We start from the raw sequence: 576716 nt of genomic DNA on the forward strand, positions 1-576716 counted from the left end.
CCTATCTTGAGAGAAAGTGGCTCTTTTGCCCTCTATTACAAGAGCTGACCCAAAGAGACTCAGGGTCAGGGCTTGTCCTATACTCTGGGCCAGGTCACAATAACCAACCCTCACCCCAATACACACACACACACACACACACACACACTTTTTTGGTGTACATACCTTGCCCATGTGCTTCACCAGACATGCCTCCTGCTTCCTCCTCTAGCTCCAGAAAGCCTGTGTGTAAGCTCTGGCATCTGTCTCCTCACAGGAAAGAAAACCACTTGAAAGACATTATAGGAGCCTCATTTTACTTTCTGGGAAATTAATATAAAAGATCCATAGGTTTTAGAGATAGACTCCAATTTGGAGATGGATGCAGTAATAAAAACAACAAAAGATCACACAAATGTCACTTGTCTTCACAGTTAATACTTCCTCCTCTCCCTCTCCTCCCTTCCACTCTCTCTGTCTCTCTCTCCCTCCCTGCCCCCTCCTCTTTTGCTTGCATAGCTCCTTCACTTTATACCCATGCAGATAGAGTTGCCCAAATCAGCAAAGCAACTGTATCTGAAGTATCATGGGATAGATCTACCTCCATGTCAATATGCAGATTGTCTTGTCTTACCCTTCACACTGGAAGAATGATGATGATATTAATATTAGTAATTATAACAATAATATTTCCACTCATTAAACAACTACAACTCACCAGGCAGTCAACATTGCTAGTCCTTATAATCACCTGCAGAGCAGATGCTGCAATTATCTTTTTACAGATGAAGCACTGAGACTCATAGAGATAAAATAAGGTGCCCAAGGTCCAGTAAGGTGATAGTTGCAGAATGAAGATTGAAACGTTGATCAGTCTAACTCCAAATCTTATACTTTTTCCATAAAACACTGATGAAAAGTAAGGTGAGAAGGAAGGAAAGAACAAGAAGTCTGTTCTGTGTCCAGACATATTCAGGACCACATAGCTCCAAAGTTAGAGAAGCAAGTGCTGATGAACAAGACTTCAGAAAAATATCTATGTTCTATTCATATTCCACCAGTATTAAACCTGGCCACTGGAGAAGACAGTGTGGCGATTCCTCAAGGATCTAGAACTAGAAATACCATATGACCCAGCCATCCCATTACTGGATATATACCCAAAGGATTATAAATCATGCTGCTATAAAGACACATGCACGCATATGTTTATTGTGGCACTATTCACAATAGCAAAGACTTGGAACCGACCCAAATGTCCATCAATGATAGACTGGATTAAGAAAATGTGACACATACACACTATGCAGCCATAAAAAAGGATGAGTTCACGTCCTTTGTAGGGACATGGGTGAAGCTGGAAACCATCATTTTTAGCAAACTATCACAAGGACAAAAAAACAAACACCGCACGTTCTCACTCACAGGTGGGAATTGAACCATGAGAACACTTGGACACAGGAAGGGGAACATCACACACTGGGGCCTGTCATGGGGTGGGGGGAGGGGGAGGGATAGCATTAGGAGATATAACTAATGTAAATGACGAGTTAATGGGTGCAGCACACCAACATGGTTCATGTATACATATGTTAACAAACCTGCACGTTGTGCACATGTACCATAGAACTTAAAATACAATAAATAAATTTTAAAAAGAAAAAATAAAAGAAAAAATCTTATCCAGTAAAAAAATAATAATAAAATAAAAATAAAATAAAAAAATAAACCTGGCCACTGGGGGAGTAAAGACTTCACCCATTGTATTAGTCTATTCTCTTGCTGCTATGAAGAAATACCCAAGACTGGGTAATTTATAAAGAAAAGAGGTTTAATTGACTCACAGTTCCACATGGCTGGGGAGGCCTCAGGAAACTTACAATCATGGCAGAAGGCACCTCTTCACAGGGTGGTAGGAGACAGAATGAGTGTCAAATGAAGGGGAAAGCTCCTTATAAAACCATCAGATCTCATGAGAACTCACTCACTATCACAAGAACGGCATGGGGGAAACTGACCCCGTGATTCAATTTTCTCCCCCTGGTCGTGCCTTTGACATGTGGGGATTATCAAAATTCAAGGTGAGATTTGGGTGGGGACACAGAGCCAAACCATATCACCCATCCACCAGTCAACAATTATGATAAGGAAAATAATAGCTCCACCAAGGAGGTGATATTTAATCCAAGTCTCAAAAATAAGTTGGCATTTACCAGAGTAGGGGATTGAACATTATTTCAGATACAGCACTTTCAGTTACTAAAGCATTTCCTAAATATTATGGTGTTTAATACTAAGAAAAAGAGTGTGAGATAGGTGGGACTGTTATCGATATGTTCATTTTAAAGATTAGAAGGTTTAGGATACTGATGATCAGATAGGCTGATCTTATACCACATCACACATCCAGGCAATAGTATACATGGAAACACATTGGAGAGGAAAACTGGTTTTTGTAGGAATTGGGTTTTAAATTTTAAGGCAGAAAAAGAGGTATTTGCAGAGCACTTTTAAGCTTCTGTGCAATTCCCCCTAATTTAACACAGTAATAAGTTTTAGCTCAAAGGCTTTTTGAAGGAATAATAATTTTGAAAATCTTCCCTATTTTCTTCTACCTTTTAAGGATGTAGGGTAAAAATGCTCTCCCAAAATATAAGTGTGCTTGAATGTGATCCATCCTGTCAGCAAAGGCAGGAGTAATCATAATGTAAAGATAGATTTTTGCGTATGGCTTATGCCAATGTTTGTATTTGATGAGGATGTCTGACAGGCAGATCATATGCAAATATTTGAGCTGACCGCCTAGAAATGAGGGAACTGGGAAAGCAAAGATGAAAAGAAGGAGTTTAAAGAAAGTGGAGCAAGTTGTAGCATGTTTGGTGCAATTTGAAGGGAGCGCCAGCACTGCTTTAATTGAGTTCATGCAAATCATTTAACAAACAAACAATACCCAGGACATGGGAGGCAGGATCAGCTTCAGGAAAACTTTTCTGTTGAGTCAGAAAAGATATGAGAGAGAAATGCAGCAGCACACAGAGCAGATAGAACCAGAGTACCAAGTCAAGTTTAGGAATTGTTGAGGCCAAAGGAAGCTGCAGAGTGGACCACCAAGACAGAGCTGATAGGATTACAGGAAGCTAAGACATGTCTTTTTGAATGGAAAAATAATAATAAATATTTTTTTCAAGAGAGCAAAATGGCTTTTATTGGACATTATTGTGTTTCAGACACTGCCTTATATGCTTTATATTACTCATTATGTTTACAACAATCCCTTTAAGTTAGGTGTTACTGTCTTTATTGCATAGATAAGGAAACTAATGATGATAAAGTTGAGTGACTTGCTCAAAGTCACACTACTGGTTGAGAGCCAGCTGAGTTTCAAACACAGTCTTCTGGCTCTGTTGCCCAAGTGCTCAGTCACTCTCCTCTCTTTCTCACTCTTGGAACCTTGACTTGTGCACTAAAATATGTCCAACTTTCTCCAGATCTTCTAGTATGCTGTCTGCTATGGACTGAATTATGTCCCTCCAAATTCATAGGTTGAAGTCCTAAGCCCTATGACTGTGTTTGGGGCTTTAAGGTGGTAATTAAGGTTAAATGAGGTCATAAGAGTGAGGCCCTAATCCAGTAGGACTGGGACCCTTAGAAGAGTGAAAGAGACACTAGAGATGATGGGATGATTGCACATGTGAGGACACAGTGAGATGACAGCCATTTATCAGCTGCGGAGAGAGACCTCACCAGAAACCAACTCTGCTGAAGCCTTGATCTTGAACTTCCAGCCTCTAAACTGTAAGGAAATAAAGTTCTGTTCTTGAAGCATCCAGTCTATGGTATTTTGCTATGGCATCCCTAGCCAACTAATGTACTGTCTAGCAGTAACAAAGGCCAGCCTAGGTTATGGAGAATCAAATCAATACAGATATATTACCTGAAATATGAAATGCACGATGATACTTGGCTCTGCACCTGGGGTATTGTGCTAGACCTGGAGTTATACTATAACTTTGGAAGGTAACTGGTGAGGAAAATGGAATGATAGTTTAGTTATTAAACTTATATCTATTGAGTTCTCTCAATGAGCCAGATGTGAGGAATCTAGTGTATAATTGGACAAGATATACATGTAAACAAATAAATGTGATGCCAAATGAAGTGAACTCTATAAAGGCATAGTGGATAGAAAGTGGAATTGGAACCAGGTTAATTCGTGTTCAGATTCAAGGACTTCTAACATTATGAAATGGGGAAAATTGCCTAGTCTTCCTTTCCAAGCCTGCATTTTCTCATCTATAAAATGAGTTTAGGCTGAGGGCTGAGCACAGTAGCTCATATCTGTAATCCCGGCATTTTGGTAGGTCAAGGTGGGAGAATAGCTTGAGGCCTGGAGTTTGAGACCAGCCTGGGGAACAAAGACCCCCTCTCTACCAAAAAGAAAAAGATTTTTTTTTCAAGCAGCTGCGATATGGTAGTGAGCACCTGTAGTCCCAGCCTCAGGAGGCTAGGGTGAGTTGATTGTTTGAGCCCAGGAGGTTGAGGCTGCAGTGAGGTGAGCTATGATCATGCCACTGCACTCCAGTGGGAGCAACAGAGTGATACCCCATCTCAAAAAAATTAAAAACAAAAATAAAAGAAAGTGAGTTTAACACATACACACCCCATAAAACCACTGCGAGATTAAATGACCTATTGTAAGTAAAGTAAATTTAAAGTACATGGCACGTGGTAGGTGCTCAATAAAGTGTATATAGAGTCATCATTGTAATTATCTATGAGATCTAGTGGGGGCAAGCATAAAAGGATTATCTTCTCTATATAGAAATATCAAAGGAAGACTTCCCAGAGAAAGTAATAATCTGAGTTTTTAAAAATGAGTAGTTTATCCGGCTGATAGAGAAAAATGTATTTGAAAGTGCAGTTCGGGTACAGAAAACAGCATGGGTAAAGATAAAAAGACATAAAACCAAATTGCAAGTTAGAGCACTATATTTAATTCAACATGGTTGACCTAGAAATGGAAGGAATAGTGAATTAGGATATGGTAAACACTGTTTATCACAAAGACCCAAAATAGCAGTGGCTTAAATCTGATAGTTTATTCTTCTTTCACATGAACGTTTGAGCAGCTACGGTTCCTCTTCTCTACAGAATCATCAGAGTCCTTGGTTCCTTTTATCTTTGTCTTCATCCACATAGTCCAAGGTAGCTCACTACCAAGTCCACATTCCAGTCAGCGGGAAGGAAGACAGCAAAGGATGGAATCATCACACTTTTCAAGGACAGAAGCCAGAAGTTGAACATGTGCCTTCTATCCATATCCTCTTAACCAGGAGTTAGTTACATGGACACTGTGACCTGCAAGGGAGCCCAGAAAATGTGGTATATGCCAAGATGTTATTTTCCCATACCAAATTCTTAGTTGCAGATTTTTACATTTTTGTTCCAACACTGCCAAAATTTTACCATAAGAACTCTTTTATCAATAGTATTTCTAAGGAAATTGCTATGTTTAATACACCACAGTGTCTGCCACTAATTACTTATTCACCCAAAACTGGCTTCTCTTAGTATGACTACAGTTGGGCTCGCTGATCTGTGCACTCAGTAATCTGCCCCATGTGCTCTCTTACCTCATGTTCACTGTGAGGAGAGGAGGATCTTTATCTCATTTGAACTGAGGGAGAAGAAAAATTTCCACATCGGGTGTCTGAGCAACAACGGGTTCCCTATTGAACAGAAACCCAATGCCAAGATATTGCCAAAGTAACCCTTTCAAATTCTCCCTAGGTCAGAAGTTTATTGTCTAATTTCATAGCCATTTGATGGAAGTTGCAGTTACCATTTTAAATGTATAATGTACATTAGAATAGATAATTTACCTGTGTCATAATTAATTTATAAACTACCTGGCAGAGCGAGGTGGCTCACGCCTGTAATCCCAGCACTTTGGGAGGCCGAGGCAGGCAGATCACAAGGTCAAGAGATCGAGATCATCCTGGCCAACATAGTGAAACCCTGTCTCTACTAAAAATACAAAACTTAGCTGGGCGTGGTGGCACATACCTGTAATCACAGCTATTTGGGAGGCTGAGGCAGGAGAATCACTTGAACCCGGGAGGCGGAGGTTGCAGTGAGCCGAGATCATGCCACTGCACTCCAGCCTGGTGACAGAGTGAGAGTGCGTCTCAAAAAAACAAAAAACAAAAAACAAAAAAAACAAAAACTACCTGACTAAACTAGAAATTAAAAAGAAAAAAAGTCTAATTTTTCAAAGTAAGAGTGCGTACATATTAAATGCATTTAATGTCACAAGAAAAATTTTATCCATAAAAAGATAAATGACATTTCATCAAATAAAATCAAGAATCTGAAAACTATAAAGCTAAATATGGCAACAACTAAGTTCATTATTTCTTTAAAAATAATAGACACCAAAAGTCTCTTTGAGTTAGGACAAAAAGTCAATTAACAAATGAAATAATTACTATAATTTAATTATAATACAGAATATCTAATGATATTGAAGTAGGTGATTAAGCCTAATAGTAATAAGTAATAAGAACTTGTGCCTTGTACTAGGTTCTAGGAGTAAAAGAAAAAAAAAAGTATATGACTGTATTTTCTTTTTTTTTTTTTTTTAATTATAAGACAATGTATTGTAGACCCAGCTGCCTAACTCAGTGATTCTCAATCTTCTTGCCCACTAGAATAACCTTGATGGTTCCAAAAAATATATACCAATGCCCAGGTCAGACTTCAGCACCATATAAACAGACTGCCTAGAAGTGGAGCCCAGATGCCTAGGTGATTCTTATATGCAGCCCTGGTTGGGAACTACTGCCCTTACTAGGCTATGAGCTCCTTGAGGGAAAAGACTGTGTCTGGTTTATCCCTAAGCTCATCATAGTGCCTGACACATATAGATACTCAAATGTTCAATAAATGAATGGATGAGGGGGTGGATGGGTGGATGGATGGATGGATGCATGGATGGATAGATGGATGGATAGATGGTTGAAAGCTAGCATTTCCTGCTCTCAAGGTACTTATTATCAAGTAAGAAAAATACAACTTAAACACAGATAGTTAAGTAGACACAAGCCAGTAGATGTCGCATGATTACCACTGTATTTCACAACAGAGATTATGATCTGAAGGAAAGCCTAATTAAATGCTTACAAGGGAGAACTTTCATTTATAAGCCAAACAGGAAAGGCTTCAATTACACTGCTGATTAACACTTAATTTTAAAAGAGAAGGAAGGAGTCATCACATAGATCTTAACACTTAAAAGGAATAAAAATAAAAATGCTATTAGCAATGAGGGAATGCAAAGACTAAACCTTGGAAGTGAATTTTTGAGTGCTGTAAGCCCTGTTTTAATACCACCTTCTCTAGGACAGACCATGTGTCTGGTTTTGTTGGACTGGATTTTGTTTGGCTTGGTTTTATGGTAACTTTTCTCCCCTGTTATTATTTCCAGGTCACCAGGCCATTCTACTCTCTTTGAATCTACAATCAGTGCTTTCATCCAGATAGATGATCCAGTATTTGGATATTAATCTTTCCAGGGCACTCAGCCAGAAGCATTCTTACCTAACTCCTCCACACCCTAGTGCCACTTAGCATCTAAATTGAGCCCAGATCCTTTGGTACCAAACACTGCTCACAAGGGACTATGCAAATTAAATGACTCCTTTTGAACAACTGGGTATTTATAATTAATATACCTCCCAATGTAAATTAAATGAATAAATATGTTGTGGAAACAAATTACATTTGGACAAGAATCTTTTTTCAGGTCAGCTTGTATATTTATGTCTGATGAGGAAAGAGAAAATTCTTAGTTTCCTTGGGGAGGAAGTTATTAGAAAAATTTGAAATGTTTTTCAGCATAAAATTACATAACGTATCCACTCAAAAACATCTCTAACAGAGTACGGCTTATCAGAAAACAAAAAATTATATTCAACTAGACACAGTAGGCAAATAAAATTCAGGCACAGAAATTGAAAAAATGATTTAAAGTTAGAGCTAAACCAAGATGCAAAGATTATGCCTCATGTTTTTCAACTTTTGATAAGTAATGTACCAAGGTTCTAGAGGCCTCTCATTCTCAGAAGTAAGACCAATCTGGGGAGTGTTCTAACTCCCCTCTGATTCCTGACTGATAAGAACCAAAAAGGAGGGCCCGAGACCACATATGGTACCACCTTTGGTGCAGCCATCAATGACAACTTCCCAAGCAGCAGAGCTGACACCTGGTTCTTATTCTATCTCTGTCATCACATGTGCCAACATTTGACCCAAGCACTAAAAGAACTTTGATCAACAACACAGCAGTATTCCTCAAGTACTTGATCCTTCCTCCCTTCCAGGAGGGGAAACTTTGCTGGTTCCCCTCCTGGTTTGCTGATTCAACATCTCTGTTGGCCTTTTTCACCTCACTTCTTAAGTATTTGTTTAATATTCTGTCCATTTGCCTTTTTTACGGCCTCCAAAAAATGAGTCTCCAGCATATCTTCTCTCCTTTTTAAGGTTCAGATCAAAGTCTCCAAATGCCTTCTGCTTATCTTCTCTTGGATATTCCAGTATCCAAAACAAAACTTGATATCATCTTATTGTCAAATAATCTGGTCCTCTTTTCCCATCTTAGATTCATGATCTTACCATTCCTTCAGTCTTCCAGGCTACTGGGTTGACAAATGTTCTGGATTCCATCTTAAAACTGTATCTCAGAATTAACCTCTGAGATATGTCCCCACTTTCCGTCTCTTTGCTCAGGCTCTCATTACTTCTCATCCAGGCTAATTCAAGAGTCTGCTAACTGATCCTCCTACTACTTGTCTTTTCCCCACTGTCACAATCATCCTCCTGGGTTTTCTTCTTAAAGAACAGCAAAATGTAATTTTGTCACAGTCCTGCTTGTAAATTTTTGCTGACTGTCCCTTGCATACAAGATTAAGTCCAAACTTGGCCTGGCTCGGTGGCTCACGCCTGTAATCCCAAAACTCTGGGAGGCCTCGGCCTGAGGTCAGGAGTTTTAAGATCATCCTGGCCAACATGGTGAAACCCTGTCTCTACTAAAAATAGAAAAATTAGTTGGGTGTGGTGGCACACACCTGTAATCCTAGCTACTCAGGAAGCTGAGGCAGGAGAATTGCTTGAACCCTGTAGGCGGAAGTTGCAGTGAGCTGAGATTGCACCACTGCACTCCAGCCTGGGAGACAGAGCAAGACTCCATCTCAAAAACCAAAATCAACAACAAAAGAAAATTTAATCAGAAGGGCCATACCAGGCCTTTCTCAATATGACCCACTTTGCTTCACCAGGTGAGCTCTCTGACACGACTCACCACACTCTTAAATGAATTTCTCTCTTTATTCCCCACACCAGCTATGCCTTTCCTATATTTTACATGTGTTGTATCTTCTGTGTAAAATATCTGATCTTCCCCACTCTACCTACACCTCAACCTGGAAAACTTCTATTTTTTTTTTTATTTAAAAAATAGATCAAATGTCACCTGGCTAGAAAGTCTTCTCTAATTTTCTCAAGGTTTAATCCACCCACATTTGATAAGAACAAGCACGTAATTCCAAGATCCTCGGAAGCATCCTGCTATAAAGTATGTTCCTTGCAACAGACATGAACTGCGTCTAACTGGCTCACCACTGTATCTCCAGCAGCTGACATTTTTCCCAGCACATAATCCTTGTTCAGTTTATATGTGTTTAATGAATTTATCTCTTGCTCTTTAGTCATTAGAGCACAGAGACAAGGAACATAGTTGAGACAGGAATTTGGTGGAAGGGGGAATGTTAGGAGAAGAGGAATACAGAATCCTAGTCAGTCAGTAAACTAAAAAGTCTAAGCAGACAGAGAAACTGAATTTGAAGTCTATCAAAGAGACTTCCTAGGAGCCCACATGAAAGAGAAGGCTCTAAGGCTCAGGTGTGAACAGAGAGACAGTGGTTAAAAATGCCAATCCAATATGAACCCCAGGCAGGTAGATTGTCTCTCTTTGAAATCCCATGGGTCTTTTACATGTAGTGTCTTGTATTACAATTTATTTGTTCACATGACTGAAACACCCAACAGACTGTGAGTTCCTTGAAGACAGCCACCTTATTCCTCCTTATATTTTGAGTACCTGTTACTGTGCCCACCACTTACCCAAGGTTTTACTATAAATTTCTTGTTCCATTAAAAACCCTTAGGCATAATAAATGATTGTGCAGGGACTGAGTTTCACTGTTAGAACCACTAATGAAGGCAGACCTGGAGTCAGAGAATCCAAAGTATTAATGCGTTCAGTGAGACCATGAAAGTTCAAATCACATGAGACACCTGAGAACCTTGAGTTTGCTTTTCACAGATTTATTTTTAGGGCAATGACCCTGAACTTTGTGACCCAGACCTACTTCTACTTGGTCCCAGTAAGTTTTCATCTTCAGAAGAGCTGAGAAATAGCTCAAGCTGAATAATTGGCCATAATTTAGTCAAGGTCTTCTTTGACAGTTTGTTGACATTTACAGTCTCTAAGAGTATGATCCTGCCTGATTAGACTCAGAATACAGTCAGCCCCATTTTTAAAAGACCAACTCTTACACAAAATTATTGGCCTATTAGCTTTTCAGTATTACTCTTTGATACAATGCAAATATGAGCTTCTCAGGTAAATATTTCACACGAGGACTCTTATGGAGTGGCCACAAATTCTTTAATCTTCCTCCTTTCAAGAAGTGAAGCCCATGTGCTAGAATCTGGGTGGGCTTGTGGGGTGTAGAGGAGAAAATGCCATCTGATTTCTAAGGTGAGCTCATTAAAAAGCCATGCAGCTTCTGCCTTGTTCACCCTTGGAGCTGCCTGAGCCAGATAGAAGAATTCTGACTATCCTGAGACCACCATGCTGGAGGGTGCACAGGCAGATACTCCACCGACAATCCCCACTGAGCTGGTCCTGCAGCCATCTCAGCCCAGGAGGGACACGTGAGAGAAGAAGCTGTCTTGGAAGTAAAACTCTAGCTCCAGTCATCCAAGTCACCCCAGCCATTTGAGTCACCCCAGCTGAGGTCCCAGAGCCACCTCACCTTTCCAAGTTATTCACTACACCTCATTTCAGACCCAGATTTATTATAACAAGTACTTGGTGTCCATAAGAAAAAAAAAAAAGTCCAAGTCCAGCTCCACTGATAGTGGAGGAGCTGAATTCAAGACCCATAGGATTTGAGCTGAACTTCCTGGGTCTCAGGGGCACTAAGATAGACAAACCCAGCAGAGATGTGGGCCTTGGGAGTCCATCTTTCTGAGCATTCTTATGCACCGATACTATCTCCAGCTTCATTTTATTCTTGATTTTCTTTCCCTCTGTCCCATTTTCTTCACGTTATATAAATGAATTTTCCTAAGCCATTTTCAATCTTTTTGAAAATCAAAGTAAAGTATAAATACACAAAGTTATGTTAAAAAGATGTTGAAGAAAACAGCAGTCCAATCAATTTTTGTTGAATTAACTCATTCATTAAAGGTAAAAGCAATGATAAAGTCCTATCTTTCTCTCTATTCTTAGGATAGGTGCTGTCTTACTTTTTTTTTTTTACTGACAAGATGCTACAGATTGAATATTTGTGTCCCCCAAAGATTCCTATGTTGAAATCCTAACCCCAAAGTGATGGTATTAAGAGTATCTAGTGGTGGGGCCTTTGGTAGGTGATTAGGTCACGGGGGCTCTGCCAATTTATTTATGTGCACAAATTAAAAGGGCACAATAGTATTAGTGCCCTTATAAAAGGGACCCCAGAGAACTCCCTCACTCCTTCCATGATGTAAGGACACATCAACACATCAAGGAGATGCCTGTCTATATGAACCAGGAAGCAGGCCCTCATCAGATACCAAATTTTCTGACACCTTGATCTTGGGCTTCCCAGCCTCCAGAACTGTGAGAAATAAATGTCTATTGTTTATAATCCACCTATTCTATGGTAGTTTGTTATAGCAGCCCAAACATAAGGGATAATATCCCAGAATAAGGGATAATAATAACAAACAACTTGTTTTATTTCTCAGATTGATGAATACAATCTGGAAGTTGGTAAGGGGTGTTCAACTTATCTGTGATACATTGGCAACATGGAATATTAAGGAACTCCATAGGTAACATGTAATTGACCTGAAGGGATGTTTTGAAGGTGTGGAAATACAAAAAGTAAACTATAACCTTGTGCATATGGTGAGATCCGATTTGGAAAAAAAATAATAATAACACCAGCCAAAGCACACACATATGCACATGAACATGTAGAAATACGTGAAAGGATTCCCACCAGATTGTTAGCATTTGTCATTTGGGGACCCAGAGATGGGAAGTGCAGGGGGTAAATGAGGTGAAAAGATTTTAATAGCTCATTTTGCCTTTATTTTCCTTTATACTGTTTCACTTATTGCACTAAGTTCACATTACTCTTGCAATTTTTGAAGAGAAATTAAAGGGGGAAGGTTGTTATTTTTTTTAACGCCTTAGAACATGCATTTTTTCCCCTCTTTCCCTTATCCTCCCATGGTAATGTCTATTGATCTACTCTTAGCATCCTACGTGCTACAGCACATGATTTAGAATTTGAAATTCTTTTCACTTTTAAATAACTTTATTGAGATATATAATTTACATATAATAAAATCTGCCTATTGTAAGTGATTTTTAGTAAATTTATAGAACTGTGCAGTCAAACCCACAATACAATTTTAGGATATTTCCATCACCTGGCAAAATTCCCTTGTGGCTATTTGCAGTAAATTACTCCCACATATGCCCAGAGCTTCTGTCTCTATAAATTTGTCTTTTCTAGGTATTTCATTACAATGGAATTTTACAATATGTAGTCTTTTAATTCTGGCTTCTTTCAGGAATCATAATGTTTTTGAGGTCCTCCATGTTGCAGCATGTATCAGTAATCTGTTCTTTCTTTTCTTTTCTTTTCTTTTTTTTTTTTTCTTGAGACAGAGTCTCGCTCTGCTGCTCTGTCACCCAGGCTGGAGTGCAGTGGCGCGATCTTGGCTCAAGCAACTTCTGCCTCTCGGGTTCAAGCAATTCTCCTGCCTCAGCCTCCCAAGTAGCTGGGATTCAGGCGCCCACCACCACACCTGGCTAATTTTTTTTATTTTTCATAGAGATGGGGTTTCGCCATGTTGGCCTGCCTGGTCTCAAATTTCTGACCCCAGGTGATCTGCCCGCCTCAGCCTCCCAAAGTGCTGGGGTTACAGGCATGAGCTACCGTGCCCAGCAATCTGTTCCTTTTTATTGCTAGTTTTTAATTTTATAGATATATCACCTTGTTTAATCTTTTCACCGCTTGATGACATTTGGGTTGTTTCCACTTTTTTGGCTATTATTAATACTGCTGCTGTGAACATTTGTGTACATACACCTACTATGTACCCACAAAACTGGAATTTGAAATTTCAACAAAGAAGGTGTGAGGTTATTGATAGACAAGAGGGGCCATTTTATAAGTGATCGAGGCACAATTCATTATATACATGTTGAGCCACTGAGAGCTCCTCTAACACACCATGTTTTGGTACATAGCTAGTAAGTGAAAAATTAGGTAGCCCCTGAGTACTTATTTAAATTATCTGCCTCTTTTGGATAAATGCATGGAAAAATTCTAACAGTTACAGTTTGTTAAAACCTGTAAACAAATACCCAATTAGCAGCAATCTCATTGAGACTATCAGAAGCTGAAAGAAACCACACTCAACTTCATAACTCAAGTAGAATTCCCCTTGCGAAAAAAAAAAAAAATCCATGGTAGTACTGGACTCAATACACAATTTTGCTACCAGGTAACCAACAACAAAAAAAACAGTTTGCATAAGGTCAACTATCTCTAAACACAAATTCACAGTTTTGGCAAATATTCTCCAAGGTTTAATTGGTTTATATCAAACAACTCCAAACAGCATGTCAGTCATTTTTATTAGTAAGGGGCACATTTCACAAGTAATTTTCTCTAGAGGGTTCACTGAGAAGCTTTCAAACTCAGACATTTCTCAGATGGATTTCTGAGATTTTTCTCGGGGTAATTCTGCTTTGAAAATCTTCCAGGCTAAAATTGCCAAAGCCACGGTCTACAGTGTAGACCTTTGGAACTTTGTTGATTGATCTGCCCCTATCCTGGAGCAGACCCAGAATTGTATTCTGAGAAAAATCTATTAACTGTCTATAGTGCTCCTAGGCCTTCTCCATGCAGAGGTAGGCCAATGTCTATTCAAGACAAAGTCTAGCTTAGGCACCTTAATTTTCATAAGGGGACATTAACCTTTTTCTCTTTGCTCAATTGATCTCTAAAATACATACTTTTTGAAGTATATTAGCTTTATAATACATGTGCTTCAATCATAACACCAAATAATTGCTCTAAGGCATTTTTCAGATAATAAAATACCTGACAGTCACTACCCAGCTTTTATCAAAAGACGTAAGAAATAATATTCATAGAGAATCCATAATTAATTCATAATTCAAGGAGATAAAGTCTACCCAGCCCAACAAATAGTTTAGATTTTTATCCCTGGATCAATCCAGGCATGCGATGTGGCTGAAGTATAAGTTACGGGAAGGGAGAGGCTGGAGAAGGTTGTAAAGAGACAGCCAGGCTTGGGATTATATTTCAAAGGCCTTATAGCCCATTTATTCAGTCACCATGAAATGCTGTGTCATCAAAGGATTTCAGATAGGTAGGACGCTGTTACATAAGACCAGGTAAAAGGTGATTAGTATCTTAGCAGAAACAGTTATAATTTGAATTTAAATTCAATAGGACTGAAAATTGGTTGAATGTAGGAGACAAAGGAAAACAGTCAAGATGACTCCCGTAGCATGGGCCCTGAATGGAGAATACAGAAGAAACAGGTTGGGGCAAGAAGTTAATAAGCTCAGTGTTAAAAATGCTGAGTTTGATACCCCATAGAGTATCCCCAGAAATGACTTACTGAGTTATTCATGAATCTGAAGCTTGGAGGATATGGGCTGGTGATACAGGTTTGAGAATCATCAGCAAATAAAAGACAATTAAAACTATAACAGCTACCTACCTGCTATGTCTCCTAGGCCAAGTCACCTCTCTATGCCTCCATTTTCTGATTTGTAAAGTGAAGATTATCATACCTAATTGAGGGTTACTTAAGAAAATTACTATACTTTTGCTTAGTATGCTCTTGATATATGTCAGTTGTTTAAAAAACTAAATTAATTGCCAAGATTGCCTTGCAAGACCACATAGAACAATGGTTATTACACTTTTGGAGAGAAATTAATGCTTTTGAGAATAGCTGTAAACTATGGACTTTCTTATTAGAAAATTACACATAATCAAAGACCCAAATTTTTGCACAGAATTTCAGGAGGCCTGTGGATCACTAAAGAACCTGGGTTTAAAATTTTTTGATGTACAAGGGGAAGAGGGAAAATCTGAGAATCAAACAGGAAAAAAAAAATTATGAAATGAGCAGATTAGGAGAAGACCAAGAAGAGATTATCAGAAAGCGGCAAACATCAAACAGTTTCAAGAAGAGGCTGTGACCAATTTTCCCAAATTTGGCAAGTAGGGCCAATAAGATGAGTTAAAATGATCATTGGCAACATTCACGAATTGTATTAGTCTAGTGATGGGAGAGAAAATTAGAGATCAGTCAGTTAAGGAGTGAAAAGGGAGTGGAAAAGCAGTGGCAACTCATGGACAAAAAGGAAGAAAAAAGATGGAATGAAAGACAAAAGAGAATTTGTGGTCAAGAAAGGGCTGACTTTCTGTTTGCTGTGTTTGTTTTGTTTTGTGGTCATGAGAATTTATTTTTTGTTGTTTTGGGGTATTTCGTTTGTTCATTTTTTAAGGATGAGAAAGATTTGGGGTGTATGGACTCAGGATTGGAGCCAACAGAAGGGCTAAGGTGGAAGATAAGAACAGAGTGGGAATGACTGATGAAGCAACATTCCAGGAATGGAGATGGGGAGGAAAGAAATGGAATCAAGGGCTCCAGGAGAGGGCTTGGCTTTGTGCTAGAAGGACACATCATCCTCCAAATATGTGGAAAGGAGTTAAGAAAGTGTCTATATATTAGTAAGTGCTGGGCAGGGTGGACAATTGATGGATGACTGTAACTTTCTCAAGTAAGAAACAAGGTGGTTTTTGGGAGCCTGAGGCAGGAGAATCGCTTGAACCCGGAAGGCGGAGGTTGCAGTTAGCCAAGATCGCGTCACTGCACTGCAGCCTGGCGACACAGCGAGACTCCATCTCAAAAAAAAAAAAAAAAAAGAAAAAAAAGCAGATTAACAAGGTGGTTTACTGAGAACATTGGCAGTTAAATGTTGAGGAAATGATGAAGATTTGGAATAGAAGCCAAAGAGGATGATAAAGAAAGCTAAGCAAAACAAGTAAACTTGTATTACTCTGGATTAAGCTCTTGGAACTCATTTCTCATAAGTTTTTAAAATCTTGATAACCACTGATGAGAGAATACACCAAATAAGTATTTTGGCAATTAGTCTTCCTATTTCACTAGCAATTGTGTTTAGATAAAAATCATTATAATTACATCTTAAGCTTCTTGTAATACATTAGACTTACAAAACTGCAAACACTATACTAGATATTATGTATGTATATATTATATTATATTATATAGATCATATACATTATGTGATACTAAATGCCAAAATTTTACTTGATGTTTTGAAGTGCTTAGTGTTGTTCAATGCTTACTTTAGCCAGCTGTTATGTTTTCAGACAGTGATTTGCTTTAGTCTTCTCTTCCTTGCAGAATCATAAGGAACCTTAGCTTATGAGAGCAGTTTCTTCAAGAATCTGCTTATTAGAGTAAATAGAATGAATTTCATTTCGTACAGTTACTACTACAACATTTGATGATACCAAAAGCAAAGTGAAACCTGAAGCATGCTCACATAATAAATTACAAAATTTTCCATATGAAGCATTCTTTATTTTCTGAACCCAAAGCTCTGTGTCCCTTTGTAATGAATCAGCATCTCAGGCAAATGTTCTTGTGAGGAGGCAAATTTTTCCCACTGGATTTAGCACTTAAAACAGAAGTTGTCCCCACCACCACCACACTTTCTAAATACAAAGAGCCCTGTTATAAGATAGTCTCATCTGAGTTGTTTTTCTTTTTTCTTTTAGATTATGTGGGAAATGTGTTGCATATTTGCATTTAGTATTTGTGCAAATGTTTTAAACCTTTTTCTCCGTGTTGAAGCTGGTTTCGGTTATAGTTATCCGAATAAGGGGGGGAAAGAGGTGAAAGGACAATATAGTTTAAAGTATTTAAAGCCCTAAAACTTCACAAACCAGGAATTAAATATAAAGGTATTCGAGTTTTTTCTGACTTATGAAAATTTAAAGAGCAGTACCGGCCGGGCGCGGTGGCTCACTCCTGTAATCCCAACGCTTTGGGAGGCCGAGGCGGGCGGATCACGAGGTCAGGAGATGGAGACCATCCTGGCTAACACGGTGAAACCCCGTCTCTACTAAAACTACAAAAAAATTAGCCGGGCGTGGTAGCGGGCGCCTGTAGTCCTAGCTACTCCGGACGCTGAGGGAGGCTGAGGCGGGAGAATGGCGTGAACCCGGGAGGCGGAGCTTGCAGTGAGCTGAGATCGCGCCACTGCACTCCAGCCTGGGCGAGAGAGATTCCGCCTCAAAAAAAAAAAAAAAAAAAAAAAAGAGCAGTACCAAAAATATGTAAGGTTTTCTTAGAAAATATAAAGTGCTAACCTAAAAAGGAAAATAATGTATTTGCCACATTTAACAAACACTTATGGACCAAGATAAAACAGATAGCCCATAAATTTGGCGTTGTCCCTTTAATGTACATGTCTATAGTGCCACCATGTGGTACTACCGGTGTTGTAAATATTTCTAAATACAGTAATTCAGATATTCTGAAAGTTAGACACTAGATGGCAGTATATTTCCCTTTAAAATTGTTTATTCATGTTCAAAGGCAGTATCTATTTTTTATGGTATAACTTTGTTGAAAAGTAAAAAAAATTACTACAGTTTTTAAAATAATATGCTTTGTAACATAGACTGATTGCATTAAAAAGTATGCTTTTAATCATCATTTATTTCTCAAATAGAAGCAAAATATTAAAATAACTACTTGCTTCCTTTATTAGCATGCCCAACCTAGGCAAAAGAATCTCACCAATTTTTTCTTCTTCTACTAAAGTCCTGTGATTAGCACAGTAGGATCCAACTGTATTGATTCTATATAATTACTAATTAACAAAATTTTACTAAGTAAAGACTTAGAGGCAGAAAAAACAATGAGAAATTTAGGCAACGAGTCAGCTTAGGTTCATTTATGTACTGTCTTCAATGGCTAAAGAAGAAATATTGGCAGGGGAGGGCTATGACTTTCATTCTATCTCCCTTTTATCCTGCTTCTGAGGCTAAGGGCTCTTCCTAATTTATCCTGGCAATCAGAAAGAAATACTCTATGCCATCCTGAAATACAAATCCAAGATGCATTGTTCAGGAGGTTTTCCTAGTTGGAAACAGCAAGTGCTACATGATATATCAGCATCCAACAGAGCCATGGCTTTTTGTATAGAAATTTGTCTTTTCCTTAATATAAACAAAATCCAGATCTTCCAAAACTGTCAAAGGATCACCAGGCACACAAAAAACGTTAGCAGGAGCATGAAGCCCCAACTCTAGTTAATGTATTAATTTCTCCTTTGGGCTCTTGCTTCTGACATCTGCCTCTACTAGGTAGGTTTGAGACAAGAAGTAAAGGAATGCTCATTTACCTTTAATATCCTAGCCCATTTTTGGACAGAGACCCTGCCTTTAACACCAATAAGCAAAACTACAACAGAGCTAGCATATTTAAATGAGACTTAACTAAATAAAAAGGAATAACTATAGATTGCTTGATAGAAACAGAATTACATTAGTTCCATCAGAACTAGTTTCCTGATAGTTTTTATAATTAATATGTAAAAATATTTAACTATCCCCTTGATTTTTGAGTACTCACTGGGAGAAAATTAAACCATGTCCTTTCCCTGGAATGATTCTAATTCCTCACAAGAAAAAACTTGAGCTTGGAAACCTTGAGTCTTGATAGAATTTGATTACCTTTGAGATAGCATTGGGGGTGGAAGGTGGCAAGGAAATAGCCTTTTTGTGCTTTGGAACTAAAAATATGTAGAAGTGATCTTCACCAATAACCCTCTCCTCACACATATGCAGAAAATCAGGACTTTGGGAAGGTACATGAGGCAAGTGGGCTAAATTGTTTGAAAAGGGGCCTGTCATAATGGGTGGAGGGGTAAATGGCTGAGCTCAAGTACTCGAGTCCTCCAAGAAGAAGAGGGAGGACCAGGCTGCATGTTCCCACCCACTCCCATACAGATGGTGACCAAAACTTCACCCCCAAATTGAACAACACTCCTGAACAACCAAAGGGTCAAAGAAGAAATTTTAAAAAATAACTTGAGACAAACAAAAATGGCAACACAACATACCAAAACTTATCAGATGCAGCAAAAGCAGTTCTAAGAGAGAAGTTTATAGTGACAAATGCCAACATTAAGAAAAAGGAAAGTTCTCAGATAAACAGTCGAACTTTATACCTCAAGGTATAGAAAAGAATACCTTGAGGAACTAGAAAAAAAAAGAATAAACCAAACCCAAAGGTAGTAGAAGAAAGGAAATAATAAAGATTAGAGCAGAAATAAATGAAATAGAGACTAGAATAACAATAGAAAAGATCAACAAACTAAATGTTTTTTGAAAAGTTAAACAAATTTGACAAACCTTTAGCCAGACTAACCAAGAGAAAAAGAGAATACTCAAATAAAATTACAAGTGAAAAAGGAGGCATTACAATTAATACCACAGAAAGGCGAAAGGTGATGAGGCCACTATGAAAAATTATACACCGAATTGGATAACCTAGAAGAAATGGATAAATTCTTTTTAATATAAAACTTACCAAGACAGAATTAGGAAGAAATAGAAACTCTGAACAGACCAATACCAAGTAAGAAAATTGAATTACTGATAAAAAAAAAAAAATGTCCCACCAAAGAAAAGCCCAGTACCTGATGGCTTCACTGGTAAAATCTGCCAAACATTTAAAGAATAATTAATGCCAATTCTTCTCAAACTCTTTTAAAAATTTAAGAGAAGGAAACACTTCCAAAATTATTTTATGAGACCAACATTACCCTGTACTGAAGCCAGACAAAGAAATTATTTTAAAAAATTACAGGCCAATATCCCTGATTAATATAGATGCAAAAATCCTCAACACAAATAATACTAGCAAACTGAATTCAACAGGACATTAAAATGATCACATACCACAATCAAGTGGGATTTATCCCTGGCATGCAAAGATGGTTCAACATATGTAAATCAATCAGTGTAATACACCACATTAACAGAATGAAGGATAAAAATCATATAATCATATAATCATCTCAATAAATGCAGAAAAAGTATTTCACAAAACACGACATCATTTCATCATAAAAGCTATCAACAAATTAGGCAGAGAAAGAAAGTACCTCAACACAATGAAGACCATAAATGTCAAACCTGCAAATAATACACTCAATGATGAAAGCTGAAAGCTTTTCCGCAAAGATTAAGAACAGAGTAAGGGTGCCCACTATCACTACTTATATTTAACATAGTACTGGAAATCAGACCTAGCGCAATGGGTCAAAAAAAAATAAACAAAAAGCATCCAAATTACAAACATAGATGTAAAATTATGTGGTTGCAAATGATATGATCTTATATGGAAAAAGCCCTAAAACTCCACCAAAAAAGTATTAAACTAATAAACAAATGCAGTAAAGTTTCAGAATACAAAGTCAATATACAAAAGTCAGTTGCATTTTTATACCCTAACAATGAACTATCAAAAAAGAAGTTAAAAAAATCCCATTTACAAAATCAACAAGAAGAATAAAAATACTTGGGAAGAAATGTATCCAAAGAGGTGAAAGATCTGCACACTGAAAATTATAAATCACTGATGAAAGAAATTCAAGAAGAAACAAAAAAAAGAAAGATATCCCATGTTAATATCAATATTGTTAAAATGTCCACACTACCAAAAGCAATATACAGATTCAATGCAATCCCTATCAAAATGCCAATGGCATTTTTACATGAATAGAAAAATCAATTCTAAAATTCATCTGAAATCACAAAAAAACCCTGAATAGCCACACAATCTTGAGGAAGAACAAAGCTGGAGGCATCATATTTCCTGATTTCAAAATATATTGTAAAGCTTCAGTAATCAAAACAGTATGGTACTAGCATAAAAGCAGACATATAAACCAATGGAACAAAATAAAGAGTACGGAAATAAATCCATGCATTTATGGTCAACTGCAAAGGTGCCAAACACACCTTTGTGAAAGAATAGTCTCTTTAATAAATGATGTCAGGAAAACTGGATATCTACATGCAGAAAAATAAAATTGTACCCTTATCTCACACTATATACAAAAATCAACTCAAAATGGATTAAAGATTTGAAGCTATAAAACTGCTAGAAGAAAACAGGGGAAAGCTTCTTGACATTGCTCTGGACAATGATTTTGTTTTTACTATACGACCTCAAAAGCATGGTCAACAAAGGCCGGGCATGGTGGCTCATGCCTGTAATCCCAGCACTTTGGGAGGCCCAGGTGGGTGGATCACCTGAGGTCAGGAGTTTGAGACCAGCCTGGCCAACATGGTGAAACCCCATCTCTACTAAAAATATAAAGATTAGCCAGGTGTGGTGGCGGGTGTCTGTAATCCCAGCTACTCAGGAGGCTGAGGCAGGAGAATTGCTTGAACCCAAGAGGCAGAGGTTGCAGTGAGCCAAGACCATGCCATTGCACTCCAGCCTGGGCAACAAGGAGCAAAAACTCCTTCAAAAAAAAAAGCATGGGCAACAAAAGCATAAATAGACAAGTGGGGTTGGATTAAATTAAAAAGCTCTGCACAGCAAAAGAAACAACAGAGTGAAGAGATAATGTATGGAATGGGAGAAAATAAATGAAAATCATACATCTGATAAGGGCTTAATATCCAAAATATGTAAGAAACTCAAACAACTCAACAGTAAAAACAAAAAACCCCAATATGAAAATGGGCAAAGGACTTGAATAAACAGTTCTCAAAGAAGTATAAATGGCCAACAGGTATATGAAAAAAATGCTCAGCATTACTAATCATCAAAGGAATATAAACCAAATGCATAATGAGATAACACCTCACAACTGCTAAAATGGCCATTATAGGCCGGGCGCAGTGGCTCACACCTGTAATACCAGCACTTGGGAGGCCGAGGCAGGTGGATCACAAGTTCAGGAGATCAAGACCATCCTGGCCAACATGGTGAAACCCCATCTCTACTAAAAATACAAAAATTAGCTGGGCATGGTGGTGGGTGCCTGTAATCCCAGCTACTCGGGAGGCTGAGGCAGGAGAATTGCTTGAACCTGGGAGGCAGAGGTTGCAGTGAGCCAAGATCACGCCATTGCACTCCAGCCTGGGTGACAGAGCGAGACTCTGTCTCAAACAAAAACAAAACAAAAAAAAACAAAGAAAAAAAAACAAAAAAAAGGCTATTATTGAAAAGTCTAAAGATAAATTTTGGTGGATTTAGAAAAAATGGAACTTTTGCACACCATTGATAGGAATGTAAAATGGTACAGCTATTACAAAAAACAGTATGGAGTTTCCTCAAAAAACTAAAAATAGGACTACCATATGATCCAGTAATCCCACTTCTGGGTATATATCCACTGGAAATGAAATCAGTATCTCAAGGAGACATCTGCACACATATGATATTGCAACATTATTCACAATAGCTAAGATATAGAATCAACCTAAGTGCCCATAAATGGATAAAGAAAATGTGGTATTATACACAATGGAATACTATTCAGCCATTAAAAATGAGGGAAATTCTGCCTTTTGCAACAACGAGGATGAACCTGGCAAACATTATGCTAAGTGAAATATGCCAGACACATAAAGACAAATGCTACATGATCATACTCATATGTGGAATATAAACAAGTTGATTTCATGGAAGTAGAGAATAGAGAGGTGGTTGCCGGGGACTGGGGGATGGGCGAAAGGGGAAGATGTTGGCCAAAGGGTACAAGGTTTCAGATATGTAGGATGAATAAATTCTGAAAATCTAATGTACAGCATGGTGACTATACTTAATGTACTGTATACTTGAAATTTGCCAAAAGAGGAGATCTTAAGTGTTCTCACCACACACACGCACACGCACACAAACACAAAATGGTCACTATGTGAGGTGATGAATATGCTAATTATCTTGATTGTGGTTAACCATTTCACAATATATAAGTGTATTAAAACATCATATTGTATACCCTAAGTCTATGTGATTTTTATTTGTCAATTATAACTCAACAAAGCTGGAAAGAAAAGACCCAAATATAGGCCCCTAGATATGGCAGAACATCATATATAGAATGCATCATGGGAGCTTTGGCCCTGGTAGTGGGCCTGGGAGCCTCAGCAGAAATCTCTGTGCCTGGCTTTACCACAAGAGAGGAAGTCACAGACAATACCTCCTCTCTTTGCCTGGACTGCAGGACTATCCTGGGCAATAAAAACTGATAGCAACAATACAGACTGCGTGGGAGCTTCCCCCCATTTTTCTGGGTGAGTGAGGCCTAGGTTTCTCATGCAATCCAAAGGGAAGAGGGTGTCCCCTGACAACTTATTATATTAATATTGAATTTCTGCTGGGGGCGGTAGCTCACGCCTGTAATCCCAGCCCTCTGGGAGGCTGAGGCATGTGGATTGCTTGAGCTCAAGAGTTTGAGACCAGCCTGGGAAACATGGTGAAACCTCGTCTCTACAAGAAATACAAGAAAATTAGCCAGGAGCGGTGACACACAACTGTGGTCCCAGCTACTCAGGAAACTGAGGTGGGAGGATCGCTTGAGTCCAGGAGGTCGAGGCTGCAATGAGCAGTGATTGTGCCACTGCATTCCAGCCTGGGTGACAGATCAAGACCGTGTCTTTTAAACATATATATGTTGAACTTCTTGTCCGTGCTAAGGAATGGAGGGATGAACCAGACAAATAGTAGGGAAATGTGACATTTAAAAATACTGAGTGTAAACTGAGCAATGTCATTCTTTACATAGATAATATAGCTCACACATTATGATGTGCACGGCTTGAAGCCTGGCTGAATCAAGGCTCTAGGATCCAAGTAAGTGACAGGCACTATCGTAGAACTCACCAGATATGATTTGGATATTTGTCCTCCCCAAATCTCATGTTGAAATGTAATCACCAAGGTTGGAGGTGGGGCCGGCTGGGAGGTGCTCAGGTCATGGGGGCAGATCCATCATGTCTTGGTGTCGACTTTGTGATAATGAGTAAGTTCTTACGAGATCTGGTTATTTAAAATTGTAGGGCACCTCCCCGCACCTTGCTCCCACTCTCGCCATGTGATGTGCTTGCAAAGCTCCCTGAGGCCCCTGAGAAGCCCAGCCAAGATGCTGGTGCCATGCTTGTACAGCCTGCAGAACCAAGAGCCAATTAAACCTCTTTTCTTTATAAATGACCCAGTCTCGGGTATTTATAGCAACACAAAAATGGCCTAACACACCACCTCTCCTAAGTACAAACACAGTATCTCTGAATTTTTTAGACTAAGAGATTAAGACCCAGAAGAACAGGAAAATTTCTTTTTCCCACCCATGTTAGTCGAGTTCGAAGAGGGGAATTTCTTCTTCCAACCATTGTTAGTCCAGTTCCCAGCTAAGAATCTCCTCTTCTCCGAGTGGCTGACCTCAGGGATTAGCACTCCCTTGACCAGAGATGATGTCTACCCACAGGGGTGTGGCCTCCCAGTCTCTACAAAGTCTCACAATAAAACTGACTAACCACCTTTACTCACACAGAAGACAGACAAAAACAGTATACAAATGTGTATTTTGTTATATCCCCAAATCCCATTGTTACAGTGTGACACAGCATAATAATTATTAAATATTTTCCTTTTCAGAGGAACACTTCTTATTCTAATCTTTAGTTCACCCTGCAGTAATGTTGGGGAACAGCTGTGGAAAGAGGAAATAATCCTTCTGTTCCCCACCCCACCACCTCTATCACTATTAAACACATTTTTGTTTTCAGATTCACGAATTTCTGAACATGTATTCTCCATACAGTTTTACAAAGTGACTCTTTTTTTCAGCTCTTGAAATTAATACCTCTTGAATTTAGTATGCAAACATATGCAAGTATTCTGGAAATGCAACAGACCCCAGATGACTAGCTAAAGCTTAGAGACTGTATGACAAAGCACTTTGAGCTCCCCAGACACATCAGGGCCTTCCCAGAGAGTGGTCTTCCCATGCTTGTAGAGTTGGGTTAACATTTCCTTTGGGTAATTTGAATACTTCAACTTCCTCAGGCTGCAGGTCCTAAAGCCTTTTGTATACAGGAAGAATGGTTTACTACTTCTTTGAGTTCTGGCTTATTAATTATAGCAATTATTTTGTTCACCTATACAGCATGTCAAACTGTTATTTATCTGCTTAATCAGCACATCAGGAAATAAAAAGCCATTGCCTGTGTAAGAAATACTGACCTGATGAAATATCTTGGAGGCATTCCTCAGTACCAATTAAAATAATAGACATTGTCACATGGTGCAATTATTTTCCAGAAAACAGCTGACGTGTACACACTAAGCTTGGCAAAATTCCTGGCTAATTTCGCAAGAATGTTTATTCCAAACTGAGATCATCTTTTTAAAAAAAGAAAAAAGACACAGACAAAGAGGGTAAGGAGGGAGGGGGAGATGAAAGTGGAGAGGCAGAAAAGGAAGGGTAGGAGACAGAAAGGAAGGAAGGGTCGAAGGGAGGGAGGAAGAAAACAAATAAGGAAGGGTTCTTCATAAATCAAGAGAAGATGTTAGATTTTAAAGTCGTCTTTTCTCTATCTGACCAGATATCTACCTAATCCTGCAACGAAATTTTATTAATTACAGAAGAGGTCAAATATTTCATCTTTACCAGAGATTCATTAATTTAAAATGTTCTAACCTCAAATTCACATTACAAAATCATAGCATTAGGTCTTTTTCAGATTTTAATAATTTCCCTAATTAACACAAATGATTTTAAAGGAAATTAATCAAGAAAAACTTTATTTCAGAGAGGTTCATGGAAGAGGAAAATATAGAGTGAACATTTACAAATAAAAACAAACATTATAGAAATGCAGAGTCATGACTGATGCATTCCAACCTTGTGCATGTCTGGAATACATCTGCAAATCATCTGCTCAGCCTTCAGAATAGTCTGTACACACACACAGATACAGCCACACATACACCCAGAGAAACCCAGGCATTGTCAAGCCTGGAGGAAGCCAATGTTGACATGTCAGTCCTTTATCTGGTAAGAAAGAAGCATGAACTGCTCTATCACACTTAGTTTGTTTCTGATTTCTGGATCCTACTAAAAAGCAAGGAGGATGAAATTTTTTTTCTTTTCTATTGATTCAGAATCTGGAATTTTGACTACAAAAAAATTTTTTTGGAAATCTTGCCATTAGTCTAAGGCAGGGGGTTACTTAGGGGTTGAAATCTATTAGCTGCTAATGTTTTTGGCTTAGTGAGAATAACAGGATTTGGGGTTCTGAAGGGAAATAGAGTTTGTAGCTTGCTTAAAACTTACTGTAGACCCCCAAATATTAAGATTTTAACATTTGTATTATTAATGATAATATTATTCTTTTTAAATCTGCGTACTGTTTTTCTAAATGTTGGGTTCTAGAGAAATATATTTGAATAGCACTTGCAACTTCCATGAGTTTCTTACCAATAGTAAAGTTATATGGTAGGAATCCCAGATAATGGCTTCACAACTCAATTTGGAAGATTATGTATAGTTTAAAGATGTTATGCTAAGTTTGCTTTAAGTGCTCCATTCAGCAAACTATGTGCAAAAAATGCAGATAGAATGATGGATAGTTAGATTAAATTATCGACTTTCTGAACTTTCCAGTTCTTACTCTGAAAGGATTTCAATTAAGGGGAAGAAGTAGTGTAGTCTTAATATAAAAGTATGAAGTAGGTTATAAATAAGCTTTTATTTTGTGAGTTTCTAATCAATAAGCTCATAATTCATGGTAACTCTTTTAGGCTAAATAAGATTATCAACATCATGACATTTTCTCCTTGCTAGATCTTCATTTTATATAGAGATTCTTCCCTTAGGAATAAAAAAAATCAGAGAAAAAATTTCATTATATATTAGGTACAGTAAATGAGTGAATTATAACTATACCTTTATTAACATTTTAGTTGTATTACAGTCAACAAGGAAAAAATGGTCTAAGGAGATACATTATGTTTGCAATGTTAACTCTTTCACATAACCAGTCTCTTTTTTTTCCCCTGAGTAAATGCATTTTATCACATTTTCTTGCAAATTTGTATCTTCTTTTCTTCCCTGCACAAGAAAAGTTTAACCCACTTACATTCTTTAAGAAAGCATTGATGAGACTAGAAATGATCAGTATTACAGATGTCAAATTAATGTAACATATTCCTTCAATCCAACATGCATTGAGCATCTACTACATGCCAGGTGCTCTGTTAGATGCTGGGGATACAAGTTAAATAAGATGCATAGGCCCTTAACTCAAGGAGGTGGCAATCTATTGGAGAAGATACTGACAAACAGAATAAAATGTGAGCTTTTTATTGTGGAAGTATAGCAGTTGGAACTCTTTGGTTGCAAATGACAGAAAACATGATTCAAACTGGCTTAAACAACAAAGAAATGAACTGGTTCACATGACAAAATTGGAGAAGGGGGAATGGTACATACAGCGTATCTCAATCCAGAGATTCAAGTGACGTCACCGGGATTGGTTTGTGCACCTATCTTAGGTCTACCTTCATCTGCATTGGATTTGTTCTCAAGCTCCAGTGAAGACTGGCAACTCCCAGCTCATTTCTTACTATGTATTATTTGAGGAGATTACTCTTTTAGTAACTCACATTGACAGAAGGGTCAGATTTGTAGAAGTTAATAATGCATCTTTATTTTGTCTTTCCTTTCCTCTTGGTTCTGCACTTCTGCTTTCCAGAATCATATTTCTAAGTAAACTTCCGGTACATAAGTCTTTGTCTCAGGCTCTGCTTTGGAGAGACCCAACCTATGACTGGGATGTTATTCCAGCACACATTAACCCCTAAATTTGCCCCGATCTATTATTGCAGACTCCCAACAACCATGCGTCTACAATGTAGTCATGGTCCCCTGGTCATACCTGATAAAACTAGGGAAAGAAGCCTAACAGACAAGGTGGGCAACTCAGAAATTTCCCCAGGGGTTGATGGGAAATGGACTGAGGAAAAGTTGTTCTCACTGTGGTGGACGAAGCTTAATGACTCGCTTTGCAACTTTACTGGAGCACATTCAGTGAGCTGATGGTCAGAACTGAGGAACTTCATCCATAAGCAGTTGTCAAACCATTGGGAGTTGGAAATAGACCACGGTGAAAGTACCTACATTAGAAAAATCAGCAACTGTTACAAATCCAGTCTTTTTCCACCCAGACAGCCAATTTGCTAGCACACCACTGCCTTCTTCCCTTTGTAGTATTCTAACACCTGAGAAAGGATGAGTGCCTTTGTTCTGTTTACAGAGCAAAGTACAGATGAAGCAATACGGGTCAGGCAAAATCAAATAATCTCCAAACTAAGAGCTTTGTTAACTCCTGTTGGGGCACACAACTTTGGGCTGAGGTCTCTCCTGAAATGAAGACCTCGCCTGAAACGAATTCTTCTTATGAAATAATTTTCTCTGGGCCCACAGGGCAGGTTCCAATTGATCTAGTAACCTATTATTGGGCTTAGAAACTAAACTGAGCTTGCCAGAGACCATCTTTGGTCTGGTCTAGTTAGTACCAGGAGACAAAGGACAAGTGACAACACAGGTCCACGAATTAACAAAAGACAGGAGAGACATGGGACTGTGCCACCCACAATCTGAAGCCATGACCTCACCACTGCTTAGCAAACCTCAGTGTATTGCTTGATGTCACTAGTAACACAAACCAGTCCTCCTCCTATGAGGAGGAACATGCCACAGGAATAGGAAGAAGGATGGAATTGCTTCCTCTGTTGGGGTTCAGAAACCAAAACATGGCACTTCGATATGCTGAACTGAAGAAGCAGCCTTAAGGTTTATTTGACCTTCCCCCTACCTCCTTTCGCTCAATCCTGTCTCTCTCAAAGCACAAGGTGAAGTTGTTCTCTGAAGATCCCTTGTCTGCCTGAAGTCTAGACCTGGCAATAAAGGAAACAATGACCACTGTTTTCTTCTTTGAATTTTTATTAACCGAACTAATACACAGGAAGAAAAGCTGAAGTCTGTCAACAAACCTGGACAGAATTTTGTCACAAACCATCGTAGGCTCTTCAGGCCCAATAGATTTTGTCCCAGGCCATTATATGTTCTCTAAGCCCATTGAATTCCCCTGAAAATCAGTTACTACCCTCCAAAAATCATCCACACTTTTCCATTTCCCTTCCCCAGTTACCCATTGGGATACTGGGTAATCACTCTGTGGTTTTTCTCCTGTGCACACTAATAAATTTGGATGCCATTTCTCCTATTAATCTGCCTTTCGTCAGTCGATTGTTCAGCAAACCTTCAGAGGGCAAAGGAAGAGTTTTACCTTGGCTCTTACACCTTCAATACTGCTTCCTTCTGGAGAGAAAAGGAGAAGAGTCTACTCCTCAATAAAAATTTGCAGCTGCCATGTTATCTGCCATGAGATCTGAGGAGCAGAGGAAGCCACTGCTGAAGGGAAGAATGAAGCACAACATGAGATGGAGAGCACTGCTGCTTTAGGTTCCTGGTAGCTTTCAGTTCCTTCGGAGGCCCAGCACGTAAAGCACTTAGTACAGTATGGAGAATGGCATTCTATGAAAGTTGATGACTATTAATGCCAGCATACTATTGTCGATGACTATTAATGCCAGCATACTATTTCAGAGATTGTAATTTTTAATTCATTTAGTCAATCTCCTCCTACTAAATATTTAGACTGCACTTTTAGTTCTCTCTCCAATATATGTATATATATCAGAGAAAGAGAATTATATAATCGTGTGTTTGTGTGTGTGTGTAATTATTCTGGCACTCATTAAGCCAGTAAGGAAGACTTTATTCAAGACTATTTATAGCCAAGGAACAGAGTGAGGGGATCAGTGGATGGAAAATTACTAAGAGGAGACATCAAGGTAGGAGGATTCTTACTAAACTGACCTAACAGGATTCTTGCTAAAGGTGGGCCAAGGACTTATAAATCAAAGGTAGGGGATGAACTTGGTCACATATCAAGGGTGACCCAATATGAGTGGGACAGGGGGAGGGCACAGATTTTTACTGAACTGGGCTATGCAAGAACAGGACACGCATACAGGAAGCCAAGGTCAGAGCTAGTTGAGAAGAGGACTCAAAAGCATAACTAAAATTTGGTCAAGGAGGGAGTCTTCGTTGAGAGAGAAAAAAATTTTTTTGATTAAAACAAATGTCTAGTAATACAATTCAGTGAACATGTATGAAGCATTTTCATAATTTTTGTTACACAGTATCAATGGATTTTTGAAAGAATTGAGCCTATTTGCAGTACAAATACGTGACAGTATGAGTTTGTCCAATTTTTCACAGCCTTTTTTGATCAATTCATAATATATGTAAGTATACAGAATTCTTCAGCCATTCAGAAAAGAAAAGGTGTAAGCACAATCATCCAATTTTTTTGTTTTATGAACAAAATTGGATGTTTTCCTCATTAAACTTACAGTGCTTTTGAAGTTATTTTGGAGTTGCAGCTTCTGTAACAGAGGTCAGGCATTCTTGTTCTCTTTGTTGTCTGAAGTACACTCTGGAGTTTATCTTATATGAAATGGTTTCCACTTTCTAACCATTTGTTCCAGTAAAATCTAGACCACTGCTACATGCAAGAGAATCAATTTCCTGATATTAATAGTCTGCATGTTTGTTTTTTTCTAACTGACCCAATCAGGAGCAAGGTAACTCCTCAGTCACAGTTTATTTTTCTGCCCAGCCTTTGAACCATTTACTAGGTATTTATCTAGTCATTTTCTTCATTCAGCTTCCTTCCCATGTGCCTTATATATAATCACTTGAAGCAGCACAGCAGACGCAGGTTTAATAAGATAGCTCTCACTATCTTTGCCAGATGCAACGTTTTCCAGTTTTCTCTTAGAAAATGCAAACAATTGGAAACAGTTATAACAACGCAGTTTACCCCACACAGATAACTCGAACACTATCACTAGAGGATTCCACAGTGAAGTGCCCATGGTATGGAGAACAATATTTCCCTGTTCTTTCACTGAAATACCTCTGCATTATTTTCCTAAAACAGAGAACTACTAACTTGGACAAAGGGCAGGCAGTTCATGCCATCCATCCTGTGCAGTCACAATAGCTAATTATAACAGCCAACCTTTATTGAGCCCTGGCAATATGCTGGTCTCTGTTTTAAGCATTTTCATGTGCTTAAAATGTAATTAAATTTCATTTAAAATTAACTCAATTAATTCTCTCTAAACCTACGAAGTGAGCATCATCAGTATCCCATTGTACAGATGAAGAAACTGAGGAACCAAGAAGTTAAAAACTTTGCTCAAGGTCACATAACAAGTAAGGGGCAGAGCTAAGTTTCAAACTCAGACCCTTTGATTCCAGACACCAAGTTCTTAGATGTCTATCTCAAGGACAAGAAAGAAACAATAGGCCGGGCATAGTGGCTCAGGCTTGTAATTCCAGCTCTTCAGGAGGCCAAGGTGGGAGGATCCCTTGAGCTCAGAAGTTCAAGACCAGCCTGGGCAATATAGTGAGACCCCCATCTCTATAAAAAACATAATAATTTTTGTAAAAAAATTAAGAAACAAACAATAAAGCCAAATTTTCCGCAATGACACATTAGTGATGTTTCCATTTACTTATCTAAAACCTTAAAAACACATTCATAAATTCATTCCAACTGCTCTAGGAACTTCCATTAGCTCACAATCCAACCTCTAAAACTTTGTATTTATCCCAAACTCTAAAAACTTAAATATTTTACGCTTCATTGGTTCTTTGGGGTTACTTTAAAAGCCAGTAATATACTTTGTCATTCTTAGATGTCAGGCAAGTTCAAATTTATTGTCAGTCCTTGTCTTCCTAAGTTGAAGCTCACTCATTTGCTAATATGCCCTTACACAGCAGCTCTGCTGTCCTTTTTCCATGTAATTGTTAGACTTTCCCTAACATCTTTACACATTTTTTTTAAGATGTGTTGACCGGAACTACAAAGAATATTACTGGCTTATATGTAAAAGGTCCTTGCTGAAGTATAGGGAAATTTTATTTTGTTTTTACTATACCTCTCATGATGAGTGTTCTTGACCTTTTTGGCAATGGAGACACACATTGTCTCTCCTTGGAAATCTATGTCTCCAGGATCATAATGAAATGTCTAGAACTGTGATATCATGGAAAGAACTCTAGCCTGTACATGGGTATCCCAGGCCCAGTTCCCTGCTTTGCCAACTTTCAAAAGTGTGATTATGGAGAATTATTTAAACCTTGACTTCCTTACCCACAAAAGGGAACACTGATGAACCACTCTATATGGGTGGTTAAGGACATAGATATTGAAGCCAAACCACCTGGTTCAAAATCTAGCTTACTTGTCTATGGGTGTTAACTTGGGCAACTTACTTCACCTTTTTGTTCCTCAGTTTCCTCATCAGCAAATGAAAATTATAACACTAATACCTACTTTCAAGCATCAAATGGTTGTTAAAACCATCAGATGAGTTAATAAATGTAAAGCACTGAGAATCTAGAACATTGTCTGTAACAGTAAGTGTTAATTATTGTTACATTACAAGGATACCATGAGAATGAATTAACATGTAGTGCCTGAACTATTAGTACACACCTAAACACCAGTTCATTTATGCAGTCATCTACAGTGACCACTTAGTACATGCAAGGCAGTATGCTAGACACAGGCATATAAACCAAAAAGTCACTTGTCCTCACTAGTTATATTTTCATAAGAAAAGAAAATAATAAACCAGTAAATAAATATACCACAAAATAATAACCACAAGATAATAAATATACCAAGGCTCAAAACTCTTACTACTAAAAAAAAAAAAAAAAAAAAAAAAAAAAGAATGGCGTTCTGAGAGTACTCATGATGTCACAGAACCTGAATCTGTCTGAGTCCAAACTCCCAGGCTTTTTCCGTGACTTTTTACAACCTTCTAGCAAACAATTTCTACAAAGAGTGAAAAGTATCAAGATGGAGGCTTGCACCTGTGGTGGCAGTTTATTTTTTCCAAATGCATTTTCTTTCTCTTGCCATTAGCCTCAAGGCCTATATATGGACCTCTCCTCAGGCAAAGAATCATCTGATCCCAGGCATACCTGCAGTTCCCCCGCAGCTGGTACACACGCTGCACAAGCCCAGTGCTTTGGATGCGAGAGTTGACTTTGAAGATACCTACTTTAGGTAAGCATCTCATTACGATGAGTAGAATAATTAACAACCACAGTAAGTGCTTTTCTGTACTAAAAATCTTAATAACTTTCGGCACGTTAAAAATAGCCAAAATGTTCTAATAAAAAATATGCTGTTGAGTTAACAACAATTAAGTGAAAAGCAGATAAAAATAAAATTAACAAGTGATCCAACCCCTTCATAAATTTACACATGGGTGATCTCAGTAAAACGTTTGTTTTTGTTTTGTTTTAAGACCTAACTGAACTGTGATAATTGCTTTCTCTTTCAGGAGCAGTTACAAATATTTTGTGGCAGGAAGTCTTCCCTTAAGTGCTGAGTCTGCACCGCGACAAACACACTTTTAAAGAAGAAAACTGTATAAGCAGCAATGTCTTCATAGCCAACCACTGGTTCAATCATTTAAAAAGTTTTTAATCAAGGACCCCTAGAAGGGAGTTTCCTTTATAAAAAGCCCTCTGATTACAGGCGTGAGCCACCATGCCATTTGTGAGGCCGAAGCGGGTGGATCACCTGAGGTCAGGAGTTCAAGTCCAGCCTGGCCAACATGATGAAACCCCATCTCTACTAAAAACACAAAAAATTAGCCAGGTGTGGTGGCAGGCGCCTGTAATCCCAGCTACTCAGGAGGCTGAGACAGGAGAGTTGTTTGAACCCAGGAGGCGGAGGTTGCAGTGAGCTGAGACCACACCATTGCACTCCACCCTGTGCAACAAGAGCAAAAACTCCGTCTCCAAAAAAAAAAAAGCCCCCTGATTCACAGCTCAGGAGTAGGAATTCACACAGTTTCTAAGCCTGAGCAACCTTAGAAAAGAAAGAAGGAAACAAAGATGTGAAAAATTTATTTTGCATAGACTCAGTCAGAAAGTAGTGAGAAGTCTGGTCACAGAATAATTTTATTTAGGAAAACAGAAATCTATGGGACAATAAATTCTATAGCTACATGGAAAATGGAAATAACAATGGCAGCTTATGTCCTTTAAAGCCATGCTTCCGAGACTCTAACGTGCATATGAATCACCTGGGGATCTTATTAAAATGCAGATTCTGATTCAGTACTTCTGGGGTAGAGCCTGAGATTCAGTAAATCTCACAAGCTCCTTGGTGATGCCAATGCTGCTGACCCCTGAACCACACTTTGACCAGCAAAAACACATTTGCTTATTGTAAAGGTTATATCCACTGTTAAGTTTAAACACCATTTCATAAATTAATGTGAAGAAGAGTTAGGAATTAATTGTTCATTCAATCAACATCATTGAGCTTACTATATGCTAGGCCTTATGGCGGGTACTAAACATTCAACAGTAACTAAAGCAAAAAGTACACTTGGGAGGCTGAGGTAAGCAGATCGCTTGAGCTAAGGAGTTCGAGTCCAGCCTGGACAACATGGTAAAACCCCATATCTACAAAAAAATACAAAAATTAGCCAGGCATGGTGCCATGCTCCCGTGGTCCCAGCTACTCAAGAGGCTGAGGTGGGAGGATCACTGGAGCCCAGAAGGTGGAGGTTGCAGTGAGCTGAGATTGCGCCACTGCACTCCAGCCTGGATGACAGAGTGAGACCCTGTCTTAAAAAAAAAAAAAAAAAAAAAAAAAAAAAACTACCCTTGATCAATCTACTTTCGACTGTTCTTTCAAGCAAGTAATAAGCACAGGGCTTACAAGAACTTTTGTCATTCACAATTCAAAATGTATCAATCATGCTTCTCGTGTTAAGTTTTTCTTGATGTAACATTTTTAAGAATGCCTCAATTCAGATTGTTTACACTTTTTTTTTTTTAGATGAAATCTCACTCTACTGCCCAGGCTGGAGTGTAGTGGTGTAATCTCGGCTCACTGCAACCTCCACCGCCCAGGTTCAAGTAATTCTCCTGCTTCAGCCTCCCAAGTAGCTGGGATTACAGGCACCTGCCACCGCGCCCGGCTAATTTTTGTATTTTTAGTAGAGACAGGGTTTCGCCATCTTGGCCAGGCTGGTCTTGAACTCCTGACCTCGTGATCCACCTGCCTTGGCCTCCCAAAGTGCTGGGATTACAGGCGTGAGCCACCGCGCCTGGCCTGTTTACACTTTAAAAATAATTGGCAATTTAATCCAGTGAATTAGCATTGCTCTATTTTATATGAACTAGTAATAAAATTTTAAAGGTTTTCATATGCATGGCATAGTTTACCAGCAGCTAGCTACCTTATTGCAAATGTTACTGGGTCATTTCAATTAAAATTAAAGCAAATAGGAAAGTGGCAAGAAATGTTTCATTTAATTTTGGCTTAGTGTGGCCAAGTTCTCCAGGTGAATGTCATGGCTTCTGCCTCAAATTTGTATGTATAGTACAGATAGTAGAAAAACTTATACTCATCAAAGAGTTCATCTTTTTTTTTCCTCATGAGCATGAACTACCGCCCTGCTGCATATTAAATGGCAAAACAGAATCACCAGAAAGTTTCAAAATCCTAACAGGTTAGACATACTAAGAGAACAGATGACCTACTCAAGATTATTTTGCTTCCCCAAAAATGGATAACTCTCAGCAAGAAGGGAGAATAAGTACATGAAGGGCCATGTATATTCACAAAGAGCATCTGAACCAAGTCTTTGCTTACCAGATTTTACCTTTTTAAAAGATGCCAGGAGGTGGCAGCATTTGTTGCAGCTGTGTGAGTTTACTCATTAAAGCACAGGTTCTCAGAAAGTCTGGTGTATCAGATTTGGAGGAGAAGGGTTGGTGACAAGCATAAGGTGGCAGGAGTCTGTTCGGATTAAAAAGGCATTGGGACAATATTATAACACAATATTATACTTGAAAGCAAAATAAATCTGGTGTCATTGGTGTTCTATTAAATCTTAAAATCTTGGGTAGCCATATACAAAAATTAACTCAAGGTGGATTTAAAGACTTAAAAAACCTAAAACTACAAAAACCCTGGAAGATAACCTAGGAAATACTATTCCGGATATAGGATCCGGCAAAGATTTCATGATGAAGACGCCAAAGCAATTGCAACAAAAACAAAAATTGACAAATGGGACCTAATTAAAATAAAGTGCTTCTGAACAGCAAAAGAAACTATCAACAGAATAAACAGACAACCTACGGAATGGGATAAAATATTTGCAAACTATGCATCTGAAAAAGGTCTAATATCCAGAATCTATAAGGAATTTAAGCAAAAAAACCAAACAACTCCATTTTAAAACGTGGGTAAAGGACATGAACAGACACTTCGAAAGACATACTTGTGATCAACAAGGATATGAAAAAATGCTCAACATCACTTATCATTACAGAAATGCAAATCAAAACCACAATGAGATACCATCACACACCAGTCAGAATGGCTATTGATAAAAAGTCAAAAAATAACAGATGCTAGTGAGGTTGCAGGGAAAAGGGAATGTTTATACACTCTTGGTGGGAATGTAAATTAGTTTGGACATTGTGGAAAGCAGTTTGACGATTTCTCAAATAACTTAAAACAGAATTGCCATTCGACCCAGCAATCCCATTATTGAGTATATACCCAAAGGAATATGTTAAATAAATTGTTCTACCATGAAGACACATGCACGCATATGTTCTTCATAGCACTATTCACAAGGGCAAAAACATGGAATCAACCTAAGTGCCCATCAACGGTGGATTGCATAAAGAAAATGTACTACATATACACTATGGAGTACTATAGAGCCATAAAAAAGAACGTGACCATGTCCTTTGCAGCAACTTAGATGGAGCTGGAAGCCAGTATCCTAAGCAAACTAACACAGGAACAGAAAACCAAATACCACATGTTCTCACTTATAAGTGGGAATTAAGTGTTGATTAAATATAGACACAAAGAAAGGAACAATAGACACTGGGGCCTACTTGAGGGTGGAGGATGGGAGGAGGGTAAGGATCAGGTACTATGTTTATTACCTGGGTGATGAAATAATCTGTACACCAAACTCCTGTGACACATAATTTATCTATAAAAGAAACTTGCACATGTACCCCTGAACCTAAAATAAAAGTTTTTAAAAAAAATCTTCAGTAGTGGGAATATACAGAACTTATCTGCATCTTCAAAGAACAGAGTGAGAAAGACAAAGGAGAGCCTGGATTTTAACTGAGAGGCATATGACTAAAGTGTAGTTCCAGAACTGTCTCTATAAACAATTTCCTTCACACATCATTATATTTGCTAAGGGTTTGGTATGGTGCCAACTACAGAGTATGAAAACTCAGTAAATATTTCTTTCTTTCTTTTTTTTTTTTTTTTTCTGAGACAGAGTCTCGCTCTGTCACCCAGGCTGGAGTGCAGCCGCACAATCTCTGCTCACTGCAGGCTCCGCCTCCCGGGTTCACGCCATTCTCCTGCCTCAGCCTCCCGAGTAGCTGGGACTACAGGCGCCCACCACTACGCCCGGCTAATTTTTTGTATTTTTAATAGAGACGGGGTTTCACCGTTTTAGCCGGGATGGTCTTGATCTCCTGACCTCGTGATCCGCCCACCTCGGCCTCCCAAAGTGCTGGGATTACAGGCGTGAGCCACCACGCCCGTCCTATTTCCATTTTTTAACCCATTCCCACTGCTGAGAAAGATTTGCTCAGGGGCAGCTGTTATTTCACTAACCAATAGCAGTGCAATTTTTGCTTCTCATACTTTTGTCATAGGAAAATCATTACAAATATAACAGCCATAAATGTCTCGGAAATCATAGCAGATGAACCTGGCAGCCAGATAATCAGGAATGAAGTGCCCTTTCTAAGAGTTCAGTCTAAGAATAAGAATCACAATGAATGTGATTATTCTAGTTGCCACAGCCCCGCTCAGTGTTCAGTTTTAAAGGCTTCCCGCCTTATCATCAATCAGTCTCTTTACCTATATTCCTACTTAGAAAGATATTCAACATATGCATCACTATTTTTAAATTATGAATTAGGACACATTAGATAAAAGAAACTCTTTTTTAGTTTTTTTTAAAAAGTTGATCTGCATTTATCCTGTTGAGATACACTTTTAAGACTTGAGAATATATACATTAAAAGCCCTACTATCCTTTTCTATAAAATTCTACCTCATGATCAGTGTACTATTTTCATTATTAGAACAGATATCAAAACTTCAGAAACCAAAATTTATTCTGGGATAATGTATTCATTTTTTTAAAATCTTGTGAATTCTTCATCTACAGTAAACTAAAAGATGAACAATGAATCATGTGTGGCTTGGTATGATTCAAAATTCTGAAGAATAGACTTGTTAATTGTCACATATTCTTTCCTAGGAAAGAATATGTGTAATGTTGTGACCCAAACCGCTTTCAAAAAATCCACCAAATTCTACTAATACTAAGGTTTCAAATGGGAAATTTAGAGCTAGAAAAGGTACATAGAGATAATATAATCCAACATTTTTATATGACAGATGGGAAAATTTAAAGAATTCAATCAAAAACATTTGTAATTTTAAGAATGTTATTTGCTACATCCATATAGATGATTACTATGTATACTTTACATAAGAATTTTTAAATATTTGCTTTTGATGTCTTCCTTCTTTTTAGGCAAAAAAAGTCTATATTGCTAAAAATAAGAATAAACTATGAATTGCATATAGCCATATGTTTCATTGTTTGATATGACTGTTTCATGAGATTCTATCTGGCTCAATATGATGCAGGTTTAACTACAGCGGGCTTAAGAAAAGATACCAATATCTATGAATCTGTATAGCTTGGAAAAAGGAGAAAATGCTTAGGGTGGCACAAATATTTGGAAAAGCAAGAGAAAAAAATGGAATAATACAATTTTGTGGCAACATGAAGTGCAAGCAAAACCTGCTTATGTCAGTTATTAGAAATCAAGGGGAGAAAAATACATTTGGTAACAATAGGAAATTAAAGAGAGATTTTTTTTTTAGGGACTTTTTAGGAAGCAGGTTAGATTTGCCTAAGTTGCTTCTCTCCAACTTTCCATTAAAATACCTATGAATGTCATTTTTTTTAAACTGGCAATAGTTCTGTAACTCAGAAGACTTTATGCCAAATTTGGGGTGGAATTTTCACTAAAGATGGTGTCAAGGGAGATGGATAGACTATTTAGCAATTTCTTCCACATCCTGAGCCATACAGGCAGTCCTGAAGAAGATGGAAACATACTTCAACTCATCATCTATTTGGTAAATCGATTAATTTCACTTATCTTCAAAATGTAGGCACTGAACACTTACACATTCCTCAAACACATAAAAATAGGTATCTAATACCCTCCACCACAATTCAGACCACAAGTGAGGGAGGGAGCCCAAAAGTTGGACATAAAAATACATATACTTGGGAGGAAATGTATTCATAGACTTCAATATATAATTTATGTAAGCAGGCAATTGCATTTTTAAATTATCAATGTGTTTTCCTCATTCTTTTTTGAGACACATGACTTTCACTTAGTCTTCCCTAAGTAATTACTTGCCTGGGTTACAAAATAAATGCAAAAAGAACTGGAAAGGTCATGGTGGTGCATGCTTGTAATCCCATCGCTTTAGGAGGCCTAGCTGGGCAGATTGTTTGGCCCCAGGAATTCAAGATCAGCCTGGCCAACATGGCAAAACCCTATCTCTAAGACAAAACAAAAATTAGCCAGGCATGGTGATGCATATGTCTGTAGTCTAAGCTACTTCAGGAAGGGGAGCAGGGAGGGGCTGAGGCAGGAGGATCACTTGCCCCCAGGAGGTTGAGGCTACAGTGAGCCATGATGGGGCCGCTGCACTACAGCCTGAGCAACAAACCGAGACCCTGTCTCAAAATAAAAAAGAAGAAGAAGAAAAAGAAGAACTGGGGTATCACCAACAGTTGCATCCAAATATAAGATTTTGTAGCAAGACAATGAACAGTCATGTAAGTCAGTTTAGACCATAAAGTTTTACGTCAGTAAAAGGAAAGTTCTCCTAGGCCCTGGGAAGAAAAGGAGCTAGAATAGCCAGAAGAGCAAGATTATATTGTAAATATTATAATACAGTTATTAAACTGAATGCAAAAGCCAAAAAAACTTGATATGAAATTGATATATTTCTTTTAAAAATAAATATTATACCAGCTCCATAAGCCCTGTTACATGACAAAGACTGAAATGCTGGGGGTGGGGAATTGGAGTTAAAGTAAAGTTCTGCTTTCCCAAGCTCCTTTGACCACATCCCACAAATGTTAATAGGAAGTAGAGTGAGTTTAAATTTTAGTCACAAACTCGAATGCAGCATATCTTAGTCTCTTTTCTGTTGCTTATAATAGAATAACTGAAACAGAGTAATTTTCAAAGAAAAAATATATATAAATATAGAAAATTATACATTGAAAATTAAGTTTCCAACACATGAAATCTGGGGAACATTCAAGCCCTAGCATTCCACCCCAGCCCCCCAAATTCATTTCTTTTTCACATGCAAAATACACCCACTCCATCCTTATAGCCCCCAAATCCTAACTTGGTGCAGCACCAACTCAAAAGCCCAAAGCCTACAGTCTACACAATGGTAGTATAGGATTAAGGCAAACATTCCCATTCCAAACGGGAGAAATAGGCAAAAAGAAAAGAATAACAGGCCCCAAGCAAATCCAAAACCCAGCAGGACAGACATTGTATCTTAGAGCTGGAGAATAATCTCTTTTGAGTTCACACACTGCCTCCTGGACACGCTGGAGCAGGAGTTGGGCCCTCAAGGCCTCAGGAAGCTGCACTCCTATGGCTTTGCTGGGTGCAGCCGCTGCTCCTTTGGATTGGAGTCCAGTGCCTGAAGCTTTCCTAAGTAGATGTTGCATACTGCTGGTGACTTCACAGTTCTGAGGTCATGGTGGCAGTCTTGGTCCCAGAGCTCCACTAGGCTTTATCCTAGTGAGGACTCTCTGCAGTGACCATGGCTCCACTAGGCATTGCCCTGGTGGGGACTCTCTGCGGTGCCTCAACCCCACATTTCAGCTGCGCGTTGCCTACTGGGGTCTCTCTGTGGTGGTTCCAGCCCCTGTAACAAGTCTCTGCTTAGGTCCCCAGGATTTCCATAACATTCTCTGAAATCTGGGTAGAGGCTGCCAAACATTTATAGCTCTTGCTGTCTGCAAGCCTGCAGAATTAGTACCACGTGGACTCTGCCAAGGTTTATAACTTCTGCAGCTGCAGCTCAGCTGTGCCTGGTGTGGGGCGCAGAGTCAGAGGCAAGGAGCCTACTACAAACCTGCAGGGAGCCCTCCCTGGACCTGTATCCCAGTACTACTCTGCCCTCCCAGGCCTGCAAGCCTGCGATGGGAGGGGCAGCCCCGAAGATCTCTGAAATGCCTTCTGGGTCTTTCTTCCATTCTCTTGATGATTTCTGCTGTCTGTACCAATCTCCTTAGCAGATGGTCTCTCTAGGCCATACTCTTGGATTCCTCTCCTGAAAATGCTATTTCACATGGTCAGGCTGATAAATTTCCAAATTTTTCCACTGTTTCCCTTTTCTCTGGAAGTTTACCACTGGCAGTTAGAAGTAACCACACAGCAGCCTGAACACTTTGCCGCTTAGAAATTTCTTCTATGGGATATTCTATTCTGTCACTTTTAAGTTGACGGCTTTTCACAAAGCCCTAGGGTGTGGCCACGCAGCTGAGTTCTTTGCTATGGTGTAGCAAGGGTGACCTGTGTTCCAGTTCCCAACACCTTATTCCTCATTTCCATCTGAGGTCTCATTAGCATGGCCTTTGCTGTCAACATTGCTATCAACATTCTGGTCATGACCACTTCACCAACCTCTAAGGACTTCCAAACTTTCCCTAGTCTTCTTATCCTCTAAGGCTTCACCAGAATCTAGGCTTTTTTCTAGCCTATTTTTCCAAATTCTTCCAGCCCCTGTCCATTACCCAGTTCCCAAGCAGCTTCCACATTTTCAGGTATTTGTTATCAGCAACACCTCACTTTTCACTACCAATTTTCTGTTTTAGTCCATTTTCTGTTGCTTATAGAATACCTAGAATGAGTAACTTATAAATAAAAGAAAAGCATTTTGTACAGTTATGGAGGCTGAGATGTCTCAGGGTGAGGGACCAAATCTGGTGAGAGCCTTTGCGCCGGTGGGGACTCTGAAGATTCCTGAATTGAGGCCACAGGGCATCACATGGCAAGGAGACTGGTTGTGCTAGCTCAGGTCTCTCTTTTCTTGTATAGCCACCATTAATCCATTAACCCTTTAATCTGTTGTTCCATTAATGGATTGATTCATTACTGAAGGCAGAGCACTCATGATCCCATCACCTCTTAAAGTCCTCACCTTTTAATAGTGCCACATTGGGTATTAACTTTCCAACACATCAAATTTGGAGGATACATTCAATCATAACGCAGCAGAAATACAGCCTAGTTTATTTTTCTACAAATCAATTTAATATCTATTTCAAGTCCCTTTTCCACCAGAAGTGGAATTTGGGGCTCAATTCTTCTCTTCTTTAATTAAGGTTGTTTACCTAGTGCCAAGGAAGGAAGCAGGTCTGCTCTTCAATGTCGGCCATCCACATAGGCATCTGCCAAGACATCCATCATCTAGTCTGGTTTTCAGAGCTTGAGCATCATCAGTCCAAACAAGGTGACACTGAGATGTCACACCACCCAAAGGCACAGGCACTCTGGGGCCATTCAAATGATAAGTCATCATTTGAATCCCTAGATCTAGTCTTTGCTGAAGTTTATGTTTTGGAAATCCTTGTTATATTAATAATTCTTATTGGTACTATCTTTCTTGCTTCTTCTTGTAATTTTGCTTGCCTCTCTCTTCTTTTCTCAGGTAGGCTCTATGTACAACAAGATCAGCTTCTAGGAAATCTAGCCTTGTATGTTCCTTACATATTGTAATCACAGGAATAGAGAAACACTCTTTCTTCCAACACACAAATCAAGACAAGATAAAGGACTCTGATTGCCCCAGTTTTGGTAAATTGCCCACCTCTGGCCAATTCTTGAGTCAGAAAGATAAGCCACTCTGATTGGTCAGCTCAGCCTATGTGCCATTTCAGGTTAAGTTTCACAGACTCACATCTTAAATCAAAGATTCCATTGAGAGTGATTTCTTAAGTATATGCTTCTGAGAGAAAACAGTAAGGGAGTGGGGAAAGCTAGAGAAGGGGAAAAAAGTCTTGCAATTTCCAAAACCTGATATGGGAGCTCTAGAGCATAAATTATACCTCCTAGCATGTCATCCTGGGGCAAAGAAGCCCTGGGTGTGGAGAGATTGGAAGGCCATCAAACTTCCAGGCACTTTCAGCTTTACATGTAGACAAGGCAGACCCAGTGCCCAAGGTCCAGCCTCCAAAGGGCTCAGGTGCAAAGCCTTACTGGCAAAGCACACAAAAGCTGGGAATGGGCTTACAAAACTGGCAAAAAGGAATCCCGAAGAATCGAAGTGGAGCATCCAGTGTCCACTAAATTTGCTCAGTGCTTTGGTGGGGAAGATACAGTCTCTTGATTAACGCCACCAAAACATTCTCAGGGTTAGAAGAAGGGCAGTTCTCAAGGGTAAGAATGTGAAGCCAAAAAAACAAGTGACCACTTGTATCATTCAAAGCCTGAGATAGGGCTGTTAAATTTTCCTGGAGCTACAGTATTTCTGCACATTTCTCCTTTTCTCCTAATAATTTTTTACTGTAGGTGTTGATGTTAGTCAATACATAAAGTTTTATAACTGTTATAACTTCACTGTGCAATGTAGTGTTCATGATAAAAATAACCCTTCTTTTAACCATTTAGCGTTTTGACCGTTGATATCTATGTGTCTGAAATCATTAATTACATCTGTTTTTAAATGTCACCTTATAAATCTTTGTCCACCCTCTTTTTTAAAAAAATTATGTTTGTTTTATGGAAGATATCACAACCAATACCAAAGAAATATGAAAGTATATTCAAGGCTTCTATGAACACCTTTACATGCATAATGTAGAAAACCTAGAAGAGATGGATAAATTTCTGGAAATTTATCCTAGATTAAACCAGGAAGATATAGAAACACTGAACAGACCAATAACAAGAAGCAAGATTGAAATGGTTAAAAAAAATGCCAATAAAAATAGTCCAGGACCAGAAGGATTCACAGCTGAATTCTATCAGGCATTCAAAGAAGAATTGGTACCAATCCTACTGACACTATTCCAAAAGATAGAGAAAGAGGAAATTTTCCCTAAGTCATTCTATGAAGTCAGCATCACCCTTATACCAGAACCAGGAAGGGACACAACAAAAAAAGAAAACTATAGACCAATATCCCTGATGAACATAGATGCAAAAGTCCTCAACAAAATACTAGTGAGCCAAATCCAACAGCATATCAAAAAGATAATCCACCATGATCAACTGGGTTTCAGACCAGGGATGCAGGGATGGTTTAACATAGGCAAGTCAATAACTGTGATACACCACACAAACAGAATTAAAAACAAAAATCACATGATCATCTCAAGAGACACAGAAAAAGCATTTGACGAAATCCAGCATCCTTTTATGATTAAAACCCTCAGCAAAATTGGCACAGAAGAGACATGCCTTAAGGTAATAAAAGCCACCTGCGAGAAACCCACAGCCAACATTATACTGAATGGGGAAAAGTTTAAAACATTCCCCCTGAAAACTGGAACAAGACAAGGATGCCCACTTTCACCACTTCTAGTTAACATAGCACTGGAAGTCCTAGACAGAGCAATCAGACAAGAGAAAGAAATAAAGGGCATCCAAATCAGTAAAGAGGAAGTCAAACTGTCACTGTTTGCTGATGATATGATCGTATACCTAGAAAACCCTAAAGACATATCCAAAAAGCTCCTGGAACTAGTAAATGAATTCAGCAAAGTTTCAGGGTACAAAATTAATGTACACAAATCAGTAGCTCTGCTATACACCAACAGTGACGAAGCTGAGAATCAAATCAAGAACTCAAACCCTTTCATAATAGTTGCAAAAATAAAATAAAATACTTAGGAATATACCTAACCAAGAATGTGAAAGACCTCTACAAGCAAAACTACAAAATACTCCTGAAAGAAACTATAGATGACACAAACAAATGGAAACACATCCCATGCTTATAAATGGGTAGAATCAATATTGTGAAAAATAACCATACTGCCAAAAGCAATCTAGAGATTCAATGCAATTCCCATAAAAATACCACCATTAGCTGGGCACGGTGGCTCATGCCTGTAATCCCAGCACTTTGGGAGTCTGAGGCGGGTGGATCGCCTGAGGTCAGGAGTTCAAGACCAGCCTGGCCAACATAGCAAAACTCCGTCTCTACTAAAAATACAAAAAATTAGCTGGACGTGGTGTTGGGCGCCTGTAATCCCAGCTACTAGGGAGGCTGAGGCAGGAGAATCTCTTAAACCCAGGAGGCAGAGGTTGCAGTGAGCTGAGATTGTGCCATTGCATTCCAGCCTGGACAACAAGAACAAAACTCCATCTCAAAAAAAAAAAAAACCACCATCATTCTTCACAGAGTTAGAAAAAACAATCCTCAAATTCATATGGAACCAAAAAGGAACCCACATAGCCAAAGCAAGACTAAGCAAAAAGAACAAATCTGGAGGCATCACAATTACCTGACTTCAAACTATATTCTAAGGCCATAGTCACCAAAACAGCATGGTACTGATATAAAAATAGGCACATAGACCAATGGAACAGAATAGAGAACCCAGAAATAGAGCCAAATACTTACAGTCAACTGATTTTCAGCAAAGCAAACAAAAACATAAAACGGGGAAAGGACACCCTATTCAACAGATGGTCCTGGGATAATTGGCAAGCCCCATGTAGAAGACTAAATCTGGATCCTCACCTGTCACCCTATACAAAAATCAACTCAAGATGGATCAAAGTCTTAAATCTAAAACCTGAAACCATAAAGATTCTAGAAGATAACACCAGAAAAACCCTTCTACACATTGGCTTAGGCAAAGACTTCATGATCAAGAACCCAAAAGCAAATGCAACAAAAACAAAGATAAATAGATGGGACTTAATTAAAGTAAAAAGCTTCTGCACAGCAAAAGAAATAATCAGCAGGGTTAACATAACCAACAGAGTGGAAGAAAATCCTCATCTATCCATCTGACAAAGAACTAATATCCAGAATCTACAAAGAACTCAAACAAATCAGCAAGAAAAAATGAACAATCCCATCAAAAAGTGGGCTAAGGATGTGAATAGACAATTCTCAAAAGATGATATACAAATGGCCAACAAGCATATGGAAAATGCTCAGCATCACTAATTATCAGAAAAACTCAAGTCAAAACCACAATGTGATACCACCTCACTCCTGCAAGAATGGCCATAATCAAAAAATAATAGATGTTGGCATGGATGTGGTGAAAAGGGAAGACTTTTACACTGTTGATTGGAATATAAACTGGTACAACCACTGTGGAAAACAGTGTGGAGATTCCCTAAAGAACTAAAAGTAGATCTACCACTTGATCCAGCAATCCCACTACTAGGTATTTACCCAGAGGAAAATAAGTCATTATACAAAAAAGATACTTGCACACACATGTTTATAGCAGTGCAATTTGCAATTGCAAAAATGTGGAACCAGCCCAAATGCCCATCAATCAACGAGTGGATAAAGAAAATTTAATATATGAATTCTGGCTAGGAGGCTTCTCGTTCTGCTCAAATTGTTACAAAGTTCAGCTAGAGAAGACCTTCCCGTGAAGTTTTACCCCCTGCTCCTCTGGCCATCCTCCTGATGGATGCCTGTGGTGCCAGGCAGGAATGGGCTACTTGGGGATCCAGCGAGCTCCCCGTGCCTTTCTGCTACTTCCTCTACCTCTGTATTTCACTCAGCTCAGCTGTCTAACTTGACTCAGCTCTTTCTTAGTGCCTGAAACATCTAAAAGGGAAAATCCAGAAGAAGACAGAGAGAAACTGAGCTCTTGACAATGCATTCACTAAAGAAAGTGACCTTTGAAGATGTAGCTATTGACTTCGCCCAGAAGAGTGGAGCTTTCTCTTGATGGACATATCCAAGAGAAAGCTGTACAGAGATGTGATGCTGGAAAACATCAGTCACCTGGTGTCCCTCGGGCATCAGATAAGCAAATCCTATATAATTTTGTAGCTGGAACAAAGAAAAGAGCTATGGAGGGAAGGAAGAGAATTTCTTCAAGGCCAGAGTCCAGACAGGGAAACTGCCCTTAAGAAAAAACACATGATATCCATGCATCCTATCATCAGAAAAGACTCATCCACCAGTTTGACAATGGAGAAATCTCTCATTCCAGAGGATCCCTTTGAACATAATGATTTGGGAGAAGATTGCACTCACAGTTCCACAATGACTCCATGTTTGTTAACTCACAGTGGAAAGAAACCCTACATCAGCAAACAGTGTGGAAAATCCTTTAGTAATCAGTTGTCCCCTAAACAACATAAATTCATACTAAAGGTAAGTCATATCAACGTAATCTATGTGAAAAGGCTTATACTAATCGCTTTCACCTTAGGCAGCACAAGTTGACTCACACTGGAGAGAGACCATATGCATGTCATCTATGTGCAAAAGCCTTCATTCAGTGTTCTCACCTTAGAAGACATGAGAAAACTCACATGGGAGAGAGACCACATAAGTGTCATCAGTGTGGGAAAGCCTATATTCAATCCTTAAACCTTCAAAGACATTAGAGAACTTACCTTGGAAAGAGATGTTATGAATGTGATAAAGGTGGGAAAGCCTTTAGTCAGAGCTCTGGCTTTAGAGAGCATAAAAAAAATCACACTGGAGAGAAACTACATGTATGTCTTCTATGTGGGAAAGCCTTCAGTCTATCTTCTGACCTTAGATGACATGAGAGAACATGCACTGGAGAAAAGCCATTTGAATGCCATTTATGTGTGAAAGACTTCAGTCAATGTACTAATCTTAAATAGCATGAGAAAATTCACCCTAGAGAGAAAATTATAAACATCTTCAGAACATATTCTGACTTTAGATGACATGGTGTTAGGAATGACGAATGTAAGGAATGTGGAAGAGACTTCAGCTATAGTTGTAACATCTAAACATGCCAAAGGACTCAAATCTTGAGGAAATACTGTAATCAACATGGAGTATACTTCGGTTACGTTTATTCTTCAGTCCACATCAATGAATGGAAGAGAAATTGTATGGCATGTATGTAGCAAAGACTTGTTAGTGATCTGATCATAAACGACATGAGAGAGCTGAAACTGTCAACATAATAAACTAAAAGTCTTAAGCAACAGCTTTGACTTAAAACATGTGGGACTTTCAGGTAGAGAATCTCTAGCTCTATATGTATACATGGAATCTCTATATAGAGAGTCTCTAGCTCTATATGTATATATGTAACATATATACATATATGTTACATATATACATATATTGTTGGAAAAAAGAAAATGTGTATATATATGTGTTATATATAACGTATATATATTTCAATATTTGTAAGTATTATTTTATAATTATTTTGTAAGTATTATTTTTGCATTATTTCAATATTTGTAAGTATTGATCTTTTGGAAAAGTTTAATGAAATTTCTTATATAATTCTGCATTCAATTTATTCCCAGGTCAATTTGCTATTATACATTTACATGCCACATTTTTATGAATAGACATTTTCTCAAATTTCTGAATTATTTTGCTAAACTATGTGCTAAGAGTTTTTTCTAGAGGTCCACCTTCTTGACTCACTTTTCTGATGAGAAATCTATCAGGTTTCTCTACAGTGATTTTCAGGTTTGATAGCTCCTCAATGTGAGAAACTTAATGTCAACTAAGAAATGAATTACCACTGAAGAGTTTTCTCATTTCAAGATGCTGACTGTGTTTTGTCCAGTGTGAAATTTGACATGTGCCACAAGTGTTGCTCTATGAAGAAAGGATTTCTCATGATTTTTCATTGCATAATTTCTCCAGTAATAAGTATTTGGTATTTCAAGAGAATTCATTGCTCTCGGTAAGATTTTCCTTTCTTATTTAGCTTATAAAGGCTTTCCTCTCTTATTTTCCATTTTAGCAACATTTTATCACTGTGTTTTCTTGTGAACATCAAAACTGGTGCTTGGCTGAATGTTTAGTCACAGAAAATACAAATAAAGGGTTCATCCAAGTAAAGCTTTCTTATGTTATTTGACAATAAATTGCAAATAAAAAACATTTTCACACTGAATGCAGAGCTAGAGATTCTCTACCTGAAAGTCCCACATGTTTTAAGTCAAAGCTGTTGCTTAAGACTTTTAGTTTATTATGTTGACAGTTTCAGCTCTCTCATGTCAATTATGATCAGATCACTAACAAGTCTTTGCTACATACATGCCTTACAATTTCTCTTCCATTCATTGATGTGGACTGAAGAATAAAGGTAACTGAAGTATATTCCATGTTGACTACAGTATTTCCTCAAGATGTGAGGAGATACATATACATATATATATACATGTATACACATATATATACATGTATACATATATACGTAGTATATAATCACTGATTATATACATACGCGTATACATGTATATACACACATGTATATACATACGCGTATACATGTATATACACACATGTATATACATACGCGTATACATGTATATACACACATGTATATACATACGCGTATACATGTATATACACACATGTATATACATACGCGTATACATGTATATACACACATGTATATACATACGCGTATACATGTATATACACACATGTATATACATACGCGTATACATGTATATACACACATGTATATACATACGCGTATACATGTATATACACACATGTATATACATACGCGTATACATGTATATACACACATGTATATACATACGCGTATACATGTATATACACACATGTATATACATACGCGTATACATGTATATACACACATGTATATACATACGCGTATACATGTATATACACATGTATATACATACGTGTATATATATATATATACACACACACACACACACACACCATGGAATACTACTCAGCCGTGAAAAAGGAACAAAATAATGGCATTTGCTGCAACATGGCTGGAATTGGAGACCATTATTCTAAGTGAAGTAACTCAGAAAGAGAAAACCAAATATCACATGTTCCCACTCATCTGTGGGAGCTAAACTCTTTGGATGCAAAGGCATAAGAATGATACATTGGACTTTGGGGACTTGGGGGAAAGGGTGGGGGGTGACAAGGGATAAAAGACTACACATTGATAAAGTGTACACTGCTCAGGTGATGGGTGCACCAAAATCCCAGAAATCACCACTGAAGAAATTATTCATGTAACCAAACACCACCTGTTCCCCCAAAACCTATTAAAATAAGTAAATAATAAATCAATCAATAAATAAAATAAATAAAATTATGTTTGTTTTAGATGTGCTTTTTGGAAGCAGCAAAGGTTTTTTAAGCAGTTGTTTTTTAACCATATTTGGAGAACTCTGTTTTAACTGGGTAGTATAACTCATTTAAATTTATTATCAGGACTGATATCATTTGTGTTGTTATGCTATCTGCGGGTATTGTTTCTTTTTTCTTTCTTGCTGTTTTCTTTCTATTTTTCAGGTTTCTATGCCACTTCCTCTGTTTTCTGTCATTTGCTCTTTGGGTTGATTTTATCTTCTGCAGCTTTGGAAGATATCAACTCTCTTTTAAGTTCTATTGATATTAGTGTTTAAAAATTATTCTTTTTCATTCTTTACTAACTTTCACATAAGATTTTAAAAAGTAACTATCTTTTTGCTTTCTCCCAGTTCACATTTTTCTCACTTAGTCATAGTCTTTCTTCATGTTATCTGGACATTCAGATCCACATTAATGTGATTTGATTCTATATGTAGTTTTTCCACTGTCTTCTTTTAAGAACAATTTCCAATGTTTGCATTTCATTTTTACAACCAAACTTACAACAATTATTTAAATCTAATGCGATGGTTGATTTTACGTGTCAACTTGACACATATTTTTTAGTCTACTCTTACATTCTGCAAAACCTTCTCAAGTAAGTCCACCACATCACTGATTAAATTTTTTTGTTATAACAAGTCTGCTTTTACTAACTACATTGTTGATTTTAATTCTATTGCATTTTTCATTTTCATGACAATTTCCTCTTCTCTGGCAGCTGATTTTATCTCCAGCACATTTCTGTACATTTCACACTACTATGTCTTTAGGTTAATTTCTACTCTCCTCTTGGCTTTCTGTTCCAGTTTCATAAAGATTATCTTACTGTTTTAATAACTGCCAAGATGTTTACCAAAATATTTTCCTGGTTCTAGTAGTAAATCATTTAAAAAATATGTACTCCCTCTCTGAATCATCGGAGAAAAAAATCAGCTTTTCTTGTCATTTTCTTTTTAAAAGCATACACAGAAGTTTTTTTCCCTCTCCAATTCCATGAAAAAAGAATTTTTTCCATGTAAATACCAACATTCAAAGTCCATGATCCTACCTCACCCCTTAGGCTTTTCTTTTCTTTTTTTTTTTTTTTTTCTTTTTTGAGACAGGTTCTTGCTCTGTTGCCCAGGCTGTAGTGCAGTGGTACAATCTTAGCTCACTGCCGCCTTAACCTCCCAGGCTCAAGCCTCCCACCTCAGCCACCCAAGTAGCTGGGAACACAGGTGCATGCCACTATGCCTGGCTTATTTATTTATTTATTTATTTATTATTTATTTTTGTAGAGACAGGGTCTCAATTTGTTGCTCAAGCTGGTCTTGGACTCCTGGTCTTAAGTGATCCTCCTGCCTTGACCTCCCAAAGTACTGGGATTACAGGTGTGAGTCACTGTGCCCAGCCCAGCCTTTTCTTTGGAGTTAATAGAATTCTCTTTTTATGCCATTTCTTGGAGATAACTTGGCATGTAAATATTCTAATTAAATCTTCATGTCTTACAGGGCTTGAGTTGGGGTCTTCTCAGACCTAGGCTGTCAACTTCAACTTCTTTGAACTTCTCATCCCACAGAATATGTAAAATTAATGGTCCAAAGCTTTCCTAATATCTATGCTAAGTACATCTAGTTTCTTTTAGGACTGCACTTCTCTGTATGTAATGAGTCACTATCATTCACACTACCCTCTGCCTAACATGCTCGCCAAAACTCCATATATCCTGTTGCTATGATCTAAATGTTGATGTCCCCCAGAAAAACCATGTGCTGGAACCTAATGCCTAATGTGGTAGTATTAAGAGGTAGCGCCTTTTGAGGAAGTGATTAAGTCATAAGGATTTCAACCTAATGAATGGGGTCAGTGCTATAACAGAGCTGCCTTGCCCTTTCCACCACATGAGGACACAATAAGAAGGCATCATCTTTGAAGCAGGGAAGGAGCTAACATCAGACACTGAATCTGTTCATGCCTTAATCTTGAACTTCCCAGACCCTCAAAGGTTGAGCACTAAATTTCTGTTCCTAAACCACCCAACCTAAGATTTTTTTTATAGCAGCATAAATGAACTAAGATAGAAATTGGTACTGAGAAGTGGAGTGCTGCTTTAACAAATACCTAAAAATGTGGAAGTGGCTTTGGAACTGGGTAATGAGCAGAGTCTGGAAGGATTTGGAGGAAGAGGCTGAAAAAAAAAGCCTGTTTTGCTGGAATGGACAGTAAAGCGATATTCTGATATTCTGGTGAGGGCTCAGAAGAAAAGGAGAGCTGTTAAGAAACCTCAGTCTTCTTAGACTTTATCTAAGTGGTTGTGACCAGAATATTGACAGAAATATGGATGTTAAAGGCCATTCTGATGAGGTCTCAGATGGAAGGAACACATTGTTAGAAACTGAAGAAAAAACCATTCTTGTATAAAGTGGCAACAACTTGGCTGAATTGTGTTTATCTCCTAGTGCTTTGTGGAAGGTAGAACTTGGAAACGATGAAATATTTGGAAGAAATCTCTAAGCGAAGTGCGAAGAGTGCAGCATGGCTTGGCTTCTGTTGACTGCTTATACTAAAATATGAGAAGAGAAAAACTAACCAAAGATGGAATTTATAACAAACAAGGAAGTAGACCTTAAAGATTTGCAAAATTCTCAGCCTGGCCATGTTGTAAAGAATGAAAAATTGTGTTCAAGGCGAACAGCAAGGGTGTGGCCAAGTCACTATTTGAAAAGGATATTTAGTATGGATGGGCAGAAGCTTGCTTGCTTCTATTCATCAAGGCAATGGGAGAATGGGCCTGAAAACATTTCCGAGATCTTCAGCAGCTGCCCTGTCCATTACAGGCCCAGAATACCAGGGCCTTGAGAACAGAAATATTTCAAACTTCTGCCCCTCTCATTCTGGTGCAGCACTCCTTCAACCCCTCAGCTGTGGCTCAAATGGGCCCAAGAGCAGCTCAGGTTTCTCCTCTGTGCAGATGCACAGGCAGTAAACCTTGGTGGCATCTGCACAGTGCCACCTCACCAGAGTGCTTGAGCTGTGAGGACATGGCTACCTCCACCTAGATTTCAAAGGATTACCCAGAGAGCCTCAGAGCCACTGCAGAGAGTCCTCACTAGAGCAATGTCTAGAGGAGCCATAGAGGCAGAGTCTCTTCTGAGACCCCCCAAAAATAGAGCCACCAGCAAGCAACTCCAAACAATGACAACTACAGCATGGGCTGCACCCGGCAAAGCCATGAGGGCAGGGCTGTTCAGACCTGTGAGGCCCAGCCTCTACCCCTGTGTGTCTGGAAGATGAGATATCAAGTCAAAGAAGATTATTCTGGAGTCTTAAGGTTTAACGTTTGCCCTATTGGGTTTTGGATTTGGTTGGAACCTGCTATCCCCTTTTTAAAAAAAATCCTTCCTTTTGAAATGGAAATGTCTATCCTATGCCTGTCCCATCATTGTATTTTGGAAGTATATAACATGTTTGATTTCACAGCTGGAGAGTAACTTGCCTCAGGATAAATCATACCTTGAGTCTCAGCCATCTCCGATTTAGTTGATATTAAGATGAGACCGAGTTTTAGACTTTTGAGTTGGTACTGGAACAAGTTAAAATTCTGGGGGCTATTGGGATGGAACAAATATATGCTCCATGTGAGGGGGCCATGAATTATAGGGGGCCAGGAACAGAATGTCATAGTCTAAATGTTGACATCCCCCCAAAATTCACGTTGAAACCTATTATCTAATGTGATAGTATTATGAGGTGCAGCCTTTTGGGGGAGTGATTAAATCACAATGGCTGTGGCCTCATGAATGGGATTAGTGCCCTTACAAAAGAGATGGAAGTGCACTGCCTTACTTTCTTCTATGTGAGGACACAGCAACAAGACATCATCTCTAGATCAGAGAGTGAACCCTTTCCAGATACTGAGTCTATTGGCACTTTAGTCTTGCACTCCTCAGCCTCCAGAAGTGTGAGCAATAAATTTCTATTGTTTATCCGTTACTCAGTCTATGATATTTTGTCCAGAAGAACTAAGAAAACTGTCTTGTTTTTTTCTAAATGAATATATAAAGATTACAGTTTTAACATGGATATATAAAGACAGATACCAATGGAACAAGACAGGGTTTGAACAATCCTCTGAATACCTCAAAAATAATGCCTGGGTTGTAAAGAAACAGCCCTCGTCACTTTTTATTCATTGGTAGAGAATCAAAGTTGTATTTGAGAGGGGAGCTGTTAGTAGCTTTCTCTACCTACTTGCAAGATGTAGGTATATTCCATTTCAAGAGGAAAAACAATAAAATACAAACAGATCAAAACCACTCATACTGGCCATGAATTGTGAATGGTGTTATTATTATTTGAATAACCTTAAAAAACTGTCAGGCTTAGTTTTCAATGTTATGAGTTTTTATCCTCTTCTGTGTCTTCATAAATATACATATATTTTGAGACAGGGTCTCACTATGCTGTCCAGGTTGGTCTTAAATTCCTGTGCTCAAGCGATGCTCCTGCCTCAGCCTCTGGAGTAGCTGATATTATAGGCATCCGTAAATATTTTTGCAAGGAATTCAGAGAGTTACTGAAACAATACCTGCTAGCCAGATGCCATTTAAATTTAAGACTCTTGCTCAATATTTAAAATAATACTGAAAAATTAACATTTTATTTTTTCTTCTTATCATTATTGTTGTTGTAGTTCTTGCTGCAGAGTAATAATCATAGCTATGACTTGTTGAGTATTTTTTTTAAATCAGGCAGGCATTGTGAGCACACTGTATGAACTTTTTCTAATTCTTGTAATATCATAATTACTAATCTCACTTTCCATAAAGAAATTGAAGTTCAATGAGTTTAGATAACTTGCCCAAATCATACTGCTATTAAGTTGTAATGCTAAGCTCATAATCAAATGGCTTTGACTCCAATCCCATCCCTGTCTCACATGATGATACCTCACCCAGCAAAGGATTCTATGGCTATAGGAACACAACTGCCGTCATTCCCATTGAATTTTTTCTTGCATGTAAATTTCAGCACAACAAGCGTTTTTTTTAATAGTACAACCTGCACAAGTTGCCAACAAATCTCACTAGTAATATACATGGGAGAAGAGGAGACAGCAATTGATAATACAACTAAATCAGGTAAATCAATACAAGATTTTTGATCTAGCATTAATGTCTGCACAGATGCATGTTTGATGTAAGCCTGTAATGCTGGTTCTGGTAGTAAAACGATAGTATTTTTTCAATTCATCATGTAATTAAATGAGGTATTTCCTGCAACCAACTTCCTTCCTTCAGCAGGATTTAAGCTTTTTGATGAAAGGATGTTAACTGTTTGAGGGAGCAGAGTTTACTATCCACATCCTTTCAGTTAATACCCAGATTTAGAATTATTGAGAACAAATGTTTGAATCATCTCTATAAACTATAAATTAGATAATTCTATAAAATAATTGATTTTAAAGGACCAGATCTTTAACTCTTTACCACATTTCTCTTCCTTGTTTTTTCTTTTTAAATCTAAACTCTAAACAGCATGTAAAGTATTGTAAGAGCTTGCATTTCTACCTCAAATATGCCATAAAGGGCTCTATAAAAAAAGAGGCTGAAAATATATACTCCACTTTAAAATGAGTACACACATAGGTTGTTCTGAATCGCAGTTGGTAGGTCTTTAGAGATAAAAGTTATTTTAATGGGTTAAAGCCTCTCCTTTCACCTATGACAAAACTATAATCTGTGGTGAGGGATGTCAAATATATTGGTAAGGTGCTATTACCACAGACCCTGCAGACAACAAAAGGTAATAAGGGAATACTATCAACAACTCTACACACAAATTTGGCAACTTAGATAAAATGGATCAATTTCTTAAAAGTGCAAACTACCACAACTCACTCAGTATGAAACTTTGAATAGCCAAATAACTACTTACAAAATTAAATTCATAATTTTGAGACTTAAAAAAAGAAAAGAAAGAAATCTCCAACCCCAGAGAGTTTCACTGGAGAATTTGAACAAAGAGCGAAAGAATTAGCCCCAATTTTACACAATTTCTCCAGGAAATAAAAGAAGAATGAATGCTTCTTAATTCATTTTGTGAAGGTAGTGTTACACTGATACCAAAACCAAAGACAGCACACACACACACACAACACACAATGAACTATAGACCAATATCTTTCATGAATATAAACATGAAATATTTGGAAAATAGATTCAGTAATATCTAAAAAAAATTATATGCTATTACAAAGTGTGATTTATCCCTGGGATGCTAGACTGCTTTAATATTTAAAATCAATCAATGTAATATGTCATATAAAAATTACATGATCATATCAACTGATGAAACAAAATCATTTGGCAAAATTCAACACCCATTCATGATTTTAAAAAAACAACACTCAGAAAAATAGAAATACAGGGAAGTTTTCTCAATTTGACAAAGAGCATCTGTAAGAAAACCTACAATTTCCATTATACTTAATAGTGAAAAACTGAATTCTTTCCCCCTAAGACTGGGAGCAAGGCAAAGATCCCACTCTCTCCACTCTTATTCAACATAGTGCTACAAGTTCTAGCCAGCGCATCATGGCTAGAAAATGAAATAAAAGGTATACAGACCAAAAAGAAAGAAAGAAAACTGTTTCTATTTGCAGATAACATGATTGTTTACATAGAAAATCCCAAGGAATCTGTAAAAAGAACTCCTAGAACTAATAAATGAGTTGAGAAAAGTCACAGGGTACAAGATATACATTCAAAAATCAACTGTTGTGGAGCACAGAGGATTGGGGGCAGTGAAAATATTCTGTATGATACTATCTTGGTGGATCTATGCAATTATACATTTGTCCAAACCCATAGAATGTACAACATTAAGAGTGAACCTTAATGTAAACTACGGACTTTGGGTGACGATGTGTCAGTGTAGGTTGATCAGTTGTAACAAATGCACCACTCTAGCCGGGATGTCAGTAACAGAGGAGCCTATTATGCATGTGTAGGAGCAGGGGGTATATGAGAAATCTCTTTACCTTCCTCTCAATTTTGCTGTGAACCTAAATCTGCTGTGAAAAAAAAATTGTCTGTTTAAAAATTAATTTTATTTCCATATATTAGCAATGAACACTGAAATTAAAAATATGATATTTACAATCACTCAAAAAAAAAGAAACAGGTGTAAATCTAACAAAACATGTATAGGATTTACATGCTGAAAACTATAAAATGCTAAAGAAAAAACTCCAGAAGATCTAAATAAATGAGCAGCCAATGAGGATTGGAAGACTCAACATAGTAAATATGTCAGTTCTCCCCAAATTGATATACAGGTTTAATATATTTCCTATCAAAATCCCAGCAAGACTTTTAATAGGTACAGAAAAAATTCTAAAATATAACAAAAATATAGAGGAACTAGATAAAAAAGGACAAATTATTCCAAAAATTATATATGGAAAGGCAAAATAATTAAAATAGCTAAAAAAAACTTTGAAAAAGAATTTTAAAAACGGGAAGAAACAGTCTACCTAATTCCGACATTTTATAGCTATAGTAATCAAGATTGTGAGTTATTGTAAGTAAGACAGATATATAGATAAAGGGAACAAAATAGAGAAACCAGAAATAAATTCATAAATTCACAGAAATATGCCCACTTGACTTTAGACAAACGTGCACAAGCAATTCAATAGAGAAAAGATAGTCTTTTTTTATTTTTGGACACAAAGTCTCACTCTTTCAGCCAGGCTGGAGTACAATGGCAGGATCATGGCTTACTGCAGCCTTAACCCCCCAGGCCCAAGCAATTCTCCCACCTCAGCCTCCTTAGTAGCTAGGAATACAGGCACACACCAACATGCCTGGCTATTTTTTAATTTGTTGAGAGACAGGGTCTCACTATGTTGCCCAGGCTGGTCTCAAACTCCTGGGTTCAAGCTATCCTCCCACCTTGGTATCCGAAAGTGTTGAGATTACAGGCATCAGCCACTGTGCCTGTCCTTAAGATAGCCTTTTCAATAAATTGTTCCAGAACAATTAGATATCCATAGGCCAAAAAAAAAAAAAAAAATGAACCTTGACCAAAGTTAAAAATTAACTCAAAGTGGATCATGCACTTGCATGTAAAATGTAAACTATAAAACTTAAAAAAAACACACACAGGGGAAAATCTTTGGGATCTAGGGTTAGGCAAAAAGTCCCTAGACTTGACACCAAAAATATGATCTATGAATGGAAAAAAATGATACATTGGACTTCATCAAAATATAAATCTTTGGCTCTAGAAAAGACTGAGTTAAGAGGATGAAAAGTCAAGCTACAGGCTGAGAGAATATATTTACAAATCACATGGCCACCAAAGGACTAGTATCTGGAATACAAAAAGAACTCTCAAAACTCAGTGTAAACACTCAATCCAATTAGAAATGAATGAAAGTCATAAATGGAAACTTCACTGAAGAGGATAAATAGATGGTAAGTAAGCACATGAAAATATGTGCAACTTCATCAGCCCTTAAGGCTGTGTGAACTAAAATCACAATGAAATACCACTGCATACCTATGAGAACAGCTAAAATAAAAAATAGTGACAACACCAAATACTAGTGAGGGTGTGAAGAAACTGGATCACTCAGGTGTCACTGCTTGGGATGTAAAATGGTACAGCCACTCTGGAAAGCAGTTTAGTAGTTTAGCAGTTTCTTTAAAAACTAAACATGCAACTACCCTATGATCTACCAATTACACTCCTGGGTATTTATTCCATATAAATGAAACTTTATGTTCACACAAACACCTGTAAAAGAATGTTTATAGAAGATTTATTTGCAATAGCCAAAAAGTAGAAACATCAGACATGGTGGCTCACACCTGTAATCTCAACCACTGGAGAGGCTGAGGCAGGAGGATTGCCTGAGGCTGGGAGAGATTTGTCTTGGCAACATAGCAAGACCGTGTCTCTAAATAGTTTTTTTAATTAGCAGGGTGTGGTGGTGTCTGTAGGACCAGCTACTTGGGAGACTGAGGTGAGAGGATTGCTTGAGCCTAGAAGTTCAAAGCTGTAGTAAACTACAATCATGGCAACCTGTATACTTCAACCTAGGCAACAGAGAGACATCTGGTCTCTAAAAAAACAAAAAAAGTAGAAACAGCTCAGATGTTCTTCAATGTGTAAATGGGTATACAAACTGGAACAGCTGTACCATAAAATACTACCCAGCAATAACAAAGAATGAACTGTTGATACACACAACCACCTGGATGAATCTCCAGGGATTTGTACTAAGTGAAAAAGAAACAATTCTGAAAGATCATACATTGTATAATTATATTCACATATCTGATGTAACAAAATTATAGAAGTGAAGAACAGATTAGTGACTGCTAAGGGTTAAAGAGGGATGGAAGAGGAAGAGAAGTGGGTGTAGCTGTGAAAGAGCATCAGGAGAGAGCCTGTAGTGATGGAAATGTTCTGTATCTTGAATGTATCAGTGTCAACATCCTGGCTATAATATTGTACTATAGTTTTGCAAAATATTACATTGAGGGAAACTAGGTGAAAGCTACACAAGATCTCTGTGTATTCTTCCTCACAGTTGTATGTGAATCTACAGTTGCGTCAAAATGAAACATAATTTTTTTAAAAAAGGGTAAGAAGGAAATATTATGAACACTTTTATGACTACAAATTCAATAACTTAGAGGAATTGGCAAATTTTTTTAAAGACATTAACTACCAATAATCACTCAAGAAAAATAGAGAGTATGAAGAGTGGAATATCTATTAAACTGAAATTATACTTTAAAATCTTTTAACAACAACCAAAAAATCCAGGTAAAGAGAGCTTCACTAGAGAAGTTTACTAAGCATTTGTAGAAAGAAAAAATAATGCAATATCTATACACAAACACACAGACATAAAAAAATGGAAGAGAGAAAAAATGGCAGATAGGAGTCAGAACTAACTTGCAGCTCTTACCCAGATGGACAGAACAGCATGTGGAGACTCATATTGTGAACTTTTACTCCAAGAGCTACTGCAGGAAGATACCAGGAATACTAAAAGAATTCACAGATCCTTTGAAAGAAGAGGCTTGCTGCTACAAACTCTGTGAGACAGCCAAAAAACTGTGAGTATCCAAAGTGTGAGAGAAGGAAAGTCCGCTTCCAAATACACATCCTCACTGGGAAACCTGAAAATCCAGATCATGGGAGTAGGATTTAACCTTACCTAGAGCTGAAACTAGAGAGCCAAGAGAAATAGAAACGTAAACAAAGCAGCAGGGAGAGCCCTGTAGGAACTCCCTGCTTCCAGGGAAGCCCAGGGAAGCCATTTCTGACTTTATCTCACAGGGGTCTTTTGGGAGGGCTCCCAGTGGAATTGGGGAAAGACCACAAGGAGAAGGAAACTTCCAGCTGACCTTCATAATAATTTCAGCCAAGCGTAAATTGTCCTGGGCAGACAGGAAGTGCAGACAGGAGCACAGAAGTCATGGCAGGTGAGGAGGGTTGGAGCCTGAAATCCCTGCTTGCTTTCTCAGCAAGGAGGCTTGTAGCCTGGGGCAAGATCTCAGTCTTACTCACTGGCTGCCTGGATATAAAATCAGTGCTGGTGGGGCATGGCGGGAGTGAGACGGGCCTTGCTGGCTGCATGGGAGCTGGGTGAGACCTGTCACTGCTGGCTTTCCTCTACTTCCCTGGTGACCTGTGTGATGTATGATGCAGGAGAGGCAGCCATAATTCCCTTGGAACATAACTCCATTGGCCTGAGAACCACACCTGCATCTCCTATTATAGCCATAGCAAGCCCTGCCCAAGGAGAGTCTGAGCTCAGACATACCTGACCCTGCCCTCAACAGATGGTCTTTCTCTACCTGCCTTGGTAGCCAAAGACAAAAGACATAATCTCTTAGGAGCTCTATGGACCTGCCCATCACCTGAGAGACCTGAATATTTATCCAGGTGACCATAGCGCAAGCTAGCATCCCACCTATACTACACCCTCCTTAGGGTAGGCTGGTTTGCCCCCATATTATCCCCCCATAGTACTCTTTTGAAAGCACCACCTCCTGACTGGAGGTGAATCAACTCAAGCTATTACAACCCTTATAAAAGAACAACCCTGCTCCAACAAAGAAGACAACAGCTAATTACATGGTCTGTAACATCATGGCTAACCAGAGGTCCTGAGTCTGTCCACATGACAACTTTACCACTAGCACAACCAGCACTTGAGAAAACCAGTTCACTGAACAAAACTACAACCAAGGACCCTTACAGAGTCCACTTCACTCCTCTGTTACTTCCACTGGAGCAGGTGCTGGTAGCCACAGCTGAGATACCTGAAGACTGATCACATCACAGGACTCTTTGCAGACACTCCCCAGTACTAGCCTAGAGCCCAGTAGCTCCAATGGGTGGCTACACCCAGAAGAGCAAAAGCAATCACTGCAGTCTGGCTCTCAGGAAGCCTCATCCCTAGGTGAATGAAGAGAGCACCATATCAAGGGATCACCCTGTGAGACAAAAGAATGTGAACAGCAGCCCTTGAGCCCCAGATATTTCCTCTGACACAGTCTACCCAAATGAGAAGGAAAAAGAAAAACAATTCTGGTAATATGACAAAGCAATGTTCTTTAACACCCCAAAAAAGATCACACTAGCTCACGAGCAATGGGTCCAAACCAAGAAGAAATCTGTGAATTGCCAGAAAAGGAATTCAGAAGATTGACTATTAAGCTATCCAAGGAGGCACCAGAGAAAGATGAAAACCAACTTAAAGAAAATTTAAAAATAATACAGGATATGGATGAAAAAATTTCCAGGGAAATAGCATAAATAAAAACAATCACGACTTCTGGAAATGAAACACACACTTAGAGAAATGCAAAATACACTGGAAAGTGTCAACAATAGAATCAAACAAGTAGAAGAAGGAACTTCAGAGCTCAAAGACAAGGCTTCAGAATTAAACCAATCTGACAAAGACAAAGAAAAAAGAATTTTTAAAAAATGAACAAAGGCTCCAAGAAGTTTGGGATCATGTTAAATGACCAAACCGAAGAATAATTGGTGCCCCTGAGGAAGAAGAAAAATCTAAAAGTTTGGGAAACTTATTTGAGGGAATAATCCAGGAAAACTTTTCTGGTCTTGTTAGAGATCTAGACATCCAAATACAAGAAGCTCAAAGAACACTTAAGAAATTCATCGCAAAAAGATAATCACCGAGGCACAGAGTCATCAGGTTATCTAAAGTCAAGACAAAAGCAAGAATCTTAAGAGCTGTGAGGCAAAAGTATCAGGTAAACTATAAAGGAAAACCTATCAGATTAACAGTAGATTTCTGAGCAGAAACCATACAAGCTAGATGGGATTGGGGTCCTATCTTTAGCCTCCTTGGACAAAACAGTTATTAGCCAACAATTTTGTACTCAGAAAAACTAAGCTTCATAAATGAAGAAAACTCTTTTTTAGAAAAACAAATGCTGAATTTGCCACTACCATGCCAGCAATACAAGAACTACTAAAAGGAGTTCTAAATCTTAAAATAAAACCTTGAAATTCGATAAAATAGAACCTCCTTAAAGCATTAATCTCATAGGGCCTATAAAACAATAACACAATGAAAAAAAACTTAGGCAACAAGTAGCACGATGAATAAAATAGCACCTCACATCTCAATACTAATGTTGACTGTAAATGGCCTAAATGCTTCACTTAAAAGATGCAGAATGCCAGAATGGATAAGAATTCACCAACCAAGTATCTGCTGTCTTCAAGAGAGTCAACTAACCCATAAGGACTAACATAAGCTTAAGGTGAAGGGGTAGAAAAAGAAGTTCCATGCAAATGAACACCAGAAGTGAGCAGGAGTAGCTATCCTTATATCAGACAAAACAGACATTAAAGCAACAACAGTTAAAAAAGACAAAGAGGGGGTCCTGGTACGGGACATGTGAGAGGTATGCTCCAACTTCCAGTTTCTGTGGAAATTCAGTAGAGAGATAAACGTTGTTTTCATCAAGGGTTTGTACCAGCTATTATTTCTTCCTGAAAAACAAACAAGCAAGTTTCTGTGGATCAGGAATTTGGGAGCAGATCAGCTGGAGGACTCTGACTCAGGATGTCTCATAAGGTTGCAATCAAGACATCAGCTAGGACTGTAATCATCTCAAGAAAATAAAGATCCATTCCAAGATGGCCGAATAGGAAGAGCTCTGGTCTGCAGCTCCCAGTGTAATCAACCCAGAAGAAGGGTGATTTCTGCATTTCCAACTAGGTATCTGGTTCATCTCATTGGGACTGGTTGGACAGTGGGTGCAGCCCACAGAGGGTGAACTGACGCAGGGCGTGGTGTCACCTTAGCAGGGAAATGCAAGGGATAGAGGGATTTCCCTTTCCTAGCCAAGGGAAGCCGTGACAGATTATACCTGGAAAAACGGGACACTCCCACCCAAATACTGCGCTTTTCCAAAGTCTTAGCAACTGGCAGACAAGGAGATACTCTCCCACACCTGGCTTGGCAGGTCCCACGCCCAGGGAGCCTTGCTCACTGCTAGCACAGCAGTCTGAGATCAAACTGCGAGGTGGAAGCCTGGCGGGGGGAGGGGCGTCCACCATTGCTGAGGCTTGAGTAGGTAAACAACGTGGCTGGGGAGCTCAAAATGGGTGGAGCCCACCACAGCTCACCAAGGCCTGCTGCCTCTAGACTCCACCTCTGTGGGCAGGGCTTAGCTGAACAAAATGCAGCAGACAACTTTTGCAGACTTAAATGTCCCTGTCTGACAGCTCTGAAGAGAGCAGTGGTTCTCCCAACATGGCGTTTGAGCTCTGAGAACCAACAGACTGCCTCCTCAAGTGGGTCCTTGACCCCCGTTTAGCCTAACTGGGAGACACCTCCCAGTAGGGGAGTGCCCCTCTGGGACAAAGCTTCCAGAGGAAGGATCAGGCAGCAATATTTGCTGTTCTGCATTATTTGCTGTTCTGCAGTTTCCACTGGTGACACCCAGGCAAACAGGGTCTGCAGTGGACCTCCAGCAAACTCCAACAGACCTGCAGCTGAGCAACCTGACTGTTAGAAGGAAAACTAACAACAGAAAGGAATAGCATCAACATCAACAAAAAGGACATCTACACCGAAACCCCATCTGTAGGTCACCAACGTCAAAGACCAAAGGTAGATAAAACAACAAAGATGGGGAGAAAACAGAGCAGAAAAGCTGAAAATTCTAAAAATCAGAGCGCCTCTTCTCCTCCAAAGGATTGCAGCTCCTCGCCAGCAACAGAACAAAGCTGGACTGAGAATGACTTTGACAAGTTGACAGAAGTAGGCTTCAGAAGGTTGGTAATAATAAACTTCTCCGAACTAAAGGAGCATGTTTGAACCCATTGCAAGGAAGCTAAAAACCTTGAAAAAAAGGTTAGATGAACGGCTAACTAGAATAAACAGTGTAGAGAAAACCTTAAATGACCTGATGGAGCTGAAAACCCATGGCATAAGAACTTCATGAGGCATGCACAAGCTTCAATAGCTGATTCAATCAAGTGGAAGAAAGGGTGTCAGTGACTGAAGATCAAATTAATGAAATAAAGCGAGAAGACAAGGTTAGAGAAAAAAGAGTAAAAAGAAATGAACAAAGTGTCCAAGAAATATGGGACTATGTGAAAAGACCAAATCTACATTTGATTGGTGTACCTGAAAGTGATGGGGAGAATGGAACAAAGTTAAAAAACATTCTTCAGGACATGATCCAGGAGAACTTCCCCAACCTAGCAAGGCAGGCCAACATTCAAATTCAGGAAACACAGAGAACACCACAAAGATACTCCTCGAGAAGAGCAACCCCAAGACACATAATTGTAAGATTCACTAAGGTTGAAATGAAGGAAAAAATGTTAAGGGCAGCCAGAGAGAAAGGTCAGGTTACCTACAAAGGGAAGCCCATCAGACTAACAGCAGATATCTTGGCAGAAACCCTACAAGCGAGAAGAGAGTGGGAGCCAATATTCAACATTCTTAAAGAAAAGAATTTTCAACCCAGAATTTCATATCCAGCCAAACTAAGCCTCATAAGTGAAGGAGAAATAAAATGCTTTACAGACAAGCAAATGCTGAGACATTTTGTCACCACCAGGCCTGCCTTATAAGAGCTCCTGAAGGAAGCGCTAAACATAGAAAGAAACAAACAGTACCAGCCACTGCAAAAACATGACAAATTGTAAAGACTACTGATGCTAGGAAGAAACTGTATCAATTAATGGGCAAAATAACCAGCTAGCATCATAATGACAGGATCAAATTCACACATAACAATATTAACCTTAAATGTAAATGGGCTAAATTCTCCAATTAAAAGACACAGACTGGCAAATTGGATAGAGTCAAGACCCATCATTGTGCTGTATTTAGGAAACCCATCTCACGTGCAGAGACACACATAGGCTCAAAATAAAGGGATGGAGGAAGATCTACCAAGCAAATGGAAAGCAAAAAAAAAGCAGGGGTTGCAATCCTAGTCTCTGATAAAAGAGACTTTAAACCAACAAAGATCAAAAGAGACAAAGAAGGCCATTACATAATGGTAAAGGGAGCAATTCAATAAGAGCTAACTATCCTAAATATACATGCACCCAATACAGGAGCACCCACATTCAAAAAGCAAGTCCTTAGAGACCTACAAAGAGATTTAGACTCCGACACAATAATAATGGGAGGCTTTAACACCCCACTGTCAATATTAGACAGATCAGCAAGACAGAAGGTTAACAAGGATATCCAGCACTTGAACTCAGCTCTGCACCAAGCATACCTAATAGCCATCTGCAGAACTCTCCACCCCAAATCAACAGAATATACATACTTCTCAGCACCACATCGCACTTATTCTAAAATTGACCACATAATTGGAAGTAAAGCACTCCTCAGCAAATATAAAAGAACAGAAATCACAACAAACTGTCTCTCAGACCACAGTGCAATCAAATTAGAACTCAGGATTAAGAAACTCACTCAAAACCACACAACTACATGGAAGCTGAACAACTTGCTCCTGAATGACTACTGGGTAAATAATGAAATGAAGGCAGAAATAAAAATGTTCTTTGAAACCAATGACAATGACAACAAAGACACAAAGTACCAGAATCTCTGGGACACATTTAAAGCAGTGTGTAGAAGGAAATATAGAGCACTAAATGCCCACAAGAGAAAGTGTGAAAGATCTAAAACCAATACCCTTACATCATAATTAAAAGAACTAGAGAAGCAAGAGCAAACACATTCAAAAGCTAGCAGAAGGCAAGAAATAACTAAGATCAGAGCAGAACTCAAGGAGATAGAGACACAAAAAGCCCTTCAAAAAATCAATGAATCCAGGATTTGGTTTTTTGAAAAGATCTACAAAATTGATAGACCACTAGCAAGACTAATAAAGAAGAAAAGAGAGAAGAATCAAATAGACGCAATAAAAAATGATAAAGGGATATCAACACCAATCCTGCAGAAATACAAACTAGCATCAGAGAATACTATAAACATTTCTATGCAAATAAACTAGAAAATCTAGAAGAAATGGATAAATTCCTGGACACATACACCCTCCCAAAACTAAACCAGGAAGAATTTGAATCTCTGAATAGTACAATAACAGTTTCTGAAATTGAGGCAATAATTAATAGCTTACCAACCAAAAAACTCCAGGACCAGGTGGATTCACAGCCAAATTCTACCAGAGGTACAAAGAGGAGCTGGTACCATTCCTTCTGAAATTATTCCAATCAATAGAAAAAGAAGGAACCCTCCCTAACTCATTTTGTGAGGACATCGTCATCCTGATATCAAAGCCTGGCAGAGATATAACAAAAAAAGAGAATTTCAGACCAATATCCCTGATGAACATCGATGTGAAAATCCTCAATAAAATACTGGCAAACTGAATCCAGCAGCACATCAAAAAGCTTATCCACCATGATCAGGTTGGCTTCATCCCTGGGATGCAAGGCTGGCTCAACATACACAAATCAATAAACATAATCCAACACATAAACAGAACGAATGACAAAAACCACATGATTATCTCAATAGATGCAGAAAAGGCCTTCAAAAAAATTCAACAACCCTTCATGCTAAAAATTCTCAATAAACTAGGTATTCATGTAACTTATCTCAAAATAATAAGAGCTATTTATGACAAACCCATGCAAATATCATACTGAATGGCCAAAAACTGGAAGCATTCCCTTTGAAAACTGCCACAAGACAAGGATGCCACCTCTCACCACTCCTATTCAACATAGTGTTGGAAGTTCTGGCCAGGGCAATCATGCAAGAGAAAGAAATAAATGGTATTCAATTAGGAAAAGAGGAAGTCAAACTGTCTCTGTCTGCAGATGACATGATTGTATATTTAGAAAAACCCCATCATTTCAGCCCCAAATCTCCTTAAGCTCCAGCAAAGTCTCAGGATACAAAATCAATGTGCAAAAATCACAAGCATTCTTATACACCAATAACAGACTAACAGAGAGCCAAATCATGAGCGAACTCCCATTCATTGCTACAAAGAGAATAAAATACCTAGAAATCCAACTTACAAGGGATGTGAAGAACCTCTTCAAGGAGAACTACAAACCACTGCTCAACAAAATAAAAGAGGACACAAACTAATGGAAGAACAACATTCCATGCTCATGGATAGGAAGAATCAATATCATGAAAATGGCCATACTGCCCAAGGTAATTTATAGATTCAACGCCATCCCCATCAAGCTACCAATGACTTTCTTCACAGAATTGGAAAAAACTACTTTAAAGTTCATATGGAACCAAAAAAGAGCCCACATTGCCAAGAAAATCCTAAGTAAAAAGAACAAAGCTGGAGGCATCATGTTACCTGACTTCAAACTGTACTACAAAGCTACAGTAACCAAAACAGCATGGTCCTGGTGCCAAAACAGATACATAGACCAATGGAACAGAAGAGAGGCCTCAGCAATAATGCCACATATCTACAACCATCTGATCTTTGACAAACCTGACAAAAACAAGAAATGGGGAAAGGATTCCTATTTAATAAATGGTACTGGGAAAACTGACTAGCCATACGTAGAAAGCTGAAACAGATCCCTTCCTTACACCTTATACAAAAATTAATTCAAGATGGATTAAAGACTTAAATGTTAGACCTAAAACCATAAAAACCCTAGAAGAAAACCTAGGCAATACCGAGAGGTGACAGCGTGCTGGCAGTCTTCACAGCTCTCGCTCGCTCTCGGCACCTCCTCTGCCTGGGCTCCTACTTTGGCGGCACTTGAGGAGCCTTTCAGCCTACTGCTGCACTATGGGAGACTTCTTCTGGGCTGGCCAAGGCCAGAGCCGGCTTTTTCAGCTTGCAGGGAGGTGTGGAGGGAGAGGCACGAGCAGGAACCAGGGCACTTGCGGGCCAGCTGGAGTTCCAGGTGAGCATGGGCTTGGCAGGCCCCGCACTCAGAACAGCCGGCCGGCCCTGCCGGCCCTAGGCAATGAAGGACTTAGCACCCGGGCCAGCGCCTGCGGAGGGTGTACTAGGTCCCCCAGCAGTGCCAGCCTACCGGTGCTGCACTCGATTTCTCGCCAGGCCTTAGCTGCCTTCCCACAGGACAGGCCTAAGGACTGCAGTCCCCCATGCCTGAGCCTTCCCCCGCCTCCGTAGGTTCCTGTGCAGCCCGAGCCTCCCCGAGGAGGAGCACCGCCCCCTGCTCCATGGCACCCAGTCCCATCAACCACCCAAGGGCTGAGGAGTGCAAGTGCATGGCGCAGGACTGGCAGGCAGCTCCACCTGCAGCCCCAGTGCAGGATGCACTAGGTGAAGCCAGCTAGGCTCCTGAGTCTGGTGAGGACATGGAGAGTCTTTATGTCTAGCTCAAGGATTGTAAACACACCAATCAGCACCCTGTGTCTAGCTCAAAGTTTGTGAGTGCACCAATCAACACTCTGTATCTAGCTACTCTGGTGGAGCCTTAGAGAATCTTTATGTCTAGCTCAAGGATTGTAAATACACCAATCGGCACTCTGTATCTAGCTCAAGGTTTGTAAACACACCAATCAGCACCCTGTGTCTAGCTCAAGGTTTGTGAGTGCACCAATTGACACTCTGTATCTAGCTGCTCTGGTAGGGCCTTAGAGAACCTTTACGTCTAGCTCAAAGATTGTAAATACACCAATCGGCACTCTGTATCTAGCTCAAGGTTTGTAAACACACCAATCAGCATCCTGTGTCTAGCTTAAAGTTTGTGAATGCACCAATCGACACTCTGTATCTAGCTGCTCTAGTGAGGCCTTGGAGAACCTTTGCGTGGATACTGTGTATCTAACTAATCTAATAAGGACGTGGAGAGCCTTTGTATCTAGCTCAAGGATTGTAAACGCACCAATCAGCGCCCTGTCAAAACAGACCACTCGGCTCCACCAATCAGCAGGATGTGGGTAGGGCCAGATAAGAGAAAAAAAGCAGGCTGCCCGAGCCTAGCAGCAGCAACCGGCTCAGGTCCCCTTCCACACTGTGGAAGCTTTGTTCTTTTGCTCTTTGCAATAAATCTTGCTACTGCTCACTCCTTAGGTCCACGCTGCTTTTATGAGCTGTAACACTCACCGTGAAGGTCTGCAGCTTCACTCCTGAAGCCAGCAAGACCACTAGCCCACCGGGAGGAACAAACAACTTCAGACGTGCTGCCTTAAGAGCTGTAACACTCACCGCGAAGGTCTGCAGCTTCACTCCTAAGCCAGCGAGACCACAAACCCACCAGAAAGAAGAAACTCCAAACATATCTGAACATCAGAAGGAACAAACTCCAGACGCGCCACCTTAAGAGCTGTAACACTCACCGCGAAGGTCCACAGCTTCATTCTTGAAGTCAGTAAGACCAAGAACCCACCAATTCCAGACACAATACCATTCAGGACATAGGCATGGGCAAGGACTTCATGACTAAAACACCAAAGGCAATGGCAACAAAAGCCAAAATTGACAAATGGGATCTAATTAAACTAAAGAGTTTCTGCACAGCAAAAGAAACTACCATCAGAGTGAACAGGCAACCTACAGAATGGGAGAAAATTTTTGCAATCTACCCATCTGACAAAGGGCTAATATCCAGAATCTACAAAGAACTCAAACAAATTTACAACAAAAAAAACAACCACATCAAAAAGTGGGCAAAGGATACGAACAGACACTTCTCAAAAGAAGACATCTATGCAGTCAACAGACACATGAAAAAATGCTCATCATCACTGGCCATCAGAGAAATGCAAATCAAAACCACAATGAGATACCATCTCACACCAGTTAGAATGGCAATCATTAAAAAGTCAGGAAACAACAGATGCTGGAGAGGATGTGGAGAAATAGGAGCGCTTTTACACTGTTGGTGGGAGTATAAATTAGTTCAACCATTGTGGAAGACAGTGTGGCGATCCCTCAAGGATCTAGAACCGGAAATACCATTTGACCCAGCAATCTCATTACTGGGTATATACCCAAAGGATTATAAATCATGCTACTATAAAGACACATGCATAGACATGTTTATTGTGGCACTATTCACAATAGCAAAGACTTAGAACCAACCCAAATATCCATCAATGATAGACTGGATTAAGAAAATGTGGCACATATACACCATGGAATACTATGCAGCCATAAATAAGGATATTTATTATAAAATAAAAGTTCATGTCTTTTGCAGGGACATGAATGAAGCTGGAAACCAACATTCTCAGCAAACTACCACAAGGACAGAAAACCAAACACCACAGGTTCTCACTCATCGGTGGGAATTGAACAATGAGATCACTTGGACACAGGGCAGGGGATATTACACACTGGGGCCTGTCGGGGGATGGGGGTTAGGGGAGGGATAGCATTAGGAGAAATAATTAATGTAAATGACGAGTTGATGGGTGCATCAAACCAACATGGCACATGTATACCTATGTATCAAACCTGCATGTTGTGCACATGTACCCTAGAACTTAAAGTATAATAATTAAAAAAAAAAAAAAGAAAATGGGGGTGGGGAGGACAGAGAGAGGAAAGAAGGAGTCAAAAGGAGGGAAAAAGGAGTGGGGAATAAAATAATTCTCATGTTTAAGAGGGACATTATATAATGATAAAAGAACTAGTCCAAAGGGAAAATATCACAATCCTAAATATATATGCACCTAACACTGAAGCTCCAAATTTAATAAAACAATTACTACTAGACCTGAGAAATGAGATAGACAGCAACACAATAATAGTGGGGACTTTAATACTCCACTGACACCACTGGATAGGTGATCACGACAAAAGTCAACAAAGAAACAAGACTTAAAGTATAACCCAGAACAAATGGACTTAGCAGATATTTACAGAACATTCTACCCAGCAACTGCAGAATATATATTCCATTCATCCACACATGGAACATTCTCCACGACAGATGATATGATAGGTCACAAAACAAGTCTCAATAAAGTTAAGAAAATCAAAATTATATCAAGTACTCCCTCATACCACAGCAAAATAAAATTGGAAATTAACTCCAAAAAGAACCTCAAAACTAAACAAATACATAGAAATTAAATAATCTGCTCCTGAAGGTTCTTTGGGTAAGCAATGAAATCAAGATGGAAAATAAAAAATTATTTGAACAATAATAGTGACACAACCCGTTAAAACCTCTGGGATACAGCAAAAGCAGTGCTAAGAGGAAAGTTCATAGCATTAAATGCCTACATCAAAAATTCTGATGTAGGCATCAGACAATCTAAGCTCACACCTCAAAGAACAATAGAAACAAGAAGAAACCAAACAAACCAAACCCAAACCCAGCAGAAGAAAAAAAAAAATAACTAAGATCCAAGCAGATCTAAATGAAATTGAAACAAAAATGCAAAACATAAGTGAAACAAAAAGCTGTTTACTTGAATAGATAAACAAAATTCGTACACCATTAGTGAGATTAACCAATAAAAGAAGATCCAAATAAGCTCAATTAGAAATGAAATGGGAGATATTACAACAGATACCACAGAAATACAAAAGGTAATTCAGGGTTACTATGAACACTTTTATGTGCACAAACTAGAACACCCAGAAGAGATGGATAAATTCCTGGAAATACATGCTCCTAGATTGAGCCAGGAAGATATATAAACTCTGAACAGATCAATAACAAGCAGCGAGATTGAAATGGAAACAAAAAAAAATTGCCAACAAAAAACAGTCCAGGACCAGACAGATTCGCAACTGAATTCTATCGGAAAGTCAAATAAGAATTGGTACCAATTTTAATGAAACTATTCCAAAAGATAGAAAAAGAGGGAATCTTTCATAAATCATTCTATGAAGCCAGTATTATCCTAACACCAAAACCAGTAAAGGACATAACAAAAAAAAGGAAAGCTACAGACCAACATCCCTGATGAACATAGATGCAAAAATCCTCAACAAAATACTAGTGAACCGAATCCAACAGCATATCAAAAAGACAATTCGCCATAATCAAGTGGGTTTCATAAAAGGGATTCAGGGATGGTTTAACATACACAAGTCAAAAAATGTGATACACCACATGAACAGAATTAAAAACAAAAATTGCATGACCATCTCAATAGATGCAGAAAAAAAAACTGACAAAAGCCAGCATCCCTTTATGATTAAAACCCTCAGCAAAATCGGCATAGAAGGGATATACCTTAAGGTGATAAAAGTCCCCGCAGCCAACATTATACTGAATGGGGAAAAGTTTAAAGCATTCCCCCTGAGAACTGGAACAAGACAAGGATGCCTGCTTTCACCATTTGTATTCAACATAGAAGTGGAAGTCCTAGCCAGAGCAGTCAGACAAGAGAAAGAAAGAATGGGCATCCAAATCAGTAAAGAGGAAGTCAAACTGTTGCTGTTCACCAATGATATAATCACATACCTAGAAAACCCTAAAAATGCATCCAAAAAGCTCCTAGATCTGATAAATAAATTCAGTAAAGTTTCAGGATACAAAATCAATGCATACAAATCAGTAGCACTGCTATACACCAACAGCAACCAAGCTGAGAATCACATCAAGAACTCAATCCCTTTTACAATACCTGTAAAAATAAAATAAAATACTTAGGAATATACCTAACCAAGGATGTGAAAGACCTCTACAAGGAAAACTACAAAACACTGCAGAAAGAAATCATAGATGGCACAAACAAATGGAAAACACATCCCATGCTCATAATTGGGTAGAACCAATATTGTGAGAAATAACCATACTGCCAAAAGCAATCTACAGATTCAATGCAATTCCCATAAAAATAACACCATCATTCTTCACAGAATTAGAAAAAAAAATCCTAAAATTCATATGGAACCCAAAAAAGAGCCTGCATAGCCAAAGCAAGACTAAGAAAAAAGAACAAATCTGGAGGGATCACATTACCTGACTTCAAACTATACTCTATGGCCATAGTCACCAAAACAGCATGGCACTGAAAAATAGGCACATAGACCAATGGAACAGAATACAAAACCCAGAAATAAAGCCAAATACTTACAGTCAACTGATTTTCAGCAAAGGAAACAAAAACATAAAATGGGGAAAGGACACCCTTTTCAACAGATGGTCCTGGGATAACTGGCAAACCGCATGTAGAAGAATGAATCCAGATCCTCATCTGTCACCCTATATAAAAATCAACTCAAGATGGATCAAAGAATTAAATCTAAGACATGAAACCATAAGATGCTAGAAATTAACATCAGAACAACTTTTCTAGACATTAGCTTAGGCAAAGACTTCATGACCAAGAACCCAAAAGGAAATGCAACAAAAACAAAGATAAATAGATGGGAATAAACTAAAAATCTTCTGCACAGAAAAAGGAATAATTAGCAGAGTAAACAGACAATCCACAGGTGGTAGAAAATATTTGCAAACTATGTGTGATGATTAATATTGAGTGTCAACTTGATTGGACTGAAGGATTTAAAGTATTGTTCCTGGGTGTGTCTGTGAGGGTTTGGCCAAAGGAGATTAACATTTGAGTCAGTGAACTGGGAGAGGAAGACTCATCCTCAGTGTGGGTTGGCACCATCTAATCCCACCATATGAAGAAGGATGTGTTTGCTTCCCCTTCTGCCATGATTATAAGTTTCCTGAGGCCTCCTCAGCCCTGCAGAACTGTGAGTTAATTAAACCCCTTTCCTTTAAAAATTACCTAGTTTTGGGTATTTCTTCATAGCCGCGTGAGAATGAACTAATACACTATGCATCCAACAAAGGACTAATACCCAGAAACTATAAAAAACTCCAACAAATCAGCAAGAAATAAAACAAATAATCCCATAAAAAAGTGGGCTAAGGGCATGAATAGACAATTCTCAGAAGAAGATATACAAATGGCCAAGAAACATAGGAACAAATGCTCAACATCACTAATGATCAGGGTAATGCAAATCAAAACCACAATACAAAACCACCTTACTCCTGCAGGAATGGCCACAATTTAAAAAATCAAAAAATAATAGATACAAAACCACCTTACTCCTGCAACAATGGCCACAATTAAAAAATCAGAAAATAATAGATGTTGGCATGGATGTGCTGAAAAGGGAAGACTTTTATACTGCTGGTGGGAATGTAAACTAGTACAACCACTATGGAAAACAGTATGGAGATTCCTTAAAAAACTGAAAGTAGTCCTACCATCTGATCCAGCAATCTCACTGCTGGGTATCTACCCAGAGGAAAAGAAGTTGTTATATGAAAAAGATATTCGCACATGTAGGTTTATAGCAGCACAATTCACAATTGCAAAAATAGGAACCAGCTCAAATACCCATTAATCAACAAGTGGATAAAGAAAATGTGAGATATACATAGATAGATGATGGATAGATTAGATAGACAGATAGATGATTGATAGATAGATAGATAGATAGATAGATAGATAGATAGATAGAAAATGGAATGCTACTCAACCATAAAAAGTAACAAAATAATGGCACTTGCAGCAACCTGGATGGAATTGGAGACCATTATTCTAAGTGAAATAACTCATGAATGGAAAACTAAACATCGTATGTTCTCACTTATAAGTGAGAGCTAAGCTATGAAGACACAAAGGCATAAAAATGATACAATGGACTTTGGGGACTCAGAGGGAAGGGTGGAAGAGGGGGTGAAGGATAAAAGAATACACGTTGGGTACAGTGTACACTGCTTGGGTGATGGGTGCACCAAAATCTCAGAAATCACCACTAAAGAACTTATCCGTGTAACCAAACCCCACCTGTTACCCAAATACCTATTAAAATATTTTTTAATTAGAAGAGGAGAGAACACTTTTCAATTCATTCTAAAATGCTAACATTATCCTAAGGCCAAAACAAGATAAAGACATTACAAGAAAATAAAACTACCGACAAGTATCCTTAATAAACATAGATGCAAAAGTGCTTTACAAAATTTTGGCAAATTGAATTCAACAATATATAAAAAGGATAATATGAATAACAGCTGGGAGATATCCTAGGAATGCAGCATTCATTTGACATTCAAAGATCAATGAATTTCAATATATTAACAAACTAAAAAAGAAAAATAATATGACCGTATCAATTCAGGCAGAAAACACATTTGACAAAAGCCAACACATTAATGATATTTAAAAAAAAAATCTCACCCAAGTTGAAATAGAAGGTAACTTCCTTATCCTGACATAGGACCTCTACAAAAACTTAGATCAAACATCATACTTAATAGGAAAAGATTTAATGCTTTTCCTTTAAAATTGGGAATAAAACAAAGATGTCTGTTTGCACCACATCTATTGAACATTGTACCAGTGATTCTAACTGGCGCAATCAGGCAAAAAAAAAGGAAATAAAGGGCATCTAGGTTAAAAAAGAAGTAAAACTATTTTATTCACAGATGACATGATCATCTAGGTAGAAGATCCAATCAAATTTACAAAAAAAAACCTACTAGAGTAATGAATTTATCAAAGTAGCAAGATGCAGGATCCATAAATAAGAATCAATTGTATTTCTATATATTAGCAATGAAAAACTGAAATTAAACATTAAAATTGTATTTTATTTTTCTGAGACAGAGTCTCACTCTGTCACCCAGGCTGGAGTGTAGTGGCGTAATCTTGGCTCATTGCAACCTCCGCCTCCCAGGTTCAAGTGATTCTCCTGCCTCAGCTTCCCAAGTAGCTGGGACTACAGCTGCACACCATCATGCCCAGCCAATGTTTGATTTTTTTTTTTTAGTAGAGATGGGGTTTCTCCACATTGGCCAGTCTGGTCTCAAACTCCTGACTTCAAGTAATCTGCCCACCTCAGCCTCCTAAAGTGCTGAGATTACAGGCGTGAGCCACTGTGCCCGGCCTTAACATTAAAATTTTAAAACACTATTTAAATAGCACTAAGAATATAAATACTTAAGGATAAATCTGACAAAAGATGTGAAAGTCCTAAATAGAGAAAAACATACAACACAACTATGAGAAATTAAAGAATGTCCAAGTAAATGGAGACACATACCCTGTTCATGAGACAAAAAACTCATTATTATGATAGCAGTTCTTCCCAAGTTGTTCTGGAGATTTAATGCAATCCAAATCAAAACCCTAACAAACTTATTGTAGAAATTGACAAGCTGGTTCTAAAATGAATTCAGAAATGCAAAGGACCTAGAATAGCCAAAACAACCTTGAAAAAGTGAACAAAGTTGGAGGACTAACACTTCCTGATTTCAAGACTTATTGTAAAGCTATAAAGTAATCAAAAAGGTGTGGTATTATCATATAGATAGAGAAAAGATCAATGGAACAAAATAGAGTCCAGACATACAGATACAACTGATTTTTAACAATTTGCAAAGGCAATTTAGTGAAGAAAGGATAGTTTTTTTTTTCAACAAATGCTGCAGAATCAGTTGGAAATCAATAATCTAAAAAGAAAAAACTTCAATCCATATCTTGTACCACTATATGCAAAACTTAACTCAAAATGTATCATAGACCTGAATTTAAGTCCTCAAACTACAAAAGTTCTAGAAGAAAATAGAGGAGAAAATCTTAGTGAGTTTGAGTCAGGCAAAGAGTATGTGGATACAACACTGAAACCACAATGCAGTAAAAAACTGACAAATTATACTTCATCAAATTTAAAATCTTCTCTGCAAAAGAGGATGAAAAGACAAGTCACAGGCTAAAAAATATGTATTTGCAAATCATATATCTGGTAAAATACTTTTATCCAGAATATAAAATGAACTCTCAAAATTCAATAATAAGAAAAAAAATACACCAAAAGTAAACAAAACATTTGAACATGCATTTCACCAAATGGCAAATAAGCACATAAACAGATGCCCATCATCATTAGTCATTAGGGTAAAGCAAAGTAAAGCACAATGAGATACCACTAAACATATCAATTGAGACGATTAAAATAAAAAAGACTGACCATACCAAGGATTGCAAATATATGAAGGAGCTAGAACTCTCATTTCCTGTAGTGGGAATATAAAATAATATACTCTTTGGGAGAACAGTCTGCAGTTTCTTAAAAAGTTACATGTATGCTAACTATACGCTCTAGCCATTTCACTTGTAGGTATTTCCCATGACAAAAGAAAGTATATGTCTATATAAACAGTTAAATAGTTACACACAAATGTTTTAGTGGTTTTATTAATATATCCCAAAACTGGAAACAACCTAAATGTCTATGAACAGGAAAATGGATAAATAAATTGTGACTATCTATACAATGGAATGCTACTCAACAATAAAAAGGAATTAACTACTGATACAACAAGGTGGATGAATTTTAAGATAATCATGCTCAATGAAAGAAGTCAGATAAAAAATAGTACCTACTGTATGATTCCATTTATATGAAACTCTAGAAAATGCAAACTAATCTATGACAGAAAGCAAATCAGTGGTTGCTTAGGAATGTGGAGGAGTGAGGAATGGAAATGAGGAACTGCAGAGGGCCATGAGAAAACTTTTCAGCTGATGCACATGGTCACTGTCTTTATTATGGTGATGGTCTCATGGGTATATATATATATCAAAAACAACTCTCTCTCTCTCTCTCTCTCCAATCCCCCAACCCCATCTCTTACAACAAGAAAGTATGTCCCTAGTATATCTGGAAGCCATCTTTTGACCAAGAGAAAAGCCAGCATGAGGAAACTGTTAACACAGGGACAGAAGAAAAGAAAATGTCTCTGAAGGGAAGAGAGCCAGAATTGTGATTACATTAAACCTAAAGATTTTCAACGATGTGACCTGATGAAATTCCATAATGGTTAAGTCATTTTGAGTCATAATTTTACATCTTTTCACCTTAGGTGAAAAGCATCCTAACCAAGATAAGTATATGCTCAGCATTATATTGATAATTTATAATACGCCATTGGAAAAAAACTCTCTTCCTGGCATTTAATTATATTACTTATTTCAAAGAAAATGCAGTAAAAAACTGATCTGTATATCTACTGATATGTCTATCAGTAAAACAGATAAGTATATCTATGTATACCTACTATGCATAAGCCTTACAGGTGCTACATAGAGGTGATATCTGTTGTTTATACTCTTTGTCTTCCCTTCTTCCTTTTTTTGATAACAGTGCCCCAATTTACGCTTAGCTAACCATAATCTAGCATTACTAATTCATGTCTTCCAGATGAGATAGACCCTCCTTGTCACTAAAAGTAGACATGTGACTCACAGCATTGTAAGAAGATAGTAATGGAACACAGGTCCCCAAATTTACCCTCCCAATCTCTTCTCAATTACTTTCCCCAACAAGAAAAAATGCTACTGCAGGTAAGCAGGGGCATCTAAAGCAGGGTCACTTGAGGTCACAGGCTCCAGGGTCTCTAAAAGGAAAGAGATACTCTCACTCTTCTCTGTTTTAGGTAGTCTGGAGGGCCTTGTTATAGAAAGACTTAAAACAAAGGTCTCAATTTTATGGCTTCCAGTGAAAGTTAGCCTGAGGAAACCTATGAATGCCTTCAGGAAAGCATTACATGGGCTTATTTGTGTGTGTTCTTGGGAAGGTCAGACTAATCTGGGTAGTGACAGGTCATATGGAGGAACGCTGCACTCATGGAAGAGTTGCTTGTAGCCCCTGAGGTTAGGCAAGCATTCTCCCTTGCACCCAGGGAGCTCTGGGAGAAGAAAGACTTTTTTTAAAGCTTCAGCTGGGTGTGGACAGATTGCCAGTTGGTTTACTGCCAGCCCACAAAAGCAGAAACCTTTCCCCTGGCAGGTTTGCCACTGCATAAAAGACCCTAACTACTTGTCCTGTAATTATAGGTCAGTGTATACAGAGCCTGAGGTCTGAACAGGAAATGGAAAATAATAACTTGCCCTAGTAGTACTAGCAAGCCAGAGAGGAAAACTAAGATAAACACTTCAAACAGGTGTTTTGTTGAAATAGAACTGTTAGAAGAGCCAGGTGAAAACTTTTCTAAAAAGTAATAAATTCACTCAAGAAGATATAATTAAAGATTAGGAGTTAAATATATGATAGATGCTAGAATGATAAAATATACATATTTTAAAAATAGGTAATGACTCCATGTGTTTCTGACAGTATACCCTTCCTGGTTGAAATAACTAAAATGAAATAACTAATGGAAATAACTGAAATGCTACATAACATATTTTTAAAAATTAATACTGCTTAGCCGGCATGAAATTCAGGAATCTAAATATTTCCAAAACTGAAAAACTGGAGGGAATAGCTGAGAAATTGACTTAGTCTGTTTTGTGTTGCTATCACAGAAAACCACAGACTGGGTAATTTATAATGAAAAGAAATTTGTATCTCACAGTTCTGGAGGCTGGGAAGTCCAATATCAAGGTGCCAGCATCTTGTGAAAGCTTTCTTGCTACATCATCCCATAGTGAAAGGCAGAAGAGCAAAAGAGCAGACACTCAAGAGAGAAAGTAACCTACTCCTACAATAATGGCATTCATCCATTTATGGGGGTAGAGACCTCATGACCCAATCAGCTCTCAAAGGTCTCACCTCTCAACACTGTTGAATGGGGAGTTAAGTCCCAACACAGGAACTTTGGGGGACATGTTCAAACGATAACACTGCCTATCTAGTCCTTGTCACTGGACAGAAAAAGAAGAAATTCTCACCTGTGAATTCATAACCACTTACACTATATGTGATGATCAAAAGCACACAAGTAAAAAATTTTATTTAAGGTTTTTCCAAGTTAATAGTATACCAGATAACAGGCAAAAAGAAGCACAAATATTCCTTACTCAATTTTAACCTAAGCTTCAAATAATTTCCAGAGATTGTTTCAAGAAACGTAAGCAATTTATTATTTATAATTCAGTTGACATATTAAACAGCATATGAAATATAGCTGAAAAGAGAATTGATAAACTAGAAGGCAAATATAAAGAAATTATCCAGAATGAAATCCAAAGAGATAAGAGATATTAAAAGACACAGAGATTAGATTGAGAAGATCTAACATATACCTAATTTAAATTCCAGAAAACAAGTCTAGGGAAAATGAAAGAGAGGAAATGTTACAAAAGATAATGGACTAGGAATGTAACTGTTGAAACATCAAATCTTGAGACCCAGGGAGCCATATAACATGCTTCCAAAATCCAAGCTTATTATATTAATATACAAAAACATTAATATTAATATTATATATTAATGTTATTGTTAATATAATCATTATATTATTAAACATATAATTTATACATAAACAATATATTATATATAAATGTATATGATATATAATATACAATAGTTATAATATATAATAAATTATATATTGACTTCTATATAATATAGAATTATATAACTTATAAATTATATATAGCTTTATATATAAATCAATAATTATATATTGATGTGTACAATTATTATTTTATATTATTATTAATAATTATATAATTGGTATTATATAAATATTAATTTTATATTGCAATAGTTATAAAGTAAATATCATATAACATTATTAATATAATAAATATAGTATATTAATATTAATAACTTGTATTTATTAACAATATATTAATAAATGACATAATTTCACATTTCTTTCAGATTTCTGTAAAAGCTTATCAGGAGTTATATATATGCAAAACCATATTTATCTTATTAAAGAGGCATGTATAAGTGTCAGACCATCACTTATGAATAGATTTGACAGCCAGATATACAACCTTTCAGAAAACAGAAGCAAACCTCCTCCATAAAAACAAGTAATTGGCAGCTGTCTCAATGATGTCCAGTAACTAGCCTTATTTCACTCAGAACAGTTTTGTCGGCTTCATATAGCATGACCAATCACCCTGGTTTACTAGAGCCTGAGGGTTTCCTGCGCAAGGGACTCTCTGTGCTAAAAGCAAGATAGTCCTGGATCAACCGGGATGAGTTAAGTCTCTATTTCCATGCCTTCATAGAAATCATTAAAAGATATCTCTCTGTTATGGGCTGAATAATGTCACCCACCCTGAAATTCCTATGTTGAAGTCCTAACCCCCAGTACCTCAGAATGTAACTGGATTTTGAGATAGGGTTTTTAAAGAGGTATATAAGTTAAAATGAGGACAGTGGGATGGGCCCTAATCTAATATGACTGATGTCCTTATAAGACGAAATGATTTGGACGTGGACACAGAGGGACAACCACATGAGGACAGGGAGAAGATGGCCATCTGCAAGCCAAGGAGAGAAGCCCTCAAGTAAACCAATGCTGCCAACACATTGCTGTTGAACTTCCAGTCTCTAGAACGATAAAAAATATTTCTGTTGTTTAAGCCACCCAGTCTGAGATATTTTGTTTTGGCAGCCCTAACAAACACATTCTCTAAGGGTTTATTCTCATTTTTGGTTTAGTGTATTTCAGCTGATGATTATAGCCTAATCCTCCCCCTCTTCTTGGGGCCTCTCTTCTCTGTACTCTTCCTCCTCATATCTCACACAGGCAGATTTGTTCCTGCCTCCTCACCTACATTACGAGCTCCGCACAGTCTCCTTTCTTCTGGCTCCGGCTCCCTCATTAATCTTTCTGTTATTAACGCTATTAACTCGTTAAACTATCTCTCCACCTTTCCAAACTTCCATTAACTCTGGCACTCCATAAGTGTTAGTCAAATAAATGAAGAATCACACTAACTCCTCTTTCCTTCCCTCTCACTCCAAACTCTTGGTGAGATTCTTTTGCACTTATGCCCTCGTTTCCCCATTTCCCACTCACTTGTCAGTCTCCTCATTCTTGGTTTTCCTCATTATATTGAAACACATCTGAAAAAGTCATGTAAGACCACAGCCACTGCGTATCAGTGCTATTTGAGAGTTAATAAAGTTCCCTTTTCCTCCAAGACAGCGAGCAGAGTGAACAGAAGAAAGACTGGTTTCTGCCCTTGGCTGCACAGCCATGCCCCGAGGCCGGGCTTAGGATTTTATAATTCACAAAGTCAACTGTCTCTTCCCCTCTCCATCCTTTAGGAACTGTCTGCAGTATCTGACACTGTTGAGAGCTCTCATACCCTTTAAACTCTCTCTTCTCTGGCTTTCTGAGCTTTCCTCCCACTTTTGATGGCACTGCAGGAGTTTTTAAGCATCTCTCTCTCATACCAACCCCAGAAATAAAGTCATTCCTCGAATTCCTGTACTTAGCCCCTTGTCTCCTAACTCTTTGACCACTAATGTTTTAGAAACACTCTCCTGACAACTATCGCATCTTTGCAGTTGTTTCCATTTCCAACGCCATGTCTCTCTGAGCAGCAGCCTTGAGTTTTCAATTGCATATTTATTAGTCATTTCCATATGGACATCTCACTAAATCTGTCATACTAAACATGTCTAAAATATGTATGTTTACATGTTACATGTATGTTTGGTATGTGGGAATGCATTACATTCCCACAGATTTTTTCCCAGTTACAGTGTTACTATTCTAATCACTCAGACTAGAACACTCAGAGCTATCTATGAGTCTTCCTCTCACTCAAACTGCATATATAATCTATAAACAGGTCCTGTTGACCTCATCTTCTAAAAATCTCTTACATGCTCCTTTTTATATCATTGGATAATAGTTTAGTGTGGTGGTTAATATCATGCACACTGGAGCCAAATCTGTTAGGTTCAAATCCTGACTCTCCTTCTATTTACTAATTATGAAACCTTAGGAAAATTATTCAACTTTTCATCTGTAAATATGGGGATTATAATGGTGATCCACTTTATATGACTGACAACCAAATAAGTGAATACGTGTATAGCAGGTATTAACCATATGCTTAGCCGACCTATTTCAACCTCCTAACCAACCAGAAGAACTGTAGTTCCCTGCTCTCTTGCATCTAAGTGGGGCCATGGAATGTGGGCAGAAGTGTTGTGTCACCTTTACTCAGAGGCAATTAAAAAGAAGACATACTTTTCCTATGTTCTCATTGCCAATGAACACACTACACAGATCTCAACCTCAGAATTCTCTCCACACTGGTATTTCCAAAATAGCTTCATGAGAAGGGAAATTTGTGTAGTTTCAATGATTTAGTGATGCTATGGTTTGGGTATTTGTCTCCTCTAAACCTCATGTTGAAATGTGACCCCAATTTTGGAGGTGGGGCCTAATGGGAGATGTTTCGGTCATGGAGGTGGATCCCTCACAAATAGATTGATGCTATTCCCTGCAAGGAGGAGAGGATGAGTGAGTTCTCACTGCATTAGTTCCTATGAGAGCTGGTTGCTAAAAAGTTTGGCATCTCTCCCCTCTCTCTCGCCATACGATCTCTCTGCACACACCACCCGCCTTTGCCTTCCATTGAGTGGAAGCAGCCTGAGGCCCTCACCAGACGCATATGCTGGTGCCATGCTTCTTGTACAGTCTGAAGACTGTGAGCCTAATAAACCTCTTTTCATTATAAGCTACCTAGTCTTGTGTATTCTGCCATAGCAACACAAATGAACTAAGACAAGTGACAAACACAAAATAACTTGTCTTTTAGACAATATTGATGTCTGAAATTCCACATTGAGGCATTTTTTTCCTCTTCGTAGCCTGATAATGGCAAATACCTTCTGACACCTTAGGATGGATGAATTTGTAAGAGATATTCCTGGAAGCAGGTTTGTACAGTGTAGAGAAAATGTTGGGTAACAAAGCAGGAATGGAGGAGGGTTAATCAGCAAGCCAAAAAGCTTTTATAGTTTTGCCTGCTGTGCTGCATGGAATTACATCCCCCCAAAACATATGTTCAAGTCCTAACCACAGGTACCTGTGAACATGAGTTTATTTGGAACTAGGATCTTTGCAAATGTTATCAAGTTAAGATGAGGTAATACTGGATTGGGGTGGGCTCTAAATCCAATGACTGGTGTCTTCATAAAAGAAAGGTGAGGGAGAGTTGAATATAGCGACACAAAGGAAACACGGGGAAGGAGACCATGTGACAATGTAGGCACAGAATGGAGTGTTGCAGCCAAGCCAAGAATGGCAAGGATTGCTGGAGCTACCAGAAGCTAGGAGGAGGCAAAGGATTCTTCCCTAGAGCCTTCAGAGGGATCATGGCCTTAATGGCACCTTGAGTTCAGAATTTTAGGCTCCAGGACTGTGACAGAATAAATTCCCGTTGTAAGCTGTTCAGTCGGTGGTAAATTTTTACAGCAGCCCCAGGAAAATATGCCTGCTCAACACCCTACCCTGAATTTTAAGTTCATTTTATGGAATCATTTTGAGTTTGGAGTTTGATTTAATCCTTTTCAGTAATTAACGCTCTTCATTTTTTACTCCCAAATATGTCACACTGGCTCTACTCTTATAACAATTGTATTTATCTATCTTTTGGTAATGGGGCTGCCACCCCTTGCAGAATGAAAAGTAGAGTGTGTATGCTCACACCTCCCTCCCTCCCTCCCTCTCTCCCTCCCTCTCTCTTTCTTTCTTTCTCAGAGTATCGCTCTGTCTCGCCCAGGCTGGAGTGCAGTGGCGCAATCTTGGCTCACTGCAACCTCTGCCTCCAGGGTTCAAGCGATTCTCCTGCCTCAGCCTCTGGAGTAGCTGGGATTACAGGCGCCCGCCACCACGCCCGGCTAATTTTTTTGTATTGTTAGTAGAGATGGGGTTTCACCATATTGGTCAGGCTGGTCTCAAACTCCTGACCTCAGGGGATCCACCCGCCTTGGCCTCCCAAAGTGCTGGGATTACAGGTGTGAGCCACCGCACCCGGCTCACAGAATTTCTTAAAAAGTCATTGTGTTCAGTCTTTATGGATCCTCTAAATTCCAGCTGCTCAGCCTCCCGGAGCTAAATGAGATCACTTAAAGGTCGACTGTTGGGGCCTCCAAGGTCGCCTCGGAGACTCACCTCATAGGCAATCAAATGGATCGCTGGGTTTTTGTGTGTGTGGGTTTTTTTTGTTTATTTTTTTTTTCCAGAAAAACACTCCACCAAGAAGGTTTTTATAACCTACTGGAGGAGGAGGATGGAGAGTGGGCACGAAAGGACTAGGATGAACATGCCATAAGCAATCTAAATGCCACTGCAATATTGCCTGGTGAGGACCTGATTACTGATGTTTTAAAGCTAAGCTTTCAGTTGTCACTCCACCCAGTAGTGAAACAATGAGCTCTAAAATATATATTTCGGCTCAAGCTTTCTTATGTGGGGAGGTAATCCACCCGAAGGTATCCCCAGCCTGTACCTAATACAGTGCCCAGCACTAAAGCAGCTCAGATGCCAGTGAATGGTGGCCACTGGGAGGCCTGTCAGTGGGTGCCAGTAGCGGTCTCTTCAGAGAAAAAGAAAACTCCCCTCTGCCAGATCAGTATTTTATGAGCTGTGAACCAAAACCATTGCTACCACCATCACTATAATTCTATCCACAGTAATTATCATAAAGGCCTAACAATGCCTTGTAGATGAACATTCTGAGTAACTGCTCTATAACCAGGAGATTTAAGACCGCACCAAAAACCAGTAGAGGGTTATACTTTACTGGGCACAAGTCGTTTATGATAACGAAATTGTAGTTTAATCTGTGAAGAGATGTGAATGTAACTGAGACACGCTTAAATGGAATATACAGATGAGCTTTATTTTTATATCTGGCATGCTTGGATCCATGCCGACCCTCCAGCTGCTCGGGCCTGCCCTTAGGGGCTATGGACCGCATGACTCTATCAGCGGCACTGCCACCGCCGCCGCCTCCGTGCTGCCTGCGTTCCCCGACCATTGATTGGGCCCGGCAGGCGCTTCCTGGGGGCTTCCCTACCGGCTCCAGCCCTTGGGATTCGGGAGCGCCCTGCTAGGAAGCCAGAGCCCCGCAGGGGCCGCGGCGTCCAGGCCGCCTAACGCGCGCCCCTCGCCCGGCGCCCCGAAGCGGCCCCGAGGGGCGGGAGCCGAGGCGAGCGGCAAGGCCGGGCCGGGGGCGCACAGCGCCCCTAGAAGTGCGGGCTTCCCCCACCCCCGGCAGCGACCCTACCTCCCGCCCCCGCTGCGTGCGCGCGTGTGTCCGTCTGTCTGTATGCTCTCTCGACGTCAGTGGGAATTTCCAGCCAGGAAGTGAGAGAGTGAGCGAGACAGAAAGAGAGAGAAGTGCACCAGCGAGCCGGGGCAGGAAGAGGAGGTTTCGCCACCGGAGCGGCCCGGCGACGCGCTGACAGCTTCCCCTGCCCTTCCCGTCGGTCGGGCCGCCAGCCGCCGCAGCCCTCGGCCTGCACGCAGCCACCGGCCCCGCTCCCGGAGCCCAGCGCCGCCGAGGCCGCAGCCGCCCGGCCAGTAAGGCGGCGCCGCCGCCCGGCCACCGCGCGCCCTGCGCTTCCCTCCGCCCGCGCTGCGGCCATGGCGCGGCGCTGACTGGCCTGGCCCGGCCCCGCCGCGCTCCCGCTCGCCCCGACCCGCACTCGGGCCCGCCCGGGCTCCGGCCTGCCGCCGCCTCTTCCTTCTCCAGCCGGCAGGCCCGCGCCGCTTAGGAGGGAGAGCCCACCCGCGCCAGGAGGCCGAACGCGGACTCGCCACCCGGGTAAGCCAAACTCGGGCGAGTGGGGGCCCGGCAGGGGACGCGTGGCCCAAGTCCTGCCGCCCAGCCCTCCGCACCCCCTCCAGCCCCACTCGGACTTCCTCATTCCTGCGCTAACCGCTGGGCTAGACCGTGGGAGGAGGTTGACAGTAGCTGAGAGGCACATGGGATTAGCGACAGCGGGGAAAGACACATCCGGACCTCGCAGGGGCTAGTCGGCCGAAGGGCCGCGGCCGCCCGGCGGTCATTTCTCTTCACGTCCCTCCGCGGGGCGGGAACGCGAACCGGAGGGGAACTCTTACAAACTTTTAAAATCCCCAACCCCAGCCCCACCTGGGGGATGGTGAGAAGGTTGGAGTGCGCTGCGGCGCGGAGGAGAGAGGGAAGGTGGTTGGTGCAGTGCAGAACCAGATTTCACCTAAGGGCGTTCCATGAAATGAAAGCAGAAGTGCTTGTCAGTCCTCTTGGCTGGGAAAGCCCTCCCCAGCTCCCCAGAATTGAATAGGAGAGTCTATTCATCCCTCTCCTACTTCTAAAAGAAACCTGGCTCGCTCTCTGTCTCTCTCTCTCTCCCCCCTCCCCCCCTCCGTGCGCGCGCGCGCGCGCACACACACACACACACACACACACACACACACACACGATATAGTCACCTGCTATAGGACTTGATTCTGATCCTCCGGGGCCTGGCATTTGAGAGAGAAAATAAATTACCTACCTGGATACTTAGAGCACTTTTTAGACTTGATTATGTAAAACTCTTGGACAGTGCCACCATGCATTATGCATGACCGCTGAAACAAAAATAATGTAAAAACAAGGCCTATCCTAAATGCAAGTTTTTCTATGGTCCTTAAAAACAGACACCAGGGAATGTTTGCCCTGACTTGCTGGTTTATCCTGAAACTCAAATGGGACTTAATGATACAGGATTTAATTATCAAGATTGACATGTTCATGGACTTTGTTAAGTAGAGGTTTTCAGCATTACAGTTTATGAAATAACCATATTTAACTCAAAGATTTTTTTATAAAGCTCATAATCTGAAAAAATGCTTATGGTATTACTAAAACATTTAATAGCTCTGGCATCAAAATATTCTACATACTGGTGATCTTTTAGTAAATAGTAAAGGTTAGGGTCAAGATATTCAATAATTTTTTTCTAGCAGAATCCCACAACTGAATATTGTCAAGCAGTTTAAACTGCATTCGTGTTTGTTAAAACTTTAAAAGGGAAACTTAAAACTAAAGTATGTTGTTTTTCTGATTTTAATATTGTGCTTTCTAGAGATGAATCCTTTTACTGTTTGAGGCACTATAGGAATTATGTATTTAAATGTATGTATTTAAATTTGAAGCAATGTACTTTTTTGAGTTTATAAACTTGGGAAGACAGGAAATAAAAAGATTTGTTTCCTGTAGAATTTTACATTCATGATTTAATTGAATTGCTAAAATGGAAAGAACATGTACGATTAATGGAGACTTGGAATCTGAGATTATTCATCCATATTGATACACCTGCAATTCCTAAATGCCCTCCCCTGCTTGTTTAGATAAAATGTCTTCCTGGGCTGCAGCCTACTGGACAAACTTGAACACAAAGGAACACACGTTATATGTACATTTAATACTGGAACCGAAAAGCTGCTTGCAGTGAAAAGCAAACCACTTCTAAACTCTTTGAGACTTTTTAAAGAAGGTAGTATAATCCTTTTAGGGGTTGGTGGTGATGTGAAAATCTATTATCTTTTTGCTGAAATTTCATTCTTATGTTAGGCATTGGCACTCACTTGTGCTGAGTAAATGCCCGTGTTTTTCAAACCCAGATAGTAAATACTGGGGGTATACATACAAAAATAGTCCTTCCCCTTTGTAAGCATTGCTTTGATCTTTGCACTTCCTTTTTACTCTACCTCTTAAACAAGATCTGTGTTGATTGAGTTGATTAAAGCACAATTAATCTGAAATAGGCAGAATTTTAGATTTAGTGATTATATTCCTTACATTTCTGTTGTTACTGTTCCTGGAAACAAATTGAAGTAGTTTGAGAAACTAATATTTATGCAGGTTGTTTTAACTACACTTTTAGACTTGCAGATAATTGATTAAGTAAGTTACTACCTTGACTTTCAGGGATTGCTCATTGTGGTAGATACGAGGTCTAGATAGGGAATTGGCAGCTACATGAATGTTGGACTATCATTCCATCAGCAAGACCTTATTTTTACCTAATTTATGAGAGGTATTTCTCTGTTCAGAAGAGGTGAAAGTTCTGGCTTCTGGGGGGAAGTGGTTACTTCATAACCTTCAATTGGTTTGAACTTGGGAGAAGTAAGAAAAGTAGTCGATATTTTCAAACAGTAAAATAATTGTATCTGAGTTGCTGTATGGATTTTTGATGAAGTACTCAAAATGTCATCTTTTGCATCTTCGGGTCTTAGTAGATGTGCTATTCTGAGTATAGAATTGACTGCAGTAGGAAGTGTATCTGGAAATGCACAGTACTGTTGTATAACCAATAGAGTAAATTCTCAGATTATGCTCTTCTGGTCCACAGATTGATCAGAAATCACATTAACAGGAATGGATGTCTATGCAAAATTTCTCATTAATTTTCTTACTTTTAGTAGGAAGTTTGTTTTATTCGGTTGGTCTGTTGGTTTTCTGTTTACAAGGTGAATTGTCTACAGTAGTGGGATTGTTATATTAGAAGAGAAGGAGAAGGAAAAATAGAAGTTAGTGCTAGAGGATATGTTAAGATGTTCTGCTCCTACATCTACATTTGTGTCTAATCAGCATTAATTGATGACTACGTCTTGGTAAACAGTAGACCATACTGGAGCAATTTACTCTGCTTTTTGGGAATTAGTTCTCATTTGCACTCTTGCACCTCCCATAAATACTGAACTCACTTGTAGTGTTCTTAGAGGTCAGCAATAAACCATCAAGAGCATATGATCTCTCTTTGAATTTTGTCACTACTTTGGAGACAGACAGTTTGGAAGAACTGAAGGTACTCAGCCTCAGGGAGAAAGGTTTGAACGTTTTGGCATAGTCCTGCAAGTCAGTTTGGCTCCTTGACTGTGAATTTTTTTAATCAAAAAAGATTAATATTTGAAACCACATAATTTGGACAGTTAATAGTTCTGGTAACATAACCAAGCCTTTTATCTTTGTAGTATTTCATTAATTAGTATCCAGTGCCTCACTTTTAGAAGAAAAAAAGAGAAAAAAGTAGTAACATTCTTTTAATGATGATGAAATTGCTTCATACCTTTGGTCTCTGCTGTATTAGGGGTTGTTCCTGGGTGCAAATTAATATACTGTCTTTTACATTTCCGGAGGTTGTTGACCTGGCCTTGAAGATCAGCCAACAGTTTAGAAAATAAGTTGTGCAAATTGCATTGCTACACCTCAAATAATTTAAAGCCTGACAGTTCTGTACAGAATAAGAGTCACATAAGATGTGATTTGTTAAAGATTATAGAAATCTCAGAAGATAGATTATGGATGAAAATATTTGTTTAATTTAGAGTACTAATAATAAAAATAGTGCATTTTACATTTTAAAAAGAAAACAATTTTTATTGTGTCATATTTTCTGTAGTAACAAACAGAATTAATTATCAGTAATACAAATTTCATCTGCTTTAATTTATTGCCTGTTTTTGAAATTAGAATAATGATATATTTGGTTTAATTATCCATTACAAATTGCCTTATTATTTTTCATTCATCTTTCACCATTAATCCAGAAACCTTAAAATAGCTTTTATTTTGACCCATGCCTTCAGTAGATATCAACAGACTTGAGTTCATCTATGGATCCTATTAGTTTAAACTGTGACAAATTTTGACTGCTTAAGCTTTAGAAAAGAATTTATTCTTTAAAATAGCCAAAATTATAAAAAATGAAATAAAGAAAAAGCTGTTTGAGAGAATCAAATACTCTAGTTTAACTAAAAATAAATAATATCTAATCAATACTGACGAAAGAAATATCTGATGCTTAGCATTGTACTTGTTGGTACATAGTAAGCAATCATTAACTGTTAAATGAATGAATGATATGAAGTTGTTGCAAAATTTTTTTTTAAATGGACAGCCATCTTCTATAAGGAACAAAAATTACATTATTTTGCTTTGCCTTCTGGAAAGAAAGGAGCACAAAATAGTCCTTGTGTCTTAGATATTATGGAAATCTTATCTAAAGACCACTTGAAGTTTACTAGAACAAATAATTTATTAAAAAGTATCTGGCGCCTTCCAAAAGGGGAACATTTCATTCTGAAAGAGGCATTTATGAACTAGAAAAAAAATGCCTTTTAGTTTCAAAGTTTTAGAGGCACCAGAGCAAGATTATAAAGTAATTGGAATGATAAAAGGTGCTTGTAAAATTGAAAAATGTAATTTTTTGGTGAAGTTAGAATTTCTGTACACTCCATTGAAACTGTAATATCAAATACTAATACCTCCAAAAAAGAAACAATGCTACAAGCACTGCTTGGTAATCTAAGAATTGTTAACACTTATCTAAATTAATCAACCAAAAAGTTAAAACAAAATATGTTATTTTGTTATGTTACCTCTAGAATTAAACACCTATCACCCATAAATCTGTGACTGTTAAAAGTTACTAGATGGCAAACCTCAGGAACAAGCAGGCAGTTAGCAGGGTTTACTGTACTTTCCACTTTCATACTTTAATGATTTTTCCAACACTATAGAAGCTGGGGCCTCATCCTAGCACAGTTTGTTCATTATTTTTCAGTTGTAGCATTTTTTAAAAGTTGGCCTTGAATTTCTGAATTGAACCATTTATTTTTTTGTGGACACAGTTTTTTAAATGAAATATACCATTTAGACTAGAAAAGAGCAAAATGCCAATACTCCCTGTCCTAGTGTCATTGTGCCCCCTGGGAACCCTAATGCAGTCCTGTGGGAAAACAACCATTTTATTGAGCGCTGCTCACTTCAGTTCATTCTGCTTTGCTGCCACTTAGTTCTGGTTCTGACCCTGATCTCCCCTCACATCACTCACAACAAACATTCAAGTTTAAAAATTAAGTTAAAAGTTAGTTACATATATATGTAACTAATGTGTATATTAAATATACTGATATATATTAGTTACATATACAGATATGGCAACAACAAAAAAGGTTATATATATACATATTTGTAACTAATATGTATATTAAATATAATGATATATGTATAAATACATATTTGTAACTAATATAATTATATTTAATATATATTAGTTACAAATATGTATATATAATATTTTTTGTTGTTGCCAGCAAAATGAGAAAGAAATTAAATGTTAACATCTATAACAATTGCACTGTAAAGCCGTCATTGTTGAAAAGTACTCCGAAGATTAATAGCGGCAGTGTTTGTTAAAATAATAAAATAATCCAGGCACTCTGCCTGTGACTTCCCCATGAGATGGCTTCCAGAAAAAGATAAATTTTTGTGTGTTCCCTTACGAGTTCAGTCTGCAGCTTCTGGGCATGAAGAGAAGCATAAACAAAACAAACAAGGCTCTAACTTTGTTATAATCCTTACGCTACTAGTAGAAATGTATGGACAATTCATGCATTTCATATTGGAAAATAAAGCTATTAGATTTTTCTTTGAGATGAACCTTTTTTTTGTAATTTATTTTTTATTTTTTATTTTTTTTCAGTAGAGATGGGATTTTGCTCTGTTGGCCAGGCTGGTCTCAAACTCCTGACCTCAAGTGATCCACCCGCCTCAGCCTCCCAAAGTGCCGGGATTACAGGCGTGAGCCACCTAGCTTGGCCAAGGTGAACCTTTTTGATAAATGAGGCTCACTAATATTTCTAGGATTTACTTTTCACTAACTTGAACTAAAGAAAGTATAAGACCTGCATAAAGTTGAGCATACCTCTATAATGTCCCATTTTAAAAAGCAATTTGTTTTTAATGACTTTTATTTGTTAAAAGCAGTTATTTCAAAAAATTATTTTTATTATTTATCATGTCATTTGGACTGAAAATACTATACCATATTTCAGTGTTAGGGCACACCTATCCCTCTTTATCCCAGACGTCAATTCTACCATATAACAAGTATGTAAAAAAGAAAACATAAAAGTGATGACAGACTCCCTAATCAACCTATTTATTGGTTCTAAGCCCAAGCCTGCAGTTCATTTAAATAGTGAAAATAGATTACTTAATTGTCTTAGAAAATATGTCTTCCATGACAAGAATTTTAGGAATGAGAAAATAACTATTTTTGGATGTTTTAACACAAATTCCCAAATCATGTTTTATTGATATTTGAAGAACCTCTTTGTCTACCAGTTCTTAAGTATAGGCTTATTTTGTAAGGCTTAAACATGTATTGGTGTTTGACTGTTAAGACTTGATCTATAACCTTCAGTGTCTTTTTCTTTTAAATGGGGTATGGACTTGGTAATGAGGCCAGAGGAGAATACCTTACAATTTATAGCATCTGCATATAATACAAGAACCTTCATGATTTATAAAATTAAAATGATGATGATGTGGAATGATGGAAGAAGCATGTGTGGGTGGCTATTTATGTAGAGGAAATTAGAAGTTGAAAGCAATGTTAAGAATTAAAATTAAATTACACTTAATTTTTTGCTCAGTTGGATAGTCAGGAAAGTACTTAAATCAGCAATTGATTTACGTAAAATCAAAACTGAAAACTGAATATACAATCTAGGAAATAGGAAAAAAATTTTTAGTGTGTTCATACTGCTAATTTCAAACCAAGCAAAAAACCTGGGGAACTACTTTTCAGAGGAGATGGCTTAAAATGAACCAAAAATATAGCCATTTCTCTACCCTATTCATTTAATGCATTCATTTATTATACTGCTAATACATGATAAGGTGAATAGGTTAAGCATCGTTTGTATATGTGTATGTGATTTTAAACCTGAGTCTTTTGAAAGATTGGTCAAAGCAAAGGATAATGAAAGCATAAAGATTTAGGGGGAAGAGTCCTCTATAAAACTAAGACTTAAACTTTGTTATCAACTTGAATGTGAAGATAGAATAATCTAGAAAGTGAATGAGAATTATAAATAAAAGGACAAATCATATATCTCATGGTTGAGAAATACAATGAGATAAATTGTATATCTCATCTCATGGAGGGTCATAATGAAAGAAGTAAGAGAGATTGCCCTTGGATAGAACCTTTCGGCAGACATTTCATAATGGATTATCATATTTTTGCTAAACTGGTAAGAATGGACTTTTCACCACATTATGAAAAAACACTTTAGAAGTCAGTTGCGATCAAGCAAATATAAGTACCTGGGAAATTAAAATCAAAAGCACAGCAGTCCAACAATAGTCAAATGCATTTACTCACTCTCATACCATATCATAGCGTTAATTTGAGATAATGTCTTTATGGTGTCTCTTTATATATTTACTCGATTTCCCATTTAAGACATTTAACCAAATTTAAAAAGCAATCCTTAGAAACTTTAAAAATATTTCCTATTTTAAACCATTACATAATCATTTACCCTGCAGTTACAATTCTTTTTTTGTGATGGGTGGGGAAGTATCCCATTTCTCTTAGAAAGTCTTCTGTAATAGCCAAATAGGAGTCAATCCAAGTTGCTTAGAGAGGTAGTTCAATCCTGTGTTGAAATAGATGACTTTTGGAGTAATTGTGCTATATTTACTGAGTATCTGTTGAACTGTAGGAGTCCAGTCATTCAAGGCAAGCTACAGAAATGATTTTATTGCTGAGGCACTTAAGTATCTTCACATCTATATGCCAATATTAAATTTCTCATCATCCTTGATCCCCACCCCTTTGCACAGATTGGTATCCCCAGCACATTAGGGAATGCGGTTGTTAGCCTGTTAGGGTCCATTCAGTAGATTTCTCATGCCAGAAATCTAGAAGCCCTTCTTATACATTCAGCTTTCTTCTTCAGTCAGTCACCAAGTTCTATCAAGGCAGCCTCCTCATCTCCAGAATCCATCCCTTCCTCGTTGAATTTCTAGATTTTATTTTTGCATTGTCTCCTGCTTCTAACCCATCGTTCATTTCGCATAATGGTCAGCTTTCTAAAGTGTAAATCGGATCATGTCTCTGCAGTGAATCCCAGTTGTCTTCACAAGCTGATTCTCGCACACCTCACCCCCTTACTCCCTCCGGTGTTCCCCAACCATCCCCTAATCTCAAATCCTCCACACCGACTTTCAGTTTCCTATCCACAGTTTCTGACTTTGAATGCCTTTGCTTATGCCCTCCCTGTATGAGAAGTGCCTTTTCTTTCCTAGCCATCCTGCTAACTTCTAAACCCTTAGGCCTGGTTTGAGCATCACCATTTCTCTCACTTGCCTTTCTGTTTTCTCCCTCCCCTTTCCATAAAGAGTTATGTGCCCCCATTCTGTGTTCTCCTGAATTCCTGTGGGTCCTAGAAAAGAAACATCTTGAGGGCAAGGAGTTCATCTTATTTACTTTTTATTTGCACAGCACCTGGTGTGTTTGCTGAATAAGTAAATACCGAACAAGATATCAAGAGACAGTGCTGCCAATTAACTGTGTGGCTCTGAGCAAGTTAATTAACTTCTCTGAGTCTTATTTTTGTTCTGTAAAAAAAATGAGGTTTGACAAAATGAGCATCTCTCTCTAAAATTATGTGTTTCTTTGATGTAATTGTATTAATTGGAAGACTTCAGATTTTCTTGCCATATCAAGATAGGTCAACTTAAGAAAAATGCATGTGAGTAAGTACCAAGCCAATTCTTGATTATCAGTATGATAATATGAGGAACTGCCCATTTTGTCGATAATAAGTTATAATTTTTGGTCTCAGTGTAGGTTCTTTCTCAAATCCAGATGTTTCTGGTGTTGCATTTTTTCATTATTATTCAGTCTCTCGCATTCATATTTCTCCAAAGAAATTTATGGAAAACTTGAGACAAAAATTGAATGTAAAGTTTAATATTTAAATGCTAGATTGATTCAAGGTCTCACTAATTATAACTATATTTGGAGGGAGAAGAAGGGGAGGTGGTGGTAGTATGAGCTGAATCCTCCTCTGTTCCTTCCTAGAAGGAACACAACGTCCTACATCAAGAAAAAAGACAGAAGCATATCTTGGAGATATGAAAAGAACCACCAGGTAAACTAAAAAGAAAAAGAGTGTTAAAAAGTCAGCCTTTAAAAAGCAGGATTGGAGATGAGGAGGGGTGGAGTAGGGGAAGCATTGCTTGTTTATAGAAGCTCTTCCATCTTCGTATAGTGTGATTTTTATTTTTTTATTATTTTTTCCTTCCTTTTTTTTGACCTCCAGCTTTAGTATAGTACAGTTGACAGAAATTATATATGTTTATGGTACACAAGATGATGTTTTGATATACATATGCATTGTGAAATGATTAAATCAAGCTGATTAACATAAGTAGGGTTTTATTTCTTTAACAGTGATTTATTTGAATATATGTTGAGTCCTTTCTATGTGCCAGACACAGTTCTAAGGACAAGGCACACAGTGCCAAACAAGACAGAAATCCAGAAATTCATGGAGCTTAAATCATGTAGTCTTTTCAGTTTTTAAAATTTTCTTGCTGGGCGTAGTGGCTCATATCTGTAATCCCAGTACTTCAGGAGGCCGAGAAGGGAGGATTGCTTAAACCCAGGAATTTGAGACCAGCATGGACAAAATAGCGAGACCCCAGTCTCTACAAAAAATTTAAAAATTAGCTGGGCATGGTGGCACATGCCTGTGGTCCCAGCTCTTCAGGAGGCCGAGGTAGGAGGTTCACTTGAGCCTGGGAGGTTGAGGCTTCAGTGAGCAGCGATTGTGCCACTGCAGTCCAGTCTAGGCAACAAAGCAAGACTGTCTCAAAAAAGGAAAAAAAAAATAGAAAGAGAAACTTTATTTTTACATTAGCCTTTTTTAAGTTGAAGAATCCCATAGCTAAAAAAGTACACAAATATTAATGCTGCAACTTTAGTGATTTATCTCAAGGTGAACACGTTTAACCTAGTGGGTGGTCAAGAAATAGAACACTGGCAGCACTGCAAAAGCATCCTATCTGCCCTTTCTTAGTTAGGACCCCTTCCCTCCACTGTCATTTAAAAGATTTCACAAACAACTTTTGGATTATATGTATGTCAATTCTGTGACTCATATATATCCACATAGACAATGGAGCGTTGACTGAATGAATTCATTATTCCAAGGTGCTAATAATGAGCTTCACACCAGCGGGAACTCTGCTGTGTCAGTTGGGCTCTAAGCTCAGTTCATTTCAGATATTCCTCACTAAACAAAATACTGTTTTTCCTCAGTTGTTAGTAAAAAATAGAAAACAGATTACATTCTCATTTACTTATTACTTATGAATGTAAAAGTAAATATTTTGCTTAATACCAAGTAGCCAGGGTCACTGACAGAGACATGGGAGAAAGAAGTATTCACATCTGATGTTATCAGACATAGAAGAGAGAGGTATAGTTCACCTATTTCTCCCCACTCAGTTTATACATTGACATCTGTATGTGTGTTGTTTTGTTTTGTTTTGTTTGTTTGTTTTGAGATGTGGTGTCGCTCTGTCACACAGGCTGGAATGCAGTGGCGCAATCATGGCTCACTGCAGCCTCGACTTCCTGGTCCCAAGCTATCCTCCCACCTCAGCCACCCAAGTAGGTGGGACTACAGGCATGCACCACCACACCTGGCAAAATTTTAATTTTATTTTACTTTTTAAAATTTTTGTAGAGATGGGGTCTCCCTATGTTGCCAAGGCTTGTCCCCAAATACCTGGACCTCCCAAAGTGCTGGGATTATAGGTGTGAGCCACCACACCCAGCCATGTATATGTTAAAGCGTTTATCTGTATGAGTGGTCAGTGTAGAAAGGGCTTCATGGAGCCTGATTTTGATGGCTTGCAAATTATTATATTTGTGTATGTGTAATCGGAAGGCCTTCGCCGTGATTATTTCTTCAAAGGAACCCTTTGTCCCTCCAGGGTGATTGTACCCATGTTCATAGGACCAAACATTGCTGGTTCACATAATGACTCTTTTTCTTTTAAAACATAAAGGACATATTTTTATGGATTTTTGAGGATTAATAGAATAAAAATCTAAAGTCATATTCAGATTCAAGAGAACTGGATCAGTTTCTCTGTATTTGAACAAAAGAATACTAATCTCTAATTCATAATGCATGAGGTCTACTTCTTCCTCAGTCTGAAAATATGAATATTCCAAAATGGTACTCAAGGCAGAGGCTATATATCAAAATTAAAATTCTGTGATACTATGTTTTTAGGGAAGAAGAAAACTGTAGCATTAGAAATGTAGACGCAAAAGGTCAGAACAAAGTCCAGTATGTCAAGTCCCTTTATAATGCCATCTGAATGAAAGACCTCACACCATGAACAGAGGTATTGAAGCAGTTTTTATGTGGAAATGGTAGGCAGCAATATCTCAGGAGTGACTTTAATTATAACATTTAAGGTTTTATCTAACTTATTATAATCCTTAGAGAACTTCTCTAGCTCTACAAGTTATTCTTGGCAGAATTTGTCCTAACATAGTATTAATAAAAATAAATTTTACTTGAGTATGATATAAATTACTCTTAATTACAATATAATTTTAAAATGCCCAAAACATCTTTTGATCTTATGAATTTCAGTCAGCTATGATTAAGAAGACAACCATAGGCAAAAATTTCTTTCTTATGGAACACGTTGGAATGCATTCTAATCACTTCTCTAAGAAAATCCCTGTCCCCCATGATTATAGTGAATATGATACAGCAATAATTTAGATGCTTCTTTCAGGGGGGTGAGGTTATGTATTCTACAGTCTATTGATTCTAAGAGGCACTTTTTTCTCCCCCAATTTAACAGTTTTGTTTAATTATATACATTTCAGGATTTTTTGGGGATATTTTTCTATCACTGGTTTCTGATTTAATTCCACTGTATTTAGATAACATATTCCGCATGCTTTCAATTCTTTGAAATTTATTGAGACTTACTTTATGGCTCGGGACGTGGTCTATCTTCGTGAATATTCCGTGTGTATTTAAAAATAATGTGGACTCTGGGCCGGGCGCGGTGGCTCACGGCTGTAATCCTAGCACTTTGGGAGTCCGAGGCAGGCAAATCATGAGGTCAGGAGATCGAGACCATCCTGGCTCACACGGTGAAACCCCATCTCTACTAAAAAAATACAAAAACTTAGCCAGGCGTTGTGGTGGGCGCCTGTAGTCCCAGCTACTCAGGAGGCTGAGGCAGGAGAACAGCGTGAACCCAGGAGGCAGAGCTTGCAGTGAGCCGAGATGGCGCCACTGCACTCCAGCCTGGGTGACAGAGCGAGACTCCATCTCAAAAAAAAAAAGAAAATAATAATAATAATAATGTGGACTCTAAAATCATTCAGTGGGGTGTTGTAGACACACTAGGTTCTTTTGATTGACAGTTTTGTTCCTAAGCCTTCTATATCTTTCCTACCATGGTTTGAATGTGTCCCCACCAAATTCAGGTGTTGAAACAGGATGACCAATGTGATGGTAGGAAAAGGTAGAGCCTGTAAGAAGTGATGGGATTAGGTGCCCTTTTAAAAGGGCTTGCTGGAGGAAATTTGTCTCCTCTTGCCTTTCCGCCCTCTGCCAGTTGCGGACACAGCATTCCTCCCCTCTAGAGGATGCATCCCTCACCAGATACCAAATGCTGGTGCCTTGATCTTGGGCTTCCCGTTGCCAGAACTGTGAGAAATAAACCTGGGCTCTTTATAAATTACCCAGTCTCAGCTATTCTGTTATAGCAGCATTGACAGACTAAGACATTTCCTGACACTCTGTTGATTTGCTTTGATCAATTACCGAGAGAGGAATGTTAAAAATCTTAACTGTAATTGTGGATTTGTCATTTTTTCCATTAGTTCTGCCACGTTTTTGCTTCATGTATTTTGAAGCTTTGTTAATAGGTGCGTACACAATAAGATCATTGTTTTTCTTTGATGAGTTGGCCCTTTGATTCTTATATGCAATGTTCCTCTTTGTCCCTGGTAATGTTTATTCTCTTGAAGTCTACTTTATCTGATATTTTAGAATGTAGCCTGCTTTTCTTATATTTAGCATTTGCATGATATAACTAGCCCAGTGTACCATCTTCATACATTTAAACTGTGTCTTTAATATTAAAGTACAATTCTTATGAAAAGCGTATACTTTAATCTTGTTTTTTAAAAATCCAGTCTGATCATCTCTGTCTTCTAGATGAGTTCAGTCCAGTTCCATGTAATATTATTATTATTATTATTTTTTTTTTTTTTTTTTTTTGAGACGGAGTCTCGCTCTGTCGCCCAGGCTGGAGTGCAGTGGCGGGATCTCGGCTCACTGCAAGCTCCGCCTCCCGGGTTCACGCCATTCTCCTGCCTCAGCCTCCCAAGTAGCTGGGACTACAGGCGCCCGCCACTACGCCCGGCTAATTTTTTGTATTTTTAGTAGAGACGGGGTTTCACCGTTTTAGCCGGGATGGTCTCGATCTCCTGACCTCGTGATCCGCCCGCCTCGGCCTCCCAAAGTGCTGGGATTACAGGCGTGAGCCACCGCGCCCGGCCCCATGTAATATTATTACTGGTATGTTGGGTTTAAGTCTCTCATCTTGGTAATTAATTATCTATTTGTGCTATCTCTTCTTTATTCTTTTTTTTCTCCTTTCCTGCCATCCTTTGAATAAATCAAGTTTAGTGTTTTAAATTCCATTTTATCTCCTTCATTGGTTACTTTCTAAAGTGGTTACTTTACCACTTTAGAAAAGTATTTGTTTATTACAATATGCATCTTTGAGTCTCTAATTAATGTGAGAACTTGACAATGTTATACTTCTGTTTGTCCTTCTGTGCTGTTATTGTTATACATTTTACTTCTTTATATGTTATAAACTCCAAAATATATTGTCTTGTTTTGCTGTGAACAGTCAATCGTCTGTTTAGGAAATTAAGAAAGAAGAAATAAAAGTCTTCTGCTTACTCACATATTTATCATTATTGATGCTTTTTATTCTTTCATACAGGTCCAAGTGTCTATCATTTCCCTTCAGCATGAAGAACTTCTTTTTAGCATGTCTTTTAGCAGGTCTGCTGGTGATGAATACTCTTAGCTCTTGTTTACTTGAAAATGTCAATTTCACCTTTATTTTTAAAAGATTTATTTGCTGAATATTCTGGACCAATCTTTTTTTTTCTTTTATCACTGTAAAGGTGCCTTTACATTGCCTTCTAGCTTGTACTGTATCTAATGATCATCAGAAACATCATGCTTATCATGCTTATCAATTGTTCCCCCATATATAATATGTCCTTTCTTGTCCTTTGCTATTTTGGGATTTTTTTTTTCTCTAGCATTAGTTTTTAACAGTTTGGCTGTAATATGCCTAACCATGGTTTTATTTGTCTTTATCCAGCAGAGAGATCTTTGAGATTCTTGGATCTGTGGGTTGATTTTTTAAAAATCAAATTTATAAAAATTCTCAACTGTTATTTTTTTGAATATTTTTTCTGTCTTTTTTCTGTTTCTGGGATTCTATGTTACAAATACGTAAGACTGCTTAATATTGTCCTGTAGGTCACTGAAGCTGTGTTCACTTCTTTCTACCTTTTTTTCTCTGTAATTCAGTTTGGGTAGTTTTTATTGACCTTTCTTCTAGTTTATTGGTACTTTCTTCTATAATGTTAAATATGCTAAGTCCATCTAGTGAAATTTCATTTCAGTTCTAAAATTTCCATTCTTTTTTTTAAAAGAAAGGTATGCATTTCTTTGCTGATATTGCCTATCTGTTCTCTCATTATGTTCATCTTTTCCTTTACATTATTGACCATATGCTATTAGCTATTTTTGTCATTTGTGTCATTTTTTTTCTCAGTCTTATTTTCCTATTTCTTTGCAGGCTTCATTATGTTTTATTGTACATTGTGGAGAGTTTGGGTTTTTTGTCTTCCTTTAAAACGTGTTGAGCTTTGTTGTAACAGGCAGTGAATTTACTGGTGGATCACCTAGTTTTATTAAGATAGGTTTAGAGTAGCCCTTATTTTAGGATGTTTCTAACTCCCATCGTGTGGTCTTTCTGAAATCACAACTGAATGCTCACAATGTTCAGTGATGTCTTTCCACCCTGGATTATTACAAATTCAGTGTCTCTCAGCACTATATGATGTCCGGAATTTCCATTTAGCTCTTAGATGCCCAGAAACTGTTTTCTATTAGGTTTTGCAGGGTCTTGTCCTACACTATCACAGCTTGGTATTTGGCCAGTGACCAGAGATGACCCCTATGTAGATTTCTGAGGCTCTTGCTTTTTGTGTAAAGCCTTTCTTTGTGATATTCTGCCCATTGGTGTTCTCTCTTTGGGCTCTCCCTGTGTCATGATTTGGAAAGTGTCCTCAGTCAAAAAGTGAGGGCGAATTTAGAATTTACCTAAATCACCTTATAATATATAGCCCTATGAAGTCCAATGTCTTAAATTACATCTTTAGGTATTTTGTATGGTTTCACAGTTGAGTATAGCAAGGAGGGAGGTTCAGATAACTGTTAATCTGTGATAACTAAAACCAGAATTTGACATTCTGACAAACTTGAAATTGCAGTGCTTCTTAAAATTAATACAGTATTACTTAAAAAACAAAAACAAAAAAACCAGTGTTTTCCAATTTGCCAATACAAAAAAGCAAAACTCCCATCTCTACTTTTTAGGAACTTCTATCCATTTGAGAAGATGATAAATATATAGGTAAAGTTAGATTGCAGTAAAACTATGCTGTCTAGTGTTAAATCACCAGTATATATAAGTTTTATAGATATTATGTGACTACAGAGCTATAGGTTATAGGAAAAATATAGGATTTCTTGGCAGAAATTGGATTTAACTAGAGCCTTGAAGAGTGGATGCTATTGAGGTAGAAAAGATGGCATTTCAGGATGCAGGGCATATTGTGAACAAATGTACAAGATGGAAATGAGCAAGTCATTCTGAATGATTAATCTGTCTATCATAGAGGGTTTTGATTAGGACATAGTAGTAGTTGATGCTTATAATATGATTTAATATAATAATGTAATGTGCTGAGTGGTTGAAGTCTTTGGACTTTATCTTATAAGTAATATGGCAATAATGTGAAAGATTCTTGAAGAGGAAGAAACCCTGCAGTGAGGGAGAACAGTACAGAGCCTATTACTGTCATTCAGAGGTGAAGCAATAAAGGTCTCTCCTAGGATGTTGGAAAGAAGGGGCAGATCCAAGAAACAACATGAAGAAAATAATCAGCAGAAATTGGTTATTGACTAGATATGTGTGAAAATGATATATTGGCAGAAATTGCAAAGTCAAAAATGGGGCTCATTGCAGCAGGAATGATGAAATTGCTTTTAGATAGAGAGGTGAAGGGATTTAAAACATTAACTTGTTTTAAAGGTATCACTGCTTAAAGCTAACAGTGATTTATTAATATTTGCACTCTGAAAGTTTTAACAGTTTTAATTTTATGTATACACCACAGTGTTTTGGCTACTATACTTGCCTCTTTTGTTCAGTTGGGAATTGAGTAAACTAATAGAGTAAAAAAATGAGTACAAAGTGGGCTTTGACTAGAACTCTAACAAAGTGTGATCACTGAATTACCAAGATAATTAACCCATACCCCACATATACTCCATTTCCCATGACACATATTATATTGCATTGTTTTTGCCTATTTGCCTTCCTACTTCCTAAACTGTTGAATTAGTTTGCTTTTGTTGCATTAAAAAAAAGGAGAATCACCACAAAGCAAATTAAAAGATACTGATTACTTCTTCCAATTCTGTGGGCTGCCTAGTTCATCTGGCCTGGCCTGCTTTGGCTAATCTCTGAGGTCTTTTGGCTACTTGACTGGTACTGTTTGTAGCTACTCAGCTGGTGCCCTACTGCTGTTTGTCTGAAGTTGTTTTGGCTACTCAGCTGGTGCTAGGGAGCCTCAGCTAGGACTGCCTGTCTGTGCTCCACATGGTCTTTGATTTTCCAGTGGCTGGTGCAGGCTTGTTTGCATGGTAACAATGTTCCAAGAAAGCAAGAATGATCATTGCAAGGCCTCTTATAAGCTGGGTTTAGAACTTGTACTTCTACCTCTTCCTATTGGTCAGAGTATGTCCGTAGGTCTGCCAAGACTCAAAGCACAGAGAAATAGATGTTTCCTCTTGTTGAGTGGCATATAAAAAAAAGTGTGGCCATTGATTTCAATCTGCCACAACCGTAAGCTCTGTGAGTACAGGAACTGCATCACTCTTTTGCACTTTGGTGTTGTTGGCATAGTAGGCATAAATATTTTTAGGTGAATGACTAAATTAATGAAGGAAGGAAAACATTCAGGTAGTATTTCAATATACTGTAGTTTTAAATTATATATATTATATACATTTGACATAGTTTAATATATAAGTATATACACATATAGTTTTCATATATAAGTATATTATATATTATATAAAATATTTATATGTTATATATAAAGTATATATATAAAATATATAGTTTTAATATGTAAGTATATGTATATAATTATATATAATATTATAAGTATATATACTTTTATCATACCATCAGTGAGTATAGACATGGTTCAGGGAGAATCTCTTTATTCTCCTTCTATCTTTTGAGATAGACCAAAGAAAATTTTTTTTTAAAAAAAGAACTATCACTTGAGTTAACATTGTTTGGTATTTTTATCTTCATAGGTGATTGCCTTGTGAATAACTCATTTTGTGTATTGTCAGAATCCTATTCTGCTTTTCAGGCTGTGCTATGGGTAGACTAGCTCTAACCAGAACACTTGGGAGACCTGAAGCAAAGATACTATATTAAAATAAGTAATGTTATATGCCAAAGAGGAAAACCACTTCTGCCTCCTAAACAACTGAAAGAACCAGAGACTGTGGGGTCAGATTAGCTAGCATTACTATATGAACCTGAGCAAATGACTTACTCTCTTTCAGCTTCAGTGTCTTATCTAGGACATTGGTTCTCAGGATTGGTGTGAGAATTAAGAGAAATATGTGAAGTTCTAGCTACAGTTCTTTACCCATGAGGTAGTCAGTAAAGTTTACTTCTTTCTCCATGTGAACCAAAGCACTGTCATGATGTGATGATGTTCATTAGGGTTTCTCATGCTCAGCGTTATTGATATTTAGGGTTGCATAATGCTTTATTGTGAGGGGCCATTCTGTGCAGTATAGGATGTGTAGCAGCATCTGTAGCCTCTATACACTAGATGCCAGTAGGACCACCTATCCAGCTGTGACAGGCAAAAATGTCTTCAAACGTTGCCAAATGACCCCTGGGGGCAAAATGCAAACAGTTTATCTAGCAGTGACACATAGCCAGCCACCTTAGAAAGGGAATTGTCAGCGTACCCATAAGTGTAGAATGGGAAACAAAATACTTGAGTCTTCTCAGAATGTCTAAACCTTTTGCTGTCTATATTCCTCTTTTTATAATTTACCACAAACATATATTGCTTATTATGCCATCTAATAAAATGGCTAACATTTGCTGTGTATTATACTCGGTGTTAATAAGCTTTGTATGAACTCACTAGCTGAATGTTGTATATGTATCTGCCATACCTGTTGGATTGACATTCCACTGTAAACAGGTACCTTATCTTTACCAGCTCCAAGCACAATGTATTTGGTATATCAGGTAGCTATTCTACATGTTAATTGATCACATTGCACCCAAATGAAACATGGATGTGGAAGTGGAAGGAGGAGCTTTAAAACATGGAAAATTAGTTTATACAAATCTAAATGTTGTAGTGCACCAAATTGATTCCTTTTTAAAAACTTTCAGAAATCAGCTTTTAAAAAAAAAAAGTAACTAAGCCATGATCAACTTTTCTTTCATCACCACTAAGCCAATATCAGAAAGTTGTCAATCAACAGCTCTTTTAAAGTTGAAATTTTTCTATTGTATTTCTTATGAAGATTTCAGTAGTGCTTAGAAGTTTTTGGCTCATTTATCATGTTTTATTCACTGTATGTCATTAATTGTTAAAGATGTCAGAGTCAAACCTTAAATTCAGGAGAGATTTAAATTTTTCCTTTTTCCTATTTAAATATATGTTTCTAATTACATAATTCAGTTAGAAAATTACAATATAGAAACATATAACTTAGTAAAAGTTTCCAGTTACTGTATACAGATTATATTGTATACTGTATTATTTTTAACAGTTGCATATTTAACTTATAAATGTGGATAATTATAATTAAACAATCTGTTATCAAAGGACATACAGATTATTTCCAGTTCCTTGCTGCAGTGAATATCCTTGTACTTATTTTTTTACACACTTGCTCAGATAATTTTTAAGTACAAATTCCTGAGGTAGAATTGCAGAATCAAAAGATACTCTCATTTGAGTGTTTCACATTTTATGCAAAGTATTTTGTTTCCTCCAGAAAATTCCTCTGTGGAAGAGGCTTCCTCACATTCTTTATCAGTTTATTAGCCAGCAGAGAAATGATGAAAAGCCACCCCTTTTCTTGTAGTTTCATCCTCATTGCTATCCAAGATGAGGTATTAAAATCACACCTAAGTGGTGTCTGTTGTGGCTGAATATAATCTTGAAAGTAGAGACACTTCTCTCTGATTCCCAACTGTACTCTCTGGATGGCACCTAAAATTTTATTTTTTCAAACTGAAAATCATTTTAATGAGTTCGAAAAGGTTTTATTTTTTAAAATGAAATCCTATAGAAAGAATACATTTTCTTACAGTGGGTCATGGTCAAAAGTGTGAATATCTCTGATCCTAGAAAGTTTCCCCAGTTACAAGGACAGGCGTGCCCCCAACTCCATCCTTAATGGCTCAATTCTGTGGCTTTCAAGTTAATCCACTCAGTCCTACAGCCTTCACCAAGAAGCTCATGTGCTACACTTTGGTGTTAGTGGGGGCATTGTCACACAGGTTCAGAAAATAACCCATTAGGCATTTTATAGAACTCATCACATGTTCAGAACTAAGCTAGTTGTAACATTATGTTTTTCATGTGAAAAAACACAAGCAATTCACTGGCTATTTTATTTGTTGCTAGCTAGCTATACTTTCTATTTCTTTTTCCATGGTGTGAAAATCTTCCTAGAAACCTCACTACTGGGAAAAGAGATGCAGAGATTAGTCCCATCTTCTCCCCTGGAAATTTACTATCGCCCTTTTGGCTTCAAGGTCCTTCCTCAAAAGCAAAGAATTGAACAAGGGAAAGTGAGGGGAAGGGCTGGGGGAACAGGGAGGTAGAAGGGGTTTTCCCTGGTCTTTTCTAATCCTTTAGTTCCAGACGCTTAGTTGGTATTTCAACATTTTAGAAATAAAACCTGCTTTTATAATTAATGCAAATATTACTTAGTGATTCATCCTTTCCAAATGATTCTTGGTTTCTTTTGACATTTCATTTTTAAATTGTGAATTAACATTGACATCACCATAGCGTTACTGTTACCTCAGCTCTTTACAGTGAACTGTATTGCAAAGGCTATAAAAGTTCAAATTTTAACTATCACCCACGTGAGCCTTGGACTGCTGTTAGGCTTTTGAAACTGTGATCCTTTGGCAAGAATTGGTGTATAAATCATGGGGAGGATATTGAAGGGGAAGATCATGTTTAATTTGGCAGTTGGGTGCCTGCAATTGACAGATTTTCATTAAGGTTTTAGCTATAGTAGTGATCATGCATCAGTTCTAATAAAGTAGGTTTCGTTTGAATTTTAAAAATTAGAGTGAGGACTGCTTTATGTTAACTGTTTACATTCAGAAGTCTGGAAAACCATCCACAGGTTTAAATGTATATAATCAGTATAATTAACACATCAACAGCCTCACCTCTGTTTTTGAGGACCATAGGCTAATATTATTTATGAAGGTTCAGGAGATCAGTCTAGATCGACAGAAAGCTTAAGGGCAAAGATGGTTTTAATATTTTTCTTGGAAGTTTGAGCTTCTGTGGTATTCTAAGGATAGGGATTTTGACATTGATTGTTCTAGCTGGTATTCAGTACTGTATTTAAGTGTAATGTTTTTACTAGTATTCTTCTTATAACTGAAAACTATGCTAATGATTCTTTACTATAGATATATACTCATAAATACGTGTAAAAATCCAAGTTTACCAAAAAATATTAAGACTTAGGGGATATGTTCTTTGAATAGGCATTTATTTGCTAATTAACATATTCTAATCTCAACAAGGTTATATTCTTTTCAAAAATCCATTCCATCAAAATCTGTCATTTTTACAGATGAAGAAACAAAGGCCACAGTGAGTTTAGTTAATATCCAAGATCACACAGCCAGCATGATAGAACTCTTAAATTTCAAGCGACTTACCCTCTTTACTCTATCAGGTCAAATTTCCCTTTTTTAACTGCTTGTCTTAATTGAGATTTGTTTAATTGTGGCTGTCTGTATATCTTCAATCAATACTTTCTTGTTTTAGACAAATGTTTCCCTGCAAATCTGCATGAACTTCATGTTCTGAAGGACTCAGAGCTGCCCTTTCCTTTTTGTTAAAGTTGTACACTGCTCTGCATCCCCCTAGAATGCTCATCAGCTTTCTCACTCTTCCTCACTCACACAGTGCTCCAGCAGGAGAGGATTTCTTTGAAAATCAGATTCTTTTTTGGAGGGCTTTGTGCTTATTGGAGTGTTATGTGATATATTCATTACGGTGAGGGCTAAACTCTTTGAACAAAGAGACCTGACAGTGCATTTGGGTTAAAGAACAAAGTTTATTTCTTTCTCTCATCACCACCAGCATGAGCAGCCTGGATGGTCAGAGCAGATCTGTCTCATGGCATTGTTCAGGGATCCTCATTCCTTCCCTCTCATTTATCTGCCATCCCCTAGGCTATTAATCATCATGTTTTTGGTAGAAGCCAGGTCTTCTCCATGTCTGAGTTTTTATGGAGGAAGCATGTCAAGGGCCTTAAGCCCAGACCTGGAAGTGGTATGCAAGAGTTCTGACATTGCACTGGTGAGCATTTGGTCAGATGGCCATCTCTAACTCCAACGAAGTGTAGGGTATACACTAGGTAAGCAGTCACATTTCCAGCTACAATACTAATTCTATGGAAAAGGAGACAACATATTTTGATGGGTAGCTGACATTCTCATCTGCAGTCCTAAGTACTCATGACTGCTAGATAGACTTTATGAAAAAAAAAAAGAAAAATAACCCCAGGAATTAATATTTACCCTCAGCCTTGTGTTTCTTTAATTTTCTCATTTTTCATGTCACATATCTAAAATTTGATCTAAATAAATTTAAATAAAATTAACCTTTATTTGAATAATAATAAGGACATTTCTCAAGGAAGTAAATCTCAAATGATATGTGATTTTAGATACTATCTTTATCTGACCATGTGGTTCCTTGCTTCTATCAGGGAGGGCCTCTGGGTAATAGAAGATTGCTAGGGCCTGCAGTATATTAATGTTTAGCTGGAGTTGATTAAATCTGAGACCTATAGCCTTGATAATAAGGACTTTTATTTTTGTATTTTTATTGCACTTTTAATATTACAGAGTTTCTGTACCAGCTTGACAACAGCAGAAACATGGCTTGCTTCTGTGGAACACGCTAGAGCAGCAGTCCCCAACCTTTTTGGCATCAGGGACCAGTTTCGTGGAAGACAGCGTTTCCACAGACTGGGGGCTGGGGGTGATTTTGTGATGATTCAAGCACATTACATATATTGTGCACTTTATTTCTATTATTATTAACATTGTAATATGTAATTAAATAATTATACAACTCACCATAATGTAGAATCAGTAGGAGACCTGAGCTGCTTTTCCCACAACTAGACAGTCCCATCTGGGAGTGACGGGAGACAGTGACCCATCTGGAGACAGTGACAGTGATCATCAGGCGTTAGATTCTCATAAGGAGCGGGCAATCTAGATCCCTTGCATGCACAGTTCACAATAGGGTTTATGCTCCTATGAGAATCTAATGCCACTGCTGATCTGACAGGACACGGAGCTCAGGCAGTAATGCAAGCGATGGGGAGCAGCTGTATATACAGATGAAGCTTGGCTGGCTTGCCTACTGCTCACCTCTTTTTGTGCTGCGTTATCCATAGCCCAGGGTTTGGGGACGCCTGCACTAGAGGACAGAGCCTGGTACACTATAGCAGTCCTCCCCTTGTGTTATGCAGAGTACTGATCAGTCCCTTTTGAGCTTCTCAACCTTGTATAAAACTTTGAGACAGTTCTGGGACCATCACAAGGTTTATGAAGGGTTAGAAAACAATACACTTAAGGAACTAAGACTGTAAATCGTTGAAGTTCAGAGGGCGATAAAAAGAAATGGCTTCTAAGAATCCCAGTATGTATGATTTTTTATACAAAGCATAAAGATGATTTGTACCAAACTCAGGACACTGTGGCGAGCTTAACACGAGGGTATTGAATCATACGTAAGTGGTAATTCCTAGATTATGCAATCTCCTTGCTGTTAGATTTAGATACCAAAGAGGAACTACATCATGTCCTCCTCCTATGGTCTTCAAAAAAGGATTATATTTGGTCTTACTGGTATAATACAGTTTATTCCTGCATGAATTCCATGGTGATAGAATTTTTAAAGTTCATTCTAGTGTTACAGTTTTGTTTTGTTTTGTTTTAATACACAGCTTCAGAATGGCAGAAGATGATCCATATTTGGGAAGGCCTGAACAAGTAAGTGTCATAATCTCACTGATAACTTTATTTAAATATATTCATATTTCAAAAATATGCAAAGGCAACATTAGTAAGTTAGCATTAGGAAAATTCTAAAATTAGTAAATTTTTTTTTAATTTCAGTTTCTCTGTCCTTTCATGTGAAGTTGGAGAGGATATGTCATGTGAAATGAGTAACTTACACCCGCTTTCACACATATTGTTGCACAAAAATTGTATATGCTACAGGATAGCTATTGTATTAGCTTTCTAGAGCTACCATAACAGATCACCACAAACCTGATGGCTTAAAACAACAAAATACATTATTTCACAGTTCTGGGGGCTAGAAGTATGAAATCAAGGTGTTGGCAGGGTTGGTTCCTTCTGGAGGCTCTCAGGAAGAATCTGTTCCATGCCTCTCCCCTAGCTTCTGGTTGGTTGCTGGGAATCCTTGGCTTGTAGCTTTATCGCTCCAATCTCTTCCTCCATTGTCACGTGCGCTTCTTCCCGGCGTGTCTCTACTGTGTCTCTAAACCTAAATCTCCTCTTTTTTTCTTCCAAAGGCATCATTGGATTTAGGGTACACCCTTATCCAATATGACTTCATCTTAATTTGTTTATATCTGCGAAGACCCTATTTCCAAATAAAGTCACATTCACAGGTACCGGGGATTAGGAGTTAAAGGTGTCTTTTTGGGAGGGAACACAGTTTAACCCACTACAGCCCCTTGACATATTTATTTAATGTGTACACATGGATGTAGAGAGTGGAATGACAGACCATGGAGATTCAGAAAGGTGAGGGATGGGAGGGCAGTGGGATGGGGGTGGATGATAAGAAGTTACTTAATGGGTACAATGTATGTTATTTGAGTGTTGGATACCCTAAAAACCCTGTTTTGACTACTATACAATCTATGCATGTAACAAAATTGCACTTGTACCCCATCAATTTATACCAAAAAAAAATTTTATTTAAAACTCATCTAGTAAGGAGACAGATTGTTGTAGTGAAAAGATCTTTGAACTCAGAATTTGAAGATCTTTATATAAGTACTGACTACTACAGATCAGCTCCTCAGACTTGAAGAATCACTTAGTCCCCGTAATCCTCACTTTTCTCATTTGTAAAATAGAAATGCTAGCACCACACTAACAGGGATGAGTCAAAAATATTCAATGAATGTGCTTTGTAAGCATAAAACTGTTCCTATCATTATATTAGTAGTTATGAAAGGATAGCAGTGTCCTTTTTTCTTTTTCTCCTATATTTTATTTTGAAAAATGTTGGAAAAAATAAATAGAAATGTTGGAATAATCTAACAAATCTACATTGGTTCTTAAAACCGACATTTTCGCTTTTCTCTTTGCTCTCTTTTTCGTGTGTGTGTGTGTGTGTATATATGTATATATGTATATGTATATACATAATCATTTGGAAGCAATTTTCAGACTCTGGAGCAATTATAATGGCAATATTAAATTATTTATGTAATGATTCCAAGAAGTATTTAAAACATGGAGATTTGTTCATTCATCAGCTATTTATTGAGGTATTACTACGTGCCAGAACATTGGCTTAGTGGGGAAAAAATAAGTGATATATACACTCTAATTTCAGGAACCTACTATTTTAATAGGAAGAACAGAGACATTGTTTTCATATGGTGATATATGCTGTAGTAGTAGTCTGCGCAGAGCGGGATAGAAATGTTAATAAGCAGCATCACTAGGTGCTACCTTGGAGGAAGAGCAGAGTTACGGAGGACTTTCCGAAGGAAGTCTTCGTAAGCTGTGTTTTGAAAGATGTAGTTTGCTAGACTAGAAAAGGTGAAGGAACACTAGGTGCCAGGATAGCCTGGTCACATTTAAATTTTAGTGGAAATCATTTAAAATAGTGGATTTCTGAAATTACACGTGCAAAGAATCAGCCAGAAAAATAAAAACAGAAGTGGAATATGTTTTAAAGGCTCTGGTATCATTTCTATAAATAAAATGGACATATATAGCATTTATCACTTCGGGTGATATTCTGATTGATTTAGAAAGAATGACTGCATTGCTTTTCACATTAAGATGCTCCTTTCTAATTTTATTTTTAAAATGGTGATTTAGGATAAATCTAGGAACATTTTCTTTTATTGCAGCAAAGACATTTGGCTAATTGTATTATCAAAACCGTTTGTTTTACCTTTCGCTTTTATTGTGCTTTCTCTAACAATTAAGGGCGAACTAACCAGCATGAGGATTGTGTCTGCTTGATTTTAAACCATCCTTTCCTGTCTGTACACAGGAAATCTTATCAACAAGAGATGATTCTTTATGCCACAGAAGAGTAAAATCTGCTGAAAACATTCATTTTGAAAGTTTTTCTTATGTGGGCATCTTTGCGATCATCAGTAACAGGGGTGGGGCATATTCTGACATTTCCATTTTTGAGGCAAGCGGTCTTGAAGTTTTTTTCTTTCTTGGCTTGAGCTTGGTGGTTTATATTTCCTAAAGTTTGCATGTCCTCAGTGTTTTAGTGGAGTCTGGAATTTGCTCTCCACCCTGACCTAATAAACAATGCAAGCTGCAGCACAACACAACTTCTCTCTTAGTCTGAAGTGAAGAGTATATCTCTCTCCTAAGGTGAGCCCTTTTGCCCACTCGCCAGTCATTTAGCCACCACAGGAAAGAGTTTTCCTGCTAGGTTATCACGTTTGCTCTGAGACTGTTAAAATCCTGTATGAAATGAGGCCCATTTTTGCAGAACATGGTTTTTCATTCCTGTATTTCCTTTTCAGCAAACAATGAATAGCATCAGTGAGCTTTTAATCTTATAAGCATTGAAGTGAAGCGCATTCTTTGTTCCTCAGTTGAAAATTTGCATCCCTCAAATGGATCTGAAGTACTGTTTATTTAAACGAGATTTTTCTTACTCTTAATTTAACTAGGCATACGAAGATCTTCAGTACCCCAGAACTTTCAATAATTTACTACTAAGGGCAGGAGACAAACTGTAATACTGGCTACTAAAAGAAACGAAAAGCTAGTTCAGCACACTTACTAGTCTCTCATAAAAAGTAAAATATGGCTGGTTTCCATGCTGTCCACAGACATTTCAAACATATAACTTCTTTAGGCTAAAATAAATAGCAAGCTCAGAAATACAGTTTTAAAGTCCTAAATGAGCCAGCGGTTACAATGTTTTTTGATAAGTAATGAATAGTAATTTATTAAGATAAAATGTACTTTCTTCAAAATATTCTGCATGCCCACTCTGTTGCTGCCCTAACACATTACCACATACTTGGGGCTTAAAACAACACAAATTTATACTTCTGAGTCAGGAGCTCAGAAATCTAGAATCAAGGTGTTGGCAGGGCTGCTTTCCTTCTTGCAGCTCTCATCTCTTTGCCTTTTGAGCTTCTAGTGGCTGCCTGCTTTCCCTGTGCACCCTCTCATCACTCCAGCCTCTTGCTTCCTTTGTCATACTTCCTACTATTCAGTGTGATTTCCTGAACCCCTCTCATCAGGCCCACCTGGACAATTCAAGACACTCTCTTCATCTTATTATCATTACCTTAATGACATACGTAAATTTCCTTTTGTCATATAAGGTAGCACTCACAGTTTCTGAGGATTAGGATGCAGACATGTTTAGGGGGTCGTTATTCAGCTTAACACACCCACTAGATTCCAGGTATTTTGTGTTATGCTAGGAAACTGAAGGTAAAAGAAATGAGTGAGCTCAGTGCTTAGTTGTCTACTCCTTGTACTGTCAGTTATATTTTCAGTTATTCTGTAAATAGTCCCAGAGGTGCTCTCTAGCATTCTTTCAGGCCTTGACATTGGATAGCTAGATGAGGGGTATATTTACCACCATAGAGGAAATACTGATTTCTAGGATTATATTATTTTGTTTATACTTCTAAGAGAGTACAAGCTTCAAATCATTCATTCAACAACTATTTAAGTATCTGTTCTGTGATAAGCATGTACTTGGCCCTGAAGATATACCAGTAAGCAAGCTAGACCAGGTCCCTGCCTCTGGGGACTTTATAGCCAAGTTATGCTTCTCAAATCCCTTTGTTACGTAAACGTTGTCCAACCCTATGTAAAGTTTTGTACACATGAGAACTACCTAGGTCTCATGAAGATCTTTTAAAACCCTGATTTAAAATATTTTCAGATTTTTGTTTTTGGCTTTAGTTTCATTCCTATTATTACATTTTAGGTGTCCCAACTTCAAATTTTTCATATAATATAGGAAAAATAATGATTGAAACATTTAAATGTTCTTCTTTACAGATGTTTCATTTGGATCCTTCTTTGACTCATACAATATTTAATCCAGAAGTATTTCAACCACAGATGGCACTGCCAACAGGTAAGAAAACTCATCCCTGTTACCCTGTTGTTCTGCTTTCAGTCTTAGTAAAATGCAGGATTTGTTAATAGTCTGTCCTAGAAACTCAGTTGTGTACCTAGAAAGGAAATGGTGATTTGTTTTAAAAACCAATCTTTTAACATACTTTCTTGAAATATATTTGCACAAAAATATTTCATCTCAATTACCCCTTGTATGGTTTACTGCATTTCATATCTGCTAGGACTACTCAGAAGGAATTTCTTTAGTCAACATAAGGATTTTCTTTATTATCTCTGTATTCCTTTTAAGTCCTTTCTCCCAGATTCACACGAGGCAGTCTCCACTCTTCATTTCTGTTTCAAACATTTAAGAGGGCCTGTTGTGTACTACCAGTGTGCCAGTCACTGGGGAATCAAAGTGTACAGAAATCATAAAAATCATCTCATTAGAAAAATCATCTTTATAAAAGCTTATAACTTTGCACTCTGACAAGTTGGATAAAACTCATAATCCTTCCTTCTACCATGACTGTATTAATTGTGCCGATTGGCAACTGTTTAATTTCGTAAGAGTAATAAAAAAAAAACTCTCTTTCTTAAAAAAAGTGATTTATTTGTATGTAAGCTTGGTGTGATGGCTCTTTTTATGTTCTGTTTCTCTCCTCACTTCACCCGTCACCAGTGGGACTTAACAGATGTTCAAAAGCAGTGTGAGTGAATTATGGAAGTTATGTGTAAAACAGAGTTTGGTAATCGCTGAAGGAGGCATCAGCTCTTTTATTTACCAGGGACTTGCTTGTCTTCATTGGGGGACTTTATCCCATTTGTATTATTCTCATTTAAAATTATCATGGTTACTACAGTACTTACTTTTCTTTTGTTTTAGATCAGAAAACTTTTTCTGCATTTATATCTTTAGTATTTCTAGGAGTTCATGGGAGGGAAAAAAGTAGATCTACTATACTTTCACCTTCACTAGTAAAGGTGTATTTCAGAGGTTTTTCTGTCTTTACCCCTACAAAACATTATTTTTAGGCTGCCATGTCTGAGATCTTGTGAAGTGCTGTCCAATTTGAGCTCTAGGTCAGCTTCCTGTGAACAAGTAAATGTGTTGGTAGTGTGTGTGTTTCTTGGGAACTTTTTAATTCTGGAGTTCAAAGTATTTTTCTTAGTATTAATGTATTACTGAAAATATAAGAACTTGGTTCTGTCCACAGGAAATACACACATTTTCACTTAATGTCTTGTGAATACAAAACAGTATCCTGAGGCAGACGTTTTCTTAATTTTATTCCTTCGGATTTATGGGCATGAAAATAAGATTATCAAGATAACCATCTCAGTAAATATTCTGTGGTCACAGCTTTATGTTGTAGAAATTATTTTGCCATAATATTAGAAAAACTATTCAAATTACACCTAAAAATCTAATTTGTTAGTTGTTGTTACACCATCATTTTTACCTGTATGTTTTTCCCTCTTCATTGCAGTGTCATAGTACAATTTTTATAGTCCAAGATATATAGGATGTTGTATTCAAATTTTTAAAGAGGTAGAGAGGTTGATTATCTAAACCAATATTAACTTGTAACTCTAAAATGGATTATTTTAGTCTTCTAGATTTTTTGAAATCTAAAACCTTTAGTAGATCTAGTACTTGTTGAAGACTATGGGATGCGACATAACTCTTAGGTCTAAAGTTAAATTTCTCTGCACAGTGGAATGTCCTTTTCATGGCACAGAAATGTGGCCAAAAGAATGTTGGCCTTAAAACAACAAATACATGCATATCAAATCTAATTTTCTAGTTGATTTAACTTTAATGTGTTGCCTGAAAGAGGAAAAATGGCTCTATTTTACATGAATTTTCACATATTTAAAGGAAATTAAATCCTACAGGAAAAATAATAGCAAATTTGCAGTTGTTTTTAGCAGAGTTAATAAAAAGTGAGAGACTTGAAGTTTAATGTAAACATGCTTCCAACTCCTCTGTATTTTTCATGACATCCAAATATTGCTCTGTTAGAGGACTGTCTTGATATGTTCTTTCACCATTTTAACAGGGAATGTTTTTATAAGTGTTACATTGTCATACAGGCTGTATCTTAGTGTGAAAATATTTCTATTTCTAATCAATTTTATTTCCATATCCAAAATTAAATTCTAGCCATTTGGTGGGGGAATTTTTAAATTATGATTATGTTTCTAAAAGTAATTTAAAATGTCCAGGGGTGAATTTCATACAGACAAAAGATGGTAATTTAATACATTGACCAGTGACTCCCCCTTTTTTTTCTTGTGTATGCTTCATTTCAGATGCATTCATTTTTCAACTCGCTTCCTTGTAAATTTCTTGAATAATAACAGGAAGTAATTATACCCTTGTTTTCTCCAGTTCTCTAGCCTTATCCTGATTTATCATAATATTGAAAAGATAAAAATAAATTCTCTGGCCGGGTGAGGTGGCTCACGCCTGTAATCCCAGCACTTTGGGAGGCCAAGGCAGGTAGATCACGAGCTCAGGAGTTCAAGACCAGCCTGGCCAAGATGGTGAAACCCCGTCTCTACTAAAAAAATACAAAAATTAGCTGGGCATGGTGGTAGGCGCCTGTAATTCCAGCTCCTCTGGAGGCTGAGGCAGAGAATTGCTTGAACCCAGGAAGCAGAGATTGTGGTGAGCCGAGATTGTGCCATGGCACTCCAGCCTGGGTGACAGAGTGAGACTCTGTCTCAAAAAAAAATAAAAAAAATTTTGAGAAAATTCTCTTTTGTGTTATAGTTTATTTTTAATTTCAACCTGAAGGTTTATCTCCTTACAAATTTATTTAAAATAAGAGGTCTTGAGCTTCTTTCTGAGAGAAAATGAAGATTAAAATGGACATACAAGCATTCTCCTAAAATATTTTTAGCACCAAACATCTTAATTTACATTCAAATAAATGAGAACCACCATATGCCTTTATTTATTGCAAAGCTATGGATTATTGTACTATTGACATAAAAATCAGCTGGGAAGCTTAAGGACTTTTTCATATTGAACAGTTTGTACTTATGTTGTCAGAGATTCTGATTTTCCTTTGAATTTTCAAGTCAGATACCATTAGGGTATGGATTAAGCCTCTAGTTTTCTTTGCGTTTTTACAATAACTAATTTGCATGTACCTATCTTCAATTAAATTATTTTCAGTATTTTATAAAATGCCTGAGATGTTTTAGAACACAGTTTATATGATAGCACAATATTCAAAATTGCTTATAAACATCAAAAGTTATGGATTAATATGAAAATTTTACCATGTCTGATAGACCAGATTACATTGGGAGTGTCGGGGAGGAAAGGGGAAACAAACTAACCAGTTAAGGAATGAAGGCAGTACTTTCCCTTCAAGTAAAGACGGGAACAGAAAACCTAGTGTAAGGAAAAAGAGATAGCCTGAGATCATTATCTGTCTATCAGACGTATACATACAGGTTGCTAGATCAGTATCTTTTAATTTCACATTAAGCACACTCTCTTTGAGGAAGGAAAGTCAGTGTCTAATGATGTGAAGGCCAAAGAAAATGTCATAGTGCCCAGAAGTGGTTGCTGCTTTTAATTGGTATTTGTCATTTTAAAATGCTTTGTTAGGAGACAAGATTATGAAGGCTGTTGACATCAATTCTTGCCGGCCATATGCCTTTTATTGGGTTAGGAAATGTGCCATCACCTTTCAACAAACATTTACTTATTGTGGTTCGCTAAACTCGTAAAACTATTGTTAAAATAAGGGTTAATTTAATATTTCAGACAAGGAAGAGAAATTATATCCTTGTGGAATTTTAACCAAAAATTGATTTGAAATTTCTACATAAAAACATAATTTCAGTTTTTTACTTGCTTTACGTTTTATACCAAATTTGAGAAGCCTCACAGTTTCTTTTGGTTTCTGTTTGTTGTTTTTGTTTTTAGCAGATGGCCCATACCTTCAAATATTAGAGCAACCTAAACAGGTAAGATTAAAGGGGTGGGACTTTAAATGTTAGATTCCAGTGTCTAATATTGAGATCATAAGCACTGAAGAATAGTAAATGAGTTCTATGAAGGAAGTAGTTTATCTGAAAGATCAACAACCTGACAAATTATGTAACAGCTTTATTCATTCACTTTACATTTCTCTTACTCATTGTTCACACTGTCCTGAGCCTCAGTATGTAGTTCTGTAAAACTGCAGTTAATTACAGTATTAGAATTACAGTTAATTACAGTATTCTGCTGTCTCTACCAGCTTAACTTACCAGCCACTCCCAGGAAAGGCAGAGGTGATTTCCATTCATTTTCATTTATAAGGAAATACGTATGCATACAGTTCACATGCACTGAGCGATATCCATCTATTATCCTTGCACATGTAGTACCTCTTAGCCTTCCTCCTTCCTTTGGTAGCCCCAGCCTTTTCTGTGCTGCCTTTGGAACATGTAACCTAACATACTGAAAGTACCAGTGGGAAGTAAAATGTTAGAATGAACTATTGAATTCTCTTCCCTCTGGTGTCAGCCTCTTTGGAGTCAGGAGAGGAACATTTTTTCAGGTGCTTCCCCTTACCACTAGAGTCTGTAGAGAATAGCTCAGAACTGAAATGGCCTCCTCACTGTATCCAACTCTGTGGATATTTATAGGAAATTGGATGGGACCAATGCTGTGAAAGAGAAAGAAAGGCAATCTTTAATGTCTGCCTATAGGAGGTTTCAGTTATTAGGGAATGGAAATAATGGTGTAGTTCCCCACAGAATGAGGACAGTCAGTAAATCTTTGGATGGATAAACTAATCACATTTGTGTGTGACTGAGGATATGGATACCTGTCCTCTTGCAGCTGTATTACCCAATACATTTTCTAAGTATTCTTTTCATTAGCTCAGGTGAGTGAAACACTTTTGCATTTTGTAACATTTAACACATGCTAACTAGGTCACAAGCTTAAATAAAGCATCCACTGCGTTGTGGTTTCCAGAATCGTGACATTATATATGTGTTATATTTGGTCAGCATTTGATATAAATGTCTTAATGATTGCTGAACAGGCTATCCTTATAAGGTTGAAATTAGATGAAAGTTTTTGCTGTGGGGGCAAGAATGCCACATGAAACTTTGGGGCATGGTTCTAGTTCTTGCAGGTGTCACATCCTGACTCCTCAGGTTGCCAGTAACACTCCATTGCTCTACCTCCATGTTCAACTCTTTTAAGCAGTTATTTCTCAGAGAAGGTCATCAATTCCCAGTGAAATTTTATCCCTTAAAGTTCTGTGGGCTCTGGCATCCTGGAAAATTTCCCAGCTTTTAAGATCTAGGTAGTCTATGAAACAGAAATCAACTGAAATTTGTCTGCATATGCCAAAGTATTTTTTCCAATATCATTTTCATAAGCATAGCACTACAATAAGAATTTTTAAATGTAATTCCTTATTATGGATCCAACAGTTATAAGGAAAAATTGGCATTTATGATTTACCTGAAGGGTTAATGTAGTTCCAAAATTCAAAATTTAATTCATATAAAAGCTTATGTGAGTAAAACAATGTGTTTACCAAAGTGATGCTATTTTGATATCTGAATTCAGTGAAAGTAAGAAGGTTGTATTCAAGTCAGACTTTCTGACTGAATGGATGTAGCCTTGCCTTTGAGGTTGATGACTCATTTTAAGCAAATGGAGTTACTGAGATGAGTGAATGTGGATTAAAGGCAAAATTTTGATCTCAGAAATTTAGAATCAGAAATGCATCCAGACAATGCATTTGACGACATCTTCCTGAAAACAGTTGTAAATTTTCATCCTCAGATTAAAAACTTCTGAGGATTTAGATACTCGTATGTAACCATGAAAAATATCTATTAAGTATTGTCTATTTGACACCACTCCCAATAAGATATAAACACATACGTGTCTATATTTTTCCAACTGTCCCAAAGGAATTTTGTGATTAAAGATAATGAATTGTGTGTGTGTGGTTTTGGGGTTTTTTTTGTTTTTTTTTTTTAAGTTAGAAAAAGATTCTTTTTTCTTTGGGACCTCTTAGCCACAGATTTTCCCCAGCTCTGACGGAGATGAGTCATAGCATAGACTACTAATTTTTAGAACATCCAGTTCTGTTGCATATTAATCAGTGTTAATTAACTAATACTGTTCAAAAACTCAAGTTGTGTTTAAATTAGCAGTCAAGTAAATCTCTATTCTTATGGTTAGCTAATTCTGCAGGCTATTATACATGTGTTGTTTTTTTCATGGTTTTAGAAATTTCATTTAATTATTTAAAAAACCAACAGTGTTTGCTTACAAAAGGCATAGGGCTGAAATTGTAAATTATTTTTAAATATGAATTGTGTGAGAATCAAAACAAAGGAATTACCTCTGAAACTTCATCTCCAAAGGCTTCCCTTGTGTTTAGATCTGGAATCTCCCAAGGAATTGTTTTAGGTCTCACTGTGATGAGTTGATCATAAACTTTAGACATTTGTGTGCATTAAGGAAATTTCCCAGACCGGGGAATTTACTTTAGGCCTTACTTATCTGGTAAATGTGTTTGAGGACTGATCTTTGGAAATCAGGAAGTTTTTGGATAATATAGGAACAGTTCCAGATGCTTCCCAGAGATTTAAATCAGTTCAAGGCACCTGGACTGCTCAGAGACTGCAAGACCCTACTTGGCATAATGAAATGTAGTATAGTCTAAGTAGTGCATACGTTTTACATTTGTTCATGAGCTCAAAGCTGTCAAAATCTGCATGTTTGCTGGGGTTCCACAATTTAATGAGTAAGGGAGTGAACCCCCACCAGCAGCTAGTGGGTGTGATGAGCTGATGGGCAGATGATCTAGTGCTGTATATGCAGAGTTGGTCCCACAATAGAAACAAAAGGTGAGAATGTTCCTTAAAAAATCTTAACGTATTTTCTTTTCACCAAAAAGTGAATCTGTAAAAAGAAAATCATCTGCTTAAGCGACTATGTGGTTATAAACTACTAACACTACCACAAATTGATTGACATCATTATAAAGTTGAATCAGGAAATACAGCGAAACCTCCCTTAATATGATGATGAGGTCATAATTATCCTTGTTTTATTCTTTGTATACAAATATGAATAAGTTAACTTTATAAATCATAAAAAGTTAGAACTGGAGTAGACCTTAAAGATGGTCTGGTATAATCTTCCCTTTTGTACAAATGAAAAAATATGACACTTCTTAGGTGTTTATCAGCCCACAGTAGTTTATATAGTGAAGGCTTCCAGCTAACTTCATTAATTAACTATATCTATAAAATTTCTGGGTTAGATAGTATTTAAGGGAACTACCTAGTTTTGGAATCATTCTGGTAGGTTAATATTCAATCTTGAGCTTGACCATATTAATAATCATAAAAACAAAAATCTTATCCTCTGAAATGCTGAGAGAAGCTTAACAGATGCAGGGTCTAGCACAGGGTGTGTTCTACAACGCTGAAACAGTATATCTAAATAAACATGTCTGTAGTCCCTGCTGAACCAGCTGTAATCAGAGTAGATAAAGGAATGTCTTTAAGTAAGAGTCAAGGAAGCATAACTTTTATTAATATGGTACAGTTCAGAGCTTGGCAGCAGCAATTTAAGACAAGGAAGCTCTGACTAGAACAAGCCGTAACATGTTAAGTCTAAAGCCTAAACTCTTCAGCAGATTACTCTCCACACATGCATAGCATGAGAGGTTCCATGGGCTTAGGTACCTGGCTTTTTAGCCATATCTTAGTGTACAAATATCAATTAATACCATTTTTCGTAGTAAGATTACGGGAAAAGTGATTCTTGTTTACGGAGCCCTCTTTCACAGTTTCATGTTTTTCTTCTCTCATTTAGTAGACATAAGATTTAAAAATTTGTATGTACCTTTGTTGCCGTAATTTTTAATAAGTATTTCTCAAACTTAATTGGCTTAACGTTCACCTTTGCAGAGAGGATTTCGTTTCCGTTATGTATGTGAAGGCCCATCCCATGGTGGACTACCTGGTGCCTCTAGTGAAAAGAACAAGAAGTCTTACCCTCAGGTCAAAGTAAGTTTGTGGTAGCTCTCCTTCTATTTGAATTCTGGAAATTTTGATTTCCTACGATTTCCAAGGAATTGCTTTAAATGAGTACGGGTTGCCTTCGCTCCTAAGCTGAAGTGTTCACATGATTATTAAAATTTTTAAATAGAAATTTGTCTCCTAGCAATAGAAGTGACAGATACTAAAACTTTGTTAACATTTCAATTTAGTAGAAATGTCTTCAGCATTAGCTAACAAACTTACTATTTCTTGATCATCTTAAATATTTTTAAAAATTGGATACTTCCTGAAACTTTAGTAAGTCTTTGAAAGAAATGGTTGATTTTGACTCTTTGGAGATTTAGTGAAAAACCAAACAAGTGACTGAGTGTATGGATTATATAGTATATTATTTAAGATTATGAATTTGGATCCAGACTTTGTTATTAGCTGTGTAGCTTTGAATAGGTTTAACCAATACTTCTAAACTTCAGTCTCTTAATGTATAAAATACAAAAATATTAATAGTATATACTTCATAAGGTCCTTTAGAGATTAAATGAGAAAATGTGTACATGTTCCATAGAGAGCCTGAAAGTACCCTAGGGCCTTGGCCTGAGCAGATGTGTGGCCCTCTTGGAATGAACTGCTACGTGACATGCTGGTGGTGTATTTGGTCATACCTTTTACCATGTTCAGGCTGTTTGTTTATTTGAGAATATTTTTCTTTAAGTTAATATGAGACTTTTAATTTCATAATATGCTATGTTTCATAGACTGACTGATGATAAACATAGACTGGTAATCATTTTGCAGATAAACGCAGTCAACAATTGTAATTTAGTTTTTTATAAAAGTTATTATTTAGTCAGTAATTCAAGGCTTGGACAAAATAGTTCTCACTATGTGTGTGTGCCCCTCAGGGTGTAACATACTTTTGGACTCAGTCTTTTTATTGGTTTGTTTTTGTAAGTAGATGAAGCTCAGTAGAGCAGGCCCTCAGCAAAGTTGTGATGTAAAGAAATCTGGCCGGGCTCGTTGACTCATGTCTGTAATCCCAGCACTTTGGGAGGCCGAGGCTAGCAGATCACAAGGTCAGGAGTTCGAGACCAGCCTGGCCAATATGGTGAAACCCCATCTCTACTAAAAATACAAAAATTAGCTGGGTGTGGTGGTGTACACCTGTAGTCCCAGCTAGTCAGGAGGCTGAGGCACAAGAATCGCTTGAACCTGGGAAGCGGAGGTTGCAGTGAGCCGAGACTGTGCCACTGGACTCCATCCTGGACAACAGAGCGAGACTCTGTCTCAAAAAAAAAAAAAAAAAAAAAGAAAGAAATCAGTCTTTGGTTTTGCCAGCCTTGCATTTTGTTTCTTCCTTTTCCTCTTATCCATCTTCTAGGCCCAGGCCTGTTAAATTTCTTATCCTTATTCCCAAACAAAAGACAAAATGTTGTGACGTCGTTCTTTACCTTTCAAGTGAAACTCACCCATTATTTAGTATGGGTACTACTAGTCATAGTTGCATTTTAAGTCTCTTAGCTCCAATTGTGGAATGAAAGATGTTTTTTCTATTAAAGGTAATTAGGCGGGTAAATATGATGGCTTAAGTCCACAGAAGCAGACCACGGTCTTATGGCCTCACATCCTTTAGAACCTTGATGAGGAATGAGGAGCAGCAATAAAGAACTAATTTGCACTTATTAAACACCAAAGACTTGCCAAGTGGTTTGTATAACATTATCTCTTTTAATCTCTTAGAAATCTCAGTAGGTAAAAAGTGCAATGCCTGTGAACCCAAACAGACTCAGAGAATGGAATTATAATAACTGGCCTTTCTCACAAGACTAGTGGCTCTATATCCTGCAGCAGGCTATTGCTCACCGAACCTCTCAGATATAATGTGTGCATTTGGGGTACTGGGGGCAGGGAGATAAGGGACAAATTATGGGCAGACAATGGTGTAAAAAGGCATGGTGAATGATAACTCTTGAAAACAAGGGAGAGAGAGGCTCACTGGTCAATGGGTACTCAGGTATTGGGGAAGCCAGGCCCAGCACTTACCTTTTTAACACATGTGTCTGTGTGTCACATGTATAAATATTGTGCCTTTATGTATGTGTATATTTGTGAGAAGGGGATTGAAAGACACATGTTATCAGCATTGACACTGACTATAATGACTGAAGAATTAACTTTAAGCGAAAAACTGGGAGTTTTTTCTGACTGGCTTGGCACAAAAAATATAAATTATGGTATTTTGTTTACTTCTATTGCTCTAGTATTTTGTGACTAAGTAACAATTCTTGATACTAACAAACACATGGCATTAACTTTCTTATAAATTTATTGGCTAAGAAAAAACTTTATACATCCATTTATTCCCAGTCTTCATACATCTTTCTCATGTAGAGGTTTCATCTACTCAAAAACATATTGCTGCCTCAGTCACAAAATAATTTACAAATGAAACAACTTAGTGGGCATTAGATGTTCTTGTAGAATGAAAGTTTCTATATCAAGGAGTTTAGTACTTACTGGGAAATATAGATATGTAAACGACTAATAATAAAGCAGGTTCAACTACAGTCACATTATTTCACCAAATCATTTATTTTTTATTCACTAATTCAGTATCCATTTATAAGCATTTAATCAACTTGTAAGAGGAGGAGGAACTTAGAGGTTAGAGAATATGACTATACAAGCTGTCATTGTTCCCTTAGCTTGTCATTGTTCACTGAAAATTGAAATGGTTCTGCTGTTCCTAACAGTTATAGGAAGTAATTTTATTTATCCAAGAAATTCTTAATTGGAAGGATGGGTAGGAGAGAAAGAAAGAGACAACGGCCAGGTATTTTTTTTTTCCAGAGCTCTTCTCCAAATATCCCTTTTAATAGTTATTTCTGCTCAGGATGACCTTTAAGTTTACAAAGGAATTTTAAATCCCCTTTCCCTCTAATGTTTAAGCAGAGGAAAAAATTGTTCTCCATGCATCTTTCTAATCAGGAAGACCTTTAAAATTGTGCATGTCTTTTCTGTGGTACTTTACTAAGCACCTGCTCGGCGAGAGACTGTAAGGGAAACAGTGGGATAGATACATCTAAAGTTTCTCAAACTTGGCATTATTGACATTTGGGGCTTGAAAATTCTGTGTTGTGGGAGGCTGTCTGACACGTTATAAAATATTTAGCAGCCTCCCTGACCTTGACTCACTAGATGCTAATAGGATTCCTATAATTGTGACATCCAAAAAGTCTCCACATTGACAAATGTCCCCTGGGGGGCAAAATCACCCCTCTTTGAGAACCACTGATGTGGATGCAACAAAGAATCAACCTTAACCTTACCCATTTGCATACTTTTCTACTATAAAGTTGTCTCGCATAGATTACGTAGAATTGTCCAAGTGTATTATTTTATAAACGTGCCTTTCTTGGTTATTAGTAGATATTTCTTATTTTCAAGATGGTGATCATGGTGTCTGTATAATTTCTGTTAGAATATCAGAGTTAGTGTACCTGGATACTAAGGAGAAAGATAGAAAAGATAAAATATGTATCTTCAACATTTTGTATTCTGTGATGACCCTAAAAGCTAATGTGGGAGTTCTATTGACTGTTATAAACTATTACAGAAGAAAAAGTGAAAGTGGAGAGTTAGGTCCACTGTGTGTGAACAATGGGAGGGTCTATGGAATGATGCTTTCAGGTAGGCAGAGGCCTCGTGGAGGGTGGCCCCACACTCACCCCCAGAATCCAGAAGCCATTCCCACAGGAACTTCAGAGGGAGAGCATTTACATTTACAGGAAAGAAATGATACTTCTGAGCCTACATTTGCCACATATTCATTAAGTGCATTTGTTCAGGCATTACAGTAAAATGCCATGGGCTGTGCTTTTCCTCAGCTACAGCCTCTCTCCTTCCAACCTCACACCCTGTCTTCCTGTCATGCCTTTGTGAGAGCGCCACCACTCTGCGGTGCCTGGAGAGGAACCTGGAAACGCTGATAGTTCAGTGCATACTCGGTCATATGGAGACAGCAGGAAAGAGTCAGGGGCCAACTTGAAAGATTTGGGGCCTGGCTGTGGTTTGCAGGCTGTAGACACCAAACTATACTTTATAGAACATGTGAAAATATAGCCTGTATGGGTTACTCTCTTACTGATTGTCTAGATTTGATGCCTTACATTAAATCATTTTAAAACCAACTCTAGAAGTCTACTCAAATCCTGCATTTTCTACTGGAATAGTGTCCCATGCATAAAACCCTGTTTCGCATAGGTGTAGGCTAGCTTACAGACCCTCTTACCATGTTGAGATTATTTCTAGAACTCAGGCTACTGAACCATCTGGTGCTCTGCCTGTGTCTTTCACATAGCTAAGAAGAAAATTTCCATTTAGCTTTCTGATATCTTGCTGTGCAAGTCTTCATGCTCTTTTTTTAAAAAAAATTTTAATTATAAATTCTTTCAAGCATATAGAAAGTTTAAAAATTGACATAACAGACACTATGTACTACAACACAAATTTAATAGGTATTAGCATCTTACCTTATTTGCTTTTGATAGCTCTCTCTCTCTCTCTCTGTCCTCTCTCTCTCTCAAATAAAATAGTTACAGCTAAAACCCCACTTATCCATCACTTTGTCCTCCTTCCTTCTCTTAGGTAAGCTGCTACTCTGAACTTTCACTCCCCAAGATGTTTTTATATTTTTACTACATAAGAATGCATCTATAAATACTGGCATTTTCAAGAAAGTTAATTTTTACTAACTTCAACCCAAATTTGCCATTGTATAGGATGGCTCCTTTTCAGGGCAAACATAGGTTCAAACTGGACGCCATTGAAGATTAACTGGTACTCACTTTGATCCTATTGATTCCTCTTTGCTGTCTAGATAAAAATGTATTTGTCACAATGTAGTTTGTACTAACTCTTATAGCAAAAAATAATATTCAGAGAAAAATCTAGGGGAAGTAAGTATGCAGACTAACTCTTATATCTTGTCCTTTCATAAGAAAAATTTCCCATCATTAAACATTTAATAATCTATTATACTGCCTATAAAATTTCCCTTTAAAGTTTTTTCCATTCTAATTTCATCACGGAGCTCCTAATAGGAGAGGCTGGCAGAAAAGCACAGGAACCTTCCTCTAGGCCAAGCTTGTCCCTGCCTGCTTTTGACTCAGCAAGGAGTGCCAGGGAAGGCTCACTTCCCTATTTTTCCCGAAAGCCACGCGTGAAGTTTTAAAAATCAAACTGTGTTCCCTTTCACAGAGGTGGGTGACAAGAGAAGCAGCCCCATGGGACTTCAGAAACTCTCACCAATCCTCCTCTAGAGTGACCAGAAAGTACCCCTTCCTATCCTAACTAATGTGACACGTCCTTCTGTGTGGTCCACTCTATGCAAAACCAGAAATTGACAAGAATGACTTTGATTGTAAAGTACAAATAGCTTACCAGTTAGTATTCTTAGTTTCTCTTTAGTTATAAATATCAAATGCAAGGGACTTGAAACCCAGCTGATAGAAGTGTAACTATTTTTAATCAAACATTTTCTGAAAGCTGGTTCTCACATATGTTGTCTTTCCTGAGTGTTTTATGTTGAGTGGAAGACGTGTTGAAATGTTTAGGTCAACAACAGCTTTTTTGTTGTCCCCTTCCACTACTGATTTAAAAAAAAAAAAAAAAGGCTCCACTCTTCGTGCCTTTCCTTAAAAATCCTAAATGTTAAGTTTCTGTCGAGGTCGAATAGAGACTACCCGATCTGCTGTGGCATTTGAGGATATCACATATCCTTGCATAATCTCCCTTTCCTTTGTATAGACTTGTCTGATTCACGTGGTTTGGATCTATTTGGAGTACTAATTTAAAATAATTTAACCTGACTCAATTACTTAAAACAACAGGGGAGAAAATCACCAATAATCAGCTATGTGTGCGTATAGAACCTAGTTCATATCATTTATTAGGATTTCCATTGAACCCCTAAGCTGTTCACTGCGCAAGTATTTAATTAGGGAAAATAACCATACCCCTATGTACATTATACTGTGTGTTTTGTAAACCATGAGAAAAGCTGCTTATTGAACAGAAGGGCTTTGTAACCTGGGGTCTATGGATCCCTGTTGGTGGTTTCAGACGCTTTTTAGATTCCTAAATTTATATGCAGACTTACACATGTATGTATGTGCATTTTTTCTTGGGAGATGAGTATAACTTTTTATCATATTTTCAAAGGGAAAGATTTAACATGGTTAAGAATCATGCTATAGCTTGTATCACTTTAGCTTTTTGATAGCAGCTATCTTTTTAAATGATCTATGTAATATTTTTTAAGATTTTTTCTTTTTTTATTCTTGCATTTTTAATCAATTTTAAATGAAGTGAAATGCTTTATGTTGCTCAACACATAGCCCAGAAAGCCTCCCTTCAGTTTTCCAGTAGGTGGAAAAAAGATGAAACTGAATTGATGGCCAAAAGAGTTGAATGGGCTTCACTGCTTTTTCTTTCTTGCTCTTCCATGCATTTGCAGATTAAGCATGAAGCTCACCATTAGTGATTGAAGCCAAAAGAGAGAAGGCAATTCATTGAACAAATATTGATTGAGCACTGTGTGTCAGGTACTGCTCTAGACAAGCAGACAAAACTCCCTCCCATATGTAACCACAATTGAGACTTATAGGTAATTTTTGTTGCAAGTAGTTCAGAAGTTTTGTATTTTGTCCTAAAACAAAATATTACTTTGTAAAATATTTTTTTAAATAGCCCTCTAAATCCGCTGTATATATTCAAAGTCACTATTATAAAGTGGAGAAAGCTACTCATTAGAGAAAACCTATCACACAGATAATAGCTGGGAAGCTTAACCCTTAGAAATTATTAGGAGAGATATACACTCCTTGAATTTAAGAACTGTCTGAATTTTAAATTTTGTTTTGTCAGTTCTGGCTTGGTGACCTTCCTCTATTGGCCATTCCCATTTTTCTGCCCTCCACTCTTCCTTGACACATGATTATTTCTGGGACCACTGTTCAATCCGAAACAAATCTCTGGTGGCTTCTTTTAAACCCAGTGGTCTCAGTCTGAAGGTATAGTGGGGCAACTCTCGGCATTCCATTCTGGAGTCTTGACCTCATAAAGTCACATATTGGCAATTCGCCTTGATAAGGTCAAGTGAACACACAGAAGCACTAAGATCCCCACATGTGTTCCACTGCCTCCTCCACAGACAAGTTGTTTTTCAACCCATCTGCAGGTCCAGAGGTGAAGCTGGAGGCTACCCTGCAGTCTCAGTCTTTTCTCCCCACCCTCCAGATGGATTCCAAATAAGAAGCCTCCAGACTACCTTCACCTCCCTGGGGTCTCATGGACATGGGCTGGAAAGTGCTTGCAGACTTTCACAGACAATGCTTTTTGCCTTTAGGTCCCCTTCTACCCAACAGAATGATTATAATAATGGCTTGATGTGCTTACTTACATCATCTCATTTAATCATCACAGTAATCCACTGATGCAGGTTCTGTGATCCGCATTTTATAAATGAGGAAATTGAAGCCTAGAGAAATTAAGAAGCTTAACTTGGGTCTCACAGGCTTTTAGAGATGGAGCCCAAGATTTCAGTTCATGCCATATGGTTTAAGGGCCTGCACTCTTAACCATTGTGGAATACCATTCATTATCATAATGTTAAGGATCTGTTTCTACTTTGCAGGAATCTTTTAAATCTATGGTTCACAATCATGGGTGGGCTTCAGAATCGTCCAAAAATGTTTCAACCACAGAGACGCCTGGGAACCACTGCACAATTGCTAAATCACAGTGCATCATCTAGCCAATCTTGGATTCTACAATAATTCTATGACAGTTTCTAAGAATACATGCCATTATATAATGGCAACATATTACAACAGATAATTGAATAGATATTCAATGTATACCGTGGAATAGAATATTATGCCACTGTGTTTTAAAAAGATAATTAAGAGGATACGGCACAACGTGGAAAACTGCTTATAACATAATATTAAGGATAAACCTCAGCTGGGCATAGTGGCTCACGCCTATAATCCCAACACTTTTGGGAGGCCAAGGCAGGAGGATTGCTTGAGCCCAGGATTTTGAGGCCAGCATGGGCAACATAGTGAGACCCTGTCTCTATAAAAAAAATTTTTTAAAGAAAAAAAACAGGATTTCAAATTATTGCTAATATTTGTAGTGATTACAAATATTAGCTTCTTTTTATAAAGCCTGGGTGGAAGCATATAGATGTATCTTTAGCTTTATTTATTCATCCATGACTTAAAGAAGATTGGTTAACACCTGACTCCACCTTGAGTAGCAGAACATTGGACTGAAGGAAAAAAAAAAATGTGAAGCTGTCTTACTTAGCTACAGTTTCCAGCATGTTTTCTCAGGAGCTCTATGGGAGACAGTGCAGTGTGGCTCTCAAACCTTACTACCCATAAAAATCTGCTTCAAAACCTACTTAAAATATCGATTTTATTCCATTTCCAAAGCCTGGTAGAGTAGGTAATTCTCCCACTACAATACACTTAGTAACACTAGAAAAAAAATATAACATTTTCTTTAATGCATAGCTGAGTTTATTAGAAAGTATGAAAACTACTGGGGCGCCGTAAGACAAAAGAAAACTTTGGGAAAACACAATAGGATATGGGTGGACTTTGGGGCCACAGCTGCCCTGGAAATATTTGCTGACCTAGATAATCAAGAAGCTTGGTTTTTAACAGCTTCCTAGAGACAAAAGATAAGGCCTTGGGCCTTTCCAATCTGAGGAATTGAAACTGCAATCACCCACTTAATTCAGGACTCTCTCAGGGCTATAGTTTCTGTTGATGGGTGATCCTCAGGCAGAGAGGTGATGAGGAAGTTGCCTGTCTCAGCCTAGGGGGAATCAGAAGATAAAATGCCTCTCTTGAGAATCAATAACTACAAGCCCAATTCTTACAGATTCAGAGTTAAGTGTATGCTCCCTGAATAGAGTAGGAAACCCCAAGTCTAGAAATGAATATGAAGTTGTTCCACATTGGGGATACCCTCAGAGCCTTGCAGAAAAGCATAAAAATGTATGTGGCTCAAAGAATCATGAGCTCCTGATCAAAAATTAGAAAATATGTATGCAAATAAGCCACTCTGTTTAAGAACTGGCAGAACAATGAAAAGCAGAATTAAATCCTCAGAATCTTCAGATAATTGAATTACCAATTGTTTGATATATAAATACAAAATAAGTTTGGAATAGAAAACAGACCAGGCAGAATGAAAATAAAACCAAGTCGAATTTTTAAAATTAAATGTGCGACACTGAAAATGATTCAACATAGTTAACATGGATAATTTGAAAGAAAGGATGAGCTGGCAGGTACAAAAGAAGGAGTAAGAGGTGTCTAGTTGAAGTCCTAGAAAGAGGTATTACAACTGCAGATTTCTGGCTCTACATTTACAGTTTCTAGGTCTGGGGTGAGGTTTAGGTGGTTGTGGACCACACTTTTAGGTTTTAAAGCATTGGCTCTGAAGTCATTTGGTTCAGGGCTGGGCATGATGTTGGTTCCTAGTTTTGCGACTTGCAGTGTTACTTAACTTGGCTAAGCATCAGCTTCCTTATCTATGAAACTGAAAAAATAATACCTATGTCATAGGATATATGTGTAAATCAAGTTATTCAGTACATGCCACACAGTAAGCACTTAAAAATGACAGTTGCTTCTATTTTTATATAACCAAATACACTACTACAAATATTGAGTGGCAGCTTTGCTGGTTCATTTATGGATTCATGGAGCTACACAAAACCTTCACCAGTCTATTAATTTATTTTTAGTACAGTCTCTCTAATCAGTATTGCTTCCACTGTATATTGACCCCATATCCTTTCTTCTGTCTGGGGTTAAGATAGGAGACTGAGATCAGCTGTGTCAAAAGCTTTCTTTTAGATGTAACACATGATTTCTTATGAAAATCTCATAGGTAGGATACCAGAAAGGAATTTATTAAATTCTTGTTAGGCTCCTTAGTTGTATTAGTTTTGTAGGGCAGTGTTTTAATTTAGGATACTTATGATAGAGAGCACCCCTTCCATAATCAGGAGAAACACAAGATGGAAATAAAGATTTTATTACTTAGTGGTCCTGGGGAGCACACAGCACTCCAGGGAAGGCCACACACCAAGATCAGGGAGCATGTGGAGAAAGAGAGAGAAAGGAACTCACGGGCCATTGCCTTTACTGGGTCCAGGACATTATCCAAACAGGTTTCCCACAGGGAGTTTTAATAGGTGGGTTTCAAGCAAGCAGGTATGAGTTCCAGGAGGTCACAGTGTGATGAAGAAGAAGTCACTGTGGCATATCTGCACAGTCCATGCGAGGTGTGAGCATCAGTGAAGACCAGTCAGGTAGGCTATATGTAGCTGGCCCATGGGGAGGCGATCACCAGGTGGCAATTGTATAATGCAGATATCTAGATTGGCCACATAGAGGAACCGGGAGGAGGTGTAGTACTGGAAACTGCGTCGACGGTCACTGAGCCCTGCTTTAGGTATGAGAAAGTCCAGCTTATATTCAGAATGGATGCAAAGGCAGCATAAAATTAAAAGCATTCACTGCCAGCTGCCATAACAAGTTACCACAAACTAGGTGGTTTAAAGCAACCGAAATTTATTCTTTCACAGTTCTGGATGCTAGAAGTCCAATATCATGGTCTTCGCAGGGCCGTGCCCCCTTTGAAGGCTCTAGGCAATAATCCTTCCTTGCCTGTTTCTAGCTTCTTGTGGTTGCTGACAATTCATGGCAGTTTGTGACTTGCAGCTGCATCATTCCAATTTCTGTCTCCATCTTCACATGAATACTGTCTTCTCTCTGCGTCCCTGTGTCCAAATCTCCCTCTTCTTTCTCTTAGAGACCTGTCATTGTGTTTACGGCATCCATAACCCTATGTGACCTCATCTTAACTAATCATAATTGCAACGACCCCATTTCCAGATAATACAATATTCTGAGGCTCTGGGTAGATGTGAATTCTGGGGGTACACCATTCAGCCCACTACAAACATATTGTGGCATTGAGGTTATAAGCCAGTAGCCCTACGAGTATAGGATGATGCCCATTTCAGCCTGATAATACACTCCGAAAGAGATCACATGGTAACATTGTTGCCTCAGTTAATCATAGAAATACTCAATTAGTATAGAAATAACAAGAAAAATGCTTTGTTATTCTCATGTGTCATTTATCGAGTTCTTACTATGTATCTGTTATTGTTATCCTTATACACTTCTGCACAAAAGATGGTTTTATCCCAAGTTTTAGCTTAGAAACTGAGGCTTAATGAGTAACTTGACCAAGAATGGCTTCTCTTTCTCCATTTCCTTCCTCTCATGGTGTTGTTTTATATACATAAAATAATATATATTATTCTATTAATATAGATTAATATATGTATTTATATATGTACATTTTATATATGTATAAAACTTATGTTGTAAGTTTTATATACATATAATATATATTCTGTTTATATATTGAATTTATATATATATAAAACTTAACACTATTAAGTCTTAACACTATTAAGTTTCATGGTGTTGAGTTATATAGTTCTATTAATTATATATATATGGGGGGAGGGGTGTTTCTCCAGCCTAGACTTCCACTTTGAAATGTAGTCTCCAGGCTCAGCCACTTGTTTGACATTGCCACTTGGATGTCTGGTAGACTTAACATATTCACAACTGAATTTCAAATCTTCCCCACCAATCTGCTCTGCCTCATAGCTTCCCCTTTCCGGAATGTGGTTGCTCCATCCTTCCAGTTGTACAGGCCCCAAATCTTGGAGTTTTCCTTGACTCCTCTCTTCTTCTCAAATCCCACATGTAATCCATCAGGTAGTCTTATTGGCTGTGCCTTCACACTTTTTTCAGAAACTAATTATTCTTCAGCACCTCCAATGCTGCCACCCTGGTATAAGCTACCATCCTCAGCATCTTTCTTCCAGTGGATTTTAGCATCCATGAATGATTATTTCCTAAATCAATTATCAATAATTGTTATAAATTTGTGATTTTTCTATTTCTATCCTTCCTGTCACTTTTCCTGGTTTTTTTAAAAGAGCTTTCTTCATTCTTCTTTAAAAAAAATTAAAATTAGCATCAGTATGAACTCGTGGATTCTTTTGTTATTCATTGTACTATAAGCCATTCCTGTCATTATTCATTTTGATTCTTAAATTGTCCTATTCTTGGCCAGTGGGAGTCTTTCATGCTAGCTCCTATGTCTTTTTGATATGTCCCTATCTTTTTTTTCCTAACACTTTCCTTATTTCTGAAATTGTAAGCTATTCTAGGTTCACCCTATACCTTCACTACCCCAGTCCAGGCATCGTCTGTCTCTCTAAGAAGTCCTAGTTCCTTTTAGCAGGAGAAGTTTTTCTAGACTCTTTCATTAGGCAGAGCTACAAAATTGATTATTTTAAAAATCTCGAGTTCATACACTAATTCATAATTCTAATTCCAATCCAACACTGCAGGCTTCTTCCCTCCCTCCCCTCATCCCATACTTGTATTTGGATTTGAGATATGAAATGTGTATCTCATATCCCATATTTCTTCAGTAACTGAAAACCCTCATCATCAATGATAGCAGCATGCTTACTCATTTTGCTCAGTCCAATAATTCACACACATTTGTAGAAAAATAGAATAGTTTTAGAATGGCTATACCAATATCTGCAAGCTTACTATATTCGGTTCAAAATTTCTTTGTAGTTCTTTTGACCAAATGTATTCAACAGAGAGCATTCAGTCAGAGTAATGTGTACAAAAGTTACTTGGATTAGATTTTTTCCTTCTGTGTATTTATGTTTCCATTGAGCTATAGAGTTAAGCTATTTTTTTATTTCTATTCCATTTTAGGGGTTTTCCCATCCCTGTTGATTTAGTAATTTTATTTTTTGAATATCAACATTTGTCAGTTTCACATCTTTCATTTATATGAGATTAACTAGACCCTTTAGAAATCATTATAAAGTCAGGTTGTTCTATTAATTTTTAAAATAGGTGTATAAAAACCAAAGGGATCAATCAGAGCCTTGATTTAAAGTACGTTCTGAATTATTTCAGACACCCGAATCCATCTAAACCCAGAACATTTCATTTGTAGATTTCAAAGACTTCTTGGCCTTCCTACCTTCCTTACATTTATGTAGCATGTGTTTATCCAAGGCACACCACCTGCCAGGCACAGTGCTGGGCTCTGTGTTGACACACATGAATGTGATCATCTTTCTGTAGCCCCCAGGTTACATGGCACCACAGCCAAGATACAGACATGTGTGAGAGAGTAATCAGGGTATTACTCAGGATTTGCTGGAGGAATCCCTCTTCAAAGGATATTCTAAATTGGTGTGTGTGTGTGTGTGTGTGCGCGCGCGCATGTGTGTGTGTGTGTGTGTTGAGGTGGACTGGGAGAAAATATACCCTCCTTGAGATCACCTCCTGGCTAGATAGTCTCTCCCTTCTCTGTTTGTGATAGAATGCAAGTGGAATTTGACAGGTGTACTTCTCAAACTAGAAACTAGAGAGCTGCTATCTCAGTCACCGTAAGAAGAACGAATCACACCAAACCTACATCATTGTCTTCTATGACAGGATTTCTACAAGGGTGAGATAGTGAGATGCTGGAGATCCCTGTTTTGGTAGTTCAGGGATTCACAGCATCTCCCATGCTGGTGATGTCAACCTGAAGAGATATTTCTAGTGATAGGTTCCAGGGATCTTTCACCAAACACTTTAATATATTTTATCATTGTCCTGAATACAGCCCTATAAGGTTCTTACTAAATTTGCAGGTGACATGAAGTGATAGACAACAAACAATTTGAATTCAAATTAATTTTGAAAGCTGAGACAATGGACCCAATTCTTCAGCAATTATATTTAAAAGATATAAATACATGCAGAAAACAAATTACAAGTACAGAGTGGAAGAGAGATGATTTAGCAGCAACGCATGCAAAGAGATCTAGGAGTTTTAGTTAATAACAGACTCAACATGAACCAGCAATGCAATGTGACTACGAAACAAGTAATTCCTCATTAGGCTGCATTAATGGAAACACGATACATAAGACCAAGGAAGTGGTGGTCTCATTTGCACTCTGTGATGAAAGGCCACACCAGGAATACAGTGTAGTACTGCTGGGCACCACATTTGTAGAGAAATAGAAACCAACTTGAGTGTCTTCAGAGCAGAATGGTGAGAGAACTCAAACTTCATTCAAATGAGGAGTAGTTACTGAGCCTGAGAAATTTATAGCCTGGAGGATTTGGTTGTCTTCAAATATATGAATGGCTGTGATGGGGAAAAAAGGATTAAATGTGTCCTGTTGTCACAAGAGGATGAAATAAGGAGCGGTGAATGGAAGCCCCAGGCGATAGAGGTTTCAGTTGCTGCTGACAGTCAGGGCTGTCTGAGGATGGAATGTATTGCCTCAGGACAAAGTGAGTTCATTGTCACTGAATTGGTTCAAAAATGACCAGGAAGACTACAGGGCAGGGAAGCTAACTTGTATTACAATAAGTAATTTTTTTCTTTTTTATTTGTATGCCCTTAGAAAGATGTTTACTTAACTTGATAAATCTGTAACAAGGGATAATCAAGATTTGGTTATAGGACAATTACAATTTTCTGACAGATCCCCCAAAATAATAGAAATTAATAGCTTACACACTACTTTATCCAAGCTGTAGAATGTATAACTTACTTCATATACTTTGTGTTTAGTCAGTTTATACAGGCTGAACAACATAAAGTTAAGACATAAAAGGGTTTTTTTTGCAGGTTTAAAGTACTACCATTTTTCCAAATTACTGGCTGATCCTAGAACTTTGAGAAACTTTGGTGTTTCCCCCCTTCCTACTTTTGTTTACATCATAGTACGTAGATGGTACAATATTTTGGTTAACCTCAGTCTGACACTTAGATTGTGTTCTCTTTTGCCCTATTAATGTCTAGAGTGTAAAAAGACCAGTAAAGTAGCACCAAGAAATCAAAGAAAATTTCCCAGTTCTACTCACTTGTAATTCTCTTAATTTAGTAGGGGCTTTCCACAGGAAATCACAATAGAATAGTTGAAATGCTCTTTATCTTATGTACTTTCCTTCTGAAGAAAGGGACAGTTAATTGGCTTTGTTCCCAACATGGTCCAAATTTTTATACAGGGCAGCTGTATTTACTGTAGTACAAAGGAGATTCTACACCGAATGATGTCTCTAAGTATTTTCAATAATTAAGAACCTAATTGCTTCTCTAGCCAGTGGGTTTCAGTGAAAGTGATAAAATAGATTTTCTAAGCAAGAAAAATACATAATGAGGGTGGTTGTATACCTTTAAGAAAAAAGAAATCAGTGATATTCAATCCCAAGTAAATTTGGATATCACAGAGTCAGAGATATTCTTAATTATTTTAAATTAAATTTGAGTCAAAAACAATGTGTTTAAAGACTTTAAAATCATTTTAAAAGAATGTTAGAAATTTACATTAATAATTTCTATTTTCAATGAATAAATGAGAAACCTAGAATTTTTGTTTTGGACACACTTTGATCATATCTAATGTGTTCTACTTCCTCTAATTATTTTTATGTTATTAGGATTTTTAAAAAATCTCTTAGATTAAAATTTCTCAGTGTATCTTTGTTTGCGTGTCTTTTTTTCTCTCTCCACTTATGTAATTGAAGCATTTCTGACATATCCTCAGAACACACAGATTCTTATCAGGACTTAACTACCCAGGGCAGGGCCCTCCTTGGATTTACTGAAAATAAACACTTTGGGTACTCAGTCTCAGTTTTAATGACAAAAGTTGAAATCTTTGCCTAACATGAAGGTTTTTCTTTGTCTCTAAATTTTGATTTTCCATGCTATCAGAGGTCCCATTGCAACAGGTAATTTGAGTGTTGATTGTATGTTTTCTCAGTTTGTAATTGTGGTGAAATGTATTTAAAATGTTCACAATTTTAAAGTTAAGTTTACCTATAAGGTTCTTTCCAACTCAGAAATTCTGTGATGGTAAACTTTTTTTTTGTAGTTTGAAAATGTGATCTTTGGATGTTGTCTTCTGTGTCCTATGCATATGACTAGGAATCATAGAATTTTAGAGCTGGAAAATGAGTGAGACATTATCTAGTGATTCTGCAAATGAAGAATTAAAAGGCCCAAAGAGGTTAGGTGACTCACGCAGTATCATAGCAGTACCTGGTGACTAGAACTCTGGCCACCTACTGCAGCACTAAAAATTAACCCAAATGTTTTTATCTGAAAATTTGCAGACTTCAGGCTAGGCCTGTAAATAAATAAATAAGAAGTTAAAACATATTTGAGAAAGGTAAGCTTAATATGCCACATTTGGGAAAAGATGTGCCTGACACAAATGTATTTGGTGTAATAGAGAACATTCTTCCATTATACCGAAATGAAAATTTTGAACATTCTCAAAATTCTTGAATTTTGAGACATTTATGTTAAGCACAGTTTATTCAGACTCTCTATAAACTGTGCTGTCATCCCTGTTGTTTTCTCCAAGCGGAATCATACTTAAATTACAACTTTAGGGAGTTTAATGTTTCCTATTTTTGCACTCCTGGGATATTTTTCAGTGACTCAGAAGCATAAACTGACACTGTGAAGTTAAGGCTGTGTTCCAGTGGGAATGACAGCATGTCTCTAGGACGCTGATGGAGAAAGCCCTCCTCATGCAGCTGTCTTGCGGAGTCTCCCTGCTGGTGGTGAATGTGAGATCACACAGGGCCAGCAGCCAGGGCAGTACATCTCTGAGTCTCGCTTCTGGTTTTACCTAGAGCCAACCCTTGGTGATTGTTTGCCTCCTTGGCCAAGCCCCCACACAATAGGAAAACTGTGTCTCAAGGTCGAATTCTATTAATACCTGAGAGGTGAATTTATAAACATTTAAGATGTTTTAGCATCTCTGCAGCCAGTGTCTCTGTAAATGAAAATTGCTTCTCGAAGTAGAAAAGCATAAGGGAGTACAAGGGCTTCAAAAAATAATCCTTTTAGGAATAAGAATATTGCCAGGGTTAGGTGTTCCTAACTGGTTTCAAGCAGAGGAGTTAGTAAAATTCCAAAAGTTAATCAGCTTCATGTACTCAACTTTTGCTAGGACTTTGCAGAAACTCCTCAGGGATCCCTCAGAGTTAGATTAGGGAGATGAACCCTGCCAAAGGACAGTAACCATTCAACAGCTGGATAGCCTGTTGGGCCCCACTGTCCTCAGCCTTTCCTAATGTTGCCTGGGAACACCACTTTTCTGCTCCCTCCTTTTTCAGTGTAGCCTGGAGACAATTATTTATTTATTCACTAGCTCTTTTAACAAATATTGATTAAGTAGGTACTGGTTCTGTTCTAGGGGTTGGAAAAACAGAGAAAATTAAATAGTGCCTTTGTCCTCAGGAAACAATCCATTTAATAGAGAGACGAAGATATGCCCTTAAATACCTGAATCACCAGCATAACCAGCACCTGCGGCTGCCATGTGGGAATTGTTGAACAAGATAATTTTTGAATGAAAGAGTAAATGACCTAATTGCTCTAATGTAAAGATAAATTTCTAAGAGTCGGCTAGTTGGGATGATTATAGAAGGATTCAAGGGAGAGATGTATGAAAGCATAGATCTAACGAGAGAAAACAGCACAGCAGAAAAAGCAGCAAAGGCTCAAAAGTAGAAATCTCTGAGATCGAATGGAGAATAGTAAATAATTTGCTGGAATGAAGAGCACGTGGAAGGCAAGGGTGGTAAGAAGGCTGGAGATAGTAGATAAGGCCAAATCATGCAAGGATTTAAACTGTATGTTTTTAGAAAATGGGTAAGCTATAGAAATTTTATATAGGAATGAGAAATTATCAGCAGCATTGTGCTTTAGGACTACAAATCTGGTAGCAATCTGCTAACTGATATTGGAAGGGAAAGGCCCAGAGACACTAGTTGGAAGAATTGCAGTGATTCTTCATGAGCTAAACTAAGAGTTCAAGCTAAGATAGATAAACTAAGGAATGAGAATGGAAGAAAGGGACAAACTGAGATTTTTGGGGTGGTACTCAGCTGAAGTTTGGCAACTGGTTAAACATAAAAGACAAGAGACAGAGAGGAATCCAAGATGAAAAGACGATTTTGCTGCACTTTTTTAGAAGGCAGCATTTGTATTTCCATTTCCAGGAGGTGGAGTAGCTTTGAGAAGAAAGGTGATTAGTTCAGTTTTGGGCACATTGAGCTGTAACGGTATTATGGACAGGAAGATACCCTACAAACAGCTGGAAATTTTGCACATGCTTAAAAAGAAGATGAGAACATGAGATTTCAATTTAGCCATCATCTGCATGGAGTAGACAATTCAATCCAGGAGACTTGATAAGAATGTCAAGGGAGTGATCACGATAAAGGTGAGAAATGGACTGAGCATCGATCTCTGCTGAAACATCTCTTTGAGCAGGAAGAAGAGTGCCTTAGCAAAAGCAGCCAGTGAAATGGGGAGTTGGGGGAGACTTTCAAGGAGGGAATGGTAACATATCCCATTCCCAAAGAGGTCAAGTAGGGTTGAGGAATAATAAATGGCTAGTGGGTTTGGAAACATGGAATCTGTCATGACCTTTACACACTTTTTCATTTGATGGATCGGGGGATTACTTACATTTGCAAAGGGCCTCAGATTAAGTGGTAATGGTTCAGCATTAGTAATTAGAGATTTTCTTATGTACTTTGTAGGGAGAAATAGAATGGCATTCAAACAGGTTTAAGTTCCTCTTAAGAACCTTTCTCATTGGATTGTAGAGAAGAGCAAATGAAAGAATCGTTCAGTATTTCTTGGTATCATGCCCAGCCCATAGGTTTCAATTAATGTTAACCTTTACAGTTGTCATCATCATTATCCAGAAGGGGCTTTTTTTTAGAATAAGGAAGAAAAGCAGTGCTCATCTGTAGACAAGGGAAAAAATCCTTTGGAAGAGAGAAAGAGAAGGGTAATTCAAGAAGATCAGGAATAAACATTAAGGGTAAAAACAGAATGGTTAGCCCTGGAAAAGGGAACAAACATGTTTCTCTGAATTAGGAGAGGATATGTGAAGTAACAGGGATGTTTTGAGCCTCAGTGACAGTAAGGAGAAGAGAGAGTGAAGGAACTTGCACGCAGTGACTTCTACCTTCTCATTAAAGTCAAGAGAGAATCTCAACTGCAGATATCTGCTTAAGGTAGGAAGAGAGAAATAAGAATTGCTGTCATTTATTTTGTGGTTTTGATATAGCAAAAACTGTACTAGACACTTTACCTCCTTTAATCCTCAGAAAACTTAGAGATTATATATTTGTATTCACATTCTACAAATGAGAAAGCAAGTAAAAAAGTTAAGTAACTCTCCCAGAGTCCCCCAGATGGTCATGGGAGCCCAGATTCAGAGCCAGCTATGTCTTACTCCAAAGCCTGTGCTCTTTATTGAAACATACTCCACTAGTTTGAGATCTTGGAGGTGTACCCCTGCACTACTATCAGGACTACCCCTGATAAAGTCCTGTGGGGTAGTTGTTCCTATCCATCACCACAGTGAATATCAAAGAAGGGCCCTCTCATTTGAGGAATAACAGACAGTGAAATTGAGATGGACCAGAAATGCAAATCCTGGATCCCTGAGGGAAACAACAAAATGAAGCATAGAGGAAATATCTGAGTCTGGTGCCAAGACTCATCAGTACAAGAGAGAATGCCTAATGGGCAATAGCAGTTAGGGTGGGAAAAGAGAAGTACAAGGGGGTGTCTTGGAATTTGAGGGAAGAACTGCTGCCTTAGTTTTCGAAGGATGATTATTCGAGAGTTGCCCTCCCTTCACTTTCTCACAGCTGGCAGAATTCCTACCTCTTAGTGGTTAGATTCCTTTTTACCAGATACTGTAGGGCCAGTGCAGCAACCAGAGCCCCCAGCCAGAAACCCTGCCTCCAATTTAGACCAGTGTTCTGCTCTGGTGTGTAATAATCATATTCTAATTTAAATAGCCTATTGAGATGCTACATTGATATCTAGCCTTTTTTTTTTTTTTTTTTACTTTTAAGTTTTATGTGCAGGATGTGCAGGTTTGTTACATAGGTAGACGTGTCATGGGGGTTTGTTGTACTAATTATTTCATCACTCAGGTATTAAGCCTAATATCTGTTAGTTCTTTTTCCTGGTCCTGTCTGTCCTCCCACCCTCCACCCTTTGATAGGCCCCAGTGTGTGTTGTTTCCCTCTATGTGGCAATGTGTTCTCATCATTTAGCTCCCACTTATAAGTGAGAATATGCAGTATCTGTAATAATGGGTTTTCTGTTCTCGTGTTAGTTTGCTAAGGATAATGACCTCCAGCTCCATCCATGTCCCTGCAAAGGACATGATCTTGTTCTTTTTCATTTCTGCATAGTATTCAATTGGCCATTTTTTAAAAGACAAAATAACAAAAAAAAGAGTACAGTTATCTCCACTCCTCACCCACTACCTGCCACCTAACCCAACCCTTTATATTTTAGTAATTGCCTTCCATAAATAACATTTTATCCTGTCTTAATTATGCATTCATTAGTGTATTAATTATTGAATGCCCACAATATGACAAGCATTATTTCAAGCACTGAGGATACAGCAGAGAATAAATCAATATCCTCACTGTTTTTATTCCATTTTTTTAAGAGACAGGGTCTCACCCTGTTGCCCAGGCTGGAGTGCAGTGGTGCGATCATAGCCCAATGCCACCTTGAACTTCTGGGCTCAAAGGACACTCCTACCTCAGTCTCCCAAGTAGCCGGAACTACAGGTGCACACTACCACACCCAGCTTCCCCACTCTGAGCCTCCATCCTAATGGAGAAGAGAGGCAGTAATCAAAATACATGAAATGTGTAGTTATTAGATGGTTATTAATGTATAGAGAAAAATTAAGCAGAGAAAGGAGCAAGGGATTAGGGGGTCAAAGTTTTGGTAGGGGTAGAGTGGTCAGTGAAGGCCACCTTGAGAGATGGCAATTATGTAAAGCCTGAAAGCAGGTAAGAAATATACAGGTATACAGATGTCCCTGGAAAGAGTGTTCTAGGCAGAAGAAATAGAAAGTGCCAAAGCTAAGATTGCTCACCTGGCAAGTTCAAGAACAGTGAGAAACTGATGTGGCTGCATAGGAGTAAGAAGAAAAAGGACGGAGAGGACATGAGATGGTCAGATAGCCTAGGGCCTTGTAAGCCATTATAACGATTTTGTCTTTTAATATAGAGAAATATTAAAGGTTTTTGTTTTAACTTTTTAACATAGAAAAATGTAATCATATACAAACACAGAATAGTATAATGAGCCCCCTTGCACTAATCACTCAGCTTTAACAGCTTTCACTTTGGGAGGATTTTGAGTGAAGGAGTGATAAGACATGGCATGGCATGACATGGCTTGAACAGGATCACTCAGGAAAATAAGCCATGGGGAGACAGGACAAGCAGAGGAAACACAGGAGCAAAAGCTTAGGAGACAGATGATGGTGGCTGGAAACCAAGGGAGTAGCAGTGAAGGTGGTGAGAAGTGATCAGATAGAGGATATTTTTTTGAAGATTTGAATTAATATTATATATATTATACTTTAAAGAAGAATTTGAAAATGCATGTAGTGTAGTAAAGATGGTAAGAAATACAGAAAAGAGGCCAGGCACAGTGGCTCATGCCAGTAATCCTAGCACTTTAGGAGGCTTAGGTGGGAAGCTCCCTTGAGGCCATGAGTTCAAGGCCAGCCCGGGCAACATAGTGAGACTCTGTCTATATGGAAAAAAAAATTAACCAGGTGTGGTGGCATGCACCTGTAGTCCTAGCTACCTAGGAGGCTGAGGCAGGAAGATTGCCTGAGCCAGGAGGTTGAGTCTTCAGTGAGCCATGATCATACCACTGTACTCCAGCCTGAATGGCAGAGCAAGACCCTGTCCCTTTAAAAAAAAAAAAAAAGAAAGAAAGAAAAAGAAATATAAGAAATGGCACTAGAATATCAGTATTATATACATTATTTTCTGTTTAAAAATCCACACAACTGGCAAAAAAAAGTGACATACATGAACATTTATAAGACAGTGCATTTATAAATTACAAACTCTCTGCTCCTCCCATATTATTTTGCAGTGATGAATGATTAGGCCATCCAAACGTAAAGATTTATTTGTAATTTGCTAATGATGGAATGACACCTGTTGAGGTACAAGTTCCCAGCAATTCTTGGAATTAGCAATAGTGTGTTACTTCTTTCTCGAAAGAAGCATGATTTGTAAGCAGCTATATCTGATGTAGTAAAACTGAAAGTTAAAATAAAAAAGGAAACCGTGGGTCAAAGTATGAGGGAAAAGATAAAACTTTCAGAGCAAAGTTATACATAGAGATTTTATTCATCGTCTCTGTGTAATTCACGAGAACTTCTTAGCTTATTTATTATGTCAAATGGCAGTTTGCTCTTCTAATCCCAGCCTGATATCATGAGCCATATATGCTGTTGGTCATTCAAAAAGGGCACTAAACAAGGTGAAAGAATGTCAGTGAATCAATGCAACTCCATGAGTACTACCAGGAAAAGAAAAACAAAAAAACATGCCATTAATAGTGGGTCAAAGAGGATTTTTTTCATGCCATCCCCTACCTTACTGAGAATACCACATTTATATTCAGAAGACTCATAATGAATTCCAGAGTCCTCTGTGTCTTGGCTGTATGACTTTGGGTTATGTCACTTTGTTAATCTGTTTGAACTTCTGTTTTCTTATCTACAAAATAGGGGTAATAGAGTCAACTCTGCCTCCCTCACAGGGACTTTCGGAGGCCCAAGGGTCTTTACAAATAATAGAGAAGGAAAGAAACTGGCACTTTAATAGTACCTACCATGTACCAGGGACTGCGTAGTCCCCACGGCAGCCCTCTGAAGTCATGTGATTGGCCCATTGTGTAGATGTAGAGCTTAAGACTCAGAGAGGTTATTTAATCTGTGTAAGGCCACAGAGCTAGGAGGGGGAAAAGCTGGGATTGGATCACTGACTAGATCAACTTGAAATCTCCTGCCTGACAGAGAAAGAAGAGACTAACTTTACTAAGCATCTTTTTATGCCAGAAACTGTGTTGGACATAATTCTGTACTATCTTATTTGGTAAAGGTCATTCTGTCCTTCCTGGTTGCCCTGGTTGCTCAACAAGTAATAAACAATAAAGCCTGACTGTTTTTCATCCCTGAGAGAAGAAATATTATTAAAATAGCGTTATTCTCTTTCTTTCTTTCCTTTTTTTTTTTTTTTTTGTGTGTGTGTGTGTGCCTGATAATCTGACTTGCAACCTCACAGAAAAGAATGAATGCATGGTTTCATGTCTGTGGCATGACTCTGTGAAGGAGCCTTGCAAGGGGACAGATACACCTCTACCACTTCTTATAGCCATTCCTGAGACCTCTCTTCTCACAACACATACCAGCAAAGCCAAACAAACAAGGTGTTTAGGAATAACTGTCATCTATCAACACTCTCTAGGCAAAGTAGAACTATGAAACACTGAGGAGACTGCACACACACAGAAGAAAAAATGATCATGTCACATGGTAGCACAGAGCAATGGGAAATGTGAATAGTTTGTTGAGGTGGACAGACCCAAGCTCAAGGATTGCCTGATCGCTCCATTTATAGGAACCATGGCAACCTACCTTATCTTACTGAGCCTCAGTTCCTCCAGCTGTGAAATGGGGTACAACCTCTGACCCCACAGGGCTGTTGTGGGGATTATCTGAGTTAGCATGTTCCATAAAACACAGTAAGTTAGAAAGTATAGCTGTATAGGCTCTGGGAGTTTAACAAGCAAGAGAAATTTGACAGTAATCATTTAGTTACTGAACCCTGTCTTCATATTGCGCTAGGTTGCATATGGTTTTCCTGCCTGTCCCTTCCAATCACATTTCAGAAAAAGGAGGCAGTAGTGGAGCCTTGTGGGCTAAAGTGGTGAGGAGGGTGTCATGGAAGATTCAGGTTCAGGTCTTCCTCTTGAAGAATGGGTGCTTCTCAATAGGGAAGTGGAGGAACAACCTGGGAGTTGTCAGCTTGAAGAAAATCCTGAGACGTGATAATGGGTAGGTCCAAGGAGGTCCTGAGTAGGACTCTGAGCACAGAGCCTTTCTTTGCATGTGCTGTTTTTCCTGCCAGCAAGACCCTCTAAACCCTTTGGCCTCACCCACCCCCTTGCCTGGTTATACTCCTAGCCTTCTTTCAGATCTCCACCCTCAGTACTCCCTCAGGAAGCTTTCCCTGACCTCCTGACCCAGTCAAGTGCTTCTTATATATCTCCTTTGTAAGCTCTTCTCAGTTACACTTTTACATTTATTTGTGAGATTATTTGATTAGTGTCAGTCCCACTCTTTAATTCTCCACAAGAACAGAGATTGTGTCTGTTCTGCATTCACCATGCATCGCTTCATCCCCTAGTTTACTGCAGTGTGTGGAACATAGGACGGGCTTTAAATACTCGCTGAATAAATAGAGAAATGTTGGTTATTAGTGAGGTATTACCTAGGTGGGAGAGAGGATTTATATTTGGGATTGCTAATCCCATTAAGTGCCAAGCACTGCATTAACTCATTTAATCCTAAAAAAAAGTCCTATGAAATCAAGTGTATTATTCCTTTTAACTTTAAAGACAGAGAAACTGAAATCCAGAGATGTTAACCATCTTTCCCCGTTGACACAGCTAAGTGGTAACAGTCGGTCTTGAGCCGGGCAGCCTGGCTTCAGACTTCCTAGACTTTACCACATTGTTCTGCTGCTTAGTGCAGTAGAGGACAAAGTGAGGTGCACACGTGAAGTCAGGACAGATTTCCGTTTGAAAATTGTGTATTTTCCCCTCCTCTTCTTCATTACCATTGTCATCATCATCATCATCAATCACTTCACAAGCAAAGCTAAGCAGAAAAGAACTACTTCATGTATCACCTCTTACATTCATGTTAACTCTACATTCTGCCAAAGTGATTTGGCTGAATTTACCCAAAGAGCAAAGTGGACATTTCAAATCCTGATTCCTAGAAAATTATAGACTACATCCTGTAACCACCTTTGAAGAACCAGCATGTACTTTACCCCAACGTGACAAAATTGTTTTAAATAAAAAGAGGTAATTTGACTAAGATTGGTATGATCTGAGACCCATGGTTTCTACATCTTATTCAAAAAGCAGATCCAGCATGTGGTCATCAGTAGGTATTGAGTCATAAAGCTCCTGGAAGAAAATCTTAAGTTTCATCAAGAATGCCAAGAAGTCCTGGGTGTCTCCAAGAATGATAGCTGTTACTATAATAACATAATTACTACTGGAAAATTAGCAAAGCCCAATAAAATATGGCATGCAAAAAAATATTTACCCTGGAAATAGAAGTGACCTAAATCAGTCGTTTATTCCAGCCACCTGCTTTTAGATAGTACTTAAAAAAAAAACTTTCAGGATGGTCATATTGTTTAAAGTTCTCTAGGTGGAAGAGTACTTTACAGTAATAAATTAATAAATAAGACAAGTTAATGCTTTTAAACTACTATTATTTGTTGAGCATTGTTGTAAAGGCTTTACATGCATTAATGTATTTAGTCCTCACAACAACCCTTTGAGATACTATTATCATCATCTCCCTTTTACAGATGGGGAAACTGAGCAGTGCCCAAAGTCACACAACCAGGAAATGGGGAACTATCTTCAAGCCCAGCTGGTTTGCGCCTAAAGTCCATGCTCTTACAGTGTCCCTGGGTAGCTGAGTACTCAGTTTTGTCACCTTTGTCTCCTTGACTTTAACTGAAAGCTTAACTCTTTTTTTTTTTTTTTTTTTTAAACGGAGTCTTGCTCTGTCACCCAGGCTGGAGGGGCAGTGTCTTGATCTTGGCTCACTGCAACCTCCACCTCCTGGGTTCAAGTGATTCTCCTGCCGCCTGCCGAATAGCTGGGATTACAGGTGCACACCACCATGCCCGGCTAATATTTTGTATTTTTAGTAAAGACAGGGCTTCACCATGTTGGCCAGGCTGGTCTCAAACTCCTGACCTCAGGTGATCTACCCGTCTCGGCCTCCCAAAGTGCTGGGATTACAGGCATGAGCCACCACGCCCGGCCCGAAAGCTTAACTCTTAATAAGAGCCTGCAATGTTCAGACGCTTTGAAAAAAACCTAACAGACACAGTTGCTCTCTATAAACTTAATTTTCAAAGGAACCACTATTCAAAGAAGTAAAAGGGAGACTGAATAAAAAGAACTAAGTTCTCCGTAGAGCAAATGAATTTCTGAATCGATTGCAAACAGTTCTCCGTCATCATGACATCCTATGAAGTATGGTCTCCCCCATGTTAGAGTGCCAGTGTCTTCATGTACCATATAACTTGCAAATAGTATCACTGTCTTCTCACACTTCAGCTTTCTTCTTTCATCAGTATTTTGGAAAGTCCACAAAACCCAGGGGGCTCCCTGTCTGTTGCCCTGTGGTCTCTGTGAAAACCAGATGATGCGATGCTGACTTGGACTCTTTCAAATGGATCCAACAGCACATGAGTCACTGGCAGCATGTTCAGCTCCTTTACCTCAGGAATTACCCAGTTCCTCATTCTTGCCACCCTTCAGCCATGAAGTAGTAATATGAAAAATACATGAGTACTTTTTGAGGATACCTCGGACCTCTTTCCTTCAGTACCAGAGACTAATTGCCTCATAATGGTAACATTGAAGAGCCCAGTTATCTGACGTGATTGGGCTTTAATTATGGATTCCTTCTGGTGTCCTATTAAATTGGAAAGCCTAGCTGATTTCACCCAAATGAAGCATTACCTCATGCCTTGCTCTCTTGCATTCCTGTGCTGGTGTCACTTAAAAGTGTAATTACATGGTTTATTTCGTGTTCTTTCACTCTTGATTTATTGCTGAAGAAGCCCCTGTGGGATATATCATCATAACAAAGACTGATTTCAGATGTCAACACCAAGAAACACAACTGGCATCAGCAATCTATAGAGAGTATCTAGGGACAGCAGTCAGCTTTGGAGAAAACCCAGAACTTCTCATACCCCATCCCACATTTAAGGGCAAAGACTTTCTCCTTGTTAAAGGGAAAGCACTGAGTTCATAATTAGCTTTATACCCAGAGTTTTTTTTTTTTTAAATGTTATACCTGTTTAAGAAATTTTTTGTGCTTTGAGGTGGTCAAGATCAAATTTAATTAGCAACCCTCTTCGTGATTGGCTTGCTCTGGGGACCCTGCTCTTTGAGAAGGAGGTTAGAAGGTTTAGAAGCAAACCTTTGCAGCAGTTCTAGCCAAGTGCATGCATACAGGCCTTGAGGTGGAGCTGCACAGTTGACTGTAGGGGAGTCTGTCCTTTGTTGACGAGTGAAACTTCTCTCCCTGCAAACCCTCTGGGGAATAATGCCAACTCTGATCAGCTTTTCGACTCTTGGATGAAATATTGGGTTGGGAAAAAGTCCCTACTAAGAAAATTGTACCAAAACCCTGCTTCAATAAAATATGAATCCATTTAATGAAGTTTATAGTAGAAGTAGGCTAGTCGAAAAGGATTCTGTCTCTTTCCAAGTATTATTGGCAGGTTTAGGGTCTTCCTCAAGTTTATATCATTAGGACTTCCATCAAAGAGTTATCTTTAGGTGTGATTCCCATCCTCCCTCCCTCTCTCCCTCCCTCCCTCCGTCCCATCGTTCCTTCCTCCCTTTCCTCCTTCCTTTTCTACCTTTCTTTTTCTCTCTGTCTCTCTTTCTTTCAAGCTGTGGGCTGCTTGTACAGATTTATGCATTTTGAATTACTGCGTAGTTGAGAGATTTGGGGCTTAGGTTATTCAGTTCTTCAAAAAGTACAGTATGAGCTAAGGAGATAGGGTGACCAACTAATCTAGGTTTTGGCTCCAAAAACCCTGTGTCCCAGAAAACCCCTCAGTCCTAGGCAAACCAGGATAGTAGTTCATCTTGTGAGGAGATTATAGTGCATTTCCAAGTATTTAGCTGAATTTATCACAGGGCTCTGACTTGATAGGATTTAAGAGGGTTAAAATAAGGTCTTTTCTGTTATGTTAGTGTGACTTTAGTCTTGGCACTTTCTCAAGGAAGGAATCCAGTCTACTACAGGGGCTAGGTGACTAAGAAGAAGAAAGAGGATATCTAAGTGTTTTTTGCTAAAAATGTCATTATCTCCATGCTATTTCCTTTTTATTGCTATTGTCATCATTTTAAAGACATACCAATAAGAAATAAATTACTTTAAATAGAAAACTCTAATTTTATCAAGCAACAGCAAACAGGGGTGAAATCTAAGGATTTGTACTTAAGGAGTACACTTTTTTGAATTGAAGAAACTTACTATGACCTGAGCATATGTAACTCAATTATCAGAAGTCAGAGAGGGCTACTGAAGGCTCAGGTTTTCTAAGAGATGACTGGAGGCCAAGTCCTCAGGCTTGAGTGTTTATAGCCAAACTTCAGAACCAGGTCCCTGGCAAGATTCTCCTGTCTAATCACATGGCACAGAGTTAGGATGGACTGTTTCTGCTTACCTGCCTTCTTCCTTTGATTTCCATCAACCACCAGTTTCTTTCTCATCAATCATTTACCCAGCTTTTGTGACCAAGAATTTTGATGAGGATGCAGAGGAAGGCATGTTCTTGGTTAATAGGAAAGGAGGCTTCATGACAACACAGCATCCTCTAAGATGTGTTGCTCCAACTTTCACAATACATATTGTGTTTTAAGTGGCCTGCTTCTTGGAGTGTATCTTCCCACTACACAAAACAACCACCATTAACATTTTCATTTACTTCCACCCTGTCATTTGTTCATCACATACTTTTAAAAACAGGGCTGTAATCATGTATATACATATATGAATAACTTTATATTGTACTTTTTATACTTACTGGCTTATCATAAACATGTTTCCATGTTGCTGGAGAGTCAGATATGCTAACTTTTGGAATGTGCTTCTTATATAGATCTGCAACTATGTGGGACCAGCAAAGGTTATTGTTCAGTTGGTCACAAATGGAAAAAATATCCACCTGCATGCCCACAGCCTGGTGGGAAAACACTGTGAGGATGGGATCTGCACTGTAACTGCTGGACCCAAGGACATGGTGGTCGGGTAAGTAGGGGTATATGATGCTGTGGAAGGTAGGAACAGATAGAATATGGGATGCAGGAACTTAGAATGAACAGGCCCCTTTCATTAGGGACCTTTCTGAGACCCTCAGATGACCTCAAAAAACTGTGTAAACTTGTGCTTTCATTTGGACTCCAGGAAGTAAGGTGACCACATGTCTGGATTTGCTTGAGACAGCCCGGTTTGCCCCTGACCTAATTGTTTATAGCACCCTCTTCTACTCTTAAAGGTGGCCCAATTTGGATGATCACTTATATGTGGTCACTTGACCTACAAGGTATTTGTGCCACTATTAATTTTTTTTCTCCTAGAAATAAAAATAAGGACAAATTTAAAGAAACATAACTATAGCAGAAATCATCACTTTATGTATATTTTTACATTCTTGATGATTTCTTCAGTGGATTTATGGTGTGAATATGTAGGGCTTTAAGTGAATGCATAAATATCATTTCAGCTCTCTGCTGCTTAGAAAGTAATGCACAGATAAGAAGCCAAGGAATGCAAATTTATTTTGGCATTCATTAGGCTTGAAATGTAAATAAAAAATGACGTATTCATTTAAGGGTTGATCAAATAAAACAAGCAATTTTTAATGAATGAAGTTTTATAGAAGTAATTTCAATCCAAAAGAATTAAGCTTTTAAATAAGACATATTTATTGTGCTAAAAAACTTGTATTTTCATCTTCCTAATACACTAAAATGGCACACAGAATAATAGTGTAGCACACAATACAAACTGATATGTGCAATCAATAATTCTAAAAATTGTTGTTTTAAGTCTTTCTTTGGAAGTCCTTAAATGCAAAAGAAGAAATTTTTAATTTTGTTTAATTTTTAAAAACATTTTTCAGGGTTTTCTAATCCTGGTTTAAATAGTTTATGCTGAAATCCCAGTTAATCTGGCTTATTCACTCAAAAGAAAGGAATTGTTTAAATCAACTATAATTAAGCTGATGGTTGCATTTCAGGCTTTGAATTCCGATCAAGTTTCAAATTGGTTATTATTTTGGAGGTTGTGCTTTCATGTTCCTAGGTATTTCTTTGTTTGACTGTGAAAATATTTAAGTGTGAAAAACCTAGAGAGAGAGCTTTCTTTTAAGTCACTAAAATCGGATTCTTTTGATGTTAGAAAAAAAAAAGACTCTAGATTGAAGGAAGAAGCTTAAATTGATTTGAAAAATTAAAGTGTGCTTTATATGAACTTGTTTCAACATCCTCTTGAAAGACTGGCGTGTCTCCTGTTGTATGTCACAGTTTGTTCATCATGTGTTGTGGAATACCCTTCCAATTCCTGATTGACCTAGGAGAGCTTTGAAATGCAGGCTAATTATCACAGTTTTAGACTGATTGATCACTTAGTGTTTCTGCAGATTTATTCCAGTAGGGTTCTGTCAGTTTGAAGTGTTTATTTTCTTTGGTCTTGTTTAATCCCTATTATAATCATATCCTTTAGAGGAAATTTTAGATGAAGTTTTCTACTAGTATTTATTATTATAAAACCTCCAGTATGGTGTCTATAATTTGGTGTTTCTGTGGTTTGCTTTAGTAATCTTTCAGGATTTTAGAAAGAACTAATGGTTATTTAAATTTGAGACCTTAAAGCGGGAATAGAAGTAAATTGTTTCTAAGGAAAGTGAGGGATTCTTTCACTCTTGTAGTGCAGTGGGTTGTGGGCTCAGTAGTTGGGAGAACTCATCAGTCATTCACTCATTCAACAAACATTTTGAGCATCTCAGCTCCTGAATTTGATCATTATGATGTCTGGTTGTAGAGCAGTGAGATTTTCTAACCCTATATAATTTCAGTGAGAAATTTAATCAAGATGCCACTTGAGAGTTACAATAGACTCAGTAGTCTTAACGTTTTTAGTGTTTCCTATGAAAAGTCAGTACTCACTTTCTAATTTGATTTTTAGCTGAGAAATTTTTGCTTACAATGTTTCCCAAAATACACTATTTCTTTCATAATTCATTTGTTTCTATCTCTCTCTATATATACATTTTTAAGATTTTCAATGTCAAAACTTATTGCATTTATGTAGAAAGAACATCGTGCTAGCATTCTGGAAACCAGTATTTTATTCCCAGTACTGTTGCTCTCAACAGAGGACTGGGGGCAAGTTACATGACTTCTTGGGGACCTTAATGTCTTCCCTCATAAAATGAGAGAGTTTCACTACAGAATCTTATCTTCAGGCTGTTTACATCTCCAGAATTCTGGACTGAACTAACATTACGTAATATTATGAAATAACATGAGCAAACTTGCCACACACATATTTATGGTATGACATTGATTATTAGTATTTAGTTCTGACTTGTAGATAAGAGTATCACATAGAGAAACTTAGGAAGATAGCCAAAATTATGTCTTAGACTTGTCAATACTAGAAATGAAGCTAAGATAACTTGTTTTCAATAATACAGATTAGGCAAAGAGTATAGATTCACAAGCAAGACACTAATCCAACATACCAAAAAAGATATCCAAAAAATGGCAATGAGAAGACAAATAACTTTTAAATTGTCAAAACCAAAAGAATTACTTTCTTTGGAGTGTTTATCTTCATCTTTCCCTCAGTATGAATTCTTAATAAACTTAGTTTCTACTTTCAAAAGGATTTTATCTATGTTATAAATATTCATGTTTTAAATAGCCAAGTCTTGATTCTGGTTTGATTGCTGTAATGTAGGGGATTTGTCATTTTAATATTTTTTAAGTTAGCTTTAATTTTGTCTTTTTTAAAATTCATTTATATAATTAGCCTTTACTGCCTTTCTTGGTAAAAAATAATAATAATAATCTTAGTTTGGTGTTTTATTTTAAACCCTGAATATCAACAATTTGTTTCAACATATTTTAGTTCGTTGACATTTTTATTCCATGGAAAATATCTGTGTTCCTTGACTTTGCTTTAGGCCAGTTCACTTACCAGTAATCACCACACTCTCTCTGCTTTCTGGCAGTTTAGAGACATGGAATTTTTTTCCAATTAATACATATAGCATATACCAACTGGTAAGCACTAGGAGTAGATATATAAATATCAAAATACAGAGGAGAAACAAGGCCTTCTTCAGTGTCTGTTGTTCCCCTTTTTGTCCATGAGTTCTCATCATTTAGCTCCCACTTACAAGTGAGAACATGCAGTATTTGTTTTTCTGTTCCTGCATTAGTTTGCTAAGGACAGTGGCCTCTAGCTCCATCCATGTTCCTGCAAAACATATGATCTTATTCTTTTTTATGGCTGCATAGTATTCCATGGTATATATGTACCACATTTTCTTTATTTATTTATGTTATTGATAGGGAATTTAGGTTGATTCCATGTCTTTGCTATTGTGGATACTGCCGCAGTGAACATTAACATGCATGTGTCTTTATGGTAGAATGATTTATATTCCTTTGATTGTGTACCCAACAGTGGGATTGCTGGGTCAAATGGTAGTTCTATTTTTAGCTCTTTGAAAAATCACCACACTGCTACAAAATCAATGTGCAAAAATCACAAGCATTCCTATACACCAATAACAGACAAACAGAGAGCAAAATCATGAGTGAACTCCCATTCACAATTGCTTCAAAGAGAATAAAATACCTAGGAATCCAACTTACAGGGGATGTGAAGGACCTCTTCAAGGAGAACTACAAACCCCTGCTTAATGAAATAAAAGAGGACACAAACTAATGGAAGAACATTCCATGCTCATGGATAGGAAGAATCAATATCGTGAAAATGGCCATACTGCCCAAGGTAATTTATAGATTCAATGCCATCCCCATCAAGCTACCAATGACTTTCTTCACAGAATTGGAAAAAACTACTTTCAAGTTCATATGGAACCAAAAAAGAGCCTGCATTGCCAAGACAATCCTAAGCCAAAAGAACAAAGCTGGAGGCGTCACACTACCTGACTTCAAACTATACTACAAGGCTACAGTAACCAAAACAGCATGGTACTGGTACCAAAACAGAGATATAGACCAATGGAACAGAACAGAGCCCTCAGAAATAATACCGTACATCTACAACTATCTGATCTTTGACAAACCTGACAAAAACAAGAAATGGGGAAAGGATTCCTATTTAATAAATGGTGCTGGGAAAACTGGCTAGCCATATGTAGAAAGCTGAAACTGGATCCCTTCCTTACACCTTATACAAAAATTAATTCAAGATGGATTAAAGACTTAAATGTTATATCTAAAACCATAAAAACCCTAGAAGAAGACCTAGGCAATACCATTCAGCACATGGGCATGGGCAAAGACTTCATGACTAAAACACCAAAAGCAATGGCAACCAAAGCCAAAATTGACAAATGGGATCTAATTAAACTAAAGAGCTTCTCCGCAGCAAAAGAAACTACCATCAGAGTGAACAGGCAACCTACAGAATGGGAGAAAATTTTTACAATGTATCCATCTGACAAAGGGCTAATATCCAGAATCTATAAAGAACTTAAATAAATTTACAAGAAAAAATCAAACAACCCCATCAAAAAGTGGGCAAAGGATATGAACAGACACTTCTCAAAAGAAGACATTTATGCAGCCAAAAGACACATGAAAAAATGCTCTCATTATCACTGGCCATCAGAGAAATGCCAATCAAAACCACAATGAGATACCATCTCACACCAGTTAGAATGGCAATCATTAAAAAGTCGAAACAACAGGTGCTGGAGAGGTTGTGGAGAAATAGGAACACTTTTACACTGTTGGTGGGACTGTAAACTAGTTCAGCCATTGTGGAAGACAGTGTGGCGATTCCTCAAGGATCTAGAACTAGAAATGCCATTTGACCCAGCCATCCCATTACTGGGTATATACCCAAAGGTTTATAAATCATGCTGCTATAAAGACACATGCACACTTATGTTTATTGCAGCATTATTCACAATAGCAAAGACTTGGAACCAACCCAAATGTCCATCAGTGATAAACTGGATTAAGAAAATGTGGCATATATACATCATGGAATACTATGCAGCCATAAGAAAGGATGAGCTCATGTCCTTTGTAGGGACGTGGGTGAAGCTGGAAACCATCATTCTGAGCAAACTATCGCAAGGACAGAAAACCAAACACTGCATGTTCTCACTCATAGGTGGAAATTGAACAATGAGAACACTTGGACACAGGGTGGGGAATATCACACCCCTGGGCCTGTGGTGGGGTGGGGGGAGGGATAGCATTAGGAGATATACCTAATGTAAATGCTGAGTTACTGGGTGCAGCACACCAACATGGCACGTGTATACATATGTAACAAACCTGCACATTGTGCACATGTACCCTAGAACTTAAAGTATAATAAAAAATAAGCAAGTTTACAAGGGCAAAAATAAAACAAAAAAGAAAAAGCACCACACTGCTTCCACAGTGGCTGAACTAATTTGCACTCCCACCAGCAGTATATAAGTGTACCCTCTTCTCCACAGCCGTGCCAGCATCTGTTATCTTTTGACTTTTTAATAAAAGCCATTCTGACAGGTGTGAGATCATATCTCATTGTGTTTTAATTTGCGTTTCTCTAGTGAGCTTTTTCCATATGTTTGTTGGTGGCATGTGTGTCTTCTCTTGAAAAGTATCTAAAACAGTCACTTATCTTTTAAAGAAACTTTTTAAATCAGAAAAAAGGTGTTTATATTTAACCACGTATTTATCATTTGCAGTGCTGTTCATTCTGTTTCTTAGGTCAAAATTTCTATCTGGTATCATTTTCTTCTGCCTCAGGCACTTCCTTTTATTATACTGCTGATCTGATGCTGATTAATTCTTTCAGTAGGTGTATGTTTTCATAGCTTTTTATTTTATCTTTGTTTTTCAAAGATATTTTGAAGAGTATAGAATTTTAGGTAGACAGGCCGGGCGCAGTGGCTCACGCCTGAAATCCCAGCACTTTGGAAGGCCGAGGCGGGCAGGTCACCTGAGGTCAGGAGTTCAAGACCAACCTGACCAACATGGAGAAACCCCGTCTCTACTAAAAATACAAAATTAGCCAGGCATGGTGGTGCATGCCTGTAATCCCAGCTACTCGAGAGGCCGAGGCAGGAGAATCACTTGAACCTGGGAGGCAGAGGTTGCGGTGAGCCGAGATCGCACAATTGCACTCCGGCCTGCGCAACAAGAAAGAAACTCCGTCTCAAAAAAAAAGAATTATAGGTTGACAGTATTATTCTTTCACATCCTTAAACTATGTTGTTCCACTGTCTTCTGATTTGCCTTGTTTCCAAGAAGTCACCTGTCAATCTAATCTTTGTTCCTCTGTATATAATTTTTTTTTCTCTCTAGCAGCTTTTCAGATTTTCTCTTCCTCACTCGTTTTAAGCAATTTGATTATATGGATATTAGCATAGTTTCCTTCATGTTGCTTGTGCTTGGGGTTCATCGAGATCCTTAGATCTCTGGGTTTATATATTTAGTACGTTTTAAAACTTTTTGGCCATTATTTTTTCAAATATATTTTCTGTCCACTCCTCTTCATCTTCTTCTGGAACCCCAGTTGCACATATATTTGGCTATGTGAAATTTCCTACAGCTCACTGATGACCTGTTTTTTAAAAAATCTTTTTTTTCTCTTTCATTTTGGAAAGTTTTATTACTGTGTCTGCACGTTCACCAATATTTTTGTCTGTAGTGTCTAATATGTTCTTAATTCCATCTAGTGTATTTTTTCCTCTTAGACATTGTAATTTGCAATTTCTATAGATTTGTTTGGGGTCTTTTTTTTTCATATCTGCCATGTTACTCCTTAACATACCAATGCTTTCTTCTTTTTCTGATCATATGGAATATATAATAGCTATTCAATGTACTTGTGTACAAATTCTGTCTTCTGGATCTATTTTTGTTTAGTTTTTGTCCTAATTATGAATTATATTTTTCTATTTCTTTCCATGCCTGTTAGTTTTTTATTGGATGACAGGTATTTTGAATTTTGTATCGTTAAGTCTTGGATTCCTTTTTTTTTTTTTTTTTTTGATGTGCTTTTAAATACGTTTGAGGATTGGGATGAAGTTAAATTTGGGAACAGTTTGATTTTTTTGATTCTTTCTAAACTTACTTTTAAGCTTTATCAGAGAGACCAGAGAAACCTTTACTCTAGGGTTAATTTGACATCATTGCTAAGGCAGTACCTTTCTGAATTTTCAACCTGATGCTCCATGTATTACAAGATTTCTTGAACTATTCCAGCCCCATATGTGTTACAGTAATTTTTCTGCCTCCACCTCTGTGGTGGTTCTTTTCCCAGCTTTGACATATTTCCTCACACACAGCACTCAGCTGAAGACTCCAGTGATCTCTGAGTGTATCTCTGTTTGCGGTTTCTTCCTTTCCGGTACTCTGCTTGTGAGTTTTAGCCTCCTTGGCTTCCTCCAATATTTAACTGTGTCTCCTCAACCTCAGAGATTGCCAGGCTCTGTTGGGGTTCCTCCTTCCTGTGCTGCAGCCTGGGACTCTTTAGGCATTAAGCCAGAGTAATTACAGGGTTCACCTTATTTATTTCCCTTTTCTTAAAGATTACTGTTCTGTGCTGCCTGTTTTCTAGTGTCTAAAAACCATTTCTTCATGTATTTTAGATATTTAAGGTTCAAACCAGTCTGTTTTACTCTATCGTTACCTGAAGCAGAAGACTGACTTCTGTACTGTTTCATTTGTTAACCAGAGTAAATCCTTCATTATTCACATAATAAATTAATAAGGATGATGTTTTTCTCACAGGGACTAGATTAGGCAATATACATGAAAAGCATATTATTGACAGTAAAGTGTAAGATGCTACACAGATGTTTATCATTGCTATTACAAAGGAGATAACCCCGTTTTCCTGCAGTTAGGGAAGTTCTATATGGGAGTAAGGCTGAAAGGGCCAAAAGATATAGGTATTGTTTCTGAAAAACTGCCTATGCTTCTATGCATATAAGTATGTCATGTTGCATATTTTTCTGTGCTGTATTAATTCATGCATTCCTTTATCAACAGATACTTATTAAACACTCATATGTCAGGCATTGTTCTAGGGACTAGAGATCTCTGCCTTCAAGGAGCTTATTTTCTAGTGGTATATTTTCTGTTCTGTGTCTTAGCTATCCACTTTTTTCATCTGCCTGGACACGTGACTTATTCTGTCTCTGGGCCTCTGGTATGAGTGCTCATTTCATTCTGCCTTATAACTCCTATTTTCTTCCCTACTTTATCTGACCTTCCTACCTTAGCTTGTTCATTCTTTCCTTCAATCCAGTTGTCATGAAATCTCTTTCTTTCCTCTACTAATTTTTTTTTTCTTTCTTTCTTTCTGAGTAAAAGCCAGAGATCTGGCCCCCTGCTTACCTCTCTGAATTCTTCACTTACTTCTGACAACTTGCTCATTTCACTCCAGCTACATTGACCTCCTTGCCTTTGTTGTGTTTTGAAAACACCGGCGTGGTCCTACCGCAGGAATTTTGTACTTACTGTTCCTTTTGCCACATTCATCATTCATATGTTCATGTCTTCCCCATCGCTTCCTTCAAGTTTTTGCTCAGTTGTCATCTTTTTACTGAGTGTCCTTCCTGACCTCTCCCTACTTTAAAATGTTATGCTTTTTTCTACTACCTCTCCTGTTCCTCATTCCTACCTTATTTTTCTGGATAACACTTATTGCCTTCTAAATTGTATCGTATAATTTACTTCTTTGTTTCTTCTCCGTTGTCACACTAGCATATAAATTCAGTGAAGGTAGAGATTCTTTTACTGCTGACAAAAGCATCTAGGACATTTCCTGGCACTGATAAGGATCTGCATAAATATTTGTTGAGTGAATGAATCTCCTTGGTAAAGTCCTTTTTTGTTTGCCTGTTATATTTATTGAATAGACTTCTTTGTTTCATGTACTTTAATTTCAAAAGTGAATGGCTGGAACATTTTATATATTTTCTTATAAATCATTTTCATTGCTTTTTAAGCTTATCACATATTTTGTTTTATAAATATGTAGCCTTCGTGAGATAAAAGATTCTCCATCCCTGTTTACGTGTATACTTAGATGACAACTCTAATGGTCATAAATAATTCCAACCTTATAGATAACTCAGGAGAAGATGAGATTATAAGTAGACTTTAAATCCCATTCAGAAACCCAAGGACAATTCAAAAGGAAAATAATCATTCCAAATATAATATTCTTCTTATTCTTAAGAAGTTGTTAGTATTTTGAATTTTGAATTTTTAATACAGCTCCCATAGAAAATACTTTAAAATGAACCCGGTAAGACTTCCTCATTAAGACATATAGACACATATGCTCCCACTCCCGTAATCAAATTTGGAAGTCAAATAAGCTCTGAAAACCAAAACATTCTTCCAAGTTTATTGCAGACTCATTTGGTAGTAAAAACCAATCTGACCTGATGTGTAGCTGTTTATAGTCTTTATTTTTCCATTTGGTGAGTCCAATTATATATTTCGCTGAGGAAATACTAACGTGTTTGACTACATTGTGTGCCCCAGACCTGCTTAGAGTATTATGTAATATGCAGTATAGGCCATATATTGCCTTTTTAACATCAAAAATACCCTAAATTCTGAAATGCATGTAGCCCCAAGAGATTTGTATAAAGCATTGAGGGCCTGTGTATTTTTTTTTAATTTACAAGTGAAGCCAGATTCCCTAGACATTAAGTGCCTAACTTTTGGTTGTTGTTGCTGCTGCTGTTACTGTTTTTTCTCCAGCTTCGCAAACCTGGGTATACTTCATGTGACAAAGAAAAAAGTATTTGAAACACTGGAAGCACGAATGACAGAGGCGTGTATAAGGGGCTATAATCCTGGACTCTTGGTGCACCCTGACCTTGCCTATTTGCAAGCAGAAGGTGGAGGGGACCGGCAGCTGGGAGGTAAGCATCATTTTCCTGGCCTTGATCCTCCAAGGGGTCCAGGCTTTGGTTTTCATCTGTATGAATTATATGTTCATCTGCATCCCTTCCAGTCTCTACCCCACACTGCTGTCACCTTTTCCTTGCTCAGAAACCTTTGATGGCATCCTGCTACTTCTAGGATAAAAACTATAGCTCCATAGCCTGTCATACAAAGCCCTGCTTCTCTGGCCCCAGCAACTTTCAGCCTCATCTCCAGCCCACCTTGCATCCTCCTCTTGCCATCTCTGCTCTCTGAATAACTGAGGCATATTTATACCTTTGTATGTGTCTTCCTTTACCAAAAACACCCCACCGTTTCCATTTCACCCTCTCGAAAACCAATGCAGAAATCAAGACTTTGTCTAAAGAACACCTCTGTTTTACCTTCCCCAACTCACCTTATTATAAGGCATTTTTCTTTCTTTGGGCTCTGCAGACACATTATAAACTATTATCTTTATCATAAAAATTGTATGATTTTCCATTTTCTTGCCTTTTCTCAAATTTTTTTTTCAACCCCATTCCCTGTCCCACCACATGCCCCATTTCTACTTTTGTATTTTGTCCTTTACTCTGGCCGTCCAGTCGTCATCTGATACTCATGTGATTCAAAACCGATTATCAGTTTTCCACTAAATATACTCCATCTTCTGATACCCAGACTCAAAACCTTCCCATCCTCACTGACTCCCCCTCCTCGCCTGTGCTGCGAGGCTGTGGTCCAGCCATTCCGTGCTCTCTGGCATTCCACACTACATTCCATTTTCATTGTTCCACTTATAGTAGTCTTCTCCCTGGTCTCTGTCCCTCCCCACTTCTAATCAAGTTTACATCTTGTAGCCAGATAGATATTACTGAAGTTCTGTATCTTGTTGCTGCTCCGTGTCTCCGTTTTGCCTACAAAATCCAAATTCTGTAAGTTGGCTTTTTGGATCTCCCAAGAGCTGGCCTCAGGCTGCATTTCCAATCTATTTCCCGTTTTGCCCCTTCAGGTCAAAGTCTACTACTTGGTAGGAGCACCATGATTTCTCACTTTCCTGCCTTGGCACATTCTTTCTATTTTTGCTCTCTCCTCTTCCTGGAATGCCTTTATCCACTCTCTTATATGAATGTGTTCAAATTCTGCCACCTTTTCAATATTCAGAGCAAATACCTCTTCTGCTCCAAAGCCCTCTGAACTCTCTCCTTCTTTGAAATCCCACATCACTTCATTTGTAGCTCTCTTGTAGTACTTGTCTCTTGAATCACTACCTTTTATGATATTATAGCTTAATTATGACTATATCCATCAGCGTGAAAACTCCAGCAGGAGGGAAGGAAACAGATGTCCCTGAGTCATTCAGTTCCTTCAGAAGTTGTTTTTGAGTACCTACTATGTGCCAGGCTGTCTGCTTGGCACTGTGGAATGAGCTCACTCCCTGTGCCCAAGCAGCTCTTGGAATAATTTGCACACTTCTCAATACAGCTGGTGCCTAGTAGGGTTATTCAATTCCATTCCATCACATCCTGTGTGCCTTTAACTCTTACTGTAGAGAGGAAAGGGAAAGGTGGGGGAAGGACAGGAGAGGAGGGAGGCGATCTGATACACGGAAGAGAGTTTTTACTGTAATCCGGAGAAAATGCAGGTCTTCTTTGATGCCTTTCATATTGGATGACATAAATGAGACTGTTTTTAACACTTTATTAGCAATATGAAGAGTTTCAAAAGAGGAAAAATGGGTTTTTATTGTAAGTTTACATTATTTGGGCTTTATAAAAGCATGGTCTTTTAAATGTTCACACTTCCCTGGGCATGAATGGACTGTGCTGTATGGCCCTAGATCGGGAAAAAGAGCTAATCCGCCAAGCAGCTCTGCAGCAGACCAAGGAGATGGACCTCAGCGTGGTGCGGCTCATGTTTACAGCTTTTCTTCCGGATAGCACTGGCAGCTTCACAAGGCGCCTGGAACCCGTGGTATCAGACGCCATCTATGACAGTAGTGAGTACTTCACTTCCAACAGGGGGCACACCAAGAATAGACTTCCAGCCCTGCCCTGCCATTTACTTGCTAGCTGAGTCCTGGGGAAGGTAACTTAATCACTTTAAGCCTCAGCTTTATCATCTGTAAAATGTGAATAGGAAAATCTAGCTTGAAAGGTTGATGTCCAGGTTAAATGAGGTATTTTAAGAGGGGCTCAATACATGTAATTCTTTTTCCTTTGATGTACATTTTTTAGTCTTTTACATGAAATGTCACATCTCATCTTATTTATGAATGTCTTGCTATAAAGATATATGGTTGATACTTTTAGAAGGGAGAATAATCCCAATTTTCTTTGGTGGTGGGGGGACTCTGGAAAGGAGTTTATAAAAGACAACTATTATTCTTACCCATTTTCTTTCCCATATGTTACTAGCTTTATCAAGAGAGAAACTTGAAGTTAAATGAATGAGTAGCATAGACAGCATGTGACTTCAAAATCCTATTTCAAGCCGGGTTTGGCGTCATGCCCTGTAGTCTCACCTACTTGGGAGGCTGAGGTGGGAGGATATGGAGTTTCAGCCCAGCATGAGCAACATAATGAGACCCCATCTCAAAAAAAAAAATATATATATATATATATGTATATATATATTAATTTATAGTTCCTAGGACTTTTTAAGAGTTTTACAGTAATCTTCAGCATTTACCATGCAACTTTCTTGTTTGATTATGCATAGGATTGATTAGACAGGTATTTTCAAAAAGCCTGCAAGCATAGTACTCAGACTCATTGAAAGTTTATAGAATTTGGCCTGTGTGGAAAACTCTGTGCTCCAAGTACAACAACTAACTGAATTCTCTAATTTAAACAACTTTGAAGGGAAGTGAAAGGTTATAAAATGATACAGACTCATACCGCAGAATCACCTTAAAATGCAGCTGTTGGAGAAAAAAAAAAAGGAAGCTTTATGCTATTACCACAAGAAAGTTTTGCCTCTTCACCACACAGAATCCTAATTTAGTTTGGGAAAAAGAAACATAACATCCCCATTTTCCTTACCTGTAAAATAAAAGGTAGTAAGTAGTTTAAGAAAACTGTACTTTTCCTAAAGTTTTTAGGACTCTTGTAAATAGAATAATAGCAGAATCATGGAAACAAATTTGGAATTGAAGTCTTGACCTCATTGAAAGCCCAGAAATCAATTAGCTTGGTACTTCCCAATACATCAGAAAAGCTCTTTCTCTTTTTGTGTCAGTCTCTCTGTGTTAGAGGGAGAAACAAATACCTGTTCCTTTCTACCTCATTTGTTTTGGTGATCATAAATGACCCATGCCCAAGAAGTGTTCCGAGAATTTCAGAAGCCATTCTTGTTTTATTTACTTTGTTAGTGAAAGCATGTATTTAAGCTTTGTTTTGGTCATGTGTGCTAAGGGGAGGGTCCTACCTAAAGGACTGGCTTGTTGAGCTGAGGATTAATCATGTTATTTGTTGTTTTTCCCCTGTGAACAGAAGCCCCCAATGCATCCAACTTGAAAATTGTAAGAATGGACAGGACAGCTGGATGTGTGACTGGAGGGGAGGAAATTTATCTTCTTTGTGACAAAGTTCAGAAAGGTAAATACATTCTGTGATCTCTGATCTCAAGAGGTGTGATCTTGACACACTACAGTTCTGAGTGTGTCTGTGAGTCACATTTCAGCAGTGGACAAGAAACATCCCTCTGCTGCCACAGAAAGTCTTAAAAAGCATTTACGTTTTACCTCTTCCAAATGTAAATTGTCTGTGTTATTTTTTCCTAAGTCAACTAAATCACTTTTAGATTTCCCATGGAAGTAAAAAGAAATAAGAAAACCGTGATAATTATAATCAGTGACTTTCAGTATCTTTATACATTAAAATTAATATCTGTACTTTGTTAAACAAAAATAAATAATAGCCCATTCTTGACACACATACAAACACACACACAGAATAATGTTTTACATAGTATTAAATTGTTTTTATTTCTTTTGCAATGCTTTGATATAACACTGAGAGAACTTCTCTGAACACTTCCACAGATGTGATGTTTAAGAAAAGGAAAGAAAACAGGGAATACAGGGAAATTCTCAGAGCACATTTCTCTCACAATTTTCCCTTTGAGGAAAGGTTCTTGGCGTTTATCTTTCATTAGATATATTACAACATTGATAGATTAGTAAAAGCTGAGGAAAATGTGTTATTTTCTCAAACTGCATTCTTTTTTTAAATAAAATGATAGTTGGAAAGTGTAGTATAATATCTATTTACTACAGGGTGAGCATTTTCAAAGTAAGCAGATACCTAACTGAAAATATAAATAAGTAAAATAAATCAATAAAAGACATGTGGCTTTTAAAAAAATTATCATATGAGATTAAATTCTCTGAGGTATATAGTCAGAAAAAAATGGGATCAGATTTTAAAGTAAACACATATATACTTTATCCAAAAAAATTTACAGGCCAGGCATGGTAACTCATGCCTGTAATCCCAGCACTTTGGGAGGCTGAGGTGGGAGGATTGCTTGAACCCAGGAGTTTGAGGCTGTAGTGAGCTATTATCATGCTGCTGTACTCCAGCCTAGATGACAGAGCGAGACCCTGTCTCAAAAAAAAGAAGTTTACACTTTCTCTGCCTACACTAGTGTCAGCCTTCTTCCAATCCACTCTGTCCAAGTAATACTCATTTCCAGATTCCTGGGTGTACATACTGTGAGTAAACACAATCTGAGTACCTTTATTTGTAAATGAGATCCTTAGTCATTATCATTACATTGGAATGGCTTAGTAAGAAATGTCTTGTACTTGGCTTAAAGAATCTCAATAACTAGGTCCAGTGTAGTCCTACCTGAAGGCAAAGGAGATTGTAAGATGTTTTATCCATTCCTAGTATTTCTAAAATTCTACTTACATAGAGATAAAAACTTTGAACAAAGTCAATAGTGTGGCCCTTTCTATGAAACGGAAAGTGAAGCCAGGAAGATGCCAACCTAAGTTACATTGTCACATTTCTGTAGAAGTGAATAGAGTATTTATAAACATGCTGAACATGGAGTATTTATAAACACACTCCATGACTAGAGTGTGCAATTTAAGCATTGCATTTTAATTAGAAGGGACCTGATTATTATAGTATTTTGACCAATTACTCAATATGAACTAAGAGACTATTATAGTGAGACAGTTTAATAGTGTGTTAAGAGCCTGGACTCTGAAATTATACTGTCTATGTTAAAATCCTGGTTCCTCCAAGTACTAGCTGTTCAGCCTTGGATAAGTACTTAACCTCTTTGGACCCCAGTTTCTCTTTTGCAAAGTGAGGATAATAATAGTACCCATCTACATCACAAGGTTGTGGTGAGGATGAAATCAGTTAATATGTGTATATATGAAGCACTTAGAATAGCATCTGCCATACATTAATAGTAAAACTTATATAAGTTAATTATTTTTATGTACATCTATATATTGAATTGCACTGCCTCGTTGGATTCTAATATTCTTCCACCATCGTTCGTGTTTCTCAGGATTGGCTTAAGGATGGAGAAGCAGTAAGGTCAAAGATTAAAAGAAAATTCAAGTTAACTAGGTAAATCTAGTATTCTGTCATTGTGAATGAAAGTTGGGGCGCATTACTGTGGTAAATAATGAAAAAAGTCAGTGATTTGTGAAGATTTTAAAAGACTGAACCTTTTGATCTTGTTTTTTAAAAGTGTAAATAGATAGTAGGTAGAATATTAAACCAGTTTTATTTTTCAGCATGTTTATAAATACTATTTACACTATGTGAAATTACACACTTCAATGTGATTGTTTGCAGATGACATCCAGATTCGATTTTATGAAGAGGAAGAAAATGGTGGAGTCTGGGAAGGATTTGGAGATTTTTCCCCCACAGATGTTCATAGACAAGTAAGTGATTTATTATTATTATTAATCCTTATTATTTTTAGAGATGGGATCTCACTCTGACACCCAGGCTGCAGTGCAGTGGTACAATCACAGCTCACTGTATCCCCCAACTGTTGGGCTTGAGGGATCCTCCTGTCTCAACCTACCAAATATCTGGGACTACAGGCATGCTACCATGCCCAGCTAGTTTCTTCAGTTTTATTTTTTTTGTAGAGATGATGTCTTGCCATCTTGCTCAGGCTCGTCTTGAACTCCTGGACTTAAGCGATTATCCCACATTGGCCTCCCAAAATGCTGGGATTATAGGCATGATCCATATTACTATCATCATTTTATACTTTCTGCCTTATTGAAATTTAGTACTTAGCTTCCATCTATAAAAAAGAAAAATCATAAATATTTAACTTCCATAAAACAGTACTATTTTTAAGACTCATGCAGGTCATCCAAAAAAGTTACCTACTGTAGAGTTATGGGCAAGGTTCTGTTAGATCGTTTGCTCTGAGATGTTGGCAAGATATTTAATTGCTGCCTAATCCCCTAACCCATAAGACAGTGCCCCACAGGTCCTTTAATGAAAATGTTTTTAAGTGTTCTACCAAAGTAATTATGATGAGACCTATTTTATGATAGCACCTAATTATGATAACACCTTAAAAGGGTGTTCTAGGAGTCATCTTCTAATTGAAGCTGATGTCATCCTGTTAAATGAAGATTTCCCAATGGCAACTGATTAAATGATCAGTTTAATCATTTAATAACATGATAATGCTGAGCCCCCACCTTAATTATTATTCTCCTATTTACAAGTAATTGAAGAGTATTCTCCTATTTACAAGTAATTATCTGGATTGGAAACAATCCAGATATTCATCAGTAAGTGGCCAGTTAAATTATGGTCTGTCCTTTTGATGAAATATCATGTAGTTATTCAAAAGAATGAGTACTCTGCGAACTAATATAGAAAGATCTCAGTTATACAGTGTTAAAATATTTTAAAAGATGGGTGTAGAACAAAGTGTGTGTAGAAATGATTCTATGTTCATGCATAAAGAAATTCTGGAAGGATACCTAAGAAATTAATAACAGTATTTACCACTGGCTGGTACACTGTAGGAACTGCATGGATGGGGAACAAGAATGTCAAAGAGAATACCACTGTATGCTTTTTTATATTTTATAAGATCTTTATCCCTGTGAATATATTACATAGTCAAAAAATCAAACTGAAAAATGCTTAAATCCCTAACATACCACCAAGAACTAATGTGTTATGATGCCAATGTAAGCAATGTTTAGTTTCTTCTCTTCATCACTGGCCTGTAGCCATCTCTCTCTTTCCATACCCAGTCTTTCTGATGTTGCTCTAAATAATCTTGGAGGCTTTTAAGGCTGCTTTGGAAGAGAAGAAAGTATATGCAGTGAATTTTATAAGCATGATATTTACAACTAGAAGACATTTGAAATAGACAAATGAAATAATAAAGCTTCGTAGTACATTAGCATAGCATTGTATTTTGATTTTACAGTAGCAATTTCATAAAAATGTATCGGTATAGAATTCTGAGTTTGGAACTTTCTCCAGGACACGGTGTTTTTTAGTACACTGTGTCTAAACATTGGGTATAAAGAAAAGCATAAGGAATGTGTTTAATGAGTAGCATTACTGCAAAAAAAAAAAAAATGTAGTCCTACACCAACATGTGGTTCTTCGTATCCTGCAGTTTGCCATTGTCTTCAAAACTCCAAAGTATAAAGATATTAATATTACAAAACCAGCCTCTGTGTTTGTCCAGCTTCGGAGGAAATCTGACTTGGAAACTAGTGAACCAAAACCTTTCCTCTACTATCCTGAAATCAAAGGTAAGTCAGTTGTTTAAAATCTTATGCTCATATTTTATTTTATTTTATTTTTGGTTTTTGTTTTGTTTTGTTTTGTTTTGAGACAGAGTCTGACTCTGTTGCCCAGGCTGGAGTGCAATGGTGCAATCATAGCTCACTGCAACTTCGAACTCCTGGCCTCAAACAGTTCTCCTGCCCCAGCATCTCAAATAGCTGGGACTACAGGTGTGCGCCACCATGCCGGGCTAATTTTTTTTTTTTTTTACTTTTAATAGAAATGAGGACTTCCTACATTGTCCAGGCTGGCCTTAAACTCCTGGCCTTAAGCAGTCCTCCGGCCTTGGCCTCCCAAAGTGCTGGGATTACAGGCTTGAGCTGCCATGTCTTGCCATTGTGCTTGTTCTGAGAAGAGGACAAGCTAATTAGAAAAGATCAGTTAGTCACCTCCTTTGAACAGCTTTCTAGTAACAGGTCCCTGGATCCATGGTGCTTATTTTTAGAAGAGACAGTAGTATATTATTTTGAGGTCATGGAATTAGTCTAGCTTTTTAAAATAATGTTATTTCCACCAAGCTTATATGAGATTTAGACATTGAGAATTTGTCTTTGAATTTGAGAATCTAACATTTATTGACTAACTCAGAGTTCAAGCAGCTGAGATGAAAAAATCAGGCTTGCTGTTTAGGAGAATCAGCCAGTTAGTCAACCAGCCTCAGGCGGTGGAACAGAAAACTTGGCCAACATGCACTGTGAAACTATGAAAATGAGTAAGGCATCATTCTTTCTCTCACAAAAGATGCTTTAAGAAAGGGCACTCATAGGTTTCTTAAATAGTTATAATGTAAATTATGATTTTAATAAGTACCGAAAGTGAAGCATCCATAAAAATATAAGAGAATGTTGAAGAGAGAGCCCTTGGTCCCTTTATTCTAAAGCAGCCTCCAAAAAGAAGGCTTCGTCAAGGAGATATCATTTGGCCCTCAGCATTTGGGGTATATTTCAGCAGTTGGGTGTTAAACAGAGAAGGAGAGGGTTCTCTAGGTTTAAGTTACTTGAGGAGCTTAAAGAGAGAGGTAAACACAGCGTTTATGCAGAGGGAAAAAAGTGTTCTGAGCGCTCGGATGGACATGAAGGCCAATGTGGGTAAGGAAGGCCAGGGCCAGGCTAAAGAGGGCTGTGAATGGCAGCTTAAGAATTTTGCATTAATTCTGGAGAGGGATAGCCGGGCCTGCCTAGGTTTGGAATGATGGCTCTGACTTCTTTATGTCACCACTGAGGGTACCATTTAGGAGGCAGATGATGAGTCAGAAGAGTAATGCAAGAATCCAAGTGAGAAACAGTGCAGTTAGTAAAGGTCCTAGTGCCAGGAATGAAAGGAGATGGTGGACTTAAGAGAGAGTGCAGTGATACTGTGATACAGTGATACTGTCAAGAGGGCCTAGAGGTCGGAGGTGTAGGAGAGACGGGGAGTCATAGATGGGTCTAAGACTCCCTGACCAGGAAGCTTGTGATGTGGTTGACTTGATGAAAGGAACAAGGGAGCAAAAGTAGATTTGGGTGGGAAAAGAAGGAGCTCAGAGTAAAACATGTTATATTTTAGGTCCCTGTGGGAAAATCAAGTGTAAGTTCTTAGTAGGCAGATCAAAAGGCAGAACTGGAACTCAAGAGAGGACAGGGTGAGAAATTTAGCATTAGAATCATCTCAAAACGAGATATAACAGGCACCAACTGAGTCATCATTCAAAGGTATTTCTTAACCTAGAGTCCACTGACCCCCAAAGAGTCTGTGGATAGAAATGTACTTTGATATCATCAGCTTCTTTTATAATCCTGTTTTGTATTTTACATACTGAAAACCATGATTCTGAGAAGAGATCCATAGAGTTCACCAGACTGCAGAAGGGGCTGTGGCACAAACAAAATTAGAAACCCCTCAGTTGGAGGGAAGTGAGACTGGGAAGGGAGGTCAGTAAAATGATTGCCACGGGGCACCCAGATCCTTGCTGAGGTTGGAAACCGCAAAGGTGCAGCAGCAACAAGCCACATGGGTGGGTGTTGTCTCCTGTGAGAGCAAGATGTGATAGGTAATCTTTGAAGAGGGCTTTCCTTTCCTAGAATTCGTGCTGCCACAGGAGTGTTTAGAAAACGGTTCTACAAGTTCTTGTTTCTTTTCTGAGGTTGTGGCCTCTCCATTGTTTGGTCAGATTTGTAGTGCACTCTATATCCTGGTGGTTTGAAAACATTGTCAGCACAATAACTTTTCTTTCTTCACATGAGATTTCATACAAAATCCCAGTGTATGGACATGGTAGGCTTTGATTAAAATAGGGGTGAAGGGCCCTGCCAGCTCGGCCTTCCGAGAGGCTGTCCCACCTCTCCTTACTTCCCTATCAGGAGCTGCTGGAGGTCTTTTGAATGCTTCTGCCTACACAAAATGATGTGAAAATCACTGCTTTAATTTAAACACCCTTCTTTAAAAGTAGACACAGAAGAAAAATATGGATAATTTTTTTAGACTTTCTGAGGAAAAAAATAGATTTCTTCTCCAGAAATATGTCTTCAAATAATGCCAGTTTTTGCTAACACAGAGAATCATGAAGAAAGAAAACCCAGGTTACCTGTATGTGTATGAACCTAGAAACATTCAAAGCTCAGCTTGGTATCTAGGCTGCCTGTCTCCCTTTCCCAGTGGTATCTATGCCTCAGAAAAGTATGTTATAGTGGGGGTATATTCAGGTGATTACTTTAATGCCTCGTTATCATAGTAGGAACTATCCAATGCAGGGATTAGAGAATGGGGTCACCTGAAAGTTCAAAATTGCACCTGTATGCTTCATGCACCTACCTTCCAGGCTGTCATTGATGAAAAGCTTCATACAATACAAAGTTTAAGAACTGTCTGGAGAAATACTTACCCATTGAGCTCTGAAGGAAAGAATGGACAACATATATATATATGAGGACAACAAATTACTTGATTCTATAGAAACCTTCTGGATTATAAAAACTCAAGATAATAGGACCAAGGAGAAATAATCTGACCAGGCAATATAACTGGTCAGAAAAGTAGTAGGCCATTTAGCATTAGAGTAAGTAGATAGAAATGGATCCAAACTGTACAACCCAGGGAAACATTGCATACATTTCTCAGAAGTCATTGAACACACTTTTCCTTACCCCCAGTCTCTGTAGTCATTCCCTATCTCATTGCCTAATTTTATGTTCTTCATTATTTTTATCAATATGTAAACCTGTCTTATCTATTTATTTATGGGTCTATTGTCTTCCTACCACCCCGAGTACAAAGAATCTTCTTTAGGTCATAGACTATCTAGAACAGTATAAGTTGCATAGAAAATGCTCATTAAATATCTGTGGACTGACTTATTGATTGACCAGCCAAGCTGCCATCCATCCTCATCTATAAGGCTAGTAATATGTTGGGTATCATCAGGTAAGACATTATACATAAATATAAAGCATCATACAGAACCAGCCCGGAGCTTTGCATCCTCTATGGTCATCAACATTGTACTTCACAAAAAATTATTGGAGATGGTTGGGTCCAGGGGAGACGATCGAAATAATCAAGAGAAGGATGATTGGCAGAGGAGGAAGATAGTTGAGGAACTGCTGTACAAAAGCAAAAAAAAATAAAAAAAAAATAAAAGAGACCATAATGATTTTTCAGTCTGAAAGATGGAGATTAGGGATAAATAATCTTTAAATTATGAAAGGTATGGCCAAGATAAATGCAGTCACCTTTACTGGTAAACTAAAACCTGAAAAGTGAGAATGAGGTACTTTTAAGGCACATGCACAGAAATAGGTAGCAAACACTAGGAGATTATCCATATTTGTGAATTGAACTATTATCTAAAGTCATCAACTGTTATGTAAAGTCATTGATTATTAAAGTCACTGGTTATTATTATACAAAGCTATTTTGGAGTGTTTTCAAAAGAATGACAGCCTAACATAATGAAAACATCACTGCACTTTGAGACTGATCTTGACTCCATTGTGACCTCAGATAAGTCACCTAACCCCTCCTAGCTTCAGTTTCCTCTCCTGCAAAAGGAGAACTTGTAGTAAGTGGCTGCTTTGGTTCCTTCTAAAATAGGTTGATGTTTCATAGTACATCCCATGGTGCCATTGTCAAAAGCAGACCGCAAGGATAAATGATCCCTTGAATATGGAGTGTGAAAGTCTCCATATTCAATTCTGTGGAGATTCAAACAGCAGGTTCTTTTATAAAGCTTATGTGGAATGTTCTGTATCAGTTTCTTGTCATTGGAATCTTACTAGCTGTGTTATAATTAATATTTTGCCCTTAAAATTCCCATTTTACAGTGAAATACAGCCAATAAATATCTCTCTGCTTTAAAAGGTAAAATGAATACATAGAAAATACTAACTAGTCTCTTTGCTGGAATCCATGTCAATAGATAACATTTATTTCTGAAGATAAATAAGTTGCCTGCTTCCCTCTTGTGTTTCATATGTCTGCAGTGAACAGTAATGAGTATAGCTGTAAATTAGTTAAGATAGAACCGATGGGGAAATTATAAATCTGAATCTAAAACATATTTGATAAGTAAGTCAAAGTTTCTCCACTTAAAGGTCATCCCCTTCTAGTGGAAGCATATTTTTCTCAAAATTTGGCAACCTTGGTTTTTTTTTTTTCCTGGGAAGTCTGGAGATGCTCAGCTTTTAAACAACTATTAAAGTGTACTTTGTTACCCTGCTTTCCCCTGCTTCATCTTTCAACTGCAGTTAGATGATCATGAGATAATCAGTAAACAGAGACCTTCTATCTAGCCCTAAGATGACTGAAACAACCACAGAATTAGAAATAATCGAAGTTCTTTCTGAACATAAGCATGACAAAACTGACATTGAAGAATCAGAAATAGAATAATTGTTAAGGGTTCAGCACTAATCAAAAAAAAGAATACCTCATTGACTGTATTTAATTTGAAAAAACGAAATAAAACCTCCTTAACTGCTCCAGCCCAAAAAAAGAGAAGAAAGGTATATGATAGAAAAAGAAGAGAAAGAAAAGGAAACAGAAAGGAGAAACAAGAACACAGTAACACCACATAGGCAGTAACGGAACTCAAAAGGGCATTGGGGCTGGTGAGAAGCACAGATAGCGAGAAACAGAAAGATGAAAACAAAACAAAAAGAAAAGCAATCAGAAGTCTCAGAGGGCATCACTGTATTGTAGTCAAATAGTGGTCTTAGACTTTTAGCCCCAGTATCTCATCAGTCACCAGAGGTTACAGATCCCTTGGTTACTGTTTTTCTGGCATCCACCCCATTTTTATTATCCTGGTGACCACTAAGGAATGGGCCTCCATCACTTATGTCCGCATTGTCTCTGCCTCTCACTTTAACTCTTTAGTATGTCCCACACACACGTAAAAGATGAACTTCCTAAAATACCATCCCCTACACATTATTTCCCTGTTCAAAAACATTCAGCAGCTTTCTTGCCTGTAAGTTCATTCTCCGGGTGCTCCGCAGTGTTGTCCCAAACAGTTCCATTTCTCAGGAATTCCTTATACAGTCATAGCTTGTTTCTTTATATTTTGCAAATACTGTGATTTTTACAAATTGAAGGTTTGTGGCAATAGTGTCAAGAAAGTCTATTGGTGCCATTTTTCCCACAGCATGTACTCACTTTATGTCTCTGTGTCACATTTTGGTAATTCTCTCAATACTCGAAACTTTTCCATGATTATTATATCCATTATGGTGATCTGTGAACAGTGATCTTTGATGTTTTGGGGGTACCACAAGAAGTGTCCATGTAAGATGACAAACTTAATCGATAAATGTTCTGTGTGTTCTGACTGCTCTACTGACTGGCAATTCCTCCATCTCTCTCCCTCTCCTCAGGCTTCCCTATTCCCTATCACACAACCATATGGAAATTAGGCCAATTAATAACCTTACAGTGGCCTCCAAGTGTTCAAGTGAAAGGAAAAGTCACACCTCTCACTTGAAATCAAAAGCCAAAAATGATTAAGCTTAGTGAGGAAGGCATGTCAAAAGCTGAGATAAGCCCAAAGCTAGGCCTCTTGTGCCAGTTAGCCAAGGTTTTAGTGGTCTGAGTAGAAGATTAAACCAGCCACAACATTCCCTTTTACCAAAGCCTAATCCAGAGAAAGGCCTTAACTCTCTTCAATTCTATGATGGCTTAGAGAGGTGAGGAGGCTGCAGAAAAAAAGTTGGAAGCTAGCAGAGGTTGGTTCATGAGGTTTAAAAAAGAAGCCATCTCGATAACGTAAAAGTGCAAGGTGAAGCAACAAATGCTAACAGAGAAGCTGCAGCAAGTTATCCAGGAGATCTAGTTCAGAAAATTGATGAAGGTGGCCACACCAAACAGATTTTCAGTGTACAAGAAACAACCTTCCATTGGAAGAAGATGCCATCTAGGACTTTCATAACTAGAGAGAAGATGTAGAAATGCCTGGCTTCAAAGCTTTTAAAAACAGGCTGACTCTCAGGAGGTTGAGGTGGGAGGATCACTTGAACACAGAAGGTCGAGGCTGCAGTGAGCTATAATTGCACCACTGCACTCCAGCCTGGGCAACAGAGTGAGACCCTGGCTCAAAAAAAAAAAAAAAAAAGGCAGACTTTCTCATTAGGAGTTAATGCAGCTGGTGACTTTAAATTGAAGCCAGTGCTCATTTATCATTCTGAAAATCCTAGAGCTCTTAAGAATTATGCCAAATCTTCTCTGCCTTTGCTCTGTAAATGGAACAAGAAAACCTGGATGACAGCACATCTGTCTACAGCATGGTTTACTGAATATTTTTAAACCCACTGTTGAGACCTACTGCTCTGAGAAAAAAGAAAAAAAAAGGATTCCTTTCAAAATGGTAGTGCTCATTGACAATACACCTAGTCACCCAAGAGCTCTGAAGGAGATCTTTTCATGGCTACTAACAGCCATTCTGCAGCCCATGGATCAAAAAGTAATTTTGACTTTCAGTCTTATTGTTTAAGAAATACATTCTGTAAGGCTGTAGCTGCCGTAGATAGTGATTACTCTGATGAATCTGGGCAAAGTAAATTGAAAACCCTGTGGAAAGGATTTACCATTAACCACATTTGTGATTCATGGAAGGAGGTCAAAATATCTACATTAATAAGAATTTGGAAGAAATTGATTCCAGCCCTCGTGGGTGACATTGAGGGGTTCAAGGCTTCAGTGAAGGAAGTAACAGCAGATGTGGTGGAAATAGCAAGAGAATGAGAGTGAGAAGTAGAGCCTGAAGATGAGACTGAACTGCTGCTCATGATTTAACTTTCATGGTTGAGGAATTGCTTCTTATGGATGAGCAAAGAAAGTAGTTTCTTGAGATAGAATCTACTCCTGGAGAAGATGCTGTGAACATTCTTGAAATGACAATAATTTAGAATATTCCATAAACTTAGTAAAGCAGCAGCAGTGTTTGAGAGAATTGACCCTAGTGTGGAAAGAAGTTAAAACTGTGGATAAAATGTTATCAAAACAGCATTGTATACTATAGAGAAATCTTTTGTGAAAGGAAGAGTGAATTGACAAATTTCATTTTTGTCTTATTTTTAAAAATTGCCACAACCACCCAGCCTTCAGTAGCCACCACCCTTATCAGTCAGCAGCCATCAACATTGAGGCAAGACCTTCCACCAGTACAAAGATTACAACCTGCTGTAGGCTTAGGTGATCATTAGCCTGTTTTAGCAATAAAGTGTTTTTAATTAAGATATGTACATTGCTTTTTAAGACATTCTGTTGCACACTTAATAGCCTATAGTATAGTGTAAACATAATTTTTTTGTGTACTGGGAAACCAAAAACATCATGTGACTTGGTTTGTTGCAGTAATGTGGAATTGAACCTTTCAATATCTCAGAGGCATGCCTGTACTAAACTTTCACTTCAGCCAAACTTATCTACTCCTGTTCTCAAAAGCACCCTGTGTACATCTTCTTTTTCCTCTTCTTATATAAAACTGATTCTGAGAAGCCTTTCCTGAATTTCCCATCCCTCAGTGAACTCCTAAAAGGTTTTCCCCAAACTCCTAGAACACTGATCTGCACCATGAATTTAATGTATGTCCTGTTATAGTGCTGTCTCACTAAGTCTTTCCCCCACTATCTTAAAATTATGTTGGAGGGTTCTTGGCAGCAAAGACATTATGTCATGCTTTTTTTTATTTCCAGCATTTAGCTCATTGTAGATGCATAATAAATGTTAACTTTTTAACATGAGTTATTTTGTGTGACCAAGCAAAAGGGTCAATAATTTTTTAATTCAGCATCTTCAGGATCTTTTTGATGGATAATCAAATATTTCACTAGTTTTAACAACACTGGGGACTTAAGAAACTGTTGTAGAGTGGATTTGGGTGTGTACTGCTCTGTGGTCTCTCTGGAGCTAACTTTCAGCCTTCATACCCATTGGAATAAATATAACGCTTCTTGAAATTTACCATCTCTTCCTCTTTGAGTGCTTTCTATTTCCCTTTAAGATGTTTAAAAATACCATTAGAATCAGTGGTCTTTCTGTGGCTAGTGGTGGGACCAAATCAATCTTTTCTCCTCTGGTTTCTCTTCCTTTAAATACAGATAAAGAAGAAGTGCAGAGGAAACGTCAGAAGCTCATGCCCAATTTTTCGGATAGTTTCGGCGGTGGTAGTGGTGCTGGAGCTGGAGGCGGAGGCATGTTTGGTAGTGGCGGTGGAGGAGGGGGCACTGGAAGTACAGGTCCAGGTACAAAAATACTTATTCTTCCTAAAACTTTTTCATATTGGAGAGGGTAGAATTTTCTTTTCTTTGGTTTCTGAGCATGTCTGTGAGTTGAGTGGCTATGATATTATTGAGTATATTAATTAAAATTTCCTGACAAATGTAAATTTATTTTTCAAAGAAATCCATGTTCATTTTACAATATGTAGGTAATCTCAAAAGTCATTAAGAAGAAAAAAAAGTACCCCAAAGCCAGTTATTTAATGAATACCTTCCTAAAGATTTTGGTATATTTCTCTTTTACATTTTTTGACATAGTTGTCTTGTTTTTGTTTGGAAACATTGAAAAGATTGTATATTATCATACTACAATATAGCTATATATTAAACATCTCTATATACTACATTGTAGAAACTTTGAAAATACATAAAATCTGCCATCAAAGGTTAACTACTACTATTTTTATGTATATGTTATAGTATATATTTGTAAATTTTACCCTGAATACAGCTGTGATCATCATTATGCATTTTATTTTAATCCATTTATTTGCAATACTATTTTACTATCATTTGCACCATGACTGTGTGTATAGAGTCATAGGTGCAACGTTTACCTGAGATGTTAACATAAACATTTCCTCCAGTAATATGAACTTTAAGCATAAATTTTAAGCATCATTTTAATGACTCATTTCCTCAAGTGAACAAACCATAGTATAACTTACTTACATGTAGTTTCCTGTTTTCTATATAAAATGCTATACTGAACCTCTGTCCACCTAACTTTTCACTTATTCCAGATTACTTTTGTAAATTAGAGTCTTTGTAGTAAAATTACTACGTCAGAGGGCATGACATCTAATGCCATCTGTTTTCCCAAAGAGTTGTACCAGTTTATGCTTCCACCAAAAATGCCTAAGAATGAACAGTGGTGGCCATTTTTCCATTGAGGAGTCAGTATGTTTTTCTGTGCTTTGTTTGATTAAGTTTTTTTCCTCAAGGGGTTATTTTAATGTCTTCTACATAGGCAAGTCTGAGTTTGGTTGGTGACCCTCACTATTAGCCTCTCCCCTTCACATAGGAGTGAAGGCTTTCTCCATTACAACCCCTCCCCAAATCTGGGGTGCTGTCAGAGTTGCCAACATGTAAACTTTACCAAAGTGGAATTCTGATAGTCCCATGACCCCCACCATGTGTCTTAGTCCCAACAGAAAAACCATGTGTGGGCACAATACTGTCCTGTCACACCAAAGGCTGTGCTCACCTGAGAGACAGACACTAAGTTGTGCTGAGTCTTTGTAAAATATCTTCATGATGTTTCATTTGTTTTACTTGCCGTTTCAGGGTATAGCTTCCCACACTATGGATTTCCTACTTATGGTGGGATTACTTTCCATCCTGGAACTACTAAATCTAATGCTGGGATGAAGCATGGTAAGTAATGCTTTGTTCTTAATACCAAGAAAGGAAAAAAATAATTAATGCTAAAAAGGGTTTTTAAAATCATTACTTATCACAACAGTATTATCATCTTGACAAATAATTGATGAATGCAAATAAACTAAGAAGATACTTTTCCCAAAAGATATTATTTCCTGTGGCTAGTATAAACTCTATTACTTTTATATATTTTATATATTTACTTTGTAAGTGGCATGAACAGAGGAAAGAAAAGAGCATTGAAAAGAGACAACAGAGACCTGACTATTCAAATATTTTAAACATCATCAAACTTAATGTATTCTGTCTCTTTTTTTCTCAAATAGTACACTTCTGAAATCATTTTGAGTTTTATAGGATCGGTCTTTTCCCATCAAGTCATCCCCTGAGAAGCTGCAGTTAAACCACATGTTGATAGTTTATATTACAGGTCCATTCTAGTGTACCCATGGAAGAAATAATACTATAAAGAAGTCTTCCCATTTATTGAATACCTATTTTTGTGCCAAGTGCTTTTACATGTTTTAACTGTTATCTTCATGACTGCTCTATATGGAAAATAGTAACTCCATTTTGCACACAAAAGGCATCAAAGTTCAGAAATGTTCGTACTCACTGAAGGCACACAGAAGTTAGTGGCAGAACAAGAATTTGAAGCAGGTCTCCTGCAGAAAAGCTAGATGCTCTCATAGTATCTGTCAGATAACATAGTTGAACCTGAAAGAGGGTGATCAGGAATGGTACACTGGATAACTCCCACACTAAAGAATGTGAGTCGACAACACGTCTTTATGATTTGCTTTGTTCATTAGCATTAGGAAAAAACTGCTCTGTTTTCAAGAACTTTAAAAATTCAGCTTTCCTGCAATTCATAGAAGAGCTTTATTTCATTTTTCTCCTTTACAAATAAGCAAAATGAGATTTAAGATTTTAGAAGTATACTAAAAATGATTTTTAGAAATGAGTTTAGAATATCTCCAAAACATGGTATTTATGATATGACCATTTTTAAAAGAATTTTAAATTATTATTTTTCTTTTCCTTTTGCAGCAAACTTGTCTCTTACCTTTATCTGACCTACATTGGAATAGCGAATTATCACTAAATACATTTTACTGAGAAAAATCTGATGTTTTTGCATTTATCTTAGGAACCATGGACACTGAATCTAAAAAGGACCCTGAAGGTTGTGACAAAAGTGATGACAAAAACACTGTAAACCTCTTTGGGAAAGTTATTGAAACCACAGAGCAAGATCAGGAGCCCAGCGAGGCCACCGTTGGGAATGGTGAGGTCACTCTAACGTATGCAACAGGAACAAAAGAAGAGAGTGCTGGAGTTCAGGGTAAGTGAGCACACAAATTACGTTCTGTTGGTTGGCTGGGGAGGGGTCAGTCCTAGGTGCAGAAAGATATCTGCTAATCTAAAGATGATATATCAATATCTAGTTTAGTGTACTCTTCAAAGTTCTGTATGCCTTTGGAAAAGCATATGTCAGATCATTTTATTCACACTGGGATTTCCATTTTTGCTCTGTTATCTTTGAATGTAAAGGACAGAAATTTATATGTACATTCTCCAGTCATAATCATGCAGTTTTAGGGTATTGTGAGAGATAATCAACTTCTTTTCTGGCACAGATAAATAGAGAAGTATTTCCACAAGCTTAATAGTCACCCTGTCTAGATTCTGGCTTAACCGTCATACTGAAATAGAACTTTGCCTTAAAATAGGAACTTTTCTTTTTATCTTGTGCCCTCTTTGAAGAAGTAGGATTAGGAGAAAATGTACTTTTGCGTTTACTGTGAACCAATACTTATTAGCATATGTGTCATGATTCTAGGTCATCCTAGATCGTACTAAGAAGACGTCTATAAAAGCAAAGGTAGTAAATATTTAGAGTTGGTGGCCACATGTGGTGTCTATCACATATGCTTTTTTTTTACACCCCTTTAAAAATGTATAAGCCATGATTAGCTAGGGAGCTATATGAAAAGCAGGCCATAAACAGGTTTTGGCCCAAAGGTCACAAATGCCATTCCCTGACCTTAATGGAACAAACTTTACAAAAACGTGAGTGGCTCATTGAACGTCTCTGTTTATGGCAGAGATGTGTGTTTTTTCACACATTGCCTAACAAGCTAATTGTTAGAGATTCCAATGAAGGATTATTTCACCAAGATATTGGTGATTTAAAATCATGGTAAAATCTAACATTGTTTGGAGATTGTTTTCCTTAAAATAACAGATAATGGTCGTTCCCTTAAAATAATACATTTCTAAACTTTTTTCCTCTAACAAATCATACACAGATTCTTTAAGATCAATCTCTAACTATATTTGTCAGTGACCCAGTGTCCAATTCTGCTTTTTCTAGTCCACACAATCCAAAAGCATTGAAAGAACATTTTCAACTAAAATGATATGTCAAGGTGTCAGAACACTGATGCTGGTCAGTTTGTCCTTAAGCATGCCATACCCATAAAACAAAAGTAGGAACACTCAACTATGATTGTGGTCATTGCCTTACAGATAACCTCTTTCTAGAGAAGGCTATGCAGCTTGCAAAGAGGCATGCCAATGCCCTTTTCGACTACGCGGTGACAGGAGACGTGAAGATGCTGCTGGCCGTCCAGCGCCATCTCACTGCTGTGCAGGATGAGAATGGGGACAGGTAAGTCAGAACTTTTGCATGATAGGTTGTCCTGGGTGGGGAAGAAGAAGAGCATCGTATAATGCATACTGACTAGAGATAAAAATAATTGTTCAAATATATTGAGTCCTCTAACTGGAATGATGAAGAAAAATAATGTGTGAATAAGGTTAAGTAGCACAATTTGCTGCTCCATCCTGCTGCTGTCATCTGTTGGAATCTGTAGTAGCTGGAGGACTCATCTAAGAGTGAATCTCTCTGGGCAAGAAAACTAAGATGTGTGTAGGTAATGGTACTTTTTGAAAAGCCTTGCTTTGTTTATTGAAGTAATATTTGGAGAATTGTTAAGAGTCCTACCAAATCCCTGAAGCATTGTTATCCCAGCTGCATATTTATGACAGTGTACTCAAGAAAAAGCCCAATAAAGGCAGCAACAACAACAGAAAGATTAAGAGGGACTGGTCATTATTTCCCAGTTACTGGTTTCTTCTCTGCTCCCTCTTCTGATGGTCATCAGTCTATGACTGTTTCAGACTTTTGTGACTGCTCCAGCCCATATGTGGGAGTGGAACATTCCAAACACCATGCCTTCCATTCTTGCTATTACTGAGATTGTATTTGCAAAGCCACCTGGCTTCTTTCTAAAACAGTTCTCTTAGTCCTTTCATTGAGACTTCTAAAATGATCTCAAAAGCCTATAAAAATAACAAGAGACAGCAGCCTTCACATTCAAGTCAAGTGCCTTATCTAAAACCTTCCTAAAATAGCATCAACATAGAGAAATCCTTTTCTGTGGAAGAGCTCTTGAGTGCTGTGTTTTAGACTTCAGTTTAAAAATTAAACCAAGCACTTTAGGAAAGTAACAACCTCAGGGTTTCAAGCAGAGACACCTTTGTTCTCATTCCTTGCAACGTAACCAAGGATGTGGTATAACCACTGGCCTTGTTATACAGTATGAGAGGAACCAGTACAACCTTCTTGGTATAAAGCCATGAACAGCAGAATTCTTTTTCAGGGTTAAATAATCCAGTTAGCATTCAGTAGCATACAACCACAAGAAAAAGCAGTTAACCAAGACAGTACAGCAGTGTTTCAAGTGGCATTTCCAGGGACCTGTTAAATTGATAAGTCTAAGAAGATGAGCACATACAGGTTAGAAAGGAAGTGCTGATATCTGAAGGGAGGATTGTTGGAAGGGATACAAGGCGAGGCACATGCAAGTTCCCTCCTAAGACCCAAGCACACTCACACAAGCCGGCTCTCAGAGAGGCCACAGATTTGGGACTTGGAGAGACCAGAGGATCCTCATAAGAGCATAGGTATAGGGCAGCTTTTGGCCATCACAGCCCAAGTCTCTTGTTTTAATTCAGCTCGTCATATTTGGCTAATAGTTTAAATCCTGTGGCCATTAGTCATCATAGAAAATATAATAAAGAAAAATATATAAAACTTCTGCTATTGGGGAAATTCCCATAAGGGTGTGAGGATTTGAGGGGGAGGGGGAATGTACTTCTGCTATGAAATGCTGAGCGGCACATGGAAATTTTCGAGCAGTTTTAGAAGTATGACCTTTTTCTTGGTGTATGTGCATCATGTCTATGTCAGAGTTTAGGCCCTTTTCAGAAGTCTTCTTCCAGTATCACATTTCAAGAAGCAATAGTGAAACCCTGAGATCATCCGTTTTAAAATATTTCTCAAGTAGCAAAATCACAATTTAGTTTTTTAGGCTCTTCTGTGCCGGAGTTAATCCCAAGTACGATATACTTGCTATTGCTAAGGAAGAGGCTTGAGTAAAGTGGCACCTGATAGCTTATTTTAGAGAAGATCCAGCCTGTACCTCGTGTCCCAGATGTAGTGCTGCTGCGAGATGCTTTAGTGTGCTCTGCACCTCAATCTGTCCATGCTCTGGAGTGGTCATCTTCTTAGACATTCATCTGAATGTCTTTAGAACAGTGCACATGTATCCCCTATGCAGGATTGCTTAAGGGATTAAGAGATGGCTTTGGAGTAAGACAGGCCTGGGCTTGAATCCCAGCTTCACCACGTATTGGCCTTGACTGAGTTATATGACGCCTGCAAGTCTCAGTTTCATTAGCTGAAAAGTGAAGATAATATTACCTAACTCATAGGATTATTGTTATAGTAAAAAGACAATATATATCAAATGCTTAGCATAGTCTGGTAAATCAAAGCTCCCAACAAATAGTAGCCACTGGTAAAATGATTGTTATTGTTATTGTTTTGAATTTTAATAGTATGTTTTTTAATAATTAAAAGAATTACGCTCCTGTGAGTGACTTTGACACCACCAGTATGTTCAGCCTCATTAGCGTAAGCTCTTAAGTTCCTTCTATCATTCTTATTTTTGTGCCTCTACTGCATGCTAGGGTTGTAAGGCTGACTCAGACAGAACCTGCCCCAGAGATGACAGGACAGAGAACGAGAAAAATGTGTAGAAAACTGCAGTTGCATAACCAAGCAGTAAATTTGAGAGGGACAACTTGCTCCACCTAGGAGGTTAGGAAAGTATTCTCTGAGGATGTCAGGTTTGAACTGGAATATAAAGGATGGAGTAGGCATTGTTCAGGCAGAAGAAAGGAGCAAAAACATTCCAGGCAGAGGGAATATTTGCTGGAATGTTTGCAGGAGTGGTGGGAAATACAATCACTTTGTTTCTTCACAAGTTTACTGCAAGAATTTTCTTCCAGTAGTTAAAAGCTTCACTCCATTCTCCACTCTTGGGATCTGGAAAGATCTTTAAAAAACCACCACACTGTATTTTGGAGGAGGGCAGCAGGGCTAAGTGAGGTAACTAAGTTTTTCTGAACAATTCCTAGTGCCAGGCATTCATTTTACATAGAATCTGTGTGTCAGGAAAAGTCAGGGGGAAAGGTAGAGAAGAAAACCGCCCAAAGCCATGGTATAGAGGCAGGATTGGGATTTAAGCTTAGGTCTTTCTGGGCTGGAAGCCTCAGTGTGTTTATACATCAAGGGGTCAAGACCTGAATGCTCCCAGAGGCCAGGAAGGTACCACAAATAACGTAGCAGCCTTGGGTAGGCAGTTGGGAGGGACCAGTCCTCTGGAGACAGCATCCCACCTCAGATTCAATGCATTTTATAGATTCAAAACATTTTAGGGCCAAATAAAACTAGGTATGAGAGCAGATTCCATTCTTGAGTCTAATCACATCTTGGGAATCTTTTCTTTTTCATTAACATTTTAGTTAATTATTGCCACTGTGTTTTCATTCCAGTGTCTTACACTTAGCAATCATCCACCTTCATTCTCAACTTGTGAGGGATCTACTAGAAGTCACATCTGGTTTGATTTCTGATGACATTATCAACATGAGAAATGATCTGTACCAGGTAAGCAGAAATCTCAAGAAAACAACTGAAGAAAAATCTGTAGTTTACTTTTTCTTCTGTTATGTTTGGGTGCATGTTATTTTTAGTAATGTTAACAGTAGCAAAAACAAAAACAAACCTTTGTAGGTAATATCTAAAATCCCATTAGTTGAGAATGTTACTTTATGATGTAGGATCCTTTGATCTGTGGGTATAACAGCCATCAAGCCACAATGAAATTCAGCATCCCGCTGGGGGAAGGCAAACTTTAAACTTTAGAAATCAAACAGTTTTTTCATTTAAGAGGGAGAAACTAAAGTAAAAATGTCACATCTGTCAAGAAAAATAAAGTTAAAAAAAGTTTGAAAAGCCAGTAATTTATAATAATTTTGAAGTCTACTGAAACATACCTTGACAACATCCAGATTAAATGTATATCAAATGAAGCATTCTGAAATCACCACACAGAAAGGTTAAAAGTTTGCTTGAGGAGGAAAAGGTGTCTTTCAAAAGCAGAAAGACAGCTCCAAGTGAGGAAAAGTGGGAACACCAGAGTTTTGCCCAAATCAGGTTTTCTTAGGAATTAATTAGGTGGGCTGAAAATACAAGTTGAGGAACTGTTTTTTCCAGAGGTCTTCCAACACTGCAAAGGGAGAGTTAGCTGGAGACACAGCGAGGCCCTTTGATGGGCATATGCAGAATTCAGGGAGAGGCAAGGAGCCTGGGAGCCACTTCGGCAGAAGCAGAGCTTGGACGTTGGTGATGGGAGCCCAGTGACCCCAGCCAGCCTTTCTGGCTGAGCGACTGCACTGGCATGAAACCAAGATGGGGTTCGGCTCCTGAGGTTTCCTCCTTCCTGCCCCTGATTGCTTTTCCCACCTCACTGTCTTTCCCCTACTCCCACCAGTCTGCTGTATGGGGCTCCTGCCCTTGCCCACTTCTTACCTTTCCATTTGTCTCCTTCCCTTCATCGACCCGAAGCATCTTCCTCATCCTCCTTGGAGAGATGGTTTGCTGGTTCACGTGTATCTCTCACTCCAAAACTATGGCCAAAATCCTGTGTAATTATTTACTTAGTAAAGATATTTGTTCCTGCTCTCTCAGTTTTTATAGCAGTGATGTGAATCATTTCTATTTCCTCACTTTAAAGGAAAATGCTTTTATTATTTTAAAGAAAATTAATTAAAACTTCATTTTCTTTAAAGGAAATTAAAATATCTATTTTCTTATTTTTATTTCCATTCTTTAAAATGTGCTTTAGGCTGGGTGCGGTGGCTCACACCTATAATCCCAGCACTTTGGGAGGCCGAGGCAGGCGGATCATGAGATCAGGAGATCGAGATCATCCTGGCTAACATGGTGAAACCCCGTCTCTACTAGAAATACAAAAAAAAAAAAAAAATTAGCCAGGCATGGTGGCAGGCGCCTGTAGTCCCAGCTACTCGGGAGGCTGAGGCAGGAGAATGGTGTGAACCTGGAGGCTGAGCTTGCAATGAGGCGAGATCGCGCCACTGCACTCCAGCCTGGGTGACAGAGTGACGCTCTGTCTCAAAAAAAAAAAAAAAAGTGTGCTTTAAAGTGCATTTAAAGCAAAACTACTAAAACGTTTACATGTGGCTCTTAATAGTTTTTACCTGTGACTAGGTAAAAATTAATAGGTTTCCTGATAGGGGAAAATGACCATTTTTCATTCAATATAAGTCACCATTAGGCTTCTTCACTGGCTCTTGTGCTTCTTGTCAAAGGAAAAGTAAAGTTAGTGACTCTTCACTGCCTGTTAATATAAAATAACTAGTATGAAGTGTGATTGTAGATTTACATTTAAAGGATGTCTTCTTGAAACTTTCATACCGTTTTGGGGTCATTGGTATCCGTAAGGTCATTTTGCCTGTAAAGCTTGATTCTCGCAGACTTTTGGCTGATTGTTCCTTGTAGTCATCACAAATCTATGAATAAAACCAGGAATGGGACATTGTAGCTTGTCAGTCCTCTTTTCAAACCCTGCTTAACAGTCATATTCAAGGAATTACTTATTTTATGTTTATAAATAGGATCTGCAAAGGACACAGCACAACAGGATTAGTAGCTGTGATTTTTTTTTGGAGACAGAGTCTCACTCTGTCACCCAGACTGGAATGCAGTGGCGCGATCTCGGCTCACTGCAACCTCCACCTCCCAGGTTCAAGCGATTCTTCTGCCTCAGCCTCCTGAGTAGCTGGGATTACAGGCGTGCACCACCACACCCAGCTAATTTTTGTATTTTTAGTAGAGATGGGGTTTCACCATGTTGGTCTGGCTGGTCTTGAACTCCTGATCTCGTAATCTGCCAGCCTCGGCCTCCCAAAGTGCTGGGATTACAGGCATGAGCCACTGCGTCTGGCCAGTAGCTATGATTTTTTTTTTATATCCTAAACTCTTTACTGTATCATTTGGTTACATATGTTGAGACTCTCCAGTGTGTTAGAGACAAAAACCCTGAAACCGCCACCATTGATACTTCTATCCCTTCTGATTTGGGGACTCTCAGAAGACTATACGTCCATTTTTCCCCTACCTTACCACCAGTCTGATTAATGGGCAGTGATTCTGGCTTCCCTAGTATGCCTTCTAGGTGTCAAACACACACCCAATGGCAACTTTGATTTGAGAATTAGAAACTGCTAAGATTTGAACTCTTGATTATCTGTTGTAAAGGTTCTCTAGTAACTATTCTTAATGGAAAATGATACAGTTCTCTAAATAATTTGGATTATTTGACAGTTAAGCATTCTTCCCAAATACCTTTCACTAATCTAAGTACATTTCTGTGACCATCTGTCATGATCAAATTCCTCTCCCCACCCACCCTCTAGAAACACACTCAAAATAGTCCAAGTGCACCGAGTTAGGATTTTTTATGAAAATATTCTCTTTAAGCCTTTTTCTCCTTTCATTCTCCTTCCCCCAACATAGACAACCACTCTATCGTGTTTGGTATGGATTGTTTTATTTGTGTATGTTCCCATAAAACATTATTGGAGGGTTTTATGTATTTTTATGTTTTTAATTATTATACATATCATGTATATTCATAGTTTTAAAAATGGTACAGAAGAATCTACATTGGAAAGTCAAAGTTGCCCACCCTGACAATGCCCAGGTCTGCTAGCACAAATGTCACTATTGTGTTTATAGGTAGTTTTTCAAGTACTGGATACAAATGTACGTATACTTGAAATACATAGATATTTTCATATACTCTCACATACAATCCACATTATATTAAATGTACTTCTCTTGCCTTGCATTAACCTTTAAAATTTTTTTAATTTAATTTAATTATAGATTCAAAGGAGGTTACAAAAACGTACTAGGAAGTCCTAGTATTTACTGCAAGGAAACCAGAGGTCTCTTCACCCAGTTTCCCCCAATGGTAACATCCTGCATAACCTCAGAACAGTGTCAAAACCTGGAAATAGACGTTGATACAATCCACAGATCTTAATCAGATTTCACCAGTTTTACACACACTTGTGTGTATCTGTATAGTTCTTTGTGCATATATTTTTTAAATGCCTAAGTGGCATTGTGCTACATGTTACTGTATTTCTGCCTTCACTGCTTATCCACACAGTTCTACATATAGCTAGTTTGTTGTTTCAGCTCCTGAAGAGAATCTAGTATGGGTCTTTCACCTATAACATCCTTGTTTCCTAGTAGTAGACATTTAACCAACTTCTAACTTCCTACCTCAGTAGATAATACTGCAGTGACTGTCCTCACTTATGTCCTCTTGTGGATTTGTGTCAGAATTTCACCCAGATACATCTGCAAGAGTTGGGTTGCTGGGACATTTGTATATTTGGCTTTCCAGAATGTCTGTGTAAGTCCCCATGCCCACAGCCATAGCATGAAGGTATAATTGTTTAAGATATAATCCTTGGATTTAAGAACTAGAAGGTTTATATCATGGAAAACCATTGATTGGACTGTGGAAGAAAATATTAAAAAAAAAAAACCTCTCCGACTCATAAGATATTTTTTAATTAAATTCAAGCTACAGATAATTTATAATTCCTGAATGGTATACTATCTTATAATTTCAGATCCTTTTTTCACAATCTCATTCTCTTTCCTTTTCCCATCTCCCCAAGTAGCATTTCAGAAAACACAGATTAGTAAACACAGTTTCCATTGACTTATTTTTGAGAAGAAGGCTCTTGGCAACAATATCTAAAGTTTTGAGGACATCACTTCATTTCAGGCCAGGTTGATAGTCCTAGAAAATGAAAGAAATAAGGGCAAGTAATAATTTGGCAAAAAAAAAGGGTCTTGTATAGTAAATAATCACTGTAGTTGAGATTTAGACTACCCTCCCATCATTCATCCTGCCAGTTATCATGTGCTGTGGTCACCTACACAGCTAGGAGGTTGGTGGCTCACCTGCTGCTGTAGCCAGTAACTGCTCAATGAAAAGGGAATTTTAGGCAAATTGTCACAAGACTGGCTGGATGTCATAGTTAGGCTCCTGTGAAATAAACTGATTTGTATAAAGATACATTGCTGTTCTCTGTCAGTGAACTCAGTTATTTGAAAGATACGTTTGTGATTGTATTTGTCTTACTCATTTTTGAAAACACACAGTTTGCAAAACATCTTATTTGCATTCACCGAAGTAATACCTTGTGGGCAGGATAGTCAAATGGACTATTTAAGTACCTATTAGGTATCAGCAGCTCACCTTTTTTATTCAGCTGAGCCCCCTTGGTGAGATACTTGTATTATCCTGGTTATGTTATTTAGAATCTTATAATACCTTTTATGAAATGGGTGTAGGAAAGCTATATTGACTGGTCTCAGGAGCCAGTCCATGGGACAGTATTTTTTAATTTAGTAAATTTAGTTTCCATGTCAGCATAGAATCATGGCACTTTTGTTAATTGGTTTCTATTGAGTACTTTATTTAAATTTCTTCAGTGAAAACATAGCCTTAATTTGATTTGTTAATATAAAATTATCAGCTGGAGGTAACTCCTACCAGATATTTAAGAAAACTAAATTTACTACTAGGTGTGCTCAAAATCAACAATCAGTGGGTTGTAGTGAGAAACAAGAAGCTATTAAGACTTGTAAATATGAAAATAACCCACCACAGAAAAAATTGTAAGTATATGAAGTGATGGATTTGTAACTTAGCCTGATTTAATCATTTTATGTTGTAAACTTAGATTAAAACATCACATTGTACCTCATAAATATATACAATTACTATTTGTCAATTAAATTTAAGATAAATAAGAATTTTAAAACATGAATTATTGAATGGCTAAGTGTTAGTACAGTATATGTACTTCATTAGCATATAGTATGGAACAGGATAACTTGGGTGCCAAGGTCAGAAGTTAATCTGGGAATGAGAAATATTCCTGCAGTATGGCCCCACCTATTGCAGTAACAGCTACCAAGCTGTGAGTTGTAAGTAAGTATTCACTGCTGACCAGTGAATCTCCTGCCCTTTCACTTTCCAGACGCCCTTGCACTTGGCAGTGATCACTAAGCAGGAAGATGTGGTGGAGGATTTGCTGAGGGCTGGGGCCGACCTGAGCCTTCTGGACCGCTTGGGTAACTCTGTTTTGCACCTAGCTGCCAAAGAAGGACATGATAAAGTTCTCAGTATCTTACTCAAGCACAAAAAGGCAGCACTACTTCTTGACCACCCCAACGGGGACGGTAAGAGACAATCACACATCATTGGTGTAACTTTCTCCACCTTCTAAATATCTACTAGGTATTTGATAAACGTGTGTTATTTGATTTGCACCCAAAAGTGCTTTCCTTAGTCACCTGGAGTTCATCATCTCTTTTGGGCATTTCTGTTGCTCACCAAAGCTAATTTTTTTAAAGATGATTTGGAATAGTTAGTAGGAGGAGAAAGCAGAGGCCTGAGTAAAGATTCATCTTGAAGTACACAAAGCGTCGTTTATTCAGAGAATGTTTATTTATGTTCATGTCTCCTGAGAACATAATAGGAGACTGTGGGTCTTCAAAGCAGAACAATAGACTTATAGTATCTTTACTGTCCCTCCCCATGATTCAGTTTTTGCCATTTCCTTCAGCTTCACAAGGGCCATCTTGTGAGTTAGCCATCCCATCCTGTGACTGTCCCTTTGCTTGGACTCTAGGTCTGAATGCCATTCATCTAGCCATGATGAGCAATAGCCTGCCATGTTTGCTGCTGCTGGTGGCCGCTGGGGCTGACGTCAATGCTCAGGAGCAGAAGTCCGGGCGCACAGCACTGCACCTGGCTGTGGAGCACGACAACATCTCATTGGCAGGCTGCCTGCTCCTGGAGGTGAAGGGCACACTTATTTGCTTTTGCATTAAATTTCTGAGGGAGATTTAAGGAAATCTTTTCAAAGAAGGAAGTCAGTAGCTGCTGTTCTCCCTTACAATCAGCTCTATTTGTTTAACATTTATGGAGGGCTTCAGAGTACCACCTTTAGACATTCCCCCAACCCCCTTGCTTGGCATCTCTAACTGGGGATTTCTTCAATGACAGAGCCAGCCCAAAGTAGCAATTGGGCTAGTAATAGGACCCAAGGAGCCATGCACACTGGGAGGTGGGGACAAAAGGGCAAAAGAACCTTCCACTAACGCTTTCTTGTGTGGGCTGGATTGTAGGGTGATGCCCATGTGGACAGTACTACCTACGATGGAACCACACCCCTGCATATAGCAGCTGGGAGAGGGTCCACCAGGCTGGCAGCTCTTCTCAAAGCAGCAGGTAAGATGGTGATCTGGCGGTCATTAATGAAAAATGTTACCAGGAATGCAAACCCAACTTCAATAGAGCAGTCATGTTGCCTTCTTTAAGCCACAGACCTACTGCTGAAAAACAAGGGTAAATAAAAATTATATGGCAAATCACATTTTATCTGCCATAAGGCACTGTTTGGACTAGTAATCTTGGGCTTTACCCTGATAGTCATTTTAGTTTTTACTTTCTGATTCATCTGTTTGTTTGGGGTTTGATTGTTTAGATTGACTCCCATGACAAAGGGTCTTTTCAAAGTAGAGTTTGATTCCTTATAGAATTCTGAGTGGTATTAGTCTCAGATCATATCAGAAGGCCCCAGAAGAAAAAGATTATTGGTATAAGAAATCATTTAAAGACTTCATTTTGAAAGAAATATCTCTTAGAAATTGAAGTGTAGGAAAAAGAAAATGGGCCATGTATTAAGACCCATTATGTGGAAGGCACTAAAAATGGCTAGCACTTATTGACCTTTCTGTGTACCAGGCACTGTGATATGCACTTTATGTGCACAGTCTCATTTAATGCCCAATCACCCCTTGTGACAAATACCATTATTCCCCATCTTAGAGTCAAGGAAACAGACTAGAGAGACTACCAGATCCCACTTCAGGGTTCCAGTAAGTGACAGAGCTATGAATCACACTTCGGCAGTGTGAACTTCAAGACTTTATTCTCTGTACTATGTTTCTCTCTCCTATTTTGCTCATAGGTTTGCAGATGTTATTCCATTTAATTCTCTAGTCCTGTGAAGTATAGAAAATTATCCATGCTGATCTTTGAATCTCCAGTGCCTTGCATATTTAGAACCTCAAAATATGTGTAATGAAATTGGCATCTGAAGCCTGCCCTGACATATCTGATATACTTTAGAGGCTTTTTTTTTTTTTAACTTAAAAGGTAAATGCTTCATAAATTCAAGAAAACAAAGCAAAAGACATAGGAACTTTTTCTTTGGGACACCATATTTTTCTTTTCTCTTTTGTTAAATAGAACTTTTTCTTGAACAAGAAACTCTGATTGCAGTGGGTATTAATAGTTTTAGAAGACACTGATTAATTAAATGCCTTCCAACAAGAAGCTATAACCAGCCAGACGTGATGGCTCACACCTGTAAACTCAGCACTTTGAGAGGCTGAGGTGGGAGGGTCACTTGCACTAGGAGTGTGAGACCAACCAGGTTAACATTGTAAGACCTCATCTCCATTAAAAAATTTAAAAAGTAGCCAGGCATGGTGGCATGCGCCTATAGTCGCAGCTAGTTTGGAGGCCGAGGTAGAAGTATCACTTGAGCCTGTGAGTTCAAGGGTGCAGTGAGCTACAGTTTCACCACTGCACTCCAGCCTGAGCTATAGAATAAGAATAAGACCCTGTCTCAAAAAAAAAAAAGAAAAAGAAAGAAACTATAACCCTTTTAAAAATGCTTTATATTGAATTCTCAGAATCCCATGAAAGGAAAAGCAAGTAACAGTTTCTCTGATATATAAATGAAGAAACTCAGATGAAAAACCAAGTCCTAATCTTAATGTCGTGGAAAAGGTCAGTTAAGTCCGAGTGTGGTGGCTCACACCTGTAATCCCAGCACTTTGGGAGGCCAGGGTGGGTGGATCACCTGAGACTGGCAGTTCGAGACTCACCTGGCCAACATGACGAAACCCCATCTCTACTAAAAATACAAAACTTAGCTGGGCGTGGTGGCATGCATCTGTAATCCCAGCTACTCAGAAGGCTAAGGAAGGAGAATAACTTGAGCCCTGGAGGCTGAGGTTGCAGTGAGCTGAGACTGCGCCATTGCACTCCAGCCTGGGCAACAGAGCAAGACTCCATCTCAAAAAAAAAAAAAAAAAAAAAAAGCGTCAGTTAAGAGATAGCTCATCCCTCCACACTTTGGTCCTGTAAATTGTTCATCTTAATTTCTCCATGGATTACATTTATTGCCTCATAGATCAGGCCAGAACTGGGAGAATAAAATCAAGAAACAGCATGAAGATCCTTCTTTGTTTCCCATTAAGTACTCCTCTATTATTGATATTGACCCATCTGATGTTCTCCCAGCAAGATAAAAACAAGTTCCTCCCTCAAAAATGGCATCATTAGACATCAAGCTAAACACTCATAAAAATCATCTAAGCCTCTGAGAAGTAACTCTAGCTCTAGTCTTTGAGTTACTTTGATGTTTTGTTTATTTGTTTGTTGTTTTTGTTTTTGCTGGATGCTAAAGAGCAGACTACATTTCCCAAAATATTTCAATAATTATACATCCTAGTAGGTTTGTTTATTTAAAGATCAGAACCCTGGCATTGCTGTACCCAGCAATGAAACTGGCCATGCTGTCACTAGACATCAAGCATCTTTGCTCTTTTGAGTGTCCAAGAAAAGGGGCTGAGAAATACACATTGTCATGCATAAATTTGAACAGTTAGGACCCTAATCCTGAGGGTGCACCCTAGTGGCTGTAATCATGCTGTCCATCAGCCCTAAGATTAAAGATGCACTATTCAGTTGAGAAATATCCTGTAGAGTTAAATGTGAAAGAGTATTTGAAGTCTTTTTTTCTTCAATAGTATCTTTGGCTATTTCAGGTGTCATAAGACACTTTAACAATCAAAGTAAATTACAATTTTAAAATAATTTCTCTGGATATTCCAGTAGAAATGTTTTATGATTTAAAAATTATCCAGGAGATTGCCTCAAGCTGCTACATTGCTTTGCCTTTGGGAATCTGACCTTTGCAGGCAGTTGGAAGTTGACAAGATCTGGGTTTACCTAATGCTGTGTAATCTAACTTCGCAGGAGCAGATCCCCTGGTGGAGAACTTTGAGCCTCTCTATGACCTGGATGACTCTTGGGAAAATGCAGGAGAGGATGAAGGAGTTGTGCCTGGAACCACGCCTCTAGATATGGCCACCAGCTGGCAGGTGAGTGCCGCTCCATCTGTCTGATGGCTGCCCCTGAGGGAGTCAGAGGTTCAGGAATGTAAGAACAGATGGTCTTCCTGGTGCTTTATTCCCCAAAGAACATGCCTTTTATTTTTAAGAAAGTCTGTTTGTCAGAGACCATTTTTATCTTGAAAAACCCTATCCATGAAAGATCTAGGTCAGCTGAGTTCTGAGTACGAAAGTGTATGCCTAATCAGATCAGAGTTGAGATGTGAGAAAAGGTTAGAAGAAAAACACAAAATTCACATAAAAGTTACCCATTCCAAATTCACACCATAATTGTGACCATCTCAATTTCTGAAGCTAGGATAAATGTTACTGTTTGCTTAGGACTTAGGTAAGTGATTTCAGGATGTAAAAATAAACTAAGAATTCTTCTTAGAATTTCAATAAATATAAACAGAGTAAATAGATTTAAAGCCTTCCTCAAAACTCCACAGGGCTGAGATCTGAAGGTATAAAGCAGTTACTAGGTCATTTGGCCCCAGGAAGAAAAGCCAGAGGGAGGAGGTGGGCAGCATGCAAGATCTCCAACATGACAAGATCAGTTCTTCTAGAGACGAGAGCTGCTCCACTTCTAAAACTGCTCATGTGCCTCCCACAGCCTGTATGTGTCCAGCTCACTGACGTTAGCATGGTTCTCCCTTTATGTTAGCACCTCATTTCCCCAGAAGGCCTTGCCACAGAACACAAAAAGATGATGCACTCAGTGACCCCACGCTCTCCTTACCCAGGTCAGCCAGCAACAGAGTGACTGCAGAGAACACCACAAATGCCTCGGCAGCTACAGAATAATTTTTCTTTTAGCCTAAGACAATTCTGGACCCTCAGTTAAAATGTCAGTATTGCCAGAGGGTTAACACCAAGCCTTGTGAACATCTAGACATCTCAATTTGAGCAAGTTTATACAATTCATTCTCATAAGCTTGTTCCTATGGAAGAAGGGAGACAGCTTCACAGCTCTGAGTAAGCTCTTCACTAGCCTTAGGTCTCTGAGCAGGAGATGATTGACATGGTGGCCTGGACTGCCTGTTCCTTCCAAAAGGCTATAGCTCTGACTCTCTGCAGTTTGGTTGGGTATTCTGACCCAGCTCAGAGTTTGTGCAAAGCACTATTTCCCAGTACCAGAGCCCCTACAGCTGTTCTTCCCCCAAAGGGTACCATATTCTTGGAGGGTGGTCCTGATTCCTCTTGCCATTCCTCCATCATTAGGGTACCAGGCCCTCCTAAGGAGGACATGCTGAGTTGTTTATTATAAAGAAACAGACTGCCCTAGTGGTCCCTTCGATGTATAACGATTTCTGGTGTTTTTCTTTCCAACAGGTATTTGACATATTAAATGGGAAACCATATGAGCCAGAGTTTACATCTGATGATTTACTAGCACAAGGTGGGTTGTGATAAAACCAGATTCTCTTAACCATTATTATCTCCACACTGTCATTTAAAGGGAGGAACCAGCATTATCCAGGGTCTACTGTTAAAAGTTCTTATTTCAGAACCAAAAGATGCTGGAGGTAGATAAGGAGAATATCCAGTTTTAATCTACTGTAAATGTATACTGCCTTCTACTCAGCTGGGCTTTGACCTTCAAGTAGAGTAGCTTGGTTGGTTCCACTGGGAGTTGGACAGCAAGCCAGGCAGCAATGATCAGTCCCTCCAGAGTGTCTATGGCATGTTAGAACAAGTGTGTTCCTTCTTCATTTCCTTCAGGAGACATGAAACAGCTGGCTGAAGATGTGAAGCTGCAGCTGTATAAGTTACTAGAAATTCCTGATCCAGACAAAAACTGGGCTACTCTGGCGCAGAAATTAGGTCTGGGGATACTTAATAATGCCTTCCGGCTGAGTCCTGCTCCTTCCAAAACACTTATGGACAACTATGAGGTAACACCTTACCTTACAGATTTAGCAATTTTCATTTGACTTTACTCTGTTAACATCTCTGGCCAGGGCATAATCTCCTTCCCTTTTCCTTAACTCTGAAGAAGAAAACCAGTCATTGCCCAAGGCCTGGGAGGGTGACCCAGGCCAAGTTGGCAGCCCATCTTCCTGAGAATGCTGTTTTCAGATACCTTCAGATTTTCCCCGTTTTCAAATACCTGGAGACTTCCTGTGAAAATGCTACGTAGAGGGTCAGGATTTTCACAGAACTTTAACGGCCCTGAGCAAACAATCGACTGTAATCAACGTGTAGCTTCCTGTCCCCAAGAACACACCTTACCCCATGGCAGGGCATTGAGTCATGTTCTGTGAGGTGACTCCTAGTGGAGCCATTACCCGGGGATTTTTTTTTTTCATTTCTAAAAATAAAATGTAGAAAAGCATGGGGTGAAGTTTTCTGTTGAAAATTTCATGGTTAGCTTTTGTTTCTGCATGGATTTCAGAGCTTCAGCTTACAGAGGGAGACTGTGTAGACGTCACTGTAGGCAGAGTTTCACTGCCTCAGCGCTTCTCTCGCTGTCTCTCTCTCTGCTTACTACAAACCACTTCTCTGTGATTTCCTGAGTGGTCTTTGAGCCGAAACAGGAAACTTGATTCGAAGACTGTATTTTCTTAGTCGCTCTTCTCTGCCCTTTCCATTTCCTCCTGGCTCCTGAGTGGAGGAGGCAGCATGGAAGAGGGAAGGGTGGGCTGTCAGTGCTTACAGCCTGCACTGGGACTCGAACACAAGAACATGCTCCTCCTTCCTTTCTTTCTCACAGGTCTCTGGGGGTACAGTCAGAGAGCTGGTGGAGGCCCTGAGACAAATGGGCTACACCGAAGCAATTGAAGTGATCCAGGCAGCCTCCAGCCCAGTGAAGACCACCTCTCAGGCCCACTCGCTGCCTCTCTCGCCTGCCTCCACAAGGCAGCAAATAGGTAAAAAAAAAGACAAAAGACAGTGGAGATATTTTCCAGCTCCCCCAGGCTGGTGTCTTCAGCTCTTTTTGGATATGGTGTGGCAGTTTTCTTTCTCGTTTTCTGGATACACTTCCCTGTGTGTCTCTCTACCCCCTGGGCTCACCCTCTGCCTCTCTTGATAGTACCATTCAGATGAGGGGGTCGTACCCTTGGAAAATCACATTGACACATGAACTACTTAGTAAACACTAAATAATACAATAAATACTAAAAACAACATGATGTGGGTGATTAAATTTAACACATGAGAGAAATAATATTTACCTTAAAGAGAGAACCATCTCCTTCTTCCTTTGCCTCCTCTCTCAAGCTTATGACACTGACCTTGTCCCCCACCATATATGGGACTACGTGTCATGCCACCAAAAGTCTCGCAACCATATGAAATGGACTCTCAACCCAGCCCAGTAATCCTATATTTCCTACAATTTTATTCTCCCACTCTGTAAATGATGATTCCATGCTTTCTATTTCTAAACCCCCAACACTCCTTCCCTCCCCTTACTCATGCAACACCCTTGCTTCACACTCTGTTGAAAACAGAAGAAACCAGAACCCTCTCACCTTTGCACCAAGTGCCAGCCCACCTGTGCCTGTGCCCACATTGGCAGCCTTCCATCCGGACTTGGTGGGTTAAATTTCTTTGCCCAGCTGAGGAGCCACCTCTCCCCTGAGTCTAACCCCCTCACCTTTACTAGGTTGTTGTTCCTGTTAATTCTTACCTCTCTCTCCTGTACTAGCCGTTCCTCCTCCCCACTCTCCGACTAGGTCACCTAGCAAGCATTTCATGATTTCCTCATCTTTAAAAACAAAACACACCGAAACAATCACCCTCTTGATCCCACATCCCATTTAGCTACAGTCCAATTGCTCTATTCCCATACATAGCAGAGCTCCTTCAAAGAATTTTTTAGAGTTATTCTTTCCAGCTTGCCACCTTCCACCCTCTGCTTGGCCTCCTGCAGTTGGGATCGCATCCCCACCGCTCCACCAGGCCTGCTGTCCTCACAGTGACCGGTCACCTCCACATTGCCAGATCTGGTCACCTCCTTTTCACCTTGACCACTTGCAGAGTGTGTCATGGTTGACGCCTACCTTCAACTTCAGACCGTCTCCATTCCTGGCTCCTCCACAGCACACTCCCCTGGCTGGCTCTTCTACACTCACCTTTTAAAGTCACAGCCCTCCAGGGTCAGTCCTAAACCCTCCCTGCTTGGTACCTCACCCAAGCCCAATACTGGCTACATCTGTCAGAAGCGCTGCCATCTTCCAGGAGATTAAGACAAAACCCAAGAATTCCTCAGGAGTCCTTTCTGCCACTAATCACTTCGTATGCGACGCATCGAGTGTCATCCTGTCTGCAACCACCGCCCCAGGCCAGCCTGCCGTCATTTCCTGCCCAAATTCTTGCACGGCTCCTACTCAGTCCCCTTGTTTCCTTCCTGTCCACCTCCCTTCAGTCCATTCTCTGCCCAACAGACGGTATGATTCTTCTAAAAAATCAGTGACATTGTATTAATTCTGGGTTATGCCCTTCAGTTCATTCAGTCATTCATTCAGCAAATCCTGATCCAGCATACACTGTGTGCCTAGCAGTGTTCGAGGTTTTAAAGATAAAACTGTGTCCCTGCTTTACTCGTTTGCTTTCTTAAACATTGCTGTGGAAGCTCTTCCTCCACACTGCGCCTCCATTCCCAAGTGTTTTCTCTGCTCCCCTGGCTCACTAGTCTGACCAACCTTTTGACTGTTTCTTCCCATTCCCTGGAAAGCTCTTAATTGGCTGGCTCTTTCTTGCCACTCAGTTTCAGCACCCATCTCACCCTGCCAGGGGGCCTTCCCAGGGGAGCAAGGGCAGACGTCATTGTCCGCACTTGAGAAAGGAATAATGTATCCGCCGGAAAACAACCCAGATCTCCTGAGTCACAGCCCAGTGCTCCTTCTGCACAGATATTAAAAAAGAAAAAAAGCAAATACTTAACATTTTTTTAAAAAGTAAATACCTAAGCATTAAGCCCTTAATTTGTAGTTATTTTTAGGATATCGCATAGTTTGTAACCCATAATAGACACCAAATAAAGATTGGTTGATTAAACAAATCAGTCAATACCAAAATGATAGTCGTGCCACTGGCATTAAAGTCTTAATATTCTAATATTGGAATTTGGTACATAAGAAGATAGCATTTTGATTAGTGTATGTTAGACTTCTGTTTCCTTCCTCACTGTATAGGAAATAATTTGTCTTGGTCATATCCCTAAGGACACTTATAAACAAAGGGAATTCAACCTGATTTTCCAGTATAGACTCATTTTCACCAAAATCATTTTACTTTTATTGCTACCAAAAATGTTTTCAAGGCAATGTATGCTGTAATAGCATATGAGGCCCAGAGAGAGATCTCATTTTTAGTTCTTGCTTCTGTCACCAATTTATTTTGCTGAGGTTCAGCAGTTTCCCCAGCTATGAAATAGATAATACAGTGGTTGGAAAACTACACTTGATTTCTAAGGGAAAAAAAGGTCCACTGTGAGTCAAGAGAATTCAGAAAGGATTCTCATAAACACAAGACTAGATTGCAGGAAGATGTGAAAGCATTTGGCTAATTCTGACATTTGGCTAATAACATCCTCACAGTATGTCCCAAGTATCTTCTGCCCTTCCCACCACGGTGAGCAGTCATGACAGTGAGGGTGGCATAGGTGGGATGTGTGGCTGGCAGAAGCCAGTGGGCAAGAGTTGTCCACAGAATAGTCCATGAGCTTTTTAGAGCCCGGCCATTCCCCCAGTGAATTTGTGCTTTCTCCCCTCAGACGAGCTCCGAGACAGTGACAGTGTCTGCGACAGCGGCGTGGAGACATCCTTCCGCAAACTCAGCTTTACCGAGTCTCTGACCAGTGGTGCCTCACTGCTAACTCTCAACAAAATGCCCCATGATTATGGGCAGGAAGGACCTCTAGAAGGCAAAATTTAGCCTGCTGACAATTTCCCACACCGTGTAAACCAAAGCCCTAAAATTCCACTGCGTTGTCCACAAGACAGAAGCTGAAGTGCATCCAAAGGTGCTCAGAGAGCCGGCCCGCCTGAATCATTCTCGATTTAACTCGAGACCTTTTCAACTTGGCTTCCTTTCTTGGTTCATAAATGAATTTTAGTTTGGTTCACTTACAGATAGTATCTAGCAATCACAACACTGGCTGAGCGGATGCATCTGGGGATGAGGTTGCTTACTAAGCTTTGCCAGCTGCTGCTGGATCACAGCTGCTTTCTGTTGTCATTGCTGTTGTCCCTCTGCTACGTTCCTATTGTCATTAAAGGTATCACGGTCGCCACCTGGCATTCCTTCTGACCACAGCATCATTTTGCATTCAAATTAAGGGTTAAGAAAAGAGATATTTTAAAATGAGAGTCACTTGATGTGCCATTTTAAAAAAAAAGGCATATTGCTTTTTCTAATGTGGTTATTTCTCTGATTTGCAAAAAAAAAAAAAAAAAAAATACTTGTCAATATTTAAACATGGTTACAATCATTGCTGAAAATGGTATTTTCCCCCTTTTCTGCATTTTGCTATTGTAAATATGTTTTTTAGATCAAATACTTTAAAGGAAAAAATGTTGGATTTATAAATGCTATTTTTTATTTTACTTTTATAATAAAAGGAAAAGCAAATTGATGACCTCACCTTGTTTGATCTGTGCAAATACTTTTCTAAGATGCTTCCTTATAATCATGGGATCATTCCGTATAGCCTGGTTATCACATTCACATTGCCTATTAGAGTCAATTTTTTAATCTAGAAATGAACAAATAATTATCAAAAGGAAAGTGTTTTAACCTAAGATGAAAGCTTTGGATTTGCCTAATCCTTACCCAGCTCATCTTATTTAGATTGTGCCACCTCACTTTCCTCCATCTCATGCAATGCTACACCTCTTCAATGTCTTCTCCACACCTCTGTGATAAAGTATTAAGATTTCCATATACCAGAGGGCCCTGGACTAGGAGCCTTCCAGCATGAAGCTTTGCTGAACAACAGGTGCTGGAGAGGATGTGGAGAAACAGGAACACTTTTACACTGTTGGTGGGACTGTAAACTAGTTCAACCATTGTGGAAGTCAGTGTGGCGATTCCTCAGGGATCTAGAACTGGAAATACCATTTGACCCAGCCATCCCATTACTGGGTATATACCCAAAGGACTATAAATCATGCTGCTATAAAGACACATGCACACGTATGTTTATTGCGGCATTATTCACAATAGCAAAGACTTGGAACCAACCCAAATGTCCAACAATGATAGACTGGATTAAGAAAATGTGGCACATATACACCATGGAATGCTATGCAGCCATAAAAAATGATGAGTTCATGTCCTTTGTAGGGACATGGATGAAATTGGAAATCATTCTCAGTAAACTATCGCAAGAACAAAAAACCAAACACCGCATATTCTCACTCATAGGTGGGAATTGAACAATGAGCTCACATGGACACAGGAAGGGGAATATCACACTCTGGGGACTGTTGTGGGGTGGGGGGGGAGGGGGGAGGGATAGCATCGGGAGATATACCTAATGCTAGATGACGAGTTGGTGGGTGCAGCGCACCAGCATAGCACATGTATACGTATGTAACTAACCTGCACAATGTGCACATGTACCCTAAAACTTAAAGTATAATAAAAAAAAAAGTTGGGAATATGGAAGAGGAAAAAAAATCAGTTTTTGAGCGAGGTACTATTGTCGACATTGTGATGCACAACCAGGATTCCCCTTTGACAAAGGACTATTCTGCTGGTGGTGCACTCTAGCTGTCAGCTTTCTCATGGAATGCTGCCGGGAGCTGTGTCTTCCTAGGCCACATCCATTTCCACAATGGCACCCATGCAACATTGATCAATGTGGACATATGAATAAGCCTGTCCAACCAGGGACAACACTGAAGGGCTGTTGAAGCTTCAGGGTTCCCATTAGAGAGGCTGAGGCTGCATTGCACTCAACTTCTCCCTCTGCCCATCCTGCTTACTCTCTCACCCTTCCATAGCTGTTGAGCTTGAAGGCACTCCAGAAAAACATTTAACATAAATTTCCAACTCAGAGTCAGTCTCCCCGAGAACCTTGCCTGCACAAGGTGCTTGGAACCATGCAGAACAATTTTGCGCAACACATTGAGCCATTAATCTTGAAAAACAACCCAACTTATAAAGAAGGAAATTGAGGCTTAAAGTAGACCATAGCTAAGCTGCTTCTGAGTTTACACCCAGCTCTGTCTAGCTCCAGAGCTCATGATGGGATATTATCCTGATGAGAAGGCAGATAAAAATCATTTGAGTCCAGAAGTAGGCTCCAAAATATATAGGAATTTAGTATATGATACAGTAAAATTTCAAATCAATGAGAAAAAGATGATTACTCAATGTATTAGTCTGATAAATGCTGATAAAGACATACCCGAGACTGGGTAATTTATAAAGAAAAAGAGGTTCAATAGACTCACAATTCGACGTGTTTGGGGAGGTCTCACAATCACGGCGGAAGGTGAAAGACACATCTTACATGGCATCAGGCAAAAAGAAAATGAGAGACAAGCGAAAGGGGTTTCCCCTTACAAAACCATCAGATCTCATGAGACTTACTACTACGAGAACAGTATGGAGGAAACTGCCCTCATGATTCAATTATCTCCCACCAGGTCCCTCCCACAACACGTGGGAATTGTGGAAGCTATAATTCAAGATGAGATTTGAGTGGGGACACAGCCAAACCATATCACTCAATCAACAGAGGTCCCAACCGGCTAATCACTTAAAAACAATCCATCTGAACACCTGCCTCCCTCCTTTCATCAAAATAATTTCCAAATATATCAAAAATTAAGCCATAAAAATATTAGAAGTACTAGACGTCATTGATTGATAAATAATCTTGATATAGGGAAGGCTTTTCTAAGCAAAACTTTTCACTGGTATAAAAGCAGTTTAGGTTCTTCATTTTACAGCACCTCCCAAATAAATAGAATCTCAAGGAGAATCCTACTTATGTTTTCTATTACATTGCCATTTCTCCACCCCTACCCAGCCCCTACCCAGCCCCACTGTAAAGTGAAAAAATACAGCTCTGATTTTCCTCAATTCTTAATTTTCCAACAAGCAGCCCATGCCTCCACACCTCTGCGGGTTCCTTTCTGTGGCAGATCATTGTTTTCCAGCTGGCCACTACAAAGCCTCCTGACCTACAACATGAGGCTGACACTCCTCCCACTGAGGGGAGGGGCCTGGGTTCCTTCTCTGAGAATCTAAGCAAAAGTGACAAGGACGGAGGAGATGCTAAGTGACTTCCAAGGTTAAGTCATAAAATGGAATACAACTTCTACCCCCATCGTGCTGTGCCCTCTGTCTTAGAAGCTGGTCATTGTGTTCTGAGGGAGCCAAGTGGCCACATGGAGGAACCAAGTGCAGGTGTTCAGTCCACAGACTTACTGAGGCCCTGGCTGATGCCAGCATCAACCAAGAGATGTGTAAGGGAGTGAAGCTTTCAGAAGATTCCAGCCCTCAGCCATTGAGTCACCCCATCTAGCCCTCAAACTGCCTCAGCTGATGCCACCATCAACCAAGAGATGTGTAAGGGAGTGAAGCTTTCAGAAGATTCCAGCCCTCAGCCATTGAGTCACCCCATCTAGCCCTCAAACTGCCTCAGCTGATGCCACCATCAACCAAGAGATGTGTAAGGGAGTGAAGCTTTCAGAAGATTCCAGCCCTCAGCCATTGAGTCACCCCATCTAGCCCTCAAACTGCCTCAGCTGATGCTGCCCAGAATAGAGACAAGCTGTTCTGCAGAGCCCTGCCCACATTGCAGATTCGTGAGCAAATTAAATAATGGTTGAGGTTTTAAGCCTTAAGTGTGGAGTGGATTGTCACCATGCTCCAGGCTTCCAACTTGACAGCTCACCTACCAGAAGTTCACTTGAAGTGAAGCTGACTTGAGGAGGAGGAACAACTAAGCAACTCATGCCAAGATAGAAAAATCACATTCCCCTTCTTTCATAAGAAGCCCCATTTCTCTTCTGTCCCAAAAACTTACTCTTCCTCCCAGATCTCAGTGCTGGCCTGAACCTCTGTGTGGTGCTGCAACAGCAAGGCCACCAGTGCTGTCTGGGTCTCTGTGAAAGTATCTTTCATATTGTACCAGCAGATGGAGATAAACCAAAAGGAATGCAGGAGATCAGGTGGAAAGCTATAATGGGCCTGAAATAAACCTTCCCAGAAAGCTTGTGTCACAGCAGGAGGCCATTTAAAAATAGCTTCCTCAGAACTTCAGTCATTTTTGAGGTTTCTATACTCTGCAGGCATAACCCAGACTTTTTCAGGATCAGCGGTCTTTCTTTTCAGCAGAACGAAGCCCTGCTGCTGCTCATTTACCTATCTGCGTCTTCTGAAGTAGCTGAATGTGGCACAGACGTTCCTGGTCACCACTATGGAATGCAGCTGCACAAACTGGACTTTGTACATTTTAACAGGAAAAAAGGAGGAGGGGAAAGATCCAGCCAGCATGGAGCATTTATTACATGCCAGCCCTTTTGGATTAATAATTTCTAATGATAATTCTCAAGACACCCCTATTAGGTATATATTTAACCCCAGTTTATAAAAAGGAAATGAATGATCTGAAGTTATTAAATAACTCGCCCCAGATTCAAATGCCGGCCCATCTGATTCCAAAGACTATTCTTTAGTGAGGTTTGCAGTCCTTTGACAAAAACATGCTTTATTTAAAAGAGAAAGAAAAATGCATACAGTCCTGTACAAAGATGATGGAGTCGTCACGTACCCAACCAAAATGCAAAATGAACCCAAAGTATAACTAAGAGGACATATTGCTTGGAGACTTGATTTTCCCCCTAATAAAAGGCAAGGATGCCTTAAATATGAATTATTCATTGACTGGAAGTTATTGCATTTCTTTCAGCCTCCTATTTTGTGCTTTTGGGGGAAATTCTGTTTCTGACTTGTGCTTCCCCAGGGAATGGACATGGGAGGCACAGGAGTCAAAAGAGGATGAAACTAAAATTCTGTTTATTTTCTTGAAGATCACAGAACTTGGGGTTGGTTAAGATCTTAAAGATCACCTTCCTAAACTATCCAAGTTTTTCTGAATGCCTACAAAGTGAGAGTGTCTCTTCTCCATTGGCCTCACTGTGGCTGGCTGCTTCATGTAAATACCAATCCTAGAGACTACAAGTTCCTGTCCATTGGTTTTCCAGGTTTGTCATTTGGTTTTGGAATTGGGGGAGACACTGAGGAGAGGCTTGAAATTAAATGGATCTCCTTCAATTACCATGGATTTCATTATGTCCACAATAGCCTTTTTCTGTTACCCTGGACAAATGAATAGTTCCACAAGTTGTTCAAGCTTCTTAAGATGAAAGGGAGGAAGGGGCTGAGATAGCATCATCTTACTTCTGTCAACTAGCTTTTCCACGTTGATACCTCTTTCCAAAGTGATTATTTCATTGAACTATCACAAGAGTCTTCAAAGAATAAAGATATGTGTTCAATCAAGATTTCTTGGGCATCTGTTGCTTGCCAGGCACTACAATGGGTGGTCATGGGGAAACTGAGACACATGAGAGGCATGACTGCAGGATCACTTGACTCCAGTAACAACACTGCAGCAGGGTCAGGGGTGAGTAGTGTCTCTCTTCCACTTAGCCACACATGGATCCAGGCTGACAGTCATTCTTCCTCCAACGCTTGGCTCCTAAGGTCTTGCTAGGGGCGATAGCCCCAGTCAGCCAGGAGAAAAATGTTGAGAGAAGTATGTGAGGGAGTTTTGAATGTGTCACCTCCTCTCATGTTGTGCTGGAGAAAAACTTCAGTCCCTTGGTCACACTAAGAGCAGTGAAGATAGAAGGGTGGTCTACTTCTGTTCCCAGTATTAAGAGAGCTGTTGATTTTGGAACAGGTCACAGCCTTTGGCACAGGTAATAATCCCTTCACTGAGGGAGGCTGAGCCATAAGGTTCTTTCTAGTTGCAACTTGTATGCAGATATTCACTCTGAAAGTCACCTGCAATCATGGTAAATGGCCATCACTAAAGGCAAGATCATTTCGTAGGATTAAGCATGAAGATTGCATTGTAAGCACAAAGTCACAGTTTTTCTTAAGGAAATCCTCAGAGATGATCAAGGATATGAGGGCAGGTAGGCTGGGGAAGAGGTATAGCAGCTATATCTTGTTGCCCTCGCACTGATTCACAGAGATCTCTGCTCTCCAACCTCTATGCTCCGTAGTTCCTTAAACGCTGCACAAGAAGTCCTGGGCTTGTAGACACCACAGTTAGCGTTCAAGAGGCCCTGGCCCTTTAAGATCCTACCCAAAAGAAAGGGACAAGCAAGTTTATCTTAGTTGTGTTCTGCAGAAAGCTGGAAAGACCTTGGCTCCCATTTTCTCAGATAAATTGGAAAGGAGCAGAAATTGGTTCTTGTGGAAATAATATTCTCTTCAGGCCAGAAGGATAGCAGATGAAACAAATTCTTGAAAACTTTTCTCCCAGGATTCCTTCTTGGGATCCAGGAAGCAGAGCTGGTGATGAAGATAGTGAGATGGAACCCTGAGGACTATGTTGGGGACACATCAGATCAGGGAAGGCTGTAAGTCGATGCCCAGTAGCAGACAACCAGGTTACTAGGTCTGTTCCCTGGCGAAAAGAGATCGATATTTTCTTCATTTCAAAACTGTTTCGCAGTTCCCTTTTTCCTTTTCCTAAAGCAATAATGCACAACTTATTTTTTGGCTTTAAAAAATTGAATGAAAAACTTCATGTCGTGGGTTTTTTTTTTTTTTACATTTCCAGCATCCCTTTTTATCACCTTATTCAAATGCAAATGTTCAAAAGTCTTTTGAAATAATTTTTTTCTGTAATTTTGAAAAAAATTCGCAAAATAAAAAACTTTAAATGTAAATGTTTTCATTTAGAAAATATTTTCAAGTACTGACTGTCATAGCAGCCTGAGAGGTGAACAGGGAGGGGTTTGAATTCCTGCCATTGTCCACAGGACAGAGTTGCTGATGTGCTGGAAGGCCCCTGGTCTAATGTAAAGAGCAAAGGCTGGGCCGGGACTCAGTCTTCAATCCCCATACTGTGCTCCTTGGCTTCACGCTGCAGCAGTGCGTCACGGAACACACAACTGTTTCAAAGGGGTGGGTCATGCCCAGGAAAGGGAAGAAGCTTGCCAACAGGGGGCTCTGAAGTATTATCCAAGGGTGGCCAAACAGCAGGAAGCCAGCATTCCCTCAACAAATGAACTCAGCTCCAGCACACATGATGCTTGGCACCGGTCCCCAAGAACAGGCCCAGGAAGAGGCCTTGAGTCCATGCTGACTTTCTTCCTCCTACCCACTCCTTCCAGCCCCACTCCTTTTGCTTTGGGGCCCTCAGAAGCTTTTTTTCTCCACCACTTGCTTCTTTCTGCCACTTCTTTGTGTCCCTTCACCTTCCCTCAACAATTCAAGCCAGGACCCCCAAAAAGCTATCCATGGGCCACCCACATTAATGCAGAATCCTGCCTCCCAGCTGAAGCAAAGCCTGGCCTAGGGAGGCCAAAGGGATCAGAAATGACATCCCCGTAAAGACCCATCGTAATCCCACAGACAGGTCCTGCTACAGGAGCAGGGCTGCCAAAAAGCAACATTCTTGTTCTCTTCCTTTAGGTCCTGAAGCTCCTGCCCCTCCACCACTGCTGCCAGCGACCACAGTAGCAGGGGGAATTTTACCTCCCCAGTATATGGAGACCATATATGCTCAGGAAGTGCATATATGCTCACAGATGAGCAAACCTCTCAGGCCTGATTGATGCAAGCAGTCCTTAGCATTCTTCTCCATCCCAGTTTTGATCTGGGAAGGTCAAAGCCACCATTTGGCCCCGCCTTCCTTTACTGCCTAGCCAAATGCACATCTTGAATGATGAGCAACATATGCACACAGCGTGTGGGCCAAGGACGATTTTGGTCCCTCCACCAGCAGAATGTAATTCCTTTCCCCAAATCACGCCCATAGCTCACAGTTTTGGCCCTTTCCTGATTGTTTTGTTACTAAGCCTTTAAATAGCTCATCTGACTTCTCCTCTGTCAATCATCTATTCAGGAGGCTTGGTACCAAGTTTTCATAGATCCATAGTAAGTAAATTTGAATTAAAAAGCATTTATATGCCACACTTTTGCCAAGGTAGCAACAGTGGATGGAAATGAAATACACATGCTTCTCCACTTACAATGGGGTTATGTCCTGATAAACCCATTATAAGTCAAAAGTGCACTTAATACCTTGATAAACCCATCATAAAGTCAAAAAGTCATAAAATCGTAAGTCAAACCATTGTTAAGTCTGGGACCTGTCTGTAACCAAAAGACAGGCAGAAAGTAGACAAATTTGCTCTGTGGATCTGAACCTTGTGATCCAGCTATGCTGGTGCTCAGCCTTTATTAGCCCTGGATCCATGGAAGAAACCAGAGCTCAGCAAACAGAGACGCCCTTTGGGTTCCTTCTTTCTCCTTCCACCCTTCCTCCTCACCTCCCTCCTTCCTCTTTCTCCCTTTCTCTCTCCCTGTGTCTATCTCTTCTCTCTCCTTTCCTTTCTCTCCTTTTCTCATTGTCTTCCTTTCTCTCCCTTCTACTTTTCTCTCTCCCCTCCGCTTTCTCTTTCTCTCTTTTCTCTCTCTCTTCCTTTCTCTTTCTCTCTCACCATTTCTTTCCTTTTCTCTCTCATTCTTCTTCTCTCCCTTCCTTTTTCCTTTCTCTTTCTCTCCTAGTCTCTTTCTCTCAACTCTTCTCTTTCTCTTTCTTTTTCTCTTTCTCTTTTTCTCTTTCTCCCACCTCTTTCCCCCTTCATCCCTCCCTTCTTTTCTTTCTCTTTATTTCCTTCTTTAAGGTACTTTCACATTCATGCATTCCTCTGGGGCACTGGCATCCAACTCCCTGAAGCCCAGAAGGTGAGGGGTTTGGGGAGCAGCCCTGCAAGTGTTTCCTTAGGCTCCCCTCGCCTCGCTGAAGGCAGCAAATGCCCTGTACTCTGGGGAAGCCTCCAGGAAGCCAGCACCCTGGCCCAGGGCAGTCCCTTCTGCACACCACTAGCCTCATTTCCTGAGCACAAGAGGCCTCTGCTGGAAGAAGCAGAACTTTGCACAATCATCCAACAGCTGGCTTGCCTATTGCTACTCAATTTTATTTTATTTTATTTTATTTTATTTTATTTTATTTTATTTTATTTTATTTTATTGCTTCTGTAAAATTGGAAAAACCTTACCAAAAAAAAGGAATTAGAAATTTCTTCAGCTTTCTGCCTGGATTTTTCTCCTTCAACTCAGTTCATGAAGCCTGTTGATTATTTTCCCTCAGTACAGAAGGCTTAAGTTGCTCTTTCCTTTTAGCAAGCGGAATCAAAGATTCTTAGGCCTGAACACTTCAGCCACCACCAGCCTTATCCTTTGAGGGATGATATTGATAAACCAACATTTATTGCATTTACTACATTTATATCTTTATTTTATTTAATCCTCACAGGAACACTGTGAGATAGTTATTACCATTAATCTCAACTTCAAGATAAGGAAACTGAGGCTTAGAGGTTAAGTGATTGGTCCAAGGCCAGTACCGGGAGGTTCAGTATCAGAGCATGAGCCCATAGCCCTTGCACCACATGCAGTCTTCACACTTACACACGCACGTGCATGCACACACAATTTGGATCTTTGACAAGGCAAAATTTCATTCATGTTTGTAAGTTGACTAGTTAAAAATCTTTTCATTCCAATACCAAAAATATGGGTAGGGAAGCATGCCAGTCACCCACTTTGGCTTGAGAGCTCATTGTAAAAGAGCAGGGGCCCTTCCTTCACCCACTTTGGCAATTTTTTTTTTTTTTTTGAGATGGAGTCTCGCTCTGTCGCCCAGGCTGGAGTGCAGTGGCGCCATCTCGGCTCATTGCAAGCTCCGCCTCCCGGGTTCACGCCATTCTCCTGCCTCAGCCTCCCGAGTAGCTGGGACTACAGGAGCCCGCCACCACGCACGGCTAATTTTTTGTATTTTTAGTAGAGACGAGGTTTCACCCTGTTAGCCAGGATGGTCTCGATCTCCTGACCTGATGATCCACCCGCCTCGGCCTCCCAAAGTGCAGGGATTACAGGCGTGAGTCACCGCTCCCAGCCCACTTCAGCAAATTATGTCCCCAACAGCCTTCCTCACTAGAGGCACCACTGCCACTGCAGCATCCCAGCACAAGGAAGTAGGTGACGCATCTCCCAACAGGACACCCAGGTGCCCACACTGCCCTCTCCAAGGCCCAGATATGTTTGACCTCAAAGACCCATGTCTTTATCCACGAGGATGCTTTTAATGATAAAATGAGAATGCCTGACTATAAGTGGGCTAAACAAATAAGGGCTTTAAAAAATACCATTACAAGATCAGCGATAGATACATCGATATTTTACATGGAATCTTTCCCTTTTTAAATGTTAGCATGTAATTCAACTTTTTAAAACACAGTCTAGACCATGACCTGCTGGTCAAATATGACCTAAATCTTCAGGATGACAAGGCAGGGTGCGGGGGGATCCAGGTCCTACCTGCTCCTCTCCCAGGCTCACTGCTGCCCCCGACACCTCCAGCTCTCCTGTCTGATGCTGTTCACAGCCACCACCCAATGCCTGCACACGTTCAGTTCTGCCCACCTCCCTAGATTTCTTCTGATGGCTTCACACAGAGGCAATGATGATTGTAATAGCTCACATTTGGTGGATAGTTATCATGTGCTATCAATAATCTGTGCATTATCTCCTTTATACCTCACAATTAACCTATGAAGCAGATACTGTTGTTATTGTTCCCATGTTTAAAGAAACTAAGGCACAGAAAGACTCAGTAGCCTGTATCCAATGAAGAACAGCCTGCTACTGGTGGATCTGGGACTGAAACACAAGTAAGTCCGATTTCAACGCCCACACCTTTAACTGCTGTATCAATTAGGATGCTTTGGGTTGTAAAATCAGAACACCTGACTACAAGATTAAACAATTAAGCCTTTATTTTTTACCACATTATAATAAGACCACAGTTAGATGGTTGCAGGGTTAATTTAGCAGCTAAACATCTCTGACACCCCCTGTCAAATATGTTTCTTTAAGATCACCAAAAAAAGGCTGCAGCAGCTCCAAGTGTCAGGCCCTCAAATAGCTTCTCAATTTTACCCAACAGCAGAGGGTTTTGCCTCAGGTCTATCCCTTATCAGGCAGGGAAACCTTCCCCCAGAAACCCCACATTAGACATCAACTTATGATTCATTCTTGAAATGTGTCATGGGCCTAACCCTACATCAATCACTGGCAATGGAGACTAGGATTAGAATAACAAATTATGATTCAGTCTCTGAGGCTGGACATGGCCACCTCTATTAGCAGAGAGGAGGAAGATCTGGCTGTGAGGTGGCCAGCCAACACTGTCTGCTCCAACTACTGGCAGTGGTCCAATAAATTTTACAAAACCAACAAAAAGTAACAGGAACAGAATCAGAACAAGGGGGTTGTTCCCACCTAAATTATGAGGCAGGGATGAGTGCTAGTTCTCAAACAGAAATTTTCGTGAGCCAGAATGTCTCATTTCCTGAGAGTTGTAGGTAACTTAGGTGTTACTATAATCATGTGTACTTGATCACTGCATAGCATGATGTGGCACACAGGGGAGCTCAATAAATCTTGTTTAAAGACAGAGACCAACCTAAGGGGTTAAGCAAACTTTTCTTTCATGGCAGGATTCAGTAACCCGTGTCTACAGAAATAAGGAGAGATATTTATAAGGAGAGATATTTATAAAACACGAAACAGTGATGCATTGGTCTTATCTTTGCTAAGTTCATTCACTGTTTGGCCCCACACAAGGACTTAAAGATGTCTTGGCAGGTTAGTTCACCCCCAGCTTGTAGATCACAGGCTCAGAGCCCCAACTACATAACCAGCTGATTTTGTGCTTTTCTTTCCTTATGTATTAATTACAATGAAGGTCTTTAAAGACTCATTTCTCAACTGAAATTTTTTCACTTATTTTTTACCATATACTTTCCAAAAAGCTTCCCTGAAGTATTGAACAAGATGGTGCCTTATCTAACATTGCTCCCCTGTCGCCATCACATTAACCTTAAGGACTTATCGCCAGCTGGAATTGCCTCGTTCGCTGGTTTAATGATCCATGAGAACTAGGACTTGTCTGCCTTTTTCATTGCCATACCCCCAGTGACAAGGACAATACCTGCCCAGAGTGGTCTGCAGTACATGCTTGATAAATGAATGAATAAATCCTTAAGTTAAACAGTGTCTAGGGGCAGAATATAAACATGTCTTAAGACAACACCGGTTTTGCCAGTGATTTTAAGGTTTTGTATGCTACTCTGGTTCATGCCTCTGATAAATCAATTAGAAAACAAGAATTCTCCCATTCACTTGAAAATATTACTGTCTTTTCTGCATAACCCTTTTAATTGCATGTGCTTATTGAATTAATAAGATTGCATTCAGTCAAGGCAGACTCTGGGGATGTTTTCAAATGCTTTGAATTTCCCACACAGACAATGCCTACCTGCTTTTCTCCCTAAATCTTACCAAGCTGGGGAATAAGTTTCATATCTGAGAGCCAGAGGTAGCCCAAGAGAATATTCTTTCTATCTCAGGTCTTTGTCACTTTAGGAATGTTAGGGAAACATATCTTTATTTCTCCTGCACTCCAGTTCACCTTCATTCCAACAGAGAACAAAATCTTTCTATTTATTTTCCAAGTGACTTCTCATGGTGTGAAAATGTCTCACAATGAAAAGTGAAGTAAGGAAAAAAAGAGAATAAGAAGAGTTATCGTGAATGTGAATGAGAAAATTATGATTTTTATTGTTCTCTCTGTTCTGAAATGGGAAGATATAATCCTGGGAACTGACCTCTCTTCATCCCACTCTCTCTGGAATGTGCTTTGCAAGAGCATATGACAGTAAGACCTGGTTCTGGTCTTTTTATCCTATTGTTCACACAACTAAGGATATGGTTTAGATATATGTCCCCATCCAAATGTCATGTTGAAACGTAATCTCCAATGTTGAAAGCGGGGCCTGGTGGAAGGTGTCCGGATCATAGGCACGGATCCCCTTGGTGATAAATGAGCTCTTGCTCTGAGTTCACAGGCGATCTGGTGGTTTAAAAGTGTGCGGCACCTCCCACCCACTCTCTCTCGCTTGCTCCTGCTTTCGCCATATGACATGCTTGTCGCTGCTTCGCCTTCTGCCCTGACTGTAAACTTTCTAAGGCTTCATCAGAAGCCAAGCAGATGCCCGGTGCGATGCTTCCTGTACAACCTGCAGAACTGTGAGCCAATTAAACCGCTTTTCCTTATAAATTACCCAGTCTCAGGTACAGCAATGCAAGAATGGACAAATACAACCACTAACAGAAAAACCCTATCAGAAACTCAAAGTCAAGAGTAAGTGCATCAGACTGTATTCCTGCATGGCAAGATAAATCTATGAAAACAGTAAAAATGACTAACTGTGCTGCCACACAAGAACTGCGGAAGAATGTTTTGGCTACTATTATTCCTTAATAGGAATAATATGTATACGGCACATTTCTTTTCTTTTAGAAGTTGTTGTCAGCATATATTTATGTCCTTTAATTTATTCTTCCCTTACAAATTATTCTTTTCTGGTATTATTTTCAGAAAGAATTTGCTGAAGAACTTACTTACCATTTGCCTCTCTTCACTTCATTTTTACTATTGCTTTCTGTACTAACTGGATGATAATGAATGTGATGTTAAAAGTACAATCACCATTTACTTAGCATTTTAATTTGTTCCAGACCCTATTTGTTAAGTCCTCACACCTACCTTTGAAGGTGAGGGATCATTAGCTCCATTTTACAGAGGTGGAAACCACAGTTCAAAAGGTTGAATTGTTGCCCAAGGACACACAGTCAGAAGCTTCAGTACCTGGATTTGAATCTAGAGACTGCGGCTGGAAGCCTCACCCTCTCCAGGACACCGAGCTCAGGCCCAGGATGATGCTTCCATTACAGAGCGTCACTATGTGCCAATCTGGGGCCCAGCCCTTGAGCTAAATTATTTTATTTATTCTTCAAAACAAACTTACAAGGTGGGTGTTACCACTCCCATTTAGCCACAAGAAAACTGAGCACAGGAAGTTAAGTAACTTGATTAAGGTTACAGAACTAGTAAGGGCAAACTACAAAGTAAACTCTGGCTCATCAGCTTGAAAGCCCCTTCTCAGGGCCCCTGGCAGAACATGCACAGGTGTCAAGAAGAGCAGTCCTCCCTGCCTCGCAGCAATGCTTTGCTAAAACAGGATTTACAATAGTCATAAGAACATGACATAATATTTACCAAGTAAGACTCTACGGAGTCCCAGCCCTAAGTCCCCTTATCCCCTTGATAAGGCTTTGTGTGTGTGTGTGTGTGTGTGTGTGTGTGTGTGTGTGTGTGTGTGTACATATAAAATGAGGATACTCTTAGATACTGAAGAAGACTGGATTGTCTGTAGTTACTTTTAGAGTCACTGAACATAATGCTTCTCATTTTTAAAACCAAAACCACTAATAATATCTTAATTTTAAAGCCAAACACTCTTTGCTGGTCCATTCTATAACCAATTACATGACTGTTTCCAGAGAAAACCTTTCACATGTCTTAGTTTAGATTCTTCAAACTCTCCCAGTTTACCAAGCAGAATAATAACGAGAACTAAATGGAAATTAGGGTCCAGCACAGTATTGGGCAAAATTGAATATTTATAGAACGGTTAAATAAGCCACAGATGAAATATCAAGTTGTCAATGTAATTTATATAACTTTTATTTTTATATAATTTCACATGTACAGAAAAATACCCATATACCTTTACCCAAATAGCTACCACCAAGAAATCTCTGTTGTAACATTTCAATCGCCATTCCCTCTGAAATAATAACAAAGCACTTTATTTGAGTATTCCGTATTCCCCAAAGCTAGCTGTGAAAGACCTACATCACCTCAAAACCTTCCATTTGGTTCCATAGATCCTGCCATGTCACATTCTTGTAACCAGCTGCAGGGCCATCTTGTTATAACTGGTTCATGTCCTGCTAAAGCTGAGAGGTGAAGGGCTAAAAACACAGTCCTGGCACAGATTCCAGGACACCCCGGCACAGGCTTGTTTGAGGACATTGCCTGGGTAAACAGCCTCCCCTGAAAGTGTTCAGTGTACAACTCTTCACAGAGCAATCGCTCAAATGCGTGGCAGCACGCAGACATGTCTCTCGGCTTCTCTCCTTGTCTCTGTTGCCTTCCTCTCCAGTCGGTGCTTTAGAAATGCTTTATTCCCATTGTCCACTGAAAATACAACCTAGATTCCTTCAGTAAATATCTGTTAAGGAGGTCACATGAAAAGATTGCTCCAACTCATTCTTGCTGGTGGGCTCCCAAGGGTAAAATAATATAGTTCGTGTCTTCTCAGTCATGAGGAAACCATTGTCACTAAATCTCCCTGGGATGCTTCCTACATCCAACCAAACAAAGGGAGCGACAGCTGAGGTCTCCAGGTCAAAAACAAATATGTCACCTTGCTGAGAGATGATGGCCTGAAAAAGAAAAAAAAAAATGAATGAAGTGAAGGATGAGGGAAGAGTTATATAGTCTGTATACAGTTCCTGTAAACATTTATGTGGGCTTAACAAGGAGTCCACTTCCCACAACTTTGGTTCTACAACTGCTAAAGTGCAGTTTCAAACACAAAACAATACATGGAAAATGACTACAGGCTATGGAACGTTACCAAATTATAATCACAAATCAAGGAAATACATCGTCTCCAATCATTAAGGAGAATATTTCACAAGAAGCTCAAAGCTTTACATCTTTTACAGTTTTTCTCAGAGTATCATCAAGAGAGCAACATTTTTACATACAGCCTGGGTGGTTTTAATGACTTTCTAAGGATATATCTGGACCTAGCTACAGAGCCCAACTGTGGAGCTTACATTCAAGTCTCCTGAAAAGATCCAGCAATCTAGAAAGTCCACTGCCAGAAATTTACAAAAGCTCTACCATTAGAGCTTATCTCTTTTACTGCATAGTTAAGTAAAGTCACATTATTAGCATTTTTTTTACATGTGTGAATTCCACAAAATAGCAGCAAAAAGAGACAGTGCAATTTAAATCGTGTTGGCTCCATTCCTCTTAAGTAGCCGAATAGCATATGCCCAGAGTGAGGATGCGCTGCTCCCCAGAGTGGGAGGGTTTGCAAACCTCTCTTTGTGTGAGCACGGAGCTGAGTGCAACCTGGTTTCTTAATCTGTGCATTTGTCATGCAACATCTCAGTCTTACATTATATGTTATGTGTGACATAAAGAATTTCAAAGGGCCATTTTCACTATATATAATTTAGCCTTACATATTTGTGTAATATGTTATCATTCAGGGTTCTGAGTTATACACAAGGAAACCTATATTGATAGAAGCAGAAAAGAAGCTTAATAAAGCGTATCAGGTTGCTCTTCAGGATCAGAGACTCAGGCTTGAATTTGGATGGCAAATTCCCAGATCGCACCGCCCAGCTGTTCCAGTGAAGGTCCTAAAGCAGCCACAGGAACAAGGTTCATGCGGCTCATGCCAGCCTGCCCAGGAAGCTGCCAGGGTAGCATCAGCTTCTGCTGCTCCAAGACCAAGGCCGAAAGAGATGCTGGTGTCATGCTTATGCTGGTTATCTTCGTTGGATTGGAAATCTCCTCTCTGTATGTCTGACTGCAGAGCCTGGGATTCAAGCTTGCACCCTGGCTTCAGGGAGACAGGGAGAACAAGTTTCTGGCATCTCCCTTGAGAAAAGAAGCCAAATACCTAGTCTATATTAGCCCCGAATTAAACATTAACTAACAGTATTATTACTATCATTTTATCTCTTTAAGAAGGACAAGTCTCACTGAAATCAAAATGAGATAGAACAAAGAAAGAGCCCTGCTTTTCTCCCACCCCAATTACCCACCTCAAGGTAATGAAGGCCTAACTCAGGAAAGAAAAAAATTTGGTTTTCAAAATCATAAGTTTAGAGACTGAAAATTCATCCAGTACATAGTGGTTTTTTTTTTCTTTTTTGGAAAAAAATATATGTAAGACTGTCATTTTCTTCTGTTCTCTATTAGTTGTTACAGATAACTTGGATTTTATTATGTGACTATAGAAAGAAGGTATGTTTTCAGTTGTTAGGCTCTTTCAAATAAAACACAAGAATTAGGTGTTTTTATATGATTATTTCTAAATTAAATGTAGAAAATCCCTTTCTATGAAGTAAAAGTGTAAAACAAATTTAAAATTTTCTAAAAACAGAGAATGTAACTTTCTAGAAAGATATTTCCTGAGTGTCCAGAAGATAAGATAATAAAATTAAAAACATATATGTGTACATATATTTCCAACTGCTATGTGTAGGGGAGAAGGAAGGAAAGGTTTTCAACCTACTAGACAAATTCCAAATTCTCCAGCTGCACAATTTTTATAACAACACATCCTGATCATCCCATTTTTATATCTTGGCAATTATAAAAAGATTTGGTGATTGAGCTACTTTGAAGCAATAAATCAAAGAGACTAGAGTGAATATTAATAGACTCTACTTAAAATTAGACTGCGTCAGCTGGGCTCCAATGCTTCCCAGCTACAGGACCTCGAGCTCATCACTTAACCTCCTAAACTGGCTTCCAAACTTACAAAATGCAGATGATAATGCCTGGAGCTGTGGTGAAAGTCAGAGACTATGAGGTGAAGCACCTAGAACACAGCCTGGAACCTAGTGGGCATGCAGGCAGTGGTGATGACTCGAGCTTCCTCTCCCATCACTGCACCTGCCCACTAAGGAGGGGTGATGGGACAAACGAGTAGTGGTCACCAGCAACTCTGACAAATCCTGGATTCGAAATAGAAATCATTTGGTGTTTGCTTTTAGTGGGAAGAGGCCAATCTTCCCCCAGGCCTCAGGTAAACTCAGCACCAAGGGGGACACATGCAAATCTCAGGATGCAAGGAGCTGGCCCAAGAGCAGGAGAACCCCACAAGGCCACAGTCCCCTGCCCTCCGCCATGACCTGTGCTTACAGTGATCTGCGCCTTGCAGAGCCCCACGGCCTCCTTCGGTGAGGACAAGAAGTGGTAGTTGGTCGGGCTCAGGAGTTCATGGTCAGCTGAAAGGTAAAAGGAAACCACACAGCTTTCCCGTGTGCAATTCCCACATCTCCTCAGCAATTCAGACACTGGCTCCTCATAAAGGCAGACAGCCTCTCCTCCTTTCATCACAAAACGTTCAGTCACACGAGAGCACACGGGCTCCAGGGAGCTCCATGTATGGACTCTCACCTGGGGAGAAATAAAACAGAATAAAAACAGGCATTCTTGGTTGCTATGTTTTTAAGGAACAATAGTAGTAATAATTGCTGAAAGTCAGGTTAGCAGAAATGGTTAAGAGACTATGAAACCTGAGTTTTAATCCCAGTCCTGCAAAATACTAGCTATGTGACTAAGTAACTTCTCAGTCTTCATTTCTTCATATGTAGAATGAAAATAACAGCAGTAATGTCACAGGCTGTTGTGAGAATTTAAAAAATAATCCACGGAAGGCACAGTACCTGGTGCGTTGTAATTTTTCTGTAAATGTGACCTATTTTCAGTGTTATTAGTGTCCTCCAAACTATAGCCACCTAAGACTTTGAGTTTCTAGCCTTTCTTTTTACTTAAATTTGTTTTTTAAAACAAATTTGCTTTCCACATGCGCATTCTGAATAGTTTTACTGATTTTCACTATAACATGCCATTTTTAACCATTTCTTTTTATAAAGTTTGGACTATTTCCAGCCTCTCACAATTATAAATAACCTTGCATTTAAGGGGCACATTATAGCATATGTGATTTGCTTTCATCTAGTTATTTTATTTCCTACTCATAGAAATCCTGTAAGAAGAGAGACTGGTATCATTTTACTGAGAAGAAATTGAATCAACAAGATGTGAAGGGTTTTGCTTATGGTCACATGATTAATGGCAGGGTTGTAGCCTGAATATATGTATTCTAACTCTAAATTAATTTCTCTTTTATTTTCCCAAAAGAATGTAACCAAACAACTAAAGAAATCATCTAAAAGTCTCCTTCGATCTTAGAAAACAATCCAAGTAACTTACACTGAGTGTCATCGAATAATCCGAGTGAAGATCTGACACACCATAGATATAGAACGTGTTTTCATTCTCAAAGCCTACTGGCAACAGTGGAGCAAAGAAATTCTGAGCAAAGTAATGAAGCATTTTCCACTTTCCTCCGTACTCTGAAAATAATCAAGAGTGTCAGGAGACGGCAAGGTCAAGTAGTCAGAGAGGCACTGTCCAATGGCCCAGCTGTTTGTGGCTCATCGGGGTTCTAAGGGAGTGAGCATGTGAGGGAGAGTCAACAGTGGAGGGCACCCATGTTTGTGAAGCGCTCTGAGCACTCTGGACATTATGTCATGTCACCCTCACAACATCTGGGCAGGCACTAACGAACCAGGGCAGGCATTAACGAACCATGCTGTTAGGCAATTTCATCATTGTGTGATCATAGAGTGTACTTAAACAAACCAAGATGGTATAGCCTACTACACACCTAGACTATATGGTATAGCCTGTTGCTCCAGGCTACTAACCTGTACAGCATATTGCTGTGCTGAATACTGTAGGTAATTCTAATCATAGAAATGGGACAGTGAAAATACAGTATTATAATCTCATGGGACCACCATCATATATGAACTGTGTTGTTGACTGAAATGTTATACGGTGCATGACTGTATATAATAACTTATAGATTCTAGGTAGCTATTGATTGCTTTAATATATAACCATTTCGGGTGATAAGAGATAACAAATACCTCCCCTACTGCACGCACTAGAAGCAGTGGATTTATTGAGCCAATCAACATGGGGCTGTGAGGCCCCCAGAGCAGAAGCAGATATAGAAAACTTGTCACAGCTTCTCCCGGATAACCTTTTTGTCTAATAAGTACAAGGAGCTGGTGATCCTCCTCAGGCAGGCAGGATCCTGCCAGGGTTTAGAAAACAGCCAAGCTCTGGTACTTGGGTTTTCCTACTGTAATATTATTATATATACATATATAATTTTTCTTCTACAGTTAGATATGGTTTGGCTGTGCCCCTACCCAAATCTCATCTTGAATTGTAGCTCCCACAATTCCCATGTGTTGTAGGAGGGACCTGGTAGGAGGTAACTGAACCATGGGGGCAGGTCTTTCCTATGCTGTTCTTGTGATAGTGAATAAGTCTCACGAGATCTGATCGTTTTATAAAGAAGGAGTTTCCTGCACAAGTCCTCTCTTACCCACTGCCATGTAAGAAGTCCCTTTGCTCTTCCTTCGTCTTCTGCCATGATTGTGAGGTCTTCCCAGCCATGTGGAACTGTGAGTCCATTAAACCTCTTTTTCTTTACAAATTACCAGTCTCAGGTATGTCTTCATCAGCAGCATGAGAACAGACTAATACAGGTTCCTAGCTCACAACTACCATAGCCCTTGTTACAGACTCTTGTTATAATGTTGAGAAGCTTTAGGACTCAAAAGCAGGCCTCAGAAAACAGAATCTATCTCTCTGATCTCCTTCCCTCCTTTCACCAGCCCAAGGCAGGTCTCTAATCCGATTGTGGGTCATAAGACACTCATTCAGAAGGTGTCCTGCCTCATACCCTGGAGGAGGAAATGCTTCACAGAGAGGCCAAGAAGCTGAATGGACAGGCCTTGCTGTGTTTCCCCACTCAGTCTAATGGTATTAGATCATACCCGCTTTGTCCAATCACATTTCTACATGGTTATCAATCATGGCTGTCCAATGAAGTCTCCCTATAACGCCCAAGAGGACAGAGTTCAAAGAACTTCCACATAGCTGACCATGTGAAGGCTGACAGAAAGAGGAACAAGTATTCATCTACATGCCTGGAGGGTGGCACACCCCAGCCTCACAGGGATAAAGTTCCTGCACTCAGGACCCTTCCAGACTTCACCCCATATATCTCTTCATACGGCTGTTTATTTGTGTCTTTTAAAACATCCTCTGTAATACAGCAGTTAGAATGTTTCCTTGAGTTCTGTGAGCCATTCCAGCAAATTAAACCCAAAGAAGGGGTCATGGGAACCCCAGCTTGAAGCTGGTCAGTCAGAAGTTCTAGAGGCCCAGACTTGCGACTGCTGTCTAAAGAGGGAAGGCAGCTTTGTGGAACTGAGTTCTCAACCTATGGAATCTGATGCAATCTGCAGGTAGATAGTGTCAGACTTAAATTGGAGGGCACTCGCATGGTGTCCACTGCAGAAGTGATTGCTTGCTTGGTGTGTGGGGGAAGTTTCCCATATATTTGGTCACAGAAGTCTTCTGTGTGGATTGTTGTTGTGGAGTGAGGGAATTAACAAAGCACTTTTAGGCCAGGTGCGGTGGCTCATGCCTGTAATCCCAACACTTTGGGAAGCTGAGGAGGGTAGACTGCTTCAGACCAGGTGTTCAAGACCAGCCTGGGCAACATGGCAAAACCCTGTCTCCAGAAAAAAAATACAAAAATGAGCCAGGCATGGTGGTATGCAGCTATAGACCCAGGTACTCAGGAAGTTGAGGTGGGAGGAAGGCTTGAGCCTGTGGGGTGGAGGCTACAGTGAGCCATGATTGCACCACTGCACTCCAGCCTGGGCAAAAGCAGAGTGAGACCATCTCAACAAAAAAACAAAACAAAACAAAAAACCACTTAGAGTTTGAGTGTCTTGTTTCCCACAGACCTACTCTTCCTGAGGAACTCAGGAATAATCTGCATGGGATCACTTAAAGGAATATTTACAAAAATTGGGCTCTCCCATTTCTTGAATCGAACTCAGTTTCAGTCCACAACCTCATCCACAGACAGAAAGCAGGATCAGTATCCAAGAGTCTCTGAACAGTTATCTCTTTGCCTACCTTTCCAGCATCCCAGAAGGATTTTCCCCCCAATTCTACCCCTGATTCTCATTCAATGCTCTCTTATCTGGTTGGTGCTGATAAAGAGTTTGGTCAGAGAAATTTGATTAGAAATCCAATTCTCTGTAAGAGTCATCCATCTGGCACTAATGAAAACATGTTTGGAATGAATTTCTTTTGATCTGCATTCACAGCCAGTTTAAGAGCCTCACCCCTGCACTCTAGCCTGGGTGTCAGAACAAGACTCTGTCTCAAAAAAAACAAAAAGAACCTCACCCAACCTTTCTACTTTGTGGCCTTGCCTCGTTTTTGACCCCAAACTATTCTTTACATTATTAACTGAACTTTGTTTCAAGTCATCTCTAGTGAAGGGCAAAGACTATTATTCCTTAATTTTTTTTAATGTACCAGAATAGATGGGATAATTCGAACTGCAGGTTCCATGCCAGTCATCTCACCTGTTGCTAGTTGAACTGTTTCAACTGGTCACCTTTCCCATTCGGGATTCTGCCTCTACTAGCTTTTCCCCAAGAGCTAAACAGGGCATAATAAAGATGGCCTTAAGAGACATCTTCATTATGTCCTTAAAGGACATCTTTATTTGTCCTTAAAGGTGAATCAGAGAAAGGGAAACTTTAACACATAAGCGGGCCAAACTTCTACCTGATTGAATTCTCCAACACAGAAGAAGGGATGCTTAAGTTCATGCTTCTTTAGCCCTGGAATGCCCTCTTAAATAAATTCAAAATTCTATGCGTAATAACAAGACACATGGCTGAGACTTTTGTATAGGAATCTATCCCATGCTTAGCCTGCTGTTGCAACTTTGCACAGCACAGAACCCATAATTAGGTTGACCCTAAGGCTCATGGAAAGGCTACTAAGGTGAGTTGGGTGGCTGTAGTTCCTAGGCAGGCTTTTTAAAGAATGACTCTTTTGGTCATAGTTCTGCCTGGGCTAATCTGACCCCTCCAGCACTGTGCTTTCTCAGTCCCTCTCCCCACAGTGTTGCTTTCTCTCACTCGCACAAAGAACGCTGAAATGCTTACCAAGAGAAGCCCAGGAAGGAGCTTGCCAGATGTCATTCAACTGCCAATAAAGTGCCCCCATCGTGTGCCCTTGCTGATCCACTATCTCGCTGCGACTACGGCGGTAGAATTCAGTTTCTGTTTTGACACACTGGGCCTGCATCACCTGATTCAGGAAAACATTCATACACAGGTGTTATTGTTTGATGTAGACTGCCTAGATCTGAGAAAAATACAGGGTTTAGTTTTGTTTTGGGTTTTTTCTTTTTGGAGCAATTTGGATAAAATTAGGGAATTTAATTAGTATTAGGAATACATTATACTAGATCTGTAACTAGCCCCTTAGCATGAGAGAAGCTGTTGTCTGTAACAGTGGGTTTGTCTGGTAGACTTGGTGTTTCATTATGGTGACAATGGAAATAGGATGGTGTAAAAGGTTCTCTGCTAATGATAGTGTAGGCCGTAAAGAAAAACAAAGACTACTATTCCAGAGCAAATGCTATATATAGTCCAAAACTAGATTATTTTCACTGAAAAATTTTGCTAATACCTTCATAGCTATTTTTAAGAAAAACTTTTACTAGAAAAAATTCTATAAGAAAAATAACATTGTTATTATGAGTCTGATATTATCCAATCCCTAATTATTTTTTCTAGTCAAACAATTGTTTTGATGTCATGATTTTTGGTAATGTAAGATTTCTCATGAATGCAATTCCTTCGTTGTAGCAGAACAGATGGCAAATTGCAGCAATGAGACAAATGAATTTAGTTCTTGTTTAAGAGACACTAAAGAACTTCACACAGGACCCTTGATTACCGACACCATCATGGAAAAATCAGTCTCTTTTATCGCTGCCGTTACCGACACATATGAATCACATGCTCTTAGCCTGGAGTTGTGCTGAGGAGGGGCTCATGAATGGACCACTGAGGAGAACCCAGAGATGGTCAGAGCAGCGAGGATTTCAGAGAACAAGAAGGCCTTAGAATAGGGCTGGGGTTTTCACAGAGGAATAAAAAGAATGGTGCATATGGCCACCAAAAGACTAAGTCGAGACGCTTTCCCATAAAAGCAAAAAAGCTCAGATAAAGGTAGAACCTTTAAATAGAGGAAGGCTGACCAGTAAGGAAGTCATAGATGAGGTTATGACTTACATGAGTCACAGCCATCAAATTCCAGAACGGAAGCCAGAAGAAATTGTGGTCAGTCAATAAATATTTAATAAGAACCTGCAGGATATGTTACATACTGAGAATGGTGGGCACCCCTGCCAGAAAAAAATGATACAGCCCACCATATGGAGCTTATCAGCTTGTGTAGAAGACAGTCCTTCATCAAAGAATCACAGAAAGATACGTAATCATTAAACAGTACCAATGCTAAGTAGAAGAGGTATGCAATGTTACAAGCTCATATGGTGGGGCAATTGGGCAGAGCTGTAGAGTGAGGATTGGCCTAAAAGAAGAGGAATGGGAAAAAGAGAGAGGGCAGAACCTTCCAGAGAGGACAATACACCATTGGAGGAGGATGCCAGGTCAGCTAAGAACTGAAGGAAGGCCAAGAAGGCCTGAGCACAGGAAGCCGGGAGCAATGGAAGAGAAGCTGGTGAGAATTGCAGGGGCCAGACCCTGGAAGGCCACATGTTGAAGGTGTTGGTGTGCATCCTAAAGGCAAATGGAGGTCACAAAAGGCTTTTGAACTAAAGGGTGATGTGAGCAGATTTACATTTCCAAAAGATGACTGAGACTACTGAAGGAGGAAGGGCTTGCAAGGGGGCTAGAGTGGATTTAGGTAGACCATTTAGGCAAGAGATGGTTTTAGCTATGAGCAGACAAAGCAATGTCTTCTCATTCAGGAACCAGACCACTAGGACCACAGCAACAGTAGCTGGAAAAAATGTTCTAAAGCAAGAATCTCACAAAGCAAGCAGCATTGGTGCCACCTCAAAATGACCATGGCCCCTATAAACATTTGAGTTTTCAGTCTCTAAACTATATCAATTTTCAGCATTATCTGCAAGATATATTTATTTCTATATATCCATTCTAACATTAATCTCCTCACTATAAGTTATTTTTTCCTGGTTTAATAGGTAAAACTTATTAGTTCCTTAGAATTTTCAAAATTTGAAAAAATTTTAAATGCAAGTAGGATTCCTAACCCTCACTAGCAATGAAAAGAAAAGAGCACAAAGTGGCTCTATCTAGTAGCCTCTCTTACAGGAAATTAGCATGAAAGAGCATAACCAAGACTCTTTTGTGCTCCAGGCTCTGGCACAGTGCAGTACACTCCACACACAGATGGTACCATGCTAATAACATGGACCTGAATCTATCCAAACCAGTGGGTACCAGTCAAGGCTAATGAATGACACCTTTGTTCATAAAAATGCAGAAGGCTATTGCCCACTAAACTTCTTAAAGGGGTGTTGTACAATCCTAGTTCCCTGGAAAATCTCTAGAACTTCCCCTTCCCCTTTAAAAACTGTACCTATATTTACACATCCATGCATCCTTTCCTAAAAAGGGCAATCTTTACACATAAGAGGGATAAATGCTTAGTCATTTTCTAGGTTATCCAGTCCACTGTTAGCAGACAAATGAATTTTAGTTTTAAAAATATGCCTATTTGGCTGGGCGCGATAGCTCATGCCTGTAATCCCAGCACTTTGGGAGGCTGGGGTGGGTGAATCACGAGGTCAGGAGATGGAGATCATCCTGGCTAACACGGTGAAACCCCGTCTCTACTAAAAATACAAAAAATTAACCGGACGTGGTGGCACATGCCTGTAGTCCCAGCTACTCGGGAAGCTGAGGCAGGAGAATGGCTTGAACTTGGGAGGCAGAGGTTGCAGTGAGCCGAGATCAAGCCACTGCACTCCAGCCTGGACAACAGAGCGAGACTCTGTCTAAAAAAGAAGAAAAGAAAAAAATGCCTATTCTCAGCAGCTTGCTTGATTACACTTATGAAATGAGTCTCCTATGAGAGACAGATGGTATGGTGAGAAGAAATTGGATCAAGATACGAAGACCTAAGTTCCAGTTCCAGCACTGCCACTGGTGGTTGCTAGCTGTCTTCCAAAACCAATATCCCTTTCCTCCAGAGTGATGGAGTTGTAGCTGGACTACATTTTCCAGAAACACACCCCAACCCCTGGGACTTTGAGTAGCCATGTGACTAAGTTCCCTCAATATCTATATACTTTATTTACTAAAATTATCCCGACACTAAGAATCTTCCAACAAAGCTGTTTTAAAACCAAGATATAATTCACATACCATAAAATTCATCATTTTAGAGGTTATAATTCATTGGTTTTTAGCACAGTCATAAGGTTGCACAACTCTTTCCACTATCTAATTCCAGAATATTTTCATCACCCCAAAAAGAAACACCATACTGGGAAGCAGTCACTCCCCATCCTCCCCTCTCCCCGGCTTCTGGAAACCACTTAATCTACTTCCTCTGTTCTGGGATTTGCCTATTCCGGACATTTCACATAAATGGAATGATAAAATATGTGGCTTCTGTGACTGGCTTCCTTTTTATTTCTGAATAATATTTTATTGTATGGAGATGCTACATTTTGCTTGTCTATTCGTCAGCTGAAAAATTAGGTTATTTCCCCTTTTTGGCTACTATGAACAATGCTGCTATGAATCTGTGAACAGGTTTTTGCATGAACATATGCTTTCAATTTTCTTGAGTATATATACCTAAGAGTAAAATTGCTGGGTCATATGGCAAACTCTATGTCTAACTTTTTAAGGAATTAACAAACTGTTTACCGCAGCAGCTGAACTGTTTTACATTCCCACCAGCAACATATGAGGGTTCCAATTTCTCCACATCCTTGCCAATACTCATTATTTTCCTTTTTTAAAAATTTGTAGATATTGTAGTGGATATAACTGGTATCTCACTGTGGTTTTGATTTGCATTTCTCTAATAACTAATGATGTTGAGCATCTTTCTATGTGTTTACTGGTCATTTTCTTTAAAGAAGTGTTTATTCAAAGCCTTTACCAATTTTTCAATTGGGTTGTCTTTTTCACTATTGAGTTCTAAGAGTTCTTTATATATTCTGGATGCTGGATCCCTATCAGACATATGGTTTGTAAATTTTTTCTTTCATTCTGGGGATTATCTTTTCATTTTCTCGATAGCGTCTTTTGCCATACAAAAGGTATTTTTGTTTTCTGTTTTTGATGACATACAATTTGCCTATTTTTTCTTTGGTTAATTTCTTTGATGGCAAATTTAAGAAACTGTTGCCTAACCAAAAGCCATAAAATTTATACCTATGTTTCCTTCTAAGAGTTTTATAGTTTTAGCTATTACATATAGATCTTTGATCCATTTTGAGTTAATTTTTGTATATGGTATGAGGTAGTGGTCTGAATTTATTCTTTTGCATGTGGATATCCAATTGTTCCAGCACCACTTGTTGAAAACATGATTCTTCCTCCCATTTTATTCTTTTTACCATTTGGAATGTAAATTAGTACAGCCATTATGCAAAACAGTATGGAGGCTTCCCAAACTATTAAAAATAGAACTACTATATGATCCAGCAGTCCCACTACTGTGTATCTATCCAAAGGAAATGAAATCAGTATGTTGAAGAGATATCCACACTCCCATGTTCATTACAGCATTATTTACAATAGCCAAGATATGAAATCAACAGATGAGTACATAAAGAAAATGTGATACATATACACAATAGAATACGATCCAGCCTTAAAAATAAAGGAAATCCTGTCAGTTGTGACAACCTGGAAGAAACTGGAGGACATCATGTTAAGTGAAATAAGTCATGCACAGACAAACAAATACTACATGATCTCACGTATACATGGAATTGAAAAAAGTTAAACTCATAGAAGCACAGAGTAGAATGGTGGGCTGGATGGGGGAAAGAGGAAGTACCAAGGAGATGCTGGTCAATGAATACAAAATTTCAATTAGGAGAAATAAGTTCAAGAGATCTATTGTAAAACATGGTAACTATAATTAATAATGTATTGTATATTTGAAAATTGCTAACAGGGTAGATTTTAAGTGTTCTCACTACAAAAAAGATAAGTACGTGAAGCAATGCATATGTTTAACAGCTTGAATTAGCCATTCCATAATGTACACATATACCAAAACATCATGTTGTACACCACAAATATATATTTTTAATTTATCAATTAAAATAAAGAAATATTAATTTTTTTAAAAAAAGAAAATCAGTTGACCATAAATGTATATTTGTTCCTGGATTCTCAATTTTATTGAATCAATCTATTATATATACCTTGTCTTTTGTCATTACCACACTGTCCTGATTACTACAGCTTTGAAGTAAGTTTTAAAATCTTTTTTTCAACAGTATAAGATTTGTCAAATGCTTTTTCTTCATTTATTGAGATGATCATGTGTATTTTTTCTTTCTTTACTAATATGGTTTATTATACTGATTAACTTTCATATATCGAATCAATCTTGCATTCCTGGGATATTTCCCACATAGTTATGCTATATAATCCTTTGTATATGCTGCTGGATTTGGATTGATACCATTTTATTGAGGATTTTTTTCTGTCTACATTCACAAATGATATGAGTCTGTAGGTTGCTTTTCATGAGATATGTTTGTCTGGTTTTGGTATCACAGTAATGTTGGCTTCACAGAATGAGTTAAGTGTTTCCTCCTCTTATTACTAATTTTTTAGGGAGTTAATGAGGGGTTTCTTTTAATTCTTCTTTAAACATTCTTAGAATTCACTAGTGAAGCCATCTGGTCCTGGATTTTTCTTTTTACGGGAAGGTTTTTTTGTTTGTTTTTGTTTTTTAACTAACTCAATCTCCTTAGTTGTTATAGGGCTATTAAGATTTTCTATTTCTTCTTAATTCAGTTTTCATGGGTTGTTTCTCTAGGAATTCATCCATTTCATCTAAATTAACTGACTTGTTGCCATATAATTGTGTATATATTCTCTTATCACCTTATTTATTTTGGTAAGGTGAGTAGTAATATTTCCTCTTTCATTCCTGACTTAGTAATTCAAGTGTCCTCTCTTTTTTCTGGGCCAGTCTAACTAAAGGTTTGTCAATTTTGTTGATCTATTCAAAGAACTAACTTTTGGCTTCACTGGTTTTCTCCAGTGTTCTAATGAGGTCTTTATTTAATGTGCCAAATTTCTGATGCCCACTTTACTTAATTGCTGAAAATTACTGTTAACAATTTAACCAAACACCATTATTGCAACTGTGAAGGGATAGAATATTACAGTTTAAAAAGCAGAAACCCTACTCCATTCATTGCCCTGAGTCCTTAGGCAAAATATTTAACTTTTCTGAGACTCTGTTTCCTCATGTATGAAATGGAAAGAGTGATATGGGTGTCTGGAGATAATGTGAGAATTAAATGATAAGATTTACAAAGCAGTTCATGACCCAGGACCAGGCAGGCATTTAGTAGATACCCAAAGAATGCTACATATTGGCTTGATTATTAAATTACATGATGCCTATACAAACTCCTAATATATAATACACAATGTTAATGGTCACTCTTTCATTCCCCTCCTTTGCCCACCCTACTCTCATCTTAAAAGCTCAGTATGACCTGGATCTTCCATCGTGTCTCAGTGCTACTTACCAAACAAATAACCATTCCAGGGCAGCAGGTATCATCAAAACCTGGGCCTACAGCATCACCTACCTTTTGTCCTAGTTCTTATGATCAAGTTACTTACAGCACAGGAAGATAAAATGGGCCTCTAAAGAAAATGAGTTTCTCAAGAACATCCCCAAGCCATCATTAGATATTCAATAGACACATGAAGAATAAACAAAAGCACTAGAAAAGGCTGTAAGCTAAGGGCTTGGTAATTAATGTCCTTGGCCTGGCCTGCTCTCTTAGTGGCCAATAAGAGGCCGTGCTGGTAGAGTAAGACACTCAAAAGTTAGTTTAGATATGTTCATTTAGATAGTTGGTCCTCAAACTAGAGAGTGAGATCTGTGTAACATAGCTAAAGAGGGTGTGCTCATGTATATGGGCTATTGGGAATACAATATAACAGGGCAAGAGGGAGAGTAAAAGGTAAGGCAAGATTATCCTGGAATACTAGGAGAATTAAAGAGGCAGGAGCCCATAGGGATATCTTTTTGGCTATAAGACAAAGAGAAGATAGGGAAGGATCCAAACGTGAAGAAATTTACTGGACAGTTTTCTCAGCGAAGACTTTGCTAACAGTTGCAAATATTCCTTAATTAATAAATCTTCTAAAAAGTGGCACATAGGCAAGCACTCTGTTCTTCAGAACAGTATGACAGACTATGAGAAAAAGAACAGGGGTTGGAGTAGGAACATAGAAAGTGGAACAGAGAAGGGTTTTATTTCTAATACACAGATTAAAGAGGACTGTTCTAAAATCAAAGTAACAAGGAAAAACCCTAAAACCCTAACATTTCCTGTCTGTATTTCAGTCAAGAAAATCTGACACTGAAAACAAAATAAAATAATCATAATCCTGATTTCTTTCATCACAGATAGCATCTAGTATGTTGGAAAGTGCCAAGGTAGACACTAACAAGCCACACGAGGACAAGTCCAATTCTGAGCCAAAGCCTGAGAGGACACTAGTGCTAAATTCTCAGACAAAACCATCACCAACAAAAACTGGCAACAAATAACTCCACTTGCATGCCCAGTTCCTAACTATGGACCTTGAATGCTGATAAGTTCAGAAAAGAAAAATTATTTCTATCAGTTCTTGGAATATAATTTTGAGGAAAAGAATAAAGTTAGAGTAATAAACAGCTGGAAGGAGGAAATCCAGCATAAAAAACAATAGCAGAAAAGTCTCTTATACACACACACACACAAATAATAATCAGCCTATTTTATATGTCAGAACACTTTAACAGAGTATTATCTGTGGAAAACTTGAAAGATAAAGTGCAACACTTTTCAAGGGACAGATACCAACATTGCCTTTAACCTTGTGTTCTGGTAAGTTCATGAATTACATATAACCCTGGCAAAACTTTCCTAACCTATAAGATTATGATTGAAACATTAAAATTCTCCTAATCATTTCATCACCTTCTAAAAAAGATTATTCTTTCAGCTTACAGTTTTCTGCTTTAGTTTCTATCATGGGGTTTGTGTTTTCATACAGGAGAAAACTGATGAAGGTGTGAGCATGAGTTTGGATTAAAATTCATACATTTTTAGATACTAAGATAGGAAAATTTAACTGTGATTATGTTTTTAAAAATTTCCTGTCTACTTCAGATCAACTTTATTATTGGGATTAGGCTTTTACCTCCTCTCTAAGAACTTTAAACAAGTATGGCAAAACTAGCAGGTAAATAAACAGCGACTTTAATGGAGTCTTAAGTGTGGTCACAGGTTCATGAACTAAAATAGGCAAATGAAAAAAGTAAAATGAAACCATTATCCAAAATTCAGTTTGGCAGTTTCTTAAAAAAAATACATAAATTTGTTATATAACTCAGAAATTCCATTTCTACCCTTTGAAAAGGAAATCTATGTCCATACGAAGATTTGTATATGAGTATTCCTAACAGCATTATTCATAATAGCCAAAAATTGGAATACGATATAACAAATGTCCAGCAACAGATGAACCTGACGAATGGATAAGCAAAATGTGTATAACCATAAAACTGAATAGTATTTGGCAAGAAAAAGGACATGAACTATACATGCTATAACATGGATGATCTTCAAAAACTTTATGCTAGGTGAAAGAAGCCAGATGCAAAAGATCACATATTGTATAATTCCATTTATATAAAATGTTGAGAAAAGTAAAATCTATAGAGACAGAAAATAGATTTATGTTGTCTTGCAGCTGGAGGTGGGAAAGGGGAGTGACTGTAAATGGGTACAAGGGATCTTTTTAGAATGACAGAAATATTCTAAAATTGGATCATAGTGATGGTTGCACCACTCTATAAATATCACTTAACTGTACCCTTAAGATGTGTGAATTTTATGATATGTCCATCAAAACTTGATAGAACTGTTTTTAAAATCCAGCAAGGTGCATGCCATAACATTCACAAATCTTTTGATACATGCACACATCCATGTGACTACCACTCAGATCAAGATAGAAAACAGAAAGTTCTCTTGTACCCCTTCCTAATCATTGCTCACACCCTCCTCCACAAGTGTAGTTAATACTACTTTGCTCTCTATCATCTTGATTGTTTTTTTTTCTAATATGTACTTTTTTCTATAATATACTTAAATTTCAATATAGAAGAAATCAGTACAGTTATGTATCCTTTTATGTCTGGTTTCTTTTACTCAATGTAATACCTGCAAGACTCATCCAAGCTGATGCTGATTATCAGTAGTTTATTCTTTTTTTATTGCTGTGGAGTATTCCACTGTATGAATATACTACAATTTGTTTATAAATTCTCCTGTTAAAAGACATTTAGGTTGTTTCTACTTTGGGGCTATTGTGAATAATGCTGCTATGAACATTATTTGAGATATCCATTGGTGGACATATGAACTCATTTTTCCTAGTGCATAGCTAGGAGCAGAAATGCTGATTCAAAAGGGAAGCAAACATTTAGCTTAGGTAGAAACTGCCATAAAATTTTCCAAAGTGGTTAAACAAATTTAAACTCCTACTAACAATGTCTAAAATTTCCAGCTGTCTCGCTTCCTCACCAGCAGTTGTTATTATCAATCTTTTTAATTTTAGCCATTCTGCTGGGTGTGTAGGGGTATACTGGTATGGCTTTAATTTGCATGTTCTTGATTTACAACAAGATTGGGCACATTTTCAGATATTTATTGACGCTTTGGATATCTTCTTTAGTGAAGCTCCAGTTCAAGATTTTTGTCCATTTTTAAATAGATTGTCTGACTTTTTCTTATTGCTTTATTCTGGATACAAATCTTTTTATCAAATATATGAATTAAAACTATTGGTCCCCAATTTGTGGCTTGCCTTTTCTCTCTCTTAATGGTGTTTTTTATACTTAATGGTGTCCATAATTTCAATGGAGTATAATTTATCAATACTTTCTTTTCTAGTTAGTGCTTTTTATGTTCTATATAAAAACTCTCACCTATCCCAAAATCATGAAGCTATTCCATGTTTTCTCGAAGCTTTATTGTAGTACCTTTCACATTTGAGTCTTCAGTCATTGGTCAAATGAAGTTTCTAAAATTTATTATTATTTTTTAGAGATAGGGTTCTTGACATTTTGCCCAGGCTGGTCTCAAACTCCTAGGCTCAATCAATCCTCCCACCTCAGCCTCCCAAGTAGTTGGGACTACAGGTGTGTGCCACCATGCTCAACAATCAAATTAACTTGTATATGGAGTCAAGTTCATTTCTTTTCCCATAAAGGTATCCACGTGATTCACCACTGTTTATTGATAAAATGATTGTTCTCATACTCAATTGTGGTGGCATCACAGCCATAAATCAGGTGTCCATATTATACAGTGATCTGTTTCTGGACTCTATTGTGTTCCATTGTTCTATTTTATCCTTGGGAAATGGCACTGTCTTAATTACTAAACCTTTAGAGCAATCTTGAAGTAGAGAATATTTTCATACACAATTTATTTCAGAATTTTGTGAGCTGTTTTTGTAAGAGAGGCAAATGCCAAAAATGAACTATTTCATGTCCTATGTGTCATCATATATGTTCTTTGAAGAAAATAAATTCCTTAACCAGTGGAATGAAAACCTGAATATTTTTCACCATATATGGCCTACAAAATCTACATAATCTCTTACATTAATTGCAGGAACCTGTTCAATTCTAGAATGAAAACAACTTACCTGAGTAAGGTAGATGGTATCTTTAAATGTGCGTAATGGATCTGTGCTTTGGGGGAGTTTGAAATGAAGTCCAGCCTGATAAAGCATTTGTTTGTTACCACCTTCGTGATGTTGTCGATGAAGTGAAAACTTGCTATTGAAAGACCAGTCCTCTGTAGACGAGACCTTTCAAATAAAGAATAAGAATTAGAAATCTGAAAGTTGGCAGTAAAACTACTTTTCTATAAGTTCCTGACAAACCTGGAAAGTATCCTAAACACTAGAGAAGACCTTGAGGTTTGTTCTGTGGCTCCAGTTTCATAAATGTTTTACCATCCTACTTGTTGCCAGTGAAGGACTAGCCTTGTGGAAACTGGAATCACAAAACCAGGGTTTGGTACATATATCCTCCCTTCCTCCAACTAAGAAAGTTATATTTTGATGTTTCTCTTAAGACTCTTGTTTTATCAAAACATATTCCTGGTTTTTGAAACATCCACTATATGTATTTTTAAATATCATTTTATCTACTTAGGTAAACATTTTATCTAGTATTCGTTTGTCAAAACTTAATAGAATGCAATCAACACTGTTAAAACTGTCACAATTCTTAAATAGGAATAAAACACCTATTACACTATAATAGGGATACTATGAGAGTAGATGCTTTAGCACTTACACTGTTCACTTGTTTCTCAGTGATTACTAAATGAAACTGATATACATATGTTTAATTTTTATATAGTTGAAGACACAAACCAAATAATGTTACTTCTCTCCCCTAAAAAATCAATTTTTTATGGTTTAAGCCAGGCCCAAATTATAGGATCTTTATTTTATCCCCTAACTTACAGGATCTTTCTTTTGTCGTCAGCTCAAATTAAAAAACAAAGTAAAAAAAACTCACATATGTTGGAGTATACCTTCTACAAAAAAAGAGAAAAAAGCAATAATTCTGGCTTCTAGGCCTATAATTTAATGCACTGTTAGCATTTAAGAAAGAAGACAATTGCTGGCTACATCTGAAAATATCCAGAGTTTTAATTCAAGTTACACAGACTTTGAAAAAACATACTCTGCCCCTCCACCCAAAAACCTGAAAATTAAAAAAGCTTAATCCCTGTTCATAAAGTATGACTTTTCATTCCCAGTAATCAAGCAACACATGGGCCCATTACCTTAAAAGGAAAAGGTTATCCTTCAGGAACTGATTCATACCCAAATATAAGAAATGTACACTAGCCATATTAAATTTGGAAGTTTTTCCTAATTACAGATGTTTTTCCAAAATGCCACCACCAGAATTAAATAATGCTAACTACTCCTATTATGTATTTAAAGGAGAGATTCACATTGACAATCATCTCGCACACTTTTTAGACACACATCCTTTATCAATAGTCTTCCTACGCTTCCTCCTCTTAATTTATTTTATTTATGTTTATTATTTTTAATTGACACAATAAGTGTACACATTTATGGGGTACCATGTTATAATTTGATACATGTATACAATGTATAAGGATCAAATCAGGCTAATAAGCAAATTCATCACCTCAAACATTTATCATTTCTTTGTGTCGGGAACACTCAAAATTATCTCTTCTAGCTATTTGAAAATATACAATAAATTATTATTAACTATAGTTACCCCAAAGTGCTATAGAACACCAGAACTTATTCTTCCCATCTAGCTATACTTTTGTATCAATTAACCAACTCTATTGTCCCTCCCTGGCAACCCTTCCACCCTCTAGTAATCATTATTCCACTCTACTTCTTTGAGCTGAACTTTTTTAGCTTTCACATTGGAGTGTCCTTCCTCCTTTTCAAAGTCTGAAATATACCTTTGGGCCATGCAGCCTTCTTATTTGTAATAATTTGAATCTATCCCATAATCAGTAAACCTGATCTTTAGTTACGTGGGAGGCTTTCTACCTTCTCATAACTATGGTGTGAAAATCTTTCAAATTTCAGCTATAATAATATTACCAGAAAGAACTGGAAATGGCCAGGCAAAGTTCTAATTACTTTAAGAATATTAACTTTTTTTAAAAAAAGAATATTAACTTATTTGGTACTCATAAAAACCCGGCCGGATGCAGTGTTTCACACCTGTAATCCCAGCACTTTGGGAGGCTGAGGTGGGAGGATTGCTTGAGCCCAGGAGTTCAAGACCAGCCTGGACAACGTAGTGAGACCCCATCTCTACAAAAAGAAAAATAAAAAATCAGCCTGGTGTGGTGGCACATGCCTGTAGTCCCAGCTACTTGGGAGGCTAAAGTGGGATGATTGCTTGAGCCCACGAGTTTGAGGCTGCAGTGAGTTGTGATCACGCCACTGCACTCCAGCCTGGGTGACACAGCTAGACCCTCTCTCAAAACAAAAAACAAAACAAGCTCTATGAGTAGGTACTATTATCACCCCATTTTACAGATGTGAAAACCAGGCACAGAAAGGTTAGATAACTTCTTCAGTATCCAAATCTAATGCAGTCTAGCTCCAGTCCCTAGTTCATTAAACCCAGAAGGATCTGAAGAAAATCGAACTGTCATACAAATCATATGGTTAAAATGGTCTATACTAAAGGTAAATAGTTTACATTTCATGGGCTCTCACTGTGTCAGGTAGAGTGCTGAGTGCTTCAATGTATTAGTTAACTTAATCTTTACTCATAAACACACGCGCATATGCAGATCTACATGCACACACACACACACACACACACACACACACACACACACACACACAAGGTATTTACTACCATTAACCCCAATTTACAGATGAGGAAACTGAAATTCAGAAAGATTAAATAATCTGTCCAAGATGATACAGATAATGAATGGCAGCTGTCATATTCAATCCAGTTCTGTTTATTCCAAAGCCCAAACTTTTAATCACCGTGCAATATTGATAATCACATGTTAAAATTATATTTTATGAAAAATCAATGTATCCCAAATTAAAGAGATATGTTTTAATCAAGTTGTTGAATACATGAAAGAGCTTCTAAATAAAAGAGCCAAAGTTTTATTTAGTTTTTCTTTTGGTTTATTTTATTTTCCCAATCACCTATTCAAATTCTCAACTAAGCAGTGTAGCTTAAAAAAAGATGAGTAAATCAAGAGATAACAAATGATTCATAATGAGCAGCACTTATCCTCAACTTTTTCTATTTTAAAATATAGTGTTTATTATCTCTGAACATCATCAGGCATTTCACAAAAATATGGGATAAAAATAATTCCATTATTTGAAGGAGGCCAGTAGAAATTATTATAGATTTAAGGAAAAGGTTTAGCAATTTCTAACACTAATCTTTCTAAAGCGTGGTGAAAAGAAAATCTATCAGCTCTGGAGACAGAGAGTAAGTCTGAACCCAGCTACTTATTGTCGAGAATGGGAAGGAAGGAATGAAGGAAGCAAGAATATTTACTGAATTATTGCTTGTGTGCCAGGTCCTCACTCTTTTATTAGACAATACTCTACCCACTCCACTTTGCCTGAGGCCCAAAAGGAAATCAAAGCACTGCAGGGTGGGAGATCTATCTGTGACCTCTTGCAGTACTTTGATTTCCCCCTGGGTCTCAAAGTGGAGTGGGTAGATTATTGTCGAATTAAAGAATGAGTACGTGGTACACAGCAATTATTCAGTAAATATTCTTGCTTCCTTCATTCCTTCCTTCCCATTCTCAACACTTGTTCCTACCTGCGTCAGGATACTGAACTTCATCCTCCTTCACTCTGAAACAACAGTATTCCCAAAAGATTAGCCCCACAATTTGGGAGCAATTAAAAAACGGGGTATGGAATTTCACAATGTATATATGTTTCAAAACATCACGTAGTACACGATAAGTATATACAATTTTTCGTTAATTAATTTTTTAATTTTAAAAAACCAAAGGTAGAGCTAAGGTTATGACATCATTAAAGTTAAAAGTACAATATAACTTCAATGTGTATAAGCAAATTATAGTTGTGTTCAGGTAGCGAAATTGAAAAAGATTTTGAAATTGTCTTAAAAGACTTTTTTTGGTTACTTTATACAACTGATGCAGGGGGAGCAAAATCACATAATCATTTCAATAGATGAAGAAAAAGCACTTGAAAAATGCAACATTCTTTCATGATATAAGCACTCAGCTAACTAGAAATAAAAGGGACCTTCCTTGACCTTATAAAGGACATCTACTAAAAACCTATTGTCAATATAACACTAAATGGTAAATCATTGAAATGTACTCCCTAAGAAAAAGAACAACTCAAGGATATCTCGTCTTCCCACTCATTTTCTACATTGTATGAAAAGTTCTAGCCAGGGAAATTAAGAAAATGAAATAAAAGGCTTCCAGATTGGAAAGGAAGAAGCAATATTATTAATATCTCTATTTATAGATGACATGATCTTATATATAGAAAATGCTAAAGAATATCCTCCAAAATATTATTAGAGCTAATAAATGAGATCAGCCACTTTGTAGGATTCAAGCGCAATATACAAAAATCATCTGTATTTTTATACGTTAGCAATGAACAACCTAAAAATGAAATTAAGAAAATAATTTATTTACAATAGCGTCAGGAAGAATAAAACACTTAGGAAAAAGTAAACCAAAGAAGCGTAAGACTGGTACACTGAAAACTACAGTGTTGAAAGAAATTAAAGAAGACATCCCATGTTCATGCATCAGAAGATTTAATATTACTAGATGGCAATACTCACAAACTGATCAACAGATTCAACATAATCTCTATCAAAATCCCAGCTAGCTTTTCTGCAGAAATTGGCAAATAGATCCCAAGACTCATTTGGAAATGCAAGCCACCCAGGATAGTAAAAAGAAATCTTGAAAAAAAGAACAAAATTGGTGGACTCACACTTCCTAATGTCAAAACTTACTACAAAGCTATAGTAATCAAGACAGTGCATAGTGACATGAAATATGCCACTGGAACAGAATTGAGAATTCAGAAATAAACCCTAACTTTTATGGTCAATTGATTTTCAGGGCCAAAAGAATTTAATGGGGGAAAGAATAGTGTTTTTAATACATGCTATTGGAACAACTGGCTATACACATGCAGAAGAATGAACCTGAACTCCTACCTTCTACCATACATAAAAAATAACCCAAAATGATCATAGACTTGAATGCAAGAGCTAAAACTATAAAATTCTTAGAAGACAACACAGAAATAAACCTTTGCCATTTGGGGTGAGGCAATGATTTCTCAGATGCAACACCAAAAAGAACAGATTGGTAAGTAAAACTTCATCAAAATTTAAATTTTTTGTGCTGTAAGTGATACCATCAAAGTGAATAAGGTGACAACCCACAGACTGGGAGAAAATATTTGCAAATCATATACCTGATAAAATCTTATAGCCAGAATATATTTTTTTAATTTTCATAATTCAATAAAATAAAGACAAATAATTTTAAAATGATCAGGCCATGCATAGTGGCTCACACCTGTAAGCCCAGCACTTTGGGAGCCCGAGGTAGGAAGATCACTTGAGCTCAGGAGTTCCAGACCAGCCTGGATGATTTGGTGAAACTCCGTCTCTATAAAAAATACAAAAATTAGCTGGGTGTGGTGGCACACACTTGTAGTCCCAGCTTCTTGGGGATGCTGAGGCAGGAGGATTGCTTCAGCCTGAGAGGTCAAATCTGCAGTGAGCCGTGACCACTCCACTGCACACCAGCCTGGGCAACAAAGCAAGACCCTGTCTCTATTTAAAAAACAAAATGGCTAAAGGATTTGAACAGACATTTCTCAAAGGAAGATATACAAATGGCCAGTAAGCACGTGAAAAAAAAATGCTCAACATGATTAGCCATCAAGGATATGCAAATTTCCTGTAAATGTAAATTCCCAGGGAAATGTGAAGAAAAAAAGAAAATAACAAGTGTTGGCAAGGATGTAGAAAAATTGGAACCCTAATCCCTTGCTGGTAGAAATGCAAAATGGTGCAATCACTACAGAAAACAATTTGACATTTCCTTAGAATGTTAAAGATAGAGCTACCATATGACCCAGCAATTCCACTCCTAGATATATATATTCAGTAGAATTGAAAACATGTATTCACACAAAACATGTACACAAATGTTCCCAGCAGCATTATTCATAATAGCCAAACAGAGGAAACAACACAAATGTCCATCAACTGATAAATAGATAAACAAAACGTAGTGTATATCCATGCAACAGAATGTTATTCAGCAATAAAAAAAAGGAACATACTAATACATGGTCAACATGGATGAACCCTGAAAACACAGTCAAAGAATCAGTCTCAAAAGACCACACATTATATTATTCCAATTATATGAAATATGAAGAATAAGGAAACTATAGACACAGAAAGTAGATTCGTAGTGCCTAAAACTGGGGAGGAGGGATAGGGAAAAATAGGGAGTGGTTGCTAATGGGTTCAGGGTTTCTTTTGAGTGATAAAAATGTTCTAAAATTAAATTGTGGTGCTGGCTGCACATCTCTGTGAATATATTGAAGACTATTAAATTGTACACATTAAATGGGTGCATTGTATGGCAAGTGAATTATATCTCAATAAAGCTATTTTAAGAAGAACACACACAATGCTGAAACGGAATCTTTAGGAACAGAGAGAGTGAAAATCCATACAGAAAATAAAACACACCAACATGATGAAAAAGAGGGAGAGAGAGGAGTGGGGTGGGGGGGGGGTGGGCGGTGGTAATGGAATAGGAGGAGAAAGAGGAGAGAAAAGGTAAGATGACAACATTAGACTAAGGTTTATTTATCACATTTACCCTCTTCCTGTAGTGAAATATCCAGCTCTGAATATCTGTAAACGGTAAAACAGTTGCAGGATATGATTTACAAGCAAGAGTTATTGTAGCAAGTAAGAGTTATTTCCGTGTGTGATAATAAGTCAGGCTTAAGCAACCACTGGGTCCCATTCAGTGCTTTCGGTGCTCCTGAAGGAACACAGTAAAAGCAATATAGAAAAGTAATCCCCAAAGGTTTAAAAAAATTATTTTCCTCCATCTTCTTCTCAAACTTTCATTTAAATAAGACGTAGGTTTCATATGATTTTCTGAACCAGTGATCAGAATAAACACATGCCCACAGTCTATCATTCTGAAACATTAGAAAATCAAACGATGACTTACCTTTTCTAATGTACTGAAGGACGGCCAGGACTGATATCCATATTCAGATGCAAATCGAGCTTTTGGGAAAACTTTCCAGTTCCAGCAATCACTGATATAGTCATAAAAATGTACATCACCAAAATAATTGCTATTAGGGTTTTGAGAGACCCAGGCTTCTGCAACAGTTTCAGCCCCATTTGTAGGACTGGACGTAATAAAAGGACGACTCTTGTCTCCCTGAGTTCAGAAATAAAATGAATTCAAGGATAATATATTCATCCTGTAAAGTATGTATCATTTACTTCTTTAAAAATACTAACAAGTCCCTGAAATGCCAAGTAGCTGATAGAAAATTAGTAGGACCACTTACCTTCTTCCCTATTCAACAACCACCAGCACCTCTCTGCTCTTCGCCAATCCTTTATATCTTTTCATAAGTAACACTTAGCTCATCCCTCACAGCAGCTGTTCTTAATCTTTTCAATCATGTTTTGCCTCCACTCTCATCCATCATGGGTGGTGTACAGTCTAGTCCAGAGTTTCTTAACTTTGACACTATTGACATTTTGAGCTGGATACGTTTTTGTTGGGGTTGGCTGGGGTTGGGGGTGTCTTATGCATTGTAGGATATTTAGTAGCATCCCTGGCCTCTACCAAACAGATGTCAGTACCCCTCCCCCAACCTTGAAAAATGTCTGCAGGCACTGCCAAATGTTCCATGGGGGCAAAATCACCATCACTTGAGAACCACAGGTCTAACAGGTAAGAACAGAAGCTACTGAGTCAGATGGACCCAAACGTGACTTTAAATCTCAAATCTGAACCTTATTATTTGTGGACAGGTCTAAGCCTTGGTAGATTTATCTGTAAGATGAGGATAATAATAGTACCTCCTTTAGAGGTATTATAAATAGTAAATAACTCTCATGTGAAAGTAATGGCTAGGTGTCCACCAATTCATGTTCTCGTTTCTGTAATATAGAGCCATCCCTAGGAAGTGGCTTCCTAGCCCATATGGGGCCATGTGCCTCATTCTCATCCTCTGCCCCCATTTGCAGCTGAGGGTGCAAGAGATGGTGCAGCTGGAATAAGGTGTCTATATCTCTGAAAGAGGAGCTGCCAGCAGCCCTTTCATAGTGTCAGTGAGGAAGAAATACACTTTTATTATGTAAACCACTGAAATACTGTGGCTTACCTGTTACAACATCTAGCATGTAAGCACTTAACAGGGTGCCTAGCACACTGTGAGAACTCAAAATATAGTTACTATCATCTCAGTAGATGAGACTACTTCCTATTTCACTGAGAAGATTCATTCATTTAGCAAGTATTCGTCAAGTCTATTGTGTCTGGCATTTTTCCACACTGCAGAGGGAGGGAGAGAGACAGAGAAAGAGAGAGAGAGAGAAAGAGAGAGAATCTATGACTCTGTCAAGTACTTATACAACAAATCTCTTTTGAGTATTTCCTATTGGCCAGGCATGCAGTTCTTTCTATGTGCTGGAGGTTCAGCAGACAGCCATGGTGACCGTCTTGGAAGAGTAGATGGCAATTTAGTGCTGAAACCAGATACTGAACAAGTAATTATAAGTATGATGAATATTTTGAAGGAAAAGCGCAAGGCTCTTTGGGAATGTAAAACATATTACAGAAGGCCAGTAAGCCTTCCCTGAGAGATAGACTTCCAGAAAATAATTTTCTCAACTTTTCACCATTAGGTTTCACTTTTTCGTGGTATATCCATTCATATTTCATTTCTTGTTTCTATTCTGCTATTAAGAAAAAAAAATCCTTAACCCTTTCCTTTGCCAGACTCTGTGTTCTGGTCATCTTTCTAGTTTGCTTTGGTACTATAGCCAACAAACTATCTTCCACTCCATTTTTTTCTTAATCTCCCTCTACTGCCCTTTTCCCTTAGCTTCCTTAGGACTCCCTTTATCCTAATAAAAAGTCCCTTTGATCCCTTGTAGTCCATCAGATTTCTTTACCATCCTCTCATTCCTAAACCCCTGACATTCATTTCCTGATCATTTCACTCCACTGAAATGTTTTTCAAAAATTACCCATGAACTTCTACTTACTAAATAAAGCAGTTCTTTCTGTCCCCACTTATTCCCTCTCAGGTGTGCAATAAATGACCCTATTTACCACCTATTATTTCTGAAGCTCTCTCCACTCCTGGCTGTTTGTTCACAATTCTTCCACATTCCAGTTTCCCCCAACCTTCCTGATTCTTCCTTCTCCAGCTACCCTCTCCATCCCCAGATGGACACTCTACCTCTCTCTCAGGCTTCTCCTTGTTCTACACCCTGTCCCATGGCTTCCCGTCACATGGATGTTCTGATTACTCCTAGCCACACCTGCACACTTGACCTCATGTTCACCACCACACATTGCTGATAACCAGCTCCACATTTCCACCTGTGTTGTCTTGCCAACATCGCAAATCCAACCTTTTAAAGCAGAATTCTTTATTTACTAATTCCAAACTTATCTGACTATGCTCCCTTTCTTGCTGAACGGTACCCAGATTGGAGTCATCTTCAATTTCTCCCTCTCTTACCTCCCACATTCAGTCACTCTGAGTAGTAGCAACTCTACATTCAGATATTTTTTTCCATCACCGAATTTCCAATCCCACACCACTGGACTCCACTACCTATGACCTCCATGACCTTGGGGACTTAATGACTCTAAAATAAATATATCACCTACACTCCAGGTAACTTCTAAAAATTAAGTAAATAAATTATACAAAGCACTTACATAATTAACTTTTTAAAAATTTGTTTTTTAAAATTTAAAAAAAATTGTTAAAAGACAGAATGTTGCCCAGGCTGGAGTGCAGTGGCATGATCATAGCTCACTGCAGCCTCGACCTTCTGGGCTCAAAATAAGCCTCCCGCCTCAGCTTCCCAAGTAGCTAGGACTACAGGCACATGTCACTATGCCCAAAGAATTTTTTAAATTTTTTTGGAGACAGGATCTGGCTACATCACCCAGGCTGGTCTCAAACTCCTGGCCTCAAATGTTCCCCCTGCCTCAGCTCCCAAGTCACTGGGGTTACAGGTGTAAGTCACCACATCCAGCTTTAATTTAATATATTAATATATAATAATATTAATATAATAATTATAATTAATATATTGATGCCTGGCATCTCAGTAACTTGGAGTTCTTAGTTGTTATAACTGGTTTCCTTGTTTAGAACCTCTCACCTCCCTAATCTTTGCTAGTAATCTTCCATAAACATGGACCAGATAAAGTTCCTCCTCTCCCCCAAAATGTCCACTAGCTTCCCACCATCTACCGAATAAGCTCAACTCCATAATATGATTTAAAGTCCCTCTATGACCTGCTTCCAGTCTTCACTACCTTCCATTCTCCCACAGTAATCCAGGAGTCCCTTGCTCTTAGGCACCAGGCACTGCTTGCTGCTCATTATACATACCACCTACTTTCACATCTTTTTACCTTTATTTACATTGTTTTCATGACCTAAAGTACTACTAGACAATGCTTTGCCTCAAAATTCTCCACCTGTAAGGTTTCCCTTGAATGTAACCTTTTACTCGAAAGCCTTTTTAGATTCTTTCAGTTAAAATTAATGGTTCTGCCACATAGTTCCCAGCATTTTGAAGCTACATTTTTTATAGCACTTTTTTTAACTGCCCAAGGTCTGATAATTTTTCCCATGTTTCCCTTTGACAGCAGAGTGTAAGCTCCACAAAGATAAGAGTGTCCCCCACAGCATCGGGAATGAGGCTTTGCTCTTGGCAATAAGTACTCAGTAGATGTTGGGTGAATTTAAAAATATTAAAAAGTATGATGAAACTATAGGTGATACTAAATGTTTAAAAATATTTTTGCTACAATGGCTTTGAAGAACATTGAAGAAGAAGGCCAGTCAATTGGCCTTGATTGATCAAGCTTGACAGATTTCCCTTCATTCCTTGAGATTCTTGAGAAATTTGGCACGCTGAGCCATGCAGTAAAATTACAAACAAGTCTCTACCTAAAAATATCTGGCTTTGACGATGCATTATAATTTCCTTCCACTTATAAATCCTTTATTCTTGAGGTGTGGTTATTTGTTGCAAATCTCACAGATGACATCTTTCTAAGCCATGACCTTAAACCCTTAGTTGGACCAGGAAATACCATAAGGTGATCCAAGAGAATGGCCATAAAAAGAAAGCATGTGCAGCAGGAAACCAATCATTACAGCCAATTTGTAGATGAATCAATTTATGGTACTTTCCCTTTTTATGATGCCTAATACTTTGATGGAAACTAAAAGCAGTAGTGGTTATGTAGCTTTTAATACTATTCATCTTTGAAAAAATTTACAAACATCAGTTATTGCCCATGGCTCGTTTTAAGATAAATAAGTCCCTAAAAAGAAAGGCATATCTCCATTTCAGAGGTAAAAAAGAAATGGCACAAAGAAGCTAATTTTTTAAAGCTTAAGAATGTAGTGTTAAAATTAATGATCAAAATGTGTAAGTATCTGAAGATCTACCTTGTTGAACAAAAGCAATAAGGATGATGATGATGATGATGACGATGGCTAGTTTTAATTAAAAGGTTACTGTGGGCCAGGCGTGGTGGCTCACACCTGTAATCCCAGCACTTTCGGAGGCCGAGGTGGGTGGAGCAGGAGGTCAGGAGATTGAGACCATTCTGGCCAACATGCTGAAACCCTGTCTCTATGAAAAATACAAAAATTAGCTGGGTGTGGTGGTGCATGCCCGTAATCCCAGCTACTCGGGAGGCTGAGGCTACTCGGGAGAATTGCTTGAACCCAGGAGGCAGAGCTTGCAGTGAGCCAAGACCGCACTACTGCACTCCAGCCTGGTGACAGATGAGACAGATGAGACTCCATCTCAAAAAAAAAAAAAAAAAAAAAGTTACTGTGAACCACCATCTTTCAGTAATTCACTACAACGATGACACGCAAAGGGAAAGAGGAAAGGCACCTGATATTCTCTAGGCCTTTTAGAAAATATGGAGTTGTTCCTTTGGCCATATACATGTGAATCTACAAGAAAGGTGATGTAGACATCAGGGAAATGCATCTGGTTCAAAAAGGAATGCCCCACAAACGTTAATGTGGGAAAACCAGAGGAGTCTACTGTGCTACCCAGCATGCTGTTGGCACTGTTGTAAACAAACAAGTGCAAGATTGTTGCCAAGATAATTAATGTGTTGAGCATATTAAGCACTCTAGGAGCCAAGATAGCTCCCCAAAACTCAAGAAGGAAACAAAGGAAAAGAAAAAGAAGGAAGCCAAAGAGAAAGGAGCCTGAGTTCAATGGAAGCACAGCTGGCTCCACCCAGAGAAGTGCACTGTGAGAACCAATGGAACAGAGCCTGAGTTTCTAGAACCTGTTCCCTATGAATGCATGGCATAACAGGTGTTTAAAAAATAAAAGAGCTCTGGACTGTAAAAATATTTCTTTTCATTAAGCAGAAATGTGTTGTCCCCTGCCCCAAAGAAATATTTTAACTTTAAAAAAAAAAAAGTTACTATGCGTCAGACTGAGTCATGTGCCTTCCATCCATTATCTCACTTAGTCCACATAACAGCTCTTAAAAGTTAGCTCCTATTTTTAACCTAATTTTATAGATGGGAAAAGGAGGATTAAGTAACTCACCCAAGGTTACATAGACAGGAAGTGGCCCAGCCAGGATTTCAAAGCCTGCATACTTAACCACTATGCTATAAAATGAAAACCCTCAGAAACTATAAATCCATCAAACATGAAAAACATAATATCAATATTGTGAATAAAAAGATTATAAAATAAGTGTTCTGTAAATATTTTTTAAAATTTGTATCATCACATTTTGTGAATAGAAAAATTCTTCATGACACATGTCTTAGTATATCAGGTAAACTATAAATTTGAACCCATGTTTTTCATGAATTCTCAATGAAGTTTCTTCTATAAATGGAATAGTGCCATAAACTGGGCATGTTTAGGTGCTAATATCACATACTATTTTAAAAAATAGATGCCTTTTCAAATTGCTTCTGGATATACCCAGATATTTAAAACATCTATTTACAGACACAAAAGTGTAAAGACAACCAGATTATTAAATCACATGTTAAACAAAGTTTTTCAAAAGTTAAAACTTTTGAAGGCATTACTGAAAAAAATGCTGCTTTTTCTCACAAAAAGGCCAATTTATATTAACATATGTCTGTATAATATGCCAATTAGACAAACAGTGGTGCAAAGAGAACCACTATAGAGCAAGGGCCATACAGCGGGGTTGGAGACCAGCTCTCTCATCTCTCTTTGTCCCTTAAATCACATACCAGGACATTCATATGTGATATATACCAAAGTCTACTACTTTAACACATACGATTACAGAATTTTAGAAGTGGCATATCAATAATCATCGAATCTAGAGATTCTAAACTTTTTGGGATCCACGGATGGACTCCAAGGAGCATGTGACAACCTAGCATTGTAAGCACTGCATTGGTGTATGTGTGGAGAGCTGCACAGAGAAGTTAATCCTCCAAAAAGTCCACAGCCCATGAATCCTTTCATCTGCTGCTGCACTACAATGGGATACCCTGTATTCAAACGATACTGTTGAAGACAGCCCTAAAAAGGGGCATAAAACATACTATACCAGTATTCAAACTTATCCACTTTAAACATACATTCTTTTTTTTTTTTTTGAGACGGAGTCTCGCCCTGTCGCCCAGGCTGGAGTGCAGTGGCGCGATCTCGGCTCACTGCAAGCTCTACCTTCCGGGTTCACGCCATGCTCCTGCCTCAGCCTCCCGAGTAGCTGGGACTACAGGCGCCCGCCACCGCGCCCAGCTAATTTTTTTTGTATTTTTAGTAGAGACGGGGTTTCACCGTGGTCTCGATCTCCTGACCTTGTGATCCGCCCGCCTCAGCCTCCCAAAGTGCTGGGATTACAGGCGTGAGCCACCACGCCCAGCCCTAAAGATACATTCTTAAATTCTACTGCATTAAAAATCATTACTTACTGCCAGTACGAGCTCTCTGATGTTTTTCACATAGAGTGTCACATAGTCCTTGATGTAGATTGGCCGGTCAGTGAAACTGATATGATACCAATTCATCATCAGCGCCTCCTCATTTTCATTATTGCCACTCCATATGATGATAGAAGGATGAGATTTCAGTCTCTTGATCTGAAAATTAAGAAAACATAAAATGATTTTCAAAGAGTTAACATAAAAAATTCAGAGCTATAATTACTCATAAAATTAAAGCCCTTGCATTTCTGCACATAAATTCTTATGTGCCAAAAACCTAATTTGAAAATGGCTAGTCATGTTAGCTGCAGGAATACATTTTAAGAAATCTCTGAGATTCTTTTTAACTAGATTTTATAAACACTGATACATAGGGTTTCTCTTCTCTGCTATATAAAAACTGAAGATAATATAATCCCTTTTTTAGAAAGAGAAAGAAAAGGGGAATGAATAAACTCTTCACTCTGTGGATTGCCACAAAGAAAACTTTCAGGAAATACAAAAGGCAGGAGACATTATATTTTGGGGATTGGTTCTTAAGAGCAAATTGGACAAATTGGAGTTCTGTGTGAAGAAATAAATGAAGCAAAGCAAACACTACCACTGAAAGAAGGACGGAGGTTCCTATGCAGTCCTCACTGAGATCAGAAAACCAGAAGGGGAACTAGAGAAGGTTTTACAAAGCAAGTGAGTACTAGAGGTATGCTGGCAGTTAAAGACAAATATGGAATACTCTAAAGGAAAACAGATTAGGGCAATCAGGGTTGATGTCTCCTGAAATAACTATCAATGTCGTGTCCTGAGAAATCAACTAACATTAAGTTACTGAATGTACCTAAATATAAAAGGGAAAATTAGAGAATCTACCTGAAAACCGTGCCACACGAGGCCTGCATAAACTGAGCTCATCTGGGCTGGCCCTACATAAAGACAAAAGGATCCACTTGTGTTATGTTTGCACTGGACAGATTCAGACATGTCCCTTCTTCTAATACACTAGGACATGTGCCCCAGTAGAGAGCAATTAAATTCCTCTGAGAATGGCAGAGTGAGTCAATGGTCAAGAAAAATTCTTTTGGAACATGTTTTGGCAATGTTACCTCATTGATATTTATAGGTTCACCTTCGCTGTGATGCATGATTACACTGATTGCCCCCCACTGATGCTCTCAATGTGTTCTCCATTCAAGAAGCTCAGAAACTCACATAGATGAAATAGAGATGCACTGAAGGTATATTAAAGAGATATATTTCATTTTTAAAAAAATTAAGTCTTGTGTTTTTCTCAGCCAGCCATATAAACACTATTTCCTTTTTTTGTCTTTGTACATGCCCAAGAAAGGGACAGCTGCTACCAACTGTGACTGACATATTTATGCCACTGATGAAAATACAAATATAAATCCTGAAGTGGCAAAAAGCTTCAGTAGCACCGTGTTACACACAACCCTCAAGCTGACTTAGAGTTTTATGGTAAGCTTTACTTTAAAATTTTAACAAACTTTGCATGCAATGGCTCTCCTTATCTTTAATAATGCATCAAAGAACTGAAGATACATAAATGTTAGATTTTAATTATTTATACGAAAGAAAACTAAAAATAAAACTGAAATGCTTGCAACCTGTGTAACTACAATTAATATGTTTACAGTTATTCATTCATCCATTCATCTATCCACTTTGTGAATAATCCACAGAGTGGGGACGCAGAGGGGAATGAGTCCTAGGCCTCAGGGAGATGACAATCTTGCAGAGGTGACAAATCCTTGAACAAGTAATTCAAAGTGTGATGTGTGTCTCAAAAGGCAAAAGATTTTTCCCATGCTTAAGGTAAGAGGGGCCAAAGGAGAACAAAGGAGGTGGCTCACAAGGGCAGTGGATGGGGAAGATGTTCCAGGACATAGACAGCAAGATGGAGATGGTGCCTGAACAGGTGCAGACACCAGCTGGCCGGAGTCCCGCATTAAGAGGATCTTACACCTTACCCAGAGGTCAAGAAGCCACCTCAGGGGAAGTGTTGGCTAGGGAAGGAGTTCGATTGTACTTTTTAAACCTTTTATTTTAAAATGAAACACAGTTACAGAAAACAAATTATGACACGGTCAATTATCATAAGGCAATCACCCTTGTAGCCACCACCCAGTGCAGCCAGGCCGGAAGCCATCCACGTGCCTCTTCCTAATCACAGCCCCTTCCTCCTTCCAAAAGTAACCACTATCTAGAGTATCATAGTGTAATAGAAATCGCTTCCTTGCATTTCTGTATGGTTTTTCACAAAATATACATCTGCAGACACTATAATATGAACTCTAGATTTTAACACACTTGATGGATTCAATTCATTGACATCCTTATCTTTATTGAATCTCAAATTGTCCCCCTTTTGGTTGTTCAGAGTCTCTCAAAATCCTTTTGACATAACTTTGATAGCTTCCTTGTTATCTGCATGTTGAGATATTCCAGGATCAGGGTTCTGAGCAGGAATGTGGTATGACTTAAAATGTGTCAGTGGAAGATGACTTTGGCAGCTCTGTTGAGTATGCACATATTGAAAGAGACCAATGCTAGGGAGTCCAATCAGAAAACAAATGCAATGATTGAGGAGAGGGAAAAATAGGATTTGAATTAGAGTAGTAAGCACGGGGGTGAGAAAGTAAATACAAATACTAGTAACATTGATATCAAAAAATTGTCTCAACTTAAAACCAGATGGATGTGGGAGGTGAGAAAGAAGAAAGTATCAATGACTTTCATATTTCCTGCTAAAAAGAAAAATCTTGAAAGAGTGCACTGGGGAAAAGATAATAGATGTACTTTGAAGACACGCTGAGTTAGTGTGACAGCTGCTATTATTTGTTATTTCTTTTGAACTGCATGACTTACACGTATTATCCTATTTAATTTTTGAAACAGTTTCATGAGGAGTGACATCATACTAGAGTTATAGATACAGAAATTGAGGCTCAAGAGGTAAAGTGACCTCCCTAAGGTTGCAGACTCACCATTCAAGAAGAAATATCAAAATATTTGTTCTTTGTATATCAACATTACAAAAAATCTGGCAGACAGTTGGACATGAGAAATTGAAATCAGAGTCAATAATTATCCACATTGTAGCTTTACCTGAGGTTACCGAGAAAATGGATTTGTTTCCTTCTTTAACATGTTGCAGAGCACTATAAAAACTCAATATGTCTCCACAGTCTTGCAAACTCTTTACAAGGTAGGGGTGATCTCCTGGTGCAGTGATCATTTCCAATGGATGCTAATGAATCAGTCCGATGTTTCAGTAGTATTTTACTAGCATATGATACACTCACAAGTTGGTTTCTAAACTGTATTTTGGGAGTACATCATAATTCAGAATTTTCATGTATTGACAAGCATCCCACTCTGATTCTACATGGAAACCCATGCCATGCACTTAATATTTAGGGGAGAGGAAATATAATGCAATCTGTGTTTCAAAGCATGATCATCCCCTAAACAGACCTTGCTGCAAAAATAAGTATATTCAGCACACAGCTCATAAACCTCAGATCTGTGGCTAAAATTATCAGTTGATAATATTATATTAACACCATTGCCATTTGTGAAAAGAAGATATCCAGGATCATTTTATATATTTCCTGTGCCAGACCTGGAGTCGGCCATTTCTCTAAGAAGCTTTTCTCTTAACAGGAAAGATTACTTCAATATAAGAATACTCAACACTACAACGTTGGGCATTATTTCTAGATCTTTTCAGTAGGCAGAGAAAGCATATAATCACTTCCTTGCATTTATATATCTGTGAATATAAATATAAATGTCAATATGTGGAATCTAAAATAAATCAAGGAATCAATAATCAATTTAAACTTTCTCCTGAGCAATTCAAACAGTGGTGTTGCTGTTTGCTGAGATGGAGAAAACTTCAGAAGAAGCAAGATTGGGGAGGGGGTGCAATATAAGTTTAGTTTGTACATGTTACATTTCAGATGCCTGTTAAACCTCCAAGCAGAGGCACCAGGTAGGCAGTTGGATATAAGAAAGAGGAATTCAGCAGAGAAATCAGGACTGGGGATAAATCTGGGAGTCATCAGCCAATAGATGATGGTAAAGCCATGACACTGGGTACAATCACCTAGGATGTCAATTACCTGGCTGTGTAATTTTTCATGGGATTTAGTAGAGAACAAAAACCAAAATGAAGCAAGATTTAACAAAAGGCAATACTAAAACATATTATTTGTTTTATTTCTTCTTGGAAGGGTAGTAACATACCTGGTAGGCAACTTCTGCTGTCACTGAATCCAGGAAGCCCTGATCAGTTGGATAAAGGGCACAGGCAAACATAAAATCCTGCCATACCTAGCAAATCAAATAAAAGGGAATGCAACACTTCCATAAGTTTTATTACACAGAAGAAAGTCTTTATTCTGAGCTCTGGGCATTATCTTTCACACAAATGAAAAATCCAGTTAGCCTGATGAGTGTGATCACTGGGGCGCCATTATGCATAATTTGATACCAAGAAATGTATCAAAGACATTAGGACTTCCCAGAACTGCACAAAATCTGAGAAGAGAAAATCCTAGGCAGGTATAGAAGAAAGAGAAGATGGAAGAATTTGAAAAAGAAAAAATGTGTGGAGGGGACACAGAATGAGGCTTCCCTCCAGCCCCTTGTCACTCCTAATTCATTCCAATTTTCACCAGGCATTTGGTATTGAGATGCACCAGACTGTTAAGAATCATACTTCATTTATAAAGGAATTAGCTTTTCATAGACAAAAGGATTACTACATGCACATTTTAGTAATGAAACCATATAAGTCCCTTCCTAAGGAGGCTGTGTGATGCAATGGTTAAGAACACAGCCCCTGCTGGGAGCAGTGGCTCACGCCTGTAATCCCAGCACTTTGGGAGGCTGAGGCGGGGCGTATCACCTGAGGTCAAGAGTTCGAGACCAGCCTGGCCAAAATGGTGAAACCCGGTCTCTACTAGAAATACAAAAATTAGGCCAGGCACGGTGGCTCACGCCTGTAATCCCAGAATTTTGGGAGGCCAAGGTGGGCAGATCACGAGGTCAGGAGATCGAGACCATCCTGGCTAACACGGTGAAACCCCGTCTCTACTAAAAGTACAAAAAATTAGCCGGGCAAGGTGGTGAGCGCCTGTGGTCCCAGCTACTCGGGAGGCTGAGGCAGGAGAATGGCGTGAACCCAGGAGGCAGAGCTTGCAGTGAGCCAAGATTGTGCCACTGCACTCCAGCCTGGGTGACAGAGCAAGACTCCGTCTCAAAAAAAAAAGAAAGAAATATAAAAATTAGCCGGGCGTGGTGACACACATCTGTAATCCCAGCTACTTGGTAGGCTGAGGCAGGAGAATCGCTTGAACCCAGGAGGTGAAGGCTGCAGTGAACCAAGATCGCACCACTGCATTCCAGCCTAGGCAACAGAGCCAGACTCCATATCAAAAAAAAAAAAAAAAAAAAAAAGATCATAGCCCCAAAGCAGCCTGTCTGAGTCGGAATTTCATTCCACCATAAATGAGTTGTTAGAGTTTGGATAAAATATATAACCTCTTCATGTGTCAGTTTCCTTATCTGTAAATGGGGATAGAGAATAGTAACTACATCATTGAATGGGCATGAAGATAAAATATGTAGAGCACTTAGAACAATGCCTGGCACTCAGAGAATATTATAGAATATTGTCATCGTCACAATGACCATCAGCATTATCATTATTAGAATAATTCCTAGTCTTCGGTGGCACTCTTTATATTTTAGAACAACAATAATAGAACTAACAGAATATATTTTCTTTGCTTTATCCTCACAATTGCAAAACACATTAAAAGTACTTAATAACAATATTAGGGCCAGGTACAGTGGCTCACACCTGTAATCTCACCACTTTGGGAGGCAGAGGCAGGTGGATCACCTGAGGTCAGGAGTTCAAGGCCAGCCTGGACAACACGGTGAAACCCCATCTCTACTAAAAATACAAAAATTAGCTGGATGCTAATTTACTAAAAATACAAAATTTAGCACATGCCTGTAATCCCAGCTGCTCCGGAGGTTGAGGCAGGAGAATCGCTTGAACCTGGGGTGGAGGAGGGTGCAGTAAGCTGAGATTGCACCATTGCACTCCAGCCTGGGCAACATTTTTAATTTTTAACAAATTAAAAATAAAAAATTAGAAAAAATTTAGAAAAACAATATGAAACACACCTTTTCTTTACTTAATTTTATTATTTTTCTTCTCTTTAGGTTTCGTCAGATCTCCTTTAAGTGTTTTAAATATTTTGTTTTCTTTTATATGCATACCTAAATATCACAAAGAAAATTATTTTAAAAGTAGGTATATGTATACTGGGATATAAATAATTTACAGGATATCTATCATTTAAAAATAAATAATTATGGTAGTTGATCACCTATGGCTCTTGGTTTACAAGATGCCATTTATTCCTATAGCCCCAAATGGAATATCATTCCTAGCTCTGAGACTGGGGCAATTGCATCATTCAGAACATTGGCAGTCAAACTGAGGATATAGTAACTTATCAATATATAAAATGCTATCAACTTCTCACCATTATTCCTAGTTCATCACAGAGTTCATAGAATTCATCCTGCTCATAAATTCCTCCTCCCCAAACCCGAAGAGTATTCATATTAGCATCCACAACAGACTGTAAAAGGAGCCGTAACCTGTAGAAGACATTTTAGAAACAAATCATAATTTGGAAAAAAAAAACAGATTGTGACAGATAAACACATTTCTAATCTGTTAGAAAAACACACTCTAAAATCATGATGGTTTGGTTACAATGTAAATTAAAGAAAGTAAGATAAAATTATATACACATTAACTATAACCACATAAAACAAATAAACAGAAAAAGTATGGGTGATATCTTTACCTATTAAATTTTCAGTAACATTATTATACTCTTTTTAAAATTAAATTTATGTTTTATATTTAGTCTTATAAAAAATACAGTTGTAAGCCTTGGAAAGTATGCACTAATTTTATACAAACCCTCCAAACTATAAAACAAAATCAAGACTTGAGTATTAGTGCCTAGCACCCCTATCTCCTTTTATGCAATTTCTCCAGCCCAGTATTTCTTTCTCTAGTAAATTTCCTTTCTACTTTTTCCAATTCCTATTCACATTACCCTCAGGAAAATCTAGAAACTTACAGGCAGCTTGAGAGCATGTACCTTCCCTCCATTCCCAGAACAGTGCTCAAACCAAGTAACAGGCTGGGCAGACCCAGAGCACTGTGGGCTCAGCACAGGCACCACGGCAGGCTTACCAATTGGCCCAGTTGGGCTGAAGGACCACAGCCAACCCAGCCCCAGCTGGGAGGGGAGAGGAGCATTTGAAAAGGAAAAAGATAGAGCCAATTATCCCGTGGCTGTGTCTGGAGAAGAATTTCATTTTCTTATGAAATCTAAAATAATATACACATTTTAAAGTAAAAGGAAATTACTACAACTTTTGGAAAAAATCAGGGTTTAGTTACTGATGACATTTACATTCTAAACATCAAATAATATACTACAATGCACATTTATACATTTGTAAATATGCTAAAATGTTATTTAATTTAGATAATAAATAAGTTTAAATGTGTTTATTTTCATTTCATAAAGTTTATTTTCAGCATTGCAAAGATTTAAGTTTACAGATCCAATTAGGAAATATTATTTTCTTCCAAAGTTCTATTCCTTCAGTCTTGGAAAAACATTTTTTTTCCTAGATCTAGAACTTTTAAGATTATATTTTGTTTTTAAATAAATTGTATTGTGTATATTTAAGGTATATGACATAATGTTATGGGATATATAGATAGATAGTTAAAAGGTTACTATAGTGAAACAAACCAACGTACTTACCATCCTACAACAGGGGTCCCAACCCCCAGGCCACGGACTGGACCATGGATCAGGTGGCACAGCAGGAGGTAAGCAGCTGGTGAGCAAGCATTACTACCTGACCTCCTATCAGATCAGCGGCAGCATTAGATTCTCATAGGAGCAGGAACACTATTGTGAACTGTGCATGCGAAGGATACAGGTTGCATGCTCCTTATGAGAATCTAATTCCTGATGATCTGAGGTAGAACAGTTTCATTCCAAAACTATCCCCTCATCCCCCACCCCCAATCTGTAGAAAAACTGTCTTCCATGAAACTGGTTATTGGTGCCAAAAAGGTTTGGGACTGCTGTCCTACGTAGTTATCCACTCTTTTTTGCTTTTGTGGCACAAGTAGCTAAAATCTACTCACTTATTTACCATGAATCCTATAAATAGCACAATTTTTTTAACCTATATTCCTAGTGCACATCAGATCTCTGGACTTGTTCTCTTGCATATCTGCTACATTGTATCCTCTGACCAACAGCTCCCAGTTTCCTCCCCACCCTCCCACAACCGCGCCTCCACTACACACGAGATTTTGTTTAGTTCTTTTGTTGAGATAAAAGTAAAAGAATATGCAAATACCTTAGCATAGAAAGGTAAATATGGGGTTGGCCCGGTGGCTTACGCATGTAATCCCAACACTTTGGGAGGCTGAGGCAGGTGGATCATTTGAGGTCAGGAGTTCAAGACCAGCCTGGCCTACATAGTGAAACCCCATCTCTACTAAAAATACAAAAATTAGCTGGGCGGTAGTGGCCTGCACCTGTAATCCCAGCTACTTGGGAGGCTGAGGCAGGAGAATCGCTTGAGCCTGGGAGGCGGAGGTTGCAGTGAGCTGAGATCACGCGACTGCACTCCAGCCTGGGCAACAGAGCAAGACTCCATCTCAAAAAAAAAAAAAAGGTAAATATGTGTTCTTATCTTTCAAAACCATGCTCAAAACATTTAACGTATCATTTGAAAAGCTGAAAATAGTTGAATGTAATATTTTTTTCGGAGACTATTCAAAATATAAATTACTCATTTTCTTATTTCTCCAGAATAAACATATAATAGTTTTCTAAAAATCGAATGGCTTCAACAGTCTCAAATAGTTTAGCTGTAAGACCACCTGTAACCCAGGAGAATGGAATATATAATTTTTAAAATCCTGTCCATTCTGAAGTTTCCATCGTCTAGAATTCTATACTACCTCTTAGTTCCTTGCCCAGAGACTAAAGAAAGTAAAAATGAGTAAACCTCAAGCTTTGCGGGACTGCTAATTAAAAGAAGAACAAGAAAAGAAAGACAATAACTTACAACTCAGAGGTTACTCGGTCCTGGAATGAATCTGCTGGGATCCAGTTTGAGCCTTTTAGAAATATGGGAAATCCATTAATTTTGAAATAGAAACTCAAACCAGGAGACCCTTTTATAGGCTCTTCTATAAGTTCCACTGTCCTAAAATAAACCTGCAATGAACAGAATTAAATGATGAATATCAAATTTAAACATAAGCAAAATAGTTTTTTTAAAAAAAGCAGACCTTTTTGAAAAACTACATTCAGTAGTTTAATGCTAATTTTCCTATTTACTATGAAGCACATAATGTGGAAATGCACATTTCAGGAATATACACATATAAATTATTGCTAGCATCCGTTATTTCTCTTTTAAAAGAGAAATATAGAAACCACTAAAGAGCTACTGTAGTCTTCCACATGAAATAGGCATTTGTGATAACATCAAAAAAGACAATTTGAAGATAACATCTCTAAATTAAAACAAAAACATGCTATTTCAAAAAAATAGAAAAAAATGCTGTCTTTGAAAAACACATTCTCATTTCAGTGTTGTTAAAAGGTAGCCAAACATGCATCTTAGAATCAAATGTTATAACTTAACAACTTTGCAATCTTAATAACACATTACCATAAAATCACTTTGTTTAATGGGTAATTTAATCCTAATTACACATTAAACTCAATGTTTGAGCACGCTCTGGTTTCTTGACTGGAGATGTACATGGTGTTCTAATGGAAGTAGATGCAGCAGGACCACGCACTCTGTGCTATTGGTGCTCTGGAGAGGAAGCAGAGGCTCCATCCTAGTGACAGCCTAGCCAGGTTTTCCCCCAGTTAAGCATGGGCAGCAAGACCCCAGATAGAGAAGCTTTGACATTTTTATCAAAATCTTTATTCTTGCCAGCCATAAATTGGATCAAGTTTATATAAGATTTTATACCAATAAAGCCTAGCCTTAAGCCAAAAGCACACATTTCTCTAACTTAAAAAATCAGTGAATGAATTAGTCAAATTATTTCATGTAATAAAAGTGTCCACCATTCTCCTGCTTCCTGACTCCTGACTTTATTTATATGAAATGACAAAAGACCTCAGAATTAACTTTACAAGAAGATACAGAATATGTCCTGGATAAGGAGGATCTTGACACGCGATGATCACTCCTGCTTCAGGGTTGCAAAATGTCAAGAATGCACAGTGATTTTCAGAGGTGACTTTTAAAACACCATGATGGTGGGTTCCAATATCTAGAACAGTGCATGGTTCTTTAAGTGTGGCCTGGGGACTCCAGGAGGTCCCTTGGAGACTGTCAGTGTGTCCTTGACTTTACTTAGAGTAAAACTAAAACATTATTTGCCTTTATCTCTCTCAGTCTCTGAGTGTCAGTGGAATTTTCCAGAGACTACATGATGTGTGCCTACTTCATCACTCTGACAGCTAATGGAATGTGTGCTGTGTATTCCACTGTGATGTAGCTCTGCGGCAGAGGTTTATGGTATGAAGCAGTGCATTTTCAGAGATTAACTCAGTTTGTTCTCAGTACTTTTACTGTGCTCTTACTATTAATAGCTGTCTTTGATTATTCCTGCTGTAATCTCTGTACCCTCATTGTTGTTCAATAAATTCTTACTTTGAACCCCAAAGTTTCCCTTGCAACCTACACAGGAGCACAAAAGGAGTAGGTACTACTTATTCCTTTGTTTCACAGCAATATTTTTAAGTTTTCAAATAAAAACAAATTTTAATTTTAATTGAAACTCATTTTACACTTTAATAATATTTTATCTTGTTCTAAAAGAAAATTTATTTATAATACTTTTTTCCAATTTAGGGATGAATTGTCAAAATGGGATTAGAAGGCTTACCTTCTCACCAGCCTGGCCAACATGGTGAAATCCTATCTCTACTAAATACAAAAATTAGCTGGGTGTGGTGGTGCATGCCCATAATCCCAGCTACTTGGGAGGCTGAGACAGGAGAATGACTTGAATCCGGGAGGCAGAGTTTGCAGCGAGCCAAGATTATGCCATTGCACTCCAGCCTGGGCTACAGAACAAGACTCCGTCTTGAAAAAAAAAAGAAGGCTTACCTTCTCAACCTATAACTGCACTATCTGTCTATATCTGAGGATGCTGAAAAAAGTGAAACTGACATATCAGACAGTCTTTTGACTCATGGAAGGGAAGAATCTACTCTAAACAAACTGGGTAAAATTATGAATAAGAAGTGAAATTATGATGAAAGCCACCTTTCTCTTGACTTTATGGATGTTAATAACTTACCTTTTTGTGCGTTATGCAATGGAACATTTAAAAATAATATTTATGGTGCCAGTTAAGTTGTAGTGTCTCATTGAGACAAATCATTCACAGTATGAAGAAAAGAGAATTGAATATTTAAACTTATACATGATAAGCTCATTAAAAGTCAAACAGTGTTTATTACATCTTTTCAAACCAGACATGAAAAAACCCAGTGAAGCATCTTACAGGGTTAGTTATGCACCCCTGGCTGGAGAAGCACACATACTAGCTGAGAGACAGTTGTACTGTTGACATTGCAGAATGCTTACTAGATGAAAAGTTAGTCGAGGAAATAACAGCACTGCCACTTTGCAATGACAGAGTAACTCGTCCAATTAAGAGATTTGACTGCAATATGAAGACTGGCCTGATATCTCATCTGAAATAATCATACTTTTGCTTTACAAATGAGTGAATCTCCAGATATAGATGGACTTGCCAGTTTGCCTGTATTTGTCTGTTATCAGCACGATAAATCATCAAAAAACTTCTTTTCTGTGAATTTTTGGCAACAATATACAAGAGGTGCTGAAATATTCAAAGTACTAAATAATTTTTTGAATAATATCCTGTAATTACTGTGTTAACATTTGCACTGACGTTACAAAAGCAGTGGTGGGTTAACACTGCTGGTGCCTTAGCAGGAATCAAGGCAGTAGCTCCAAACTGCTAGTAGTCATTACATCTTTCACCTTCATGCATTAGCAGCAGGAAAATGAAAAAAAAACAGTTTCACTTAAGACTGTCCTTGATAAAGCAGTAAACATTAATTTCATTAAATCCCAACCCTCAGTATGCATCATTTTAATATCCTGCATTATGAAATGAGCAATATCCATAAAGCACCATTCACAATAGATAGCTGGAGGAAAAGCCTCTGGGCCATTAATAGAGTTGTATGTAAGCTGAATTGGCCTTGTTCACGACACTCCATTTTTACTTGATAGAAAGAAGGACTGACAGACAAACGATGGTTATTCAGACTTGGATACCTGGCAGACATTCTCTAGAAAATGAATGGAGTGAGCCTATCATTTCAAGAAAAACAACTAGCAGTATTTGTGGCCAAGGATAAAATTCAAACTTTCAAGTAAAAATTGGGATTAGGGAAAACTTGTATCTACTACCTCACGGTAGTAGATACTACTTAAATACTTAAAAACTTTTTAGATGACATCAGTGGTGATATTAACAAATGTGATATTATAAAAGGAAATGTTTCAACATTTGGAAGATCTGTAACTCTCAAGAAACAAACATTTTCCAATAACCAATGCATTATATTACAATATCACATAATATGGGTAAAGAATTCACACAAAGTGCAAGATAGACAAATGAATTTTAATGTAACAGAGAACAAAAAGTTTAAGAAACTATCATTTGTTAAAAGAAAACTATCATTGGTTAAAAGAAAATCCACAATTTATCTGAAAAGACTATTTTTTCCCTTTTCCAAGTACATCTGTGTGAGGTCAGATTTCCTTAATCTGTTTCAACCGAAACAACATATTGCAAATTGACTGAAGGCAGATACAGATGAGAATCCCTTTGTCTCCTACTAAACAAGACGTTAAAGTGACTTGCTAACATGTAAAACTGTCATTATTTCCACTGGTTTTTTTGGTCAATATATTTTTTATAAAATAAGTCATATATAAAAACAGTCATATGTGCCATGGTTTATTATGGTTATTTAAAATGAATAAGTAAATACTTAATTCTCAGTTTTAATATTTAATATGGTAAATATCGGTACATATAACCCATATAAACAAAAGCATGTTGGGGTTTTCAATAACTTTTGTAAGTATAATGCAGTGCTGAGTCCAGAAAAATTTGAGAATCACTACTGCAGAAAATAGAATTTATTTGTTTCTTAATATACATTAATGCTACAAATTGTATTAACTATACAACATAACACTTTCCAGAATATTTTTCCTTTCTGTGCAAATGTTCTTATAAAAAGGCATCTCTCCCTATCCCCCAACTCTTGCAATAACAAGTTATGACTGGGGTGACAATAAACCCAAACCACCTGACAGTGCCTCAGAGGTGAAGTAGTAATTACCAGCCACCTTTCCCTCTGGGCATTCTTTCACAAGTGAAAGGCTCCCGCTTCTATGATAAGTGTCAGTAATTTTCCACGTCCTCTGGCAGTCTTGATAGTCACATAAAAGCCTTCTTCTACAACAGGTATTTTACTTCAGAGAAAATAATGGGTTCTAAAAGATTTCTTGAAAAGACCCTTGAGTAACACATATTTGCATCCAAAGTAAATATATAATCTTCATATGAGACTAAAATTTTTTAAACAGTCCAACAAAGCAAATTATTGTCTAACAGTAGGAAAAAGGTATAAATACCTAAGAAACTAAAAAATGTGTAAGTCGGGCAGTTAGAAAATTAAAAATTTTAACTTCTAAATTTTTATCTATTTTTGAAGTTTCTATTCCTCACTAGATCAGTGTTTTTATTAGCTTCAAAAAGATTTCATTTTCAAAATAGAAGGATTAACTTTAAAAGTGCAGGATAGTTGAATGCATTCTTTCAAACAAGAATTAAGGATATCTGAACTAAAGGGCCTAAGAGGTACGTGACTGATAAATACGGTACTCCTCAAATTTCTTTCTCTGGCAGACCAAACAGATGATATGTAATGAATCATTGATTCACAAACCCAAGGCTGCTTCTCAGCTGTTTGTATCAGATACTTAAAAAGCTGTAATAGCATCACTACATTTTCAAAAGGGCAATTTTCTTCTTAAAAAGAAATCCACTTATTTCTAAACATTGTCAAATGTCAAACCTGCTAAAATCCTTTTACATGTATTTTAAGAGACAACCAAACACTGCATTTCTGTCTTTGTTCTGAAAGTGCTCCCCCATGTAAAAGTATTGAGAAAACAAGCTCTGGGTCTCCACAAATAGCTCTTGTCAAACAGGTCTGTGCAGGATGACACAAGAGACATTCTTTGTCGTGCCCTTGCAATTTGCAGACAGCACAACCAGAAGTTAACAGATTAACATTGACATCGGCACAGTTATGCATCCTTGTAGCCAGATGTGTATCTAGTATATCTGACACCAGATAGGATCACTTTTTAAGACCTCCTCTTCCATATGACAAAGTTATTTTCAATAGAAGTAATGAAATGAAATGAATAATGATAATGTCCAGAAAAGAATGTAGACATTAAAAATTTTCTTTCCCTGAACTTTGTATAATCACGCCAGTTTTTTAAAAAAGTAAAACAAATATTAGCGTACAAAAAAGGAAAAGTTAATAGATTCAAGTTTTGATTATATTAATATATTTAATAAAATTATAAACAAAGGGAATAACATATATAATGGTATGCTATAGTAAGAAATAATAATATTTGCTATTTTCAGCCTTACCTTCTAAAAATCTGTCAACAACTTTCTCAAAATTGATCTTCTTTGGACATACATGTTCAACAAAGGGTATAGCCAGCTCTTTTGATTTATTTGTCATAGCTGATGGAAAAACACCTTTTATTAATTTTAACTCAGAAATGTTCTTCCAGATGAGGCCAGAGATATGCAAATATTTTAGAAAAGTATTAAACATAATAAGTTTGGTAGAGATTCATAATAATCCCACATCACATTAAACTCCAAAAAAATGCAGTCATATCCATGCCTTTGTTCTTTTGACTTTCATTCAAACAATTTACAAATGCCTCTGAGGTATAAAAAAAAAAAAAATCCCACTTCTCAAGTATTTCTTCTGTAAAATCAGAGAAAATGGCTAAATGATTGTGAACACAGATACTATTTGATTAATTGCTGTAGAACAAGTGTCCAGTTCTCAGGGACAACAATTGGGGCGTTTGGCATTGCTATGTGGATTTCTCTGAGCAATGGAAAACCAGCAACTCTTTGTTGTTTCTCCTGGCACTCTCCTTCAAAATTTGATTCTTTTTTCTATGTAAATGTTGATTTCCTTATATTTTGTTGTTGCACAGTAAATAGGCTTCACCAAAATTTCTGTGCACTTATCTTCAAAGAAGAATTTTAAAGTTTGGTATTTCACTGTACATTGTTCAAGATGGAGTCTATTTGCAAATATTTTTGTATCTGATTAATGTCATCTAAAACTATACCAGAAAAAAGATAATTCCAGAGAGAAAACCGCACACAGCAGAGAGAAATGTCTGAGCTGATTCACGTGTCCACATTTTCTTTGGATTACATGGTACTTCAGAGTTGAGATTAACTTTTCAAAATTTTTCTACTGTGGCCCAGCTTCATAATGAACCTTCCATCTTGTCTAGGAAAGCTTTTCTGCAGCTTTTCCCATCAATGAGGTGAGATGAGAAAGAATGAATACAATTTGTCCAAAGTTCTAAAAAAAAAAAATCACACAGGAAAAAAAAAGTTTCCAAAAAAGCAAATTCCACAAGGCTCAGAGAATAATTTCCAAGAGGCTGAAATAAAATTTTGGATTAATTTCTTTGATTTTTGCATGAACTCCACAGTGAATACTGGCCACATATGCAGCATCTTTTATCCTGGCCCATAGCAGAGGTTTATGAAATAATAATCCCATTCCTTGAAGCTATTTTCTGTGCATTCTGCAGCAGTTGTTCTGGAAATATGAGAATGACTCCTTTATCTCCATTCTACTACCTTCCCTATGACCAGTTCACACATTTGATCTCTGTTTCCAGAAAGGTAAGAATGACTTCTTTATTTCCACTCTGCCACCTTCAATATAGGCCTATCTGACCAATTCACACATTTGATCTCTGTTTAAAGTATCCAGAGTGCTGTCAAAAAGAATTCCAGCCAGGCAGTGGCTCATGCCTATAACCTCAACACTTTGGGAGGCTGAAGCGGGAGGGTTGCTTGAGGACAGGGGTGTGAGACCAGCCTGGGCAACATGGCAGGCTGTGTTGCAACACCCACTTACTGTCTGCACCTAAGGCTAACTACTCCCCATCTCTAGAAAAATAAAATAGGCAAGGCATGGTAGCATGTGCCTGTAGTAGTCCTAGCTACTCAGGAGGATAAGGTAGGAGGATCACTGGGGCCCAGGAGTTCAAAGCTGCAGTGAGCTATGAGCAGCCTGGGTGACAGAGTGAGCCCCTGTCTCTAAAAAGAACAAAATAATAATAATAATTCTAAAGCATTTTTTTCAGTATCTGCCACCCCCTACTAAAGCATACCACTGATGTCATGTTTTACTTTGACTCTTTCTTTAGTTTCAAAACAACAAATTTAAAAAAATAAATTTCAATTCTAAAGACACTATTAAAATTAGTAGAATATACTTCATACATGAACTAAAATATGCACTTACCAAGCAAAATATTACACATTACACCTCAGAGTCCATAGCTTTCTCAACTGTAAATTTAAAGCATAAAAATAACTCCAAGAGATCACATCGAATTGAAGTAACTTATGTTGAGTTTCTCCTTTTTTATAATCACTGTGCTATTGTTGTTTATTTCTAATCTGCAATGCTTTTAAATGCAGGCATGTATAGGGCAGGGAATGGAAGCACAAACTGTGTTCAAAACAAGCTCATACAATTCCAAACTGTTATAAATTTGCTTTCAAAATGACTGTATGAAGCTGAATCTTCATGTATCCGGGAATGACTGTATAACTAAGAGTACTCCAGGCCAGGTGCAGTGGCTCACGCCTGTAATCCTAGCACTTTGGGAGGCAGAAGCGGGTGGATCACCTGAGGTCGGGAGTTTGAGACTAGCCTGACCAACATGGAGAAACCCCCATCTCTACTAAAAATACAAAAATTAGCCGGGCATGGTGGTGCGTGCCTGCAATCCCAGCTACTCAGGAGGCTGAGGCAGAATAATCGCTTGAACCTGGGAGGCAGAAGTTGCAGTGAGCCGAGATCACGCCATTGCACTCCAGCCTAGGTAACAAAAGACAACTCTGTCTCAAAAAAAAAAAAAAAAAAAGTACTCCAAATTAACTTTCATGTAGAATATAATGTCTATTACAGGACTGGTAATAAAAATGTGCCAAATCTAAGCATACATGTATATTATTAACATTCAAGAGTAACCAAACACATAGTTAAAACTTAGACCAACATATGATTGGTGGAGGGGGAGGGTAGGAGAAGTATTCTATCACTGGCATTATTTATTAATAGGATTGCCAGTATATAGTAATAATGAAAAACAGGCCAATCTATAGTCTACACACAATTCACCCACTTACTGTCTGCACCTAGGGCTAACTGCTCCCAAGGCCCACCTGGAGAAGTCACTGCCTATAGCCATCTTGGAAATATTTAATAAAACTTCTGACAAGAATAAGGCCAAAAGGACAGTGTACTGGGTTGAACAGTGTCCCCCCAAAATTCATGTCCACCCAAAAATACAACCTTATTTGGAAATAAAGTCTTCGCAAATATATTTAGTTTAGTTAAAATGAGGTCATACTGGGCCCTAACCCAATGGCTGGTGTAGTTATAAGAAAAGGAAACAAGAGACACACACAAGGAGAAAGCTATATGATGGTGGAGACAGAGATCAGAGTGATGCATCTACAAGCCAAGGATTGCCAGCAATGATGAGAAACTGGAAGGGGCAAGGAAGAATTCTTTCCCAGAGCCTTCGGAAGGAACACAGCTCTGCCGACACCTTGATTTTGGACTCCAGCCTCCAAGACTGTGAGAAAATAAATTTTAAGATACTCAGTTTATAGTAATTTGTAATAATAGACCTAGAAACCTAATACAGAAGGAGACACACTTCATAATCTCTGTGCCCTCTCAATACAAAAATACACCTTGATTATTCCTAATTCCATATCTTTGGCTATGTACTTTTAAGGTCTTTAGAGAGCCAAGAGTAGCACTTAGAAAAAATTCCACTAGTATTATGTTGGTTTTTTGCCCTGTGCAATTTGCAAAGATGAAGACAGGAATTTAAGAAACAAAGAACAAAGTGACATTAAAAAAGAAAAAAAAAAACTGAAAAAGAAAAAAAAATCCCAATTGTTTTTCTAATTGTAGTAGCCATGGACAATCATTCACCTCCTCTGGCTTGGGAACTATGAAACACAAGTTTTAATTGATTGTAGAGTACTTATTATTACATCTATTTTCCTACAATAATTTAATTGGAGAATCTTGATCCCAGGAGCAAACGTACACAGCAACAGCCTTCTGCTGCTTTTAGCAAAACGATACCTTATACATAGAATACTTGAGAAATTCTTATAAAATAAATTAGGTGTAAGAGAAATATCAACTAATTGGTTTCCTGTTTTTCCATAAAGGCAAGCCATAATAAGCATTCAAAAATATGTATTAGTTCATTAAAACACGTTACCTAGTCAATTCAGTACAATCAATTAGTAGGATAAAAACACTCAGTTAACCTGGGCAGAAAATGGCAAAAACTGATTGGTCAGATTTTTTATTCCATTTACCCAGAGTATCCTCTACCATTCCCACTTATACACAAAACTTTTTCTTTTGTTAAAAAATCAATTTGGTTTCCCAAACTGATAAAGCTAACTCTCCCAGACTCACATTCTAAGGTCCCTCAGGCAATGATTTATTTGGCAGAATTTATGATATCCCAACATTTATTTTTTATTTTGTTATTTATTAATGTTTAAATTGCCTGTTGATATTTTCCCTATATTACCTCCCTTCTTGCTTAAACCATTTGCCCCAATGTCACTCAACATAAGAAAATTCTCAGTCATCAAGATATTCTGCCATGTTCACAAAGAAATGTAGTCGGCCCTTTCCTCTCTCTCAAGTGTCTGCATTCTTTTCATGATTCCATACATTTCTGCTGTATGGGCTGCATTCAAAATCTGTAACTTCCCCAGGACCTTTTGTCTGAGTCAGATATGCTGCTGTCTCCTGATATACTCAGTTAAAAAAAAAAAAAATCCTAAACACGTTTCTAAGCTCAGTGGAAGAGGAGAGGCATGAAACAAAGATATAAAACTGAAGCAAGATGGATTTCAATGAGGTATATTTAAAACAGAATTATTTTTGCATAAAGCAAGCCCAGGGTAACAATAAACAAGAGCAATAGAGGTGAAATAAGGAGGGGCTGGTGATGAGAAAACAGTGTTCAATGTCCTGTCTGACACAGTACCAAGTGCTGGCGAGCATGAGGAGCCTAGGCAAGTCTCATATAACCACTTTGGATGGCAGTTTAGCATAATCTACAAAGCTGAACTCATGCATCCTCCATAATCATGCCATTCCACTCCCAGCAGACATGCCGTTGGGGGCATATGTGCTCCGAGTGTTATATCAGTAATGTTCACAGCAGCATTACTTGGAATAGCCAAAACTGGCAACTACTCAAATTGCAACAGCAAAATGTGTAGTATAATAAAATTTTATACAACTTAAATAGACAAACTTACAGTTACACAGAACAATAAACAGCAGTCCCCCCTTATCTGCAGGGGATACGCTCCAAGACCCCCAGTAGGTGCCTGAAACTGCAGATAGTACCGAACCCCATATATACTATGACTTTTTCTGTCTGATAAAGGAGAAGGCTGCTGAGTGACTAACAGGTGGATAATGTATACAGCAAGGATATGCTCAACAAAGCGATGATTCATGTCCTGGACAAGACAGGGCAGGACAGCACGAGATGCCATCATGCTACACAGAACAGTGAGCAATTTAAAACTCATGAATTGCTTATTTCTGGAGTTTTCCATTTACTATTTTCAGACCACAGTTGACCATGGGTAACTGAAACCACAGATAAGGAGGCACTACTGTACCTAAATGTCAAAAACATAATGCTGAGCCAAATTAGCCACACACTAAAAAATACATGCTATATGGTTCCATGTACATAAAATTCAAAAAGAGACAAAAGTAACCTAGTGATGGATGTCAGGATAGTGGATCTTCGGGAAGGAAACAGGGGTCATTACTGGGGAGGCTCGCAGAAGGGAGGGGAGAGTTTGAGGTGTGAAGTGCTAGTAATTAATGTTCTGTTTCTTGAACATGTTGACAGTTACCTGAGTGTTCATTTTCTCATAATTCATTAAGCTTTTCACTTATGGCTTGTGTATTTTTCTGTATGTGTCATATTTCACAATAAATAAAAAATAAAATGTTGTTTGACCAAAACTCCCTAGCTTTCTTTCTCAGGCTTACTTTTTCACCCTAAAACTCCACTGACAAAAGTGTTTGCCAGTCTTATAGAAAGAAAATATACTTTAAATGGTCCTAGAGACCTTCAAAATTACCTCCATCCTCAAGCTGCATCCTTTCCTCCCATGTGTTATCTTTCACCACTATTACAACGAAAACAGAGCCCCCCATCCCAAAGTGAATCCATCCTCTTCTTATCTCCTACCTCCCAGAGACCTTGCCCTCTCAACTACCTCCCTGCTTTCTAACTCTTTTTAGTCTTTCCCTCGCTACTGGCCCCTTTCCATCAGGATTTTGCTGTTGCTTTCCATTCTCTTAATGGTATCCTTTTCTATGTTGAAATCATTGCAAACTTGTAATAAAGTTCCAACAATAATACAAAGAACTCCTATATATAATACAAAGAATCCAGAGACCCCCCCATTCAAGTTTTCATCAGTTGCCCCAATAACATTATGACAAAAAAGATCACTGCACTGCACCCAGTTCGTACATAGTCTCTTCCACTGTAGGACAGTTCCTCAATCTTTCCTTGACATTTTTGAAGATTATAGTAGATTGAAGACTGAAGACTGAAGACTGAAGGCCCTTGTGTCCTTTCAATGTGTCACATTATTATTGAGTACCTCCTTACTTCCTGGAACAGCAAGATATTTCAGGCTCCAGCTCGAGAATCAGTCATTTCTCCAAAGAGCCCTGATTGCTTTCAGCACAGAGTGGTATTCCAAATCAACATATGGGTCCTAAATCTACTCACTGCTACTAGAGAGCCACTCTTCCCAGGCGCTCTGAGAAAGGATTAGGAAATGTGTGAAAAGAACTAGGAAATGTGTGTGTGTGTGTGTGTGTCTACCCACACATACACATGCATTTACAAAGACATTTATTTCTCTGTCTACACATACTGAAAATCATAACTTCATACTATTAGCTCCAATTTGAATCCACTGTAGCTTTCCCCCCTTCTATGTTGATACCACCTTTCTCCATTCATGAAAAGGCTGGCTTCCACCACTTCAATATATTTACTTATTTGTTCAGTTGCCTATGTGAAGCCAATCTGATCCCAACTGGCCACCATTACCACCTGGTCTAAGCATAGTTTCCAATCAGACGCTTTCAGAAGAGTTGCCTATATTCACCGTCTTTACTTCCATACCTTGAGTCATTCCTCAACCCACTACAATTTGATTTCCATGCTGATCAAGGTGACCAGTAATCTCCTTGCCACCAAATCTAAAGAATCTTTCTCAATTCTTTTCTAACTTGAACTCCCTTGCAGCATTCAACACTCTGAACATTCTTTGCTTCTTAAAACACTCTTTCCCTCTGGTTTCTGTGACTCCCCACTCAAATTGGTTTTCCCTCCACCTCGTCAACCATTCCTTCTTAGATTCTTCTACTGGCTTCTCCCCAAACCCCAACCTTACTAATTATGACTGCCTGGGGTTCTGTCCTAGCTCTTTTCTCTGTGCCATCCCTGAGGTATTTCATCCGCTACCATGGCTACAATTATCTACATTCTGCTAACTTACACATCTATATCCTTAACCCACATGCAATCCCTAAGCTTAAGATCTATCTAATGAAACACCTATCAAATATTATTCCTTGGGTGTCTCTCAATCACCCCACACAAAACACATCTAACACTGAAATAATTTCCACCCAACCCCTTCCCCCAAACCTTCTCTTCTTTCTGAGTAATGTAACTCAATGAACAGAGTTGCCCTGCCTGTTCAGAGGCTGCCTGTTCAGCAGCCCAAACCAGCAGCTGAGGAACCATTCCTAACTCCTTCTTTTTTCCCACCCCCACATCATCAAGCCTGCTGAGGTTATATCCTAAATCTCTTTCAGATTTATTTCCTCAGCAGTTCTGTAGACCAACCAATCCTCATTTTTTGTCTGAATCACCACCACAGTCTTCTAACTGGTCCCCTACTCTTGCCATCCTTCCAATCTGATCTACACAATCTTTGTAAAATATGCATATAATCCTTACCCCCTCCTTAAAATCCTTCCAAGAATCCTGGCAGCACTCAGGACAGTGCTTCTTCCTTCACGTGGCTCACTAGGCCCTGCAGGACTTTGTCCTAGCTACTTTTACAACACCATCTCTTGTTCTTCAACTTCAAACTCAACCACAACTGCATTGAAATTTCTTTCACTTCTGCAAACACACAACATCCTTTCTAGTCCTTGGGCCTTCACGTTCTTTTCCCTCCGCCTCTTTGCTACATTACTTGGCCAAATTCTACTTATCCCTCAGGACACAGGCTCTGGGAATCTTCCCAGAATGCCCCTGCTCTGCACTTCCATGGCACTCTCTACATCTCTAGAGTGCTAATATATTCCAATGGCTCATTTAATGATTGAACTTCCCAATCAGATCATTAGTTCTACTAAGGTCTCAGAGAGAAACAGAAACAGTGTCTTAGTCACAGCTCTATCACCAGCACCTAGCAAAATAGCCAAAACACAGTAGGTGTGCCCTAAGTATTTACTGAATGAATCAGCCTCAAAAAATAGCAACTCTACGGCAGCCACAGCCAAAGAGCACATTTCACACACATGCATTAACTCAAGGTGTGGGGCAGTTAAACATCCTCCTTAAAGCAAACTCCTGTTGCTGCTCGATTCAAAGGCTGGCATCTTTATGTGTAATGAACAATAATACAGTCATATTAGCCTGAATGTAAAAGAATTATTTCCCTTAGAAAAAGACAGAAGTTCCTCTTCTTTCTCTGTAGTAAGTTGGAATGACTCATTATTTTTTACATTTTCATGAAAACAACACACAACAAACTCACTGTGTGAGACAGCACACATCCTCTCAGCCAAGAGGGGTACGACAAGAGTGAATGCTTTGGCCCTTAAGACGGGTCCAGGATGTTCTCCCTGTACATAACTCTGTGCATGTGTGCGTGCGCGCGCACACACACACACACACACACAAACACACATACACTCTCTTCCCCTCTCACACACACATACACACTCTTTCTCTCTCTCCCCTCCCCCCTTACACACACACACACACACACACACACACACATTCACAGTGTCTCAGAAAATACACAGCATGATTGAACAAAAGAAAAACAGAAAATGCACTCCTGAAGGACATATCTCCATCCTTAGCATGTTGTCTGGCCCACAGGAGAGGAAATACCAAATGTAAGAGGTGACACCAGCCAACTGTAAACACCGAAGCTGGTGTCTGGGAGAGGAGGAGATCTTTGAAGAGGGTTAATACCATTTCTACTAACTATATGCCATGACTCTTATAAGCCAGATCCAAGCCATCTCGTTCTTATTGTCCCTATTTTACATATTTTGAGATTAAGTAAGTAGCCTATAGCTAATAAATAACAAAGTGCAGTTCTTTCCAATTCCTAGTGCTATATCCTAAAATGGGTAAAACTGAAAAATCAGAAAACACCAGTAGAAGCACCTTATTCAGAAAAATGAAGAAGAATGTCAGAGGAAATAAATAAAAGTTAAAAATGGTTGGTTCTGGGGAGTAGGAAGTAAGAATAGGAAGTGATGGGCAAGAGGTCTTATTTTTCATATAAACTTACTAGTAATATTTGAGTTTTAAAATTACACATGTATTATTTTGATATAAGGTACAATTTTAAATCATAGCAGGAGACTACTTATTGACAAAATAATATCTAAAGTATGATCCATTTAAAAATATAAGGCCGGGCGCAGTGGCTCACGCCCGTAATCCCAGCACTCTGGGAGGCCAAGGCAGTAGATCACTTGATATCAGGAATTCAAGACCTGCCTGGTCAACATGGTGAAACCCCATCTCTACTAAAAATACAAAAGTTAGCTGGGCGTGGTGGCGGGTGCCTGTAATCCCATCTACTTGGGAGGCTGAGGCAGGAGAATTGCTTGAACCCAGGAGGTGGAGGTTGCAGTGAGCCAAGATTGCACCATTGCACTCCAGCCTGAGTGACAGAGCAAGACTCTGTCTCAAAAAAAAAAAATATATATATATATATATATGTGTGTGTGTATATATATGTATGTATATATACACACACAGAGAGAGAAGCTTTTGAATGCTGTTACTAAAGATGATCTCTGATGGGTGGGGACACAAGAGTTTTGACGGTTTCTTCTTTTCCCATGAAGATCTGTATTACTATTTTTAAAAGAAATAAAATTATTTCACAAAATATTTTAAATTACTTACTTACCTTAGCTGATTTTTCAATATTTAAGCCTCCATCCAGTTCAAAAAGAACAGTCATGTTGTACCCAGTCTGGTTTCCATGTCCATGAGGCCACCAAGTTTCTACAGTAATATTCTTTTAAGAAAATTTAAAAGTCACTCTAATATGTCATATTTTCAGCAAAAAAGGCTCAAAGCATTACATCAATTTCTCAAATAGTCAAGTACAAAACTCTAGGTTCTAAAACAATGTAAGTCTCCCCACCTATATTATGCCCAATCAGACCAATTCATTGATAATATTTAAAAATCAGCATGCTGGGAATCTAGCATGGATCAATACATCAAAAGCAAAAGGAAAGAACAGAATAACATGAGTGTTCAGAAAAACAACTCTCCCTATCCCTAACACCGAGCTTACATTTATTCCACATTCTTAACACTTAAAATGGGACTCTGAAGTTGACTCTTCTTTCAAGCCAAAAACTAAAAATCATTTTGAGTTCTTACTTTATCTCAACAGCTACTGAATGTTATTTTGCTCCACCTTTTTCAGTACACAATTATCAATTAGAGGAATAGAAAAAAGAAAAAGAAAAGATAAAAATAATCCGTTCTACCTTGATATATGAAAGATCATGAGTTTAGAATTAAAATTGTGCATGTAGAATAAGTATCAATAATCAAAATAATTGACAAGTATCAAAAATAACCACTGCTATTTAAATATAATCCATAGAATGTATTTTGGCTTTAGGATACTACAAATACTACAGAAAATTAAAATACAATGATAAAAATAAAATGAGAGAAAGAATTGCCAAATTAATAATATATTCTCTATTTTCTTAATCTTAAAGTTTGGGAAAATCATTCTTTAGCTCATACTCACAGAAAATATATGAGAGACTAAAATAGAGAAGAAAATGACAAATATAAGCAGAGAAAGTAGAATTTTCTTTCATACTTAGTCCCTCCTTTCTAATCATTTCTTTAGCACAGGTATTGCTTTTCATCCAGTGCTTCTCAGGAAGTACCATCATTTACCTTGCTAATGTTCACAAATAGCTCAACAATCCTTTTCCCAGGTTGAAGTTCAATGCTGTATGTCTGTTGTGTTTGCAACTTAGGGATGGCTACGATCACTTGACCACCAACTGGCTTTGAGCTGACAACATCAAATGTAGACTCTATTTCCAGATTCCACTCCTGGGCACTCTTATCTAAAATATAAAAAGAAAAAGAAATATATATATATATATATAATATGCTAAGCATTATCACTGCATTTCTCAGGATTCATTGAAGGTAAGACTAAAGCAGCTTCAAACCCAGTATGTGCTCCACAATGCTGTCATAATCAAAACTTCGTGGAAATTTTCTTTTAATCTTCAGTTTAATCCTTCATTCTGAAGAAGAATAACAAAAATGGTATATTTTACATAGACTTCCACTCTAAAAATGTTATGATTGTAAGTCATAAAAACTTTATGGAGCATAAACAGAAAATGACAAATGGAAAGATAAAATAAATTTTCCAAGAATAATACACATTTGTTCCTTTTTAATTAAGTAAAAATACTTTATAAAGTAAAAAGTAATAGTATTTTACTTTATAATGTAAATGGGTTTTAAAGTTATGTAATAAGGTATAAATTTATATGTATTAAAATTAATCAAATGTGAAAAAATAAAGTTATACTTTAAATGTAGATAATTTATCCAATAAATATTTCCTGAGGACTTTCTATGTGCCATATACTCTGCTAAGTGATGGGAATTAAATGGTGACCAGGATAAACATGGCCCCTACTCTCATGAACTAAAAGTCTATAGACAAATTCAAAAGCATAATAATATCAGGACAGGAGAAATAAAAGGTTGTCCTGAGAAATAAAAACAGGACATCAGAAAGCACAGCTAATACAGAGAGGGTGAAGGAAGGCTTTCTCTCTTTTCTTTTTCCTTTTTTTTTTTTTTTTTGACACAGGTTCTCACTCTGTTGCCCCGGGAGTCACACAATCATAGCTCACTGTAGCTTTGAACTCCTGGGCTCAAGCAATCCTCCTGCCTCAGCCTTCTGAGCAGCTGGCACTATAGGCATGTGCCACTCACCTAGCTAATTTTCTTTTTACTTTTTGTAAAGATGAGGTCTCACTTTGTTGTCCAGGTTAGTCTTGAACTCCTGGCCTCAAGCAATCCTCCAGCCTCTACCTCCCAAAGCACTGGGATTATAGGCATGAGCCACCATGCCTGGCCAAGGAATGCTTTCATTAGAAAGTGGTATCTAGCTGAGACCAGAAGGATGCCTCAGCTAAGTACAGAGGAAGATGATAAGGATTCTGGGCACAGAGAAGCATGTGAAGGCCCATGAGTGAGACAGCAATGCCATAACAAGGAAAACAAGGAACTTGGGCAATAACAAAATTGATGAGGGGGTCAGCATAATTGAAAAGTTGAGCACGGTCCAAATGACACTGGGTCTTTTCGAACAGGTAAGGAGTCTGGCAATTTCACCCCAGATCAATGCGGAGTCATTGAAGATTTTTCATCAAAGAGCATGACCAGATCTGCATTTTATAAGAATTGCTAAAGGTCCCAGCACAGTGATATACAAGGATGAATATGAAAGAAGCAGAAAGATATAAAATCTCTCTGTGTACAAAAAGCCCCAGAAAATGCCACTTGGAAAAGCCAGGAACAGAGAGGAGGCAAAGAAGAGTGTTGATCAGAAAGAAGAGAAAACAAGACCGAAGAGGAGAATTATAGGGAAAGAAGAAAGATGAGGGATGAACTTTGGGTGCAGAGTTTGGGGTTGTCAGAATGTTTCGAAGAGGTTTTGAAGTAGAGTTTTATATACGCGCAGTATGACTCTGTCCTCCATTTCCTGTCAAATTTATATTGTTTGTATAATGTCTCCGGGTTTGGTTTTGTGTTTAGTTTTTATTTTTAAACAAGATAGAGCACTGGGACAGACTTGGGACAAGAGCTGGGTGGAAAAACAGACCGTTTTTTAAAGTTACGCAGAAGAAACTGGTCATGAGATCTCAAAAAAGCTTGGAGGTACAGGGGGTTAGAGTCAGCAAAAAAAGTTCTCATTCTTTGCTGCCACAGAAAGAAAGGAGAAGAGCAGTGACTGTGCAGAGGCATTTAAGTTTCTATGATTCGTGGCAAAGTATGGAGGGAGTTCCTATTTAGTGGCTTCTATTTTTCTCCAAAGGAAGGGGAGGGGGAAGGCTACTAGCTGAGAAGTATCTTAGAGACCTTTCTCCTACAAATAAAGAAGAGATTAATAATCATGGCTTTGCTGCAAAAGAAAAAAAAAAAAGCTAGGTTTCTATGCTGATCAATGACAAAAGACGTTATAACCGGCACTGTTTACAACTGTAGGAGCACACCAGGCCTGTTCTAAAGATGACCCCAGCACAGTTTATCATTCGCATCTCCCATCAGCCAAAAGCATAGATTTGATGCACATTGAAGTAAAATTAATCCTGGACTTAAGAACTATTTTTGTTTATTAAGTGATTTATTCTGAGAAATACTAGTCGATGAGCTCTGAGTTAGGTTTGTTCTGATCCAGTTAATTTTGCAGGTTACTTACCGATAGCCTCCAGGTTTTGAATCTATCAGCTGGTAGATCACCTAGTCTGCTCGCTCACCAGTGTTTAATTTCCTCTATTCAATAGGTTGTCAAACTATGGTCTTTGGGACAAATCTAGCCCACCTCTTGTTTTTATAAATAAACTTTTATTGGAACACAGATGTTATGGACTAAATGGTGGACTCTTCCCCTAAAATTCTTATGTTGAAGCCCTAACCTCCAGCTTTTTATGAAGTAATAAGGGTGGGGCAGTAATCTGTTAGGATTGCAGCCTTATAAGAAGAGGAAGAAACAGATATCCGTCTCTCTCTCTACTATGTGAGGACATAGCAAGAAGGCATCTGTCTGCAAGCCAGGAAACGAGCCCTCACTGGAAACCAAATGGGCCAACACCTTTATCTCGGACTTCCCAGCTGCCAGAACTACGAGAAATAAACTTCTGTTATTTAAGCCACTCTGCCTATGGTATTTTCTTAGGGCAGCCAGAGCAGACTAACTTAATAGTCATGCTCATTTGTTTACTTATTGTCTTTGGTTACCTTTGCAATACAACAGTAGAGTTGAGTAGTTGTGACAGATGCCTAAACTATTTTACTATGTGATCCTTAAGAGAAAAAGTTTGCTAATCCCTGCCCTAGAATATTACCCCCAAAAAAGGCCATTCCAACCTTTCTTTAAATATCTCTAATGACAAAAAAACCTCTGCCTCACAAAATAGCCTTCCCATTTTTGCCAGGCTTGGCTATTGTAAAGACTCCCTTTACACTGAATTTGAAATATACTTCTCCTTAATATCCAACTAAAGATTTTAGCTCTGTCCTTTGAGCACCTCCTACCAACGAAGCAGGCTCCTGTGTTGTTTTCTGTTACTTCTTCTTTAGTAGGAGAATCAGCTGTTAGTGACAGCCTCTGACAGGAAAACAAATAATGCAATCCTCAAAGGTCATCGGCAAAATTCCCCAGTTTCTCTTGCTTTGAACTTGGAAGGTTCTCGAGCAAGTCCGCACTCCTCCAGAGCATCACCCGTTAACACCCCTGGGAACTACTAAATGAAAAAACTAAGGTTGTAGAATTAAAAACACAGTATGAAGATCTACAAGCCTACAAAGTTATCACCAGATATACTTAATAACATATTTTTCCCCTCTCCTCTTCTTTCAAATAGAGTAAACCCCTTCCTTCCAGTAGCACATGGAAAAGTAGGTAATTTAGGTTCACAAGGCGCAAAGTCTTAAATAACCAGTAGTTTTCCTGATGTTCTTTGGTCACTCCTTTTCACTTGCTAAATTAAATTTATAAATTGCATAATCCTATTTGTAGTTAAGAAGAACTCCATCTTATAAATTAAGCCCCATTTCTAGAATACAGCTTCCTATCATCTCTCTCCTAGCATTAATAAGTCACCATGTCTTGAAGAACACTTATCATCACCAGCTCTCCTGAAGTAAAATGCAAGATCACTTCAAAAATGGATGAAGTACTGGGGGTGAGGGCAGGAAAGAAGGATTGCTACATCTTCTAGAATCCCCTACAGAGCTCATCCTTCCAATCACACCACCAAGTTCTGCATCCTCTCTTCACTTTGACTAAACAACTCAGCACAAAGAGGACAGGAATTCTTTATCAAAACAGGTGCAAAGGCAATGCTGGCCTGCCCTCTCCACAATTCAAGGCCTTGAGGCCCTCCCTGGCCTGAAGGCTTATTGGTGTCCTCGCTGATGTCCTAAGCCCAAGCAGAAGAGATTATGTTCTACAGTTTGTTCATATAACCTCAATCAGGAAGGCAACCCAGAGGATGGTAGAGAATGTGGTTCTGGCCACTAATTCGCTTTAAGGTTTTCCCAGAGATGACTCAGTGAGTGTTCTTTAAAAAAAGAAAAAAACAAAGAGCACAATGTGTCTGACCTGGATGGGAATTTGTAGAAAGGTAAACAGCTACATAGCCTAGATTAATGTATACTGCTCCTTCGTTCAGAGTATCACAAGACAACTCTAGCTCATGTAGATGTGTCCAGTACATCAGCCTTCAAAATCTTCTCAAATACGCCAGCTTCCTCTTATATTCTCATACAGTCTACTCCTTTATTAAGATGTAGTTGGAGGGGGGACAAAAAGCCAAAAAAAAAGAAAAAAAGCTTTATTCAATTGTCTAGGAGAAAAAGGTATAAGGAGAGATATAGAAAGTAGAAAAATAAGAGGACTCAGTTACATTACTTCAAGTTTGTCAAAAAGTAACAGGAAGACATACTCCCAAACTATACACTGAACCTTGCTTTAATTGATTGTAATAAAGACTCAAGTATCAATGTTTTCATCTAGTCATGTGATGTCTAGTTTCAAGAAAAACTGGGTTGTTCCATACTTATACCCTCATTGGGTGGTAATGACTATTCTAACTTACAAACAAAGGAAAAGAACCACAAAATGTTCGAGGTAGAAGAAACTTGGAGATGTTCTCATCACTTTGCAGATGTTTCTGAGGCCCTGACTGCAGCACTTCCCTCTTGAGCCAGTGGACAGGCCAAGGGTCCAGGTTTCCTAACTCTGGTGCTCTCGACTTTCCATGAGCCTCTCGCAGCGATGCCTACCAAAAGGAATGACACTCACAGGTACACAACGATTGACATTTGTATATGAATAATGAGGAAAAGCAAAAGCAAAGGTACTTTTTGCCTTTCAGAGTCCTAAAGCCAAATGTCGAATATATTCAATGTAAAACAAAGCATTCTGGGGGCACTGTAATAATAAAATGTTAGCCTAAGAGGGTCTCTGTAAAAAAAGAATACTGAAATGGGCAGGGTGTAGTGGCTCGTGCCTATAGTCCCAGCACTTTGGTAGGCTGAGGCAGGAGGATCTCTTGAGCCCAGGTGTTTGAGACCAGCCTGGGCTACATAATGAGACCCCATCTCTAAAAATAATTTTAAAATTAGCTGGGTGTGGTGGCACGCCTGTGGTCCCAGCTACTTCAGTGGCTGAGATGAGAGGATCGCTTGAGCCCAGGAGGTCAAGGCTAATGTGAGCTGAGATTGCTCCACTACACTCCAGCCTGTGCAACAGCATGAGACTTTGTCTCAAAGTAAAAAAAGAAAGGACACTGAAATCTACAAACATAGAGAATATGTCTGACCCTCTGCTAAACGTGTATTTATATGATGCCACAGTTCCTGTACTTATCAAAATACTGTCTTTGTAACCTAAACTAGCTGAAAAGGCACTAAAATAGTTATGTGAGCATTTGTGTCAAGCAAATGAAATCTATTTCTTGAATAACTACTGTCTGTAAAACCTTGACAGGCATTATAAATTATATCCCAATCCAAAAAGGCAAATATGTTGTCTCTAACTCTCTGAACATATTTAGAAAGATAAAATATACCCAAGTGTCGCAGTTAAGAATACAGGATGGCATCAGGAACCATAAGGACTAGCAGGGCAGTGAAAGTTCAGAGGCAGGGCACATTCAAGTCAGCAAGGGATGAATCTGCAAACACTGGTAGATGAAAAAGATGCTTCATCTCACTGGGGGGAAAACCTATTCAAAGATAGCTGCCTGGATTAGCTTTGCCCTGCTGAGCTCCTCACAGCTCCCCCTTTTGCAGGCTCTCTTCTTCCTCCATCTTTAATAGAGTATGAAAAGCTGCAGGGAAAGGTAGTTATGTGCATTTAAAGAAACAGCAATGACACCAAATGAAATGAACAAGCCATGGAATTTATAAATTCAAACATTAGATATTTTCCGGTACTCCTGCCAGAATCATGGGACAGACTTAAGCAGCTGCTTTTCAAAGAGCTAACCATTGCGTTAGCCAAAAATGTTGGCCCACAGTTAGTTAAAACAGCTGTTTTCCCTCTTCTTCACCAAGCAGCAAGATCTCCTTACCTACTCAGCAGTACAAAATCCTTGAAACTGAAATCAAGGCAAAAGAGACGCAAGGCAAAATGTTTCCTAGAACAAGGATAAGTTAGTAAGCTCCAAAGAAGAAAATTTACTCAAGCAATGAGGAGACTAATCACAGGAAAAATTATTCAAGCAACCTACCCTCTCTATGGGTATTTCAAGCAAAATACCCATAAAGTTATTTTCAAGGATTATTTTATGGAAAAAATAATTTAAAGATGAATGAAAAATTGATTCCAAATGAATGCATTAAAAAATGCATGCTTATCAAATAAGCAAGACTGACAAATCTTTATTTTATTTTATTTTTTTATTATTATTATACTTTAAGTTTTAGGGTACATGTGCACAATGTGCAGGTTAGTTACATATGTATACATGTGCCATGCTGGTGCGCTGCACCCACTAAACTTGTCATCTATCATTAGGTATATCTCCCAATGCTATCCCTCCCCCCTCCCCCCACCCCACAACAGTCCCCAGAGTGTGATGTTCCCCTTCCTGTGTCCATGTGTTCTCATTGTTCAATTCCCACCTATGAGTGAGAATATGCGGTGTTTGGTTTTTTGTTCTTGCGATAGTTTACTGAGAATGATGATTTCCAATTTCATCCATGTCCCTACAAAGGACATGAACTCATCATTTTTTATGGCTGCATAGTATTCCATGGTGTATATGTGCCACATTTTCTTAATCCAGTCTATCATTGTTGGACATTTGGGTTGGTTCCAAGTCTTTGCTATTGTGAATAGTGCCACAATAAACATACCTGTGCATGTGTCTTTAGAGCAGCATGATTTATAGTCCTTTGGATATATACCCTGTAATGGGATGGCTGGGTCAAATGGTATTTCTAGTTCTAGATCCCTGAGGAATCGCCACACTGACTTCCACAATGGTTGAACTAGTTTACAGTCCCACCAACAGTGTAAAAGTGTTCCTATTTCTCCACAACCTCTCCAGCACCTGTTGTTTCCTGACTTTTTAATGATTGCCATTCTAACTGGTGTGAGATGGTATCTCATTGTGGTTTTGATTTGCATTTCTCTGATGGCCAGTGATGATGAGCATTTTTTCATGTTTTTTGGCTGCATAAATGACTTCTTTTGAGAAGTGTCTGTTCATGTCCTTTGCCCACTTTTTGATGGGGTTGTTTGTCTTTTTCTTGTAAATTTGTTTGAGTTCATTGTAGATTCTGGATATTAGCCCTTTGTCAGACGAGTAGGTTGTGAAAATTTTCTCCCATTTTGTGGGTTGCCTGTTCACTCTGATGGTAGTTTCTTTTGCTGTGCAGAAGCTCTTTAGTTTAATTAGATCCCATTTGTCAATTTTGGCTTTTGTTGCCATTGCTTTTGGTGTTTTAGACATGAAGTCCTTGCCCATGCCTATGTCCTGAATGGTAATGCCTAGGTTTTCTTCTAGGGTTTTTATGGTTTTAGGTCTAACGTTTAAGTCTTTAATCCATCTTGAATTGATTTTTGTATAAGGTGTAAGGAAGGGATCCAGTTTCAGCTTTCTACATATGGCTAGCCAGTTTTCCCAGCACCATTTATTGAATAGGGAATCCTTTCCCCATTGCTTGTTTTTCTCAGGTTTGTCAAAGATCAGATAGTTGTAGATATACAGCGTTATTTCTGAGGGCTCTATTCTGTTCCCTTGATCTATATCTCTGTTTTGGTACCAGTACCATGCTGTTTTGGTTACTGTAGCCTTGTAGTATAGTTTGAAGTCAGGTAGTGTGATGCCTCCAGCTTTGTTCTTTTGGCTTAGGATTGACTTGGCGATGTGGGCTCTTTTTTGGTTCCATATGAACTTTAAAGTAGTTTTTTCCAATTCTGTGAGGAAAGTCATTGGTAGCTTGATGGGGATGGCATTGAATCTATAAATTACCTTGGGCAGTATGGCCATTTTCACAATATTGATTCTTCCTACCCATGAGTATGGAATGTTCTTCCATTTGTTTGTATCCTCTTTTATTTCATTGAGCAGTGGTTTGTAGTTCTCCTTGAAGAGGTCCTTCACGTCCCTTGTAAGGTGGATTCCTAGGTATTTTATTCTCTTTGAAGCAATTGTGAATGGGAGTTCACTCATGATTTGGCCCTCTGTTTGTCTGTTATTGGTGTATAAGAATGCTTGTGATTTATATACATTGATTTTGTATCCTGAGACTTTGCTGACGTTGCTTATCAGCTTAAGGAGATTTTGGGCTGAGACAATGGGGTTTTCTAGATATACAATCATGTCGTCTGCAAACAGGGACAATTTGACTTCCTCTTTTCCTAATTGAATACCCTTTATTTCCTTCTCCTGCCTAATTGCCCTGGCCAGAACTTCCAACACTATGTTGAATAGGAATGGTGAGAGATGGCATCCCTGTCTTGTGCCAGTTTTCAAAGGGAATGCTTCCAGTTTTTGCCCATTCAGTATGATATTGGCTGTGGGTTTGTCATAGATAGCTCTTATTATTTTGAGATACGTCCCATCAATACCTAATTTATTGAGAGTTTTTAGCATGAAGGGTTGTTGAATTTTGTCAAAGGCCTTTTCTGCATCTATAGAGATAATCATGTGGTTTTTGTCTTTGGTTCTGTTTATATGATGTATTACATTGATTGATTTGCATATATTGAACCAGCCTTGCATCCCAGGGATGAAGCCCACTTGATCATGGTGGATAAGCTTTTTGATGTGCTGCTGGATCCGGTTTGCCAGTATTTTATTGAGGATTTTTGCATCAATGTTCATGAAGGATATGGGTCTAAAATTCTCTTTTTTGGTTGTGTCTCTGCCCAGCTTTGGTATCAGGATGATGCTGGCCTCATAAAATGAGTTAGGGAGGATTCCCTCTTTTTCTATTGATTGGAATAGTTTCAGAAGGAATGGTACCAGTTCCTCCTTGTACCTCTGGTAGAATTCAGCTGTAAATCCATCTGGTCCTGGACTCTTTTTGGTTGGTAAGCTATTGATTATTGCCACAATTTCAGATCCTGTTATTGGTCTATTCAGAGATTCAACTTCTTCCTGGTTTAGTCTTGGGAGAGTGTATGTGTCGAGGAATTTATCCATTTCTTCTAGATTTTCTAGTTTATTTGCGTAGAGGTGTTTGTAGTATTCTCTGATGGTAGTTTGTATTTCTGTGGGATCGGTGGTGATATCCCCTTTATCATTTTTTATTGCATCTATTTGATTCTTCTCTCTTTTTTTCTTTATTAGTCTTGCTAACGGTCTATCAATTTTGTTGATCCTTTCAAAAAACCAGCTCCTGGATTCATTAATTTTTTGAAGGGTTTTTTGTGTCTCTATTTCCTTCAGTTCTGCTCTGATTTTAGTTATTTCTTGCCTTCTGCTAGCTTTCGAATGTGTTTGCTCTTGCTTTTCTAATTCTTTTAATTGTGATGTTAGGGTGTCAATTTTGGATCTTTCCTGCTTTCTCTTGTGGGCATTTAGTGCTATAAATTTCCCTCTACACACTGCTTTGAATGTGTCCCAGAGATTCTGGTATGTTGTGTCTTTGTTCTCGTTGGTTTCAAAAAACATCTTTATTTCTGCCTTCATTTCGTTATGTACCCAGTAGTCATTCTGGAGCAGGTTGTTCAGTTTCCATGTAGTTGAGCGGTTTTGAGTGAGTTTCTTAATTCTGAGTTCTAGTTTGATTGCGCTGTGGTCTGAGAGATAGTTTGTTATAATTTATGTTCTTCTACATTTGCTGAGGAGTGCTTTACTTCCAACTATGTGGTCAATTTTGGAATAGGTGTGATGTGGTGCTGAAAAAAATGTATATTCTGTTGATATAGGGTAGAGAGTTCTGTAGATGTCTATTAGGTCCGCTTGGTGCAGAGCTGAGTTCAATTCCTGGGTATCCTTGTTAACTTTCTGTCTCGTTGATCTGTCTAATGTTGACAGTGGGGTGTTAAAGTCTCCCATTATTAATGTGTGGGAGTCTAAGTCTCTTTGTAGGTCACTCAGGACTTGCTTTATGAATCTGGGTGCTCCTGTATTGGGTGCATATATATTTAGGATAGTTAGCTCTTCTTGTGGAATTTATCCCTTTACCATTATGTAATGGCCTTCTTTGTCTCTTTTGATCTTTGTTGGTTTAAAGTCTGTTTTATCAGAGACTAGGATTGCAACCCCTGCCTTTTTTTGTTTTCCATTTGCTTGGTAGATCTTCCTCCATCCTTTTATTTTGAGCCTATGTGTGTCTCTGCATGGGAGATGGGTTTCCTGAATACAGCACACTGATGGGTCTTGACTCTTTATCCAATTTGCCAGTCTGTGTCTTTTAATTGGAGCATTTAGTCCATTTACATTTAAAGTTAATATTGTTATGTGTGAATCTGATCCTGTCATTATGATGTTAGCTGGTTATTTTGCTCGTTAGTTGATGCAGTTTCTTCCTAGTCTCCATGGTCTTTACATTTTGGCATGATTTTGTAGCAGCTGGTACCGGTTGTTCCTTTCCATGTTGAGTGCTTCCTTCAGGAGCTCTTTTAGGGCAGGCCTGGTGGTGACAAAATCTCTCAGCATTTGCTTGTCTGTAAAGGATTTTATTTCTCCTACACTTATGAAGCTTAGTTTGGCTGGATATGAAATTCTGGGTTGAAAATTCTTTTCTTTAAGAATGTTGAATATTGGCCCCCACTCTCTTCTGGCTTGTAGAGTTTCTGCTGAGAGATCCGCTGTTAGTCTGATGGGCTTCCCTTTGTGGGTAACCTGACCTTTCTCTCTGGCTGCCCTTAACATTTTTTCCTTCATTTCAACTTTGGTGAATCTGACAATTATGTGTCTTGGAGTTGCTCTTCTCGAGGAGTATCTTTGTGGCGTTCTCTGTATTTCCTGAATCTGAATGTTGGCCTGCCTTGCTAGATTGGCAAAGTTCTCCTGGATAATATCCTGCAGAGTGTTTTCCAACTTGGTTCCATTCTCCCCGTCACTTTCAGGTACACCAGTCAGACGTAGATTTGGTCTTTTCACATAGTCCCATATTTCTTGGAGGCTTTGTTCGTTTCTTTTTATTCTTTTTTCTCTAAACTTCCCTTCTCGCTTCATTTCATTCATTTCATCTTCCATCACTGATACCCTTTCTTCCAGTTGATCGCATCGGCTCCTGAGGCTTCTGCATTCTTCACGTAGTTCTCGAGCCTTGGTTTTCAGCTCCATCAGCTCCTTTAAGCACTTCTCTGTATTGGTTATTCTAGTTATACATTCGTCTAAATTCTTTTCAAAGTTTTTAACTTCTTTGCCTTTGGTTTGAATTTCCTCCTGTAGCTCGTAGTTTGATCGCCTGAAGCCTTCTTCTCTCAACTTGTCAAAGTCATTCTCCGTCCAGCTTTGTTCCATTACTGGTGAGGAGCTGCGTTCCTTTGGAGGAGGAGAGGTGCTCTGCTTTTTAGAGTTTCCAGTTTTTCTGCTCTGTTTTTTCCCAATCTTTGCGGTTTTATCTACTTTTGGTCTTTGATGATGGTGATGTACAGATGGGTTTTTGGTGTGGATGTCCTTTCTGTTTGTTAGTTTTCCTTCTAACAGACAGGACCCTCAGCTGCAGGTCTGTTGGAGTTTGCTAGAGGTCCACTCCAGACCCTGTAGAAACCACTATTTTTAAGGACTAAGAATACAGAAAAGAAACATAGATATATACATATATATAAGTAAATGAATTCACAAGAATTTCACGTTAATTTTTAAATGTTTAATAGCCTTCTTTCTGTCATACACAAGTTAGGGAACTATGGTTGGTCCTTTGATCTTCAGGAGTAAACTCACTAATTTTAAGTCAAGATATAAATTGAACACTTGAAAAAGCACAAAGATGACAGTATCTCTTTCTAGCCTCAACAGGGGGAAGGCAGAAAGTGTCCCATAGACAAATTAGTTTAGGCTTTCATATCAAGTTAGCTGAAGTTACTAGACTAAATTAGTTTGTTTTAATAACTACTTTATCCACTTACTGCATATACATATATATAACAGATGCCCAATATAGAAATTTAGAAAAGACAGTTACACAGAAGAATAAAATGCAAACCATTTTTAACACTACTACAGAGATAGCTACTGTTTGCATTAGTTGTTGTTTGTTTACTTGTTTGTTTGTTTTTGAGACAGGGTCTTGCTTTGTCACCCAGGCCAGAATACAGTGGAATAATCATAGCTCGCTGCAGCCTTGACCTCCCAGGCTCAAGTAATCCTCCTGAAACTGCCTTTGCAAAGTTATAACTGAGGAAATTATGACAATGAAAGAAATCAGACCTAATCTACTCCATCTTGCTTGTAACATTTAAGCTGTTCTTATTCATTCCTGGCAGTAGGCTGAACTAACTTTGGGAAGGAATTCAGTTCATGGTTTGACTCTGAAACAAAATGGATAGCAGCCCTTTCCCGAAAAGACCCCTTCTTGCCTGGGGACGAGTCTGCCTTTGCAGGACTAACAAATTAGCTACAAGATTAGAAATTACAGTTTAGGGGTCATGCAACCTCTGGCTCCAAGAGTCTGAACCTCCCCAAATTGCTCCTGGGGATAACATCACTATTGTAAAACCTAGATCAGTGCTTGAGATATTCTGCAGACCCTGCACTGGATGGATCAGCTGACACCACCCAGACTGGTAATCTGGCTCAACCAGTTCTGCCATCCCACTCAGGAAAGAAGACAGCAAGAAAACCTTACTTCGTTCCCCCTATGATTCCATCTCCAACCTGATCAATCAGCACTCCCCACTTTGCAAGCCCCTACCCACCAGATTATCTTTAAAAACTCTGATCCCACCCAGCATGGTGGCTCACGCCTGTAATCCCAGCACTCTGGGAGGCTGAGGCGGGTGGATCACAAGGTCAGGAGATCAAGACCATCCCCACTAACACAGTGAAACCCCATCTCTACCAAAAATACAAAAAATAAGCCAGGCGTGGTGTCGAACACCTGTAGTACCAGCTACTCGGGAGGCTAAGGCAGGAGAATCACTTGAACCTGGGAGGTGGAGGTTGCAGTGAGCCAAGATCGCGCCACTGCACTCCAGCCTGGGTAACAGAGCAAAACTCTATCTCGAAAAAAAAAAACCAAAAAATTTGATCCCAAATGCTGAACGTCTGGGGAGACTGATTTGAGTAATAATAAAACTCTGGTTTCTCACACAGCCAGCTCTGCCTGAATTACTCTTTCTCCGTTGCAATTCCCCTGTCTTGATAAATCAGCTCTGTCTAGGCAGCAGGCAAGGTGAATTTATTGGGCGGTTATAATCCCACCTCAGCCTCCGAATACTTGGGACTACAGGCATATACCACCACACATGGCTAATTTTTTTTATTTTTTGTAGAGACAATGTCTGCTCAGGCTGGTTCAAACTTCTGGCCTCAAGTGATCCTTTGAACTTGGTCTCCCAAAGCGCTAAAGATTACAAGCATGAGCCACCACGCCCAGCCTTGCATTAGTTTTGACCCACCTCATTTCACACTTAAATTTTAAAAATGAATACATTTTATTTTAAATAAAAATTATATGTACCTTTTTTTATTATGAACTAAGCTTTTTTAAAAATTTTCAGTAACTCTCACAGTGCCTGCCTCATAGTATATACCAAATAAATACATAAAAGTATCCAGACCACATTAGCTTATTCTTTTATTATTTTTCAATGTTTAAACGTCTATTGATATCAGTGATAACTGCTGTCTTCCAGATAAAAATTGAAAAAAAAAATTCTGGAGAAACTCCTAAAGGTAGAACTCTTTTAATGCTCTCATGAGCTTACACTCTAATTTTATTACATCAAACAACCAAATTGATAACTATAAAATTAATTAGAAATATAGGAATTACTGCTTAACATGCACAAAGCACATCTTCTTAACAGGAAACATATATTTCTCTATGTTAAGTACAAAATATATTACTGTCATAATATTTCAAAAATGAGGGAGGAGCTTCAAGATGGCTGACTAGCGGCATCTGGTATTTGCCACCTCCACAAAGAAGAACCCCTTCAGATAGATCACCTATCAAAAAACACTGAAATTCAACAGAGAAGTGACAGAAAACACCTAAGGTAAGGAAGGAGAGAAAAGGAAGGAACCCTGCTTAGCAGGGACCAGCTGAAAGCCTGGAGAGGCTCCCCAATGCTGGGAGAAGGTAAGTGAGTGGCCTCCAGTGGTCTACATTCCCATTATGGACTCCTGCAATCCTAGCCATGAGAGAGCACCTCCACCCTCGCAGCCCCCAGGACTAGTATAGGGAGCTACAAGATATGCAATGGCATTGCTCCAGAGAGGGAGCTCCTAAGCGGTTAAAGCAAGGCACCATTTTGAGAGTCTAGCCCCGAATGGACTGCAGGCTGACTTTGGGCTTAATAGCCCCTACATCTCCACATTCCTGGAGACTTACTGACATCCCCAAGTGTAGCCAGGCACTGCTGCTGGCTGCTGCCACCAATGCTGAAGCAACTCCACCCCCTCAGGAGCAGGGCTGCTGCACATTTCAAAACACCCTGTGGAAGGGCTACCCTGCTTATCTCCACTACCTGGAGCGAAAGTGCATGCTCTCCAGTCACCTATAGCTACTGCCACTGAAAGCAACCCCATCCTCCCCAGGAGCAGGGCAGCAGCACAGTCACTACTGCCCCCACCCAAGCATTCCACCAGTGGTCTGGATATCATCCTATGCCTGCCTACCACAGCCAGCTCCCACATGCACCACTAGAGGGGTCTGAGGACAGGCCTGCCCTGGCTCTACACTCCCACTCAGTGCCTGAGCAAATGGTCTGGAAGCCTGGGGATGACCCTGCCCCATCCACCACTGTTGGTACCTCAGCACTCCTCCCAGGAGCCTGAGGACAGGCCCACTAAACCTGCAGCTACTACCACAGCTAACATCTGCCTGCATGTGCCACCTACGGGCCTGGGGACTAGTGTGCCCAGCCTGTTGCAGCCACTGTCAACACCAATGCAGACTTCTTGGAAACCAGAGGATTGTCCTGCCACTGCTACTGCCATTTCCCATGCCATACCTGCTGTCCAGGGGCCTGAAGACCCAGCCATCCAGACCAGTGGTCTACCACTGCCACTGCCAGCACCCAAGCAGGCCAGTCACCTGGAGGCCCAAGATTCATCATGCTTGGACTCACTAACACCAGTGCCAGCATATACTGCACTGAAGCCCAAGGACAGGCACACTCAGCCTGCTGCTGCCACCAGTGAAGTCCAAGGACTGGCCTTCTTGATGACCCCATCCCCAGCAAAACTTCACTACAGCCTCCACTAACAACTATACCCTAAGCCACTGAGGAAATCACAAACACCACTGATGCTGTTTACAGCTGAAGAAATCAAACAGAAACTATACTATTGCAAGCACTCAAAATCAAAGCAAAAGTGCCCTACCCAAACAATACCACAGATACATCTTCAGGAAAAATTCCTCCCCTATAAAAGAGAATTCAAAAAAATTAGAAGAAGTGGTTGTTATACCAGATGCGTGGATATAAACATGAGGACACAAGAAACATGCAAAAGCAAGGAAATATGACACTTTCAAAGGAACACAATAATTATCCAACAACAGATTCCAATAAAATGTATGAAATCCCATATAAAGAATTCAAAATAAGGAAATTAAAGACATTCATTGAGATGCAAGATAACTCAGAAAAAAAAAGAAATCAGAAAAACAATTCAAAGTATCAATAAGAAATTTACAAAACAGACAGATATAATAAAAAAGAACCAAACATAAATTCTGGAACTGAAGAATCTAGTTATTCAACAATAATTAGAGAAAGCAGAAGAAAGAATTTCAGAACTTGAGGACAGATTTTTGGAAGTAAACCAGTCAAACAAAACTTTTTTAAAAGAATAAAAAAGATTGACAAAAGACTACATGACATATGGAATACCATAAAGTGACTAAATATTCTAATTTTCAGTGTGCCAGAAAGCAAACAGAAAATTACAAAGAGAGAAAACCTATTTAACAAAATAATAGCTGAAAACTTCCCAAGTCTGGCAAGAGATTTAATATCTAGATAAAAAAATCTCAGAGATTCCCAAACAGATCCATTCAATAAGGCCTTCTCCATGGCACATTACAGTCAAACTGTCAAAAGTCAAAGACAAAGAGAGAATTCTAAAATCAGCAAGAGAAAAGCACCTAGTTACTTATAAGGAAACCCTCATCACACTAACAGCAGATCAGATTTTTCAGCAAAAACGTCACAGGCCAGGAAAAAATGGAATGATATATTCAAAGTGTTGAAAGAGAACAGCTCCCAGCCAAGGATGCCATACCCAGCAAATTTATCCTTCATAAATAAAGGACAAATCATCTTTCTAAGACAAGCAAAAGCTGAGGGAATTCATCACCACTAGACCAGACCTACAAGAAATGGTTAAGGGAGTTCTACATATGGAAGCAAAAGGACAATATCTACCATCATGAAGATACATAAAAGCATAAAACCACTGGTTGAGTAAACACAAATGAGGATCATAAAGGACCCAAATGTTAACACTACAGAAAAACACCAAACCACAGTGATAAACAATAATAGAAACAAAAAAAGGTATACAAAACAACCAGAAGTCAATTAATAAAATGACAGGAATAAGCCCTCATATATCAATAATAACCTTGAGGGTAAATGAATTAAACTTTCCACTTAAAAGATATAAATTGACTGACAGGATTTTTTAAAAACATGACCAAACTATATGCTGCCTACAAGTAGCTCAACTCACCCCTAAAGACATACATGGACTGAAAGTAAAGGAATGGAAAAATATATTCCATGCAAATGGAAATAAAAATGAGCAGGCATAGCTATATCAACATCAAATAAAACAAAGTTTAAGTCAAAAAACAGTAAAAACAGACAAAAAAGGTCACTATATCATGATAAAATGATCAAATCCACAAGAGAATATAATAATTCTACATATATCTGCACCCAACTTGGAGAACCCAGATTCATGAAGCAAATATTACCAAATCTAAAGACAGATAGATTCCAATACAATAATAGTGGGGGATTTCAACATCTTACTCTCAGCATTACACAGATCATCTAGACAAAAAATTAACAAAGAAACACTGTATTTAAGCTGTACTTTAGACCAAATGAAACTAATACACATTTAAAAAATATATTATAGCTACAAAATGCACATTCTTCTCATTAGCACATAGCATATTCTCAAGAATAGATAATATGTTAGGCAAAAAAATGACTCAACAAGTTTTTAAAAATTAAAATCATATCAAGTATCTTTTCAGACCACAACGGAATAAAACTAGAAATCAATAACAAGAGGAACTTTGAAACCTGCACAAGCACATGGAAATTAAACAACATGCTCTGAAATGACAATTGGGTCAAGAAAGAAATTAAGGAGGTAATAAAAAAAGTCTTGAAACAGATAAAAATTGAAGCACAACATATTAAAACCTATGGAATACAGCAAAAGCAGTGCTAAGAGGGAAGTTTATAGCAACAGATACTTACATCCAAAAAGTAGAAAGATTTCAAATAAACAACCTAACAATGCTCCTCAAGGAACTAGAAAAACAAGAACAAACTCAATCCAAAATTAGAAGAAGAAAAGTGATAATAATGATCAGAGCAGAACTCAATGAAATAGAGACAAAAAAAACAGCAAAGGATCAATGAAATGAAAAGTTTGTTTTTTGAAAACAAGATTGATAAACCCCTATGTAGACTAATCAAGGAGAAGACCCAAATAAACAAAATCAGAAAGTTGTACTTTAGACCAAATGAACCTAATACACGTTTACAAAATATACTAATATTTTGTATATTATTATATACAAAATATATATATGAGAAATGAGAAAGGATACATTACAACTGATACTACAGAAACACAACAGATCACCAGAGACTATTATGAACGACTATACGCTAACAAACTGAAAAACATAGAGAAAATAGGTAAATTCCTGGACACATACAACCTGCCAATACTGACTGACAAAAAAATAGAGGCCAGGCGCAGTGGCTCATGTAATTCCAACACTTTGGGAGGCCAAGGCAGGAGGATTGCTTGAGAACAGGAGTTGGAAACCAGCCTGGGCAACATAGCAAGGCCCCGTCAGGAAGGAAAGGAAAAGAAAGGAAAGGAGGGAGAGAGGGAGGAAAAAGGAAAAGGCAAGGCAAGGCAGAAAAGGAAAGGAAAGGAAAAAAGAAAGGAAGAAAGAAAGAAAGAGAGAGAGAGAAAGAAAAGAAAGAAAGGAAGGAAGGAAGGAAGGAAGGAAGGAAGAAAAGAAAAGAAAAAGAAAGGAAGGAAGGAAGGAAGGAAGAAAAGAAAAGAAAAAGAAAGGAAGGAAGGAAGAAAGAAAGAAAGAAAAAAAAGAAAGAAAGAAAGAGAAAGAGAGAGAGAGAAAGGAAGGAAGGAAGGAAATAGTGAACCTGAACGACTAATAATAAGTAGCAAGACTGAATCAGCAATAAAATCTTCCAACAGAAAAAAATCCAGGACTGGATGCCTTCACTGCCAAATTTTACCAAAGTTACAACGAAGAACTAATACCAATTCCACACAAACTATTCCAAAAATTGAAGAGGAGATAATTCTCTCTAACTCATTCCAGAGGTCAGCATCACGCTCATATCAAAACCACACAGAGAGGCAACAAGAAATAAATAAAAGGAAAGAAAAGAAAACTATAGCTCATTATCCCTGATTAGCATGGATCCAAAGATCCTCAACAAAATCCTAGCAAACCAACTCCAACAGTATATCAAAAAGATAATATACCATGAGCAAGCAGAATTTATCCCAGGGATGCAAGGATCTTACATTTGTACAAATCAATAAACGTGATACATCACATCAACAGAATGAAAGACAGAAAACAGATGATCATCTCAACAGATGCAGAAAAAGCATTTAATAAAATTCAATATCCCTTCATGATAAAAACTATCAACAAATTAGTCATAGAAGGAGCATACCTCAACATAATAAAAGCCATATATAAAAACCCAGAGCTAACATCACACCAAATGAGGAGGAGCTGAAAGTCTTTCCTCTAAGAACTAGAATGGGAAAAAGATGCCCACGTTCACCACTCCTATCCAATAAAATGCTGGAAGTCCTATCCAGGGCAATAAAGCAAGAGAAAAACATAAAAGGTACCAAATTGGAAAAGAGGAAGTAAAATTATTCCTCTTTGCAGATGACATGCTCTTACATCTGCAAAAACTTGGAAGATTCATAAAAAAATTCTTAGATCTGATAAATAAATTCAGCAAATTTGTAGGACACAAAGTCAACATACAAAAATTAGTAGTGTTTCTACACATCAATGATGAACTAGCTGAGAAAGAAATCAAGAAGGCAATCCCATTTACAATAGCTACAAAAAATAAAATACCTAGGAATAAATGTAACCAAAAAGGTGAAAGACCTCTACAAGGAAAACTATAAACGTCTGATGAAATAAATTGAAGAGGTCACACAAACAAATCGAAAAACATCCCATGCTCATGGGTTGGAAGAATTAATATCATTAAAATGACCACCATACTACCCAAAGCAATCTACAGAGTCAATGCAATCACTATCAAAATACCAAAGTCACTTTGTACAGAAATAGAAAAAAAATCCTACAGTTCATATGGAACCAAAAAAGAGCTCAAACAACCAAAGCAATCCTGAGTCAAAAGAAGGCATCACACTACCTGAAAACAGACACATAAACCAAAGGAACAGAGTGTAAACCCCAGAAATAAACCAACTTATTAATAACTAACTGATTTTTCACAAAGGCATCTTGGTCAGAGAACATGCATTGGAGAAAGAATACCCTCTTCAATCCTCTTCAATAAATGGTGCGGGGAAAATTGGATATCCATAAGCAGAAAAATGAAACTGGACTCTTATCTCTCACCATAAATAAAAATAAACTCAAGATGGATTAAAGACTTAAACATAAGACCTGAAACGATAAAACTACTAGAAGAAAACATACGAGAAGCATTTCAAGACATCGATCTAGACAAAGATTTTTATAGCTAAGACCTCAAAAGCAAAGATAACAAACATAAACATAGACAAATAGTACTATATTAAACTAAAAAGCTTCTTCACAGCAAAGGAAGCATTCAACAGAATGTAGAGACAACTTGTTGAATGGGAGAAAATATTTGCAGACTATTCATTTGACAAGGTACTAATATCTGGAATACACAAGGAACTCAACTGAACAGTAAAAAAGCAAATAACCCCATTTAAAAGTGGGCAAAGGACATGAATAGACATTTCTCTAAAGAAGACATACAAATGGCCAACAGGTATATGCACAAATGGTCAACATCACTAATCATCAGGGAACTGTAAATCAAAACCACAAATACTATCTTACTCCAGTTAGAATGACTATTACTGAAAAGACAAAAAATAATAGATGCTGGAGAGGATGCAGAGAAGAGGAAACATTTATACACGGTTGTGGGAATATGAGTGAGTACAGCCACAATGGAAATACTATATTTCTCAAGAAACTAATAGTAGAGTCATTACCATACAATCCAAGAATCCCACTAATAGGTAACTATCCACAGAAAAAGAAATCAGTATAACAAAAAGATACTTGCACCCCATGTTTACTGCAGCACTATTCACAATAGCAAAGATATAGAATCAACCTAAGTGTCCATCAACAGATGAATGGCTAAAAAAGAATAAAATCATGTCTTCCACAGCAACATGGATGGAACTGGAGGTCATTATGTTAAGTGAAATTAGACAGAGAAAGACAAATTTTGCATCTTGCCACTCACATGTCAGAGGTAAAAATGTTGATCTCATGGAGGTAGAGAGTGAAATAATAGAGACGAGAGGCTAGGAGGGGTATATGAGTGGCAGAGAGGAATGAAGAAAGGCTGATGAATGGGTACAAGCATGCATTTAAATAGAAGGAATAAGTTCTAATGTTTGACAGCATAATAGTGTGACTATACTTAACAACATGTATGGTATATTTCAAAATAGCTAGAAGAGAGGACTTGAAATATTCCCAACATAGAGAAATGATAAATACTAGAGGTGATAGATACCCGAATTACCTTGACTTGATCATTACACATTCTATGCATGTAACAAAATACCACACATACCCCATAAATATGTACAAATATTACGTGTCAATTTAAAAAATGTATTTAACCTTCACCAATGTAGTTGAGAGGAGGAACTGTTTACACTGAATCTAAATTGAATTTTAAGCATCATTTAAATTAATTCATATAAAATTCACTCAGTCACTAGTGACTAATAAAGTGAACTCTAATAACTCAGGAAGAAATGTTTAGTTTCATATTCAAATTGTAAATTAAACCAGAGCAGTATTATTCAAATTTTTTTCAGGCATCAGGGTACCCAGAGCTTATAATGCATTTTGCAGACCACCCAAAATACTGATTAAGCTTCAAAATAAATAAATAACTTTTTGCTAAATCGGACCACTTTTTTTTTTTTTTAAACAGCATCTCGCTCCATCACCCAGGCTGGAGTGCAGTGGTACAATCACAACTCACAGCAGCTCTACCTCCTGAGCTCAAGCGATCCTGCCACCTCAGCCTCTCGAGTAGCTGGGACTGCAGGTGAACGCCACCAGGCCTGGCTAATTTTTGTATTTTTTGTATTTTTTGTCAGAGATAGGATTTTGCCATGTTGTCTAGGTCGGTCTCTAACTCTTAGGCTCAGGGAATCCACCCACTTTGGCCTCCCAAAGTGCTGGAATTACAGGCATGAGCCACTGCGCTCAGCTCAGACCACTTCTCACACCAGATTCTGTTATTTATACCTGAGAAAACGTATGGGTGGTAGCATGGGATGAAGGGAGATTAAACCATTATTTGATTTTAGTAGCGAAAATCTTTAGTTGGATTACACCTCAGAAGAATAGTTTGGGAAGCACTAAACTAGAGAATTATAAGCACAGCCACATTTACATGTGCAATTTAAATTAGATCTTTTAATGCCTTTTTAAAGTTTAAAAATACCAACAGCACCAAATAACCTCCTCAAATCTAAGCATCTATCATTTGCTTTCATCTTCTGCCTTCAGAAAATACAGATTTGGCTCAATTGAATAGCAAGCTAAGGTCACCAGGGCTCTCAAGATAACAGAACTCTTGAACTGACACACCACATTCTTTCTTACTGATTTCATCTAGTTAGGCCTCCGTGTGATTACACTGAGCATTGCACGCTCTCATTTAAGATCTCACTTGCCTCCATCTTCATCCTTCATTTCCCTAACTTCTCAAATCCTCACTGATCTTTGATTTTCTGGCTCTTATCTTGGAAGGTTATTTGTTTTGTTTGGTAATTGTTTGTATCTCCCCTCCCCACACATGAAGGGATCAGTGTACCTACTCTATTTCTTTTATCAAATAAACACAGCGCTGAGCAAAGAAAGCAACAAATATTTAACCAGCTTTTAACTTATCCACTGACATCTGTGAGATTTCTGAGGTTCTATTTCAATGCTCCTTGATATTGAATAGTTGCTTCAACTTAAAAAGTACTATTTTTCACCTTAGAAATATTTCTTTTGGCCAGGCGCAGTGGCTTACGCCTGTAATCCCAGCACTTTGGGAGGCTGAGGCGGGCAGATCACCTGAGGTCAGGAGTTCGAGACTGGCCAATATGGAGAAACCCCATCTCTACTAAAAATACAAAATTAGCTGGGCGTGGTGGCACATGCCTGTAATCACAGCTACTCAGGAGGCTGAGGCAGGAGAATCGCTTGAACCCGGGAGGCAGAGGCTGCAGTGAGCCAAGATTGTGCCACTGCACTCCAGGCTGGGCAACAAGAGTGAAACTCCATCTCAAAAAAAAAAAAAAAAAAAGAAAAGAAAAGAAATCTTTCTTTTGCCCTGTTTACCTTCCAGTTTATTTTTAACTCTTCACAAGGCTGTTGTGTCAGGGCCCTTGTGTCAGGGCCCTCAGAGTAGTGCTCTGGGTTATGAAGAAAATGTACAGAGACAGAAAGCCAGTCTAACGGTGTGAGCAAAGCAAGAATTTGACACTAAAAGTGACTACAGAGGCAGCAAAAAGGAGCACAGCCAGCAGGCCCAGTTCTTTCAAGAAAGAATACTTATCTCAGGAAAACTTGGCGCTGCTCTTCCATTTTATTTTTTCCTTTTTCTGTAAAATATGCTAAAAGATACCTACCTACATATCTGCTTTATATTGTCAATTTTCATGTAAAATCAGTTTGTACCTATTTTTTACTTTTATAAATTGATTGTACCACAAAGTTTTTAAAAATTCTAAATCTCTGAAAAACATACCTCTGTATTTCAATTATAAACCCAATTTTTATAACAAGAAGACTCAAAAAGAAAAAAAAATCACATCTTTCAGCTTACCATATATTGGGGAAAATGTGAAGTAGTTCAGGTGACAAATATTATAGGCTTCAATTCTAACATCTTTCCAGATTCCCTGGGTAGGAAAGGAAGGCCCCCAGTCCCAACTAAAGGAACATTGCTCCTGCAATTTCAAGGAGAAAAAGAAGATATATTCTGATTATGGTGAAATTTAAACATTATGAAAAACATTTTCTTTAAAAATGTTACATATGTGTATATAAGTTTGCTATGGCAGCCATAACAAAGTATCACAAACTAAGTGGTTTAAACAATGGAAATGTATTTTCTCACAGTGAAGTCCAAGATCAAGCTATCAGCAGGTTTGGTTCCTCCTGAAGCCGATCTCCTCTGTTTGCACTGTGTCCTCACATGGTCTTTTTCTGTGCTAGGCATCCCTGGTGTCTCTCTCCATTGTCCAAATGTCCCCTTCTTAAAAGGACACTAGTTGTATTGGAATAGGGCCCACACTAACTGCCTCATTTTATCTTAATCACCCCTTAAAGACCTTCTCCAAATATGATTACATTCTGAGATACCAGAGGTTAGGACTTCAACATATGAATTTGGGGGGACCACAAGTTAGTGCAAAACTGTGTGTGCCCCCCAACCACCATACACAGCCTCTGAGGTGGCCCACAATGATCCCCCCTTTGAAGTGACCTAGTGAATCACTTCTAACCACCAGCATATAGCAAAAATGATGTGATTTTATTAATTAGGTTATAAGAGACTAAGCCTTGAATTTTGGGTACTCTCTCATGCCCTCTCTTGGCCAAGAGGGAAGCCAGCCTCTGTGTCATGGGGCAGCTCTGCGGAGAGACCCATATGGGCAATCTGAGGTCTGCCAATAACTACAAGTGAGCTCAGAAACAGACTCTTCAGCCTTGAGTCAACTTGAGCCAAGCCTTGAGACAACTGCAGCCATGAGACCTTAAGCCAGAGGCACCCAGCTGAGCCACACTCAACTCAGATTCCTAACTAACAGAAGCTATCATAATAAATGTTTTGTTTATATTATTTTTTAGAAATCAGAAAACCTATAGTCCACATATTTTCTTTTTTTAACTTTTAAGTTCAGGGGTACAAGTGCAGGTTTGTTATATAGGTAAACTTGTGTCATGGGGGTTTGTCATAGAGATTATTTCATCATCCAGCTATTAAGCCTAGTACCCATTAGTTATTTTTCCTGATCTTCTCTCTCCTCCCACCCTCCACCTTCTGGCAGGCCCCAGGGTGTGTTGTTCCCCTCTATGTGTCCATGTGTTCTCATCAATAAATGTTGTTTTAAGCTGATAAGTTTTGGCATAATTTGTTACATCACAATAGATAACTGATACAATATCCAATATATCCAATATATCTATGTTGCACGTAACCTATGAAACAGATAAATTTGGCAGAAATGTTCTAAGAACATAAAATCTATGAAGAGTTGTACATTTATTCTTCAAATGCTTACTACATTGAAGCAACTCAATAGTTCCTCTTTAAATTTCTCTATAATATCTCTGAACCTAACCATTGTATTTAAATCTAATAGTTACAAAGAATATTGTGCTTACATGTAATAATTAAAAAGAATGAGGAGGCCGGGCGCAGTGGCTCACGCATGTAATATCAACACTTTGGGAGGCCGAGGCGGGTGGATCATCTGAGGTTGGGAGTTCAAGGCCAGCCTGACCAACATGGAGAAACCCCGTCTCTACTAAAAATACAAAATTAGTTGGGTGTGGTGGTATATGCCTGTAATCCCAGCTACTCAAGAGGCTCAGGCAGGAGAATCGCTTGAACCCGGGAGGCGGAGGTTATAGTGAGTTGAGATCGCACCACTGCACTCCAGCCTGGGCAACAAGAGTGAAACTCAGTCTCAAAAAAAAAAAAAAAAAAAAAAAAAAGAATGAGGAAACATATTGAAAGACAAACACTTATAAATAGGTTTTAAAAAGCTCTGGCTAAACTTGCCAACCTCAGGTATGAATTCAGAAGTCCTTGTTTCTGAACGTGAAGCCCAAAAGCAATCAGTTCGATCTTTAGCCCCTGAAACAGGTGGCCAAGGCAGACATTTTATCCAATCTTATTTGACCTGGGTACCTGTCTCTCCCTTGATGACACTCAACTTCCATATTAAGTTACAGAGTTCAAATTCAAAAATAAGAAATAATTCTGTAAAATAAATCCCTTTCACACAGAATGTTTTCTAATTTCTACTTCTTAAAAGAAAAAAATATTTTCAGAACAGTTAATTAAAATGTGTAAAGCTATAAGTTCAGCTTTTAAAAAGGAATAAGTTTGGGTCATACATTTTATGGGGGGAAAAAAAGTAACAAGCACCAGAGGAAATACTAAAATCCTTCTAGATGGAGTCATTTGTGAAATAGAACCTGAAGATTTGGCCAAACTGTTGTCATTTGGGTATTATTTCCTTAGCTCTGTACTCACCTAAGATAGAGACAAATTTGTTTTTACTATGGAGAAAAACAAAGAACTAAAGTTACTTTATAGCATCCACATCTGTCTAAATTTACCACTTAAGCACCAGATTCTCATATTCAGAATGAAAACCATCTTGGGGACATTTATGGGAGAATTTTAGTATCTATTTGTAATTTTTTCATTGGAGATAGGGAAAAGAAGGAGAGCAAAATAATCAACATCTTATGAGGGAGACTATTTTCCCCATTAAGAGCTACAAATCACTCTTAACCTCTTCAAGAAGTATTTATTAAGTGCCTTCTATGTTTCAGGCTGGGAGTACTTCAATATACACAACAGACACAGCTCTTCTGCTTATAATGCTCACAGTCAAGCACGAAATTCAAGCATTGAATAAATAATTACAAGTATAATGAGTTTTACAATGGAAATAGGCAGGGAACATACAGTGAGAGGTTGAGGAGGATGGGTATCAAGATGAGTTTTCCTGAAAAAAAAAAAAAAGACCCTGAAGGGTGAGTACCGTTTATCCACTGTGAGCAGGCAGGAACTTTTTTTTTTTTTTTTTGAGATGTCTCACTCTGTCACCCAGGCTGGAGTATAGTGACACAATCTTGGCTCACTGCAGCCTCAACCTCCAGGCTCCTCCCACCTCAGCCTCCTGAGTGGCAGGGACTACAGGCTAATTTTTGTATTTTTTTTTAGACTTGGGGTTTTGTCATGTTGTCCAAGCTGATCTTAAGCTCCTGAACTCAAGTGATCCACCTGCCTTGGCCTGCCAAAGTGCTGGGATTACAGTCATGAGTCACTGTGCCGGCCCAGAAGCATTCCTTTCAGAAGGAACAGCATGTGCAAAGGTCTGGAGGTGCAGGACAGTCTGATGCATTCCAGAAGCTGAAGAGAGAACAATGGGAAGAGGCAGGGAGATGACTGGAGAAGTGAGCATGGGCCAGACAGAGCTAAGACCCATGGACACTGGCCTAAAGGCAATGAGAAGCTGTTGAAGAGTTTGAAGAAAAGCAGTGCTGTGATCATTTTTTTCTGAAAAGACCATTCTAGCTGCTCTGTAAATGATTAACTAGAGGAAGGCAAGTGAAGTTTCAGGGATGCCAGTTAGGCAACCAGGGCAATATTTCATGCAAGGCATGACTGAACTCAAGACACAGTGGCAGAAATGAAATGTGAACAGACTGAAGAGCTATTGAAGAGGTACTATTCACATCATCAAGAGGACTAAGCAATAGATTGGAAGAGAGAAAAAGGAGAGAAAGGTGTCAAGAAAAACTCAAGTTTCTGGCTTGAGCACCTGTTGTGGATAGTATTCCATTCAGCAAGAGACAGAACCCTGGGAGAAGGACTTAAATCACAAGTGCGGTGTGGCGCATACTGAGCTTTAGGTCCCTGTGAATCAGACAAGTGATGATGCTAAATAAGCATCTGAATGTAAGGTCTGGAATTGAAGACAAGTTGGACGGAAGACACAATATTGGGAGACAATGGCAAATAGATTTGTTATGGAAGAAATGAAAAATGAGATAGCCTAGAGAGGGTATAAAATGAGAAAAGAGTCTAGAACAGAGAAAGGCCCTATAATATAACTTTTAGGAGAACAAGGATGTGGATAAAGAGACTTACAAGGAACGGCCAGAGATGTAAACGGAAAACAAGGAAGATGGCATCAAACACTGGTAAGAGGGTAGCAGAAGTGATGAGTCCCACTATCCATTCTGGACAGAAAAGGAAGCAGAGACAATAGGGGACTTAGGTTGCTACAGGGAAAGTGGAGGTTCAAAGAACTGGTGAAAGAGAATATCAGGGGAACCAGCCCCCAATATTTCAACATAGGTTCTTTTCTATTTTCCCTAAGTGTCAGCCAGTCTGAGAAATAAACAGAAAGAGTACAAAGAGAGAAATTTTACAGCTGGGCCTCTGGGGATGACATCACATATTGGTAGGACCGTGATGACGACCCCAAGCCACAAAACCAGCAAGTTTTTATTAGGGATTTTAACAGGGGAGGGGGTGTACAAACAGGGAGTAAGTCACAAAGATCACATGCTTCAAAGGGCAATAAAGATCACAAGGCAAGGCAAAATTAGAATTACTGATGACAGTCTATGTCCCGCTGTGCAAACATTGTCTTGATAAGCATCTTAACAGGAAACAGGGTTCGAGAGCAGAGAATCAGTCTGACTAGAATTTACCAGGCTGGAATTTCCCAATCCTAGTAAGCCTGAGGGTACTGCAGGAGACCAGGGTGTATTTCAGTCCTTATCTCAACCGCATAAGACAGACACTCCCAGGGTGGCCGTCTACAGACCTACCCCCAGGAATGCATTCCTTCCCCAGGGTTACTCCTTGCTGGGAAAAGAATTCAGCGATATTTCTCCTACTTGCACATCCGTTTATAGGCTTTCTGCAAGAAGATAAATATGGCTCTATTCTGCCTGACCCCACAGGCAGTCAGATGTTATGGTTATCTTCCCTTCTTCCCTGAAAATCGCCGTTATTCTGTTCTTTTTCAGGGTGCACTGATCATATTGTTCAAACACACATTTTACAATCAGATTTCATATTGTTCAAACACACATGTTCTACAATCAATTTGTACAATAGTGGTCCTGAGGTGATGTACAGTCTCAGTTTATGAAGATAACAGGATTAAGAGATTAAAGTAAAGACCCCACTAACTTCATATAACCTAAGCTGAGCATCTTGTTCATTACCTGTAATTATAGTAATAAGCCTCCAAAATAGATATCACCACTCTACTTTTTGAATGGTTGTATAGCACTTTACAACATGCAAAGTGCATTTACATTGTTATTTCACTATATCTTCATATCAGGGATTAGCTCCATGTACAAATGACGGGCATACCTCAAGTTATTCTATGTTCACAAAGCCAGAATTCAGACCCAAGACTCTTCACTTGGTCTCCAACTCAGGTGTCTTCCCACTGGACCATGTCAATCTAGTCAGAAATACCTAGATGCAACTTGCAATTGTTCTGGAAGCCTACCCAGAGGTTAGTGTCCAAAACATTGTGATAGCAGAAAACTGGATCTGATTCCTGATGTTAGTGACAAAGGGCTATGTTCTATCTAGATAACTTGAGAGTATGTTTTAAATGCCACAAATTGAATAGAGGGTGGAGCAAAATAGCATATGGATATATGTATAACATTTATATTATCTTTATTGATGACTTGAAAAGTAACTTTTCACATTAGGATCCAGGATAGTTTCAGTTTTGATAAAGGTTAAAAATGGAAGGGGAAGCCAGCACAGTAGCTCACGCCTGTAATCCCAGCACTTTGGGAGGCCAAGGTGGGTGGATCACCTGAGGTCAGGAGTTCATGAGCAGCCTGGCCAACATGGTGAAACCCCATCTCTACTAAAACTACAAAAATTAGCCGGGCATGGTGGCAGGCGCCTGTAGTCCTAGCTACTTGGGAGGCTGAGGCAAAAGAATGGCGTGAACCCAGGAGGCGGAGCTTGCAGTGAGCTGAGATTGTGCCACTGCACTCCAGCCTGGGCAACAGAGCAAGACTCAGTCTCAAAAAAAAAAAAATACAAAAATTAGCCGGGCATGGTGGCAGGCGCCTGTAATCCCAGCTACTCGGGAGGCTGAGGCAGGAGAATCACTTGAACCCGGGAGGCAGAGGTTGCAGTGAGCCGAGGTCATGCCACTGCACTCCAGCCTGGGCAACAGAGTCAGACTTCATCTCAAAAAAAAAAAAGGAAGGGGAGAGGGAAAAAGTACAACCTCTAGCATTTAAACCACTGTGTCATTGGAAGCCAAAGGCAAAAGAATCAAAAGATAAATCTTATCCAGACTTATAAGCAGACAAATATTCCATGGAATACTTGACTACTGAAAATTGTCAAAGCAATACTCTAAGGCTGTTATTACAGTAATTTGAACAAATGGTCAATGGGTCATTGACACAAGTTTAGGTAGGTTGAATCAAACAGGAGGAGGTATAATTTTAATCCTAGTACTTATATTAAGGAAACATAATTTAATAGTAAATCAATCCAGCTGAAAAAGAGCCATTTAATTTAATCAGAACATATTAGCTAATGTAACAGTTCTACCTAAAGAGTATTGGGAAAATATGTTTAGTATCTTCACAATGAGCCCAATCATTACATTTGTTGTTAAAACTAAATTTCATGGCTCACGCCTGTAATCCCAACACTTTGGGAGGCCGAGGCGGGTGGATCACCTGAGGTCAGGAGTTCAAGAGCAGCCTGGCCAACATGGCGAAACTCCGTCTCTACTAAAAATTAAAAAATTAGCCAAGTGTGGCAGTGCATGCGTGGAATCCCAGCTACTCAGGGGGCTGAGGCAAGAGAATTGTTTTAACACGGGAGGCGGAGGTTGCAGTGAGCCGAGATCTCGCTACTGCACTCTAGCTTGAGCAACAGAGCAAGACTCCATCTCAAATACATAAATAAATAAATAAATAAATAAATAAATTCAATCCATCAAAAAATTAAAAATAGAATTACCATATGATCCAACCATACTATTTCTGGGAATATATCCAAAAGAACTGAAAGAAGGGTCATGTAAAGATATTTGTACACCCATGTTCATAGCAGCATTATTCACAATAGTCAAAAGGTGGAAGCAACCTAAACGTCCGTCAACAGATGAATGGATAAACAAAATGTGGTATATGCATAGAATGGTATGTTATTCAGCCTTAAAATGTAAAGAAATTCTCTCACATGCTACAACATGGATGAATCATGAGGAAATTATGCTAAGTGAAATAAGTCAGTCACAAAAAGACAAATACTGTATGATTCCACTTATATAACATTTCTAGGGGAATCAAACACATAGAAAAGAGTAGAATGGGCCAAGCATGGTGGCTCACACCTGTAATCCCGGCACTTTGGGAGGCCAAAGTGGGCAGATTGCTTGAGCCTTAGAGTTAGAGACCAGCCTGGGCAACATGGCAAAATCCTGTCTCTACAAAAAAAATACAAAAATTATCTGGGCATGGTGGTGTTCGCCTGTAGTCCTAGCTACTCAAGAGACCTAGGTGGGAGCATCGCTTGAGCCCAGAAGGTGGAGGCTGCGGTGAGTTGTGATCGCACCACTGTACTCCAGCCTGGGCGACAGAGTGTGACCCAGTCTCAAAAAAAAAAAAAAAAAAAAAGAGAAAGAAAAGAAAAGAGTAGAATGCTGGTTGCAAGGGGCTGGGGAGAAGGAAATGGAGAGCTATTGTTTAAACAATAATGGGTATAATATAATATAATGGGTAATGGGTAGAGTTTCAGTTTTGCAAGGTGAGAAAGCTCTGTGGTTACTTAATGTAAATATACTTAACACTACTAAACTGTACACTTAAAAATTATTAAAGTGATAAATTTTATGTACAGTTTATACAATTAAAATTTTTAAAATATGAAGTAAAATGAAATAAACATTAAAAAACCAAATGTCACATAGAATACTGATTCAATCATGTAGTAAAATAGATCCAAGTCCTCTTAGACTGGAATCATACTCTAAGAAAAATAATTACTTTTGTGGACTTTGTTATCTTTTTGTTAGATTTTATGAGAACCTGACAGTAAGATGCAAGAACATATCATCAAATATACTAATATTTGCAGAGGGCTTCCTAGAAACAAGAATCACTAATACATTTTCACAATCTGGTGAAAAGTTTGATAAACTTAAATGTTAAAAAAATAATTTGTAAAGTTCCATTATCAGCCACATATTTTTCCTTTCTTTTTCTGTTACCTAAGTTCTGAACACGCTTCAGGAAGAAAACTTAGAAAAAGATAAAGATTCTCCACAATATTTCAAATAATCTTTTGGTTCTTATTTCAAATTTTCAAACCCCACTAAGGGATCAGGAAAGAGATTCCTAACTTCTGAAATGCCATGGGAGTCTTCAAATAAGCATTTCATATGCCAGCACACCCCGTCCTCAAAAATAAAACCCGACCTGTTTGAGAGACCATTACCTTCCGAACAAAGTTGACATGGCATTCACCCTTCTGCACAAGTGGAGGGCAGTCTGGGGGAACCTGGTAGCGAGTGTGAGCTTTGCTCTGCTGTGCTGCATACAACACCGCTGACTGGAAACGCAGCTCAATGGAGTTCACGTCCCTGACCACGTTGGTAATATCAAAGCTCTAAGTTAAAGGGAACAATCAGACAAACCCATGATGTGGAAGTAGTCTTGTGTGTAAAATTTTAGATAAAGGCATTTTGTATGAAAGACACATAATATAATGCCGATCTAGGTTTAGCCTCCTTGCAGGAGGGAACACTTCTCTGAAACACTGTAGTATCTATCACTTAGTTGCCCACTTTTAGTTAAAACTAAGCATATTTTCCTACCCAATCCAAGTTTCTAGGCTTCTCCTTCTATTTTTCCTGGCAAAATGATGGTCCTAGGGAAATGGATAGAGCAAAAAATAACTTTAGCTCTGGAATGTCTGCTCTGTCTACTTATATGTGGCCTTGAACTGCCAAGGGTTTCCTAGACACTTCATGACAACCTGCCTCTCCGGTATGAACAGCATGCATTTCTAAGTAATGAGTTATTTTTGTTTTGAAAAGTCTACCTTTGAAAGGAAAGGAAGATCAGCATATAATCTCTTAATATAACTATTCCAGAAAGGAAATGACATTTTATTTTAAAATCATTTGTCCAATGAAACTGTATCAGCAGAGGAGGGATTGGCATGTTTTGAACACTTCCTATGTGCCAAGAACTTGCCAACATTTTATACAATTAGCTTACTAAATCCCCACACTAACCCCATGGGGTTTGTAAGGTTTCCATTATTCCACAAATGTGGCAACTGAGAAATCAAGTAACTCATCCAGTGCTTTAATGAGCTCATATTTGTCACATGGCCAATTATGCATTTACTTTTCTCTACTCACAAAAGCAATTAACATAAACACACATAAATTTTTTTTAACCTAATGTCATTATATACTTACATATCTATTGAACATATTGTCTGTTTCCCCAATAGTGACTTCATTGAACAGGATTTTTGAAACCGTATCCACTCCCTCAAGAATCAAATTTACTTTTTGCCATTTGCTAAAAAAAAGAAAAGATTTTTAAAACAAGATGTGTAAAGCATTAACTTAGATAAGTCTCTTTTTTATTATTTAAGGCCTAAAGAAATAAATATTCCACAAAAAATATATGTTCTTAAAAGGCAGTTTCCAGTGACATTTTCAGAAGTACTGCTTTAAAACATACTTACGTCCTTTGAGTGATCCAGCTTATCTTTCTCTATAATGTATCAATAAATCACCATAAAACCAAGAGCACAACTTATAATTTCCAAATATATTGACTTTTTCTAGTTAATACTTCAGAAAGCTATTATGAGAACCAAGTTAGGCCAGGAGCAGTGGCTCACGCCTGTAATCCCAGCACTTTGGGAAGCCTAGGCAGGCAGATCACCTGAGGTCAGGAGTTCGAGACCATCCTGGCCAACATGGCGAAACCCTGTCTCTACTAAAATTACAAAAAACTAGCCAGGCGTGGTGGCGGGTGCCTGTAATCCAAGCTACTAGGGAGGCTGAGGCAGGAGAAACACTTGAACCCAGGAGGCGGAGGTTGCAGTGAGTGGATATCCCACCACTGCACTTGCAAGATTCCGTCTCAAAAAAAAAAAAAAAAATGAGAACCAAGTTAAATAATAGACATAAAATGTTCTCACAAACTACATTTACTGACCCTGTCTAAGAGAACACGTTAGAAAACTATCATCTATAAGTGAATATTATGCACCCAGCACTCTGCTAAGCCTTACAGGAAACTATAACAGTGCCTGTACTTAAGGAGTCTGCAATCTGGTTGGCATTTGGTGGCTGGCTGGCAATATTGTTGAACAACTACAAGTGCTATCAGAGTTTATCTCATAAGAAAAGATTTCAAAATGGAAACAAGAACTTAATGAAGAGAAGAATAAATAAAATGTGTTGTATTCATACAATAAAATACTATTCAACAATAAAAAGGAATGAAGTACTGATACATGCTACAACATGGATGAACTTTGAAAACATTATTATGCTAAGTGAAAGAGGCGGTCACAAAGGCCCACATATTGTATGATTCCATTTATATGAGGTATCCAGAACAAGGAAATCCAGAGGGACAGAAAGTAAATTAGTGGTTCCTAGGGCTGGGGTAAGAATTCAGGGGCAGGAGGAGTGGGCAATGGGAAATGACTGCTAATGGGTGTAACTTTTTGTGGGGGGATGAGGAAAATGTTCTAAAATTGATTGTGGTGATGGTTTTGTAACTGTAAGTATACTAAAAACCATTGAATTATATACCTTAAATGACTGAATTGTACAATATGTTAATTATATATCAATAAAGTATTTTTTTTAAAACTAGGTAGAAATGACTGGGTGGAGGCATTTCTACTCCCCTTATACCCTTTGCTCTTTGCAGGAACCCCTTACCCCTGCAAAGAGCAAAACCAAAACAAGGAAGTGCTGACAGCATGAATTACTTTTAGGTAATCGACTCATATGTGTAATTTGGGCTGGGGAGCTAAGGAGGAAAAAGCTGGACAAATCCAAGGGGCAGAGAGGTGCGGGCAGTGTTACAGGGACAGACATCTTTCAGCTGTATTTTCACAGACAAGTGAGAAGTTTATACTTGATTTGCCAAGTAAAATAGACACTTGCTATTCTTGAACGAATACCTATCTTGGCACAATCAATATTCTGTGATGATTAATCTAATGTTTCTAAATTGAAAAGATTGGAGAATAAAAGAACAAAGCAAGAAATTTGATTAGGCAGCTTTGGCCTCTTTCCTGGCACTCTTCTAGGCAAAGATGGAAAGATGGAAATGAGATGGAAGGGGCCAAACCAAGAGAAATGTTAAACAAAAATTTGCAAGACCCACCCAGAACAGACTGAACACAGGAAGATGAAGAAAAGATGTAATAAGCCCAAAGCACCTTAGACATAGACTGGAAAATGGTGTTACATCAAGAAAAACAATGAAGCTGTTAGAATATAAAGTTAGTTTTAAGGGGGAAAATCAATTGGATATGTTGAGTTCAAGGTGAAATAGAACCATTACGAAAGATATTCTAAATATTATCTGTAAATAAAAGCCTGGAGCACAGCAGTAACTCCATGATATTGATAACAATATTCTGGCCTTTTCCCCCCTTTAAAAGACTAGTAAATAATTACCAAAAAAAAAAAATCACATAAAAGGGACAGAAGGATTTTTTTTTTCATTTAGCAGTAGTGGTGGTACCTTTGGGTAACATTCTACCTCATATGGAAATATTTGCTTATAATAACAGAACATTACTGAAAACAGTATCTGTGCTTCACCTCCTGGCTTCACCACATAGTATAGGTCAAGGTCATAGTCTCAATGGCTGGTTAGCACTACATAGGGCATAACCACTGGAAAAATGACTCCATAAGACACAATTTGGTGACTGTTGATTAGTAGCACCATCCTCATATACAAAACAAAACATAAATAATATATTCACTTTTATAGTACAAGGCTTTCATCTTACTTAACTCTCAGATATGTAACCTAAACAAACAAAACAAAACAAAACATACAAAACAAAAAAAAAACAAACAAAACACAACATTTTTGCCCAGATAGAAAAAGAAGAAAAGTTCAAATAATAATAAAAATACACCCACAAACATACATACCTAATTTCAAAGGGGATTTTAAATTCTTTGCTATAGGTCCAGTTATCCAAAGAGACCCATCTGTAGTTAAGGTCATTAAATCTGTAGTAAGAATCCTGTTGATACAAGGTAAAAATTATGGTAGATGGTTAAATATGCACAAATAAATTAATAAAACAAACATAAAATAAATTATTAACAACAGCTATTTATCACCTAAAAATTAACGAACTTTTAGCCTAGTAGTACAAAGAGGGGACAGATCGTTAATACTGAAAAATGTGAAGGGAAAATTCCAACAAATTACCTGAAATGAAATAATCCTCTGAGATATAAATAATACAGCTTCATTATCAAAGAAAATTGGTGGGCATTAAGATTGGCTTCCCCTTGGAGACAGGGTTTCACCATGTTGGCCAAGCTGGTCTCAAACTCCTGACCTCAAGTGATCCACCTACCTCAGCCTCCCAAAGTGCTAGGATTACAGGCATGAGCCATCATGTCCGGCCTACAGTTTATCTTGTGTACTAACCTGTTTCACTCTCTAAATGAGCAAAGTGGGAGATCACTGTCACGGCTGAAGTTACATGGCCAAGACAAACTATGGTCTGGGAGTCCCAGGTTCTCCTGTGTGGGCACTTTCCTGGAAGATGCTAAATGATAGGAAAATCTGGGTTTCATGTTTCTGTGTGGTCCTCACCTCACTTGACTTCTGCTCTTTCTGTTTGCTCTGGGCTTCCGTGCTCTCATTGATATAGTTCTCAGTTTTCCATTGGTCTGTATCCCATTCTGCCTTGGACATCTTTACTTCTTGCTGCTCACTGATGAATCAGGAGGCCTGTCCTGGAGATGAGCTTGGTATAGGCCAATTGCACATGGGTCTCAGAGCACTCCATCTTCAAGGTCCAGATAACATGAGAAATGAGTCTTCTCACATCATTATTGGGGATGAGGGGCCGTAGCTGCTGGTTTAGCTGAATTTCAAACTGATCACCTGGGGACGAGAGCAATGGGTAATTGAAGCTTTTGGGCTCGGGAGACAGGCCAGTGCCCATGTTGTTGTATTCCCATTGTGTTTCACAGTCTTCTCTAAGTTGAACGCAGTCTCAGCAGAATCTCCCTCAGGAGGATGGTTGTAGGTTGTGTTTTCAGAGATGGTGCCTTCTGGCATAGTAGTGTTTTCCATAAAAATGTTTTGTTCAAAGGCATTTCTTGCAGTGGTGCTTTTAAAACATTCTGATGGAGAAATACTTCCGGAAAAGGATTTTCCTGAAGACTCAGGTCTCCTAAAGATGAAAAAGCCCCTTGTGAAGGGGCATTTATGAGGCTTTTCACTGCAGAGAATGGAGGCCTCTTTGCAAGCAAAGTCTACTGAGAGAACTTTTCTGGAATGTACGATTGGTTTTAACTCAACTTTGCATTTTCTAAAACCAAAATGGGTAAGTCTTTCAATCTGTTTCTGACCACAGGTAGGGCTTTTGCAGGGGTGGAGATAGAAGGCACGCCCATGGAGAAGGGTTTCAGCAAAGAGAAGACTGCTGCCTTATGCTCTTGGTTGAACGAAGGCTTGGTATAGATGGCGTTTCCTGCTAACTTCTCATGCCCCTGCTCTATGTGAGGCTGTTCCAGCTCCCTTGGGGCTGGACTCCTGAGCCTTTTTTCTTTGGCAGCATTCTCCACAAATGCCCAGGCACCCTGTTCCTTCCTGTTGCTCTGCTTTCCCACCTCTTTGAAGTGACTTTTCTGGATGCTCCTTGGGCCCATGAGGATTCTGTTCACTCTCTGCAGGCTTTTGCCTACACTTTGAATCTTAGCCAGGCTGTTTTCCTGTGGTTGGACAGTTTCTAATTTCATGAGTTTTTGGATGCAGATTGAAGAGAGGGACTCTTTGTATGGTTTTTCGGAATACCCATCTTTCACATTTGAAAAAAACAGGTAACTATAAGGTTAGCTGTTGGCAGAGCTAGCAGAGGTTTTATTTTGGACCAAAAAAAAAAAGCAATTGAATTGTTTTGTAGCTGAAGGCATAGGCATGGGGGGTCCCCAGGTAGTAAACTACCCTGTGGGTGGGTTGAGGGCTAGGGCTGGGCCTCAGGTGGGTCTCACGTTCCCTGTGCTCCCTTCTGCTCTCTGGGAGAGTCGCAGGAGGGGCAGGCTGGGAGGGGCTGCCGCAGCTGTTCACTTGGGCAGGACGTCAGAGGACTAGGACACCAGCCTCCCATCATGGGTCTCGATCTTCTTCACAACCACTGCCCTGGTGGTGCTGGTGCGGCTGAAGGAGCTGGAGCCCACACCAGAGCCAAAGCTGGGGCTTGGGAGGCCCCCACAGGCCGAGCTCAGATCACCTGCATAACCACTGGTGGTCTTTGTATGGATACTCATGTTCTGCATCCCAGAGTCCAGCTGGCTCTCCTCGCCCTCCAGCAGCTTCCTGTAGGTGGCTATCTCGATGTCCAGGGCCAGCTTGATGTTCATCAGTTCCTGGTACTCAAGCAGTTGCCATGCCATGTCCTGCTTGGCCTGCTGCAGGGCGGCCTCCAGCTTGGACAGCTTGGCGTTGGCATCCTTAACAGCCAGCCCCCTGTGCTGCAGACATCTGTGATGGTGCCCTCCAGGGAAGCCCTCTGGCCTTTGAGGCCCTCAGTCTCAGCCTGGAGCTGGCTGATGTTCCGGTTCATCTCAGAAATCTCAGTCTTTGTACACTGCAGGTCATCCTCGTGCTTCCCAGCCAGCATCTGCAGCTCCTCATCCTTGATCTGGTACATGCTCTCAGCCTTGGCCTGGCTGCAGTTGGCGATCTCCTCGTATGGTGCCTTGACCTCAGCGATGATGCTGTTCATGCCCAGGGAGCGGCTGTTGTCCATGGGCAGCACCACAGATGTGTCCGAGATCTGGGACTGCAGCTCCTGGATCTCCTCTTCATACAGCTGCTTGAGGAAATTGATCTCGTCAGTCAGCCCTTCCAGGTGAGACTCCAGCTCTACCTTGTTCATGTAACCTTCATCCACATCCTCTTGATGAGGACAAATTCATTCTCCACCTCTGTACACTTATTGATCTCATCCTCATACTTGTTCTTGAAGTCCTCCACCAGCCCGGGCATGTTGCCAAGCTCCGCCTCCAGCTTCAGCTTCTCCTGGCCCAGAGTCTTCAGCTGCTGCCTAAGGTTGTTGATGTAGCTCTGGAACATGTTGTCCATGTTGCTCTGAGCCATCTTCTGCTGCTGCAGGAGGCTCCACTTAGTCTCCAGCATCTTGTTCTACTGCTCCAGGAACCATACCTTGTCTATGAAGGAGGCAAACTTGTTGTTGAGGGTCTTGATCTGCTGCTTCTCCTGGGTGCGCACAGCCTGGATGTTGGGGTCCACCTCCAGGTTAAGGGGGCTCAGCAGGCTCTGGTTGACTGTGATGGTGGTGATGCCACCCACGCTGCTGCCCTCACCATAGCCTCCGCCCAGACAACCTTGGAAGCTGCTGCTGCCCACTAGGGAGAAGCCTGAGGAGCTTATCTGGACACTGGGCCCACTTGTGTAGGAGTGGCTGCTGAAGGCCCGGGGCCCAGAGGTGGACACCTTGTAGGACTTCTGGGTCACCCTGATGGACATGGTGGAGGCAGGAGTGGGGGCAGGAAGGCCGAACCAGATAGAGATCCCAGAAGGAGTGGAGAAGCTGCTTCTTGGTCTTTTCAGTTAACTTTACCACATATCGTCTCATGACCGGAGGAATTTACAAGAGGGTATAACTTAGATTTATCCACATTTCTCATGACCTTCCCTGTGCCACCTGGAGGGCTGTAAGCAGGGTTTGCTTAGTGTAGCAAGTCGGCAACCTTGCTGTGGCACCTAGATAAGGGTTCAGGAATGCAGCTGCAGAGTATTCGGGGTAAGGGTCAGCTGCACTGCGGGGGCGGTTCCTGGGGCAGCTCGTCCCTAACAGTAACAACATTGATTCTACATCTTATAGATTTTTCTATGAGAAATAAGGCAAGACGTAATTTAGTGCGTCATTGATGTCTAGCTGCTCACTCCCAAAGCCTGACAAGTTGATGCCATTGCTGTCTGAGGCCGCCTCCAGCTCAGTAGTCAGCTCAGTGCTCGTGTGCTTCTTCCGGGCTTGTAATACCTTCATGAACGCTCCTTCTGGATTCCCTACAGATAGATGCTTCTTCAACTGTCAGGTAAGACACAATAAGTCTTTCTGAGTTTCTCTTATAGGGTTTAGCTTGTTAATTTCCTTATACTTTGTCCTCAAACTCAACTATCTTGTTCTTCCTTGCGCCTAGTTACCATAAACAGCCTACCCGCTTCCCGTCAGCTCTAATCAATAACTCACATCTGTTCCCTTGGTTACCTGCACCCCATGTTCCCCTGAAACTGCACATCTCACACGCTCCACCTCTGTCCCCCTCCCCTTCTATATTTAAAAAAATATGTACAAGTAGCCAATTGGGTCAGCTCAAACTGTGCAGTCCAACCCCAGCCCAAGGGGGAGTAGCACAGAGATAGGGACTGCGTTGAGGATAAAAACCCCCTGGTCTCCTTTGTTCTCTGTGCTCTTGCGATCTTGATTGACGCAAGTGGCACCCTTCTGCAGAAGTAAATTGCCTTGCTGAAAGAATTAAAAAAAAAAAAAAGATTGGCTTCCCCTTTTAAAACCAAACACAAAACCACCAGTATCAGCAGAGAATGAAAGACTGAATCTGTGGTGTGTAGCCAGCAGTCTCTCATTGCCCTGTGGTTCTCACTGTGCTGTTTGCGCCACTATCCCAGCCAGCCTCCAGGGGGAATACTTCTCTACTGCCCAAAAGTCAGCACAACTCCCTTCCGCTCATTGGATTCACTTAGCATTTCCAGTTATTTTTCACTTAGCTAAGTGAGCATGAAAAGGATCTCTACAGAGAATACACAGGCAGCAGAGATACTTCAAAACTTATTAACATCAGGTTTCTTATATTATCCTACCTCAGGTCAGCAAACTGCCACCCACAGGCCACATTCAGCTCACTACATGTCTCTGTGTGGCTAGCAAGCTAAGTAAGAATGGACATGTGCCCATAAATAAAGTTTTACTAGAGCACAGCCATGCCCTTTCCTTTGCAATTTACATATGGCTGCTTTGGTGCTATAGTGGCAGAGTTGAGTAGACATGATGGAGACCATCTGGCCCTCGAGGTCTAAAATATTTAGTATTTAGCTATTTACTGAACGTGTTTGCTAACCCCTGCCCAAGATGACTGGCCTCCTAGATGTTCATAGATGTTGCTCCATCTGAGTGTCTAGACCCAAGTCTGCCTCTTCATAAATCCTTAAGTCTTTCTTCTCCTACCCCCTTTCCACTCTTTTTACACTTTTTTTTTTTGAGATGGAGTTTCACTCTTGTTGCCCAGGCTGGAGTGTAATGGCGCAATCCCAGCTCACTGCAACTTCAGCCTCCCAGGTTCAAGCGATTCTCCTGCCTCAGCTTCCCAAGTAGCTGGGATTACAGGCATGCACCACCACACCTGGCTAATTTTTTGTGTGTTTTTAGTAGACATGGGTTTTCACCATGTTGGTCAGGCTGGTCTCGAACTCCTGACCTCAGGTGATCTGCCTGTCTCAGCCTCCCAAAGTGCTGGGATTACAGACATGAGCCACCGCATCTGGACTCTTTCCACTCTTTATCTCCCAGAGGAATACTCAAGACAGGAGGCAGAACAGAAAGTGGCAAACAAATCTTTTCAGTTCATCTATCCATGAACAATATATAGAAGGGAATTGTGCAGGCATGGAGGGGCTTCCCCTCCTTTGTCAGGGACAGATCCAAGTTATTTCCTTAGGGACCGTAACTCCAAGTCAAGAAGGAAAAGCCAACTCTGTCTAAGTTCCACACAGGTAAGAGCCAGATGAACACGTTAGGCTGGCAATGGCCAGTTAGGCAGTTGCCCAGGGCAAATCTGTAAGAAGCACTACAACATCAGTGGGAGTGTATCAAGATCAAGATAGGTATCTGCCAGAAACTGATCCAAACTGGAAGAAATATTTTGATAAGCTACTAGAGGAGAGAGTGACTGATGAGATTTAAAACAACACGTAATCACCAAACTGGCTTTTAAGGTCTGGTTAATGGTAAGGTTTTGTTCTGTTAAATGCCGTGTGCCAAGCCCAGCCAACTTATCTCCCACACAGGACTCGGCCTCTCCAATGAACAAACATGGAACACATATTTACAGACACAGGGTTGAAGAGGCACCTAATTATTAGCATGACCATGTCATTCCCCCAAGACCTATTTATAACTCTACACTGTGGACTTAGTCCAATACAGTTAAAAATATCATGAGAAGGAAGGTGTGAGAGCAATTCAGCCACAACACATCAACACACTAAGCCCGGGGGCTGGCTGATGATCTGGTTGACGGGGCACAAGTCCCCTTCCTTTCTCCCAGCTCCCTGAAGGAATCTGCAAGTTGGTTCAAGAGGGCAATCTTCCCAGATATATTTTTTCGACACAAACATAATTTATAGGTTAAAATTTTATCTTAAAGAGGCCAATCTGAAAAACCTAAATAATGTATGATTTCAACTATATGTCATTCTGGATGTTAAATAAAAATTACAGGAGGCCGTTGTTGACTGAGCTCCTATACTAGGCCTCAGCAGACCAGATCAAACCAAAACAGTCACTCATGCTAAGTACCACTTAATCAAACTGAAACTTTAACGAAGGAGGTAGATCCACAAACAGGGCAGTTTTTCCTGAAAACTTGAGATTCCTGTTCACCTGAGTAAGGAAGTCCTCTCTGCATTTTTTTTTTTTTTTTTTGAAACAGGTCTTGCTCTGCTCTGTCACCCAGGCTGGAGTGCAGTGGCACAACCATGGTTCACTACAGCCTCAACCTCCGGGGCTCAAGCAACCCTCCCAGCTCAGCCTCCTGAGGAGCTGGGGCTACAGATGTATGCCACCACTCCCAGCTAATTTTTTATTTTTATTTTTTTGTAGAGATGGAGATCTTACTATGTTGCCAAGGCTGGTCTCAAAATCCTTAGCTCTAGCAATCCTCCTACCTTGGCCTCCCAAAATGCTGAGATTACAGGCGTAAGCCACCACACTGGCCGGTTCTCTCTGCTTTTACCCTTTCTAGAAAAGTAACCTGAAGTAATCTGATGTTAATCAATCAGTTTTTTTCCTACTGTTCTGTTTCTTTGTTCCTTACAAAACCCACTATTCTTCCATGGCCCCATGAAAGTGCTCACTGTATTTTGTAGAATGGATGCTTTCCTGATTCATGAATCACAAATAAAAAACAATTTGATCTTTAACTACATTTGTTGTAATTTTGTCTTTTGACATGGAAAAGAAAAAACTATGGAGACAGTGAAAGGATCAGTGGTTACCATAGGTTAAGCAGAGGAGAAGAATGAATAAACAGAGCACAGAGAATGTTTATGGCACGGAAATTATTCTTTACAATATTGCAATGGTGAATACAAGTCATTATACATTTGTCCAAACCCACAGCATGTACAACCAAGAATGAACCCTAATGTAAAGTGTGGACTTTGACTGATAAAGATGTGTCAATGTCTGTTCATTGATTCTAACAAATGTACCACTCTGGTGGGGAATGTTGAAGAATGGGATGCTGTGCATGCAAGGAGGTAGGAGGTTATGTGAGAACCCTCTGTACTTTCTGTTCAATTTTGCTGTAAACCTACAAAGTCTACTCTTCCGGGGGAGAAGGGCAGCAGCGTGAGAGTTGGCTCTGAAGAGTGGTGAGTCAGAAGAGACCTCAGGCAGCAAGCGACTTGGGCCATGGCCTCTGACCTAGACTTCTCACCTCTGGAGGTGCCTGAGCCCACTTTCCTGGAGAACCTGCTATGGTACGGACTCTTCCTGGGAGCCATCTTCCAGCTCATCTGTGTGCTGGCCATCATCATACCCATTCCCAAGTTCCACGAGGTGGAGGCTGAACCATCTGAGCTCAGAAGTGCTGAGGTGACGAGGAAGCCCAAGGCTACTGTTCCTTCTGTGAACAAGAGGCCCAAGAAAGAGACCAAGAAGAAGCGGTAGAAGAGGAGGCCCGAGGAGCCAGACAGGCAGGGAGAGGGCCTTGGGGACAGCCCTCCTGGGAATCTATATCCTGTTCCCCCTCTCCATCCCAGGTTCAGGGTCTGAGGAGGCTGTGACACCCTCTGACCTCAGAGATCTAGACAGTCATGACAGTCCCCAGGCTCCAGCTGTGCAGTCCACCACTTCCTCTTCCTTCTGCTTCTGTGATGGTTTAGAGTCAAGGGGACTGAAACACACTGTGACTGTATTAGGAGGTTTGTTTAGAAGTTGGGTCAGCTCACAGAGTCACATTTTCTTACTTAGTCATGTGTCCAGCCTTGAGTCACCCCCTCCTTGTGAGTTTACATTACATTTTGGAGTCATTATCTAATGCTGACAAGCCCACCCTCTCCCATTATTTGTGCACTACAGATCTCCTGCTAATCAGTCACCTTTTTTGCTGCTGTGTAGACAGAGCCAGGCCTCACCTGTTTGTTTAGGCCAAAACGCCATGGCCATGCAATGTTAGTGATCCCACTAGCTGCGACAGCCAGGCCCAGAAAATGCCTGACATGAGAGCCAGCAGACAGCCCAGGCCAGGGTAGGCAGTGCCTGCTTCTGCTCTATCAGGTGCAAGGGATTTGGCTGAAGGCATGCATATTTCCTGGACACAAACTTCCTGAGCTTCTGAAATGGGAGGCTCATCAATTTCAGACCAACCTCTTTTCAACCCTTCAACCCATCATAGCACGTTCAAGGTGTGCCTTTTACTTCCACCTGTACATCCCCCATTCCTTCAATTCTTTCATTCCCTAACCAGAGAGAGTTCCTGGGGGAAATGTGGCGAATAAACTGCATGCATGCTGAAAAAAAAAAAAAAGAAAGAAAAGTCTACTAAAAATTTTTCTCTTACTAAGAGAAAATACCAAAAAAAAAAAAAAAAAGTTATAGAGGCTTAAATTACATTTAAAATAACTATTCCAAAGGCCAATCAACCAACCTAATTTGGTTCCAGGTTGGTCTGACCCTATTTGATCATACTGAAATTCTGAGCCTTATTTATAGCAAACAGCAGCTCAGGGTTACCTCTCATGACTAAGGACCCATGTCAGCCTGAGTTGTTAAGCAAACCCATGAACCCTAAAACAAATAAAAGTATCATTTGTCAACCATTTACTATACATCAGCCTCTAAAGTAGGCACTCATACACTCTTATCTTCATAATAAACACGTACAGTAAATACCATTTAATAGAGGAAGAAACTAAAGCTCCAAAAAGTGAAGTAGCTTTCCTGAGGTGCCACAACTAAGCAGAAGTATGTACACTGAGGAAAGAAACCAATCTAGTCTAACACCAAGGTCTGAATTTTTTGGACTATACTACAATGCCTCATGCTACATATACTTACACGTTTATACCAGCTGGTAACTGCAACAACAATAATAATAGTTAAAAGTTACTGCCTGTGACCCTAGTGGGGTAGGTACTATTATCATACCCATTTACCAACAAAGACTCTAAAGCTCAACTCAAATGGCTATTAAGTGGTGGAGGACTGACTCAGAACCAGGAAAGATGGCTCCAGGGTCCATATACTTAGTCATTACCTAGTACTACCATTAACATCACAACACCACCAATAGTTACAATGTCAGTGCTTATAAAGCAGCAGCCATGAAATAAACATGCCGTGTGTGCCTCGGCTAGTGATTTATAATTGATACTTACCATATTTACTATGTTTACTGTACATCAACAAACCATGTGTCATCAGAGCATGCAAATGACAATATCATCAGTCTCATTTTCTCAGTAAGCTTCTGGACTCCATCATTATACCTGATTATAGATACAGAGACTACTTAACCAGGTATAGCTTTTCCACTCCCCAGTTCTGCTTCAGACCAATGTCAGACTTTACCCCAGATACAATTACTTCGAATAGAATTAAATGGAGAAAGTTTTTTCAACTATCTTGTTTACAGGCGTTGTTTTCTTAGACACTTGGGCAAAAATAAATAAATAGATGTTAAGAAAACACTTATCAAAAACAAGCAAAATGTGGATTAGGATACATAATTATCTGGCAAACTGAGATAAAACGGCAGATAGGAGACAGGACTAACATGCAGCTCCCACTTGGATGAACAGAACAGCATGTGGAGACTCACACTGTGAATTTTTGCTCCAAGAACCACCACAGGAACATACCGGGAAAACCAAAAGAATTCAAGACCCTTTGAAACAAGTGGTTTGCCACTGCAAATTCTGTGAAACAGCCAAAAACTGTGAGTTCCCAAAGTGTGAGAGGGAAAAATGTCTGCCTCCAAACACACATCCCCTCTGGGAACCTGAAAATTCAGATCACGGGAGAAGGATTTAACCTTACCTAGAGCTGAAATGGATTTCAGGAGCCAAGCAAAATATAATAGTACCGAGAAAAGAAGCACCGGAAAGAGCGAGTCCCCAGCTTGAGTCCAGGGAAGCCATTCCTGGCCTATCTCACAGAGGTCTTTGGGGAAGGGAAGGCACCCAGCAGAACTGGAGGGGAGTCACAGGGTGAAGGAAGCTCCCGGCTGAACTTTGTAATATTTTCGACAAGCATGAATTTTCCTGAGCAGAATCCAGGAGCTTGGGGGTGGTGAACAGGAAGAACAGATATGAGCACAGCCAAAGGTGTGAGCAGGTGGGGAGGGGTGAGGCCTGAGAGCCATGTTTGCTTTCTCAGCAGGGAGGCTTATAGCCTGGGGCAAGATCTCAGTCCTGCTCACCGGCTGCCTGGATAGGAACTGATATAAAGTCAGTGCTGTTGGGGGGGCACAGTAGGAGTGAGACTGGCCTTGCTGGCTTCATGGAAGATGGGTAAGGCCTGTGGTGTTTTTTTTGTTTGTTTGTTTTTTTTTTGAAATGGAGTCTCGCTCTGTCACCCAGACTGGAGTGCAGTGGCACGATCTCTGCTCACTGCAAGCTCCGCCTCCCGGGTTCACACCATTCTCCTGCCTCAGCCTCCTGAGTAGCTGGGACCACAGGCGCCCGCCACCACGCCTGGCTAATTTTTTGTATTTTTAGTAGAGACAGGGTTTCATCGTGTTAGCCAGGATGGTCTCGATCTCCTGACCTCGTGATCCGCCCGCCTCGGCCTCCCAAACTGCTGGGATGACAGGCATGAGCGACTGCGCCCGGCCGGGTAAGGCCTGTCAGTGCTGGCTTTTCCCTAGCGAACTGTATGATGCAGCAGAGGCAATCATAATCCCCCTGGCAACATAATTCCATTAGCCTGAGAACCCCATAGTGGCCATGGCAGGCCCCACCCAAAAAGAGTCTGAGCTCAGACCCTAACCCTGTCCTCACCTGATGGATTTTCTCTACCAGACCTGGTCGCCAAAGACAAATGACATAAACCCTTGGGACCTCTATGGTCCTGCCCATCACCTGAGAAACCCAAGTACTCATCCTGGCCAATGTAGGGCAATATTATATCCCCCCTTCTGCTACTGCAGCTAGTGCTTTCTTGACAGGGCCACCTCCTGGCTGGAGACCAATCAACTCAAACTGATAAAAGAACAACCCTGCTCTAAAGAAGAAAACAACTAATTCCACTGCCTAAAGAAGAAAACAACTAATTCCACTGCCTGCAATATCCTGGTTAACCAGAAGTACTGAGTCTGTTCACATGACAACTTCACTGCTAGCATAACCAGCATTTGAGAAAGCCAGTGCACTAAATGAAGCTACAACCAAGGACTCCCACTTTACTCCCCTGCCACCTCCACTGGAGCAGGTGCTGGTATCCATGGCTAGGAGACCTGAACGTGGATCACATCACAGGACTCTTGGCAGACAGTCCCCAGCATCAGCCTGCAGGCCAGTAGCTCCGCTGGGTGGCTAGACTCACAAGGGCAATAACAATCACTGCAGTCTGGCTCTCAGAAATCCCCGTCCCTAGGGGAAGGGGGAGAGCATCTCATCAAGGGAATACCCCATGGGACAAAACAATCTAAACAGTAACCCTTGAGTTCCAAATCTTTCCACTGAAACAGTCTACCCAAATGAGAAGGAACCAGTTAAAGTAATTCTGGTAATATGACAAAACAAGGTTCTATAACACCCCCAAAAGATCACACTAGCTCTCCAGCAATGGATCGAACCAAGAAGAAATCTCTGAACTGCCAAATAAACAATTCAGAAGGTTGATTATCGGGTTACTCAAGGAGGCACCAGAGAAAGGTGAAAACCAACTTAAAGAAATTTAAAAAACAATAAAGGATATGAATGAAAAGGTCTCCAGAGAAACAGATATCATAAAGAAAAAACAATCACAACTTCTGAAAATGAAAGACATACTTAGAGAAATGCAAAATACACTGGAAAGTTTCAACAATAGAATCGAACAAGGGAAGAAAAAAGATAAATGAAACAAAAACTGGCTCGGTGAAAAGATAAATGAAATTGATAGACCACTAGTGAGATTAATCAAGAAGAGAGAAGATACAAATAAGCTCAATTAGAAATGAAATGGGAGATATTACAATTGATACCACAGAAATACAAAAGATCATTCATGGCTACTATGAACATCTTTATGTGCACAAACTAGGAAACCTAGAGGAAATGGATAAATTCCTGCAAATATACAATCTTCTCAGATTGAAACAGGAAGAAATAGAAACTCTCAACAGACCAATAACAAGTAGTGGTGTTGAAAGAGTAATTTAAAAATTGCTGACCAAAAAAAAGTCCAGGACCAGATGGATTCACAGCTGAATTCTATCAGACATTCAAAGAAAGATTGGTACCAATCCTACTGAAAATACTCCAAAAAATAGAGAAAGAGGGAATCCTCCCTAAATAATTATATGAAGCCAGTACTATCACCTACCAAAACCAGAAAAGGACATAACATACAAAAACTACAGACCAATATCCCTGATGAGCATAGCTGCAAAGAGCCTCAACAAAACACTAGCTAACCAAATCCAACAGGATACCAAAAAGATAATACACCATGATCAAGTGGGTTTCATACCAGGGATGCAGGTACATATGCAAGTCAATAAATGTGATACACCACATAAAAAAGAATTAAAAACAAAAATCATATTATCAACTCAGCAGATGCAGAAAAAGCATTTGACAGAGTCTAGCATCCTTTATGATTAAAATCCTCAGCAAAATTGGCATAGAAGGGACATACCTTCAGGAAATAAAAGTCATCTGCAACAGATCCACAGCCAACATTGTACTGAACAGGGAAAAGTTGAAAGTATTCCCCCTGAGAACTGGAACAAGACAAGGATGCCCACTTTCACAACTTCTCTTTGACATAGGACTGGAAGACATGGCCAGAGCAATCAGACAAGAGAAAGAAATAAAGGGCATCCAAATCAGTAAAGAGGAAGTAAAACCGTTGCTGTTCACTGATGATATGATCATATACATAGGAAACCCTAAAGACTCATCCAAAGAGTTCTTAACCTGATAAATAAATTCAGCAAAGTTTTGGGATACCAAATCAACGTACACAAATCAGTAGCACTCCTATACACCAACAGCGACCAAGCTGATAATCAAATCAAGAACTCAACCCCTTTTACAATAGCTGCAAAAAATAAAATAAAATACTTAGGAATATACCTAACCAAGGACATGAAAGACCTCTACAAGGAAAACCATGAAACACTGCTAAAAGAAGTCATAGATAACACTAACAAATGGAAACACATCCCATGCTCATGAATGGATAAAATCAATATTGTGAAAATGACCATACTGCCAAAAGCAATCTACAAATTCAACTCAATTCCCATCAAAATACCATCATCATTCTTCACAGAACTAGCAAAAGCAAACCTAAAATTCATATAAAACTCAAAAGGAGCCTGCATAGCCAAAGCAAGACTATGCAAAAAGAACAAATCCTGAGATATCACATTACCTGACTTCAAACTATACTATAAGGATATAGTCACAAAAACAGCATGCTACAAGTACAAAAACAGGAACATAGACCAGTGGAACAGAATAGAGAGCCCAGAAATAAAGTCAAATACTTACAGCCAACTGATCTTTGACAAATGAAAGAAAAAAATAAAGTGAGGAAAGGACACCCTATTCAACAAATGATGCTGGGATAATTGGCAAGACACATGTAGAAGAATGAAACTGGATCCTCATCTCTCACCTTATATAAATAAATATCAACTTGATAGATCAAAGTCTTAAATCTAAGACCTGAAACCATTAAAAAAAAATCTAGAAGATAACATCAGAAAAACTCTTCTAGACATTGGTTTAGGCAAAGACTTCCTAAGAACCCAAAAGCAAATGCAACAAAAACGAAGATAAATAGATGGGACCTAACTAACCTAAAAAGCTTCTGCACAGAAAAAGAAATAATCAGCAGAGTAAACAGACAACACACAGAGTGGGAGAAAATCTTCACAAACTATGCAGCCGACAAAGGACTAATATCCAGAATCTACAAGGAACTCAAACAAATTAGCAAGAAAAATCAAATAATCCCATCAAAAAGTGGGCTAAGGACATGAATAGACAATTCTCAAAAGAAGATATACAAATAGCAGAAAAAATTTAAAAATGTTTAACATCACTATCAGGGAAATGGAAATCAAAACCACAATGAGATACTCCTTTACTCCTGCAAGAATGGCCATAATTAAAAAAACAAAAAATAATAGATGTTGGCATGGATATGGTGAAAAAGGACCAATTTTACACTGCTGGATGGAATGTAAACTAGTACAACTAAGGAAAACAGTATGGAGATTCCTTAAAGAACTAAACGTAGAACTACCATTGATCCAGCAATCCCACTACTGGGTACCTACTCAGAGGAAAAGAAGTGATAATATGAAAAAGACACTTGGATACACATGTTTATAGCACCACAATTCGCAATTGCAAAAATATGAAACCAGCCTAAATGCCCATCAACCAACAAGTAGATTTTTTAAATGTGGTATATGTTATACATAATATGGAATACTACTCAGCCACAAAAAGGAACAAAATAAAGTAGAGTTGGAGACCACTATTCTAAGTGAAGTAACTCAGGAATGGAAAGCCAAGCATTGTATGTTCTCACTTATAAGTGGGACCTAAGCTATGAGGATGCAAAAGGCTTAAGAATGATATAGTGGACTCTGGAGACTTGCAGGGAAGGATGGGAAGGTGAGGGATAAAAGACTACACATTGGGTGCACTGTATACTGCTTGGGTGATGGGTGCAACAAAATCTCAGAAATCACCACTGAAGAACTTCATGTTACCAAACAGCACCTCAGGAGGTCATGGTTTTTTTCCTGGTAAAGTGACCCAAACCTTCATTCCTGAAGGGTCTGGGCCATTTGTAGTCCTGCCCAGATTGGGCTGTTGTAATTTCCCATTGACCTTAATCTCAGGGCATGGTAATACTATGAGACACCCCAAGGGATCTCCTGTATTCCACGCATACTCTTCCTTATCTCCATTGTGGAGCAGTAGACTGATTTTGTCTTGATAGTCTGGGTCAATCACCCTAGCCAACACTGTAACTCCCTTCTTAGCCCACTGACTTAAACTTAGGAGGAGCCCGAAGTGTCCAGGTGGCAATCTTAACTTCTAGTTTAATGGAATCATTGTGTCTCCTGGTGGCAGCGTTTCTCCCTCTGGAACTAAGACTTCTAGACCAGCAGAACGTAATGTCGCAGGAACAGGAAGCAAAAATTTTGCTAGTGGATCACTAGGGGTGATGGTGAGTGGTACCACTTCCACTTCCATCCCTTGCTTCCTGGACCTATGAATCTTGGCTATGGGAGAAACAGTACCATATATTGAATGCTGATTCAGAGCATACATGGTCTTCTGGAGAACTTTGCCGCAGCCCTGAAAAGTATTGTCACCCAGTTGGCATTGTAATTGTGACTACAGAAGGCCATTCCACCATTCTATCAATCCAGCTGCTTCAGGATGATAAGGAACATGGTAAGACCAGTGAATTCCATGAGCACGAGCCCACTGCCACACTTCTTTAGCTGTAAAGTGAGGGCCTTGGTCAGAGGCAATGCTGTGTGGATTACCATGATGGTGGATAAGGCATTATGTCAGTCCATGAATGGTAGTCTTGGCAGAAGCATTGCGTGCAGGATAGGCAAACCCATATCCAGAGTAAGTGTCCATTCCAGTGAGAACAAACCTCTGCCCTTTCCACGATAGAAGCAGTTCAATATAATCAACCTGCCACCAGGTAGCTGGCTGATCACCCCCAGGAATGGTGCCATATCGTGGGCTCAGTGTCGGTCTCTGCTGCTGGCAAATTGGACACTCAGCAGTGCCGTGGCCAGGTCAGCCTTGCTGAGTGGAAATCCATGTTGCTGAGTCCATGTGTAACCCCCATCCCTGCCACCATGGCCACTTTGTTCATGGGCCCATTGGGCAATGACAGGGATGGCTGGGGAAAGAGGCTGAGTGTTGTCCACAGAACGAGTCATCCTATTCACTTGATTATTAAAATCCTCCTCTGCCAAGGCCACCTGTTGGTGAGTACTCACATGGGATACAAATATCTTCATAGTTTTTGACCATTCAGAGAGGTCCACCCACGTACCTCTTCCCCAAATTTCTTTGTCACAATTTTCCAATCATGCTTCTTCCAAGTCACTGACCACCCAGCCAAACCATTGGCTACAGCCCATGAATCAGTATATAACTGCACATCTGGCCATTTTTCTTTCCATGTAAAGTGCACAACCAGGTGCACTGCTTGAAGTCCCACCCACTGAGAAGATTTCCCTTCACTGCTATCCTTCAGGGATGTCCTAGAAAGGGGCTGTAGTGCTGCAGCTATCCACTTTCGGGTGGTGCCTGCATATCGTGCAGAACCATCTATAAACCAGGCCCTAGTCTTCTCTTCCTCTGTCAACTGATAATAGGGAACTCCCCATGAGGCCATTAGTGCAGGCTGGGGGAGAGACGGCAGGGTGGCAGAAGTGAGCCACTTCTGCCTTTGAGCCACTTCCTCATGTAACTTAACTGTGCCTTCAGGACCTGCTCGAGCCCAATCATGTATATACCACTTCCATTTGATGAGGGAATGCTGCTGTACACAACCTACTTTATGGCTAGATGGGTCAGAAAGCACCCACTTCATGATAGGCAGTTCAGGTCACACAGTGACTTGATGACCCGTAGTCAAAGGTTTGGTTTCCACCAAAGCCCAGTAACAGGCCAAGAGCTGTCTCTCAAAAGGAGAGTAGTTATCTGCAGAAGATGGCAGGGCTTTGCTCCAAAATCCTAGCAGCCTCTGCCATGATTCAGCTATGAGGGCCTCCCAGAGGCTCCAAACACCATCTCTATCTGCCACTGATACCTCAAGCACAATTGGATCTGCTGGGTCATATGGTCCAAGTGGCAGAGCAGCTTGCACAGCAGCCTGGACCTGTTGCAGAACCTTCTCCTGTTCTGGATCCCACTCAAAACTGGCAGCCTTTTGAGTCACTTGCTAAATGTGTCAGAGTAACACAACCAAATGTGGAATGTGTTGCCTCCAAAATCCAAATAGGCCCACAGGACGTTGTGCCTCTTTCTTGGTTGTAGAAGGGGCCAAATGCAGCAACTTATCCTTCACCTTAGAAGGAATATCTCAATAGGCCCCATACCACTGGACCCCTAGAAATTTTACTGAGGTAGAAGTTCCCTGAATTTTGGTTGGATGCACATGTCTCACCAATAAGTCCAGTGTGTTTGGTACTTCTTGCTCACTGGATCCAATCAGCATAATGTCATCAATGTAATGGACCAGTGTGATACCTTGTGGAAGCGAAAGAGATCAAAGTCTCTTCGAACAAGATTATGACATAAAACCAGAGAGTTGATATGTCCCTGAGGTAGGACAGCAAAGGTATATTGCTGGCCTTGCTAGCTGAAGGCAAATTGCTTCTGGTGGGCCTTATGGACAGGAATGGGGAAAAAGACATTTGCCAAATCAATGGCTGCATACCAGGTACCAGGAGATGTGTTAATTTGCTCAAGCAATGAAACCACATGTGGTACAGCAGCTGCAATTGGAGTCACCACTTGGTTAAGTTTACAACAATCCACTGTCATTCTCCAAGATCCTTCTGTCTTCTGCACAGGTCAAATAGGAGACTTGAACAGGGATGTGATGGGAATCACCACCCTTGAGACTTTCAGGTCCTTGATGGTGGCACTAATCTCCACAATCCCTCCATGGATGTGATATTGTTTTTGATTTGCTATTTTTCTAGGTAGGGGTAGCTCTAATGGTTTCCATTTGGCCTTTCCCATCATAATAACTCTCACCCTACAAGTCAGGGAGCCAGTGTGGGGGTTTGGCTACCTGCTACGTATGTCTATGGCAATTATGCATTCTGGCACTGGGAAATGACCACAGGGTGGGTCCCTGGATTTCCTTCCAAGGAAGGAAGTCAGACCTGTAAGTCAGACCTGAGCTAAAACTCCATTAATTACCTGATCTCCATAAGCCTCTACTTCAACTGGAGGACCACAATGACATTTTGGGTCCCTTGGTATCAATGTCAGCTCAGAGCCAGTGTCCAGTAGTCCCCAAAATGTCTGATCATTTCCCTTTCTTCAATGCAGTTACCCTGGTAATAGACTGGGGGTCTCCTTGGGGAAGGATGGGAGAAATATTAACAGCATAAATAGTCACTAGCATAGTGGGGTCCTTTTCAAGGGGACCCAGCCTCCCCTTCATTCAAGGGTTTCTGGGCCTATAAATTTTGTGGTGGAGTGACTGTTGTTCCCACCGTTAGATCTGACATACAGAGAAGAGCAATTACAGGACTCTTCAGAGATGCAGTTGCCGCCATCACAAATCCATTTCGCAAAGCGTTGGTCAAGGGTGTATCTTCTGGACCCTCCCAGCTGGGATGGGTAGGTCCAAAGTGACCAATCCACTCCAGCATCCAATCTCCCTAAACTTTTGGATCCCTTCCTCTACATTAAACTGAGAGAGATCAGGCATTTCCAGCTTGCTCACAGTGGGCCATCTTTTATCCATATTTCAGCTAACCAAGCAAATAAACTATTAGAACCATTAAAACCTTTTTTAACTCCCTGAGCTGCAACATCAAAAGCAGAATCTCTACTTAGTGGGTTCAAATCAATAAGTCCAGCCTGATCCAACTCTATATTCCTTCCGCCATTATCTCACACCCTTAATATCCATTCCTATGACTCTTCTCCAGATTTCTGCTTATATAAATTAGAAAACTCAAGCAGTTCTTTTCTAGTGTAGCACATCTCCTCAAGGGTCACTCTGAACCTCACCTCTAGGGGTCTGCTGGGACTTTAGTCTAGGTATAGGTCTAGAAGCAAACAGGGGTGTTGGGGGTGGCTCCTGAGGAGAATCAACGTTATTTTGCCTGGCAACTGCCTCAGAGGAGGCCATCACTGTTGCCTCCAGGCAGCGCATGGTTTATCTCCTCAGACAAAGGTGGAAAGGCTGATGGCAGCATGTGTTGGGGAGGGGATGTTGCCACTACTGGGGATGAAGAAGCTGTTTCTTCTGGCAAAAAAGGTTCATCAGAGTTAACAAGCTCAGTGTCCCCAGCTTCATTAGGCCCTCCACCACACATCCCCATTCCAAGTTGCAGGGTCCCATTCTTTTCCAGTCAATCCCCTCACTTTAACAGTAGACACCTGGAAAGGCTGTGCATGCACCTTTCGTTGCAGGTCAGCCACTCACATGATAAGAGCTTGTGTCTATTTTTCCACAATTTCAGCTCTTTCTCTATAGGAGATAAGACTCTTACACAGGGTAATCTAGCAGGTGTGAGGCTCAGTACTACTTCTGAAGCTGAAAATGAATCCCTGAGCTCATCATTTTTCTTTCATCACTTTGTCCAGTGAACGTAGGAGCAACCAACCAGCTTTATTATGTTCCTTGGTTCTCCACATATGGTCAAAGGTATTATGTTTCAAGTCACTAAACTCCTTGCCTCTCACGAGCAGTGAATCAGGAGTATCAGATGCATTTATTTTGCATAACTCTCTAAACAGTTCATGCCAAGGACTATGGGTGTTCTCCATACTATTAGAAATAGAATTCTTAGGCCGGGCACTGTGGCTCACGACTGTCATCCCAGCACTTTGGCAGGCCAAGGCGGGAGGGTCATGAGGTCAGGAGATCGAGACCATCCTGGCTAACATGGTGAAACCCCGTCTCTACTAAAAATACAAAAAATTAGCTGGGCGTGGTGGCGGTCGCCTGTAGTCCCAGATACTTGGGAGGCTGAGGTGGCAGAATGCCGTGAACCCAGGAGTCAGAGCTTGCAGTGAGCAGAGATCGCGCCACTGCACTCCAGCGTGGGTGACAGAGCGAGACTCCATCTCAAAAAAAAAAAAAAAAGAAAGAAAAAGAACCTTTAGCATTTTTTGGTCTAATCACATTAAGCAGCCAACTCCAGAAACCCCAAAACCAATAAAAGAACTCCATCCTTAATATTCTGTTCCTCTAGAACCACTTCTGGTACCAAAATCTGTATTAGTCAGGGTTCTCTAGAGGGACAGAACTAATGGGATATATATATATATAAAGGGGAGTTTACTAAGGAGTATTAACTCACATGATCACAAGGTCCCATAACACGCCATCTGCAAGCTGAGAAGCAAGGAAGCCAGTCTGATTCCTAAAGGTGAAGAACTTGGAGTCTGATGTTTGAGGGTAGGAAGCATCCATCATGGGAGAAAGATAGAGGCTGGGAGGATAAGCCACTATAGTCTTTTCATGTTCTTCTGCCTGCTTTTTATTCTGGCTTTGCTGGCAGCTGATTAGATTGTGCCCATCCAGATTAAAGGCAGGTCTGCCTTTCCCAGTCCACTGAGTCAAATGTTAATCTCCTTTGACAACACCCTCACAGACACACCCAGGATTAGTACTTCGTATCTTTCAATCCAATCAAGTTGACACTCAGTATTAACCATCACAATGTTTCATTCAGAAGCTATAGTCTCCAAACTTCAGTTTCTCCTCTGTCAAATAGGATCTTCAGCTATGATTCTTACTTCAAAGGGTACACAGGTACAAGAGATCCCCAGCCCACGAGTCTGGCAACATGTTTTGGTCAGCCTTAACATTATCTTTTTCTAAAATCCTTAAATTAGTAAATATTGCTTCCCATCTAACATAGCTCTAAGTGAAAAAAGTTGCAGTTTAAGGAGAGTCCTAATTTTCTGACCAAAGAGACTAAAACTTAAAAGGGAAAACAAGACAAACTATTTGCTTGGCCCACTACAAGTCCCAGGCATTATGCAAGGTTTTCAAGGAGACACAGAGACAAGTGACACCTGACTGAAGTGTAGCGGTGGGGTTCCCAGGACTGGACCTCATGAAAGGTTAGAATAAATGCCTGCAGACAGATTCCTAGCTGATAGGAAGAGTCAGAGGAGATCACACTTGCTCAGGGAGTGAGGCTGGGCAGCTACATGGTTCCACTGCCTCTGAGATGAAGCCAGGAGGTGACTGGAGCTGACATGTGGAAGAGGCAGTTGGTGAAACCTTTTCTGCATGGGTTTGATCCCCAGCTTAATCCTAATACCTGTGAGTCTTTGTGAAGCTCAAAAAACATCTCTGTACACCTGTTTTCTCAGTTCTTGAATGGAGATAGTAATCATACCTACATGCCTCACAGGATCAGTACAAGGAGTGCATGAGACAATTATGAAGAGTGCTTAGAACAGTTCTTGGTACATAGTGTGCACTCAAAAATGATAGCTATCTTTTCTATTACATGTACTGATCTGAAATGATGTCTAAGATATATTAAGTTAAAGAAAAAGGTCAATATAAAACTATATATATATATAGAATGCAATCATCTGTGGGGGGAAAATACATGTATCTATATATGATATCTGTCTGTATATGTTTATAACATCTATGGAAGAATACACAAGAAACCGGTTAATCATGGTTGTTTCTATAGAAGGGAACTGGACCTAGAAGACAGGGATGCTTTTCATAACATAGCCTACCTTTAAAACTGTTTACTATTGGCCAGGCAAGGTGGCTCATGCCTGTAATCCCAACACTTTGGGGGGCCGAGGTGGGCGGATCACAAGGTCAGGAGTTCGAGACCAGCCTGGCCAACATGATGAAACACCATCTCTAATAAAAATACAAAAATTAGCCAGGTGTGGTGGCAGGCGCCTGTAATCCCGGCTACTCGGGAGGCTGAGGCAGGAGAATCACTTGAACCCAGGAAGCAGAGGTTGCAGTGAGGCGAGATCGTGCCATTGCACTCCAGCCTGGGTGACAAAGCAAGACTCCATCTAAAAAGAAAAAAAAAAACCCATTTGCTATTTATATCCTTTACCTGTTTCTAAATGTCATTAAGATTAATTTATCTCTTTTTTTAAAAAAAAGAAAACAATGAGCTAGGTTGATAGCGGTAGAAATGTTAAGGAATGGTTATAAGACAGTATAGATGGGACTTAAAAGATCCAGTACCTAACAACAGACGTGAGAAAAAAAAACAAAAAACTGTAACCAAGATTCTAGGCTTAGTTTCCTGAGAAAATACTTATGCTTTTATTATAAATAGGTAAAATAAGAGAAAGTAAGGGTTGGGAGAATTGAGAGAAGAAATATTTGGATATATGGAGTTTCATATGCCATGAAGACATTCAGGTAGGAGAGTTGAACAGAATTTCTAGCTGGAAATCAAGTGAGATGTGGTGGTTAGACACAAGCATTTCAGCAATTGTGGCACAGAAGTGATGGCTGAAACAAAGAGAATTCCAAGAGACGGAGAATACAGAAAGAAGTGATATATGAATTAACCCTGAGAAAATGTTTACATTTTTTGAGAGCTTTTAGCAAATGGGGTGCTTTTAGTGGCATATTTTGAACAAAAGTATATTGTACTCATGTCTCTATTTTCATCAGACACATTTAAATTAAAATAACTGTTCCATTTGTTTACTATTTACTGTTTCTGCCAATAGGCAGCGTGCAATGGTGAAAAGAACATCGGGGTTTGAATCCTTGCTCCACCATCCATTATATGCATCATCTTAGGCAATAACTTTGCTGAGCCTCAGTCACTGTGAATTATTATACCTTTTCCAGAGGGTTGTTGCTGAAATTATATGAACAAGTGCACATGAAAGGGCCAAGAAAAGTGCATCACACGTGGAAGACATAAAATAAATGTTACATGAAAATGAATTGTATAGGCTGACTACATGCATTAATACTTATACATGATAAGGACCAGCCAACGCTTACCTAAAAATTTAGCTCTCAGGTGGTCCTTTGATTTTCAGTTCGGGGCCACGCAAAGCAAATCCTCCCATACCCTAAATACACCTCATGTGGCATCAAACAAGAAAGTATATGTCCAGGTTTAAGGATCAGGATTTTTTAAACTATCTGTTTTTTTTAAATGAGGGCTTAAAAACCTTGGACTTCTCTCTTCCCAGAAATTGAGCAACATTATTAATTGATGACTATTTCTGTTTAAATTAAATTTCAAATGCAGAGTCATTAGCTATTTTATCTCCTTAATGTCACACCTGATAGAAGCAGTCAAACTTTTTTTTTTAATTTTACTTTAAGTCAGTCAAACTTTTAGAAGAAGACATACATATCTTTAAAGGGTCATTTCCTAAAAAGCTTTTGAGATCATTTCACATCATAAAATGATCACGTAAAGCCAAATATTTCCTTAGTTTTTTTTTTATTTAAAAAACATTTTTTATCATTCTCAGTATTCAAACAAATATTTCATCCTTACAAGTCTTAAGATCTCTGTGGAAGGTTAGTATAACAACCAGAAAACCTTCTGTTTTGAGAAAAAATGTATGTTTAGTCATTTTGGATTATAATAATGGGACTCTCTTCTCTGAAACACATCAAAAATATTTCACAAGTCATAATGGTTCTGTGGTTATGTTGAAGAAAAAGGAACTCCCTATCTTTTAAAGACCCATACTGAAATGTTTGTGGATGAAATAATGTGATAACTGGGATTACTTTATAATACTAAGGGCGCCAGGAGCAGCGGTTCACACCTGTAATCCCTACACTTTGGGAGGCCGAGGTGGGAATATCGCTTGAGCCTGGGAGTTTGAGACCAGCCTGTGCAACATAGGGAGACTCTGTCTCTACAAAAAAGAAACAAATTAGCTGGGTATGGTGGTGTGTACCTGTAGTCCTAGCTACTTGGGAGGCTGAGGTGGGAGGATAGCTTGAGTCCAGGAGGTTAAGCCTGCAGTGAGCCATGACCACGCCACTGCACTTCAGCCTGGGTGACAGAGTAATACCCTATCTCAAAAAACAAAAAAAATGATAACAAAACAAAATAATAAGGGATGGCATAGTGGATAGAGAAGAAACAAAATTAGCCACGAATTGATCATGTTGAAGCCAGGTGATGGATACATGAAATTTCATTTTGCAAGTATCTCTATTTTACTATTTGTTTGAAATTCACCCAAAGTTTAACAAAATTCACATAGAAACTGCTTATTTGCTACTTAAAGAATACAAAAGTAGAATGTACACTGATGCACATATATTGTTAGAATGTACTTATGAGTGATAACCTGCAGATTGGAGACTCCATAGACAGACTCATGGCTCCTTAGAAAGAATGATTGTGGGTGGAGCAGACCCAAGGAGGAAAAGCAGAGTCCAGGCTTAGACTGCAGCTTCTCGCTTACCTGTGCAGTCTAATTTTGAGCGGCCTCTTTGTAGTTAAGAGACAGGAGCTCCCATTCTCTCTCTACTAACCCAAAAGTCTTGTGTGTACTCCTTGCCTTGGCTCAGCTCCAAACACATTTCTACACCGATAACAAGAAATATGCTGTAAATGATGTTTCCTTCTCAATCCCTGCCGCCTCTGAATTTGCTGACCTTAGTAACATCATCAATAAATTACTAAAGGACAAAAATGAGTTCCACAAACATATGGAGTTTTATTTCCTTATTAAGGGCCAGTTTCTGCGAATGTCCTTGGTCAAACACATGGAACTGGAGAACATGTCATCAGAAGTAGTTGTGGAAATAGAATATGTGAAGTACACAGCACCCCAGCCAGAGCAATGCATGTTCCATGATGACTGGATCCTTTCAGTTAAAGGGGCAAAGGAATGGATCTTGACTGGTTCTTATGATAAGACCTCTCAAATCCGGTCCTTGGAAAGAAAGTCAATAATGACAATTGTTGGACATAGGGATGTCTTAAAAGATGTGGCCTGGGCCAAAAAAAAAGATAGTTTGTCTTGCTTATTTGTGAGTGCCTCTATGGATCCAACTATTCTCTTATGGGAGTGGAATAGAGAGAAACAAAGTGAAAGCCCGACCGTGCTGCAGAGGTCATGCTGGAAGTGCAGAGTCTATAGCTGTTGATAGCTCAGGAACTAAATTTTGTAGTGGCTCCTGGGATAAGATGCTAAAGATCTGGTCTACAGTCCCTACAGAAGAAGAAGATGAAATGGAGGAATCCACAAATCGACAGAGAACACAGAGCAGCTATGACTCCCATAGTGACCCTCTCTGGTCACAAGGAAGCAATTTCCTCAGTTCTGTGGTCAGATGCTGAAGAAATCTGCAGTGCATCTTGGGACCATACAATTAGAGTGTAGGATGTTGAGTCTGACAGTCTGAAGGCAAGCTTTGACAGGAAATAAAGTGCTTAATTGTATTTCCCATTCTCCAACTTTGTAAACGTTTAGCATCTGGAAGCACAGATAGGCATACCAGACTGTGGGATCCCCGAACTAAAGACCATTCTTTGGTGTCACTGTCCCTAACTTCAAATACAGGTTGCGTGACATTAGTAAAATGGTCTCCTACCCATGAACAGCAACTGATTTCAGGATCTTTAGATAACATTGTCAAGTTGTGGGATACAAGAAGTTGTATGATCTGGCTGCTCATGAAGACAAAGTTCTGAGTGTAGACTGGATAGGGACACAGGGCTACTTTTCAGTGGACAAGCAGACAATAAATTGTATTCCTACAGATATTCACCTACCACTTTCCATGTGGGGGCATGAAAGTGAATGATAAATTGATCATAGAGATTCTTTATACAAATGAACTTGGTAGAAAATCATGAAATTATACTGATGCAGATGCAGAAAGCAGCCGTTTGAAATTTATATAATGTTTTCACTCTTCATAACAGCTAACATTTAACTATCTTTTTCTTATTTTGTATTTATAATAGTTTGTGTTTATAAAATAAAAAGAATGATTGTGACTAGCTTGTTAATCACATGTATAGCTACTATGATGTACTCTTACAGTTTATAGTTAATTAACTTACACATCTAAAATATATCTTTCTCTGGCCATTTGTCCCAATTGCATGTGAAGAATATAAGGTAATAATAAAATTTACGGAAAAAGTACTAAGTATCTGTTGCCTACCACTTTTTAGTATATGTGTATATTTATATACTTATAATTTTTATTTTCAAGTGTAGATTTTGAATAAGAACACATCTTTATAATGGGGTGTATGAAGCTATTTGCAATAATCCTGGATCTATATTTACAGACACAGACAAATATATTCATGATATGTTTTAAATGTTAAAGTAGCTAATAAAACCACCTTAGGGGATGATTTCATTTTTATGTTATATTTGTCTCTATATACTTAGAAAAAAATGTGGAAAGATAAACACTTTTTTACAGTGGTCTTTTTCTGCTTTATATTATGTGTTTTATTGGTTTTTCTTCCTTCTTTATATTTTCTGTATTTCTTTTATCCAATGAACACTACATAAATACGTATTTTTAAAAGAATTTTAATCATGTAACCTTTCTAAAGATTAAAAGAGAAGGAATAACAATATTATATCAGTATATGCGAATTTAGTGCATGATAAAAGTAATATATCAGCGGACAAAAGAGAAATTCTTCAAATCATGAGTTATAGGCAACCAATTAACTATTTGGAAGAAACCTCAAATGAATCAAAATTTTAAATATAGGAACTATAAAGATAGCTGAGAGGAATTATTTTTAAGCAAACTACCAAAGACAGAAACAATCATAAAAGGAAAACAAAAGATTTCAACATACACAGCTTTAAAACATCCATATGACAAAATACTTCATTAATAAATGGGACATTTGGGGATTTAGTTTTAATTTGAATTTTTGAAAATATATAACAAAGGGGCCTTATAAATCTATATTAAAGAGGCCACCCATGGTGGCTCACACCTGTAATCCCAGCACTTTGACAGGCCGAGGTGGGCGGATTGCCTGAGCTCAGGAGATCGAGACCAGCTTGAGCAACACGGTGAGACCATGAGAATCGCTTGAACCTGGGAGGCAGAGAATGCAGTGAGGAAGATGATGCCACTTCACTCCAACCTGGGCGACAGAGTGAGACTCTGTCTCAAAAAAAAAAAAAAAGAAAAAAAAAATCACCATTAAAGATAAATAGCCAAAAGAAGATGAATTAGAAATGCCCATGTCACCAATAAACTTATGAAATAAACGTATAAAGGTATTTGACCTTACTAGAAAATAAATTGATTTTGTTTTGTTTCTTAAATAATATTCAAATCTAGCACCTAAGATAAGCACTCTGATAAAATAATGGTGGCAGTGTACAACTGGTACAATGTTTATGAAAAGCAACTTAGAAGCACGTACTAAATGACTAATAAAAGTACATATCCTATGAATCAGCTATTTAACTTTTAAATATTTGTCTAAGAAAATAAAGATGTACAGTAAAATTTAGTTAAAAGGATCCTCATCAGAAAAATAGAAAAAAATGGAGTCCAATCTAACTATCCAACAATAAGTAACAGATTATAACTGATGGTAATTGTATATAACATAATTTTTAAAAAGCCACTAAACATGGTTTATAGAAACCTGTTTAATGCAGGTAAGAGCATCACAATACATTAAATGTGAAAGAGTTGTTATTTATTTTATTTTATTTATTTATTTTTTTTTTTGAGATGTAGTCTTGCTCTGTCACCCAGGCTGGAGTGCAGTGGCGTGATCTTGGCTCATTGCAAGCTCCACCTCCCGGGTTCATGCCATTCTTCTGCCTCAGCCTCCCGAGTAGCTGGGACTACAGGTGCTGGCCACCACGCCGGACTAATTTTTTGTATTTTTAGTAGAGACGGGGTTTCACCGTATTAGCCAGGATGGTCTCGATCTCCCGACCTCGTGATCTGCCGCCTTGGCCTCCCAAAGTGCTGGAATTACAGGCGTGAGCCACTGTGCCTGCCCAAGAGTTGTTAAGCTGTATATTTAATACTTATAAAAGTGTATGCATTAAAAAAATTAGAATGGATGCACTGAATTTTTACTTTAATAGTGGTTATCCTGCTCAATGAAATAAAAGAGAACACAAACAAATGCAAGAACATTCCATGCTCATGGATAGGAAGAATTAATATCATGAAAATGGCCATACTGCCCAAGGTGATTTATAGATTCAACGCCATCCCCATCAAGCTACCAATGACTTTCTTCACAGAATTGGAAAAAACTACTTTAAAGTTCATATGGAACCCAAAAAAAGCCCACATTGCCAAGACACTCCTAAGCCAAAAGAACAAAGCTGGAGGCATCACGTTACCTGACTTCAAACTATACTACAAGGCTACAGTAACCAAAACAGCATGGTACTGGTACCAAAATAGAGATATAGACCAATGGAACAGAACAGAGCCCTCAGAAATAATACCACACATCTACAACCATCTGATCTTTGACAAAGCTGACAAAAACAAGAAATAGGGAAAGGATTCCCTATTTAATAAATGGTGCTGGGAAAACTGGCTAGCCAAATGTAGAAAGCTGAAACTGGATTCCTTCCTTATACCTTATACAAAAATTAATTCAAGATGGATTAAAGACTTAAATGTTAGACCTAAAACCATAAAAACCCTAGAAGAAAACCTAGGCAATACCATTCAGGACATAGGCATGGGCAAGGACTTCATGACTAAAACACCAAAAGCAATGGCAACAAAAGCCAAACTTGACAAATGGGATCTAATTAAACTAGAGAGCTTCTGCACAGCAAAAGAAACTACCATCAGAGTGAACAGGCAACCTACAGAATAGGAGAAAATTTTTACAATCTATCCATCTGACAAAGGGCTAATTAATCCACAATCTACAAAGAACTTCAACAAATTTACAAGAAAAAATCAAACAACCCCATCAAAAAGTGGGCAAAGGATATGAACAGACACTTCTCAAAAGAAGACATTTATGCAGCCAAAAGACACATGAAAAAATGCTCATCATCACTGGCCATCAGAGAAATGCAAATCAAAACCACAATGAGATACCATCTCACACCAGTTAGAATGGTGATCATTAAAAAGTCAGTAAACAACAGGTGCTGGAGAGGATGTGGAGAAATAGGAACACTTTTACACTGTTGGTGGGACTATAAACTATTTCAACCATTGTGGAAGACAGTGTGGCAATTCCTCAAGGATTTAGAACTAGAAATACCATTTGACCCAGCCATCCCATCACTGGGTATATACCCAAAGTATTATAAATCATGCTACTATAAAGACACATGCACATGTATGTTTACTGCAGCACTATTCACAATAGCAAAGACTTGTAACCAACCCAAATGTCCAACAATGATAGACTGGATTAAGAAAATGTGGCACATATACACCATGGAATACCTTGCAGCCATAAAAAAGGATGAGTTCATGTCCTTTGTAGGGACATGGATGAAGCTGCAAACCATCATTCTGAGCAAACTATCACAAGGACAGAAAACCAAACACCACATGCTCTCATTCATAGTGGGAATTGAACAATGAGAACACTTGGGCACAGGATGGGGAACATCACACACTGGGACCTGTCATGAGGTTGGGGGCTGGGGGAGGGATAGCATTAGGAGATATACCTAATGTAAATGAGGTTAACGGGTCAACGGGTGCAGCACACCAACATGGCACATGTATACATATGTAACAAACCTGCACGTTGTGCACATGTACCCTAGAACTTAAAGTATAACAAAAAAAGGGAAAAAATAAAAAATAAAAATAAATAAATATATAAAACTGTTGGGGGCATTAGTCACATGAACAGCTGTCAAAAAAAATAGTGGTTATCTCTGGGAGTGATGTTTCCAACCTTCTTCTTACTTATCTATATATTTTAATGTTGGCATACAGAGACTATCTAAAAAAAAAAAAAAAAAAAAAAAAGAAGCAGTTGCTTCAAAACTTACACCAGTGAGAAATTCCACAGAAAAGCTGAGAACATTCCTAACAAGGGTCCCTTTATGTATGCACTTAACATAACATATGGAAATTATTTAGTTTTCTGCCTCACTAAAGTGGCCTCCCACAAAATAGGAACTATAGTCTCACTCTCAATTTCTTTTTTTATTCCTAATGCCTATTACACTGTGTGGCATAATAGCAGGCTGAGGGCCAGGCACGGTGGCTCATGCCTGTAATTCCAGCACTTTGGAAGGCCGAGGCAGGTGGATGGCCTGAGGTTGGGAGTTCAAGACCAGCCTGACCAACATGGAGAAAGCTTGTCTCTACTAAAAGTACAAAATTAGCCAGGCATGGTGGCACATGCCTGTAATCCCAGCTACCTGGGAGACTGAGGCAGGAGAATCTCTTGAACCCAGGAGGCAGAGGTTGCGGTGAGCCGAGATAGTACCATTGCATTCCAGCCTGGGCAACAAGAGCGAAACTCCGTCTCAAAAAAAAAAAAATAGCAGGCTGAAGGAATAACTTTTCACAGAGAACCCAAAAGACTCTCTAAGAAACCAAAGGTTTAGATTCTGTACAGAAAACCCAGAGAATCACCTAGGAAATAGCCAAGACTAGCCACAGAATCTCTCACTAAATACAAATTTCATTTAACCAGCTCAGATAAAAAAAATCCTGGTATTTTCCTGCACCTCCCCCTTCTGTCTCCCAATCCATTAACAAATCCAACTGAAGAAATCCTCTTGTTTCTACATGTAAAACGTGTTCTCACAACCATTCTCACCATTTCACTGCCACCATGCTTGTCCAAGCCAGAAGTCATCTCTTGCCCATACATAGACCAGCAATAGTCCCCTGGTTGGTCTCCAGGCTTCCACTCTCCTGCACTGTAGCCTTCACACAACAGAGTGACCTTTAAAAAGGCAAATCTAATCATGCTACTCTAAGCTCAAAGCCTCCAATAACTTCCCATCACATGTAGAATAAAAGCCAAAGTGTTTCCTATGGCTCACAGCCTTTCATGATGTGCCCTAGACTTTGAACTCCTCTCCTACCCTCTGGTTCCCAGGTCTCCAGCCACACTGGCCTGCTGACTATTCCTGAAACTTGTCAAGCTCGTGCCTGCCTCAGGGCCTCTATCCTCCCCACTCCTGTGTTTTTCCTCTTTGCTGGAAATGCACTTCTCCTTAAAAGTGACCTTTTCAAACAGGTCTTTTTGTTTAGAAGTCACCTTATCAAAATACCTATCTTGAACCACTTTTTAAAAAATAGCAATGCTTTCCAACCAGCCTTCACTGTCTCTTCCTTTAACCTGCTCAATTTTTCTTCAGTGTGCCACCTGCCTTACATTATTTATTAATTTGGTATATATGTCTATCTCCTCCATTAGAATGTCCATTAGGGAAAGGACTTTGTTTTCTTTACCACTCGATTTCAAGTACTTAGAATAGTGCCTGCCACATTAGAGGTACAAAATAAATATGAGATAATTAACTAGGTGAATAGATAAATAAATGAATGATATCACCAAGATATGTTTCAAGTTCTTACACAAACACAATATTTGGCCCAGTGTCTACTATAAACGGTAGAATATTTCCTCAAGTCAACACCAAAAAGGGATGTTATAATAAAGCAGGTCGGACAACAGTCTCACATTACTGAATAACGATACTGATCTGATGTTGATGATTGCTTCTTTACTTTTTTTCTTTTTTTTTTTTTTTTGAGAGAGGGTGTCACTCTGTTGCCCAGGTTGGAGTACAGATCACGGCTCACTGCAGCCTCAACCTCCTGGGCTCAAACGATCCTCCCACCTCAGCCTCCCTCGTAGCTAGGACCACAGGTGTACGCCACCACGCCCAGTTAATTTTTTAATTTTTTGTAGAGACAGGGTCTCGCCAGTTGCCCAGACTGGTCTAAACTCCACCTACCTCTGCCTCCCAAGTGCTGGGATTATAGGCATGAGCCACTGTGCCCAGCCTGATGATTATTTTCAACAGGCCTTGTGTTTCCTAAGCCCCAAAAGCCTTCCCATTTCTCATTCCACTGCCATTTGAGACCCATGGCCACCTGATTGAAACCTCAAGGTTTTGCTAAGAATTTATGAAGAGAGTTAAGAAATCTCTTCAAATTGTTCCTATGAGGAAGTTATTTCATACTATGAGCAAATTCATTTTCATTAAGTATCTGTTGTAACCAAACGTTGTTTCTTAGCTTCTTAGCTCTGTAATATGGCACAATAATCTGACTTACTGAAGCCACTCATTATTTCCCATTGGCTTAATTCTTTCTTTCTTTTTTTTTTTTTTTAGAGATAGAATCTCTCTATGTTGGCCATGCTGGTCTTGAACTCTTGGCCTCAAGAAATTTTCCCACCTCGGCCTCATAGACTCTTTCTATGTTGGCCATGCTGGTCTTGAACTCCTGGACTCAAGGGATCCTCCTACCTTGGCCTCCCAAAGCTCTCACGTACCAGCACCCATTGGCTTAATTATTTCAGTAAAATCAGGCAAGGAGGAACCCTACAAAATAAACACAGGCATTCTCAAAGCAGATATAAGTGAAAACTCAGAGTATACTGTGGTCAGCTGTGTTCTCTATCACAAGTAGTTTGTCAACTTAAAATAAAGTACTAAAGTTTGGGAATGATCTACTCTAAAAATACATCGGACAATGGTCAATGTCATTTACAACATTCACCTCCTTTCTGATACACATCTCAGGAAAAAAAAAAAAAAAACTACTAAGTACCAGGTCAGAAATTTGGCACAACCCTAGATGACCACCTTGTCATGCAAATAAACTTAGAATGGTGCTCCTGAAAGTCAGCCACAGTGCTTCAAAAACACATGATTTTTTAAAACACCAAACTAAGCATACCACATAGTATAGAGACCAGGCTATGGAGTTGAGACCACCTGGGTTAGAATTCCATTTCTTTCCATTTAGTTGCTGTCACCTTCCTAATTTCTCTGTGTTCCATAATTCCATATTATCCATAAAATTCAGATATGAACACTTACTATACAGAGTTGTTATGAGGATTGGACAATGTATGCATCCCACAAGTAGATCAATTACAAGTACATTTTGCCCCAAGTAAAGACAACACGTGGGAACGCTGTGCAAGAGGGAACAGCAAAAGCAGTTGGAGGATGGAAGTCAGTTTGCAAACCTATGCGCACAGGCAGCCAAACACGAAAACGTTCCCCACAAGTAGTCTGTAAATTGGAGACTCCATTGGGATACACACACACACACACACACACGCCCTGAGAGGAAATAGCACCTTTCTTCATCACCAAGTTAGCCTTAAAAATTATTTACCCGTTGTTAGCCACACTAGCACTGACAAACCCAACTTTACTCTTGTAGGTCATTCTCCACAACGTCTGTGCTGCGTCAATCCCAAATCTGACTCCCTGACGCTTAACAGCGAAAATAAAAAACCGAGACATTACTCAATAGAGTTAACCCTTACTTAACAAAACGCTGTTGTCCCCTGTGGCGTGCAGACAGTAGAGACAGTAATTCCCGACCTTATGCTTGTCAGTGACGGCATGCCCTTTGTATACACGCTTCAGTAGAGAACGACTGCAGTAAGTAAACTGCTAGTAGCAACACTGTTCCCCTATCTAAACTTCCCCTTTCCAGAGTTACTGATGTCCCAACATGGGTCGGTCGCTCAGTCTCCGTCAAGCCCGTACCCCATAGCTTGGGCATTTCCCCCCGCAGATCACAAGATGCAAAGGGGAAGTTACTACCAAACCGACGAGAATGGCCCAGAGCTGGGGGCTGCCAGGCGGTTCCTGGGCCCCTCTCAGCACCAGAAGAAGGCGGGCGCAGGCTCGCCGCGGGTCGGCCGCACGCCATACCTGGATCAGGCCCTGCTGGAACAAGGCGCTGTGCACGCAGCCAGGGACCGCCCCGGGCAGCTCCAGCGAGCCGTTCCCATTGCAGATGCTCCAGTTGCCACGCAAGCTGTAACTGAGCTCCGCGGCGGTGGTGCCTGCACCGCACAGCGCGAGCAGCAGGAGCAGGTGGAGGCGCATCTTGAGATCCCGCGCCACCGAGATGTGGAGAGATCGAAAGGCAGCGCTGCAAGGGACCGGCGGTGAAGCCACTCACCCCCTCGGAAGTAGCCGAGGCTTTAGGTCCCCGCCCCGGCCCCGCCCCTAGGTCAGCTGAGCGCTCTCCGGGCGCAGCCGCGGGCGGGAGGGGAACGAGGAGGCTGCGCCTGCACCCGCTGAAAGCCGGGCGTCGCGGGTGCGGGAGCTGCAGCCCCCGAGAATAGCTACAGGCTGGGGGGCATTGCGGTCTGAGCCTTCCCTCGGCGCTTCTTCCCGCCGCCTCAGTACATACAACTGGAGGCAAGAATCTTGCACGGTAATTGGGACAGAAAGATCCCTGGGCGCGCAGTGGCACAAAGCCTCGGGAGATCAGAGACCGACTGTACGTGGAGACCATAGCTGGAGAGTCCCCTCACTCCTTCAGAGAACCCAAACTGGGAGACAACCCACCACTTCCCTTCCGCCAAATTTACACAGACCCTCGTCTACCTGGTAGCGTAACACTCACCCCGCTGCAGCTCAACTCGCGGGTCTCAGAGCCTACCCCGCCCTTCAAAGAGTAAACAAGTACTAGCAGTATCTCCATCAGAAGGTTGTTCTGAGGGCTAACCAAGAAAATGCGACTATAGCATGCAGCATGGAGCCTGGCCCAGAGAAGGCATTCACGTTAGCTATTGTTACTAGCGGCCTGCGTCCTTATGTTTCATAAAGCCCCACGGAGGTTTCTGAGGTTCTGGAACCTGCACTAGGCGCGCAGCTGAGTTTAAAATCCTCTGCACTCACTAGCTGTGGGACCTGGGCAAGCCGCAAAATCTCCATCTCCGTTTCTTGAAGTTTTCAAGGTGTTATAAGTATAAAATGAGTAAACATATGTGATCGTCCCTAACAATGCCAGAGTACCCAAGAAATACCACTGACTTATTTCGGGTCTTGTAGTCAAATGGTCTACCTGAGTCCCATTTTTGCAATAGGATGTAACAGTAATCCTAGAAGTTAAGACGGAATTTTACATTGCATAAAATAGACTGCCTTTCTCCTGTGTTGACGCTATCTGCCGTATATTTATGCTTCGGAAGAAGTCCTTGAAAAGAAATTTTCTCTCATCAAATCTGAGCTTTGTTTCGCCTTACAATGGCCTTGGAATTGCCTGATTCTGCAGACACCGGGCAATATCTTACTTTGCAAAGTCAGCATTATTTACAAGCCCTGAATATCTTGGCTTAAAGGACAGTATGGATTATCCAACCCAAGCCGCTGGCTTTACAGATGAGGGAACTGAGTTCAAAGAGATCGGGGCCAGGCGCGGTGGCTCACGTCTGTAATCCCAGCACTTCTGGGAGGCCGAGGCGGGTGGATCACTTGAGGTCAGGAGTTCGAGGCCAGCCTGGCCAACATGGTGAAACCCTGTCTCTATTAAAAATACAAAAATTAGCTGGGCGCGTGGTGGCACGTGCCTGTAGTCGCAGGTGCTCGGGAAACTGAGGCAGGAGAACCGCTTGAACCCAGGAAGCAGAGGTTGCAGTAAGCCGAGATGGCACTACTGCACTCCAGCCTGGGCTATAGAGAAAGACTCTAAAAAAAAAAAAAAAAAAAAGATCAGGTGACTTGCCTGTCACATAGTGGCAGACAGGATTAGAACCCTCCTCTTCAAGGTCCTACTGTCAGAGCCCAATGATGCTATAGGGGAAACGCTCTCACTGCTTCAAAGCCTTCCTCACTCACTCCAGAAGCATTTTTACCTTTGATAGAAACAAAGCTCTCAATTCAAATTATATGCCATAATTCACGGCATTAAATGGCTAGCCATGGTCTGTGCAACACTGATAACACAAGGTTTATGGCAACAAGAGCGGCAAAGGAATTTTTTCATAATTCCCAGAGATTTCATTAAGCCAAATCAGAGGAAAATTCATCCTTGATGATACATATGGATATATTCTGTTTATTAAGAAATATAATTTTTAGAAAAACAATAATAGAAGATTCTCATTCCTCCTTTCATTCCAGGATGCAAGCATAACATCATTTAGGTTACTTCACTTTGACAACAGAGAACATCAAAGAATAATCAAAGCCCTAATAAGTACTCTTCCTAAAATTGCAATTGGCACAGATGACATGATGTTTTCATTTTGTTATAGGATAATTTTTGTCCATGATTTTCTGGTAAATAAACCTTATTTAGAGATAACATAAAACTTCTCAACTTATGTAATTTAAAGTCATGATACCAAATGCAATGTTTAAAATAGTTATGGGTATCTTTAACTTACACTGTATAAACAGATTTCATTTTGATCATTTCATTTGATGCTTCCCAAAACTTGAATTATTTAGAACAAGTGATCGTTCCCTGGTTTAAAAAGATAAATAATGCCCACGGTGATTAAATGATGTGTAGGGTCAGTATCCTGTCACAACAGACCAATGGAAGTAGTTAGGCCCTTTGCTATATGACAACATTTCCTTCATATCTAAATATATAAAATTGGTAAACTCATTAGAACACCATGGTATATACCAAGGCCAATGATATTCCAATCCCATGATATATTACAGAAGTTATAATAAGGGAAAGAAAATGAAAGAGTAATCAGATGTGGAGTGGACATTTGCCTTTAGACTCATAGTGTCTGATTAAACCCCAGGACTGGGGATAATAGCCCATAAGTATCCTGCCCAAAGGTTTGACATACTTCCCCAGAGTTTGAAGCCCCAAATGTTAGAACAAAGAGAGAAGGTAGTGGAAACTATGTACACCACTAGAATTTGGTGTGTCAAGGATGCATATGCATGAGTTTCCTATAAACCAAGAGGACACCGTAGGAAGTAACCAGGCTTGAGCCAGTATAATGGGATTCTACCCAAGAGAGTCCAAGAAGTCAACTAGAGGACACATGGCCTATGTCAGCAAACTGTGTATATATATACATATACTGTATATATACATATATACATATACGTATATATATACATATACTGTATATATACATACATACATATACTGTATATATACATATATACATACATATACAAATATATATTTTAAATATATATAATTTATATAATAATATAAATATATAAAAATATATAATATAATTATATTATATAATATAATTATATAATTAGGAATATAATATATTATATTCCTAAATAATGCATGGGTCAAAACAATAATAGATTTCCAATTTCTGGCCTGGCATGTAAGGACCTTGGAAGTCATCACTCTATCCTAAAAAGCAAGTAAAAAGCTGCACAAATTGAAAATAGACAACTCTTCTTAGATGAGTCAAAGAAGTGAGGTCACAGGGCAGACTGCTGCCCCAAAATTAGAGATGTAGACAGGTAGATACAGGCAATTACAACTTAACTGAGTAGACCACACACACTACCCCACAACCGTTGTCCCATAGCTGAAATCTCAGTGGGAACCAGTACAGAGTAGGAAGACCTGGACTATAATTGACAAATTACTGGAGGACCAATATGCACAAATTTGAGAGTTAAAAACTCCAAGGGGGCCCAGTCTTAGGGGAGCAGCTGTGCTTTTGTAAGTTTGCCTCCAGGAGCTCCACAAAGCTCTCATAGTGAAGATTGAAGAAAAATCCTCTCGTGTTTCCTGCAAGGGAGGAGGAAAGTAACTATTCTGAATGTGCCAGAGATTCTGTGCTTCTTAACAAGACCCACTCTCAAAAGAAACAATTTTACCAGAGCTGAACCAACTGGGGTTTTATCAGAGTCTCGCCAGCCTGGGAGAAGGAAAATACCCAACTCCAGCCCCCCATAGACATTCTGCCCCATCTAAGGGGGTGAAACATAGCTGAGAAGCACTGTGAAGTTCACAGTCCAGGGGACTGGGCTCACTAGATGACTGAGACCTAATCAGAGGAAAATAGACCATTTTCCCTCTCCCAACACCTTCCCAACACATCACTGAAGGCCTATTTATGGCAATTCCTTTCACCCAGGATGTCATGTATGGCTTTCAACAAAAATTTACAAAGCCAAAGATACAACTTGGAAAGACAAAGCAAATGCCAAAACCAAACTCACATATGGGAGGAATGTCAGAATTATCAGTCCAGGAATTTAAAATAACTATGATTAATATGCTGAGAGCTCTAATGGAAAATTTACACAACATACAAAAACAGATGGGTAACGTAAGCAGAGACATGGAAATTCTAAAAAATAATAAAAAATGCTAGAGATGAAAAGCACCATAACAGAAATGAAGAATGGCGTATTAGTAGATGGAACACGGCTGAGAAAAGAATCTCTGAGCTTGAGGGTATGTCAACAGAAACTTTCAAAACCAAAAAGCAGAGAAAAATGTATGCAAGAAATGAACAGAATATCCAAGAACTGGGGGACAACTACAAAAGATATTGTCAATGAAAAGAGTCAAACTCTATAAATATTTGAAGAGATTTATTCTGAGCCAAATATGAATGACCAATGGCCTGAGACACAGCCCCAGGAGATCCTGAGAGCATGTGCCCAAGGTTGCCCAAGGCTACACAGCTTGGTTTTATTTATTTTAGGGAGACATAAGACATCAATCAATACATGTAAGATGTACATTGGTTTGGTCCAGAAAGGTAAGAAAATTTGAAGTGGGGGCTTCCAGGTCATAGATGGATTCAAGAATTTTGTTCATCAGCAATCGGTTGAAGGAGTTAAGTTATTGTCTAAAAATCTATAATTAATAAAGGGTAATGTCTGGGTTAAGATAAGAGGTTGTGGAGACCAAGGTTCTCATTATGCAGACAGAATCAATAGAAGGGACTGTTTCTTATCTGACTTAAAGAGTTTTCTATGAGTCTTAAGTTCTCTGTTTTAATGTTAATGCTGGCAGGTATGCCTGAATTCCAAAGGAAGAGGGGTATAATGAGGCATGTCTGACCCCCACTTCCATCAGGGCCTGAACTAGCTTTTCAGGTTAACTTTGGAATGCCCTTGGCTGAGGGGAGGGTCCATCAGTCAATTGCATGGCTAAGAATTTTATTTTTGGTTTACAATATAATATACATGAATAGAGACTACTAGAAGGAGAAGACAGAAAGGAACAGAAGACACATTTGAAGTAATAATGACTGAGAATTTCCCCAAAATTAATGTCAGACACAAAGTCACAGATCCAGGAAGTTCCAGGTACATCAGCAGGATAAGTGCCCAAAAAACTACACCTGGGCATATCATATTCAAATCAAAGATTTAAAAAAATCTTGAAAGAGGCCAGAGGGAAAAAAGCAACTTACCTATAGAGGAGCAAAGATAAGAATTATATCCAACTTCTCCTCAGAAGCCATGCAAACAAGATGAGAGTAGAGTAAGATATTTAAAGACTTGCAAGGAAAAAGTGCACCAACCTACAATTCTGTGCTCTGCAGAATTATTTCTCAAAAGTGAAGGAGAATTAAAGACTTTCTCAGACAAACAAAAATTTAAATAATTTATTGCCAGTAGATCTGCCTTGAGAAGAATGTTAAAAGAAGTTCTTCCAAGAGAAGAAAAATAATATAGAAAATTAGAAAATCAGATCCACATGAAGAAAAGAAGAGCATTAGAGAAGGAATAAGTGAAGGTCAAACAAAAACTCTTATTTTTGCCAAGGCATGCTGGTTCATGCCTGTAACCCCAACACTTCGGGAGGCCAAAGCAGGAGGATCATTTGAAGCCAGGAGTTTGAGACCAACCTAGGCAACAAAACAAGACCCTGTCTCTACAAAAAAAAAAAGAAAGAAAGAAAGAAAAGAAAAAGGAACTTTTATTCTTCTTATCATTTATTGACCTAACCTATAACAGCATGCTCAAAATAGTAATAGCAACAATGTGTTTAATTATCAAATCTATGTATAAGTGAAATGAATGATAGCAATAACACAAGGGGTATGAGACAAAAATTAGGAATATTTTATTATTATAAAGTAATGAAGCAGTACAGTGCTATTTAAAAGCAGATTTATGCTGGGCGCGGTGGCTCGTGCCTGTAATCCCAGCACTTTGGGAGGCTGAGGCAGGTGGATCACCTGAGGTCAGGAGTTCAAGACCATCCTGGCCAACATGGTGTTTAGTCTCTACTAAACATACAAAATTAGTAAAGCGTGGCAGCATGTGCCTGTAATCCCAGCTGCACAGGAGGCTGAGGCAGGAGAATTGCTTAAACTCGGGAGGCGGAGGTTGCAGTGAGCTGAGATAGCGCCATTGCACTCCAGCCTGGGCAAAAAGAACGAAATTCCGTCTCAATAAATAAATAAATAAATGCTGATTTACAGCCAGGTGCAGTGGCCCATGTATAAATAAACAAACAAATAAATAAATAAAAGCGGATTTAGGGCCAGGTGCAGTGGCCCATGCCTGTAATCCCAACATTTTGGGAAGCTGAGCTGGGAGGACTACTTGAGCCTAGGAGTTCAAGACCATCTTGGGCAACAACGTGAGACCCCATCTCTACAAAAAATAGAAATTAAAAAAATTAGCTAGGCATGGTGGTGCGTGCTTGTGGTCCCAGCTACTGGGGAGGCTGAGGAGGGAGGATAGCCCAGGAGATTGAGGCTGTAGTGAGCCATGATTGTGCCATTGCACTCTGGCCTGGATGACAGAGTGACACCCTGTCTCAAAACAAAAAATTAAAATTAAAATTAATTAATTAAAAAGTAGACTTGACCATACTGCCCAAAGCAATCTGCAAATTCAATGCTATTCCTATCAGATTACCAACTTCATTTTTCACAGAATAAGAAAAAATGATTCTAAAACTCATATGAGGCCAGGCACAATGGCTCACACCTGTAATCCCAGCACTTTGGGAGACTGAGGCAGGCAGATCTCCTGAGGTCAGGAGTTCGAGACCAGCCTGACCAACATGGAGAAACCCTGTCTCTACTAAAAATACAAAATTAGCCAGGTGTGGTGGCACATGCCTGTAATCCCAGTTACTCAGGAGGCTGTGGCAGGAGAATTGCTTGAACCCAGGAGGCAGAGGTTGCGGTGAGCCGAGATCACGCCATTGCACTCCAGCCTGGGCAACAAGAGTGAAACTATGTCTCAAAAAATAAAATAAGGCCAGGCGTGGTGGCTCACACCTGTAATCCCAGCACTTTGGGAGGCCGAGGTGGGCGGATCACAAGGTCAGGAGATCGAGACCATCCTGGCTAATTCGGTGAAACCCTGTCTCTACTGAAAATACAAAACAAAAAAGAAGTAGCTGGGCGTGGTGGCACGCTCCTGTAGTCCCAGCTACTTGGGAGGCTGAGGCAGGAGAATGGCATGAACCCGGGAGGTGGAGCTTGCAGTGAGCCAAGATCATGCCACTGCCACTGCACTCCAGCCTGGGCAATGGAGCAAGACTCCGTCTCGAAAAATAAATAAATAAATAATAAAATAAAATAAAACCCAAAAAAGTACCTGAATAGCCAAGGCAATCCTAACCCAAAAGAACAAAGCCAGAGGTATAACAGTACCTGACTTCAAGCTATACTAAAAGGCTACAATAAACAAAACAGCAGGGTACTGGTACAAAAATAGACACATAGACCAATGGAACAGAATAGAGACCCCTGAAAGCCACACACCTACAAACAACTGATCTTTAACAAAATTGACAAAGCTAAATAACGAGGAGAGGACACCCAATTCAATAAATGTTGCTAGGAAAATTGGCTAACTATATGCAGATGAATGAAACTGTACCCACACTTCCCATTACATATAAAAATTAACTCGAGATGGATTAAAGACTTAAATGTAAGACCTCAAACTATAAAAATTCTAGAAGAGGCCAGGCGTGGTGGCTCATGCCTATAATCTCAGCACTTTGGAGGCCAGGGCAGGTGGAATGCTTGAGCCCAGGAGTTTGAGACCACCCTGGGCAACATGGTGAGACCTCATGTCTATTAAAAAAAATGCTAGAAGAAGGCCTAGAAAATACTCTTCTAGACATTGATCCTGGCAAATAATCTATATGATGAAGACCCCAAAAGCAAATGCAACAAAATTAAAAAATAGACAAATTAGACTTAATTAAAATGAAGAACTTCAGCAAAAGAAACTCTCAACAGACTAAACAAATAGCCTACAGAATTAGAAAAAAATTTGCAAACTATATCTCTGAAAAGGACTAATATCAGAGTCTATAAGGAATTTAAACAAATCAACAAGAAAACAAAAAACCCCATTAAAAAATGGGCAAAGAACATGGACAGGCACTTCTCAAAAGAAGTTATAAAAGTGGCCAAGAAACATGAAAAAATGCTGAACATAACTAATCACCAGAAAGATGTAAATCAAAGCCACAATGAGATACCATCTCACACCAATCAGAGTGGCTATTATTAAAAAGTCAAAAAAATAACAGATGTTGGTGAGGAGGCAGAGAAAAGGCAATGCTTATACACTGTTGGAGGGATTGCAAATTAGTGCAGCCTCTGTGGAAAGCTGTTTGGAGATGTATCAAAGAACTAAAAACAGAACTACCATTTGACCCAATAATTCCATTACTGAGTATATACCCAAAGGAAAATAAAGTTTTCTACCAAAAAGACACATGCACTCATGTATTCATTCCAGCACTATTCACAATAGCAAAGACATGGAATCAATGCCCATCAACATCAACAGTGGTTACCAACAGTGGATTGGATAAAGAAAATGTGGTACATAAGGCTGGGTGCTATGGCTCACGCCTGTGACCCCAGCACTTTGGGAGGCCGAGGCGGGTTGATCGCTTGAGCTCAGGAGTTTGAGACCAGCCTGGGGAACATGGTAAAACCCAATCTCTACCAAAAAAAAAAATTGTTTTTAATTAGCTGGGCATGCTGGTGTGTGCCTGTAGTCCCAGCTACTTGAGAGGCTGAGGTGGGCAGATCGCTTGAGCCTGGGTGGCAGAAGTTGCAGTGAACCAAGATCATGTCACTACACTCCAGCCTGGGTGACAGAGTAAGACCCTGTCTCAAAAAAAGAAAATGTGACATATACTCCATGGAATACTATGCAGCCATAAAAAAAATGAACTCATGTCCTTTGCAGCACTTGGATACAGTTGGAGGCAGTTACTCTAAGTGAATTCATGCAGAAACAGAAAACCAAATGTTACATGTTCTCACTTATAAGTGGGAGCTAAGTCTTGAGTTCACACAGACATTAAGATGGGAATAATAGACAATGCAGACTCCAAAATGAGGGAAGAAGGGAGGGTATCAACGGTTGAAAAACTTCCTATTGGATACACTGCTCACTATCTGGGTGATGGGATCAATAGAAGCCCAAACCTCAACATCACACAATATACCCTTGTAACAAACCTGCACATATACCTCCTGAATCTAAAATAAAAGTGAAAAAATGTGTTTAAGTGAACTTGGAGTCACTCTAAATGTATACTGCAAACTCTAGGGCAACCAGTGAAAAAAAAATTTAAAGGAATGCAACTGATGTGCTAAGAAATATGATTATATAAAATGTTCAGTTAAAACCACAAAAGGCAGAGGAAGAGTGGAAGACAAAGATAGAACAAAGAACAAGGGCAACAAACAGAAAAGAGTAACAGGGTGATGGTTGCACCAAAATCTCAGAAATCACTGCTAGAGAACTTATCCATGTAACCAAAAATCACCTGTTCCCCAAAAAGTATTGAAATAAAAAGACAGTAACAAATGTGGTTATTGTCAGATGTTATAGATATTAATCCAACTCTATCAATGGTCTAAATACACCAGTTAAAGGACAATTGTCGGAGTAGATGAAAACAATAAGACCCAGCTATATGTTGTCTATAAGTGACCTATTTTCATTATAAAGACACATCTAGATTAAAACTTAAAAGAAGGACAAAGATATACCACACTTACATTAATTTTTTAAAAAGTGAGTAGCTATATTAATTTCAGAGAAAGCACACTTCAGAGCAAAGAAAATTATCAGGATACAGAGGGACATTACATAATGATAAGTGGGTCAGTTCTCCCAAAAGACCTTACAATCCATAATGTGTATGTGCTTAATTAATAACAGAACATCAAAATACATTAATCAAAAACAGAGAGAACTGTAAGAAGAGAAAGATAAATCTACTAATATATTTGGAGACTTCAGCAGCCCTCCATCAGTAATAGAGAGATCTAGCAGGCAAAAAAATCAGTAAGGACAAAGTTGAACTCAACAATACCATCAATCAACTGGGTATAGTTGACAGCTGTAGACCATTTCATCCAACAACAACAGAATACACATTCTTCTGTAGGTCACATAGAACATTCACTGAGATAGACCATACTTTGGGCCATAAATTACACCTTAACAAATTTAAAAGAATATAAATTACAAAATGTGGAATTAAACTAGAAAGCAATAACAGAATGAAAGCTGGAAAACCTCAAAATACTGGATGATTAAACAGCACAATTCCAAATAACACACAAGTCAACAAAGAAATCTCAAGATAAATTAAAACATTTTTAATACATTAATTAAAAAACAATTTTATCAAAATGTGTGGGACCCGCAAAGCAGTGCTTAGAAATTTACAGCATTAAAGTCATGTATTAGGAAAAAAGAAAGATCTAAAATCAGTAATCAAAACATTCACCTTGGGAAGCTAGAAAAGACCAATTAAATCCAAAGTAAGCAGAAGGAAAGGAACGATAAAAATTAAAGCAGAAATAATGAAATTTTTCAAGGAAATCAGGGAGGAGGGGGTAAGAAAAAAATATGAATGCATTTATTACTACTGACTTTTACACTTAAAAATGGTAAAGATGGTAAATTACATATGTATATTTTACCTCAATAAAAATTTTTACAAGAAAATAGGAAATCAATAGAGAAAATCAACAAAACCAAATGCTGGTTTTTTTTAAAAGATCAGTAAAATTGATAAGCCTCTAGCCAGGCTAAGAAAATAAGAGAGAAGACACAAATTATTCATATAACAAATGAAAGAGGGAACATCATTACAGATCCCAATCAGACATTAAAATGATAAAAAAGAAATACTATGAGCAAATTTATGTTCACACATTTGATAGCATAGATGAAATAGCCAATTCCTTGAAAGATACAATCTGCTGAAAAGTTACACAAGAAGAAATAGACGATCTTAATAGGCCTATATCTATTAAAGAAATTGAGTCAATAATCAATAATCTTGCAAAACAGAAAGCACCAGGCCAGATGGTTTGCTAGACAATTCTACCAAACATTTAAGGAAGAAATTATACCAATTCTCTACAATTTCTTCCAGAAGACAGAAGCAGAGGGAATATTTGCTAACTCATTCTATGGGGCCAATATTACCCTCATATTATAAAACAAAGACATTACATGAAAATAAAACTACAGCCGGGCACAGTGGCTCACGCCTGTAATCCCAACACTTTGGAAGGCCGAGGCGGGCAGATCACGAGGTCAGGAGACTGAGACTATCCTGGCTAACACGGTGAAACCCCGTCTCTACTAAAAATACAAAGAAATTAGCCGGGCGTGGTGGCGGGCACCTGTGGTCCCAGCTAGTTGGGAGGCTGAGGCAGGAGAATGGCGTGAACCCGGGAGGCGGAGCTTGCAGTGAGCCGAGATCGCGCCACTGCACTACAGCCTGGGCGAAAGAACGAGACTCCATCTCAAAAAAAAAAAAAAAAAAAGAAAACAAAACAAAACCACAGACTCACCCAGAGCAATATCTCTCATGAACATACATGAAAAATTTCTCAACAAAAAATTAGCAAATTGAATCCAACAATATATAAAAAGAATTATACACTATGACCAAGTGGGATTCATTCTGGGTATACAAGGCTAGTTCAACATCTGAAAATCAACTCATCACACCAACAGGCTAAAGAAGAAAAAAAACACATGATCATATCAATAGATGAAGAAAATAAAGAAAAAGCATTTGACAAAATCCAACAGCCATTCATGACAAAAACTCTCAGCAAACTAGAAATGGAAGTGAACCTCCTCAACTTGATTATAAGAAGTAAAATAAAAAAACTACAACTAACATCATATTTAATGGCGAGAAGCTAGAAAACTTTATTGCTAAGATCACAAACAGGGCAAGATGTGTCCTATCACAACTCCTTTTCACCATCGTACTGGAAACCCTAGCTAATGCACAAAGACTAGGAAAGGAAATACAGTCATGTGCCACTTGACAACTTTTCAGTCAATGACAGATTACATATACAACGGTGGTTCCATAAAATTGCAATGGGGAAGAAAAACTCCTATTGCCTAGTGAGGTTGTAGCGACTGTAATGTCATAGTGCAACACATTACTCATGTTTATGGTGATGCTGGTGTAAACAAACCTACTGTGCTGCCATGCATATAAAAGTATAGCACTCAGTTATATACAGTGCATAATACTTACTAATAAATGACTATGCTATTGGTTTATGTATTTGCTATACTATACTTTTTATCATTATTTTACGGTGTACTACTTCTATTTACTTTTTTTTTTTTTTTTTTTTTTGAGATGGAGTATTGCTTTGTCGCCCAGGCTGGAGTGCAGTGGGGTGATCTTGGCTCACTGCAAGCTCTGCCTCCCGAGTTCACGCCATTCTCCCGCCTCAGCCTCCCAAGTAGCTGGGACTACAGGCGCCCGCCACCACACCCGCCTAATTTTTTGTATTTTTTTTAGTAGAGACAGGGTTTCACCGTGTTAGCCAGGATGGTCTCGATCTCCTGACCTTGTGATCCGCCCGCCTCGGCCTCCAAAAGTGCTGGGATTACAGGCGTGAGCCACCGCGCCCAGCCTCTACTTACTTTTTTAAAGAAAGTTAACTATAAAACAGTCTCAGGCAGGTCCTTCAGGAGGTATTCCAGAAGAAGGCATTGTTATCACAGGAGATGACAGCTCCAGGTGTGTTATTGCACTTGAAGACCTTACAGTGGAACAAGATGTGGAGGTGGGAGACAGTGATATCGATGATCCTGGCCCTATGTAGAACTAGAACTATGCAGAACTAACTATGTAGGTTAATGCTTGTGTTTGTGTCTTAGTTTTAAATAACATCTTTAAAAAGAAAAAATAAAACAAAAATTTAAAAAAATAGAAAATATCGTATAGAATATGAGTTTAAAGAAAATATTTTTGTATAGCTATACAGTGTGTTTGTGTTTTAAGCTAATTGTTATTTACAAGAGAGTTAACAAGTTGAAAAATTAAAACATTTATAAAGTTAAAATGTTACAGTAAGCTAAGGTTAATTTATTATTGAAGAAACAAAAAATATTTTTCATAAATTTAATATACCCTAAGTCTACAGTGTTTATGGGCGACAGGTATCCAAAATATACAAAGAACACTTAAAACTAAGCCATAAGAAAATGAACAAAAAAATCTCAACAGACACCTCACTAAAGAAGATATACAGGTGGCAAATAATTATATAAAAATAAGCATACATCATAAGAGAAATTGCAAATGAAAACAAAATGAGATACCACTACATACCTATTAGAATGGCCATTATCCCAAAGGCTGTCAACAGCAAATGCTGGTGAGGATGTGGAGGAACAGAAACTGTCATTCATTGCTGGTGGGAATGCCAAATGATAAAGCCACTTCGGAAGACAGTTTGGCACTTCTTTACAAAACCTAAGCATACTCTTAGCACATGTGATCATTAGTTTTATGTATCAACTTGACTCGGTCATGGGTTGACCAGATATTTAGTCAAACATTATTCTGGGTGTTTCTGTGAAGGTGTTTTGGGATGAGGGTACTATTTAAGTTGGTAGACCAAGTAAAGCAGATTGCCCTCCGTAATGTGGATAGGCCTCATCCAATCAGTTGAAGACCTGAATAGAGCAAAAGATTGACCCTCTCTGAAGGAAGAGACAACTCTTCTGCCTGACAGGCTTCAGACTGGAATACTGTCTCTTCCTGGTTCTACAGCAGCCTGCCAGCCTTTGGACTCAAACTGGAACATTAGCTCTACAGATTTTGGACTTACCACCTCTGTAATTGTGTGAGCTAATTTCTTATAATAAATCTCTTTATAATGTATATACATCCTACTGGTTCTGTTTCTCTGGAGAATCTTGACTAATATGCCATATGATCCAGTATTTGGATTCCTTGGTATTTACACAAAGGAGCTGAAAATATATATCCATCCAAAAACCTGCACATGGATGTTTATAAGAGCTTTAGCCATAATTGCCAAAATCTGGAAGCAACCAAGATTTCCTTCAGTAGGTGAATGGATAAACCAGGTGTCTGGTACATCCAGACAATGGAATATTATTCAGCACTTAAAAAATGGGCTCAGTCGCTCACACCTGTAATCCCAGCACTTTGGGAGTCTGAGACAGGCAGATCACCTGAGGTCAGGAGTTTGAGACCAATCTGACCAACATAGCGAAACCTCATCTCTACTAAAAATACAAAAATTAGCCAGGTGTGGTGATGCATGCTGTAATCCCAGCTACTTGGAAGGATGAGACAGAAGAATTGCTTGAACCCGGGAGACGAAGGTTGCAGTGAGCCGAGATTGCGCCACTGCACTCCAGACTGGGTGACAGAGCAAGACTCCATCTCAAAAAAAAAAAAAAAAAAAAAAAAAGAGGGCTATCCAGGCGTGGTGGCCCATGCCTGTAGTTGCAGCTACTTTGGAAGCTGAGGCGGGAGAATTGCTTGAACCTGGGAGGCAGAGGTTGCAGTGACCCAAGATTGCACCACTACACTCCGGCTTTAAGTGCATATTACTAAGTGAAAGCAGCCTATCTGAAAGTCTACATACTGTATGATTCCAACTATATGACAATCTGGGAAAGGCAAAACTATGGGAGACAATAAAAACATCAGTAGTTGCCAAAAATTGCAGGGAGGAAGGGATGAACAGGTGGAGCACAGAGGATTTTTAGGGAAGTGAAAATACTCTGTGATACTAGAATGGTGGATACATGTCATTATAATTTGTCCAAATCCATAGAATGTAAAACACCAAGAGAGAAATCTAATGTTAACTATGGACTTTGGGTGATAATGATACATCAATGCAGGTTCATAAATTGTAACACATGTATTACTCTGCTAAGGATGTTGATTAAGAAGCAGGCGGTGGGGGAGCAGAGTCTGCATGTGCTGAGCAGGGTGTGTACTGGAATTATGTACTATCCACTCAGTTTTGCTGGGAATCTAAGATTGCTCTATAAAGTTTTTTTTTAAATGAGCAAATGATTTGGATAAATATTTATCCAAAGAAAACATATACATGGCTACTAAGCACATAAAAAGATGCTCAACATTATTAGTTATTAGGCTCCTTGGTCCATTCAGGCTGCTATAACAAAATACCATAAACTGGATAGCTTATAAACAAAAGAAATTTATTTCTCACAGTTCTGGAGTGTGGGAAGTCTAAGATCAAGGCACCAGCAGATTCAGTGGGTGGTGAGAGCCCACTTTCTGCTTCATCGATGGCACCTTCTTATGGTGTCCTCACATGATGGAGGGGACAAAGGAGCACTTCTCAGGCTTCCTTTATAAGGGCGCTATTACCATTCATAGGGTAGAGCCCTCATAACCTAATCATATCTCAAAGGCTTTCCAACCCCTAATAATACCACCTTAGGTATTAGAATTTCAACATATTAATATTGGGGTCAGGGAGTGGGAGCAGATCATAACATTAGGGAAATGCCAATCAAAACCACAATGACATACCATTTCACACCCACTAGGATGGCTATAATAAAAAATATGGTCAATAACAGGTGTTTGCGAGGATGTAGAAAAACTAGAATTCTTGTACATCACTGGTAGAAATGTAAAATGGTATGGCTTTTGTGCAAAAGAGGTTGGTGGTTCCTCAAAAAATTAAATGTGGAGTTACTATATGACCCAGAACTTTCAATCCTACATATATACCCAAAAGAATTAAACATATAGGCTCACACAACAAGTTGCGCACAGATCTTCACAGCAGTATTATTTATAATAGCCAAAAAGTAGAAACAGCCCAAATGTCTATTAATTGGCTCATGTATAAACAAAATGTGATATATGCATGCAATGGAATATTATTCAGCCATTAAAAGAAATAGAATGCTGATAATGACATCATATTGTATGATTCCATTTATAGGAAATGTACAGAATAAGCAAATCCATAGAAACAGAAAAGAGATAAGTGCTTGCCAGTGGTTGGGTATTGGAGGAATGGGAATGGCTGCTAATTGGTACGGTGTTTATAATGTGATGAAATGTTTTGGAAAGAGATACTGGAGATGATTGCCCAACCTCGTGAATATATTAACATCGACTGAATTGTACCCTTTAAAATGGTAGACTTCATGGTATGTGAATTATATCTTAATTTGAAAAAATTATTTTAAGGTACGAGTAATGTAGATTTCAGGAATCCCTTTATGTCTTAAAATGAATTTATTTTGACACTACACTTTGTTGATAGTTTGACTGAGTAAATAATTCTAGGTTCAAGAGGAATTATTTTTTTTTAAACCTTGAAGACCTTTACCCTACCATATTCTAGCTTTCATTATGGCTGATGAGATGTCTGATTTTTTCCCCCTTTCTTTATTTGCTTATTTTTCTTTCCCTCCTTCCTTCCTTCTTTTCTTTTTTTAAGAAGAACTAGAAATTCTTCCTGGAAACTTTTAGAGTGTCCTCTTTATCTTTGTTTTTCTGAATCTCACAGTTATGATTCTGACAGTGAGTGTTAGGTAGGAAGGGAAATAATTGATCTTTATCAACATGAATATTGCTTCTCTGTTCAACTTATAAAAATATTCTTTTTTAAAATTTATTTTTATTGAAGACTAGTTTATATACATTGAAATTCACACATCTTAAGTGTACAATTTGATGAGTTTTAGCAAATGTACATACTTGTGTAACTACCATTTCATGTGCTTTTTGGTCATTTGTATTTTTTTCTTTTCTAAAATGTTTGCCTAAGTCTCTTTCTCATTTACAGTGGATCCAATTTGTCAATTTTTTCTTTTACAGATTGTGCAAGAGGAAGATGTATGTCACGTCAAAGAATTATTTGCTAGTCCTAAGTCCTGAAATTTCTATTTTTTCCTAAACATTTTATGGTTTTATATTTTACATATAAGTTCATGAGTTAATTTTTGCATAAAGTATGCGTTTTAAGTTGAGCTTCTTTTTTTTGCTTACAAATGTCACTTTGACAAATTTTAAAACTGAGTTATCTTTATTACTGAGTTGTAAGAATTCTTTCCATCCCCTAGATACACATCCTTTGTCAGATGTATGTATTACAAATATTTTCTTTTGGTCCTGGCTTGTTTATTCATTTGCTTAACGGTGTCTCTTATGGTTTTACATTTTGATTAAACCCAATGTGTTAGTTTTTTTGAGGTTGGTACTTTTCGGTCTCATGGAAAAAAATCTTTGCCAACCCCACAGTCATGAAGATATTCTTCTGTTTTTCTCTAGAAGCCTTTTAGTTTTAGCTTTTGAGTTTAGGTCCATGATGCATCTCAAAATTAGTTTTTTGTGTAGCATGAGGTAAGGATTGAGACTAATCTTTTTCCATATGTCCATCTAATTTTTCCAGCACCATTTATTGAAAAGATTTTTCTTTCCTATATAATTTCCTATAGTAGCATTAAGACTAATATGGCTATGTACTTGTTTAGGATGCCCTTGAACTCCTGTAGGTTGGGATGATGACCACTGGTATGCCTCATTATCAAAAGTGTCAAATTCCTGCTGCCTCATGTCATTGGCTACTTGCACATAATAATTTTGTCTATCTTCAGGGTTCTGGTTTTCCTTCTCTTTCTCTTCTTCACAATTTGGGTAATAGTCATCTTTGCAGCCATCAGATTCCTAGCTGTTCATATTCAGAGGTATCTTGATGTGATGGGATACTTTGTTTACCCCCTTCGCAGGCAGGAACTGGAGTGGTTCTTTCACTCTGCCCACCGCTGGCCACTCCTCCGCTCAGGAGGGAGGGTGCGAGCGAGCAAGTGCAGGAACTGAAGCGAACAAACACTGGAACTGGCCAGAGTCCAAGCATGTTATGACCAATACTCTGTCAGATCAGCCGTCCAGGGACAGGGGAGTGCCAACCAGCTCACTGGAGGGTCAAGGTGGCAGCCTCTGACCTCTCAGCACCCAGGTTCTTGTCCAGCATCCAGGAAGAATCAAGTCACATGAACTGTTTGAGAGGTTGATGAATGCAGAAGACTTTATTGAGCAGTGGTTGGCTCTCAGCAGAAAAGGAGACTGAAAAGCGGTCGGGAAAATGATCTCTCTCTCCCTGAAGCCCGGCTGCCCCTCTCTGAAGCAGCCCTGTCTGAAGTTAGCCACATCTATCCATAGTCTCCAACGTTCAGTTGCTTCTCTGCTCGCTGCTCAGCCACTTGTGTTGCTCTGCCAGCTGAAGTCTTCTATGGGCACAGGATAGGAGCATGGCAGGCCAAAAAGGTAACATTTGGGCAGAAAAACGGGGTCAGCTGTTTTCACTTGGGGCCGCAGTTTCAGGCATATGGGTGGGGTTTAGCTGGGAGCCCAGCCCTTCTGTATCATTGACAGCCAAGTTTCAGATAAAAAAAGCTGCTTCCTTCCCTCACCCTCTAACTCTTTAAAACTTTATTACTTCCTCAAATGCATTAGAAATTTGTGTCTGTATTTTTCAAGGTCATACACAAAGGTATTACTAAAATTACCATATGATTTTCATTGAGAACTCAATCTTTTGGCAGCTAAGCATTAATCAGGTTAGCCAAGTTGTTCCTTCCAAGGAGGGTTCCGGGAGGGTACAGGTCACAGCCATAGAACAGGAAAGAAGCAGGCCAAAGCCGATATGTGATCCAGGCTGCTTTCTCCTTCTCTTGTTCCGTCATCATTTTCAGGTAACTTCATCTTGACATTCTGCAAAACATAATTCTGGTCGACTACATGAGTGGCATGATGCTAATGTGACTTATGAGCAAGAAGTGGCAAATACCCTACATGCCCAAGTAAGTACATAGTGAGAAATAATTCCATAGAGATTCAGAGGCCTACCATATTGTTGAAATTTTGAAGAATACAACAATCCAATACATGTGTTATAAGGTAAAGACGGGTGGTAGAATATTGCGCCATCTATGATAAATAAAGAGGCATAGGCCAAGCATGGTGGCTCACACCTGTAATCCCAGCACTTTGGGAGGCCAAGGCTGGAGGAGTAGGAGTTTAAGACTTAAACTCACTTGAGCGTAGGAGTTTAAGACTAGCCTGGACAACATGGCAAAACTCTGTCTCCACAAAAAATACAAAAATTTGCCAGGCATGGTAGTGTGCACCTGTAGTCCCAGCTACTTGGGAGGCTGAGGTGGAAGGATTGCTTAAGCCTGGGAAGTGTAGTTTGCAGTGAGCAGTGAGCTGTGATTGCACTTGCACTCCAGCCTGGGTGACAAAGCAAGACCCTGTCTTAAAAAAAAAAAGAAGGAAAGGGAAGAAGAGGAGGGGAGGGGAGGGGAGGGAAGAGGAGAGGGGAGGGAAAGAAAGAAAAAGAAAGAGGCATAATGGTTTCTGGGTTTCTTTGGATTTTGGAGAAAGCAAATACTATATACTTTGAGTGGGGACCAGAACTACAAGCAGGTCAAGACAATCATGCAAGCTGTTCAAACACTTGTGTCATGACATCAGCAGATCTGCTACTGCTGGAGATAATCCTGACCCTGAAACTGCTGACTAGGCTAGGTTAGGAGGTATAGAGTTCCACCCAATTAGAAGTTATGACTAATAAGTGTAACAAGTGGAGTCACTTTGGGTTACTCATTCTATTGAGCAAACAGGTGAAAAATGGAGTTAATGCACTGGCTAGGGTAATGAACTCTGAGCTAGAGTTACTACTACCTAATTAAAGCAGGGAGGATATGTCTGGAACCGAAGGGAGTCAGTGGAGCATCTCTTACCATTTCCATGCCCAGTGTTAATTGTCGTCGGGAAATTACAGACTCAGATGAAGTTCCATGCCACAGCAAATGGGATCGGGCTTTTCCAGTAACTGCCCAAATGTTCTTCCCCTCTTTCTCAGCCTCACTTCCCTTTTCTTACACTCTTACTATTCTGAGATGGAACCTCGCCCCCCAAAATATTAACAATTAAGCTTTGTTTGAGTCTCTATTTTCCAGAGGACTCAGGCAAAGGCCCCTTCCAACTTCTAGTCTTTAGTCATTCAATCATTCTAGGGCTGTCCAGTAAAAATTAGACAGCCTGAGGCTGAGCTGTTCAATAGAAACAATATGAGTGTCATATAAAATTTTTAAATTTCTAGTAGTCACATTTTAAAAAGTAAACAGGTGAAATTAATTTTACTTAAACCAATATACCTAATATGTTGTCATTTCAACACATATTTAATATAATAATGAAATAGTTTTTTTATATTAAGGTTTCAAAGTCTATTGTGAATTTTATACTTACAGTATATCTCAATTTGAATGTTAACTTATCATTGGAAATACTTGATTTATATTAGATTTCATAAATTTTACAATAAAAAAGATTCACATTCCCAAGTTGTTCCAAAATATTGGGAGACAATTCTCCATGGGTCTCTCATATTTCCGAACATCTTGTGAGCAGAGGCACTGGTTGTCTTTGTTCTGAACTATCTTTAAAGGATGTCTGTATATCAAATAGCCTTGGAAGACTGACATAGTGTCTCCCTCTGAAGCATGAGGTAGGTATGCTTATTGTCCAGATCATAAAGTTAATGTGCAGCTGTGCTTGCAGGACAGTTCTCCAGGTAGCGTTATGCCACCCAGTTCCTCCTCCTTTCTGGCTTGTAGTCCTCAAAAAGTGACTGTAGAATGTACTGGGAATGCAACACTCTAAGATGAGGAGGGACTGTGTAGGCTCTATTATAGTCTCTCTTCCCTAGCCCTCAGAACAGGATGTCCTTCAAAGCTCTGGCCCTGTGTGTTATGACCCCAAAGTATATAACCCAAGGTGGGCTGCCTTTCAGGGTCCCTCAGCTGTGGTGCAAGTAGGGCACACATTGTTGAGACTCTATTTGCCCTAGGTAAATAGAGCTTTCAAGGACTGGCTCACAATGGATCCTGGGCTTCTTTTGTCTCTTGCTGCCTATCTGCAATTAATAAATCATTTCATGTAACTAGTGGCATATGAGTGTGTTATTTCTTAACTCAGGTAAGTTGGTAACCAGTGTACAGTGAAGCTGCTTTGCATTGTTTACCACCATTGTAAAATATTTAGGTTCCCTGAACTAAGGATTCCTTACCTATAAGACAATCAGCTGTGTATACAGATGTCATTTGACCCTCTTTGTATTGCTCTGTAGGAATCAGGCAGAAATTGGTTCAAAGAAATACTGATTCTCTGACTATTGCTATTGCTGTGATTAATAATACTCCTTTGTCTTGAACCCAGGGGTTCTGTGCCTTTTTACCAGTATCTATAAAACTGTGGAAGGTTGATTTATCTTATAAGCAGGGTACAATCTCAGACCACTTACAGTTCTTGACACAAAAATACTTGAAAGTTTTCCAGTAACCTAAATTGAGTACCAGAAAAAAAAAATCACTTTCCTTTAACAGTCACATCCATATTAAAAAAAAAACTGCCTCATATTTTTTAGAAAATAATTGATTTGACTTTGAAAGCAAAAGCATATCAATTTCAAAACTATGTGTTCAAGTAAAGTACATTCACTAAATCTTACGTTGACTCAGTGGTATTGATATTGAATTCAAAAAGAGTATTTCATAAATTGAAAAGCAACTTGAAATTTCTCTCAATATCAATAGTGTTCAAATTTTTCTTGTAGTTCTTACTGTTAATTTATATAATACTTTTGATTTAATTAAAATCTCCTGCATACTGATTTGTTAGAAAATGTAAACTCTTTTAAAAATGCGTAAAATCATTATTATTGGTTTGTATTACCAAAAGTTTAAATTTCAATATAAATCCTTGTACTTGTCTAAATAGGTCACGAGCTTTTGATTTTCTTGGAGTTTCAAATTTAGTTTGTTCACATGCACTGTGATATTGATAAGAAAGCATAAATCACACGGCTGTATTTTTCTCTTTGATTATGGAATATTTGTACAACTTTGTAATGTTTATAGAACTCTTCCATAACTCAACCAATGAATATTGAGAAAGAACACAAGATAGCTAAATTCATTCTCTTCTATTTCTTTCAATTGTTTCATAAACTGGCAATGACTCACAGAATTTGCATGGATACACGGAATAATTTCAATAACTATATCCATTACCTCTTCATAGAGTTTGCTTCAGAAAATTGAGCCCAGATATTTTTAATATCTATCATACAGTGGAATGAAGCAATAAGAAATCATGAGTCACTTATTTCAAAATGCCAATAAATTTAGATTTTGACCTAACTTAGCTAGAGCTTTGTCTCTGATGATATAAATTAACTTTTTTTCCTTTAAATTATTTTCCAACAACTGTAAAAATAAAAAAAAAAAAAGAATTGGCTGGGTGCGGTGACTCATGCCTGTAATCCCAGCACTTTGGGAGGCAGAGGCAGGCAGATCACTTGAGGTCAGCAGTTCGAGACCAGCCTGGCCAACATGGTGAAACTCCACCTCTACTAAAAATACAAAACTTAGCTGGGCATGGTGGTGCGTGCCTGTAGTCCCAGCTACTAGGGAGGCTGAGGCGGGAGAATTGCTTGAACCTGGGAGGCAGAGGCTGTAGTAAGCCAAGATCCCGCCACTGCACTTCAGCCTAGGTGACAGAGTGAGACTCCGTCTCAAAAACAAACAAACAAATAAACAAACCGCATCATGAGTTTGATTCTTAGGCCATGAATTGATATTTCTCTGTAAATTTGGAAGTTCTTTGAGACACAACATACCCAAATATGGGCAGTATTTCTTATATTACCTGATTTGTCTATAGCTAAAGAAACCTATTTGCAACATTTTAAATTTTGAATCAATTGATTTTTGATAGTTAAAAAGATACTGCATTCTACAGACACTTGTTTGATAATTTAATTGAAAATCTTTTACTTTTTAAAAATATTGTTTTTAGCCATTTCTTCATAATTTTCTAACATTTCCATAAATGATATAATAGTTTATTTTACAATCTCTCCATCTAAAAAAATTGTTAGAGGGTGTGTGTGTGTGTGTGTGTGTGTGTAAGAATCCAAGACCTTTTATAACTGGCCATATTTACAAACTTGGATCCTGTCAGATATCATTTAAATTTTTTTGTTGTACTTTTAATTCTGAATTCAGGCAATTAATTTGATCAATTCTTTTTGACTGCTGAGAGGAAAGTTCTTATGATATTTACTATGTTTTTGCTAAAAATGTCTCTCATGACTGTGTATTTTATAATCTTAATATTGTTATACAACAGATAAAAAGTCTTTTCATTTTGCTCTGCCCTAATAAATTGCAATTGCCATTCATTGTGAATTTTGTAACATACCCTCTTCCAGACCGTTTATTCATTCCAGTCATAGTAGTACCTTTGACATCTCCACTGAATCCAATTTAAATGTAAAAATTTGTTCTTCCTCTTCTTTTTTTTTTTTTTTATGAGACGGAGTTTCACTCTTGTCGCCCAGGCTGGAGTGGAGTGGCGATGTCAGCTCACTGTAACCTCCACCTCCTGGGTTCAAGTGATTCTCTGGCCTCAGCCTCCTGAGTAGCTGGGATTACAGACACCTAACACCACACCCGGCTCATTTTTTGTATTTTTAGTAGAGATGGGGTTTTGCCATGTTGGGCAGGCTAGTCTTGAACTCCTGATCTCAGGTGATCCGCCTGCCACGGCCTCCCAAAGTGCTGGAATTACAGACGTGAGCCACCACACCCAGCCTCCACCACCTCCTCCTCCTCCACCTCCTCCCCCCACCCCAACCTCCTCCTCCTCCTCCTCCTTCTTCTTCTTCGTATTATTATTATTTTTTGGAGACAGAGTCTCAGTCTGTTGTCCAGGCTGGAGTGCAGTGGCATGCTCTTGGCTCACTGCAACCTCTGCCTCCCAGGTTCAAGCAATTCTCCTGCCTCAGCCTCCCTAGTAGCTGGGACTACAGGCACGTGCCACCACGCCTGGCTATTTTTTTTTATTTTTAGTAGATGTTGGCCAGGCTGCTCTCGAACTCCTGACCTTAGGTGGTTTGCCCGCCTTGGCCTCCCAAGGTGTTGGGATTATAGGAGTGAGCCACCATGCCTGGCCTATTTTTTAAGCTAGAGAAAATAATTTGATGATATAATTAAAATAAGTATTTAAATTTTATTACCAATTAAAATTTATATCTTTGTAACTTTCACTGTCTGCAAAAATATTTAAATAAATCAGTGCATAGGAACAAAACATCCAAATTGAAAAACCTGTAACTGACAATATTGATGATATATTTATATGTAATACTAGAGTTGACCTACATGCTCAACATACACTGTATAACAATGTCTTATATGATGCAATGGTTAAAGTGAAATGTTGCCCTAACCAAACTGTAAAGTTGGGTTTCATGGAAAACATGCTACTTTTCTTCAGTTTTTAATTTTAAAATGTGACACTAGCCACATTTCAAGTGCTCAGTAGCCATATAAGGCTAGTGACCCTCATACTGGAAAGCACAGCTGTAGGCAACAGAGATTCAGCAGTAAACAAAGCAAGAGAAAAATCCCTCTCCCCTTGGGCCTCAAGTTTTCTGTCTACTTATATTTTATTTACTTAAAAAACAACATAGAGCTGTATTTTGAATTTTTATTGAGTCTGAAAATCTTTGTACTTTGATTGGATAATTTAATCCAGTTACATTTATTTATTATGTTTATTTATTGGCAGGGTCTCACCCTGTCGCCTAGGCTGGAGTGCAGTAGTGCAGTAGTGCAATCATGACTCACTGCAGCCTCAACCTCCCCAGGCTCAGGTGATGCTCCCACTTCAGCCCAAGTAGCTGGGACCACAGGTGCATGCTACCATGCCTGGCTAATATTTCTGTATTTTTTTGTAGAGATGGGGTTTCTCTATGTTGCCCAGGCTTGTCTCAAACTCCCAGGCTTAAGCAATCCTCCAGCCTCGGACTTCCAAAGTGCTGGGATTACAGGTGTGAACAACCGCACCTGGCCCCAATTACTTTTTGAATAATTACTTATACAATTTGGAATTTTACCTACCATATTGTGCCTTCTACTTGTCCTGCCATCTCTAGATCTCTCTCATTTGCCTTTTTTTCTCCTTTGTCTATTGATTTCTTCTCTTCTAATTTAGAAATTATGCACCTTTTCTATTTTTTGTGTTTACCCTACATTTTAAAAGGCTTTTTATTTTGAGATAATTTCGGACTTATAGAAGAATCCACAAAATTAGTACAGAAATTTCCCCTATACACACTGACCAGATTCCCCTAATATCAACATATTACATATTCATAGAATAATCAAATGTAATTAACCAACACTGAAATAATATTATTAAATAATCTACCACTCATAGGGTGGAATGCATCCAGAGCATTTAGGCTGCACAGGAAGTTGCAGAGGGACTGGTAGATCTGTGTAGAGCACTGGGCCACAGGTGAGCTATGCACAGGTTGTGCAGAGGCTGGTAAAGAGTGACTTCAGATGTGTGAGTCTCCAGGCCACAAACGTCAGTGCAGGCCATGCAAGAGCTTTGGTTTCCTTGTGAAGAGGGGTGCAAAAAGGTTATCAGCAGGCCAAAGCTGCAAGGTCACAGACAGATTGTGTTTTGGGCCTGTGGATATTTACTGGTTGTCTTCATACTCACACTAGCCAACCCTCAGCCCATAACAGGAATAGCAGGAGAACCTCTTCCTCTGTAGTATTCCTCCAATGCCCTTTACTTAGAAAGATTAACATCGTGCCCACGTTAAAGGAGGGACTCTGAAAAAAATTCAGTTGCCTATCACAGAAGATATACAGTAACAGATGTTCCTTGACTTATGATGGGGTTACATTTCAATGAACTCATTGTAAATACAAAATATCATAAGTCAAAAATGCATTTAATACACTTAAGCTACCAAACATCATAGCTTAGCCTAGCCTACTTTAAATGTGCTCTGAACACTTAACATTAGACTTGTTTTGGATTATTTTATCTTACTGTAGGCTATTTTATAGTAAAGTGTTGACTGCCTCATGTAATTTATCGAATACTACATTGAAAATGGAAAACAGGGCCGGGTGCTGTGGCTCATACCTGTAATCCTAGCACTTTTGGAGACTGAGGCAGGAGACTTGTTTGAGCCCAGGAGTTCAAGACCAGCCTAGGCAACATTGGGAGACACTGTCTCTACAAAAAATATAAAAACAAAAATTAGTTGGGTGCAGTGCATGTGCTTGTGGTCCCGGCTACTCGGGAGGGTGAGGTGGGAAGACTGCTTGAGCCCAGGAGGTGAAGTCTGCAGTGAGCCATGATCGCACCACTGCACTCCGGCCTGGGTGACAGAGTGTTTCAAACAAGAAAAAAAAAAAGAAAAGGAAAAAACAGAAAAATTGTATGGCTACTCAAAAGTATGGCTTTTACTGAATGCGTATCATTTTGCATCATCATGAAGTCAAAAAATTGTAAGTCGAACCATTGTAAGTCAAACACCATCTGTAGTATCCCTTTATCTATGGTTTCATTTTCTACAGTTTTTCTTACCCATGATTCACCATGGTGTGAAAATATTACGTCTCTACTCTTGTGCTTTGGGAACATTATTAAGTAAAAAAAGTTATTTGAACACAGCACTGTAATACTGTGATAGTCCATGTGATTACCAAGATGGCTACTAAGTGACTAACAGAAATCTGAGCAGGAAGGAGTGGGATGGCATGAGATTTCATCATGTTACTGAGAACACAGTGCAATTTAAAACATGAATTGTTTATTTCTGGAATTATTCATTTATGTCATCATGCTTATGTCATTCACTTCATTTAGGCATTTTATCTCATATAATCACAAGAAGGGTTAGTACAGTACAATAAGATGTATTGAGAGTTCACATTCATCTTATTACAGTATATTGTTATAATTGCTGTATTTTATTATTAATCTCTGTGGCTAACTTATAAACTTTATCATATATATATATAGGAAAAAACATAGTGTATAGTGGGTTTAGTTCTATCTGTGGTTTCAATTATCTACTAGGGGTCTTGCAATGTATCTCCCAAGGATAATGAGGAACTACTTTATTGAAAGGCGCATTTGGAGCCTGGAAGCAGTAAATTGAATTCGAATTCAAGCTCCAATTAGCCATGTGTTAGACCAAGTTATTTTTCCATGGTTCTTAAGCTGTTACTTTCATCTTCATCTTCGTGCTACATTCAGAATGATTTTCTCATATCTTTCATTCCTCTAATTCTTTACTTAGCTGTGTCAACTAGGCTATTAAACCTATCCTTAAGTTTTAATTAGTTTGTTTTCTAAATTCTGGAAGTACTGCTTTTGGTTATTTTTCAAATCTGATTGATCATTTTAATAGCCTCTTGCTCTTTATTCATATTTTAAACTTATTTTATTTCACCCATAATGATAGAGAGGTAAGATTCTGGAATCTGATTATCTAGATTTAAATCCCAACCTCTACCATTAGATGAGTAACTTTGGGCAAATAATAACCTCTTTTCCTCAGTTGCTTCATCTATAAAATAGAAATAATATAAGCATTTAAATAAGTACACAAGTTTGTTATCAGAATTAAGAGTTAATATTATGTAAAGAATTGGCCGGGTGCAGTGGCTCCTGCCTGTAATCCCAGCACTTTGGGAGGCCGAGGGGGGCGGGTCACCTGAGGTCAGGAGTTTGAGACCAGCCTGGCTAACATGGTGAAACCCCATTTCTACTAAAAATACAAAAAATTAGCCAGGCGTGGTGGCAAGCACCTGTAATCCCAGCTACTTGGGAGGCTGAGGCAGGAGAATCGCTTGAACCTGGGAGGCAGAGGTTGCAGTGAGCCGAGATCATACCATTGCACTCCAGCCTGGGCAACAGCAGCGAAACTCCGTCTCAAAAAATAAATAAAATATCTGTGTGTGTGTGTGTGTGTGTGCGCGCGCACGTGCGTGTCTGAAGAATTTAGAAAAGTGCTTGACACTTAAAAGTATTACATAAATGTTGGTTATTACTATCTTTTGTCACTGATATTTTAAGGTGAAATTCACATATTAACTATTGTAAAATGCACAATTCAGTGTAATTTCATGTGTTCACAATGTTGTATAGCCATAACTTCTAGTTCCAAGACATTTTCACCACCCACAAGAGACTACATACCCATCAAGCAGTCATTCCCCATTTCCCTATCTTCCTAGTAGCTGAATCTGCTTTCTGTCTCTATAGAACTATTCTGGATATTCATATAAATGAAATTATACAATATGTGACCTTTTATGTTTTGCTCCTTTCTTTTAGCAAAATGTTTTTAAGGCCCATCCACATTATAGCATGCATCAATACTACAATCTTTCATGTGGCTGAATAATATACCATCGTACGGAAATACCACAATTTGTTTCATTGTTTCCATCTTTTGGCTATTGTGAATAGTGAGTGCTGCTATGAACATTCATTTACAAGTATTTGTTTGAATACCTGTTTTCAGTTGTTTTGGGTACGTAACCAGGAATGAAATTGCTGAGTCATACAATAATTCTATGTTCAACTTTTTGGGGAACTGCCAAACTGCTTTCCACAGAAGCTGCACCATCTTACATTCCCACCAGCATTGTACCAGGTTTCCAGTTTCACAAAATCCTCACCAGCACATTTTCTATTTTAAAATTTTACAGCTATTCTATGGGGTAAAAAGTGATACATCATTGTGGTTTGGACTTGCATTTCTCTAATAACTAGTATGTTGAACATCTTTTCATTTACTTACTGGCCATCTGTTTATCTTATTTGGGAAAATGTTTAAATCTTTTGCCTGTTTTTAAATAGGGTCATCTTCTTGTTGAGTTTTAAAAATTCTTTATTCTGAATACTAGAGCCTAATCATAGATGATTTGAAAATTTGTGTCCATTCTGTAGGTTATCCTTTCATTTTTATAATGTCTTTTGACACACGTTTATAATCTTAATGAAGTCCAATTTATCTTTTTCCTTTGGTTGTTTGTGCTTTTGGTGTCATCTCTAAGTATTGCCAAATCTAAGAACACAAAGATACACTCTCATTTTCTTCTAAGAGTTTTATGGTTTTAGTAGCTCTTACATTTGTGACTTTGATCCATTTTAATTTTTGCATAAGATGTGAGGTAGGGGTCCAAATTCATTCTTTTGCATGTAGATATCTGGTTGTCTCTACACCATATTGTTAAAGAGACTATTGTTTCCCATTGAATGGTCTTGTCATCTTTGTCAAACATCAACTGACCGTAAATGTATGACAATTTCTGGCCTCTCAATTCTATTCCATGAGTCTATGTGTTCCTGTGTATGCTATTTTGATTACTGTAGCTTTGTATTAACTTTTGAAATAGGGAAGTATGAGTTCCTTACTTTCATTCTTTTTAAAGATTGTTTAGCTCCTTGCAGTCCTTTGCAATTCCGTATGAATTTTTACACTTTATCATTTCTGCAAAACAGTCATTGGGATTTTGATAGGGGTTGCATTGAATGTGTAGATTGCTTTGAGAATCACTGTCATTTCAGCATATTAAATCTTCAAATCCATGAACACAGGATGTCTTTTCATTTATTCAGGACTTCTCTTTCAGAAGTTTGATAGTTTTCAGTGTACATGTTTTTGCATTTCCCTTATTAATTTTTTCTTTTTTTGAAATAGAGTCTCACTCTGTCACCCAGGCTGGAGTGCAGTGGCATGATGTCGGCTGACTGCAACCTCTGCCTCCCAGGTTTAAGCAATTCTCCTGGCTCAGCCTCCCGAGTAGCTGGGACTACAGGTGCACGTCACCACACCCAGCTATTTTATTTTTTTTGTATTTTTAGTGGAGATGGGGTTTCACCAAGTTGGCCAGGCTGGTCTCAAACTGCTGACCTCGTGATCTGCACGCCTCGACCTCCGAAAGTGCTGGGATTATAGGTGTGAGCCACTGCACTGGGCCCCTATTCTTTTTGATGCTATTGTATATGGAACTTTCTTAACATCATTTATGGATTGCTTAGAATTAATAATTATTTACAGAAATACAACTGATTTCTCTGTGCCAATCTTGTATCCTGCAAATTTGCCTAATTCTATGAGCGCTAAGTGGTTTTTATGATTTAGGATTTTCCATATACAAGATGTCACTTATTTAGTCTTCCTTTACAATTTGACTAATATTTTTAAAATATTGATATTTAATGTTTTGATTCTTGCAAATTGGTTGGCAACTCATGGTGCTACATTACCTTGTACTTTTTCTTGCTGGTTTTAAAATGTGAGCTATTATGCAATTCCTACAGTGTTTGCTTCTGCCAGTAGCTGGTTGTTTTACTAATTTGGAATCACTCTAAAAATTAAATCCTCTGCTTGAATTTCCTGGGACCACCTAAGCCTGCAAATCTTCACAAAGCCCAAACTGTTATTACAAATTCTCGCAATATTCTCCTGTCACAGAGCACCAAGTTTCAAGATAGGTAGAGTCCTAGTTGTACTAGGAATGGGTTTCTCGTATTTGACACCACTTTTGGGTGCATCCTGGGCTTTGCCAGAGTCATGAAAATTAAAGGTCAGCTGGGCATGATGGTTCACGCCTGTAACCCCAGCACTTTGGGAGGCCGTGGCGAATGGTCTTGAGCCCAGGAGTTCAAGAACAGTCTGGGCAACATGGCGAGTAGCCCCAACTACTCAGGAGGCTGAGGTGGGAGGATTGCTTGAGTCCAGGAGGTCGAGGGGTGTATCACTGCACTCCAGCCTGGGTGATACAGCAAGACCCTGTCTTGTAGAAAAAATGAAAAAAGTTCACTTGGGGTAGGTACTTCAAGTGTTTTCAAAATGCAATGCAAGCTGGTTCTGGGTATGTTCTGTTTTCTTCTGGGTTCTTGGTTTCAGTTTGGTTTTGGTGAGAGTACTCCTTCCTTTCTTGATAGAACATTGACACATCGAAAAAAAAAAAAAAAGTTTTCCCCCAGCAAGTGGTTGCTTTTTCAAAGGATTTATCAGGGTAATCATCCAGGCTGACAGAATCTGAACTGCATTATTTTACTTACAATAAAGAAGGTCTGATTAACAAATTTTTAATAGTATATTAGTTTTCTTTGTTCTTTTGGAGTTAGAAATGAAGCAAGCAAAAGATTAAACATTTTCCCTAAGAAGATATACAAATGACGAGTAAGTACATGTACCTTTGACAGACTACCATTTGGCCCAGTCATTTGTGTTAAATATTTGATCACCTAAAATGTTGCAAGTAGTCATCTCGTCATTGATAAATAAGAGAAAAAAAATCTGTCCTCATAGAACTGGGGTGGCGCTGAGGGTGAGACAATTATTACCTATAAGATAGATAATACTGAATATGCCATGATGTACTCTATAGAGGTGATGCTGTGTTGGTGTATTTATAGAATAGTCAAGAAAAACCACTCTGATAAGGTATTTGAATAGAGACCTAGTTAGGGAAAAGGAAGCTGTATGGTATGTGGGGTAAGATCATCCTAGGCAAAGGTAAGAACAAGAGTAAACATCTTCACACATCTTTGCAAGTCTCAGCAGTCCCATGTGACTGAGCTGAGAGAGTTGGAATGGTGGTGAGACAAGCAAGGAATTGGGGATTAAGCTGAGGCAAAGGTAGGGAAGAAAGTTATCTACAGCCTTGTAGATTACTTTTAATACCTTGTGTTTTTACTCCGAATGAGATGGGAAACCATTAGGTTTGGAGGAAAGCCATGCCATCTGATAAGGTTTAAAGGGGTTGTGTGTGGGACAGACAGATTGCTGCAACGTGGGGAGATCACTCAGGAGGCTACTCCAATAATCCAAATAAGAAATGATATAGCTTTAGATCATAGTGCTAACAGTCAACATGATAAATGGGCAGATTCTAAAGGCTGCTGTTAAGTCTGATTGAAGGTGGAGTGTGAAAAGTCAAAGATGGTGCCTAGGTTTTAGGCCATTGCAATTTAATGTTGACATTTACTGAGCATGGGGTAATAGTATATGTATATGTGTATGTCTTTATAGACATATGTCCAGTTTTAGACATTTTAAAAGACGCCCTTTAGCTTGTCATGTGGATAATGAATAGAAGCTATATGGGAGCTCAGGAGAAATAGCTTGAAGGTTAGTAAATGACGGTGGTTAACTGGGCTCCTAAGATAGTATGACATGAAAGTTCATTGTTTAGCCTTGACTACAAATTTGATACGGTAAATGAGAAATCAAGTTCTATAGAGGATCAGACAGTAGTACGTAAAAATGTAAATTTCATAATATTTTTTACAATACAGAAAAGAGGGCTCTTAAAAAATCTCATTCATAAATAGCATACAGTTTGGGAAGATCTAGATACTGATAATGGGACTTTAATGGAAGCATCCCAAGTAAAAGAACAATTGTCAGAAACATCTTGTATACCTGAATCATATAAAATTTTTCAAACCTGAGGCCAGAAATGAGCAAGTAGTTATAAGGTAGCAACAAATAATGCAACACAGTAATAATTTCTAGGGACTTAAGACATTCGGCGAACTTCAATATATTTAAGTCTTTTTGTTAAAATGGTTCCTCAAGTTTTTTTGGCAGGGGGTGGCACTGTCATGTTTTGAAGCCATTTCCAAATACCTTTAACCGTTGATTTTTCCATTACAATGGGACAGCACGAGAAATCTTAATAGTCACCTTAGGGTACCTTTAATATCTGTCAAACACTGCAAACACCCTTAACATAGCATCATTTCCACTTGGAAAAATTGCCTAGTGTCAGGCCACAGAATGGGATCTGGGTTCAAATTTGTTCAGCTAGCCAACACAATACTTAGGTAGATCTTTGCACCTGATTACTTTTAAATACTTGACGATTGGTTGAATTCCATGCCAGTATGGTTATTCAAATTAGCCAACTGTAGGACGTTAATGTATTTTAATATTCCAAGTGTAAATGTGGAAATCAATGTACTGTATTACAATTCAAAGTACTAGGAAATTGTCAGGTATCAGAAACGTAATACTTAAACACATTCTCTAAAGCCAAAAACAGCTATAAAAAAATAGCTGTAGAGTCAAAGGATTACTGGTTGTAGTCTGTTACAAGGGAATGCTACGAACAGACTTCTGAAAACGGTTCTCAATCTTCACTATTCATCAGAATCACTTGGAGGGTGTTTTAATATAGGTGACTGGGCTCCATGCCAGTTTGACTCAGGACTGGGATGGGGCCTGACAACTTATATTACAAAGAATTTCCTAAATGATGCTGAGATTGTTATCTCAAGAAACATTTTGAGAACCACCTTATTCATAAACTGTATAAAATTAAAAATCGAGCTCACACACATTAAGCTCAAGTGTGGATTTCATGTTAGCTGGAATTACCGAGTAAGACCAAAGTGTCTTTAAACACAGACTTTAATGGTAACAATTCCTTTAAGCTCAATTAACTTCAGCTATTACAAGTCTTATGCAGATGTCACTATTAGACAATATTTAGTGACTTGCACTGGGTTCCTCATAAAAGACAAATTCACTTAAAAGTGTAATCAACAATCATTAACAGTTTTGTTATGCCAACACAAAACATGGCTGAGTTACCCCCCTCCCCGCCCAAATTACTAACACAGCATGATCAGTACCTTAAGTATACTTCAACTAAGCCATTTCAACAAACAAAAAAAAACAAACAAAAAAAAAAGTGAGTGTTTCACTACCCCTGAGACCACTAGTTAACTGTGGTTCATACTTTAAAATGTGAGTACACCCACACAAGAAAGCAAATTAATCAGTTTTAAAAAATCTGATTATCACATTGCAAACTCGCCCAGGAAAAACAAACTGAGTCATTTAAAATGTAAATTTACCATTAACAGGCCAACTGGACCCTAATTCGGTTTATGCATTAAAAGATTTAGGAAATACAAAGACATAGTCAAAACTGATTCTAATACTCAGTTGGGTCCTATACATGGCACTAGTAATGTCAAATTACTGGGTGGAGTGGGGCAAAGAGGGCAAATTCTTAGATTCTTTTAAGATTTCATTGTACATATCTCATGTCCAGTGTCCATACATTCAAAAATGTTGGTTTTCCAGGTACTTTACTGTTCTTTTAAACCTGGAGAAGCCTCTATGGCTTATTCCCTTAGAAGCAACAAATGAAATGATGTATAAAGCATCAAGTCAAAGATACAGAGAACTGGACACATCCACTAATTGTTATGACAATCAAAGAAGTCATCTCCGTAAATACCTAAGGGTTGTCTAAGGCTATAAAGGTCAATTTGAAAGCCAGTTAGGGATCCACCGTGTTTCATAAAAGTGTCTTACACTCATGTTTGGCTTTCAAGAAGTGATATGCCTACTAAAGCTGTTATTTTGAGACTATATGCATCTCAGAAGTAATTTTGAAAATAGAGCCAAAGAGCAGTTTTTCTTACCTTGTGGAGCAGAATGTTAACTAATTTCTCATTCATAATTTGAATCCAAAAAAGTTATGCAGTATGACATCTACCCTGAAGGAGCCGTTTTAAGCAAAACACAAAATGAAAAAATTCACTCATTGGAAAAACTGCGTAGCTGGTTTTTTCCCCAATGAAATGATTACAGAATTAACAAAGCCAGAACATCTTCAGAAGGCATGCATTTCACTTCCAGTTTAGAGAAGAACCTTAAGTCAATAAATCATGTCCAAACTACATATTAAAATGTTTATAAAAAGTAAGTTTTAACATTTATTTCTAGCTTTCCACATGTGTGTGCAGACAAGGAATAAGATTGCACGTAAGTGTAAGCAGTGCAAAAATGTGGAAGTGGAGGAGTCACAGATGTGCTAGAACTTTAAGAAATAAAGCAGTGAACAAAATCAAAATAAACAGGAAAAATGTAAAACTATGGGATCAGAATTAGGAAAGGTGAAGAATGGTAATGCCCTTGTTACTACAGAAGTTAAATCAGTGGCACAGATAGCACTTGTCAAACAAAAAACAATCCAATAGCATTGACTTTTATTCATTCATGTTAAGTCACCTGAAATGATATCTGTTGCATTTAAATGCTCATTAATGTAAATGGCTGAACAAATCCATTTCAATGGATACTCAATATCCCACATAGATAAGTCACTTCAACACAGCCTCATGACAACTCCCACACCAAAACAGTACTTTATTTTGCAAATTTTGACCCATTATTACTCCCATGTTGTTTTTTTTCAGCTGTCAAGTGTACAAGGTGAAGAGAAATTTCAGTTAGACAGGGGCTGCACCTGGAAAATAAATTTCTTAAACTCCATAAACACATTTCAAAACTGCTGGGTCCCAAAAGTCCATCTATGAACTCTAGGGCTGCCAGTATCATGTGCAGCACATTAAAGCTACACTATCCAAATAGCTTATTAATTCTGCATAAATCAGGTCAAGCAATGTGTCAACCTGTAACAGACTGTGCACTTTAACTGAACATGGCAAAATATTCACTCTTTCGAACTTTACATCATCATTTGATGTCAAACAATGAAGCAAATCCCAACAGTATATACAAAAAACAGCTTTGCATTTACAAAAGATTGTTTCCCATACTGATTAATCCAGGCAGCTAACTCATTGGTTTATGCAACTTTATTGAAGAAAAATAAATCAATTACTAGCAGAGCTATTAGTTGATCACTCATCCATTGACAACTTGCATCATTTATTCAGTGCTATATTAAACAGTGTATTGGAAGATAGATTAACTAATAGCTCCAAGCCTCCTAACAATTTAAATGAAAATTACAAAATGTTTGAGACCCTATTTTGGAATACAAAGGGTGTTTGACTTCCAATTTCCATTCTCTGTAGAACAAGAACAGGTCATTCCTTTATTGACATGCATAAAATACATCACATTTTCTGTTCTGCTGATGCTATAAATTCAATACCAATTCTCCAGCCACATCAGTTATGAGCATAAAGCATATCATGTAACCTCAAATCTCTAACAGTGGAAGGCTTAAACAAGAATGGATGCTGCTAGAATAATGCTGTATCCTTTGATGTGACAACTGAGCATCCATCTCCCTCCCCCTCAGATGATTTCTTCAGCATGTTAGAGCAGTGAGGAATGGTTTTAGTCTCATAACCAAGTTAGAGTGAAGACATTGGCCACATAATACACATGCTCCATTTTTTTTTTTAAAAATTCTGAGTCTTGGGCAACTGTTCTCTTGTAACTACTTTACAGTTTCTAAAAGCAGTTATTGTCCAAAGCTGGAAGAACTTAAGTCTTCTCAGATGAGCATGTGAATGAATGGAGGGAGGTAAACAAAAAATAAAATTAAAAAAGATGAGGTCTGATAGGGGAGCAGCCGGATAAGAAAATCAAAAAAGGAACAGTAATTTAAAGTTTATTCCAGCTATAATGCAGGTTATTCTGACTTTAAGGTAGCATCACATGGCATACTTCTGAGTCCATTCCCGAGATATTCTGTTGTACCTGTAAATAAAGATGTTATTTTTAAAAGTTAAAATAAAGAATTCCTAATACTTTAAATGGAAGGGAAAGATTTCCATTTTATCATCTCCAGACTCATCATGAAGTCATCTCTAATGACTATGATTAGAATAAAAGCCAACAAGGGAGAAATAGCACTGGTACTCAAAGCAATGTGGGAAATGAGAGCCTGATGCTCTGAAAGTAGTATTTTAAAAACAACTAAGAAAGCAGCACTGAAAATTGGGAGGCTAACAAAAATCAAAAGACCCTTTCTTTCTCTACCACCGAGCTCATGCTCTAATTTTAACGTGAAGAAATTTTTACAGTTCATTATGGACAAATGTTAAAATAGTATACACATTCTATCTATCCACAGAAATTTCCACCAAGGCCAGAACTAGGCTTTTACTAGAACAATTTTATCTGAATCCTAGAGTTTGGGAAATTACTTGGTCCTGGATATTACAAGAAAAAATGGCTTTGGGACTTAGGTAGAGGCAGAAGGGGAAGATGACACTGGGCAGAATGACAAAGGGCAGTAATTTTCAAAAGGGGTGTGTGTGTGAGTGGTTGTGTTCATCAGAATCACGTGTTACTTTTAATAAGTGTGGTAACTGAGGCTAATAAGCACCACTGAGACCTGTTGAGTACAACAAGGGCATCTTCGTTTAAAAAGATCAACAGGTAATTCACACACAAGCAAGGTTATTACTCAGGAAGACTACTAACATTGATAAATACTATCAGCTTCCCCCTGGATTATACTCATGCCATAGACTACTTACAACAACAAAAAACAGTGATAACCTTAAGAAATGAATATATATATATATATATGCACAGGAGAATTTTTATATTGTTTAAATATTAACTAGCTTTATTTCAAACCAAGAACCAAATATGGTCCAACAACTTTCCTAAACTTTTTAAAAAGTTCTTTCTACCAATTCATTGTCATCTCCTAAGGATACTCTCTCAAAAAGCCAGCACTTTAAAACAAAGGCTTTATTTAGCATACAGGGAGCCACAAAGTACAGCTGACGCTAATGCATGCTTGTCAGTAATGAACATTTAGTTTAGATGCTTAGGCTTAAAAGTGTTTTTCCCTTACATTACTATCTCCCGGCAAAATTTGAACTAAACCACCACATTCTGTATAGGATTGGTACAAAGTCTCAAGCTAAAATTTAAACACCATGATAGTTTGAAAAAAAAAAAAGATACTACATAAATTCCCATTTCTTACTAGTGCTATTGTAACTGCTTTGCCATGCAGTACTTTCAAGCAATAACGGCTACCAGATATTTACTTTCACGTTAAACAGAGACCAAGCAGTTAAATGTACAGTTTTCAGAAGACTGCCATATTTGTTACCTTTTGTTAGTTAATACAGTGCCTTAACGCATGCAGCACTCAAGTGCTGGCAGTACCATAATAAGCGCACCATAGAGTGCAGATCCTCTTACCCTACAACATAGCGTATTTCTCTGTCCACTCTCTTGCTAACCTATTGTACCTAATTGAACAAGTACACTTAGCATTAATTATAACATATGAAAGTTATAATGGTTAAGTTGAACATAAATATAATTCAAATATTTGAGAAATTTAGACCAAATTTTTACAATAGTACTAACATTTTTGGAAAAACATGCTTGGGGTAAAGAAAAATTTGCTTTCTTCCCCAAAAGTTGAGAATAAAGTGATACTGTTTAACACGCTAGGAAAAAAAAAACAACAATAAAACATTTTAGAGGGGAGCATTCACTGTCACATAAGCTAAAGCCTAGTTAAGTTTTTTTAAATAACCACATTTCAATAGCTTTCTCCATATTTTAACTATTATCTTACTAAATATCAAGTCTTCTTGGCACTGTCACAAGCAAAGTATAAGCCTAACTCATTAAGTAAAACCACTTTTATAATAACTTTTTAACATACTTACTTATCTCTGTCTGTTTTATAGATCCGTGCAATCTCTGGCACTAGGGGGTCATCTGGGTTTGGATCACATAGCAGTGAACAAATGGATAAAAGAACTGCAAGAAAACAAAAACATCTGTTACCCAGTTTCAGGAGTTTGGATAAATAAATTTTTCTAAACCGTGTATTACAAAACTCAATCCTCAAAAGACTTTTATTAGTTTGTATCTTTATCTCAATGAGACACAGTTTTACAGAGATTTTGTTTCACAGAAGACAAGCTCCTGGTAAGTAAGAAGTGCTAAAAACAGGGTTTTGTGGCATGAAATTCACTGCAGACTAGCCATAAAAATAGTTTCTAAGATAGGCAACTGATGCCATATTAATATATATATTTTAAATAGGCATAAATGATATTAGAACTTGAGTTTCTTGGTACTCAGTGGCTGGGGGGGGGGGGACTTTAGCAAGAATATGCAGGTAACACTCATGCCATATTCATAGCCATTAGGCATGATGAAAAATCCATTCTTAGCCGTTGTCTTGGCAATTTCTGAGAAAAACCCTCAAGTGCTCCACTAAATGTCTCCTTGAACTTGTAAGCAAGAAACCATATTCCCAAGAGTACTAGTTAAATACAATGCCAAAATCTCTTTAGTACTAAGTGAGTCATCAGCTCTAGTTTTTACCTTAACCAGTTCAACATACTGATGTATAAGATGTCAAGCATTAAGGAACATAGATCGCATTCACTTTGAGTGCCTGCTATGTGCCAGTCACCATATATGGTGGTGCTGTTATAAAATGTTAAGATATAAATGCTTGAAATGGTTCTGACCGATTTTTTTTTAAAAAAAGCAATAGTATAAAAAAGACAACACTGTCACATATTTATTGACTACAGCAAATTTAATTTCAAACCCCAAATACAGCAGAATATAAAATTACCTAATATAGGAGACTTGGCTATACAATAACTCACAGAAAAAAGGTAGCTTCAGTTGTGACTGCTAGTTTAATAAGTTAGCAAAGTATGGCTGCCAAAAAAGTAAGTTGCTTTAACGACAAAACAATACCAATTCAATCTGCCCTTACAAAAACAGTTTTCAGTGTTACTGTACACTCCCAGCAGTAGTAGAAAAACTTGGAAACTGATATTTAGGTATGTAGCATGATTTGAAAAGAAATTAGAAAGCATCCAAGAAGGTGAAAAACAGGTGTAAAATTTTAAAAACACTCGAATTATGGCAGCATCTGCCTAAGTTGTTTCTTTTTCTCCCTTAAGTGATTCTACTCAATAAAGTTTGGGAAATGCTACTGCTACAGTCTCTCTCCATGAGATTCAAGTGCAGTATATACACATATGAAACTTTTATACAATGCCTTGCCTTTTGAAAAAGCTTTTTTGTACTTACTGAACTCATAAAATCAAAAAACAATTAATGGTGAAATAGTGTTAATTATTACAACTTCACCTGGGATATTCATGCGGAGACCGGAAAACTTGTTACATATAACGTAACAGATACCTATTAAGAGACCAGAATTGATCTACAGATCTTTCGAAGATTATATAATTTTAGACTGTCATTAGGTAGAAACAACCTATCATGGTTACATAAAACATGACTGAAGATTTGTCTAAAAATTAACCCAGGAAAGCAAAATCAGAATTTTCCTAGAGTGGAAACCTCAGGATTCAAAAGCTCTATTAAGTTTAGGTATATCATACCATTCTTGGTAAAAAGGCCGCAAGTTAGTGTGAGATGTCCAAGTGGTTTGGGATTGAAAAATACAGAAGTCTATTAAAATAAATTTTGCTATTATAAGATGAGATGAAGGTAACTCATTAGGCAAATAATGCCTACTCACCACAATTTGAATTTTAACAACTTCTCACAAAGTATCTTTAATCAACACCACTAAAAGAACAAAAATTATAAAAGTAACTTTATTGCTTCCCCATCTCTTACCAAAAAGCTGCCATAATAAAAATACTCAGATAAGTAGATCTAAGAATGAAGCTTTATTAGACAATGAGAACAGCTTATTTCACTAGAAATATTTACCTTTAGAAATTGTTAAAGCAGGCGACCACTGTGATCTTAGAATATCGAGACAAATGCTGCCATTACTGTTAATATTTGGATGATAAATTCTTGTTGTAAATGCAACCTAAAACAAAAACTTTTAAGTATTTTATTCAAATAAAAACAAACATCTTTTAAAGCAAAACTTAAAATAATCAAGCCACAATGTTAAAAATGTCATCTATTAGCATAGAAGTTCTAAATATTATAGAAACTGATTTTTACAATCTGACCACAACCCCCTGCCTCCTCTTTTTACAACAGAAACCTAAACTTTTGGATAAAAATTTCATTACTCATATGATGTAAAGTTCTAAAGGTTACTGTGGCCCTACCATATCATGAATCAAAGGGCAATTTAAAGGTATTTAACACATTCATTTATAAAAGCCCTAACTTTTGGATGTAACCAAAATTTGTAGACCATCTCATTTAAAGTTTCATTAAGTTACACAGGTACACCTGAGTCTGCATTTCCACCGTACATAAAACATAAACTTGAATCACAAAAATGGAAACCATCACATTGCACCTATAACATTACTAGAGATTGTTATAGTGACATGTTTATGACCTTTGTATATTACCTTTTCTAGTTATTCATACAGGTTGAATTTATGTTAATGACTGAAAAGTGAAGGATAATATGCTTTTAATACCTATAAACCAGTGCACTAAGCAACTCTAAGTTTTCACAAATTTACACTTACGTATACAAAACTATAAGCATAATAAGCATATGCTGTAACAATACGTGCAAATATAAATTGAAGTTGGACATTTGATGCTTACAAGACAACAAAAGCCCAAAAATCAGAATCTGTGTAACAATAATACAGATGAGGGCGGAAGCTTCCACATGGTCTGAATCTTGCAACATTAAAGAAAAGGCAAACCTTATTCCTATTTACAAAGCTCAAACTGAGGTCTAGCTCTTTAAACCAAAGGTTAAGAGTCAGCATCTATACATGAGTGCAATTCAACATATATATACAGCCTACACAGAACCCTATCTTCCAAGAATGCTCTATTCCTTTGAAATAAAGCATAAATCTATACTAACAGATTTTGAGGGAAAATACTTGCCTTAGGTGGTTTGAAGGGGTAGTCTGTAGGAAAATGAATTGTCAAAAAGAATACACCGCCTTGATATGGGCTGTCATTCTGTAAAAAGAAAAGTATGCTTAACTCAAATTTAAAATATTATTGCTAAATATTCCGTAACATTTGTTTCCAAGCATTTCTCTAATAATGAACCCAAATCACCTATTTACACTGCAATAAATAATCTATTCCATGAAAATTCAGTCTATAGTAATAGAAAAAAACTTAAAACTTATACAGTAATAAACCCTAATTTATCTAGTCATTTTACACGTCACCAAAATGTTTTTTTAAAAAGTTATCCAGAAACGCAAGTATTCTAGATCTCAATTCTCAAAAGTACAACACAGCAATAAAGCCTACATAATCATGTTTCAGAATAATCTGTAAACAAAATTTTACACATGTAGATTATTTCTTCCAATAGCCAGATGTGTACAAATGGCTTCACAACAGTCCATTCTGCCCACTGGCAAACCAAATGTTAGCTATTCCAGGTAACACACACACACCACCTTCAAGAGGAGAACAGAGAAAAGCCTAAGCTTCTCATTTTAATCAATACCAGAAAATACATGCATTGCCCCTATTTTATGCATGAGAAAAATGAGGCTTAAAGAACTTAGTCTAGTGTACAAATGGTAAATGATAGAACCAAGATTCAAACACAAGTCTTTTGAAGACCACTTAATGATCAAAGATACTGACCTACTCAGGAATTTAAAGTTAAAATGTGGAATGCCTAACTGCTTCTGGGTATGCAAAGAACCAATCCGAAGACATGTTTTACAACTTACATGAACTGGGTTTTTACCAACACTGACTCCCCTCTATTAGAAAGGCTTTGTATATACAGCTATATATGAGCCTTTCACTATGCCCATTCTGGATGTCAGGCACATAAAAAACAGGCCTGACACTAACACAGCTCATCTAATTCCTACCCTTCTGTAAAATAAATAAACATTAATTCAATTAATCTAACCCCTTGCTATATACTGTATGTGTGTTAAGGGATCCAAAGAACAATTTTTTTTATCTTGATGAGCTTACACTGATAGACATGTAAAGTAACTGCAATGAAATGTTATAGGTATCATGAAATATGAACAAGGGACACGAGTTCAAAGAAGAAAGGTCAATTTATTAATGAAGAATCAGGTTCAAAGAAATATACAACTAGTAAATGGAAGAGCTTTTATTTATTTGAGACGGAGTCTCACTCTGTCGCTCAGGCTTAAGCGCAGTGGCACGATCTCAGCTCACTGCGACCTCTGCCTCCTGGGTTCAAGCAACTCTCCTGCCTCAGCCTCCCAAGTAGCTGGGATTACACATATGCACCACCACACCCAGCTAATTTTTGTATTTTTAGTAGAGACTGAGTTTCACCATGTTGGCCAGGCTAGTCTTGCGGCCTCCTGACCTTGTGATCCACCCATCTCGGCCTCCCAAAATGTGCTGATTATAGGTGTGAGCTACTGTACCCAGCCAGAGCTTATTTAAAGTGAGTCCTTCTCCATCTCCCAAGTCTTCCCCCTTTTTTTTTGTAGGGGTGGAGGGCGGGGGGAATGGGAACGGGAAGGGGGACAAACAAGACGCAGAATATCATCTTGCTGTTTGTTGCCCAAGCTCGAGTAAAATGGTGCAACCTCAGCTCACTGCAAGCGCCGCCTCCCCAGGTTCAAGAGATTCTCCTGCTTCAGCTGCCTCAGTAGCTTGGATTACAGGTGTGCACCAACGTGCCCAGCTAATTTTTTATTTTTAGTAGAGATGGGGCTTCACCATGTTGGCTGAACTCTTAACTCCTGACCCCAGGTGATCCGCCTGCCTCAGCCTCCCAAAGTGCTGGGATTACAGGTATCAGCCACCGTGCCCAGTCCTTTTTCATATTTTCTACAAAATATGGAACTAGAAAAACACTCAGGTCACTTAGAATGTGACCTGAGTTTATTAGATTAACATGTCTTTATTAAATAGTTATATTAATTTTGAATAGATGCTTCAAATAGCATATACTTTCACCTGATCCAATACTATACAAGATATGTTTTTTCTGTGTAAAATTAACAATTTAAAGGTAATCCCAAACACTAAAGTTGTTTTTGTTTTTTTTGAGACAGGGTCTTGCTCTGTCGCCCAGACTGGAGTGCAGTGGCACGATCTTGGCTCACTGCAACCCTCTGCCTCCTGGGATCAAGTGATTCTCCCACCTCACCCTCCCGAGTAGCTGGAACTACAGGAGTGAACCACCACAGTTGGCTAATTTTTTTTGTCTTTTTAGTAGAGACGGAGTTTTTGTTGTCTTTTTAGTTGAGAGGCTGGTCTCAAACTGCTGAGTTCCAGTGATCCACCCACCTTGGCCTCCCAAAGTGTTGGGATTACAGTCGTGAGCCACCATGCCCGGCCCCAAACATTGAAGTTTTAATAACCTAATTCCAGAAGTTCTTTGTAAGCTTTCATTTCAATTTTCATAAAATCAAATGCTGTCTATGACTGCTTCTGAATAAAGGCAATCTGCTGATGGGATTTAGGCAAAGCCAAATTTCGTTTCGTTTGTTCGAAAAAAGAACTTTATAAAGAAGGCAAAATATTTCAATGTTACAATTTAACACTAAAGTTCTGCCATGCCAAAAGAGGAAGAACTACGAGGTTCAGAGATAATGAAACTAGGCAATATAAAAAATTGAGACCCTATGATATTTAAATTCTATTATGAATCAGCAGCAAACTACACCAAAAAGAAACAAAATCCCCAAAGAATAAGGAACACTGTGATCAGCAAATCGACTCAAATCGTACAAGTCCAGAATTTATGTTAGATTTTTTCAGAAACCTTCTACTTCTTTTGCTCTCATCAGTGCAAAGTTGCTCCCTCACAGTGCCTCAGCTCTTCTGTGGCAATAAAACGTTGGTATTCTTTTTTTTTTTTTTTTAAAGTGGTGCTGTCGCCCAGGCTGGAGTGCAGTGGTGTGATCTCGGCTCACTGCAACCTCCACCTCCCAGGTTCAAGTAAATTCTCGGGCCTCAGCCTCCAAAGAAGCTGGAATTACAGGCATGTGCCACTACACCCAGCTAAAAATGCTGGTATTCTTATAGGTTGATTTTCTACTCTTAACTGCTGACCCATAAAAATTTGAGTTGCAAAATATATCTCTGGTCAGTTATTCATTCCAGGGCATATATTCAAATGCCTACTGATATTTCTACTTGGATATCTCTACTTGGATATCTCATGTCATGCGTCCAAAACTGAAACTTGTCTCAATCCCTTTTTTCCTGTTTATTAATAGCAAGCCATAACTGAAAGCCATAAACCAGGATCTCATCATCAACTTCTTCCTCTCTTATCTCAGAATCAAGATAGTTATCAAGTAAGATCTTTAAAATTTCTTGAATTAGCTTCTCCTTTATGCCCACTGTCACTACCATCTTAGTTCATGATGTTATCTTCAGCCTAGATTATGGCAATAGCTTACTAATGATTATCCCTCCATCCTAATGATAAAGTGGTCTTTTAAAAATGTTACTCCCCTGCTTGAAATCTATGATAGTTTTTAAGATAATTCCAACTCCTAAGTACATACGGTGCTTTATGATCTGGGTGCCCATCTAGTTTCATCTTCTGTCTCTTCTATAGAACATGTTCTCTACTGCACATAAAATATTATATGGATAACATATCTTTTTCTCTTCCCTACTTGGAATATTCTTCCTTATAATATAGCCCTTCCTTTGTCTTATCTGCTCCCTACCCTTCTTTTATACCTCTTTAAGCACATAGTTACCATTATCCACCCATATATCTAACATTTACTTATATTTCTCTTTTATTAGACTACAAAGCTCCTCAACGAGTAAGGTTAAAGGTGGAAAAAGTCTTCAGGTATCAGTAACCTACGTGGGAAATGACATAATAATACACTTGAAAAAAAAGTTGAAAAAATAATCCTTATGGACCAAATAAAATAGTACCTATGGACCAATTATTTTAATTCAGATAGTTTTTCTGGTTGACTATGCTCAGGCTGCCAAAGGTTACATTTTTCAGATACTTTCACATTTTTCACAGGTACTCTCTTCTACATCTCTGTCATAGATTAGGTGGGAGTTAGTGTTGTTCTCTAAATCCACTTTTTCTGGATTTCCAATAAAAAAAAATTTAAGCAAGTAAATATCAGAGGCAATAGGTAAGGAAGTCAATTTCTTCTAATTACATCAATTCTTGTTGGAAACTAACCTTAATACAGTACCCCACGCCCCCCTCCCCAAAAAAACCCACGCACACAAAAAACTAGCAATGCTGTCATTTCTTTCGAAGGTTTAGTTTTTAGTCAATAGTTGTGCTTCCGAAGTAGCTTACCTTCAGAAAGAATAAGCCAGTACATATGATTATTAAAGCCAAGCAATTTTGCTGCATAACTAATGATCTAAAGGATTTCCCAACAACTCACTAAAATCAAAGTTACTCTATTGAAACTCAAAATTAGATGGTATATTCCCTACAGTCAGGAATCTTCAGTTCTGTGGCACTGGCACCACTTTAAGGGACCTAAGTAGTAGTCCAAAGCAAAAGTGACGTTGTTAACTGTCCAGTTCTCCCACTAAATCTGTAATTTATGGGTTGCTTTAGGTCACAACTGCTTGCTACATAGAGCAACCATACTCACAAAATAAGCTACTATTTATCTTATACAGTGATGCTTTGTCACAAAGAAGTATTGAGAAGCCAAAAGAACAAAATGAGTTGTTTCATTGGTGCACTCCACAGTAAGCATATAGTTAACTATTTAAAGCTGGCATCTAAATTATGTGCTTACTTATGTACAAGACAATACCCGTACTTTGGGTGGATTTTTATAATCTTTGACTCCTTCTTGAAATTTACCCAACCAACAGTGAGAACTAACCTTTTTAACTGAAAACATATTTCAGTGAGTACTGCTACCAAAGCAAAACCCAGCAGTTGTGGTTAATCAGGTTAATATTTAAATGGTTCTGAAAATCACATGCTTCTGTTTGTAAAAGCAGAAAACTGCTAGTCATTATATTAAAAGGTTGCTGAAAAAGTTCAGCAAGGAATAGCCATCACCTGAAATATATATTTAAAAAATGAAAAAAGGTAAATGTTTTCTCAAAATAACAGCAAATTAAGTAAACTGCTAAAAAATCTGTCAGAATAAGCAACACCATTCTCTAAAAAAATTACTACCATACACTCATCATTCATGTTTCCTTTTGATTGTCTATAGGTATGTTCCTTGCCTTTTGGGAAAAACTAGTGTGTTGTTCAAAATAACAAAGTCTAAACTGTCAAGCAGAAAAACCAACTAGTTTTAAAGAGTTAGTTTATTCTGCACACCATCCAATTAGAAGTTTTAATTACCAACGCTTCTGTGCTTTCTTAGTATTGACAATTTTTATAATGAAACTATCAACTACCCTCTGAATCAAAGATGAGCTTTATTTTAAGGCATTTTATAGCATTCTTTGAAAACTGGTAATCCAAAATGGGAAAATTCTAGAGGTTGCAAAAGCAACTGCTTTACAAAACACTAGGCAGATAATATGGAATTGACCTAGTAGGCACTGTGGTAAACACATATCCCATCTAAAAAAGGGAGGCAGCTGTCATTCCATCCCAAGCCATTACTGCTTATGGAATGTGGGCCTACTCAGAAGGCTTTTATTTGAAGACTGCCAACTTTCAAAAATATCGTGTGGGCCAAACTGGGTAACTCAACATTTAACTGCGTGTATTAAAATTAAACAATATTGCTACCAAATTAGATAAAAGTAAGTACTTTTAATAACTACAAAGCCAGGATTGTGCATTTCGTTATTACAGGACTATTTTTACTGTTTTAAATGTTACTTTGTTTTAAAATGATCCAGGACGTTTCAAAGTATTAAACTTAATATTTGCACCCCTGCCATGTCTTACTTTGATTTAGTTTTTCTACCTTTAGGGCACTAACATTTTAATTACTCTAAATTAATCCTCCCTGCTTCAATTTCCCATTAATTTATCCTACTCAGCACTTCATTCACCAATCACTTATTTTCCATCTTGTCACACTTCAGCACTTGTTTTAGGTATCTGTCTCCTCTAATACAGTGTAAGTTCCCTATAAGATCGACAGGGATGTTTATTATGTTCAATTTGTATCCTTATTACCTGGCACACAGTATGTACTCACATTTGAGACAGAAAAATGACTAAAGTTAGAATCAGAATTACTAAATAAATACTTGTTGATTCGACTCATCTACTAACTCTAAGAGCATTTTTTCCTTTAGAATTCTAAATATTACTTACTGACCATTATCTCACCTAGTACATTATTGCTCTTTATGTTGCTTATAAAACCACCAAAAAGGGAAGACAGTTTTCAGGAAGATACACATGTAACTTAGAAAACAAATCCTTAAGCGCCTTAGCAAGTTAAAAAAAAAAAAAAAGTTAAATATTTGTGTAAGATACAGTCTTACCCCAGGATGTTTTAGTGCGCTCTAATTCTCTGAAATTCTTAGATGGTATCCATAATTCTGAATATTCAATTATCCAGCATATAGTTGCTTATCTACCCAGGATAGAAAGGAATTTTGCTATATTCAAAATATCACTTTCTGCCTAAATATATTCAAATTTTGCATAAACTGAAGTTCTATAAAGAATCAAATATCAAAATACAATTAAGCTAGATTATTGGCAGCTGCAGTAACAGAATAAGATCTCTGAGTAACACAACGCATGGCATATCAGAGCCAGTAACTTTGTCTCTATAAATAACAGGAAGTTCCATGACAATGCTTTACACAGTGCTATGTAGAAAAACTGAACTGAGATACAGAGATGTTTGGTAGGTCATAGAGATGGCTATACTCTAGAACGTGAACACAGGGATAGACACAAAGTACACGTAACAAATGACTAACTCATTATGTTTTTTCTTTCAAATGCAGTACAACTATGGAATATCCAAAATAGAATTAACTATATGATAAAATAAACCTACAGACCAAGTTAAAAATTACAACCAAATCAATGCTGGATTTTCACTTAAAACTAAATTTAAAAATTCTTAATACTTACAGGTCCCATAATTGTGGCTTGCCAATGAAACACTAGAAAAAGAAAAAAAACTCTGGTTATCTAAAAATGCACAAGCTTAAAAAAAAATTAGGCATAAAAATCAACTTGCAAGTTACTTACTATCATCCCCAACTGGACCTGCAGAACATTGTGCTGGAGGGTCACGGGCCAAATCACTAAGTTCCTACACCAAGACAGAAAATGGGTGAGTCACATAAGCTTAATTTAAGAAAACAAGCAAATGAGTCCACTGCTTTCAGTTACTTTCACCCTATTTTTAAAGGCACACTCCATCACAATTCACATAAATAATATATTCCATTAGGAGAGAGAACATGCCTGAACATATGCTGAGACAATCATCTTAGCTAGAGTTCGTAAAAATATATATGCAAACACATTGATACAAAATTTTTTATTTACATAAAAGCCAATCTCTTACAAACCGAAATAGCTATAATTAGATATTCTCATAGTTTAAGAGCTTAGACCAGAGAGAGCTCAACATTCACGTTATTTGTTGAACTTCCAAGACCACTTTCAGAGGCCCTCAACTGTCTTAAATTCTTTGTTCTTCCTGAACCATCCTTCCTCCCCAATCCACTAACTCTATTTTCTACCTGAAAACAAACCAAAAAAACTCTCATGGGGCTAAGTACCTTTTTTGTTTTCTAATCTCCTTATTCTCTCAACTCAACCTTTTTTTTTTTTTTTAAACTCAGCATCCATTTTTAACTATTGAAATTTTTTTTTTTTTTGAGACGGAGTCTCCAGGCTGCAGTGCAGTGGCGCAATCTGGGGTCACTGCAAGCTCCACCTCCCAGGTTCACGCCATTCTCCTGCCTCAGGTGCCCGCCACCATGCCAGGCTAATTTTTTGTATTTTTTAGTAGAGACGGGATTTCACTGTGTTAACCAGGATGGGTCTCGATCTCCTGACCTCGTGATTGAAATTCTGACCCTGAAGAGCGTACTTCTGTAAGTAGAAAGACGTTTGCTCTTAACATATAGTCTGCACAATTCAATATGAACGTTTTATTTCCAACAAGTATGTAGTTCACTGTTCCATGACTTGTGCATAACAATATGAATTATCTACTATGAAAATATAGTTTATTAGAATATTTTTAAGATGGTACAGCTCCATCTTACCAATGATATAACCAATGTCTAATAATCACAAGTTAAAAAAAAAAGACAATAAATAGAACCAATGTTAATACATTACTGCCTTCAACATTTTCAAACTAACAGTTTCTCTTAAGTTTAGTCTATGGCATAAGTCAGTACACCCATTAAGTCTAGGGACTACTATATCTTCTATATCCCCTTTCTCATATAAACACGGAAATAACACAGAAGGGTAAGGTTTGGGATTCCATTTGAACAGCAGAAGACCACTAGGTACGTGGCTCATGCCTGTAATCCTAACACCCTGGGAGGCAAAGACAGGGATCGCTTGAGCCCAGGAGTTTGACTGAGACCAGCCTGAACAACAAAGGGAGACCCCCGTCTCTTCGAAAATGTTAGCTAGGCATGGTGGTGCATGCCTGGGGTCCTAGCTACTCAGAAGACTGAGGTGGGAGGATCACTTGAGCCCAACAAGTCAAGGCTGCAGTGAGCTGTGATCATGCCACTGCACTCCAGTCTGGGCAACAGAGCTGTCTTGAGACAGAAAAAAAACACAAAATCCTGTCTCAGAAACAAAAAAACAAGACCAAAAAAGCTAGACTGGGCACAGTGGCTCACGCCCGTAATCCCAGCACTTTGGGAGGCTGAGAAGGGTGGATCACCTAAGGTCAGGAGTTCAAGACCAGTGCTGCTAACATGGTAAAACCCCATCTCTACTAACATCACAAAAATTAGCCACGCATAGTGCACACGCCTGTAATCCCAGCTACTCGGGAGGATGATACAGGAGAATCACTTGAACCTGGGAGGGAGAGGCTGCAGATCGCGCCACTGCACTCCAGCCTGGGGAAAAGAGTGAGACTGTCTCAAAAACAACAAAAAAAAAACCCCAGAAAAGCTGAACGTACTCATATACAAAAGACCAAGTACTAGAAAGCAAAAGAAAGGATGCCTAAATAAAAAAGATACAACAGAGAAGCAGAGGCGAGAGGACAGCTTGAGCGCAGGAGTTCGAGACCAGCTTGGATAACATAGTGAGACCCCATTCTCCATAAAAAGAAAAAAAAATTACGATAAAGCCAGTATCAACTGTCTACCACAATATCAATGCATCCGTGTATAACTAAAAACATTAATCTTCTTTTGGTCTACTAGAACAACTTATTCCCTATAACTACAGGAATTTAAAAATGGAAACAGATTTTCAAAGTGGGTAACTTTTTTTCCTCAACTGTGATCTTTTGCCTTCCTGTGCAAAATCAAGGACACAAAATGCAGAACTTTCAGTATAAGCTCTCTCAGAAGGGTGCAGGGAATGGGAAGAAGAGCTACAAATCTTAATTTAACAAGGCATAGTGGCATGTGCCTGTAGTCCCAGCTACTCGGAAGGCTGAGGCAGGATTAAGCCCAGGTGTTTCAGGTTTTTGTGTGTTAAATGATCATGCTGGTGGAGAGCCACTGCACTCTAGCTTGGACAACAATGTTTAATGCCTATTTTATACTGGCTTCAGATGATTATTTTCATTCACTACATCAAATTTAAACACAGTGACAAATTTATGTAAGGGTCCCACTATGGCACTGACTTGGTTGGGGGAAATAAATGAGTCCTCTAAATTTTGTTCATTTTGTTAAATCCACTGGAAATCTTTAAAATAGGCTCTCAACAAACTGAGGGGCCAGAACAAAAAACAACCCAGCTTCCAAGTCTTTTAGAAAATTAGAATCATTGAATAGATAGCTTGAAAAATCAGATAATGTTGACATCTTTCCCTGCAAAACTGAGGAACTGAACAAATCAAACAATGTATGCACCAACAGTACACAAGCCTGTAACTGTGCTTTAAATATTTCAATTTGTGGGAAAGCTCTTTCAATGGAGCTGCTATTTTTATTGGGTAAGTTTGTATTCTGTAGCAGCATGGAATAAAATTGAAATTTCGAGAAACACTGAAAAAGAAAAGAGACTACATAAAGTGTTTTTGTCTTATTAAAAAAGAATTGAGACTTTGTCCCATTTAACAGGATTTGCTCTAAGCTTTTAAGACACCTTAGCTCCCAGAGGGCATTTTGCCATTTAAAAAATTATAGTATTATAGACTACAGTCAATGGGGGTTATTAATTTAAACCTTATTAACCTCAAAAGTGCTACTTTCAACAAGATTAAGTAAGACTATTAGAGATATTAGCAAAACAGCACTGAGAAACAGGGCTAGGAAACTAGAGTACACAAATACGGACTAAGAATAATTGTACTACCTTTAAAAATGTTAAGATGATCAACACAAAGTTTTAACTGCTCTAATAGTATCTTTTTTAAAAAATGAAGTTTTGATTAAAGTTGTTTAGTTAAAAGTCCACCAATCCTCTCCCCTTTTAAAAAAGTGATGGGAATCTCACTATGTTGCCCAAGCCGGACTACAGTGGCTATTCACAGGCGGAATCACAATCATAAGGCACTATAGCCCAGAACTCCTGGGCTCAAGGGATCCTCTTGCCTCAGCCTCTTAAGCAGCTGGAGTTGCAGGTACGCATCACTATGTACAGCAATTTGTTGAACAATAAATGTACATTTTTAATTGTAAAATTAAACAATGAATTTTGTTGATTGACTCCATGTGGGAAGAAAAGGTGACGCTAAGATTTTTGGCCTGAGCAAAGCATGAGATTGGCATTAAGTAAAATGGTCAACTTACAGGTGAAGCTTGTGGGCAGATGTAGAGATAAAGTAAGTAAAATAGGATAATGTAAGTAAAGACTCAATTTGAAAAGTATATATACAAGTTGAGAACAGGCTGGGAACAAATACAAAGTATCATTAATAAACAAATGATGTTTATAGCCATTCAACTTGGTGAGAGCACTCCTGGAACAGAAGGTCCTAGGAGTTAACACTGGACTAATTTAACGCTAAGAAAGGGAACCTTGGCCAGTAACCTGAAAAGTTAAAAAGAAATAAAGAATGTGAAGAAAGGCTTTGTCACAATAAACAACACTGCAGGAAAATTAAGAGGCAAATATTTGCCTCTTATATTCAAAATACACTTCAGAAAATGGCCAGTTGTTCGGGAATGGTCAGTCTAGATTAATGCCATAAAACAAACAACAAAAATAGAGTAGACAAGGAGAATTGTCCTGATATGCTGTGCCAATTCACTTTGGAAACTCATCACAACTACTTACAAGGTTGCCAGAGATCCCAAGATTCACAATTTTAAGACTGTATATCACACACCCTTTATATGCTTGTCTGTATAGATATACCCTCATGTCTTCCACATATTCAGAAATGGAAGAAAATTCATTCCAAATACTATTGATTCTGATCAGTGGGAATTACAGAAATTCATATCGCAGTTCAACAATCTGTAAAAGAAACTACATGGCTTTTGGCCTTCAAAAAATTGTAACAGAAAATATTAACTGAACCAAATCAGTATTTCAGAAGCTTTTTTTTTTTTGCAACTTAAATTATCCACTATTAAGAAAATGACTTTTTTTTTTGAGATGGAGTCTCCCTCTGTCATCCAGGCTGGAGTGCAGTGGTGTGATCTTGGTTCACTGCAACCTCCTCCTCCCAGGTTCAAGTGACTCTCCTGCCTCAGCCTCCTGAGTAGCTGGAATTACAGGCACATGCCACCACACCTGGCTATTCTTTTTTTTTTTTTTTTTTTTGTAGTTTTACTAGAGATGGGGTTTCACCATGGCCAGGCTGATCTCGAAATCCTGACCTCAAGTGATCCGCCTGCCTCGGCCTCCCAAAGTGCTAGGAATACAGGTGTGAACCACTGCACCAGGCCTGCAGTCTTACTTTTAATCTTACACAGGCCTACTTTTTCTCATGGTTCTCTTCTCATCTCTGAAATAGGAATCACTACCTGGCACATAATGGACTGGTACTTAACAAGCAGACCATGTGTAGACCACCCATCCTGAACCAAGATTCCTGGGCAAGGCTCTTAATTCATCTGTTACTGAACAAAAGCAAAACTGCTCCACACATGGGCCACATAATATAGCCACTTGTTTATTTAAATTTTTGACCTATGTGATAAATCCTGATGCTCAGTTGTCTAAAAATGTCTTTGTAAGCATCTGAATATACCTAATACTGAAATAAGAGTTTAAAAAGCTGACAACACAATCCAAGTTTTACATTTATTTACTCATAATTAACTCAATAAACATACTAGATTTTACATTTAATATATGTTAAAATGTCTGAACAAAAATATTTAGCGTAATTTTCTTTTTTTTGGAGATGGAGTTTCACTCTTGTCGCCCATGGTGGAGTACAATGGCACAATCTTGGCTCACTGCAACCTCTGCCTCCTGGGTTCAAGTGATTCTCCTGCCTCAGCCTTCCGAGTAACTGGAACTAGAGATGTGCGCCACCACACCCGGCTAATTTTTTGTATTTTTAGTAGAGACGGGGTTTCACCATGTTGGCCACACTGGTCTCAAACTCCTGACCTCAGGTGATCACCTTGGCCTCCCAAAGTGCTGGGATTACAGGCGTGAGCCACCGTGCCTGGCCAGAATAAATATTAAGATAAAATATTTTAATTTTAAAATAAAAATCAATGTAATCATGGTTGTTCTAAACACAATACCCAATAATGTTGGAATACTTCATTATAAATAAAACTAAAGGTCAGAAAACTATGAAGTTGACCTAGAATATAAACACCATACTACTTCAACATTACACATTTCAATTACAAAGAAAGTAAGAAAGTATTTCTTATAGAATAAATGAGTTTTCGGCACACTGATATTTATCCATCACTAAGCCTTTAAATGCTAGCATTATCATCCTTTTAGAGTGAAGGTATAATTTCAGCTAGTTAACACTGGGTTTCAGCTCTTCACTCCTGTAATTTCAGGTTCTTGTTACTCTCCTAACATTTCTAAATGCCTTACTTTCGAAGTTCTCCATCACCAAGACATCTCTTTAGTAATAATCAAAGAGATAAAATCAGCCCAATACACTTACCTACTTTAAATTCAATATAGAAAAATGACCTAAGTATTTTAACAATCAAAACAAAGGTCTTTTTTAAAGATAAAAATGCTGTTCTTATTTCACCACTTTCTTTCTTGCCATTTAAATAGTATCTAATATTACTATTTAAAGTACCACTTAGTACCCAATAGTAACAAAACCATGCACAAGCACTTACCTTTGAGCTACCAAATAATTTTTGTAACATTATATGCCCACAGAATGAGCAAGACAGTATCGTAGGAAAAAAAAGTGAGAAAAGAGTAAGTCATAGCAGATGCTCTTTGTAGCTAGCAGACATTTTGTCTACTCAATAAACCATCTTACTCATGAATTCCTTTTCCCTTACTCCAAATCATGTGACTGTAGTCCTGGGTCAGCCATCATTAACCAATTATTTGGACATGACTAACCACAGAATTTTGTTCCCTCAGCTGGGACCCAACTATTAGTCCATTGTCCATCCCAACCTAAGAGTTTCCAAATCAAAGGGACATTCTTCCTTCTATAATCAAGAGCTATAAGAATGTGACCCATAGCTGTTGACAGGCACGTGTCATGGACTTACATGGTAAAGTCAAAAGCTAAAGAGACCATATTCAACAGCAGCAATAACAAAGAGCTGACTTTCCATACAGATGTGCAATTTTGGTTCCTGAGGTTGTAGCTTGCTCTGGTTCCTACACCTATTCCATTCATTGTTAACTATCCCAGTTTCCTTCTAATAAATCCCTTATTTAATCTGGATTATATTAAGGAGTTAAAAAATATATACAGCAGTAGTGAGAGACCAAATCTGAATACCAATTATGTAGATTTTATGCCACTTCAAACACAATTTAGTTTTTGAGTTTTGCTGAAAAACATGTAAGAAATCTAAATGAAGCTAAGTCTTAAAATTGAATTAGGAGTAACAAGGTTAACTTTCACACTGGAGGTTAATTTAAATCCATTTCTAAAATGAAAATGTAATGTTAATTTCACCATCAAAACATTCATTCATTCATAGGAACATTGCCTTTTTGGTGCCATGCATGTTAGGTATAAAAACACCAAGATAATTAAGATAGAAATGCCTCCTCAGACTCAGCTAACAGAAAGCAGGTGCAAGACAAAACAAAAATTATACTTTAACAACCTACATGCTTAAAATAAAGGGACTCAAATGCTCTGAGAATCCTGAAAAACCAACCACTAACTTTTCCTGGGTTTAGAGGAGTGCCATTTGAGCTGGCTCTTGATGGAAAAATAAGCAGGCATTTACCAAGAACAAGGAGTGAGAGAAGCATTCTAGGTAGAGAAACTCAAAGTCAGGAGTGTCAAAGAACACAGGGCATAAAAATTTGCCAGAACAAATACTGCAGAGTTTGGTATACCAGACAGAGTACACCAGGAGAGTGGCAGATTTAGCTAAAAAGGCAGGTTATGACTTGATCTTTTAAAAGAGCCCTTGAATTTAGTCAGACTATTCCAAAGGCAATGGGAAATCACTGATGGTTTCGAAATAGAAGACAAATGAGTTTTGATTTTTAAATATACTAGCAGTCGTACACCACAAGTGTTTAACTGTACTCTTATAACCACTTTACGGAAATAGAGCTCATCTTCTCTGTTTTACAGTTGAGTCCCTTAAGAGAGGGGAAAGAAATGATTACATTCAAGCATAGAACATGTTCAGCTTTAGGATAGGTGAACTAAGTGTACCTACTAACAACTTAAAAATTTGGACTAGGGGTAAGTTTCAAAAAGGTTCCTTTCTCAACAGGGTGTCCTTGCAAAGATAATTTAATGTTTGGCAAACTGAGGGAAAAAAATTCTCAACTGCACCAAACTATTACTCAATGCTCCAGAATGAACACGATATGGAAAACTAATGTTTTCCTTAGTATTTATTTCCGCATAACCATCCACCGTTAGTCTGTATCTCATTATTCGTACGTAGTGTGAATCCAGTACTATTTTTCAAGTTACATGGCCTGAGAAAATGATTCTATCCCACAGCAAGACTATTTACTGGACTGGAAATCAATTTCCAACGACACCCATACTCAGCATTTTTAAAAGTAATTTTGTCTACGATAGTCACCTAACAAAATGTTTTTAGAGCCTAAAGTTTCACAGGCTTCAGGGACAAAAACACTAAAAAATTACACAATTGAAATTTTCAGCTTATTCCTTCCTAGCAGTCTAGAGGAAGAGGAACAGTGCCAAGAACCAGAAGGAACAGCTCTCACACGGCACCTGTAAAATTTTTTTATACTGTGCTGACTACCCCTCACCTAAGGGGAACAGCATTACTCAACTATTAAGGCCACTGAAACAGGAAAATGTTTGGTTGGGGACACTGACTTACTTTAGGAATTGCTCAAGGTTCCACTCACGTTGAAGGGACACTAAGATCAAGCACATACAATCAGGGTACAACACTAAGAAACTGTACTAGCTATAAAAAGAACAAAAGGTTGGACATTTCTTTTCCACAGAGTGCTCTTTTAGGAAACTTTCTCCTTTTAGTGTCATCTTCCTCTGAGCTGCTTCTCCTCAAACTTTCTGCACACTTGGCTAGTGTGAGAATCCAGACCTTCTCACTGGAAAAAATACTTGTATTTAAAAGCCTTAAAAAACCTATAGGAAAAGAAGTCAAGGAGACCCCTCTGCCTTCTTTCTAAGCTAGGTAAATGAGACCCTCTCAAAGCTCTCACATGGTCTAGTTCGCCTCATTAGTTAAAACACTACAAAGAAATTTGAGACAGCAACAGACTTTACACAACTGAGTTGTTTGCCTATTTCCTGAAGACCTGGTGGGCACCATGGTAGAAAATAGGGCAGGATTTTTTTCACCAAAAAAATCTCTCTAAAAGGCAACCAACAGGTACAGCTTAAGCCACTGGTGAGTGTTCTCATCTGGAAGTACATGATTTAAGCAGTAATGGGTTTGGTCACTATTTTTTTTTTTATTCTGAAACATTCCTTACATGAGATTTTTAATACAAAGCCTGCAAATGGTTTATCTTGAGGAAGACCTTTACTGTAGTCACTATGGGATATGGGATTTAACAGTTGATTGTTGGAGATGTTAAACTATGCTTTCTGCTTCTCTATTCTCTATCTTCCTCATTCAATGATAAGTGGTACTAGCAGTGGTGACCAACCACAGGCTACAAAGAACAGTAGGCCAAGGTATTGAAAACATTAAAGACCTGAAAGGATGCTAGGAGAAACATAAGAATGTCCCCTCCCTTGCTGGGCGTGGTGGCTCACGCTTGTAATCCTAGCACTTTGGGAAGCCAAGGCAGGCGGATCACCTGAGGTCAGGAATTCAAGACCAGCCTGGCCAACATCGTGAAATCCCATCTCTACTAAAATATAAAAATTAGCCGGGCATGATGGCGGGTGCCTGTAATCCCAGCTACTCGAGAGGCTGAGACAGGAGAATTGCTTGAACCCAGGAGACGGTGGTTGCAGTAAGCCGCAGTTGCGCCACTGCACTCTAGCCTGGGCAGCTGACCAAGACTCCGCCTCAAAAAAAAAAAAAAAAATTCCCTCCTTTCAAAGAGCTTATAAATTGGAAATACTAAAAATATTTATTCACAAATATTTATGAATATTATGAATATTCATGAAGCTACAGAGCAGCCATGTTCCAGGAGCCCAATAAGTATCTGAACATTCGGTTAACTTTCTTTCAATGACAGCCAGTATCTGTTCATCAGATCAACATAACCAAAAGGTAGCATTTATGAAAACAAGGTTTTAAGTGTCAACCCTATTAAAGCGTAACGCCATAAATAACTTATTCTAGGTTTCATCCCCCCAAGGCTTGTCAAAATTCAAAAGCCTATATAGTGGCAAGGCCAAGTTCATGGATTCTACCTTTAAGACAGTAAAATTATCACCACGATGTTCCACAAATCATTTGTTATCCCAATCTCTACCATCTATTTTGCACGTCATCACACAAAGGTCATACAGAGGACAGAACGCAGTAGTATAGATACATTTCCTCTCAGCACTTTCCGGAAAACTAAAAGCTTATGCCATTACTAAAGGTTAATTTCTTGTATTCTATTTGAGAGTCTATTTCTTTCAGAACTAAAGACAAGATTTACATGACTCAAAAGACAAGATTTGTATGACTGTGAATCAGCATTATAAAAACAGCCCTTGCCTCAAAAACCTATACTGAGCAACACAAAACACTGCTTTGGGGACTGGAAGAGATGATAAAATGAGGTGGGAAACAAAGGGAGTAAGTGCCTTAAGAAATTTTAAGAATCATCCTCAAGAAGACTTTACAACCAACCTAGAAAAATACAAAGGTGCGAACCAACAATAGAGGTCGAAGTGCAGTGCAATTAGCTGTCCATCAGGCAGACAGTAACTACTGTAACTGTTCATATAAAGATCTGGTTTACTATAAAGTTTTATTAACTTTAATGTTATGAAATGTCTGTATAAAATATGTAGATGCGAATATCAAGGCAGGGAACAACAAACTTCAGAAACATGGTTATTTCAAGAGAAGGATGCTTGGCAAAAAGATATGAACAATTTCACAAAACTCCAAATAGTCCCTTTAAAACACATTTTAATTTGAAATTTCTTCTGAGAAATCCTTTTTTATCTTAAGGTTTAACAGTAGGCACTGCACAGTATCTCACTGCATCACTGACAAGGTATTAACTTCCTGTTTAGTCGTAATTATAGGTGAAACAAGCATGCGTGTTCATTACACAAGGTACTAAGAATGGATTGAATATTACTAATTTTCTTTCGATCACCACTGAAGGTAAAGTCACTTAACATTATTCAAAGCCATTCTTTTGTAAGCATTATTTAAAAATGGGCAAAGAAACCCAAATTTAGATTTGAAGCTCTGCTCCATGAAAGCAAGAAGGGTGTTTTATGGACATTAAAACAAACAAAACAAACAAACAAACAAAAAAAACAAAGATTAACAGCCAAACAGCTGCCCAGTAGTAGAAAACATTCAATTACACATTAGCCATGAAATTACAGCAAGGTTAGGATTAATGTAAGTATTTCATACTGAAAAAGGTACAAGAAATCATGATTCACAATTGACAAACATTTAAATACGACAAATTCAGCTATGAAAAGTTGAAGGTCTCTTTTACAATAGATTATGTTGAAAGTATCATTAGGAGATAAAAATCAGATGTTTCAACAAAGTATAAAAATACTTCCCTAAACTTTTCCCTTCCCTACATAACAAGGTTGAGGATACAATTCTGAATAAATCTTATCTAATAAGAGAAACTGGGCAGTAAGATATTTGGTGAATGCATTCATTTTTAATTATGAAATAACACTGCTATGGTAGCAAGCTCAAGACCACAACATTTCCAAGAATGGAGAGTTTTATTTCATTAATTTCAAAATACTGGTTTTGGCAAGGGGAATTAAGTCATTATAATAAAAGACAAATCACATTGTAATAATACTAGTACAAAAAATACAGTATAGAAAATTTATTTTAAATACCTCCCCTACTAGATCTAATATTCTTGAAAGGTAAATTACAAAGTGACAAACAACTATTCATGTGTTTACATGCTTATTTTCACCACTGAACGCAGAGATTACCATAGATAAGGACCATCTTCCTCATTTATTCCCTGGGACTAGAATACTACGTCTAATGCAGATTAGGACCTTTACTCCCTTGTATCTGTGGTTCTTAATCAGAGAGGAGCTTCAGAATCACCTAGAAAATTTTCAAAATTATGTGTTTCCAGGGAAAATGATTTAGTAAGTCTAAGACCCCCATGCAGCTGTATTTTTTTTTTTAAATTCTAAACAATCTGACATTTAAAAATAAGTAAACAAGTATAACTGGATTGTAACACAAAGGATAAATGCTCGAGGTATATACCCCATTTACCCTGATGTGATTATGCATTGCATACCTGTATCAAAATATTTCATGCAACCCATAAATATATACACCAACTATGTACCCACAAAATTTTTTTAAAAACTCCAAATGTTCTGGAATATAAATGTAATTCATGTCACACCCAACAATATATAATATTCAGTAAGCTCTTCTATACGCTAACAGATACAAGAAAACTGCTATTTAAAAAAAGAATGCAAAAACCAACCTAGGTTTGAGATTTTAATCTGAAACATTTTTTTATCTCAGTGTTACGAACCTAGTTTCTTTTTTAATAGATAGATTATAGCAACATGCTGTGGAGAATCCTCAAAGATTGCCTGTCTTGGATAAAAAGGGTCACCTAAACTCAGGGGCAAAGTTTGACAGAGCAATCTAGTGACACAGTAGTTCATCCCAGTGATGGAGCATTCAACTTTTTATTTGTATAAATAACAAAAACTAGAATCAACACTGCAGATGAGCATGATGAAAGAAAAGTATGCAGTGTCAGTAATGCATCCTTTTTCAAATTAAACAAATACTGAGGTCCTATTATTATCAGCATCCTTCAGTCACAACTATCCTACACAGAAAGTGAGCTGGCTATCAACAAGCTTTGAGGACCATATATGAAACACATGCAAGACAGTTTACCCAGCCTATATACTAGTTGGGGACAATAAATATATTTTGTTCACTCTAAGACATCCTAAGCAGTTAACTGGCACATGTTAGTTTTCAGTGCTTGAAGAGACTACCCCAAAAGAATTAAATCCACTTCTACTTTCAAAATATTATTAGCCAAAATCTTAACTCACAAATTAGCTATAACCTAAGAGTAAAGCTAACTCCCAATTACTTAGATGTATAAGTGGGAGAGCAAAGCAGCTTATTTCAGGTAACAAACTAAAATCACATACATTATAAAACAGGAATTGAAGGGCCAGGCCACGTGGTGGCTCACGCCTGTAATCCCAGCACTTTGGGAGGCTGAGGCGGGTGGATCACGAGGTCAGGAGATCAAGACCATCCTGGTTAACACGGTGAAACCCTGCCTCTACTAAAAAAACAAAAAAATTAGCCGGGGGTGGTGGTGGGCGCCTGTAGTCCCAGCTACTCAGGAGGCTGAGGCAGGAGAATGGCGTGAACCCAGAAGGCAGAGCTTGCAGTGAGCTGAGATCGCGCCACTGCACTCCAGCCTGGGTAACACAGTGAGACTCCGTCTCCAACAACAACAAAAAAAGGAATTGAAATGGTTCAAAAAAGAGCTTGAGCTTTTGGTGCCTATCTGATTTGAATCCCAGTCACTTACTAGTTGTGTGACTAGACGACTATTTCTCTGAGCCTGTTACTTCATCTATAAAATTCTCACATCTATCCCACATGGTTGTCTTGAGGATTAAATGAGTTAGGGTTTAGATGAGACTGCATTGTCTTAACTACTGTAATAGATAATACTATATGCAAAAGTAAACCGTTCTGAATGACAAAAAAAAACTAAAGGATGATATCAAACTGTAGTTGTTAAGAGCACATACTCTGGACCAGGCTGCCTAGGTTCTAATCCCAACTGTCACAACATGAACCTGGGTCATCTTCTTAACCTCTATGCCTAAGTTTTTCAATTTCGAGATGGAGATAATCTTGAAATTATCTCAGTGGAAGTGGTGGTAGGAGGGAAACGAAGATCAAATGAGAGTTTTTTAACCCTTTACCCATGGTTTCCCTGCTAGCCGCTTGCTTATAATCATATATAAACACTAAAGTCATACTTCCAGAAATAAAAACCCTTACGAAAACTTAACAGGGTGTATACAATGAAAACATGAGCTATTCTTTTAGGCTTGGTTCACATATTTATCTTCAAACGTCCCTAAAACACATATATTGTAGTCCCTGTTTAATGGGAGTGGTAAAATTGTCTACAGCTCTCAATACCAATCAACTTGGAGTGCCACTTTTAACTCCTGTTGTTTAATAGCCCTATTTAAGACCATATTACAGCTCGTTCAAATAAAGAATACAGGAAAAAAGTTGATTGGTCTAACAGTCAAAAAACTTACTCCAAGAACACAGCTGAAGCAAAGTATAAATTCAAAAGCTCGATCAAATGGACTAAAGGTTAAAACTATTCCAATAATCATTTCAGTAAAATATTAACGAGGAATACAGATATATCATAATACTTGAAATGTGGGACCTTCAGACAAGAATAAATTCGAAATAGGTACGTAACACAAGCATACCATACTGACATCAATGGCTACTTGACCCCATATTTCTAGAAGAGGTGCCTAAACCGAAGAGCATTCCAGTTCAGAGCTGTCCACTCACTAAAATTGTTGGATGTGGAATGTTTGAAAGTTGCCTCATGTGATTTTAACATTAACAGCTGAAAAACCAAACCACATGCACACGTCAAAGTTTCTGTAAGTTGAATCAATAATGTTCACATAAACACTGGTTTTTCCAATATGCCAAGTTTTTATGTTGTGTCTATATTACATAAATCTTCAAAATATTTACAAAAGGAGACAACCTGGTTAACTAAGAGTACTAAACTAGAAATCAAAGTTCTTAAACAAAAACGATTTTTAAAAATTATAAATTGTGATATTAAAATAGCAGTAATAACTAGGAGTGTCATGTGCCAAGAGCCTGTTCAAATTTGCACATTAATCCATTTAATCGTCAAAACAAATCTAGGAACTTAAAATTTGTTTTGTTCACTGCTGCCACCCCAATGTCTAAAACAGTGCCTGGTACATATTAGGCACACAGTCATTTATTGTTCATATTACAACAGATACCCTTCTTATAGAGGCACATAAACTTGCCCAGAGCTAGAATTCTAACTGGAGCATTTCTGCTCCAATGTTTACACTCTTAACCACTGTTATATTGTCTCTCTAAAGCTTTTAAATCATTTAAGTGGTGTCACAGCAGCTGGGTATGACCTGTAAGAGAAAAAAAATCAGAGGCCTTCCTTTAACGTGTTCTGTTCCACATGCACAAAAAGCTATGGATCTGGTACTATTCCACATTTTAGTGGCCTGAACTAATTCCAACAGAAAAGATTTTTATTTGTACTGAATGTTATGCTCTTTGTGTAAACCACACTGTAACATACAACTAGGCTTCTCCAATATGTTCCTGGCCTTTAAAGTGGTCACAAAAAGAGGTAATTATTTCAAAATAATTTTTACTTTAATCCTTAACTCCTAAAAAGCGTTTCTTCCTCTTTTCTTTCATTTCACAAAGATTTAAATTTGTATTTCGCATAACCCAAAATGACGATGTTATGAAGGCCCAAAACAAAATTCACGATTTCATATCAATACATACTAAGAGTGAAGATTTAAACCTTCCTCTTTCATGAAACACCAATCTTGCCAAATAAACTCCAGTCATAATTAAATACAGGCAAATGTAGTATCAGGTCTATTTTAGTAAAGGCAAATTCTTGCCATTCCTCTCAGAACTCTTTTTAAAAAAGTAATCTATTAAAACCAAAGTTTCTAACACTCACCGACACTCCACAATTTTTCTAGTAAGGCTGAATTTATTCCATGACATTTTTTTCAAGTTAGCTGTAAACACTCCACCCTCTTCGATTGTGCAACAACCAAACACATCACACAAATACAAGTCACAAAAAAGGGAAATACAGTTTAAGAGTTTGAATTTAGGTAAGTTTTGAGCAGAGGATCTTAGAGCAGTGCACAACGCGATATAAAAGTTAACATTTAACAAATCATATTAATTCACATTATTACGAAAGGAGATGCCGGAAAGAGCCTGAACCAGTTAAAGCAGCCGCCATCTTAAAATGCGGGATAGAAGTTAGAGCAAGAAAATGAGACTAAACCACCGGAGGTGGAGGTTCCGCTCACTCCCAGAGCTCCGAAAAATCCTAGTTTTTTTTCAACTTAAATCGATAATATACTATCAAACCACATTTCAAGTAACGAAACAAGGGTGTTATTAAATAGAATGAGGCAAAAATAGGTACATTAGCTTTCCCTTACTGCCATCGCACCCCTTATCCACCCCCACTCTCCAGCCAAAAGGAAAAGGGAGCTTCCAGAATGCCTTTTACATCAGTTCCCGGTGTCCCTCGGATAAATAGCTTCGGGTGAAAAGCTGCAACTACAAAATACAGGAAGTGGCAACACTGTGTCATTCCATCTCCTCCCAAACCCACTTATTCGGTGTAACCTGCCCAGAGTCGACTAAGAGTTTCTACTAGACTCACTGACTGACCTTCAATACGCAAGACTTCTTCTACCCGACCCTCAGTCAAGTTCGGGACTCGCCAGATTTTTTTTCTCTCCTCCGAGTTTTCTTTCTTACCCCTAGAAGGCCTAGATAACCTTGATCTCACAACTAAACTAAGTTTTCAAGCACCAAGAATAGGAAGCGCCATGACATCTGCTGGAGCGTCTCTCCGCAATTCGGACCCCCAAAAAAACTCCTTCTTAAGCAGCAAAAAAATAAAATAATAAAGGCGCCTTAAGTCACTCTCCTCCACCCCTAATTTGCACCGATTCCACTGAAGCACTCAGGATAACACCTCACTTGCCACAAGTGTTCTCCGTTTCCTAGCTTTAAACTTCATTTCTTCAAGAAGTATATCTGCGTTCTCCATCCCCCCATGGAAGAAGTGATCCAAGAGGTATTTTCAGAATTATGCTTCCTTCCCACCCCCACGCTTTCCTCTTGGCCCGAGCCTTCCTTTTCTCCTACCACCCCATGCCCTTGTCCCCGCGGGTTACCTTATTAATCCGTTTCAGCGCCATAGTGTGTGCTTGTCGTCTGGCTCCTCACTCTCTCGGTGTATGCTCAAAGGTCCGGCCAAAACTCTTGATTATCCCGGCGGCGGGGCAGGATTGTCTCGTCTCACACCAGCTCTGCCAGACACAGGCGCCTTTTGCAAAAACGGAGCAGATCAGCACTCGCACAGGCCCCGAAGAGCCCCTGATGAATCCAGGTCCCTTAAGACAGCCGCGATCCGGGGTGGGTGGGGTGGCGTGGCAAAGCCACCAACAGCCTCTGTACCGTGCTTTCGGCCCGAAGTGGGGGCGAGGGTGACGGGAAGAGCGGAGGTGGTGGCTACAAGTTTAACTTCCCGGCCTCTAGAAAGGAAGAGACCCGGGTGGGAGAGGAAGAGGCGTAGGAGAAAGGGGTGGGTGCGGGGCAGGGTCCGGAGCCCAGCAGAGGAGGAGCCGGGGCCTAGTCGGCGCTATACCGGCGTCACTAGGGCAAAGAAAGGCAAGGGGGGAGGGGGAAGCATAAGACTCCGGACGGACGCCGGGCTGCTTTCGGTTTCTGTCCAAAGGTGCGGCCGGGAAAAGGAAGGAAATAAAGGAAGGGAGACTTGATGTGTATTGCTATCCTCGCAGCGAGCTATTCTGTGTCACCCCTGACGCCACCGTACACTCACTCCGCCTTCCAGCGCGCTCCCGCGCGCGCCCGCCCAGCCACCTCCACCACGCGCCCGCGCTGTCCCTGAGGCTCCGGCTTAGGCGCGAGGACGCGCCCATTCCCCCTCCTCCTCCAGCAGGAGAGGCCGCGGCTTCCCCAACCTTCCCACCCTAACCCACCGCACCCAATAGGCTGGCCGCTCAAGCCGCCCAGGTCCCGCACTGCCCCTCTTACCCGGCCGGCCACTGGGCCGGCCTCCCTTCCCTGCCCTAGCCGTCCACACCCACGCGTACAGAGGGGCCGGGGCCTCCCTCAAGCTGCGGCCTCGGCCTCCTCCCCGCGCGGCAGCTGGTGCCTCCCCGGCCCTACGGGGCTCACGCGCACGACACAGCCACAAGATGTCCGCTCTGACGGAACTACTGCCAGCTGCCACGCTCCGCCCCTCCCCCTCCTCCTGCCTCTTCACCGCCGCGGATCAGTCCGCCAACGCCGCCGTCCCGAGCACAAGACCGATGTGAGGCCGAAGCCAGACGGCTTGCTTCCCACGTCCGGGGCCGAGTGAATACGTGTCAAGCCCTTTTCCTTCTTCTCGGAACAGCACCTTCTTACTAAACAGATCGGAGATTGGACCAGGAGGGCGGGGGAGGGAGGAGGATCATGAGCTGGGGGGAGGGTGAACGAGTGGCGGAAACCCTTAGGCTCAGAGAAGCATCGAGAACCGGAAGGAGACCATGGGAGGAAGGTAAAGGAAGCAGCCGCTGCGCGATCCAGCCCCACGCCCCTCCCCACAGCGTCCCCCAGTTTCCTCACTTGGTATCGAGGAGACGACTCTCGCGAGAACTTCGTGGCTGGCTAACCGAAGCGGTAGCTCTGCAATGACTTAAGAGCAGTTTTGTGCGCTTTTCCTGACGGGGTTCCGCCTCCAAAATGCATAAGTTCTCGCGAGACGCAGTAAGGCACCGGCTCGAACTGGGGCGGGCCACTGCCAGGAAAGCAACGCCCCTGAATGCTTATGCCGGTGGTTGGTAGAGGAAATGGAATTCCCCAGACTGGTAAGAGCGCGCGCAGACACAGCCTTGTCTCACGCGCCCAATCAGGAGCGTGTGGTGGGAGGTGCCAAGGATTAATTACCAGATACCTTTAGTCTAGCTCGGGCCGGGATTTTGAGGTTTCCGGTGGAGCAGGTGAGCAGTATTTACTCGCCTGCCCTCCTGGGCTGGTTATGCTGTGGGAGGAGGCGCCCCTCGAGATGGGAATAGTAGTTTTAAATAGACCCAGGTTGGCCGCTCATCAGCGCTCCCACGTGCTGAAGTCTAGTGCACGTCTGACCCTAAGGGAGCAATACTGAGAACAGCAGGGAGCAGGCTGAGTCAAGCTCAATTGAGTGGATGGGGCTAGGACAGAGAGAGTTAGGGGCAGGGTTTTCACTGGTCTCCGTAATCAGTCGCTGCCGTCCGCCAAGGTGTAGATGTGGGAACAAGCTTAAATTCTCAAACTTTAGCTTCTGTTGCTGTGTTTCAGTTCTTGAGCCAGAAAGTGTTGAGACTAATTAGTTAATTAGGTAGAGTTTAGAGTCAGAAAAACAATACAATACTTCCTGAAATATCCAAGTTGGGAGGTGGGATTTACCTCAGTAGGATTGGCCTGTTTTAGTCAAGGGTTTAAAGTATGGAGACGGCAGTTATGCTCTCTAGTGTATCCTTCAGGCAAAAGAAAGACCTTAATTTTTATGAGGAATTTAAAAGTGGGTAAGCACTGACCAGCTTAAGGTTTTTTAACATTCCTTAATGACCCCAGTTACCGAAGTGGAGATCTTCAATTACTTGGAAAAATAAACTTGTTTTAAAAATACACTTAATTTGAAAACTGTTGCAGAAAGTTTTACCTAATAAAAACTTAACACGTCAACAATGATGAATATAAGTAGTCTAATGTATACTGTTCAAGTGACCATGTAGTGTCACTAGTGAAGCAGTGCTTCTCAAACTAGTGTCCATAGGAACCACCTGGGGTTTTGTTGAAAATGCGACTTTGATTTGGTAGGGCAGTGGTGGAGCCTGAGAGCCTACATTTCTAACTAGCTCCCAGGTGATACAGATTTTTCTCGTCTGAACCACCCCGTGAGTAGCAAAGCACTGAAGTGCTTACCTCATGGCCTAACTGCTCATGAGGCTCACCTCAGTAACACCTCTGGCCCCTCCCTCCTCCCTGAATAATCTGTGTTCTCTCTCATAGCTAGCCAGATATACTAAAAGCACAGGACTAGGCATGAAGATGGAGGGAGGAACCCAGATTAGTTATTGCTTCCCATTTGCTTGATATTGGCCTGGTTAGTTATCTTCTAACCCCGTTTCTTCACCGCTAAAGTAAGTAATAATGACTGTCCTTTCTCACAGGGTGATTGTGTGGTTAAAGTGTCATAATATATGTGAAAGGACACTGGAGACTCTACAGTGCTGTATAAATGTCAGTTATTAAAGTAACCAGTCAGACATTAACTGGCCATAGTGTGAAACAAATGTATAGTAGTAATAGTGGCCACGCCTGTAATCCCAGCACTTTGGGAGGCTGAGACGGGTGGATCATATGAGATCAGGAGTTCGAGACCAGCCTGGCCAAAACAGTGAAACCCCATCTCTACTAAAAATACAAAAAATTAGCTGGGCGTAGTGGCGGGCGCCTGTAATCCCAGCTGCTTGGGAGGCTGAGGCCGGAGAATCGCTTGAGCCTGGAAGGCGGAGGTTGCGGTGGGCCAAGATCACTGCGACAGAGTGAGACCCTGTCTCAAAAAAAAACAAGAACAAAAAACAAAACTAATATATATGGAGTTCTAGATTATCCATGCTTATAAAGGCAAGTGATTGTGTAATCACAAACTCATTATTGTTAGGCAGTGAAGTAAATTCATTGGTTGATTGGGCTTTCTGTTTACAAGTTTGTATTTGCATAAGTGGACTTACATTTCTGCTTATATTTTGCCATGGTTAAAATCAAAAGAAACATAGCCTAGAAGCATTTTGATGCCTTAGGATAAAGCAGGCTAAGATTAAGTTAAATTTTAAAACATTATTCATGTACCTGTTGTTACAGAGAGCCCACTTTACAGTTGCAAATAAAGTTAAAACATTTTCATTCATTTAACTTACTTGAATTACAATGGTAGAGATGTCCTCATTTGAAACAAGAAAGGAAAATAATCATGTTTTTTATATTGCAGTCGGAAATAATGCTAACAAGAAAAAAATTATGGCTGTAAATACTGAAAGAAAAATTTACATTTAGAAATTAATAAAGGTACAAAAATGTTGAAAATTTAATTAACTAAAAATAATCCCTTCCTTAATAAATACTATTTTGAAGTCCTAAAAACTTTGTAAATATAGTAGATCAGATTATCTTGCATGAATTGACATAAAACATGAGAAAATAGAAAGGATCAAGAAAATTAAAGCTGGGCTGGTGGCTTACGCCTGTAATCCCAGCACTTTGTGAGGCCAAGGTGGAACGATCACTTGAGCCCAGGAGTTTGAGACCAGCCTGGATAACATAGGGTGACCCAGTCTCTACAAAAATAATAAAACAATTAGCTGAGCATGGTGGTACACGCCTATGGTCCCAGCTACTTGGGAGGCTGAGGTGGGAGGATTGCCTCAGCCTGGGAGGTTGAGGCTGCAGTGAGCTGTGATTGTGCCACTATACTCAAGCCTGTGATGGAGCAAGACCCTGTCTCAGAGAAAATTACTAGTAAATGGGCAATTAATCTACCAATCTGAATAATGGTGGTGTGCCAGGGTCTTATTACATGAATTTTTCAGTGAGGCCACGTTATTATAATAACTTGAGAGTAAGGGGTTAATTAGAATGTATTGATGAATAAACATAATTAACAGATTTTATATATATGTACTTAATATTGTATCTATGTTTTCATGTATCTTTAATTTTGTTACAGAATATTATAACTTGCCAAAGACACTGGCTCTAGTACAGTGTATACCATTTTATTAGTTTAATTAAATTGTAAATGCTACGGTCCAGATTTTATATTCAGAATGCTCATTTACATATTCTGCCTGGACCAAGTAATTTGGAGCCCAGGTCAACCAAATGTTATTTTACATTGTTTGCACAAAAATCAAATTGATTTCTATACTTAACAATTCAGAATCTCATTAAGTCAAATTAATATGGTTTAAGAAAGTGTACTTTATTTCATGCTAAGATGTCATTTTGGCCTTAATAAGGCTTTTGGCATGTAATGAAGCATGCACAAATCTTTGAGATAAAAATAGAGCATTTTTCCACACAAAAACATATATATACACAAATGTTCAGAGTAGGGCTATTCTACTTTTTAGTAGAAACAACTCAAATGTCCATCAGCTGATGAATGGATAAAGAAGATGTGATATATGTGTATAATGGAATATTATTATTATTATAAGGAACAAAGTACTAATACATGTTACAAAATGTATCTTGAAGCCTTAAAACATTCTGTCAAGTGAAAGAGCCAGACACAAAAGGCCACATACTGTTTGATTCTGTTTATGTGAAATGACCACAATAGTGCATTCTGTCTTCCAAAAAGCTGGTTTACTTACAAACACAGGTTAAAAAAATATATATTTGTAATACTGCTTTTGGTGTAGGGTGAGGCACGATAAAGAGACTTTCATTCGGTTTGTCAATCAGTGATACTTAGGTCTGAATAGGCAAGTGGGAGTCTTTCAGGTTTAGGACAAAGAATGTTAATGTAGTAGAGATCTGTTGATAGAGTCACTCCTAGTTTTCTATTTATTTAAAAAACATCGAATTACTATTAGGTGCTAGACACTGAAGATACATAAAAGACACAGATGTCATCTATAAGAAAGTCTCTTGAGGAGACCAGTAAGCATCAGACAACATCATAGAGTGGGTTCAGTGACATAAATGTGTGCACAGAGCACTATTAATGTACTGAACTCAGCTGGCGGTGGTCAGGGAAAGTTTCTCTGAGGAAGAGAGTTGTATTAAAACAAATGAAAAAAAGGGAGCAAGGCAAAGTTGGAAAAAAATTGTGAGGGAGGCTCCTAGGAAGAGGAAACAGCATGCAAAGTCTCAGAGATGACTTGATAAGTTTTTAAAACTAGAAAAACTTTGGCTGCAGTATTGCGAGGTTGAGGTGGCGGGGGGAGCGGCAAGGAGAGAATGAGAAGACAGAAAAGATGAGGAGACAAGATAGATTTGAAAGACATGACTGGAGATCTTGAGGGCCTTTTATTTTGAAGGGGATGGGATAGAATGGAGAAATTGAATTTTTAACAAAAATGGCCTGATCAGATTTGATGGCAAAAAGGTAACTGTGATAGCAATGTTGAAGCATGTGCCCAAAGTATGTATTGGGATGGAGACTAGAGGCAAGAAAAACAGGATGTTAATGAAATAATCCTGAAGAAATGTGAGAAAGATCTGAAATAGTTGCACTAATAAGAGAGAGTACAGGAAGTAAACTTAGTTTATTTACTGGGTCAAGCTTGCCTAAAAAATATTTGGGGGCGGGGGGAATTCTCCCTCCAGTTACCTTTATTAGAATGTTACAATAAAATCAAGCCAGGCACAGTGGCTTATGCCTGTAATTCCAGCACTTTGGGAGGCCAAAGCAGGAGGATTGCTTGAGTCCAAGAGTTTGAGATCAGCCTGTGCAACATGATGAAACTGTGTCTCTACAAAAAAATTAGGCATAGTGGCATGTGCCTGTGGTCCCAGCTGCTCTGGAAGCTGAGGTGGGAGGATCCCTTGAGCCCAGAAGGTCAAGGTTGCAGTGAGCCATGTTGCAGCAGTGCACTCTAGCCTAGGTGACAGAGTGAGACCCTGTCTCTCAAAAAAAAAAAAAAATGTTTATAGAAAAACAAAATATGATATTCTAATAAAATAACTTGAAACAATAGTATGAACTTCCTATGTTTTTAGCTCTTAAAGAACTACGAAACTAAAGTTTACATAACATTGGAAACATGTGCTACATGTTTTTTTTTTTTGCAAATCAAATCTCCTCTTGAAACTCAAATGTAGGACTAACTGCCACAATTTCATTTCTTTTAAATTTGGCCATGTCTGTACTAACTGCTGTGATCCATGTCTCAGTTCTCTTACCACTTTACTAGAACCTTTGGGAGACTTTTGTTCATTCTTTGACTGATATCATTTGGCTTTCAAGTGGCCAGGAAAAAGAATTCATTATCTATTTCTGTTCCATCTGCCTCAGACAAAATACTATTATGTGTTGCCAACAAGATCATAAACCTAAATAAAACAGAGGTTCTAAAATCACATGGCAGTACTTAGTATAAGTGGGTATCAAGGTGACTGAGACTGTGCTTACAGTAATTATAGATTACTAAAATCACAAAATGGAAAAAAGTTCATGTAGAGAATTCAAAGAATTTAGTTTGATGTAGATAGAGATTATAACAATCCTTTTGTCACATACCTAAAGTGGAATTTGTTGAGTTTGACCTTGTGACTTTTGAGTCAAGAAATGCTAGGCAGGTAGAACAGATAAATTAATAAACCTGATTCTGAAATGGAAGTAAAAGGGCTTTAAAGATGTTAGAAGCATTTTAAGATTCATTCTCATTCTGGATCTCAGGACATAATTTCTTATAGAAAAGTAGTTGTGCCTGCAGATCAATCCACAAAAGGCTTTAAAACCCACCCTCCCTGTATATATTACACCTATGAGAAAATGCTCCATAGAATTCCAAATTGATAACAGGAGGACCGACCTACCCCTCTGCCCGCCAGAATTCCCGTGGCTCAGGGCAAGTACTGAAGCCGAATAGGAAGAATTGACTGAGGGTAAATCATGTTGAGTGGTTGGTTGAAAGCTTTGAAAAGTTGGAGAATGGTGGTTAAGAAATCTGTACATTCAGACTTCTTGAATGTCACTGTATGTTTTGGGTTAGTGCTGGGATACTTTTCTTTTTTAGTGCCAGATCCATTAATTTACATTCCTCTCCACTGCCATTATCAATTGCTTCCTAACAGAAACCAGTAAGCTTTCTTTTTCCCCCTTTTCTACAGAGAAGAGCAGTTTCACAAGATTCAACTTTTCTTATACTTTTGTTCCTAAAACAGATACACACTCTGTTAAGTTTTCATAAGGGTTTTTATTTCTGCAAGTATGACTTTAGTGTTTATATATGATTATAAGCAGGCAGCTAGCAGGGAAACCATGGGTAAAGGATTAAAAAACTCTCATTTGATCCTGGTTTCCCTCCTACCACCACTTCAGCCCCCAATCCCTGCCTAACAAATTAGACCCAATAGAAAAAGTCACAAGATTGAGGGCCGGGTGTGGTGGTACATAGCTGTAATCCCAGCACTTTGGGAGGTCAAGGCAGGGTGGATTGCTTAAACCCAGGAGTTAGAGACCATCTTGGGCAACATGGCAAAACCCTGTCTGTACAGAAAATAAAAAATCAGCATGGCGTGGTGGTATGCACCAGTAGTCCCACATACTAGGGAGGCTGAGGTGGGAGGATTACTTGGGCCCAGGAGGTCAAGGCTGCAGTGAGCTGTGATCAGGCCACTGCCCTCCAGCCTGGATGACAGAGTGAGACCCTGTCTGGAAAAAAAAAAAAGATTCAACTTTTTTTTTTTTTGTCTTTTGTTTGTTTTGAGACAGGGTCTCTCTGTTACCCAAGTTGGAGTGCAGTGGCACCATCTTGGCTCACTGAAGCCTCTGCCTCCAGGGCTCAAGGAGTCCTCCCACCTCAGCCTCCTGAGTAGCTGGGACTACAGGCATATGCCACTAGGCCCAGCTAATTTTTGAACTTGCCCACACAGATTCTTTCCCCTTTTCCATCCATCTCCAATCCCCACTCTCTCAGGATACCCTGATGGCTCTGTGGGTATCCTTAGTGTTCACTTATCACAGTCTACAGAACCACCAGTCTAATGAATATAAAATATTTTAAATTATAATGAAGAAGCCTCATTATGAGTAATAGTAACATGTGAAGCAAATACAATCAGCCCTCCAGATCTGTGAGTTCCACATCCATGGATTCAACCAACCACGGATCCAAAATACACATTTTTAATTGCATATTTTCTGAACATACATACTTTTTTCTTGTTACTGTTCCCTAGACAATACAGTATATTTACAGTGTTTACATTGTACTAAGTATTATAAGCAATCTAAGGAGGATGTGTATAAGTTATATGCAAATATTATGGCATTTTATATCATGGATTTAAGCATCCTTGGATTTTGGTATCTGAGAGTGGTTCTGGAAACAATCCCTCATGGATACTGGAGGATGACTATAATATGAAGTATATTAGAGATAAACATATAAAGACAGGCACTCAGAGGAGTGGCTTACCAGCAGACATGTAATAAAAACATGAGAATTTCAGTTGCCTGACATCTCTGTAAGCCAGAGATATGTGCTTTTTGGCTGCCCAAAGAAACTATTTCAGTTTAACCCTGAAAGAAAGGAACTATGTTGTCTAGCATAAAGCAGTTACCTCTTCCTCATCTCTACCAGTTAGACCACAGCTACATTGTTATGTTTTTAACAGCTTTATTGAAATATAATTGACATACAATAAATTATACATACCTAAATAAACAGTTTGATAAGCTAACATATATATATACCCATGAAGCTCACCAAAATCAAGATAATGAACTTCACCACAAGTTTCCTTATGCTCTTTTATAAATCCTTTCTCTTGTTCTTCCCCCACCCCTCTGTCTTCTTAACCCACAGGACACCTCTGATCTATTTTCTGTCACGGTAAATTAGTTTGCATTTTCTAGAGCTGTATTGAAGTTGAATCACAATACAACTTCTTGTCTGCCTTTTTTCACTTAGCATAATTATTTTGAGACTTACCTATATTGTTGTCTCTCAGTAGTTCATTATCTTTTATTGCTAAATAATATTCCATTGTATGTATTTGCCACAATTTATCCATTCACCAGTCAGTGGACATTTGGTTTGTTTCCATTTTTTTTTTTTTTTTTTTTTTTGTGACTGAGTCTCACTCTGTCACCCAGGCTGGAGTGCAGTGGCGCAATCTTGGCTTACTGTAACCTCTGCCTCCTGGGTTCAAATGATTCTCCTGTCTCAGCCTCCTGAGTAGCTGGGACTATAGGCACTCGCCACCACGCCGGCTAATTTTTTTATTTTTTAGTAGAGACGGGGTTTCACCATGTTGGCCAGGCTGGTCTCGAACTCCTGACCTCAGGTGATCCACTCAGCTCAGCCTCCCAAAGTGCTGGGATTATAAGAGTGAGGCACTCCGCCTAGCCTCTTCCAATTTTTGTCTTATTACAAATAGGGCTACTATGAACATTCTTTACAGTGTTTATATGGACATATGTTTTCATTTCTCTTGAGTAAGTAGCTTAGGAGTGGAATAGCTAGATTATATGGTAGATATGTGTTTAACTTTTTAAGAAACTGCCAAACTTTCCCAAGTGTTTTTTACCACTTTATGGTCCCACAAGCTATGTATGAGTGTTCCAATTTCTCCTGACTGGTTAGGATTAGTCTTTTCAATTTTAGCCATTGTAATAGGTGTGTAGTGGTATTTCATTGTCATTTTAATTTGCATTTTCCTAGTGACCAATGATATTGGCATTTTTTCATGTGCTTCTTTGTCATCCACATATCTTCTTTGCTGAAATGCCTGTCTGTATTTTTCCCCATTGTTCATTGTATTCCTTTTGTCAGTATTTATTTATAGGTGACACATATGGGAGTGGCCTTAAATGTTTTTTAACTAATAAAGTCATAACAAGGTAACATATACCTGGAGGAATATGAAAAAGCATGACAAACTTTACTTTGCGAGATAGCAAAATTTAAGATTTCACTATATAAATCTGAGTACTAGGTCAATTTTTTTTGTGGGTTTTTGGGTGAAACCTGCTAGACAGATTCTAAAAGAGCAGTCACACTATGTCTATTTTTTAAATTATTAGCTAGCAGAACCACCTCAACTCATATTGACTAGTCCCTAAGTCACTTCCACAATTAAGAGTATAGGCAGTAGTGTGATAGAACTGGCTTGTAACAGCTTACAAGGGTCAATTTAAAAATTGTAGGAATTTTGCAGGCTGATTGTTAAACACAGCCATTATTAAAAATTATAGAAACTGACAATTATATTAAAATCTGTTAAATAAAGCTCAATAATAAATACTCAAAACTCACTTCCTAGTTATTTTACTATAGACATACCTAATTTTATTGAACTTCATGGATATGGTATATTTTACAAGTTGTAAGTTTGTGGCAGCCCATATTGTGCAAGTTTGTGGTGCCATTTTTCCAACAGCATGTGCCTACTTTGTTAGTATGTTTTAGCAATAAAGTATTTTTTAATTAAAGTATGTACACAGGCCAGGTGCAATGGCTCATGCCTGTAATCCCAGCATTTTGGGAGGCTGAGGTGGGAGGATCGCTTGGGCCCAGGAGTTTGAGACAAGCTTAGGCAACACAGTGATCCTGTCTCTACAAAAAATTTTTCGGCTGGGCGCAGTGGCTCACGCCTGTAATCCCAGCACTTTGGGAGGCCAAGGCGGGCGGATCACGAGGTCAGGAGATCGAGACCATCCTGGCTAACATGGTGAAAACCCATCTCTACTAAAAATACAAAAAAATTAGCCAGGCGTGGTGGCAGGCACCTGTAGTCCCAGCTACTCGGGAGAGGCTGAGGCAGAAGAATGGTGTGAACCCGGGAGGCGGAGCTTGCAGTGAGCCGAGATTGCGCCACTGCACTCAAGCCTGGGTGGCAGAGTGAGACTCTGTCTCAAAAAATATATACATATTTTTCTAAAATTTTCTAAAATAGCTGTAGTCTCAGCTATTTGGGAGGCTGAGGTGGGAGGATTGCTGAAACCTGGGAGGTTGAGGCTGCTGTGAGCCATGGTCTTGCTGCTGCACTCCTACCTGGTGACAGAGCAAGACTCTGTCTCAAAAAAAACTGTGTACACTTGTTTTAGACATAATGCTATTGCACATTTAAATAGTGTAAACATAACTTTCATATGCACTAGGAAATGGAAAAATTCACGCGAACTAAACCCACAGTATCTCTGAGGTATGCTATACCTTTTACTGTGTTCCGTGTTTTTGTGGTTATGTCTATTGTATCTGCATGGTGGAAGTATTACAGTTTGATAGTGTGCACCTCTTCCCAGCTCTGTGTTCAGTGATGTTCTTTGGAACATGACACAGTACCACATAGGAGTACTTTCCCCAGGGAAATTTGAAAACACCACAGATCAGATCTCTGCCTGCTGCTCCCTACTTCAGGCTAGTTGTTAAACTTTACCAGCACACTTGTGATGACATGACCCTTCAAGTTGACTGACTTCTGTCAGTAATGAATAATCGAGGCATCAGTTAGATGGAGAGTTTACCTTTGTGAAACACTTAACTCTCAAAAAGAAATATTTTTGTTACAGAATAAAGCTTGTAACACCTAGTTTTCTTGGTGTTCAATGTTTTCCTTACTTCCAAATTCTCTAAGGTAGAGAAAGGTAAAGTCTGACTACTGGATAAGGGGGGATACTAATACAGTAGTTCTGTGGTCTCAAGTAAAAGCGTAAAATATTACATTTGAAGTAGAACTAGAAAGGATGCTAAACAAAACTGTGCTGGGCAAAAAAAAAAAAAAAAAAAAAAAAGAGGAAAAGGAAAGGCAAATAGCTCTATCTAACCAAAATTCTATTCATGTGAGGGAGCAAAAGATGATACAAGAGGAGAGTTTCTTCTGACCCCCAAATCAGCTTTTTAATGGATGAAGCTCTTTTTGTCCAGAGTTACTGAAGCTTCTGGATGTTGTTAGGAATTTAAGTTCCCAGACAGATTCAGTAAAATACTATAGCAGTCCAGAGAAAACCAAATAAACTTGCAGGGAGAGGGAGGGAAGGGAAATTCTAAGTATAAAAGATAAATCTACAGCTAAGGTTGAATGGCTGTTACAATTAAATTTTTTTAAAACTAGGAGAAACTGACTAAGGATTTCAAATGGAATAGAAACTGTCTTACACTTTAGGGTCTAAATGAAAGGCATATACATTTAAAATGTAAAAGAAAGAAATATATCATATGACTTTCTTCTTCTTTCTTACTTTTTTGAGACAGGGTCTCACTCTGTCACCTAGGCTGGAATGCAATGGCGCCATCATGGCTCACTACAGCCTCAACCTCACAGGCTCAAGTGATCCTCCCACCTCAGCCACCACCACCAAAGAGCTAGGACTACAGCCGCTTGCCGCCACACCCAGCTAATTTTTTTTATCTTTTGTAGAAACAGGGTTTCACCATATTGCCCAGGCTTGTCTTGAACTCCTGGGATCAAGCAACCTGCCCGCCTCGGCTTCCCAAAGTGCCATGATTACAGTGTGAGCTACTGCACCCGGCCTCATATGATTTTGAATAAGGCATTTGCTTTATGCTTTACAAGGTACTAGTAGTAAAAACTGTTTAGAGTGATGTACATAAAGAACAGTTCAGACACAAATGTAAGACCTGAAGCTATAAAACTACTAGAAGAAAACAGGTAAACCACTTCAGGACATTGGGTCTAGGCAAAGATTTTATGGCTAAGACCTCAAAAGCACAAACAGCAAAGACAAAAATAGCCAAATTGGACTATATTAAACTAAAAAGCTCAGCAAAGGAAACAGCAGAGTGAAGAGATAACCTGTTGTATGGAAGAAAATATTTACAAACTATTAATCCAACAAGGGACTAATGTTGAGAGTATACAAGGAACTTAAAAGTAAAACAAAAATAACCCCATTAAAAGTGGTCAAGCGATGTGAATAGACATTTCTCAGAAGAAGACACAAATGCCCAATAAGTATATGAAAAATGTGTAATATCACTAATCATCAGAAAGATGCAAATGAAAACCACAGTAAGGTATCACCTATGACAGAGTGGTTATTACGAAAATAACAGATGCTGGTAAGGATGCAGAAGAAATTCTTTTATACTGTCAGTGGGATTGTAAATTAATACAGCCTCTATGGAAACACAGTATTTCTCAAAAAACTAAAAGAACTGCCATATGATCTGTCAATCCCACTAATGGGTATTTATTCAAAGGAAAAGAAATCAGTTCAATGCAGCACTATTCACAGTGGCAAAGAACAGAATCAACTTACGTGTCCGTCAACAGATGAATGGATAAAGAAAATGTGTTACCTATGCACAATGAATACTATTGGCCACAAAAAAGAATGAAATCATTTCCTCTGCAGAAACATGGAAGGTACTGGAGATTATTGTGTTAAGTGAAATAAGCCAGGCACAGAATGACAAATATCACATGTTCTCTCATTCATGTGGAAGCTAAACATGTTGATCTCATGGAGGCAGAGAGTAGAATGATGGTTACCAGAAGCTGGGAAAGGTGTCTGGGTGGGAGGGGGGATGAAGAGACGTTGGTGAATGGGTACAAACATACAGTGAGATATGGAACAAAGGAATGTTTAATAGCAGAGTAGGGTAACTATAGCTAGTAACAGTGAATGCTTTTTGTATTTTAAAGTAGCTAGGAGAGAAGACTTGAAATGTTCCCAGCACTTAGAAATGAGAAATATTCGAGGTGATGGATACCCCAGTCAAGGTAACAAAATAGCCCATATACCTCATAAATATGTAAACTATTATATATCGATTTTTTTAAAAGTATAGCAGTTTGTTACAAAAATTAGCTGGGCACGGTGGCAGGCGCCTGTAGTCCCAGCTACTCAGGAGGCTGAGGCAGGAGAATCGCTTGAACCCAGGAGGCAGAGGTTGCTGCAGTGAGCTGAGATCATGCCACTGCACTCCAGTCTGGGTGACAGAACAAGACTCTTTTAAAAAAAAAAAAAAGTATAGCAATTTGGTATTAAACTGGAAGGACCAAAGGACCTAACAAATAATCTTTAAACCAGTCAATGCCCTATGTAACTTGTTTACCAATAAATTGGACAGAACAGATGGAACTTTAGTGGATACAGGTGGTTTATTTTTAAATGAGGAGGGAATACAAATTCCCCAGGAGATAACCTCTTTCTCTAAGAACATAAAGTTTTATGTAGGAGACAGAACATTCTCATATGAAAAATACCTAAGAATATATGAAACTAATATATGTAATAGGAAGCTATTACATATATTAATGGTAACTTAGTTGTTCAGTTTTTAGTTACTGCTGAACATCTTGACTATTTAAATAAATCACTATTTTTTCCCTAACCTTGTCCAGATTTCTAAAACTCAGTTACTCTCCTAACCAGTCTACTTAAGTGAATATATTTTTCCAGTCATCAAGACTAAGATTCAGTATAATGGAGTCATCTTTGTCTTTCACCCTTCCCTTTCCTTATGAGTGTCCATTTCTACTTATTTAGGCCTTCAATGCATATTACACCTTAAATTGTATAACAGTTTATACATTTTAAAAGATTTTCATCATTATGTAATCCCTCTGAGTTAAGCAGAAGTGATTAACATTTCATCACTCAAGTATTTATTGAGGGCCTACAAGGTCACTACAAGGTGAGTGACATATAAATAAGGATGCAGAATCAGGCAGGTCAAATGACTTGCCCAAGGTGACAGGATCAGTGATTATTACCAGTCTTATGATTCTAATATCAGCATTCTTTTCATTACACTATGATGCCTCTCAACTCATATTTGGTCCATTACTATAAATTCATAGTGGGCTTCTCTGCCTCTACTTTTCCTTCTCCAGACTATCTTGCACATCACCATTAAATTAAACACAGCTTTCATTATAATGTAGCACAATAAAGAACTTTTCAATGGTTTCCTATTGTATAGAGGAGAAAAACTTTATCTCTACTTTTTACAGGATATCTCTATTAAACTGTGATCCTCATATTCTTTTGAACATACTTTTACTTTTCTAAGAGTATGCCTTTGCTTTTAGCAGTTTAACCTTCTTTGAGTTTCAAGTCCCTAAGTAATAGTTATTACCGTAGATCTAGATATTTATGTACCAAGCATTATCTATAGACTACATATATGCACAACTACCTTGTGTATTTTGACTGAGGGAGTAAAGTTTTGATACTAAAAAAAAAAAAAAAAGAGTCCTCTTTGCTGGGTGAGGTGCCTCATGCCTGTAATCCCATTGCTTTGGGATGCCAAAGCAGGAGAATCACTTGAGACCAGGAGTTTGAGACCAGCCTGGGCAACATAGTGGGAACCTGTTTCTACCAAAACAAAAAACAAACAAACGCTGGGCATGGTGGTGCATGCCTGTAATCTCAGCTACTCAAGGAGGCTGAGGTAGGAGAATCAATTGAGGCCAGGAGTTCAAAGTTGCAGTGAGCTATGATGAGGCCAGTGCACTCTAGCCTGAGTGACAGAAAGCCTGTCTTAAAAAAAAAAAAACCTCGAGTTTCACTTCTGATAATTAAGAACTCAGTGGTTTTGATCATACTTCTGCTGTGAACAATTAAAAAAGCTAGACCAAAACCAAACAAACACCCCTGTTTAAAGGCACTTGTTAGTGACAAGTTGTATTTTCCACTATCACAACAAAGAAAAAGGCAAAATATGTGGCAGGCGTCTTTAGATTTGGAGACAACAAAACATAGTACAATTGGGTAAGCTGTTCTTAGAGGCTTAACTGTAACTGTAAGACTACCAGTTTTGGCCAGGCGTGGTGGCTCACGCCTGTAATCCCAGCACTTCGGGAGGCTGAGGTGGGTGGATCACCTGAGGTCAGGAGTTCAAGACCAGCCTGGCCAACGTGGTGAAACCCCGTCTCTACTAAAAATACAAAAATTAGCTGGAAGTGGTGGTGCATGCTTGTAATCCCAGCTACTCAGGAGGCTGAGGCAGGAGAATCGCTTGAACCTGGGAGGCAGAGGTTGCAATGAGCCGAGATCTTGCCACTGCACTCCAGCGTGGGCAACAGAATAAGACTCCGTCTCAAAATTACCAGTTTTGAGTGGGGTAGGGCCCAGACTTAGGCTTTATGATCCTGTAGACCCAATGATATTAGAAGTTAATGTAGGAGAGATGTTATATGAAGCCTCTGGCAAGTTTCAGTGCAAGAATTACAACATAGACCCTTAAGGTTTAGGAGTAAGGCCATATCTTCCTTAGCCATGATTTTGTTTCATTTTTTTTTTTTTATTTGAAAAGTACCTCTTGACTTGCTACTGGTACCTGGAAGAGATGTAACACCTGACCATGGGACATCAAGTGACTGTGTGAATCAAACTGCCCATCATGAATTGTTGTTATTTGACTCATCAAACTGTACAACTGGATGAACACAGGAGCAGTGCACTACATATGGGACTGGAACCATGAATGAGCAGGTGACTCAGACTCCTATAGTACCTGCCTCTACTCCTTCAGCACTTCTCCCTCAACCCACATAAACTGTCATCATAATGAGTTCCCTCTGACCAGTTAATGGAAGAGAAAAAAGTATGGATGTTATGGATATCCTAACATATTTCTGGCCATTGGACCCCTAGAAACCTGTGGCAAGTCCTGGAAGTTTTTCAAGGTTCATCTTGCACCTTCTAGCATGCATATGTCGTACCAAAGCATGTAGAATGCTGCCTACTTCTGCTCTTCAGTTTCATTTAATATAATTTCATTACTCTGATAAATCAGTGTGATGTTCTATGGAATAACAAAAGACCATCAAGGTCCCTTCATACCATATAGAGAACAGGAGAGTTGATGTAGCCTGAGACAAGACAGTAAGGACTTACTGTTATCCCTCCTATTTAAACGTAGTCTGTTTCTGATTCTCCTTAGAATGGGGGTGGGGGGACATTTCCAGATCAATATCAGATCAGTATCATGTCAACATGGGTATTAATTTCTTCCGAAGAAGATACCACACCTAGAACAGCAACCATAATTGGCATCCCTACCTAATTAAAGTTTGCAGTCCACTGTCATTCTTCACTAGCCATCTGGTTTTTATATTGTCATTCTCTATGATGCATCTGGTGGCCACAGGAAATTTAAATGGGAATGTGGTATGAATCACCATGGCAGCATGGTGGCACTAATCTCTGCAATTCTTTTGGTTTTTCTATTTTGCTTTTTTATGTTTTGTAGAAATGCAGTCTTGCCATGTTATATAGGCTGGTCTCAAACTCCTGGTGTCAAGCAATCCTCCTGCCTTGGTCCCCCTAAGTGCTGGGGTTACAGGCATGAGCCACTGTGCCTGGCCAATCTCTGCAATTTCCTCAGGGATATAGCCCTGCTTTTCCTTTACTATCTTAATGAGGAGTGGTAGAAAGCAGACCTAAGCTGCTGTGTAGCACTTTCTACCATAATAGCAATCCCTCCATTGATCAGGAAACCAAAATAAAGATTGTTGTTAAAAGATACATATTACCACTACACATCTGGGACTGGAGAAATAGCCACAGTATGGGTCCTTCTGGATCTACTGTTAGCCACAGCCAGGCCAAGATTCCATCACTTGACTTCCTTAGGTTCCCTATTCTGACCAGTTGTCCAGGGTAGAGTTTTGGGTTTCTAGTATTAGTACAAGTTAAGAGACAGTGCCTTAAGAATTCTAGCCAGCCTGGGCCGGGCGGTGGGTCACGCCTGTAATCTCAGCACTTTGGGAGGCCGAGGTGGGTGGATCACGAGGTCAGCAGATCGAGACCATCCTGGATAACATGGTGAAACCCTGTCTCTACTAAAAATACAAAAAAATTTACCTAGGCATGGTGGTGGGCGCCTGTAGTCCCAGCTACTTGGGAGGCTGAGGCAGGAGAATGGCGTGAACCTGGGAGGCGGGGCTTGCAGTGAGCCGAGATCGCGCCACTGCACTCCAGCCTGGGCGACAGAGCAAGACTCCATCTCAAAAAAAAAAAAAAAAAAAGAATTCTACCCAGCCTGGCCAATATGACGAAACCCCATCTCTACCAAAAACACAGAAACTAGCTGGGAGTGATGGTGCATGCCTGCAGTCCCAGCTATTTGGGAGGTAGAGGTTGCAGTGAGCTGAGATTATGCCACTGCACTCCAGCCTGGGTGACAACAGAGCAAGACCTTGTCTCAAAAACAAAACAAAACAAAACAAAGAATTTTGGATATTTTCCTTTCTCTAGTGAATGGTCACTGGTCCCTATGGAAAAGGCTTAGGGCAATGATTCCCCCAACATATCTGCTCACTGGAAGTATCTGGGGAACTTGAAAAAATACTGATGCCTGGGTCTTCCCTGAGATTACTATTTAATTAGTTTGGGTTGTGGCCTGGGCTTTAGAATCCTAAGGTGTTCTAATGTACAGACAAGTTTGAGAACCCCACTGGATTAGGGAACAATTCGTTGTATACAGCTGTGATTGCATTGCCCCTTTCGTCAAAGGATCCAGTCTCTTTCCATCAGTGAAGGAGTACCAAGTCTGGGAGCTAGATGAGATGCTTCAAATTTTACTACAAAACCACAAGAATTTTTCCACCTATATATGTCAAGCAGCACCTTGGTAGGTTACTTTATTATATTTCCAGGGACCTCATGATCATTTAGCCATTATCACTTTTCCCTGTGGGTCAAACTACTCTGGTTAACGTTCTCTCCTTTGACTTATTTTGGTAATTGTGCCTACTTTGTCTCTGATATTTATTTATTTATATTTTTATGTTTTTTGAGACAGAGTCTTGCTCTGTTGCCCAGGCTGAGTGCAGTGGTGTGATCTCGGCTCACTGCAACCTCCACTTCCCAGGCTCAAGCCATTCTCTTGCCTCAGTCTCCTGAGTAGCTGAGACCACAGGCATGCACCATCACACCCAGCTAATTTTTGTATTTTTACTAGAGATGGGGTTTCACCCTGTTGGCCAGGCTGGTCTCGGACTCCTGGCCTCAAGTGATCTGCCTGCGTTGGCCTCCCAAAGTGCTGTGATTACAGACGTGAGCCACTGTGTCTGTCTTGTCTCTGATATTTATATGCCATTATGTGGCCTCTACTGCCTTAGGATTCTAATGTTCCCACTAAGATCAGCTAACTCAGTTCCACTACAGTGTTTACCACCATCATCTCTCGCAAACAAAGACAGCCACTTCAGAGCTCCTAGGAAATAGTGGTGCTCCCATCATCATTGCATTCCTTAATGACATGGTGAAAATTAACAATGGCTAAGGAGCCTTTGTGTTTTCTCCTCTACAATATGCCCAGGAATTTCTGGCATTTTGGCCATCTTATTTATAGGCTATTACTGAATTTAAGCCTCATCCTACCAAATTATTAATGCCAAAATATTAACTCTTGATTCTTAGGTGAGTGCACCCATGCCAATAAATTTGCCATGATCTAACCTTAAATGTATTCTCATATATGCTGTCCAAGTTTCTGCTGATTAAAATGGCAAGGCCTTTAGTTCTCCTACATAGGTTTTCTCTCTCCAGAGAAGGCCTCAATTCTCTGACTAGGCTATGTTGGGATATAACTGGAGGCACTAATAGGTAGTAGGGTAAATTCTTTATTTTATTATTTTTGGAGACAGGGAGGGTCTTGCTTTGTTCAGACTGGAGTGCAGTGGTGTGATCATGGCTCATTGCAACTTTGAACTCCTGGGCTCAAGTGATCCTCCCACCTCAACCTTCTGAGTAGCTGGGACTACAGGCGCAAACCACCATGCATGGCTAATTAAATTTTTTTTTTTTTTTAGAGACAGAGCCTTGCTGTGTTGCCTAGGCTAGTCTTGAACTCCTGGGCTCAAGCAGTCCTCCCACCTCAGCCTCCCAAAGGGCTGGGATTACAGGCATGAGCTACCATGCCTAGCCCCAGCCGGTAAATTCTGAGGAGAGCATGTATCAGCTTGTGAAGGAGCTTGCCCAAGTGCAATCACTGAAAGCCTCTATGCATAGGAGCCTGGTTTCCTCAGAAAGAGATTTAGGGGAAGATTGATGTTCAGAGTTTTCAGCTTCATTTTTCTCTGCTCAAATGTCCCTATCGTATGTCTTAGGACTCCTCTCCCCACCAATGTTCCAGCATTAGAATAGGAAAGGGGAAGAATTAAGCATGTAATTGATACTACAAATCTACCATATCTGCCCAGTGATTACAGAAGATAATCAACTCCTTCAGACCTGTAATAGAGTTCTCATGCTCCACATACAGTCATTTTCTTTTTGTTGTTGTTTATGATAGTGTCTCACTCCGTCGCCCAGGCTGGAGTGCAGTTGTGCAATCAAGGCTCACTGCAACCTCCACCTCCCAGGTTCAAGCGATTCTCATGCCTCAGCCTCCCAAGTAGCTAGGACTACAGGTGTGCGCCACCACACCCAGCTAATTTTTGTATTTTTTCATAGAGATGGGGTTTTACCATGTTAGTCAGGCTGGTCTTGAACTCCTGGCCTCAAGTGATCTACCCACCTCAGCCTCCCAAAGTGCTGGGATTACAGGTGTGAGCCACCGCACCTGGTCACCACATACAGTCTTAATTGTAGTTTTTATGTTTTTCTTTTTCTTATGTATTTTTCTTTTCTTTTCTTTTCGTTAGAGATAGGGTCCCACTCTATCACCCAGGCTGGAGTGCAGTGGCATGATCATAGCTTACGGCAGCCTCAAACTCCTGGGCTTAGACAACCCTCCTGCCTCAGCCTCCTGAGTTGCTGGGATAACAGGTGTGTGCCACCATGCGCAGCTAATTAAAAAAAAATTTTTTTAGAGATGGGGTCTTGCAGTGTTGCCCAGGCTGGCCTCAAACTCCTGGCTTCAAGAGATCCTCCCACCGTAGCCTCCCAAATAGGGGACTACAGGTATTAGCCACCATGCCCCTTAACCCACGTATGCCTAGCGTTCCATTATTGGAACGCTAAGCATGTGGGAATTATTTATAGCCTACTGCTCAAGGTCATCGCCAAGGTCTGATTTTTCACTCATGCAAAAATTCAAAAAATTGCAACCTCTGGCATAAACGGGTTAAGTACTTTCTGTTTCGGACCATAAGAAAAGCCAGATGGATCTATAATCTTTATAATTACTATGGTTATCATGGTGATACACTCCTCACCTGCTTCACTTGATTTCATGTTGTTACTGGTAATCCTAATACAACTGCAAACTGGCTGGGCACAGTGACTCCTTCCTGTAATCCCAGCACTTTGGGAGGCAAAGGCAGGAGGATCATTGGAGCTCAGGAGTTCAAGACCAGCCTGGACAATATAGTGAGACTCTGTCTCTACAAAAAAAGAAAAATAGGCCGGGCATGGTGGCTCACACCTGTAATCCTAGCACTTTGGGAGGCCGAGGTGGGTGGGTCACCTGAGGTCAGGAGTTCAAGACCAGCCTCGCCAACGTGGTGAAACTCTATCTCTACTAAAAATACAAAAATTAGCTGGGCGTGGTGGTGGGTGCCTGTTATCCCAGTTACTGGGGAGGCTGAGACAGGAGAATCGCATGAACCTGGGAGGCGGAGGATGCAGTGAGCCGAGATCACACCATTGCACTCAAGCCTGGGTGACAAGAGCGAAACTCCATCTCATAAATGAATAAAAAATAAATAAATAGGCTGGGTATGGTAGTGCACGCCTATAGTCCCAGCTATTTAGGAGGCTGAGGCAGGAGGATTGTTTGAGCCTAGGAGGTTGAGGCTGCAGTGAGCTATGGTCGCACCACTGCACTCCATTCTGGGCAATAGAGTGAGACCTTGTCTCAAAAAAAAGTAAACTAAATATTGTAAGCCATGGATTACCTGTAGTCTGTAGTCTCTTTCCTTATAGGAACGAGGTTATTCCTCTGATTGATTTTATGTGTGCCTGTGTGTGTGTGTGTGTGTGTGTGTGTGTGTGTGTGTGTGTGTGTCCAACCCAATCTCAAAATCTTACTTAAGGGTCCATTTCCTGTAATAACTTCTGTTGCAAATCACCATATCTTTAGAGTCTTAAGAAGAAATAGAGGACAGATTAAAAATAATTTAAGAAGGCTTGGCATGGTGGCTCATGCATGTAATCCCAGCACTTTGAGAAGCTGAGGCAAGAGGATGGCTTGAGCCCAGGAGTTTGAGACTAGCCGGGACAACATGGCAAAACCCCACTTCTACAAAAAAAAAACTAGCTGGGTGTGGTGGCACACACCTGTAGTCCCAGGTACTTGGGAGGCTAAGGTAGGAGGATCGCCTGAGCCCAGGAGGTTGAGGCTGCAGTGAGCCCTGGTTGTGCCACTACACTGCAACTTGGGTGACAGAGTGAGACCCCTGTCTCAAAAAAAAAAAAAAAAAAAAAGGAAATATACTGGTAAAATGTATTACATTAATAATTCTGTTTATCAAGGCACCATTACAAAAAGACTAACCACAATGTAAGAAAAGATACTGGCCACACATATATTTGACCAAGAACTCATATCCAGAATATATAAATGATTCCTAAAAATCAGTAAGAAAAAGAATGACAACCCAACAGAAATATGGGCAAGTGACTTTAACAGGCACTACAGAAAAGATCTCCAAAATGTCTCTGAAGGCCATTTTTGTGAAAAACAAAAACATCTCCAAATGTTAAGTACCATAAAATGGTGCTCAACTTCAATGGTCATCAAGTAAAAGGTTAATGTCAAAATGAGATACCACTACATTCGCATCAGAATGACCAAATTAAAAAGATTGACAATACCACGTGTTGACCACAGTGTGGAGAAAGTGAAACTTTGTCACACTGTTGTGGAGCAGTGACAGGGGACGGGGGACAGGGATTGGGTAAAGTTTCCATAAACTTGGAAAACTGTCATTCTTTACAAAATTTGAAAATACATCAATGACTAAGCAACTTTAATCCTAAGTATATACTCAACAGAAATGTCTTCACTTGCATGTGAAGAGACATACAGAAGAATGCACCATAATTGGTTAATAGCTTTAAAGTGGAAACAGCCCACTGAAATATCAACAATAAAATGGATAAATATATTTTATCCATTTAATAGAATATAGAAGTGAATATGAACAAACGATAAACACCACAGATCATTTTCAGAAATATAATGGTGAAAATATACATTACATAATTTCATTCATGTAAGACTCAAAACTAGGCAAAAATGATGTATGGTTAGAAATCAGAAGAGTGGTTACATTTGGGGAACAGTGACAGGATAGTTACTGGGAGCTCTCATAAGAAGGTTTCTATTTCCTGGGTGCTGGATACAGGGACACTCTGTGATAAATCACTCATTTTTGCATATATGCTATATTTCAATTTTTTAAAAGGGTGGTCCTTAAAAGATTATGATTTAGGGTTTACCACCTTGCCCCTCTCCATCAATTCAAATATTTCTTCCAGTTCAGATCCCACACCTTACATGAAGCCTTTCCCAACCATTTCAGCCAGAAGGAATTTCTCTTTCTTCCTGGTTTTTATGCCATGTTCTCTGGGAGGTAGTGTAATATAGTGGAAATAGTATAGGCTAAGGAACTTGGACTTTAATCTGTGTGGCAATAAAGAGCAGAAGAGTGACTCGGTCAGACTTGTATCTACCTACCACAAATTTAACCAATTTTACTTATATTTCTCTGTGAACAAATATGAAAATTTATACACATATATTAAATATAAATATATAGCTTTTATACCACGGAATACTACTCAGCCATAAAAAGAAATGAAATAATGGCATTCACAGCAACTTGGATGGAGTTGGAGACCATTATTCTAAGTGAAGTAACTCAGGAATGGAAAACCAAACATCATTATGTTCTCACTTATAAGTGGGAGCTAAGCTATGAAGATGCAAAGGCTTAAGAATGATACAGTGGACTTGGGAACTTTGTTGGGGGCGGGTGAGAGGGGGGTGAGGGATAAAAGACTACGCATTGGCTACAGTGTACATTGCTCAGGTGACAGGTGCACCAGAATCTCAGAAATCATCACTAAAGAACTTATCCATGTAACCAAAACCCACCTGTTCCCCACAAACTATTGAAATAAAAATTTAAAAATACATAAAATGTGTAATTTGTGAGATTGTTACAATATTTGCCCTCAATAAATCATGCCTACTTTGTTCATGCATCTTTGCAATGTGCTTTTGCCACTTTTCCCATCAAAGGCTTTATTTCCTTACCCCTTGAATCTAGCTATCTTTGTGACTTGCTTTGACCACAGAATGCAAATAGATGTGACTTTGTACAACTTCTTAGACTAGGTCTAGAGAAGCTTCACAGCTTTTTTCACCGTTTGGAACACTGCACTGAGACCACTATGTTATAAATCTGGGAGTGAAAGACAGTGTAAAGGCAGCCACAGGAGTGAACACAGGGGAGACTAACAGAACTTTCTGGCCAAATCACAGTGTGGTGAGAGAGAATAAATCATGTTGTTTTAAGCCACTGTTTTGGAATGCATGTGTAATGCAGAAGTAGATAATTTGTAGGAAACAGAGTCCCTTTTCCATTACCTAGCTCACCTATTTACTCTGTTGTGGCAGAGAATACAATTATTTCCCAATGTCCTTTCTCCTCTTCTTCCTTTAATATTAGAACCCCCATTTTTTTTTGTTTTGTTTTGTTTTTTGTTTTTTTTTTTTGAGACGGAGTCTTGCTCTGTCTCCCAGGCTGGAGTGCAATGGTGTGATCTCAGCTCACTGCAACCTCTGCTGCCTGGGTTCAAGCAATTCTCCTGTCTCAGCCTCCCAAGTAGCTGGGACTACAGGTGCACGCCACCACACCTGGCTAATTTTTTTGTATTTTTAGTAGAGACGGGGTTTCACAGTATTGGTCAGGCTGGTCTCGAACTCCTGACCCTCAGGTGATCCACCCACCTCAGCCTCCCAAAGTGCTGGGATTACAGGCGTGAGCCACCGTGCCCGGCAGAACCCCCATATGTTAGCTGGGTACATTGCTACATGGATAGTGACTATAATTTCCTAACTCTCTTGAAAGTTTGGCCATGTAACTATTGGCCCATGGGTCGTAAGTGGAAATGGTGGCTCCAACTTCTATGATACGCCCTTAGAAAGAAGAGGTATACTCTTTTACTATTTCCTGTTCTCAAATGTATCATGGCAGGAGCTGGAACTACCACCTTAGGCCATGAAATAGAAGCCACATATTCACATATTGAGTAGATCAGATTAAAAAGCTAAAAGTAGCTTGAGTACCTAATATCCAGAGCTGCTCTATCAGTCCTGAACCGATTATCCTTGGACTATGAGAGAAAAAGAAATTTACATCTTATGTCATTACTGTTTTGACCTGAGAGCAAGCAAACCTATAATCCCAAGTAATATGTGTTTTTCACATTCCCTCGTATATATATGTTCATGTATATATATACATTTACAAATATAAATATCCATATGTGCACACACAAATATGTAAACATCTCTATAGGTATTGGTGTATTTTGTTTTACAGATTGAGATCCTGCACTTTTCTCCATCTTTTTCTCATTTAGCAATATCTGGAAATGACAACTCATACAACTTGAATTCATTCCTTTTGATAGCTGTATAATATTTTATAGGATGCAGGAGTTGTAATTCATTCTGCTGTTTTCCTACTGATTAGCTTTCATTTTGTTACCCTTTTTTCCACTATGAATATTTTTGTGAATAGAACCTTATGTATTTCTATAGAACAGATTCCCAAGAATGGTACAGCAAGGACAAAAGATATCTGTAGCTTAAAAAATTTTAATACAGGTTGTCAGACTGTTTTACGAATAAGTTGAAAAATTTCACATTTATGCCAGCTATCTATAACAATACCCTTTTACTTGGACCCCTCACCAGCCATAGTTGCTATTGGTCATTTAACATTTTTCCCAGTCTGAAAAGATGTTTCACCTCACTTGTGACAAGAGAAATGCATAGTAAAATTTTACTGAGATTAAACATTTCTGCTTATTAGTCCCAAATCCAACAGTTTGAATAACATACTCTAATAACAATGCTGTGGGGGCACTCTCATCTGTTTATACAGCACCTATGGAGAGAAATTTGGCAATATCTGTCAAAATTACACACAAACACACACATTTTTTTTTTTTTTTTTTTTTTTTTGAGACGGAGTTTCGCTCTGTCGCCCAGGCTGGAGTGCAGTGGCGGGATCTCGGCTCACTGCAAGCTCCGCCTCCCGGGTTCACGCCATTCTCCTGCCTCAGCCTCCCGAGTAGCTGGGACTACAGGCGCCCGCCACTACACACACATCTTTAACTTAGCAATCTCTTTTCTGTGAATTTATCCAGCAGATATCTTGAACATGTGAGACAAAATTATGTACATTATTATTCAATGATACTGTTTTTAAAAGCTGAAGACTGAAAACAATGTCCATGTCCATCATAAGGTCTAGTAAAATAAGTTCTGGCATTCATGTAGTGGAATACTAAGCAGCCATTAAAAGATAAGGAATCTCATTATGGAGTTACATAAATAATTCTAAGATATATTGTAAACTAATATATGTAGGACAGTGTATATATTGTTATCTTTATTTTTAAAATGGAGAATAATATAAATTTGTATTTTTCTGTAAAATATCTGGGAAGGTATGCAAAAAACTAATAAAAGTATTAATGGGATAGGTGGTGGTGTTATGAGAAATTGGTGAACAGGAGATCATGGGAGACTGAAACGCAAAACATCTGTCTCTCTCTACACATACAGTATCTGAATGAACTATCTATTCAAAAAGGAAAGAAAAATAGCTCCTATAGAGTGAATTCAATTTCGCCTACTGTGAGTTTTATGATCCTCACTTTCATCAACTGAATAAAAGGGATAAGATCCACTTCAAAGTACTTTCTGAACACTAAATTAGAGGTGTGCTTAGCTCAGTGTCTGTCCATATTAGGCACTCAGTAAATGTTAGTTGAATTAAAAAAAAATTGTCAGTCTGTTAGACTAACTGGCATCTTATTATTTTAATTTTCATTTTCCTGATTTCTCCTGATTCTGAGCCTCTTTTCATATTTGGATTTATTATTCTCTGAATTCATATTATTTGCCCATCCATTCTTCTGTTGAATTGCTTGTTCCCTTGATGTGAATTTCTGAGTTCCCTGATTAAACCTCCTTGCAAATATTTTTCTAAATTTGTTGTGTATCTATTAATTTCGTTTAGATTTTTTTTGCAAACAAATGTTATTTTTATATTGACAAATGTGTATATTTTTTAAGGATAATGTATATTCTGCTGTTCTTACATGAAGTATTCTATAAATGTCAACTAGATCCAGTAGATTAATGATACTACAGTTCAATTTTTACTGATTTTCTGCCTGCTGGATGAATTATTGAAAGAGAGATATTGAAGTCTCTGTGATACTGGATTTGTCTATTTCTCTTCGTGGTTCTATCAGTTTTTGCCTTACACATTTTAATGCTGTTAGGTGCATATATGTTAAAGATTGTTTTATCTTTTTGGAGAATTTACCTCTATACTTACGTAATGCTTCTCTCTATCCCTGACAGTTTTCCTTTTTCTGAAATCTGCTTTGTCTGACAATATAGCAACTCCAGCTTTCTTTTTATTAGTTTTAGCATGGCAGATCTTTCTTTATTTACTTTTCACCTATCTATGTCTTTATATTTAAAGTGAGTTTCTTACATATGGTTCCTGAAAAAATGAAAAACTAGTAAAGGCTGTTGTCTTCCTCCCTCCAAATCAACCCTGAGTAACAACAGAAACAAGAAGGAAGCAAAAGCTTGAGGAATAAGATCAAAAACTTAAGAGGAAACCATAGTTAGTGTTAGGAGTAAGTTCTGAAATACTGTTTTGCCATGCCCCACTTTGCTTTGGGACAATCAGTGCCAAACTACTGATTGCTACAGAAATCACCAGCAACAGATCAGGCTTCCTGTAGGATTAGATAAAGGGTCTGTTGAAGTGAGTTGCCAATGAAAAAGTGGGGCTGACCAGATACTATAGAATATTGGGGCATTCACCCCTCCACTCCTTCCCTGCTGCCAGAATTTTGATAAATTATAACAGCCTTCTGCTGCTGGATTGTGGATTTCAACACAGATCCTTACTAGAGAAACAGTAGCAAAGAGAGAGCATCAGTTCTGTGGTTGCCTACAGCTCTTGCTTTCTGCTCCTTAAACTTGTGGGAAGGGATAAAAACGAGGGTCTGCCATTTTGCTCTACCTTTCTATCCATTATTAGAAGGGGTAGTAGATAACACTAGGAGAACATGGCTTGTGAACCAAAATATCTAGACACCTGAGGAGTATGATCACTATCAAACACAACAAATTCTACAACATGTACCAACAGAAGTAGAATAATAGGATATACCAATACTTTTAATAACTCAATTATTCATTCAACACAATTTGTAAAGATACAGGGTCTCACTCTGTTGCCCAAGCTGGAGCAATCATAGTTCACTTCATGCAGCCTTGAACTCTTGGGCTCAAGCAATCCTCCTGCCTCAGCCTTCTTGCTAGCTGGGATTACAGGTGTGTGCCACCACACCCACCTAATTTTTAGAATATTGTTTATAGAGACGAGGTCTTGCAACGTTTCCCAGGCTGCTTCAAACACCTGGCCTCAAGCAATCATCCTGCCTTGGCCTCCTGAAGTGCTGTGATTACAAGCATGAGCCGTTGTGCCCAGTTCATTCAGCAGTTTTTTACTGAACACCTACCAAGTGTCAGGTACTAAGGATTCATCAGTCAACAAGATAGGTAAATAATTTTGTTCATGTGGGACATGGCAAGGGGGACAGAGACAAAAAGATACAAATTAACTAAATAATAAACAATTTTGGAAGGTAATATTTACTACCAAAACAATGCAGAGTAGGTAGATTGGGACTGATGAAAGGGTTGCCATTTTAAAATGAAACCCATCCTAAAATAGGAGCCACAAAGATGCAGGGTTGCGGTGAGGCTGGTAATATGTGAAGAGTGAACAAGAAACCATAAAGCCATATGAGATTATTAGGTGTGGAAAAATATGAGCTAAAATAAGGATCATAGCTGGGCATGGTGGCTCATGCCTGTACTCCCAGCATTGTGAAAGGCCTAGGCAGGCAAATCACTTAAGGCCAGGAGTTCAAGACCAGCCTCGCTAACATGGCAAAACTCTGTCTCTACTAAAAATACAAAAATTAGCCAGGCATGGTGGCGCAAGCCTGTGATCCCAGCTACTCGGAAGGCTGAGGCACCAAAAATTTCTTGCAACTGGGAGGCAGAGGCTGCAGTGAGCTGAGATTGCGCCACTGCACTCCCGTCTGGGCAACAGAGCAAGACGGTCTCAAAAATAATAATGAATAAAAAATTAAAAAATAAAGAACATCATAGATAAATAGCAGGTGGATTGGATCTTATGATGCTTTTGAGATACAGAATTTTAATATTTTTGTGCAGTTAAAATCTCTAGAACTTTTCCTTTGTGCTTTCTAGTGCTTTCATGCTTTGAAAAAACCTTTTTATCCAGAGATATTTTTAGGTTGATAATTAAAATATTTAAAATCATAATATTCGTATATGGAAAGAAATTCAAACAAAATAAGATACTAGAAAGTAAAAGGCCTCATCTACTGTCTCTCCTCCTTTCCTCAGAAGTTATCATTTTTCTAGGTATCCTTCTAGAAATGTTCTATGTATAATCAAATACATGTAATTTTTAAAATTTATAAATAGGATACTATACATACTTTCTACAATTTGCTTTTTTCATTCACACATATGGCCCTACTCCAGAGATTGAGGTTTTAAATATCAGGAAGAATTTTATTTAGAAGGCAAAACTACAGAGACAAAAGATAATTGGTTACCCAGGGGTATAAGGTAGGTAGGGGTAAATAGGTGGAGCATAGGGCACTTATAGGGTAATAAAATGATTATGTATGCTACTATTATGGTGGACACATGACACTATGCAGTTGTCAAAATTGATAGAACTATACAGCACAGAGTGACCCCTAATGTTAACTATGGATTTTAGTTAATAATGTAGCAGTACTGGTTCATCAGTTGTGACAAATGTACCACACTAATGCAGGATATTAATAGGAGAAATGGTGTGTGTTGGGTTAGAGGGTGACATATGGGAATCTGTATTTTCTGCCCTGTTCTTCTGTAAATTTAAAGCTATTCTTTAAAAAGTCTTTGAAAAAACTTCATTTAGAAAAACTATTCTTAAAGCTTTGTATAGAATATTTTAAAATTGGAGGCTAGAGGTCACATATCTGGTAGACTGTTGCTATGGCCCAAACATAAAATAATAAAGGACTATACTATGGTAGCAAATAAAATTACTTTGAATAGGTTTGCTAATACCTAAGAAAATTTCACATTAGAAATTGAGTGGAATTTAAAGTTTCTAATATAAAGAAATCATGTGTCAAACATAGTGTTAATCAAAAATAGGAAAAAACAATATGCATAAAAATTATGAGAACAAAAGGAAATGTGGCTGAAAAGATGCTAATAGCCATAACATGTTGAATATGTTGTTTCTTTTTAAAGTTAACATGACACAGAGGAACCAGGAAATGCGTCTACTGCATTTAGTTTTATTTATGTTCTTAAATTGTTTATTTCCAGATTTCTGTAACATGTATATATATTTTTAAATTCAATTTTATTTTGTGTGTGTGTGTGATGGAGTATCACTCCCTCGCCTAGGCTGGAGTGCAGTGCTGCGATCTCAGCTTATTACAACCTCTGCCTCCCGGGTTCAAGCAATTCTTCTGCCTCAGCCTCCTGAGTAGCTAGGATTACAGGCATGCACCACCATGCCTGGCTAATTTTTTTGTATTTAGTAGAGACAGGGTTTCACCATGTTGGCCAGGCTGATCTCGAACTCCTGACCTCGTGATCCACCTGCCTTGGCCTCCCAAAGTGCTGGGGTTACAGGCATGAGCCACCGTGCCCGGCCTGTATTTTCTTAAAAGATCAGCCATTACCAAGTTATTATTGGATGCCTTTAATCTCTTTTGTTAGTGTATCCATATTCCAATAAAAATTTATTTATAAAAACAGGCAGTGGTCTGCTCTATAGGATCTTGCACTAATAAGTTACTTTAATTCTTTAAGGTTGTCTTGAGAATTAAAACACATAATGTACAAATAAAACACCATGATTTGGCATATAGTAAGCACTTGAAAATAGTAGTGGCTATTTTATTAAAATAGTGTGTTATCATACAGCTCAAAATGCTGATAAGATGAATCTGAAATTCAGACTTAAAAGTATTTTTATTATAGTAACAAGGTTATATTTGGGATTTTAAGTTTTGTTCTACCACCAGTGGTAGTTTAAGGCTTCTTGTATAACGGTTCTTTGTGATGTTTTTCTTGTCAGAGACACGTGTGATGAACTCTTGGGACATGTTCCACTACTTGGGGATCCTGGTATTTCCTTGCTCAGTTTTCACAAGAAATAGGTTTGGCATCTCTAGGAGTATCAAATGAAGATGTTCAGAAACGACACAAGGTGTCGTTTAAAGTTTAAAGTCATTTTCGACTTTAAAAAATATTCTATTGATATCCATTAATAATGTAGTAAAAGCTTCCAAGTTACTATAAAGTAATGGTTCTGGAAAGAGCATGTTAATTTAAAAAAATAACTACTTTAGGTATGATTGACATGTAAAGCTGTATATATTGTATATAATACAATTAGTTTGGGGATACATTCTAATCATTTATGATAATAACAACTTAGATCTCATACAAAAACTCGACACTTTAACTCATCTATCCTCTCCCACATTGTTATCGATGTCAAAATTTACATTTTTATATTGTGCATCAATTAACAAATTACTGTAGCTATAGTTATTTTTAATACTTTTAACTCAGAGTTAAAAATGATTTTATGTATCACCATTACATTACAGTATTCTGAATGTAACTCTATACTTCCCTTTACCAGGGAGTTTCATACTTTCACGTTTTCATGTTGCTAATTAGCATCCTTTAGTTTCCACTTGAAGTACTTCAACTTTAGTTTCAGTTTTAGCATTTCTTGTGAGGCAGGTCTAGTGGTGATGAACTCCCTCAGCTTTTGTTTTTGTGGAAAAGTCTTCATCTTTCCTTTTCTGAATGACAGCTTTGTGGGTAAATTATTCTTAGTTGGGAGGCTTTTCTTTTCTTTCAGTATTTTGAGTATATCATCCCATTCTCTTCTGGCTTGCAAGGTTTGCTGAAAAACCTGCTGAAAGTCTTATAGGAGCTCCCTTGTACATGACAAGTTGCTTTCCTCTGCTGCTTTCAAATTCTTTGTCATTAACTTTTGAAAATTTGATCATAATGTGTCTCAGTGAAAAAATTTTCATATCAGACAGGTAATGTGCCAGTGTTTTGGCAAGGTCTGAGAAAGGCACATCTTACACAATGGTATGAAAACCCAATCATCATGCTTATGAACCACAAAAAGATCAATGAAGACATCTTTATGTTCAACCTACATGGAATTCTTTGGGAATTGTGGATCTGGATGTTCATTTTCCTCCCCAGATTTGGGCAGTTTTCTGCTATTATTTCTTTAAATAAGCAATCTGCCTCCTTTCTCTTTCTCTGCTTGCTCTACCACTTCTATAATGCGCATATTGGTTTAGAGTCCTGTAGGCTTACTTTATTATTTTTCCTCTTTGTTCCTTTGACTGGATAATATCAAATGATCTGTCTTCAAGTTCATTGATTCTTCCTTCTGCTTGATTCAATCTGCCACTGAAGCTCACTTTTGAATTTTTCAGTTCAGTTATTGTGTTCTTTAGTTTCAGAATTTGATTTGTTTTTTTTTTTTGATATGGAGTCTCGCTCTGTCACCCAGGCTGGAGTGCAGTGGCGTGATCTCAGCTCACTGCAAGCTCTGCCTCCCGGGTTCACACCATTCTCCTGCCTCAGCCTCCTGAGTAGCTGGGACTACAGGCACCCACCACCACTCCTGGCTAATTTTTTTTGTAATTTTAGTAGAGACGGCGTTTCACCATGTTAGCCAGGATGGTCTCGATCTCCTAACCTCATGATCCACACGCCTCGGCCTCCCAAAGCACTGGGATTACAGGCGTGAGCCACCGCGCCCAGCCAGAATTTGATTGTTTAGTGGTTTCTTTGTTGAAATTCTCATTTGTTCATGTATTGTTTTCCTGATTTCGTTTAGCTCACTGAGATTCAAGGTGAGTGTTCTGAATTCTTTATCAGGTAATTTATAGGTCTCTGTTTCTTTGGGGTCAACTGCTAGAACTTTAATTTGTTCCTTTGGTTGTCATGTTTTCTTGGTGTGTGTGTGTGTGTGTTCAACTGCTAGAACTTTAATTTATTCCTTTGGTTGTCATGTTTTCCTGGTGTGTGTGTGTGTGTGTATGTGTGTGTGTGTGTGTTCTTTTAAGCCTTGTCTTCTAACTTTGCATCTGAAGAAAGAGTCACTTCCTCCAGTCTTTACTGACTAGCTTCAGAAGGGAAAGACGTTCACCAGTCAGCCTGACTAGAGATTCTGAAGGTCTCTCAGACCTTTTCTATGATATGCCCATTCCATTCCTCTTGTTCTGTCTTGGGAGGGGAAGTCTTAGGATTGTGTGCTTTCTTTCAATCTCACAAAGCTAGACTATGTGCTGAGAACCTCCTTTTATTTTCTCTAGTGCAGTGCCTCAGAGTGTTCAAGGTTGTGTGCTTTCTTCCAATCCAGCAGGAGCCAGTTGCTGATATCTGTGTGCTATCTGCTGGGGCCTGCATACACTATCTGCAGGGGAGGTTGGGCTGCTGGCTAGTGGGTGGGTGCATGGAGTGCTGGGTGTGCTTGTCAGTTGAGGGGTTCTGCAGGTGAAGTGTCCTGTAGGGCTCATGGGTGAGCCTATGGTGGAGTCTGCAAGCCAGTTAGGAGACTCCACATCTAGCTCTGAAGAATCATGTGTTGGTTGCTATAAGCCTCTGCTTCTTTTCCCTTCTCCTAGATATTCCTAGACTATTCATCTGTGAAGAGTCCCTCAGTATTCTGGATAGGGAAAAACAGAAGTGAGCCTTTTGGGCGGCAACACGCAAGGCTAGGGAAGCTGGGCACTCACTTGACTCTTACTTTCCTTCCTGGGAGAACTCATGGGCCAAAAGGGCCTCTCTTGGCACTGAACTCTGCTGCCTTGGAGGAGAAGGATGTAGGTAAAGTGAAACTGTTTTTCTTACCCTCTTCAATGTGTCTATTCTTGAGTTTTTCATTCTACTGGGGTGCTGGAACCTCTTAGCAGGTCTCCCAGGCTCCCAAAATGGTATTTGGTATTTCTGCAGGGGTTTGAGGGCTGGAACCTACTAATCCACCAACTTGCTGATGTCAGTCAGGGTGCCTTTAATCTGAATAGTATTATTTCACACAGAATGCTATCTCTGAGTTTAGTAGCTCAGAGGCAAAATATAAACAGTTAAATATATAAAGTAACATTATTAAATCTCACATTTATTCTGTGCACAACTACAATATCGCAAAGCATTATGCAGGTTCCTTCTTCATGCCTAGTTCATCGGTGCTTGGAGTAGCTAGTTCCATAAACTTCTGAGGTAATAAGAATCTGCCTTGTTATTTTATTATTTAATGACTATATTTATAGATTACAGTAACCATGGAATTTCTAAGGCAAAAAAGATGGCTTCCAAAATAGCAAAAGAAACTTCAAAGATCTATGGAATTAAGCTTTTAATTATGCACATATGCATATACAATTATGTATATCATATATGTGCTTTGTAACCATAATCTTTTGTCTAGTCAATGACTGCAAAAGTGGTATGTCAGTATACACTTACAGAATTATAGAAAAGAGAAGCTTTCTTCAGAGCTCACTCTATTCTATCATGTGTTTGCTTGTTTATTTATTTATTATGGATTGACTGACAGGGTCTCACTCTGTTGCTCAGGCTGGGGTGCAGAGGCATAATCATACCTCACTGTAACCTTAAACTCCTGGCCTGAGGTGATCCTCCCACCTTGGCTATATAGATAATTCTATATACTGTTAGTTTTTAGTACCACAAAGTGTTATGGAAGGTGATTTCAAAATAGTTTCGCCATGTTATTGATTTATAGATCCCAGTTTTGTTTCTTTAGTTTTCCATTTATTTCTAGTTTGCTGGACTTCCTCTTAAAACTGTGGGGTTAAGGCAAGGCAGTTCCAAATGTAGTTCCTCATACACAAAGGGGAAGTAAGAACACCAAACACCAAAATCAAAATGTTCTAATAAAAAAAGTTTATCTCTTTAAAATGTTGAATAGACAGATTTAATAATAATTCTTTTTTTAAAAAAATTGATTAGTTTCTCATATGATAATCATTATTTTAACCCCAACCTATAGTCCACTGTAAGTATCCTTTTAATTTGTTAAAGCATATTAGTTGTTCCATTAATTTCATCTACTTTTCCAATCCATCAATCTGTGATTCCTTTTACCTTTCTCTTATTTTGGGTTTCTTATACCTTGATCAAATGTCCTACTTTTTCTTAGTTTATTCCTCATTTAGGTGGAACACATCCTCTATTAGCTTTCTGAGAAGAGAATGCGTAGATTGTGTATTTTTTAAACCTTTTAGGTTTGAAAATGAGTTTATTGTAGTTTCACAATGGGTTCTTGGTTTGGATTGGTATAGAATTCTAAATTATAGGTAGTTTTTCTTCAGATATTTTAAGAATTGCCCTTTAACTACCAGAGCTACTGTTAAGAAGTCCAGTACATTTAACTTTTGTAGTATGTGTCTCAGTCTGTTTGGGTTGCTGTAAAGGAATACCTGAGGTTGGGTCATTTATTTAAATAAGAGGTTTATTTGGCTCATGGTTCTGCAGGCTGTACAAGAAGCATGATGCCAGTATCTGCTTCTTGTGAAATCTTCAGACTGCTTACACTGAGGGCAGAAGGCAAGAGGAACCCATGAATACACAGTTCACATGGTGAGAGAGAAAGGCCAGAAGTGAGGGGTATGGGTATGCCCAGGCTTCTTTGTTTTTCTTTGTTTTTTTTTTCTTTTTTTGAGACAGAGTCTCACTCTGTGGCCCATGCTGGAGTGCAGTGGCACAATCTTGGCTCATAGCAACCTCCGTCTCCCAGGATCAAGCGATTCTCCTGCCTCAGCCTCCCAAGTAGCTGGGATTACAGGTGTGTGCCACCACACCCAGCTAATTTTTGTATTTTTAGTAGAGATGGGGTTTCACTATGTTGGCCAGTCTGGTCTCGAACTCCTGACGTCAGGTGAGCCACCCACCTTGGCCTCCCAAAGTGCCGGGATTACAGGCGTGAGCCACCGAGCCCGGCCCCAGGCTCTTTTTAACAACTACCTCTCACAGGAGCGAACAGAGTAAGAACTAATTATCACAAGGACTATACCAAACCATTCAGGAGGGAACCACCCCTATGACCCAAACACCTCCCACTAGGCCCTACCAACAACATTGGGGATCAAATTTCTTTTTCTTTTTTGAGACAGTCTCACTCTGTGACCCAGGCTGGTTGCAGTGGTACAATCTCAGCTCACTGCAACCTCCATCTCCCGGGTTCAAGTGATTCTCATGCCTCAGCCACCTGAGTAGCTGGGGTTACAGGTATGTGCTACCACACCTGGCTAATTTTTGTATTTTTAGTAGAGATGGGGTTTCACCATGTTGGCCAGGCTGGTCTTGAACTCCTGGTCTCAAGTGATCTGCCCAGCTCAGCCTCCCAAAGTGCTGGGATTACAGACGTGGGTCACCGTGCCCAGCTGGGATCAAATTTCAATATGAGACTTGGAGGGGTCAAACAAACCACATCTAGAGAAAGAGCTCCAGAAATCTGCATGGGGTTCCTTAAGCATTTTATATTAGTAACAATCTTACATACTCAATAGCCATGTTATTAGTATTGACACATTACATAATTACATTGATCATGTAGATCTAGACCAACCACTGTGAAAAAAACAAGGTGCAGCTAATAATAAAAAAGATGAGTTGATAATGAGGTAAAAAAAATGATGAAGATGAAATATCATACTAACTATGCATGTATATGTGCCAGGTACTGTTTTAATTGCTATCTATGTCTTAATTCAGTGAATATACACAACACAACCTTAAGATGTAGGTATTACCTACATTTTTACAGGTTATATAATTTATCCTAGTAGAATCAGAATTGTAGTCTAAACAGTGTGGCTCCAAGAGTCTACAGTCTTAACTATAATGCTGTATGTAATTCCTTGCAGTAAGTAGACAGTAGTAGTGTTTTGTTATATTGTTATTAAATGCCCTTTCTTGACCAAATAAAAAATTGGCAAACCTATCTTGACTTCCCAATTTATCCAGGAATGGGCTGACAGAGCAGAAAAAGACAGGGTTTCAAAACTAAATCAAAGGATGTTTAGTGGCAGTAAAAATGTACCAGAATGTGAGATTGTGGTCACCAGTAAAATTGCTGAATTTAAGGTCTGAAAGCCAGAGTAAAGGGTCATTCATTGATGGTAAAGACGATAATGATAATAACCATTCATTGAGTATATTACAAAATTAATTGTATCTAGTCATAACCACTGGTATCACCATATCAAAGAGAAGAAAACTGAGGCCCTAATTAATTTTCAGTAAAAAGTTAAGTTTTTCATACAACTTGACAAGAGGACTCTGAAATTCATAGAGTAGTAACAAGGCCAGGCATTCACAATGCAATTTGAAGAAAACAGGTGGGGAAGCTTATCTTGCTAGATATTAACACTTACTTATATAGTTGTAGCAATTATGACAGTATGGTATTGTTATAGAGGTTATACAAATACAGCAATGGAAGAGAATAAGCAACCCAGGATGTGTGGAAACCTGATTTGAGATAAGTGACATTACAAACCACAAAAACAAGTTTAACTCTTCAATAAATGGTGCTAGAACATAGTTGTCTGTATGTAAAATAATAACAAATGAGAGTAGATCCCTTTCTCATGCACAAAAAGTAAGTACTGGGTTGAGTAAAGCCCTAATATGAAGAATATAAGTTTAAAACTTTTAGCAAAAACACAGGTGAATACCTTTGTGATTTAGGGGTAGAAAAAGATTTCTTAAACAAGACTCCCAGAACACAAATTGTAAAGAAAAAGATGAATAAATTTGACTACACCCAAACCAAATTTCAGTATAAAAACAGACATACACGGCCAGGCACGGTGGCTCACGCCTGTAATCCCAGCACTTTGGGAGGCAGAGGCAGGTGGATCATGAGGTCAGGAGTTCAAGACCAGCCTGGCAAATATGGTGAAACCTCGTCTCTACTAAAAATACAAAAATTAGCCGGGAGTGGTGGCGGGCGCCTGTAGTCCCAGCTACATGGAAGGCTGAGGCAGGAGGATCACTTGAACCTGGGAGGCAGAGGTTGTAGTGAGCTGAGATCGCGCCATTGCACTCCAGCCTGGGCAACAGAGACTCTGTCTCAACCAAAAAAAAAAAAAAAAAAGACATACACTAGGAGAAGATAAGCAACAGGAAAAGATAAGCAACCAATGTAACCAACAAGGTAATATTTTCCAGAAAACATGTACCAGTGAAACTGATGAACAAACCAATAGCACAGTGGGCAAAGATGTCAAGAGCAGACTAGTAGGCATTTGGAATTAGACTCCTAGAATTAAGATTAGCCTAAAGAAATCTGGGCTGGAAATAGAGATTTGGGCTATATCTTAACGATCATATTTGAATTTGGGGCACTGGATGACCTAATGGGAAAAAAACATGAAAGAAATAAAAGTCTTGGGCCTAGCTAGGACAGGCAGAAGATGAGTGATCCAAGCTCAAGTGCTTGAAAGTAAATAATGACTCCTTTAACTGTATTTACATATTTATCTTGAGTTTTCTGACCACAGTTTCTTTATGTCTTTTAAAGATGGAGTCTAAAAACACTATCGCATAAGGTGGTCAGATAAGCCTATTACATCTATTTAGAGCAATATTATCTTTAGACCATGTTTCATGTGCAGCCAAGAAGGCAGGGTTGTGGAAATGAAATACAAATATAAATGAAAACAGGATTTAAATTTTAAGTAAAGGGAATTTAAGAAAATATTCCTTTTAAGTGGATAATAAGGATTTTTAAATTGGTGGAGTTAGGAATTATCTCCTATTACACATTCGCATAGCTCATGTAATGCATCAGAATACCTAATATATGATCCACACCTTTTCTCTGAATTTCAAGGCCTCCCAAAAAAGTTTTATCCATATAGACTTGCATTCACTACATTTTTTCTACTTGAAAATAGCAAACCAGCTATTCACATAAACTGCTAAGAGGAAGTAAGCCAACCATAAAAAATTACATACTGTAAAATTACTTATATGTGAGGGTCAAAAACATGCACAGCAATACAGAATAGTAGTAATGGTGGTGGATGTGGTTGGAAGGGTCGCTTTTTAAAAACGCCTCTATTGAACATTCTGTATATTGATGTGGGTGGTGGTTACCTGGAACTGTACATTTGGCATTTGAGCATTTTACTATATCTTTAAATTGAGGTATGTATTTTTTAATTCTTTAAAGAAAAACTGCTTGGAGGTCTTATTCTTAATGCACAACAATCACAAACATTAAATTTATACAGTCCAGAGAATGTAAAGTTGCTTTAAAAAAATTCTTTCCTTTTCTCACTTTAAAATACCAAGGGGAAAAATTAAACTCAACACAGCACGTCTTGCCCTTGTCAAGATGACAGATCCTCTAAGAGAAGAAACGAATAGGTAATGGCCTTTTCCAGATTTTCTTTTCCTAATGTACCCCACTTCCAACCTACCCCTACCTCAACTAGGGTATCTAGTTGTACCCAAGGGTGCTTCTACATTAGATCCACAGAGATTAAAGATAACAGTTAACAGAATAGTCCAGAGGACAAGGATATTCAAGTTCCATCATCTTCAGGATAAAAAAGCTCCAGGGTTTACCTCCAAACTCTCTCTAAAGGAAATCCCATCAACCTTTTAAACATCACTTTGTATACACCATCTTCTATACTGCCCTAGCTCAAAAACATGAACCTGTATCTAAACGTGTTTGTAGAATTTCCATTGTAAGTTTTACTTTAACAATTTTGAACAATTATAATGATAGAAAATTATTTAATCTAGATTTTGGTCAACTCTATTACTGATATTCTTTTTTAGTGAAGGACAATCACAAACACTAAATTTATACAGTCCAGAGAATGAAAGATTGCTTTAAAAAATTCCTTCCTTTTCTCACTGTAAAATAAAAATACCAAGGGGAAAAATGGAAAGTATTTATTATAACTGGCTGTTACACTGTCATACACAATGAAATACTGGACCATTAGCAGTTCGTTATTATATGTTGTTAAGTGTAGAACTGTAAATAATGAGGCATATTATTAAGATATCACACACATTATCCAATCAGCAAGTGCACAACTTCGGACATTTTGACTTCAGCCAAAATATGAAACAAAGTCATAGCAAGAAAGTTATTTCAAGGGAGTGAAATTTTCTCCTCTTACCCTTCAAATCTTTTAGAGATATTAATAAAAACAACTATCCAGCCTGGGCGATATAATGGGACTCCATCTACATACACACAAAAATTTTTAAAATTCGTTGGGTGTGGCAGCACACGCCTGTAAACCCAGCTACTTGGAAGGCTGAGGCAGAAGGATCCCTTAAGCCGGAGTTAGAGTCTGCGGTGAGCTATGATCTGACCACTGCACTACAGCCTGGGCGATAGAGCGAAACCTTGTAACAACAACAACAACAACAAAATTAAAACCTTCAAGATCAAGCTTGCCCAACAGGATGGCTTTGAATGCCACTCAATGCAAATCTGTAAACTTTCTTAAAACTTTATGAAAAAAAATTTTTTTTTAGCTCATTAGCTACCATTAGTGTTAGTGTATTTATGTGTGGCCCAAGACAATTCTTCTTCCAGTGTGGCCTAGGGAAGCCATAAGGACCCCCTGCGCTAGACTTCAGCAGAAGCCTTGTAACATAAAGAAAACCATACATAAGGCTTTAGATTCTTTTTTTTTTTTTTTTTTGTGACGGAGTCTTGCTCTGTCTCCCAGGCTAGAGTGCAGTGGCACATTCTCGGCTCACTGCAACCTCCGCCTCCCTGGTTCAAGCGATTCTCCTGCCTCAGTCTCCCGAGTAGCTGGGACAGGCACCTGCCACCGCGCCCGGCTAATTTTTCTATTTTTAGTAGAGACGGGGTTTCACCATCTTGACCTGGCTGGCCTCGAACTCCTGACCTCGTGATCCACCCGCCTCGGCCTCCCTAAGTGCTGGGATTACAGACGTGAGCCACCGCGCCCGGCCAGCTTTGGATTCTTTTACCACTTTCCCGAAGGAAAAGGAACTGAAAATATCTAAGGAAGGACTACTACGAATCTTCTCTGAGTGGCAAAAACCAGAGGTTTTTGGAGCTAGGGCTGCAGTTAAGTTGCCAAGGGGCAGAGATGTAAACAGTTCCTGGTTTAGTTAAAATATTTTAATTTTTATTTTTTTAAGCCTGGCCTTTGGGTGAAGGAGTAAAATTAGGCACTGGGGTCTGGGTAGGGGGAGGATACTCATGGGCGAGTATGCAACCCTAGGGCCACAGCACCCAAACTGTAGGGGAAGAGGCGGGGCGAGAGGGGACGAAGTAGAGACAGCAAGAGACTCACTTTTGAAAGGCACTTTCGGTTAGAAAGCATTCTCACATGCTTATCTCATCGCACACAGTATCCTTTCTGCTGGTCTCCAGCATCTACAGACGTTAAAGGCCCAAGAGGAGGGCCACCTTCACACGAGATTCCGAGGAGGGCCTCGCTACCCGCCAGTTCCCGCGCCTCGGCAGTCCGCCGCGAGCGTACGTCACTCGCCCGCCGCCAATCGGCGCCCGGCAGGTCACCTCTCCTCCCAGGGCCCGCCGCCCCGCCCGCCGCCCAGGCCGAGGCCGCCAGTGCCCGCCGGCCGCTTCCGCTCCCGGCGCAGGCGCGGCAGCTTGGCCAGAGCGGAGGGGGCTCGGGAGAGGAGTGGACGCCGCTGGCCAGGATGGTGCTGGAGAGCGTGGCCCGTATCGTGAAGGTGCAGCTCCCTGCATATCTGAAGCGGCTCCCAGTCCCTGAAAGCATTACCGGGTTCGCTAGGCTCACAGGTAATCCTCCCCCATCAGCCAGTCCCCATCCTTGCACGTTCGCCAAGCGGGGGAAGGAGGCGTAAAAATCCTAGGGCCAAGGGGCGGGACGGAGCTCGGCGCCTGGCACGTGATCCCCGCGCGCAGAGGAAGGTGGGCGCGCGCCGACGCAGCTGCCTGGGGAACGCCTGTGAGGCAGTCTCCGGGTGCTTGATGCCCCAGGGTCTTTTGTCCTCGGAGTTGTCTCCGGTGTCATTCCGTGGCAAGATACCAGGTTTTTGCAGAGAAGGTGCTGAGTTGGGAACAGGCCAGTCTCTTTCATCTCCTGTCCTGCTCATCGCTCTCTGTAGCGTACTTGTTTATTTTAAAGCGGGCTAAGTCGTCGTTATCTAAGGCCTCATGTAACAGGCAGCCCCAGCTACCGGCTGGGTTGTACCCTCAGCATGTGGGTGGGAGTGTGTGGGAGAGAAATATAGACTTACACGTAACACGTATATGACCGTTTTATTTAGTAACGAAATTAGGAGATAACCTCCATTCCCTCAGGTTAGAATTGACCTATCATAGGTGGCATTTGAGGTCATCTCCGTTTCTACGGTCCCGGGGCCCGCTGCGGTAACTTAAGTTGGAAGAAAGATACCTTACCCAAGAAAGTATTCGAAGGCCGGTATGAGGAGTGAAATCTTAGAAAATGAAATTTAGTGAATATATGTAACGTTCTATACTTAAGGACCCTCACTTAACCCACACAACTCATGAGGATTTCACATCTAAAGGATGAAAATCTCCAGAATGCAGTCAACACTTGGGAGATTGTGTTGAGTTATGAGCATTTCATTGTAAGGGGGATATTTCTAAACGGAACTCAGACCGAGTAGGATGGTGAAGGAATCAGCAAGTATTGAACTCCTATGTCCTAGGTTATCAGGGAGTGCAAACATGAATTAAGATAATTCTGAGGTAAATAGGGTTGCTTCGCCGGGAACGTTCTAAAGATCTGTAGTACCTGACCTAAAATACAGCAATCGCACAGCTGTCTGGTAGAAGAAAAATAAGATTTGTGTAGACTAAAATATAGAACTGATAACAAATTAACCAAATTAGTGAAGGTTATTGGGAGGTGAATTTCAGTCTAAGGAAGATTTTTTTTTAAATTAAAGAATGCTTTCCCCAAACAAATGTGGTGCTTCAGTGATAGCCCCTCTCAAAGATGAAAAAAACAAACAAAAAGACTCTGGTGGTGGGTGGTCGATAGATTTAGAAGGGATAAACTAGATGACAAATTCTCTTCCAAATCTAGAGATTCATTGAATTATGGTCAGACAGACGCTCTGTTGAGTGGATTGTGAGATTTTAATATTTTTTAAATATTAAGAGTTTTAGTAGAAAACATGCAATTGAATAGAAAGCATGGTAACAATAATAAACATTAAAAAGGAACATTAAACATCAGAAGCAATGCAAAAGTAAAATAAAATGAAAAACGTTTCACATCAAGTGTTTATAAACATCAGATCTTTTGATCCTACCAGTTTACTCTGACAGAATTGCAGCAATTCCATAAAATTTTGGCTTTCCCCACTTCTTTTACTTAAGTACTTTACATATTTTAATATAATCCTCATTTTTTCCCTAACAACTAAATACTTATTTTAGTTTTAACATCACAATGGGCCTAACCATTCATTCCCTTACAACTGGAAATTAGAAATGTTTCTATTTTTTAAAATTCATTATGTAATAGTTCATTGGCAAGTAAGCAAATACCAGTTGTCATATTTCTCCCTTTTGGATGTCTTCACTTAAATAGCAATACCAGGCCAAAACGGTATGATCATATTGTGACTTTTGTACCCTTTTGTCATTTTGACATTTGTACCTTCTTACTAATTTGCATAAGTTAACTGTTGAGGAATTTTTAACAGTCAAGAAAGGAAAATGTCCAATGAATTACCTATGTTTTTTCCAGATGGTGGCTGCATTTGTATTAGTTTCGATTCTCTGTAAATCAAGTATAATTGAAGAAAATTAGAAAGTATGAAACTAGATTTAATGGCTAGATTTTAGAAGTATGCTTTCTTTTCTTGAGGATCCCTAGTGTCAACAAATATTTAATTCCTATTAAAGACATTAAGAAAACTCAACCAAAACCTTTTCTCTCTTAAGAATATATAGTAACTTCCTCTTAAAAGTTGTTAAATATTTAATATGAAGACTGATTCTCAGAAATAATGACCATTCTGAGAAGTATTTTAATAACATACATTTAACTTAAGTCCCATTACAGTGTGGCTATAGTTAATAGTTCTCATTTTATTGCTGGTTTATTTAGGAAACATGAACATGCTTGTAATAACTGGTTTATGAAAAACATGAGATAGCCCTTTTTGGATTGGACAAAACAATTGCAGGGTTTATTTTGGAGTACTATAGAAGAAAAATTTCAGTGGCTATTTTCCACTCTCGGTCTCCCATTCTGAATAGATTGTAACAGTTAATGACATTTGGCTTTCTTAAATGAGTTACTTGTAGAATCCATAATGTACACTTTTGTTAAAATAAAAACCTGGAAGACAACTTTTTAGCAATTGTTTAAAATGTCTAGGAGACCAAAAAATATTTCCATTTTCTTCTATGAAAATTAGAGCAAAAAACAATACAGTTCACATTATTATTGCCTACATTTCCTTCCCTATTTAAATCTAGCTGTTTTTTAAAGCTATTGACTCTCTTATGATGACTCTGCATTCTTAGAAACCACATGGAGATCTTTAATGACCATATACTAGTTAAATACAGGCAGTTCTCACCTATCAGAAACAACTTAACTATCTTTGTTTATGTCACATTTTCAAGAGTGAGGCGTTCAAGATAAATTACTGTGATTATCTAATTTATGTTTAACTTAGGTTTTTGTTTTGTTTTGTTTTTTGAGAGGGAGTCTCTTTTGCCCACACTGGAGTGCAGTGTCGGCTCACTGCAACCTCTGCCTCCTGGGTTCAAGCGATGCTTATGCCTCAGCCTCCTAAGTAGCCGGGACTACAGGCATGTGCCACCATGCCTGGCTAATTTTTTGTATTTTTAGTAGAGACGGAGTTTCACCATGTTGGCCAGTCTGGTCTTGAACTCCTGACCTCAGGTAATCCGTCTGCCTCGGCCGCCCAAAGTGCTGGGATTACAGGTGTGAGCCACTGCGCCCAGCCCTACCTTAGGTTTTAAGTGGTAATAGTAAACTCATGCATTGAAAATATTTTATCTTTTCTACAGTTAAGAAATAGAAATAATTTCTGTGTTTAGCTACATATGATAAATGAGAAAATATGTTATAAAATAACTAGCAACCAAGCTGCCAGTATTATTTTTATGGTATCATAAGATGATATGGCTATATTATATGTAGATGTTTGAAAATTTGAAATGGAAAAATTCTGTTCTAGTTCTGTGGAATGTAATTCCTCATTAAGATCGGAGTTTGTCTATGTCATTTTTATGTCATTTTATGTCATTTTTAGCTATTATTAAAAAATGTTTTAATAATAGTATTTATATGTCATAAGGAATAGGTGTCATAGCTAGCCTGTGTCACTATATATAATAAAAGGTTAAACCTAATTTTGTTTCCCAAAGAAGATACTTCATTTTGACAATGTCTAAACTTTCAGAAAATTTATGCTAAAATTGGTAGCTACCGTATTATTCCGTTTTCATACTGCTATAAAGAACTACGCAAGACTGGGTAATTTATAAAGGAAAGAGGTTTAATCCACTCACAGTTCAGCATGGCTGGGGAGGCCTTAGGAAACGTACAATCATGGCGGAAGGCGAAGGGGAAACAAGGCACCTTCTTCACATCATGGCAGGAAGTAGTGCCGAGCAAAGGAGGAAGAGCCCCTTATAAAACCATCAGATATCATGAGAACTCACTCACTATCACCAGAACAGCATGGGGGATACCACACCCATAATCCAATTACCTCCACCTGGTCTTTCCCTTGGCACGAGATTATGGGGATTATAATTCAAGATGAGATTTCAGTGGGGACACAAAGCCTGACCAAATCAGCTATTCAAGTTGCTTTGAAATTTTCTTTTCTGACTAGATTTTGGTTTTCTTTTGTGAGAAAGGGTTTCACTCTGTTGCCCAGGCTGGAGTGCAGGTGGCATGATCTCTACCCACTCATTGCAGCCTTGACTTCACAAGCTCAAGCCATCCTCCCACCTCAACCTCTTGAGTAGCTGGTACTACAGGTGCACGCTACCACACCTGGCTCATTTTTTTGTATCTTATTTTAGAGACGGGGTTTTGCCATGTTGCCCAGGCTGGTCTTGAGCTCCTGAGCTTAAGCTATCCACTCACCTCAGCCTCCCAAAGTGCTGAAATTATAGGTGTGAGGCACTGTGAGTGGCCTAGATTTTGTTTCTCTGATGGTGCTGGTTCTTTCATTCTTCCTTTTTGGTCCTGTTATTTATCTTAATAGTGGGATACGTGGAAGGCTGAGGCAAGAGAATTGCTTGAGTCGTGGCACTACATTCCAGCCTAGGCAGCAGAGCGAAACCGTCTCAAAAAAAAAAAAAAAAAAAAAGGGATGTAAAAGTCAATATGTATATTAGGTCCTTGCTCAGTATTGAGCTCAATAAGAAGATGAACAACTCACATTTAAAAATTGGCAAAACAGGCCAGGTACGGTGTGGCTCATGCCTTTAATCCCACCGCTTTGGAAGGCTGAGGCAGGCAGATCACTTGAGGTTGGGAGTACGAAACTAGCCTGGCCAACATGGTGAAACCCCGTCTCTACTAAAAATGCAAAAATTAGCCGGGTGTGGTAGTGCACACTTGTATTCTCAGCTACTCAGGAGGCCAAGGCAGGAGAATCGCTTGAACCCAGGAGGCAGAGGTCACAGTAAGCTGAGATCGTGCCACTGCACTCCAGCCTGGGCAACAGAGTAAGACTCTGTCTTCAAAAAAAAAAAAAAATTGGCAAAACAGAAAAATGAACAAAATCTTATCCTTTGCAGCAATATGGATGCAGCTGGAGACCATTATCCTAAGGAGATTAACACAGAAACAGAAAACCAAATAACACATATTCTTACAACTGGGAGCTAAACATTGTGTATTCATGGACATGAAGATGGCAACAGTAGACACTGGGAACTGCTAAAGGGGAGGGAGGCAGGAGGTCAAGGGTTGAAGACTATTGGGTACTATCCTCACTACCTAGGTGGGAGGATCAGCCATATCCCAAACCTCAGCATCACACAATATACCCATATGACAAACCTGCACATTTACCTCCTCAACCTAAAATAAAAGTCGAAATTATATTAAAATATTTTAAAAAGGAAATTTGGGCACACACAAAGGGAGAACACCATGTGAAGATGGAGGCAGAGATTGGGGTGATAGACCTACAAGCTAAGGGACACCACAGCTTCTCCCTCAGATCCTCCAGAAAGAATCAACCATGCTGACACCTTGATTTTGGACTTCTCGCCACTAGAACTGTGAGTGAATACGTTTCTGTTGTTTTAAGCTAAAAAAGAAAACGAAAATGCAAGCACGAACACATTGTTCTCTGCAGTTTAGGGAATCCTAGTAGAGACTACTGCTCACATTTGTTCTCTCTTCTCTGCTTTAATGGCCACTACCTTAGTTTTATCTCAAACTATTTTCTTCCAGACCATTTCCATGGATTTTCAACAGGTTGTCTTGCCTTGTCTTCTTCCACTAGCCCTCTCTGCTATTCCTGTGGCCCTCTAATCCATCTTCCATCTGATACCAGAGTGACTTCATAGGTGAACAATTTCCTAGTTAGGCTAATATTCAAATATTTCAGTGGTTTCCTATTATGCACAGGTTAGATTCTTACTTACCTGTTGAATATCAGAGTTTGTCATCATACGGCACCTGCTCAGTTCTACAGCTCCCTTTCATTAAATTCTAACAATACTATGGTGCTTAGTTTCCCAGACACTTAATGCATGTCATATCTCCGTACCTTTGCCTATGCAGCTTCCTCTGCATGGAATGAAGCTCCTCCTCCCATATTCCCATGAACTTCTGTACTCTTCATCTTTCAGAAACCTATTTAAGTATCAAAACCTGTACAGTTTTTGCTCATGCCAGTAAAAAGTGAATAACTTGTACCTCTGCGTTGCTTCTGTATTATTGCTGATAGTACACAGTATTATGATCGTCTTTTATAGGTCTGTCTTCCATACTAAATGGCAAGCTCCTTTCTAACAGGGAGTGTGTTTTATAATTTTTGTATCTTCAGTACCTGTCCCACCACCTGATACATGTGAGTGAGGTATTACAATTTTAGAAGGTGCTGAAAGTTTTTTTCTTAAATATTTTAAGTAGTCTTCCTGTATTTTAACTTACACTGTCATTATTCATAAGCCATGAACAAAGACAAGTAAGTACAGACCTTGTAGGAATTATCTCAAATGCCAGTTTATTGGAGTACAAACTCAATTAGGCTAAAACTTACTGAGGTCTTGGTTTATGTAAGTCTCTGTTAAAGGGTAGGGAGTTAGGGATTTTTTGTTTAGTTGGGGAGGAGACAAATATTTACCTAACTATATAGTTTTAAGGCAGAATGCATTAATAGTTTGAATTGTGTTCTGTAGTTTTTACTGAGTGGGTTCCTACTTCATTCGTTTCTCCCAGCAATCCTATGAAGTTAGAAGACTCTTTACTTTTCTTTGTGCCTTGAAAATTCTGCGCTCAAGTGCTTGAGCTCCTGGCTTCTCATTCGTTAGGTCTCTGCTTAAAGGTTCTTTTTTCAGAAACCTTCCCTGACCCCTTACCTAAAATTGCAGCCACCCTACTGCTTTGCCCCAGGTTAGTTTTTCTCTTATGTCATCCTTTATTTCCTTTATAACAGTTACTATAGTCTGTGATCATCTTGTTTATTTGTTCACTTGTTTATAGTCTCTGTCCTCTGAAATATATACCCTATGAGAGAAGGGACCTTATCTATTAGCCTGTATCCCCACATAGTGCAGTTTGTGGAGTGTGGTAGGTACTAAGTAAATATTGTTGAACAAATGAGCTTACAGTTGTTATTCCTGCTTTACAGACAAAAGAAACCTGGTTCCAAGTATATGAAAATCTGGATTTATACCACAGATAAACTGAATTAGTTGTTTACTGAAGTCCTGTTATGTGCAAATTACTAAGCACTGGTTACATAGATATAAATAAGACAGCTACTGTATTTGCATTTAGCACAGTATCTCTACATAGTAGGTGTATTAGTCTGTTTTCACACTGCTATAAAGGTAACTACTCAAGAGGCCAGGTGCTGTGGCTCATGCCTGTAATCCCAGTACTTTGAGAGGCCAAGGTGGGCAGATCATGAGGTCAGGAGATCGAGACCATCCTGGTCAACATGGTGAAACCCCATCTGTACTAAAAATACAAAAAAATTAGCTGGGTTTGGTGATGCACACCTGTAATCCCAGCTACTCAGGAGGCTGAGGCAGGAGAATCACTTGAACCCCTGAGGTGGAGATTGCAGTGAGCCAAGATCATGCCACTGCACTCCAGCGTGGTGACAGAGTAAGACTCCATCTGGAAAAAAAAAAAAGATAATACCCAAGAATGGGTAATTTATAAAGGAAAGAGGTTTAGTTGACTCACAGTTCTGCATGGCTAGGTAGGCCTTAGGAAACTTACGGTCATGGTAGAAGGGAGCGCAGACACCTTCTTCACAAGGAGGCTGGAGAGAGAAGAGTGAGGAGTGAAAGGGCAAGAGCCCCTTATAAAACCAGATCTCATGCGAACAGCATGGGGAAAACCACTCCCATGATCCAATCACCTCCCACCAGTTTCCTCCCTCAACATGTGGAAATTATGGGGATTATAAGAGGTGAGATTTGGGTGGGGACACAGAGCCAAGCCATATTATTCCACCCCTGGCTCCTCCCAAATTTCACATTCATTTTGCATTTCAAAATCAATCATGCCTTCCCAACAGTCCTCCAGAGTCTTAATTCATTTCATCATTAACTCAAAAGTCCACAGTACAGAGTCTCATCTGAAACAAGGCAAGTCCCTTCCACCTATGAGCCAGTAAAATAAAACATAAGTTAGTTCCTTTTAAGATACAATGGCAGTACAGGCACTGGGTAAATACACCTATTCCAAATGGGCAAAATTGGCCAAAACAGAAGGGCCACAGGGCCCATGCAAGTCTGAAATCCAGTGGGGCAGTCATTAAATCATAAAGCTCCAAAATGTTCTCCTTGACCCCATGTCACATCTGGAGAACACTGATGCCAGGGGTAGGCTCCCATGGCCTTGGGCAGCTCCTTCAAGGGCTGGCATCGAGTGCCTGCGGCTTTTCCAGATGCATGGTGCAAGCTGTTGTTAGATATACCATTCTGGGGTCTGGAGCAGGTAGCCGCCTTCTCATGGCTCTGCCAGGCAGTGACACAGTGGGGACTCTGTGTGAGGGCTCCAACCCCACATTTCCCCTTTGCACTGCCCTAGCAGAGGTTCTCCATGAAGGCTCCACCCCTGCAGTAGACTTCTGCCTGGACATCCAGGTGTTTCCATACATCCTTTGAAATCTAGGGTGAAGTTCCCAAACCTCAATTCTAGACTTCTATGCACCCACAGGCCCAACACCACATGGAAGCCACCAAGGCTTGTGGCTTGCTCCCTCTGAAGCAGTGGCTCAAGCTGTATGTTGGCCCCTTTTAGCCATGGCTGGGACACAGGGCATCAAGTCCCAATACTGCACAAAGCAGCAAAGCCCTGGGCCTGGCCCACAAAACCATTTTTTCCTTCTAGGCCTCTGGGCCTGTGATGGAAGGGCCTGCTGTGAAGACCTCTGACATGTCCTGGAGACATTTTCCCCATTGTCTTGGCAATTAATATTTGGCTCCTTGTTACTTATGCAAATTTCTGCAGCCAGCTTGAATTTCTCCCCAGAAAATGGGTTTTTCTTTTTTTTGGGGGGGCGGGGGGAAGGAGGGGGACAGAGTCTCACACTGTCACCCAAGCTGGAGTGCAGTGACACAATCTCAGCTTGCTGCAACCTCCGCCTCCTGGGTTCAAGTGATTCTCCTGCCTCAGCCTCCCGAGTAGAACTACAGGTGTGCACCACCATGCCCAGCTAATTTTGTATTTTTAGTAGAGACGGGGTTTCACCATGTTGGCCAGGACGGTCTCGATGTCTTGACCTCATGATCTGCCCGCCTCAGCCTCCCAAAGTGCTAGGATTACAGGCATGGGCCACCAGCACCCAGCTGGGTTTTTCTTTTCTGTTGCATCATCAGACTGCAAATTTTCCAAACTTTTATGCTCTGCTTCCCTTTTAAACCTAAGTTCCGATTTCAGGTCATCTCTCTCTCAAGTTTCATCAGTCTCTTGGGCAGGGGCAAAATGCCACCAGTCTGTTTGCTAAAGCATAGCAAGAGTGACCTTTGCTCCATTTCCCAGTAAGTTCCTCATCTCCAGCTGAGACCACGTCAGCCTGGATGTTATTGTCCATATCACTGTCAGCATTTTGGTCAAAACCATTCAATAAGTCTCTAGGAAGTTCCAGACTTTCCCACATCTTACTGTCTTCTGAGCCCTCCAAAGTGTTCCAACCTCTGCCAGTTACCCAGTTCCAAAATTGCTTCCACATTTTCAGGTATCTTTATAGCAGTACCCAACTCTCTGTTGTAGCAATTTACTGTATTAGCTTTCACACTGCTATAAAAGAAATAAAAACATAAAATAAAAATACTACCCCAAACTGGGTAATTTATAAAAGAAATAAGTTTAATTGACTCACAGTTACGCATGACTAGGGAGGCCTCAGGAAACTTACAATTATGGTGGAAGGGGCACCTTTTTCACGAGGCAGGAGAGAAGAGTGAAGAGCAAAGCAGGAAGAGCCCATTTTAAAACCAGATCTCATGAGAACTCACTATCAGGAGAACAGCATGGGGGAGATTGCCTTGATGATTTAATCACCAACCACCAGGTTCCTCCCTTGACGTGGGGATTATGGGATTACAATTTGAGATGAGATTTGGATGGGGACACAGAGCCAAACCATATTAGTAGATACTTAATAATTATATAGTAAATATTTAATTTTTATAGTAATAATTATATAGTAAAAATTTGTTTAACAATGAGAAATTGATTTATTCTTTCAGAAAATGTTTAGTAAGCACTTAATAAAAATCAGAAGGGGGGGATTGATTGGGAAAGTACTACAAGAGCAAACTTTCTGGGGCAATGGAAATGTATTTTGTCTTAGGTGGTGTTTATAGGTCCATATAGTTACAAAACTCATCAAACTGAGCGCTTCACAAACACAAAGCTTGGCCAGGTGCGGTGGCTAATGCCTGTAATCTCAGCACTTTGGGAGGCTGAGGCAGGCAGATGGGAGTTTGAGACCAGCCTGGCCAACATGGTGAAACCCCATCTCTACTAAAAATATAAAAATTAGCAGGGCGTTTTGGCAGGCACCTGTAATCCTAGTGACTCAGAAGGCTGAGGCAGGAGAATCGCTTGAACCCGGGAGGCAGAGGTTGCAGTGAGCCAAGATCATGCCACTGCACTCCAGCTTGGGCGACAGAGCGAGACTCCATCTCAAAAACAAACAAACAAAAAGCACAAAGCTCAATAAACTGAACTGTAAATTAAACACTTCAAACAAAAGTAAGTTAAATAAATTGAGCCAGACGTTATATAGACACTGGGGACACAGATGATCAGACAAATAAGGTCCCTGCCCTTGTATCTCTCTTTTTCTTTTATTTTTTATTTTTTTTATTTTTTTGAGATAGAGTCTCTTCTCTGTCTCCCAGGCTGGAGTGCAGTGGTGAGATCTTACCTCACTGCCACCTCCACTTCCGGGATTTAAGTGATTCTCCTGCCTCAGCCTCCTGAGTAGCTGGGATTACAGGCGTGTGCCACCATGCCCAGCTAATTTTCTGTATTTTTAGTAGAGTTGGGATTTCACCATGTTGGCCAGGCTGGTCACGAACTCCTGACCTCAAGTGATCTGCCCACCTCAGCCTCCCTTAGTGCTGGAATTACAGGCGTAAGCCACCACGCCCAGCCCCCTTGTATCTCTTATATTGTGAGTGGGGAACATGATAGGTAGATGCAGCCATTAAAATTTATGTTTCCAACTGATATTAAGGAGTTGGGGAAATAATATAATAATCTGACATACCATTAAGTGAAAAATGCAATATAGCCTTATTTTTTAAGCATTTACAGCCTATGTATTTACATACCAAAAAAGAGATACATTTACCAAATAAATACATAAATGTTATTTTTTATAATCCTAAGACAAAAATAAATAATATGCTGAATAAAATACATTATTTTATACAAAAATTTGCTTGGTGTGGTGGCGCACGTCCATAATCCCAGCTATTTGGGTGGCGGAGGCACAAGAATCACTTGAACCTGGGAGGCAGAGGTTGCAGTGAGCCAAGATCATGCCACTGCACATCAGCCTGGGTGACAGAGTGAGACTATCTCATTAAAAAAAAAATATATTTTAAATTATTTTATTTGGTCAGGCACGGTGGCTCACGCCTGTAATCCCAGCACTTTGAGAGGCCAAGGTGGGTGGATCACCTGAGGTCAGGAGCTTGAGACCAACCTGACCAACACGGTGAAACCCCATCTCTACTAAAATACAAAAATTAGCTGGGTGTGGTGGCGTGCGCCTATAATCCCAGCTACTCGGGAGGTCACTGAGGCACGAGAATCGCTTGAACCCGGGCAGTGGAGATTGCAGTGAGCTAACACGACACACACTCCAGCCTGGGAAACAGAGCGAGACGCTGTCTCAAAAAAAAAAAAAAAAAATTTTTTTTGCACATTATTTACAGTTAGTAATATTTTCCTTTCAAAGTATCTAAAATATCTGTAATAGCTGAACATATATCAAACAGATCTATAGAGACTAGCACATGTAAAATTTTTTTTAAGTTTCTTGTTTGATTCTTCTGTATTTTATCTTTCTTCATATAAAATCAGCCTTAATTGACAGAGAAATATTCTATGTACTCATTCATATGTGGGAACTAAAAAAGTTGATCTCATGGAGATAGTCAAATGGTAGTTACCAGAGGCCAGGAAGGGTAGGGAGGGAGAGAATGAAGAGAGGTTGGTTAATGGGCACTATAGTACGGTTATATAGAAAAAGTTCTAGTATTCAATAGCATAATAGGGTGACTATTGTTATCAGTAATTTTAGTGTATATTTCAAAATAGGAGAGAAAATTTGGAATGTTCTCAATATAAATAAATGATAAATGAGGTGACGAATATCCCAGTTACACTGAGTTGATCATTGCACATCATATGCATGTATGCATGTAGCAAAATATCACTTGTACCCCATAAATATGTACAGTTATTATGTATCAGTACAAAAACAGCCTGAATAAATGTACTTACAGTCATTTGAATTGAGCTTTTCAAGCTGTATTGCTTTCATGTATAAAGTTTTTCAGTAGTTAAATTGTAGTTGGTTATCTTTAAAAAGTAGATTATGTTAAGACTTTGGTAAGTTATTACTTTGTTGTAGGAGGTAATAGTACCTCTCATCACTGTATTTTTAAGCATAGTGTTTTACCAAGGAATTAAGTGTTCAAAAGAATATTTTCTGAAGTGGATTTTAAAACAGTAGTAATACCATTTGTTCTTGAGGTTTGTGGGTTAAGATAGGAAATGCTATATTTAAGAGTCTAACATTAAGGTTTTCAACCAGGCATGGTGGCTCACACCTGTAATCCCAGGACTTCGTGGGGCTGAGGCAGGCGGATCACTTGAGGTCAGGAGTTTGAGACCAGCCTGGCCAACATGGTGAAACCCCATCTCTACTAAAAATACAAAAATTAGCCAGACGTTGTGGTGTGCTCCTGCAGTTTTAGTTACTTGGGAGGCTGAGGCAGGAGGATAGCTTGTGCCCGGGAGGTGGAGGTGGTAGTGACCAAGAGCACACCACTGCACTCCAGCCTGGGCAATGGAAGTGAAACCCTGTCTCAAAAATAAATAAATAAGATTTTCATCTTTGCGTTCCCATTCACTCGCTTTTTGATAAATTTAAGCTCTTATGACTTCTAAAATATTGTAATATGTACAATAATACTTAATGTTATTCTACATTGAACAAACATTTAATGACTGCTATTTCGAGTTACATACTGGATGCTGGGGCCAATTGCAAGCTAAGATAATTAGTCAGATAAAACAGAAGGAACTCCATATGCAAAGAACTCAAAAAGGCTGCTTACTAGACAGTAGCTTTCGCTGGCCTCAGGTACATGAAGAGACCATGTTTGTGGAAGTTGAAGCTGGAAAGGTAGCCTTGCCATTCTTTGGAGATGGCACCTTATAGAGCCAATGATCTATAGTAGCATTGTCCAGTAAAACTTTGTGGTAATGGAAATGTTCTCTGTACTGTTCAATATGGTAGTCAGTAGTCACATGTAGCTAGCTATTGAGCCTCTGAAAGGTTACCAGTGTGTCTTAGAAACAGCATTTTACATTTTACTTAATTTTAATTTATTTACATGTGAATAGCCACATGTGTTTGTTTTGTTTTGTTTTGTTTTTGAGACAGAGTCTTGCTCTTGTCACCCAGGCTGGAGTGCAATGGCATGATCTCGGCTCACTGCAACCCCTGCCTCCTGAATTCAAGCGATTCTCCTGCCTCAGCCTCCCAGGTAGCTGGAATTACAGGCGCCTGCCACCACGCCTGGATAATTTTTTGTATTTTTATTAGAGACGGGGTTTCGCCATGTTGGCCAGGCTGGTCTTGAACTCCTAACCTCGTGATCTGCCCTCCTCAGCCTCCCAAAGTGTTGGGATTATAGGCATGAGCCACCACGCCCACATGTGTATATTAACCGTGTTTTCAATTTTCTGTATTTTATTATGCTTTAATATCTTAGGAGCCTTGTTGGCTGTGGAGACAATTTAATTCCTAGAGATACTAAATAACTTGCCTGTGAGCATGCCTTTCATATGCAAACCAACCAATCCAAAGCCCATGCCCCCAACCACCTCCTTTATCTAACCCTTACACATGAAGTCAGTATTTCTCCAGTCAATATTTCTCCTGCCCTAAGTCACCCCAGGGACAGGTAGGAGACGACTAGGGACCACTACTTTTGCCCAGAACCCACTGAAATTATTCAAGCTAGCCAGTCCTGAACAGTTTCCTGCCTTGCCTTTTCCATGGAAACCACAGTAAAGGCCTGTGCCCATGCTTTTTCCCTTTCCTCTTTCTTCCTCCTGATCAACCCTAGTACCTCTCATGTGGCCCTGCATTGCATAGTGTATCCTCTCCTCTTGGGAACTATAAGTAATAAACTGTTATTTCAAGACAGTTTCTACAAGTCTGTTGGGTACAAATCTAAACAGTATGGCTAGTGGTGCCCATATTGAATAGCACAGATCTTATACCTAGGCCTCCTTCTCCCCGCAAAAACAGTTCTGTGTTATCTCCAGAGCTTTAATTCACTCAAAGAACCTATTTGGAGTGTCTCCACTTTGGTTATGAGAATGTAACAGCCAGCATGGCAGACAAAGTTCATACTTTTACAGAGTTTTATTCTGGTAACTACAAGATTATATTCCTGAAGATTTTTGCCCATATAGCATTGTCAAGTTATTTGGCAAAATATTTTTTTCAAAGGAGTTGCTAGTACTTCCTCACCAATCTCTATAATCTCTGAATAAAAGCTACCATTTATTGTGTCTTTTTTGCCAGCCACTCTTATAGGTGCTATCTATGAAAATGGTAGATAAATAGGTTTTTTCATTTAGATTTCTTTGGCATGATGTTATATCAAAAATAATTCCATTTTGGAAGAGTTCATATTGTCTTTCTTTCAATAGTTAAATAGTACTATTATCTCCTGAGAGTAGTTTTACCAAGATAGGCACAGATTTTAATTTTAGATCTATTGGGTTTGATTCATGATAACTGACAACAGGCTTTGGATTTAGGGTGTCCTGGACTAAACCTGCTTAGGCTACAGTTTTCTCACATGTAAAATGGGGATAATAATGATACCTACCACATATAGTTGTTTAAGCTAACATAGTGTTAAATGAGCTAGTGCCCTTATACTCTTAGCATAACCTGTTCATTTATCTTTAATGTTTATTAGCATGAGTTAGCATATTATTTTCTGTTTTTCTCTTTTCTCAACTAAGCTATTTCCACATAGTGCCTAGCAAGGTATCAGATTCGGCATTCAGTGAAGGAAGTTAACTGGTAATTCTATAAGAACAGAAAAGAGCCCAGCAGAGGCAGGGTGCTAGCAGACATTTGATAAATGTATGTTGAAATGTTTATCTTGGTTTCCTGGTATTTTTGTGTCCACATGCATAGGGACTGTTTCATTTGTATCACTTATATTCCCTGTCCCCTTAAGACAGGCTAGGTACTCCAAAAGGCTTTAAATGAAGTTTATGGAATTAGATATATCTTAAAATGAGAACATTCAACATAGAAGGTTTCAATTTGTTCTTTAAAATAGTAGCTTTTACACAAAATTTCAGTGTTCTTTAGCAACATTTACCAAAAATGTACCTTAAAGCATCAGAGGACATGTTCTCTCTGATATTATGAATCAGTGGTAAAAATTCTGCAGATATTCTGTTGTATGATTTTGACATAGTATTAAGGAGATAAAATGTTTTCTTAACTTATAAAATATACATTGAATTTTGTTTATAGTTATAGTGATCATAACTCCTAAAATAAAAATAGACAAACACAAATAGACTTGATGTAGACAATGAGATAGGATATTTGAAATGGAACCTATTTCTGAAAAGTTAGGTTTCTAGTTTCACTGGTCTCAAATTATAAATAAAGTAAGGTGGTCTTTGGTAGAGCTGGCTTTATTGTGTTATTTATTCACAGTTTTATGGATCCATTAAAAAGGAATTAATGTAAAAAGTAACAAAGAATAAGCTCAAGGATGAAACTAGACATGCTATTTTGAATTCTTTTCCAAGAGCACTGCAGATTCTGACACATCTACATGTTTAGTTTCAGAATGGCTTCGGTTATTGCCTTTCCTTGGTGTACTCGCACTTCTTGGCTACCTTGCAGTTCGTCCATTCCTCCCGAAGAAGAAACAACAGAAGGATAGCTTGATTAATCTTAAAATACAAAAGGAAAATCCGAAAGTAGTGAATGAAATAAACATTGAAGATTTGTGTCTTACTAAAGCAGCTTATTGTAGGTGTTGGCGTTCTAAAACGGTAAGATGTCTGTTTACGTGTACACTAAAATTTTGCAGTGCTAGGATTGTTTCGCCTCTTAAATCCCCAGTTTTGAAGTTCTTTAAGATGAGAGAATTTTCTGTAATATTTGGTATTGAAAGACCATATTCCTAAATTGAAGTTTTCATGTCATGATAGATACTACCTACATTAGAAAAGTTGGAGCAGCAAAGAAGAATAAAAATCTAATGCCTTCGCAATGTTTGGCATTTATGTAGAGTAACATGTATTTTAAAATACACATTCTTTGAGAGAGGACCTAAGGTTTAATGGAAAAAAGCTTTGGTGTCATAGTAAATAGTGGTCAAATATACTTGTCACAGTATGAGTTTGGTTGGACAAGTTACTTAATTTTTAATCTCTAATCTTCAGGGTTTGTTTTAACCTGATACATCCACATTACATATCTTTGAGAAGTGAGATGATATATGTAAACTGCTTTAATAATATGAGGTAGTAAATGATAGCCTCAATTATAGATGATTTTTAATGTGGGAAGGAGTTTGGAGTGATAAGTACTATAAGTAGTTGACAAAATCTGTTTCTTGTACTTGATCATAGATTATTTGAGGTTTTTAATACAGTATTGCTCATCACAGCATCCTTTGTAATAGCAAAATTTTTATAAACTAAATATCTGATAAAAAGGGAATGATCATGTTTTTAAAGGATATATAATGACATGAGATCCTGATATGAGTAAGAAAGCATATTACAGTGTGATCCCAATTTTGTTTAAAAAACGAATACACGCAGGCCAGGCGCGGTGGCTCACGCCTGTAATCCCAGCACTTTGGGAGGCCGAGGCAGGTGGATCACCAGGTCAGGGGTTCAAGAACAGCCTGACCAACATGGTGAAACCCCGTCTCTACTAAAAAATACAAAAAAAATTAGCCAGGCGTGGTGGCATGCACCTGTAGTCCCAGCTACTCAGGAGGCTGAGGCAGGAAAATCACTTGAACCCAGGAGGCAGAGGTTGCAGTGAGCCAAGATCACGCCACTGCACTCCAGCCTGGGCGACAAGGTGAGACTGTCTCACAAAAAAAAGAAAAAAAAGAATACACACAATAAATGCATAGGAAAAAATATACCAAACTGTTAATTATTATTATGTGTATCTGGATGGGTTATGAGTGAATTTTTTAAAATTTATTTTTATTTATTCTTTATTTATTTTTGCGGGGGACAGAGTCTTGCTCTGTCACTCAGGCTGAAGTGTGATGGCATGATCTCAGCTCACTGCAACCTCCACCTCCTGGGTTCAAGGAATTCTCCCACCTCAGCCTCCCAAGTACCCGAGACACAGGCGTATGCACCACGCCCAGCTAACTTTTGTATTTTTAGTTAGAGATGGCGTTTTACCATGTTGGCCAGACTAGTCTTGAACTCCTGATGTCAAGTGATTTGTCTACCTCTGCCTCTGAAAGTGTTGGGATTACAGGCGTAAACTACCGCACCAGCCTAAAATATATTTTTGTTTTCAAAAATTGTGTGGTATGCATGAGTTTTATAGCAAGAAAAAATTATAATTTATTTTGAATTAAATTCCATTGTTTTAAAATTAAGCAATAGGTGAGCTCGAATTTTAAGCTCCACAAATGACCAAGAACTTATTCGATTCCCTTTTAAACCTGTTGTCTATTTTAATCACTCATATGGACTCATTCATAGGTTTTTATTTAAAATCTAAACCAAATAATGAAGTAACTGTTTAAATTGTTAGATTTTGAATATGGTTCAGTTGGATGTAGAATGTAACTATTACTCAGGAAAACGATCTGATTTTTTTTAGCAAGTGATATGCTTTCTTTCTGAGAGCATTTCACAAATGTTTCTACCTAATGAATCATATTTTAAAAATAACACTTGTAATTCTTTTTTCTTTTTAGTTTCCTGCCTGCGATGGTTCACATAATAAACACAATGAATTGACAGGAGATAATGTGGGTCCACTAATACTGAAGAAGAAAGAAGTATAATAATAATAACAATATTTTCTCATTCTTTGTGTATAGAAAATTTTAAAATGGTGGTCTTAATTATTACTACTGGTTGAACAATTATTTCTTCCAATTTATTTTCTTCCTGCACTACTGTTTGTATTTGATCCTTTGTCTATTCAGTCACTTAATTAGAAATTAAATTGTCAAGCCTCTTATTCTGACTTCAAAGAATTAATGTATCTTCCAACAATAAAATCACTTCTGATTTTAATCTAGGAAAACCTAAATTGTGGCTATGGATCCAAAGCTGTTTGTTTCTTTGAATATCAATATTTTCAACAGGATCTTGTATTTAAAATTCCCACCTACATTGTTAAATATGTTATTTTTTCATATCTCTTTTGGTTTTGATAATCTGAAGTGTTTTTTTCTCGTTTTGGCCTTCCAAACTGCATTTGGTTAGGTGAATTAAGAAAAATATTGCCATCAAGAATTACTTGTGTTTTCACAGAGATAGACTCTTTGCTTTATAGAGATTGTTGTGTATTTAATATGAATATCCCAGCTTTAGAAAAGAAGTAAACTGGATACAAAAAGTTCCATTGAGGAACAGTTATTTACAGTATAAAAGATTTGTTTACTTTACAAAAGGCTTGTGTCTGTGTGTGTGTGTGTGTGTGTGTGTGTGTATTTTAAACTGACTCAGTGACAGCTGGGGTGGAATGGCAAGAACACTTACAACCAAACTCATGGGCTGCTGCAATTTGAAGATAATTGGTAATAAACATAAGACATTAATTCATATTAAAATAGTTCAGTGTTCAAAATTGTGTTTATGTGGATATTTTTCTCTTTTTAACACTATAAACCATTAAAATACAGTCATCCCTTGTATACGCTAGGGACTGGTTCCAGGGCCACACATATACCAAAATCTGCCCATACTCAAGTCCCACAGAAAGTCTTGCAGAACCCATATGTAGAAAAGTTGGCCCTCCAGTTGACCCTCCGTACACATGAGTTTCACATCCCATGCACAAATGCTGATCTGTGTGACCTCACCTGCATTTGATTGAAAAAAGTATGCGCGTAATTGTACCCACCCAGTTCAAACCCGTGTGTAAGGGTCAACTGTACAAAAAAGTTTGTGAAATAAACGTACTGGAGAATCTTTAAAATTTTTGTGCTTTTTAATCCTACTATTATGAATCTTTTTAGTTTCATCTTACATTACTACTCTCATAATAGCTATCCTTAGCCAGGTGCCATGGCACAGGCCTGTAGTCCCAACTGCTGGGAAGATTGAGGTGGGAGGATGGCTGCAGTACAAGAGCCCAGGAGTTCAAGGCCAGGCTGGGCAACCTAGTGCTCCGCCTCTGCTGGGCTCTGTAGGGAATCCTTTCTGTTGTAAAAGAGTTACCATTTAACTCCCTTCACTGAGTGCGTTTCTGAGACCTTGCTAGGCACTCTGGAAACTGCTTAGTTGAGAAAAGACAAATACAAAAGCTTTTCTTTAGTCTATTTAAGATACAGTTTATTCAGTTCACTTTGCTTTCTTTTTATAAGAATGTACAAGAGGCAGACAGAGGTAATCCTTCTAGAAATAAAACTAATTGTTATTGGGCACTTGTATGTACCAGACACTACACTAAGCATGGTACTTGGGTTTTTAATTTATTACATGTAATGTCAGTAGGTTCAATTATATGATCGTAACATCTTCATGACCAGCAGCATGTATTTTAGAGTTAGAAATGTAGTCTGGTTTTTGAGAAGTTTTACAAGGTGTATGTCCAAAATTGTTCTTTCCTCACATGTCAGTGGGGGATAAATACAGCATTGCTCTCACTTCTTTGACTCTGGGTGCTTTTTCGGATACATTTTCTTCAACACTGTTAAGGGGCCTCACTGTCAGATTAACCAATTATTTTTCCACAGTTGGTCACCAGACTTTGGAAAAAATCCACCTCACCAAAATTTTGGATATCCTGATCTGTGTTCATGAAATGCTCTTCTTTTTGTAAAATCTATCACTGCATCTCACAGCAACTTGTTTTCACACATGTTCTAGTGGTTCCCATAACTTAGATTTTACAGGAGGCAAATTTACTAAAAATGAGGAGACTAAAATGAATGACCAACTTTGAATTTTGTCAAATAACATTGAAAATGAATTATCTCATAAAAGGTAATTTTAATACCCCAAAAGTAAGATGGTTGTACTCTCAGAATAAAGACTTTTTCCCTGCCACATTTTCAGTTGTTAAAATATGCTAAGAGCTATGCCCATATCTTTTCCCACCTGTGCACATTTTTCAGAAGCGTAGGGTTGGTAGTAAGCTGTTGCTTTAATAACTCCTTTAAATAAGCATTATTAGCAGTTTGCATTACTTCTTGTAAATTTACACAATTTTATCTTGTCCATCTTTAAAAAATAGACATCTAATAACCAAATGTATTTGAATTGATGCAGTGTAAGTAACTTGTAGAACTTGAGGATAAGTGGTAAAAGAAAAAAAAAAGTAACTTGGCTCTTGAAATACATGTCTTCGGTTTCTAGAGCCTTCAAAATACAGCCCTGTTGTTACTGCGTCACATGATTGTTTTGAGGACTGCTTCTGCTTACCTAGGAAACTACTCATGCCTTACTCAGCAAATGAACATCACTATTACATAAACATCAGGTATCCAAAAGTGTTAGCAGGCTTGAGGTATGAATGATTCATTCATATGGGTAATTAAGCAAGTTGAATTATGGAAAGCACCTCACAATTCACACAATTCAGCTTTGAGTTCAATGCCAAATACGATGATTCATTAAGTTGACTTTGTATTTTGTAACCTAATTTGTTAATAAGTAAGTTACAGGAAGCCAATTAAGCCAGCTGCTGATCTATATAGTACTACCTTCCTCATTGTGATTCCATAGTCTTCCAATAGAAATGTGCTGTCAGAATCTGTATAGAGAGTTTGTAAATGCCACTATTTAACAAGGTTCTTAAGAATTTAGGTGGATGTTTTATTTGATACCTACCAAAGAAGCCTAAGTAATTGTATAATACTTAACCCATTTAGAATTCAGTTGTGGCAGCATAACCAATCTGGAGAGACCAGGGGAGATGTTACTAATGCTTGTACTTTATTCAGAAATGAGTGCCTCATTGGCTTGGTGCAGTGACGACACACCTGTAATCTCAGCACTTTGGGAGGCTGAGGTGGGTGGAGTACTTGATCTCAGGAGTACCATACCAGCTTGGGCAACGTGGTGAGATCTCATCTCTACAGAAAAATGCAAAAATTAGCCGGGCACAGTGGCGCACCAGTAGTCCCAGTTACTCGGGAGGCTGAGGCACAAGAATCTCTTGAGTTGAGGAGGCCAAGGTTGCAGTGAGCCAAGATTGTGCCACTGCACTCCAGCCTGGGCAACAGAAGTGAAACCCTATCTTAAAAAAAAAAAAAGTCTTTTTTTTTTTTCATCTAATCAAATTTATTGTGGCAGAAATCAGTACGAAGTTCGTAGGACAGGAGGAAACCAATATAAATATCTCAGCATTGTAGGAAATTTAACCCATGGAAAGCAGGGGTGAATTAAAGACCACTTTGAAGGCTGGGAAAAGCAGATAATTTAGATATAGTCAAAGTATGAAATCATTGATAGATCCAGAACAAGGAAATGATGTATGTGTTTACATATTACATCTACTTTATTAACAATTTTCCCTCTGTTAAACTAATATCGACTAATAGTAGTCTAGGTAAGTCAAGTTCAAATTAAGTGGTAATTGAAAAAGTCTTCTTTTTAAAAAATTTTTAATGGTAGAGGCAGCAGCTACCCAGAGTCTACTTATTCTTACTTCACATTGAATTCTAACAAGTTTGGTTATCTGATTTCTGCTTCTTAACAAATCACAAGTATCAAAAGGGTCTTGCAGAAGGGGTGAACTACAAAATGTGACAGCTGACAGCAAGTCAGGGGAACAAAAATAAATTTAAGGTGAACATTAAAGGCATAGCAGCTTGAGACAATTTATAGGATTCTGCATACAACTGTCTCTGAGGACATCACTGTGATCAAATTATACAAGTGATGTTTAGTGATGAATTGGAATCAAGATAAGTAGTATGTGTTATTCAAAAAGGCAGGATATGTGTTGCATTTGGTGGTAACAATTTCCCCTTAGCTATTTAGTTAAAAGCTTAGTGCTTAACATGTTGGAAAATTTATATGTAAAATATATTGACTTACTCGATGATTGGAGGCTTTATCACAGGAAGTTTTCCCATTCAATTGAAACATTTTTCAAGCTTAATGACTATAATTTACTACATAATTATTTATTTTGTTAAAGTTTGAGGAAAACTAAATAAAGCAGTAGCAATTTAAGTCATAATAAATTTTGTTAGATGACTTCTTCCACTTTAGGGGGAATTAAAAATCATGTTTAAAAACCACATGTGCAGCAGTTCTGTGACTCCCTCAACATCCGGTTGGCCATATAGTCCCTTTGCACCACAGAGGTTGGAGTATAGAATATGCCCAAAGCTGTTTTGTTTTGTTTTAACTATGCTTCATCATCTGAGGTTGTGTTAACATAGTTTGTCCTAATAGTCTTTTACTGGAAACTTGCTATATTTGATCATGTTCAGCAAGTAAACTAATTTTATCTACTTTCATATATTTTGAGACAAAGTCTGGCCCTGTCACCCAGGCTGGAGTGCGGGGGCATGATCGTAGCTCACTGCAGCCTCAGCCTCTTGTGCTCAAGCGATCCTCCCACCTCAGCCTCCCAAGTAGCTGAGACTACAGTCATGCTTCATCATGCCCGGCTAATTTTTTATTTTTCTAAGAGACAGAGTCTCACTGTGTTACCCAGGCTGGTCTCGAAGTCCTGGACTCAAGTGATCCTCCCTGCCTCAGCACTCCCAAAGTGCTGGGATTGCAGGCATGAGCAACCATGCCTGGTGTTTTATCTTTTGCAGAAATCCAATTTAGTAAAGTCATGTTGTAGCAAGCATCACTTTAATATAAAAAGTGTACAGCTTATATTATTAGCAATTGTACTGTTTAATTTTATATTAGTTATGGTCTTGAAGGACATTGAAAATCTGTTCAGAAAGACTATGTTTTTCAACCAGAGATGACATCACTCTAACTTTCCTTTGGTTTAAATGCTTGATTCTTCGCTTACAAAACTTCTGTTTTGAACAACTATGGTGAGAAAGTATATTTGTGATACTGTTTTCTTAGAACACTGTTGTCAGATAGATCAGCCATAATGTTAACACATTTCTGATCTCTATTATAAGGCTGTAATTTTCCAAAATAATACAGAAAAGGAGAAAAGGGTAGTACATTTCATAATTAGAGATAACCCTGTACTAGTGAGAAAATAAAAATGTCAAGTTTATTAAATTTTCAGATTTCCTGTAATTTTTCCATTACTATCCCTCATAAATTTCTCTGCATGATCACACTAAAGATATAAATTAATCACATCCATTCAACAAATTAAGAAACTCAAAACTCACAAGTACAATCTTCAACCCTATAGAATGCTACCAAGAAGTAAAATAAGATGAAGGTAGAAAGATTCTCTTTGAGGGCCAGGTGCGGTGGCTCACACCTGTAATTAATTCCAGCACTTTGGGAGGCCAAGGCGGGCAGATCGCCTAAGGTCAGGAGTTCAAGACCAGCCTGGCCAACATCGTGAAAACTCGTCTCTACAAAAATATAAAAATTAGCTGGGCATGATGGCGGATGCCTGTAATCCCAGCTACTCGGGAGGCTGAGGTGGAAGAATCGCTTGAATCCAGGAGGCAGAGGTTGCAGTGCGCCAAGGTTGTGCCATTGCATTCCAGCCTGGGCCACAGAGCAAGACTCCATCTCAAAAAAAAAAAAAAAAAAAAAAAAGAAAAAGAAAAAAGAAAGATTCACTTTGAAATGCTGCATGCAACTATTTAGCAACACATTGGAAAATCTAGAGAAAATGGGTAATTTTCTGGAAAAATATAAATGACCAAAACTAATCCAAGAAGAAATTTAAAATGTTAATAGACCAGTTACAAAGAAGAGAATGTAAAGTGATTTTTTAAAATCCATAATTTAAAAAGTACTAGGGTTGCAAGAAGGATAATTCCAATGTTATTTAAAGTATCCCAAATTTTTTTTAAAAAGAAAAACCAATTCATTTCACATAGGCAGTGCAGCATTAATATGAAAACCTGATAAACATAAGACAAAACTGTAGGCCAGGTGCAGTGGCTTACACCTGTAATCCCAGCACTTTGGGAAGCCAAGGTGGGTGGATCACTTAAGGTCAGGAGTTCAAGACCAGCCTGGACAATATGGCGAAACCCCATCTCTACTAAAAATACAAAAATTAGCCTGGCATGGTGGTGCATGCCTGTAATCCCAGCTTGAACCCAGGAGGCAGAGGTTGCAGTGAGCCGAGATCACGCCACTGCACTCCAGCCTGGGTGACAGAGCAAGTCTCCATCTCAAAACAAAAAAACAAACAAAAAAACCAAAACTATAGACCAATCTGACATACATATGAATGAATATTCTAAATAAAAACCCAGCACTGTTATCAATAATTGCAACAACAAAAAAGAGTAATACAGTATGCAAAGAGCACTGTATTTCAGGAATTCATGGGTATTTCAATATCAGTTAAGTATATTAACACAATTACATAAATGACATCAAAGAAGAGAAAAATGTGATTATATCAATAAATGCTGAGAGGGCTATTGTTAAGATTAAACATCCACTCCTAATGAAGATTCTTGAGTAAAATAGAAATTGAAGGAAAGTGTCTAAACATAACCGTTATTTATGAAACGCCTACAAAACAAGTATTTTAAATCATGAAACAACGTTTCAATTAAAACAAGGAACCAGTAGGAATAGCTGCTGTCATTATTTGTTATTAAAGATTATCTTGGAGGATCCATGAATGTAACAAGATTTTTAAATGAAATAATCAGTATAAATATATAGAAAACTTTTTGTGGATATGATTATATGCCTAGGAAATCATAGAGATTAGGAAAAACAGAAATTTCAAATATTTTAAAGAGGAATATTGGTAAGTTATTTGGAAATAAGATGATAATACAAAATATATTAGCAATAAGCACCTTGAAATGCTAGTGGTAAAAATATTCACAATAACAAAAATAATAAAGGTAAAATAAATTTACCAAGAAAGGTAGAAGATCTATAAGAAAAAAACTATAAAAATGTTACCAAAAGCTACTGAATAAGAAACACATGAGGCTAGGCGCAGTGGCTCATACCTGTAATCTCAGCACTTTGGGAGGCTGAGGCAGGAGGACTGCTTGAGCCCAGGAGTTCAAAACCAGCTTGGGCAAATTGTGAAACGCTATCTCTAACCAAAACAAAAAGCTAGTTGGGCTTGGCGCATGCTTATAGAACCAGGTACTTGGGAGGCTGAGGTGGGAGGTTGGGGCTTCAGTGAGCTGAGATCCCACCACTGCACTCCAGCCTGGGTGACAAAGTAAGACCCTGTCTCAAAAAAACAAACAAAACTCTTGTAAAAACATAAATCTAAAATTATATATAAATTCAATTAAATTCACATTAGAATCACAAAAGCATTTTAAAATTGGATTAAATTATCTTAAAGTTCATGTAGAAGAATAGTCAGAAAATTGTTCCAAAAAAAAGACTATTGAGAGGAACTTTTCTCAGCAGATATCAGCACCTACTATAGAACTATTGGAATTGATCAATTAAGAAAAACAATTGTATTAAGAATAAGCAAGAGTGGTAAAAAATTGAGAATCTACATGTAGATGAAAAATTAATATATGAAAATAAACAATTCAAAGAAAACAAAATTGGACCCTCAATTTACACTGAAGGCTTTGAAGTGACACATAAAATGATTTTTTAAATGATTTAAATACGTACATAAATGGAGACAGGAAGGGTGGGAGAGAAGCAGAAGAGAAAGAAAATAGAAGACTAAAGAACAGGAACACCTATGTGGAAAAAGGTAACACTTAATGACAAAATATGTTTTATGTGAATATCAGTTATACATAATAAATATTGGGGACATTGCCTTGTGGGTTATAATAAAGCATTAAGAAACAGAGTAGTGAACAAAAAAAGGAAAGAAAACTACCAAATTCCATGTATGATACCCCATTTTAAAATTACATAAATTAAATGTGTACACATAAGAAAATTTTAAACATTAAAATTTTGTTAATAAAACAGATTTGATAACACGAAGGCCAATGATGACCTTACCCACAGCAGTTTTGTTTAAATGGGGACTAAGGATGGAGCAAAATTTTTAGTAGAGCACTTTGAATAATGAATTAGCAAACTATAATAAACTGAAATCTTACCTACCAAATAATCTCAGTAAACAAATCTAAAAGAAATGAGTAAAACAATTGTGAGCAAAAAAGGATAGAGTCACTACATATAATGTAAATGAGACAAGGATGGCCTCTGTGTATTGGTGCCTAGGTTATTTCTTCACAGCAAGCTGAGACCCATTAGCTCAAAAGCCAACTGGCAGCAAACTCAAATTTTTAAACATCCAATTGTGTTAAACATTGCCCAGACATGCAGATTTGTAGGCATTTAGAGCCTGCCTGATTTACATGCCCTGGGAAACTGTGTCCAAAATCTGCCTGCCACAGATAAACCCTAGGCTGTAAAGACCCCAGGCTGCTTCTGCTCTTTGGAACTCTGTGAACTATAGACTCCATGCCATGCTGCTGAGTGATATCACTGAGACATGAAAGCCTCCTCTCTGATCCTTTCCTCCCTCAGGAGTTCCTTTGCCCTCCTCCCCTTCTGAGTGGTGGCCCCCTTGCCTCAATCCTCTGGTCCATCTCTTGCTGTGAAGGCCTTCCCCAGGATACAAACCTGACGAGATCATCCAGATAAAGCCCATGTGTGCTTCTGTCACATCTTTTTCTATATTTTTCTCACTTTTTTCTAAACTTTTCTAATTTTTTCTTAATTTTTATAAAATTGTGGATACCTAATAATGTAGTCTCAAAATAAATAAAGCCAAAATTAGAACTGGAAAGAGCAATAAAAAAATCCACAAACATAGTGAGAGATTTTAACAATTCATTTTTAGTAATTGAAAAAATAAACACTGCACAAACTTCCCGAGGCTCCACCCCGTAATCCCAGTGCACAGGTGGGCATTATTCAGAATCAGTGGGGAAAGGGCGGCTTCAACCAGGACCCGCAGTCCAGTTTATCTAACAGCCTTCAGGCTGTTTTAGTCTTGAAGGTGGGGTTTTACCGGGGGACCCTTGGTTGCCTCCTGTCTCTATCACTTTCACATTAGGTGCTTTGTGGTGAAAATGGTTTCAAGGGTGATGGCATTGTACATATTGAGACACAGAAGCAGCTGAAAGTTCTATTAAAAAATGAAATGGATGCTTCTAAATGACAGCAAAGTCTTTGTTGGATTAAGTCTTGTAAACAATGAGAAGCAGAACTCAGAGTTAAAAAGTTCACCAATGTTTACAGGAAGATTTTTGGAGAAGACATGGATGGTAGGTGCCTTAAAGATCTCTTTGGCAAGTTGGGATCTGTCTTAAGTGTGAAAGTAGTGGTTAATGAAAGTGGAAAACCCAAAGGTTTTGGATTTGTCAGCTTTGAAAGGCATAAAGATGCGCAGATGAGATGAACAGAAAGAAGCTCAATGGAAAACAAATTGATGTTGGTCAAGCTCAGAAAGAAGTAGAATGGCAGATGGAACTTGTGTGCAAATTTGAAAAGATCAAGCAGTATAGGATCACCAGATAACAAAGTGTTAACATTTATGCAAAAAATCTTGATGGTATTGATGAATGTCTCTGGAAAGAACTTTCTCCACTTGGTACAATCACTAATGCAAAGGTTATGAAGGATGGTTGTCACAACAAAGGGTTTGATTTGTGTATGTTTCTCCTCTCCAGAGGAAGCAACTAAAGCACTTTCAGAAATGAATGGTAGAATTGTGGGCACTGAGCCATTGTATATAGCATTAACTCCATGGGAAGAAGAGCAATGAAGAGCACCAGGCTCAGCTCATTAACCAGTACAGTATGTGCAAAGAATGGCAAGTGTAAAAACTATGCTCAACCTGGGAATCAGCCTCTATCAGCCAGCACCTTCTTCAATTTACTTCATGGTAGTTATCCCACAGACTGACAGCCATGCTGCAAAGTATTCTCCTAGCCAAACTGCTCAACTAAGATCAAATCCTCCCTAAATTGCTCAGGGTGCCAGACCTCATCCATTGAAAAATATGCCCAAGCCACTCCTAGCTCACTACATTTAGTAGTAAGAGACCAGCTTCTTCACAGCTTCCACGAGTCATGTCAACACAGCTGTTGTAACACATCAACACAGACAATAGGAGCACATTCTGCAGTTGCCGCTACTGCTACTACAGATACTCCTGCTGTTTGCACCATTTCACAGTATAAATATGCTATGGAAGTTCACAATCCTCAATGGCAGTTTCATGCACAGCCCCAAGTTACCGTGCAGCAGCCTGCTGTTCATGTAGAAGGTCAAGAACCTTTGACTTCCATGATGGCATCTGCTCCTCCTCAAAAGCAAAAGCAAACGAGTGAATGGCTCTTTCCTCTTCTTCAAGCCATGCCCTAGTCGTGCTGGTAAAATCATTGGCATGTTGTTGGAGATTGGTTATTTAGAACTTCTTCATATGCTTGAATCTCCAGAGCCTCGCTGTACTAAGGTTGACAAAGGTATAGCTGTACCACAAGACCACCAAGCTAAAGAGGCTGCCCAGAAAGCAGTTAATGGTGCCACTGGTGTTCCAATTATTTAAAACTGATCAGGGACCACAGAAAGAAACTTGCGCATCACTGAAGAAAAAATCTCAATATCAAAAACCTTAAATACTATGGAAAAAATTTGTAAAGTATAAAATAAATTTAAAAAGGAAACTTTGAACTTTACATACCAAGCAAACGTCAGATCTAACAAATGCAATGATAGTCCTAGATTACTTACTGATTTGAAAACAAAAAATCCTCCCAAAATAATAAAATATAAAAATGCTGCAATGCTTTTCAGACTCTGTGATAAATAATTTTCAGCAAAGTATAAAAATTTAAAGCATTCCTTTAATTTTGTAATTCGTTAGTGTGGAATAGCTCAGAATGTCACTTCTGTTTTAAGTAACAGAATTGATAACTGAGCAAGGAAAGGTAATTTGGATTATAAAATTTTGCTTTAATAAAAATTCCTTAAACAGTGAAAAAAATAGGCAAAGATACAAAAAGTTGATAAGAAACAACAATCTTGTATTTATTTGTTATTTTATTTTTTTGAGACGGAGTCTCGCTCTGTCACCCAGGCCGGAGTGCAGTGGCGTGATCTTGGCTCACTGCAACCTTTGCCTCCCAGGTTCAAGTGATTCTCCTGCCTCAGCCTCCCGAGTAGCCGGGACTACAGGCACCTGCCACCACGCCTGGCTAGTTTTTTGTATTTTTATTTTTTTTGTTATTTGTATTTTTGTATTTCACCATGTTAGCCAGGATGGTCTCCCTCCCCTGACCTCATGATCCACCCGCCTTGGCCTCCCAAAGTGCTGGGATGGTGTGAGCCACTGTGCCCAGCCTTATTTGTTTAAATACTATAAACACTAATATCATACACATGGTTAACTGGTTGTAATTTTTAAATTATATTAATAAATTTTTATAAAAACTTTTTATAAATAAAAAACTTAAAATTTCAAATAAATAACAACATCTGCCACACCACCTTAAAAGGGCGACTATTTCAGTATAATAAACATATATCACAGACACTTAGAGAAAGTTCAATAAATAAAGAATAAAAAGAATAGTTACAACAATTTTCCTCCTAATCAATAACACAATTCCTCATTTTGAAAATTATTTATCTCTCTTTTATTAAAATAAACTTTCTACTTTGAAATCTAATCCTCTTGTGAATGTAAAATACTATCTTGTAAATATATATATATATATTTTATTATTATTATTTTTTGAGACAGAGTCTTGCTCTGTCTCCCAGGCTGGAGTGCAGTGGTGCGATCTCAGCTCACTGCAACCTCTGCCTCCTGGGTTCAAGCGATTCTCCTGCCTTAGCCTTCTGAGTAGCTGGGATTACAGGTGTGCGCCACCACACCTGACAAATTTTTGTATTTTTAGTAGAGACGGGGTTTCACCATGTTGGTCAGGTTGGTCTCGAACTCCTGACCTCGTGATCTGCCCATGTCGGCCTCCCAAAGTGCTGGGATTACAGGCATGAGCCACAACACCCTGCTTATATTTTTATTTTCTTGTAAGTGACAATGAGATGCCCTCATGATTTAAATAGTAGTCAAAACACTGGCACAGTTTAAATTTTTAGAATTTGAGTACTAGAATTACAATATTTGAAAATGGAGTCTGTACTTTGTTGTAAAACTATAAGGAGAAAATGTCACTAAAATAGTAGCTATTTTATCTTTTCCCAGAGTTATTCTCCCAGAGTGTATTTTCTAAGAGTTATTTCCCAGAAGGTTTTAGAACTTCTGGCAGTTTCGGTGATATATTCTGTAAAAGCCCTTAGTCTTAATAGGAATAACACATAGTTTTGATTGCCTTAAATTTTAATTGCTTCACTTGGCAAATTTATGTGTAAATGTCATATTCTGTGGTATTTTAATACCTTGCTTGTGGAGAAGAGGAAAAAGAGGAATGAAAGTAATATTCAGTCCTTGCATTGAGCTTTTGCCAAAGAAGTCTAAACAATTTCTAAGATGCCATTCAATAAGGCCATTTTAGAATCGTTTATATGACTCTTATAACTTTAAAATAAAGAGTCTTGAAGTTAATTAAAACTCACTTTGCTTGTGATGGGTTCTACATTAACATGGCAGATTTAATCAGCCAGAATTAAAAGGTAATTCTATATTACTAAGGAGAAGAAACTGCCACATGACAGCAGTCTCCAAATCTTTCATTTTTGGAGGCTGCCTTTTATGCCTAGATTTTAAAATACTAATTGAAAAAAATATAGTTTACTTCCATTTGTGATTTAATTTTATTTCTATAAATAAAAATATAGATAGTGTTTCATCTAAAAACTGCTAAACCAGACTTTCATTTTAAGGGCATGGCAGAAGTAAGGAAAGACTAACTTGGTTCTATTACTGAACATATTATTTACTCAGGTAGTCACCAAAACCAGAATTTAAAATCTATTTAGTTAACCCATTTAAAGTTGATGTGTTTTATTCCTTTTCTTTCTTTTTGTGGTGATCTTTTTAACTGAATTACTGGACATCATGGGAGTTCTACTCCTTCTATTTGGAAACTTAGGCTATCTTACCAAGTTCAATATTCAAAGTTTTTCTTTCTGCCATTAAGTTTGTTTAATTTTATATTAAGCTCAGTTTGTATTATGATATCAAATTCAGCCTGAGGGATTACTTTAAACTTTCCTAGGGTATTTACAGATTTAATTTGTTCTTACAGTATGTAAATACCAAGAGAGCATTCCATTTAATATTATTTTTATTAAATTAACTTTGGAGTAAAAAGTCCAAGAAAAGCCCTGTACTGAAATCACATGTTTACTAAATCCTGGATTCTCTGTACAGTCCCCACATATTTCTACTTTAAAATTCTTCTGTCATGTGAAATAATTCATTAAAAGAAGCAGGCAGATGATGACAGGTAAACTTTTTAATGATGTTCTAATGTTGACAACTGCAGTTTTATTTTGCTTGGATCATAATGGCGTGTAAGCATTTTAGGCCCCAGAATGCCCATAAGTAGAGCTCCATTTGGAGCTGTGATCAAGATGGCTAAAAATGCTACTGTCATCACATCCTTCGCATATGGTTCCAAGTGGGGTGCGGAGACTCTTGCTGTTTCTAGAGCCAGAGGACCTAACACAGCCTGCATTTAGGGGTAAAAATGGGGCATAAAGAAAAATATTAAACTGAGTTGATATATAATGTAAATGGCTCTGTTAAAATAAACAAAATCTAGTACTAGACTATTAGAAAAAAAAAGTACTCAGTAATTTTCATAAGTTACTCATCAGTTCCATGTTCTTCCTAGCAAATATATGTGGAGGAAGAGTACAATAGTGACAAATCAGCAGGCAAACATTTTTGGGCTGATTTTGCACTCTTGTCCTCTCAGTGTTCCTCTATTCGAATATCTCTTTTGAGTGTTCATGTTGCCCTCATAACACCAGGAGTTCTAACGAAACCAGTTTTGCTTAGTTGCCTTTACCGTGTGCAAGTGGTTCTTGACTACAACAAGACAACATAAAATACTAAGGTTTCTTATGGTTCTCTAGGATTTGTTGCCCTTCTTCTCATTGTTCTCCCTATTCAGGGGGCACTGTGTTATAGCAGAACTGACAGCAGGCTTGGAATCTAGCAAACCGGGTTTGAATTCTATTTTTGCTGCAACCAGGCTAGTGACCTTGTACAAATGACTCACACTCTCTAACCTTCTACTTACTTATGTGTAAAATGAAGAACAAAATACTTATCTTACTGAATGGTTGTGAAAATTAAATATGAGAATGCAAAGAACAGCTGGCACACAGTAGGTATTCAGATAGTAGTAAGTTTCTCTCTCCCTCACTCCTCATGCCCTGCCAGGTCAGAGAATGAGTTCCTTTGAAGTTTTCGTTTTAGAATGACTGTACTGGGTCACAAGTTTTTTTCCCTAGTCACCTTCTACCACATTATTTTTAATAACATAAAGCAAATTTCTTGCTAACCCTCTTTCTTTGTGTTTAATAATCTAGGCATGAAATTGCCTTAAAATTTTGGGGAATTAAATACCAATATATAACATATTTTCTATGGAGTTGCAAAGTAACAACATAATGGTGGAAACATTACCTCTGATATGGAACATTATGGCAAAAGAACCCCTCAATTTAAGATCAATTTCTATATCCTAAATCAATAATTTAAAATGGTATCATTTTTATATCGTAACTTTTAATGTACTGAACGTGAGCCAGTGTGCTGGAGGATGCTAGGGAGAAAAAGATAATCATGCAGAAAACCAACTTGAAAGAATCTTACAGTTTAGAAGAGGATTTGAACATAAAAGAACTTCCAACAGAAAAAACAAAAAACAAAAACCAAACCCATTGACTTTTAAGAGATGATTATGATAATGGTGAAACTAGAAATAATATTTATATAGTTATATGGCATTCATCATATGGCAGGTATCATTCTTAAAGCTTTCCATTTATCAATTCATTTAATTCTTACGACAACCTTATTATGTGAGGACTTTATTAGATGATAAATGATTTCCTCCTAGTGACTGAGATTTAATATTATTTCTTTAAAAGAATCCAATTGCCAAGCTGATCTTACATTTGTAAACTAAATTATTTATTTACTCTCCTAATAGCTTCATTTTTCCACTCTAATTTTTATCAGTAACTCGAAACTGAAGAACAAGAGAAAGAGCTGAACCTTAGCCAATTTTATGTTAGCAGCAGAGAACGGTGGAAGAGGATAAAGGTGAAAATAATTTAAAATTGAAATTTAAATATTTGTTGATCTTATTTACTTGTGACATTATCGTTATCTATTATTGCTGTTGTGACTCTACTTGTATAAATAATTAATTTTTTATGTCTTGCCAGTTCCTGGAACCAGCTTGATATTCTTTGTGTAGAAGCTAGCCTGAAGCCAGCAGACAGGAATAGGCAGAAGCAGAATAATACTGCAGGACTCGAGTGAGTGGTCTCTTTCCTCATACCTGCTTTTCTTTTTTCCCTGCTTTATGAAAATTATGAAATAATAAAACAAAATTGCGAGAGTATTGTTGGAAGGAGAGAGAACAGATACTCCTTTTGTAGATTTATTATTCCCTACAGTAGACATTAAAAATAAAAAGTTATTATTTATATTACTTGAAGGTAAGATAAAATAACAACATTGTTAATTGAGCACCACCATATGCCAGAGAGAGTGCTAAGCACTTTACGTGGATTATCTCATTGAATCCTGACAACACTGCTAAGAAACAGATACAGTCATAGACTTCATTGTAAGATGAGAACACTGAAGGACTGAGAGATTAGAAAATAATTTTCCTGAGGTTATAGGCAAGTAACATGGTATTCAAAACAGGTAGTCAGGCCCTATGAACCTGCTTTTCTAACATGATAATAGAGGTTTTTTTTGCATGAAAATTTAGGAGCTTCTGTTTTGGAATAACAACTAAGAAAAGAGCCACAGGAAATTAAGGTATATTATGCTGCCAAGTTAAACAGTCTAACAATAAGTAGCAATATATTTTAGGAGGAGGAGAATATCCTTGAATAAGAGGGCAAAATTACAAGGTTTCCCTTTCTGTTCATTCATTCTTGCAGGCATGCAATACACATTTGGCTCCTGCATGTCAGGCACTGTGTTAAGTGCCAGGGAGAAATAATGAAAAACAACTGCAACAACCAGACACTGTCCCTGTCCTTACGTAGTCTATCAAGGGGGCAGGGGCAGGGATTTAGCCATTAACCAAATAGAATACAAATAAATGTGTAATTAAAAACAATAAATGTGCATTTGTGTGATGGAGTGAGTGGCAAGGTAGGAAAAGTATTTTTTAAAAAATCAATGTGTCTCTATTTTACTTTACTTTTTTTTTTTTTGGAGACAGGGTCTCATTTTGTCACCCAAGCTGGAGTGAAGTGGTGTGACCTCAGCTCATTGCAGCCTCAACCTCCTGAGTTCAAGCAATCCTCCTGCCTCAGCCCCCAAGTAGCTGTGACTACAAGTGCGTGCCAACACACCTGACTAATTTTTTTGTATTTTTTGTAGAGACGAGGTTTTACCATGTTGCTCAGGCTGGTCTTGAACTCCTGAGCTCAAGTGATCTGCCTGCCTCAGCCTCCCGAAGTGCTAGGATTCCAGGCATGAGCTACCATGCCTGGCCTGTGTCTCTACTTTTTAAAATCATAACATTTAGCTTTGTTATATTCAGCAAAATATAAAAACTCCAATTTTCAGATATATTCTTATTATATATTTTAGGAAAATAAAAAACATTTTCATAAACTTAGGAAGTACTTATTGAAAGAATACTTTTTAATTTCAAAAGAATTGCTTTTAAAACTGAGATTTAAAAAGGTTACATTGGCTGGGCCCAGTGGGTTATGCTCATAATCCCAGAACTTTAGGAGGCTGAGGCAGGAAGATCACTTGAACCTAAGAGTTCAAGACCAGCCTGGGCAACATAGCAAGACCTCTTCTCTACAAAAAAATCAGAAAAAAAAGACCAGGCGCAGTGGCTCATGCCTGTGATCCCAGCACTTTGGGAGGCTGAGGCGGGTGGATCACTTGAGGTCAGGAGTTTGAGACTAGCCTGGCCAACGTGGTGAGACCCCATCTCTACTAAAAATACAAAAATTAGCTGGGTGTGGTAGTGTGCACCTGTATAATCCCAGCTACTCAGAAGGCTGAGGCAGGAGAATCGCTTGAACCTGGGAGGTGGAGGTTGCAGTGAGCCGAGATCATGCCACTGCACTCCAGCCTGGGCAACAGAGTGAGACTCTGTCTCAAAAAAAAAAACAATAAAAAAGCAGTTGGGTGTGGTGGCAGGTGCCTGTGATCCTAGCTACTCAGGAGGCTGATGTGAGAGAATTGTTTGCGCCCAGGAGGTTGAGGCTGCAGTGAGCTGTGATCATGCGACTGCACTCCAGTCTGGGTGACAGAGTGAGACCTGGTCTCAAAATGAAAATAAAAATAAAAATAGAAAAAGATTACATTAAGGTTCTTTGTTTTTGTTTATTTATTTATTTATTTATTTATTTTTTTGAGATGGAGTCACTCTGTCGCCCAGACTGGAATACAGTGGTGCCATCTCAGCTTACTGCAACCTCCGCCTCCTGGGTTCAAGCGATTCTCCCATCTCAGCCTCCTGAGTAGCCAGGACTGGTTACGTTAATTTTAATGAATAGTTATGATCAATCAAACATTTAAAAAGTAAGGATAATAGCTCATATTTTGTGACTAGAGTAACATTTTTCATTTTAAATTTTAAAAGCATCAAAATGAAAGCATTAAGCAACAGGCTTAATATGTTCTTACCTGTACTGTAGCTTTGGGCATCCATGCTAAAGCAATAAATATTTTCTCCTTAAAACTAAAACCAGCAAAGCACATCAATAGATATGTGGTTAAAATTCGAACACATAATGCCAAACTTAGAGTGGCAACAGATATGCCTACAACAGATGAAAACAAACATAAATAACAAAATATTTGTGAAGAAGTGTTCTTCATGCCCAGGAATATGATTTCTAAAACTTTTGAAAACATTTTAAGGCTATTGTCTCTTCATGTGCTTATTTTTTACATAAAAACAATGATTATAAAAAATGAATATGATGGAGGATTCTCTGTAAAGTGCAAGAGAGTATCTGATGGTGGAAGTACCATGAAAAATAAGACAGATGACATTTATACAATTCTGAACTAATAGACTTCTTTTGAATACTTTTATTATTAATAATAATAATTTATTTTTTGAGAAGGATTCTTGCTCTGTCACCCAGGCTGGAGTGCAGTGGTACAATCTCAACTCACTGCAACTTCCGACTCCCGGGTTCACGCGATTCTCCTGCCTCAGCCTCCCGAGTAGCTGGGATTACAGACGCGCACTACCACACCTGGCTAATTTTTGTATTTTTAGGAGAGAGGGGGTTCCCCATGTTAGCCAGGCAGGTCTCGAACTCCTAACTTCAAGAAATCTGCCCGCTTCGGCCTCCCAAAGTAAGATTACAGACATGAGCCACCACGCCCAGCCAATAGTTTTAAATGAAAGTACTCAAAAAGCGCTGATCGTATCAAATATGTTCCCTCAGGAAAGAAATCTTATATTTATTTCTTCAGATAACTCAGGGAATATATTCAGGGCTGTCCTTGGTTTATAAAAAAAAAAGAGCACCCAGTGTAAAGGAAGAGCAATATGAAAATATGACACTGTATCAACATGTGTTTCTGAAGAAGGTCGTTGTAGCCAAAGATATATTGTAAATAAAAATAAATGTATTTATAATTTTCTTAAATATTTTTGAATTTCATATTTTTTGTGCTCTAATTATTCTTACCAACAATATTTGATTCAAGCGATGAAACAGATACTTCTGCTCCAACTAAACCAAAAAGAAGTGGTTGAAAAATATCCCATACAGTCGTAATAATCTTTTGGACTTTCATCTATAGAAAAGAGAAATACATTTATAATGATTTTGGCACATAAATATATTTCAGAAACTTAAAGTCTTCCCCCCCCTTTTTTTTTTCATTTTTTAAGTATTTTAGAGATGGGGTCTTGCTCTGTTGCCCAGGCTGGAGTGTAGTGGCATAATCATAGCTCACTGTAGCCTTGAACTCCTGGGCTCAAGTGATCCTCTCGCAGTCTCCCAAGTAGAACTACAGGTGTGTACCACCATGCTGGGCTAATTTTTAAATTGTTTATAGAGATGGAGTCTTGCTATGTTGCCCAGGATGGTCTAGAACTCCTGTCCTCAAGTGGTCTCTGGCTGTGGCGTCCCAAAGCACTGGCATTATAGGCATGAGCCACCATGCCTGGCCTAAAGTCATTTAACATTTAATAAATTTAAGACACTTTATTTTAATAAAAATGTTAAACTTAATAAAAACTGAGCACTTCAATAGTTTTATTCAAACACTTAGGTAGAATTTGATTAAAATAAACTCACAAAGCAATAAAATAATACTATTTGGCCATTTTGTCACAGAATAAGTGATGTCCTTAGGGTTCTAGCCATGTTTCGTATGAGTTCCAGATTTTGTCTGTAAAGTAACTGAACAGAGATATAACTACATCATGCCTGATGAGAACATACCCAGTTCATGCAAACATTTGGGTTCTCAAAAGGGGGTTGGGAAGCCCTCCACTAACAACCATCCTGGAACTCAATCCCATTAAAGTGAATCCTGATATATATAGCATATACTACTAGGAAAAACAATTTGGAAGTCTGCTAGGCCTGCTTCCAAAGAACCCATGTTGAATATTTTAAAGTTACTTTTTCCTTAAAACAAAACCAAAACATATATTAGATTCTCATTTAACTGCCTACCCAGCTTCCCTTTCTGGAAACGAATGCCTCCCAGTGCTACTTCCCCAATTAAAACGTTACAGGAAAGGCCCCTATTGGCCTACATTACTCTGGCTCTTCTCCAGGAATTTGGATGAAGAGATTTCAGTCTCAGTCTGGGTTTAACATTTTTTTTTTTAAACAGAAGATACATAAGAACTTTGATGTCTCTTCCTTGAGGCATAAACTATCTTCATAACTATTTCCCTTATGACTGTGTTTTCTGATCCCCACTTATTATAGTTTAAAAAAAGAAAAACAAAGAAAAACAATGTTACTATTCTTTACAGCATAATTATCCTATTTGTTACTTTTAATCTTTAAAACTTGTTTTAGTTCTGTTTCTTTTACCATTTAAAAAAATTCTAGCAGTTTTAATTTTATTTATTGATTTGCATTTCATTCATTTCATTTCTTTTATCATTATGATTATATAAGAATACTAAACAAAATGTCACTATGATTTTTGGTTGGGGAACTTCTCAAGCTGATTCTAAAATTTATCTAAGAAAGAATATGTGTAGGAACAGCCAAAAAATACTTTAAAAAGAAGTATAATCTATATTAGATTTTGACACATAAAACTGCAGTGATTTAAAACAGTGGTGTTGGCATAGAAATAGAGAAGTAGGATTAAATAGACTTCAGAATTAATATATATGGGAGAATTTAGTTCATGTTAAAAAACTGAATTATTAATGAATTGGTCAATAAATAAACAATTTGGCAAAAAATGACTGTCTAGTTTATGTGCATATATCTGTATGTACATATTCATCACATGCAAGTACATATGTGTGTCTGAATATATATGTATATTTATGTGTGTGTGTATAGATATATATATATACATACACACACATCAGGCATGATGTAGTTCTATCTCTGTTCAGTTAACTTACAAACTGTATGTGTGTGTGTATATATATAAATAGTTTGTAAGATACACATATGTATATATGTATAACCTTACCTCACAGCATTCACAAAGATAAATTCCAGATAGATTAAAAGACTAAATGAAAAAAACAAATTAAACAAACAAAAACTACCAAAATATTAAATGATAATATACAAAATAGTATATCTTTGTAACGTTTATATGTTATAATCTTCAGTGAGAAAGTCCTTCTTAAATGAGATGCAGAATCCAAAACCAAAAAAGGAAAACCCAATAGGTTTGGTCATAGGAAATTTTACTTTCATACACCAGACACCATAAACAAAGTTGAAGATAAGCAAAAATTATATGCAATATATACATAACAAAGGATCAGTAGCCCTAAGAGAAACTATAAATTAGAAACAAAAAAATAAATAACCCAATAAAAATGGTCAAAGAAGATCATAGGTATTTTAAAAAGAATATATGAAGAGAAGCTTACTATACTACTAATCAGAGAAATGTAAATAAAGAATAACAACATCACATAATTGTAAGAAACTACAAGAATTGGATGGTGAGGTCATCTAATAGTAAAAAGAATAGAACTAGTGATAATATCAAGTGCTGTTGATGAGTTAAGGAATTAGATATTTTTGTGCACTGTTGGCAGAGTGTAAATAACCAAAATCTTTTGAAGGGATAATTTAGCAGTGTCCATCAAAATAAAACACAGATCATTTCCAGCTAGGTGTGGTAGCTCATGCTTGTAATCCTAGCACTTTGCGATGTCAAGTTGGGAGGATCCCTTCAGCTCAGGATTTTAAGACCAGCCTGGGCAACATAGAGAGACTCTGTCTCAAAAAAAAAAAAAGTCATTTCTAGGACTCTATCCCTATAGATGTACCTGCAATCCCAACATTTTGGGAGGCCGAGGCAGGAGTATCACCTGAGGTCAGGAGTTTAAGACCTGCCTGGCCAACATGGTGAAACCCCGTCTCTACTAAAAATACAAAAATTTGCTGGGTGTGGTGGTGTGCGCCTGTAATCCCAGCTACTAGGGAGGCTGAAACAGAAGAATCACTTGAATCCAGGAGGTGGAGTTTGCAGTGAGCCAAGATTATGCTACTGCACTCCAGCCTGGGTGACAAGAGTGAAACTGTGTCTCAAAAAAAAAGACATGAACAACACTGTTTATGACAGCACTGTTTGTAAATAACAAAAAGTGGAAACGATCTTAATGTCTATAAATAGAATACTGGTTACTTAAAAAAATGTAAGGGGGTTTGATATTTGACAGTGGTGGGGAATAAAGAAATCTTTTACATTTTATTCTATATGTTTTATTCTTTTACAAGCATTTCTATTTTTATTATTTGTTTGTTTATTATTTATTTATTTTTTTGTGATGGAGTTTTGCACTTGTTGCCCAGGCTGGAGTGCAATGGCATGATCTTGGCTCCTGGGTTCAAGTGATGCTCCTGCCTCAGCCTCCTGAGTAGCTGGGATTACAGGTGCCCACCACCACACCACCATGCCCAGCTAATTTTTGTATTTTTAGTAGAGATGGGGTTTCACCATGTTGGCCACACTGGTCTCAAACTCCTGACCCCACGCGATCTGTCCGCCTCCACCTCCCAAAGTTCTGGGATTACAGGCATGAGCCACCGTCCCCGGCCTTTTACAAACATTTTTCATGGATTAATTGTATAATTAAAATTTCAATGAATAAAATAATTAGATTGATAAAGGTAATATAATAATATTATATAAAACTTGGGAAAAAGAGAAGCCTGATGTGATTAACTCAACTTCTGATTCCATATTAGTATATTTCCAGGTGCTTTTCCTAAATATTTTCTTTCCTCGATTGATTCATACACTTTCTTGAGGACAGAAAACCTTTTGGAACATTTTCCAACCAGAATGAGGGGATTTCCTAAATATATGTAAAAAATTCAGTTGTTTTAGCTTTTAAAATATAGCATATTAAAAATATTCACCTTTTCTTGGGACCATTTTGTCCCTGCAATGAAACTCAACACTAGTGTGCATAATCCTCCAGATCCATGTAAACCAATACGTTGGCTGCCTAAGACGGCAGAAACACACATAGTCAAAACAAGGAATCCTCTCTTCAATGTAAGTTTTTTCTAGAATTAGATAGATATTTAGAAATTAGTTTATATTAAATATATAATATAAGATTTGACATTATCTATTATATATTTTTGACCCTCTGATATTATGTCTTTAAATGTTATATTAAATGTCTAAAATTTTGATTTTCTTTCTCACCATATATTTTAGCAGACTTACTACCAAGTAACAAAATTTGCAATTAGTCACGTTTCATCTTCTGCCATATCTCTGATACTAGTATCAGTAATATGGTTAAAGTATTACTATAAGTGAAGAAGAAAAGAGACCCATAAAATCTCCAGTTTCATATAACATATCCAATGAATTCTTAAAAAATATTTGAATATCTCTTTGGTCAATATGTTACAGCTAAATTTGGATGGAAATTACAGAAATACAAAAGTAATGGCATGTTTTCCTTTAAGGCAGGAAATGGCTAAATTTGAGTGTTGCCTTTGTCAAAGGAGAGCAGGAGTGAATTTCAGTCAGAAAATATGCAGAAATAAATGGGGACCTATTTCCCCCTAAAATGTTTAAGGGAAAATTTGGGGGAAATTATCAAACATCAGTAGGCAGTTTAGTAGAGAAAGGGAAAGTATAATTCAGAGGGATACTCTGCATTAAGTATATTTTTTGATATTCCTTATTTGCCAAATTAAGAAGCAGAGACTTTAATCAAAGCCATTGACCTGTATCAATCACTGCTGTGCTCAGTTTTAAGTACAGAGTAGGCATTGGAGGCTAGTTTTAGAGAAATAGAATTAAGTATTAAATTTCATCGACCTTACCAAAGTTTAATATTTTGAAAAAAATGTCTAATACTATACTTCTATAAAATAGATTTTGTATTTACCTGGTCTTCACTTGGAAAATATCGAACAAAAAATCCCAAAACAATTCCTGCCAGCAGACTAATACATACGTTCCTTATAGAGGCTATGGCGTTATTAAGTATACCACCTGTAGGGGCACACAATAAAAAAAAATTCACAAAGAAGTATCTTCACATACACTACACATCAGAAAAGCAAATCTAGGTGGTTCATGAAGAAAAGTAAGCATTTTATAGAACAAATATATGCAAATGGTCTTTTTATAGTGACATATATGAAAACATGTAGATCTATTTAGTACGTTAAATATATACTCTCAAATAATTTAATATATACACACAACTCAGAAATGTCCATTATGTAAATAGGCCAGAAAACAAAGACTTAACAAGCACAAGATGCTCCCCTTACATAGCCAACTTAAAAGACAGAGTGAGGTAGTCCAGGCACAGTGGCTCACGCCTGTAATCCCAGTGCTTTGGGAGGCTGAGGAGGGTGGATTACTTGAGGTCAGGAGTTCAAGACCAGCCTGGCCAACATAATGAAACCCCATCTCTACTAAAAATACAAAAATTAGCTGGGCATGGTGGCACACACCTGTGGTCCCAGGTACTCGGGAGGCTGAGGGAGGAGAATCACTTGAACCCGGGAGGCAGAGTTTGCAGTGAGCTGAGATCGTGACACCACACTCCAGCCTGGGTGAAAGACGGAGGCCACACCTCCAAAAGAAAAAAAAAAAAAGACTAAGTGAGGTACAAGAATGGAGAGAGACCGAAACACTTGTGGCACTTAGCATATGGCTGTTAAGGGCTATATTAACAATTCTTCTTTCATGTACTATATGAAAAAGAAACAAATGATTTTAACATGAAAAGAACAATGTAATAACAACATAAAAAATTTTGTTCCAGGGTCAGTCCTAGAAACATTCAAGGGTCAATTAAGATTTCAGTATATTTAAGTATCTGCTTTTGGTGAAGAAAAAAGGAAAAAAAATACAAAAGATTCCAGTATATTTTATATTCATTAATATTAATATATCCATACTTGTAGTTCATTGTAATAAGTAAAAAACAAAAAATAAAAAAACAAAATGAGTCACAAAAATAGTTCAGTTAAGCTCTGGGTAGTGGATTCAATATAGTAAGTAAGTATATTTTTAGACATATTTTCTACTAAATATAACAGGCAGGGCATGGTGGGCTCACACCTTTAATCCTAGCACTTTGGGAGGCCAAGGCAGAAGGATTGCTTGAGCCCAAGAGTTTGAGACCAGCTTGGGCAACAGAGTGAAACCCCATCTTTACAAGAAAATAAAAAACTAGCCCGGTATGTGGTGTGTGCCTATAGTCCAAGTACTCAGTAGGCTGAGGGAGGAGGTCCCTTGAGCTCAGGAGTTTGAGGCTGCACTCCAGCCTGGCTGACAGAGCAAGATCCTGTCTCAAGAAAATAAAATACAATAAAAATAAAAAATAATATAAACAGAGAGATGTCAGCCAGATGGTGGAATGGGGAGCTCCAAACCTTGATTCTCCATAAAGATACCAACTGAACAACAATATATGGTCTAAAAGCCTTTATGGAGTTCCATAAACCATTAAGAAGCTGTAGTAGCACAGACAAGTGCAAAGCCAAGAATAGTGGCATTGAACAAATAAGAAAAGCTGTTGCATTATACTCATGATACCCCTTCCCCAAGCTGGAACAGGTTGGTGTGGCTGGGAAGCACTCAACTTGCAGCTTCTCCATTAGCAGGGAAAGAGAAGACTGGAACGGAATAGTTTTATGAGGTTACCTGAAGCTCTCTCTCTCTCTCTAACTTGACACCCAACTGGCATACTTTGGATGCGTGGGAGCCACTGGGAATAAAGGAGAGGTCAGAGATGATGCAGCACCAGGGAACCTGCAGTGCCACAGACAGATACCAGAGAGAACAACAGCTCCAGAAAAAGAAACTGGCAAACCTCTACTTGGGATGTTGCAATGTATAAACCCAAAGAAGATGCATTCCCAGAAAAGGTTTGAGAGGCTGCTAGAACCTATAGCCATGCTGATTCAGGTAAAGGTCTTCCGTATGAAGCCAGCTGATAAAAACTGGGAGCAGTGGCAGTTTTTTCAAACGTCCAAATCTTGGCAAAAATAAGTAAAAAATAAAAAAATAAAAAATAACAGGCATAAGAAGAAACAGAGAAACCTGATGACTAAATTAAAGGAGCAAAATAAATCTCCAGAAACCAATCCTAAAGAAATAGATAAATGAGTTACCTGACAAAGAATCCAAATTAACTCTCTTAATGAAGCCCAGTGACAACAGAAATAGATAACTAAATGAAAGCAGGAAATAATTCATGAACAAAATGAAAATATTAACAAAGAGATAGAAACTAAAAAAAAAAAAAAAAAAAAAGGAACCATACAGAAACTCTGAAGCTAAGGAATACAACAGCTCAATTGAAAAATTCACTATTGGAAATCACCAACAGACTGTGTAACTGCCCAATGGGTTCACCTTGTGCCCTGCTTAGACAGAGCTGATTTATCAAGACAGGGGAATTGCAATGGAGAAAGAGTAATTCATCCAGAGCCAGCTGTGCGGGAGACCAGAGTTTTATTATTACTAAAATCAGTCTCCCTGAGCATTCGGGGATCAGAAGTTTTAAAGATAATTTGGCAGGTAGGGGCTTGGGAAGTGGGGACTGCTGATTCATCAGGTTGGAGATGAAATCATAGGGGGTTGAAGTGATGTTTTCTTGCTGTCTTCTGTTTGTGGGTGGGATGGCAGAACTAGTTGAGCCATTATTACCAGTCTGGGTGCACTGGATGAATCAGCCAGTGCAGGGTCTGCAAAATATCTCAAGCAATGATTTTAGGTTTTACAATAGTGATGTTATCCCCAGGAGCAATTTGGAGAGGTTCAGACTCTTGGAGCCAGAGGCTGCATAACCCTTCAACTGTAATTTCTAATGCTATAGCTAATTTGTTTATCCTGCAAAGGCAGACTGGTTCCAGGCAAGAAGGGGATCTTTTCAGGAAATGGCTATTATCAACTTTGTTTCAGAGTCAAACCATGAACTGAATACCTTCCCAAAATTAGTTCATCCGACTGCCAGGAATGAACAAGGACAGTTTAAATGCTAGAAGCAAGATGGAGTTGATTAGGTCTGATGTCTTTCACTGTCATAATTTCTTCAGTTGTAATTTTTGCAAAGGCAGTTTCAATAACATCAAGCAGAATAAAGAATCAGTGAAACAGAAGACTAGTCATTTGAAATTATGGAGTCAGAGGAGCAAAAGGGAAAAGGAATGAAGAGTGAAGACAGCCTAAGAGACTTATAGGATGCCATCAAGCAGACCAATGTATGTATTATGAAAGTGCCAGAAGAAGAGAAAAATAAAGGGGCAGAGAGCCAGTTAAAAAAATGACCAAAAACTTCTCAAATTTAAAGAAGGAAATGGACATACAAATCCAAGAGTCTCAAAGAACTCCAAGTTGGATAATTTGCAAAAGACCTACAATGAGACACATTACAATCAAACTGTCAAAAGTCAAAGACAAAGAGAGAATTTTGAAAGGAACAGGATCAAAGCAACTTTTCACATACAAGGGAGATGCCATATGGTTATCAGTGGAATTCTCAGCAAAAACTCTACAGGCCAGAAGAGAATGGGATGATATATTAAAAGGGCTGAAAGAAAAAAAAAAAACTGTCAACCAAGAACTGTATAGCCAGTAAAACTGTACTTCAAAAATGAAGGACAAACAAAGAGTTCCCCAGAGAATTAAAAGGTGAGGGAATTGATCACCACTAGACCTACCTTACAAAAAATGTTAAAGGGAGTCCTCCATGTGGAAATGAAAGGGCATTGGATAGAAATACAAAAGCATACAAAACATAAACTTCTTTGGTAAAGGTAAATATATGAGTGAACATAGAATCCTTTAATACTGTAATGGTGGTAAGTAAAACACTTTTTTTCTTTACTTTTTTCTTTTTCTTTTTTGAGACAAAGTCTTGCTCTGTTGCCCAGGCTGGAGTGCAGTGGTTTGATCACAGCTCACTGCAGCCTTGCAGGCCTGGGCTAAAGCAATCCTCCCACCTCAACCTCCCAAGTGGCTGGGACTACAGACATGCACCACCACACTCAGATAATATTTTTAAATTTTTAGCAGAGATAAGGTCTTGCTGGTCTCAAACTCCTAGGCTCAAGTGGTCCTCCCATTTTGGCCTCTCAAAGTGCTGGGACTACAGGTGTAAGACACCACACCCAGCCTGTAATTCACTTTTAATTGAAGCATAGAATTTAAAAAGTAAAAGCATAACATTACTGTATTAAATTATGTGAATAAACAATATAAAAATATATATTGTGTGACACTGATAACAAAGTGAGAAGGAAGTGTAAAGAAGTAGAGTTTTTGTATGTGATTAAAGTTAAGTTGTTGTCAATTTAAAATAGATTATTATAACTATGAGATGTTTTCATGTAATTCTACAGTAACCACAAAGAAAAGACCTACAGAAGATACACAAATAAACATGAGAAAGGAACCCAAGCATGCCCCTACCAAAAAAAGAAATCAGTGAAACATAAAGGGAGGCAGGAAGAGAGGAAAAGTGGAAAAAAATAGCTGCAAGACATACATAAAACAATAAACAAAATGACAATAGTAAGCCCCTCCCTATCAGTAACTACTTTAAATGCAAATAGGCTAATTTTCCAATCAAAAGACAGAGATTGGCCAAATGGATTTAAAAAAATCTAAATATATACTATATGCAAGAGACTTACATTAGATCTAAAGACACACAAAGGTTGAAAGTGAAAGGATGGAAAAAGATATTCAATGCAGTTGGTAACCAAAAGAGAACAACGATGGCCATACTTAGACAAAATAGAGTTTAAGTCAAATAATAGCACAAGAGACAAGGATATTACATAATAATAAAAGGGCCAATTGACCAAGAAGATATAGCAATTATAAATATATATGCAACTAACAGTACAGCATCTAAATATATGAAGCCAACATAGACAGAATTGAGGGGTAACATAGATAACAACATCATAATAACAGAAAACTTCAATATCCCACTTTCAATTATGGATACAATAACCAGACAGAAGATCAACTGGAAAACAGAGAACTTGAACAACACTGTAGACCAATTGGACCTATCTGACATATACAGAACACTTCACCCAATAATAGCAAAATACACTTTCTTCTCAAGTACATACCAAGACTTTTCCAGGATAAATGGCATGCTAGTCCACAAACAAGTTTTTAAAAATTTAAGAAAACTGAACTCATACCAAGTATCTTTTCTGACCACATTAAATGAAATTAGAAATTCATAGCAGAAGGAAAAAGGAAAAGTAATAAATATGTGGAAATTACAAAAATATACTCTGTTAACCAATTGGCCTGTATGGTTAATATTAATTGTCAATTTGATTGAGGGATGCTTAGATGCCTGATGAAGCACTGAGTGAGGGTATATCTGTGAGGGTGCTGCCACAGGAGAATGATGGATGAGTTAGTGGACTGAGAGAGAAAGACCCATCCTCACTGTGGGTAGGCATCATGCAATTGGTTGCAAGTGTGGCTAGAACAAAAAGGCAGAAGAATGGGAACATTCAGCTTGCTTGGATTTCTTTTTTATGCACTTTCTCTCTCTTCCAGAGCAGTATGCCTTTTTCTCCTCTTGCCCTTGCACATCAAACTCTAGGTTCTTTTGCCTTTGGACCCTGGAACTTGCATCAGCAGCCTTTTGGGAGCTCTCAGGCCTTTGGCCTCAGACTAGTGGCTGCACTGTCAGCTTCCCTGGTTTTGAGACTTTCAAATTTGGACTGAGCCATGTCACTGGCTTCCTTGGGAGCCATGCTTTAGGCTTCTCTCATTTTCCGGCTTATAGATGGCCTATTGTGGGACTTTGCCTTTGTAATTATGTGAGCCAATTCTCCTTAATAAATTATATTTCATATATATGTAAATATATTCTCTTTTATATGCATGTATCTATATCTATATCTATATCTATATCTATATCTATATCTATATCTATATCTATATCTATATCTCCTATTGGTTCTGACCCTCTGGAGAACTCTGATTAATACATAGTCAAAGAATAAGTCACAAGGAAAATTAGAAAATGTCTCGAGACAAATAAAAATGGAAACACAACATTCCAAAGCTTGTGGGATGCAGCAAAATGAATATGAAGAGGACAGTTTATATATCTAACTACCTACCTTAAAAAAGAAGAAAGATCTAAAATAAGCAACTTAGCTTTACACCTCAAGAAACTGGAAAAAGAAGAACTCAATCCAATGTTAGCAAAAGGAAGGAAATAATAAAGTCTAGAGCAGAAGGCCGGGTGCAATGGCTCACGACTGTAATCCCAGCACTTTGGGAGGCCGAGGCAGGCAGATCACCTGAGATCAGGAGTTTGAGACCAGCCTGAGCAACATGGAGAAACCTGTCACTACTAAAAAATACAAAATTAGCCAGGCATGGTGGTGCATGCCTGTAATCCCAGCTACTCTGGAGGCTGAGGCAGGAGAGTCACTTGAACCGGGAGGCAGAGGCTGCACTGAGCTGAGATCGTGCCACTGCACTCCAGCCTGGGCAATAAGAGCAAAACTCCATCTCAAAAAAAAAAAAAAAAAAAAGGCTAGAGAAAAAAAAAACCCAATGAAACTAGTAGTTGTTTCAAAGTTCAACAAAATTGACAAATAATCAGCTAGAATATTTAAGAAAAAAAATAAAGAAGACTCAACTTCTTTTAGGAACAAAAGAGAAGACATTGCAACAGATATTACAGAAATAAAAAGGATTCTAAGAGTCTACTATGAATGATTATATACTGACAAGTTGGATAACCTAGGAGAAATGAACAGATTCCTAGTAACATGCAAGTTACCAAGACTAAGTCACAAAATAAAAAATCTTAATAGACCTATAACTAGTAACTGAATCAGGAATCAAAAACCTCCCAGCAAACCAAATACCTGATAAGGGGTTAATATCTAAAATATATACAGAACAACAACTCAATAACAAAACAACATAATGAGAAACGGTCAGTTGACTTTGCTATGGTCCAAATGTTTATGTTCTCCCAATATTCATATGCTGGAGCCTAATATTCAATGTGATAATATTAAGAGGTGGGGCATTTTGGAGATGATTAGTTCATGAAGTCATAGCCCTCAGAAATGGGACTAGGGCCTTTATAAAAGAGGCTTAAGGGAGTTTACTTTCCCTTTTGAACATGTGAGGACAAAGAGAAGGTGCTATCTATAGTGAATATAGTGACCTCACCAGTCACTGAGTCTGTTGTAGCCTAAATCTTGGACTTCTCACATTCCAGAACGCAAGAAATAAATTTCTGTTGTTCATAAATTACCAGCCTAAGGTATTTTGTTATAGCAGCAGGAATGGACTAAGATAGACTTGAACAGACATTTTTTCCAAAAAAAAATACAAATGGCCAACTAGCATATCAACCCGACACTATGTGGCAGCTGCCAAGGCTTGGGGATTGAACTCTCTGAAGCAATAGCCTGAGCTGTATGTTGGCTCCTTTTAGCCATGGCTGGGACATAGTGCAGTCCCAAGACTGCACAGAGCAGCAAAGCTCTGGGCCTGGCCCACAAAACCATTTTTTCCCTCCTAGGCCTCCAACCCTGTGACGGGAGGGGCTGTTGTGAAGAACTCTGACATACCCTGGAGACAATTTCCCCATTATCTTGGCAATTAACATTCGGCTCCTTGTTACTTCTGCAAATTTCTGCAGTCAGCTTGAATTTCTCCCCAGAAAATGGGCTTTTCTTTTCTATCACATCATAAGGCTGCAAATCTTCCAAACTTTTATGCTCTGTCTCCCTTTTAAACATAAGTTCCAATTCCAAACCATATTTTTGTGAATGCATAAAACTGAACACTTTTAAGAGCACTCAGGTCATAAACTGAACACTCTGCTGCTTAGAAATTTCTTCTACCAGATGTCCTGGGTGGGTTCCAAGATGGCCAAATAGGAACAGTTCCGGTCTGCAGCTCCCAGCATGATCGACGCAGAAGACAGGTGATTTCTGCACTTCCAACTGAGGTACCTGGTTCATCTCATTGGGACTGGTTGGAGAGTGGGTGCAGGCCCACAGAGGGTGAGCTGAAGCAGGGTGGGGCATCACCTCACCCGGGAAGCACAAGGGGTTGGGGGATTTCCCTTTCCTAGCCAAGGGAAGCCGTGACAGACTACCTGGAAAAACAGGGCACTCCTGCCCAAATACTGCACTTTTCCCAAGGTCTTAGCAACTAGCAGACAAGATGATTCTCTCCCGTGCCTGGCTCAGCGGGTCCCACACCCATGGAGCCTTGCTCACTACTAGCGCAACAGTCTGAGATCCATCTGCGAGGTGGCAGCCTGGCTGGGGGAGGGCCGTCCACCATTGCTGAGGCTTAAGTAGGTAAACAAAGCGGCTGGGAAGCTTGAACTGGGTGGAGCCCACTGCAGCTCAACAAGGCCTATTGCCTCTAGACTCCACCTCTGTGGGCAGGGATAGCTGAACAAAAGGCAGCAACTTCTGCAAACTTAAACGTCCCTGTCTGACAGCTCTGAAGAGAGCAGTGGTTTTCCCAGCATGGCGTTTGAGTTCTGAGAATGGACAGACTGCCTCATCAAGTGGGTCCCTGACCCCTGTGTAGCCTAACTGGGACACACCTGCCAGTAGGGGCTGACAGACACCTCATTTAGGCGGATGCCCCTCTTGGACGAAGCTTCCAGAGGAAGGATCGGGCAGCAATATTTGCTGTTCTGCAGCCTCCACTGGTGATACTCAGGCAAACAGGGTCTGGAGTGGAACTCCAGCAAACTCCAACAGACTTGCAGCTGAGGGTCCTGACTGTTAGAAGGAAAACTAACAAACAGAAAGGAATAGCATCAACATTAACCAAAAGATCATCTACACCAAAACCCCATCTGTAGGTCAACAATGTCAAAGAACAAAGGTAGATAAAACCAAAAGGATAGGGATAAACCAGAGCAGAAAAGCTGAAAATTCTAAAAATCAGAGCACCTCTTCTCCTCCAAAGGATCGCAGCTCCTTGTCAGCAATGGAACAAAGCTGGATGGAGAATGACTTTGACGAGTTGACAGAAGTAGGCTTCAGAAGGTTGGTAATAACAAACTTCTCCGAGCTAAAGGAGGATGTTGGAACCCATCGCAAGGAAGGTAAAAACCTTGAAAAAAGATTAGATGAATGGCTTACAAGAATAAACAGTGTAGAGAAGACCTTAAGTGACCTGATGGAGCTGAAAACCTTGGCACGAGAACTTTGTGACACATGCACAAGCTTCAATAGCCGATTCAATCAAGTGGAAGAAAGGGTATCAGTGATTGAAGATCAAATAAATGAAATAAAGTGAGAAGACAAGGTTAGAGAAACAAGAGTAAAAAGAAATGAAGAAAGCCTCCAAGAAATATGGGACTATGTGAAAAGACCAAATCTACATTTGATTGGTGTACCTGAAAGTGATGAGGAGAATGGAACCAAGTTGGAAAACACTCTTCAGGATATTATCCAGGAGAACTTCCCCAACCTAGCAAGGCAGGCCAACATTCAAATTCAGGAAATACAGAGAACACCACAAAAATACTCCTTGAGAAGAGCAATTCCAAGAAACATACTTATCAGATTCACCAAGGTTGAAATGAAGGAAAAAGTGTTAAGGGCACCCAGAGAGAAAGGTCAGGTTAGCCAGAAAGGGAAGCCCATCAGACTAACAGTGGATCTCTCAGCAGAAACCCTGCAAGCCAGAAGTAAGTAGGGGCCAATATTCAACACTCTTAAAGAAAAGAATTTTCAACTCAGAATTTCATATCCAGCCAAACTAAGCTTCATAAGTGAAGGAGAAATAAAATCCTTTACAGACAAGCAAATGCTGAGAGATTTTGTCACCACCAGGCCTGCCTTACAAGAGCTCCTGAAGGAAGCACTAAACATGGAAAGAAACACCCGGTACCAGCCAGGGCAAAAACAGGCCAAACTGTAAAGACCATCAATGCTAGGAAGAAACTGCATCAATTAACGGGCAAATAACCAGCAACTATCATAATAACAGGATCAAATTCACACATAACAATATTAACCATAAACGTAAATGGGCTAAATGCCCCAATTAAAAGACACAGACTGGCAAACTGGATAAAGAGTCAAGACCCATCAGTGTGCTGTATTCAGGAGACCCATCTAACGTGCAGAGACACACATAGGCTCAAAATAAAGGGATGGAGGAAGATCTACCAAACAAATGGAAAGCAAAAAATAGCAGGGGTTGCAATCCTAGTCTCTGATAAAACAGACTTTAAACCAACAAAGATCAAAAGAGACAAAGAAGGCCATTACATAATGGTAAAGGGATCAATTCAACAAGAAGAGCTAACTATCCTAAATATATATGCACCCAATACAAGAGCACCCAGATTCATAAAGCAGGTCCTTAGAGACTTACAAAGAGACTTAGACTCCCACACAATAATAATGGGAGAATTTCACACCCCACTGTCAATATTAGAAAGATCAAGAAGACAGAAGGTTAACAAAGATATCCAGGACCTGAACTCAGCTCTGCAACAAACAGACCTAATAGATATCTACAGAACTCTCCACCCCAAATCAACAGAGTATACATTCTTCTCAGCACCACATCACACTTATTCTAAAATTGACCACATAATTGGAAGTAAAGCACTAGTCAGCAAATGTAAAAGAACAGAAATCACAACAAACTGTCTCTCAGACCACAGTGCAATCAAATTAGAACTTAGGATTAAGAAGCTCCCTCAAAACTGAACAACTACATGGAACTGAACAATTTGCTCCTGAATGACTACTGGGTAAATAACAAAATGAAGGCAGAAATAAAGATGTTCTTTGAAACCAATGAGAACAAAGGCACAATGTACCAGAATCTCTGGGACACATTTAAAGCAGTGTGTAGAGGGAAATTTATAGCACTAAATGCCCAGAAGAGAAAGCAGGAAAGATCTAAAATTGACACCTTAACATCACAATTAAAAGAACTAGAGAAGCAAGAGCAAACACATTCAAAAGCCAGCAGAAGGCAAAAAATAAGATCAGAGCAGAGCTGAAGGAGATACAGACACAAAAAACCCTTCAAAAAGTCAATGAATCCAGGAGCTGGTTTTTTGAAAAGATCAACAAAATTGACAGACTGCTAGCAAGCCTAATAAAGAAGAAAAGAGAGAGGAATCAAATAGATGCAATAAAAATGATAAAGGGGATATCACCACTGAGCCCATGGAAATACAAACTACCATCAGAGAATACTATAAACACCTCTATGCAAATAAACTACAACATCTAGAAGAAATGGATAAATTCTGGGACACATACACCCTTCCAAGACTAAACCAGGAAGAAGTTGAATCTCTGAATAGACCAATAACAGGCTCTGAAATTGAGGCAATAATTAATAGCCTACCAACCAAAAAAAAAGTCCAGGACCAGATGGATTCACAGCTGAATTCTACCAGAGGCACAAAGAGGAGCTGGTACCATTCTTTCTGAAACTATTCCAATCAATAGAAAAAGAGAGAATCCTCCCTAATTCATTTTATGAGGCCAACATCATCCTGATACCAAAGCCTGGCAGGGACACAACAACAACAAAAAAGGGAATTTTAGACCAATATCCCTATGAACATTGATACAAAAATCCTCAATAAGATACTGACAAACTGAATCCAGCAGCACATCAAAAAGCTTATCCACCACGATCAAGTTGGCTTCATCCCTGGGATGCAAGGCTGGTTCAACATACACAAATCAATAAATGTAATCCATCATATAAGCAGAACCAAAGACAAAAACCACATGATTATCTTAATAGATGCAGAAAAGGCCTTTGACAAAATTCAACAGCCCTTCATGCTAAGAACTCTCAATAAACTAGGTATTGATGGGACGTATCTTAAAATAATAAGAGCTATTTATGACAAACCCACAGCCAATATCATACTGAATGGACAATAACTGGAAGCATTCCCTTTGAAAACTGGCACAATACAAGGATGCTCTCTCTCATCACTCCTATTCAACATAGTCTTGGAAGTTCTGGCCAGGGCAATCAGGGAAGAGAATGAAATAAAGGGTATTCAATTAGGAAAAGAGGAAGTCAAATTGTCCCTGTTTGCAGATGACATTATTGTATATTTAGAAAACCCCATCATCTCAGCCCAAAATCTCCTTAAGCTAAGCAACTTCAGCAAAGTCTCAGGATACAAAATCAACGTGTAAAAATCACAAGCATTCTTATACACCAATAACAAACAGAGAGCCAAATCATGAGTGAACTCCCATTCACAATTGCTTCAAAGAGAATAAAATACCTAGGAATCCAACTTACAAGGGAAATGAAGGACCTCTTCAAGGAGAACTACAAACCACTTCTCAACGAAATAAAAGAGGACACAAACAAATGGAAGAACATTCCATGCTCATGGATAGGAAGAATCAATATTGTGAAAATGGCCATATTGCCAAAGGTAATTTATAGATTCAATGCCATCCCCATCAAGCTACCAATGACTTTCTTCACAGAATTGGAAAAAACTACTTTCAAGTTCATATGGAACCAAAAAAGAACCTGCATTGCCAAGACAGTCTTAAGCCAAAAGAACAAAGCTGGAGGCATCACACTACCTGACTTCAAACTACACTACAAGGCTACAGTAACCAAAACAGCATGGTACTGGTGCCAAAGCAGAGATATAGACCAATGGAACAGAATAGAGCCCTCAGAAATAATACGACACATCTACAACCATCTGATCTTTGACAAACCTGACATAAACGAGAAATGGGGAAAGGATTCCCTATTTAATAAATGGTGCTGGGAAAACGGGCTAGCAATACGTAGAAAACTGAAACTGGATCCCTTCCTTACACTTTATATAAAAATTAATTCAAGATGGATTAAAGACTTACATGTTAGACCTAAAACCATAAAAACCCTAGAAGAATACCTAGGCAATACCATTCAGGCCATAGGCATGGGCAAAGAATTAATGACTAAAACACCAATAGCAATGGCAACAAAAGCCAAAATTGACAAATGGGATCTAATTAAACTAGAGAGCTTCTGCACAGCAAAAGAAACTACCATCAGAGTGAACAGACAACCTACAGAATGGGAGAAAATTTTTACAATCTACCCATCTGACAAAGGGCTAATATCCAGAATCTACAAATAACTTAAACAAATTTATATGAAAAAATCAAACCCCATCAAAAAGTAGGCAAAGGATATGAACAGACACTTCTCAAAAGAAGACATCTATGCAGCCAACAGACACATGAAAAAATGCTCATCATCACTGGCCATCAGAGAAATGCAAATCAAAACCACAATGAGATACCATCTCACACCAATTAGAATGGTGATCATTAAAAAGTCAGGAAACAACAGGTGCTGGAGAGGTTATGGAGAAATAGGAATGCTTTTACACTGTTGGTGGGAGTGTAAACTAGTTCAATCATTGTAGAAGACAGTGTGGCGATTCCTCAAGGATCTAGAACTAGAAATACCATTTCACCCAGCCATCCCATTACTGGTCATATACCCAAAGGATTATGAATCATGCTGCTATAAAGACACATGCACACGTATGTTTATTGTGGCACTATTCACAATAGTAAAGACTTGGAACCAACCCAAATGCCCATCAATGATAGACTGGATTAAGAAAATGTGGCACATATACACCATGGAATACTATGCAGCCATAAAAAGGATGAGTTCCTGTCCTTTATAAGGACATGGATGAAGCTAGAAACCATCATTCTGAGAAAACTATCACAAGGACAGAAAACCAAACACCGCATGTTCTCACTCATAGGTGGGAATTGAACAATGAGAACACTTGGACACAGGGTGGGGAACATCACACACTGGGGCCTGTCATGGAGTGTGGGGAGGGAGGGGATAGCATTAGGAGATATATCTAATGTAAATGACGAGTTAATGGGTGCAGCACACCAATATGGCACATGTATGCATATGTAACAAACCTGCATGTTGTGCACATGTACCCTAGAACTTAAAGTATAATAACAAAAAAAACTATGACACTGTCCTATATACCATATCTGTACAAAAATTATAAATTTTAGATAGCCATCCAGAGATACTTCTCTACTTCTTGGAAAAAATATCAACATTGAAAACATCAAAAAAATTAAACACTTCTTCTTTTGTCCAAAAAAAAAAAGAAAGAAAAAAGGGAATCCTCCCTAACTCATTTTATGAGGCCAGCATCATCCTGGTACCAAAGCCTGGCAGAGACACAACAAAAAAAGAGAATTTTAGACCAATATCCCTGATGAACATCGATGCAAAAATCCTCAATAAAATACTGGCAAACCGAATCCAGCAGCACATCAAAAAGCTTATCCACCACGATCAAGTCGGCTTCATCTCTGGGATGCAAGGCTGGTTCAACATATGTAACTCAATAAACATAATCCATTACATAAACAGAACCAAAGACAAAAACCACATGATTATCTCAATAGATGCAGAAAAGGCCTTTGACAAAATTCAACACTCCTTCATGCTAAAAACTCTCAATAAACTAGGTATTGATGGGACGTATCTCAAAATAATAAGAGCTATTTATGACAAACCCACAGCCAATATCATACTGAATGGGCAAAAACTGGAAGCATTCCTTTTGAAAACCGGCACAAGACAAGGATGCCCTCTCTCACCACTCCTATTCAACATGGTGTTGGAAGTTCTGACCAGTGCAATCAGGCAGGAGAAAGAAATAAATGGTATTCAGTTAGGAAAAGAGGAAGTCAAATTGTCCCTGTTTGCAGATGACATGATTGTATATTTAGAAAACCCCATCATCTCAGCCCAAAATCTCCTTAAGCTGATAAGCAACTTCAGCAAAGTCTCAGGATACAAAATCAATGTGCAAAAATCACAAGCATTCCTATACACCATTAATAGACAAACAGAGAGCCAAATCATGAGTGAACTCCCATTCACAATTGCTACAAAGAGAATAAAATACCTAGGAATCCAACTTACAAGGGTTGTGAAGGACCTCTTCAAGGAGAACTACAAACCACTGCTCAACGAAATAAAAGAGGACACAAACAAATTGAAGAATATTCCATGCTCATGGATAGGAAGAATCAATATCATGGAAATGGCCATACTGCCCGAAGTAATTTATAGATTCAATACTATCCCCATCAAGCTACTAATGACTTTCTTCACAGAATTGGAAAAAAAACTGCTTTAAAGTTCATATGGAACCAAAAAAGAGCCTGCATTGCCAAGACAATCCTAAGCAAAAAGAACAAAGCTGGAGGCATCACACTACCTGACTTCAAACTGTACTACAAGGCTGCACTAACCAAAACAGCATGGTACTGGTACCAAAACAGATATATAGACCAATGGAACAGAACAGAGGCCTCAGAAATAAGACCACACATCTACAGCCATCTGATCTTTGACAAAACTGAGAAAAACAAGAAATGGGGAAAGGATTGCCTATTTAATAAATGATGCTGGGAAAACTGGCTAGCCATATGTAGAAAGCTGAAACTGGATCCCTTCCTTATACCTTATACAAAAATTAATTCAAGATGGATTAAAGACTTAAATGTTAGACCTAAAACCATAAAAACCCTAGAAGAAAACCTAGGCAATACCATTCAGGCCATAGGCATGGGCGAGGTCTTCATGACTAAAACACCAATAGTAATGGCAACAGAAGCCAAAATTGAGAAATGGAATCTAACTAAACTAAAGAGCTTCTGCATAGCAAAAGAAACTGCCATCAGAGTGAACCAGGCAACCTACAGAATGGGAGACAAATTGCGATCTACCCATTTGACAAAGAAAGAATTCAAACAAATTTACAAGAAAAAAACAATACCATCAAAAAGTGGGCAAAGATATGAATAGACACTTCTCCAAAGTAGACATCTATGCAGCTAACAGACACATGAAAAAATGCTCATCATCACTGGTCATCAGAGAAATGCAAATCAAAACCACAATGAGATATCATCTCATGCCAGTTAGAATGGCAATCATTAAAAAGTCAGGAAACAACAGATGCTGGAGAGCATATGGAGAAATAGGAACACTTTTACACTGTTGATGGGAGTGTAAATTAGTTCAACCATTGTGGAAGACATTGTGGCGATTCCTCGAGGATATAGAACTAGAATTACCATTTGACCCGGCAATCCCATTACTGGGTATATACCCAAAGGATTTTAAATCATGCTACTATAAAGACACATGCACATGTATGTTTATTTCGGCACTATTCACAATAGCAAAGACTTGTAACCAACCCAAATGTCCATCAATGATGGACTGGATTAAGACACGTGACACATATACACCATGGAATACTAATGCAATCATAAAAAAGGATGAGTTCATGTCCTTTGCAGGGAGATAGATGAAGCTGGAAACCATCACTCTCAGCAAAACTATCACAAGGACAGAAAACCAAACACCGCATGTTCTCACTCATAGGTGGGAATTGAACAATGAGATCACTTGGACACAGGGCTGGGAACATCACACACTGGGGCCTGTCGGGGGGTGGAGGGCTGGGGGAGGGAGAGCATTAGGAGAAATACCTAATGTAAATGATGAGTTGATGGGTGCAGCAAACCAACACGGCACATGTATACCTATGTATCAAACCTGCATGTTGTGCACCTGTACCCTAGAACTTAAGGTATAACAACACCAACAAAAAAAGAAGTTTCTTCTACCAGATGTCCTCAATCATCTCTCTCAGTTTCAAAGTTCCATAAATCTCTAGGGCAGGGGCAAAATGCCACCAGCCTCTTTGCTAAAGCATAGCAAGAGTGACCTTTACTTCAGTTCCCAACAAGTTCTTTATCTCCATCTCAGACCTCCTCAGCCTGGACTTCACTGTCCAAGTCACTATCAGCAGTTCGGTCAAAGCCATTCAACAAGTCTCTAGGCAGTTCCAAACTTTCCCACATCTTCTGGTCTTCTTCTGAGTCCTCCCAACTGTTCCACCCTCTGCACATTACACAGCTCCAAAGTCACTTCCACATTCTCAGGTATTTTATAGCATTACTCCATTACCTTGGTATCAAAATCTGTATTAGTCATGGTTCTCTAGAGGGATAGAACTAATAGGATATATGTATGTATGAAAGGGAGTTTATTAAGGAGAATTGAATCACACCATCACAAAGTGAAGTCCCACAACACGTCTGCAAGTTGAGGGGCAAGGAATCTAGTATTGGCTCAGTCCGAGTCCCAAAACCTCAAAAGTAGGGAAACTGACAGGCCAGCTTTGAGTCTCTGGATGAAGGCCTGAGAGTCCCTGGAAAACAACTGGAGTAAGTCCAAGAGTCCAAAAGCCAAAGAACCTGGAGTCTGATATTTGAGTGCAGGAAGCATCCAGCATGGGAGAAAGATGAGGGCCAGAAAGCTCAGCAAGTCAGCTTCTCCTAAACTTCTTCTGCCTGCTTTATTCTAGCCATGCTGGCAGCTGATTTTATGGTGCCGACCCACACTGAGGGTGGATCTGCCTCTCCCAGTCCACTAAATAAATGTTAATCTCCTTTGGCAACACCCTCACAGACACAACCGGGAACAATACTTTGGATCCTTCAATCCAATCAAGTTGACACTTACTTAATATTAATCTTCACAATGTAATATTCATCCCATTTGTAATTTTTCTTTAATATACAAGCTCCTTGAGAACATGCACCATTTGATCTTGTCTCTCTGTTTTCTTGGGAGGCAGTGGAGAAGAGAAGAGTTAAATGTGTGGGTGTGGAGTCAGACTGCCAGATTTGCATCTTGGCTCCCCTACTTACTGGATCTCTGACCTTGAGTAAATTACTTAACATCTTTCTCAGTTTCCTTACCTGTAAATGAGTGGTGACATATATGGAACTTAGAACAAGAGCCAAGCAAGTATTCAATAAAAGCTAATGTTGTTGCCTACTGTTTATTCTCAGTGTTTGGCATAGTAGCCGGCAAAAGGAAGAGGAATTTTTTTTTTCTTTTTTTCAGACAGTCTCCCCCTGTCACCCAGGCTGGAGTGCAGTGGTGTGATCTTGGCTCACTGCAACCTCTGCCTCTTGGGTTCAAGCAATTCTTGTGCCTCAGCCCCCTGAGTAGCTGGGATTACAGGCCTGTGCCACCACACCCAGCTAACTTTTTGTATTTTTAGTAGAGATGGAGCTTTGCTATGTTGGCCAGGCTGGTCTTGAACTCATGTCCTCAAGTGATCCACCCACTTTGGCCTCCCAAAGTGTTGGGATTATAGGCGTGAGCCATTGGGCCCGGCCTGGAAATATTTTTTTGAAACATGACTGATAACAGTATTTTTTGAAAGAATGACAGATACCAATCATGAAGGAAAAGATTTTCACAATTGACAATAAAAAACTTTAACTTCTGAATGGTAAAAAGAGTGAGAAAATTAAAAGCCAAATTACAAATTGAAAAAACTAAAGTATATAAAACAAAGGTTTTCATTCTCAATTTAATGCAGAATCTTGACAAATCAAAAAGAACAAAAGGTGAACCCACCTAAAAGAAATAGGCAAAAGACTTCCAAGAAAAGCAATTTACAAAATGCCAATGACTAATAAACATGGATATTTAACAGCACTAGTATTCAAAATACTTCATTTATAGAGATCCCTCCTTCACCTATCAAATTAGCAAAGATGAAAAAGGCTAGTATTACCAAGTTTTGAAGACAGGTGAGAGGAAATGACAAGTTTATGTACCCTGGTAGGACATGATATTGTGGCAATTTGTTTCAGAACACTCATAAATGTAGATATCTTTTAGATCAACAATTACACTTTTAAGCTTAAGAAAATATGAAGAATAGGTACAAATATTTCTCTATATGTTCAATTAAGTATTATTTTTTAAATTAAAAAAAAATTTTTTTTGAGACAGTGTCTCACTCTGTTGCCCAGGCTGGATAGCTCACTACGGCCTCCGCCTCCTGGGTTCAAGTGATTCTTCTGCTTCAGCCTCCTGAGTAGCTGGGATTACAGATGCCCACCACCATGCCTGGCTAAGTTTTGTATTTTTAGTAGAGACAGGGTTTCACCATGTTGGTTGGCCAGGCTGGTCTTGAACTCCTGATCTCAAGTGATCCACCCTTCTTGGCCTCCCAAAGTGCTGGGATTACAGGCATGAGCCACCATGCCTGGCCAATTTTTTAATTAAAAAAAATTTTTATAGCAGCACAACTAAGTATTATTTTAATAGTAAATATTGGAGTCAAGTTTAATTTTGAACAGGATAAGTAATTATGATGCAGCACATTGAATACTCTTTCATTAAGCTAAACAACTATTAAAATGATATACAAATACATTTACTGAAAAGAAACATGTTTGTGATATACAGTTAAGTGTAAAACAATTCAGGTTATAAGAACATATTAGGCCAGGTGCGATGTCTCACGCCTGTAATCCCAGCACTTTGGGAGGCCGAGGCGGGCGGATCATGAGGTCAGGAGATTGAGACCATCCTGGCTAACATGGTGAAACCCTGTCTCTACTAAAAATATAAAAAAAATTAGCCGGGCGTGGTGGTGGGTGCTTATAGTCCCAACTACTTGGGAGGCTGAGGCAGGAGAATGGCGTGAACCCGGGAGGCAGAGCATGCAGTGAGCCGAGATTGTGCCACTGCACTCCAACCTGGGTGACAGAGCAAGACTCCGCCTCAAAAAAAAAAAAAAGAACATATTGGTCAATATTCACTGATTTTTATAAGAATATTTGACAGAGAGAGAGGGGGAAGGGAAGGGAAGGGGAAAGGAAAGGGAAAGGAAGAAGGGAAGAAGGGAAGGGAAGGGAATATGGGTGGATTTATATCAAAAGGTTCAGAAGGAAATGATTCTTTTCTTCTGGATGTGACTACTGCAGATTTTTTTAACTTTTCCTCTTTTTCTTATTTATTTATATTTTCTGATTTTAAGAGAAACTATAAAACTATATATATTACTTTTCAACTTAAAAATATTTTAGTGCTTCAATAATGCAGAAGACTCAATTTCAACATTGCAGATAATTAAAGCATTACTAAATGTGGAAATGTTTACTTTCACAATTTCTGTAGTGATATTCAAGACCAGATATCACCTTGGAATCAGAACTGGTGCAGGATCTTGTCCTAACACTACCATTAAGGCATATGGCTGACCCAGCTCTGTATGTTTAGGTTGTCTTATAATAGAGCAACCAGTTGTTTATTAGGATGGCCAAAAAGGCACATTTCAAAAATGCCTATTAAAATATTAGTAGTACAAATAATACCGCTGAATTTTTTCTAATGAGAACTGATAAAATTCCAAAGCAATATAAGCAGATACATAGTAATAATATGGTTTATCAAATTAATTGTCACATGATTATTAAAATGAGATCATGTGTGTTAAGTAGTGGTATCTTAAGCCACTGAAATATCTTCCTTGGTCTAGAATGAGCTTTCTATGGAGATTAAAAAGATGTTAAATTGAACAGTCTTGGTTAATAAATGAAGAAGCAAAGCCAGAAACCCTGTTTAAAGAAGTAACAAAAAAGGTCATGAATGATCTAGTGGTTGTTATATTTTCTTGTTTACCTGAGGAAAAGACTATGCTCAAGCATGTATTGAATCCAGTGATAGCCAGAATGTCATCCATACTGCTAGCAGCCATTAATAAGGTTGGAATGCCTTCCTCAACACCATATCCATTTTCTTGCAGCACCATCATGTAAGGGACAACAACAGCAGGAGAGACAGCACCTAGAACAAAACTGAAAGAAAGAATGAAAATTAATTTAAAAGCATCTTTTAAATCAAGTAGTGTTTTATAAGTACAAGTAGTTTATAATAACTTTATAACAAACATTGTTTAGAAGAATTTCAAATTTGAGTGAATGCAATTTAATGGTGATAAAACTTTTCATGCATTGTTTAGTGCTGGCTAAAATTTTATACAGATGTGGTTTAAAATGTTGGGCTGAACACAGGTTGCAGCCTCTCCCTCTATTCCTAAATCCTTTGAAGTGAAGATGTAAAAGTAATAGAAAAATTCATAACCTAACCAGAAAGCAAAAGGTGAATCCGCAATGGACAAGAAACTAAGTATATCCCAGTAAGATAAGAGACAGACAATTTAGGATTGAAAAAAGGAAACCATAAACCAAAATCTGTGTAAATAAGATTGCCTCAAAAGATACATGTGCTTCTAAAAGTGCTCCAAGCCCTGAAATGGCAGATGCTGGGAGCAGGAGAGACCTCTGGGGAAACCAAATAGTTAATTATTTGGAGTACCACTGTAAGAATGGTCAGACAAATCTATCTTCCACACATTTCCTACCTCTTGAGTAAATAAGTAAGTAAGGAAGGAAGGAACAGAGTTGTCTGCCCAAAAAAACAAGTGTGGCCACCTAAGTTACAAAGGCAAATGAGAACATTTCTGGAGTGGTTGATGACACCCATGAGGAATGGGGAGGCTCCTGCTCCGAATACCTTCTATTGACATATCTTATCCAGAATTTCGCCTCATCTCTTCTACATTTACTTTATAAAGGCTGAAGTATATCCTGTGTAGAAATGCTTTTGGTGCTCCTGCCAGAATTGACCTGGTAAATGAACACATCTCCCAGTGCTGCTTGTTGGCTGCTAATATCTGCAGATTTCTAGAACCCTTGTCCTGCTGACAAGCACCTACCTGGGAATACTAGGGAGGTTGTGCACCCCTCTACTTTCCCTCCAGACAGCATCTGCCAATGACTGACTGATGTGAGTGTCTAATAGTTTAGCCCATTTGCTTCTGGCTGTACAACCTCTATGGTGCAGTTTATGCTACAGATTTCCCTGTGGGCTCAAGAAGAGACTAGACTTCTCTAAGACCACATACTGGTCTAGTTCAGTGGTTCCTAAACTCTGCTGCACATTGTAATCACCTGTTGTATTATTTTTCTCATTTTGCTTAACAAGTCATCCCCAAACATAGCAGCTTAAAACAACAAATATTTATTGTCTTATGACTTCTGTGGGTCAGGAATCTGGGCATGGCTTAGCTGTATGCCTTCACTTAAGATTTCCCATGAGGTAGGGTGGGGTGGGAGAAGATCTGCTTCCAAGTTTACTCATGTAGCTATTGCAGGCTTCAGTTTTTTCCAATGGGGTTTTCTCCACAGGGCTGCCTCAGGACATGGCAGCTGGCTTCCCCAGGAATAAGTGATCAAAGAGAATTTAATCCATAACATCAATTAAAAACACAAAATATCTAAGAAAAAAACTGTGAAGATAGTCTATACTTTTATAAAAATTGTGAATATAATAATATAATAATTAAGATAATACCTGAATACTTAGAGAGACATTTCACAAGTGTGAACTAAAAAGCCTCAATTTTACCATCGCCCAACACCACGTCTGGCTAGTTTTTGTGTTTTTAGTAGATACGGTGTTTCACCATTTTGGCCAGGCTGGTCTTGAACTCCTGACTTCAAGTGATATGCCCACCTTGGCCTCCCAAAGTGCTGGGATTATAGGTGTGAGCCACCATGCCCGGCCAAAGCCTCAATAATATAAAGATGTAATCTCTCCCCCAAATAAATTAATCAGAGATACACCAATCAAAATCTTTGCAGGGATTTTTACTGAGCTTGACAAGCTGATTATAAAATTCATTTGGAAGAATAAGATCTTAGAACAAAAGATCAAGTAAACTTAAGAAAACAAGATACTGTTTTTGTAAGGGTAAAATAGTTAAAACTGAATAATAGTGACATATAAATAGACAAAATAAATTGGAAGAAAAGAAAATACAATGTGTGGAAACAAATCTATGGGATTTGTTACATCATACAATTGGTATTTTAAATCAGTGGGAGAAAGAAAGAAATCTTTCATAAATGGTGTTGAGATAACTATTTATGTGGAAAGGAATATAGATAGATCCTTACACATAATAAATGTTAAAAGCTCAAAAGGAAAAGTAGTAATAAGAAAATGTAGGGGGCTAGGTGCGATGGCTCACACCTGTAATCCCAGCACTTTGGGAGGCTGAGGCGGACAGATCAGGAGTTTGAGACCAGCCTGGCCAACATTGTGAAACCAATAGCTGGGTGCAGTGGTGCATGCCTGTAGTCCCAGCTACTTGGAAGGTTGAGGCAGGAGAATCACTTGAACCCGGGAGGTGGAGGTTGCAGTGAGCTGAGATCACGCCACTGCACTACAGCCTGGGTGACAGGAAGACTCTGTCACAAAAAAAAAAAAAAAGAAAATGTAGAATAATATATTTGTGATCATGAGGTAAAAAGGACCTTTTGAATGATACATACAAAGGCATTAGACATAAAAAGAGATTTTGATACATTCAATTATATTAAAGTAGTACTTCAAAAGCAACTTCAAAAGTACTACAATAAAGTACTACTTCAAAAGCAATTCTGCTCTTTCTCCCCCTTTTTTTCTTTTTCATTTTCAAAGTCAAGTGAATGGTGTTGTGTATTGGCAATTCTGTCTGTTGAAAATAACAAAATACACTTCTTAGAGAGAAAAAAAATCATCACAAACAAAATTAAATATCTAGTGATATTTGCAATACATATAATTTACAAATACATATAACAGATATAATTAATAAAGAAGTTGAAGACTCAACAAAAAAATGGACAAAGGATATGAACAGGCTAGTTACAGATAAGGAAAAGTTGAAGGACAACACATATATAAAAGATATTCAAGTTTGTGAATAATCACAGAAATGCAAATTAAAACAACAAAAATATGCCATTTTTTCAATTATCAGATGTGAAAACATTATAAAATTTAATAATATCAAGGATTTGCAAGGATTTTCAAGAACAACAGGTATGCTCATAAGCTATTGGTATTAGGGCAAATTAAAGTGGCCATACCGAAGGGATTTTGGCAGTGTATATCAAACTAAAAATGCATATAACCCAGGTAACTATTCTAGACAAACTTATATTTAAGTAAAATGAGACAAATAAAATGCTATTTTTGTTATAACATTGTAAATAAAATCTGCTGTTGACATACAATGTAGTCTTATACAATTAAAAGGAATAAACTACGTGTGTATCCATCTTGAGATGGATAAACCTCAAGACTATTGTTAAGTGAAAAGAACAAATTGTAAAGTAAAATTTTCTTGGGTATGATTAAGTAAAAATGCACAAAATAATACTCTTTTTTTTCTCTGGGTTCACAAATACACTTGTTAGAAGTCCAGAACATTATTTTCAAAGATCTAGAATGGTAACATAAAACTCACGAAGATGCTGCCACTCTGTCCCCAGTGGCACATGAGTGCACCCCACAGCACCATTGCCCTGGCTGACCCATGCAAGTATGCAGAACAACCCCATCCCACACCTGCCGGCACTGCACCCCTGCCAACACAGGCATACCTGCTGTGTGCTGCTGCTGCTGGCACATATGTGTGAGTAGGGACCTTGCTACAATCACTACAATGAAGCACTCTGGCTGGCACACCCCATCAGAGTGTTGTTGCCAGTGGACTGGGAACACCTCAGTGCTTAACACTGAAGGGCCAGACAACAAATCTGTGGGTATGGTACCAGCCCTGCAAAGTTAGAGCATGCAGCTCAGGAGTGCTGAGCTGAGCCTTTGCCCCCTGAAATCTTCCAGAAATGAAGCCATTTGACTGAACCTACCTTGTGCCACAGTCAAACCCTCAAGGGCATTAAAGAATATAAAAAAGGAAAAAGCTCCATCCAAAGGACAGTGACTCAAAACATTAAAGGAACCTTAGCCCACACAGATGTGAAAGAACCAGTGCAAAAACTGGCAATGTAAAAAGCCAGAATGTCTTCCTGTCTTCAAGCAATCATACTAACTCTCTAACAATGGTTGTTAACCAGGATTAAATGACAGACATAGAATTCAGAATCTGGATAGAAACAAAGATCATTGAGATTCAGAAGAAAGTCAAAATCCAATCCAAATAATCTAAGGAATCCAATAAGATGACATAAGAGCTGAAAGATGAAATAGGCATTTTAAGAAAGAACCAAACTAAACTGATAGAGCTGAAAAATGCGCCTCAAGAATTTCATAATACAATAACAAGTACTAACAGCAGAACAGACCAAGCTGAGAAAAGAATCTTAGATCTCAAAGACCACTTCTTTGAATTAACTCAGTCAGATGAAAATAAAGAACAAGAAAGAATGAACAAAACCTCTGAGAAATCTGAGATTATGTAAAGAGACCAAACATATGACTCAAGGCATCACTCAAAGAAAGGGAGAAAGAATAAGCAAGTTGGAAAACATATTTGAGGATACTGCCCACAAAAATTTCCCAAATCTTGCTAGAGAAGTCACCATTTAAATCCAGGAAATGCAGAGAACCCCTGTGAGATACTACATAAGATGACCATCCCCAAGACATCCCCAAGTCATCAGATTCTCCAAGGTCAACATGAAAGAAAAAAACATGAAAGGCAGCTAAAGTGAAGGGGCAGGTCACCTACAAAGGGAATCCCATCAGGCTAACAGTGGAACTGTAAGATACTCTACAATCCAAAAGAAATTGGGGGCCTATATTCAGCATTCTTTCTTTTTGTTTTTGAGATGGAGTCTCACTCTGTTGCCCAGGCTAGAGTGGACTGGTGCTATCTTGGCTCACTGCAACCTCCACTTCCCGGGTTCAAGCGATTCTTCTGCCTCAGCCTCCCAAGTAGCTGGGACTACAGGTGCGCACCACAACACCTGGCAATTTTTTGTAATTTTAGTAGAGACGGGATTTCACCATATTGGCCAGGGTGGTCTCAAATTCCCAACCTCGTGATCTGCCCACCTCGGCCTCTCAAAGTGCTGGGATTACAGGTATGAGCCACCATGCCTGGCCTTCAGCATTCTTAAAAAAAAAAAAAAAAAAAAAAAAAAAAACTTGGCTGGGTGTGGTGGCTCATGCCTGTAATCCCAGCACTTTGGGAGGCTGAGGGGGGTGGATCACAAGGTCAAGAGATCAAGACCATCCTGGCCAACACGGTGAAACCCCATCTCTACTAAAAATACAAAAATTAGCTGGGCATGGTGATGCGTGTCTGTAGTCCCAGCTACTCGGGAGGCTGAGGCAGGAGAATCACTTAACCCAGGAGGTGGAGGTTGCAGTGAGCTGAGATAGCACCACTGCACTCCAGCCTGGCGACAGAGCAACACTCTGTCGCCAAAAAAAAAAAAAAAAAAAAAATTCAACCAAGAACTTAATATCCAGCCAAACTAAACTTCATATTGAAGGAGAAGTAAGATCCTTTTCAGACAAACAAATGCTAAGGGAATCTGTTACCACCAGACATGCCTTACAAGAGGTCCTTAAAGGAGTGCTAAGTGTGGAAGTGAAGGACTGTTAATGGCCACCACAAAAATACGTTTAAGTACATAGAACATTGACATTGTAAAGTAACTACACAATCAAGTCTGCATAATAACCAGCTAACAACATAATGACAGGACCAAAGCTATAAATATCAATATTAACTGTGAATGTAAACAGTATAAACGCCCCACTTAAAACTCACAGAATGGCAAGTTGGATAAAGAAGCAAAGCCCAACTGTATCTGCTGTCAAGAGACCCAGCTCATATGCAACGATACCCATTGGCTCAAAGTAAAAGGATGGAAAAAAATCTAGCAAGCAAATGCAAAACAAAAAAGGGTAAGCATTGTTATCCTAATTCAGACAAAATAGACTTTAAACCAACAACAATCAAAAAGACAAAGAAGGGCACTACGTAATGATAAAGGGTTCAATTCAACAAGAAGACTTAACTGTCTAAAAGATAAATGTGCTCAAAACTGGAGCATTCAGATTCATAAAACAAGTTCATAGAGACCTATAGAGAAACTTAGATAACCACAGAATAATAGTGGGAGACTTCAACATCTCACTGACAGTACTAGACAGATCAAAGAGACAGAAAATGAACAAAGATATTCAGGACTTGAAGTCAACACTTGGCTAAATGGACCTAACAGCCATCTACAGAACACTCCACCCAACAACAACAGAATATATGTTCCTCTCATCTGTACATGGCATATATTGTAAAATTGATCACACTATCAGTCTAAAATTATTTTCAATAAATTTAAGAAAACCCCTGAAATCAGGCCAACCACACTCTTGGACCCGCAGTGTAATAAAAATAGAAGTCAACACTAAGACGAACTCTCAAAACCATACAATTACATGGAAATTAAACAACCTGTGCCTGAATGACTTTTGGGTAAACAATGAAATTAAGGCAGAAACCAATAAATTCTTTATAACTAATTAAAACAAAGATACAACATTCTCGGCTCTCTAAGACACAGGCAAAGCAGTGTTAAGGGAAAAGTTTATAGTGCTAAATGCCCATATTGAAAAGTTAGAAGGATCTTAAATTAACAACCTAATATCATACCTAAAGGAAACAGAAAAACGAGAGGAAACCATCCCAAAGCTAGCAGAAGAAAAGAAATAACCAAAATCAGAGCAGAATGGAATGAAATTGAGTCATGAAAAGCCATACAAAAGATAAATGAAACTAAAAGCTGGTTCTTCGAGAGAATAAATAAATTGGATAGGTCACTAGCTAGACCAATAAGGAAAAAAAAAAAAGAGAGAGAGAAGATCCAAAAAACACAATCAGAAATGGCAAAGTGGACGTTACCGCCAACCACACAGAAATACAAAAAACTCTCAGAGACTACGATGAACATCTTCATGCAAACAAAGTAGAACACCTATGAGAAATTGGTAAATTTCTGGAAACATACAACTTCCCAAGATTGAACTAGGAAGAAACTGAAATCCTGAACAAATCAAAAATGAGTTCTGAAACTGAATGAGTAATAAAAAGTCTCTGAGCCAAAAAAAAAAAAAAAAAAAAAAGCAAGCCCAGGACCCAACAGATTCACAGACAAATTCTACCAGAAGTGTAAAGAAGAGCTGGTACCAATGCTACTGAAATTATTCCAAAAAAATGAGGAGGAAGGATCCCTCCCTAACTCATTTTATGAGGCCAGCATCATTCAGATATGAAAACCTGGCAGAGACACAACAAAAAAGAAAACTTCAGGACAGTTATCACTGATGATCATAGATGCAAAAATCCTCAACAAAATACAAGCCAACTGAATCCAGCAGCATATCAAAAAGCTAGTCCACTATGATTAAGTAAGCTTTATCCCTGGGATGCAAGTTTGGTTCAAGATATACAAACCAATAAATGTGATTCATCATATAATAGAACTAAAAATAAAAACATCCCTTCATGATATAGACCCTCAACAAATGAGTTACTGAAGGAGCATACCTCAAAATAATTGGAGCCATTTATGACAAAACCACAGCCAACTTCATACTGAATGGGAAAAAGCTGGAATACTCCCTTTGAGAACTGGAACAAGACAAGGATGCCCACTCTCACTACTCCTATTCAACATAGTAATGGATGTCCTAGCCAGTGCAATTAGGCAAGAGAAAGAAACACAGACATCTAAATAGGAAGAATGGAAGCCAAACTATGCCTCTTCATAGGTGAAACACTTTTATACCAAGAAAACCCCATAGTAGCCTCTCAAGAGCTCCCAGATCTGACAAATGACTTCAGCAAAGTTTCAGGTTACAAAACTCAATGTACAAAAATCTGTAGCATTTCTATACACCAACAACATCCAAGCTGAAAGCCAAATCAAGAATGCAATCCCATTCACAATAGCCACAAAAAAACTATAAAATACCTTGGAATACAGCTAAGCAGGGAGGTGAAATATCTCTACAATGAAAATTACAAACGAGTGCTCAAAGAATCAGAGACAACAGAAACAAAAGGAAAACATTCCATGATCACAGATAGGAAGAAGCAATATTGTTAAAATGGCCATACTGCCTAAGGCTATTTACAGAGTCAATGCTATTCCTATCATACTATCAATGACATTTTTCACAGGATTAAAAAAAGCATCCTAAAATTCATTTGGAGCCAAAAAAACAAACAAACAAAAAAAGCCCAAATAGCCAAAGCAATCCTAAGCAAAAAGAACAAAGCCAAAAGCATCACACTACCTGACTTCGAACGGTAGTACAATGCTACAGTAAGCAAAACAGCATGGTTATGCTCAGCAAAAGAAATAATCAGCAGAGTAAAAAGACAACCTATAGAGTGGGAGAAAATCTTTACAAACTATGCATCCAACAAAGTACTAATATCCAGAATCTATAAGGAACTCAAAAACAGACATAGACCAGTGGAACAGGTTACAGAACGCAGAAATAAAGCCGCACACCTATAGCCATCTACTCTTCAACAAACTTGACAAAAACAAGCAATGGGGAAAGGAATCCCTACTCGGAAATTGTGCTGGGATAACTGGCTAGCCATATGCAGAAAACTGAAACTGGACTCCATACGTTTCACCGTTTACAAAAATCACCTCAAGATAGATTAAAGACTTAAATGTAAAACCCAAAACTATAAAAACCCTGGAAGATATCCTAAGAAATACCATTCTGGACACAGGCCATTCTGGACATATCCTAGGAAATTTCAATTCTGGAAAACACTTTATGATGAAGACGCCAAAAACAATTGCAACAAAAACAAAAATTGACAAATGGGATCTAATTAAACTAAAGGGCTTCTGCACAGCAAAGGAAATCATCAACAAACCACCTATGGAATGGGAGAAAATATTTGCAAACCATGCATTCGACAAAAGTCTAATATCCAGAATCCAAAAAGAACTTAGAAAAATCAACAAGCAAAAACCTAACAACCCCATTAAATGGGCAAAGGAGAGGACCAGACACTTCTCAAAAGAAGACAAACACGTAGTCAACAAGTATATGGAAAAATATTCAACATCACTAACATTAGAGAAATGCAAAACAAAACTGCAGTGAGATACAACCTCACAGGAGGCAGAATGGCTATTATCAAAAAGTCAAAAAGTAACAGATGCTGGCGAGCTTGGGGAGCTACTCCCAGGTCTTTGGAAGGCTGAGGCATGAGAATTGCTTGAACCTGGGAGGCAGAGGTTGCAGTGAGCTGAGATTGGGCCATTGTACTCTAGCCTGGGCAACAGAGCAAGACTCCGTCTCAAAAAAAAAAAAAAAAAAAAAACCCGAGAGAGAGAGAGAAAGAAAAACCCACAGCCAGCATTATACTGAATGGGGAAAAGTTGAAAGCATTCCCCCGAGAACTGGAACAAGACAAGGATGCCCAGTTTCACCACTTCTATTCAACATAGTACTGGAAGTCCTAGCCAGAGCAATCAGACAAGAGAAAGAAATAAAGGGCATCCAAATCAGTAAAGAGGAAGTCAAACTGTTGCTATTCATGATTATATGATCATATAATGAGAAAACCCTAAAGACTCATCCAAAAAGCTCCTAGATCTGATAAATGAATTCAGTAACGTTTCAGGATACAAAATCAATGTACACAAATCAGTAGCACTGGTATACACCGATGGTGACTGAGCTGAGAATTAAGTCAAGATCTCAACCCCTTTTACAACAGCTGCAAAAACAAACAAACAAACAACAAACAAACAAACAAAACCAAAGAAAAAACCCCAAGCAAACGAACTTAGGAATATACCTAACCAAGGAGGTGAAAGACTTCTACAGTGAAAACTACAAAACACTGCAGAAAGAAATCATAGATGACACAAACAAATAGAAACACATCACACGCTCATGGATAGGTAGAATCAATATTGTGAAAATGACCATACTGCCAAAAACAATCTACATCATCATTCTTCCCTGAACTAGAAAAAGCAATCCTAAAATTAATGTGGAGCCCAAAAATAGCCCGCATAACCAAAGCAAGACTAAGCAAAAAGAACAAATGTGGATGCATCACATTACTTGACTTCAAACTATACTATAAGGCTATAGTCACCAAAGCAGCATAACACTGGTATAAAAATAGGCACATAGACCAATGGAACAGAATAGAGAACTGAGAAATAAAGCCAAATACTTAAGCCAACTGATCTTTAACAAAGGAAACAAAAACATAAAGTTGGGAAAGGACACCCTATTCAACAAATGGTGCTGGGATAATTGGCAAGCCATATGTAGAAGAATGAAACTGGATCCTCATCTCTCACCTTATACAAAAATCAACTCAAGATGGATCAAAGACTTAAATCTAACACCTGAAACTATAAAAATTCTAGAAGGTAACATTGGAAATACCCTTCTAGACATTTGCTTAGGCAAAGACTTCATGACCAAGAACCCAAGAGCAAAGGCAACAAAAACAAAGATAAATAGATGGGACTTAATTAAACTAAGAAGCTTCTACACAGCAAAAGAAATAATCAGCAGAGTAAAAAGACAACCTATAGAGTGGGAGAAAATGTTTACAAACTATGCATCCAACAAAGTACTAATATCCAGAATCTATAAGGAACTCTAACAAATCAGCAAGAAAAAACCAAATTATCCTATCAAAAAGTGTGCTAAGGACATGAATAGACACTTCCCAAAAGAAGATATATAAATGGCCAAGAAACATGAAAAAATCCTCAATATCACTAATTATTAGGGAAATGCAAACAAAACCACAATGCAATACCATCTCACTCCTCCAAGAATAGCCATAATCAAAAAAATAAAAAAAAAAAATAGATGTTGCCATGGGTGTAGTAAAAAGGAACACTTTCACACTGCTGGGGGGAATGTAAACTAGTACAACCACTATGGAAAAGAGTATGAAGATTTCTTAAATAATTAAAAGTAGATCTACCATTTGATCTAGCAATCCCAATACTGGGTATCTACCCAGAGGAAAAGAAGTCATTATATGAAAAAAACACTTGCACACGCATGTTTATTGCAGCACAATTTGCAATTGCAAAAAATACGGAACTAGCTCAAATGCCCATCAATCAATGAATGCATACAGAAAATGTGGTGTATATATACGTATCTATGTGTATATATGTGTATGTATACACACACACACACACACACACACACACACACCATCGACAGAATACTACTCAGCCATAAAAAGGAATGAAATAATGGCATTCACAGCAACCTGGAAGGAGTCGGAGACCATTATTCTAAGTGAAGTAATTCAGGAATGAAAAAACCAAACATTGTATGTTCTGACTTATAAGTGGGAGTTATGCTATGAGGATGCAAAAGCGTAAGAATGATACAATGGGCTTTGGGGACTTAGGGGGAAGAGTAGGAGGAGGGTGAGCGATAAAAGACTACACCTTGGGTGCAGTGTACACTGCTCTGGTGATGGGTGCACCAAAATCTCAGAAATTACCACTAAAAATATTTTCCATGTAAACAAACACCACCTGTTCCTTAAAAACTAATGAAAAAAGAAAAAAGACATGAGATCAACCTAAATGCCCATCAATGGTGAACTGGATAAAGAAAATGTGGCACATAGGAGGGGGTATATCTCAGGGTTAGAGCATCAGACTGCGGACCAAGAAAATGTGGCACATATACACCATAGAATAATACACAGCCACAAGAAAGAACGAGATCATGTCCTTTGGAGCAACGTGGATGGAGTTGAGGCCATTATCCTAAGTGAATTAACACAGGAACAGGAAACCAAATATCCCATATTCTTACTTATAAGTGGGAGCTAAACACTGAGTACACATGGACAGAAAGAAGGGAACAATCGTCACTAGGTGAATTTGAGGGTGGAGGGTGGAAGGAGGGGGAGAATAGAAAAACTACCTATTGGGTATTATACTTATTACCTGGGTGACAAAATAATCTGCATACCAAACCCCTGTGACATGCAATTTATCCATATAACAAGCCTGCTCATGTACCCCTTGAGCCGAAATAAAAATTGGAGAAGAAAAAAACTCGTAAGAGTTGTCACTTTGGGTAGAGTTATGGGCATTATGATTTGAAGGCATATTCTAAGGTCATTCCTCCTTTATTTATAAAGTTCTAATTTTTAAAATAAAAGTGCATTTGAGTATTTTATCATAAACATTAATTTAAGAATTCACTGGATTTTGTAGTAACTATGTAATGGATGAACTTTGCTATGAGTGTCATTGGAATGGATAAGCAGAGACAAAAGTTGATGAATTAAGAAATGAAAAGGAGTTAGGATCTAGAGACAGTAGTTACAGACTTATTTTGAGGAATTCAAACATAAGACAAATGGATGGTAGATAAAGATGGATGGGGCATTGGATATACGGCAAGAGTTTTTGTTTGCTTGCTTTCTTTAAAATGGGAGAGTTTATATTTATACACCTATGTCTATATAAAATGTTTCTCAAATATACTTATATATATACACATACATATATATGAAATGTGCAACTGTACTTACATACAGCTATGAGGAAGAGGCCATTAGATAGATTAAAACATACAGATATGTTATAATACAGATGAAAAGGAATAAATTGATCATGTGAATTTTCTTGATGATAAACATTTAGGGGCTATGAATGTTTGTTAAAAAAATTTCGTACAATTTGGGACATGGCTCTGCTTTTAATCAACTGCTTTCCAAGGATTTTAACACTGAAACGAATTTTAATAGAGCTTTTCTATACAACATTCTGAATATTTTAACAGTTTTAATGAAGCATCCTTAATTGAATATTTTCATAAGAAAAAATGAGAAAGAAATTACCCTAATAGAAATGCCCATTGCCAGGGAAATTTCATAATGAAGTGTGAAAAAACAGCAGCTGCACTTGCCTCCATAAGGCATGGACCTACAGCCAATCTGAAACAAACGACCTTCAAATGCCTCAAAGCCTGAAACACAAAACAGTCACACTTAGATACATTTACAATGGCCAACAAGAAAATTATTTTAACAAATGTCAAACTATAAAGTCTTTTTTCATAAGAAGCTTTCACTAAACGAAATCTCATTTCAACAGATTGTCCCACTGGACTTTGAACTCTATTACATTTTATATGTCATCATAGGTTGGATTATAAACAATTTCATCTTTTTAAAAATATTATTATATTTTAATTATTAAAAGATCAATTTTACTGTGATTAAATAGCTAATGCTACCTTCCTGAACTTTCCTAATAAATAGTATAATAATAGTGTCCTATTAGTGTTTTCCCATTAACTTTTTGATATGAACTGTTTGATTAACTTAATAAGTATAAATAGAATACCAACATGCCAAAGAAAATAACTTAAAAACTGCATAATTCATTTTAAAAGGGAGAACTTTTCAATGTTCTCCTTGGTTCATACTTTCTGCTGGAGAATATAATCTTATTGGCTATAATTATTTATGCTCTTGAGCTATTTCTATTAAACCACATTTGCCACATTTATTTGAGTGGCTGTCATATTCATGAATAGTCATCTTCTTATAGATGGGATTTATGATCCCTAGAATGTAATATTTTAAGAAATGCTTTAAAAGATTGGATTTTACAATAATGCAAAGATAATCAGGAACATAATCCTGTGGAGAAAATGTCATAAAAAAATTACTGAAATCCTTAATCTCCCTAAAAAAAGAAAAAGACTTTTATAAGGTTTTTCTTATCCTATGTTAACTGAAAAGTACATACTTCTCCATAGAAGAGCCTCCCAAATAATATAGGTGCTATATAAGAGACATTTATCTCTGTGCAAATGATTAGATCGCTAATAAAGACCTTACAACACAGTCAATTCTCTTCATATCAGTGATAATGATGGCTAGACATAGAAATTAGGGTGCCAATATTTCTATACAGTCTTTTTTTCTTCTGTTTTTTTCTTCTGTTTGTTTGTTTTGTTTTGTTTTTTGAGACGGAGTCTCGCTCTGTCCCCCAGGCTGGAGTGCAGTGGCACTATCTCAGCTCACTGCAACCTCCGTCTCTCAGGTTCAAGCAATTCTCTTGCCTCAGCCTCCCGAGTAGCTGGGATTACTAGGTAAATGCCACCAGCCCGGCTAATTTTTGTAGATTACAGGCATGAGCCGCCATGCCCGGCCTTTTTTTCTTTATCTTAGGTTTGTTTACAGACTCTATTTGGAACAGGAAAATAAAATTTTTGCTTCTTTTTCTTTCTCACCGTCCTCTAATATTTGAAATAACCTTACTCGATTTGTAATTGTAAATCTACCTGTGGATCGAGTCCAAGCCCAGCTCTTATTAGAATAATGGTAAGGGCAATGCTTCTTAAAATTGAAGACCATGTGTTAGGAACATGGACATGTTCATTGATGAATGGAACATTCCTAATCGTAAAACCAGCCAGTAACATCCCTTAAAAGAAAGAAAATAAAGATACATGACAGTTCATTTTTCTGAGAAAGAAAACGGAAATGTTTACTTTCTTTTCTAATGCACTATGTCTCTCATTATTTTGGTAAAGGGCAGGTTACAAGCAAGTAGAGAAGGCAGCATGAATAAAGGAATGGCGATAAGAAACAATACACCTAAATGGGGTTCAACAAGTAAGTTAGTGTTGCTGGAACATACAGGGCAAGGAAAGGAGGGAGGAGAATGAGCTTGGGTGGGCCAGATCATAGAAAGGTCTCCCCCCACTTTGGCAAAGTAAGGCACCATGGGAAGGTTTTAGGCAGGAAGTAACATAATGAGTCTTGCGTTTTTTATGTGAGGGTCTTGGTGAATTAGTTTGGGATAAAACTGGAGACAGAGACCAAATTGAAGGCTCTGCCACAGTCCACGCAAAAGTTGGAAACAAATAGCCTAAGCTAGAGCAAAAGAGAAAGTTTGGAGAGGAGGAAAATGATTCAATAAATACTTAGAAGGTGCTGTAAGAAAATTGTGGATACAGAAGGGACAGCAGAGATAAGATGTAGAGATTATCTCTACTGACAGTGTACTGAATATATATTTATTTTTGAGGACAGGGTCTCATTCTGTTGTCCAAGGTGAGTGCAGTGATGCAAACATGGCTCACTGTAGGCTTAACCTCCTGAGCTCAAGTGATCCTCTTGCCTTAGCCTCCTGAGTAGCTGAGACCCAGAAAAATTTTTAATATTTTGTAAAGACAAGGTCTGCTATATTGCCCAGGCTGGTTTTGAACTCCTGGGCTCAGGTGGTCCTCCTGCCTTGGCCTCCCAAAGTGCTGGGATTATGGGCATGAGCCACCGTGCCTGGCCCACTGTACTGAATATTTAGATATATTTGAATACAGTAAGTTCTCACTTAACATCATCAATAGGTTATTGGAAATGGCAACTTTGAGTAAAATGGTATATAACAAAACCAATTTTAGCATAGGCTAAATGATATAAACAACAGTCAATTTCCTACAGCATATTTCCGGTCACAAAACATCACCAAACTTCTAAATAAAGATCCAAAACACTTCTAGTATTAAACAATGAAATAAATGTGAGCTCTACATACACTTTAGAAAGTTTTATAAAAACAAATAAGATAATTATTTACTTAATTTTTGGTGAATCCATGAGTGATGGTGGTTATAGCGGTGATGGTTAAAATCAAAGAATAAATGTTTACAAAGTGAAAATTGTAAGGAGCACCTCCTCCCACTATGCAGTTCAAAAACAATCACAAATATGGTAGGCTGGCTGAGAGTTTTCATATCACATTGTCTATTGTCATGCATTTGTATGGTTACCATATACTTAACAAAATTTTATTTTACAATAATTTGTATTCATTCATTTATTCATCGTACAATCCACTTATTCTAGTTCAGGGTCAAAGGTGACTGAAACTTAATCCAAAAAAATCAAGGAGGGACTCCCTCCCTAACACATTCCATGAATCTAGTATCACAGTTATACCCGAATCAGGCAAAGCCATACACACACACACACACACACACACACACACACACACACACACTACTGGTCAATATCCCTGATGAACATAGATGCAAAAATTCTGAACTAGCAAAATGAATTCAATAGTACATCAAAAAGATAATATAGTTAAGTGGATTTTACTCCAGAAATACAAGGATGGTTCAACATGTGAATCATTCTTCCATAAATACATATACACACATATGTTCATTGTAGCACTATTCACAATAAAAGGACATGGAATCAACTTAAATGACTAAATAAAGAAAATGTGGTACATATACACCATGGAATGCTATGCATTCATAAAAAAGAATGACATCATGTCCTTTGCAGCAACATGGATAAAGCTGAACACCATTATCCTAAGTGAAACAACTCAGAAACAGAAAAATCAAATACCACATGTTCTCACTTATATGTGGGCACTAAACAATGGGTACATATGGACCTAAAGATGGAAATAATAGACACTGGGGAGTCCAAAAGGAGAGAGGGTTGGAGGGTTAAGGTTGAAAAATTACCTATTGGGTATAGTATTCACTATTTGGTGATGGGTTCACTAGAGCCCAAATGTCACCATTATGCAATATATCCATGTACCAAACCTGCATATGTACCCCGTGAATCTAAAATTTTTAAAGATTCTATTAAACAATAAAGCAACAGGAATAATGTACTAAGGATATTAAATTTATTTTAAAAATAAATTTTGGATAAAACTTGTGTGTATATATGTAGACAGAGAAATAAATGCATCTATAAAGGAGCTGTACACACACACACACATACAGTAAATACATACATGAAGAAACTATATAAAACATACTACATTGAAATATTTCTGAATTATAACTAATTCAACAAGAAAATGTTCAACATTTGCATATAGTCAATAATAAAGAAAAGAGAGCTAATTATATACTTACCAAGAAGAGGTGGAAGTGGAGGCACTAAAGGTATTCTAATGAGTTGTAAAATTTTTCCCCCAATAATGGCACTATAAAAAATAATGAACAACCCAAATAAATTTCCACCAGGGAGAGCTTCAGAGCCTAAGATTGACCAGGTCATACACCATATCACAAACAGTATAACTCCTGAAATACAAAAAAGTGTACAGCTATATATCTACATACACATAGATGTATACAAACAAAGGATCAATTCTCTTTTATCATATATACTAATAGCCAGTTTTATAAAATGATACATGGTATAGATCAACATTGCTTACTAGTTTGGTGAAAGAGATATCTGCTTAACATATATTCCAAATAACCTGTCAATTTATGAAGTAGGTTTCAAACAAAGTGTTTTTACTTTAAAAATATTTAAAACCTATATGTGGGCCAGGTGCAGTGGCTCACACCTTAATCCCAGCACTTTGGGAGGCTGAGGCAGGCTGGATCACATGAGGTTCAGGAGTTTGAGGCCAGCCTGGCCAACACAGTGAAATCCCGTCTCTACTAAAAATACAAAAATTAGCCAGGCGTGGTGGTGCGTGCCTGTAATCCCAGCTACATGGGAGGCTGGGTCAGGAGAATTGCTTGAACCCGGGAGGTGGAGGTTGCAGTGAGCCAAGATTGTGCCACTGCATTCCAGCCTGTGTGACAGAGTGAGACTCAGTCTCAATAAAAAAATAAAAAAATAAAAAAAACCTATATGTGAACTCTGGAAAATGCTAACCATTATAATATATGATAGTTAAAAACATCATGGCAATATGATGAGATTTACTTCATTTTATATTTTAAAATAGCTTTTTCATCAGGATGGAAAATAAGAGGATGACTGGCTGTGATAAGAATTCACAACCTTATTGAAGATCACAGTGTCAAGGTGCCAAATCTTTTAAGAGGAACCTACTAAATCTTTGTATTGAAAGGATAATTCAACTGATATTTGGCATAAATGTATTAGAGGAGGTAATGGCTGGAAGAAATGAACCTAGATTTTGTGGGAATAAATATAAAGTATCTTAGATTATGTGTAGGAAGTAGAGGTAGATAAGATGAGTAGGTATAAGTTACTAGACATCTTGTTTCTGGCAACTAGGTGCTACTCACTGAGGAATCCATAGGTTTCTATAAAGGACAGACAATAACATGGTAAATTTCCATATGCTAATTAAATTGCTACCTTTATTTGCTATGAATCATAATTGCTAATGCTTTTAATATTCTTAAAACAGTTTATATGCATTTTTTAGCTATGACCCCTTTCCGGCTGTATAGAATTTGCCAGGGTAAAAGAGGACGATTTTGACTCACTCCAGGCAGAAAGTTAGAACAAAGTATCTCTTTCCTCCTCCCCTCTGATTATTGTCATCCTGCAAAACTGGAAGCCTTGGAGGGCTAAACTCTTACTAAAAGAATGGACCAGGCTGGGCATGGTGGCTCATGCCTGTAATCCCAGCACTTTGGGAGGCTGAGGCAGGTGGATCACCTGAGCTCAGGAGTTCAAAATGAGCCTGACCAACATGGTGAAACGCTGTCTCTATTAAAAATACAAACAATTAGCCTGGCCTGTTGGCGCATGCCTATAATCCCAGCTACTTGGGAGGCTGAGGTAGGAGAATTGCTTAAACCCAGGAGGCAGACATTGCAGTGAGCTGGGATGGCGCCACTTCACTCCAGCCTAGGTAACAAGAGCAAAACTCCATCTCAAGAAAACAAAACAAAACAAAACAGAAAACAAAACAAAACAAAACACGGACAAGAAAATGTCATCCTACTGACAAATTGAGAAGACAAGGCAGTTTGTCTTAGCTGGTCTCTGGGTGGCAAAGTCTTTTTTGAGAATTCATAGGTAAAACTGGCCTCATCCAACTTATGTGTAGGGCTCAAATTACATTATGTGCACAGGTTAGGGATCCCAAAGTTCTAAACCTACCATAAAAGTGTCCCTGCATAGAAGTATCCCTAGAACACACTTAGTAGATGCTAATTCAAAAAATCTCTAATAGACAGTCCTGATCCCAGACTGCATAAAGTCTCAAAGGTAAAGCCAAGTGAATCTGAACTTAAAATAAGAAGAAATATCCCATGAGCAAAAGTTAACAGATACTACAAAGAATGGGATTAGATGTCTGAAAACCTTAGCTAATAGAACCACTAGATAGACACTATAAAATATGTATTTTCAAAGGGACTAGAGACAATTTTTAAAAATTGGAGACATGAGAAGAAGAAATTACTTGAAAGCATTGTAAAATAATTAAATAGAACATCTAGAAAAAACTGTAAAATTTACTCAACTAAAAAAAAAACCACTAAGTACCCAAACAGCAGTCTAGACATGGCTGAAGAGAGAACACAGCAAAGTAGTAGATATGAGGAAATTACTTAAGAGCATAGCACACACACACAAAAAAATGAGGTGGAAAATGAGAGATTTAGATTATGGAAAAGATCTAAAACACAACTAATAGTAGTTTCAGAAACATAATTGAAAGAATGAAGAAGATATAATATTTGAGAAGAAAACTGGCTTCAAACTTTACAGAATTGATTAGGGTTTTTATTGATTTGGACACAGGAAGTCAAATGAGTTCTAATCAGGATTAAGTAAAAATAGATACTTAGATAAAATGTTGAGAAACTATAGACTACCAAAGGCAAAAATAAAATCTTTTTTTTTTTTTTTTTTTTATTATACTCTAAGTTTTAGGGTACATGTGCACATTGTGCAGGTTAGTTACATATGTATACATGTGCCATGCTGGTGCGCTGCACCCACTAATGTGTCATCTAGCATTAGGTATATCTCCCAATGCTATCCCTCCCCCCTCCCCCGACCCCACCACAGTCCCCAGAGTGTGATATTCCCCTTCCTGTGTCCATGTGATCTCATTGTTCAATTCCCACCTATGAGTGAGAATATGCGGTGTTTGGTTTTTTGTTCTTGCGATAGTTTACTGAGAATGATGGTTTCCAATTTCATCCATGTCCCTACAAAGGATATGAACTCATCATTTTTTATGGCTGCATAGTATTCCATGGTGTATATGTGCCACATTTTCTTAATCCAGTCTATCATTGTTGGACATTTGGGTTGGTTCCAAGTCTTTGCTATTGTGAATAGTGCCGCAATAAACATACGTGTGCATGTGTCTTTATAGCAGCATGATTTATACTCATTTGGGTATATACCCAGTAATGGGATGGCTGGGTCAAATGGTATTTCTAGTTCTAGATCCCTGAGGAATCGCCACACTGACTTCCACAATGGTTGAACTAGTTTACAGTCCCACCAACAGTGTAAAAGTGTTCCTATTTCTCCGCATCCTCTCCAGCACCTGTTGTTTCCTGACTTTTTAATGATCGCCATTCTAACTGGTGTGAGATGATATCTCATAGTGGTTTTGATTTGCATTTCTCTGATGGCCAGTGATGATGAGCATTTCTTCATGTGTTTTTTTGGCTGCATAAATGTCTTCTTTTGAGAAGTGTCTGTTCATGTCCTTCGCCCACTTTTTGATGGGGTTGTTTGTTTTTTTCTTGTAAATTTGTTTGAGTTCATTGTAGATTCTGGATATTAGTCCTTTGTCAGATGAGTAGGTTGCGAAAATTTTCTCCCATGTTGTAGGTTGCCTGTTCACTCTGATGGTAGTTTCTTTTGCTGTGCAGAAGCTCTTTAGTTTAATTAGATCCCATTTGTCAATTTTGTCTTTTGTTGCCATTGCTTTTGGTGTTTTGGACATGAAGTCCTTGCCCACGCCTATGTCCTGAATGGTAATGCCTAGGTTTTCTTCTAGGGTTTTTATGGTTTTAGGTTTAACGTTTAAATCTTTAATCCATCTTGAATTGATTTTTGTATAAGGTGTAAGGAAGGGATCCAGTTTCAGCTTTCTACATATGGCTAGCCAGTTTTCCCAGCACCATTTATTAAATAGGGAATCCTTTCCCCATTGCTTGTTTTTCTCAGGTTTGTCAAAGATCAGATAGTTGTAGATATGCGGCATTATTTCTGAGGGCTCTGTTCTGTTCCATTGATCTATATCTCTGTTTTGGTACCAGTACCATGCTGTTTTGGTTACTGTAGCCTTGTAGTATAGTTTGAAGTCAGGTAGTGTGATGCCTCCAGCTTTATTCTTTTGGCTTAGGATTGACTTGGCAATGCGGGCTCTTTTTTGGTTCCATATGAACTTTAAAGTAGTTTTTTCCAATTCTGTGAAGAAAGTCATTGGTAGCTTGATGGGGATGGCATTGAATCTGTAAATTACCTTGGGCAGTATGGCCATTTTCACGATATTGATTCTTCCTACCCATGAGCATGGAATGTTCTTCCATTTGTTTGTGTCCTCTTTTATTTCCTTGAGCAGTGGTTTGTAGTTCTCCTTGAAGAGGTCCTTCACATCCCTTGTAAGTTGGATTCCTAGGTATTTTATTCTCTTTGAAGCAATTGTGAATGGGAGTTCACCCATGATTTGGCTCTCTGTTTGTCTGTTGTTGGTGTATAAGAATGCTTGTGATTTTTGTACATTGATTTCGTATCCTGAGACTTTGCTGAAGTTGCTTATCAGCTTAAGGAGATTTTGGGCTGAGACGATGGGGTTTTCTAGATAAACAATCATGTCGTCTGCAAACAGGGACAATTTGACTTCCTCTTTTCCTAATTGAATACCCTTTATTTCCTTCTCCTGCCTGATTGCCCTGGCCAGAACTTCCAACACTATGTTGAATAGGAGCGGTGAGAGAGGGCATCCCTGTCTTGTGCTGGTTTTCAAAGGGAATGCTTCCAGTTTTTGCCCATTCAGTATGATATTGGCTGTGGGTTTGTCATAGATAGCTCTTATTATTTTGAAATACGTCCCATCAATACCTAATTTATTGAGAGTTTTTAGCATGAAGGGTTGTTGAATTTTGTCAAAGGCTTTTTCTGCATCTATTGAGATAATCATGTGGTTTTTGTCTTTGGCTCTGTTTATATGCTGGATTACATTTATTGATTTGCGTATATTGAACCAGCCTTGCATCCCAGGGATGAAGCCCACTTGATCATGGTGGATAAGCTTTTTGATGTGCTGCTGGATTCGGTTTGCCAGTATTTTATTGAGGATTTTTGCATCAATGTTCATCAAGGATATTGGTCTAAAATTCTCTTTTTTGGTTGTGTCTCAGGCAAAAATAAAATCTTAAAGAATCTAGACAGAGAAAAAGAGATTAATCATAATCGAATAAACAATAGAGCAGATTCTCAGTACTTATCAGCAACAATAGAAGATGGAAGATAAATAAAGTCTTCAAAGTACAGAGATAAAGAAATCATTCAATGTTGAATTCTGTAGCCAGTTAACTGTCACTCAAACAAAAGACAAATGAAAGATATTGTCAAACAAATACATTTAAGAACATATGCCATTTTTTACCAGGGAAAAATCTACTGAAAGATATGCTTTAGAAATATGACATAGAACCAAAAAGGAAGGAACAATGTGCAAAGAAATTGGTAAAATGTAGGTTAGTCTAAACAAGTACTGGTTGTGTAACACATTACTAATGAAAATTGTTAATCAGAGGATATAAAGATAAGGTTGGGAGGTGACATGAAAAGGTTGGCAATTTATTTCCACACCAAAACTCCCCCCAAAAATTGCAAAAATACCAAAAACAAACATTTCAGGACCCTGAAAACTCATCAAAGGCAGTTATCAAATTAAGAAGCATTTATCCTTGAAAAAAGTGTTAGGGTTTTGGGTAGGATTGGTAAAAGTCTGAGCCCTTCCTGACTGGGGTTGCTCCCTGATATGGTTTGGCTTTGTGTCCCCATCCAAATCTCATCTTGAATTGTACTCCCACAATTCCCACGTGTTGTGGGAGATAATTGAATCATGGGGGTGGTTCCCCCCATACTGTTCTCGTGGTAGTGAATAAGTCTCACAAGATCTGATGGCTTTATCAGGGGTTTCTGCTTTTGCATCTTCCTCATTTTCTCTTGCCGCCACCATGTAAGAAGTGCCTTTCACCTCCCGACATGATTCTGAGGCCTCCCCAGCCATCTGGAACTATAAGTCCAATTAAACCTCTTTTTCTTCCCAGTCTTGGGTATGTCTTTATCAGCAGAATGAAAACGGACTAATACACTCTCATCTCTCTTCTCATCCCCAAGCTCAGCTGGGAAAAACAGTAGTTTTACCAGTTTGAAGCTGGATGTAAAACCCAGCAGCTTTCCTGTTAGGGCTGGGGGCAGGGGTGGATTTGGTATGGAGTAGAGGGAAGAAATCAATGGTTTTGCCAGTTAAATATAGCAGAGTGGTTTGAGAATGAACAGACAGAATTGCAGCTTTGCTAGTCTGAGGTTGCAGTTTCAATTGGGGAAGTGGAAGACAAGACAAAAATTTAAATGAGAGATCCTGAGGGTCAATAGGTGCAGCAAACCACCATGGCACATGTATACCTGTGTAACAAAGCTGCACGTTCTGCACATGTATCCTGGAACTCAAAGTAAAATTAAAAAAGAAAGAAAGAGAGAGAGAGAAACAACAAACAAAGTGGAAGAAAGAAAGAGAGAGAGAAAGAAAGAAAGAAAGAAAGAAAGAAAGAAAGAAAGAAAGAAAGAAAGAAAGAAAGAGAGAGAAAGACCCACATGCAAGGCTAGAGTTTTCCAGTTCCAAGTTCCAATTCTCTCACTGAGAAGAGTGGCTCACGGTGCCTAAACTGTTTATACAAACAATATGGTTTACTCTGAACAGCTGCTTTTCTTCTGGGAGTCTGGAATTCTGGTACATGTGAAGGACAGTAACCTCCGTAAAATCCTGAGTACTGAGTCTCTAATGAGACTCTGGTCCTGGTAGACGACATTGCACATGTGCTGTCAAAATTTCATGCTGGGGAAGAGAAACACATCCTTGTAACTCCACAGGAGATGATTCCAGGAAGTTTGTGCCTGGTATCCTCCAGACTTTACCACACACAACTTTTTCCCTTTGCTAATTTTGCTTTGTATCCATTCACTATAATAAATTAAAAACCTGAGTATTACTAAAAAAAAAAAAAAAAGACTGATCCTGGAAAGGAGAGAATAATAGAAAGTTTGTGATAAGTTCTCCACACATATATGGCCGATTGGAAAAGTATGGAAGTGCAGGAAAGACTCAAGAGAGTATGACAAAAAGTAAAAATGAAGTAAGACTTGAGTATTAATTGCAACTTTGAATGCATTCACCCACCCACCCACAGATTATTTGGCAGACAGTGGAAGCCTTACTAGCTTTAACATAATGTCTCTCCAAAATCAAGCTATGCAACAGACACAAAGGAAATCCCTAGAAAGACAGGCTAAAACAACAATAACAACAACAACACAATATAAAAGACATCACTGCTGAAAACCACTGGGCAGAAGGATTACACAGCACATGTATAGGCCAATTACCAAAACAATAACAACAACAAAAACAATCACAAATAAAAACCAAATCCAGATTTGCTATAATGTGTAATTAAAGTGTTTAGTTTTCAATTAAAAATTATCAGACATGTAAGGAAACAGGAAAATATGGTTCATACTCTGGAAAAAAAGCAGTGAATAGAAACTCTCAATTCAGATACTGGATTTAGAAAGAAAGTTTTCAAAGTATATATTATAAATATGTTCAAATTAAAAATATGATAATGTGCTGTCTAATAGAGAACATGAATAAGGAGACAGAATATATTTAAAAATAGAATCTAGAATCGAAAAGTACAACAGTTAAAGTGAAAAAATCACTAGCGAGGTTCAGTAGCATATTTGACCTTGTGAAAGAAAGTATCAGTGAACTTGAAGATAGACCAATAGAGGTTAATCAATCTGAAGAACAAAAAGAAAAAAGAACGAAGAATAATAAACAGATCCTCAGAAACTTATGGGATACCATCAAGAGCACTAACATATGCATAATGGGAATTCCAGGAGAAGAGAGAGATAAGAGGGCAGAAAAATATTTGAAAACATAATGTCTGAAAACTTCAAAAATGTTATGAAAAACATTAATCTTCAAATATAAGAAGTTCAACAAATCTCAAGTAGGATAAACACAAAGAGATTCACACCTAGAGCCATCATAGTCAAATTGGTGAAAACCAAGGATAATAAGAAAATCATGAAAATAGCAAGAGATGACTTATCACATACAGGGGAACAATAATATGATCAATACTGGCATTTTTATCTGAAAAAAATGGAGGCCTTATGAAGCGACATTTCAAAAGTGGAGGGAAAAATAACTGTCAATTAAGAATTCGGTATCCAGTTAAATGATCCTTCAAAAATGGAGCTGAAATAAAGACATTTCCAGATAAATAAAAATAAAGAGAACTTATCCTTGCTAAAGAAACACTAAATAAAATGCTTTTAAGATAAAAGGATATGACACCAGATGGCAACTTGAACCTATAAGGAATAAACGGCACTGGAAGTGGTAAATAAATTTGTAAGTATAAAAGATTGTATGTGTGTATGTGTGTATATGTGTGTGTGTGTGTGTGTGTGTATTCTGATTTCATCTCTTTTTTAAAAAAAGCATCTGATTATTATAGGCAATAACTATAACAATACTGCTGAGTTCATAGCATATAAGAGGTACATTGGATCAAAGTTGCTATATAACACTGGAATTAAGTAAAAATTATTAAACCAAAGTAGATTGTAAAAAGTGAAGATGATTGATTATTATAACCCCCAAAGGTACTTGGGAGGCTGAGATAGAAGTATTGCTTGAGGCTAGGAGTTTGAGACTAGCCTAAGTAACACAATGAAACTCTGTTGATATAGTTTGGATATGTGTCCCTGCCCAAATCTCATGTTGAATTGTAATCCCCAATGTTGGAGATAGGTCCTGCTGGGAGGTGAATGGATCATGGGGGCAGATTTCTCCTGAATGGTTAGTACCATCCTCTTGGTGCTGTCCTTGGGACAGTGAGTAAATTCTTGTGAGATCTCGTCATTTAAAAGTGTGTGGCACTGCCCCTTGCTCTTTTACTCCTGCTTTCGCTATGTGACATGTCTTTGCCTTCTGCCATGATTGTAAGCTTCCTGAAGCCTTCCCAGAAGCAGATGCCTGCATGCTTCCTGTACAGCCTGAAGAACTGTGAGGCAATTAAACCACTTATAAATTATCGAGTCTCAGGTATTTGAAAGCAATGCAAGAATGGACTAATACACCTGTCTCTAAAAAATTTAAGCAAAATTACCCAGGTGTGATGACACATGCCTGTAGTCCCAGCTACTTGACAGGCAAAGGTGAGAGGACTGATTGAGCCCAGGAGTTTGAGGCTGCAATAAGCTATGACCATGCCATTGTCTCTTAAAAAAGTAAGCCCCAGAGAGGCCAGGCGCAGTGGCTCATACCTGTAATCCCAGCACTTTGGGAGGCCGTGGTGGGCGGATCACAAGGTCAGGAGATGGAGACCATCCTGGCTAACATGGTGAAACCCCGTGTCTACTAAAAATACAAAAAAATTAGCCGGGCATGGTGGCAGGCACCTGTAGTCCCAGCTACTTGGGAGGCTGAGGCAGGAGAATGGCGTGAACTCGGGAGGTGGAGCTTGCAGTGAGCCGAGATCCCACCACTGCACTCCAGCCTGGGTGACAGAACGAGACTCCGTCTCAAGAAAAAAAAAAATCAACAGAGAAATTGAAATAGGGCACTAAAAATACTTGGTTAACATGAAAGAAGCAGTAATGTAAGAAAAGAAAAACAAAAAGACATGACACATAGAAAACAAATAACAAAATGTTAAATGCAAGTCCAACCATATCAATAATTATGTGAATGGACTAAAATAAAAAGGCAACTATTACTGTACAGGACTTTAAAAAAACAAGATTCAGCTATATGGTGCCTACAAGAAACAAACTTTAGATAAAACAAGCAGGTTGAATGTAAAAGGATAGGAGATTAGGAGACATACATATATATATACACACACACACACACACACACATACGCAAATGGTAATTATGGGGAAAGAAGAAAACATAAGTGTAATTACTATATATATGTAATTTTTTTAACCTGTAAGTCAGTTTTATTATCTGTAAAATGGGGATAAAAAAATTATCTCCTGCCAACATAAATAGGTTTTGTTACAATAAAATGAACTAGTGAGCATGAAAGAACATTGCAATCTGTTAAGATGTTCTTCCAGGAATTCTTGCATTCTAGGAAAATCAGAACATTTCTGGTTATAGAATTTTTGACATTTTGAGGAAAGATATTTTTTAGGATATATGTGAAAAGAACACTTTATCTTCTCTAATTACATCATGGATTCTCTTTTTGCATTGAGATTTTGCTTGAATATCAATAGACAAGACAAGGGAGTGGTTCAGGCACTTGTCTAGTGAGCGGATCGCTGACAGGAAGCAAGGAGCCAGAAGGACACTCCCCTGTGCTGTTGGTCAGGGGCCCGCTTGGCTGGTGCCAAGGATTTGTTCTCAGTGACAAGACAAATACAGAAATGGAGAGTGGTTACAAACTTCTATAGCAATTTGACACTGTATTTTATAAAAAGTAAATATCAGTCTACATCAAATAGGAAATTAAAAACAAAAACAATTGGGTATTAATCTACTAAGCTTAGTCCCTAGGTGACAAAATAATCTGTGCAACAAATCCACATGACACAAGTTTACCTATGTTACAAACCTGAACATGCACCCCTGAACCCAAAATAAAAGTTTTTTTTTTTAAAAGAAAAACAAAACAAAAAAACCACATCTGTTTCTTCATCACAGATAATTTGAGAAGCACTAGTGTCAGGAAAAAAGAATAATAAATAATATGTACATTAAAACTCACCAGAAAACATATATGCACTGGGATATCTTTTTGGACATTAAAGAAATGTGAAAAATCACACATATATTCCTAATGAACTTGACTATATTATATATATATGTTTATTTAGAAGTATTAAATTGAATTAAGTATTAAATTTATTTTTTAATAAGTGGTATAAAGGAAGGATGTTCTGATTAAGAAGGATAGGTAAAGGGCAATTACAACTCTGGGTAGAGAAATAGTAAAATGGCCAGAAACAGACTGGCAAAGGCTATGGAGTAATTAATCTCACAAAAGGAAGCAGAATTTATTAATATAAATAACATAGTATTGCTGATACTTAAATAATTGTGAGTTATATTGAAGAATTATTTTATATTTTAAAATAGCAAAACCCCCCAAAAAACAGTGTGGTAAAGCTGTGGTGAGGTTTGTACATTTTAGGAAGCCTTGTTATTTTTAGCTCATATGGTTTTTTGATAAGTAAAAATTTAAAAAAAGTTAAAAATGATTTCTCTGCTGCTTAAATTCCGATACACATCTATTGAGTGGTAAGATATGAGTTTAGAGTCACTGTATTTTTTTAGTAGTTCTACTAATAAGAAATTTTCATTAAGCTTTACTTTCTTTCTTTCTTTCTTTTTTTTTTTTTGAGATGGAGTTTTGCTCTTGTTGCCCAGGCTGGAGTGCAATGGCATGATCTCGGCTCACCACAACCTCCGCCTCCCGGGTTCAAGCGATTCTCCTGCCTCAGCCTCCCGAGTAGCTGGGATTACAGGCATGCAGCACCATACCCGGCTAATTTGGTATTTTTAGTAGAGACAGGGTTTCTCCATGTTGGTCAGGCTGCTCTTGAACTCCCGACCTCAGGTGATCCGCCCGCCTCAGCCTCCCAAAGTGCTGGGATTACAGGCATGAGCCACCGTGACTGGCCTAAGCTTTACTTTCTAAAAATTATATCAAAATTGGTATTTCTCTATTATGTAATCATAAATTATATCAAATATGCTGTTTTGAATTTTATTTTTCCCTTTAAACATAAAGACACACATTCAGTTCATTGTGCTATATAAATTACCAGTGTGATCACAAATTAAGAAATGCAATTCAAAGAATTTTGCGTACAAGGAGTCCTGAAAGTGTTAATAACTTTTGATGCAAAGATAATTTTATGAAAGTAATAGAAGACTAAAAAAAGGTACAAAACAATTATTATGTAAGTATCTTCCTTTTTCTGAATCACCCATGATTACTTTTTCCACCAAGCAAAAACTGACTACATACTTCAGATCTGTCTCAAATCTCCCCAGCCTCTTTTCCTAAACCTCCCCAGCCTCTCAGGACAGACAGGCTGCTCCTGTACTTTGTGCATTCTGCTATTTTTAGCAAGAGGCCTATTTTGTCAGTGTTGTCTGAATAGTATTTGCCAACTCCCAGACTTTCAGTCACTTATTTGTTTATTTATTTATTTATTTGGCTCTTTTCTTGTATTTCCCTTTTCCTTTTCTTTCCTTTCTTTTTCCATTTCCTCCTCCCTTCCTTTGCTTACTTATTTTTTTCCCTTTAATTCCCATTCACTATTTCCATGACTGTCAAATAGTAGGTTGATCCTTTAAAATATTCCTTTTTTAAAATTTATTGTACTTTAAGTTCTGGGATACATGTGCAGAACGTGCAGGTTTGTTACATAGGTATACATGTGCCATGTGGTTTGCTGCACCCATCTACAATATATCTTAAAATGAATAAAAGTGGAAACACGCAGAAGACATGGTGTATGGGGTGAGTGGGTTGCCAAGTGGATGGTGGCAGGGTGCTCCAGGGTGGCCAGTGGGGCTAAATGCTGTGTATTCCAAGCATGGCGGGGTTCCTGCCTTCCTGTGTGGCAGACTGTGGCATCAGGTAAGAGCCACTTGGTGCCCACCCTGGCTCCTCCATTGCCTTGCTCTCAGCCCCTGGCATCCAGCCCACACCTGGAGGTTGAGCTGCACCCACTGCTCTGGGTCTCAGCCCTGTGATCACCTCAGTAGATATTCTGAGCTTGGCTATGCAGGCAACACTGAGCCATAGTTTACTATTCTTTCTTGCATTTCTATCAGAGAGTCAGCAAAGGTAGTTGACAAAGCCCAAAGGAGAATGTTGAGGGGAGTTGATGACCTTGACTTTTTCATACAGGATGAAGCCATTGATAAATCTATGTATGCTACAAAGTGGTCAATATGACTGGAATCACTGAAGACTGGGATATTATGGAAAGGTTCATGGAGCAAGTGGTTTTTAAATATCTTTGAGCAGAATCTGAGGACCATTATTTTTTAATGACAGAACTTCCACTGAATACACTAGAAAATACAGAGCATTTTTGCAGAAATTATGTTTGAATTATTTAATGTACCAGGATTCTACATTGCAGTTCAGGAGGTACTGGCCTTGGCAGTATCTTGGACATCTCAACAAGTGGGTGAATGTATGTTAATGAGTATAGTCATTGACAAAGGAGATGGAGTCACCCATGTTCTCCCAGTTGTAGAAGGTTATGTAATTGGGAGCTGCATCAATCACATCCTGATTGTAGGTGATACTGTGTATTTCACTCAACAGCTGCTAAGGGAGAGGGAGGTAGGAATCCCTCTTGAGCAGTCACTGGAGACCACAAAAGCCATTAAGGAGAAATACTGTTACATTTGCCCTGATACAGTCAAGGAATTTGCTAAGCATGATGTGGATTCCTGGAAGTGGATCAAACAATACACAGGTATCAATGTGATCAACCAGGAGAAGTTCATAATAGATGTTGGTTACAAAAGGTTCCTGCAACCTGAAATATTTTTTTACCCAGAGTTTGCCAACCCAGACTTTATGGAATCCATCTTGAATGTTGTTGATGAATACAAAACTGTCCCATTGATGTGCATGGTCCACTGTATAAGAATGTTGTTCTTTCAAGGGGTTTGACCATATTCGGGGATTTGAACCTCAACTACAGAGAGATTTGAAGAGTGGTACATGCCAGATTAAAACTCAGTAAGGAGCTCAGTGGCAGGAGAATCAAACCTAAGTTTGCAGAGGTTCAGGTGGTAATCCATCACATGCACCACAATGCCTTATGGTTTGGAAGCTTAATGATAGCCTCAACTCTGGAGTTATTTCAGGCCTGTCACACCAAGAAGGACTATGAAGAATATGGCCCCAGCATCTGCCACCACAGCCTTCTCTTTGGAGTAATGTCTTAGTGTCTGCCTTGAAAGCATCATTTAATAGTGTCATGTTGGGGAACAAGTGTCCTTCAGAACCCAGAGAAGACTACCATTTCTAAATGACATTTGGTGTTGATGTCTGAGCAGCATGCTTGCATCACCTAGTGCATGAGGCACAGGGCAGAGTCATTTCAGTAAAAGCCATTTCTTTATGTGTTGACTGTTGTATGCCCACTCCTTCTTCTCTCACTCCCTTTCTTCATGCTTCCCCAGTTTCCCTCCTCCTTTTCACTTGAGCTTTTTTGTTGACAAATACCATTCTGAAGGAATTTAAATGTGACTTTGAAAATTGTTAAGAGGAAAAAAAATTTCAAAAATGGCCCAAAATAGTTCTCCCCCAGGAAATAATGCAGTGGTATAAATCCTTTTCCCCCAGCCTATTTTTATAAATAAAATGTTATAAACTTAAAATACAAAAAACCAATAACATAACATTATTTACAGGATGCAATTAAAGCAGTGTATAGAGGAAAATGTATAGCTTTAAAAACAGAAAGAAAAAATAATCTAAAATTGGTAATTAAAACTTCCATCTTAAGACTCTAGAAAAAGATGAGTAAACCAAGCCAAAAGTAAGTAGGATGTATGAAATAAAAAGGTCACAGTGGAAAACGATAAATACAGAACAGGATAACATTAAAAACAACCAAAGAAACTCAAAATTGCTTATTTCGGAAAGTCAAGAAGATAAATAATATTTAGTTACATTGACCAAGAAAAAAGAAAGAAGACACTAATTCCCAAAATCAAGAATCAAAGAAAAATATCATCACAGACCCTACCCTTAAAAGGATGTTAAGAAAATAGCATAATAACTTTAAGGCAAAAAATTCGACAACTTAGATAAAATAGAACAATTCCTAGAAAGACACAAATTACCAAAACTGACTCAAGGAAAAAGGAAAAAAAAAACAAATATCAATATCAAGTAAAGAAATTGCATCAGTAATTTCAAATCTTCCTATAGAGAAAAAATATACTTCACTGGTGAACTCTATCCAACTATTAAGGGAGGAAATAATACCAATGTTACAAAAACTTTATTAAGCAAATAGATGAGGAAGGAAACTTCCCAATGAACTTTATTTCATTTGATATCAATATTACCCTGATATCAAAACAAGACAAAGACATTACAAGAAAACACAGCTATATACCAATATCCCTTATGAACCTAGACATAAATATTCTTAACCAAATATTAGTAAATGTAATTGAGCAACATATGAAAAGGATTTTATACCATAATCAAATGAAGTTTATCTCAGGAATGTGAGGTGGTTGACTTAACATCCAAAAATCAATGTAATAAACTATATTAACAGAATAAAGGACAAAACCATATGATCACCTCAATAGATGCAGAAAAGCATTTGACAGAATTCAACACTCATATATTTAAAAAAATCTCATCAGCTTATGAATAGAAGGGAACTTCTTCAAATGATCAAGGCATCTACCAGAAGCCTACAGCCAACATACTTAATGGTAAAAATGTGCTTACCTCTAGATTAGGAAACATGCAAAGATATCTGTGTTTACCACTTCTATTTTTTCCTTGCAATAGTCAAGGAAAAAAGTTATGGAAAAAAGACAACTCTTTTTATTGTTAGCCTTGTATACAGAAAATCCTAAGGAACACACCCACACACACACACCCACATACCACACCCCCTCCCAGACTTACTAGAACTAAGAGGGTGGCTTAGCAAGTTTGTAGAGTATATGATCAATATACAAAAATCGGTTATATATATAGTAGCAACAAACAGTACAAAGATGAAATAAAGAAAACAATTCCAATCACAATAGCATCAAAAATAAATGTCTTAGTTTGTTTTATGTTGTTATAATAGAATACCTGAGACTGTATAAAGAGGTTTATTTAGCTCATGTTTCTCCAGACCGGGAAGTTCAAGAAGCATGGCACCAGTATCTGCTTAGCTTCTGGTGAGGGCTTTAGTAGTGCATCACAACATGGCAGAAGACCAAAGAGGAAGTGGGAATGTGCCAAGAGGCCAAACACAAGGTACAACCTTGTACAATGGGTTGCTTTATAACAATCCATTCTCAGGGTAACTAATCTATTCCCACAGGAACCAATCCAGTTTCATGAGAGCAAGAACTCACTCACTATATGAGGACTGCACCAAGCTGCTCAAAATGGCAGAGCCCCCATGACCCAAGCATCTCCCATTAGGCCCTGCCTCTTAAAGGTTCCAACATGATTTTTGGCAGAGACACGGAAACCATGGCATTCCACCCTTGGAACCCCAAACTCATGTCCCTCTTACACTATAAAATGTAATTATTCAATCTCAATGGTCCCCAAAGTCTTAATGTATTCCAGTAACAATTCAAAGGTCAAAGTCCAAAGTCTCATATAAGACTCAAGGCAAGTTCCTCCTAGCTATGAGCCTGTAAAATAATAAAAAAAAAAACAACAAGTTATTTACTTCCAAGATACAATGGTGGAATAGTCATATGGCAGACAGTCCCATTCCAAAAGGGAGAAATAGGCCAAAAGAAGAAAGAGGTGACAGGCCTCGAGCAAGTTCAAAAGTCAGCAGGGCAGACACTAAATCTTAAAACTCCAGAATAATTCTCCACTCCACGTGCTACCTCCTGGGCACAGTGGGGAGTTTTTATCCCTAAAGCCTTGGGCAGCCCCACCTCCATTGCTTTGTTGGGCATAGCCACATGGCTGCTCTCACTGGTTGGAATTGGATACCTATGGCTTTTCCAGGCTGAGGTTGTATGGTGGCAATGGCTCTATAGTTCTGGAGTCCCAGTGGTGGTCCACTTCATGGATTCACTAGGTATTGCCCTGGTACAGACTCTTTGTGGCAGCTCCAACCCTACATTTCTGCTCAGCATTGCCCTAGGGAAGATACACTGCAGTGGCTCTGGCCCTGCAACAAATCTCCACCTGAGCTCCCAGTCTTTTCAGTACATTCCTTAAAATCTAGGTGGAAGCCACCATGACTACACTTCTCTTGTATTCTGCACATCTGCAAAACTAGTACCACATGGTTGTAAACGCCATCAAGGCTTACCACTTGCACCCTCCAGAGTGCTGTCATGAGCTGTACCTGAGGCTGCTTGATCCACGACTGCGTGCCACCAAGGTTTATGGTTTGTATCTTGTGGAATGGCAGCCTGAGCCATACCTGGGTATGATTGTGCCATGGCTGGGGTGGCTGCTGAGGGCTGTGCCAGAATTTGGGGAGCAGGATCTCAAAACAGCACAGGGCAGTGATGCATGGATTCTGTCTCTTAAAACCATTCCGTCCTCCTAGACCTCTGGAAAGGCAACCTCAAAAATTTCTGAAATGTCTTCAGGGCCTTTAAAAAATTGTCTCAATAATTATCAACTGGCTCTCTTCTCTCAGTGCTAATCTCTTTAGTATTGGTTGTTCTGCTGCACCCTTGGATTCCTCTCCTGAAAATGCTCTTTCATTCTCTACCACATGGCCAGGCTATTAATTTTCAAATTTTTATGCTTGCTTCCCTTGTCATTTTGCATTTCACTGAATGTAGTAAGAAGTAACTACATAGCTGCTCTATATTTTGCTTAGAAATTTCTTCTGCCAGGTACCCTAGTTCATCACTCTTAAGTTTGGCCTTCCACAAAACCTTAGGGCACAAAGCCTTAGAAACAACACAGCCAAATTTTTGCTATGGTCTAACAAGGATGACTTGGTCTCCAGTTCCTAATACCTTGTTCCTCATTTCTATCTGAGATCTCATTAGAATGGCCTTTGCTGTCCATATTTTTATCAGCATTGTGGTAATGACTACTTAACCAATCTCTAAGAAATTCTAAACTTTCTCTCGTCTTTTTGTTGTCTTCTGAGCCCTCATTGAAATTATCCTTAATGCTCTGTTTATGGCAATACAGTCTTTTTCTAGTCTGCTCCTTCAAACTTGTCCAACTTCTGCCCATTACCCAGTTCCAATGATGCTTCTGCATTTTTGAGTATCTAAATAGCAACATCCCACTCTCAGTACAAATTTTCTGTCTTAGTCCGTTTTGTGTTGCTATAACAGAATACCGGAGACTGAGTAATTTATAAAGAGGTATATTTGGCTTGCAGTTCTGCAGGCTGGAAAGAATGACACTGGCATCTGCTTGGGTTCTGGTGAAAGCTTTAGTGTTGTATCACAATATGGTAGAACAAGGTCAAAGGGGAGTAGGCATGTACCAGGAGGCCAAGCATGAAGCGTGACCTCACCGTATAGCAACTCATTCTCATGGTAACTAATCCATTCCTGAGACAACTAATCCCACAAGAGTGAGAACTCACTCACCAGTGTAAGAATAGTACCAAGCTGCCCACAAAAGAAAAGCTCCCAAGACCCAAACACTTCCCATTAGGCCCCACCTCTTAAGCATTCCAACATGAGTTTTGGTAAAGACACTCAAACTATAGCAATAATAATTAGGAATAAATTTAACAAAATAAGTGCAAAACCTTTGCACTGAAAACTAAAAAACATCACTCAGATAAATGCCTAAATAAATGGAGAGATATATCATGTTAATGGATTAGATGACTCAATATTGTTAGATGTCAATTGATCTACAAATTAACTGCAATTCCTGCCAAGAGTCTAGAAAGATTATTGGAAAAATTGACAAGCTGATTCTAAAATTATATAGAAATACAAAAATACCTAGAATAGCCAAAAAAATCTTGCTAAGTAAGAATGAAGTTAGAGTACTTAATACTGTCTTATTTGAAAATTCAGTGTAAAGCAGCAGTAGTCAAGACAGTGTAGAATCCACATTAAGAGAGATAGATAGATCAATGGAACTAAGTGGAGTTCAGAATCCAACCCACATAAATAGTCAATTGATTTTCATCAAAGATGCTAAGACAATTCAATAGGAAAAAGATGTTCTTTCAACAAATGATTCTATAATAACTGGTTATTCATTTACAAAAACTAAACCTAGATCCTTAGGTCATATGCAAAAATTAACTAAAATGGATCACAGACCTAATTGTATGAGCTAAAACTATAAAACTTCTAGGAAAAAAATATAGGAGAAAATATTTATGACCTTGGACTAAGCAAAGGTTTCTTAGATATAATATCAAAAACATATTCCATAAAAGAAAAACTGGTAAATTGGACTTCATCAAAATGATGAAATCTTTGCTTTTCAAATATTTCTTAAATAAATGAAAGGAGAGGATTGTTCCAAGATGGCCGAATAGGAACAGCTCCTGTCTGCAGCTCTCAGCACAACTGACGTAGAAGACAGGTGATTTCTGCATTTCCAACTGAGGTACCTGGTTCATCTCACTGGGACTGGTTGGACAGTGGGTGCAGCCCACAGAGGGTGAGCTGAAGCAGGGCAGGGCATCGCCTCATCCGGGAAGCAGCACAAGGGGTCGGGGGATTTCCCTTTCTTAGCCAAGGGAAGCCGTGACAGACGGTACCTGGAAAATCTGGACACTCCCACCCTAATACTATGCTTTTCCAATGGTCTTAGCAAACGGCACACCAGGAGATTATATCCCCTGCCTGGCTCGGTGGGTCCCACGCCCACAGAGCCTTGCTTACTGCTAGCGCAGCAGTCCGAGATGGAATTGCAAGGTGGTAGCCTGGGCTGGGGGAGGGGCGTCCACCATTGCTGAGGCTTGAGTAGGTAAGCAAAGCAGCTGGGAAGCTCGAACTGGGTGGAGCTCACTGCAGCTCAACGAGGCCTGGCAGCCTCTGTAGACGCCACCTCTGGGGGCAGGGTATAGCTGAATAAAAGCCAGCAGAAACTTCTGCAGACTTAAACGTCCCTGTCTGACAGCTCTGAAGAGAGCAGTGGTTCTCCACCATGGAGTCTGAACTCTGAGAATGGGCAGAGCTCCTGGTAGGGACTGACTGACACCTCATATAGCCGGGTGTCCCTCTGATATGAAGCTTCCAGAGGAAGGATCAGGCAGCAATATTTGCTGTTCTGCAGCCTCCAATGGTGACACCCAGGCAAACAGGGTCTGGAGTGGACCTCCAGCAAACTCCAACAGACCTGCAGCTGAGGGTACTGATTGTTAGAAGGAAAACTAACAAACAGAAAGGAACAGCATCAACAAAAAGGACATCCACACCAAAACCCCATCTGTAGGTCACCATCATCAAAGACCAAAGGTAGATAAAACCACAAAGATGGGGGGAAACAAGAGCAGACAAGCTGAAAATTCAAAAAACCAGAGTGCCTCTTCTCCTCCAAAGGATCGGAGCTCCTCGCCAGCAATGGAACAAAGCTGGATGGAGAATGACTTTGACGAGTTGACAGAAGTAGGCTTTAGAAGGTCAGTAATAACAAACTTCTCCGAGCCAAAGGAGGATGTTCGAACCCATTGCAAGGAAGCTAAAAACCTTGAACAACGATTAGATGAATGGCTAACTAGAATAAACAACATAGAGAAGACCTTTAATGACCTGATGGAGCTGAAAACCATGGCATGAGAACTACATGACGCATACACAAGCTTCCATAGCTGATTCGATCAAGTGGAAGAAAGGGTATCAGTGATGGAAAATCAAATGAATGAAATGAAGTGAGAAGGGAAGTTTAGAGAAAAAGAGTAAAAAAAAACGAACAAAGCCTCCAAGAAATACGGGACTATGTGAAAAGACCAAATCTAAGTTTGATTGGTGTACTTGAAAGTGATGGGGAGAATGGAACCAAGTTGGAAAACACTCTTCAGGATATTATTCAGGAGAACTTCCCCAACCTAGCAAGGCAGGCCAACATTCAAATTCAGGAAATACAGAAAACATCACAAAGATACTCCTCGAGAAGAGCAACCCCAAGACACATAATTGTCAGATTCACCAAGGTTGAAATGAAGGGAAAAATGTTAAGGGCAGCCAGAGAGAAAGGTCGGGTTAGCCACAAAGGGAAGCACATCAGACTAACAGAAGATCTCTTGGCAGAAACCCTACAAGCCAGAAGAGAGTGGGTGCCAATATTCAATATTCTTAAAGAAAAGAATTTTCAACTCAGAATTTCATATCCAGTCAAACTAAGCTTCATAAGTGAAGGAGAAATAAAATCCTTTACAGACAAGCAAATGCTGAGAGATTTTGTTACCACCAGGCCTGCCTTACAAGAGCTCCTGAAGGAAGCACTAAACATGGAAAGTAATAACCAGTACCAGCCACACAAAAACATGCCAAATTATAAAGACCATCGATCCTAGGAAGAAACTGCATGAACTAACGAGCAAAATAACCAGCTAACATCATAATGACAGGATCAAATTCACACATAACAATATTAACCTTAAATGTAAATGGGCTAAATGCCCCAATTAAAAGACACAGACTGGCAAACTGGATAAAGAGTCAAGACCCATCAGTGTGCTGTATTCAGGAGACCCATCTCACATGCAGAGACACACATAGGCTCAAAATAAAGGGATAGAGGAATATCTACCAAGAAAATGAAAAGCAAAAAATAGCAGGGGTTGCAATCCTAGTCTCTGATAAAGCAGACTTTAAACCAACAAAGATCAAAAGAGACAAAGAAGGCCATTATATAGTGGTAAAGGGATCAATGCAACAAGAAGATCTAACTATCCTAACTATATATGCACCCAATACAGGAGCACCCAGATTCATAAAGCAAGTCCTTAGAGACCTACAAAGAGACCTAGACATCCACACAATAATAATGAGAGACTTTAACACCCCACTGTCAATATTAGACAGATCAATGAGACAGAAGGTTAACAAGGATTTCCAGGACTTGAACTCAGCTCTGCAACAAGCAGACCTAATAGACATCTACAGAACCCTCCACCCTAAATCAACAGAATGTACATTCTTCTCAGCACCACATCTCACTTATTCCAAAATTGACCACCTAGTTTGAAGTAAAGCACTCCTCAGCAAATGTAAAAGAACAGAAATCACAACAAACTGTCTCCCAGACCACAGTGCAATCAAATTAGAACTCAGGAATAAGAAACTCACTCAAAACCACAGAAATACATGGAAATTGAACAACCTGCTCCTGAATGACTATTGGGTAAATAATGAAATGAAGGCAGAAATAAAGATGTTCTTTGAAACCAACGAGAACAAAGACACAACATATCAGAATCTCTGGGACATATTTAAAGCAGTGTGTAGAGGGAAATTTATAGCACTAAATAACCACAAGAGAAAACAGGAAAGATCTAAAATCGACACCCTAACATCACAATGAAAAGAACTAGAGAAGCAAGAGCACACAAATTCAAAATCTAGCAGAAGGCAAGAAATAACTAAGATCAGAGCAGAACTGAAGGAGATAGAGACATAAAAAACCCTTCAAAAAATCAATGCATCCAGGAGCTGTTTTTTTGAAAAGATCAACAAAATTGATAGACCACTAGCAAAACTAATAAAGAAGAAAAGAGAGAAGAATCAAATAGATGCAATAAAAAATGATAAAGGGGATATCACCACTGATCCCATGGAAATACAAACTACCATCAGAGAATACTATAAACCCCTCTACACAAATAAACTAGAAAATCTAGAAGAAATGGATAAATTGCTGGAGAAATACACCCTCCTGAGACTAAACCAGGAAGAAGTTGAATCCCTGAATAGACCCATTAACAGGCTCTGAAATTGAGGCAATAATTAATTAGCCTACCAACAAAAAAAAGTCCAGGACCAGATGGATTCACAGCTGAATTCTACCAGAGGTACAAAGAGGAGCTGGTACCATTCCTTCTGAAACTATTCCAATCAATATAAAAACAGGGAATCCTCCCTACCACATTTTATGAGGCCAGCATCATCCTGATACCAAAGCCTGGCAGAGACACAACAAAAAAAAGAATTTTAGACCAATATCCCTGATGAACATCAATGCAAAAATCCTCAATAAAATACAGGCAAACCGAATCCAGCAGCACATCAAAGAGCTTAACCACCACTATCAAGTCGGCTTCATCCCTGGGATGCAAGCCTGGGTCAATATACACAAATCAATAAACGTAATCCATCACACTTCAGCCTTCGAGTAGCTGACAGGTGTGCCACCATGCCCAGCTAATTTTTGTATTTTTAGTAGAGATGGGGTTTCACCATGTTGCCTAGGTTAGTCTTGAACTCCTGGGCTCAGGTGATCTGCTCGCCTCGGCCTCCCAAAGTGCTAGGATTACAGGTGTGAGCCACTGTGCCTGGCCAATCTATGTAACTTTTCATGGAAGGCAAAACTATAAAAAAAGCAGATCATTTGTTACTTGGGACTTGGGTAGGTGGGAGGGAGGATTTAATGCAAATAAGCATGAGGAAACTTTTTGAGATTATGTAAGTATTCAAAAACTGAATTTTTGTAATTGTTGTACAACTCTATAAATTTACCAAAACTCATCAAAATGTGCATTTAAAATAAATAAATTTTGTGGTCTGTATATTATACCTCAAAAAAGCTGATAAAATATAAATTGGAACAAAAGTACTGGAAAACCATAAGTTGGAGACAAATGAGGGTGATCAAAATTAATGCATCCTTCAAGATGAAACGTGATTTTAATTTTAAAATTAATTTTTTAATTACTTGTTAATTCAAGTACACATATTAAATTTCAAGGGTAATCGTGAATAGAATAGAACTAGAACATACAACTTTTAAACAAATAGAGGGGAAAAACCTTGATCAATCTAACAGAATGCATTGGGGAAAAGTATTAGAGAAATAATATGGTTAACAGAAAGCACAAAACATGATGACAGAAATAAATATAAATTTATCAATAACCACAATAAACTTAAATGGTCTAAATTAGTTAAAGACAGACACTTGAAGACTGGATTAAAAACATGAAAATCCAGGTATCACCTGTAATAGTTAAAAACATGAAGACACAAAATTCTGAAGGTATGAGAAGAGTAAATGATAAATAAAACAAATATTAACCAATATATGGCTGGTATAGCTATTTTCATATCAAAAACTATAAGACAAAAAACATTCTGAGGAATAAAAGTCATTATGTAAAGACATCTATGCAAGTAACAATTCAACCTTAAAATATATGAAGCACAAATTGACAGAATTACAAAGAAAAATGGCTAAATCCTCAACCTTGAAGAAACTTAAACCTCTGAGTCAATGAAAATCAAAATGTAGTAAGATTATCTCAGATTTTAACCACCGTATTAAAAAAGCTTAATTTAAAGGAAATATATAGACTTCCATATGCTCAAATTAGAGAATATATATACTTTGAAGCCTGATAAAGTCTTAGGAGAACTGAACCTATACTAGCCTATGAATCAAATCACAACAAATAAACAAACATTATAACATGTGGCTTATACTCTGTAACTAAAATGCAATTTATAATAGAAAAAAATGTAAATTTCTTTCATTTTCAAACTAAAGGCATACCTTAAATAATTTTTCAGTCAAAGAAGACATGAAAACAAAAATCAGAAGATATTTGGAAGTGAAATACTACATAACAAAACTTGTGAGATAGAGCTGAGGCAGTACTGAAAGGGTAATTTATATCTTTAAATGTTTATATTGAAAAATAGGGTGAAAATTAGTTAAGCGTCCACCTTCGGAAGTTTGGAAAGAGAAAAAGAGATTGGGCATGGTGGCTCAGGCCTGTAATCCCAGCACTTTGGGAGGTCAAGGCGGGCGGATTACCTGAGGTCGGGAGTTCAAGACCAGCTTGGCCAACATGGTGAAACCCCCATCTCTACTGAAAATACAAAAATTAGCTGGGTGTGGTGGCAGGTGCCTATAATCCCAGCTACTCAGGAGGCTGAGGCAGAAGAATTGCTTGAGCTGGGGAGGCAGAGGTTGCAGTGAGCCGAGATTGGGCCACTGCATTCCAGCCTGGGCAACAGAGCAAGACTCTGTCTAAAATTGAAAAAAAAAAAAAAAAAAAAAAAATCGGAGTAAACCTAAATAAAATAAATTAAAGGAAATAAGGCAAAAAGTAGAAATAGACATTAATAAACTATAAAACAAAAAAACAATAGGCAAGATTCACAAAACCAAATGCTGATTCTTTGAAAAGAATAATAAAATAGACACACTTCTGGTAAGATTGATTAATTAAAAAGAGAAGGCATAAATAAGCAATATTAGGAATAAAAAATGAAATGTAACATAAAATATGAGTGAAAAAATAAAGTGAATACTATAAATGACTATATGACAACAGTCTAAAAACATAAGTGAAATGAACAACTTCGTTGGCTACTATAACTTATAAACACTTAGTCAAGAAGAAATGGGACACCTGAATATTCCTGTATCTATTTTTAAAAATTCAATCAGTAAATACTTTCTCAGAAAACACCCACTAGTATGAGATACTTTAATATGAAAGTTCTACCAAACATTCAAAGAACATATAAATAACCACTATCACATCAAAATAATTTCAGAGAATGGAAAAAGAGGGAACACCTTCAATTCATTTTGTGAGGCTAACATAAATGCAATATAAATATTTAAGATCATTATAATCCAAGAAAATTGGAGGCCAAACTAAGCTTAGATACAAACATCTAAAATAAAATAATAGTAAATCTAGTAATGTATTCTAAAAAAATTCTGGACCCGTTGGGTACCTCAGGAATAGAAGCAAACATTTAACAGTTTGCCCAAGCAGCTTTTATTTTATTTTATTATTTTTAAAGAGACAGGGTCTTGCCCTGCTGCCTGGGTTGGAATATTGGCATGATCATATAGCTCACAGCATCCTTGAACTCCTGGGCTCCAGGGACCCTCTGCCTTAGCCTCCTGAGTAGCTGGGACTACAGGCACACACCACAATGCCTAGCTAATTTTAAAAAAGTTTTTATTTTGTAGAGATGAAGTCTCACTATGTTGCCCAGGCTAGCCTCAAACTCTTGGCTTCAAATGATTCTTCCACCTTGGTGCCCCAAAGTGTTGGGATTACAGGCATCAGCCACGGCACCTGGCCTGAGCAGGTTTTAATAAGTCACCCCATGTTTGGAGAATTTCTAACATTATTAATATTACTTTCCCAGTGTAGAAGCCAGGAACTCAAGTTTTTAAACTTCCTTTGTCATGAAGGCATAGACACATGATGAACACACTGCTACTGACATTAATTTCTGCTTTTATCTGAATAGTTGGTACCTCCAGGAAAAGGAGGGGAATGAGGTTGGAAAATAGTACACAGGAAGCTTCAACTATATCTATAATGATTATATATACATATATATATATATATATATATTTTTTTTTTTTTTTTTTTTTTTGAGGCTGGAGTGCAGTGGTGCAATATCGGCTCACTGCAACCTCCGCCTCCTGGGGATCAAGCGATTCTCCTGCCTCAGCCTCTTGAGTAGCTGGGACTACAGGTGCATGCCATGATGTCTGGCTAATTTTGTATTTTTTAGTAGAGATGGGGTTTCACCATGTTGGCCAGGCTGGTTTGAACTCCCAACCTCAGGTGATCTGCCCGCCTCAGCCCCCAAAGTGCTGGGATTACAGGTGTGAACTACCACGCCTGGCCAGATAATGTTTAAATTAGAAGGTCACATGCATAAATATGATATCTTGGACATTGATGAGACCACATAGAAAAACTATATAAAAAGAAAAGAGGAAAAGGCCCAGGTCTAAGTCCTGAGTGATATTTGGTATTTAGAAGTTAGGAAAAGAAGAATGGAATATGGAAGACAAGAAAGGAAGAAGCAGTGAGGGAAGAAGAAAACCAGTTGGTGCCTCAGAATTAGAAAAAAAAGACAAGTGTTTCAATAAGAGAGTGATCATTGGTGTCAAAAGCTGGAAAGATCTTGAATACGATGCAGACAGAAACGTTCACTGGATTTGGTTAATACACTTAGTCAGATAAACCCCAGCAATTTCACCAGTTACGGTCGTTTTCATACTCCAGAGATGAAGGATAACATTTACTAGCCTACGTAATATTCTAGGTCTTGAATGTAGATATCAGTATTGATTTACTTTGAACTTCTACTTTAAAATCAAGAAATTAAGTCTCTTCTGAAATTCAAAGATATTATCATTTCTTAACAGTCATCAATAGTTTTCATGACATCTCATTTGAAGCAATAACTAATTTATATTGCATTAGCTAATTTAATAAATGGTTTCTGAAAGACTATATGCAAGGATAGGTCCCAGTCATAAAGAGCTAATACCTGCTTTGAAGGAACTTACAATTAATTTAATAAAAAAGACAGAAATGTTGTACAAATTAAAATGGCATAAGTGCCAAAGTAAAACTGGAAAATCTGGAAAAAAATCATAGGTTCTTGAAAGATGAAATTTCAATAGGCAAAGATAAGGACATGGTAAGTTAAGGGATAGGATGGACACAGATATAGCAACGTGAAGTCAAGAGCACATTGAGAGGTAAGTAAATTTGTCCGGATGAAGTGAGATATTTTGGCAGGTGAGAGTGGAAAGAAAATTCATAATTGAAACATGAAGTGTCTTGAATGCTTTGCTAAACTTTAGGAGTAAAATAAACATAAGAAATGTTATGGGCTGGGTGCAATGGCTTATTATCTGTAATCCCAGAACTTTGGGAGGCCAAGGCTGGAAGATGGCTTGAGCCCAGAAGTTGAAGACCAGCCTGGGAAACTCAGGGCAATGCTGTCTCTACAAAAAATTTTAAAAATTATCCAGATATGGTGACATGTGCCTGCAGTCCCAGCTACTCAGTAGGCTGAGGCAGGAGGATCACTTGAGCCCAGGAAGTCAAGGTTGCAGTGAGTTGTGATGGTGCCACTGTACTGCAGCCTGGGCAACAGAGTGAGACTCTGCCTCCAAAAAAAGAAAAAAAAAGAGAGAAATATTATGGAAGTGGAATTGATAGGGCTTATAAACAAACTGAATAACAGCATGAAGAAAAAAGGCCAAGTCAAAGATGCTTATGAGCTCTCTAGGCTGTATAACTGAGACAATATTATAACTTAAAAAAAAAAAAAAAAAAACAGAAAAAAAGGAAGAAGAACAAGAGGAGCAGAGTTTTCTAGTGAGAAGATGAAGATACTTTTGACTACACTGGTGTAAGTGACCTTAAGAGAATTACAAACAGGATTCTGGTTAAATAATTTATTATTATGCTTGTAGTTGAGGGTAGATATTTTGTTTTAGCTCCCTGGCAAACAGAACCTTATAGGTATTCAATAAATGTTTGCTGAGTAAATGACATTTTGATGTATCTAAATTAATGTTACTTCAGGAGAGCACCTAAACACCAATGTTGAGAACGTTTTTGGGAATACTTTAATTATGAACTTTTAGAACACTAGTACAATTTTTTTCTAACAACCAGAAAAATTTCTTGTCCCTAATAATTCTTTTCAATGTGCCATTCTCAGAGCCCCAGCTGGGTGCAGTATATGGCTAAGCAATTAATATGGGACAGCTAGAGTTTTAAAAATATATAGTCTATGAGAAGTTACAAATTTTTAAAAACATATTCTTTTTTTATTATTATACTTTAAGTTTTAGGGTACATGTGCACAATATGCAGGTTAGTTACATATGTATACATGTGCCATGTTGTTGTGCTGCACCCATTAACTCGTCATTTAACATTAGGTGTATCTCCTAATGCTATCCCTCCCCACTACACCCACCCCACAACCATCCCTGGTGTGTGATGTTCCCCTTCCTGTGTCCATGTGTTCTCACTGTTCAATTCCCATCTAAGAGTGAGAATAAGAGGTGTTTGGTTTTTTGTCCTTGCGATAGTTTGCTGAGAATGATGGTTTCCAGCTTCATCCATGTCCCTACAAACGACATGAACTCATCATTTTTTATGGCTGCATAGTATTCCATGGTGTATATGTGCCACATTTTCTTAATCCAGTCTATCATTGTTGGACATTTGGCTTGGTTCCAAGTCTTTGCTATTGTGAATAGCGCCGCAATAAACATACGTGTGCATGTGTCTTTATAGCAGCATGATTTATAATCCTTAAATGGGATCTAATTAAACTAAAAAGCTTCTGCACAGCAAAAGAAACTACCATCAGAGTGAACAGGCAACCTACAGAATGGGAGAAAATTTTTGCAATCTACTCATCTGACAAAGGGCTGATATCCAGAATCTACAATGAACTCAAACAAATTTATAAGAAAAAAACAAACAATCCCATCAACCAGTGGGCGAAGGATATGAACAGACTTCTCAAAAGAAGACATTTATGCAGCCAAAAGACACATGAAAAAATGCTCAATATCACTGGCCATCAAAGAAATGCAAATCGAAACCACGATGAGATACCATCTCACACCAGTTAGAATGGTGATCATTAAAAAGTCAGGAAACAACAGGTGCTGGAGAGGATGTGGAGAAATAGGAACACTTTTACACTGTTGGTGGGAGTGTAAACTAGTTCAACCATTATGGAAGTCAGTGTGGCGATTCCTCAGGGATCTAGAACTAGAAATACCATTTGACCCGGCAATCCCATTACTGGGTATATAACCAAAGGATTAAAAACGTGTTCTTATTTTTAGGATAATACTACAAAACTTTTCTAAAATAAATGCTCTAAAACTTTTTATTTGCTCTCTAGTATTTATTGATATGGTTAGCTTTCTGGTTTCTTAATTTACCGTACATGGTTATACTCATTATTAAAAGCTTTTTAAATATGATGCTGTGAAAGGTGTTACAGAGAGCAACTGCATAAATAGTTCTACTTATGACAGGGTAAAAACCACTGAGCAAACATACTTAATTGAATGGATGACTTCTTGGGGAATAAAAAAGCATTATAATGTAAAACTGTAGGTGAAAACCCTTCTCAAGTTCATTGATGTTAGAGACAAACGTTTTCAACTCTTTTCATTTCCTATTTGCTCTTTGCCAAGATTGGAATAGTAAGTAGTTAACCTGATTGGTGAGAACCTCATAGTTATTGAGCCATATCCTAGAATCAGTAGGTAGGTTTCTTTTGCCTCAAAAGTGAGAAATCCATTCCTCTGTCTGTTTTGCATTGTTTGGATGAGTAAACTCTCCTCTTTTCATTTGTTATTCTCAGTAGTAAACACATGTGGGTCAGGACCCCTCTAAAAGGCATCCATTTCTCTTCTCCAGCCTCTAGTGAACTCCAGTCTGCTCATGATAGTGTTTTTGAGGCAAGTCCTTCCTCATAGTTAACTGCGTACTCAAAGTCTGCTCTGAAGGATCAGCTTTCCAGACAGGAGGAGACACGATCTATGGAGAAGCCTTATGTTTACTCCATTTTTCCAAGGAGATCTTACTTGGGGGAAGCACTGGCCCTCCACTAATGGAACTATGTTCATCCCCACTTGGCTCCTTAGTGTCTGTTCTCTACTGACTATAACCCAGAAGGAATGTGGATATTATTGTATTTTTAATAGGCTTTATTTTTTAGAGCAGTTTTAGGCTCACAGCAAAATTGAGCAGAGATTACAGAGAGATCTCAAAAATCCCCGCTCTCTACAACCTACAGAATGGGAGAAAATTTTTGCAATCTATCCATCTGATAAAGGTCTAATATCCAGAGTCCACAAGGAAGTTAAACAAATTTACAAGAAAAAAAACAAACAACCCCATTAAAAAGTGGGTAAAGGACATGAGCAGACACTTCTCGAAAGAAGACATTTATGCAGCCAGCAAACGTATGAAAAAAAGCTCAACCTCACTGATCATTAGAGAAATGCAAATCAAAACCACAATGATTTACCATCTTATGCCAGTCAGAATGGTGATTATTAAAAAGTCAAAAAACAACAAATGCTGGTGATGTTCAGAGAAAAAGAAACACTTTTACACTGTTGGTGGGAATTTACATTAGTTCAACCATTGTAGAAGACAGTGTGGCAATTCCTCAAAGATCCAGGAGCAGAAATACCATTTGACCCAGCAATCCCATTACTGGGTATATACCCAAAGGAATATAAATCATTCTATTATGAAGACACATGCACATGGATGTTCACTGCAGCACTATTCACAATAAAAAAGATGTGGAATCAACATAAATGCCCATCAATGATAGACTGCATAAAGAAAATGTGGTACATATACCATGGATACTATGCAGCCATAAAAAGGAATGAGATCGTGTCCTTTGCAGGGACATGGATGGAGCTGGAAGCTGTTATCTTCAGCAAACTAATGCAGAAACAGAAAACCAAATAACACATGTTTTCACTTATATGTGGGAGCTGAATGATGAGAACACATGGGGGGAACAACACACACTGGGGCTTGTTGAGGGGGTTGAGGGACGGAGAGCATTAGGAAGAATAGCTAATGGATGCTGAGCTTAATACCTAGGTGATGGATTGATCTGTGCAGCAAACCACCATCGCACATGTTTACCCATGTAACAAACCTGCACATCCTGCATATGTACCCTGGAACTTAAAATAAAAGTTGATGAAAAAAAAATCCCGGCTCCCACACACTTCCTCTATGACCAACATTCCACACCAGAGTGGTCCATTTGTTAGAATTGATAAACCTATATTAACACATCATGGTCACCCAAAGTTCAGAGTTTACATTAGGTTCCCTCTTGGGTTTGTATGTTCTATGGCTTTTAACAAATGTATAATGACATATTTCCATCATTATAATATCATACAAAATAGTTTCACTGCCCTAAAAATCCTCTGGGCTCTGCCTGCTCATCCCTCCCTCCTCTCAATTCCTGACAACCACTGATCTTTTTACTGTGTCCATAGTTTTGCCCCTGTTAGAATGTCATATAGTTGGACTCGCACAGAATGTAGCTATTTCAGATTGGCTTCTTTCACTTAGAAACATGCATTTAAGTTTACTCCAAGTTGTCTCATTGCTTGATAGGTCATTTCTTTTCAGTATTGAATAATATTCCACTTTCTAGATGTACCACAGTTTATTTATTCACTCACCTAATGAAAGACATTTTGATTGCTTCTGAATTTTGATAATTATCAATAAGGTTGCCATAAACATCCATGTTTATGTGCAGGTTTTTGTGCGGACTTAAGTTTTCAGCTCATTTGGGTAAATATCAAGGAGTGTAATTGCTGGATTGTATGGTAAGTCTTTTTATTTTTGCAAGAAACTGCCAAACTATCATCCAAAGGGGCTGTACAGTTTGTACAACTCCCACCTGCAATGAATGAAAGTTCCTGTTGCTCCGTACCCTTGCCAAGATTTAGTGGTGTCAGTGTTTTGGATTATGGCCATCCTAATAGGTGTGTAGTGGTCTCTCACTGTTGTGTTAATTTACAATTACCTAATGACCTATCATGTTGAGCATCTTTTCATAAGCTTACTTGCCATCTGTATATCTTATTTCGTGAGGTTCCTGTTGCAGTGTTGTGTTCATTTTTTAATCTGGTTGTTTGTTTTCTTTTTGGTGAAGTTTTAGAGTTCTTTTTATATTTTGATAACAGTCTTTATCAAATATGTCCTTTGCAAATATTTTCTTCCAATCTGTTGCTTGTCTTTTCATTCTCTTGAAAGTGTATTCCACAGAGCATAGATTTTTTTCCCTTCTCTTTCACAGAAGGGAACAGCATGGAAGAACATACATTTTAATGTTAAGGAAATCAAGTTTATCTATTATTTCTTTCATGGAGTGTGCCTTTGATATTATACCTAAAACTCATTACCATACCAAAGGTCATCTAGATTTTCTATGTTACCATCTACATTTATAGATCTGTGTTTTACATTCAAGTCTATGATATGTTTCGAGGTAATTTTGTGGAAAGTTTTAAGGTCTATGTATAGATTCCTTTTTTTTTTTGCATCCATGTGGAGGTCCATATGTTTTGTCATGATGTATAGTTGAAAAGATTATGTTTGCTCCATTGTATTGCCTTTATTCCTTTGTCAAAGATCAGTTGACAATATTTTTGTGGGTCTATTTCTGGACTCTATTCTGTTTGATTGATCTCTTTGTCTAGTCTTTTACCAATACCACATTGTCCTGATTATCGTAGCTTTACAGTAAGTCTTGAAGTTGGGTAATGTCAGTTCTCTGATTTTGTTTCTCTCTTTCAATGTCGAGTTGGCTTTTCTGGGTCTTTTGCCTGCCCAAACAAATTTTTAAATAAATTTGTTCATATCCACAAAATAACTTTCAGGAATTTTGATTGGGATTGCATTGAATCAAGTTAGGAAGTACTGACATCTGACAATACTAGTCTTTCATGAACATAAAATATTTCTCAATTTATTTAGTTCTTTTATTTATTTCATCAGAGTTTTATAGTTATTACTCAAATAGATCTTGTATATATTTTTGTTAGACATATATCTAAGATGTTAATTTTTGTGGTGCTAATGTAAATGGTGCTGTTTTTAATTTCAAATTCCATTTGTTCACTGTGGCACATAGGAAAACAATTGACTTTTGTATATTAATCTTGTACCTGCCATCTTACTCACTTAGTAGTTGTTCCAGGAGTTTTTTTTACATGATTCTTTTAGAATTTTTACCGATACAATCATCTTATCTGTAAACAAAGACAAATTTATTTCTTCCTTCCTAACCTGTATACCTTTTATTTACTTTCCTTGTCATAATTCATTAGTTGGACTTCCAGTACAATGTTGAAAAGAAGTGGTAAGAGGAGGCATCCTTACCTTGTTACTGATCTAGAAGAAAAGCTTCTAGTTTTTCACCAATGAGTACAATGTTACCTGTAGGATTTTAGTAGATAGTTTTTATGCAGTTGAGGAAGTTTCCACTCTATTCTAGCTTGCTGATAGTTTTTTATTTTTAATCATGATTGGGCATTGGATTTTGTCAGATACCTTTCTGCATCTACTGATATGATCATGTGATTTTTCTTCCTTAGCCTGTTGATGTGATGGATTACATTACTTAATTTTTGAATGATGAACTAATCTCATATATCTGGGATAAATCCCACTTGGTCATGGTCATGGTGTATCCTTTTTATATGCTGTTTAATTCAATTTGTTAATACTTTGTTAAGAATTTTTGCATCTATGTGCATGAGAGATATTGGTCTGTAGATATTGGTTCTATAATGTTTTTGCCAGATTTTGATATTAGGAATGCTGACCTTATAGAATAAATTGGAAAGTATTCCTTCTGCTTATGTCTTCTAGAAATAGCTGAGAAAATTGTATAATTTCATCCTTAAATGTTTTGTAGAATTTATCAGCGAATCCACCTGGGCCCAGTACATTCTGTTTTGGAAAGAAACACTGATTCAATTTCTTTAATAGTTATAGGCCTATTCATATTATCCACTTCCTCTTCTGAGTTTTGGCAGATTGTGTCTTTCAAGGAATTGGTCCTTTTTATCTAGGTTATTGAATTTGTGGGAATAAAGTTGTTCATAGTATTACTTTATTATCCTTTTAATGCCCATGGGATCTGTAGCAATGTCTTCTCTTTTATTTCTGATATAAGTAATGTGTGTCTTCTCTCATATTTTTCTTAGTTAGTTTGGCTAAAGGCTTATCAATTGTGTTGATCTTTTCAAAGAACCAGGTTTTTGTTTCATTGAATTTATTGATTTCCTGTTTTTAATTGTACTGATATCTACTCTAAATTATATTACTTTTTTTCTTCTGCTTACTTTGAACTCAATTAGCTCTTTTCTTTCTAGCTTCCTGAGGTGGAAGCTTAATTTATTCATTTTAGATCTTTCTTTTTTTCTATTAAGAAATATTATCAAATGCTATAAGTTTCCTTCTACTCATTGCTTTTGCTGCATCCCATAAATTTTGATAAGTAGTATTTTCATTTTGTTCAAAGTACTTGTATTTTTTATTATTTTATTTTATTTTATTGAGACAGAGTCTCACTCTGTCACCCACACTGAAATACAGTGGTGTGATCTTGGCTCATTATAGCCTCTGCCTCCTGGGGTAAGCAATCTTCCCACCTCAGCCTCCCAAGTAGCTGAGACTACAGGCATGCGTCACCACACTCAGCTAATTTTTATATTTCTTTGTAGAGACAGGGCTTCATCATGTTGCCAGGCTGGTCTCAAACTCCTGAGCTCAAGTAATCTGCCTGCCTCGGCCTAGCAGAGTACTGGGATTACAGGTGTGAGCCAACATGTCTGGCTGTTCAAAGTATTTTTACCTTTCTCTTGAGAGTTCTTTGATTTGGTGTTATCTAGAAGTGTGTTGTTTAATCTTTAAGTATTTCGGGATGTTAAAGCTGTTTTTCTGTTACTGATTTTTAGTTAAAATTCATTGTGGTCTGAGAGCAGAGATTGCATCCTTTCAAATTTATTAAGGTATGTTTTATGGCTCAGGATATAGTCTGTCTTGGTGAATGTTCCATATTAGCCGGAGCAGAATTTGTATTTTGCTCTTTTGGGATGAAGTAGTCTATAAATGTCAATTATATCCAGTTGACTGATGATACTGTTGAGTTCAACTATGTCTTTATTGAATTTTTGCCTGCTGTCTCTGTCCATTTCGGATAGACAGGTGTTAAAGTTCCAACTAGAAAAATGAAAGTTATCTCTTTCTCCTTATAGTTTTGCCAGTTTTTAACTCATGTGTTCTTTTTTTAAGAAAAAGGGTCTGGCTATGTTCCCCAGGCTGGCCTCCTGGGCTTAAGCAATCCTCCTATTCAGCCTCCAGAGTAGCTGGGACTAAAGATGCATACCAATGAGCCTGGCTTGACTCACGTATTTTAATATTCTTTTGTTAGGCACAAATACATTAAGGATTGTCATGTCTTTTTGAAAAATTAACCCTTTTATTATTATGTAATGCTCCACTTTATTCCTGATAACACTCATTGCTGGAAGTCTGCTGTCTGAAATTAATATAGCTAATTTAACTTTCTTTTTATTAGTGTTAGAATGGAATATCATTCTCCATCTCTTTCCTTAATCAATATGTATCTTGTAAAAAACACATAGTTCGGTCTTATTTTTGACCCACTCTAGCAATCTCTGTATTTTACCTAGTGTATTTAGACCATTGACATTTAAAGTGATTATTGATATATTTGGGTTAATATCAATCATGCTTGTTCCTCTTTGCTATTCATTGCCCTTCTTTGTTCCTACTTTTGTCTTCCATTCTTTTCCTGCCTTTTGTGGTTTTAATTGAGCATTTTATATGATTCAATTTTCTGTTAGCATATCAATTATACTTCTTTATAAATTTTTGTAATGGTTGCCTGAGAGCTTACAACATGCGTTTACAACTAATACAAATCCATTTTCTTTTCTTTTTTTTTTTCTTCCTTCTTTTGCCCAGGCTGGAGTGCAGCGGTGTGATCTCGGCTCACTGCAACCTCCGTCTCCTGGGTTCAAGCAATTCTCCTGCCTCAGCATCTTGAGTAGCTGGGATTACAGGTGCCTGCCACCATGCCCGGCTAATTTTTTGTATTTTTAGTAGAGACAGGGCTTCACCATGTTGGCCAGGTTGGTCTCAAACTCCTGACCTCAAGTGATCCACCCACCTCCACCTCCCAAAGTGCTGGGATTACAGGTGTGAGCCACTGTGCCTGGTCAAAGTCCACTTTCAAATAATACTATATGGCTTTATAGGTAGAGCAAACACTTTATAATAATATTTCTAATTCCTCCCTCCCATTTCTTGTATTATTGCTCTCATTCATTTCCCTTAAACATAAGCTATAGTCATAAATACATTATTGCTATTATTAATTTGAACAAATTGTTATCTATTAGATAAATTAAGAATTTAAAAAATTTTATCTTTGTGTATTTCCTTTCGAATATTCTTCCTTTTTTACATAGATGTGAGTTTCTGATCTACATCATTTTCCTTCTCTCTGAAGACCATCTTTTAACATCTCTTGCAAGCCAAGTCAACTGGCACAAAAGTTCTTCAATTTTTGTTTATCTGTGAAAGTCTTTGTTTCTCCTTCACTTTTCAAGGACAGTTTCACAGGATACAGAATTCTAAGGCTGGTGTTGTTTTTTTTTTTTTCTCTCTCTCAACATTTTAAATATTTCATGCCACTCTATTCTTGCTTCCATGGTTTCTGATGAGAAGTTGGATGTAATTCTTACCTTTGCTCTTTTATGGGTAGTTTTACCTCTGTCTTCTTTCAAGATTTTTTCTTTATCTTTGACTTTTCTGAAGTTTGAATATGATATGGCTAGGTGTAGTCTGTTTGGACATTTACCCTGTTTGGTCTTTTCTGGGCTTCCAGAATCTGTGACTTGGTGCTTGACATTCATTTGTGGAAATTCCTAGTCATTATGGCTTCAATTATGTCTTCTATTCCTTTCTGTCTTCCTTTTCCTTTTGATATTCCCATTTCATGTATGTTACACCTTTTGTAGTGACCCCACAATTCTTGGATATTCTGTTTCATTGTTGTTCAGTATTTTTTTCTCTTTGCTTTTCAGTTTTAGAAGTTTCTACTGGCATATTCTCAAGCCCGGAGATTCTTTCTCAGCTTTGTCCAGCCTACTAATAAGCCCATCAAAGGCATTCTTCATTTGTTACAGTGTTTTTGATATCTGGCATCTCTTTCTTACAATTTTCATCCTGTTTATAATACTCATCTGTTCTTACATGTTTTCTATTTTTTTCCGTTAGAGATCTTAGCATATTTAACATAACTTTTAAATTCACAGTCTGATAATTCCAATATACCCTCCATATATGAGTCTGGTTCTGATGTTTGCTCCATTTCTTTAAACTGTGTTTTTTGCCTTTTAATACACGTTGTAAATTTTAGTTGAAAGATAAACATGATGTACTGAGTAAAAGGACCTGTGGTAAGTAAGACTTTAGTAATGTGGTGATAAGGTGTGTGTGTTGGGGGTGGGGAGAAAATTCTATAGTTCTATCACTAGATCTCAGTCTTTTAGTAGGCCTGTGCCTCTGAGCTGTGAATGTCAAAAAATGCTTTTCTGGTTTTTTTCACTCCCTTAGTTGGTGCAGGATGGTTAGAGGAGGCCAGAGTTGGATATTTTCCTTCAACTATGTGGAAGGCTAGAGGAGGCTGACTAGAGTTGGGAACAGAACTTCTCCATTAAAATCTTACTATCAGTTTTTATGAAGTTAGCAGTCTTGGAAGTTTAGATCAAAAATAACATCCCAGAGACTTCCAGTTTCCATTTCTACATGTAAGGATATTAGAAGTCATCACTCTGTCCTAAAAACAAATAAAAAGCTGAAGAAACTGAAAAATCAACAACTCTTCTTAGATCCATCAGATCTAAGTTGGTTAGGCTCTGATAAAAACATGTGTAGGTTAGGCTCTGATAAAAAATTTTTTTTTGGGGGGCAGACTTTGTAAGAAGAACAGAATACTGTGGTATATTTCACAATGGTTACCCTCCTCTTTCCTTGATACTTTCCCTCTCCTCCTGCTGGTTGGCTGCAGAAGGTAAAACTTAAAAAAGTGTGGGCCTCTCCCATCCCATAATTGGGGACCTCCTCGACTTTTCCACACAGAGCTTTAGCCAAGTTTTAAATTACAATTCAGGTTTTTGTACCCTGCTCCTGGTTCCCAAAGAGGTTTTCATTCCTGTAAGTTATGATTCTCTGAATCTGTCTAATCACTCCTATTTTTTGGGCAGCAGTTTGCCCTGTGACTCACTTCTCTGATGGATTTAAGAAGAATTGTTGATTTTTCAGTTTCTTCAGCTTTTTATTTGTTTTTAGGACAGAGTGATGACTTCTAATCTCCTTACGTGTAGAACTGGAAACTGGAAGTCTCTGGGATATTATTTTTGAACCTTAAATTTCCAAGACTGCTAACTTCATAAAACTGATAATAAAATTTTAATGGAGAAGTTCTGTCCCCAAGATTACTTAAAAATCATAGTTGGACATACAAGAAAACTTTAATTCATTTAAAGAAAAAAAGCTTCATAAAAATATATTAGCATTTTTGTTAAAAGTAGGCTGAAAAGAAACAAAAAGGAATAATATCTTAAGCTCTAAATCTACTGTCCTAGACTATCCATTTATTTGGGATGAAGCAAGCCATTCCCCAAATGAGGTATGCAAACAGTATGATATTAAATGTGATGAGACTGATTTCTGTGTGCATTTGAGAGTTTAGATTTCTTATTTAAATTTAACTTGTACACATGTGGTATTGGTGAATTAACTATTATTTATAGAAAAACATGTTGTTCTATTTCCTTTTATTATCCAAACTCTATGCAGTTTTAAGAAATTATTTTGTTGTTTCATTCTGCTTACACATGGTTGTACATTACTTATTCCATGATGCGGCAGAGTGGGATTACTAACAGTGGCATGTTCTAAGCATACCCAGAGATTGAGATTCTATACTTTGTGTATAAAGGAAACAGTGTGAATGTAGGGAGTGTGTTGAGAGAGAGGGACAAACAGAGAGAGATTGATTTCAAAAAAGAGAGTGCAAGAATATGCACCCCTAAATAGAAACACAGAAAATCTCCTTTTCCTATAAATGTCTCCAAAACTGCAAAATCAAAAATGAAAGAAAACAAAGGGGGAAATGAGTTATATCTAAACCTGCAGTTTTAGTTCTGATGTTCTAGAACTCCTCAATTAGTTCCTGAGCAAACTGTAGTCCACACTCAGTGAATAATTTTGGTAAATAATACATTTCCCTCTCTTCCACAGACCCTGGCCCTACTCCTAATAACTGCTTTGTAGAAATGGCCTACTAAATAGACCAAGTCATGGGAACATATGTATATTTACAAAGGAGTCCAATCACTTACACTGGCAGATGAGGACTATTCAAGTTCACAGAAAACTTTGATTCAAGGCCATCAATATACTGACGTAAATTAAAAAGCAACCTTTACTAATGAAAAAAATCAATGAATAAAATTTGCTTCAAAAGTTTAAAGTTAGCAAGCAGCAAATAAGAAAATAAAAATTTAAAACTTCAATTACTTGTGCTTCATCATTTTTAATCAATTTTTTGTTCTCTATAGGGAACAAAATTCTATATACTTCTGGAAGCCAAAATCTCTTTCTCTCATAGGTTTAATCAAACAGAATATTTAGAAAAACATACACAAGAAAATCTCTTTATAAGTATTTGCTGACAACAACACTATGCTTTAAAATTGTAGTGGGAAAGCAAGTGTTATACAACTTTTTACAAGGTTGCTGCTGTTTTAAAACTTAGGGCCCAATTTTAATAAGAAACATAATTATTTCCAAAATTATAATGTTCTTTCTAGCTAACTTAAAACTAAATGTCAAAGTAGGTTTTAAATAAAATCCTTTAATCAATGATGTTTCTAATCCCAAAAATTTAACATAAAAAAGTATGACAAATATTAAAACATACACCTCCTAGGCAATATTTTGTTTTTGTTTTTATCTTTGAAAGATTCAAGAAAATATTTCCTCTTTGTTCACATATTGCTTGTAACAAAGCTGATCATCTGATCTGGAGTATATTGATTAAGTAGTGTCTTTGTTGTCTCATGTTTTAATATTTATCAAACATATTTCTCATCTTCTCTTCATTTACATTTTTTGTTTCACATACCATTTGTAATAATTACATTCAATACTCCTCTTAGAGGACAAGAAATGTATGTCTCCTTTTTTGTCTGTGGTTTTATTTCTTCTGTATCTGATAAGACAGTTTTAGTTTCTTCCTGTGCAGTATTATTAGGATCAATGAGACTCTGTAGTAAAACAAGAAAATCTTTAAGGAACCATACTTTCTGTATAATTTTATGAATGAAATAAACCACCAAATTTTAGAATTAAATTTATATTATTACTGTCAATGCGAGGAATCACAGATACAAAAGAAGATTCATGCTCCATATCAGTAGCTGTTTGGGGATGTAACAGCAGTGTATTTTGCAAGGTACCTTGATTGAACCTTTTATAGACTTGGGTCCCCACTATTTTCAATCATTTGTGTATACTGAATAAAGGTGCCTACAGTTTGGGCACAATAATTAAAAGTGTCCATCCTCTGTATACATCCCAAAGATTATTCACCAAAACTTTTGTGAAATGAAAATACAACTCAATTAGAAAGGAGGTGAAATATAATTTTACTTGGATTCATCTCATTTGATAAATTTATATAACTGAAAGAA

The 576716-nt window shown here is 38.4% G+C and overlaps 5 protein-coding genes, 6 long non-coding RNA genes, 1 other non-coding gene and 9 pseudogenes across 43 annotated transcripts in view, besides 33 other annotated features; 10 read left to right on the forward strand and 11 right to left on the reverse strand.

Annotated features, from left to right (window-relative positions):
• Positions 1-4950: 4950 nt before the first annotated feature.
• NFKB1-AS1 (NFKB1 antisense RNA 1) lies at positions 4951-88835 on the reverse strand. The gene is made up of 5 exons (NR_136202.1): positions 88788-88835; positions 36280-36416; positions 6046-6143; positions 5613-5708; positions 4951-5337 (listed from the first exon to the last, which is right to left on the reverse strand). It is a non-coding gene; the product is annotated as an NFKB1 antisense RNA 1 (long non-coding RNA).
• Positions 33821-33900: an enhancer, noted in NCBI's record as "active region_21752". NCBI's record gives its function as "activates an Ori minimal core promoter by ATAC-STARR-seq in GM12878 lymphoblastoid cells {active_cell/tissue: GM12878}" and the evidence as "EXISTENCE:reporter gene assay evidence [ECO:0000049][PMID:35858748]".
• LOC100419863 (zinc finger protein 705A pseudogene) lies at positions 47530-48699 on the forward strand (annotated as a pseudogene).
• Positions 49872-50372: an enhancer, noted in NCBI's record as "OCT4-H3K27ac-H3K4me1 hESC enhancer chr4:103384680-103385180 (GRCh37/hg19 assembly coordinates)". NCBI's record gives its function as "activates a minimal SCP1, AML or CMV promoter by ChIP-STARR-seq in primed H9 embryonic stem cells {active_cell/tissue: H9 hESC(primed)}" and the evidence as "EXISTENCE:reporter gene assay evidence [ECO:0000049][PMID:30033119]".
• Positions 50373-50873: an enhancer, noted in NCBI's record as "OCT4-H3K27ac-H3K4me1 hESC enhancer chr4:103385181-103385681 (GRCh37/hg19 assembly coordinates)". NCBI's record gives its function as "activates a minimal SCP1, AML or CMV promoter by ChIP-STARR-seq in naive H9 embryonic stem cells {active_cell/tissue: H9 hESC(naive)}" and the evidence as "EXISTENCE:reporter gene assay evidence [ECO:0000049][PMID:30033119]".
• Positions 64087-65286: an enhancer, noted in NCBI's record as "BRD4-independent group 4 enhancer chr4:103398895-103400094 (GRCh37/hg19 assembly coordinates)". NCBI's record gives its function as "activates an origin of replication core promoter dependent on BRD2, P300/CBP, MED14 and CDK7 cofactors, and independent of BRD4, by STARR-seq in HCT116 cells {active_cell/tissue: HCT116}" and the evidence as "EXISTENCE:reporter gene assay evidence [ECO:0000049][PMID:35650434]".
• Positions 87388-87647: a silencer, noted in NCBI's record as "silent region_15596". NCBI's record gives its function as "represses an Ori minimal core promoter by ATAC-STARR-seq in GM12878 lymphoblastoid cells {active_cell/tissue: GM12878}" and the evidence as "EXISTENCE:reporter gene assay evidence [ECO:0000049][PMID:35858748]".
• Positions 87658-88227: a silencer, noted in NCBI's record as "silent region_15597". NCBI's record gives its function as "represses an Ori minimal core promoter by ATAC-STARR-seq in GM12878 lymphoblastoid cells {active_cell/tissue: GM12878}" and the evidence as "EXISTENCE:reporter gene assay evidence [ECO:0000049][PMID:35858748]".
• Positions 87708-203651, forward strand: NFKB1 (nuclear factor kappa B subunit 1). Of its 12 annotated transcripts, none has more exons than NM_001382626.1 (25): positions 87708-88137; positions 97229-97298; positions 111861-111906; positions 116185-116263; positions 120194-120234; positions 124207-124305; positions 153336-153484; positions 163225-163388; positions 165230-165388; positions 166884-166988; positions 169215-169306; positions 171031-171169; positions 179774-179917; positions 181241-181330; positions 182487-182681; positions 183869-184010; positions 187244-187358; positions 192845-193046; positions 193499-193668; positions 193998-194100; positions 196924-197048; positions 198393-198459; positions 198783-198955; positions 199774-199930; positions 202783-203651. In NM_001382626.1, exons 3-25 carry the CDS (start codon positions 111868-111870, stop codon positions 202941-202943), a joined length of 2910 nt encoding a protein of 969 aa, NP_001369555.1. In that variant the 5' UTR covers positions 87708-88137; positions 97229-97298; positions 111861-111867; the 3' UTR covers positions 202944-203651. The 12 variants fall into 12 exon arrangements, with proteins under 12 accessions (NP_001369555.1, NP_001369556.1, XP_024309837.1 ...); NM_001382627.1 differs by having other exon boundaries at positions 120197-120234; NM_001382625.1 differs by lacking the exon at positions 87708-88137 and adding an exon at positions 88283-88521.
• Positions 88338-88387: an enhancer, noted in NCBI's record as "active region_21753". NCBI's record gives its function as "activates an Ori minimal core promoter by ATAC-STARR-seq in GM12878 lymphoblastoid cells {active_cell/tissue: GM12878}" and the evidence as "EXISTENCE:reporter gene assay evidence [ECO:0000049][PMID:35858748]".
• Positions 146820-153019, reverse strand: LOC124900742 (uncharacterized). 2 transcript variants are annotated; one of them, XR_007058206.1, is made up of 3 exons: positions 152901-153019; positions 151174-151277; positions 146820-146907 (listed from the first exon to the last, which is right to left on the reverse strand). It is a non-coding gene; the product is annotated as an uncharacterized LOC124900742 (long non-coding RNA). The 2 variants fall into 2 exon arrangements; XR_007058207.1 differs by lacking the exon at positions 152901-153019 and adding an exon at positions 151640-151727.
• Positions 172639-172708: an enhancer, noted in NCBI's record as "active region_21754". NCBI's record gives its function as "activates an Ori minimal core promoter by ATAC-STARR-seq in GM12878 lymphoblastoid cells {active_cell/tissue: GM12878}" and the evidence as "EXISTENCE:reporter gene assay evidence [ECO:0000049][PMID:35858748]".
• Positions 173209-173258: a silencer, noted in NCBI's record as "silent region_15598". NCBI's record gives its function as "represses an Ori minimal core promoter by ATAC-STARR-seq in GM12878 lymphoblastoid cells {active_cell/tissue: GM12878}" and the evidence as "EXISTENCE:reporter gene assay evidence [ECO:0000049][PMID:35858748]".
• On the reverse strand, positions 184004-207451 carry LOC105377347 (uncharacterized). Of its 3 annotated transcripts, none has more exons than XR_001741780.2 (3): positions 189189-189335; positions 188283-188380; positions 184004-186084 (listed from the first exon to the last, which is right to left on the reverse strand). It is a non-coding gene; the product is annotated as an uncharacterized LOC105377347 (long non-coding RNA). The 3 variants fall into 3 exon arrangements; XR_939026.4 differs by lacking the exon at positions 184004-186084 and adding an exon at positions 200237-201320 and having other exon boundaries at positions 187994-188380; positions 189189-189283; XR_007058205.1 differs by lacking the exons at positions 184004-186084; positions 188283-188380 and adding an exon at positions 207390-207451 and having other exon boundaries at positions 188864-189283.
• Positions 186980-188179: an enhancer, noted in NCBI's record as "CDK7 strongly-dependent group 2 enhancer chr4:103521788-103522987 (GRCh37/hg19 assembly coordinates)". NCBI's record gives its function as "activates an origin of replication core promoter dependent on BRD2, BRD4, P300/CBP, MED14 and CDK7 cofactors, with strong dependence on CDK7, by STARR-seq in HCT116 cells {active_cell/tissue: HCT116}" and the evidence as "EXISTENCE:reporter gene assay evidence [ECO:0000049][PMID:35650434]".
• MANBA (mannosidase beta) lies at positions 217119-347317 on the reverse strand. Of its 4 annotated transcripts, none has more exons than XM_047415692.1 (18): positions 347067-347317; positions 313617-317085; positions 312938-313032; positions 310211-310316; positions 309220-309390; positions 300787-300910; positions 276945-277120; positions 275923-276033; positions 260268-260419; positions 257630-257747; positions 255312-255398; positions 251034-251201; positions 244031-244249; positions 236886-237050; positions 226062-226206; positions 222214-222356; positions 221137-221394; positions 217119-218630 (listed from the first exon to the last, which is right to left on the reverse strand). In XM_047415692.1, exons 2-18 carry the CDS (start codon positions 313716-313718, stop codon positions 218406-218408), a joined length of 2565 nt encoding a protein of 854 aa, XP_047271648.1. In that variant the 5' UTR covers positions 313719-317085; positions 347067-347317; the 3' UTR covers positions 217119-218405. The 4 variants fall into 4 exon arrangements, with proteins under 4 accessions (XP_047271648.1, XP_047271649.1, NP_005899.3 ...); XM_047415693.1 differs by lacking the exon at positions 347067-347317 and adding an exon at positions 346673-346801; NM_005908.4 differs by lacking the exon at positions 313617-317085.
• Positions 223972-224472: an enhancer, noted in NCBI's record as "H3K27ac hESC enhancer chr4:103558780-103559280 (GRCh37/hg19 assembly coordinates)". NCBI's record gives its function as "activates a minimal SCP1, AML or CMV promoter by ChIP-STARR-seq in primed H9 embryonic stem cells {active_cell/tissue: H9 hESC(primed)}" and the evidence as "EXISTENCE:reporter gene assay evidence [ECO:0000049][PMID:30033119]".
• Positions 224473-224973: an enhancer, noted in NCBI's record as "H3K27ac hESC enhancer chr4:103559281-103559781 (GRCh37/hg19 assembly coordinates)". NCBI's record gives its function as "activates a minimal SCP1, AML or CMV promoter by ChIP-STARR-seq in primed H9 embryonic stem cells {active_cell/tissue: H9 hESC(primed)}" and the evidence as "EXISTENCE:reporter gene assay evidence [ECO:0000049][PMID:30033119]".
• On the forward strand, positions 248930-249465 carry RPL21P49 (ribosomal protein L21 pseudogene 49; annotated as a pseudogene).
• Positions 274059-274108: an enhancer, noted in NCBI's record as "active region_21755". NCBI's record gives its function as "activates an Ori minimal core promoter by ATAC-STARR-seq in GM12878 lymphoblastoid cells {active_cell/tissue: GM12878}" and the evidence as "EXISTENCE:reporter gene assay evidence [ECO:0000049][PMID:35858748]".
• Positions 304101-304395: a silencer, noted in NCBI's record as "tiled region #2283; HepG2 Repressive DNase matched - State 5:Enh, and K562 Repressive non-DNase unmatched - State 23:Low". NCBI's record gives its function as "represses a minimal TATA promoter and a strong SV40 promoter by Sharpr-MPRA in HepG2 and K562 cells {active_cell/tissue: HepG2 | K562}" and the evidence as "EXISTENCE:reporter gene assay evidence [ECO:0000049][PMID:27701403]".
• On the reverse strand, positions 313623-317070 carry LRRC37A15P (leucine rich repeat containing 37 member A15, pseudogene; annotated as a pseudogene).
• On the reverse strand, positions 314871-316596 carry KRT8P46 (keratin 8 pseudogene 46; annotated as a pseudogene).
• Positions 315831-316825: an enhancer, noted in NCBI's record as "H3K27ac-H3K4me1 hESC enhancer chr4:103650639-103651633 (GRCh37/hg19 assembly coordinates)". NCBI's record gives its function as "activates a minimal SCP1, AML or CMV promoter by ChIP-STARR-seq in naive H9 embryonic stem cells {active_cell/tissue: H9 hESC(naive)}" and the evidence as "EXISTENCE:reporter gene assay evidence [ECO:0000049][PMID:30033119]".
• LOC100288914 (mannosidase beta like pseudogene) lies at positions 320620-321808 on the forward strand (annotated as a pseudogene).
• Positions 320913-320962: an enhancer, noted in NCBI's record as "active region_21756". NCBI's record gives its function as "activates an Ori minimal core promoter by ATAC-STARR-seq in GM12878 lymphoblastoid cells {active_cell/tissue: GM12878}" and the evidence as "EXISTENCE:reporter gene assay evidence [ECO:0000049][PMID:35858748]".
• On the forward strand, positions 337596-339184 carry WDR12P1 (WDR12 pseudogene 1; annotated as a pseudogene).
• Positions 341048-341225: a silencer, noted in NCBI's record as "fragment chr4:103675856-103676033 (GRCh37/hg19 assembly coordinates)". NCBI's record gives its function as "represses an EF-1alpha promoter that drives an FKBP-Casp9 reporter gene in an ReSE screen in HepG2 liver carcinoma cells {active_cell/tissue: HepG2}" and the evidence as "EXISTENCE:reporter gene assay evidence [ECO:0000049][PMID:32094911]".
• Positions 346912-347261: an enhancer, noted in NCBI's record as "active region_21757". NCBI's record gives its function as "activates an Ori minimal core promoter by ATAC-STARR-seq in GM12878 lymphoblastoid cells {active_cell/tissue: GM12878}" and the evidence as "EXISTENCE:reporter gene assay evidence [ECO:0000049][PMID:35858748]".
• Positions 347352-347481: a silencer, noted in NCBI's record as "silent region_15599". NCBI's record gives its function as "represses an Ori minimal core promoter by ATAC-STARR-seq in GM12878 lymphoblastoid cells {active_cell/tissue: GM12878}" and the evidence as "EXISTENCE:reporter gene assay evidence [ECO:0000049][PMID:35858748]".
• LOC102723704 (uncharacterized) lies at positions 363386-385924 on the forward strand. The gene is made up of 5 exons (NR_125932.1): positions 363386-363572; positions 364246-364770; positions 365157-365694; positions 366123-366230; positions 385777-385924. It is a non-coding gene; the product is annotated as an uncharacterized LOC102723704 (long non-coding RNA).
• LOC124900743 (uncharacterized) lies at positions 364435-373475 on the reverse strand. Its single transcript, XR_007058208.1, has 2 exons — positions 372712-373475; positions 364435-366141 (listed from the first exon to the last, which is right to left on the reverse strand). It is a non-coding gene; the product is annotated as an uncharacterized LOC124900743 (long non-coding RNA).
• Positions 380732-455244, reverse strand: UBE2D3 (ubiquitin conjugating enzyme E2 D3). 11 transcript variants are annotated; one of them, NM_181890.3, is made up of 8 exons: positions 455064-455244; positions 412834-412985; positions 396141-396204; positions 396021-396052; positions 388910-388987; positions 387803-387908; positions 385756-385849; positions 380732-383809 (listed from the first exon to the last, which is right to left on the reverse strand). In NM_181890.3, the coding sequence occupies exons 2-8, from the start codon at positions 412855-412857 to the stop codon at positions 383764-383766; spliced, it is 444 nt and encodes a 147-aa protein (NP_871619.1). In that variant the 5' UTR covers positions 412858-412985; positions 455064-455244; the 3' UTR covers positions 380732-383763. The 11 variants fall into 11 exon arrangements, with proteins under 11 accessions (NP_871619.1, NP_871618.1, XP_024309970.1 ...); NM_181889.2 differs by lacking the exon at positions 455064-455244 and adding an exon at positions 414293-414529; XM_024454202.2 differs by lacking the exon at positions 455064-455244 and adding an exon at positions 414293-414529 and having other exon boundaries at positions 412834-413193.
• Positions 411547-412746: an enhancer, noted in NCBI's record as "CDK7 strongly-dependent group 2 enhancer chr4:103746355-103747554 (GRCh37/hg19 assembly coordinates)". NCBI's record gives its function as "activates an origin of replication core promoter dependent on BRD2, BRD4, P300/CBP, MED14 and CDK7 cofactors, with strong dependence on CDK7, by STARR-seq in HCT116 cells {active_cell/tissue: HCT116}" and the evidence as "EXISTENCE:reporter gene assay evidence [ECO:0000049][PMID:35650434]".
• Positions 412145-412214: an enhancer, noted in NCBI's record as "active region_21758". NCBI's record gives its function as "activates an Ori minimal core promoter by ATAC-STARR-seq in GM12878 lymphoblastoid cells {active_cell/tissue: GM12878}" and the evidence as "EXISTENCE:reporter gene assay evidence [ECO:0000049][PMID:35858748]".
• Positions 413329-413890: an enhancer, noted in NCBI's record as "NANOG-H3K27ac-H3K4me1 hESC enhancer chr4:103748137-103748698 (GRCh37/hg19 assembly coordinates)". NCBI's record gives its function as "activates a minimal SCP1, AML or CMV promoter by ChIP-STARR-seq in primed H9 embryonic stem cells {active_cell/tissue: H9 hESC(primed)}" and the evidence as "EXISTENCE:reporter gene assay evidence [ECO:0000049][PMID:30033119]".
• Positions 413580-413629: a silencer, noted in NCBI's record as "silent region_15600". NCBI's record gives its function as "represses an Ori minimal core promoter by ATAC-STARR-seq in GM12878 lymphoblastoid cells {active_cell/tissue: GM12878}" and the evidence as "EXISTENCE:reporter gene assay evidence [ECO:0000049][PMID:35858748]".
• Positions 413650-413779: a silencer, noted in NCBI's record as "silent region_15601". NCBI's record gives its function as "represses an Ori minimal core promoter by ATAC-STARR-seq in GM12878 lymphoblastoid cells {active_cell/tissue: GM12878}" and the evidence as "EXISTENCE:reporter gene assay evidence [ECO:0000049][PMID:35858748]".
• Positions 413830-414219: an enhancer, noted in NCBI's record as "active region_21759". NCBI's record gives its function as "activates an Ori minimal core promoter by ATAC-STARR-seq in GM12878 lymphoblastoid cells {active_cell/tissue: GM12878}" and the evidence as "EXISTENCE:reporter gene assay evidence [ECO:0000049][PMID:35858748]".
• Positions 413830-414452: a biological region, named in NCBI's record as "NANOG-H3K27ac-H3K4me1 hESC enhancer GRCh37_chr4:103748699-103749260".
• Positions 413891-414452: an enhancer, noted in NCBI's record as "NANOG-H3K27ac-H3K4me1 hESC enhancer chr4:103748699-103749260 (GRCh37/hg19 assembly coordinates)". NCBI's record gives its function as "activates a minimal SCP1, AML or CMV promoter by ChIP-STARR-seq in primed H9 embryonic stem cells {active_cell/tissue: H9 hESC(primed)}" and the evidence as "EXISTENCE:reporter gene assay evidence [ECO:0000049][PMID:30033119]".
• Positions 414404-430455, forward strand: UBE2D3-AS1 (UBE2D3 antisense RNA 1). 2 transcript variants are annotated; one of them, NR_131185.1, is made up of 3 exons: positions 415663-415848; positions 427058-427132; positions 429673-430455. It is a non-coding gene; the product is annotated as a UBE2D3 antisense RNA 1 (long non-coding RNA). The 2 variants fall into 2 exon arrangements; NR_131186.1 differs by lacking the exons at positions 415663-415848; positions 427058-427132 and adding an exon at positions 414404-414534.
• Positions 415621-415680: an enhancer, noted in NCBI's record as "active region_21760". NCBI's record gives its function as "activates an Ori minimal core promoter by ATAC-STARR-seq in GM12878 lymphoblastoid cells {active_cell/tissue: GM12878}" and the evidence as "EXISTENCE:reporter gene assay evidence [ECO:0000049][PMID:35858748]".
• Positions 415721-415800: an enhancer, noted in NCBI's record as "active region_21761". NCBI's record gives its function as "activates an Ori minimal core promoter by ATAC-STARR-seq in GM12878 lymphoblastoid cells {active_cell/tissue: GM12878}" and the evidence as "EXISTENCE:reporter gene assay evidence [ECO:0000049][PMID:35858748]".
• RNU7-151P (RNA, U7 small nuclear 151 pseudogene) lies at positions 423396-423448 on the reverse strand (annotated as a pseudogene).
• On the reverse strand, positions 445742-445845 carry LOC124900903 (small nucleolar RNA U13). The gene has a single exon (XR_007058545.1). It is a non-coding gene; the product is annotated as a small nucleolar RNA U13 (small nucleolar RNA).
• Positions 454792-454931: an enhancer, noted in NCBI's record as "active region_21762". NCBI's record gives its function as "activates an Ori minimal core promoter by ATAC-STARR-seq in GM12878 lymphoblastoid cells {active_cell/tissue: GM12878}" and the evidence as "EXISTENCE:reporter gene assay evidence [ECO:0000049][PMID:35858748]".
• Positions 455162-455451: a silencer, noted in NCBI's record as "silent region_15602". NCBI's record gives its function as "represses an Ori minimal core promoter by ATAC-STARR-seq in GM12878 lymphoblastoid cells {active_cell/tissue: GM12878}" and the evidence as "EXISTENCE:reporter gene assay evidence [ECO:0000049][PMID:35858748]".
• On the forward strand, positions 455341-479156 carry CISD2 (CDGSH iron sulfur domain 2). Its single transcript, NM_001008388.5, has 3 exons — positions 455341-455536; positions 471565-471779; positions 473690-479156. Exons 1-3 carry the CDS (start codon positions 455434-455436, stop codon positions 473777-473779), a joined length of 408 nt encoding a protein of 135 aa, NP_001008389.1. The 5' UTR covers positions 455341-455433; the 3' UTR covers positions 473780-479156.
• Positions 455482-455601: a silencer, noted in NCBI's record as "silent region_15603". NCBI's record gives its function as "represses an Ori minimal core promoter by ATAC-STARR-seq in GM12878 lymphoblastoid cells {active_cell/tissue: GM12878}" and the evidence as "EXISTENCE:reporter gene assay evidence [ECO:0000049][PMID:35858748]".
• The window catches only part of SLC9B1 (solute carrier family 9 member B1), a 134657-nt gene continuing 29338 nt past the window's right edge, over positions 471398-576716 (reverse strand). Inside the window, exons 3-12 of one of the 4 annotated variants that reach the window (NM_001100874.3) lie at positions 576149-576290; positions 535606-535776; positions 532996-533138; positions 531542-531669; positions 518473-518648; positions 497780-497886; positions 496788-496937; positions 492885-492993; positions 491863-491999; positions 471398-471677 (exon numbers count right to left, since the gene is read on the reverse strand). In NM_001100874.3, coding sequence (NP_001094344.2) covers positions 471582-471677; positions 491863-491999; positions 492885-492993; positions 496788-496937; positions 497780-497886; positions 518473-518648; positions 531542-531669; positions 532996-533138; positions 535606-535776; positions 576149-576290 — 1359 coding nt within the window. In that variant the 3' untranslated portion in view covers positions 471398-471581. Of the gene's footprint in view, positions 471678-476929; positions 477023-487276; positions 487682-491862; positions 492000-492884; positions 492994-496787; positions 496938-497779; positions 497887-498356; positions 498479-518472; positions 518649-531541; positions 531670-532995; positions 533139-535605; positions 535777-576148; positions 576291-576716 lie in introns of those variants that run through there. The other 3 variants (NM_139173.4, NR_047515.2, NR_047513.2) reach the window with 3 other exon arrangements.
• PABPC1P7 (poly(A) binding protein cytoplasmic 1 pseudogene 7) lies at positions 483082-485021 on the forward strand (annotated as a pseudogene).
• Positions 524292-524941: an enhancer, noted in NCBI's record as "OCT4-NANOG hESC enhancer chr4:103859100-103859749 (GRCh37/hg19 assembly coordinates)". NCBI's record gives its function as "activates a minimal SCP1, AML or CMV promoter by ChIP-STARR-seq in naive and primed H9 embryonic stem cells {active_cell/tissue: H9 hESC(naive and primed)}" and the evidence as "EXISTENCE:reporter gene assay evidence [ECO:0000049][PMID:30033119]".
• On the forward strand, positions 548279-550120 carry ACTR3BP4 (ACTR3B pseudogene 4; annotated as a pseudogene).

The sequence above is a fragment of the Homo sapiens genome, chromosome 4 (assembly GCF_000001405.40).
Source record: "Homo sapiens chromosome 4, GRCh38.p14 Primary Assembly".
NCBI classification, from domain to species: domain Eukaryota; kingdom Metazoa; phylum Chordata; class Mammalia; order Primates; family Hominidae; genus Homo; species Homo sapiens.

Bases quoted from the DNA above. Each gene is read 5' to 3' on its own strand.
- NFKB1 (NM_001382626.1), top strand. From the start codon at position 111,868: ATGGCAGAAGATGATCCATATTTGGGAAGGCCTGAACAA. The intron at 120,235-124,206 runs GTAAGATTAAAG...TCACCTTTGCAG, and splicing joins TATTAGAGCAACCTAAACAG to AGAGGATTTCGTTTCCGTTA. The intron at 171,170-179,773 runs GTAAGTCAGTTG...CTTTAAATACAG, and splicing joins CTACTATCCTGAAATCAAAG to ATAAAGAAGAAGTGCAGAGG.
- MANBA (NM_005908.4), bottom strand. From the start codon at position 347,243: ATGCGCCTCCACCTGCTCCTGCTGCTCGCGCTGTGCGGTGCAGGCACC. The intron at 226,207-236,885 runs GTAAGTTGTTTT...TTCCTGAATCAG, and splicing joins ATACCATCTACCTTACTCAG to GTGATGCAGGCCCAGTGTGT. The intron at 221,395-222,213 runs GTAAGTTACTTG...ATTTCTCCCCAG, and splicing joins ATTATTCGATGACACTCAGT to GTGAGAGTCCATACATGGAG.
- UBE2D3 (NM_181893.3), bottom strand. From the start codon at position 455,093: ATGCTTTCTAACCGAAAGTGCCTTTCAAAA. The intron at 388,988-396,020 runs GTAAGTATTAAG...TTCTTTTTACAG, and splicing joins AAGCCACAATTATGGGACCT to AATGACAGCCCATATCAAGG. The intron at 385,850-387,802 runs GTAAATATTTCT...GTTTTCTTGCAG, and splicing joins TGCTTTAACAATTTCTAAAG to TTCTTTTATCCATTTGTTCA.
- CISD2 (NM_001008388.5), top strand. From the start codon at position 455,434: ATGGTGCTGGAGAGCGTGGCCCGTATCGTGAAGGTGCAGCTCCCTGCA. The intron at 455,537-471,564 runs GTAATCCTCCCC...CTACATGTTTAG, and splicing joins CGGGTTCGCTAGGCTCACAG to TTTCAGAATGGCTTCGGTTA. The intron at 471,780-473,689 runs GTAAGATGTCTG...TTTTCTTTTTAG, and splicing joins GGTGTTGGCGTTCTAAAACG to TTTCCTGCCTGCGATGGTTC.